We start from the raw sequence: 576,716 nt of genomic DNA on the forward strand, positions 1-576,716 counted from the left end.
GTACCCTGAGACACTCCTGACTCTGTGCTTCGGATTATGCTGTAGAGAGATGTAGATCCCTTTAGCTGGGCTCCTTGTCTCTCCGTTTTGAAGACTTTTGTCCCCCTTTTATTAGGTTGACGCAGTCTTTCTTCTTGTGGTTAAACCTGCACCTTCCTTTCATTTAGGAGGGATTGGGCAGATTCTCTTTAGATAACGCCTGTACCCTCCTTTTAGTTAGGAGGGATTAGGCCAGTCAGAACAAAACATAAAAAATATAAAATTAAAAAATTAATAATAATGCTATATGGAGCAGGAGCTCCCATCTGTGCTACTTTCCTCCTAGCACAATTTTTCAAACTGAGGGAGGAGGAATGTGAAGGGGGAGGAGCCGGCTGTGCAGACAATGCTAATTTTTAGATTGTGCCACACCTCCGGTTGCAAGCTTCACACCCTACTGTATAGGACTCCAGTGTCCCCTAGTGGATGAAAAAGAAAAATACTTACCGCAATTCGTTGGGATTCTGACAGACTGTTGGGATTTCGTACCCAACCCCAATGCCACAGTCTGTCTGATAATAGTATGAGGTGTCACATTCTGGAGCTTGGTAAATTTGACAGCCTAGCGTAACCTATAGGGTCTGCTTATGCTGGTGGAAATGTAGGGACCATCCATTGTCACCACCTTTTGTGACCCAAGTATAGGTTCTTTCCAAACATTAGCGTTTCTCCCTGGGTGACCCCCACCTTGTGCGATTCAACGTCCTGTTTGTGCCACTTTCTGTCCTCAACTCTGACACCAGTCACAGGAAACCAAAACACCTACTGCCTTGTGACAAGACCAAGGGACAGCAGGCCCAGAGGAGAGAGGGAGTAGTCCTGCCAATCTCTGTAAAAGTGTTCCCAATTCATCATGGTCACTCGACCCAGAAAAACGATCTTGTGATCTATGGCTTGCGCACCTCGGCACTGGCGACGTGTTATTTTTGCTAGGAATTTTTGTCATGTGCTTTATACCAAAAAGACATTTGTGAGACACTGAGAACAAATACAATATATCTATCCTCTTATTTAGAGGCAGTTTTAAAAGGAAAGGATTAAAATTACACTGAACCCAAAACAAAGAAAAAGAAAACTAACAAGCAAATTAGACCTTAATACCTCATTTATAAAGTTCATTGCTACAATTTGGGATACACTGACTCTGTTACATGACTTCTTTATCTCTGAAAAAGCAGATTAAGTTATATACTGTATCACTTGGATTTGTCTTTACGGTCACCCATCTATTAAATAAAGAAAAAGAAAACTCCTCCGTGGAGAGACGCGCTTGCAATTTATTAATGATCAGCAAAAAATGTAAACGCTAATAAACATCAAAAAAAATATAATATCATAAAAAAAAGAGCACGTTATGAACAATTATCCGTTACCAGCCAGTAAGAAAATCCTACCAGCCAGTAAGAAAATCCCAACTGTATTTTTATGGTTTTAGTGAGCAGAGAGATCATAGGCCAGCATAATCAGCGGTGACAACCAAGGGGACCCATGATTGCATCACATTCACACAGCGGACAACAACTGCTAAACAGTCCTCTGGATAAGGCTATGATTTTGGGAATACAGCAGTAGTGGCCGGGAGGTCTAAGCAATGGTATCCATTCAGATGGTCGACCATGTTATGGTCGACAGTCATTAGGTCGACCACTATTGGTCGACATTGACATGGTCGACATGGACACATGAAAGGTCGACACATGAAAAGGTCGACATGAGTTTTTTAAACTTTTTTTTCTTTTGGGGAACTTTTCCATACTTTACGATCCACGTGGACTACGATTGGAACGGTAATCTGTGCCGAGCGAAGCGGTAGCAGAGCAAAGGTACCATGCCTGAAGCATGGCGAGCGAACGCTGTGCACTAATTGGGGTTCCCAGTCACTTTATGCAAAAAACGACACCACAAAAAGTTAAAAAACTCATGTCGACCTTTTCATGTGTCGACCTTTCATGTGTCGACCTTGTGTCCATGCCAATGTCGACCAATAGTGGTCGACCTAATGACTGTTGACCATAACATGGTCAACCATTCATACCGGAACCCTAAGCAATATATCTGGACTTTGCTGACGGGTAAAACAATTACGCCATACATACGCGTTCTTTCGTGGCCTCACTAACTTTGGATTAACAAGCTTTTCCAACATCTAGCTCTGAACATTCAAAGCTGCTCTATATGTCTCAGTAACTGCTTACTAAAACCCTTAGAATACAATTGGGATTTTCTTACCAGTCAGTAATTGTTTTTTTTTTCTTAACATGCTCTTTTTTATCATTTTCTTTTTTTTTTAATGTTTTTTTTAATGTTTTTTTTTAATGTTTATTAGTGTATTCAATTTTTTTACTGATCAACAATAATTTGTCGAATACGATCGCTTCTCTTTACGGAGTGTTATTCTTTTTCTGTATTTATTTAACCAGTGGTCTGAGTATACCCACAAGAGAAGCAACAGGTACTTGGCAAACTAATCTGGGCCAGGTCAAAACTTGTTTTGTATAGCCATCTATTAAGCTGGAGGCTGCGCACAGACCACAAACGCGCCAAACGGCATCAGCATCGAGCGGCGTCCTGAATCCAAAATGGGACTAATATACTCTAGAAGTATGGACACACTTCTTTATTCTGTCACAGTCACTGCCGTTTACACATCATTCCGTGAGTACATCGTCCCCTCCGCAGGGAAAATGAACCCTAGTCTCTGATCTGAGCAGCTGAATGCACACAGGATAAGGACAGACCTCCACTGTCCCGTATTCTCATACATGCAGCAAACATGGTGCTGGAACCTATGTAATAAGAGGGTCAGTCTCTGCAGATTTAAGTATTTTAAGAATCTGCCTTTAATCATTTATGAGGTAAAACATCACTTAAGAACCTGCTATTTATGAATGAATCAGGAAAATAAGCTTAGTGCTAAAACCTGTTTTAAAGCATCTGGAGTTCCAGAACACTATTCAACCTATCAAGGAACTAAGAGATCACATTCGTATTATACTATATGAATATGGGACACAATATCTGTCTCCATTAGTGCTGGGAGCAAATTTAAATACTAAGATTTCCTTGACAATATACTGCCAGTATATACTCTCGGCCAAGTACTGTAGGACATAAACACTCACCTCTCCACTAGTAGCACACAGCTTCTTCTGACACACAGTGCAGTTGTCAATGCCCCTCCCCCCTCCCCCGACCATGAACATTCTAGCTGCATGTGTAAAACATACAAGCAGTAATATCCCTGCTAAGAAAAACACTGAACTGTGTGACGCTTAGGGGGAAACCCGCACATGCAAAGGAAGAATCATTCTGGAAGTGTATCCAATGTAAGTGAACGGTAATTAAATCAAAACATTACATTTTTGGAGGAGTTAAAACCACTTTCTATTCAGGACCTAGGTCACTGAGGCTGGATCAGTACATACTCTCTGGTAATAGGACACATTTTTTGCAGTTCGGCGTGAAATGTAACTGTCCGATTATATGCAGTAAACAAATAATAGCTGGTGTATAATAAACTTACTTTATCCTAATGGGATAATTATTGTGAATGTAATTCTGTAGGATGAGCTGGCATGGCTGTACTAGGATTAAGCACTGTCACTTTAATGTTCTCCTTGCGGGAAGGACCTTGTAACCCACCATACCAGGTGTCATGCAATCAAACGTTCCAGTGATTATTATAACAAGACAACAGTAATTATGCACAAAGGGAAGACGATCTGATCATATGGACAATCAATGGGAAAAACACAAGTTGAGGCCCTTGGTTGTCTTACATCCCCCAAACACAAAATATTAGATGTACTACACAACAAATGCAGAGTAGTGTAGTTAGTGATTGTCAATATTTATACCACACATTAACAGTAATATGTGGGGTCTAAGACAATGAGTATGAATATGTAATTCCCTATTTAACACAGCCGCAGCCAAAAATACCTCTTCATTACACAAACTGGCCTGATACGTCAAACCACCCATAGATATAGACTTTATTCCCGATCCTATAACGCCTCTGCCATTCTCAGCAATAAAAAAACATGTTGTAAGTGCATATTAAAAATAAAGTGGGGAAGGAAGAGCCAAGCAAGGTCAACGACTGAGAAGGGAATGGAGGAACTTAGACGTAGTTGGTGCAAGAAAAACATGCACTATTGCATTTAGTGACGCACGGGCTATGCTCATCATTGGTGGAAGAAGTTTTGGAGAATTGAAGACTGTGACATCTGACTCAGTGGGTCACCTACCTGGAGAGGCAGCCGGCCGCATGACATAAAAGTTACCCTTCCCACCCACATTCCCTGTATTAGAAAATACTAATTATCTTACTTACACGTCAGCAGGGTTAGTGAGTAGTGGCCTAGTCACTGCCTCACAAGGCTATTAACTAAAGCATCTCTGTACATTTACATCTACCACATGGACTTGCGCTGAAGTCACTGCCGTATTCTCTGGACTGAAGAGTTATTCTAAAGCCTAGCGTCGGCCCTTACTTTATAAAAGTGATTATCTGGGGGTAAAACCACCCTGCTTACAAGCCATAACTCTATTCCATCAAACCGAAGTTCATCGAAAGTCAACCAGCGCCTTAAAACGGTATCGTTTAAGCCTCAGAAAAAGGAGACCTCTCTTTCCACCGGTGTGTGCTAGCTATGGACGAGTCATCGTAAAGCGGTTGACAAGTTTCCACCAGATCTTCTGTCTGCGTTAGGACATCCAGGGGAAAGAAGCCTTCTTCAGGTTCTGCTGAATATGGGGCTTCTCTCCCACCTAGAGTGCATCTTCGATGCCAGAAACCTGATCTGTGTGACCACATCATCCCTGAGCAGATTGGGGAGCTAGATAGGTCTCAAGTCCACATTTTCAATGTCATCCACATCCCAGATTTCAGACAATAAAGGTGGCAGTTTCTTGTCCTGAAGGCGGAGGGCAAACACCTGCTCCGAGTGCACGCTGCTAAGTGTCCGTAGGCTGACCAGCTTCATTAACATGCGAGGGAACATCAGGTGATCCTGTGGGAGAGAAAACAAGGTGAGGAATAACCATTAGAGACAGGCATGGATATGCCGCGCTTGCCTTCCAGTTATACCAAGGTTATTGTGCCTACCAGGTAGCTCCCTGTAAGATGTATAGGAGTAGTTGCAAATGATCCTGTTGTACATTTCAAATGAGGAGTGAACTTGGATTTTCACGTCATGCCTGGACTCCTTGTTTTGCAGCCTGGAATGATGCTAGCAGGGTGGCTCGTTTAAACAATTTGTTTTATTTGAATAAGCCACTCTGGTATTTTTACTATAGACTACAGGCACAGGCATGTGACTATCCCCCTGGTATAATTCCATGTTCTTGTTGTTGCTGGTCTTCAAAATGTGTTTTTATTCAAAATGTTTAATGTCAGTGGCATGCTTAGTGCTAATGCTTAACTCCTTGTGTGTGGGTGTTGTGTGTTTCTCTGAAAAGAGCTTTTGCATTTTCCATTTTGAATTACTAGTCAGATTTATTTAATTATAAGTAGGACTAATGCTTAACATCAACTTATTCTTATTTTCAATTTAATCTCTCTCTGAGTGTACTTTGTATGTTTTAATACTGTATGTTTAGTCTATCTACATATATACAGATGTAATAGGAATAATAATCAGTAACAAAATTTGTTTTATTGAAAGACATTAACAAATAAATGTAAAATAAATCACATCAAAATAATTTTGGATTGTTAAGGTTATTTCCATTAATGTAAAAAAAAAAAAAAGAGAGAGCAGACTTAAACCAATATATATATGTATATTTTTTTAACCCAACAAGATCGTGTTAAAGGTGATTCTTACACTTATTATTAAAATTAATCCATTTCTATTCAAAATGTGTGGCATGTTGAGTTTTACATGCGATCTGCCAGTAATAGTAAAACTTGCTGCAAAATAATGTAACAGTTTAGTTACTGGGCGGGATGCAATGGCGTCCAAGTTTGGTGGAGGTGCGGGATGCCGGTCGAACCTGGACGTTTTTTGTTTTTTTAAAGTGACAGTTATGGCTTTGCCTTGTAAATTATACCCCTTTTCCACCTATGAGCAGGGGTCGCAGCCGGGAGCCTGACACGGGTGCTACCCGGCTGCGGCCCGTGCTCAGCCCCCTTTCCCACTGCGCTCACCAACCCTGACGCTGCTAGTGACGCGGCAGGGGCGCCCTTCCATACAGTGTGAATGGGAGCCGTGACGCATCGACATGGCTTCCGTTTACACTACACAGCTTACCAGGTTGAACACGTGTTCAACCCGGCAAGCTACCCAGGTAGGATTCCCGGATCACTTGATCCGGGAATTTGCAGGGGTTGGGGCGTTTCCACTAGAATAAAACACTGGTAAATGCGCGCCCCCGCGCATTTACCCGTGTTTTTAGAGTTAGTTAGTGGAAAAGGGGTATTACATCCGCTTTAAAAAAAAAAAAAAAGTCCAAGTTTGGCCGGCATCCCTTGCCTCCAGCAAACTTGTACGCCATTACATCCCTCTGCTGGTGTTCTTGTGTCAAGGATACATTTGCCAACAACCTCTCAGATAACAACGCTGCCACCTGTGGGCAATGAGGAAGTAATGTACTCACTTAGTAAAATGATCACTAATCATTCTCTCTAAAATGTAACTTGCATCACTACAAGAACTTCCTGAATTCTACATCTGTGTCAATGAAAGTCACTCCGCCTGGTGTACGCAAACTTCATCTACCATAAAGTGCCCTTAATTGCTGGACATTGAGCACTTGCTATACCTTGATCACTATGGAGTTTATAAAGTATCTGATAATCTACACTTTGGGATGATGACAATGTCTCCAGTACCTGAGGCCTCTTGATACGGGTGTAGGAGTGCAGAGCTTCCACATATGGCAGCTGGAGGTTCTCTACGAGCTGGTGGTTCTGCACGTTTGGTCGGTCAGCAGAGAAGATGTTGATTGCTATAAGGAGGGCATATTCTGCGTCGTCCAGCTGCATCTGCCTCATGCCACGTGAGAATTCAAAGATGGGGTTTATAAACTCCACTTGTAATCCTAGGGACAGAATACACCAGAGTCACTAAGCAGCCTGATAGTACAATAGTACTGCAATCGCTCACCATTAGTGGCCTCTGTTACTGGTACTGGGACATAAAGAAACCAAATAAGCCGCAACAGACACAGGATTCACCTGTCCAAACCAATACTGGGTGGAACTGCTGGAACGGGTCATAGACGCGGGTCGATGGGATCTCACAAATATCGGCACACTGAGCATGCACCAAAGACACTGGTAACTGCGCGTGCACCGTTTTAAACAAACACCTGGCTGATTTTGCAATCTGTGAAATGGTCGGTAACTGGGGCGACCGTGCAAACGGATTCGTGTCATGGTAGTGTCAGCCGACTTCAGGGCTCATTCGCAGTGTGCGGACAGAGATGGGGCGTCTGTTACTGGCTGATCTTTTGCACCCGTCATGGGTTGGGTATAAGTATCGATGTCAGCTGCGGAGTGAAAATAGTGGGCGGTCCAGGCCTCTACATGAAGACAGGCGGTTATTCACATTAGCTGGCAGCCTCTGGAAGCCTTCTTGATGAGAAATTAATCTAGTACTCTATGTAACTGGCTGGATGCCATCAGGTAAATCTATATTTACAACTCAGGTGTGATCCAGACAGTCGGGTGATAAGGGACAGGAGTCTTCCTTCCATGATTCAGATGCTCCCTTAACCCAGCAGTAAGAATCTTAACCATAAAATAAGGGGGGCAGTCTAATCTAATAAAGGCCAGCGCGCTATTCCCAGTATTATACACAATGTGGTGGGAACATACTACTGTACTAGAAGTTGTAGCATTGGTACTTGTTCCAAGGTTTGCCTTAGCTTACCGAGAACCCATCCCACGTGCAAACATCTGACCCTGGGAGAGAATGCCTGCATATTGTTTTATATGGGGAATCCTGCTACATACGGTCATCATAACAAAGAAAGCAGTCTGTTATATCTTCCCTGGCTCCAGATTATCAGTCCGTGGAACGCAATGCCTCCAGTCAGCTGTCCCCCACAAAATCCTTGGGATGGTTACATTTATTAGGTGTAGCGATTTCATAGTTTCACAGTTAAAATAAATATAAAATGATATAGGGGGTCATTCCGAGTTGATCGCTAGCTGCTTTCGTTCGCTGTGCAGCCATCATACAAAAAAACGGCACTTCTGCGCAGGCGGCGCAATGCGCACGCGCTTCAAGCATTTTAGTCGCACTACTGGCCGCAGAGTGATTGCCAGGAAGAGGGCGTTTCTGGGTGTCAACTGACGGTTTTCAGGGAGTGTTCGAAAAAACGCAGGCGTGCCAGGAAAAACGCAGGCGTGGCTGGGCGAACGCAGGGCGTGTTCGTGACGTCAAAACAGGAACTGAACAGTCTGAAGTGATCGCAAGCGCTGAGTAGGTCTGACGCTATTCTGAAACTGCACAAAACTATTTTGTAGCCGCTCTGCAATCCTTTCGTTCGCACTTCTGCTAAGCTAAGATACACTCCCAGTGGGCGGCGGCATAGCGTTTGCACGGCTGCTAAAAACTGCTAGCAAGCGAACAACTCGGAATGACCACCATAGTGGGCAAGATTTTGACGTACACAACCAATAGCTAAATTTGGACTGCAAAATTACGCAGGATGTGTTAAATCGCTGCTTTTTCAGTCCACCACCTGGATGGATCTGCCCAGTACTTTGTAGTAAACCTTGGAATGTTTCACTGTTTTCAATAAAAAAAAAAAAAAAAAAAAAAAAGTAAATCTTCCCATCATCAGATACAAATCACGCCCTGTAACATACACTATACACTGCCATACTAGCGTTCAGTCTTTCATATAAGCCGCTTATGAAATTAGGAAGTTAAATTCAGCCGCCCCTGTGATCTGCCTGCCTTAATAGGAATATTGGTGTACTGATCGCTATATTGCTAAAAGGACTACACCATTAGTAACCACTCTGTGGACTCCCGACACAGGACTTTCCCCCAATAAAACAAGCTTCTGCAGTCAGTGGTTACCATTGTGGAAACCGCTGATGCTATTTATCTTGTGGAGAACACAATAAAGGGAAACTTGGCTCCCAAAACCAGATCATTTTAAGCAACCAAGAAGGAGCTTATTTTACAGGGCCAAGCTGTCAAATGTGACCTTAAACTTAATGAAGCAGCTACTAGATTTATCTTTAAGCAAGGTTACGGATCAGCACAAGTATTTAGGATACAGTCCCCGAGATGTTGCTGTGTGTGTGTGGGGGTGGGGGGGGATGCGGATTCTGCTCGTGCTGCAGCAGACGGCGAGAGCACAGGATAAAGGAGCGGAAGCTGGACTCACCTGCCCGGTGGAAGTCATCCTTGCTGTACGTAAAGTCTTTCAGGAAGGTTATACATTCAGTCTCGTGATTGTAGCGCCTTGCGGTCTCCAGCAGCATTATCTGTCCGAGAGGGAAAATAGAACGCCATGTAGTGTCTGATGCATCACAATGATAAATACTGTTATACACGCTAACAAACGCTATTATTAATCTAAGTGTTAGAACTCTGGAAAAGCAATGCCTATCGGTTCACAGCATTCCTACCGTTTGTGCACATGTATAATTGTGTGCCAATTTAATATACAGCTGTGAAAAAAAGGTGTGTGGGCACCCAAAGCAACGTATGCAAATTACACTCACCCTACAGACACTTACCATTACTATTCCCACATTATATGGGAGAGTGCCCTCCCACAGACACAACAACCGTGACTAAGTGCCGGCTGGCTTATTGGTCTCCCCTGTCCTATTAGAGTCTACAGACAGTTCATACATGCGTCTATCAGGAGTTGTCAGTGTACTTTACAAACAAACCATTCAAACATTCGTACATATTGGGTTTCTGGGCGTGGGGTGGGCTGACAAAGAAGGGCGGGGATGTGCTGGTGGTTATTTTACTGATCACATAACTGCTAGTGGACAACAGACAAGTATGGGTGGACACTGAAGGGGCAGTGAAAGCATGATTGTGGGGTAAGAGGGCACAGTGTACACATGATCGATGACAAATGGAGCCAGCTGTGTGGGTACAAGAGCACCCCCATTACGTGTGCTGCCACTACCCACGTCTACACATACCATTGTTGCCACTGATGGTCAATGAGACAACGATCTTGCACAGATAAATGGGGAAAACACTTGTATAATATGTGGGAGCATTATTAGGTATAATGCGAGTAAGCTAATAGTGCCTTCCCAATTACCAACTACTGTGTAGACATCTCAAAGTCCGGTCTCTCGCCACTGAATTAGACTATATTTAATGCCCTGATATATGTGCCTAGTATAGACTGTATGCTTTTAGGTCACTTTCCTCCACACTGTGTGTTTCAGTCATGCTCACTACAGGTATATAAATCTTACCCATTATCCTTGTAATTAGCAGTAATGACCGACAAATATAATGAGTACTGCAATGAATACATCTCAACGCACCCTTTACAATACAGAAACCACAGCTCTATACAACTTGTACAGGTATCCGGGGTCACAAAGGGGTTACACCAGCATGTAGTAGACTGCAGGCAAATCGCTCTCACCAGTTATGGGCTATAACATTATATGTATAATTACCACTGGTCTCCATGTCACATGGTAAGACTTACATTTAACCAGCTTTCTATCTACGATCAAAGAAGACTAGACGATATACTGTGCATTGGTTTCCAGCTGGAAAATGTATTTATACTAATCAGAACAAGTCTATTGGGATCAATGTCTCCTGAAGAAAGATGGTATAACGCAGCTAATGTGACACACTGTTCTACTGAACGGCCGATGTATCGCTGGCTCTTTATTGCACTTTTATTTATATTGTAAAGCTGGTGCCCATAAAGGTATCTTTCTCTATTCCCATAAAGAACTAGAGGCTCCTGATGAACTACATGTAGTATAGTGGAATATAGAGACTGCTCTTCTCATTGTTGCTAATAACATAATACAATAGAAACTAAGGATTGCTTGATTAATACCTGTATATTACACATATATATTCCCCAGCACTAACGTCAGATATATTATTACTCTTATGCAGTATGTGTTTCCATTATAGTTAGTGTCCAAGCTAAAGGTACAGGCGCTGCTGGGATTTGTCCTTATGTTAGTAATGTCCTTCATACCATGGGTCACCTACAGTAGATGAAGTCTGCTTATGTCAGCCAGTACACTCCCGTCATCTATGGTGGAAATGGAGCTGTTAGGGGCTATTACTTAGCAGGGATTACACGTGGTAAGGTCATTGGTATAAACAGAGTTGTGTGTCCTAGTGTTTGTGTGCTTATTTCCATCCATATAGGAGCAGATAAAGGCTTGATCATTATGTGAGGAGATAAGGTAGCAGGGGGGCCCTGCCTATATAGTCCTGGGACCCACTATTTCTGATGGCAGCCCTGCATGGATGGGTGCGAGTTAGTAACTACCAGATGTTGTGTTCCAAAGTGCACCAGGAAAGGGGAGGAAGGGTAGGGGAGATACGAGGGTCAGGTTGGAGGGATTAGAAGCAAGAAGAAAGGTTTGGGGTAGAAAAAGGAGTGTGAGCAGATAGTGAGCACTGCATGGAGCCCAGGACTTCCAATGAAAGTGGCTCCTTGTTGGTTTACTGCCTCCAACCCCTCATTCTTAAAAATGGATTTTAAATGGATTTTAAATGCTTAACTTTAGTAAAATGTATAACTAAAATACTGTATACATATACTGATGTACTGGATTATTGGAGACTTCAAATGAAAAAATAAGAATTTACTCACCGGTAATTCTATTTCTCGTAGTCCGTAGTGGATGCTGGGAACTCCGTAAGGACCATGGGGAATAGACGGGCTCCGCAGGAGACTGGGCACTCTAAAAGAAAGATTAGGTACTATCTGGTGTGCACTGGCTCCTCCCTCTATGCCCCTCCTCCAGACCTCAGTTAAGGAAACTATGCCCGGAATAGCTGACACAACAAGGAAAGGATTTGGAATCCAGGGTAAGACTCATACCAGCCACACCAATCACACTGTACAACTTGTGATAACCATACCCAGTTAACAGTATGAACAACAACTGAGCCTCAGTAACAGATGGCTCATAACAATAACCCTTTTGTTAAGCAATAACTATATACATGTATCGCAGAGAGTCCGCACTTGGGACGGGCGCCCAGCATCCACTACGGACTAAGAGAAATAGAATTACCGGTGAGTAAATTCTTATTTTCTCTGACGTCCTAGTGGATGCTGGGAACTCCGTAAGGACCATGGGGATTATACCAAAGCTCCCAAACGGGCGGGAGAGTGCGGATGACTCTGCAGCACCGAATGAGCAAAGGCAAGGTCCTCCTCAGCCAGGGTATCAAACTTATAGAACTTAGCAAATGTGTTTGAACCCGACCAAGTAGCAGCTCGGCAAAGCTGTAAAGCCGAGACCCCTCGGGCAGCCGCCCAAGAAGAGCCCACCTTCCTTGTGGAATGGGCTTTTACCGATTTAGGATGCGGTAATCCTGCCGCAGAATGAGCTTGCTGAATCGTGTTACAGATCCAGCGCGCAATAGTTTGCTTTGAAGCCGGAGCACCCAGTTTGTTGGGTGCATGCAGGATAAACAGCGAGTCCGTTGGTTCAAATGGTTCAGTCGAGTAGGTTGGTTCAAATGAAACGCTGATACCACCTTTGGGAGAAATTGGGGACGAGTCCTCAATTCTGCCCTGTCCATATGGAAGATCAGATACGGGCTTTTACATGACAAAGCCGCCAATTCTGACACACGCCTAGCTGAAGCCAAGGCCAACAGCATGACCACCTTCCACGTGAGATACTTTAGCTCCACGGTCTTAAGTGGCTCAAACCAGTGTGATTTCAGGAAATCCAACACAACGTTAAGATCCCAAGGTGCCACTGGAGGCACAAAAGGGGGCTGAATACGCAGCACTCCCTTAACAAACGTCTGGACTTCAGGCAGTGAAGCCAGTTCTTTTTGAAAGAAAATAGATCGGGCCGAAATCTGGACCTTTATGGATCCTAATTTTAGGCCCATAGTCACTCCTGACTGTAGGAAGTGCAGGAATCGACCCAGCTGGAATTCCTCTGTAGGGGCCATCCTGGCCTCACACCAAGCAACATATTTTCGCCATATACGGTGATAATGTTTTGCTGTCACGTCTTTCCTAGCCTTTATCAGCGTAGGAATAACTTCATCCGGAATGCCCTTTTCCGCTAGGATCCGGCGTTCAACCGCCATGCCGTCAAACGCAGCCGCGGTAAGTCTTGGAACAGACAGGGCCCCTGCTGTAACAGGTCCTGTCTGAGAGGCAGAGGCCATGGGTCCTCTGAGATCATTTCTTGTAGTTCCGGGTACCAAGTTCTTCTTGGCCAATCCGGAACGATGAGTATAGTTCTTACTCCTCTCTTTCTTACTATCCTCAGTACCTTGGGTATGAGAGGAAGAGGAGGGAACACATAAACCGACTGGTACACCCACGGTGTCACTAGTGCGTCCACAGCTATCGCCTGAGGGTCCCGTGACCTGTCACAATATTTTTTTAGCTTTTTGTTGAGGCGGGACGCCATCATGTCCACCTGTGGCAGTTCCCAACGGTTTACAATCTGTGTGAAGACTTCTTGATGAAGTCCCCACTCTCCCGAGTGGAGGTCGTGCCTGCTGAGGAAGTCTGCTTCTCAGTTGTCCACTCCCGGAATGAACACTGCTGACAGTGCTAGCACGTGATTCTCCGCCCATCGAAGAATCCTTGTGGCTTCTGCCATTGCCATCCTGCTTCTTGTGCCGCCCTGGCAGTTTACATGGGCGACCGCCGTGATGTTGTCTGACTGAATCAGGACAGATTGGTTTTGAAGCAGGGGCTCTGCTTGACTCAGGGCGTTGTAGATGGCCCTTAGTTCCAATATATTTATGTGTAGAGAAGTCTCCAGACTTGACCACTGTCCTTGGAAGTTTCTTCCCTGAGTGACTGCCCCCCATCCTCGGAGGCTTGCATCCGTGGTCACCAGGATCCAGTCCTGTATGCCGAACCTGCGTCCCTCGAGAATATGAGCACTCTGCAGCCACCACAGCAGAGACACCCTGGCCCTTGGGGACAGGGTGATCAACCGATGCATCTGAAGATGCGATCCGGACCATTTGTCCAACAGATCCCACTGAAAGATCCTTGCATGGAACCTGCCGAAGGGAATTGCTTCGTAAGAAGCCACCATCTTTCCCAGGACTCGCGTGCAGTGATGCACCGACACCTGTTTTGGTTTCAGGAGGTCCCTGACCAGAGATGACAATTCCTGGGCCTTCTTCTCCGGGAGAAACACCTTCTTCTGTTCTGTGTCCAGAATCATTCCCAGGAAAAGCAGAGGCGTCGTAGGGATCAGCTGCGACTTTGGGATATTCAGAATCCAGCCGTGCTGTTGCAACACTTCCTGAGAGAGTGCTACGCTGACCAACAACTGCTCTTTGGACCTCGCCTTTATGAGGAGATCGTCCAAGTACGGGATAATTATAACTCCCTTTTTTCGAAGGAGTATCATCATTTCGGCCATTACCTTGGTAAATATTCTCGGAGCCGTGGAGAGACCAAACGGCAACGTCTGGAATTGGTAATGACAGTTCTGTACCACAAACCTGAGGTACTCCTGGTGAGGTGGGAACATGGGGACATGCAAGTAAGCATCCTTGATGTCCAGCGACACCATAAAATCCCCCTCTTCCAGGCTTGCAATAACCGCCCTGAGCGATTCCATTTTGAACTTGAACTTCTTTATATAAGTGTTCAAGGATTTTAAATTCAGGATGGGTCTCACCGAACCGTCCGGTTTCGGTACCACAAACATTGTGGAATAGTAACCCCTGCCCTGTTGAAGGAGGGGGACCTTGATTATCACCTGCTGGAGGTACAGCTTGTGAATTGCAGCCAGTACTACCTCCCTTTCCCTGGGAGCAGCTGGCAAGGCTGATTTGAGGTAACGGCGAGGGGGAGTCGCCTCGAACTCCAGCTTGTATCCCTGAGATACAATTTGTACAGCCCATAGATCCACTTGTGAGCGAACCCACTGGGTGCTAAAGTTTCGGAGACGCGCCCCCACCGCACCTGGCTCCGCCTGTGGAGCCCCAACGTCATGCGGTGGACTTAGTGGAAGCATGGGAGGATTTTTGTTCCTGGGAACTGGCTGCCTGGTGCAGCTTCTTTCCTCTACCCTTGCCTCTGGCCAGAAAGGATGCTCCTCTGACCCGCTTGCCTTTCTGAGGCCGAAAGGACTGCATTTGATAATACGGTGCTTTCTTAGGCTGTGAAGGAACCTGAGGCAAAAAAGTCGACTTCCCAGCAGTTGCTGTGGATACGAGGTCCGAGAGACCGTCCCCAAATAGTTCCTCACCCTTATAAGGCAAAACCTCCATGTGTTTTTTAGAATCAGCATCACCTGTCCACTGCCGAGTCCATAATACTCTCCTGGCAGAAATGGACATTGCATTAATTCTAGATGCCAGCAGGCAAATGTCCCTCTGTGCATCCCGCATATATAAGACGACGTCTTTTATATGTTCGATGGTTAGCAAAATAGTATCCCTGTCGAGGGAATCAATGTTGTCTGACAGGGTATCAGTCCATGCTGCTGCAGCACTACACATCCAGGCTGAAGCAATAGCAGGTCTCAGTAGAGTACCAGAGTGTGTATACACAGACTTCAGGATAGCTTCCTGCTTTCTATCTGCAGGATCCTTTAGGGCGGCCGTATCCTGAGACGGCAGTGCCACCCTTTTAGATAAGCGTGTGAGCGCCTTGTCCACCCTAGGGGATGTTTCCCAACGTAACCTATCCGTTGGCGGGAAAGGGTACGCCATCAGTAGCCTCTTAGAAATCACTAGTTTTTTATCAGGGGAACTCCACGCTTCTTCACACAAATCTTTTAATTCATCAGATGGGGGAAAAGTCACTGGCTGCCTTTTCTCCCCAAACATAATATCCCTTTTGGTGGTAACCGGGTTAATATCAGAAATGTGCAATACATCTTTCATTGCAGTAATCATGCATCGGATGGCTTTTGTAGACTGTACATTTGTCTCATCCTCATCTACACTGGAGTCAGACTCCGTGTCGACATCTGTGTCTACCATCAGAGCCAGCGGGCGTTTATGAGCCCCTGACGGCTTCTGAGTCGCCTGGGCAGGCGCGTGCTGAGACCCCGGCTGTCCCAAGGCTGCTGCGTCATCAAACCTTTTATGTAAGGAGTTGACACTGTCGGTTAAGACCTTCCACATATCCATCCAATCAGGTGTCGGCCCCGTCGGGGGCGACACCACATGTATCTGCCCCTGCTCCGCCTCCACGTAACCCTCCTCATCAAACATGTCGACACAGCCGTACCGACACACCGCACACACACAGGGAATGCTCAGACTGAGGACAGGACCCCACAAAGTCCTTTGGGGAGACAGAGAGAGAGTATGCCAGCACACACCACAGCGCTATATAACACAGGGATTTACACTGCTAATAAGTGATTTTCCCAATAGCTGCTTGTTTGTATCGATTTGCGCCTAAATTTATGTGCCCCCCCTCTCTTTTTAACCCGTCTTGTACCTGGATACTGCAGGGGAGAGCCTGGGGAGCGTGCTTCCAGCGGAGCTGTGAAGGGAAAATGGCGCTGGTGTGCGGAGGAAGAAGGCCCCGCCCCCTCAGCGGCGGGCTTCTGTCCCGCGTTTTGTGTGACTTAATGGCGGGGGTTTTCACACATATACAGTGCTAGACTGTATTATGTGTGTAGTTTGTGCCAAAAGGTACTATAATTGCTGCCCAGGGCGCCCGCCCCCCCCCCCCCCCCCCCCGCGCCCTGCACCCTACAGTGACCGGAGTGTGTGGTGTGCTGTGCCGCCGATTTCATCTGTTCTTCTGTCTTCTGGCTCTGCAAGGGGGACGGCGGCGCGGCTCCGGGAACGGACGATCGAGGTCAGGCCCTGTGTTCGAACCCTCTGGAGCTAATGGTGTCCAGTAGCCTAAGGAGCACAAGCTATCTGCAAGCAGGTAGGTTTGCTTCTCTCCCCTCAGTCCCACGTAGCAGTGAGTCTGTTGCCAGCAGATCTCACTGAAAATAAAAAACCTAACAAATACTTTCTTTCTAGCAAGCTCAGGAGAGCCCACTAGGAGCACCCAGCTCTGGCCGGGCACAGATTCTAACTGAGGTCTGGAGAAGGGGCATAGAGGGAGGAGCCAGTGCACACCAGATAGTACCTAATCTTTCTTTTAGAGTGCCCAGTCTCCTGCGGAGCCCGTCTATTGCCCATGGTCCTTACGGAGTTCCGAGCATCCACTAGAACGTCAGAGAAATAAACAAATAAATAAATAAATAAATAGAAACACAAAAAACAATAAGTTTGAGGCACGGGGACATCTCCACCCCTAGCAACCCCCCCCCCCCCCGTCCCTTCCCTCTGGTAGGTCCTGTATACTGTTGCTCTGTTTTTTTCTTCAAAATCAATGAAAAAATAAGAATTTACTTACCGATAATTCTATTTCTCGTAGTCCGTAGTGGATGCTGGGAACTCCGTAAGGACCATGGGGATAGCGGCTCCGCAGGAGACTGGGCACAAAAAGAAAGCTTTAGGACTACCTGGTGTGCACTGGCTCCTCCCCCTATGACCCTCCTCCAAGCCTCAGTTAGGACACTGTGCCTGGACGAGCGTACACAATAAGGAAGGATTTTGAATCCCGGGTAAGACTCATACCAGCCACACCAATCACACCGTACAACTTGTGATATGAAACCCAGTTAACAGCATGATAACAGAGGAGCCTCTGAATAGATGGCTCACAACAAGAACCCGATTAGTTAACAATAACTATGTACAAGTATTGCAGACAATCCGCACTTGGGATGGGCGCCCAGCATCCACTACGGACTACGAGAAATAGAATTATCGGTAAGTAAATTCTTATTTTCTCTGACGTCCTAGTGGATGCTGGGAACTCCGTAAGGACCATGGGGATAATACCAAAGCTCCCAAACGGGCGGGAGAGTGCGGATGACTCTGCAGCACCGAATGAGAGAACTCCAGGTCCTCCTCAGCCAGGGTATCAAATTCATCTTATTTTGCAAACGTGTTTGCCCCTGACCAAGTAGCTGCTCGGCAAAGTTGTAAAGCCGAGACCCTTCGGGCAGCCGCCCAAGATGAGCCCACCGTCCTTGTGGAATGGGCTTTTATTGATTTAGGCTGCGGTAATCCTACCGCAGAATGCGCCAGCTGAATAGTGCTACAAATCCAGCGCGCAATAGACTGCTTAGAAGCAGGAGCACCCAGCTTGTTGGGTGCCATCAGGATAAACAGCGAGTCAGTTTTCCTGACTCCAGCCGTCCTGGAAAAATAAAATTTTCAGGGCCCGGACTACGTCCAGCAACTTGGAATCCTCCAAGTCCCCAGTAGCCGCAGGCACCACAATAGGTTGGTTCAAGTGAAAACCTGAGACCACCTTCGGGAGAAACTGAGGACGAGTCCTCAACTCTGCCCTCTCCATATAGAAAATCAGATAAGGCCTTTTACATGACAAAGCCGCCAATTCTGACACACGCCTGGCCAAGGCCAAGGCCAACAGCATGACCACTTTCCATGCGAGATACTTTAGCTCCATGGTTTCAAGTGGCTCTACCCATGCGACTTTAGGAAATCCAACACCACGTTGAGATCCAAAAAGTGCCACAGGAGGCACAAAAAGGAGGCTGAATATGTAGTACTCCTTTAACCAAAGTCTGAACTTCAGGCAGTGAAGCCAGTTCTTTCTGGAAGAAATTCGACAGAGCCGAAATCTGGACCTTGATGGACCCCAATTTGAGGCCCAAACGTCACCCCTGCTTGCAGGAAGTGCAGGAATCGACATAGTTGAAATTCCTCCGTCGGGGCCTTCATGGCCTCCCACCAAGCAACAAATCTTCGCCAAACGCGGCGATAATGTCTTGCGGTGACATCCTTCCTGGCTATGATCAGGGTAGGGATGACTTCCTTCGGAATACCCTTTTCCTTTAGGATCCGGTGTTCTACCGCCATGCCGTCAAACGCAGCCGCGGTAAGTCTTGGAACAGACAGGGTCCCTGCTGCAGCAGGTCTTGTCTGAGCGGCAGAGGCCAAGGGTCCTCTGCCAGCATCTCTTGAAGTTCCGGGTACCAAGCTCTTCATGGCCAATCCGGAACCCCGAGTATGGTTTTCACTCCTCGCCTTCTTATTATTCTCAGTACCTTGGGTATGAGAGGTAGAGGAGGAGACACATAAACCGACTGGTACACCCATGGTGTCACTAGAGCGTCCCCAGCGATCGCCTGAGGGTCCCTTGACCTGGCGCCATATCTTTTCAACTTCTTGTTGAGGCGGGACGCCATCATGTCCACCCGTGGTCATTCCCAACGGTTTACCCGCATTTGGAAAACGTCTGGATGAAGTCCCCATTCTCCTGGGTGTAGGTCGCCCATCGGAGAATCCTTGTGGCTTCTGCCATCGCCATCCTGCTTCTTGTGCCGCCCTGTCTGTTTACATGGGCGACCGCCGTGATGTCGTCTGATTGGATCAGTACCGGCTGGTTCTGAAGCAGGGGCCTTGCTTGGCTTAGGGTATTGTAAATGGCCCTTAGCTGCAGAATATTTATGTGAAGCGAAATCTCCTTGGAAATTTCTTCCCTGTGTGACCGCACCCCAGCCCCGAAGGCTGGCATCCGTGGTCACCAGGACCCAGTCCTGTATTCCGAATCTGCGGCCCTCTAGTAGATGAGCCCTCTGCAGCCACCACAGCAGCGACACCCTGTTTCTTGCTGACAGGGTTATCCGCTGTTGTATCTGTAGATGGGACCCGGACCATTAGTCCCACAGGTCCCACTGGAACGTCCTTGCGTGGAGTCTTCCGAATGGAATTATGCTTCGTACGAAGCTACCATTTTTCCCAGGACTCGTGTGCATTGATGTACCGACACCTGTCCTGGTTTTAGGATGTCTCTGACTAGAGATGACAACTCCTCGGCTTTTCCCACTGGAAGAAACACTCTTTTCTGGTCTGCGTTCAGAAACATTCCCAGGAACAGAAGACGTGTCGTCGGGACCAGCTGTGACTTTGGAATATTGAGAATCCAGTCGTGCTGTTGTAGCACTTCTGCTACCCCCACTACCAACTGTTCTTTGGACCTCGCCTTTATCAGGAGATCGTCCAAGTACGGGATAATAAAAACTTCCTTCTTGCGAAGGAGTATCGTCACTTCGGCCATTACCTAGGTAAAGACCTTCGGTGCCGTGGACAACTCCAACGGCCGCGTCTGGAACCGATAGTGACAGTCCTGTACCACATATCTGAGGTACTCCTGGTGAGGGGGGTAAATGGGGACATGCAGGTACGCCGCCGATTTTCCGGACCTCTTCTTGCTTCTGGCTCTGTAAGGGGGCCGGCGGCGCGGCTCTGGGACCGGACTCCGAGGCTGGGCCTGTGTTCGGTCCCTCTGGAGCTAATGGTGTCCAGTAGCCTAAGAAGCCCAAGCTGGCTGCAAGCAGGCAGGTTCGCTTCTTCTCCCCTTAGTCCCTCGATGCAGTGAGCCTGTTGCCAGCAGGTCTCACTGAAAATAAAAAACCTAAAACTAACTTTTTCTAAGAAGCTCAGGAGAGCCCCCTAGATTGCACCCAGCTCGGTCGGGCACAAAAATCTAACTGAGGCTTGGAGGAGGGTCATAGGGGGAGGAGCCAGTGCACACCAGGTAGTCCTAAAGCTTTCTTTTAGTGCCCAGTCTCCTGTGGAGCCGCTATTCCCCATGGTCCTTACGGAGTTCCCAGCATCCACTAGGACGTCAGAGAAAAAACACTTACACAAATAACTGCAATACATGATACAACCCTGTTATTCCGACAGAGCCTCTTACAATGTAACACTATTATCAATGATATACCAAAATGCTATTGCTGTAACTCAGGTTACTGATCAACAATTGATTTGTTCATGTTGTCTACAGGTAATTAATAAGGCTAATGTATACGGTATATCTTTTCAGATGATTCTTCTGAGACCGTATTTGAGGAGAGGCTGCGGTCCGAGCGCCAAAGAACTCGACAGGAAACTCATGAGAATCCATCAAGAGGAGAAACATCTTCTCCTCTACAGAGACCTCAAAGGGAGAACAGAGACAGAAACCGTTCTCCTCACTCTGCCCCTGATACATCTACGTCACACAGACCAAGACCACATCATCCACCTGGTGTCAGTCATCTTAATCTAACCTTATATCATGAACCAGCAGAGAATGGGCAGAATGACCCGGCCACGGTGCTAGAGCTCAACAGGCACAATCTCCCGGCTATGGTGGTCGTGATCAGAGGGCGGAACAGCCCAGCCATGAGGATAGAGATTAACGGGCAGGATACCCCGGCCATGGATGTATTGATCAGTTCACAAGATATTCCAGCCACGGTGACAGAGATCAATGAGCAGAATATCCCAGTCAGGCAGATAAAGATCAACGGATTCCCATTTTACCTCACTGCAGAGAATGAAGTGACACAATCTTGTGTGATCTGTTTAATGGACTTTGGAAATGGAGAGCGGGTGACTGCTCTGCCCTGCAACCACAAATATCACACAATCTGCTTATACCAGTGGACTGACGAAAATCCCAGCTGTCCTGTGTGCCGCAGACAGTGTCTCCTGAGGCATGTCATATTTCAGATCTCCTGAGTACAGCAGGAAGATGAAGCTCTACATCACCGTACATTGTATTTCCTCCTGCACCTCTCCCCTCATATCACAATGCTGACTTAATCTCCCAGGCAGAGGGCCGCGACCTGCTCGTTCTGTGCAGCGAAACCCAAATCCCCTCGCGGGGGTCCCTGGAGAAGACCACCAGCGGGTTAGACTCCATGCCTCTGACCTGCGCATTCATCAATTCAAAGTCAGATAATCCTGTACCATCAATTCAATTTCATTAAACCTGTACCATCGACTCCATTCTAATAATCCTGTGACATCGGCTCCAGTCTGATTACTCGTACCAACATTCCTAGTGCTTATCTAGTACCCTCGGAATCTTAATCATCAGAGGTCCTAAAGCATCAGTACTCGGAAGCCCAGGCAGAGGGCCACGACCTGCACGTTCGGTGCAGCGAAACCCTAATCCCGTTGCGGGGGTGCCTGGAGAAAACCAGTGGCGGGTTAGACTCCGCGCCTCTGTCCTGGGATTTTGTCAATTCCCTAGAGACCTCCGAGTTTCCAAGTCTCAGTATCCACCTCTGGCTCACTGAGGTCACAGCCGGGAACACAAAACCTCACAGATCTGACACCTCAGCTAGGATGGGCTGAAAAAAAGAAAAGTGCTGTGATGAGGTGAGCCGGGACGGTTTCATTAGGTCTACTCTCCGGTCACATGCAGTAATACCAAAGTTTGATTCTAATGGTGCCCATACACTTGTGAGATGTCTGGTACAATCCTATGATTTCGACCGCAACTGTGCGATAAATCGCAGGATTGTATGCATATCTTATGTAACATGCGATGCGCAGGCACGCCGGTCGAATCTCGAGTCTCAAGATCTTATGTGCTGCACTTAATATTTATCCGATCGCATGCTGTTTTTACCACATTCGATTTATTGCACTGCGATGTGCAATCTGTGAGGTATTTAGCCCACTTCCTGGACGCTCCCCTCCACCCATTTCAACAGATCTCACAGATAAATCTGGTGTGCTTTGGGCAGCATGCGATCGCATTCGATCACCCGATTTCCGGTCATAAGGGGCATGCGATAAATTGCAAGATTGTATGCGCATCAAATGCACAAAAAAAGCACTTTCGATGCGATTTATCGCAATGTGAGCTTCAAGGGAAATCGGGCCCGATATCGCATCGCATGCAATCACACAAGTATATGGCAAGCATAAAAAAAGATTACAGGCTGCTAGAACAGTGAGCAGTGATCGGCTGAGCACGTTATAATGTGAAAGGGTGGGCGGCAGGTGGTACTCGAGCTGCAGCCACCTCCACGTGGTGAGTCCTGGGTTGTTGCAACAAGCTGAGAGCTGCAGGCAGAGGGCAACAGATACACTATCACTGTATTTGAGAGGATACGGCTGTGTTGAGCGCACTTACTGTATTCAGAGCCGGATTAAGGCCCCGGGAGGCCTGGGGTACTAAAGAGCAGGGGGGCCCACATGGACTAAAAAAAATAAAATAATAAATAATAATAATAATAACAATAATTATATATATATATATATATATATATATATATATATAAAGCTTTTCCAGACCGGCACTCCAATACCAACTTTGCTTACCCCGGTGCTCGTTTAAGATCCAGCCCTGACGAAAAAGGATAAACTTTGAAACGTTGGCTGAAACTGCTGTGGAAGTGGATTATTTTTAAACCCCTGTGTGCCGTTGTTGTGGAGTATATATATATATATATATATATATATATATATATATATATATATATATATATATATATATCGCTAAGAATCTCTCCTCCTTCAGTTCAGCGTGCGGCGCGCCAATGACTGAGCCGCAGGCTTGCTGAGCCGGACAGCAATTGAACAGCTGAGCCGTCGCTCAGCTGCCCTGACTACACCTGTTAGAGCACTTTTCTTAGAGCTGTAGTCAGCGCAGCTGAGCGACGGCTCAGTTGTCCAATTGCTGTCCGGCTCAGCAAGCATGCGGCTCCGTCATTGGTGCGCCGCACGCTGAACTGAAGGAGGAGGAGGGACAGGGCAGCGGGGAGCCGGGGCTCGTGAGCGCAGCACCGCAGATCGGATTGAAGAAAGATATCCCCGGGACCCCCCCCCCTTAATCCGGCTCTGACTGTATTACAGTATACGGTGAACAGGGCGTGTATTTCGAGTCAAAACTATTGTATTCTGCTACTTCGCAACAAACAGTACCAAAAAAAAAAAAAAGCACTGCCAGAGTGCTTTGCGGTGGTGTTCTGCGAGTATGCCTATAGGGCGTAAATACGAAATCTTCAGGCGCTGGGTGGCCGACTAAGATATTATTATTTTTTTTGACCCACTTTTCAACCCACCCTAACATCAGCTGTTTCCTTCTCTCTTTCCATATTTCTCTGTTTCTTTTCCTTCCCCTCTTCTCTCCACGACGCTGGTCATACTATGGCATCAGATAGTCAGTGATTGACAGTCTGATGCTGCTTGACGTTGGGGAGGGGGCGGAAACGGCCTCCATTTCCCAAAATGTATTTGTATAGCTGCAGTCGTTGGAAAAGGGATGGGACCAGGATCTCCATCTGAGGTCAGAGATTTCCTGGCCTCTTCGTAGTAAACGTGGTGGTCAGGTTGCTCAACTTCTAGGGTCAAACAGGCGGCCGTTAGCGTCGCAGAAGATCCAACACTGCGTCGTAGGATGCAGCTCAGATCAGTAATGCATGCAGGAGACGTGATCACCATAGCGCCTCCAACTACAGCTGAATCAGACCCACTGTGCTCCTACAGGCCAGTGCCCATCTTGTGTGTGGCACTGGGGGGCATCCGATATATATACACCCCAACCATCCTGCTTTGAGCAGGATAGTCCCGCTTTTCAGGAACTGTCCGACCGTGGCACTCTTTGGGTGCAATGTCCCGGGGGGTGGGGAAAACTTTAATCACTGCTCTGCAAAATATGGGATTCATGTGCATGAGTACGGGGTCTACACAGGGCCGCAGAAGGGGAGAGGATATATTTGCTACATTCAAACTTTTTATCCCTAACTGCTGTATGAGCTGCTGCACTGTGCGAATGTGTGTCCAGGGAAGGGGGTTGGCGGGCTAACATTGCAACAATAGGCACAGACACAATGTACAAGAAAAAAAAAAGGTAATATAAAATTATTTTATATATAGATAGATAGAGATAGATAGATAGAAACAGGAAAAAACTGCGGCACTCGGGAGACAATGCAAAAAAGCAGTGTATTAAATATAACACATGAACGCCAACGTTTCGGGGCTGGCACGCCCCTTCGTCAAGGATATACAGCAATGTATATCCTTGACGAAGGGGCGTGCCAGCCCCGAAACGTTGGAGTTCATGTGTTATATTTAATACACTGCTTTTTTGCATTAAGTCTCCGAGTGCCGCAGTTTTTTCCTGTTTCTCTACAAGCTACGTGATATTGGAGGCACCGGAGCAGCAAGTCCATCATTCAGTGGAGTGCCGGTCCATGCATTGGATATAGATATATATATATATATATATATATATATATATATTATATATCCCTGCAATGGATTTTAAAAGCATTTCCCATGGCACAAATGAAAATATTTACACATATACATTCATTTGAATATGGCTATTCCAGTCCTAAAGAGGGCTACCTCAATGGTGGACGCCTTCAGAAGTGCGATCTGATCCTCCCGTGACAACTCCATAAAACCAGGTACTTGTTTGGCAAAATCCACAATCTCCTGCACGGAGATGATGGCGAGCTCTGTGAAGTGAGCGAAGCGTTGTTGGCGAGCTTCTCTGCTGTTGGGGTCGCTAGTCAGGGGCCATGGCTGAAAAGGAAGCACGCAGGCTGTGACAGCAATCCTTAGTAAGCACAGAGTACAGGTAACAAGCGAGAAAGGTATGTACACTGCAACATCAGCAACACAGACAAACAAGGAAATGATATTTACAATTAATAATCTCATTAACTCATGTGATATATTTGAACATTATTAATGGAAGGGTTTGTATAGGAGGATGTATATTATCTATTATTATTATTATCATCATCCTTTATTTATATGGCGCCACAAGGGTTCCTCAGTGCCCAATTAACGAGTACATGTGCACATAATCAAAACAGGAAAACAGTGACTTACAGTTGAAGACAATATAGGACAAGTACAGGGTAACTAAGCATAACTACACCAGTAGACGACATAGATAAGTTTCAAGTTGGCCAAAAAACTGCAGGATTTGGGCAGTTGAGGATTATTAAAGTTAGAAAAGGATAAGCGCATGAGGGAAGAGGGCCCTGCTCATGAGAGCTTACATTCTAAAAGGGGAGGGGCAGACATACAGGGGTGACACATATGGGGTAGACCGAGAGTGGGACAGAGGGTTAGAATGAGATTTGGGTGGGTTTGGTGAAGAAGTGGGTCTTAAGAGCCCGTTTGAAGTTCCGTAGAGAGTCTGAGGGGGAGAGGTAGGGAATTCCAGAGGAAGGGAGCAGCACGTGAAAAATCTTGGAGATAGGAGTGGGAGGAAGTAATCAGAAGACAGGAGAGTCGGCGTGCATTAGCAGAGCGAAGAGGACGGGTGGGAGAGTAAAGGGAGATAAAGTCAGAGATGTAAATGGGAGAGGAGTGGGTGAGGGCTTTGTAAGTGAGTGTGAGAAGTTTGAATTGGCTTCTGAAGGGAAGGGGAGCCAGTGAAGGGCTTGTAGGAGAGGAGAGGTGGACGTAGTGCGTTTGGTGAGGAAGATGAGCTGGGCTGTAGCGTTGAGGATAGATTGGAGCGAAGAGAGGTGATTGTCAGGGAAGCCAGTTAGGAGGAGATTACAGTAATCCAGTCTGGAAATAATCAGAGTGGATAATGGTCTTGGTGGCATCCTGGGTGAGAAAAGGTCTGATTCGGGAAATATTTTTGAGATGAAAATGACAGTTTTGTGAGAGGTGCTGAATGTGTGGTTTGAAAGAGAGGGAGGAGTCAAGGATTACACCAAGACAGCGTACTTGGGGGCTAGAGATAGTAGTGCCATCAATAGATAATGAGATTGTAGGAGGTGAGGTTGTGCGGGAGGGAGGGAAGATGATCAGCTCAGTCTTATATATTGGCGATTTGCTACTGCCCTGCATCTTGTACAGGAGGGAGCAACTATTATACATTTTGTGCTTTATCAATGGACGCCAGTTGCACTATGCAGCGGCATGTCTGCGTACAGAGGGGTATGTTTGCTAGAATGCTACAGATTCAAGGAAAAGGATTTACCTGGTAAGTACCAAAATCCTATTTTCTTTTTCATCCACTAGGGGTCACTGGAGTACTCTTGGGACGTACCAAAGCTTCCCCCGTGGGCGGGAGAGCTGTTTGGCACCTGTAACACTAGGCGGCCAAAGCTAGATGCTGATGCCGCAAACGTATCAAACTTGTAAAAGCGCACAAACGTGTGCACTGATGACCACGTAGCCGCACGGCAAAGCTGCGTCGTAGAAGCCCCACGACCAGCTGCCCATGAAGTTCCCACAGAACGTGTGGAATGAGCTGTTACTGATGGAGGCGGCTGTAACCTAGCATGAAGGTAAGCCTGACGTATGGTCAGTTTAATCCATCTGGATATGGTCTGCTTAGAAGCTGGCCATCCCATCTTGGCAGCATCATAGAGAACAAACAACGGATCCGTCGTACGAGATGTAGACGTTCGGGATACATAAACGCGTAGTGCGCGTACCACATCCAAAGTTCCAGAATCTTCTGTTAACACAGGAACTACTATTGGATGATTGATGTGAAAAGATGACACTACCTTTGGTAAGAAAGCGGGATTCGTCCGAAGTTCCGCTCTGTCATCATGAAACACCAAATACGGTGGCTTGCATGACAAGGCACCCAAATCTGAAACACGCCTTGCCGAAGCTAAGGCTAGTAGAAAAATTGTTTTCCAAGTGAGAAACTTAAGATCAACTTGTTGTAAGGGATACAAAATATGAAGACTGTAAGAAATCTAAAACCAGATTCAAGTCCCATGGCGCTGTAGGTGGAATGAATGGAGGCTGTATGCTGAGGACACCTTGTAGAAAAGTGTGTACAGATGGCAATAGAGCCAATCGTCTTTGAAAGTAATTTGACAAAGCAGATACCTGCACCTTAAGTGTAGATAAACGCAGACCTCCATCTAACCCCGTCTGTAGAAATAACAAAAGACGGGATAACTTTAGAGATTAAGTCGGAAACTTCCGAGCTTCACACCAACCGATATAGGCACGCCAAATTCTGTAATAATGAGCTGCCGACACTGGCTTCCTAGCTCGTAACATGGTTGGTATAACCGATTCTGGAACGCCCTCTCTTCGTAAGAGGGCGGTCTCAACAGCCACCCCGTCAAACGCAGCCGCGCTAAATCGGGGTAAAGGAACGGACCCTGTTGTAACAGGTCCGGACGTAGTGGGAGCGGCCAAGGATAGTCTGCGAGTAGTCCTTGGAGATCCAAGAACCAAGCTCCCCGAAGCCAATGAGGCGCCACTAGTATGACTGTGGCGGACTCTCTTTTGATCCGTTTTAGCAACAGAGGGAGCAGCGGAAACGGTGGAAACAGATACACGAGGCCGTACGGCCACGCGATTGTGGGAGCATCCACCGCCACTGCCCTTTGGATCTCGCGTTCTGGACACATACTGGGGCGTTTGGTGATTGTGGCAAGATGCCATCAGGTCCACTTGAGGGTAACCCCACCTCTGGACCAATATGTGAAACACTTCTGGATTTAATGCCCATTCTCCTGGATGAAAATCCCGACGCCTGAGATAATCCGCCTCCCAGTTGTCCACTCCCGGAATGAACACTGCCGACAAAATCACTTGGTGATGCTCGGCCCAAGTGAGGATTCGAGCTACTTCCCGCATTGCCATGCGCCTTCTCGTTCCTCCTTGTTTGTTGATGTATGCGACCGCCGTCGCGTTGTCTGACTGCACCTGGACAGTCTGAGACCGAAGCATGTGCACTGCTCGTCGTAGCGCATTGTAAATTGCCCGGAGTTCCAGGACATTTATAGACAGCAATATTTCGTGATCCGCCCAGAGACCCTGGAGCTGACAAGTTTGAACTACAGCTCCCCAACCTCTGAGACTCGTGTCCGTCGTTAGAATTATCCAATTCCAGGCGCCGAACCGTTTCCCTGCGGTTAGATTGTGTACTTTGAGCCACCAGAGTAGAGATACCCCGGCCCGTGGCGACAACCTCACCCTGTGGTGAATCTGCAGATGCGAGCCCGACCACTGTGCGAGCACATCCAGTTGAAAAGGACGTGAGTGAAATCTTCCGAACCGAAGCGCTTTGAAAGCCGCCACCATTGTGCCTAAGAGGCGAATGCACAAATGTACCGAGACTGTGCATGGCTTGAGCACTAATTGTACCAGATGACGAATAATCTGTACTTTCTGTTCTGGCAGGTAAATTCTTTGATTTACCGTATCGAGAATCATACCTAGGAATTGAAGTCGTTGAGACGGAATTAGATGCGAGTTCTTGAAGTTGACAATCCAACCGTGCCGAACTAGTACATTGTACGTTAGCAACGCATGTTGGAGGAGCATCTGTTGAGACGGAGCTTTGATGAGCTGATCGTCCAAGTACGGAACTATCATCACTCCCAGGGATCTGAGATGAGCTATCATCACAGACATCACCTTGGTAAATACCCGAAGAGCTGACGAGAGGCCAAACGGTAGAGCCTGAAACTGGTAACTGTTCTGTCGTATCGCAAAACGCAAGAACCTCTGATGAGGTGGCCAAATCGGAATGTGTAAGTACGCATCCTTGAGATCTAGCGCAATCATGAATTCCTGTGGCTCTAAACCTGCAATTACTGACTGCAGAGATTCCATTTTTAATCTGTAGCGAGTGACGTACTGAGTGAGACCTTTTAAGTTCAATATTGGCCTGCCGGAGCCATCCAGCTTTGGTACCACAAACAGACTGGAATAATAACCCTGACCTTGTTGGTGTACAGGGACCGGAATCAAAACTGCTGAATCTAGCAGGGACGGAATGCAATTTGCCCGACAGAGGCAGTCCTGTCTTGAAAAACCGCAGTGGCGGGAGACAGTCGAACTCTATTTTGTAACCTTTTAACACTAAATTGCGGATCTACCCATCCGCGGATGTCTGGAACCACGCCAAATGGAACGTCTGAAGGCGTGCTCCCACAATTGGAGATCCGAGATGGGCTGGGAGCCCGCCATGCCACTGGCTTGTCGGTGACCTTAGCGTCCTGACGACTGGTGTTGGTTTGTTAGAAACCACGTCCTCGACCGCGTCTACCAGGCGTGGCTGTTCCTCTACCACGGCCTCGAAAGGGCTGAGGTCTAAAGGATTTGAACGCCGGGCCAGAGTATTTCCGTCTAGGTACCGTTGGAGGCAATAGTAGGAAAACAGACTTTCCTCCCGTGGCCTCAGAAATCCATTTGTCCCATTCAAGACCAAACAACTTCTCGCCACCGTAAGGCAACGCCTCTATATCTCTTTTGCCCTCTGCCTCCGCTTGCCAAGAACGCAGCCAGAGTGCTCGTCGTGCTGTAACTAGCGACGATGAAAGGCGAGAAGCGAGCTGACAGACGTCAGTAGAAGCTGTACATAGATAACCAGCAGCTTCCCAGATTTGATCAGCGAGAAGTATAAGGTGTTCGTCATGTAGGGCAGACTTGAGTTCTGTTATCCATACTATGAGCGCCTTAGTGACCCAAATGCCAACCAACCCAGGTCTAAGCAACACTCCTGCTGCTATATACATGGACTTTAGCATAGCTACTATTTTACGGTCTGAAGAGTCTTTAAGCGTAGTAGCAGTTGGTACTGGTATGGTTAATTTCTTTGTAAGTTTAGACACAGACGAATCCACCAATGGCGGATTCTCCCATGTAGCTGTCACAGACTCTGGAAACGGGTAACGAGACTTAAATCTGCGAGGTATAGAAAACAGTCTATCCGGATTCTTTCGTGTTTCCAGTAACATCTTATTAAGAGATTCTGAAACAGGAAAACACATTGGAGTTCTCGGTCGTTTAGGAAAGACGACTACATCATTTGTCAGAGGCTCCCCAGTTTCTGTAAAGGTCAGAGACTGACGCACCGCTCGGATGAGATTATCAACGCCTGAGCTGTCAAAAACCTCACTATCTGACTGCTGGTCTACTTCGCCCTCCTCACCCTCATCTTGCGCAATGAGGACCGGCATAGAACCATCAGAATGCAACATCGCAGAAACAGGTAAATCATATGAAAATTTATCCCTTCTACCCAAGGTGGACTTGGACCTTTGGCAAAGCTGAGACCCCACCGGTAGTTCTAGCGGTCTCACCCTAGACTCAGATCTTGCCGCTTCCCGCTCTTGTCGAGCGGCGGCCAATTCTGATTGCAATCCAGCCATGACAGCTGCTAATGGAGGGTCCGGGGTTGACACCGGCATTGAAAACGGAGCCGAAATTGTATTTGTAGTCTTACAGACATTGCAGTGAAACTGATTTTTAGTTTCTGCTGGTGACTTACTCATTATGCAGACAGACAACACAATATACAAAGACAGACAACTTGCACGACTCAGTAAAACAGTACTAAGGTGTTATATATATATATATATATATCTGGCCAAGAGCAGTGCACGTGACCAGTACTATATGAAATCTGATCCCAAATTCCCACTAACACCCCTGCGCCTCCGGTGGAGTAGAGATGTAGTACAGGAACGTCTGGAATCAGAACAGGAAGCATGGTTAAAATGGCCACCATGCCATGCTTACAGGTAAAACTGTGTACAGGGTATAACATTTTTCAAACAGATATAACCTGGGATCATCCTGCTAAACAAAGGCTTAATAGCCTATCTGTCTAATAACCCATGCAGCGTTTCATACTGCTGCTGCTATGGGCACAATCTCCCCCCTTGTGTGTGCTCCCCCCCCCCCCCCCCCCCGTGCTCTGTGTACCGCTGCCTATTCCAGAAGGGAGCGGGTACACGGAGCCGGGGACCGTACATGCGATGGCAGAGGGACATGGTAGAGGGAGCCGGGGAGCGGGCATCCGGGCAGCGGATAGCGGGAGCGCGCTGCATATAGCCGTGGAGCGGTGGCTATGTGTGCCAAGTGTGGCCGGCGCGGCTCTGGTAGCGGCGGGAGGCGGCCTACATAGCGGCGGCGGGCGCTCACATAGCGGCGGTGTCCTGGCAGCGGCGGCGCTTCCCAGTAGTGTCCCCACACAGCGGGGCGGCAGCGTGAGCTGACCGCCCCGTCCCCAACATACCTGGACGCCTGTGGTGAGGGGCTATGACGGGGCTTCTTCTTCTGTAAGCTCCGTCCAGCCTTTCCTGCAGGTAGTCCTGCACCTGGCAGTGAGGGAGCTCTTTTCAGAGAGGCCCGACACGCCACAGCTGCTCGTAGCAGCTTCCACGATCCCGGACCCATGCCTATTAGAAGGGGGGAAGGGATGTGGAAAATGTAGTTAAAAAAGAAAAAGCAAAAATAAAAATATTCAAAAGTAGTGTGGATAACCACACAAACCCTGTTGCTACTATGAGCACAGAAAAAACACTGAGGTACTCTGGGATATGGAGGGGAGGAGAGTTCTAAATTTAAATATTCAGTGCCCTGTTCTTGCTGAAGCTGTCCATATCCCAAGAGTACTCCAGTGACCCCTAGTGGATGAAAAAGAAACTTTATAAGTCACAGACACCGTATGGACAACAAAGACAATTAAAACAGAAGTAAGGTCACTGGTAGATTTCACACATCAATAGGGCAGAAAACAAGGACACAGCCAAATTACGTTGTACAGAATAGCAACTTATTCCCTAATTATACCTGTAACATGATATTATTCTATAGAAAGGACCTGGCTTCTCTTGTTGCATTAATACAAACTAAAGATAAAATACATATTACCTATTGTAGCTCCAGACTACACAGCATCTGAGGTGACCAAATGACTATGAAACAAAGAGCCCCTCCCTTCATAGCTTGCCCCTTTAATTCTGTAATAGGTAACTGGACCCTCCCCTATAAGCACACTTTCTATTGATTCTGACCTCTGCTTGTACAGCCGAGGAATGTATACTGGACTCTTCTGACCAGCGTGGCCAACAAATCATCAGCTAGTAATCTGTATTACACCCCGTGGGGTATTGTACTAGCCTGCGATCTGCAGATTCCGCCAATACCAGTTTGCCTTTTAAATGATTGCCATTTTAAAATATCAAGCAGACTCGTTGTAGCCTAGTACGTTTCCCCGCAGGTGTGTCGTAAAGTGGGGATCATTACATATATTGCTTGTGCTGCGGTCTCTGTGGACTAATTATGCACCGCAAGGCAGGGTGTGTGTCCCTCTTTGAACAAAGGCCACATCTGAATTAAGGAATATGCTGAGCACTAAATAAATACTGAAATATAACTATGTCCCTGAATTACTTGCTTTTACATCACTGCATTTACGCACAGCAACAGCAGTAACAGGCTGCCATTCGTAACCAAAGATGACAAATCAGTTGTACATTTATTTTTTACATGTGTCATACCGTTACTTTTGGCTGATCGCTGAAGGATCTCTTGTTGCACTGCTGCTGCGCTGAGACCAGCTGCTGGATCATCTCTTCCTGCTGAGCTGTGAGCTGGACAATATCCTGAGTCAGCATGCACGGGCTGGGGGGCACTAAGACCGCAGAGGACTGGACCACATCATCCTCCTGCTGCTGCTTCTTTATCTTCTTGCTCCGGATTTGTACTTCGGAAAGCACGCCTGAAACAAAGTACAGCAGGGTCACACATTCGTCAGCTTGTCCTTGTGGGTTTGTCTTAACACAAAAGGTGATCAAAGTAGCACTGGGAAGAAATCGCTAGGAAGAGAAACAGCTCGGGGAGGGGGCGTGGGTTTCAGTCTTTAATGCAAATAAGGACTACCGGCTAAACGGAATATGGGTATTGGGTGACGTTCTCCTATAGGGGGATATCAAAATAACCGGGGTTAAATTGTCCCGCAGGGGGCTATCTAATTAGCCCCGGTAAGCCGGCGCGTGCCGCGGCTTATTGGGGATTTTGTTTTACCTGCCTCCGGCAGGCGAAGCAGGATCCCCGGAAACAACCCCTTCGCTATTTTGCACGAAAACACACTGGTTTCACTGAACCTGTGTGTTTCTGGGAGAAAGGGTTTTGTTTTTTTTTTGTTTTTTTTACAGGCGATCAATCTGGATAGCCTGTAAAAAAAAATATATATATATATATATACGGTGAAACGTCGGAAAAAAAGTCAGAAAAACGTCCGTTTTCGGCCTTGATGTTTTACCAGGGATATCAGGATTTTGGTACTTACCGATAAATCCCTTTCTCCGATTCCACAGGGGCCACTGGAGCGTAGTTACAATGGGGAAATAGTAGGTAGTGATTGGGAGCTGGCACTTTAAAATTCTCACACTGTGGCTAGCTCCTCCCCTACTATCTTCCCTCCAAGCCAGTCTAAGTAAAACTGTGCCCGAGGAGAGCTGGAATAAACAAACCGTAAGGTAGAGGAGGTTAATGACGCCCTGTAAACCAGGATAACACAACCCAAACCTGGAACAGAACCTAACAAACAACAGGCTAGCCCCAACTCAACAAGCAGTCATATGGTGATCTGCAAACAGTTAAGCAAACAAAAAACAAGGAGGAACAGCGCTGGGCGGGCGTCCAGTGGCCCCTGTGGAATCGGAGAAAGGGATTTATCGGTAAGTACCAAAATCCTGATTTCTCCTTCATCCACTAGGGGTCACTGGAGCGTAGTTACAATGGGGACGTCCCAGAGCTCCCAAAACGGGTGGGAGAGCGCTGAGAGTCCTGTAAAACAGCTCGGCCAAACTGTGATGCCGAGACCGCAAAAGTGTCAAACTTGTAGAATTTGACAAAAACAAATGTCGGTCCGACCAAGTAGCCGCCCGACAAAGTATTCATGGAGACCCCACGGGCAGCTGCCCACTAAGGTCCCACAACGCGCGTAAAGTGCGCTGAAATGGAAACGGAGGCTTCCGAGCAACCGCCAAGAAGACTGTCTGATGGTCAGATGTATCCAACAGCCCAGCATATGCTGGGACCCCGGCTATTTAGTACGGGAGCATCGTACAGAAGAGGGAAGAAAAACTTCGTCAAATAGACTAAGATCTCTGTAGAGAGAGTCGGCGAGCCCTTACAACCTTCAAAGAGGGGCGAAAACACTGGGGTCAGATTTATAGGAAAAACGGACATCCCCTCTGGAAGAAACGACCGCTGAGTCTGAAGCTCAGCCGGGGGAGTTGCCAATAGAGTACTCCCTGAAAGAGAGCCTGAACTTACGGCCGGCAGGCTGATCTCTTTTGGAAGAAAACCGAAAGGGCAGAGACCTAGATTTCAGGTCAATGTATTTTGAAGCGCAGCCGAGCAAAACTTCCCAGAGAAACCAAAGATGACGGCTGAATGGTAACTGAAAGAAGGGGAAAACCCCTGTTATCCTCACTATGCCCTATAAAGTTTTCCAAAAGTGGCAAAAGCGAGAAGAGGTAACAGACTTCTGAAATCGGGGCCCAGTAGGCCTAACCGAACTAGGAAACTCCTCCCTTCTGAGGTCTGGTGAACAGTCACATGGTTAAACGAAACCAGTTTAAGATGAACAAAGAAAAGGACCCTGTTGAAGTAGACAGTCTAGTCGAGGTAGGAGCCAAGGCTCCTGTACTGACAACAGGTGTAGCTGTATCTTCAAGTCATGCGCGGCCCAACCGGAGCCACCGAGAGGACTAGCGCGCATATTCCCATCCTGTGTTACCGAAGTGAGGTAGGAATAAACAAAGGAGGCAGGATAGAAAAAAAAAAAAACGAAACTCCAAGGAGCCCTGAGGGTATCCTCGGCTACTACCGCTAGAGCTCACGTCCGAGAGGAGTAAAGGGATAAAGAGTCAGACCGAACGCCCTGAGGTCGATCCGAAATCTCCGCCAACAGCGGACCAGCTGAGAAAACTCCGGGAAATGAACCCTCACCCGGGAGTCTGACCTGGCGGCTTGACCTAGAAAGAAGATTGTTGTCCTTCGCTCAGAGGGGAGTGTAGGTGACCACTCATTGCGTCGCAACCTGACTTAAGAAATAGAGTACCTGGTGGCAAGGAAGGAAAAATCCTCTGACGGACCGTGTTGAGAAAAGTCTACGAGGAGCATAAAGTGGATCAGTGTCGAACGAGAAGCTCCTGGATCCTCTGGAAATTCAGAAGCCACCTAATGTACAGAGTTGGATTGTAGCAGTAGATTGTCCCATTAGGGAACAAACCTCCCTTCCTGCCCTTGAAAGATAGTTATTCTGTGATCTTCCTGAACCCTGTGGTAGCGGAAGAGAGACCGAAAGGAAAGGACCGACAGTGAAAATGAGAATCCTGTAATGCGAATCTGAGAAAAGCCCGATGAGGAAACCCAACGGAAATCAGTAAACAGGCATCCCTGAAGACAAGGGACACGTAAAACCCCCTTTTTGTCTGTTTAAAACTAGCAATCACAGACTGAAAGGATTCTAAGGACAGAATAGGCGTGGCCGAGCCATCTGGCTTCGGAACGTGAAAAAAAAAACCAAAGGCCTGAGAACTGTCCCGATTCAAATGATATGTGAAAAACAGGGATCAACACCCTTTTCGGTTAGAAGCATATGGAGCGGCGCCTGTATTATGACTCTCTTGTCCTTGTAAATCGGCCGACCCATGCCGAAGGACTCCTGAGACGCTGTACTCCAAAATCTAATCTGTAACCGCGCAAGCCTTCTCAGTTCTCCCCGTAGGACCACCGACCTGCGCCTACCCTGGGACCCTCCAGGTGGTAGGAAGGTCTAACCTGTAGTGGGTGTATAGGATGACCTAAAATCAGACTGGACCGAGGATGCTGAGCCTCTGCTTCAGCCTGTTACCCTGAGATCCCCTGGCGACGGAGATATCGCCCGTGTGGAGTGGAAGCCTGAAAGGGCACGGAAAGATCTCAAGGAAAGACCGGTAAAGGTCCGTCTTGGAGCTGAGGCAGTATTAGGAGAAAGAAAAGTGGACTTACCTCCAATGGTTCAAGAAATCCTGCAGAAAGTTTCTTCCCCTGAACCATCTGCCCCGTAGGATCTCATGTTCACCTGTCACTGTCGCAGCCCCAGCGGTCTTTGGGTTAAGACAGCCCAAGCGAAAATGCAGGTTCCGAGTCTGCAGACCTCAAAAGAACATACAATCAGAATCCTGATTCTGATCTGTCCCAAAGTATCAATTGATCCTGATAACTGATCCTGTAACCTAGAGGACAATTGTTCCACAACCTACCTGCTCCGGACAAGGTAGAACCCCGCTGCCGTATATGTGTCTTTGATGGATACCTGAGCAATGTTGCCTCAGGAAAATGGCAGCTTGTTGGATCGGTGATACATTGAGGGGTATACCTGGAGAAGTTCTGATGCCATTTCCTTCCGTCTGCGGGGAAAGGATAAGAAAACCAACATTGTTTGATATCTGAAACTTTTTATTCGGGTTCTGCAGGCCGCCTACCGGAGCCTGCCTAGCCCATCCGAAACTGGACCATTTCGTCATTGGCGTCGAACCCTGATGGACTTGACGTGTCCGCCTCCCTTACCTGCAGTATCAAGACGAACTGCTGTATAATGCACCTGGATATTCTGAGACACAGGTTCAGACTGCACCGAAACCAGACATCCTCCGTATCCTGGACATCTCTCGCCTCCTCCCAGAGAGGCCTTTCCACCGCTGAGTCGTGTAACATGGAAGGCTATCAAGGTTCATTTAGAAACCTGGAGAGGGGAAATGACGTACAAGGTCTCTGGTTAACAGTGACATTACCTGTATAATCTGGGCTGTTCAAACAGGGGTGTCCTGCAGGTGCGTGGAGGGCTAAGAGATGGCTCCACCGCATACTTCACACCTAAGAGGGAATTCTTTTTGACTATCTCAGGTGAGACAAACGAAAGGAGAAAAGGTGGGTTAAATAAACCGAGCCCTATGTAAGGTCTGCACTATAACGTGTAGTGACCGACACGATTTAAATACATTTTCTGGAGCAGCGGAGACCTGAACCAGTAGCGCTGCGCTGTGGGAGAAGAGTCCTAGCCACTAGGCTATAAGAGCTCCCTTTAAAGTTTTTTTTTTTTTTTTTTGTTGGGATTCAAACCCTGGTCCCCCTGTTCAGATACCCGCTACTAGCGTACTGAGCCGCAGCGCTATTTGTGCCTTAAAGTATCTGTTGTGGTACTTGAACCCAGGCCTCTGTGGTTGGGTGTTTAGGGGATTAGTGTGCTGAGCCACACGGTCTCATATATACACATTCCCCAAATTACCAATATCATTAGTACCCAGTGACACCAAGGAATAATAAAGGGAATGCAACCCCCAGATGTTTTCGGTATTTTATTCTTATAAAACATTGTGGAAGTGGTTTTACCCCCTATATATATGGTATTGTATGCATATACATACACATATATATATATATATATATATTCACACAGTGAACCCAACAGGGTAGATAAATACTGTCTATGTGAAATACTGTAGGGTAATTAAATATTGCAAACCAGATTTTAATCATTAATGAGCTGAGCCCCAGCTCCTGTTTGATCTACAGCCTCTATGAAATTCCTGGCTGAGGACTCCCCTGCAGGGAGGAATGTAGCCAAAGTGAGGTAAAATAAATATGTCCGCCTCTCCCTGCACAGAGAAAACTAACCTTCCCCTAAGATAGGTTCTGCTGCCTGACCCCGAGCGCTGGGAACCGCCGCCGGGGGCCCGCTGTAAGCTTCACCCCCACCATTACCTCCTTGCAGCGGCCCAGGGAGCCGAGGACCTGTAATCTGTGCTGTTGCGGCCTGGGGTCCGGAGAGCGGAAGTGCTCCGGAGAGCGGAGGCGCTGTAGCGGCCGTGTACACGCTGCTGCAGCGGCCGGGGAGCGGAAGTGCTGTAGCGGCCGGGGGGCGGAGAGCGCTGAGCCCGCCGTACAGAGCGGGAGTTAGCTCCGCCCCCCGCTTCGGCGCCAAATTTAAAATGAAAACCCGCTGTTGTGCAGAGTAAGCGGGAAGCGCCCTGTATCTCCCCGCCGCCTGTATGCTGCGGCCGGAGAGGGGAGAGCGCCAAGCCCGCCGTACGGAGCGAGAGTTAGCTCCGCCCCCTTTGATTAATATCAGCATTTAGTGTGTTGAGCCACAGCGGCTCTTTTGTCTACAAAATACATAAGAACAATGCTATTGTATATGGGACATGCACACATAGCCTTTTCCACAGATACTCTTTTACTGTGTAAAATACAAAGTGCGCCTTTGATACCCCCCCAGCCTGTCTATGACTGGGGAGTATAGGGGAGCCGTTCAACCACCACATAATACCACTAAAACTGACAGTATAAAATATAAATCAGTTTGGAGGAGGGGGGAGATTGTACTCACCGTCCTGTAGTTACGTCAGGCGTTGTCACTGCTCGACAGAACGGCCCCGACACGCGCCGCACGCAGCGGTGTCCGGCCCCTTTTTTAGATTTAGCGCTCTGGTGGAGCGGCTCCGACACGCGCCGCACGCAGCGGTGTCCTCTCTTATACTCACCGCTGCCATGCTGCCGGAATCTTCTGCTGGATGGAGTGGTCCCGACACGCGCCGCACGCAGCGGTGTCCGCCAACTCAGGAGAGCTCAGTGTCTCCCTCAGCCGGGGCCCATCCCGAGCCGCACGCAGCTGCGATGGGACCCAGCCGGCAGCTCCCGCGGTGCAGAATGGCAGTGGCAGAGCTGCCATTCTGTGTGTGTGTGAAAGAAAAATAAAATAATAAAGAAAAAAGGAAAAATTCTTCAGCTAAACCCAAGTGAACCAGCTCCCTTGGGCACTAAACTAAGACTGGCTTGGAGGGAAGATAGTAGGGGAGGAGCTAGCCACAGTGTGAGAATTTTAAAGTGCCAGCTCCCAATCACTACCTACTATTTCCCCATTGTAACTACGCTCCAGTGGCCCCTAGTGGATGAAGGAGAAAATTGGATATCCCCCTTAAAGCGGGGTGTAAAACAAATCACCCATGGCAACCAAGCATAAATGATAGGAGGAAATCTGGTTGGTTGCTATGGCCAACTTCTCCACCTGTCCTTTTTTGTGGATTTGCTACACCTCCCCCAAAATCTCTTACAGCTCCAAACAAGGACCCCCGTCCACTTACACTGTTCCCGCATGCCGGCCTCCCTGCACTTCCGAAGCCGGCACTCCTGGCACTTGCGACGCATGTACATGTCCATCTGGCACTTGCCACTGTTCTTGCAGGTATACTTGGGCTTCTTTATGACGCTGCGCCTGAAGAAGCCTTTGCAGCCCTCGCAGCTCAGCACGTTGTAATGGAAGCCCGAAGCCTTGTCTCCGCACACGCTGCACACTTCGTTACCCAGCATCTTTGGTGCAGGACCCTTCTTCCTCTTACGCTCCGGCTCCTCCGCTAATATTGGACACAAATTATTTGTTTCATTACACAGACTGCAAACAAGACACCTGCACTCCCCCCCTTTCCCGAACACGCTTATAAAAAGTTGCCTGGTTTATGGCTCCCTTTGGAGTTTGCAGAAGAGATGATTTTCAGCAAGATTTAGAGCAACAACTTTTAAAACATTTTAAACTAACCTAATACACATACCGTAGTATTGCTGCTTTAAATCCAGCTGCAAAATCATAGACAAAACTGGGGGCAACGTAATAGGGTAGAGAGTTTGCAGAAGAGACCATTTTCAGCAAGATTTAAAGCAACAATTAAAACATTTTTTTAAACCAACCTAATACACATTCTGTAGTATCGCCACTTTAAATCCAGCTGCAAAATCACAGACAAAACTCCCGCCCTATGACATTCCCTCTGAGCTAGTGTATCAGAGCACTGGCTTCTTTTTGGTTTCCAGCACAAGTGCAGCCACATGAAGGCTTGATTAGGGACTGGCAGGGTATTTAACATAACCTCCATTCAGGGGAGGCTTTTTAAGCTGCATCCCTAGAGTAGCATGAGGTATGTTTGCTTCTGCGTCAAGGAGCTATCAGAGACAATAAACATTTATGGGGCTTCAGTAATTCTTATTGGCTGTTCAGCATTGGAAGAGAATCAACCAATAACAGAGCTTGTTGATAAATAGACACAGCACAGTCTCTTGCTGCCCAAAGATGCTGCATAATAATGCAGCATCTTTGGGCAGCAATAGACTGTGCTGTGTCTATTTATCAACAAGCTCTGTTATTGGTTGAGGGTGTTTAGGTCCCAAATGATCAGGATACCCGATAATGACCCTACCAATATCATGAAGAGGGCATTCCATAATAACAAGGAGTAAGCTTTAAATTCAGGTTCTGTGATGACATTCATCCAGTAGTGATATGAAAACTGGAACACTGACCAGCGCTGTGGGAGGAGCCCTCTCCATCTGTCCCCAAGATTTCATTTTCATTGGGCAGTGACGAACTTCCCCGAGACTCCGACCTTTCCTCCTTTATGTGCACTTTAGCAGAGCTGGCAGAATCCAACAATAGCGTATCCACAGAGTGGAAAGACTCTTCGTCTGTGCAGGAGAAAAAAAATAAAAAAATCAGGAGGATAAAACTGGTAACTATACATTAACCACGTAGCTAAGTGGGTATATGACATGTCATTCATGAAAAAGGTGACCTCCACCGTCACACACTGGAGTTTCACCAACCAGTAACTTAACACCAATAACAAATAACGGCCCAGCCGGAGCATAGGATCATACGCCTGTTTCCCGCAGCAGAAATAGTAACCCGCGGAAATCACTTGCAAATAAGAGACGCTATAGCCACACAGTCACAAATCTTCATAGTAATTTGTGTGATATGGGTATTCAGGTGTTTTGCGCGGCACTGACAATACGGTTATGTTGTTCTGTCGGGCTAACTAATATAAATAGGTAGATAGATATAGATAGATAGACTGATGATCTGAGCCAAATGTCAGGAGTTCCGAGAATGACAATTAGTGTACAAGTGGGTGGCGCCATCTTGTGGCTGCCAATAGGAAAGATTATAAAAAGCTTCCAGTTTTTTCTGCAAAGCAGCACATACTGTCATGACCAAGATTAGTTTGGAATTACAGTATGTAGTCGATGCCTGCAACCAAGATGTGCAGTGAAGATGTTCGGTTTCATTTTAAGAACCAGCAATATGATGAGTGTTTCAAATGCATTTTAAAATATTTACTAGTAAATACTATTGCCAAAATAGTCTATATTTGCTCCAGGGAAACCTAGTGCCGACGCCTAATTCTGACATTTAAGGTTTAGGCAAAATTCCCGTAGTCCTAAACAGGTGCTCCTCTTCCTCAACTCTCTGCAATTTTAACCACTTGACTGGCATAGTCGCATCAGATGCGACCATGCCTGCAAGTGCTCTATCTGACCTGGTCGTACAGGATGCAACCAGTCAGATAGAGAGTGTTAGCAGCGTCAGGGAAGGGAAACTTCCATCCGCTGCTGCTGTCAGAGGGACTGGAAGGTCCCTTTGCCTCCCCGCACCCTCTCCCACTGATTGCCGTGCTGCCGATCACTGCCGATCGGTCAGCACGGCAGGATCCCCCCCCTCCAGTGGCTGCAGACAATAGCAGCCGCTGGTAAGGGTAAAACAACCCCCCCTAAGCCACCCCCAGACTCCCCCTGTGTACCTGGCAGCTGTCCAAGATCTAAAAACTAAAATCGTGATGGTCCTGATCGATGTTTCGATGTTTGCAAAAAAAAAAATAAACCAGTTAAAAAATAAAATTTAAACAATATACTTTTTTAAATATAAAAAAAATAATTTATTTTTTTCAACATTAAGTTTTTTTATTTATGGTATAGAATCAAAACAAGAACACAACAAAGACAAAAGAGAATAGAATAACAATGGGGCAAAAACAATATTATAGGGGGGGAGACAGGACATCCAAAAGCGGTACAGAGAGCACAAAGATATACATAAATCATGGATTTTCTTCAGATAGAGGATCGCCCAAATCACAGGGAGGGCTCTGTATGGTAGGGGACGATGGCAAGATCACCTTATTCTTGGAAATGTATGTATGCCATGGAAGCCACTTCGTGATGGGGGAAGAGGGGGATGTAGAGTATGCAGCATCCCTGGTTTACATCTCGAAAATGGAAGTGAGTCTTAGAAATAACTTTTGCAAAGGGAGGGGGGGGGGGGGGAGGGAGATTTCCAGTTTTGAGCAACGGTAGCTCTGGCTGCAATTAAAACGTGGCCAAGGACATAGCGAGTTGACTTGGGAACAGTGTCTGGGTACCAGTGCAGCAGCGCCAAGGAAGGGTCCTGAGTCAGGCTAAGGTCAGTGACCGAATGAATAAAGTCATATACTTTATCCTAAAAGGAGTGCAGGGCAGTCCCAGAAAACATGTAAGAGTGTACCTTCGTGGTGGCAGAGGCGCCAACAGAATTTAGAGGTGGTCGGCCAGATCGTGTGTAGTTTAGAAGGGGTGAAATACAGTCTGTGTAATAATTTAATGTGCATTTCGGTGTGGTTAGCACATTTAGAAAGGGAGAAAGAAGAAAGATGAACAGATTCCCAATGTTTAAGAGTGAAAGTACGATGGAGATCCGCTTCCCACTTAATTTGAGCGGCAGATTTAATTGTGGCGATCGGGGGCGACAACAAATTATACCAGTCAGAAATGGCTCCATGAGATGAAAGTTTGCTCAGTCTATTCAGGACATTGGTGGAGGGGAGTTGAAAGACATTAGGGTTAATGGCCATACCATCTAGCCAGGCTGAAGGGTCGAGGTTATATTTAGCTTGTAGATCTGGAAACGGCAAAAGGGAGGCCGGGGAGAAGATATCAGTGAGGGATTCCAAACCTAAACGTCTCCAGTAGGAGAAATGGAGAAAAGGCAACACTTTATCTAATGCAGACAGAGAAATGTTGCTAGTGGTTACTGTGATGTTAAAGGAAGGTGTGAGCCTAGAATCCAAAATTGTCAGGGTGTCGGTTATGGAGGAGGGTGACAGTGGGTAGAGGGGACGAAGTTGTCGGGGTAGCCACAAGAGGTCGGTAAGGGGGAAGTCCCGCTATAGGGCACGTTCGAGATCCACCCATGGTTTAGAGTGTGTGTGTGTGTGGGGGGGGGGGGCGGGGGGTGAGAGAGAAAGATCGGACAATTGGGAGAGCATAGACGCTACATGGTACCTGAGTAAATCGGGGAGTGTGAGGCCTCCCTGTGACTTAGAGCGAATCATACATGTGTAGGCTAATCGAGGAGGTTTACATTTCCAAACATATGACAACATCAACCTTTGCATCTGGGTTAACAGTTTACGAGGAAATGCATAGGGGATGGCACGGAATAAATACATAAGTTTTGGTAACATCATCTTAAAAGCTGCCAAGCGGCCCAGCCAGGAGACCTCGTAGCCCATCCAAGCAGAAGTCAGTGAGGTTAGGTGAGCCAGTAGAGGCACATAATTGAGAGTGGACATTCTGGAAATGAGAGGGAATGGAGATTCCCAGGTACGTTAGGGAGGAGTCCTTCTACGTATATGGAAAGCGCGCCTTGAGAGATTGTAAAACAGAGGTTGGAAGATTAATAGGAAGGGCATCAGATTTCGCAGCGTTCAACTTATAATATGAAGCAGCGCTAAAGAGCCCCAAAATATCATGTAGGACGGGCAGAGAGGTCTCCGGGTCAGAAACAAACATTAAAACATTGTCTGCGAAAAGGCAGAGCTTATGGGAAGTATCACATACAGTAAGACCGTGAAATTTTGGAGAGAGTCGAATCATTTGGGCAAGGGGTTCAATAGCTAACACGAATATCAGCGGGGAAAGGGGGCACCCCTGCCTGGTACCATTGGAGATATGAAATGGGGAGGAAAGGAAACCATTACTAAATATTCTAGTAGAAGGGCCATCGTAAAGAGCCAGGATAGAGCGGAGAATGTCCCCATGGAGACCAAACCTGGATAACACCTGGCGCATATAACCCCAATGGAGGCGATCAAACGCCTTTTCGGCATAGATAGTAAGAGAAATGACGAATTAGTGCGGGAAGACCATTCAACTAGATTGTGGACTCTCCAGGTGTTGTCAGGGGCCTGAAGGCCAAGGACAAAACCTACTTGGTCTGGGTGGATGAGACTTGGGAGTAAGGGATTCAAGCGGTTGGCTAACAGCTTAGCATAAATTTTTAAATCGGTGTTAAGGAGGGCAATAGGTCGGTAATTCTTACAATCAGAGGGGTCTTTACCCGGCTTCGGGATGGTTACGATTTGGGCTTCAACCATCTCGGCCGGGAAGGACCCCGCACTGGAGGCCTGGGAGTAGAGCTGCAGGAGGAGAGGGGAGAGTACCGCACTGAACGTGGAGTAAAAAGAATTAATAAAGCTATCAGGGCCAGGTGCTTTGTCTTTTGGCAATTGTCGAATTACGAGTTGTAGCTCTTCCAGAGACCATGGGGCATTCAGGGATGTCAGGGCGTCGTCATCTAAGGAGGGGAGGGAGAGATCATCCAAATAGGCAGAGATAGAAGCCGCAGAGGGCTGAGGTATAGCAGAATCCTCACGTAGGTTATATAATTTTGCATAAAATTTGGAGAAAAAAATTAGCAATACCAAGGGGATTAAGGCACGGTTTGCCTGAAGGGGAAATGAGACATTTGATACGATTACGGGCCTGGCGGCTACGAAATTCGCGCGCTAACAAGTGGGTGGCCTTGTTTCCTGCTGCATAAAATTTACTGCAGAAGCGAGCTAAGGCTGATTGCATACAAAGCATAAAAAGCTTCTGGAGTTGGGCTCGCACCTCCTGAAGCTGTTTACGTAAAGCCCGAGTAGGACGGGTTTGATTCTGAGACTCCAAAGACCGTAAAGACAACTCTAAGTCAGCCTGAGTTTTCTTAGCCTTCAGTTGAGCCCCTTTTTGGATAGACGTGCCACGGAGCACGGCTTTCAGAGCGCACCAATACGTGAAGATAGAAGTATCCTCAGGGGTATTGGTCTGCATACCTACATTGATAGAGAGTCAGTAAGGGCCTTCAGAGTCTCAGGATTCGTCAATTGATATCCCGGGAGTCGCCAAGGGCGGGGAGGGGGGTAGATGCAAACCTATGTCCCAGGACCACAATACAGGGGCATGATCCGACCAAGTAATGGGAAGGATTTTAGTTTTACGAGTGTGTTGGAGAGTCCTCTTGTCCAAAAGAATGAGGTCGGTCCTAGAATAGCTGTTATGAACAGCAGAAAAACGAGATTTATGGTAAGAACTTACCTTTGTTAAATCTCTTTCTGCGAGGTACACTGGGCTCCACAAAGGTTTGGACAATGGGGTGTAGAGTAGGATCTTGATCCGAGGCACCAACAGACTCAAAGCTTTGACTGTTCACAGAATGCATAGCGCCGCCTCTTCTATAACCCCGCCTCCCTGCACAGGAGCTCAGTTTTTAGTTAACCAGCCCAATGCAGTAGCAGGAAAAGAGACGACAACGGTTAGTAGCCACATACACCACACTCTCACGACAAGAGAAGTGTCAGCGGCTAATGCCATACCAACCCAAAGAAGCCAAGTGCGTCAGGGTGGGCGCCTTGTGGAGCCCAGTGTACCTCGCAGAAAGAGATTTAACAAAGGTAAGTTCTTACCATAAAACTCGTTTTCTGCTGCGGGGTACACTGGGCTCCACAAGGATTGGACAATGGGGATGTCCTAAAGCAGTTCATTATGGGAGGCACTGTAGCGGGCACAAGAACCCGGCGTCCAAAGGAAGCATCCTGGGAAGCGGCAGTATCGAAGGCATAGAACCTTATGAACGTGTTCCCGGAGGACCACGTAGCCGCCTTACACAATTGTTCAAGGGTCGCACCACGTTGGGCCGCCCAAGAAGGTCCAACAGACAGAGTAGAATGGGCCGTAATGTTAGCAGGAGCTGACAGACCAGCCTTCACATAAGCATGTGCAATCACCATTCTAATCCATCTGGTCAGGGTCTGATTGTGAGCAGGCCAGCCACGTTTGTGAAATCCAAACAAAACAAAGAGAGAATCAGATTTTCGAAAAGAAGCAGTTCTCTTCACGTAGATACGGAGAGCCCGTACCACATCCAAAGACCGCTCTTTGGGAGACAAATCAGGAGAGACAAAGGCCGGAACCACAATCTCCTGATTAAGGTGGAACGAAGAAACCACCTTAGGTAAATATCTGGGACGAGTCCTCAGAACCGCCCGGTCACGGTGAAAAATCATATATGGGGAACTACAAGACAAGGCACCCAGATCCGACACTCTTCTAGCAGAGGCAATAGCCAGCAAGAACACCACCTTAAGGGAAAACCACTTAAGGTCAGCTGAACCCAGGGGTTCAAACGGAGGCTCCTGCAACGCCTCCAAAACCACCGACAAGTGCCAAGGAGCCACAGGCGGGACATAGGGAGGTTGGATACGCAACACACCCTGAGTGAAAGTATGAACATCAGGTAAAGTCGCAATTTTTCTCTGAAACCACACCGACAAGGCCAAAATATGAACCTTGAGGGAGGCCAGACGCAGGCCTAAATCTAGGCCCTGCTGCAGAAAAGCCAAAAGTTTGGCTGTACTAAACTTGGAAGCGCCATAATTATTAGATGCGCACCAAACAAAGTAGGAATGCCAGACCCTATAGTAAATCCGAGCAGAAGCCGGTTTCCGGGCCCGCAACATAGTTTTAATGACCTCTTCAGTAAAACCCTTAGCCCTCAAGACGGAAGCTTCAAGAGCCACGCCGTCAAAGACAGCCGGGCTAGGTCCTGGTAGACATAGGGGCCCTGAATGAGGAGGTCTGGGCGTTGTGGAAGTAGAATTGGACGCTCTGACGATAGGCCCTGCAGGTCTGAGAACCAGTGCCGTCTGGGCCACGCTGGAGCTATGAGAAGCAGATTTCCTTTTTCTTGCTTGAACTTCCGAATTACCCTGGGAAGGAGTGACATCGGAGGGAACCCGTACGGCAGCCGAAACCTCCACTGCACCGCCAGCGCATCAACAAATGCTGCTTGAGGATCCCTTGTCCTTGCTCCGAAGACCGGAACCTTGTGATTGTGTCGAGACGCCATCAGATCTACATCTGGAAGACCCCACTTTTCCACTAGGAGTTGAAACACTTCTGAATGGAGGCTCCACTCGCCGGCATGCACGTCCTGACGACTGAGAAAGTCTGCTTCCCAATTCAGGACTCCCGGAATGAATATTGCAGATATGGCCGGTAGATGGCGTTCCGCCCAACGTAGAATCCATGAGACTTCCTTCATTGCCAAACGGCTTCGAGTGCCACCTTGATGATTTATGTAAACCACTGTGGTGGCGTTGTCCGACTGTATTTGAACAGGACGGTTCTGAATTAAATGCTGGGCCAGGTTCAACGCATTGAAGACCGCCCACAATTTCAGAATGTTGATCGAGAGGAGAGATTCCTCCTTGTTCCACCGACCCTGAAGGGAGTGTTGCTCCAGCACCGCGCCCCAACCTCTTAGACTGGCATCTGTCGTCAACAGGACCCAGTTGGATATCCAGAAGGGACGGCCCCTGCACATCTGTTGGTCCCGGAGCCACCAAAGTAGCGACAGATGGATCTCCGGAGTCAATGAGATCATGTGAGACCTGATCCGGTGAGGCAGGCCGTCCCACTTGGCTAGAATCAGCCTCTGGAGGGGGCGAGAATGGAATTAAGCATACCCCACCATGTCGAATGCTGAGACCATGAGGCCCAGCACCTGCATCGCCGAATGTAGCGACACTTGCGGACGAGAAAGGAAGCAGTGAATCCTGTCCTGAAGCTTCAGGACTTTCTCCTGAGACAAGAACAACCGCTGGTTGTGAGTGTCCAATAGCGCTCCCAGGTGCACCATGCTCTGAGCAGAGACCAGGGAGGATTTCTTCCAGTTGATGAGCCACCCGTGGGCTTGTAGAAACCGGACCGTCATATCCAGATGACACAGGAGAAGTTCTTGGGAATTTGCCAGGATTAACAAGTCGTCCAGGTATCCTGACCCCTTGACGGCGGAGTACCACCGTCATCACCGCCATTACTTTGGTGAAAACTTGTGGAGCCGTTGTTAAACCAAAAGGTAATGCCCAAAACTGGTAATGAAGGTTGCCAATAGCGAACCTCAGGTATTGCTGATGTGACGCTGCTATAGGAATATGCAGGTTAGCATCATGTATTTCCAGGGAGACCATGTAGTCCCCAGGTTCCAAGGCCAGAACTATAGAGCGAAGGGTTTCCATACGGAACTTGGAAACCTTCACAAACTTGTTCAATGCCTTGAGGTTGAGAATGGGCCAGGAGGACCCATTCGGTTACGGGACTAGAAACAGCGGAGAATAGTACCCCCGGCCCCTCTGAGCAAGAGGCACCTGTACTACAACTCCTGTATCCAGGAGGGTCTGTACCACCGAATGCAGGGTGTTTGCCTTTGTCTGGTCCGACGGGATGTCTGTCTGGCAAAATCGATCAGGGGGTCCGTTTTTGAAGGCTATGGCGTAACCTCGAGTGACGACTTCCCGTACCCAGGCATCTGAAGTGGTCTTCAACCATTCCTGGGTATACCCTAGAAGCCGACCCCCCACCCTGGGATCCCCCAGGGGGAGGCCCGCCCCGTCATGCGGCAGGCTTATCGGTCTTGGAAGCTGGCTGACGGGCAGCCCAGGCTCTTTTGGGCTTCGGCTTACCAGGTTTGGAAGTGCGGGCCTGCTTGTGGTACGCCTGACCTTTTGCTTTACCTGAAGGGCGAAAGGACGTACCTTTAGCCTTCGACACAGAAGGAGCGGTATTTGGTAGACAGGCAGTTTTGGCAGTAGCCAAGTCAGCCACTATATTATTTAAGTCCTCCCCAAACAGAACATCTCCCTTGAAAGGGAGTGCCTCCAGGGTTTTTCTAGAGTCCAGATCCACAGACCAGGATCTCAGCCACAATATCCGGCGAGCCAGGACTGACATAGTAGAGGCCTTGGCTGCTAGGATACCGGCATCCGAAGCCGCCTCTTTAATATAGCGAGAAGCTGTGACAATATATGACAAGCATTGTCTAGCATGGTCAGAGGAGATTTCAGTATCTAACTCCAAGGCCCACGCTTCAATAGCCTCGGCAGACCATTTAGCTGCAATAGTGGGCCTTTGCGCAGCACCCGTGAGGGTGTAAATCGCTTTCAGACAACCCTCCACACGCTTATCCGTAGGCTCTTTTAGAGATGTGACGGTAGTGACAGGCAGAGCTGAGGAAACCACCATCCTGGCCACATGCGAATCCCCTGGAGGCGTTTCCCAATTCTTAGACAGCTCTGGCGCGAGGGGATAGCGAGCCAGCATCTTCTTGTGAGGCACAAACTTCGTACCCGGGTTTTCCCAGGGTTCCTGACGTATATCCCCTAGGTGGTCAGAGTGAGGTAAAACTTGTTTAACCACCTTCTGACGCTTGAACCTATCTGGTTTCTTAGGAGGGACGGATGGCTCGGGATCATCCGTAATCTGTAGAATTAACTTAATAGCCTCCAAAAGATCAGGAGCATCCACATGTGAACTACCCTCCCCATCAGCCGTATCGGAGTCAGAACCTGTGGGGTCAGTATACGTGCCGTCTTCATCAGACGAGGTGTCAGTGACAGCAGTGGATTGTGAGGAGACAAGCGCTCGCTTAGAGGACCCCTTGGACTTAGGTGAGCGATGGTCAGACTTTTTAGCAGTCAGGGACTGGTTCAACTTCTTTAACTGAGCAGATAAATCGTCCGCCCACGGCGGGTTAGCTGCAGGGACCACATACGGTTGTACCGGCATTGGGGGTCCTATAGGGGGAGTTAGTTTATGAACTAGCGTATGCAGAAGCGTGGAAAAAGCGGCCCACGGTGGGTCAGTATGTGCCTTCGTTGCCACAGTCCCACTGGGCCCCCAGAACCAGAGCCCACAGCTGCTATATTCTCTTCATATGGGTCTGTGGCTTCAGCAACACCGGCAGTGTGTTCAGCCCCAGAACAGTTACCCTCAGAAGCAGACATGATATAACTTGCAGTATGAGGTAACACAGTACAATTATCAGCAGCACTATATCTCTAAACCCAAACCCCTGCGCAGTGTAGTCAGCACTAGCAGAGATAAAGGAGAGATATGGTGACTAAAATCACAGAGAAAAATACGTAATACAGTATATCTTTGTGAAAATCCTATATTAGATAAAACCTGACGCACCAAGCCCCCTCAGGTTATAGAAGATAGGGATAGCAGGTTGAGTGAAAGACACGAAATGGACACCACTCAGCTATCAAATGCACACACAGAAGGTCACAGTTTGTACAATGCAGAGGTTATTACTGACAATAATACTGCACTGGACTAGCTTACACAGCTATATAACAAATTATATAACAGTAAACAGTAAGAACTGGATGTATATCACAGGGTAATTGTACTAGAAAACCCTGACTAAATGCACTCTTTCTTACTAACACTGACTAAAAAAGGCAGGTAGAATACTTAAGTGTCATGTAAAGTCACAGCACTGACAACCAGGCGGCTTTACATAGGAGGATTTGCCCAAGCAGTCCTAGGAACAGTGAGCTGAGGGATAATGGCGCCGCAGACACTGACAGGGAGTGAGGAAAAGACAGATATGCAGCTCCAGGGCGGGAACACTTGCTAGAAATGGCACCCTGGGGCTGGGGGAGGGGCTTCAGGTCTAAGCCTTATCCCCTCTGTTGGCAAAACCACCGGGTACTGTGGGCGATATAAGAATTGGTTTAGAGAGAAAACCTGACCTGCGCCCATGCCCTGGTGATCTAGTGGGATCGCCTGTATCCACCGCCAGCGCGCGCGGCCGCCTCCCACTGACCACGCCGGATCGCGATAAAGACCGGGTCCCACTTACTACCTCCAGAAGCGCGGCCACGCGATCCTGGAGAGCCCCAGCCGTGTGTGTGTCTAACGTGAAGAAAACCGGAGCCTCCGCTGTAGGTACCCGGCAACCAGGGCTCGGGAGTGTACAGCGCCGCTGGGGAGAGCTGGAGCTACAGCAGTGAATGTCACAAGACATTTACCACCGCTGCTGCCCTTGAAGTCTTCACTTTTTACCTCATAAAAAGCTTTCTTAGGGCTGCCTGGAGCAAGCCCTCTGTTCAGTGCCTGCTTACTGCAGCACCAACTTACAAAACTGAGCTCCTGTGCAGGAAGGCGGGGTTATAGAGGAGGCGGCGCTGTGCATTCTGGGAACAGTCAAAGCTTTGAGCCTGTTGGTGCCTCGGATGAAGATCTTACTCTACACCCCATTGTCCAATCCTTGTGGAGCCCAGTGTACCCCGCAGCAGAAAGTATAATCTATCTCTGTAGGGGAGAAGACGCGCCAGGCATCATACAAGTCGAACTCCGCAAGTAGTTTCTTAAAAGCAAGGGACGGGCCCACATCTCGAGGAGAGGGGCCAGGGCCTTGCGAGGAAGACCTATCCACTTTAGGATCGAGGACCAAATTAAAATCTCCCAATAGTATAATGGCCCCTGTCTAATCTTATATACTTCCTCAAGGAGTTCCCGCAAAAACGAAGGGGAATTGAGGCCTTTGACATTGAAAGAAATAACCTTAACCATCAATGAACAGAAAAGCAAAACCGCGTATGGGTGCCATGGAAGTACCTGTCTGGGGAACATGAAAAAGGGAAAAAGTACAAAGTGGGGGGAAAAAAAAAAAAGGGGTGGGAAAAATCAGGAAAACCCGAAAAACCCAAAAGACCCAGTATATCGGGCCACAGTAGGTGCCGCAAAAAAAAAAAAAAAGGCAGCAACAGTTAACTTGTGGGGAGAGGCCATTGCAAGCCCCACCCATGGAACCTAATACATAACAACACATGGAAGAACCACAAAAGATTATGCATATAAACGAAGCATGGGAGCATAGAAAATACGTCACACATCATATACAGATACAAGAAATAAACAATACTTGCGAGTGCAACTAAATATAACATTTTTTAACTAAAATCATTTTGGATAGGGTTAATTCATGTTCTTCACCTAATTCACTCATAAAAAACAAAAAAAAAAACCTACAATTTCGGAGCAGTTTTTGGGGAAATATATCGTCAGTTAAGTGGTTAAGATAACTCCTGTGTTGTCGGACTAGTTGCCAAAGGCTATACTATATTAGGGTCACAGACTACTGCAGTCAACTTCCAAGCGCCAAACTAACTTGTTGGTGTAGTGGTTAGCATATTTGCCTTATAGCAGGGAGATGGTGGAGTTTGTATGTTCTCAAAATGTTTGCGCGGGTTCCCTCCGGGTACCCTGGTTTCCTCTCACAATACAAAAATATACTGACTGTATGACTGGCTTCTGCCCCAAAAAATGCACCCTAGTGTATATAAGTTAGTGTACATGTTGTAGGGAATATAGATTGTAAGCTCCACTGGGGGCAGGGCTAAAGTGAATGGCCACATATTCTCTGTAAAACGCTGCGGAATGTGTGCACTATATAAATCACTGATAATAAATGAATAATATGTATAAATCCTGATCTAACAGAACATAAATAGATTAAAAATTATTCTTTGACTGAAATTTGCTTTCAGGAGCTGGAGAACTTACCGAGTGAAACATCAGAGCCATCGACAGCCGTGGCTGACATATTGTGTCAGGCGTCTCCAGGCATTTTCCAGGCCAAACACTGTACAAAAACACATACTGAAACAAATTAAATATTACTCATACTTACTTATTCCAGCCCCCAATCTAAGCCTTACCCCCTTCTTCTCCATCCACCATCAAGCCTGACTGGCAGAAATGTGCTAATGTAATCTATTATAACCCTTGGGATATTCCCTATTACTGAGCTCTCTCTTTCTCAAAAGACAGCCCTAAAATAACGTGGGTTCTACCATCCAGGGTTACATATAAGTGACATTAGCTAGGCAGGAAAGTTCCCGGCTCTAGAATATTGGGCCTAATTCTGAGTTGATCGCAGCATCAAATTTTTTAGCAGTTGGGCAAAACCATGTGCAGTGCAGGGGGGGGCAGATATAACATGTGCAGAGAGAGTTAGATTTGGGTGTGGTGTGTTCAAACTGAAAATAAGAATTTACTTACCGATAATTCTATTTCTCGGAGTCCGTAGTGGATGCTGGGGTTCCTGAAAGGACCATGGGGAATAGCGGCTCCGCAGGAGACAGGGCACAAAAGTAAAGCTTTCCGATCAGGTGGTGTGCACTGGCTCCTCCCCCTATGACCCTCCTCCAAGCCAGTTAGGTACTGTGCCCGGACGAGCGTACACAATAAGGGAGGAATTTTGAATCCCGGGTAAGACTCATACCAGCCACACCAATCACACCATACAACTTGTGATCTAAACCCAGTTAACAGTATGATAACAGCGGAGCCTCTGAAAAGATGGCTCACAACAATAATAACCCGATTTTTGTAACTATGTACAAGTATTGCAGATAATCCGCACTTGGGATGGGCGCCCAGCATCCACTACGGACTCCGAGAAATAGAATTATCGGTAAGTAAATTCTTATTTTCTCTATCGTCCTAGTGGATGCTGGGGTTCCTGAAAGGACCATGGGGATTATACCAAAGCTCCCAAACGGGCGGGAGAGTGCGGATGACTCTGCAGCACCGAATGAGAGAACTCCAGGTCCTCCTTAGCCAGGGTATCAATTTTGTAGAATTTAGCAAACGTGTTTGCCCCTGACCAAGTAGCTGCTCGGCAAAGTTGTAAAGCCGAGACCCCTCGGGCAGCCGCCCAAGATGAGCCCACCTTCCTTGTGGAATGGGCATTTACATATTTTGGCTGTGGCAGGCCTGCCACAGAATGTGCAAGCTGAATTGTATTACACATCCAACTAGCAATAGTCTGCTTAGAAGCAAGAGCACCCAGTTTGTTGGGTGCATACAGGATAACAGCAAGTCAGTTTTCCTGACTCCAGCCGTCCTGGAACATATTTTCAGGGCCCTGACAACATCTAGCAACTTGGAGTCCTCCAAGTCCCTAGTAGGTGCAAGGCACCACAATAAGCTGGTTCAGGTGAAACACTGACACCACCTTAGGGAGAGAACTGGGGACGAGTCCGCAGCTCTGCCCTGTCCGAATGGACAAACAGATATGGGCTTTTTTGAGAAAAAACCACCAATTTGACACTCGCCTGGTCCAGGCCAGGGCCAAGAGCATGGTCACTTTTCATGTGAGATGCTTCAAATCCACAGATTTGACTGGTTTTAAACCAATGTGATTTGAGGAATCCCAGAACTACGTTGAGATCCCACAGTGCCACTGGAGGCACAAAAGGGGGTTGTATATGCAATACTCCCTTGACAAACTTCTGGACTTCAGGAACTGAAGCCAATTCTTTCTGGAAGAAAATCGACAGGGCCAAAATTTGAACCTTAATGGACCCCAATTTGAGGCCCATAGACACTCCTGTTTGCAGGAAATGCAGGAAACGACCGAGTTGAAATTTCTTTGTGGGGCCTTCCTGGCCTCACACCACGCAACATATTTTCGCCACATGTGGTGATAATGTTGTGCGGTCACCTCCTTTCTGGCTTTGACCAGGGTAGGAATGACCTCTTCCGGAATGCCTTTTTCCCTTAGGATCCGGCTTTCCACCGCCATGCCGACAAACGCAGCTGCGGTAAGTCTTGGAACAGACATGGTACTTGCTGAAGCAAGTCCCTTCTTAGCGGCAGAGGCCATAAGACCTCTGTAAGCATCTCTTGAAGTTCCGGGTACCAAGTCCTTCTTGGCCAATCCGGAGCCATGAGTATAGTTCTTACTCCTCTACGTCTTATAATTCTCAGCACCTTAGGTATGAGAAGCAGAGGAGGGAACACATACACCGACTGGTACACCCACGGTGTTACCAGAACGTCCACAGCTATTGCCTGAGGGTCTCTTGACCTGGCGCAATACCTGTCCCGTTTTTTGTTCAGACGGGACGCCATCATGTCCACCTTTGGTATTTCCCAACGGTTTACAATCATGTGGAAAAAACTTCCCGATGAAGTTTCCACTCTCCCGGGTGGAGGTCGTGCCTGCTGAGGAAGTCTGCTTCCCAGTTTCCATTCCCGGGATGAAACACTGCTGACAGTGCTATCACATGATTTTCCGCCCAGCGAAAAGTCCTTGCAGTTTTTGCCATTGCCCTCCTGCTTCTTGTGTCGCCCTGTCTGTTTACGTGGGCGACTGCCGTGATGTTTTTCCCACTGGATCAATACCGGCTGACCTTGAAGCAGAGGTCTTGCTAAGCTTAGAGCATTATAAATTTACCCTTAGCTCCAGTATATTTATGTGGAGAAAAGTCTCCAGACTTGATCACACTCCCTGGAAATTTTTTCCTTGTGTGACTGCTCCCCAGCCTCTCGGGCTGGGCTCCGTGGTCACCAGCATCCAATCCTGAATGCCGAATCTGCGGCCCTCTAGAAGATGAGCACTCTATAACCACCACAGGAGAGACACCCTTGTCCTTGGATATAGGGTTATCCGCTGATGCATCTGAAGATGCGATCCGGACCATTTGTCCAGCAGATCCCACTGAAACGTTCTTGCGTGAAATCTGCCGAATGGAATTGCTTCGTAGGAAGCCACCATTTTTACCAGGACCCTTGTGCAATGATGCACTGTTTTTAGGAGGTTCCTGACTAGCTCGGATAACTCCCTGGCTTTCTCTTCCGGGAGAAACACCTTTTTCTGGACTGTGTCCAGAATCATCCCTAGGCACAGCAGACGTGTCGTCGGGATCAGCTGCGATTTTGGAATATTTAGAATCCACCCGTGCTGTTGTAGCAGTATCCTAGATAGTGCTACTCCGACCTCCAACTGTTCCCTGGACTATGCCCTTATCAGGAGATCGTCCAAGTAAGGGATAATTTAGACGCCTTTTCTTCGAAGAAGAATCATCATTTCGGCCATTACCTTGGTAAAGACCCGGGGTGCCGTGGACAATCCAAACGGCAGCGTCTGAAACTGATAGTGACAGTTCTGCACCACGAACCTGAGGTACCCTTAGTGAGAAGGGCAAATTTGGGACATAGAGGTAAGTATCCCTGATGTCCCGGGACACTATATAGTCCCCTTCTTCCTGGTTCGTTATCACTGCTCTGAGTGACTCCATCTTGATTTGAACCTTTGTAAGTGTTCAAAAAAATTTTAGAATAAGTCTCACTCTGGCTTCAGTACCACAATATAGTGTGGAATAATACCCCTTTTCTTGTAGTAGGAGGGGTAATTTAATTATCACCTGCTGGGAATACAGCTTGTGAATTTTTTCCCATACTGCCTCCTTGTCGGAGGGAGACCTTGGTAAAGCAGACTTCAGGAGCCTGCGAAGGGGAAACGTCTCGACATTCCAATCTGTACCCCTGGGATACTACTTGTAGGATCCAGGGGTCCTGTACGGTCTCAGCGCCATGCTGAGAACTTGTCAGAAGCGGTGGAACGCTTCTGTTCCTGGGAATGGGCTGCCTGCTGCAGTCTTCTTCCCTTTCCTCTATCCCTGGGCAGATATGACTCTTATAGGGACGAAAGGACTGAGGCTGAAAAGACGGTGTCTTTTTCTGCAGAGATGTGACTTAGGGTAAAAACGGTGGATTTTCCAGCAGTTGCCGTGGCCACCAGGTCCGATGGACCGACCCCAAATAACTCCTCTTCCTTTATACGGCAATACACCTTTGTGCCGTTTGGAATCTGCATCACCTGACCACTGTCGTGTCCATAACATCTTCTGGCAGTTATGGACATAGCATTTACTCTTGATGCCAGAGTGCAAATATCCCTCTGTGCATCTCGCATATATAGAAATGCATCCTTTAAATGCTCTATAGTCAATAAAATACTGTCCCTGTCAAGGGTATCAATATTTTTAGTCAGGGAATCCGACCAAGCCACCCCAGCTCTGCACATCCAGGCTGAGGCGATCGCTGGTCGCAGTATAACACCAGTATGTGTGTATATACTTTTTATGATATTTTCCAGCCTCCTGTCAGCTGGTCCTTGAGGACGGCCCTATCTATAGACGGTACCGCCACTTGTTTTGATAAGCGTGTGAGCGCCTTATCCACCCTATGGGGTGTTTCCCAACGCGCCCTAACTTCTGGCGGGAAAGGGTATACCGCCCAAAATTTTCTATCGGGGGGAACCCACGCATCATCACACACTTTATTTAATTTATCTGATTCAGGAAAAACTATGGTAGTTTTTTCACATCCCACATAATACCCTCTTTTGTGGTACTTGTAGTATCAGAAATATGTAACACCTCCTTCATTGCCTTTAACGTGTGGCCCTAATAAGGAATACGTTTGTTTATTCACCGTCGACACTGGATTCAGTGTCCCTGTCTGTGTCGACCGACTAAAGTAAACGGGCGTTTTAAAAACCCCTGACGGTGTTTTTGAGACGTCTGGACCGGTACTAATTGTTTGTCGGCCGTCTCATGTCGTCAACCGACCTTGCAGCGTGTTGACATTATCACGTAATTCCCTAAATAAGCCATCCATTCCGGTGTCGACTCCCTAGAGAGTGACATCACCATTACAGGCAATTTGCTCCGCCTCCTCACCAACATCGTCCTCCTACATGTCGACACACACGTACCGACACACAGCACACACACAGGGAATGCTCTGATAGAGGACAGGACCCACTAGCCCTTTGGAGAGACAGAGGGAGAGTTTGCCAGCACACACCAAAAACGCTATAATTATATAGGGACAACCTTATATAAGTGTTTTCCCTTATAGCATCTTTTTTATATATTTCTAACGCCAAATTAGTGCCCCCCCTCTCTGTTTTAACCCTGTTTCTGTAGTGCAGTGCAGGGGAGAGCCTGGGAGCCTTCCCTCCAGCCTTTCTGTGAGGGAAAATGGCGCTGTGTGCTGAGGAGATAGGCCCCGCCCCTTTTTCGGCGGCCTCGTCTCCCGCTCTTAACGGATTCTGGCAGGGGTTAAATATCTCCATATAGCCTCCGGAGGCTATATGTGAGGTATTTTTAGCCAAAATAGGTATTCATTTGCCTCCCAGGGCGCCCCCCTCCCAGCGCCCTGCACCCTCAGTGACTGCCGTGTGAAGTGTGCTGAGAGGAAAATGGCGCACAGCTGCAGTGCTGTGCGTTACCTTTAGAAGACTGAGGAGTCTTCTGCCGCCGATTCTGGACCTCTTCTTACTTCAGCATCTGCAAGGGGGCCGGCGGCAAGGCTCCGGTGACCATCCAGGCTGTACCTGTGATCGTCCCTCTGGAGCTGATGTCCGGTAGCCAAGAAGCCAATCCATCCTGCACGCAGGTGAGTTCACTTCTTCTCCCCTAAGTCCCTCGTTGCAGTGATCCTGTTGCCAGCAGGACTCACTGTAAAATAAAAAACCTAAGCTAAACTTTTCTAAGCAGCTCTTTAGGAGAGCCACCTAGATTGCACCCTTCTCGGCCGGGCACAAAAATCTAACTGGCTTGGAGGAGGGTCATAGGGGGAGGAGCCAGTGCACACCACCTGATCGGAAAGCTTTACTTTTGTGCCCTGTCTCCTGCGGAGCCGCTATTCCCCATGGTCCTTTCAGGAACCCCAGCATCCACTAGGACGATAGAGAAATCTAAATTGCAGTGTAAAAATAAAGCAGCCAGTATTTACCCTGCACAGAAACACTATAACCCACCCAAATCTAACTCTCTCTGCAAATGTTATATCTGCCCCCCCTGCAGTGCACATGGTTTTGCCCAATTGCTAACAAACTTACTGCTGCGATCAACTCAGAATTACCCCCACTGTACGCTACAAATGCTCACAATGGCGTTTTAACTGGAGATCCCATTGTGGGTTTAAGGGCAAATCTGACGCAGATATATAGAATATAATCAGAATTACTTTATAAAATGCTAAAATTATTTTAAGGCCGTCAATAAATACTTATGTTTATTATTATACAACATGCTCATTGGACCTTTATTTAGAAGAATGACTCTGATAGTAAGGGTATCCGGATGATAGGTAAGACAGATAAAAGGCTGACACCAAATTGTCAACATGGTCAAAAGGACGATAGGTTAAAATGGTTGACATCGCCTACGGTTGATGTGAGTTTTTTGGAATTTTTTTAAGTTTTTTCATACTTGGACTATGATTGGGAATAATAACCTGGCTAGAAAACCCTATGTGAGGGGTTGCGGTACACTAATTGGGGTTCCACGTGCTGTAAGGTAAAATGTGACACCAAAAAAAAAAAAAAAATGTTGATCTTTTCATGTGTCGACCTTTTGACCATGTGACCATTTGGGGTCAACCTAGAACACTGTTGACCTATTATACCATAACCAATAGCAAGGCCTAGGACTCTGCGCTGGAAGCCAGTATACAATATTCCCCATATCCATGGCTGATGGCCACAGCACAACAGAATTCTCGTACGGCCCCTTTACATACCACAATGTTCAGCAGCTGAGATTTCAAATGGCAGCCCGACGTCCTAATCCATCGCAGGGATTAAATGCAGTCACTTCTCGACAGCAGTCTCCAATCTGCAAACGTGAGATTCAAACATGAATGTTCATGTACTAGCTGACTGGCTGAACGCTAGCCAATGACACTGTTACAAAGGGGATGTAAAAATAATAAAAAAAATAAATCAGCTCTGCATGTGACAGTTAAGGATGCAAGAAAACACGAGGGTCCTGTCTGGCAGAACGGTTTCTCAATCAAGTTCCTGTATCTATGCGCAGAGCAAAACACAGCAAGCACACCAAATTCTGCAAACGCTTTTATCTATAAAAAAAATAAAATAAAAAAAAATAAAAAATCTGGACAGTATGTTCTGGACTAGAGCGTCCTTGGCCAAAGGGGAAAAAAAAATTCCAAAGTTGTACTTCAAGTAACTCTGCACTATGCTCCGAACTCATTTTGAAAGTGAAAATTCTTCCTTTCTGAGAGATTGCCATTTCTTGTTGCAGTGAAACATCTGTACTATAAACCACTTGTTCCCCAGTCAACACACGAGTGAATAGAACAGCCCCACTGGCCCTTTATGCTGGCACTTACCGCTCGGTTACCATAAACCCTCCTTCACTTTCCCTGTAAGACTGGCATGTTCTACGTTATTCACAAAGCATCTAACACCTTTAGCACAGAAGACAATCACTGATAACCACCCGGAGCAATGACCGTGGGTAACCCATGAAGACTTCCTGAATTTAATCACTGCATGCGTTTGGCCTTCGGCTGACATAGCGGAGAGCCATCCTGTGATTCACAGTATCTGTAGTACAAAGACAACGGGCAAAGTCCAGCAGAAACCAGGGAGAAGGTATTCTCTCGTTCAGTGACATGTAGCAATGCCACCGGGAAGGGTGGGAGTTGCTTTGTTGCACAACACGCGCATGACCTATAGTGACAGCATGGTCTGCAAAAGGTGAAATGTGAGCGGAAGTCTGTGCCGTGTAATAACGCAGGGATACAATTAGCCACAAAAAAAAGTGAATGGTTAGTTCATTACAAAATGTTTGGCGCACTTACATCATCCAGCCTATAGCTGGGTATACACTATGAGATATATCTTCCGTACAGCCGATGAACGTCGCATAAGAGGTCTGTCCGTGTGTAGAGCCGATATACAGACATCAGGTCGGCCTTTCAGCATGGCCTATGCGGATACAGTAATTGTGACGTTATAGAGATACATCTGCCTGTATGCACGGGCGCAGAATCCATTGAATATGACATCACAAGTGGGCGTGCATATTCAAATGGTTCTGTGTTCCAGACATATCAGGCAGATGATTGGTGATACCCCTTTCAGACCGCGTATGGCGGGCAGCACCCGGGAGCGTGACAAGGGAGCTCCCAGGGTGCGACCCGCCTCAGGCACCCCGCTGCCCCTGCACTCAACCCCGCATATTGACAAATTGGTGATGTCGCCCTTAATGAGGCAGGGGCGAGATCACATGATCTCCAAGAGCCGCCCGTACACAGAGTGTGAACGGGAAATGGGTGGCATCGAACTAGTGTTCACGCCAGGTTGAACATGAGTTCAACCCTGCTCTCTACCCAGCATTTCAACCCTGGCACCTTTCAAATCGCACCAGAACACGGGTTATGCGCGCTCATGTGCCCATAACACATGTTCATAGGTGGTGGTCTGAAAGGGGTATGAGCGTGTATGCTTAAGATCGTTTGGCCATAAACCTTACTAATCGTTAGTACACTCGTCCGATCCATCAGCCAAGTGTGTATCCAGCTTATTAATTCATTAGTCGTCAGTGATGTAAAGAAGCCATGAAGGGACTGCAGTTCCTGACTAAGAGAAACTCAAATAGCTGCCTTCATTGCGTGCGGGCTGGGGGGGCACAATCGACTCTCTACCTCCTCAGATGCAGAGCTGAAACGTGCGAAGTGTGCCCAAATGGCACCGCAGCTGGGACATTAGCCGGGGTTTCGCCACTTTACACTTTTGGGCACGTCAGAAGTTTTGCGCCCGATTGGAGCCTCAATTGAATTTCTATGGCAGATGCCCAATGGTGAAAAAAACAATTGAATCGCCCCCATAAATATTTATCCCAGCCACATGATTGGAAGGGATTTATTGTAGTTTATTTTCATTTTCAAATTAATTTTCATTAATAGTCCCTGAGCAAATCCATAATCATGAAATTTACTTTCGCAAACTTTTTAGCATCTGATGCTCTGTTTGCCCAACTATGTACTTAACCTATATTGATTCAGAGCACTGTGGACAATCTATACACTGCAAATACACTCATGGAATTGTCACATTCTGCAACCTCGTTCCCAGGAACCCAGCATAGTCACACATCGTCCTGACCCCGGCAGTTTGGTCTGTCTGTACAGGTTGTAGCTCCCATAGTCGGCGCACTTCGCACCAGAAGGATTTGGGATTTTTCCGTATGTTGGAATATTTGCATATACATAATGGAGATATCTTGGGCATGGGACCCAAGTGTAAACAGGAAATGCATTTTGGGCATCATATATATTGTACCTTATACACCTAAAACGCACCAGCCAATCAGCTCCTAACTGTTAATTTACATATTGGAGCTGATTGGCTGGTGCGTTTATCACTGGTTTATCACTTCCTTATGCCTTCTCCAGGTTAATACATCTGCCCCAAGGTTTGCGTACAAAGAACTATCAGAGAGCAAAGGTGTCTATCTCAGTCGTGCGCCAATTTTATTTTATTTTTTTCGATATCGGCTCTTCGGATATGGGAGACTCCACCTGTATATACAGGAGTGATGAGGGTAACAATACTATGGAGCATTTAACTGACGATTTTTGCCTTCAAAACTGTTGATAAAATTGTTTATTTTTTATTTAATATAGTTTAAAAGGTTTTTTGTTTTTTTCATATTTAAATATTATATTATGTACATCTAGAGAATGGATCTCAAAAACTGGGGGACACAGTAGGGTGGCACGGTCTCATGTGATCTGACCATGCCAGTTACGTGGTTAAGGCACTCTGACTCAATGTTTAACACTATTTTTATATTCTATAGCCCCATTGTCCTGCCAGATGACACGATTCCTCTTTTGCATGACAGAAACCGCACGCTTAAAGCCACATTCTCAGTTCTGTTACAACAGGAGAGCGTTACTGTCCATTCTCCAACATGGCTCCTCTGGGGATGATGCTTCATTCCGTTACCAAGACAGCCACCGGTTGTTACTACTGCACGTGCGGCGCCATCTTGTTACTGTGTATGAGTGACATAGTGGGACACAGATAGACGTCTCCCCCTTAGGGCCAAGAGACATGCAACTAATTACCCTCGATACCGTTGTTCCAGCACCCTGCACCACAACCTTCATCCAGGAGACAGTCACCAGCATGTACGCCTTCAGAAACCCAGCATGCTTCATGCCATCAACTGGTGTAACAGTGAGTACGGCTATACCATCACTTATTAATAGGCCACACTACCTGGTTTAGCCACTGGACTTGTGATGGAGTCAACTACTCATTCCGCTGTTTGTGTACATTACTCTGCCAAACCACCACTGTGTACACACACACACACTTCCACCCATCTGAACCTTCCGCTTTGTGACTATTGCTTTTCCCTGAGCTCCTGCGTCCCTATAGTACAGCAATGAGAGAAGGTGACACTGCGTGTGCAGCCCGTAATGATGCAACCTTGCAGACCAATAACTGATGCAAGCATAGAGCTTGCAGCTTTCCTATGGTCCGACGGTGGACAAACACCTAGGGGGCAATTAATTTCCCTATAAATGCCACGAGGTGCGTTTCGGCACAACACATCGTAACCGCCAAAGTCACAGATTTAGACTCGCGCAAACATGTGCAGAGAAACTGTATATGTTGGGCTACGGTAATATACGTTCATGTGCGCATCCACACATAGCGACCTGGGCCTTCTATGGAACTGCGACCACACCCTACGCGTGGTGTAGCCACACCTCCGTCAGAGGCCCGCCAAACAGATTAGGGCCTGAACCAGTGTGACGTGACCATATGCCCGTCACAGTAAGGCTGACGTTCCTAATGGAAGCCCTGGCGCTTTCTAAAAAACACAACACACAATAATGATCCTGAAGTAATAAAATTGCAGATTATGTACAGATAAAACCAAAACGCGTCAGAAACCAGACCAACTACATACAGCTGCATGTCACAACCAACTTTTTTATTTATATGCAAAACAATCAAACTGCATGAGAACTGACAAATCCCCCTACGTATGTAGCACGCCGTCTACAAAACAGTCCAATGAATCAAGTTATTTTAAAAAAATGGGATCGTTTGCACCACGTCTTAGGCCATTTGAAATAATTCTATCGATGAGAAAGCAGTTGGAGATCAATGTCTGAAGTATATTATATTATAATATAATATAATAAGATTTTACTCACCGGTAAATCTATTTCTCGTAGTCCGTAGTGGATGCTGGGACTCCGTAAGGACCATGGGGAATAGCGGCTCCGCAGGAGACTGGGCACAACTAAAGAAAGCTTTAGGACTACCTGGTGTGCACTGGCTCCTCCCTCTATGACCCTCCTCCAGACCTCAGTTAGGATACTGTGCCCGGAAGAGCTGACACAATAAGGAAGGATTTTGAATCCCGGGTAAGACTCATACCAGCCACACCAATCACACCGTATAACTCGTGATACTATACCCAGTTAACAGTATGAAATATAACTGAGCCTCTCAACGGATGGCTCAACAATAACCCTTTACTTAACAATAACTATATACAAGTATTGCAGACAATCCGCACTTGGGATGGGCGCCCAGCATCCACTACGGACTACGAGAAATAGATTTACCGGTGAGTAAAATCTTATTTTCTCTGACGTCCTAAGTGGATGCTGGGACTCCGTAAGGACCATGGGGATTATACCAAAGCTCCCAAACGGGCGGGAGAGTGCGGATGACTCTGCAGCACCGAATGAGCAAACTCTAGGTCCTCCTCAGCCAGGGTATCAAACTTGTAAAATTTAGCAAATGTGTTTGACCCCGACCAAGTAGCTGCTCGGCAAAGTTGTAAAGCCGAGACCCCTCGGGCAGCCGCCCAAGAAGAGCCCACCTTCCTCGTGGAATGGGCTTTCACTGATCCAGGATGCGGCAGTCCAGCCGCAGAATGTGCAAGCTGAATCGTACTACAAATCCAGCGAGCAATAGTCTGCTTTGAAGCAGGAGCACCCAGCGTGTTGGGTGCATACAGGATAAATAGCGAGTCAGTTTTCCTGACACTAGCTGTCCTGGAAACATAAATTTTCAGGGCCCTGACTACGTCCAACAACTTGAAATCCTCCAAGTCCTTAGTAGCCGCAGGCACTACAATAGGTTGGTTCAAATGAAACGATGATACCACCTTAGGGAGAAACTGGGGACGAGTCCTCAATTCTGCCCTATCCATATGGAAAATCAGATAAGGGCTTTTATATGACAAAGCCGCCAATTCTGACACACGCCTGGCCGAAGCCAAGGCCAACAGCATGACCACTTTCCACGTGAGATAATTCAAATCCACGGTTTTTAGTGGCTCAAACCAATGCGACTTCAGGAAATCCAACATCACGTTGAGATCCCACGGTGCCACTAGAGGCACAAACGGGGCTGAATATGCAGCACTCCCTTAACAAAAGTCTGAACTTCAGGCAGTGAAGCCAGTTCTTTTTGGAAGAAAATGTACAGAGCCGAAATCTGGACCTTAATGGAACCCAATTTTAGGCCCGTAGTCACTCCTGACTGTAGGAAGTGCAGAAATCGACCCAGTTGAAATTCCTCCGTTGGGGCCTTCCTGGCCTCACACCAAGCCACATATTTTTGCCATATGCGGTGATAATATTGTGCGATCACATCTTTCCTAGCCTTAATCAGCGTAGGAATGACTTCCTCCGGAATGCCTTTTTCCTTTAGGATCCGGTGTTCAACCGCCATGCCGTCAAACACAGCCGTGGTAAGTCTTGGAACAGGCAGGGCCCCTGCTGCAGCAGGTCCTGTCTGAGCGGCAGAGGCCATGGGTCCTCTGAGATCATTTCTTGAAGTTCTGGGTACCAAGCTCTTCTTGGCCAATCCAGAACCACGAGTATAGTTCTTACTCCTCTCCTTCTTAGTATTCTCAGTACCTTGGGTATGAGAGGCAAAGGAAGGAACACATACACCGACTGGTACACCCACGGTGTTACCAGAGCGTCCACAGCTATCGCCTGAGGGTCCCTTGACCTGGCGCAATATCTTTTTAGCTTTTTGTTGAGGCGGGACGCCATCATGTCCACCTGTGGCCTTTCCCAATGGTGTACAATCAATTTGAAGACTTCTGAATGAAGTCCCCACTCTCCCGGGTGGAGGTCGTGCCTGCTGAGAAAGTTTGCTTCCCAGTTGTCCACTCCGGGAATGAACACTGCTGACAGTGCTAACACATGATTTTCCGCCCATCGGAAAATCCTTGTGGCTTCTGCCATCGCCATCCTGCTTCTTGTGCCGCCCTGCTGGTTTACATGGGCGACCGCCGTGATGTTGTCTGACTGGATCAGCACCGGCTGGTGTTGAAGCAGGGGTCTAGCCTGACTTAGGGCATTGTGAATGGCCCTTAGTCCCAGAATATTTATGTGTAGGGAAGTCTCCTGACTTGACCATAGTCCTTGGAAGTTTCTTCCTTGTGTGACTGCCCCCCAGCCTCGAAGGCTGGCATCCGTGGTCACCAGGACCCAGTCCTGTATGCCGAATCTGCGGCCCTCTAGAAGATGAGCACTCTGCAGCCACCACAACAGCGACACCCTGGCCCTTGGAGACAGGGTTATCAGCCGATGCATCTGAAGATGCGACCCGGACCACTTGTCCAACAGATCCCACTGGAAGATCCTTGCATGGAACCTGCCGAATGGAATTTCTTTGTAAGAAGCTACCATCTTTCCCAGGACTCGCGTGCCTTGATGCACCGACACCTGTATTTGTATTAGGAGGTCTCTGACTAGAGATGACAACTCCTTGGCCTTCTCCTCCGGGAGAAACCCTTTTTTCTGTTCTGTGTCCAGAACCATACTCAGGAACAGTAGACGCGTCGTAGGAACCAGCTGCGACTTTGGACTATTCAGAATCCAGCCGTGCTGTTGTAGCACTTCCCGAGATAGGGCTACTCCGACGAACAACTGCTCCCTGGACCTCACCTTTATAAGGAGATCGTCCAAGTACGGGATAATTATAACTCCCTTTTTTCGAAGGAGTATCATCATTTCGGCCATTACCTTGGTAAATACCCTCGGTGCCGGGGACAGACCAACGGCAACGTCTGGAAATGGTAATGACAGTCCTGTACCACAATTTTGAGGTACTCCTGGTGAGGAGGGTAAATGGGGACATGCAGGTAAGCATCCTTGATGTCCAGTGATACCATGTAATCCCCTTCGTCCAGGCTTGCAATAACCGCCCTGAGCGATTCCATTTTGAACTTGAACCTTCGTCTATAAGTGTTCAAGGATTTCAATTTTAGAATGGGTCTCACCGAACCGTCTGGTTTCGGTACCACAAACATTGTGGAATAGTAACCCCGTCCTTGTTGAAGGAGGGGTACCTTGATTATCACCTGCTGGAAGTACAGCTTGTGAATTGCCGCCAGTACTACCTCTCCTCGAGGGCAGCAGGCAAGGCTGATTTGAGGTAACGGCGAGGGGGCGTCGCCTCGAACTCCAGCTTGTATCCCTGTGATACTATTTGCAGAACCCAGGGATCCACCTGTGAGCGAGCCCACTGGTCGCTGAAGTTCCCGAGACGCGCCCCCACCGCACCTGGCAACACCTGTGGAGCCCCAGTGTCATGCAGTGGACTCAGAGGAAGCGGGGGAAGATTTTTGATCTTGGGAACTGGCTGTCTGGTGCAGCTTTTTCCCTCTTCCCTTGTCTCTGTGCAGAAAGGAAGCGCCTTTGACCCGCTTGCTTTTCTGAAGCCGAAAGGACTGTACCTTATAATACGGTGCTTTCTTAGGCTGTGAGTAAACTTGGTGTAAATATTTTCCTTCCCAGCTGTTGCTGTGGATACGCGGTCCCAGAGACCATTCCCAAACAATTCCTCACCCTTATAAGGCAGAATCTTCATGTGCCTTCTAAAGTCAGCATCGCCTGTCCACTGCCGGGTCCCTAATACCCTCCTGGCAGAATGGACATTGCATTAATTCTGGATGCCAGCCGGCAAATATCCCTCTGTGCATCCCTCATATATAAGACGACGTCTTTAATATGCTCTATGGTTAGCAAATAGTATCCCTGTCCTGACAGGGTAATAGACCACGCTGCAGCAGCACTATCCATGCTGAAGGCAATTGCAGGTCTCAGCATAGTACCCGAGTATGTATATACAGACTTCAGGATAGCCTCCTGCTTTTTATCAGCAGGCTCCTTCAAAGTGGCCGTATTCTAAGACGGCAGTGCCACCTTTCCACCTTTTTGACAAACGTGTGAGCGACTTATCCACCCTAGGGGATATCTCCCAACGTGACCTATCCTCTGGCGGGAAAGGGTACGCCATCAGTAACTTTTTAGAAATTACCAGTTTCTTATCGGGGGGAACCCACGCTTTCACACACTTCATTCACTCATCTGATGGGGGAACAAAACACTGTCTGTTTTTTCTCCCCAAACATAAAACCCCTTTTTTGTGGTACCTGGGTTAATGTCAGAAATGTGTAACATATTTTTCATTGCCGAGATCATGCAACGAATGTTCCTAGTGGATTGTGTATATGTCTCAACCTCGTCGACACTGGAGTCAGACTCCGTGTCGACATCTGTGTCTGCCATCTGAGGTAGCGGGCGTTTTTGAGCCCCTGATGGCCTTTGAGACGCCTGGGCAGGCGCGGCCGAGAAGCCGGCTGTCCCACAGCTGTTACGTCATCCAGCCTTTTATGTAAGGAGTTGACACTGTCGGTTAATACCTTCCACCTATCCATCCACTCTGGTGTCGGCCCCACAGGGGGCGACATCACATTTATCGGCATCTGCTCCGCCTCCACATAAGCCTCCTCATCAACCATGTCGACACAGCCGTACCGACACACCGCACACACAGGGAATGCTCTGACTGAGGACAGGACCCCACAAAGTCCTTTGGGGAGACAGAGAGAGAGTATGCCAGCACACACCAGAGCGCTATATAATGCAGGGATTCACACTACCCACAGTGATTTTTCCCTTATAGCTGCTATAATACACAGATTTGCGCCTAAATTTAGTGCCCCCCTCTCTTTTTTAACCCTTTGAGCCTAAAAACTACAGGGGAGAGCCTGGGGAGCTGTCTTCCAGCTGCACTGTGAAGAGAAAATGGCGCCAGTGTGCTGAGGGAGATAGCCCCGCCCCTTTTTCGGCGGACTTTCTCCCGCTTTTTTATGGATCCTGGCAGGGGCATTTTACACATATATAGCCTCTAGGACTATATATGGTGTTATTTTGCCAGACAAGGTGTTAATATTGCTGCTCAAGGCGCCCCCCCCCCCCCCCCCCCCAGCGCCCTGCACCCATCAGTGACCGGAGTGTGAGGTGTGCATGAGTAGCAATGGCGCACAGCTGCAGTGCTGTGCGCTACCTTGTTGAAGACCGAAGTCTTCTGCCGCCGATTTTCAGGACTATCTTCTGTCTTTGTAAGGGGGACGGCGGCGCGGCTCCGGGACCGGACGATCGAGGTCGGGCCCTGTGTTCGATCCCTCTGGAGCTAATGGTGTCCAGTAGCCTAAGAAGCCCAAGCTAGCTGCAAGCAGGTAGGTTCGCTTCTTCTCCCCTTAGTCCCTCGTAGCAGTGAGTCTGTTGCCAGCAGATCTCACTGAAAATAAAAAACCTAAAAGTAACTTTCTTTTCTAGGAGCTCAGGAGAGCCCCTAATGTGCATCCAGCTCAGCCGGGCACAAGATTCTAACTGAGGTCTGGAGTAGGGTCATAGTGGGAGGAGCCAGTGCACACCAGGTAGTCCTAAAGCTTTCTTTAGTTGTGCCCAGTCTCCTGCGGAGCCGCTATTCCCCATGGTCCTTACGGAGTCCCAGCATCCACTTAGGACGTCAGAGAAAGTAAGAGGCTATAAGCCTGCGGTATTGCGGTTAACTGAATCCAGCCATTACCTAAAATATCTTCTAGAATCAGATCTTTTGATTCATCTACAAAATAGTCGGGTGTGGGCAGTTATAAAGGACGGAGTGGAGTTCATTAAATCGAGCAATAATACTGAATACTATTTAACTGGGGGCAAGCGTTCCTTATAATAAGACGTCTTAATCAGAATACAAATAAGATGCAGGCTCACATCAGAGCCAAGTGAATGACATATGAGATGATACACAAGGATGGGCATTTAAGCTGCGGAAAATCTCAAGATACTGGAACAAAACTGACTCATTGCTGCATTCAGCAAATATTCATGAACAGATTCTATTCAGTTCAGTTTTTGTTCCCTCCACCATAAGCGAGACACAGGGGCCTCTGTCTTTATTGCTTAGATACACAATTTGGTTAATACATTAGATTTCAATGTGCAATCAGCATACTATACACAACAACGGCAATTGTACTCTAAATGGCAACCAGAAGCCATTTAAAGATATGTGGATAACATTAAAATCAAAGCCACTTTAAAGAAGCGCAGCTACAAGCGATGAACACGTTATCCGTGTTTTCTCTGACGTCCTAGTGGATGCTGGGTACTCCGTAAGGACCATGGGGTATAGACGGGCTCCGCAGGAGACTGGGCACTCTTAAAAGAAAGATTAGGTACTATATCTGGTGTGCACTGGCTCCTCCCTCTATGCCCCTCCTCCAGACCTCAGTTAGTATCTGTGCCCGGCCAGAGCTGGATGCACCTAGTGGGCTCTCCTGAGCTTCCTAGAAAAGAAAGTATTTGTTAGGTTTTTTATTTTCAGTGAGATCTGCTGGCAACAGACTCACTGCTACGTGGGACTGAGGGGAGAGAAGCGAACCTACCTGCTTGCAGCTAGCTTGGGCTTCTAAGGTTACTGGACACCATTAGCTCCAGAGGGATCGAACACAGGCCCAGTCCTCGGTCGTCCGGTCCCGGAGCCGCGACGCCGTCCCCCTTGCAGAGCCAGAAGAACGAAGAGAAGTTGAAAATCGGCGGCTGAAGACTCCGGTCTTCATTAAGGTAGCGCACAGCACTGCAGCTGTGCGCCATTGCTCCCTTAGCACACCACACACTCCGGTCACTGATGGGTGCAGGGCGCTGGGGGGGGGGGGGTCGCCCTTGGCAGCAATTAGATTACCTTACTTGGCGAAAAGCACATAATACAGTCTGATAAACTGTATATGTGCATTAACCCCCGCCATTAAAGTACATAAAAGGACAGAAGCCCGCCGCTGAGGGGGCCGGGCCTTATTCCTCAGCACACCGGCGCCATTTTCTCTTCACAGCTCAGCTGGAAGGAAGCTCCCCAGACTCTCCCCGGCAGTATCCTGGTACACAAAGGGTAAAAAAGAGAGGGGGGGCACATAAATTTAGTCGCAAAACTGTGTATATAAGCTGCTATAGGGGAAAAATCACTCAGTATAGTGTACATCCCTGTATTATATAGCGCTGTGGTGTGTGCTGGCATACTCTCTCTCCAAAGGGCCTGGTGGGGGAACTGTCTTCAAATAGAGCATCCCCTGTGTGTGTGATGTGTCGGTGCGCGTGTGTCGACATGTCTGAGGTAAAAGGCTCCTCTAAGGAGGTGATAAAGCGGATAAGTGTGTGGGAGGGTGTCTCCGTCAACAACGTCGACACCTGTTTGGATATGTGTAAGTGCTGAGGTAAAATTATTGCACAAAAGGTTAGGGAACAGAAAGGAAATCTACCCTGGTCTGTCCCTATGTCACAGAGTCCTTCAGAGTCTGTCTATGTTCACTATCCAAAATAACAAAGTATCGACACGGAGTTTAACTCCACTGTCGACTACGATAATGCAAAGTTACAGCCAAGAGGGCTAAAAGATACTCAATATATGATTATTGGAATAATAGATAATTTGCATATCACTGATGACTCATCTGTACCTGACACGAGAGTACACATGTTAAGGGGAAGAATGCTGAGGTAAATTTCCCTCCTCTCATGAGGAAAAAGAGCGGGAATCTCCAGACAAGAGACGGCAGCTTCCCACAAGAGAATTCTCAGGCTGTATCCTTTCCCCACTAGGGCCAGGATGTGTTGAGAATCTTCCCCTTGGGTGTCCTGTTTGCACTTGCTATTCTCAGTGATCCTGCAGATAGCGGGCACATTCTAGTATACTACCCAGACCAGCGATTGTGTCGGCATGGGTTTATAACGCTGTGGCAGCGTGGACAGGTACCTTATCAGCAGAGATTGAGACCCTAGTATGCATATAAATATTTTAAGATGCTGTCTTAAGTGATAGATATATAATTATAAAGCATGCCCAAAGGGACATGAGTATACTGGGTCCTAGAGACAAAAGCTATGTCGATTTCTGCTTGACGTGTCCTGTAGAATATACATTGGACAGATGATGCCGACTTAAGAGGCATATGGAAGGCTGAGGATTGTGTGGAGAAAGGTTCTCGGGCCTGGTCTCCACAGCTATAGCTGGTAATTCTGATATTTTGCCTTATATTCCTGCACAGCCTAGGAAAGCACGACATTATTAAATGCAGCTTTTCGAATAAAGAAACAAGAAAGTCTGAGGTGCGTCCTTTCTTGTCAGAGCCGGGGGCAGAGGAAAGAAGCTGTACAACACAGCTAGTCCCCAGGAACAGAAGTCCTCCCCGGCCTCTACAAAAATCCACCGCATGTCGCTGGGGCTCCACAGGCGGAGCTAGGCCCGGTGGGGACACGCCTTCGTAAGTTCAGCCACAAGTGGGTTCACTCCCTGTTAGATCCCTGGGCAATAGAAATTGTATCGCAGGGATACAGGCTGGACTGTGAGAAGATGCCCCCTCACCGAGGACCCAGCGGGCTTCCCCCAAAGAGAGGGAGCCAGTGTTAACTGCAATTCGTAAATTGTATCTTCAACAGGTGGTGGTCAAGGGTCCCCTCCTTCAACAAGAGGGTGTTATTATTCGACCATGTTATATCCCGAAACCAGACGGTTCGGTTAGACCCATATTGAATTAAAATCCCTGAACATATACCTGAAAAGGTTCAGGTTCAAGATGGAATCGCTAAGAGCGGTCATTGCATGCCTGAAATGAATCGGGACATAAGGGATGCATACCTTCGTGTCCCCATTTATCCACCTCATCAGGCGTACCTCAGAATTGCTGTACGGGATTGTCATTACCAATTTCACCAAGGTAATGGCGGATATGATGGTGCTCCTGCGGAAGCAAGGTGTCACTATTATCACATACTTGGATGATCTCCTCATAAAAGCGAGATCAAGAGAGCAGTTGCTGGACAGCGTATCACCTTCTCTGGAAGTGAAACGGCAACATGACTGGATTCTATGTATTCCAAAGTCGCAGTTGGTTCCTACAGCTCATCTGCCTCGCCTAGGCATGATCCTAGACACAGACCAGAAGAGGGTTTATCTCCCGATAGAGAGAGCTCAGGAGCTCACGACACTGGTCAGGAATCCATTGAAAACCAAAACAGGTGTCAGTGCATCACTGCACTCGAGTCCTGGGAAGGATGATGGCATCATACGAGGCCATCCCCTTCGGCTGGTTCCATGCAAGGACAATGGAACTTACTGGACAAGTGGTCCGGATCACATCTTCAGATGCATCGGTTAATCACCCTATCCCCCAGGGCCAGGGTGTCTCTCCTGTGGTGGCTGCGGAGTGCTCACCTTCTCGAGGGCCGCAGATTCGGCATTCAGGACTGGGTCCTGGTGACCACGGATGCAAGCCTCCGAGGGTGGGGGGCAGTTACACAAGGAAGAAAATTCCAAGGTTTGTGGTCAAGCCAACAGACTTGCCTTCACATCAATATCCTGGAACTAAGGGCCATATACAACGCCCTAAGTCAAGCGGAGTTCCTGCTTCGCGACCAACCGGTTCTGATCCAGTCAGACCGCAGGGACTCATGTAAACCGCCAGGGCGGCACAAGGAGCAGGGTGGCGAGGGTAGAAGCCACCAGAATTCTTCGCTGGGCGGAGAATCAAGTAAGCGCACTGTCAGCAGTGTTCATTCCGGGAGTGGACACGACCTCCACCCGGGAAAGTGGTGACTTCATCAGGAAGTCTTCACGCAGTTTTGCAAATTGATGGAAACTGCCTCAGGTGGACTACATGGCGTCCCACCTCAATAAAAAGATAAAAAAGGTTTTACGCTGGGTCAAGGGACTCTCAGGCGATAGCTGTGGTCGCACTAGTAACACCGTGGGTGTTCCAGTCGGTCTATATATTCCCTCCTCTTCCTCTCAGACCCAAGGGCTGAGAATTGTAATAAACGGAGGAGTGTGAACAATATTCTTTGCTCTGGATTGGCCAAGAAGGACTCGGTACCCGGAACTGCAAGAAATGCTCTCAGAGGACCCATGGCCTCTGCCTCTCAGTCAGGACATGTTGCAACAGGGACCCTGTCTGATCCAAGACTTACCGCGGCTGCGTTGGACGGCATGGCGGTTGAACGCCGGATCCTAGCAGAAAAGGGCATTCCGGATGCAGTTATTCCTACGCTGATAAAGGCTAGGAAAGACGTGACAGCAAGACTTTTTCACTGTATATGGCGAAAATAGGTTGCTTGGTGTGTGGCCGGGAAGGCCCTACAGAGGAATTCCAGGGGGGGTCGATTCCTGCACTTCCTACAGTCAGGAGTGACTATGGGCCTAAAATTAGGATCCATAAAGGCCAAGATTTCGGCCCTATCCCTTTTTCTCTCAAAAAGAACTGGCTTCACTGCCTGAAGTTCGGACGTTGTTACAGGAGTGCTGCATATGCAGCCCCTTTTGTGCCTCCAGTGGCACCTTGGGATCTTAACGTGTGTTGGATTCCTAAAATCCCACTGGTTTGAGCCACTTAAGACCGTGGAGCTAAAATATCTCACGTGGAAAGTGGTCATGCTTTTGGCCTTAGCTTGGACTAGGCGTGGGTCAGAATTGGCGGCTTTGTCATGTAAAAGCTCATATCTGATCTTCCATATGGAAAGGGCAGAATGGAGGACTCGTCCCCAATTTCTCCCTAAGGTGGTATCATCGTTTCATTTGAACCAACCTATTGTGGTGCCTGCGGCTACTAGGGACTTGGAGGATTCCAAGTTGCTGGACGTAGTCCGGGCCCTGAAACTTTATGTTTCCAGGATGGCTAGAGTCAGAAAAACTGACTCGCTATTTATCCTGCATGCACCCAACACGCTGGGTGCTCCTGCTTCAAAGCAGACTATTACTCGCTGGATCTGTAGTACGATTCAGCTTGCACATTCTGCGGCTGGACTGCCGCATCCTGGATCAGTGAAAGCCCATTCCACGAGGAAGGTGGGCTCTTCTTGGGCGGCTGCCCGAGAGGTCTCGGCTTTACAACTTTGCCGAGCTGCTACTTGGTCGGGTTCAAACACTTTTGCAAAATTCTACAAGTTTGATACCCTGGCTGAGGAGGACCTTGAGTTTGCTCATTCGGTGCTGCAGAGTCATCCGCACTCTCCCGCCCGTTTGGGAGCTTTGGTATAATCCCCATGGTCCTTACGGAGTACCCAGCATCCACTAGGACGTCAGAGAAAATAAGAATTTACTCACCGGTAATTCTATTTCTCGTAGTCCGTAGTGGATGCTGGGAGCCCGTCCCAAGTGCGGACTCTCTGCAATACATGTATATAGTTATTGCTTAACTAAAGGGTTATTGTATGAGCCATCTGTTGAGAGAGGCTCAGTTTTTGTTCATACTGTTAACTGGGTATAGTTATCACGAGTTGTACAGTGTGATTGGTGTGGCTGGTATGAGTCTTACCCTGGATTCCAAATCCTTTCCTAGTAATGTCAGCTTTTCCGGGCACAGTTTCCCTAACTGAGGTCTGGAGGAGGGGCATAGAGGGAGGAGCCAGTGCACACCAGATATAGTACCTAATCTTTCTTTTAAGAGTGCCCAGTCTCCTGCGGAGCCCGTCTATACCCCATGGTCCTTACGGAGTACCCAGCATCCACTACGGACTACGAGAAATAGAATTACCGGTGAGTAAATTCTTATTTTATATTTCATCTCATCACCTTTTACAACTAACGAAATTTTATTTCCACAGGACTGGACGATATGGATTCTTTCTCAAATATGTATAATGACTCAACAATGGTAAGTGTCACAGACAATGACAGCGGCCAGTTATTAGACAGGATGTGCTAAATATACCTCATTGCTTAGTATATTTTAAAGCATTATTGCACTTAAAGTGGTACGAGGCCCGTATTACTGGTTGGATACGGGAAAAATAACTAGTAATATTTACAAATCCATAGATGTTTCAGGAACTGGACAGAACTAAATATAAAAAGCACCCATGTTTCCCACTCATTGGATACTACTTTCAGGCCAAGTAACCAATAGATAACGAGAGATTATAATGTAAAGGCATTCCATCAAATTCACAGCCAGATAGGACAGCTGGATAATCCAATCAGCACCTGACTTCTCCAGTGATGCTCCGCCCTTTCCCTGGCTAGGTTTGGGGTATCTACAGCACAATGGGGAGTACATTTGCCATTCTCTCTCATATATACATGTAATCTCTATCTGCTTTTATTACACACAGAAAATGTAATTCATTGTGTATGTAATTCTCAAATTTGATGGTGTATATCAGGGGTGGGGAACCTTTTTTCTACCGAGGGCCATTTGGATATTTATAAAATCCTTCGGGGGCCATACAAAAATTCTCAACTTAAAAAATCACCCTGCCCCCCAGTAGGTCTGCCCCGTAGAGGCACTGTGTGTGCGTCGGTGGCGCGCGCGCCAAAAAAATGGGTGTGGCCAGTTAAAATGGGACGTGATACACATATGCCCCCAATAGTGCAGTGCCAGATCCACAATTGCCCCCACAGTGCCAGGTATACAAATGCCCCTCACAGTGCCAGGTATACAGATGCCCCCCACAGTGCCAGGTATACAGATGCCCCCCACAGTGCCAGGTATACAGATGCCCCTCACAGTGCCAGGTATACAAATGCCCCTCACAGTGCCAGGTATACAAATGCCCCTCAGTGCCAGGTATACAAATGCCCCTCAGTGCCAGGTATACAAATGCCCCTCACAGTGCCAGGTATACAGATGCCCCCCACAGTGCCAGGTATAAGATGCCCCCCACAGTGCCAGGTATACAGATGCCCCCCACAGTGCCAGGTATACAATTGCTCCTCACAGTGCCAGGTATACAAATCCCCCCCCCCCCCCCCCTCCCCGTGCTGCTTTCCGCTGCTTCTTTCAGCGGGATATGTTGGGCAGCGGCGTGTAGGACTTGAAACCAGCCGCCGGTTCGAGAGCCAATCAGAGTTCGGCATCCTGGGAAGGATGATGGCATCATACGAGGCCATCCCCTTCGGCTGGTTCCATGCAAGGACAATGGAACTTACTGGACAAGTGGTCCGGATCACATCTTCAGATGCATCGGCTGATCACCCTGTCCCCGAGGGCCAGGGTGTCTCTCCTGTGGTGGCTGCGGAGTGCTCACCTTCTCGAGGGCCGCAGATTCGGCATTCAGGACTGGGTCCTGGTGACCACGGATGCAAGCCTCCGAGGGTGGGGGGCAGTTACACAAGGAAGAAAATTCTCCGCGGCTCCTGATTGGCTCACGAACCGGCGGCTGGTTTCAAGTCCTACACGCCGCCGCCGCCACCCGACAATAGCCGCGCTCTCCTCCTGAGTCCCTGTCCTGACAGCTGAGACACGCTGCCGCCGGACTGAGCGGCGACGTGTCTCACTGAGAGAAGTGGGTGGGCCGGAGCAACCGGCTTCGCGGGCCTTATACGGCCCGCGGGCCGGAGGTTCCCCACCCCTGGTGTATATACAACTAGTAATGTGATATAAATGTATGGACCTATTACATAGAACAGGCCTTGGCAACCTGTGGCTTTCCAGCCGTTATGAAACTACAAGTCCCAGCAGATGATGAGTGGGAGGGTAGGCTGGGACTTGTGGTTTCATAACAGGAGAGACATAGGTTGGCCAGGTCAAAGCTACAACGTTGTGGACTAATGTATGTAATAGAATGTTAAAATACTCTATTCATCAATCTGCAATAGTATCAAAATACCGTTCAAATTGATGTTTCTGACTGATAAACAAGTATACATACATATACACCTCTCTATATCTATCTATACTCTTATCTATAAATATAAAATCCCACACTCCTTTTCAGGTAGAAATTCCTGTTAGAACAAAAAAATTGATCATTTAAAAAAAAAATAATAATAATAATAATAATAATAATAATAATAATAATACGTTTCTAAAAAGCCTCTGGTGAGAGCACACACTGACCGGAGATTCTGCTTTCACTTCCCCAGGAGCATGCACGATTATTAAACATCGCATATTTTTAGCCCTGTTTCCAATATAGAAAAGTCGACAGTCATTAGGTCGACCACTATTGGTTGGCATTGATATTGACAAATAGTCGACACATGAAAATGGTCGACACGGGACAGGTCGACATCGATTTTTTAACTGTTTTGGTGTAATTTTTTCTGTAACATGACGAGGATCCCCAATTAGTGTTCCGCATCCCCTTGCATGGCTAGCGAAAGGTGCCTCACTCCGCTACCGTTGCGCACGGCACAGGTTACTATTCCCAATTGTAGTCCACGTTGATGGTAAAGTATGAAAAAGTTAAAAATAAGATTTTACTTACCGATAAATCTATTTCTCGTAGTCCGAAGTGGATGCTGGGGACTCCGTCAGGACCATGGGGAATAGCGGCTCCGCAGGACAGGGCACAAAAGCAAGCTTTTAGGATCACATGGTGTGTACTGGCTCCTCCCCCTATGACCCTCCTCCAAGCCTCAGTTAGGTACTGTGCCCGGACGAGCGTACACAATAAGGAAGGATCTTGAATCCCGGGTAAGACCCAAACCAGCCACACCAATCACACCGTACAACCCGTGATCTGAACCCAGTTAACAGTATGATAACAATGAAGTAGCCTCTAAACAAGATGGCTCACAACAATAATAACCCGATTTTTGTAACAATAACTATGTACAAGTAATGCAGACAATCCGCACTTGGGATGGGCGCCCAGCATCCACTACGGACTACGAGAAATAGATTTATCGGTAAGTAAAATCTTATTTTCTCTAACGTCCTAGTGGATGCTGGGGACTCCGTCAGGACCATGGGGATTATACCAAAGCTCCCAAACGGGCGGGAGAGTGCGGGTGACTCTGCAGCACCGAATGAGAGAACTCCAGGTCCTCCTCAGCCAGGGCATCAAATTTGTAGAACTTTACAAACGTGTTCCCCCCTGACCACGTAGCTGCTCGGCAAAATTTTAAAGCCGAGACCCCCTCGGGCATCCGCCCAAGATGAGCCCACCTTCCTTGTGGAATGGGCATTGACAGATTTTGGCTGTGGCAGGCCTGCCACAGACTGTGCAAGCTGAATTGTACTACAAATCCAACGAGCAATAGTCTGCTTAGAAGCAGGAGCACCCATCTTTTGGGGTGCATACAATATAAACAGCAAGTCAGACTTTCTGACTCCAGCCGTCCTGGAAATATATATATATATATATATATATATATATATATATATATATATATATATATATATTTTTAGGGCCCCGGCAACGTCTAGCAACTTGGAGTCCTCCAAGTCCCTAGTAGCCGCAGGCACCACAATATGTTGTTTCAGGCGAAACGCTGACACCACCTTAGGAAGAAACTGGGGACGAGTCCGCAGTTCTGCCCTGTCCGAATGGAAAAACAAATATGAGCTTTTTTTAAGACAAAGCCCCCAATTCTGACAATCGCCTGGCCGAGGCCAGGGCCACAACATGGTCCCTTTCCATGTGAGATATTTCAAATCCACAGATTTGATCGGTTCAAACCAATATGATTTGAGGAATCCCAACACTACGTTGAGATCCCACGGTGCCACTGGAGGCACACAAGGGGCTGTATATGCAATACTCCCTCGACAAACGTCTGGACTTCAGGAATTGAAGCCAATTTTTTCTGGAAGAAAATCTACAGGGCCGAAACTTGAACCTTAATGGACCCCAATTTGAGGCTCATAGACACTCCTGTTTTCAGGAAGTGCAGAAATCGACCTAGTTGAAATTTTTTCGTGGGGCCTTCCTGGCCTCACCCACGCAACATATTTTCACCACATGTGGTGATAACGTTGTGCGGTCACCTCCTTCCTGGCTTTGACCAGGGTAGGTATGACCTCTTCCGGAATGCCTTTTCCCTTAGGATCCGGCGTTCAACCGCCATGCCGTCAAACGCAGTCGCGGTAAGTCTTGGAACAGACAAGGTCCCTGCTGGAGCAGGTCCTTTCTTAGAGGCAGATGCCACGGTTCCTCTTGGAACAGACATGGTTCTTGCTGAAAGCAAATCCCATCTTAGCTCCCGAGGCCATTAGTCCTCTGTGAGCATCTCTTGAAGTTCCGGGTACCAAGTCCCTCTTGGCCAATCCGGAGCCACGAGTATAGTTCTTACTCCTCTACGTCTTATAATTCTCAATACCTTGGTTATGAGAAGCAGAAGAGGGAACACATACACCGACTGTTACACCCACGGTGTTACCAGGACGTCCACAGCTATCGCCTGAAGGTCTCGTGACCTGGCGCAATACCTGTCCCGTTTTTTGTTCGTGCGGGACGCCATCATTTCCACCTTTGGTCTTTCCCAACGGTTCACAATCATGCGGAAAACTTCCCGATGAAGTTCCCACTCTCCCGGGTGGAGGTCGTGCCTGCTGAGGAAGTCTGCTTCCCAGTCGTCCACTCCCGGAATGAACACTGCTGACAGTGCTATCACATGATTTTCCGTCTAGCGAAAAATCCTTGCAGTTTTGACCACTGCCCTCCTGCGCCGCCCTATCTGTTTACGTGGGCGACTGCCGTGATGTTATCCCACTGGATCAATACCGGCTGACCTTGAAGCAGAGGCCTTGCTAAGCTTATAGCATTACAAATTTGCTCTTAGCTCCAGTATATTTATGTGGAGAGAATTCTCCAGACTTGATCACACTCCCTGGAAATTTTTTCCCTGTGTGACTGCTCCCCAGCCTCTCAGGCTGGCCTCCGTGGATACCAGCATCCAATCCTGAATGCCGAATCTGCGGCCCTCTAGAAGATGAGCACTCTGTAATCACCGCAGGAGAGACACCCTTGTCCTTGGATATAGGGTTATCCGCTGATGCATCTGAAGATGCGATCCGGACCATTTGTGCAGCAGATCCCACTGAAGAGTTCTTGCGTGAAATCTGCCGAATGGAAGCGCTTCGTAATAAGCCACCATTTTTTACCAGGACTCTTGTGCAATGATGCACTGACACTTTTCCTGGTTTTAGGAGGATCCCGATTAGCTCGGATAACTCCCTGGCTTTCTCCTCTGGGAGAAACACCCTTTTCCTGGACTGTGTCCAGAATCATCCCTAGGACCAGCAGACGTGTCGTCGGAACAACTGCGGTTTTGGAATATTTAGAATCCACCCGTGCTGTCGTAGAACTACTTGAGATAGTGCTACTCCGACCTCCAACTGTTCTCTGGACCTTGTTCTTATCAGGAGGTCGTCCATTTTCTTTGAAGACGAATCCTCATTTCGGTCATTACCTTGGTAAAGACCCGGGGTGCCTTGGACACTCCAACGGCATCGTCTGAAACTGATAGTGACAGTTCTGTACCACGAACCTGAGGTACCCTTGGTGAGAAAAGCAAATTTTGGGATATGGAGGTAAGCATCCCTGATGTCCCGGGACACCATATAGTCCCCTTGTTCCCAGTTCGCTATCACTGCTCTGAGTGACTCCATCTGGATTTGAACCCTTGTAAGTGTTCAAATTTTTCAGATTTAGAATCGGCCTCACCTAGCCTTCTGGCTTCAGTACCACCCTATAGTGTGGAACAATACCCCTTTCCTTGTTGTAGGAGGGGTAATTTTATTATCACCTGCTGGGAATACAGCTTGTGAATTGTTTTCAATACTGCCTCCCTGTCGGAGGGGGACATTGGTACAGCAGACTACAGGAACCTGCGAGGGGGGAAACGCCTCGACATTCCAATCTGTGCCCCTTTGATACTACTTGTAGGATCCAGGGGTCCTGTACGGTCCCAGCGTCATGCTGAGAACTTAGTAGAAGCGGTGGAGGGCTTCTGTTACTGGGAATGGGCTGCCTGCTGCAGTCTTCTTCCCTTTCCTCTATCCCTGGGCAGATATCTTATAGGGACGAAAAGACTGAGGCTGAAAAGACGGTGTCTTTTTCTGCAGAGATGTGACTTAGGGTAAAAAACGGTGGATCTTCCAGCAGTTGCCGTGGCCACCAGGTCCCATGGACCGACCCCAAATAACTCCTCCCCTTTTATACGGCAATACATCTTTGTGCCGTTTGGAATCTGCATCCCCTGACCACTGTCGTGTCCATAAACATCTTCTTGCAGATATGGACATCGCATTTACTCTTGATGCCAGAGTGCAAATATCCCTCTGCGCATCTCGTATATATAGAAATGCATCCTTTAAATGCTCTATAGTCAATAAAATACTGTCCCTGTCAAGGGTATCAATATTTTTAGTCAGGGAATCCGACCAAGCCACCTCAGCTCTGCACATCCAGGCTGAGGCGATCGCTGGTCACAGTATAACACCAGCATGTGTGTGTATACTTTTTAGGATATTTTTCTGATAAGCATGTGAGCGCCTTATCCACCCTGAGGAGTGTTTCCCAATGCGCCTTAACTTCTGGCGGGAAAGGGTATACCGCCAATAATTTTCTATCGGGGGAAACCCACGCATCATCACACACTTCATTTAATTTATCTGATTCAGGAAAAACTACAGGTAGTTTTTTCACCTCACACATAATACCCTTCTTTGTGGTACTTGGAGTATCAGAAATATGTAACACCTCCTTCATTGCCCTTAACGTGTGGCCCTAAAGGAAAATACGTTTGTTTCTTCACCGTCGACACTGAAATCAGTGTCCGTGTCTGGGTCTATGTCGACCGACTGAGGTAAATGGGCGTTTTTACAAGCCCCTGACGGTGTCTGAGACGCCTGGACCGGTACTAATTTGTTCGCCGGCCGTCTCATGTCGTCAACCCACTTGCAGCGTGTTGACATTACCACGTAATTCCATAAGTAAGCCATCCATTCCGGTGTCGACTCCCTAGAGAGTGACATCACCATTACAGGCAATTTGCTCCGCCTCCTCACCAACATTTTCCTCATACATGTCGACACACACGTACCGACATACAGCACACACATAGGGAATGCTCTGATAGAGGACAGGACCCACTAGCCCTTTGGGGAGACAGAGGGAAAGTTTGCCAGCACACACCAAAATGCTATAATTATACAGGGACAACCCTTATATAAGTGTTCCTCCCATATAGCATTTAATATATATATGTATATCGCCAAATCAGTGCCCCCCCTCTCTGTTTTAACCCTGTTTCTGTAGTGCAGTGCAGGGGAGAGCCTGGGAGCCTTCCCCTCAGCCTTTCTGTGAGGGAAAATGGCGCTGTGTGCTGAGGAGAATAGGCCCCGCCCCCTTTTCGGCGGGCTTCTTCTCCGGAGATTGTGAAGTCTGGCAGGGGTTAAATACATCCATATAGCCTCAAGGGCTATGTGTGATGTATTTTTCGCCATACAGGTATTCTACATTGCTGCCAGGGCGCGCCCCCCCGCGCCCTGCACCCTCCGTGATCGCTGTGGGAAGTGTGCTGACAGACAATGGCGCACAGCTGCAGTGCTGTGCGCTACCTGAGGAAGACTGAAAAGTCTTCTGCCGCCTGGTTCCGGACCTCTTCAATCTTCAGCATCTGCAAGGGGGTCGGCGGCGCGGCTCCGGGACGAACCCCAGGGCGAGACCTGTGTTCCGACTCCCTCTGAAGCTAATGGTGTCCAGTAGCCTAAGAATCCAATCCATCCTGCACGCAGGTGAGTTGAAATTCTCTCCCCTAAGTCCCTCGATGCAGTGAGCCTGTTGCCAGCAGGACTCACTGAAAATAAAGAACCTAAAAACTTTTTCTAAGCAACTCTTTAAGAGAGCCACCTAGATTGCACCCTTCTCGGACGGGCACAAAAACCTAACTGAGGCTTGGAGGAGGGTCATAGGGGGAGGAGCCAGTACACACCATGTGATCCTAAAAGCTTGCTTTTGTGCCCTGTCTCCTGCGGAGCCGCTATTCCCCATGGTCCTGACGGAGTCCCCAGCATCCACTAGGACGTTAGAGAAAAAGGAGATTTATGGTAGACTTACCATAGTTAAATCTCTTTCTGCGAGGTACATTGGATTCTACAGGGAATAACATCGGGGTGTAGAGTTGGATTTTGATCCGAGGCACCAACAGGCTAAAGCTTAGACTGTTCCCAGGATGCATTGCACCGCCTCCTCTATATCCCCGTCTCCAGGCACTGGAGCAAAGTTTTGTTAACCAGTCCAATGCTGTAGCAGGTAAAATATAGACGGTAGATGTTAGCCACATAGAACCACATTCTCACGACAGGAGACGGTACCAGCGGCTAATGCCATACAAACCCAAAGAAGCTAAGTGCGTCAGGGTGGGTGCCCTGTGGAATCCAGTGTACCTTGCAGAAAGAGATTTAACAATGGTAAGTCTACCATAACTCTCCTTTTTTTGCAGCAGGGTACACTGGTATTCCACAGGGAATAACATTGGGGATGTCCTAAAGCAGTTCCTCAAGGGAGGGGACGCACTGTAGTGGGGACAAGAACCCGGCGTCCAAAGGAAGCATCCTGGGAGGCGGAAGTATCAAAGGCATAAACCTGATGAACGTGGTCACAGATGACCACGTAGCCGTCTTGCACAATTGTTCTGCGGACGCGCCTCAGGGGGCCGCCCTAGAAGGTCCAACCGACTGAGTAGAATGGGCCTTAATAGCATCAGGAGCTGGGAGCCCAGCCTGTGCATAAGCTTGTGCAATCACCATTCTAATCCATCTGACCAAGGTCTGCTTACTCACAGGCCAGCCACGTTTGTGAAAACCAAAAAGTACAAAGAGGGAATCAGACCTCCTGACGGAGGAAGTCCTCCCCACATAAACACGGAGAGCCTGTACCACATCCAAAGATTTTTCTTTGGGAGGATAGACCAGAAGAGGTGAAGGCCAGAACAAGATTCTCCTGGTTAAGGAGAAAAGATGATACCACCTTATGCAAATAACCAGGCCGAGTTCGAAGAACAGACGGGCACTGTGAAAAATCAGAAAGGGTGGACGACAGGACAAAGCGCCCAAGTCCGACACCCTCCTAGCAGAGGCAATAGCCAACAGAAAGACGACCTTAAGCGTAAGGCATTTAAGGTCCACAGATTCAAGAGGTTCAAATGGAGACTCTTGTAAGGCATTCAAGACAACTGACAGATCCCATGGAGCCACAGGAGGGACATAGGGTGCTCTACGAATTCAGCCTCCCTGAGTGAAAGTGTAAACGTTAGGAAGGGACGCAATCTTTCTCTGAGACCACACCGACAAGGCAGATATATGAACCTTGAAGGAGGCCAGACGAAGGCCCAAGTCCAGGCCTTGCTGGAGAAAAGCCAAAAGTCTGGAAGTTTTGAAAGTATATGCATCATAATTCTTAGCAGCACACCAAGTGAAGTAAGCATTCCAGACTCTGTAATAAATCCGAGCCGAAGCTGGTTTATGGGCTTTCAACATAGTTTGAATGACCGCCTCAGAGAATCCTTTTGCTCTCAGCAGTGATGCTTCAAGAGCCACGCTATCAAAGCCAGTCTGGCCACGCCTGGGTAGACACAAGGGCCCTGAACGAGGAGGTCTGGGCGTTGAGGAAGTAGAAGAGGACGCTCTATCGAGACACCCTGCAGGTCTGAGAACCAATGCCGTCTGGGCCACGCTGGAGCGACTAGAAGTAGTATTCCTCCTTCTTGCTTGAACTTCCGTATTACCCTGGGCAGGAGTGACACTGGAAGGAACACGTATGGCAGCCGAAAGTTCCATGGAATTGCTAGTGCGTCCACGAACGCTGCTTGAGGATTCCTTGTCCTTGCTCCGAAGACCGGAACCTTATGATTGTGTCAAGATGCCATCAGGTCTATATCTGGTAGGTCCCACTTGTCCACTAGGAGTTGAAAGACTTCGGGATGAAGACTCCACTCTCTGGCGTGCACGTCCTGACGACTGAGAAAGTCTGCTTCCCAGTTGAGGACTCCCGGAATGAACATTGCCGATATGGCTGGCAGATGGCGTTCCGCCCATTGTAGAATTTTTGACACTTCTATTATTGCCATGCGGCTCCGAGTGCTGCCTTGATGATTTATGTATGCCACCATGGTGGCGTTGTCTGATTGTACTTGAACAGGCTGTTCTGTACCAGAGGCAGGGCCAGAGTCAACGCATTGAACACTACCCGTAATTCCAGAATGTTTATCGGGAGGAGAGATTCCTCCCTGGTCCACTGACCTTGAAGAGAGTGTTGCTCCAACACCGCGCCCCAACCCCGCAGACTGATGTCCATTGTTAGAAGGACCCAGTTGGAGATCCAGAAGGGACGGCTCCTGCTCAACTGTTGGTCCTGTAGCCACCAGCTCAGTGACATACGGACCTGCGTAGTCAAGGCGATCATGTGAGACCTGATCCGGTGAGGCAGGCCGTTTCAATTGGACAGGATTAATCGTTGCAGAGGGCGGGAATGAAATTGAGAGAACTCTACCATGTCGAATGCCGACACCATGAGGCCTAGTACTTGCATCGCCGAGTGTATGGACACTCTGGCGAGAGAGGAAGTATCTGATCCCGCCCTGAAGTTTCAGGACCTCCACTGGAGACAAGAACAATCTTTGGTTGCGTGTGTCCAGCAATGCCCCCAGGTGCACCATGCTCTGAGCAGGAACCAGCGAGGACTTCTTCCAGTTGATGAGCCACCCGTGGGCTTGTAGGAATTGGACCGTCAGTTCCAAATGACTGAAGAGAACCTCAGAGGAGTACGCCAGGATCAACAAGTCGTCTAGATACGGCATGATCCTGACACCCTGACGGCAGAGAAGAGCCGTCATGACCTTGGTGAAGATCCGAGGAGCCGTGGTCAGTCCGAAAGGCAAGGCTTGGAATTGATAATGTAAGTTGCCAAGAGCACACCGCTGATGCAACATGGCAATAGGTGTGTGCAGGTAAGCATCCTGTATGTCCAGGGATACCATCTAGTCCTTGGGCTCCATAGCTAGTACAAGAGCGCAGAGTTTCCACACAGAATTTGGATACAGTCACAAATTTGTTCAAAGATTTGAGGCCGAGTATAGGCCGGGAGGGACCCATTGGGTTTCGAGACTAGAAACAGGATCAAATAGTAACCCCTGCCTCTTTGAGACAGAGGCACCGGCACAATCACTCCAGTATCTAGGAGAGATTGTACAACCAGGCGTAAAGTTTGTGCTTTCAGCGGATCCGAAGGGATAACAGCCGAGCAGAACCGTTGAGGGGGGCGTCTCTTGAAAGAAATCACATACCCGTGAGAGACAACTTCCCGCACCCAAGAGTCTTAAGTGGTCCTTAACCAGACCTGGGCGAACTGCAGAAGTCGGCCTCCTACCCTGGGGTTCCCAAGGGGGAGGCCAGCCCAGTCATGCTGCAGGCTTGTCCTGTTTGGAAGCAGGCTGACAGGCGGCCCAAGATTGGTTAGACTTGGAAGCACGGGACTGTCTCGGATACGCCTGACCCTTCGCTTAACCTGGCGGTCGAAAGGACCGAAAAGTGGTACTCTTAGCCTTCACAGCAGAAGGATTAGTACTTGGGAGAAAAGCAGTCTTGGCTGTTGCTAAGTCAGTCACGATCTTGTTCAGATCCTCCCCAAACAGTATGTTCCCCTTAAAAGGTAGCACCTCAAAGGTCTTTTTGGAGTCCAGGTCCACTTTCCACAACCTTAACCACAAAATCCGGTGAGCCAGGATAGACGTAGACGCTTTGGCCGCCATTACACTTGCATCAGAGGCGCCTCCTGAATATAGTGAAAGGCTGTGGTAATAAACAACAGATATTGTATGGCAGTGTCAGAAAAATTTAGAGGTAGCTCATCCTCAATTGCCTGAACCCATGCTTCAATAGCTTTTGCAGCCCAAGAGGCTGCTGTAGTGGGTCTATGTACAGCACCAGTAAGTGTGTAGATAGACTTCAGGCATCCCTCCAAACGCTTATCCGTCGGTTCCTTCCGTGAAGTGACAGTGGTGACAGGCAGAGTAGAAGACAACATGAGACGGGCAACATGAGAGTCCACCGGCAGTGGAGTTTCCCACTTGTTACTCAACTCCGCAGGGATAGGATAACGAGCCAACATCCTTTAAGACAGGGAAAATATATTTCCTGGAGATGACCAGGATTCCTGGCTTATGTCAATTATGAGGTCAGAATGAGGTAAAACTACTTTAGCAACCTTCTGACGTTTAAACTTATCAGGTTTCTTAGACGTAGCAGGAGGTTCAGTCTCATCCTCAATCTGGAGGATCAGCTTGATAGCCTCCACTAGTTCAGGAACATCAACCAGAGTTGTAGATTCCTCATCAGAAATAACTATCAGAATCTGAAGAATCAGTATAATCCCCATCCTCATCGGAAGAATCATCCGAAATATTAGTGGATTGTGAGGAAGAAATGGCCAGCTTAGGGGCCCCTTTGGTCCTAGTAGGGCGAGGGTTAGGTTTGTGTTTAACCAAGGACTGATTTAATTGTGGAGGTGTGATGGAAGACCAGGATGCTTCAATAGCGGCCATCAGTTCTTCTGCATTGTTTGGTCTCATGTCTCATCTTTCTCTTGGCAATGCCCCATAGATTGTCTTTTTTCTTTAGCCCAGGTAAGACGCTACTGACGTTTTTTATTGTTCAGGAGCAGCTTGACAAGAGGAATACGACATTTGAAGGCCATGTCCAGGATCCATCTGTGTGTGGTGGCTCTTGATGCACTAACGCCCGCCTCAGTCCACTTCTTGTGAAGCTCCCCCACACTTTTGAATGGCCTTTTCCTGATAAGAAAAAAAGAACTGGTTTGTTGCTCAGTGGTCCAAAGTCCTCTTTTCTGATGAGAGCAAATTTTGCATCTCATTTGCAAACCAAGGTCCCAGAGTATGGTGGAAAAATGGAGAGGCACACAATCCAAGATGCTTGAAGTCCAGTGTGAAGTTTCCCCAGTCTGTGCTGATATGGGGAGCCATGTTTTCTGCTGGTGTTGGTCCACTGTGCTTTATTAAGTCCAGAGTCAACGCAGCCGCCTACCAGGTCATTTTAGAGCACTTCATGCTTCCTTCAGCAGACAAGCTTTATGGGGATGCTGACTTCATTTTCTAGCAGGACTTGGCACCTGCCCACACTGCCAAAAGTACCAAAACCTGGTTCAATGGCCGTGTGATTACTGTGCTGGATTGGCCAGCAAACTCGCCTGACCTGAACCCCATAGAGAATTTGAGGTATTGCCAAAAGAAAGATGAGAGACACGAGACCGAACAATGCAGAAGAGCTGAAGGCCGCTATTGAAGCATCCTGGTCTTCCATAACACCTCAGCAGTGCCACAGGCTGATAGAATCTGATAGAATCCATGCAGTAATTCATGCAAAAGGGGCCCAGATCAAATACTGATTACATATGCATGATTATACTTCTTAGAGGGACGACATTTCTGTATTTAAAAAACTTTTTTTAATTGATTTTATGTAATATTCTAATTTTCTGAGATTTTGGATTTGGGGTTATGTTAGGCTGTAAACCACAATCATCAAAATTATAACAAATAAAGTCTTGAAATATCTCACTTTGCAAGTAACGATTCTATATAATATATTGGTTTCACCTTTTAAGTTGAATTACTGAAATAAATTAACTTTTGCCCGATTTTCTAATTTTCTGAGTTTCACCTGTAGTGCTACACACCTGTCCTCCTCTGCTATCCATGCTGCTGTAGTGCTACACACCTGTCCTCCTCTGCTATCCATAGTGCTGTAGTGCTACACACCTGTCCTCCTCTGCTATCCATAGTGCTGTAGTGCCATACACCTGTCCTCCTCTGCTATCCATGCTGCTGTAGTGCCATACACCTGTCCTCCTCTGCTATCCATACTGCTGTAGTGCCATGCACCTGTCCTCCTCTGCTATCCATAGTGCTGTAGTGCCATACACCTGTCCTCCTCTGCTATCCATATTACTGTAGTGTCATGCACCTGTCCTCCTCTGCTATCCATACTGCTGTAGTGCTACACACCTGTCCTCCTCTGCTATCCATATTACTGTAGTGCCATGCACCTGTTCTCCTCTGCTATCCCATAGTGCTGTAGTACCACACACCTGTCCTCCTCTGCTATCCCATAGTGCTGTACTAGTACCACACACCTGTCCTCCTCTGCTATCCATAGTGCTGTAGTGCCATGCACCTGTCCTCCTCTGCTATCCATACTGCTGTAATGCCATACACCTGTTCTCCTCTGCTATCCATACTGCTGTAATGCCATGCACCTGTTCTCCTCTGCTATCCATAGTGCCACACACCTGTCCTCCTCTGCTATCCATACTGCTGTAATGCCATGCACCTGTCCTCCTCTGCTATCCATACTGCTGTAATGCCATGCACCTGTTCTCCTCTGCTATCCATACTGCTGTAGTGCCATGCACCTGTCCTCCTCTGCTATCCATACTGCTGTAGTGCCATGCACCTGTCCTCCTCTGCTATCCCATAGTGCTGTAGTGGCACTCACCTGACCTCCTCTGCTATCCATACTGCTGTAGTGCCACACACCTGTCCTCCTTTGCTATACATAGAGCTGTAGTGCCACGCACCTGTCCTCCTCTGCTATCCCATACTGCTGCAGTGCCACGCACCTGTCCTCCTCTGCTATCCCATAGTGCTGTAGTGCCATGCACCTGTCCTCCTCTGCTATCCATACTGCTGTAGTGCCATGCACCTGTCCTCCTCTGCTATCCATACTGCTGTAGTGCCATGCACCTGTCATCCTCTGCTATCCATACTGCTGTAGTGCCACGCACCTGTCCTCCTCTGCTATCCATAGTGCTGTAGTGCCACGCACCTGTCCTCCTCTGCTATCCATGCTGCTGTAGTGCCATACACCTGTCCTCCTCTGCTATCCATACTGCTGTAGTGCCATACACCGGTCCTCCTCTGCTATCCATAGTGCTGTAGTGTCATGCACCTGTTCTCCTCTGCTATCCCATAGTGCTGTAGTGCCATGCACCTGTTCTCCTCTGCTATCCATGCTGCTGTAGTGCCATACACCTGTCCTCCTCTGCTATCCATATTGCTGTAGTGTCATGCACCTGTTCTCCTCTGCTATCCCATAGTGCTGTAGTGCTACACACCTGTCCTCCTCTGCTATCCATACTGCTGTAATGCCATGCACCTGTCCTCCTCTGCTATCCATACTGCTGTAGTGCCACACACCTGTCCTCCTCTGCTATCCATAGTGCTGTAGTGCCACACACCTGTCCTCCACTGCTATCCATACTGCTGTAGTGCCACGCACTTGTCCTCCTCTGCTAGCCATGCTGCTGTAGTGCCATACACCTGTCCTCCTCTGCTATCCATATTGCTGTAGTGTCATGCACCTGTTCTCCTCTGCTATCCCATAGTGCTGTAGTGCTACACACCTGTCCTCCTCTGCTATCCATAGTGCTGTAGTGTCATGCACCTGTTCTCCTCTGCTATCCCATAGTGCTGTAGTGCTACACACCTGTCCTCCTCTGCTATCCATAGTGCTGTAGTGCCATGCACCTGTCCTCCTCTGCTATCCCATAGTGCTGTAGTGCTATACACCTGTCCTCCTCTGCTATCCATAGTGCTGTAGTGTCATGCACCTGTCCTCCTCTGCTATCCCATAGTGCTGTAGTGCTACACACCTGTCCTCCTCTGCTATCCATAGTGCTGTAGTGCCATGCACCTGTTCTCATCTGCTATCCCATAGTGCTGTAGTGCTACACACCTGTCCTCCTCTGCTATCCATACTGCTGTAGTACCATGCACCTGTCCTCCTCTGCTATCCATACTGCTGTAGTGCCACGCACCTGTCCTCCTCTGCTATCCATACTGCTGTAGTGCCATGCACCTGTCCTCCTCTGCTATCTGTAGTGCCACACACCTGTCCTCCTCTGCTATCCATACTGCTGTAGTGCCATGCACCTGTCCTCCTCTGCTATCCATAGTGCTGTAGTGCCACACACCTGTCCTCCTCTGCTATCCATACTGCTGTAGTACCATACACCTGTCCTCCTCTGCTATCCATAGTGCTGTAGTGCCACACACCTGTCCTCCTCTGCTATCCATACTGCTGTAGTGCCACGCACCTGTCCTCCTCTGCTATCCATACTGCTGTAATGCCATGCACTTGTCCTCCTCTGCTATCCATACTGCTGTAATGCCATGCACTTGTCCTCCTCTGCTATCCATACTGCTGTAGTGCCATGCACCTGTTCTCCTCTGCTATCCATACTGCTGTAATGCCATGCACCTGTCCTCCTCTGCTATCCCATAGTGCTGTAGTGCTACACACCTGTCCTCCTCTGCTATCCATACTGCTGTAATGCCATGCACCTGTCCTCCTCTGCTATCCATACTGCTGTAGTACCATGCACCTGTCCTCCTCTGCTATCCATAGGGCTGTAGTGCCACACACCTGTCCTCCTCTGCTATCTATACTGCTGTAGTACCATGCACCTGTCCTCCTCTGCTATCCATAGTGCTGTAGTGCCACGCACCTGTCCTCCTCTGCTATCCATAGGGCTGTAGTGCCACACACCTGTCCTCCTCTGCTATCCATACTGCTGTAGTACCATGCACCTGTCCTCCTCTGCTATCCATACTGCTGTAGTGCCACGCACCTGTCCTCCTCTGCTATCCATACTGCTGTAGTGCTACACACCTGTCCTCCTCTGCTATCCATACTGCTGTAGTGCTACACACCTGTCCTCCTCTGCTATCCATACTGCTGTAGTGCCATGCACCTGTTCTCCTCTGCTATCCATACTGCTGTAGTGCTACACACCTGTCCTCCTCTGCTATCCAAAGTGCTGTAGTGCCATGCACCTGTCCTCCTCTGCTATCCATAGCGCTGTAGAGCCATGCACCTGTCCTCCTCTGCTATCCATACTGCTGTAGTGCCATGCACCTGTCCTCCTCTGCTATCCATAGTGCTGTAGTGCTACACACCTGTCCTCCTCTGCTATCCATACTGCTGTAGTGCCATGCACCTGTTCTCCTCTGCTATCCATACTGCTGTAGTGCTACACACCTGTCCTCCTCTGCTATCCAAAGTGCTGTAGTGCCATACACCTGTCCTCCTCTGCTATCCAAAGTGCTGTAGTGCCATACACCTGTCCTCCTCTGCTATCCATAGCGCTGTAGTGCCATGCACCTGTCCTCCTCTGCTATCCATACTGCTGTAGTGCCATGCACCTGTCCTCCTCTGCTATCCATACTGCTGTAGTGCCACACACCTGTCCTCCTCTGCTATCCATACTGCTGTAATGCCATGCACCTGTCCTCCTCTGCTATCCATACTGCTGTAATGCCATGCACCTGTCCTCCTCTGCTATCCATACTGCTGTAGTACCATGCACCTGTCCTCCTTTGCTATCCATAGAGCTGTAGTGCCACGCACCTGTCCTCCTCTGCTATCCATAGTGCTGTAGTGCCACGCACCTGTCCTCCTCTGCTATCCATAGTGCTGTAGTGCCACGCACCTGTCCGCCTCTGCTATCCATAGTGCTGTAGTGCCACGCACCTGTCCTCCTCTACTATCCATAGTGCTGTAGTGCCACGCACCTGTCCTCCTCTGCTATCCATACTGCTGTAATGCCATGCACTTGTCCTCCTCTGCTATCCATACTGCTGTAATGCCATGCACTTGTCCTCCTCTGCTATCCATACTGCTGTAGTGCCATGCACCTGTTCTCCTCTGCTATCCATACTGCTGTAATGCCATGCACCTGTCCTCCTCTGCTATCCCATAGTGCTGTAGTGCTACACACCTGTCCTCCTCTGCTATCCATACTGCTGTAATGCCATGCACCTGTCCTCCTCTGCTATCCATACTGCTGTAGTACCATGCACCTGTCCTCCTCTGCTATCCATAGGGCTGTAGTGCCACACACCTGTCCTCCTCTGCTATCTATACTGCTGTAGTACCATGCACCTGTCCTCCTCTGCTATCCATAGTGCTGTAGTGCCACGCACCTGTCCTCCTCTGCTATCCATAGGGCTGTAGTGCCACACACCTGTCCTCCTCTGCTATCCATACTGCTGTAGTACCATGCACCTGTCCTCCTCTGCTATCCATACTGCTGTAGTGCCACGCACCTGTCCTCCTCTGCTATCCATACTGCTGTAGTGCTACACACCTGTCCTCCTCTGCTATCCATACTGCTGTAGTGCTACACACCTGTCCTCCTCTGCTATCCATACTGCTGTAGTGCCATGCACCTGTTCTCCTCTGCTATCCATACTGCTGTAGTGCTACACACCTGTCCTCCTCTGCTATCCAAAGTGCTGTAGTGCCATGCACCTGTCCTCCTCTGCTATCCATAGCGCTGTAGAGCCATGCACCTGTCCTCCTCTGCTATCCATACTGCTGTAGTGCCATGCACCTGTCCTCCTCTGCTATCCATAGTGCTGTAGTGCTACACACCTGTCCTCCTCTGCTATCCATACTGCTGTAGTGCCATGCACCTGTTCTCCTCTGCTATCCATACTGCTGTAGTGCTACACACCTGTCCTCCTCTGCTATCCAAAGTGCTGTAGTGCCATACACCTGTCCTCCTCTGCTATCCATAGCGCTGTAGTGCCATGCACCTGTCCTCCTCTGCTATCCATACTGCTGTAGTGCCATGCACCTGTCCTCCTCTGCTATCCATACTGCTGTAGTGCCACACACCTGTCCTCCTCTGCTATCCATACTGCTGTAATGCCATGCACCTGTCCTCCTCTGCTATCCATACTGCTGTAATGCCATGCACCTGTCCTCCTCTGCTATCCATACTGCTGTAGTACCATGCACCTGTCCTCCTTTGCTATCCATAGAGCTGTAGTGCCACGCACCTGTCCTCCTCTGCTATCCATAGTGCTGTAGTGCCACGCACCTGTCCTCCTCTGCTATCCATAGTGCTGTAGTGCCACGCACCTGTCCGCCTCTGCTATCCATAGTGCTGTAGTGCCACGCACCTGTCCTCCTCTACTATCCATAGTGCTGTAGTGCCACGCACCTGTTCTCCTCTGCTATCCATAGCGCTGTAGTGCCACGCACCTGTCCTTCTCTGCTATCCACAGTGCTGTGGTGCCACGCACCTGTCCTCCTCTGCTATCCATAGTGCTGTAGTGCCACGCACCTGTCCTCCTCTACTATCCATAGTGCTGTAGTGCCACGCACCTGTCCTCCTTTGCTATCCATAGTGCTGTGGTGCCACGCACCTGTCCTCCTCTGCTATCCATAGTGCTGTGGTGCCACGCACCTGTCCTCCTCTGCTATCCATAGCGCTGAAGTGCCATGCACCTATCCTCCTCTGCTATCCATAGCGCTGAAGTGCCACGCACCTGTCCTCCTTTGCTATCCATAGTGCTGTGGTGCCACGCACCTGTCCTCCTCTGCTATCCATAGTGTTGTGGTGCCACGCACCTGTCCTCCTCTGCTATCCATAGCGCTGAAGTGCCACGCACCTGTCCTCCTCTGCTATCCATAGCGCTGAAGTGCCACGCACCTATCCTCCTCTGCTATCCCATAGTGCTGTAGCACCACACACCTGTCCTCCTTTGCTATCCCATAGTGCTGTAGTACCATACAACTCCTCTTCTATCCCATAGTGCCACATACCTGTCCTCCTCTGCTACCCCATAGTGCTGTAGTGCTACACACCTGTCCTCCTCTGCTATCCCATAGTGCTGTAGTACCATACACCTGTCCTACTCTGCTATCCCTAGTGCTGTAGTACCATACACCTGTACTACTCTGCTATCCCATAGTGCTGTAGTACCATACACCTGTCCTACTCTGCTATCCCATAGTGCTGTAGCGCTACACACCTGTCCTCCTCTGCTATCCCATAGTGCTGTAGTACCATACACCTGTCCTACTCTGCTATCCCATAGTGCTGTAGTACCATACACCTGTCCTCCTCTGCTATCTCATAGTGCTGTAGTGCTACACACCTGTCCTCCTCTGCTATCTCATAGTGCTGTAGTGCTACACACCTGTCCTCCTCTGCTATCCCATAGTGCTGTAGTGCTACACACCTGTCCTCCTCTGCTATCCCATAGTGCTGTAGTGCTACACACCTGTCCTCCTCTGCTATCCCATAGTGCTGTAGTGCTACACACCATCCAGCTGTACTGCCCAGCAACCCCGCCCCCTGCCGTGTAGCCGCACACTGACATCACCTGTCTGACCCAATGCCCCCAGGTGCTACAAACAGCCAGCAGCAGGCTCCTCCCCCCTGCCCTCCGGTGTCACCTCCTACCTCGCATCACACAGCCCCTATCTGAGGCAGCGGAGAGCGCCGCGCCCCCTCACCAGCCATTACCTGTCCCCAGGCCCCGGCCCCGGCTGCCGCCGCCTCGTCCCATCACCCGCTGCCAAACTCTCTCCAGCAACTTCTTCTCCTCTTCCGCGAGCCGTCGCGCGACACTTCCGCCGCTGGCCCCGCCCCCCCGGGCACGGGACTAAGTCTCTCATACCCCGGCAGCCAATCAGCAAATAGCAGGACATTGACCTCGCTGCGAGTGACGGAGGCGGAACCGGTGGGCGGGGCGCCGGGGAGACCGACAGCTGGCTCGGCCACTCAGGCAGGGCGATGAGAGGCAGTGCCGCTTTCCCTGTGTACATATTACACTGCGTCATCCCCACGGGCACGCAAGTGTGCGGGCTCCTGTGTGAGGGTGACGGCGCCAGTGTCACTCACAGACAGGGAGAGCGGTCCTCAGTCACCTCACCTCCCCAAGCCTTCCTAACAGGCTGTTCGTTTGGCACTCCAGCAGCTGGGGAACTGCAAGTGCCATCGTGCCCCGCCACTCAGAGTCAGCTTTACATGCTGAAGCCATTTATCACATGACTTCACTGTCATGTGAGAGTGCCATGCAGATGGGCTGTGTGCAGCTGCTGCTGGAGTATTCACAGTCACTGCACATAATAATACGATGAATATATTTCTATAAAGCACATAACAATGGCTGGCTTATTTTTCTCTGGTTAACTATATACAGAAAAGAGGGATATATATCTGTACTGCCATAACCCTTATTTCTATAAGTATAAATTGTTGACACGACAAGAGTTCTATTAATACGATGAACCCTTGCCCTGTGGTATAAAATGTATGCTTACCAGATGGGAGGGGAAACAATATACCCCTGGCAACGGCGGTTGCAAAGCTATAGACCCCCAGCGCTCACAAGCTACCCAGCGCCTCAAAGCCTTTGCAGCGGCTATTGCTACGCCAATGTTTATATGGTCTTTCCTCTGTATGCAGTGCACTGATAGTAGTGATGTGCACCAGACATTTTTCGGGTTTTGTGTTTTGGTTTTGGATTCGGTTCCACGTCCGTGTTTTGGATTCGGACGCGTTTTGGCGAAACCTCCCTGAAAATTTTTTGTCGGATTCGGGTGTGTTTTGGATTCGGGTGTTTTTTTACAAAAAAACCTCAAAAACAGCTTAATCATAGAATTTGGGGGTCATTTTGATCCCATAGTATTATTAACCTCAATAACCATAATTTACACTCATTTCCACATTTTCCAGTCTATTCTGAATACCTCACAATATTATTTTTAGTCCTAAAATTTGCACCGAGGTCGCTGGATGACTAAGCTAAGCGACCCAAGTGGCCGACACAAACACCTGGCCCATCTAGGAGTGGCACTGCAGTGTCAGACAGGATGGCACTTCAAAAATAGTCCCCAAACAGCACATGATGCAAAGAAAAAAAGAGGTGCACCAAGGTCGCTGGATGGCTAAGCTAAGCGACCCAAGTGGCCGACTCAAACACCTGGCCCATTTAGGAGTGACACTGCAGTGTCAGACAGGATGGCAGATTAAAAAAATTGTCCCCAAACAGCACATGATGCAAAGAAAAAAAGAGGCGCAATGAGGTAGCTGTGTGACTAAGCTAAGCGACCCAAGTGGCCGACACAAACACCTGGCCCATCTAGGAGTGGCACTGCAGTGTCAGACAGGATGGCAGATTAAAATAATTGTCCCCAAACAGCACATGACGCAAAGAAAAAAAAGAGGTGCACCAAGGTCGCCGGATGGCTAAGCTAAGCGACCCAAGTGGCCGACACAAACACCTGGCCCATTTAGGAGTGGCACTGCAGTGTCAGACAGGATGGCACTTCAAAAAATAGTCCCCAAACAGCACATGATGCAAAGAAAAATGAAAGAAAAAAGAGGTGCAAGATGGAATTGTCCTTGGGCCCTCCCACCCACGCAAGATGGAATTGTCCTTGGGCCCTCCCACCCACCCTTATGTTGTATAAACAGGACATACACACTTTAACAAACCCATCATTTCAGCCACAGGGTCTGCCACACGACTGTGACTGAAATGACTGGTTGGTTTGGGCCCCCACCAAAAAAGAAGCAATCAATCTCTCCTTGCACAAACTGGCTCTACAGAGGCAAGATGTCCACCTCCTCCTCATCGTCCGATTCCTCACCCCTTTCACTGTGTACATCCCCATCCTCACAGAGTATTAATTCGTCCCCACTGGAATCCACCATCTCAGGTCCCTGTGTACTTTCTGGAAGCAATTGCTGGAGAATGTCTCCACGGAGGAATTGATTATAATTCATTTTGATGAACATCATCTTCTCCACATTTTCTGGAAGTAACCTCGTACGCCGATTGCTGACAAGGTGAGCGGCTGCACTAAACACTCTTTCGGAGTACACACTGGAGGGGGGGCAACTTAGGTAAAATAAAGCCAGTTCGTGCAAGGGCCTCCAAATTGCCTCTTTTTCCTGCCAGTATACGTACGGACTGTCTGACGTGCCTACTTGGATGCGGTCACTCATATAATCCTCCACCATTCTTTCAATGGTGACAGAATCATATGCAGTGACAGCAGACGACATGTCAGTAATCGTTGGCAGGTCCTTCAGTCCGGACCAGATGTCAGCACTCGCTCCAGACTTCCCTGCATCACCGCCAGCGGGTGGGCTCGGAATTCTTAGCCTTTTCCTCGCAGCCCCAGTTGCGGGAGAATGTGAAGGAGGAGCTGTTGACGGGTCACGTTCCGCTTGACTTGACAATTTTCTCACCAGCAGGTCTTTGAACCTCTGCAGACTTGTGTCTGCCGGAAAGAGAGATACAACATAGGTTTTAAATCTAGGATCGAGCACGGTGGCCAAAATAAAAAGGAATGTAACCAGGCGCTAATATATCATCACATAATTTGATGGTCAAATTACAAATATTAAAAAATTATATATAAATAATACTGCAAATACTGTATACTCAAGCTGCAGGAGAGAGCTTGACTTGGGGTAAATCAAGTCAAAAAGAACCGGCACTTTATAGTCTCCGGTAACACTAGAACACTGAACTAATCCCCTCTTGCGCTGTAAATAGTATGATATGGCTCAAAGTTCAATAAGGACAAATGGATAAATTCATATATTCTATATATTTTTTAATAATACATATAAATATATATATATATATATATATATATATACACTTTACAATGAACTATTAGACCGGTCAAATAAAATCACTAACAAATATATTACCTAGCTATAGGAGGTGGATCTCAGGTAAACTCTGTGCACAGAGTATTTTTAAAAATAAAAATCAGTCCATGTATTGGATTAAAAAATCAATTGACCAACTATAATTCGCACCCATGTAGTGGATAACATATTTAAACGTGGTTATGTATTGGAATTCCTCAATATGTTACCACTTAACCAGGAAGATAGTATTGTGCAGAATAACCGCTCCACACTGGAGCCTTACGTGTAGCTTGCACCAGTGGTTGTATCACGGGAGAGTCCAATGACAGGAGAGACGGTCTCGGGCTGCGGGAACGGCGCTTCACTGGCGCCTGCTGTGCTGATAGTTTACCCGACTTCCAAGCTGCGGGAACGGCGCTTCACTGGCGCCTGCTGTGCTGATTGTTTACCCGACTTCCAGGCTCTCTGAGTACACGTCTCCAAGTGCCGTATGCAGACACCTCAGTCACGGTTGTATTCCGCCAATCTCCGTTTGATCCACGAATAGTACCGCTGGATGTTGGTATAATGTAGGGGTGCAAATAAGCTGGTACAAGGGTCCAAAGGTCTACTTCTGACGCGTTTCGCTCCTCTTATGGGGGCTTCCTCAAAGAATGAGCTCCAAATACTCCAGAACCCTTTTTAAAGGAGAGATCTTAGCTCCTATTGGTGTTTCTATTAATGAGTATATAAAACACCTGTTTCAACGTTTACCTAATTCCACCTCCTGATCCAACCTCCTTATAGACATCATTCAGTTTATGACAAAAAATTCTCAATATCATTCTACTAAAAGAATGATACAAAATAATATGTATAAATATAAATATAGTCATGATTATACATACATACATGCCCGCTCGTCCATATAATATTTTTTATATATACTATATATTCAATTAATTTCTAAACAATTAAAAAATCAAATATAAAAACCAAATATATAAACAAGTGTACACACAAAACCTGCACTTATATTAACAGTCCAACGTATGAATTGAACCAAGTGCCCTATCTCTCGCAGTCCGATGCTCTACCACTTATCCATTCTTAGTCTCTATAGACATGTTTGGTCTCAATGATACAAGTGATTTAAGGCGTACAACATTAATCACAAGTGCATAATTATGCGCAACAGGTGAGGTTTCTCAATAAACAGGTTTTTCAAATAGACCTCATGTGTTATTCATAATCTCAACTCTAAAATGAAAAAATATAAAAAATATCTATTACCGCAATAATTATTAGTGTTGGACTACGGGTACCATTATAAGACTCTGATTTGCCAATCCATAAATCGAACCTGCAATTACACCTTCCCCAAACGGTTGGTCTGCCGTTCCCCTATCGGCAGTTCTTGTCTCCAGAATGTCCAATTTCTGTATTATTTTTATTTTCCCCATGTGTTTCTTTTTCAAATAAATTGTAATAAATGTGCTGATTAACTAATACTTGTTTTATATTTTAATTGATTATACATATTCATTCTTTATTAATATTTATTACTATTTTTATTATTATTACTAAATTCATATTTATTTGTGATTATTATTCGTTGTACAACTTCATATTATCTTCTTTAGTTGACACAATGAAGAATTTATAATCGGCAAAACGATGCCAGGAATAATAATATTCCTATCCACATATTAATCTCAAAAATGGAACAATGACTAAATGTGTCAAACTATACTAAATCCCCCCCATATTTGACTACTAAATTGGAGCCACTCCCACCCACCCCTCCCCTCCCACCCTCCACTGGAAGACCACGCAAAAGTATACGGCTGTATGACAACCTGACAGGTAACTGCATATTAAACCATACCCCACAGAAGGCTTCATGCAAACGATTCGAACTCAATACTCTCATTGAGTCCTTGGGGTGATAAGGTTCTCAACTGGAAAATCCATAATGATTCTTTCCTGCATAATTTTCGAAAACGGTCTCCCCCTCTAATAGTCCCCTTCACATGATGCACTCCTGTAACTACAAGACCTAATGGATTAGACTGATGTACCAAGCAGAAGTGGCGAGAAACGCTGTGTTTATTGAAACCCTTCATAATATTGAGACGATGCTCCCTAAACCTGGTTTTTAATGAACGGGTAGTCCTACCCACGTACTGCAAGCCACAAGGGCATTGCAGTACGTAAATGCAATATGTAGTGTCACAATTGATAAATTCTTGTATAGTGAATCTCTCTTTCGTAATGAATGATTCTATTTCACTAGACCTATTTAATATATAGCCACAAGTGAGACATTTGCCTTTTCCACATCTGAAGCAACCCACAATTGGTTTCCCCAACCATGGTAAAGAGGTAGAGTGAACTAACTCCCTAGAGGTCTTTTTTAACATGCTGGGTGCTAATAAACTTTTCAGATTACGGTTCTTTTTGAATATAATTTGAGGGTCTGGTAGGATGGCAGATTGTAACAAGTTATCCTGTAGTAAGATTTTGAAATTTTCCTTTACTACCCTTTTTATTTCTATAGACTGACTATTAAATTTAGTTATGAACCTCATCTTGACTGGAGTTTCTCTATTAGTTGCCTCATGTGATACAGCTTTCTTCTTTTTAGTTAGTAGTGTATTCTAACAGTGATGGTGAAATTATAAAAGGTTTTTTCAAATTAGAACAACTGTTGAAAGATGAAATGAGACACTGGTGGGACAGTGTCTCTTTAAGAAAATATTTAGCTGCTAAACAGATACCACGAGGCTTAAGAATATTTAAGTCTTTATCAATTCATGATGATCCCACGTTGATTTCTAAATGGGATTGCACTTTGGACGAATGTTCGTTTAAACTTATAGAACTACTCATCTCATATAGAGAAACTAAGGTGAAAGAGATAGGACAGAAAATAGAGGAGGTCAAAGAATCATTGATTAAATATAAAGACTTTCCTCTATTTTCTGAAAGGGATAGAAATACTAATTTACGTGTTGAGAATTTTGAGAAAGAATTGGTGGAAGTGAAAAATAAGAAATTATTAAGAGATGACAATGATTATAGGGATGGCCAAGTAAGAACATATCGTAAACAATTTACACGTAATCAACAAAGAACTGATGTCCGTACACAACAGGGCACACCCCAATATTCTAGGAGCCCCTATGAGAATAGGAGGCCCTTGCCTAACAAATACCTTCCCCGTAGGTCCCCATATAAAGAATGGAGTAAGCAGCCTAGGAACGAAAACAAGAACTACTATTCAAGTTATACCCCCACATATAGTCAAAAGAGACCCAGACGAAACAGTACTGATCAACAAAATAATACCCCCACTAGTGATTTTTTAGAGGCGGGCACAAAGATAGGGAAATTCAATACTCACAATCGGTTTGCCCCCTTGACCAGAGACATGTCCAAAAGGCCAAGAGAACAAGAGGAAGAAGAGGAGGAAGGAAATTACGTAACAAAGGCCAGATTACATTAGATCAAAAAGGCATTTTCAATTTAACAGACAGATCTTTTAACAACGAACAAATATCTCTTCTAAAGAAGGGACTGAATTTTGCTCCCACACGAGGTCCTAATATGTTCGATCTGTTTGTAGAATTGAATTATTTCACACGTGATTTGTGCCGTAAGAGATATTTTGCTTCCAAAAAATTGAGGAATGACGAAGTAACCCCAATAATATTAGACAATACTGATGTGGGAGCTCTATTGGAGCTAGAAAACCTATGGGAGGAGAATCATATTGATACCCAACAGAAAGAACCAGTACCACTTTATAATGTTAACAATTTAACAAAAAATGAAGAAGGAGTTAGTTCTTTTAAGAGGAAGTCACAGTTCAATCCCGTATATCATAAATCTAATACCATCTTATATTTTTATAAAAAAACGATGGATGATTTTCAGAAGATCTGTGATAAAAAATCCGGTTGGTCCAATCTTAATCCAAGAGAGCGTAGAGCATTGAAGACTTTAGAACAGGACCAGTCCCTGGTCATTAGGTGTGCGGATAAGGGGGGGGGGGGGTAGTATTAATGACCAGAGAGTTTTATCTAAAGGAAGCATACAATCAGTTATACGATACCATTTTCTATAAAAAGTTGGCCAAAGATCCCACAGTGTTTTTTCAGAATCAATTTAAGGAATTGTTGAGGGAAGCTCTTATAGGGGAGGTGATCTCTAAGGATGAATATTATTTTTTATTTATTGATCACCCTATTACACCTATTTTTTATCACATTCCTAAAATACACAAATCCCTCACATCACCTCCCGGTCGTCCTATTATTTCGGGTATTGGGTCCCTCACATCTAATTTGTCACAATTTATTGATTATTATTTACAGAAGTTTGTGGTCTCTCTGAAATCTTATATAAGGGACACTACCAGTTTGATTAATTCCTTAAAGAATATAAAATGGAATTCAAAATATGCATTCCTTTCATTAGATGTACAGGCTCTGTACACTCATATTCCTCATGACAAAGGAGTTAAATCTATTGAAAATTATTTTATAAATAGTCCAGACATTTCAGAGGGACTGGAACGTTTTTTGCTTTCTGCTATTAAATTTATTTTGGAACACAATTATTTTGTTTTTGAGGGTGATTTCTTTTTACAAGTACTAGGGACGGCCATGGGTACCAGGTTCGCGCCGAGTTTTGCGAATTTATATATGGGAATGTTTGAAGATCAATACATTTGGGATGGACCCTTCGGCGCGAGCCTGGTATTCTATGGCCGTTATATAGATGACTTGTTTTTCATTTGGGATGGGGATTTGGATTCGGCACTGGATTTTGTCACTTATTTGAACACTAATGATTATAATTTGAAATTTACACATACCTATAGCAAAACCACGATTAATTATTTGGATTTAGCTATCTCCTCAAGTGAAGGGAATATAACCACAAAAAATTATAAAAAGGAAGTTGATACCAACAATTTCCTTCACTACTCCAGTAATCATTATAAACCTTGGTTACGCAATGTACCTTTCAGTCAATTCGGTAGGCTACGTAGGAACTGTTCCAGCATTGAAGATTACAGGGAGCAGGCCAATGGAATGACACAGGATTTTGTCACTAGAGGTTATCCGAAAGGGATGGTAACAGCAGCTTGTGATAAAGTAATAAGAAGTGATAGGAATACACTACTAACTAAAAAGAAGAAAGCTGTATCACATGAGGCAACTAATAGAGAAACTCCAGTCAAGATGAGGTTCATAACTAAATTTAATAGTCAGTCTATAGAAATAAAAAGGGTAGTAAAGGAAAATTTCAAAATCTTACTACAGGATAACTTGTTACAATCTGCCATCCTACCAGACCCTCAAATTATATTCAAAAAGAACCGTAATCTGAAAAGTTTATTAGCACCCAGCATGTTAAAAAAGACCTCTAGGGAGTTAGTTCACTCTACCTCTTTACCATGGTTGGGGAAACCAATTGTGGGTTGCTTCAGATGTGGAAAAGGCAAATGTCTCACTTGTGGCTATATATTAAATAGGTCTAGTGAAATAGAATCATTCATTACGAAAGAGAGATTCACTATACAAGAATTTATCAATTGTGACACTACATATTGCATTTACGTACTGCAATGCCCTTGTGGCTTGCAGTACGTGGGTAGGACTACCCGTTCATTAAAAACCAGGTTTAGGGAGCATCGTCTCAATATTATGAAGGGTTTCAATAAACACAGCGTTTCTCGCCACTTCTGCTTGGTACATCAGTCTAATCCATTAGGTCTTGTAGTTACAGGAGTGCATCATGTGAAGGGGACTATTAGAGGGGGAGACCGTTTTCGAAAATTATGCAGGAAAGAATCATTATGGATTTTCCAGTTGAGAACCTTATCACCCCAAGGACTCAATGAGAGTATTGAGTTCGAATCGTTTGCATGAAGCCTTCTGTGGGGTATGGTTTAATATGCAGTTACCTGTCAGGTTGTCATACAGCCGTATACTTTTGCGTGGTCTTCCAGTGGAGGGTGGGAGGGGAGGGGTGGGTGGGAGTGGCTCCAATTTAGTAGTCAAATATGGGGGGGATTTAGTATAGTTTGACACATTTAGTCATTGTTCCATTTTTGAGATTAATATGTGGATAGGAATATTATTATTCCTGGCATCGTTTTGCCGATTATAAATTCTTCATTGTGTCAACTAAAGAAGATAATATGAAGTTGTACAACGAATAATAATCACAAATAAATATGAATTTAGTAATAATAATAAAAATAGTAATAAATATTAATAAAGAATGAATATGTATAATCAATTAAAATATAAAACAAGTATTAGTTAATCAGCACATTTATTACAATTTATTTGAAAAAGAAACACATGGGGAAAATAAAAATAATACAGAAATTGGACATTCTGGAGACAAGAACTGCCGATAGGGGAACGGCAGACCAACCGTTTGGGGAAGGTGTAATTGCAGGTTCGATTTATGGATTGGCAAATCAGAGTCTTATAATGGTACCCGTAGTCCAACACTAATAATTATTGCGGTAATAGATATTTTTTATATTTTTTCATTTTAGAGTTGAGATTATGAATAACACATGAGGTCTATTTGAAAAACCTGTTTATTGAGAAACCTCACCTGTTGCGCATAATTATGCACTTGTGATTAATGTTGTACGCCTTAAATCACTTGTATCATTGAGACCAAACATGTCTATAGAGACTAAGGATGGATAAGTGGTAGAGCATCGGACTGCGAGAGATAGGGCACTTGGTTCAATTCATACGTTGGACTGTTAATATAAGTGCAGGTTTTGTGTGTACACTTGTTTATATATTTGGTTTTTATATTTGATTTTTAATTGTTTAGAAATTAATTGAATATATAGTATATATAAAAAATATTATATGGACGAGCGGGCATGTATGTATGTATAATCATGACTATATTTATATTTATACATATTATTTTGTATCATTCTTTTAGTAGAATGATATTGAGAATTTTTTGTCATAAACTGAATGATGTCTATAAGGAGGTTGGATCAGGAGGTGGAATTAGGTAAACGTTGAAACAGGTGTTTTATATACTCATTAATAGAAACACCAATAGGAGCTAAGATCTCTCCTTTAAAAAGGGTTCTGGAGTATTTGGAGCTCATTCTTTGAGGAAGCCCCCATAAGAGGAGCGAAACGCGTCAGAAGTAGACCTTTGGACCCTTGTACCAGCTTATTTGCACCCCTACATTATACCAACATCCAGCGGTACTATTCGTGGATCAAACGGAGATTGGCGGAATACAACCGTGACTGAGGTGTCTGCATACGGCACTTGGAGACGTGTACTCAGAGAGCCTGGAAGTCGGGTAAACAATCAGCACAGCAGGCGCCAGTGAAGCGCCGTTCCTGCAGCTTGGAAGTCGGGTAAACTATCAGCACAGCAGGCGCCAGTGAAGCGCCGTTCCCGCAGCCCGAGACCGTCTCTCCTGTCATTGGACTCTCCCGTGATACAACCACTGGTGCAAGCTACACGTAAGGCTCCAGTGTGGAGCGGTTATTCTGCACAATACTATCTTCCTGGTTAAGTGGTAACATATTGAGGAATTCCAATACATAACCACGTTTAAATATGTTATCCACTACATGGGTGCGAATTATAGTTGGTCAATTGATTTTTTAATCCAATACATGGACTGATTTTTATTTTTAAAAATACTCTATGCACAGAGTTTACCTGAGATCCACCTCCTATAGCTAGGTAATATATTTGTTAGTGATTTTATTTGACCGGTCTAATAGTTCATTGTAAAGTGTATATATATATATATATATATTTATATGTATTATTAAAAAATATATAGAATATATGAATTTATCCATTTGTCCTTATTGAACTTTGAGCCATATCATACTATTTACAGCGCAAGAGGGGATTAGTTCAGTGTTACGGTGGCCAAAATGTAGTGCTCTGATTTCAACAGATTGACCACCCGTGAATCCTGGTTAAGCGAATTAAGGGCTCCATCCACAAGTCCCATATACCTAGCGGAATCGCTCTGTTTTAGCTCCTCCTTCAATCTCTCCAGCTTCTTCTGCAAAAGCCTGATGAGGGGAATGACCTGACTCAGGCTGGCAGTGTCTGAACTGACTTCACGTGTGGCAAGTTCAAAGGGTTGCAGAACCTTGCACAACGTTGAAATCATTCTCCACTGCGCGTGAGTCAGGTGCCTTGCCCGTCCTTTGCCTATATCGTAGGTAGCTGTATAGGCTTGAATGGCCTTTTGCTGCTCCTCCATCCTCTGAAGCATATAGAGGGTTGAATTCCACCTCGTTACCACCTCTTGCTTCAGATGATGGAAGGGCAGGTTCAGGAGTGTTTGCTGGTGTTCCAGTCTTCGGCACGCGGTGGCTGAATGCCGAAAGTGGCCCGCAATTCTTCGAGCCACCGACAGCATCTCTTGCACGCCCCTGTCGTTTTTTAAATAATTCTGCACCACCAAATTCAATGTATGTGCAAAACTTGGGACGTGCTGGAATTTGCCCACATGTAATGCACGCACAATATTGGTGGCGTTGTCCGATGTCACAAATCCCCAGGAGAGTCCAATTGGGGTAATCCATTCTGCAATGATGTTCCTCAGTTTCCGTAAGAGGTTGTCAGCTGTGTGCCTCTTATGGAAAGCGGTGATACAAGGTGTAGCCTGCCTAGGAAGGCAATACATCTACCCAGTGGGCTGTCACAGTCATATAGTCCTGAGTCTGCCCTACTCCACTTGTCCACATGTCCGTGGTTAAGTGGACATTGGGTACAACTGCATTTTTTAGGACACTGGTGACTCTTTTTCTGACGTCTGTGTACATTTTCGGTATCGCCTGCCTAGAGAAATGGAACCTAGATGGTATTTGGTACCGGGGATACAGTACCTCAATCAATTCTCTAGTTCCCTGTGAATTAACGGTGGATACCGGAAACACGTTTTTCACCACCCAGGCTGCCAAGGCCTGAGTTATCCGTTTTGCAGCAGGATGACTGCTGTGATATTTCATCTTCCTCGCAAAGGACTGTTGGACAGTCAATTGCTTACTGGAAGTAGTACAAGTGGTCTTCCGACTTCCCCTCTGGGATGACGATCGACTCCCAGCAGCAACAACAGCAGCACCAGTAGCAGTAGGCGTTACACTCAAGGATGCATCAGAGGAATCCCAGGCAGGAGAGGACTCGTCAGACTTGACAGTGACATGGCCTGCAGGACTATTGGCTTTCCTGTCTAAGGAGGAAGTTGACACTGAGGGAGTTGGTGGTGTGGTTTGCAGGAGCTTGGTTACAAGAGGAAGGGATTTAGTTGGCAGTGGACTGCTTCCGCTGTCACCCAAAGTTTTTGAACTTGTCAATGACTTCTGATGAATGCGCTCCAGGTGACGTATAAGAGAGGATGTTCCTAGGTGGTTAACGTCCTTACCCCTACTTATTACAGCTTGACAAAGGCAACACACGGCTTGACACCAGTTGTCCGCATTTCTGTTGAAATAATTCCACACCGAAGAGATGATTTTTTTTGTAATTTGACCAGGCATGTCAATGGCCATATTCGTCCCACGGACAACAGGTGTCTCCCCGGGTGCCTGACTTAAGCAGACCACCTCACCATCAGAATCCTCCTTGTCAATTTCCTCCCCAGCGCCAGCAACACCCATATCCTCATCCTGGTGTACTTCAACAGTGACATCTTCAATTTGACTATCAGGTTCTGGACTGCGGGTGCTCCTTCCAGCACTTTCAGGGGGCGTGCAAATGGTGGAAGGCGCCACCTCTTCCCGTCCAGTGTTGGGAAGGTCAGGCATCGCAACCGACACAATTGGACTCTCCTTGGGGATTTGTGATTTAGAAGAAATCACAGTTCTTTGCTGTGCTTTTGCCATCTTAACTCTTTTAAGTTTTCTAGAAGGAGGATTACTGCTTCCATCCTCATGTGAAGCTGAACCACTAGCCATGAACATAAGCCAGGGCCTCAGCCGTTCCTTGCCACTCTGTGTCGTAAATGGCATATTGGCAAGTTTACGCTTCTCCTCAGACGCTTTTAATTTTGATTTTTGGGTCATTTTACTGAACTTTTGTTTTTTGGATTTTACATGCTCTCTACTATGACATTGGGCATCGGCCTTGGCAGACGACGTTGATGGCATTTCATCATCTCAGCCATGACTAGTGGCAGCAGCTTCAGCACGAGGTGGAAGTGGATCTTGATCTTTCCCTATTTTACCCTCCACATTTTTGTTCTCCATTTTTTAATGTGTGGAATTATATGCCAGTAATATATCAATAGCAATGGCCTACTACTATATATACTGCGCACAAAAACTTAAATGCACCACAGGTATGGATGGATAGTATACTTGACGACACAGAGGTAGGTAGAGCAGTGGCCTACTGTACCGTACTGCTATATATTATATATTGGTGGTCAGCAAAATTATGCACTGTCCTACTACTATATATATCCCGAAAAGGGGTGTGGCCTAAGGAAAAGGGGGCGTGGTTTTGCGGGATGACCCGCAATAGCGAGCCACGCCCCCATTTTCGTCGCTGAGGGGGCATGTTCAGCGCTCTGTGAGCCGCTGGCATGCCCCCTCTCCCTCTGACTTCAGTGAATAGACGCTGTGCGCATGCGCACAGCGTCTATTCACCGCTGCTCTGCTAAGCAGGTGATAATGTCAAATATTACCTTTAAACATAAGCTATATACTATTACGGACTAAGTACGCAATTGGCGCACTGAGTACCGTAAGGGTACGCACTTAGCGTAGCAGACGCTAGGCCGTGGGCGCGACGCACAAGCGACACGTACGCTCACGGACTCACGCTTCGTATCGAGCACGCTATAGGCGGCCCGAGTACCGTAATGCTACGCTATTGGCGTAGCGGACGCTGCGCCGTGAGAGTGAGACACGAGCGGCGCAGACGCTCACAGAATGATACACAGTAAACCTTATTAACAACACACAGTAAGGGTATGCTTATACTTTAAACCTTAGTAATGAAATACTACAATGATGTAACGCTTATTGACCTTGATAATATGTAAGCTGTTTGAGCGATTGAGACGCTAAGAAAACCCTTTGTAGTAACTAGTGAATACACAAGACCTTGTTTGGATTTAAAAACCACTCCGGCTCTAACACCTTCGTGGATGCTTTAGAGTAAAAAGGGGAAAAACAGTACAGGTTATACACTACAAGCTAACATAGAAATCTAAACAGAATAACAAAGAATAATATGAACAATAGCGAAGCGATCGCAAACACGAGCAAACATAATGAGAACAAATGGCAAACACAAAGGATAACAAAATGGCAACAGAGAAATATACATACGTGGGGATGATTCGCAAGCGCGTCTTGGATCCAGCCCTCAGCATTCAATGAGAAAGCCTTTCAGAGAGAGTGAGTGACTGGCCCAGGCAATGGTGGTCCTTATATACACAGCATACATTCACAATACAATGGTCCCTATAATCTCATTGTTCATTGGACACAGGAATGTGTCTCTGCATTATAACAAAAGGTCATAGGTGGATTTGAACAGGTGGGCTGTGTCTTTCTCCAACTGCTCAGGTGGGAGGTATCCTCAGGATTCCCGCCGCATGTGTAATAAACAGCAAATACAGTAAATGTCCATAAACTACTTTTGTACATAACTATACGCAGGAGCGAGCGATCTTTTCCTAACCAACACTGAAATGTTACCATTGAAATACTCTACAGCTGGATACTAGACACCACCTTTCAACCTTTATCATGCAAAGAGGAATCCCTCTGTCCAGGAACCATTTAAACTAAACATACTTGCTGACATTGTTTAGGGGAATATTAACTATTAAATACACTATATGGGTTCAAAATGTTGCGATCGAGTCGCTCGCTAGACGCTCACAAACTCCGCCGTAAATACACATCTCCATGCGCACGAGACGTTGGAGCGTCCCTTATGCAACCTGCGGGGATGCGTACGCACGGGGGAGTGGGTGCACGAGCATTGGGGTTAGTACAAGGCATTGTGAATCATGATATTTTTCGACTTTGACACAGGGCAGCGAGAGACAGAGCCTCCCAACTGCCCCCCCCCCCCACCGCGGGACACTGCGGCCCGCGGGTGGGACAACGGGACAGTCCCCAAAAAACGGGACTGTCCCGCGAAAATCGGGACAGTTGGGAGGTATGCTACTATATATATATATATATATATATATATAGATAGAAAGTATTTGGCAGCACTCCCAGTCTCAGAACATCAATGTCCGGTGCCCTCACGAACCCGTATGGCGGCGGGTGAAATACAGAATCTTGTCGGCGGCACTCCGGTATACAAATAGGTACAAACACAGGTACGTGGAAACATATATACTGCGCACAAAAACTTAAATGCACCACAGGTATGGATGGATAGTATACTTGACGACACAGAGGTAGGTAGAGCAGTGGCCTACTGTACCGTACTGCTATATATTATATACAGGTGATCAGCAAAATTATGCACTGTCCTACTACTATATATACTGCGCACAAAAATTTAAATGCACCACAGGTATGGATGGATAGTATACTTGACAACACAGAGGTAGGTAGAGCAGTGGACTACTGTACCGTACTGATATAATTCTGGTGGTCACTGGTCAGCAAAATTCTGCACTGTCCTCCTACTATATACTACAATGCAGCACAGATATGGAGCGTTTTTCAGGCAGAGAACGTATAATACTGGTGGTCACTGGTCAGCAAAACTCTGCACTGTCCTCCTACTATAGAATACTGGTGGTCCCCAGTCCCCACAATAAAGCACACTGAGCACAGATATTTGCCGCACACTGAGCACAGATATGGAGCGTTTTTCAGGCAGAGAACGTAGATATTTGCAGCACACTGAGCACAGATATTTGCAGCACACTGAGCACAGATATTTGCAGCACACTGAACACAGAAACTGAGAGAACGCCAGCCACGTCCTCTCACTATCATCTCCAATGCACGAGTGAAAAATGTCGGCGACGCGCGGCTCCTTATATAGAATACAAATCTCGCGAGAATCCGACAGCGGGATGATGACGTTCGGGCGCGCTCGGGTTAACCGAGCAAGGCGGGAGGATCCGAGTCTGCTCGGAACCGTGCAAAAATGGGTGAAGTTCGGGGGGGTTCAGATCCCAAGGAACCAAACCCGCTCATCACTAACTGATAGCATGTTGGACCCGGGTCTGGGGGTCCCCCCTATACTTACCCTGCTTGATCCTTGGCTCTCACCCCTAACTTCAACTGTTCCTACATTTCCTCCCCGACTAGGGGGCCATTGGTGAAGAAGAGGCGCCATGCACACAGCTCCCTCTGCGCGTGTCGGAGACGGGACAGACCATCATATAGGGGCAGATTTAACAACAAGTGATCAGTGACGTATCTATAATGGGAGCACTGTGTGCTGCGCAAACGGGGAGGGTGGGGGTCTCACACCACACACCCTGCACCCATTTCTTAAATACTCATCTCTCAGAGTTCTCCGTCAGGCAGCAGCAACTCTCCGCAAGTCACCGGGAAAATTGTGCAGCGGCCATCTTTCCGGTGTTTTGCGCAGCAGGGAAACTGCTGGGAAAATGACAGCCATTTTCCTGTGTGCATGCGCAGTAGAGTCTGAGCTCCTAGGGGTCAGTCTCTGCTACTACGCTGCTTCCAGCTAGAGCGGAGGGGACCCGCTTGGACGAAGGCTGCCTCTTCCTCTCTTAATACTCCAGGTGCTTGGAAGCGGTGGGCAACGCCATATTCAGATGCCTTTGCTCTATAGAAGCCTATGGGCTTCTATCACACTTCCCTTCTAAGAGGGATCCAATCGGATCCCTCCGAGCACCCCCGCAGCACGTACGGCACTGGACTCATGCGCAGATAGGACTCTGGGTCCTAACCCCAGAGTCCTATCATCGCAAAGTACAGCTCTTACCACAAGAGCTGTCCTTTCTGAGTTTATTCATAAACGCCGATATGCATGTGGTGAGTGGCCGGATGCGGGCGATGGTCAAAGTGTATTGTAATTGATTCCTGTGATTACCACAGCGGTTAATTGAATTTGGACCAGTAGTTTTTCATACTGAAATCTGCAGTTGAATATTATAATGCTTTTCCTGGCTAATTTGCGCCATCTTGATGGAAACCCTTATTGTGTAGGAATAATATGGTATGCCAACAATACCAGTGATGTGCAGAGCCTCACCTGTCATACTCCCAGAGTTTTTACTGACATTTTTGGGGGGAATAATACAAAGATGAACTTATAAATATCATCTTTGTATTATTCATATCATCTTTGTTTTATTCTTATCTTGTTTATAGCCGAAACTCACCATAAAATCATATGTGTGTGTGTAAATCTGGCTCTGATACTAGCCAGTGTCTCCCCAGACACTGACCTCACTGCACCTCGCTGAACAATATGTACGTTTTTTAAAACTAGATAATCTTTCTGTTGTTTTCATTTGACACATGAAGATGGACATCTTGTCAAAACTCTTTCCAAAATGTTCGTCTTCATGTGTTTCCTCTCAGGGGCATATTGGAGGGGGCCCGTGTGCATCCTCTTCCATCCGGGCCCCTTCCTCTCTAGTCGGCAGTGCAGTAAAGTCTGTGCCGTTTTTCTGGGACTGTTCTGCTGTCTCTAAACAGTGTGTTTGGATGATGGGCACATGGGAGAGGATGTTAGCTCTACATCAGCTCCCAGAGTTCTGGTCAAGCCCCCAGTATGTTGAATTCGGTACGTGGAACTCTGACTCAGCATACCGGTTGAGGCTACAACCCCTTGCCGCTAAGCAATGCCCCCTAACTTCGACTACGGCAGATAAAAAGTTGGGAGGTATGCAGGGTCGGCGCGACTCATACGCGAGGTATACAGCTGCGTAGAGCACCAGTCTGATGAGGGAGCTGCATCCATGCAGCGGGACTCAGGGCTGCCTGACCGAGGGAACCAGACTCGGAGCAGACAGAGTTGGGGAGGAGGAAGGGAGGGTCGCATGGCCGGGAAGAACATGGAAGCTCTGCTGTGCGCTGTTTCTACTGCCTGCTCACGGTTTGAGGTGAGTGCCCACTGCCTGATGTGTACTTTCTGTGCCATGTGTGTATGTGCAGCCGCACTGAGAAGCACAGACCACGGGTACTGCACATCATACAGAGAGGGGAGTATCTAACTTCAAGAAGGGACTGGCATCCACTGTCACCCCTGCCTCAGTCACCCATTATCTCCCTGTCACCTCTGCCTCCCCAGTTATCCACTATCTCCCTGTCACCCCTGCCTCCCCAGTCACCTACTGTCCCCCTTCCCTCCCTAGTCACCCACTATCTCCCTATCACCCCTGCCTCCCCAGTCACCCACTATCTCCCTGTCACCCTTGCCTCAGTCACCCACTATCTCCCTTTTACCCCTGCCTCACCAGTCACCTATCTCCCTCTTACCCCTACCTCAGTCACCCACTATCTCCCTGTTATCCCTGCCTCACCAGTAACCTAACCTATCTGACTGCCACCCCTGCATCCCCTGTCACACACTATCCCCCTGTCACCCCTGTCTCTCCAGTCACCCACTATCTACCTGTCACCCCTGCCTCAGTCACCCACTATACTCTATTCCCAAATCTGAATCAGACCCATTGTTTCCTCTCCCCTTTTCCTTGTTGTACACCAATGTCTGAATATTGCTTTATAATGCATAGTAAAATGGGCAATCAATTTCAAGTAAAATAGGCAACAATAATTGTTATGCACAATAATATTCCTGTCACTGTCATTCATACACAATTCATGCCTATTAGGATCGGACTGGGCTGGGGCCCATTGGACATGTGTCCTCAGGGCTGCCACCCAATTTTATACTTTGGCTTGGCATCTGGCTGGCCTGTCAGTGAGGCATTTGGCACCTGGCCGCCTATGTATTAGATAAACCGTATGGCACCGAGGCGCCTTTGTGGGAAAAAGATTGTGTGGCACCAGGGCGCCTATGCGGGAGATAGATCATGTGGCACTGGCCCACCTATGCGGGATATAGATATCGTGGCATCGGGTCGCCTAAGTGGGAGATAGTAGATCACAAGCCACCAGGCCGCCTATGCGGAAGATAGATCATGTGGCAGCGAGCTCCTATGCAGGAGATAGTAAATCACGTTGCACCGGGCCGCCTATGTGGAATATAGATCAGACCAGCTAATGAGGACAAACAACCAATAGACATAGCAACTAATAGACTATTAGCAATAAAAAAATGTTTATACATTTTCTAAAATGATAAGTAGAAGTTGATTCGTTGCTATGGGCAACTTCTCCTCCTGTTCACTTTGGACGGTTTGATACCTCCCCCCCCCCCCCCGCCCCCATTTATTTTGTTATTGATTTTATAATGTATATATTATGGAACAAGACCCATGGTGCTGATTGAGTCCTGCAGATTTATATATATATATATATATATATATATATATATATATATATATACTAGCTGAATACCCGTGCTTCGCTATGGAATTTAAAGAATAATGCCAGTCTTTGTCAGGCCGCACCTCTGGGATTGATACTGTCAAAATGCTGGTGCTGAGGAGAATAATCCGCCTCCTTCTCTGTCACGTCCCGCCTCTGATGCTGCCCTGCTCAGTGCTGTACATGCTGGTGCTGAGGAGAATAATCCGCCTCCTTCTCTGTCACGTCCCGCCTCTGATGCTGCCCTGCTCAGTGCTGTAACTGCTGGTGCTGAGGAGAATAATCCGCCTCCTTCTCTGTCACGTCCCGCCTCTGATGCTGCCCTGCTCAGTGCTGTACATGCTGGTGCTGAGGAGAATAATCCGCCTCCTTCTCTGTCACGTCCCGCCTCTGATGCTGCCCTGCTCAGTGCTGTAACTGCTGGGACGACAGGCCAAGCTCCGCCCGCTGTATGTTACGTATGTTAGGTTTGCAGGCTGACTGTATGTCAAAGGGCCCTAGGTCTCCTTGCTTAGCTTCGAAACTAAAGTATGCCTCTGCTCCTACCCGTATGCTTATGCCCCTACCCTTGTGTGCCTCTGCCCCTATCCATGTGTGCCTCTATCCTTACCTGTGGGTGCCTCTGCCCCTACCCGTGGGTGCATCTGCCCCTACCCATGTGTGCCTCTGCCCCTACCCGTGGGTGCCTCTGCCCCTACCCATGTGTACCTCTGTGTAAGCATGCGCAGACGGACTCCTGGGTCATAAACCCGGAAGTCCAGTGACCGTAGCTGATCACAAAGAACAGCTCTTATCGGGAGAGCTGTCATTTGCAGTACTAATAACATATGTTAGTATATATGCAATTAGTAACAATGCAATGTGTGGCGGGATGTGCCGTGGATGCTAGTCAATCCCGCTGTCAGTGAGGTCAGGGCTGCATGTGATAAGGGCAGTGACATTATGTGAGGAGGGGAATGGAGGCAGCAGGAAGCCACAGGCAGAGAGTTATATAGTGGGAGGAGTAGGATTCCCCAGCAGCACAGAGTATATCAGGAGATGTGTGATGTGTTAGAGATGACAGGGCTGCATGTGACAGGGGCAGTAACATGATGTGAGGAAGGGAATGGTGGCTGCAGGAAGCTCCAGACAGAGTTATATAGAGGAAGGAGTAGGATTCCCAGCAGCACAGAGTATATCAGGAGATGTGTGATGTGTTAGAGATGACAAGGCTGCATGTGACAGGGGGCAGTGACATGATGTGAGGAGGGGAATGGAGGCAGCAGGAAACCACAGACAGAGAGTTATATAGAGGAAGGAGTAGGACTCCCCAGCAGCACAGAGTATATTAGGAGATGTGTGATGTGTTAGAGATGACAGGGCTGCATGTGACAGGGGCAGTAACATGATGTGAGGAAGGGAATGGTGGCAGCAGGAAGCTCCAGACAGAGTTATATAGTGGAAGGAGTAGGACTCCCCTCAGGAGATGTGTGATGTGTCAGTGAGGGCAGCATACCCTCCAACAATTTACACCTAAAAATCAGTACAAATTCGAAAAATGTTCTATACTTTACTATTTTTTCCTATACTTTCAGTGGAAGTTTGGAGAGCTAAAAAACAGTACAGACAGAGGCGGATTGGCCATAGGGTTTACAGGGAAGATCCCCGGTAGGCCGACGCACCCGTGGGGCCTGTTTAGTTTGAGGACATGTGGTCCTTTTTATAGACATAATGAATAAGATGCAAAATAATTTGCATATATGAAAATGACTTTGCCACTTAGCCTGTGATTGCAGATGATCTAGTGCAGAGGTTCTCAAACTCGGTCCTCGGGAGCCCACACAGTGCATGTTTTGCAGGTAACCCAGCAGGTGCACAGGTGTATTAATTACTCACTGACACATTTTAAAAGGTCCACAGGTGGAGCTAATTATTTCACTTGTGATTCTGTGAGGAGACCTGCAAAACATGCACCGTGTGGGCCCCCGAGGACCGAGTTTGAGAACCTCTGATCTAGTGTATGCTCTGTCTGCCTGCTTGGCTGACATATGATTGAGTAAATAGTGATTGGGATACGGTTGGTGTAATAAGCAAGAAAATATATCTTTCTAAAGAATTATATAGTTTCCTAAATTCTGAAGGTGTATCATATAATGTGCTCATAATATGTAATTTTATTTCCTTTTAACTTCCCCCTTGATGCTGGACATGCCCACTATCTGGAAAGTCTTGGGAGGAGGGTGCTGCTGCCATGGCCCATGGCTAGACCTTACACCTCTGGTGCTGCCCATGTGGGGCCACTAGTACAAATTTTTCCAGGGCCGCTTTTTGTTCCCAATCCGCCCCTGAGTACAGACCATAAAAAAAGGTACTGTACCTGCCAAAAAGGTACAGTTGGAGGGTATGGGGCAGCACTGCATGTGACAGGGCAGTGACATGATGTAAGGGGAGGAATGGAGGCAGCAGGAAATCACACATTGGGCGGTATTCAAGTGATACTGTATATCATGCCCAATCTCCTTTCTAAAGTGACCCCCGTTATACTGCACCGATGGTAATCCGGTTTAGATGCGTAAAGGGTTGGGCGCCCTCGCTACTCCACGGATAGCGAGCGTAAATGATTATACCACACCCGTCAGCAGAAACAGAACGGGTGTGGAAGAAGGTGAAAAGAATTGAATACCACCCATTGAGCATTATATAGTGGAAGGAACAGGGTGCCCAGAAGCACAGAGCTTATTAAAACATTGGACATAATAATTGTGAATTGACTACTTGTTTATCAAGATAACTAATAAATGAGTCCCTAAGTTAGTTGTTAATTGTTGAAAGTAGCATCTATATGGCGCATTTCTAGACAGAAACAAAGGCTCCATATTAGCACCGGTACAAACGATGGGGCTGATGCAGAGGTGAACATAGTCACAATTACCAATGTTTTCCCTTAGGCCGCGGCACCAGTCTCAGTATGGTGTTCGCTGCAGGCTGAAAGATAGGCGAGGTAGCAGGGCATATTTGTAAAAATGGAGGCATGTCTGTGCTGTTTTTGGGAGAATGACAAAGCCAGCAACTGCATCCTCAGACACGGATCCACAGGCCTCAGCAGCTTAGTTGTGGCGCACATTCTGCGCAGCCTTACAGTTGCTCTGACATCTGATGGTCAGCACCATGGTCAGGATGTTGATCCAATGCTGCATCTTCGGACGCAGGCAGCGGATCTGAGAAGCTGACAGTGGGCGTCTTGTTTATGCTGCATCTGCACATAGCACACAGAAACTGAGCAGATTTCTGGGTTTTTATTTAGTCACTTAGACCTGACTTAAGCACCCCCTCCCCCCCCCCCCCCTCCCTCAATCCTTCCTGGATTTCTTATTTGGCCAACATGCAAAATTGCACCTTCCAGCTGGATTTGTTCCTGACTGTCTGTAAATGAGGCCCCATGCGAGCAGGGCTTATGTAACCTCTCTCAAACTCAAGTATCCTCTTGTTATAGTAATTGTGGTTGTATGTCCTCCTGAAAGACAAACAAGCCAGGCCTTGATAAAATACAGCCATTCTCATCCAGCAAATGGTGACAGACCACGGTCAGGATGCAGCGCTGTAGAGCCAGGAAGAGATTGGCGTACACTTCCTCCTGTAACATAAACTACAATGAATAGCAGATTGCGCTTGTGAGCTCAGTTACATTCCATCATTTTCCTTACTCCAGTTCCTTACAGGATGGCAGCAACATTTGCTTTCTATGGTCTCTTCTTGCTGTTCTCCAAGCCTCTCTTCTCCATAACATCTTCCAGTCTGGATAAGCTGGCTTTTGTGGTTGTGGTGAGTAATTCTGTTGACATTTATATAAGAGAATAGGTGAGTGCAGAGTCCTCCCACAGAAGGCTCCAGAAAGCCTTGATAATAATATTGTGCCTAGATCGAATATATTTTCACACTCACATTATAACACCACGGTGTAAATGTAATAGCCTGCGATCCGCAGGCGTCGGAAATTTCCCGGCGAGTCTGCCCAATGGTCTGAAGTAGCAATCATTTTAAAGGTAAAACCAGGTTTGGGCAGACTCACCGGGAAGCCACCGCCAATACCGGCAGATGTATTTACAGACACAACTCTATGCTTTTATTATGTCTTACATAGCAGATTATGGATACAGACAGGCAAATCTGTATCAATTGGTTGCTATAGGCAACATCCCATCTTAAATAGAACTCACATTTAGTAAAATGTACCCCCAAGAGTTTGATAAATCAACAGCAATTGGTGAATTCATTTTCCAATCCATGAAATTGTTGAAACCGATTTGCCCGTCTGTATCTTAAACAGAACTCCCATATTAGTAAATTTACCCCTTGGTGAATATTTTACACCAATGTGTAGCGTTACTAAAGTTTCTAAAAAATGAAAGGTGGTTATGTTGCCCTTAGCAACAAATCAGATACTGTCTAATATATTCTAGGATGCAATAAAGAAATGATGGCTACAATCTGATTTGTTCCTTGGACAACACCTCTGCTTTTAATTTTTAGGAGGTTTAGTAAATCTACCCGCAATTGTTTAGAATGCAGCAGTGACTAGGCTCACGGGGGTACCATGGTAAGCTTGCTGCCTCACAGCACTGAGGTCTTGGGTTTAATTCCCACCAAAACCCTTTCTGTGTCATGTTTGTTTCCTCCCATGTTTGCATTTATATATAAAAAAAAGTGCTATAATGGACGGTCATGTGATCTAGTGTGTCCAATCATGTTGGTTAAATCTGTCTTAATCATAGCACACCATTTTCTAAATCTAGTTATACCCCTAGACCTGCTTATTGTATTGTATAAAATGAACTGGAGGTCATTATAATGTTACATAATATGAACTGGGGCACTGTAATGAGGCATAATATGAAGTGGAGACACTATAGTGTGGCATAATATGAACAGGGGGCACAGTAATGTGGCATAATATGAAGTGGGGACCAGAACCGAAACTAGGATTTTCATCACCCGGAGCAAGGCAGTAATTTGGCGCCCCCCAAAAAAACAAACAAACAAAACCTGTCAGACTAAAATAATCAGATTATCAAAAATTTCTGAAAAAACGGGGGGACAATATTCCCCTATGTGCCTCAAATGCCCTATGCGTAACATTAAGCGAGGGGGAGTGTTAGAATATGGTGCGCTCTGTGCCTGTCTCCTTCTACACAGCAGTCTATGGACGAATCCCCTAGTGTTAATCCCCTAGTGCCAAGAGTCACTCGGAGGCGGAGCTAGCTATGTGATTTAATCCCTGCTCCATTTTAGAGTGAGTGAGTGAGTGAGAGAGACTGAGTCCTGGTGTGTGCAAGCGTGCAGAGCTGAGACCGGGAGCGGATCTCAGCTACAGAAACTCACAGCATTTCCATTGCATGTATCGTGGCTCCGGAGCTGACGCTGAGCCGGGCGCCGCATCTTCTCTACAGCGGGAGTCAGTCCTCAGTCCCTCACCGCTGGAGAGAACTCCTGATAAGTACCGCTACCACTGCTGTTACCTTGTATGATATAAGGGCCCCTAATTGCCTGTATCAGTATTACAGGCAATTCCAATACACTCTGCCAATATGAACTACTCACTACACTACATGCCCATATACACTGCACTACATACCCTATATGCTACACTACATCCCCTTATAGATTGGCTTACTGAGTTTCAAAGCATTACATGACCAGGGCCGAAGGTACCTGAAAGGATTGCTCCTCTATCTTTTAACCCTCGATGTGATAGCCTCGTAGACGTCCGTGAGTGTAAACCTTTTTGCTACGAGTAACATGCAAAACACACGTAGTAAAGATTCACACTGTTTATTGTTCGTTTAACAAAAGTATATAAAAGAAAGGATTTAGGGCGTGTATATCCCAAGTCAATAACTAATTGGACAGAACGCAAAAGGGGCTAACATAACATGATTGGCTAGGAACTGCCGCAGTGGAAGGATATGCATATATGGGCAAGTTTGTACTTCAAATAGGAAAGTTATTCACACGGTATAAAAAAGATAACAGACAAGGACAGTAGCAAAAAATGTGCTGGAACATTAAGTTCTATAACACAAGCAATTCTATGACATTGAAGCAGAGACGAGCTTTAACCCTTTCAATCCCCTCTTAGAATCATTATTGTTATACTATATGATTCTTGCAAAGCTTACGTCTTTCTGCACGCCAATGGCGCAATTTTTAGCCTGAGCGGGAGTTGCAGTAATTGTTGGGCATTTTAAGAAGGGTTAATCGTTGTGTTAATGATGTTCCGTGTTTATCCTTTTCATCTAAGGCTTCAGCGGGCTTATAGCCCCATGGGGTACCTGTGTTCCAGGCAGCCGCGGACCATGAGCTGCAATCATTTCCCCAGTTATGGCCTGTAACGCAAATATAAGGTACCTCGGGGCTTAGGTTGTCTGTGGTGTCAGCGCGGATCTGGTAGTCAACAGACTTTTGGACAGCAGCTAGTTGGGGGAATTGGAAATAATCTAGTATGTAGGTTGCGGTGTATGTGGTGGAAGAGTTATACCATAGTGTCAGTTTCCCTTATTCTGAGTTATATCAACCTCAGTCATTGAGAGGGGAAAATGGGCCAGTAGGGCTATCAAGATAGTCCCCAGGGTAAAGATAGGGGGCATTTTCTTCATCCTCCTCTGGTCTTCTGTCTTCGCTAGGTGGGAGGTCAGGGCTGTCCGCCCCTGTTCGTACCTCACTGGAATCACCTGTTTCCTCCTCTAGGTCTGGTCTAGGAATTTTCTTTACTCGGGAAGCATGGATCCAGGTGGGACTCTCTTCTGTCAGGACTGCGGTTCGGGTTACAGCAACGACTTCCGCCTCTGGGCCATAGGTGAAGTCTCCTGGGCTCTTGCTGCGGGGGAGGATCTTCACCACTACTCTGTCTCCGACCTTAAAAGGGTGTGTTGGTTCCTGTGGATTCAGAGGGTTTTTTACAAGCGACATCATGTTCAATCTCATCAAGTTTGGTTATGAGGGCCCTGACATACTCTTCCCTTATAAGTTCTAGATCTCCTCCGTATCATCAACGGTTTCTTAGCCCAGGGTGTGGGGAAGGGTCTACCCATTAGTATTTCAAAGGGTGAGTATCCTAGAGTTTTCTGTGGGGTCATTCTGATTTCTGCTAGGATAATGGGAAGGACCTGCTTCCACTTGTGGAAGGTACCTCCTGTGGCCTTCCTTAGTTTGTCTTTGAGGGTCCTATTCATTCTTCCTACGACCCCTGAACTCTGCAGGTGGTACGGGATGTGAAACTTCCACTCCACCTGCAGAGCTTTTACTAAGGCCTGTGTGATTTTGGCTGTAAAGGCTGAGCCTTTATCACTATTTATTTGCAGGGGGCACCCCCATCTAGGGATGATTTTCTGTGTTAGGATTCTTGCTACTGTCTTGGCATCCTCTGACTTAGTTAGGAATACTTCTGGCCAGCGAGAGAACATATCTACAATGACCAGGGCATATTCTTGTTTACCTGTACCAGGGATATGGGTAAAATCAATTTGTAAGTGTGTAAAAGGGGTGGTGGGGTATTCAAGATGCTGGTGTTTAGCTTTATTAGGGTTGTTCCTGAGGCAAGTGATGCATCTGCTAACATACTGGTCCACAAGTGATTTGGCATTCGTAACATAAAAATCATTGGTTAGTAGGAGGAGTGTTGTGGCTTTACTATGGTGACCAACACCATGGTAATGGGCAATGAGCAAAGGGGCACTGGACTGGGGTATACAGGGTTTCCCCTCTTTGCAGATTAATCCTGATTTAGGATTTTTTTCTGCAGAATTGGGTAAGTCCAGTCGGAGAGATCAGTATTAGTTGCAGCAGCTTGAAGTTGAGTGAGCAGATGGACGTTGTCAAGGGAGGGACATGCTCTAGTGAGTGCAATGAGTTCTGCAGCTTGCGCGGACTGATAAGGTATTGGTAGGGTTTCCAACACAGTGTCAGGGAGGGTGACAATGGCATAGCCAGCCTGGTATGTATTGTCATTGGGCCTACTACAGGAGCCGTCAACAAAAACTATGTCTGCGCCTGGTATGGGAACGGGAGACATGTCAAGTCTGGGAGAAGTTTCAGCTTCAATGGAAGCAGCACAGTCATGTAGGTCGGGTGGTTCATCCTCGGGACCTTTCAAGCCTAAAAGGGCATTGAGAATGGGTGCAGGGCCAGAAGAACTAGCAGTGTACTTAATGGTAAGGGTAGGGTTACTCAAAAGGAGTACTTCATATCCACTAAGGCGTTGTGCTGACATGTGCTGTGTGTGTAAGCCTTTAAGTATTGCCAGGACATCATGTGTGATGTGGCCTAAAGTGAGGGTAGTGGCCATTTCTGCAACCATTGCACAGGCTGCCAAAGCCCTGAGGCAGGCAGGCATACCTTGCACAGACACTGGCATGACTTTGGAAAAAAAAAATGCCACGGGGCGCAACTTCCCTCCATGAAACTGTGTGAACACCCCCGCCATGGTTTTACAATTGTCCCTTGCATATAGATGGAAAGGTAGTACATAATTGGGGAGGCCAAGTGCCGGACTTTTCATCAACATACATTTTAAACTTTCATATGCAGTTAACATTTCTTGTGACCATTGTACAGTTTTAGGTTTGTCCTTCAGTGTGGCTTGTCTCAAAATGTTACCATAATAAGAGCAATCAGATATCCACTGTCTGCAGTAATTTACCATACCCAGGAAGGACAGTAGTTCCTTCTGGGTAGTTGGGGTGACCAGGCCCAATACAGACTGTATGCGTTGTGGACTGACTTTCCTCTCTCCCTGAGTGAGCACAAAACCTAAGTAATCAACATGCTTTTTACACCATTGCATTTTTGTTTTGGACACCTTGTGTCCACATTCACAAAGCCAGTTTAGTAATGAAACACCATCCTCTCGACAGGCCTCCTCAGTTTGACTACAGAGCAGCAGATCATCTGCATACTGTAGCAGGACTGAACCATGGTGAGGTTGCCAGGGCCCCAATGTGGCCTGGAGACAACAGGTGCGTCAATAATCTGCACCAGGTAAGTTGTTTACCCTCAAAAGAAAAGGCAAAAAGTAATTGTGTCTGTGAATCTACAGGTATGCTGAAAAAGGCATTCTTCAAATCAATTACAGAGAAGAACGCAGCATCTGCAGGGATTGCAGAAATGAGTGAGTTTACATCTGGAACAATTGGTGCAATTGGGACAATTAACTGATTGATCGCTCTGAGATCCTGTACAAATCTTATACTGCCATCAGCTTTGGCAACAGGGTTCACAGGAGTACAGTATGGTGATACAATATGTCTGAGAATACCCTGTTGTAAGAATTGCTGTATCATGGGGCGGAGACCTTCTATCTTTTCTGGTGAGAGGGGATACTGCTTTTGATAAACAGGTTGTGAGTCGGGTTTGAGATTGGCCTTATATGGTGTGCATGAGATTAGGCCAGTGTCATATGGACCTTCCGACCAAAGAGCGGGGTTTACTTGAGCTAAGTCAGGCATTGGTGGGTATCCCATTGATTCCCATTGAAGGAGCAGTCTTTTCCAATTCACCATCATATAGGTCAGAACACAAAACACTGGTTGTTGCACCGCTGTCCACAAAAAAGGGAACTTTACTTCCATTTATAATAAGTGGCAGCAGAGGTGAATCTTTCCCTGACTGCGGGGTTGGTTCTGTCTGTCAAAGCGTCTGGAGTTCTGATAGTTATGAGTGAGTGCAGGTTTCTTTACATCAAAACACCCTGCAGCCTCTTTCTCATACAGATGTTTTTTTTTAAATCTATCGTACTATCAGAAGTCCAGGAAGAGACGCTTTGCTTAACAGAAACTATGACAGAAGGTAGAAGGTTGTTAATGAAGGTGGAAATGAGTAAGCTTTCTGAGTTAAGCAAAGGTAAGCCAGCGTCATCTGTCCAGCAGTCCTTAAACCTTTTCCAAAACTCAGTAACAGACTCCGAAGGTTTCTGTTTACAAGCTACAGCGACAGGCAAAAAAGCACAGGCAAAGGAGCACGGGTTTTAAAGACTTCCTTCATATGTGTATAGCTGCGTCCTTTGCAAGCTTTGCGCAAATAAGATATACAGCCATCGGGGGTAATGGTGGGCTTGGGACAGTGTTTTACTATTATCTAAACTCTGGGTTACTGGTGCATTAGGGATAGAGCTAGTGGACGCATTTTCTAGCAGTGGAGTTGGAGGCGATCCCATCTGGTGTGAAAGGGTTACTGCTGCTAAGAGATCTGTGTCTTTAAGCGCAGGATATATTGGAATGTAAAGGGGGAGGCGAGAGGGTTTTCAAAGATTTACAGTTTCTCACTTCCTCCCTTCTGTGCTGTTGGGAACTGATATTTTTTAATCCTCCATATAGAAAGGGTAATTACTGCCTTCCCGTAGGAATGGGTCCTGTCCTGCTTTCTCTGTCTACCCTGCTAAATTATCCACCCAGGGATCAATCAAATAATAATCAGAGGTAGAACTACGGGCCACGTATTCTTTACATGTCTCGGAGGGGGGTATACAGTTTTCTTACGCTGACCAGAGCCCATAGTAAAAACACAATTTCCAACAACTTTCTATGCATGCATCAGCTAACCAGTTAATTAGTTATTGACAATATCACAATATCATATGCATAGTACTTTAACAAGCAATCGATAGTAATAATCTGTACGTTTACTCACCACTCGTACAGGGACTTGGAAATGCAGCGTATTGTGATAGGAAGCAAGAAAGTTATAAGGGTATTCAACAGACGTATACTTACCACCCGTCAAGCTGAATACATGAAACTTATACTCTAATATCTGTTATGGCCATAACATAATAGACAATCAAATCGAGGTAAAATCTACGTTATGTATAGACTCCCAGGTCTATTTTAAGTATCCCAGATACTAACGTCTCGTTATGTATAGACTCCCAGGTTTATTTTAAGTATCCCAGATACTAACGTCTTTGGAGAGTTGCGCTTGGACCCCCGGTCCCTTCTCAGACGTATCTTTAAGTCCCAGACATTAAAGATGTTTGGTCACGTGTTCCCAGAACACTGACACGGATTCAGCTTCAGTGTATGACCGCAATCCCGTATGGCAAAGACAGACAATAAATTCTCTATCTTACCATCCGGGGACGACCAACTGAATCGCGGACGGAGCCCCCACTTGAAAGGATTGCTCCTCTATCTTTTAACCCTCGATGTGATAGCCTCGTAGACGTCCGTGAGTGTAAACCTTTTTGCTACGAGTAACATGCAAAACACACGTAGTAAAGATTCACACTGTTTATTGTTCGTTTAACAAAAGTATATAAAAGAAAGGATTTAGGGCGTGTATATCCCAAGTCAATAACTAATTGGACAGAACGCAAAAGGGGCTAACATAACATGATTGGCTAGGAACTGCCGCAGTGGAAGGATATGCATATATGGGCAAGTTTGTACTTCAAATAGGAAAGTTATTCACACGGTATAAAAAAGATAACAGACAAGGACAGTAGCAAAAAATGTGCTGGAACATTAAGTTCTATAACACAAGCAATTCTATGACATTGAAGCAGAGACGAGCTTTAACCCTTTCAGTACCTGAAGCAGCTTCTGACCCCATACTGCCCCACTCGATTACTGCGATCTGTAGATGAAGGACTTTTAGTAGTACCTAGAATCTCCCGTAACTCATCTGGGGGTCGAGCTTTTAGTCATGCGGCTCCGACTCTATGGAACTCACTTCCCCGCACAGTGCGAGAGGTCCCAACTATAGAATCCTTCAAAAGTAGACTCAAGACTTTCCTGTTTACTCAAGCATTTCCATAATGTCCCTTTTAGTATCTTCATGCTTCTGTATTTTATGAAAATGTACTTCATTATTTTCTGTACTATATTATGCTATGTACTGTATCTGTTAAGCGCCTTGAGTCCTATTGGAGAAAGAGCACTATATAAATAAAATTATTATTATTATTATTATTATTATTATTATATGCTACACCACATCAGTGCACTACATGCCCCTATATACTGCAATACATTACTACACTACATACCCTATATGGTACACTACATCACTACACTACATCCCCCTTTAAGCTACACCACATCCCCCCATCTGGAAGGCAAAGCGAAGGTAGATACTGCTACCTGAGAGCACAGTGCCGATAATAAAGTCTGTCTTTAAACTCACAACAAAGCTGCTGTAGTAATAATTGGTGAGATTTGGAGGTTGTCCAGAACCTTAGGGGTAAATTTACTAATATGGGAATTCTATTTAAGATGGGATGTTGCCCATAGCAACCAATCAGATTCTAGTTCTCATTTTTCTAGCACCTTCTAGAAGATAATACCTGCAATCTCATTGGTTGCTATGGGCAACATCCATTCTTAAATAGAACTCCCATTTTAGTAAATGTACCCTTTAGTTTCCACTGTCAAGTGGATAGCTAGCAAAGTGAGCCTTTGATTTCTGTAACATCGTTGACTGCACCTGTTAACAAGCAAAAGCCTTGAGCAGCGTTTCCTCTCACTGGTGTGTAGCTGGCAGCTTGTTATCGGTTGGTTCTGGGCAGACAGCCGGGATCATAGCCTGCTGAAAAACACAGCACCAACAGCTCGCTTCTATAGCTTGCACAGTGCCCCGAACGCTAGCTGCAGCACTGCATGGCAAAGAGGAGAGTTTAAGACAGTAGCTGCCATAGGAGAGATCCCAGGTACTGGAGCTCACCAGCACAGCGTCAGAGTCAGCTGCGGGCAGACATGTGGGTCAGAGACACTGCCCTGGGAGCTGTCTGCAGTCTCACTGGGGTAGCACAGTACTACTGGGGGGGGGGGGGGGACTGCTCCTCTGTAACTCCTGGCCGCCCCCTCAAGTCCTGCACCCGGGGCGCATGCCCCCTTAGCACCCCCCCTAGTTGCGGCCCAGTGGGGACACAGGGGGTCATTCCGAGTTGATCGCTAGCTGCCGTTGTTTGCAGCGCAGCGATCAGGCTAAAAATCGGCACTCCTGCGCATGCGTATGGTGCGCACGCGCGACATACTTTCACAAAAGCCGATGTAGTTTTACACAAGGTCTAGCGATGCTTTTCAGTCGCACTGCTGATCGTTGAGTGATTGACAGGAAGTGGGTGTTTCTGGGTGGTAACTGACCGTTTTCGGGGAGTGTGCTGAAAAACGCAGGCGTGCCAGATAAAAACGCAGGAGTGGCTGGGGAAACGGGGGAGTGGCTGGGCGAACGCAGGGCATGTTTGTGACGTCAAAACAGGAACTAAACTGTCTGAAGTGATCGCAAGGTAGGAGTAGGTCTGCAGCTACTCTGAAACTGCACAATTTTTTTTTGTAGCAGCGCTGCGATCCTTTCGTTCGCACTTCTGCTAAGCTAAGATACACTCCCAGAGGGTGGCGGCTTAGCGTTTGCACTGCTGCTAAAAACTGCTAGCGAGCGAACAACTCGGAATGAGGGCCACTGTATGTCATAATGTGAATTGGGGCAACTGTGTTACATAACGTGTACAATGTGACATAACATGAACTAGGGCACTACTATGGTGCAGAAAATGAACTAGGGCACTATTATGGGGCATAAAGTTCTGGCTACGCCCCTGGTTCTGCAGAATATGTGTGCCCTATATAAATAACTGTTAAAGAATAAATAATAATCTGCTGCTCCTCTACCAGTATTTATTAGAGGAGCTGCTCCACAGCTAATTTGGAACCAGACCGTGCACCGATAGACCCCAGTGCCATTCTTGGAGTAACCAGAGCTGTTTATAGGAACTAGCAGTAAGCAGCTCCATCAAAGGGATCCGTTCAATTTGCCGGCGAGCGCAGCGAGGCCACAAAGGGATTCTTTGCGCTCGCCCTGCCGCCGGCATTCTAGCGGTCAGAATGCCGCTGTCAGGATACGGACAGCCAGCATCCCGTCCGCTGGTAAATCGCATGTATTCCCCATCAAATCCTCTTTGCCCCTTGAGAAAGGCTGAGGGTCTTCTAACATGACTTCTGCAAATTCTGCCTGTCACATTATTAGTGGTATGTGATCAGATATCAATATCACTTCTTTTCCTTTACAGGATTGGTCCAGTGTAATTAGTGACAGCGCTGGAGTCAGGGGGCTAATGTGTTCTAGCGGCAATACCGCGCAATTTGCTGCAATCCATTGTATGAAGAAGCAGGCGCTGTGACTGTGTATAATGCTGTACGGCATAGCGTTAGCTAATTATATGATGACACATTTTGCATTTTTTTTCTGTAGAGTAATTTAAACAAAATGTCCAGTCATTTTTATTCATAGCTCACGTAGATTTACTTACTAGGAGAAAAACTAAGGGGTCTATTCATGAAGCAGTGCAAAGTGTGGCGAAGTGAGCCAGTGGAGAAGTTGCACATGGCAACCAATCAGCATTGAAGTAACATTTATCAAGTGCATTCATTAAAATTATACGTAGCAGCTGATTGGTTGCCATGGACAACTTCTGCACTGGCTCACTTCTCCACACTTTTCACTGCTTCATGAATATCCCCCTTAGTTTTTCTGACCATGGATAATTTCCGTGCCCTGGGCTGATCAATTACCCCCATAAACCAGCGGGAGACGCTGTTTATCGGAGATCATGTTTCTCCTGCCTCAGGCAGGAGAAGCAAATCCCAGAAAACAGCCTTGTTTTTGGACAAAAACAGGGCTGTTTCTAGCGAAAACTCACAGGTTTCACTGAACCTTTGTATTTTCGGGAGAAAGGGGATTTATTTTTTCAGCCAGCCATATTGGATTGCCCTCCCCAAAAAACAGGATTTTTAAACCTACCGGTAAATCCTTTTCTCGTAGTCCGTAGAGGATGTTTGGGTGCATCAAAGAACCATGGGGTATAGACGGGTCCTGTGGAGCCTTGGGCACTATAAAATTTGAATAGTGTGGGTTGGCTCCTCCCTCTATGCCCCTCCTCCAGACCTCAGCTTAGGAACTGTGCCCGAGGAGACGGACAACCTCGTGAGAGGATACTACATTGTTGTGTGGCGAGATTCACACCAACTCACACTGAACTTATAACATGTAACCACATGCAACTCAACGAAAACATGTCAATATACATGAACCAAAAAGTGGCAGCAACAGCTGCCATTACTTAACAAGTAATAACTGTGCAGGGAACAGAAGCACTGGGTGGGTGCCCAACATCCTCTATGGACTACAAAAAAAGGATTTACCGGTAGGTTATTAAAATCCTGTTTTCTCTTACGTCCTAGAGGATGTTGGGGTGCATCAAAGAACCATGGGGATGATACCAAAGCTCCCACTAGGGGAGGGAAAGTGCCGATGTTCCCTGCAAAACTGAATGACCAAACTGGAGGTCATCAGAGGCCAAAGAATCAAACTTGTAGAATTTAGCAAATGTATTTGATCCTGACCATGTAGCTGCTCTGCAAAGTTGAAGTCCCGAGACACCCCGGGCAGCCGCCCAGGAAGAGCCCACTTTACGAGTAGAGTGAGCCTTTACCGATTTCGGTTTCGGCAATCCTGCCGAAGAGTAAGCATGCTGGATTGTACAACTGATCCAGCAGCCAATAGTCTGCTTTGAAGCAGGACACCCAATTTTATTGGGATCATAAAGCACGAACAATGCTTCTGACTTTCGATGAGGAGCAGTCCTCTTGACATATATCTTTAAAGCCCTTACTACGTCTAAGGACTTTGCTGTAATAGAAGTGTCAGTAGCCACTGACACTACAATAGGCTGGTTGATATGAAAAGATGATACAACCTTTGGAAGGAACTGCTGACGCGTTCTTAACTCAGCCCTATCCTCATGAAAAATCAGGTAAGGGCTCTTGTGAGACAAGGCCCCCAATTCTGACACCCGCCTTCCGGATGCCAAAGCCAACAAAGTGACTACTTTTCACGTAAGAAACTTTAAGTCTGCCTCCCTTAAAGGTTCAAACCACTCCGATTGCTGGAACTGCAACACCACATTAAGATCCCATGGCTCCGTAGGAGGCACAAAGGGAGGTTGGATGTGCAGAACCCCTTTCAAGAAAGTCTGAACTTCTGTAAGGGCAGCCAATTGTTTCTGGAAAAATATGGACAAGGCCGAAATCTGGACCTCGATAGAGCCCAATTTTAGGCCAGCATCCACCCCTGACTGTACAAAGAGGAGTAACCGACCCAACCGGATTCTTCCGTAGGGAATTTCTTGCATTCACACCAAGAGACATATTTCCTCCAGATTCTATGGTAATGTTTTGACGTTACTCGTTTTCTAGCCTGAATCAGGGTAGGAATGACCTCGTTCGGAATACCCTTCCGAGCCAAAATCTGTAGCTTGACCTCCATACCATCAAACCGAGAAGCATTAAAGACATGCAAGGTACTGTCTGTTGTAGGTTTAGATCCTCTGGAAGAAGAAAGAACTTTTTTCTGAGATCGAGAATCGGAACTCTTTTTAGGCCTTTTAGAGCCAAGAGGTTTGTCAGAATTGGATATACTTGAACTGGATGGTTTATCTCCAGTGACCCTTACGCTAGAACAAGCTCCAGGATCACTCCCACTATTCGTGGGAATAACCACTTGGAATAACGTATCCCAACCATCATCTTTCGGCAAAGGTGCCTTACGACTCTTTGAAGAAGCAATTAAAGGTCTTTTACATTTCTGTGAACCAATCGAAGTGGACACCTTCTTTTGAGATGTAGTCTCAGGCTGCACTTTCTCAGCCACCGTATGAGAAGAAACCATTTTTTCTTTTACAATCTTCCTTGGAAGCTTGTCTATATTTCTGATGTCCTTCAGCGGAAGAGGATCCAGGTCTGATTCTTGCACCTGCGTCCCTGTAGTAAAGGAGGTTTTCTGTTCGTAAGAAACGACCTCTTGTTGAACTGATATCAATTCAAGTCCAATTTCTTCAGAAGATTCTTCTGGAAGATTATTTTGTGTAACAGTCAGTTCCGTCTGCATAATCCTGCTAGTCCTACAGATTGCCTTTTGTATTCTCTGTAATTGTACGTGACAATTTTTCCAGGAGGGAGTTTTTAACTTCATACGGCAATCCAACTCAGTGGTTGATCTTATTTTCCCTCCTGACTGGACTCCCACGTGGGAGCCCCAGCATCATTGTGGGTTAACTGGTGGAACAGAAGTTGCCTTCTGATCCTGATCCCCTGCTGCTGCAGGTTTCCCACCTCGTCCCTGACCCCTTCCTCTACCAAAGAATAGGGTGAAACCTCTGGGTTTCCCTGCTTCACCACCTCGGAAAGGTTGTGTGGGTGGACCAAAATATGGTTTCTTTGCAGGAGGAGCTGCGGAAGGAAGAAAAGCTGACTTACCCGCTGTAGTTTTAGATATCCATGCATCTAGTGCATTCCCAAACAAAGCCTCTCCTTCGTAGGGTAGGGATTCTACATTTTTCTTAGATTCAGCCTCTGCTGTCCATTGGTTAAGCCAGAGGCCTCTGCGCGCAGATACTGACAAGGCAGATGACCGTGCAGCTAATAGCCCAACGTCTTTCATGGCCTCAACCATGAATTCTGCCGAATCCTTAATATGAGTTAATATGGATATAATTTCATCCTTGTCAATTGTATCAATGCTTTCTAGCAAATTTTCTGCATATTTTTCCATTGCATTTGAAACCCATGCACCTGCAATGGTAGGTCTAAGTATAGCCCCACTGGCTGTATATAAGGATTTGAGTGTGTTCTCAATTTACCGATCTGCCGGCTCCTTCAGTGATGCCGTGCCGGGGGCAGGTAAGGTAACCCTTTTGGATAACCTCGATAGGGAGGCGTCTACCATTAGCGGGGTTTCCCACTTCTTTCTATCACCTTCAGGAAAGGGATAAGCCAGTAATAGCCTCTTAGGTATTTGGAATTTCTTGTCTGGATTCTTCCAGGCCTCACTAAACAGAGCATTGAAATCTTCCGAAACAGGAAATTTAACTACAGGCTTTTTATTTAAATGAAAATAAGCTTTCTTCTCCTGTACAGGAGTCTCATCTGTGATTTCTAACACTTCTTTAAGCTTTGTAATCAAATTCTAAATACTTTTTGAGAGGGTAGCGTCCGCTCCCTTCATCTCCCCTTCAGCGTCCTCTGTGTCGTCATCAGTATCCGTGTTGACATTCATTAAACGTGCCAAGGAGCGTTTTGAGGGACCTGAAGTGGCTCTCTTAGCAGCCGCAGAGGGGCCTGTATATAATGCATCTTCTATAGACCTCCTCCAGTGCTGAAATTCGTTTTCAGATTGAATAAACCTGTTATTTAACTGAACAATCATTTGTTTAATGCTCCCTAAGCCTTCTGGTTCTTCCACAGAAGGTTCAGGGGATAACACACATTCCTGTTTATCAGAAAGGAAATCTCCCTCAGTTGAAATATACTCTGCATCTTCCAAATTCTCCATTGTTACACTAATAAATAATGTGATCACACACACACACACATACCCAGTCACACAGGGTATTATAGGTCCTGCACTGAGATCCCTTGAAGTGACACAGAAGTACTAGCCCAGCCCTCACAGCGCTATAAGAAGAGTGTTTTATTTACCCTTCCGCGCTTTATATATATAGACCTTATCGGTGTTTATAATCCACCAATGTGCCCCCCCCCCCTTTCTATAACACCCTGGTACCACCGAGGTCAGCGTCGTCTGCAGCGTGCGGGTCGATGCAGCTTGTCAAAATGGCGCTGGTGGGCTGGAGCTGAAAGAGAAGAAGTCCGCCCCTAAAATGGCGCAGAATCTCCCGCGTTACAGGTATTTATACTGGCCGGGGGATTTGTAAACAGGGAGGCTGGGTCCGCTGGTTTACCCATGACCAGTCTTTTAGGGACAATATTACCAGCTCAGAGCGCCCCCCCTTGCGCTCTGTACCCAGCGGAGTACCTCTGTGAGCCAGCGGAGCACAGCCCCTAACAGCCGCCACTGAACGCCTGTTATCCCTTATGGATACCTGGCGTTTTTCTACTCACCCCTCGACATCTTCTGGCTGATTTCAGAGGGTGGCGGCTGGCGCTGTGGGAGTGAGCGTTCGCCATCTGGGGCTATGCGTTCAACACCCTCAGGAGCTAATGGTGTCCTGTCAGCGGGAGCAGGAGCCATGAAGTCTTCAGGTACTTGGTTCCTGCCCCCCCCCCTGAGTCCCACGAAGCAGGGAAGCTGTTGCCAGCTGCTTCCCTGTAAGCAAAACTTAGAAATATTTATTCCTTTTTCACTCCTCTCAGGAGCTCACTGGAAGTGCTGCTGGCTCTCTCGGGCACAATTTCTAAACTGAGGTCTGGAGGAGGGGCATAGAGGGAGGAACCAACCCACACTATTCAAATTTTATAGTGCCCAAGGCTCCACAGGACCCGCCCGATGTTTCTTCACCTGTAATTGAATTCCTCCCTAAATGTTAAATCTTCAGTTTGCTTTCCCCTGTGAATGCCGGTATTTGTTATGAAAAGTGCTGCAATAAAGTGGAAGAAATTTATTGTTTGAGGAAGATTAAATTAAAGGCGAGGTTCTGTAGGAAGTTGGAACCTTTCGGACTAAGGGCCTAGGGGGTAATTCAGACCTGATCGCTGTTGTGCGTTTTTGCACAGTGTGCGATCAGATCTGAACTGCGCATGCGTATGCACCGCATTGCGCAGGCGTGACAGACCGCAACAACAGGGATCGCCGGTCAGTGACGGGATGGTGCAAAAAATCCGATTGCACGGGCATTGGCAAGGAGATTGACAGGAAGAGGCCATTTGTGGGTGGCAACTGACCGTTTCCAGGGAGTGTCCGGACAAACGCAGGCGTGTCAAAGCTTTTGAAGGGAGGGTGTCTGACGTCAGCTCGGGCTCTGATCAGCAAGAAGGAATCGCAGCGGCTGAGTAATAGTCCTGGTCTGAGCAGAGACTGCACAAACCAGAAAGGAGTTTTAACCTTGTGCTCTACACAGCTGCTTGTTGTTTCCTATGGTTTACACCTCCAACCAATGTTATATTTAAATAAAAAGAAAGGAATGAACCAGCGCTATGTTTCTCTAATATATTGGTCTCTTCTCCAATCTGGACAATCTCTGGCTCTCTCAAGAACATAACTTACATTGAAATTCTGCCTCGAGTGCACGTAGACTCTATATTAAATTTATTTCTCTTGTTCATATAAAGCAAGGATGGGGAACCTTCGGCCCTCCAGCTGTTGTTGAACTACACATCCCAGAATGCCTTGCAACAGTTTTAGCATGTCCAAATAGCAAAACTGTAGCAAGGCATGCTGAGGGCCAACGGTTCCCCACCCCTGATATAAAGGTACCTCTACGTCGTAGAGGTACCTTTTTATGAACACGAGAAAGAAATTAATGTAAGTTTCATTCTAATTTTAAATGAAGAAAAGCCTTGTTTGATGTGTGTAAAGAAACTGCTATGTGCACTCGAGGCAGAATTTCAATGTAAGTTCTGTTCCTGAGAGAGCCAGAGATTGTCCAGATTTGAGAAGAGACCAATATATTAGAGAAACATAGCGCTGGTTCATTCCTTTCTTTTTATTTAACTGCACAAAATCAGTTTGTGCAGCTCTACTATACATCCGAGCGCACACTTGCACAGCGAATTCACCCCCCACCCCTGTAGGCGGCGACTATCTTATCGCAGGGCAGCAAAAAACGCCTGAATTACCCCTTAATACAATGCAGGTTATCCGTCAGGATAAAAAGAGGTAGGTTTTTCTGCTACAGTTACCCACATTAACCTCACACCACGGAGGGTAGAGTCCTACACATAACACTTCTTACCTGTCCGCTACTGCTGTATAGCAGTGCAGCCACAGCACACATCATGCAGGACTAGAGAGGAGAGTGCTGCCGCTGAGCAGGACCCTCTGCAGCACCTATGAACCACCTCTCTGGGATGGTAGGCTGCAGCGGTAGTGGATAGGTAAGAAATGTCATTAGTAAATGCCCCACCAGCGCCCTTAAGTACAGCACATATTATTATAGCAAAACACCTATTACTTACTAACATGATTTTATGCCAAATGCTAATTGTATGCAAAATGACATGCGCAACAAACAAGAGAATAACTTCTGTAAATACAAAATTCATTTTTATAATTACTTTTTATTATCGATGTCTTGCAGTGGGGTGTAGTATAGTTTGCCCGGCGGTCGGGGTCCCGGCGACCAGCATACCAGCGCCGTAATCCCAACCGCTGGCATACCTTGCGGGTTCGCTGCAGGCACGGTGACACGCTGCGTGCCACGCAATCTGTTCTCCCTCGGGGGGGGGGGGGGGGGGTCGTGGACCCCCAAGAGGGAAAAAAGATGTCAGTATGCCGACGCCAGTTTGGTGGTCGCCGGGAGGCCGGCCGCCGGCAACCTGAAGACCTCCCCTTGCAGTGAACTGTTCTAGTTTGGAATATGTAGAATAATAATAGTGCAGTATGACAGCAGCGGGCGTTTTTCAGGGTGGCGATACAGCATTGTGGGGTGAACGGGGACAGGGCGAGACCATTTTAGGGGCGGTTGTGTGATGTCACACGCAGCCGCTCCGATAAAAAAAAAATGCCCGCTGACTGTTTGACTGTGCTGCAAGGGGTCAACCTTAGTTCCAAATGTCCGATGCATCCGCAATTAGATTGCGGTCGCATCGGGAGTCGGCCTCACACATGCTGGGCGGCCTTGCCCTGTGCTGGGCGGCCCCCAGCATGTGAGGAGGTGAACACAGATCTGGCCGCGTATGCAGCCATCTGCGTTCATCTCTTAATAACCCCCTGTATGTTTTGTTTGCAATACAGATCATTTGTTGTAGCTGTGTTCACCTTTGGATTATTCCCGCAGTGCTATCTGTTGCTTACAATATGGAGAGTCTGCAGAACAAAAATAATCCGGATCTCAAGGACGCTGTGGCTGGATGTGTCTGCTGCAAGTTGCTGAGTGTGGCAGAATCATCACACACTGAACTCTAGCCAACAATTACAGAGCTATCACTGGCTCCTGCAAAACTAGAAATAGACATGTGTAAGCATACATTTACTAACGGGCCAGTTTCTCATTCTGTTTTGGTCCAAAATCATGTGGAAACTGTCTCTGTACGCAGCGGAAAAATGTGCAAAAGCCGCAGAAGGGGATGTAGTTATGTGACCGGCAGTCGCAATGCCTTCCCCTACATCCCACCCCCTTAAAATGCCGACGAGTGGGAATAGGTGTCGCCACCGAGCCCGCAGCGTGATGAGCACAGCGAGCCTGCAAGGGGGCTTGTTAAGCTCACTCCCCCCCCCCCCCCGCGGGCATCACAGCTTTGGTTTGCTGCCTGCCGGTCTCCTGACTGCCGGTCACGCATACCACCCCCCCGCAGGAGACGTCCACTGCCGGTTTCTCTGACCTGCTGGCTGTGTCTGAAGACGCATGCAGCAACGGATCCGCAGCGTGAACATTAGCCAGACGATCAAACATCTGGGAGACTCAGGATGTCATGCATAACTACGCTGCCTCCACGGACAGAGCCACTGACTTCGGCGCACCCAGAAAACAAGGTTTAATTGACACCGCTTCGATTTCTGGAATGTGCCGCTGCTATTGCAGAGGAGTGTTCCGGTGGAACCCTCTCCTGTTGCCACACAATGTAGCCCATAGACTACTATTGAATAGCACAGGCTACTATTGGATAAGGTATAGAATAGGCTGCTATAGGATAGAATAGGCTGCTATAGGGATAGGATAAGCTGCTATAGGGTAATGCCCCCTGAGATGGCATTACCTATCAGGACCAAGCTCCGGAATGGGAATGCATCAGGGGCTGTGGCTGCTGTTGCAACTGGAGGGACCTTAGCAGGGACGGCTGTACCATTAGGCAGCTGCCTAGGGCAAAGGGATTTGTGGGGGCGCTGTGATACCCCACTCCAAGTGAGAACAGTTACGGTTTCTTTGTAAATACTGCCATTATATACATGCAGCCAGAGCATCATTGGTGACAGTGGACTAGAGCTACAGAGCTAGCGCATGGTGAATGGGAACTCTCAACCACACGCTGGCTACCAGGATGTCACATGCTGCTTCAGGGAGAGGCTGGCTCATGACACTACTGTGACTGTTGGAGGTCACATGAAACTCCAGAGATAGGCTGGCTCATGCTGGCTGGTGTGTGACAGTTGGTGGTCGTTGAGCATCCAGTTTGAGAGGAGTGGCTAGCAGTGAGCAGAAGTGCTGCACTATTTACCCGGTGCTGACGACTGTTCCCGGTGACCAGAGAGGGAGAGCTAGAGACGGAGGGCAGCTGTGAGTCTTTCCCCAGTGAGCAGCAAGTGGAGAGTCTGCAGCCGGAGAGGCGGCATGGAAGATGGCCCCAGCTTGTAGTGGCAGCCGAAGAGGGGTGAGCCAGCTGCAGCACTGATCAGGCTGTAAATCCCTAATTACTGCAATACTAACATCTCCAAGGGAATTAGAGCAGAGCTTCCCCAAAAGTTAGTTCATGACACCCCAGCAGCTTCATCAGACCTGTAAGTCACTTGATTACTACACATATAGTAATGGCAGCATATTGATTATAGGAGATTGGGACACGTTAGCTCCTTACAAAGTAACCAGTACACCCAGAGACAGGCAACCTCTTTTACTGATGGAGATTCACAATATATAGTGCACTGGTGCAAGAGGAAACAGGGCTATGTAATACAGTTTTACAAGGCTACTATCTAGGAAATAAGTGGAAGTCAGTGACAGTATCACTAAAGGGAAGCAGGCATGGAGCAACTCTTCCGTCAGTACTAGAGACACTACAGCTCCCTAGAAGTACTCTCTTCTAGTTACATCATTCAGAGGCATAAAGTACACGTACATTGTTAATGGATGGCTACTACTGACCTACTGGTGTAAAAGTAGGCGAGTTCAACAAAAGCAATCTGTTAGGAGCGTTGCATGAACATTAACACCAGTGTTTCTCTAAAGGAATAGAGCCTTAAAACTAACATTAGCAGCAGAATGAGCACACTGAGCATTGGGATTAAACAGTGATTACCTAGAAGGAAATAGACCTGCATTGACAGACTATTACGAGACAGTATTGTTGCTTGCAAAGAAGAGAATTTATAAACTCCAGATAGGACCTATTCAGCTCCATGTTTTAAACCTTCAGTTGCGGCATCCACCACATGCTTAATAGCTGCTTCCAGGAGAAAGTATTTCAGGTTTAGTGCACTTAACAAACCACTCAGCTAGCTAAGAAGGACAAAAGGTTCATTGGGGCCCCAATTGTTTTAATATTGTAATTGTAATTGTATACATATTTTGAAAGTGATTGTTTATGTTATGCAAGTTAGTGAGATAATCGTTTAAAATCCTTTACAGCGGAGAAAGATTCACTAAAGCATCCCAGGGAAATAAAACATCTTCCGCTGAATTGTGTCATTAATGTCTGTATGTACAGTATCTTAATCTCATTTGCATTGTATTGTAAGGAACAGTGAAGACTTAGTGTTACAGGCACCTGTTATACCGTGGTTCGGTGGGTGTCACACGTGGCATCACGAACAGGATTCGGACAAAAGCTAGGGTTATACCCAATTGGTTAGAGCAAGATGTCTCAAGGGGATGACCAGGCCCAGGCAGGTTCAAGGGAGATCTCCGACAGGGAGGGGCCTGCTATGTCCACGTCTGCACCTATTACTATGCCATACTATTTTGGCGCACCGTGGCTTCTTACCTTTTCGGGGGATGTTCTTTCCACGAGATCTAAGGAATTTAGGGACTTTAAAGACCAGATCGAAGCCATATTCCGCTTATACCCACTGAATGAGTCTCAAAAGATAGAGATAATAATTGGGCAGTTGAAAGGCTTTGCCGGGCGGGAAGTGAAGTCGTGGCCCGTCAGTCAGAGGAAAACCGCAAAGGAAATATTGGAGAAACTAGCCAGTATATACGACACCAAGACTTTGTCGGAACTGAAGACGCGTTTCTATGCTAGGAAACAGCAACCCCAAGAGTGTTTACGTGAGTTTGCTATCGAATTACAAGAGGCATTACAAGCTGTTAAGCTGTGCGAACCAACGGAGATTATGCAAGAGGACGATACCCTCATAAACCATTTTATAGATGGAATCTATAGTGATCACACAAAAGGCCAACATAAAATGTTAAGTCGACAAGAAATGGCTTGCAGCTTTCAGGAATTCAAGGAGTTAGCCATAAAAATTCTAGGGGATACGGATACTATTATGCAAGGGCAAACCGCAGTAGCCTCGGAAGCGGCGGTACAAAGGAGTCAGTCGACGGCTGCAGTAGATCCACAGGATGTGATGAAAGGGCAGATTGCCGATCTTACTCGAGGAATGACCGACCTGTGTCGAGAACTCAAAGCCTTGAGAGAGACATCTAATTTGCAGGAACAAGGTTGGCAGGTGGAAAGAAGGCCTCGTTACGGCAATAGAGGAGATGCGCTCCGGACTTCCCACCGTCGACCCACGGATCAATTTGATGAACAAGGCAGGCCAATATGCCGGGGCTGTTAGAAGAGTGGTCATATAGAGCGTAATTGCCGACAACCAGAGCCTTTAAACGCCGACATCCCGAGGTCAGGGACCACCCCTCGGGAGAGCTCTCATCAATAGGTCCCTCGCCTCGAGAATGGTGGCATCAATATGTGGGCCAATGCCCCTCTATTGAGATTGAGATCAACAGGGTCACCATGCCAGCTCTATTAGATACAGGATCTCAAGTTACAACAGTCCAATGGGCGGAGTTTGCACGACACTGGACAGAGGAAGAAATGAGTTCACCACCGCCAGCCTGGTTGAATTTGCTAGCAAGTGATGGTCAAGGCATAGATTGTCGAGGCTAGTGGAAAGCTGAGATAAAGATAGGCCAAGCCCGATTGTTTAAACAAGGTTGCCTCATCACCAATCTTGAAGACAGAGGTTTGCCACCTGTAATAGTTGGAATGAATGTCTTAAGAAGTTGTCCCGAGGAGTTAATCACAGTGTTAAAGCAGGAATTGCGCACCAGTACATACTCCGAGAGGCGAGCATTGCAACAGACCATCAGCCACCTTTGAAGTCAACAGCGCTTCACTGGCCACAGTGGGGAAGTAGGAACAGCTAGGATAGCGGAACGACGAACCATTACGTTACCCCCAAATTCTGAAAACGTAGTTTTGTGTAAAACTAGAATAGGACCCCATGGGCAAGACTATGAAGCCATTGTTGAAAGGAGTGACGAGGTCCAAACGGGTGTCTTCGCTGTAGCCAGGACTCTAGCCATGGTAAACCGAGGGAGAGTACCGGTTCGAATCCTGAATCCCCACAACAATCCAATTAGGCTATATAGATATCAACCAATTGCCAAGATCTTCCAGGTCAATTTTCAAGATATAGTGGGCACAGCAGAAGTGGCGGCCCAACAGGTATTAACGGCAGAAGACCTTCCCGTGGGAACTAGGGAAAACCCCTTGGTGGAGTGAGATAAACATTGGGGATGAAAGTACCCCAAAGGAGGAGGTAGAAGGGGCCCTCCAAGTAGTTCAAAGGAATGAGAAGACGTTCAGCAAGAATCCATCCGATTTTGGACATGCCCAAGGAATTCACCATCATATACCCACTGGGACTGCTAGCCCTATACGGGAACGTCATCGCCCTATCCCCCCAGCATTGTACCAGCCAGTAAAGAAGATGCTGGAAGAAATGAGAGCATCAGGGGTAGTGAGGGATAGCCACAGTCCGTGGACGGCTCCACTCGTTCTGGTTAGGAAAAAGGACGGGAGTTTACGCTTTTGCGTAGATTATCGAAAATTGAATGCAGTTACACACAGGGATGCCTATCCATTGCCCCGGATAGAAGAGTCATTGGCTGCTTTGAGATCTGCAGCATATTTCTCCACGTTGGACCTAACTAGCGGGTATTGGCAAATTCCCGTGGCCCCAACGGACAGAAAGAAAACCGCTTTTACCACCCCAATGGGGTTATTTGAGTTTGATAGGATGCCATTTGGATTGTGCAATGCACCCGCTACTTTCCAACGTGTGATGGAGCATTGCCTGGGTCACCGCAACTTTGATATGCTCCTCCTGTATTTAGATGACATCATCGTGTTTTCCAAGAACTATCAAGAACATCTGCAACATCTGGAGGAAGTTTTTGCTCGGCTTGCCGACTACGGATTCAAGCTAAAGCCATCCAAGTGTCACCTACTTAAGTTGAGTGTACAGTATCTGGGCCATATTGTTGGTTCCAAGGGGGTGGAGCCTGACCCCGAAAAGGTGAGAGCAGTAAGGGACTGGCCTACTCTGGTGACCGTCCGGGATGTAAGGCGTTTCCTTGGATTTGTAGGCTATTACAGACGATTTATAGTCAATTTTGCAAAGTTCGCAACCCCACTGCATGAACTGTTACGGGGTGGGCCAGAGCATGAACTACGGAGAAACGTCGCCGTCAACTGGACAAAACGTCAGGACGAGGCATTCAAGAAATTGAAAGAGCTGCTGATAGAAGCCCCATTGTTAGCTTATCCTAATTATGAGCTTCCCTTTAAGGTGTACACAGATGCAAGTAATCAGGGGTTAGGAGCTGTACTAGCCCAGGACCAAGAAGGAAAAGAACGGGTAATCGCCTACGCAAGTAGGGGCCTGCGAAAGACCGAAAGGAATGATGATAATTACAGCACCTTTAAGCTCGAGCTACTCGCAATGATTTGGGCTGTTACAGAGAAATTTAAGGATTATTTGGCTGCCACACCCTGTGTTATATATACAGACAACAATCCGCTAGCCCACTTACGGACCGCCCGTTTGGGGGTATTAGAGCAGAGATGGATGTCTCGGCTAGCAAACTTCCAGTATCGAATCAAGTTCAGAAGAGGACGAGCTAACGGTAATGCCGACGCTCTCTCTCGTCTGCCAGGGAAGATGGAAGATGAGCAGGAAGACCAGTGGGAAGAGGTGGAGATTCCTACATTTGTCCCACAGCCAAATAAGCAAGGGGCTGTGCTAATCAACAACACAGAAGTCGTCATCTCTGAAGGTGTTGATGGTATTCCGGCCGGGCGAGGCATAGACTGGAAACAGATCCAGCACAAGAGCCCAACACTCCGGAGACTCAACCATATTGTCTCTGCTGGAGAGTTTCTAAGTAAAGCCGAACGGCAAGAAGCTGACCCCGAACTGGTGCAGTTACTAAGGCACAGGGACCGGATTAGCTTCACGCAAGGAATCATGGTTCGCAGCAGCATAGACTCAAGTACCCACTACGCCATCAGTCAAATCATAGTGCCACGTCAGAGGAAAAACTTAATTCTCCAGGCCTATCACAATCGATTAGGGCACTTTGGAGTGAAAAAGACGGAAACGGCTATCAGGAAGAGATTCTTTTGGGTTGGTTTGCGAGCTGACGTTGAAGAATGGGTGGAAGAGTGTACCTTGTGTACGGTAAAGAGGAACATCCAACCGGGGCAGAAAGCACCATTGCACCCCATCCAGAGCCAGCGCCCACTGGACATTGTGGCTCTGGATTACGTCAAGTTAGGGAATAGTCATGCTGGATATCAATACGCATTGACGATCGTCGACCACTATTCCAAATTTGTAGTAGCCGTGCCAGTCCGAGATATAACCGCTAAAACTACAGCTGAGGTGTTCCTGAAAAATTTTGTTCAACATTATGGATATCCGGAGCAGGTACTAACCGATCAAGGCCCTGCTTTTGAGTCCCTGGTGTTTGCTGAATTGTCCCAAACATACGGGTGTAAAAAGTTTTGGACAACCCCGTATCACCCCCAGGGCAATGGTTTATGTGAACGGGCAAACCAAACTTTGATAGAAATGCTTCGTGCCATTCCGATGCCACAACGGTTGAATTGGCCTCGGTTATTACCAGAACTCACCTACCTTTACAAGAATATGGAGCATGGGTCCACCGGATATACTCCATATTTTCTCTTGTTCGGAAGGTTAGGTAAACTTCCTGCGGATTTGGAACTAAACTCGATTCCACATGATACAATAACTCCACAAACTGGCTGGGTCACGGAGCACCGACGCAGAATTGAGGAGGCTAGAAAAGTAGTGGAACAAAGAATGGAAGGAGTGCACCAGAGGCAAGAGAGTTTCTATAATAAAGATGCTTATGCGGAACCCTTGGAAATTGGGGATCGAGTCTGGAAAAAGAATAATCAGCGCAGTAACAAACTAGACCATAAATGGGAACTTGTGCCCTACATAGTAAACCACCTGCCAACTCCAGACACTGTCGTCTATGGAATAACCAAAGAAGGGGAGATGGGAGCTGCTCCGATAATGGTGCACCGGACCCAGCTCAATCTATGTGTATCCCAGATAGAACAGGAGACTGCTCCAAATGAAGTGACCCCCGTTGCCGAAGCATGGGAGGGTTTTACCAATTGCCCGTTACGTGATCCGGTGGAACTTCTGCTATTTATGGGGGGGACCGTTACACCCACCTCTGGGGTTGGAGGGGCTCCTCCAGCACACTGTAAACCCTTATCAGGGGATGAAGTAGGGCCTAAGGTAGTAGGTTCCCAGGTTGTTGAAACCAGTCCAGGGACAGGGATAAGAAGGCCTGTTAGAAGTACCAGGGGAATCAAACCCCTCCGATTTAGACAATTATAGAATGTTTGATAAAATGCACACAACTGTATGTGGTACGTGACTACATTTTAGGAGTTTAAGAAAGAGAAAAGAATGTAATTGCTGTGACGATGTTTATTTACATAAGATATATTCTGTTGTTAGCAAAGTTATATTTGACATTGCCTGAGGACATGCAATATTTCAGCGGGCTAGAATGTGACACCCCACTCCAAGTGAGAACAGTTACGGTTTCTTTGTAAATACTGCCATTATATACATGCAGCCAGAGCATCATTGGTGACAGTGGACTGCATGGTGAATGGGAACTCTCAACCACACGCTGGCTACCAGGATGTCACATGCTGCTTCAGGGAGAGGCTGGCTCATGACACTACTGTGACTGTTGGAGGTCACATGAAACTCCAGAGATAGGCTGGCTCATGCTGGCTGGTGTGTGACAGTTGGTGGTCGTTGAGCATCCATTTTGAGAGGAGTGGCTAGCAGTGAGCAGAAGTGCTGCACTATTTACCCGGTGCTGACGACTGTTCCCGGTGACCAGAGAGGGAGAGCTAGAGACGGAGGGCAGCTGTGAGTCTTTCCCCAGTGAGCAGCAAGTGGAGAGTCTGCAGCCGGAGAGGCGGCATGGAAGATGGCCCCAGCTTGTAGTGGCAGCCGAAGAGGGGTGAGCCAGCTGCAGCACTGATCAGGCTGTAAATCCCTAATTACTGCAATACTAACATCTCCAAGGGAATTAGAGCAGAGCTTCCCCAAAAGTTAGTTCATGACACCCCAGCAGCTTCATCAGACCTGTAAGTCACTTGATTACTACACATATAGTAATGGCAGCATATCGATTATAGGAGATTGGGACACGTTAGCTCCTTACAAAGTAACCAGTACACCCAGAGACAGGCAACCTCTTTTACTGATGGAGATTCACAATATATAGTGCACTGGTGCAAGAGGAAACAGGGCTATGTAATACAGTTTTACAAGGCTACTATCTAGGAAATAAGTGGAAGTCAGTGACAGTATCACTAAAGGGAAGCAGGCATGGAGCAACTCTTCCGTCAGTACTAGAGACACTACAGCTCCCTAGAAGTACTCTCTTCTAGTTACATCATTCAGAGGCATAAAGTACACGTACATTGTTAATGGATGGCTACTACTGACCTACTGGTGTAAAAGTAGGCGAGTTCAACAAAAGCAATCTGTTAGGAGCGTTGCATGAACATTAACACCAGTGTTTCTCTAAAGGAATAGAGCCTTAAAACTAACATTAGCAGCAGAATGAGCACACTGAGCATTGGGATTAAACAGTGATTACCTAGAAGGAAATAGACCTGCATTGACAGACTATTACGAGACAGTATTGTTGCTTGCAAAGAAGAGAATTTATAAACTCCAGATAGGACCTATTCAGCTCCATGCTTTAAACCTTCAGTTGCGGCATCCACCACATGCTTAATAGCTGCTTCCAGGAGAAAGTATTTCAGGTTTAGTGCACTTAACAAACCACTCAGCCAGCTAAGAAGGACAAAAGGTTCATTGGGGCCCCAATTGTTTTAATATTGTAATTGTAATTGTATACATATTTTGAAAGTGATTGTTTATGTTATGCAAGTTAGTGAGATAATCGTTTAAAATCCTTTACAGCGGAGAAAGATTCACTAAAGCATCCCAGGGAAATAAAACATCTTCCGCTGAATTGTGTCATTAATGTCTGTATGTACAGTATCTTAATCTCATTTGCATTGTATTGTAAGGAACAGTGAAGACTTAGTGTTACAGGCACCTGTTATACCGTGGTTCGGTGGGTGTCACACGTGGCATCACGAACAGGATTCGGACAAAAGCTAGGGTTATACCCCATTGGTTAGAGCAAGATGTCTCAAGGGGATGACCAGGCCCAGGCAGGTTCAAGGGAGATCTCCGACAGGGAGGGGCCTGCTATGTCCACGTCTGCACCTATTACTATGCCATACTATTTTGGCGCACCGTGGCTTCTTACCTTTTCGGGGGATGTTCTTTCCACGAGATCTAAGGAATTTAGGGACTTTAAAGACCAGATCGAAGCCATATTCCGCTTATACCCACTGAATGAGTCTCAAAAGATAGAGATAATAATTGGGCAGTTGAAAGGCTTTGCCGGGCGGGAAGTGAAGTCGTGGCCCGTCAGTCAGAGGAAAACCGCAAAGGAAATATTGGAGAAACTAGCCAGTATATACGACACCAAGACTTTGTCGGAACTGAAGACGCGTTTCTATGCTAGGAAACAGCAACCCCAAGAGGGTTTACGTGAGTTTGCTATCGAATTACAAGAGGCATTACAAGCTGTTAAGCTGTGCGAACCAACGGAGATTATGCAAGAGGACGATACCCTCATAAACCATTTTATAGATGGAATCTATAGTGATCACACAAAAGGCCAACATAAAATGTTAAGTCGACAAGAAATGGCTTGCAGCTTTCAGGAATTCAAGGAGTTAGCCATAAAAATTCTAGGGGATACGGATACTATTATGCAAGGGCAAACCGCAGTAGCCTCGGAAGCGGCGGTACAAAGGAGTCAGTCGACGGCTGCAGTAGATCCACAGGATGTGATGAAAGGGCAGATTGCCGATCTTACTCGAGGAATGACCGACCTGTGTCGAGAACTCAAAGCCTTGAGAGAGACATCTAATTTGCAGGAACAAGGTTGGCAGGTGGAAAGAAGGCCTCGTTACGGCAATAGAGGAGATGCGCTCCGGACTTCCCGCCGTCGAACCACGGATCAATTTGATGAACAAGGCAGGCCAATATGCCGGGGCTGTCAGAAGAGTGGTCATATAGAGCGTAATTGCCGACAACCAGAGCCTTTAAATGCCGACATCCCGAGGTCAGGGACCACCCCTCGGGAGAGCTATCATCAATAGGTCCCTCGCCTCGAGAATGGTGGCATCAATATGTGGGCCAATGCCCCTCTATTGAGATTGAGATCAACTGAGTCACCATGCCAGCTCTATTAGATACAGGATCTCAAGTTACAACAGTCCAATGGGCGGAGTTTGCACGACACTGGACAGAGGAAGAAATGAGTTCACCACCGCCAGCCTGGTTGAATTTGCTAGCAAGTGATGGTCAAGGCATAGATTGTCGAGGCTACTGGGAAGCTGAGATAAAGATAGGCCAAGCCCGATTGTTTAAACAAGGTTGCCTCATCACCAATCTTGAAGACAGAGGTTTGCCACCTGTAATAGTTGGAATGAATGTCTTAAGAAGTTGTCCCGAGGAGTTAATCACAGTGTTAAAGCAGGAATTGCGCACCAGTACATACTCCGAGAGGCGAGCATTGCAACAGACCATCAGCCACCTTTGAAGTCAACAGCGCTTCACTGGCCACAGTGGGGAAGTAGGAACAGCTAGGATAGCGGAACGACGAACCATTACGTTACCCCCAAATTCTGAAAACGTAGTTTTGTGTAAAACTAGAATAGGACCCCATGGGCAAGACTATGAAGCCATTGTTGAAAGGAGTGACGAGGTCCAAACGGGTGTCTTCGCTGTAGCCAGGACTCTAGCCATGGTAAACCGAGGGAGAGTACCGGTTCGAATCCTGAATCCCCACAACAATCCAATTAGGCTATATAGATATCAACCAATTGCCAAGATCTTCCAGGTCAATTTTCAAGATATAGTGGGCACAGCAGAAGTGGCGGCCCAACAGGTATTAACGGCAGAAGACCTTCCCGTGGGAACTAGGGAAAACCCCTTGGTGGAGTGAGATAAACATTGGGGATGAAAGTACCCCAAAGGAGGAGGTAGAAGGGGCCCTCCAAGTAGTTCAAAGGAATGAGAAGACGTTCAGCAAGAATCCATCCGATTTTGGACATGCCCAAGGAATTCACCATCATATACCCACTGGGACTGCTAGCCCTATACGGGAACGTCATCGCCCTATCCCCCCAGCATTGTACCAGCCATTAAAGAAGATGCTGGAAGAAATGAGAGCATCAGGGGTAGTGAGGGATAGCCACAGTCCGTGGACGGCTCCACTCGTTCTGGTTAGGAAAAAGGACGGGAGTTTACGCTTTTGCGTAGATTATCGAAAATTGAATGCAGTTACACACAGGGATGCCTATCCATTGCCCCGGATAGAAGAGTCATTGGCTGCTTTGAGATCTGCAGCATATTTCTCCACGTTGGACCTAACTAGCGGGTATTGGTAAATTCCCGTGGCCCCAACGGACAGAAAGAAAACCGCTTTTACCACCCCAATGGGGTTATTTGAGTTTGATAGGATGCCATTTGGATTGTGCAATGCACCCGCTACTTTCCAACGTGTGATGGAGCATTGCCTGGGTCACCGCAACTTTGATATGCTCCTCCTGTATTTAGATGACATCATCGTGTTTTCCAAGAACTATCAAGAACATCTGCAACATCTGGAGGAAGTTTTTGCTCGGCTTGCCGACTACGGATTCAAGCTAAAGCCATCCAAGTGTCACCTACTTAAGTTGAGTGTACAGTATCTGGGCCATATTGTTGGTTCCAAGGGGGTGGAGCCTGACCCCGAAAAGGTGAGAGCAGTAAGGGACTGGCCTACTCTGGTGACCGTCCGGGATGTAAGGCGTTTCCTTGGATTTGTAGGCTATTACAGACGATTTATAGTCAATTTTGCAAAGATCGCAACCCCACTGCATGAACTGTGACGGGGTGGGCCAGAGCATGAACTACGGAGAAACGTCGCCGTCAACTGGACAAAACGTCAGGACGAGGCATTCAAGAAATTGAAAGAGCTGCTGATAGAAGCCCCATTGTTAGCTTATCCTAATTATGAGCTTCCCTTTAAGGTGTACACAGATGCAAGTAATCAGGGGTTAGGAGCTGTACTAGCCCAGGACCAAGAAGGAAAAGAATGGGTAATCGCCTACGCAAGTAGGGGCCTGCGAAAGACCGAAAGGAATGATGATTACAGCACCTTTAAGCTCGAGCTACTCGCAATGATTTGGGCTGTTACAGAGAAATTTAAGGATTATTTGGCTGCCACACCCTGTGTTATATATACAGACAACAATCCGCTAGCCCACTTACGGACCGCCCGTTTGGGGGCATTAGAGCAGAGATGGATGTCTCGGCTAGCAAACTTCCAGTATCGAATCAAGTTCAGAAGAGGACGAGCTAACGGTAATGCCGACGCTCTCTCTCGTCTGCCAGGGAAGATGGAAGATGAGCAGGAAGACCAGTGGGAAGAGGTGGAGATTCCTACATTTGTCCCACAGCCAAATAAGCAAGGGGCTGTGCTAATCAACAACACAGAAGTCGTCATCTCTGAAGGTGTTGATGGTATTCCGGCCGGGCGAGGCATAGACTGGAAACAGATCCAGCACAAGAGCCCAACACTCCGGAGACTCAACCATATTGTCTCTGCTGGAGAGTTTCTAAGTAAAGCCGAACGGCAAGAAGCTGACCCCGAACTGGTGCAGTTACTAAGGCACAGGGACCGGATTAGCTTCACGCAAGGAATCATGGTTCGCAGCAGCATAGACTCAAGTACCCACTACGCCATCAGTCAAATCATAGTGCCACGTCAGAGGAAAAACTTAATTCTCCAGGCCTATCACAATCGATTAGGGCACTTTGGAGTGAAAAAGACGGAAACGGCTATCAGGAAGAGATTCTTTTGGGTTGGTTTGCGAGCTGACGTTGAAGAATGGGTGGAAGAGTGTACCTTGTGTACGGTAAAGAGGAACATCCAACCGGGGCAGAAAGCACCATTGCACCCCATCCAGAGCCAGCACCCACTGGACATTGTGGCTCTGAATCACGTCAAGTTACGGAATAGTCATGCTGGATATCAATACGCATTGACGATCGTCGACCACTATTCCAAATTTGTAGTAGCCGTGCCAGTCCGAGATATAACCGCTAAAACTACAGCTGAGGTGTTCCTGAAAAATTTTGTTCAACATTATGGATATCCGGAGCAGGTACTAACCGATCAAGGCCCTGCTTTTGAGTCCCTGATGTTTGCTGAATTGTGCCAAACATACGGGTGTAAAAAGTTTTGGACAACCCCGTATCACCCCCAGGGCAATGGTTTATGTGAACGGGCAAACCAAACTTTGATAGAAATGCTTCGTGCCATTCCGATGCCACAACGGTTGAATTGGCCTCGGTTATTACCAGAACTCACCTACCTTTACAAGAATATGGAGCATGGGTCCACCGGATATACTCCATATTTTCTCTTGTTCGGAAGGTTAGGTAAACTTCCTGCGGATTTGGAACTAAACTCGATTCCACATGATACAATAACTCCACAAACTGGCTGGGTCACGGAGCACCGACGCAGAATTGAGGAGGCTAGAAAAGTAGTGGAACAAAGAATGGAAGGAGTGCACCAGAGGCAAGAGAGTTTCTATAATAAAGATGCTTATGCGGAATCCTTGGAAATTGGGGATCGAGTCTGGAAAAAGAATAATCAGCGCAGTAACAAACTAGACCATAAATGGGAACTTGTGCCCTACATAGAAAACCACCTGCCAACTCCAGACACTGTCGTCTATGGAATAACCAAAGAAGGGGAGATGGGAGCTGCTCCGATAATGGTGCACCGGACCCAGCTCAAGCTATGTGTATCCCAGATAGAACAGGAGACTGCTCCAAATGAAGTGACCCCCGTTGCCGAAGCATGGGAGGGTTTTACCAATTGCCCGTTACGTGATCCGGTGGAACTTCTGCTATTTATGGGGGGGGACCGTTACACCCACCTCTGGGGTTGGAGGGGCTCCTCCAGCACACTGTAAACCCTTATCAGGGGATGAAGTAGGGCCTAAGTTAGTAGGTTCCCAGGTTGTTGAAACCAGTCCAGGGACAGGGATAAGAAGGCCTGTTAGAAGTACCAGGGGAATCAAACCCCTCCGATTTAGACAATTATAGAATGTTTGATAAAATGCACACAACTGTATGTGGTACGTGACTACATTTTAGGAGTTTAAGAAAGAGAAAAGAATGTAATTGCTGTGACGATGTTTATTTACATAAGATATATCCTGTTGTTAGCAAAGTTATATTTGACATTGCCTGAGGACATGCAATATTTCAGCGGGCTAGAATGTGACACCCCACTCCAAGTGAGAACAGTTACGGTTTCTTTGTAAATACTGCCATTATATACATGCAGCCAGAGCATCATTGGTGACAGTGGACTGCATGGTGAATGGGAACTCTCAACCACACGCTGGCTACCAGGATGTCACATGCTGCTTCAGGGAGAGGCTGGCTCATGACACTACTGTGACTGTTGGAGGTCACATGAAACTCCAGAGATAGGCTGGCTCATGCTGGCTGGTGTGTGACAGTTGGTGGTCGTTGAGCATCCATTTTGAGAGGAGTGGCTAGCAGTGAGCAGAAGTGCTGCACTATTTACTGACGACTGTTCCCGGTGACCAGAGAGGGAGAGCTAGAGACGGAGGGCAGCTGTGAGTCTTTCCCCAGTGAGCAGCAAGTGGAGAGTCTGCAGCCGGAGAGGCGGCATGGAAGATGGCCCCAGCTTGTAGTGGCAGCCGAAGAGGGGTGAGCCAGCTGCAGCACTGATCAGGCTGTAAATCCCTAATTACTGCAATACTAACATCTCCAAGGGAATTAGAGCAGAGCTTCCCCAAAAGTTAGTTCATGACACCCCAGCAGCTTCATCAGACCTGTAAGTCACATGATTACTACACGTATAGTAATGGCAGCATATCGATAATAGGAGATTGGGACACGTTAGCTCCTTACAAAGTAACCAGTACACCCAGAGACAGGCAACCTCTTTTACTGATGGAGATTCACAATATATAGTGCACTGGTGCAAGAGGAAACAGGGCTATGTAATACAGTTTTACAAGGCTACTATCTAGGAAATAAGTGGAAGTCAGTGACAGTATCACTAAAGGGAAGCAGGCATGGAGCAACTCTTCCGTCAGTACTAGAGACACTACAGCTCCCTAGAAGTACTCTCTTCTAGTTACATCATTCAGAGGCATAAAGTACACGTACATTGTTAATGGATGGCTACTACTGACCTACTGGTGTAAAAGTAGGCGAGTTCAACAAAAGCAATCTGTTAGGAGCGTTGCATGAACATTAACACCAGTGTTTCTCTAAAGGAATAGAGCCTTAAAACTAACATTAGCAGCAGAATGAGCACACTGAGCATTGGGATTAAACAGTGATTACCTAGAAGGAAATAGACCTGCATTGACAGACTATTACGAGACAGTATTGTTGCTTGCAAAGAAGAGAATTTATAAACTCCAGATAGGACCTATTCAGCTCCATGTTTTAAACCTTCAGTTGCGGCATCCACCACATGCTTAATAGCTGCTTCCAGGAGAAAGTATTTCAGGTTTAGTGCACTTAACAAACCACTCAGCTAGCTAAGAAGGACAAAAGGTTCATTGGGGCCCCAATTGTTTTAATATTGTAATTGTAATTGTATACATATTTTGAAAGTGATTGTTTATGTTATGCAAGTTAGTGAGATAATCGTTTAAAATCCTTTACAGCGGAGAAAGATTCACTAAAGCATCCCAGGGAAATAAAACATCTTCCGCTGAATTGTGTCATTAATGTCTGTATGTACAGTATCTTAATCTCATTTGCATTGTATTGTAAGGAACAGTGAAAACTTAGTGTTACAGGCACCTGTTATACCGTGGTTCGGTGGGTGTCACACGTGGCATCACGAACAGGATTCGGACAAAAGCTAGGGTTATACCCCATTGGTTAGAGCAAGATGTCTCAAGGGGATGACCAGGCCCAGGCAGGTTCAAGGGAGATCTCCGACAGGGAGGGGCCTGCTATGTCCACGTCTGCACCTATTACTATGCCATACTATTTTGGCGCACCGTGGCTTCTTACCTTTTCGGGGGATGTTCTTTCCACGAGATCTAAGGAATTTAGGGACTTTAAAGACCAGATCGAAGCCATATTCCGCTTATACCCACTGAATGAGTCTCAAAAGATAGAGATAATAATTGGGCAGTTGAAAGGCTTTGCCCGGCGGGAAGTGAAGTCGTGGCCCGTCAGTCAGAGGAAAACCGCAAAGGAAATATTGGAGAAACTAGCCAGTATATACGACACCAAGACTTTGTCGGAACTGAAGACGCGTTTCTATGCTAGGAAACAGCAACCCCAAGAGGGTTTACGTGAATTTGCTATCGAATTACAAGAGGCATTACAAGCTGTTAAACTGTGCGAACCAACGGAGATTATGCAAGAGGACGATACCCTCATAAACCATTTTATAGATGGAATCTATAGTGATCACACAAGAGGCCAACATAAAATGTTAAGTCGACAAGAAATGGCTTGCAGCTTTCAGGAATTTAAGGAGTTAGCCATAAAAATTCTAGGGGATACGGATACTATTATGCAAGGGCAAACCGCAGTAGCCTCGGAAGCGGCGGTACAAAGGAGTCAGTCGACGGCTGCAGTAGATCCACAGGATGTGATGAAAGGGCAGATTGCCGATCTTACTCGAGGAATGACCGACCTGTGTCGAGAACTCAAAGCCTTGAGAGAGACATCTAATTTGCAGGAACAAGGTTGGCAGGTGGAAAGAAGGCCTCGTTACGGCAATAGAGGAGATGCGCTCCGGACTTCCCGCCGTCGACCCACGGATCAATTTGATGAACAAGGCAGGCCAATATGCCGGGGCTGTCAGAAGAGTGGTCATATAGAGCGTAATTGCCGACAACCAGAGCCTTTAAACGCCGACATCCCGAGGTCAGGGACCACCCCTCGGGAGAGCTCTCATCAATAGGTCCCTCGCCTCGAGAATGGTGGCATCAATATGTGGGCCAATGCCCCTCTATTGAGATTGAGATCAACGGGGTCACCATGCCAGCTCTATTAGATACAGGATCTCAAGTTACGACAGTCCAATGGGCGGAGTTTGCACGACACTGGACAGAGGAAGAAATGAGTTCACCACCGCCAGCCTGGTTGAATTTGCTAGCAAGTGATGGTCAAGGCATAGATTGTCAAGGCTACTGGGAAGCTGAGATAAAGATAGGCCAAGCCCGATTGTTTAAACAAGGTTGCCTCATCACCAATCTTGAAGACAGAGGTTTGCCACCTGTAATAGTTGGAATGAATGTCTTAAGAAGTTGTCCCGAGGAGTTAATCACAGTGTTAAAGCAGGAATTGCGCACCAGCACATACTCCGAGAGGCGAGCATTGCAACAGACCATCAGCCACCTTTGAAGTCAACAGCGCTTCACTGGCCACAGTGGGGAAGTAGGAACAGCTAGGATAGCGGAACGACGAACCATTACGTTACCCCCAAATTCTGAAAACGTAGTTTTGTGTAAAACTAGACTAGGACCCCATGGGCAAGACTATGAAGCCATTGTTGAAAGGAGTGACGAGGTCCAAACGGGTGTCTTCGCTGTAGCCAGGACTCTAGCCATGGTAAACCGAGGGAGAGTACCGGTTCGAATCCTGAATCCCCACAACAATCCAATTAGGCTATATAGATATCAACCAATTGCCAAGATCTTCCAGGTCAATTTTCAAGATATAGTGGGCACAGCAGAAGTGGCGGCCCAACAGGTATTAACGGCAGAAGACCTTCCCGTGGGAACTAGGGAAAACCCCTTGGTGGAGTGAGATAAACATTGGGGATGAAAGTACCCCAAAGGAGGAGGTAGAAGGGGCCCTCCAAGTAGTTCAAAGGAATGAGAAGACGTTCAGCAAGAATCCATCCGATTTTGGACATGCCCAAGGAATTCACCATCATATACCCACTGGGACTGCTAGCCCTATACGGGAACGTCATCGCCCTATCCCCCCAGCATTGTACCAGCCAGTAAAGAAGATGCTGGAAGAAATGAGAGCATCAGGGGTAGTGAGGGATAGCCACAGTCCGTGGACGGCTCCACTCGTTCTGGTTAGGAAAAAGGACGGCAGTTTACGCTTTTGCGTAGATTATCGAAAATTGAATGCAGTTACACACAGGGATGCCTATCCATTGCCCCGGATAGAAGAGTCATTGGCTGCTTTGAGATCTGCAGCATATTTCTCCACGTTGGACCTAACTAGCGGGTATTGGCAAATTCCCGTGGCCCCAACGGACAGAGAAAACCGCTTTTACCACCCCAATGGGGTTATTTGAGTTTGATAGGATGCCATTTGGATTGTGCAATGCACCCGCTACTTTCCAACGTGTGATGGAGCATTGCCTGGGTCACCGCAACTTTGATATGCTCCTCCTGTATTTAGATGACATCATCGTGTTTTCCAAGAACTATCAAGAACATCTGCAACATCTGGAGGAAGTTTTTGCTCGGCTTGCCGACTACGGATTCAAGCTAAAGCCATCCAAGTGTCACCTACTTAAGTTGAGTGTACAGTATCTGGGCCATATTGTTGGTTCCAAGGGGGTGGAGCCTGACCCCGAAAAGGTGAGAGCAGTAAGGGACTGGCCTACTCTGGTGACCGTCCGGGATGTAAGGCGTTTCCTTGGATTTGTAGGCTATTACAGACGATTTATAGTCAATTTTGCAAAGTTCGCAACCCCACTGCATGAACTGTGACGGGGTGGGCCAGAGCATGAACTACGGAGAAACGTCGCCGTCAACTGGACAAAACGTCAGGACGAGGCATTCAAGAAATTGAAAGAGCTGCTGATAGAAGCCCCATTGTTAGCTTATCCTAATTATGAGCTTCCCTTTAAGGCAGTGGTTCCCAAACTGTGTGCCGTGACTCCCAGGGGTGCCTCGGGACACTTGCAGGGGTGCCTTGGATTGGTGGTCCAGGACCAATTCAAATTGTTTATGGTCAATATAATAGGCAAAACCAGTGCTAGTAGCTGTCAGTCATAAAATATGGGGACAAACAGAAGCAAATCTTGTCCCTCACCACACAATTGAGCCTAAGGATGACATATAAACACAATCTACTTAATTTAATATTTCTTTCTAAATTTCTCAATAAGACATTTTTGGCCTAGGGGTGCCGTGAAAAAAATTCTGATACTCTAGGGCGCCGTGATTCAAAAAAGTTTGGAAACCACTGCTTTAAGGTGTACACAGATGCAAGTAATCAGGGGTTAGGAGCTGTACTAGCCCAGGACCAAGAAGGAAAAGAACGGGTAATCGCCTACGCAAGTAGGGGCCTGCGAAAGACCGAAAGGAATGATGATAATTACACCACCTTTAAGCTCGAGCTACTCGCAATGATTTGGGCTGTTACAGAGAAATTTAAGGATTATTTGGCTGCCACACCCTGTGTTATATATACAGACAACAATCCGCTAGCCCACTTACGGACCGCCCGTTTGGGGGCATTAGAGCAGAGATGGATGTCTCGGCTAGCAAACTTCCAGTATCGAATCAAGTTCAGAAGAGGACGAGCTAACGGTAATGCCGACGCTCTCTCTCGTCTGCCAGGGAAGATGGAAGATGAGCAGGAAGACCAGTGGGAAGAGGTGGAGATTCCTACATTTGTCCCACAGCCAAATAAGCAAGGGGCTGTGCTAATCAACAACACAGAAGTCGTCATCTCTGAAGGTGTTGATGGTATTCCGGCCGGGCGAGGCATAGACTGGAAACAGATCCAGCACAAGAGCCCAACACTCCGGAGACTCAACCATATTGTCTCTGCTGGAGAGTTTCTAAGTAAAGCCGAACGGCAAGAAGCTGACCCCGAACTGGTGCAGTTACTAAGGCACAGGGACCGGATTAGCTTCACGCAAGGAATCATGGTTCGCAGCAGCATAGACTCAAGTACCCACTACGCCATCAGTCAAATCATAGTGCCACGTCAGAGGAAAAACTTAATTCTCCAGGCCTATCACAATCGATTAGGGCACTTTGGAGTGAAAAAGACGGAAACGGCTATCAGGAAGAGATTCTTTTGGGTTGGTTTGCGAGCTGACGTTGAAGAATGGGTGGAAGAGTGTACCTTGTGTACGGTAAAGAGGAACATCCAACCGGGGCAGAAAGCACCATTGCACCCCATCCAGAGCCAGCGCCCACTGGACATTGTGGCTCTGGATCACGTCAAGTTAGAGAATAGTCATGCTGGATATCAATACGCATTGACGATCGTCGACCACTATTCCAAATTTGTAGTAGCCGTGCCAGTCCGAGATATAACCGCTAAAACTACAGCTGAGGTGTTCCTGAAAAATTTTGTTCAACATTATGGATATCCGGAGCAGGTACTAACCGATCAAGGCCCTGCTTTTGAGTCCCTGTTGTTTGCTGAATTGTGCCAAACATACGGGTGTAAAAAGTTTTGGACAACCCCGTATCACCCCCAGGGCAATGGTTTATGTGAACGGGCAAACCAAACTTTGATAGAAATGCTAGAAAAGTAGTGGAACAAAGAATGGAAGGAGTGCACCAGAGGCAAGAGAGTTTCTATAATAAAGATGCTTATGCGGAACCCTTGGAAATTGGGGATCGAGTCTGGAAAAAGAATAATCAGCGCAGTAACAAACTAGACCATAAATGGGAACTTGTGCCCTACATAGTAAACCACCTGCCAACTCCAGACACTGTCGTCTATGGAATAACCAAAGAAGGGGAGATGGGAGCTGCTCCGATAAAGGTGCACCGGACCCAGCTCAAGCTATGTGTATCCCGGATAGAACAGGAGACTGCTCCAAATGAAGTGACCCCCGTTGCCGAAGCATGGGAGGGTTTTACCAATTGCCCGTTACGTGATCCGGTGGAACTTCTGCTATTTATGGGGGGGACCGTTACACCCACCTCTGGGGTTGGAGGGGCTCCTCCAGCACACTGTAAACCCTTATCAGGGGATGAAGTAGGGCCTAAGGTAGTAGGTTCCCAGGTTGTTGAAACCAGTCCAGGGACAGGGATAAGAAGGCCTGTTAGAAGTACCAGGGGAATCAAACCCCTCCGATTTAGACAATTATAGAATGTTTGATAAAATGCACACAACTGTATGTGGTACGTGACTACATTTTAGGAGTTTAAGAAAGAGAAAAGAATGTAATTGCTGTGACGATGTTTATTTACATAAGATATATTCTGTTGTTAGCAAAGTTATATTTGACATTGCCTGAGGACATGCAATATTTCAGCGGGCTAGAATGTGACACCCCACTCCAAGTGAGAACAGTTACGGTTTCTTTGTAAATACTGCCATTATATACATGCAGCCAGAGCATCATTGGTGACAGTGGACTGCATGGTGAATGGGAACTCTCAACCACACGCTGGCTACCAGGATGTCACATGCTGCTTCAGGGAGAGGCTGGCTCATGACACTACTGTGACTGTTGGAGGTCACATGAAACTCCAGAGATAGGCTGGCTCATGCTGGCTGGTGTGTGACAGTTGGTGGTCGTTGAGCATCCATTTTGAGAGGAGTGGCTAGCAGTGAGCAGAAGTGCTGCACTATTTACTGACGACTGTTCCCGGTGACCAGAGAGGGAGAGCTAGAGACGGAGGGCAGCTGTGAGTCTTTCCCCAGTGAGCAGCAAGTGGAGAGTCTGCAGCCGGAGAGGCGGCATGGAAGATGGCCCCAGCTTGTAGTGGCAGCCGAAGAGGGGTGAGCCAGCTGCAGCACTGATCAGGCTGTAAATCCCTAATTACTGCAATACTAACATCTCCAAGGGAATTAGAGCAGAGCTTCCCCAAAAGTTAGTTCATGACACCCCAGCAGCTTCATCAGACCTGTAAGTCACTTGATTACTACACGTATAGTAATGGCAGCATATCGATTATAGGAGATTGGGACACGTTAGCTCCTTACAAAGTAACCAGTACACCCAGAGACAGGCAACCTCTTTTACTGATGGAGATTCACAATATATAGTGCACTGGTGCAAGAGGAAACAGGGCTATGTAATACAGTTTTACAAGGCTACTATCTAGGAAATAAGTGGAAGTCAGTGACAGTATCACTAAAGGGAAGCAGGCATGGAGCAACTCTTCCGTCAGTACTAGAGACACTACAGCTCCCTAGAAGTACTCTCTTCTAGTTACATCATTCAGAGGCATAAAGTACACGTACATTGTTAATGGATGGCTACTACTGACCTACTGGTGTAAAAGTAGGCGAGTTCAACAAAAGCAATCTGTTAGGAGCGTTGCATGAACATTAACACCAGTGTTTCTCTAAAGGAATAGAGCCTTAAAACTACGAGACAGTACGAGACAGTATTGTTGCTTGCAAAGAAGAGAATTTATAAACTCCAGATAGGACCTATTCAGCTCCATGTTTTAAACCTTCAGTTGCGGCATCCACCACATGCTTAATAGCTGCTTCCAGGAGAAAGTATTTCAGGTTTAGTGCACTTAACAAACCACTCAGCTAGCTAAGAAGGACAAAAGGTTCATTGGGGCCCCAATTGTTGTAATATTGTAATTGTAATTGTATACATATTTTGAAAGTGATTGTTTATGTTATGCAAGTTAGTGAGATAATCGCTTAAAATCCTTTACAGCGGAGAAAGATTCACTAAAGCATCCCAGGGAAATAAAACATCTTCCGCTGAATTGTGTCATTAATGTCTGTATGTACAGTATCTTAATCTCATTTGCATTGTATTGTAAGGAACAGTGAAGACTTAGTGTTACAGGGACCTGTTATACCGTGGTTCGGTGGGTGTCACAGCGCCACAGAGTCTGCCTATCACAAAATGAAGGGTGTCTCTGAACACTTACTGGGGCCTGCACAGCAGAAGCCCTGCATCCGAGTTCCGCCACTGTCATGTTGGGAAAATCAGCAACTGGGACTGCTTAGAAGTTGAAAGATCCCAACTGGCAAATGTGTTTACAGTTATTACATGGGATAGATGGGCGTGGAGGTGGTACATGGGTGGGGACTGGTGGGGGTAGGAGAACCCTCTCATGCTCCTCCCTGTGTGATAAGATAATAAAAGGGTTCAGTTGGAAACCCTATCTCTCCTTATGCTGCAGATAGAGGCTTCCTTCATGGCACCACCTATATTGACATTCTTGTGTGATGTCATCACAACATAGGTACCTAGCCTCCTGGATCCTGCAGGAGAATCCCCATTTAAAGCTCTTATCTCCCGTTGCTCTGCATTATAAATCAAATCTCCTAATTCTGTGGATTCTTCACTACAGCCAGGAGACCACCAAGGAATTTTCGGCCAAGGACATTGATTTACTGTAGTTAGAAGTATAACTTCTGCCCAGGCTCATAAGTCTCCATTGTCGACTCTCAACAAATCCTTGTGGGACTCCCGGCAGTAGAGAACACAGCTTGCCTGACCCCTGGGATCTATATGAGCTGTAGAATGTTTTATTAGTAATATGTAGCTAACACACACAAAAAAAGGAAAACACAACAAAAAGTTTTAAAATCTATTATTATTATTTTTTACCAAGAGATGATCATTAAAGAAGAATTCACACGGGGGGCGTGGCCTGACTGGAGAGGAGACTGGCAGCAAAAATCCAGAGCTCCTGCTCATTTTATAAAATAAGCCAGCTATTTATACATAAATTACCCCCATACTGCCCTCATAACCCACCTTGTGGCTTGGGGTGTCTAGGTGCCGAGTCGCAGAGCCGGGAGATCGTTTTCACGGTCTCTGCAGGTTGTGGCCTGCACTAGACGCCGGAGCCGCGGACTAAATTTCTACAGCTGACCCGCCGAGAAGCTCCAAAGGGCGCGCGACGCCGAAGTTGACCGCGGACGCCGGACCACACAAGCTGACCCTGCAACCACCTGGGGAGTGCCTGGGACCCCCCCAAAGCAGACACCGGTGCCCTGTATAACGGGCTTGAGACCCGGCGCTCGTGGACGGAGGAAAGCCGCGGACCCGCACTTCCGGTGCTGCGGCAGCGCAACGCTCCCTCTGCCAGCAGTGGAAAACAACAGACACTGAGGTACCTTCCCTGCACCCCTCTCCCCCTGGAAATAGCTCCTACTGTAATAGGGAGAGTCAGGAGAGACAGGAGGGGGGCTGTGAGGGTGAGGAAGACTGCAGCTGAAATACTCATGCTGGGGAAGCTCTGTCTAATATTACAACTATAGGGGCACCACCTCCCCCTCCCCATACCCTTTACCGCTTATAATTTGACATCCGGTTAGCTGTTCCCTGGATCCCATCATAGTGAAGCTGACTACCCTCATTGCCACCATGGTTGATTACTGAAACGGTCACTATTTCTCCAGTCTGCTGCCACAAAGTGAATTACAACTCCTATTTACCCCCCCTCCCCGTCGCCACGTGTGTGGGAGGTGAGTGAGACTATCTTCATACCTACTAATCAGCTCTCAGTTGGCGTGTTTATACGGTGATGCCGCGGGCCGGATTGCCGTTGTAATTGAAATTACAGATATTATATCCACGCTCTCTAAGTCTCACTGTCTACTCTCCCATATAGTGGTGATAACAATTTTATACCTGGTAAACACAATTCCATCCCTCCGACGACTTGGAGAACTACACCCACTCTCAGCTTCCCATAACTGGATACATATCGCGGCGATATGTGAAACCGCATCACCCGTAACTGTGATGTAGACCTATCCCCACCTTTCTGACCAACGGCAAATTATGTCATCTGTCCGACCTTCATGAGCTCGTAATTTTTACTATGGACAAGTTCTTAAGTTCCTCTACACCAAAACCCCAACGATATAGAAGTGGTAGTAAACGCGGAGAACCAAGCACCACTGTTAGGCGCCGAGGGTCCGCTCGTCAGTGCGGCCGGCGCCTAGCAACGGGGACGCCACTGTCGGATCGTGTTCCCCGTTGCTGGGTCTAAGTTTATATCATCACTGGTTTCCTGGCTGTGTAGCATGCAGCTGCACGGCATGTTGTAATTATCACTCATCTGTTTCCCTGGCCATGCAGCTTGTCAGCTGCATGGCATTTAATCCAATCAGCCTCCAAACAGCTGATTGGAAGACTCTCTGTTAAAAGCACTCCCAGGACTCCTCACAGACGCCGGTGATAGCTTCCTGTTTGCCTGATTCTGCTGCAGAGAGAGTTCCCAGTACCGGTCTGTTCGTTTGTTCCTGTTCTCAGTGATCCAGTACTCGGAAGTTACCATCTGTTCCTGGAGTCTGACCGAGCACCTTTAACATCTGGTGGTGTTCGTGAGTCGCGGCGCAGCCGTGTGTTGCGGCTTGTCCGCTACTATTTATTATTGTGTTTATTTTGAGTTCTGGTGCTTTGCGGAGGATTCCGCTTCCACAAGATCCACTCTGGTGTCCAGCGGTGCCGGATAGGAGTGTCGGATCCGTGGATCCTTGGTTGTCCTTTTCCCTGGCGGCTAGTCCGCACATACCTTTTGATTTAGTTAAGTTAGCTTGTAACCCCTGGCTTGGTTGCTTAGTCAGAGGGCCCCTTGTTATCTCCCTGTCTCGGACTTCCCCTTGTCTCCCATTAAGACCTGCGGGGGCATCGGGGTTGGGCAGACATAATCCGCCCTTCGAACGCGGCTGCCATGGGCTCAAGCAACCATAGTCTCGCAGGGGATTTCTGATAACACGGGCGAGACAACGGAGTTAGGGCGCCAGGGGTTACTAGGCTCTCCAGCTCCCACAACCTGTATTTCATTCCTGTACTCAGATCTCTGCCATAAGATCTTCTCCAGTCTGGAGTACAGGAATCGTAACATTATCACCGGCCAGACAAAAGAAAAAATTTCAACAGGAGTTAATTTTTTCACTTATCCAGTAGGGAGAATTTTGTCGGCCTCATGAATCCCACCGGTGTTGGGCCAAATCCTGGCCAGTTTTTGGTTAGTCAGATTCAGGAACTTACCCAGATGGTTCAGGATCTGTCCCTCCGGGTGAGCTCACAGGAAGATCTGTTATGGACTTCCCCGAGGGTCATCCCTGAACCAAAAATGCATCTGCCTGACCGTTTTTCTGGGGATAGAAAACAGTTTTTTAATTTTAAAGAGTCTTGTAAACTGTATTTTCGTTTAAGACCAGTTTCCTCAGGTACGGAGGCTCAGCGGGTTGGAATTATAATTTCTCTGCTTCAGGGGGATCCTCAGACCTGGGCTTTTGGTTTAAAGACAGACGATCCGGCCTTATCGTCTGTAGACGCTTTTTTGAAATCTTTAGGGCTATTGTATGACGACCCTGATAGAGAGGCATCCGCAGAAAGTCAGTTGCGTGCTCTAAGACAGGGTAGGAATCCTGCAGAGAATTATTGGCCCTCATTCCGAGTTGTTCGCTCGGTATTTTTCATCGCATCGCAGTGAAAATCCGCTTAGTACGCATGCGCAATGTTCGCACTGCGACTGCGCCAAGTAACTTTACTATGATGAAAGTATTTTTACTCACGGCTTTTTCTTCGCTCCGGCGATCGTAATGTGATTGACAGGAAATGGGTGTTACTGGGCGGAAACACGGCGTTTCAGGGGCGTGTGGCTGAAAACGCTACCGTTTCCGGCAAAAACGCAGGAGTGGCCGGAGAAACGGTGGGAGTGCCTGGGCGAACGCTGGGTGTGTTTGTGACGTCAACCAGGAACGACAAGCACTGAAATGATCGCACAGGCAGAGTAAGTCTGGAGCTACTCAGAAACTGCTAACTCGTTTGTAATCGCAATATTGCGCGTACGTCGGTCGCAATTTTAAGAAGCTAAGATTCACTCCCAGTAGGCGGCGGCTTAGCGTGTGTAACTCTGCTACATTCGCCTTGCGAGCGATCAACTCGGAATGAGGGCCATTGTACGGAGTTTCGCCGTTGGTCGAACGACTGTGGCTGGAATGATCCTGCCCTGCGCAGTCAGTTTCGCCTCGGCTTATCTGAATCTATAAAAGACAGCCTCCTTCAGTATCCCGCTCCTGAGAACCTTGATAAACTCATGGAGCTCTCTATTAAAATAGATCGTCGGCTCAGAGAGCGGAGGACTGAGAAAGGGGCATCTGTAGTTTCTTTTCCCTGTGTTTCTTCCGTTCCGATAGACATGGAGGAGCCTATGCAGATTGGTCTCTCCAAATTGTCTCCGGAAGAAAGAACCAGGAGGCAAAATTCTGGTCTGTGTTTGTACTGCGGAGGTAAGGGACATTTTGCCCGTAGTTGCCCAAACAAGTCGGGAAACTTCCTGACCAAGTGAATAGTGAGGGGGTTCACTTTGGTCTACAGCTCATCTCCTCAAATAATTCACTATTGGTTCCTGCTAAAGTTTCTTATGACAGCCTCTGTTCCTCGGTCTCTGCTTTTGTGGACAGTGGAGCTGCAGGAAACTTTATGGACTTAACATGGGCCAAGGCCTTAGGTATTCCTCAGTTAACCTTAAGTAGGTGTATCACCATGCATGGTTTAGATGGGAGTCCCTTATCCAATGGGGTTATTTCTCTATGTACACCTCCTGTTTTGCTCTCGGTGGGAGCTCTACATTCTGAAAAGATTGAGTTTTTTCTTACCCATTGTCCAGCAGTTCCTGTGGTTCTGGGTCACCCTTGGCTGGCCTTTCATAAACCCATCATAGATTGGCAGTCTGGGGAGATTCTACAATGGAGTACCATCTGTGATAAAGAATGTATTACGCTTCCTATCCGAGTAGCTGCTGCCAGGCCCGCACATATTCCTGGAGAGTACCAAGATTTTTTGGATGTGTTTTCCAAGGGCAATGCGGATATTTTGCCTCCCCATAGGCCTTATGATTGTACCATAGAGTTAATTCCTGGTGCCACGTTGCCTAAAGGAAGGTTATATGCATTGTCTGGTCCTGAAACTGTGGCCATGAATGAGTATGTGAAAGAAAGTCTTGAGAAAGGGTTTATCAGGCCATCTAAATCCCCTTTAAGTGCAGGTTTTTTCTTCGTAGAGAAGAAGGATGGTTCCCTCAGACCCTGCATTGACTTTCGAGCCCTGAATAAAATCTCAGTAAAGAATATTTACCCTCTGCCTCTGATCTCTGTCCTCTTTGATCAGCTACGTTCGGCTGTTATTTTTTCCAAGATTGACCTGAGAGGAGCATATAATCTCATTAGAATCAGATCGGGGGATGAGTGGAAAACGGCATTCAGTACTCAATCAGGTCACTATGAGTATCTGGTCATGCCTTTCGGCCTATCTAACGCTCCGGCAGTCTTTCAGGATCTCATTAATGATGTGCTCCGTGAGTTTCTGGGAAGATTCGTTGTGGTCTATTTAGACGACATTTTGATTTATTCTGACTCTATAGAACAACATGTTACCCAGGTGCGTCAGGTACTTAAGAAATTACGTGAAAATCACTTGTATGCCAAACCGGAGAAGTGTGAATTTCACGTCACGGAGGTATCCTTTTTAGGGTACATTATTTCCCCTCGGGGATTCCGAATGGAACCTAAGAAGCTCCAAGCCATCCTGAGTTGGGCGCAACCCACCAACTTAAAAGCAATTCAGCGCTTTTTAGGGTTTGCGAACTACTACAGAAGGTTTATTCACTCTTTCTCTGACATAGTTGCTCCCATTGTGGCACTCACTAAGAAGGGAGCAGATCCTACCAATTGGTCATGTGAAGCTAAAGTATCTTTTCAGGCCTTGAAACAAGCCTTTGTCTCAGCCCCTGTCCTTAGACATCCCAACCCAGAATTGCCTTTCATCGTTGAGGTAGATGCCTCGGAGGTTGGTGTAGGGGCTATCCTTTCTCAGAAGGATCCAGATTCCCTTGAGTTACATCCTTGTGCCTTTATGTCCAGGAAATTCTCATCTGCTGAATCCAACTACGATGTTGGTAATCGGGAGTTGCTGGCTATTAAATGGGCTTTTGAGGAGTGGAGACATTGGCTTGAAGGAGCGACCCATACCATTTCTGTTTTGACAGATCACAAAAATCTTCAATACATTGAATCAGCTAAGCGACTGAATGCCCGACAGGCTCGTTGGGCTTTATTTTTCACTCGTTTCAAATTCATTATCACCTTCAGACCTGGTTCCAAGAACACCAAGGCAGATGCCCTCTCACGCAGTTTTCTTCCCGCTCAAGACAACAGTCCTGTTACTCTCATACTTCCGCCTTCAGTCATTCAGGCAGGTCTCACACAGGATGTTTTTTCTCAATTGAAGCTGCTTCAACATCAAGCTCCGGGAAATACTCCTGCTGGTCGTCTTTTTGTTCCTGAGTTTTTGAGAGCAACTGTTTTGGAGGAATTTCATGATAGCAAAGTTGCAGGGCATCTGGGAGTCGCTAAAACTTTTGAATTGGTATCCCGCGCAGTGTGGTGGCCTGGTCTTTCTAAAGACATTAAAGAGTTTGTTTTTTCGTGTCAGGTCTGTGCACAGCATAAAGTTCCCCGTTCTTTGCCTATTGGTCAACTTATGCCATTGAATGTTCCTCTTAGACCATGGTCGCATATCTCCATGGATTTTGTGGTGGATCTCCCTCTGTCAGCTGGATGCACAGTCATATGGGTGGTAGTGGACCGTTTTAGTAAGATGGCTCATTTTATTGGTCTTCCCCGATTGCCATCTGCCCAGGGATTGGCAGTCTTGTTCCTCCGTCATGTTTTCAGACTCCATGGGTTACCCACTGATATTGTTTCTGACAGGGGTCCACAATTCATTGCACAGTTTTGGAAGTCTTTTTGTGCTTCGTTAAAAATGAAATTATCATTAACCTCCGGTTATCATCCACAATCAAATGGACAGACTGAGCGAGTGAACCAATCCTTAAAACAATATTTGCGTTTGTACTCGGCCAAACTCCAAAATGACTGGTCTGAGTTTCTTCCATTGGCAGAGTTTGCTTATAATAATGCCTGTCATTCCTCTACCAATGTGTCTCCATTTTTTGCAGTTTTTGGTTTCCACCCCAGAGCTAATTCATTTTTCCAACATTCCTCTGTCTCCTCTCTGGCCCTGACCTCTCATCTTAAACTTATTTGGAAAAAAGTGCACATAGCTCTCAGAAAAGCAGCTTTCAAGGAAAAAGATTTTTCGGACAGGTTCCGGCGGCCGTGCACTTTTAGAGTAGGAGACAGGGTGTGGCTGTCGACTCGCAATATCAAACTTCGACAAACCTCAGCCAGATTGGGTCCTAGATTTATTGGACCATTTCTCATTATCAAAAAAGTCAATCCAGTTGCTTTCCGGTTACAGCTACCAAAAACGTTACGAATCGGATATACCTTCCATTGCTCTTTGCTCAAACCATATGTTTCATCTAGCAGATTTCCTCGTAAAAAACCTCAGGGGAGATCACCAGTTAATGTACAGGGTCAGCAGGAGTTCGTGGTTGAGAAGGTTCTCGATTCCAAGCTGTCCCGGGGTCGGCTTTATTTTTTGGTGCATTGGACAGGTTATGGTCCTGAGGAAAGGTCGTGGGTCCTAGATGAGGACCTTCATGCCCCAAGGCTCAAAAGGGCATTTTTTCAAGAATTTCCTCAGAAACCCGGATTTAGGGGTTCCTTGACCCCTCCTCAAGGGGGGGGGGTACTGTTAGGCGCCGAGGGTCCGCTCGTCAGTGCGGCCGGCGCCTAGCAACGGGGACGCCACTGTCGGATCGTGTTCCCCGTTGCTGGGTCTAAGTTTATATCATCACTGGTTTCCTGGCTGTGTAGCATGCAGCTGCACGGCATGTTGTAATTATCACTCATCTGTTTCCCTGGCCATGCAGCTTGTCAGCTGCATGGCATTTAATCCAATCAGCCTCCAAACAGCTGATTGGAAGACTCTCTGTTAAAAGCACTCCCAGGACTCCTCACAGACGCCGGTGATAGCTTCCTGTTTGCCTGATTCTGCTGCAGAGAGAGTTCCCAGTCCCGGTCTGTTCGTTTGTTCCTGTTCTCAGTGATCCAGTACTCGGAAGTTACCATCTGTTCCTGGAGTCTGACCGAGCACCTTTAACATCTGGTGGTGTTCGTGAGTCGCGGCGCAGCCGTGTGTTGCGGCTTGTCCGCTACTATTTATTATTGTGTTTATTTTGAGTTCTGGTGCTTTGCGGAGGATTCCGCTTCCACAAGATCCACTCTGGTGTCCAGCGGTGCCGGATAGGAGTGTCGGATCCGTGGATCCTTGGTTGTCCTTTTCCCTGGCGGCTAGTCCGCACATACCTTTTGATTTAGTTAAGTTAGCTTGTAACCCCTGGCTTGGTTGCTTAGTCAGAGGGCCCCTTGTTATCTCCCTGTCTCGGACTTCCCCTTGTCTCCCATTAAGACCTGCGGGGGCATCGGGGTTGGGCAGACATAATCCGCCCTTCGAACGCGGCTGCCATGGGCTCAAGCAACCATAGTCTCGCAGGGGATTTCTGATAACACGGGCGAGACAACGGAGTTAGGGCGCCAGGGGTTACTAGGCTCTCCAGCTCCCACAACCTGTATTTCATTCCTGTACTCAGATCTCTGCCATAAGATCTTCTCCAGTCTGGAGTACAGGAATCGTAACAACCACCTCTCCACCACTAACCTCCCACCCTGTCTGCCTAGACATCGCGGTTGAAACACCACCTACCATGGCCCCAAAAGCTCCCCCCGCTCCACCTTCCTATTCGGAAATAGTGAAAGCGATTAAAGAAACCGTAGAACCTTTACTACAAGCACAGGCTGATAAATTTATGACCGCAGTATCAGACTTGAAATCTGAACTTGGGTCGATGACCCGCAGAATCTCGGTGAACGAAAATAGAGTTGGAGCTAACTTTAAAGAAATAGAGGATCTTAAAGAACAAGTCGTATCTTTAACGACCTCGCGTCAACATATGATGATGAAGATGGATGATTTGGAAAATCGTTCGAGACGCAATAACCTGAGGATTGTGGGCCTTAAAGAATCACTGAAAGGCCCGGACCTGCTGAAGTTCCTCATCTCCGACTTACCAGACCTTCTAGGTATTCCTGAAGAACTTTCCTCGATGGAAATCGAACGAGCTCATAGATTGGGTCCCCCGCGTGACTCAAACCAATCTAGACCCCGACCGGTCATTTTTAAATGCTTAAATTTCAGACACAAAGAATTGATATGGTCTGCGGCCCGAAACAAAGGCCCACTTCAATGGGATGGTCAGCGACTGTTCCTCTTTCAGGACTACTCTGCGGAAGTCTCTAGGGCTAGAAGGGAAATGTCTCCAATCTGTTCTCAGCTGGTGAAAAATGGTGTTCGATTTGCTCTTCTCTACCCTGCGAGGCTACGCATCTTCACCCCACAAGGCCCGAAAGATTTCACCTCAGCAGACTCAGCCAAGGAATATGTAACGGAACTTGGAGAATCTGCGAGATTATCCTTGGCCTCACATCCATCCTCCCCAAACGGAGCTGCAGTTACCGACTGAAACCTGACACCGGGACTTTATCCATGTTCTTTTACTGGTTGTTATAGTTAATAACTCTCCTCTTATACGAGGTGGATTGAGTTTAGCTCCTACCACGACCATTTCGAAAACGTCTCCTTTTCCCTGTTTTAAGATCATTAGGGCGATCTCTTGAGTTGCTTATTATAATATTGCCTGTTGGTTATTTTGTTACTTCTATTGTTCTACATCGCAGCGGGTTCACGCTGAAACTCCATATTGATGCATGTTGATGTGGACGCACTCATGTGTTATATTTGTCTTAACATTTGTCTTTACCTTTCTCTCTTCTTTCCAACTTCTTCTATTCTCTTATCTGCTACTTTTTACCTACAGATGTTTGCCTGGCTGTGGTGGGGATTATTTATGTTTATGATATTCTGGATTAATGACGGGACGCTGTCTTTCTTCATGAGACCGACTGCTACCTTTCTCTACTCCCCCGTTGTTGGTATAAATGTCACAACTTAATATAATATCATGGAATGTTAGGGGTATTAATTCTCCTATTAAACGGAGACGTATCCTTACCTACTTAAATAAGATAAAAGCTGATGTCTCTATGCTCCAAGAGACACACCTGACCCCCCCTGAACATGCTAAACTTACCATGCTTAGACAAGAGGTTGTGGTGTTCTCTTCATTTTCTTCAAAGGCAAGGGGAGTTGCTATCCTTATCCGTAAGGGGGTGAAGTTTGACATACATCATCAGATTATCGACCCTCTAGGCAGATATGTTGTGTTAGATATCACCTTGGAGGGCACCAGATTAACCTTGTGCAATATTTATGCCCCGGCTGTCTATGAAAAAGCATTCTATCTAGAAATAACTAATATTCTCCGTCCATATTCGCATACCTCTCTCATTGTTGGCGGGGATATGAATATGGTGTCCTCTTTGGTTTTGGACAGGAAGGGTGCCTCGTCGCAGGGGGCCCGACTGCCCAAGATCAACCTGGAATACATGTCTGCACAATTGGGACTGGTCGACGTGTGGCGACTCCGTAACCCGGTAGAGTTGGAATATACTTATTATTCTTCATCCCATAATTCTTTCTCACGTATTGACTACTTTCTTGTTTCCACTGATCTGTCCCCCAGGATCACTGAGGCAGCTATTAACCCTATAACTATTTCAGACCATGCCCCTATATCACTTGTCCTTCAAGGTAGACTCACTTTGGGTACCAATTCCCATTGGAGATTCCCTGCCAAGATGGCGGCTTCTCCGGAATTTAAAACCATGTTGCTGACTTCCTGGGACTCTTATGCTCTTAACAATGCTGACCATATGTCTGACCCTGCCTTATTTTGGCAGACCGCTAAAGCTGTTCTGCGAGGAGATATAATCGCATTCATGGCGAAATATAGACGAGATCAAGACGCCGCATATAGAGCAGCACAAGCTGTACTCACTTCCTCATTTCAAAATTTTAAAACCACACCTACGTTAGCTAACAAACAGAAATATAGAGACGCCAAAACCCAATTTGATCATACTCTAACACAGATGGATAATAGATTCCTCATTGCAGGCAAATATAACTTCTTCCAATATGGGGATAAGCCGAGTCGAATGCTTTCCAATCTACTTAAATCTGATAAGGGACCCCATCATGTAACAGCTTTGAGGGATTCGACCTCAGCTGTACAATCCGAAGGGAAGGCAATAGCTGACATCTTCCACTCCTTTTTTACTGATCTCTACTCTCACAACACTGTTGACCAACATACCAAAACCTCCTTCTGGGAAACTATACAATTACCTCAGATTTCCCAAGATCAATCAGATTCCCTTACGACCCCTATTACTGCCACTGAAGTGACGGAGGCTATTAAAACCCTTAAACCACTGAAGACCCCAGGCCCTGATGGCTTATCAGGAGAATTCTTTAAACTACTCTCTCCTAAGATTGTAGATTCACTAGTGGCCTTCTTTAATACTATATTCTCCAACCTCACTATCCCACATCATTTTAACTCGGCCCTGATCCGGGTTATACCTAAAGCAGGCAAAGACCCGCTCCTCCCGTCTTCCTACCGCCCTATCTCCCTACTTAATGTAGACTACAAACTGTTTACTAAACTGTTAGCGAACCGACTAAAATGTATTCTGCCTGAAATAATCCACAGTGATCAAACCGGTTTTATCTCGGGCAGACACTCGGTGACCAATATCCGCAAAGTTCTAACGGTTCTCCAATCCCTGAGGGGGGTGGAGACGGGCGGTCCCACTTTTCTATTATCATTGGATGCTGAGAAAGCGTTTGATTTGGTGACGTGGGACCACCTGTTTGAGACACTCCGACGCTTCGGATTTTCTGACAGATTTGTGGCCATTTTACATACCATATACCATAATGCATCTACACAAGTTTTCACTAACCGATATATGTCTCAACCCTTAACGATTCATAGGGGGACCAGGCAGGGCTGCCCCTTATCCCCTTTACTTTTTGCGGCAGCTTTAGAACCCCTGGCTATAGCACTGAGACAATTACCGACCTTCTCGGGGATATCGGTGGGAAAGAGAGAGGTTAAACTCGGACTATTTGCGGATGATATGATCTTATTCGTCTCTAACCCCCATATCTCAATTCCTGCCATTTTTGACACTATACAATGTTTTAGTACCTTTGCAGGTTATCGCATAAACACCCATAAATCGGAACTACTCCCTCTGACCAACATGCAGAACCCTCTTCTCTATGCCGACTTCTCTTCCCAATTCACGCTGACTCCTACCAAACTAAAATACTTAGGTATTTATGTTCCCTCAGAACTTTCCCGATTATATCAATTCAACTATATACCCACTATCCAGCAAATCAAAACAAGATTAGAATCCTGGAAAGATCTTAAACTTTCTCTGTTGGGTAGGATAGTGGTGATAAAGGCTGTCATTTTCCCGAAACTGGCTTACTTGCTTCAAATGCTCCCCATCACGATCACTAAACAAGACTCCTTATTCTGCTCTCAAATGTTTTCAAAATTCATCTGGAAAAACTCAAAACCCCGCATGCCCAAGACCCGAACTTATGTTAGTAAACGAAAAGGCGGCTTGAGTATGCCCAATGTGACGATGTTTGCCAGATCGGCACTATTTAAATTTGCCTCAGATTGGCTACTTCGATCAGATATATTCACGAACTTGGAACTGGAAGAAGCACTGTTTTCCCCGTACTCCCCAGCAGCATTGCTCCACACACCGAGGTCTAAACTGCCCAAGGGGGTTAAGGCTAATATTTTATTTTGGGACACTTATAGGGCCTGGACCTCCATACATAAACTATTTCGTACTGACCCCTTTGAATCACCATACTTACCCTTATGGGGTAACCCCAATTTCCCCTCTTCTTTAGATAATAGTAATTTTTACACATGGAAATGTAAAGGGATATACACTATTAGAGATGTCTTTGATCCTGGTGGACAGATGTTCTCTTTTCTGCAACTACGTGACAAATTTTCTTTACCCCACTCCAACTTCTTCATGTTTCTCCAAGCACGCCATTATATTAACTCCCTTAAAGACCCCTTGGGCAAAGTGACCTCCACTCGAACGATTCTTGACACTCTCCTGTTCTGCAGACATAATCCATTCAAAATTCGTTATCTCTACAATGACCTGATTGAAGCGTTAACCCCCTCTTGGTCCCCTCTCACTGATTCTTGGAAGCGAGAACTTCCAGAGACACCTGAGATGGGCGGGGTTTCAAAGAACACTGATGCGGTCCTAAAAGCTCTAAAATCAGCTAAATTACAAGAAGTACATCTAAGGATTGTAAACAGGATGTATATATCCCCCTCCCAAAGACAACACTTCCGCCAGGGTGAGTCGGGCAAATGCCCTAAATGTGGAGTAAATGGAGCAACCCTTACACACAACCTTTGGTCATGTGGGAAGATTAGACGCTTCTGGTGTAAGATTCTCCAGTATTTATCCCGACTATTCAAGATAAATCTTCCTGGACTAGTGGCCCCGCTGTTGTTTGCTGACTTCTCACCCTGGCTGTCGCGATTTGACCTTGCCCCTGCGATCCCTCTGCTGACTGTGATGGTCACGGTGGCAAAACAGGTGATAATGAGGCATTGGATATATAAAACTGCCCCATCAGTAGGAGAATGGGAATCCGCTTTATTAGATGTGCTGTTTAGTGAGAGACGAATGGCCACTTTCCAAATTGAGAATGGAGTTGTACTCTTCCATAAAAAATGGGGACTGTATATTGAGAGTTTACCCCCTGCTAGACGCGAAGGTATTTGGAGGGTATTCCGAGACACAACGTGGTACTGGACTGGTCGGATAGCGGGAATTATTACGTGATTATCTGTATTTTAAAAAGCAAGGTTAATGGGTAAATCCCACTTATAATACCGACCCTCCAAAAGGATGGCCCTCCACATTGAAACGGTCACCCCAAAATCGAGATTTACTCCCCTCATCCAGAATGTATATTTGATCACCCCCCCCCCCCCCCCAGGCAATAAACATCACCCAACCATAGTATTTCTGTATTATTTTCCTTTCTTTACTTTCTATCCCTATCCTATTTCTTTTTTGTCCTTCCTTCTCTCTAGCAGAGGTGATATTTGGTTTATGCCCTGTGTATGTGGTGGGCGGTCGGGGAGAGTGGGACACCTAGGTGGATCGTCTCCTCTGCGCTTGCTGCTGGACAGCTGGACTTATATTACCCTGTGTAAACTGTTACTATCTTCTTCTCTTTTGCCTCTTTTTCCTTTCTTATTAAAAAATAGAAAAGATGTACAACCTTCAATTTTCTGCATGCTATTCACTATTGGATTAGAATATCTGTCATTGCTGAATAATCTTGTAAAATGTCTCCTGGAAACTTATGTTATGACTATATGGTTGTCTAATAAAGAAATTTATTTAAAAAAAAGAAGAATTCACACAAGGTCACACAAGGTCAAATTGCATTTGTAATTTATTGCATAGGTTTCACATGTATCAGGTATATTGTGTTGAGTGACAAAGAACAAAATATCACAGTGAATGGTTGCAAACAAGAAATCCAGTATTGCAATGTTAACACCAATAATTGCAAAATTTCCCAAAATATATTTCTACTAGTGTTATATGGAAATATCTCACAACAATGTGGGGCTAGACATGCCCTTTGGGTGGAGCATGACTAGTGTGCATGTGCAGGTCTCCAGGAAAGAGGTGCAGCGGCCATTTTCCCAATGACTTTCTTACTGCGCATGTGCGAGACACCGGGAATATGGTGTAGGGTGTGCAGTGTGGGCCCCTCTTGATCCCGGGGGCTTGTGAGCACCACACACACTGCACCCATTATAAATACACCAGTGTCTGCAGCTCTTCTTCCTGCTTCTGGATGCTATTCCAAGAGTCAGATGTCAGTAAGGTGCTTGTAACCTAATATTGAAAGTAATAAAATTGGGGAGGGGAGCAATAATGGCCTGACCCCTCAATCCGCTCCTAGTCAAAGACATTTGGCAATTATGATCCTGGTATGTTTTGTGAAGTCCACACCTAATAATATTAACAATGGTATATATGCACTGTGCAAATATAGTATGTAGGGTACAGAGGGATTTTTCCACTCTGTCTCCATATTGACCTCCTTTCTGTCACTCTGCCAAGTGGGTGCCTGCAGGAGGAGTAAGGTCAGAGCTACCATGTGGCTGTTTGTGCCATTGCCCGCCTTCCTCTGTGGTGATGGTTCGCTAAAATGGAGATAGATAACAACCAGTAGTGGATCTTGCTACGGGCAAGCAGGATTTTTGCCCGGAGGGCGCCACCGCCATGGCAAGATCCGCTACTGGTGCCGCCCGGTGCTGTGTAGATGCCCAGTGCTGTGCGCGATGAAGTCATCATCACCATACTGCATTGTGGGAGCGGCACATAGACGCTAGAAGTCGTATTTGACCTCTAGTGTCTATGTGGTGCTATGAGAGAGACGTTATGACGTCTCTCCCATAGATCCGAGGAGCGGCGCCGGCGACCGGGGACAGAGGGCAGCAGCGGTCGGGAAGCAGGAGCGGGAATTGTATTAATTTTTTTGGTTGTAAGCGGCGCAACTAGCGGGTACAACTCTACAGGGAGCACAGTACTGGGGGCAATACTACTGGGGCACAACTCTACAGGGGGCACAGTACTGGGGGAATTACTACTGTGGGCACAGCTACAGGGGGCACAATACTATGGGGGGTAATTCCAAGTTGATCGCAGCAGGATTTTTGATAGCAATTGGGCAAAACCATGTGCACTGCAGGGGAGGCAGATATAACATGTGTAGAGAGAGTAAGATTTGGGTTGGTTATTTTGTTTTTGTGCAGGGAAAATACTGGCTGCTTTATTTTTACACTGCAAATTAGATTGCAGATTGAACACACCCCACTCAAATCTAACTCTCTCTGCACATGTTATATCTGCCTCCCCTGCAGTGCACATGGTTTTGCCCAATTGCTAACAAAAATGCTGCTGCGATCAATGGAATTACCCCCTATGTGCACAACTACTGAGGGCACAGCTACAGGAGGCATAACTGACCACACCCCTTCTCCATGAAGCCACACCCCTATTTTCCGCACTGGGCGCCACAAGGTCTAGATCCGGCCCTGATAACCCATTGGGACCCATAGCTGTGGCCCCATCTGCTCATGAATGCCTATAGCTTCTTATTGGTCTGCATGGTCACACCTCCCTAGGCTGCATGTACAGAGTCAGTTTTTGCCAAAGCTACATACGTGCCAAGAGATAAGGGACCCCCTGTCACACTGGGGCCCCAGTTTCCTCTAGACAGCCATGCTTGTATATAGCAACAAAAACCCAAAACACATGTTAACCAAGTACCAGAGCTCCGAGCTCCACGTCCAAATTTACATTGGATTGGTGCAAAGTCCACCTGTTTGTTGGGATGGGTTCGGTATAAATTACAGATGGCCAGGATGCCATTCGTCAGTATACCATCAGCGGCATCCCGGCCACCAATATGCCGGCAGAGGGGTGAATGCTAGTAAGCCCCTTGCGGGCTCACTGCGCTTGCCATGCTGTGTGCATGGTGGCTCACTGCACTCGCCGCAGGTTATATTCTCCCTCTGTGGGTGTTGTGGACACCCATAGAGGGAGAATCACCTACTCTGATGGTATTCCGGCTCTGGCATTGTAACGCTGTGCAGGATTCTGGCGTCGGCATCGGGATCCCGTGTGGCGGTATGTTAACCACTTCCCCTGCGGGATCCCTGCAGATTAGTAGACAGACGCTGGAATTCCTACAGCCAGTGAAATACTGATGCCCGGAATCCCGACCACCTAAGATTATTCCCACTCGGTTGGTGGGTTCTCAAGGATGCCGGCTGTCGGTTTACTGACAGCCGGCATCCCTTCTGCCGGTAAAACATATGTATCCTATTTGTTATGTAAACAGAAAACAATGGGGCAGATGTATTAACCTGGAGAAGGCATAAGGAAGTGATAAACTAGTGATAAGTGCAAGGTGATAAACGCACCAGCCAATCGGCTCCAATATGCAAATTAACAGTTAGGAGCTGATTGGCTGGTGCGTTTATCACCTTGCACTTATCTCTGGTTTATCACTTCCTTATGCTGTCTCCAGGCTTAATACATCTGCCCCAATGTATGTTGCTCATTGACGCAGCACATCTACAAACCAGGATATGCTTTGTGTATAGATGAGTTGAACAGGGACTAATTAACAGTGTCTATGTCTGACCTTTATTGCTCCAGAGAAGTATGTTACACACCAGCAATTCCCTGTGTGTACTCTGGAATTTCCTGTTTGCTGTAGGGAAAATATCCTGTTTGGCCATGGATGCAGAATGCCTCATACGCTTCATGTACAGTACCTTGTCTATAACCTCTCACACTTCCCTTATATTGTCTTCACGTGTGTTTCACTTACTCACCGGCACTGGTGATGTCATATAGATTATTATTCTCATCTATTTCTAAGACGCCACAAGGGTTCTGTAACGCCGTGCAAGTAAAATAGAGAAATAAAACTTGATGTCAGAGAAGAACCACTTGGCTCATCTGGTCTGCCCCCTTAGGTTTAGGGTATTAGGGTTAGGGGTTTCAGTTAGTGTACAGGCTTAGGGTTAGGAATTATGGTTAGGGCGAGGGTTAGCGTTCTTAGGTGGTCATTCCGAGTTGTTCGCTCTGTAATTTTCTTCGCATCGCAGCGATTTTCCGCTTATTGCGCATGTGCAATGTTCGCACTGCGACTGCGCCAAGTAAATTTGCTATGAAGATTGGTATTTTACTCACAGCATTACGAGGGTTTTTCTTCGTTCTGGTGATCGTAATGTGATTGACAGGAAGTGGGTGTTTCTGGGCGGAAACTGGCCGTTTTATGGGAGTGTGTGAAAAAACGCTACCGTTTCTGGGAAAAACGCGGGAGTGGCTGGAGAAACGGAGGAGTGTCTGGGCGAACGCTGGGTGTGTTTGTGACGTCAAACCAGGAACGACAAGCACTGAACTGATCGCACTGGAAGAGTAAGTCTCGAACTACTCAGAAACTGCACAGAGAAGTCTTTTCGCAATATTGCGAAACTTTCGTTCGCAATTTTGATAAGCTAAGATACACTCCCAGTAGGTGGCGGCTTAGCGTGTGCAATGCTGCTAAAAGCAGCTTGCGAGCGAACAACTCGGAATCACCCCCTTAGCGTATTAGGGTTACAGTACTAGAGTGAGGGTTAGGGTAGGAATTCTCTACATACTGGATTTACCGAGATTGTACTGGATTCAGAGTATGTACCCCAGCGTGCTAGAATTAGTGGTGCATGGGGGGTGGTTGAGTTGTTTGGTGGTCATCGAGGTGTAGGGTGTAAGTGGTGGGGTGGAGTGAGTGTTTCAGTGGTCAGCAGAGTGCAGGGAACATGGCCCCGGCCAACAGCAGCAGTGGAAAAAGTGGTGGACAGATACTTATGGCCAGTCACTGAGGTGCAGCTGGGGTAGAGTGTCCAGGTTGGAGTGAAGGAGCCATAGTGGAAAGACTTAAATCAATCAGAAGTATACCAAGCAAGTGCTATCTCCTTGCAATGTGAAAGCAGGGTGCCCTGCAACTAGTGTCCAGGATATGGAGAAAGCAGGTGGCTGAATTTGAGGGAGACCAAAGCGCAGATTCTTCAAAATAGTTATACAGTAGTAGAGACTTCAGGTTGACTGTTATCCTCCTGTTTGACTCCTGAATTACTCTAATAAGGTTTTACGTGTAATAACACTTAGAATGTAAAAACACTTTGAATAAGAAAAAACATAGCAGCCTGTACACTAATTAAGAGTGATACAGACACGAGTGCTTGAATGATTGCATCGCACCCCCAATACCATCTTCCAGCTGGCAATAAATTCTACAGCCACCAAAAAGTACCTGAGTAGCATCCCATTTATCTAGTAATTAGCAACACAAGTACAGTGGGGTCTATTCATGAAGCATTGAAAAGAGTAGAGGAAAAGACCAGTGGAGAAGTTGCCTATGGCAACCAATCATCTTGAAGGAAGGATTTATCTAGTACATTCTATAAAATTGAAGGGAGAAGCTGATTGGTTGCCATGGGCAACTTCTCCACTGGTCTGTTTCTTCACTATTTTCACTGCTTCATGAATAGACCCCAGTATATCAATGCACATAGATATATATGGCCTGACTCAGAGTTGGACGCAAATGCCATCACTACTGTGATCCTGTCAGGGACGTGCAGTCAGGGGAGGCAGGGGAGGCAGTGCCTCCCCTGTCATTAATGAGTAAAACAATACAAAGAAGATACTTATATTCTGTGTCATAAGTATCTTCATTATATTATTGTATTCATTTTAAGACCTAAAAAGAGCTTAGGAGGCACAGATAACAGTGCCGCCTGTTGTGAATGGGAATGAGAATAAAGCGGGGGGCGGGGCCAAGCACTGGGCTGTACAAGCCCACTGAAAAAACTTGTCAAAGCGGCACTAGTATAAGTGCCGCTTTGACGGGCAGATGTGATTGGACAGCGGATCCAGGGCTGGATCCGCTGGTCCAATCACCCATAAGATGCGGCATAAGTGCTCACCTCCCTCTCCTCCACATCCTCCATTACCCCGGCGGGTTCCACCTGCATGTCCGCCTCCCCCTCCTGTGTCGCTCTGTCCCCCGGCGCGGTAACCTCGATCTTGAGGAGCAGGGACTCGGTTTTTAAAAAAGGGTGTGTCCCCGGGGACGCGCTCCGCTTTGATTGGCTTTAAGTTTAATGAATGATTTCTCCCTTGTCCGCTGCAGAGAGGACTATAAAAGTGAAGGAGGAGCCAATCGGGCAAGGGAGACATCATTCATTAAACCTGTGGCTATCAGCTGGCTGAGGAGGACGTGGTGACCCCTCCCTCCCCTACTTCTAGTGGCAGTGTAGATTGCGGAGCCGGGGGGTGTGGCCTACTGCCCTGCAATATGCCGGGACCTCAAATCTGCAGGGGACGCGGCGGCGTCTATACTGCTGCCGTGAGCTGGAGACCGGAGACTTCCTGCATCTGCCGCCTGCTGCCTCATGCATCTGCTGGGTGACCTGCCATTGCTATCATCACCCAGCGTGGAGAACTGTCGACGGGACTCCAACGTGGATGACGTGCTGCTGTGATGCCCAGGAGTGCAGACGTCCTGACTGCTCCTGCTGGTCTCCGGTGATGAGGTGGGCTGCATCCAGTTGTAACTCCCCTGCCTGTGCTGCATTCATGCTTACTAGGAGCTGCTACAGACACTACGGCCGAAGTGGTGGTGAGTCCCTGGGGTCAGACAGTGTGGACACGCAGTGCTCCTGGTAACCACACTCCGTTACACACTCCTCTGCCCCCCCCCCCCCCCCATTATCTCCAACTAAGCTAGCTACATACACTACGATCGGGTGGTCTTCAGTATGCCGACTGACGGGATCCCGGCGCACAGTATACCGGCGCCGGGATCCCGACAGCCGGCATACCGACACTTATTCTCCCTCGTGGGGGTCCACGCCCCCCCTGGAGGGCGCTCGCCACACTGTCGGTAAGCCGGCGGTCAGGCTCCTGGCGCCGGTGTGCTGGTCGCCGGGAGCCCGACCGCCGGCATATCGTAGTGAACCCCTACGATCTGTGTATTGCCCTATCTCTATCAGGTGGGTTTATTAATTTAAACCTATAGCCAGTCCTAGTGTTCCCGGGACCCACCCTTTTTTAAAAAGTACATATGCCGCCAGCAGGGAGCCACGCTCAGGGATTAAAGTGTTCCACCTCCATCCGCCCACCCACTAGTCCCCCGGCGTCACCCACTGCTGTCACCCTCTTCCTGGCGTCACCCTCTCCCTGGCATCACTCACTGCTGCCACCCTCTCCCTGGCTTCACCCACTGCTGTCATCCCCTCCCTGGCGTCACCCCCTCCCTGGCATCACCCACTGCTGTCACCCTCTCTCTGGCGTCACCCTCTCCCTTGCGTCACCCACTGCTGTCACCCCCTCCCTGGTGTCACCCTCTCCCTGGCATCACCCACTGCTGTCACCCTCTCTCTGGCGTCACCCTCCCTGTCACCCTCTCCCTGCTGTCACCCCCTCCCTGGCATCACCCTCCCCATCACCCTCTCCCTGGCATCACCCACTGCTGCCACCCTCTCCCTGGCATCACCCACTGCTGTCACCCACTCCCTGGCATCACCAACTGCTGTCACCCTCTCCCTGGCATCACCCTCCCCATCACCTTCTCCCTGGCATCACCCACTGCTGTCACCCTCTCCCTGGCGACCCTCTCCCTGGTGTCACGCTCTTCCTGGCGTGTCGCTTTTCCTGTCATCCTCTCCCTGGTGTCACCCACTCCCTGTCACCCACTGCTGTCACCCTCTTTCTGCCGTCACCCTCTCCCTGTCACCCACTGCTGGCTATGTTGTTGTCCAGGACTTTCATAAACTTAATAGCGCTGCATCCACGGTACTGTTAAGTTAGTGGTTGCCCTGGCCAACAAAATTGCATTCATGTCCTCCTCCCACTCCCTTCCCAGTCCCAAACACTAATTATTATTTTTTTTCTATGAAAATGTACAATATATCACAAGTATAATGACAGGCAGGCAGCGGGCATTGGCGGCAGTGGCGGTAGGGGTCATCGTCAGGATTCGGCAGACATTATGGCTGCAGTGCCTCACCAGCCACTGACCTCACAGCACGCCACTGGATCCTGTATGCTCATGCTGCAGCTGCAGGTATTTGTGCAAAGATACCCACCGTTGAGGTCTCCAATCCTTCGCTTACATATAAAAGAGACAAAGGGGGTAATTCTGAGTTGATCGCAGCAGCAAGTTTGTCAGCAATTGGGCAAAACCATGTGCACTGCAGGGGGGGCAGATATAACATTTGCAGAGAGAGTTAGATTTGGGTGGGTTATTTTATTTCTGTGCAGGGTAAATACTGGCTGCTTTATTTTTACACTGCAATTTAGATTTCAATTTGAACACACCCCACCCAAATCTAACTCTCTCTGCACATGTTATATCTGCCTCCCCTGCAGTGCACATGGTTTTGCCCAACTGCTAAAAACTTTCCTGCTGCGATCAACTTGGAATTACCCCCAATATCTGTTGGAACCAAGGGGGTAATTCAGACCTGATCATAGCAGCAAATTTGTTAGCAGCTGGGCAAAACCATGTGCACTGCAGGGGGGGGGGGTCAGATTGCAGTGTAAAAATAAAGCAGGCAGTATTTACCCTGCACAGAAACAATGTAACCCACCCAAATCTAACTCTCTCTGCACATGTTATATCTGCCACACCTGCAGTGCACATGGTTTTGCCCAACTGTGACTGGACGGTCCCGTACGAAAGCCCTCACAGCTGCGCAGTGGGCGGGTACTACGCTGCCACCACCAGACTCCTATACGCCGTGGTGTCTGGTGGTGGCAGCGTAGTACCCGCCCACTACGCAGTGGGTGGAGTCAGTAACAGGCGGTTACTGACGGTAAACGGGAATCCCCTATGTGGCCATGTCCCGTGTGACCTAAAACTCCATTCTGTGACTGGGGACGGGACGCGAAGCGGTGAGGGCTTTCGTACGGGACCGTCTCCGGTCACAGAAATTGGTGGCATAGTGGTGGGATAATCCCAGGTGGCTTTTCGGTCACCCGATTGGAGAAGCCGAGTTACTAAGGAGAGGAGTAACTACAGCGCAGGAGAACGCACAAGATGGCAGACTTCAGCCAAATGTCTAAGGATGATCCGGAAATCGTGTGTCGGCAGAAGGGTGTGTATATTCCTTTAAACGCGTCCTGAAGCATCATGAGGGCGGTCGGGCGGAGTCCCGCCGGGCGGAGTTAGAGAGCGCTGAGGGCATCAGCAGCGAAGAGGAGGGCCCACCAGTGGACCTTCATAAGGAACCGGTGAGACCCACAAGCCCCGCCCCCTCTAGCAACAGCCATGTTTCCCAGCAAACCCTAGCAGGGCCAAGATCCCAACGTCCCAGGGGGGGGGGGGGGGGGGGGGGCGCACGGATAGCCTAGCGGATTGGCTAGCGGAATTAGGGGAAAATGCAAAGGAGCAAGAGCGCTTGATCATCATCCAGATGTGGCATGATGAGCGGGCACCACAGGCCGTGGTACCCCGGGAGCCGTTGCCCACTGCTGCACACAGCTTGGGACGCATTCAGTTTGACAAGTTTGCAGACAGTCATGAGGACATTGATGGACATTTACAAGTTTTTGAAAGGTCTTGTAAACTAAATGATTTACCCAAGTCGGAGTGGGTGAGACTCCTTGTGCCCACTCTGCATGGAGAGGCCTTGGAGGCCTATCGAGGAGTGGCCACGGAGGACTGTGGGGATTACGATGAAGTCGCAAAGGCCCTCCTCCAGCGATTCTTCATCACTCCGAGTCGTACAGGAAGAAGTTCCGGGACTTGCCCAAGAACCCTAACAGCACCCATGAGCAGTTTGCCACCCAGCTGCAGCAGTACGTGGTGAAGTGGGTGAAGGATTCTGAACCCACTATATGGGACGCACTGATCGACCTGATCTGCAGGGAGCAGTTCTATCGCATGTGCACCCCAGAAGTGAAGGAGTGGGTGCTAGACCAGGAGCCAACCAGCTTAAAGATGGCTGACCAGTTAGCCGACAAGTATATGGCAATTCGGCCACAGGGGCAAAAGCGCCCAACCAGCAGCCAGCCCCAAAGGACTGTACCACCAGGGGGACACCCCTCTTCAGCTCATCTCACCCAAAAACAAGCGTCCTCCAACGCGGGTGCTCTTGGCCAGCAACCGCACCGCAGCGTCCCTATAAGTGATCAGAAACCATCGGTGCCACGACTGGAAAAAAAGTGCTATGGCTGCGGGAAAATCGGACATCTGAGGATGAACTGTTCTGCACCCAAAGCACCCCAGACTCACGTTCCAAATCCAAGTGCTGGAGCTCGACTCACTTGTTTGACAAGTGGAGATGGGCCTACAGAGACTGTTCCCCCTCCAGTCAGTCCGATGGAGTGTGGCGATAAAAAAACAGGTGCACTCTGCGGAGAGAGTCACCTGCATGGCCAAACGGCCCCTACACAATATGTGGAGGCACCTGCAGCTGGTCCACGTGGGACCCCTGCAGAGGCAAGGCCTAAGAGACTCTGGGGCCTCAATTACTGTAGTGAGCCCCCACTTTATCGATCCTGCTGCATATTGCAGGGTCGCACTGCCAAGTTCACCCTGGCAGATGGAACAGAGAAAGAGGTTTCCATGGAAAGAGTCTACCTGGACTGGGGAGCTGGACCAGAGTTGCGAGACGTTGCTGTCATGGATGGTTTCCCAACTGATGTGGTCCTAGGAAATGATCTGGGTGGTGGGATCGTCACCACTTTTGCTGGCGCCATCCTCTGGAGTTAAGTTCCACAATCACCGTTGACATCAGCTACTCCAGCACAGCCCAGCCCAGAGGAAAAGACTACAGCTGCTAGACAACTGCCAGCACAGCCAACCACAGCCTCAACCAGCCCAGAGGAAAAGATTACAGCGGCTAGATCAGCACATTGACCCTGCATGCCTTTTGCCTCTGGTATGCCTACATCCTCTAGCAACGCAGAGGGTGTTGGTTCCAGCTTGTTTGATCCTGTAGGGGTGCCCAATGATGCTCCTGACCCAAGTGGTTTGCCAACTCCGGTGGCGAGTATGATAAACCCCACTGACCTCTCCGTGACTGACCCCTACCAGACTGACCCTAGTAGTCCCAATCTAGATCCCCCTGTAGAGTGTCCCAATTTAGGAGAGATTGAGGGCCGCAGGCAGGAGTTTAGGGAGGCTCATCTCTCTGACCAATCCCCGAAAGGCATGAGGTGCCACGCTAGCAGCGGCCTTGACAGGGTTGGGGCAGAAAGTGCGACCTTACCTGGAAGGGTTAAGGTACAGGGTAGCCAGGAAAGTGGGAGGGGATAGACCAGATAGGGAACGTGTCCAACTGGTCCCCCAGGGAACTTTCCTGAGCAACCGGTGTCGGTTGCCAGAAACCTCTTTGGACAGTAACCCGGAGATAGACCGTACCCTGAAGTGCCTATCACAGAGCTTACCCTAGTCAGGAATGTCGGATGATGCCCAACTGTAAGGCTGGTGCCATGCGTTGGCAGCTGGGGCACTCCAGCGTTTGTGTTGTCTTCGGGCCTCTGGCCATAGGAGAACCCTGACAGCAAGTTGCTGTGGACATAGCAGTCCCCTGCCTGTGCGCAGTAGATCGGGGATGACACGCAGCCTCCCTGTAGTGGATTCCACACAGGATCCAGAGGCTGGTGGTCTGGCCGCCATCACTATGGTACAAGTAGCGGACAAGGAGGGAAGAGCAGACCTAGGTGACAGGGTAGGTTTACCGAGTCATAGGTCAACAGAGGAGAATTTGGAGGGCAGGTCTGACAGTTAGAGCAGACAGTTGCCAGATAGGAATGACAGAGGTGCAGTGCCTGGGGCACCGTGCGGGAGGAGACAGGGGTAGGCCCAAAGCAGAGGCTATCTCCGGCCCACATCACCCAGACAGGTACTGAACTTAGAACCTGTAAGGCCCTACGGACATGTTGTCACTGACTGTAGTTCTGTAGTGAACCCCCTTACAGAGACAACTAGGAAGGGCATTCCCAAGTCAGTGGACTTTGCACCCGCTTGTGAGTTGGCATTCCTGTCATTGGAGGAGGCTCTGGTACCCGCTCCAGTGCTGATGGCGCACATTCTTGACCAGGACATTGTGGTACGAACTACCACGCCACTGCACGGACTGAGAGCAGTACTGAGCCCGGAGGAGCCATATGGGCAGGAGCACCCTGTGGCCAGTTTGAGCAGAATTCTGCTATGGTGAGAGGTGGGATATGCCACAATTGGGACACCTTGGGTGGCACTTGTGTTTACGTTGGACCAGTTTTTACTTTATTTGTGTAACTGGGCCCCCAAAGTGGTGACTTACCACCCACCTGTTAGGTGGCTGCAATCTACCTTGGGGAAATCTGACAGACTTTTGTGGTGGAGCCTTGAACTTGGACTACATGTGGACTACGTGAACATTGTGTACCCACGAAGAAAGGCCCACTGCACTATGGATGAACTGTCTAGTGCGGAGCCTACACCCCCCGCCCCCCCACCCCCAGGTAGCCTCCCCTTCACACCAAGAGGCTGCAGGATCAGGAGCCAAATCATTGGGACATGGCTCCCTTGTTTTCCCACTTGAATTGGGGGGAGGAGGAGTGTGGCCGGAGACCTCGTCAGCCACATGGACAATGGCAGCCACGGCACTTAAGGGGTTAACCCCAGCGCCATATTGAGGGACAATGGGCGCTTGGCATCACCTTTTGAATGTGTACTGGGCTAGGCGCCATCTTTAAACTGTATAGGTGCTAGGCGCCGAGCATATTAATAATGTTTAATAATGTGTTATATGTTATTTCACTGCGCAGTGCGCAGATGGAAAATGATGGACTGCACAGTTATAGAACTGCATGGACAAAGTACTTATGATAAAAGTACAGTATGAGTTATTTTGTTTCTAACAGGCTTTGACAATTGTTCTTCAGCAACTGGTACATAGCAAGTCATATGTTAATTGTCCTAGCTCCAGCAGGGGATAGGTGTCGACTAGCAGGCCTTTTGGTGGGCAAACATTTTCATTCAGATACAAATGAAGGTTTGGAAAGAAGACTGTGCTTTCAGCATCTACTGTTGTGTGATAAGCCAAAACTGGTTTTACATGGAGATGTGAGACAAAAGTGGCTGCTAAATCAGATTGTGTTTCACGAATGCAAACTAGTGGGTTTTGTGTAAAAACAACAGTTAAAATTTCCTAGGCTGCATTATGTAGGATGCATATTTATGTTTAAAATGATAAGAACATTGTCTGTGTGAGAGGGTGAATGCAATTGAAATTCAAGTTATATTTACATTTGTGAAAGAGACAGGAACATGTTAATCAGATTGTGTTTGGGAAAGCCACTGGTTTGGTTCATGTATGAAAAAGAGCAGAACATTGCTTTATCTGATTCTTAACACTTTTGAAATGTAACTTGTATTTATTTATATTTTGTGCGATAACCTGATTGGTTGGAGAAGACAGGGAGGGCCTACCCCCTGTAGTACTGTGTGTAAAATTGAGATAAAAATAGGAGCCCTGTGAGCCTCCATGTGTATTATACCATTTTCACTCTGCTGCATACTTGCCTACTCTCCCGGAATAGCCGGGAGGCTCCCGAAAATCGGGTGACCCTCCCGGCCCCCCGGAAGAGCAGGCAAGTTTCCCGATTTGGGGGTCCCCCCTGCCCGTCCGCCCACTTAGTGTGTAAAGTGGGTGGTCCGGGCAGTCGATGACGCGATTCTTGCTGAATCGCATCATAATAGCCACGCCCCCTACAGTGTAATGCCGGTGATCGTGGCATTACAGAGCGGGGGCATGGCTTAAAGAAGGGGTAACCCCGCCCTCATCCTGTCCTCATTCTGCCTCCAGCCCACCCCCTCCTTACGTCACAGCACTCCCCTGCCCCCCTGCTGAGCCGACCTGGCTGCTCTCTCCCGCAGAGAGCAGCCAGAATGTCGGTAAGTATGCTCTGCTGTAACATCTTGCTGTATTGCTGAGTCTTTTTGAAGACTGTTTTGGGCAAATAAAACATCTTCTGCCTCAAGATGACCGCTTCGTCTTGTGACCTGCAGGGCTAGGCAAAACCTAGCTCCTTTTCCGGCTGTCCAGGGTACACCCAGCGTCTTCTAGCTCCGCCTTCCGCCTGCTACCATGCTGTGCTTAGGCAAGCACCGTTTGGGGATTCGTCAACACCACACAGGGGTGGTAAGGCAGCGTGTTGACACATACAGAGCAGAACCGTGGTTCCAGACACCACGGCTACAAGGAGTCTGGTGGTGGCAGTGTAGTACCCGCCCACTGCGCAGTGGGTGGAGTTAGTTACAGGCGGTTAATGACGGTAAGCGGGAATCCCCTATGTGGCCAGGTCCTGTGTGACCTAAAACGCCATTCTGTGACTGGGGGCGGACGCGAATCGGTAAGGGCTTTCGTACAGGACCTTCCGGTCACACCAACTGCTAACAAATTTGCTGATACGATCAGGTCTGAATTACCCCCTAAGACACCAGGGCCAGTTCAACAGCACTGGCTGGAAGACACACCCAGAAAACACTTGCAACACACCCACATTTCACAAGCCACCCTCTCAGGGCCGGTGCTAGGGTGTTCGGCGCCCCCCTGCAAACTATAAATTTGCGCCCTCCCATATTCCTTTGGCGCGCGCCGGGAAAAGGGGTGTGGTCTCACAAGTAAGGGGCATGGCCACAGAGTAGTACCCCCATTTAAAATTACGCCACAATGTAGCACAATCTTATTAATCTTATACGTAATGCCCCACCCGTAGTAGTAGCGTCCTTATACGTAATGCCCCACCCGTAGTAGTAGCGTCCTTATATGTAATGCACCCCAGTAGTAGTAGCATCCTTATACATAATGCCCCCCCAGTAGTAGTAGCATCCTTATACATAATGCCCCCCCTGTAGTAGTAGTGTCCTTATACATAATGCACCCCCGTAGTAGTAGTGTCCTTATACATAATGCCCCCCCAGTAGTAGTAGCATCCTTATACATAATGCACCCCCAGTAGTAGTAGCGTCCTTATACGTAGTGCACCCCCAGTAGTAGACGCGTCCTTATACGTAATACCCCCCAGTAGTAGTAGCGTCCTTATACGTAATGCACCCCCAGTAATATTAGCGTCCTTATACGTAGTGCACCTCCAGTAGTATTAGCGTCCTTATACGTAATGCCATCCCAGTAGTAGTAGCGTTCTTATACGTAATGCGCCCCCAGTAGTAGCACCGTCCTTATACATAATGCCCCCCGCAGTAGTAGCATCCTTATACGTAATGCCCTCCCCCCAGTAGTAGTAGCATTGTTATACGTAATGCCCTCCCGGTAATAGTAGCGTCATTATACATAATGCCCCCAAGTAGTAGTATCGTCCTTATACGTAATGCCCCCCCAGTAGTAGTAGCGTCCTTATACGTAGTGCACCCCCAGAAGTAGTATCGTCCTTATACGTAATGCCCTCCCGATAATAATAGCGTCCTTATACATAATGCCCCCAAATAGTAGTATCGTCCTTATACGTAATGCCCCCCCAGTAGTAGTAGCGTTCTTATACGTAGTGCACCCCAGTAGTAGTATCGTCCTTATACGTAATGCCCCCAGCCCCAGTAGTAGTAGCGTCCTTACACGTAATGGCCCCCCCAGTGGTAGCGTTGTTACACGTAATGCCCCCCTGTAGTAATAGCGTCCTTATACGTAATGCCCACCAGTAGTGGCGTCCATAGAGCGCGCGCACAGACATACCACACACACACACAATTCACACACATACACACACACACCATACACACACACACACACACTTCTCTCTCACCCTCCACTTACCTAATCCAGTCTCTCTCTGTACAGCAGCCAGGTCCGTGTAGCTCCGCCCCCTTATGGGCCGTTTAGCCACGCCCCCTACCGACCCGTGTAGCTCCGCCCCCTTCTGTCCCGTACTCGGCGCTCTCACACAGATGAGATGAGGTGAGGGGAGGGAGGAGGCGTTTCATGCTGCAGGTGCCCGCTGCCAGTGCCTGTCATACAGTGACCGTCACAGCAGTGGCAGCAGCAGCAGGGGGGACAGGACGGCGCAGCAGGGAAGGGATGCAGAGTAGGGGAAGCGCCTATCCGTCCCAGCGCCTCCCTGCACTGCATCCCTTCGCTGAGCGGGTAACGCCGGGCCTGCACCCTCTATTCCATCTCACAAATGCTCACTACCGTTGCAAATAAATCCTCACTATCGCTAATCAATCGCCACGTGTGCGCAGTGTGACTGTGACGCATGTCTAATCCAAAAGCAATCGCTCAGATCAGCAAACATCGACATTGCGTCGTTAAATCAGAACCATAACTACAGAGTGCTGCAGTTAGCATCATTATAGAGAGGAGACGAAGGTGAGAGGGCCCTGCTCATATCAGCTTACAATCTATACAGCAAATAACGTCTGCACAGAAAGCCGCAAGAAAAATAGGGAAGATGGTAAGGGGAAGGAATATGTTCCTTCCCAGCAAAGTACGAGTAGGTGCATTAGAGTGTTTCATTTAGCGGAACAGAAAAGGTATTTCAGTTTACAGAGCAATGTTATTGATATAAGATAAGGGGTGAAAGGAGAACCTCTTCTGGGGCAGTTCAGTTCTGGGCAGACAGCGCTACAAACGTAAGTGGATTCTGCAAAAGCTCAATACTGGCAGAGACTGGGTCCGGTTCTACACTAACGCACCCATTTTGGGCTCGCATGACGCATTTAGGATCCTATTCAGCACTGGTTGTTAAATTGAGGGGGGAAAAAGAAGATCGCTTTACGGCCGTCTGTGCACACGCTGCGCATGCAGCGCGCGTGTTTGGGTATTCACACAGCGATAGCATCCTAGAAAGATGCGATCACTATGTGATTGACAGCGGCTGCCAATGGGGGGCATCGATGTGGCATTTTGGGGGAGTTGTCTGGACAACAGAGGCGTGTCCGGGCTGTTTTCAGGGTGTCTGAGTGACATCACACGTGGCCGCTGCAACTAAAAAAATAGAGGCGGCCCGACTGCTGCGTATGCAGGGGGTCAACCCTAATTCCAGAATCAGCGATGCGATCGCAGTTGATTTTTGATCGCATCGCTGGTCGCCAATTAGCATGCGATAGGAAGCAGTAGCAGATTCTGCTATTGAACCTGAATAATGTCCTTAGCTAGCACAAGAATTGTACATGTTAACATTTAAAATGTTGCTTAAAGTACTTCTTAGGGCACACCTACTTAATTAATGAATACTTTTACTCAGGGGGCGTATCTAGAGAGGAGGAGGCCCATGTGCAGGTTCCGTCAGAGGGCCTAGAGAGGAGGAGGCCCATGTGCAGGTTCCGTCAGATGGCCTAGAGAGGAGGAGGCCCATGTGCAGGTTCCGTCAGAGGGCCTAGAGAGGAGGAGGCCCATGTGCAGGTTCCGTCAGATGGCCTAGAGAGGAGGAGGCCCATGTGCAGGTTCCGTCAGAGGGCCTAGAGAGGAGGAGGCCCATGTGCAGGTTCCGTCAGAGGGCCTAGAGAGGAGGAGGCCCATGTGCAGGTTCCGTCAGAGGGCCTAGAGAGGAGGAGGCCCATGTGCAGGCTCCATCAGAGGGCCTAGAGAGGAGGAGGCTCATGTTCAGGCTCCGTCAGAAGGCCTAGAGAGGAGGAGGCCCATGTACAGGCTCCATCAGAGGGCCTAGAGAGGAGGAGGCTCATGTTCAGGCTCCATCAGAGGGCCTAGAGAGGAAGAGGCTCATGTTCAGGCTCCGTCAGAGGGCCTAGAGAGGAGGAGGCTCATGTTCAGGCTCCATCAGAGGGCCTAGAGAGGAGGAGGCTCATGTTCAGGCTCCATCAGAGGGCCTAGAGAAGAGGAGGCTCATGTGCAAGCTCCGTCAGAGGGCCTAGAGAGGAGGAGGCCCATGTGCAGGCTCCGTCAGAGGGCCTAGAGAGGAGGAGGCCCATGTGCAGGCTCCGTCAGAGGGCCTAGAGAGGAGGAGGCTCATGTTCAGGCTCCGTCAGAGGGCCTAGAGACGAGGAGGCTCATGTTCAGGCTCCATCAGAGGCCCTAGAGAGGAGGAGGCTCATGTGCAGGCTCCGTCAGAGGGCCTAGAGAGGAGGAGGCCCATGTGCAGGCTCCGTCAGAGGGCCTAGAGAGGAGGAGGCTCATGTGCAGGCTCCATCAGAGGGCCTAGAGAGGAGGAGGCTCATGTGCAGGCTCCGTCAGAGGGCCTAGAGAGGAGGAGGCCCATGTGCAGGCTCCATCAGAGGGCCTAGAGAGGAGGAGGCCCATGTGCAGGCTCCATCAGAGGGCCTAGAGAGGAGGAGGCCCATGTGCAGGCTCCGTCAGAGGGCCTTCTCCTCTCTAGGCGGTGGCAGCGCTGTGACTCTGGGCACCAGGGTCCCTAGGGGATCCTAGCGCTGTCCCAGATCCTAGAGCACATGCGCAAATCACCGGGAAAATGGCATGGTGGCCATTTTTCCAGTGATTCTCCTACTGCGCTTGCGCAAATCACCGGGAAAATGGCGCCACGACATTTTCCCAGTGTTTTCTGCAGCGCTGCTGCTGCGCCGCGGGGTGCTGGGGGGGGAGGTAAGTATTTAAAGTAATGGGTGCAGGGTGTGCACCGCACACACTGCACCCATTATAAATTACGCCAGTGCTTTTATTTATTTCACCTTAATGATGTATTACCTCATTGTTGCCTTATACAAGTCACTACAGTCTGTGGCCATTTATACGTGTTCATTTTTGAGTGCCACATTCCCAGTGCCAGTGCAAGGTTTCTCGACACCCTAGGCAAAACTTCAGCCTGCTGCCCCCCCCCCCCCCTCCTCCCCCCCAAAACCACACACCAGTACCTACTATCCATCCCCTCAGGTGAAAGTGTGGAGATGGCATCTTACAAGTTCAACAGCCGCAGTCTGCACTAAGTTGAACAAGGATGCATTTTATGATAAGCAGACCCGCCAGATTCTGACGTCCCACATAGTACAGCCCACATGGGCATGTAATTACATACACTACGTGTGTGGTGTCACATGTGAGGACAAACCGTATATCGTAGCTCTTATCACAATGAGGATATTTAAAGGACTGCTTATTGTATGTAAAGTGTATGGTCCTGACGTTGGGTATAATGCCTTGAAAACATTTGGCTACTAAATTACACATGTTCGTTTTGCTACATTGGAGTTTCTGAGTGCTGTCCTGTTGTTGGTATTTTATATATATATATATATATATATATATATATACACACACACACACACACACACACACACACACACACATACACACACACGATAGTCCCGACACTCCACAACATGCGGTGTGCTACTTGCTGGAGTGCCCTCCTAGGACTTGTAGAGGTCCAATATATGTACAAATATCAGGTGGCACTCCTTATTGCTATGGCGTCTGTGTGTATATATGTATGTATATATATATATATATATATGTTACAGAGTAATTCCCTTATATCCATTTTAGAGACATATATTATATTTTACTAACATGTGCTTGCTTTAGCCAGGCCTAATTAACATCTCTACACTGTAGTCTTGGCTAGTTAGCATTTGAACAGACAATCCCAGCACATGGCCAGCTTAGTTCACTGATACAGCTAGCCCACATGCTGTGAAAGACACACCCACAAGTTGCAGGTATGATATACTGTACCTACTTGATATCAGAGCCCACTCATTCTCCAGACTCCCACACTGGCACACACAGCTACAAAGACTCTCTCAGAAACATGGCCCTTGATACGCCTGGGATGCTTGGAAGTTATTCGCCTGGATGGCTAAGTATCATAATCTCTATATCTCATAGATAAATGGCATGGGATAGGTAATATATGTTTGTGGTACAGTAGTTGTGAAACGTTTGGCATAGAATAGTAGATTTGGAAATACATATGGTTTAAGGTTAATGGTACTTGTGCAATTATGTGATTGTTATGTGTTTGTGATAATACTCTGTGAAATCTGTAATGGTAATTGGAACATTAGACAATCTGTAGCATAGCATTCCTGGTATACATTTGTGGGTGTTGATTTATAACAGATTGTAGTGGTTTTATATAGTGCATCTTGCTGAAATATAGAAGTCGACACATACTTCCTTTTGTTACTGTAGTCATGTGCTTGTAGCAATGGCATGCTGACATTTGTGGTTACTTGGTGATCTGGTATTGGAAGGCTGAAAAGTTAGTACAATGTAGGATGTGTTTATTCCAAAGGTACAGACCGGGATTGGCATATAATTACAGGCTACATTATATAGCATAGCCAGCATACAATATGCTCTGGTTATTGAGATACTGTGTTGGCTTGGAATTGTGAAACGTAATTAGATGGCTTGGAATTGTAAAATCAGCACATATGCATTATATTGAAGCTTATACATTCTGGAATATAGTGGAGTCTTTCAGAGATATGTAGTTTATATATATATATATATGGCTTCTGCTATGTGACTTTATGGTCTAGCAAAGAATGCCATGTGTTTGAAACTGCGAACCTAAAATGGCTGCTGGCATTCCCTTTTGAACCATGTGTTACAGACTTTGGAATCATGGGAGTTTTCCCAAAATGCAGTCTATCTTCTGTCCCATGCGGTCTGTGGACCATGCAGTCACATGCTGCCCCCCCCCCACACACACACACACACACACACACACACACACACACACACACACACACACACACACACAAACATAAACCAAAACCAATCCCCTAAGATATTTCTTAAAGATATATATTTTTCCAATATGTATCAATAAACCTAGGATTTCATTTTATGCAATCTGTGATTTAGCCGAGTGCTTTGAGTGATATCTCCCCAGTAATAAATAAATACACACACACACATACAGTACATACATTTTCACACTTCCTTCATCCTGTTTCTTTCTTATATAGTTTTAATCTGTGAAACTATTATATGGTGACTTGCACGATATTTGACCAATACTGTTTAATGATAAAAGTGAATTCTATGAGTAGCAATTGTTTGTTGAAATACATTCTTACGTTTTACATTCTATATGACTGGCGTGCATTCTTCCATGAACAGAATATTCCTAATGATTTAAAGATATATATGTCTACATACAACCTCTGCGGGTTTGTTAATAAAAGGTACACAATTAGTGATGAATTATTATAAATCACTAAAGGGTTAAAATTATACATTTGCTTCAAAGATATGAAATATAATAATATAATACAAACAATAGAATCAGACAGAGAAAAGGAGGGGAATAGAAGAGAAGGAAATATATACCCCTTATCAATATATATATATATATATATATATATATCTCATACCTCCCAACATGACCCAGGTGTGTGATATATATATATCTATAATTACATTAAGGTGCAGCACTCACAGCTGAAGCTCTCAGTTAAGTAATGGACATGACCCACAGGTCAGTGATCGTAAAAACGCGCTATAACGCGTATTTTACGCGTTATAGGCAGTGGGGGACTCAGTTTTGAAAAATGAGGGGGTCCTGCGGGACGCGCTGTGACTCCCCTACGAATCACTGCAGGCAGCTGCACGTCGCGTCTCTTCAACCAGTCATAGCCAGCAGAGTCCCCAACCAATCACTGCTGGCAGCGTTTCCTCTCATCCAATCACTGCGGCAGCCTCCGTCCTGACTTCTCTTCCCGCTCTGCAGCTTGAATCCTCCTCCTTGGGCTCCGGGTGACAGCAGTCGAATGCTGGGGCTGAGACGGGATTTAGCAGCGCTCTCTGTGCCGGCTGCAGGGCGGACTCCAGGTTTGAATTTAAAGGTGAGGACGCGCTGCGCTGCACTGCACGGCAATGCGCTGTCAGTGTGTGATCCGTCCTCCTCCCTGTCCTCACCCGTCTGTGCGCTGCCGCGGGATACGGGGCCGACGCTGCGAGTGGGAGGCAATGTCCACACAGCCTGGCAGACGGGACAGTGAGCGGGGCAGCGGCTACTCTGCTGCTCTGTCCGCTCCTCGCCTGGCTCATTACATAGGGAGGGAGGGAGGGTGATGCGGCGCTGGTAAGATGCGGCTGCTGGGGGCCATTGCTACAGGCTGGATAAGCTAATATCGATATGGTGTTGTGAGTCACAGGCAGGACACCCCCTCCAGTGACACCTGCAATGACTGAGCACCCCCTTCCTGCACAATCCCCCCCCCCCACCCTTTTCCGCACAATCGCTGTGGATACCACCTTCCCTCGCTGACACCCATGATCGCTGTGTCTGGGGGGGTCTGAGGTGGTGGCTGCAAAGTGTATAACGTGCTGTACCGGCGCAAAGTGTATAAAGTGCTGTACCCGGCACAAAGTGTATAATGTGCTGTACCCGGCGCAAAGTGTATAATGTGCTGTACCTGGCGCAAAGTGTATAACGTGCTGTACCCAGCGCAAAGTGTATAACGTGCTGTACCCGGCGCAAAGTGTATAACGTGCTGTACCCGGCGCAAAGTGTGTAACGTGCTGTACCCGATGCAAAGTGTATAATGTGCTGTACCGGCGCAAAGTGTATAAAGGGCTGTACCCGGCACAAAGTGTATAATGTGCTGTACCCGGCGCAAAGTGTATAATGTGCTGTACCCGGCGCAAAGTGTATAATGTGCTGTACCCGGCGCAAAGTGTATAACGTGCTGTACCCGGCACAAAGTGTATAATGTGCTGTACCCGGCGCAAAGTGTATAATGTGCTGTACCTGGCGCAAAGTGTATAACGTGCTGTACCCAGCGCAAAGTGTGTAACGTGCTGTACCCGGCGCAAAGTGTATAACGTGCTGTACCCGGCGCAAAGTGTGTAACGTGCTGTACCCGATGCAAAGTGTATAACGTGCTGTACCGGCGCAAAGTGTATAAAGGGCTGTACCCGGCACAAAGTGTATAATGTGCTGTACCCGGCGCAAAGTGTATAATGTGCTGTACCCGGCGCAAAGTGTATAATGTGCTGTACCCGGCGCAAAGTGTATAACGTGCTGTACCCGGCGCAAAGTGTATAATGTGCTGTACCGGCGCAAAGTGTATAAAGGGCTGTACCCGGCACAAAGTGTATAATGTGCTGTACCCGGCGCAAAGTGTGTAACGTGCTGTACCCGATGCAAAGTGTATAATGTGCTGTACCGGCGCAAAGTGTATAAAGGGCTGTACCCGGCACAAAGTGTATAATGTGCTGTACCCGGCGCAAAGTGTATAATGTGCTGTACCCGGCGCAAAGTGTATAACGTGCTGTACTCGGCGCAAAGTGTATAACGTGCTGTACCCGATGCAAAGTGTATAATGTGCTCTACCCGGTGCAAAGTGTATAAAGTGCTGTACCCGATGCAAAGTGTATAATGTGCTCTACCCGGTGCAAAGTGTATAAAGTGCTGTACCCGGCGCAAAGTGTATAACGTGCTGTACCCGGTGCAAAGTGTGTGACGTGCTGTACCCGATGCAAAGTGTGTGACGTGCTGTACCCGATGCAAAGTGTATAATGTGCTGTACCCGGTGCAAAGTGTATAATGTGCTGTACCCGGTGCAAAGTGTGTGACGTGCTGTACCCGATGCAAAGTGTGTGACGTGCTGTACCCGATGCAAAGTGTGTGACGTGCTGTACCCGATGCAAAGTGTATAATGTGCTCTACCCGGTGCAATGTGCATAAGCGGCACTACTGTGTGGTGTAATGTGAATTGGCACTATTATGTGGCCACGCCCCTAAATTTTTGCGGCGCGCCTTCGGCGCGCATTATCTGTTCTTTACAGTGTAGGACCGGGAGCACCAATTCACTTTCTGCCACAAGGGCGCCAAAATGTCTAGTTACAGCTCTGGTGCAGTGTCTGTATGCTACACAGCCCAGCAGCTTTGTCACTTCCCCCCTCCTGCTACACTTTTGTAGTGTCCAAATCAAGTCTGTATTTTCATGTTTGAATCGGTAATGAGATTAATATGAACCTTCACTTCAATGGGACCCAGAAAAGGACCGGTAGGACCCCAATTTTTAAAAGTGAGGGGTCCCTGGGACCCACTTTTTTTCCGGCTCAGCGCGATCACTGCAGGTAGATATCAGTATATATTTTTATGGCCTCTTTTCCCCCTCCAGCAACCCATATAAGATTATGCAATGGCAGGGTGTGTGTGTGTGTGTGTGTGTGTGTGTGTGTGTGTGTGTGTGTGTGTGTGTGTGTGTGTGTGTGTGTGTGTGTGTGGGACGGGGAGTAACCACGGAGGGAGGGAGGGGGGGGGCGGGGGGGGAGTAACCACGGAGGGAGGGGGGGGGGGGCGGCGGCGCCCGGTGTCATTCACGGGAATCGTGCAGCGGGATGCAATCACGGAGCAGCCAGAGGGTGATCATGGGGTGTGTAATATATATGTGGCATACAAAATTGCGGGTGGTAGATGGGGGCGGGTAACATGCAGGGTGACATCGTGGCACTCAGTTGTTGTGGCGCGGGAATATGTTGGGTGTTGCAGATAGGAGCAGACAATTACTACACTACACCTGTGACAAGAGACGGCTTACATGTGCATAGATTGTTAGAGACAATGGTTACACTTACACACTGTCAGTGCTGCTGGGCGGCTACGGTATCCCTGCTCTTCATCTCCTTAAGGAAGAGGAGGAGCTCAGCTAAGGCAAGCATTCATTGGCAGCGTGAGGTGCCGCCCTCAAGTGGCCACCGCCCATAGGCAGCTGCCTAAAGCCGGCCCTGCACATTCCTACATATTTTTTTTTTTCAAATTGCTTTGAAATGTGCTTACATGCCACAGAGGATACCTATTTAAAGTAGGGACTGTGGTCCAATTACAGTCACTGTAAAGGCACCAGCTAATATGGGAAGAACTAGAATAAACGTGCAACTTTTTGCAGCGCTGCGATCAGAAAGTCGCCGCCTATGGGGGAGTGTATTTTCGCTTTGCAAGTGTGCGAACGCCCTTGCAGCCGAGCGGTACAAAAACAGTTTGTGCAGTTTCTGAGTTGCTCTGGACTTACTCAGCCGCTGCGATCACTTTAGTCTTTTTGGACCCGGAATTGACGTCAGACACCCGCCTTGCAAACGCTTGGACACGCCTGCGTTTTCCCAAACACTCCCAGAAAACGGTCAGTTGACACCCATAAACGCCTATTTCCTGTCAATTTTCTTGCGATCGGCTGTGCGAATGGATTCTTTGTTAAATCCATCTCCCAGCACCGATCCTCTTTGTACCCGTACGACGCGCCTGTGCATTGCAGCGCATACGCATGCGCAGTTTTTCCAAGTTTTAACCTGATCGCAGTGCTGCAAAAAGTTGCTAGCGAGCGATCAACTCGGAATGACCCCCATTGTCGGGAAACAATCTTGTTTTCTCATTTATGCATAGGATCCGGCTCAGTCCTCTCCTGCTCTCTCCATTCAGTGACCCCTGTGCCAGCAATCGCTTGCCAACTCTGCCTGTTACAAAGAGCAAAACTCTGCTTACCTTTGGCATGATTCTGAGTCACATGGAAAAGGGAACGCAGCAGCGCGTTTCGGTTGTCTATGGGCTTATACAAGTGCTGATACAAACTCCTTACCATGTATATATCCGTGCGGCTGAATGAGCAAGAACTGGGACGCTCACTTTTAGCACCCGTGCACGCTGTAATACAGATTGGTGCATCTTTATACTCCACCATCAGTCGCACCATTGAAAATTGAACCAGTCCTACGGCAGGTGCAGTCTCTCCTCCTGACCCCGGCCTCCTATGCCTGCGGCTGTGTACTTGAGAACACAACTGCTTGCACTGACACGCCTCCGACTCTCATAATGGGGGTCATTCCGAGTTGATCGCTAGCTGCCGTTGTTCGCAGCGCAGCAATCAGGCTAAAAATCGGCAATTCTGCGCATGCGTATGCACTGCAATGCACATGTGGTACCCACGTGTGGGATACCCCTACTGTCCCCCTACTAGTTTTAATAACAGCCAGCGCTGCCTGCAGGGACCTGTCAGCTACATAGGCACTGACAGTTTAGAGATCCCCTGCCCCAGTTGCCTAGCAACAACATGCGGGAAGAGCCGTGATGGAGGGCACCAGGACCCAGGAGAACCGTACTGCTGGTCTGCCCAGGCGCGGAAACCTGGAGTGTCAGGATTGGAAGGGAAGCTGCGCGCCAAGAAGAGGAGGAGGGCAGAGAGTGATCAGGCGCGCGGGAGCATGGCCGCGGGAGAAGAGAGGAAGCCGCCTCAGGGAGAGAGAGCCGGACGGGACCCGCTGCCGCGGATATAGAGACCCGCCGCCAGACACTCTGCCCCTGACCACCGCTAGAGAGAGACGGAGAAGAGGGACCCGCTGTGTGTGAGCAGCGGCTGGCCGGAGCTGAGACCGCCGGCTACCGCTGCACCAAGTGCCCAGCCTGGGAGCCGCCCGGAAGGAGAAACCGCCGCACAGTAGAGAGGCAGGAGCAGGGACGAGGGGACAGCTGGAACTACCCCTACCCACATTGCAGACAGATACCAGGGCCGCAGGACCGGGAGGAGAACCGCAGCAGATCGGACTGACAGGACCCAGCAACACACAGGTACCCTTATCAGCGGTCCCCCTGAAGTTCTAGCCCCCAGAGTGACTCTCCCTTACTGTCCACAAGTCAGGCTGCTCCAACCCATACCCCACCAGACAGTGGGACTGACGCCACGAGTGCTTGCCAGGAAACAAGGGGGGGACGCCCCTGATCCAAAGCGCCTCCGTAAACACTTCCAAGTGGTGGCGTTATATAAACATAGATGAACTGTGGTCAGCCGCGACCTCCCCTGTGACTTACTTTTCCGTGGATACAAATACGGTTAGTACCGTTAACCATTGCTGCTGTGTTATAGTACTGACAGTTAGTTCTGCACACCTTTCTCTGAATACTTACCTTATGTCCACCGACGTCTTCTCAGGAGTTCCCTTTGTGAGAGCGCAGGAGTTCTGTTAAAGGAACACTGACCGCAGACGCCCACTGGGGCGCAGGAACTGAACATTAGTGCCCAGCGTGCAGCGCCATCCTATGGACAGCTCAAGAAGTGCAACAGAATTACTGTCACAACATCCCTTACTCTAAGATATCACTACGTAATGAATGATTGCTATTGCATGTAACAATATTTGATTGTTTGACCGAGTTATTGTCATGCCTTTGAGATACCTAAGCTGTAATTACTGTTGTAGACAGGGAAAGAGATAGGGTATTGAGATGCTGTTTAATATATGCAATTGCTCCTAGTGAGAATCGAGTTATAGCGGTGACTGATATTTTCGGTGCAATAAATGGTTGTCACCGCCCCCATGTGTAGTGGTCCTTGAGTATATTGTGTTTGGGTTGTCCTTCCAGGGTTCTCCTGGTTCTTCTGCCCCAGCCTTACAGGTGACGGAAAGAATAGTCGCTGGCCTCGACATCGTTGAAGAGTGGATACGGCCGAACACGAAGACGACCAAGCTTCAGGTACGAACCCACTTTAGAGCGATATTACACACATGCACGACGTACGGGTACAAAGCTCTTTGTCGTTGTGCACAGGTTCTAGCAAAGTTTTCAGTCGCACTGACGGCTGCAAGAAGATTGACAGGAAGGGGGCGTTTCTGGGTGTCAACTGACCGTTTTCAGGGAGTGTTTTCAAAAACGCAGTCGTGTCTGAAAAAACGCAGGCGTGGCTGGGCGTTCGCTGGGCGGGTGTATGACGTCAAATCCGGAAACAAATAGGCTGAAGTGATCGCAAGTGCTGAGTAGGTTCAGAGCTACTCAGAAACTGCACAAACTGTTTTTGCAGAGCTCGGCTGCACATGCGTTCGCACTTCTGCTAAGCTAAAATACACTCCCCAGTGGGCGGCGGCATAGCGTGTGCACGGCTGCTAAAACTAGCCAGCGAGCGATCAACTCGGAATGAGGGCCTATGGGGGTCATTCCGAGTTGATCGCTAGCTGCATTCGTTCGCTGTGCAGCGATGAGGCCAAAAAATGGCACTTCTGCGCATGCACATGCGGCGCAATGCGCACACGCGACATACTATTACAACGAACAATGTAGTTTCACACAAGGTCTAGCGAGGCTTTTCAGTCGCACTGCTGGCTGCAGAGTGATTGACAGGAAGTGGGTATTTCTGGGTGTGTACTGACTGTTTTCAGGGAGTGTTCAAAAAAACGCAGGCGTGCCAGGAAGAATGCAGGCGTGGCTGGGCGAACGCAGGGCGTGTTCGTGACGTCAAAACAGGAACTGAATAGTCTGAAGTGATCACAAGCGCTGAGTAGGTATTGAGCTACTCTAAAACTGCACAAAAAAACTTTGTCGCCGCTCTGCGATCCTTTCGTTCGCACTTCTGCTAAGGTAAAATACACTCCCAGTGGGCGGCGGCATAGCGTTTGTACGGCTGCTAAAAACAGCTAGTGATGGAACAACTCGGAATGAGGGCCTATATGTCTACTGAACGGCCCATTTTTGTGTGCACTACTAGCCACTGCCATTCCTTCTAACTTTATCCCGCTGCAAAGAGCCGCACCTGAAGTTAGAGGGAGTGGCCTTGTGAGTAGGGGGCGTGGTCTAACATGAAATGCTGCTGTCCTGAGCCACGCCCCCCTTTTTCAACACTGTGAGGGCATACCCAGCGCTCTGTGAGCTGCTGACCATGGGGGTAATTCAGACCTGATCGCTGCTGTGCATTTTCGTACAGCGGCTGATCAGGTCTAAACTGCACATGCGTATGCACCGCAATGTGCAGGCGAGTCGCACGGGTACAAAGCGGATCGCCACTCAGCGATGGGTTTGTGCGACGGATCCGTTCGCACGGGCGATCACAAGGAGATTGACAGGAAGAAGGTTTTTGTGGGTGTCTGGAAAAACACAGGCGTGTCCAAGCGTTTGCAGGGCGGGTGTCTGACATTAATTCCGGTCCCGGACAGGCTGATGTGATCGCAGCGGCTATGTAAGTCCTGGGCTGCGCAGAGACTGCACAAAACCTGTTTGTACCGCTCTGCTACACATGCGTTCGCACATTGCACAGCTAAAATGCACTCCCCCTGTAGGCGGCGACTATCTGATCGCAGCAGTGCAAAAATTGCTGCACAGCGATCAGGTCTGAATTAGGCTCCATGCAGCTGCGTTTCTAGAGAGGAGGGGAAAAATGGCCGCCGCACCATTTTTCCGGAGTCCTGCGCATGCGCTGTAGACTCTGGCACTGTACCAGAGTCTCTAGCGCTCAGTGCGCTAGCTGCGGCGGTGACGGCCACGGGAGAGGAGGGGGCCCACACACAGTCACCGATGGACGCCGGAAAGGTAAGTATAGAAGAAATGGGTGCAGTGTGTGCGGTGTGGGCCCCCTCTGGACCCAGGGGCTCGTGTGAGGTATGCACTGCCCAGGAATTCCCATCACTCTTCCACCACCTTTCAGCATACTTGCCGACATTCTGGCTGCTCTCTGCGGGAGAGAGCAGCCAGGTCGGCTCAGCAAGGGGGCAGGGGAGGGCTGTGACTTGGGGAGGAGGTTGACCGGAGGCGGGATGGGGGTGGAGCAGGGGCGGGATGGGGGCGGAGTTTCAGTGGCACATCTTTTAAGCCACGCCCCCCGCTCTGTAATGACGCGATCCCCGGCATTACACTGCAGGGGGCGTGGCTATGATGACGCGATTCAGCAAGAATCGCGTCATCAACTGCCCGGACCGCCCACTTTACACACTAAGTGGGCGGACGGACAGGGGGACCCCTGATTCCGGGAGACTTGCCTGCTCTTCCGGGGGGCCGGGAGGGTCACCCGATTTCGGGAGCCTCCCGGCCATTCCGGGACAGTAGGCAAGTATGCCTTTCAGATACTCTGTGTCCAGATCACAACACCCCAGATCACAGCTCTGTGTAACGCAATGCACCGTAGGGTTGAACTCTTTGCTCATGTGCAGTTACAGATCATTGCTCTACTCCAGCTGCGTTATTTACAATCACTCTATCCTTTTACAAAATTGTTGCAGTAGTGGAAAGTAAATAAAATGAGTATACATTTACTAAAAAACATTTTTTTTTTTTACAATACTACACAAAACCTAGCATACTGTACACGCAAATGTAACACAAATACAGTTTACAGAGAGGAGAGTGATGATGAGCTGCTAAATCCATAGACTGCTGATACTACAGATGATAAATACATGGCTTCCATCTAATCTGTGTGTTTATGTGACTCGTGTCCTGTTCGTCTCATAGTAAATAATAATGTCAAATAAAGACCGTCTGTCTATGACAGCTGACATCATCGTCCGAACTCTGGCGTCTGCTATTACGAAGGGCCTGTAAAAACATTCATCCAAGCCATCTTCATGGGTTCCCTTATGTGGTTCATTGCGGGTCTTTCATTTGTGGTAAACGCTCAGGGTTTATACAGGGTGTAATTACAGTCTTCGGGTTGTGTCCATTCAGCAACCTGTCCTGCTGCCTGTGTCTGGTCCCCCCATCCCTGATGCAGGCTGATATAACGCAGGAGGCGATAGGAAGACAGTTGGTGTCTTACCGTGATGTGGAACATGCCAGTCACATTGATGTAACATGGCTCTGTCATACATGTGGCCTGTTTGCATTGCATTTATCAGTGGATTCTCGCTCAACGTATCTGACAGGAGGCTGAAGTTTGTCACTTTGGTAAGTTCTGCTTTGGTGTAGCACAAGACTAGGCACCAATTGGTACGCCAGCTGCTGTGGAACTACATATACCAGCGTGACCTGCCATAGTTTTGCTATTTAGGTATGCTAAGACTGTAGCAGGGCATGCTGGGATTTCTAGGATCACATCCAGTGGCGTAAGTTTGTCCCAGTTGCCCGGAGGCAAGAAAAATATTGGTGCCCCCCATATACTGTATATATAGATATATACACATATTGGCTCCTGCATAGCAAACCTGCAGATTCTAACTATGGCCCTCATTCCGAGTTGTTCGCTCGCTAGCTGCTGTTAGCAGCATTGCACATGCTAAGCCGCCGCCCTCTGGGAGTGAATCTTAGCTTAGCAGAATTGCGAACGAAAGATTCGCAAAATTGCGAGTAGAAATTTCTTAGCAGTCTCTGAGTAGCTCGAGACTTACTCAGCCACTGCGATCAGCTCAGTCAGTTTCGTTCCTGGTTTGACGTCACAAACACACCCAGCGTTCGCCCAGACACTGCCCCGGGGGAGGGTGGCAACGCTTTGTTTCCTAGGCGGAGATGAAGCGTTGCAGGGGCGGAAGGCGGCCAAACGGGGGCGGCGTCTTGGAAACGAGGGGCGTTGCGTGGGCATGATTGCGGCGGCTGCGTGACGTCACACGCAGCTGCCGCGATCAGAAAGATGGCGACAGGCCTCCAGCTGGTGCAGCTAAGCTCCTCCGGCAGGAGGCAACCACAATTTCTGCTATCAAGCAGAAATTGCAATGCAATCACACATTCTGGATTGCACATTCTGCTAATTGGCAGAATGTGCAATCCTTATTGAAATAGGCCCCATGTACAGAGGAGTTTTCCATGCACTGCCTGGAGTCGGCTGAGCGAAACAATACATACTGTTTTCCTGCCATTTCCAGGCTGTGAACGACTATCATTCAGGTCTGTACACTGGACAATATATGTTCAGACCAGTTGCTTGGCCAGCTTTACTCACCTCATACCTCCCAACTTTGTTTAGTTGTGGAGCGGGACAATTGCGCGGCGAAGTCGCGCGCGTGCGCTTCCGAAAAGGGGGCGTGGTCTATGAAAAGGGGGCGTGGCTTCGCGGGAGGACCCGTGATCGCGAGCCACGCCCCCGTTTTCGTCACTGAGGGGGGCATGCCCAGCGCTCTGTGAGCCGCTGGCATGCTCCCTCTCCCTCTGACTCCACTGAATAGACGCTGTGCGCATGCGCACAGCGTCTATTCACAGTGATAAAGCCTAATATTTATCTTACTTAAAACCCTCTAAAAGGTGGAAGAACACAGTACGCTATTGGCGTATGGTATACCGTAAGGGTACGCACGTTGCGTAACAATCGCTTAGCCGTAGTCGAGACGCTTACGGCCAAGAGATCACAGGCAGGCACGCTATAGGCTGCCGACTAACGTAATGATACGCTATTAGCGTAGCGGACGCTCGGGACCACGAAGAGATCACCAGCGGCGCGGACGCTCACAATGTTAAACCTTTATAACTATACCATAAACAATGTACTTATACTGTAAACCCTTGTGCAGTGATAAGGTGAAAATGCAACACAGTGTAAGATGGTTTACACTAAAGCTGTTTGAGCGATAGAGACGCTCCTATTACCCACTGCAATATAATGAACACACACACAATACCGGTCTAAGGGTCTAACGCCTTTTAAGGAAATGAATGAACGTTCAAAAAGAATAATACAATACAAGTCATACACTACCAATATAACATAGACTACCTAACCAGATAACTACACATGAAATACAATAGCAGTACAATAACACTTAAGAGAAAGAGAGAGAAAGAGGAGAAGAGAGAGAGAGAGAGATATGGCTCACAATAACAAGAAAGACAATATGATTGCGGAGAAAACTTACGCTCAAGGGAAACAATCGCATGCGCCTCTGGATATCCAGCTCCCGATTATCAGCAATGAGAACCGTTGAAGAGAATAGAGAGCTGGATCAGGTCGGCTTGTCCTTTTATACCCTACACATAATACAGTACAATGGTCCTATATTCTTATTGTTCATTGGACACAGGAATTCCTCTTCGCATTATAACAAAAGGTCATAGGTTGATTCATACAGGTGGGCTGTGACTATTTCCAACTGCTCAGGTGGGTGGGAAACTAGGTTTCCCGCCGCATGGATAATAAAGTGCAAATAATAGTGAATGTCCATAAACTTCTTATGTCCATAACTATTCGCACGAGCGAGTAATCCGCTTCAAACCAACACCGGAATATTGCTAATTAAATACTCTTCCGATGGATACTAAACACCACTGTATAACCCTTGTCTGACCCTTCGTATCAAACAAAGAGGGATCTCTTTGTCTATGAACATGCTACATTAACTAAATTTCAGATTCTATCAAAGGGACCATAATCTACAAAATACATTATATGGTGAAAATATGTAACGATTGAGTCGCACGCTAGGCGCACATAAACTCTACCGTAAATGCGCATACCGTGCGCCTGCGGGTGCACATAACAGCGAGTATGTGCACGCACGGGAGAGCGTACGCATGCGCAGCGGGGACACATATGAGGTGCAAATATGGCAGTGTGCATCATGATATTTTTCTGACTTTGACAGTCCACCCTTTGGCAGTCAACAATAACTGCCACTTTCTAAAACATTTCAAAAAGAGAAAAATATATGTCATGTATAATACATTTCTATGATTGGGTAGGGGAGGAGAAGGTAGGAAAAGGGTATGACCTAGTGAGATAGCAGAAGCATGTGTGTATGAATCCATGTTTTGGGGGGTCATGTATCATCGTGCCGTACGTGTTTTAAATCAAGCTTCGAGGTATTGCGAAGTATACATTTGAATTCCTTCTTATCCCGTGGTACGGGTCTGTGGATGGGCTGTCAAACTTTACCGAGCTCTCTTCGGCTTTTGGTTGCGACAAAATGGGGGAGCACATTTTAGTTGATGATACATGAATGGGGGAATATGTGAATGCTGATATCTGTGCCGGTATTCCCTATCGACTATGTGTGTCTTTACCTGAAGGTTGTAGAGATGAAGATAAGAAACAATTATGGTAAATGCAGTGGTATTCTATGTGAGGTTAATATGCATTTGTTGATTGAAGTCTTGTCTGGTGTCTGTTGACTGCAGTCTTCTTTGGGCTTTTGTCAAAAGTGCGAGCAAAAAGCTTTGTCAATGTCCATAGACTTACAAAAGTGTTGGGCTAGCGTAAATTTAAAATTTCTAGGGAAACTGGGGGTCTATGGCATAGTTCATCAATTATCTGTGTACAAGGTTGTCAAAACTTCTTCTTTAGTCCATCTGTTGTCTGTATACCGGATCATCAAATTCCTCTTCCATGCGAGTCTTTTTACCTTGGAGAAAAACGAGAAACAGGTGAAAGAAACGGACCGTGGAATCACATTTTCATCACAACATTGTCTCTATCGTTGGGTCATAAATCACATCAGTCGTTGTTATTACAGTATCTTCACTCCTTAAACTCATCACTCGGGCGCTACGTTTACACTTTGTTAAAGCCTGAACGCATCTAAATATCAAGCCAATCGATATGACAACACCCAGGATACATAGAAGAAACTTCCCTACATCCATTATGACTCCTTGAGCCCATTCTCCTAAACCAGAGAACCAATTTCGCGGGTTCAACCATGACACCCAACTGGTCAGCTCATTACCCACAGCGGCAAGGGTGAGATTGTGTTTCCTTCGGAACTCCCATTTTAATTGGAGAATGTCGTCCATCTTTTGGTCTATGACCTCGACCGGGTCCTCGGTGCTGTTTGTGATATACGTGCAGCACTTTATTCCATACTGAGTTGCCAGGGTGACACAATATCCGCCCGTCACAGCTGTGAGATAATTGAGAATCATCCTATGCTGAACCAGTTCTGTTTTATAAGCTTGGAGCTCCCTTCCAGTATACCTGAATGTGTCATCATACATTTCAGTGATATTGTCTAATAAATTTGCAAGCGCAGATATATATTTATAATTTATCACTCCTCTGGCGGTACGAGTGATATCTAACGCGATTAGGAATTGAATCCCGGTGGATTCATTGATCAGGTCAGAGGCCGGATGCTCTGTTCTCTCTATCAGGTGCCGTTTAACAATGTGCTCGTAATGAGTGTGAGTATAAGGAGCTTGGGCACTGCGGTGAATATCTTTCATTTTAGTATGTGATACAGTCATTACCTCAGGCAGTACTTTTCCAATATAACACAACCCTTCTGAGTTTGGGGCAAGCCACTTATACGCCTTCCTCCCGCATATGAAATATGCATCATCGGGGAGAACATATGGGACGGAGTAGGACATAACCATATTACACATTTTCCATATGGAATTTCCTAACCCTAATTCTCCCATCTGTCTAGTACACGTATCTGTTTGTATGATATGTGCACAGTATCCTGGTGATACCTCTCCAACTCTCATGGTCCTACTTCCTAGGGTATACCTATATCGGAAATATTTTCCACTACCGGCTATGTGGCGTATAAGTTCTGTATCTGTTGGCATTCTATCGGCTCTGTATGAAAAGGTCATGGTTTGGTTATTCCATGACACTTCCCAATTTCCCGGCTTTCGGGGATTGGAAATGTTAAAACATACTAGGGATCTATCCACATGATATTGGTGGAGCTTCAAACTAGGAGGACTGGAGATATTAAACCTCCTGTCCACCGGTCTCCCACCGCTTAGCTCAAGTACCTCCCCTATAGTTAACGGGAAGGGCACTAATCCTGATTTGCTATGGCCTTGAGGTACTTGAGAGCATACCCAACAATCTGTCTGATTTAACACTTTACCCACTAAGGAGTGATAGTCACTCAATGGATGCCGGTCCATGTGGATATTAAAACTGGATTGGCATTTCTTGATACACCCATCCTCAACTACACTGTCACAGAGCCTACAGATACAGTTCTCTTCAGCTAACAATCCTTCACAATTTCTTCTATTGTCAATGCTACCAGATCGTTTTCTGATACTCGCCTTTACTCGGTGATTATGTTGTTCTTGGAAATCTACGCCTCCATCTCTGTCATCAGAACCCATTCCAGAACCTCTCTCGACCTCCATGGTACTCTCGCCGGAACAGACTGCTCTGGTCAACATCATGGTCAACAGGAAAATCCGGATCACAGTCTCTTGGGGCAAGTCCATCTTATAGGAGGAAATGGAGAAGAATGAGAAGGGGGAAAGAAATAATTGAGGGAGATGGGATGGGAAGTGGAGAAAAACAATAAAAGGGAACAGGGGATCGACAACTGCCTCCGATCTTATTATTTTCAATGCTCAGGTGCCGTCTCAGTCCTCCTGAAACAGACACTCCAGTGATACAACTTCCTCTACCGTCTGTTCTTTATCACGGGACCTCTCTGGATCAGCAACCTTCTTACAATGAGACGAATGAACCCAAGTCTCTCTCTCGGCAACCTTCAACGCTGTCGTGCTAATCAATAAGACTTGGTATGGTCCTTCCCATCTGTCAATAAGGCAACCTGAGCGTAGAAAATTCCGTATCATTACATAATCCCCAGGTTCAATGTCATGACAATTACTATCTGGCAAATCAGGAATCACCAACTTCAAATTATCATTTTGATTCCTTAGCTGTTTACTCATGTTAACCAGGTATTTTACAGTCACTTCATTGTTACACTTCAAATCATCCTGAGGGTTAATCATAACATGCGGTTGTCGACCAAACAAGATTTCAAAGGGGGACAGATTAAGAGGGGACCTGGGAGTGGTTCTGATGCTGTATAGTACAATGGGTAAAGCTTCTGGCCATGTCAATCCTGTGTCTGCCATAACTTTGCTCAATTTATTTTTAATAGTGCTGTTCACTCTTTCCACCTTCGCACTCGCCTGGGGGCGATATGGAGTGTGCAGCTTACTATCAATTCCCATCAACTTACACATTCCTTGAAAGACATCACCTGTAAAATGGGTACCCCTATCACTTTCAATTATTCTAGGGATACCATATCTACACACAAATTCCTGCACAATTTTCTTAGCAGTAAACATAGCGGTATTTGTGGCCGCAGGAAATGCTTCGACCCAATTTGAGAATACATCTATACAAACAAGTACATATTTCAAATTTCGACAAGGGGGTAATTGTATAAAGTCAATCTGTATTACCTGAAAAGGGCCGCCTGTAGGTGGAATATGAGATGGTTCTGTTGGTATTGCCTTTCCGATATTCTTCCTCAAACAGGTAAGGCATGACATTGCTCTCTTACCTGCATGAGATGAAAATCCTGGGGCGCACCAATATGCTCTTACCAACTTACACATTCCCTCCTTGCCCAGATGAGTCAGCCCGTGTGCTGCCTCAGCTAAACATGGAAGATATGCTCTGGGGGCCACTGGTTTACCCTGTCCATCTGTCCAGAGTCCTGAGGACTCCTGGCCATATCCTTTTGCCTTCCAGACTGCCTTTTCCTGTGTGGAACACAAATTTTGCATTTCACACAATTTCTGTGTGTTGATGGTATTAAATACCATCAGTTGTGTGGTGTCTGTCTGTCTGGGGGTACCAGCTGCTAACTTAGCAGCTTCGTCTGCTCGGCTGTTACCAAGTGATACTGGGTCCTGGCTATATGTGTGTGCTTTACACTTGATAACAGCCACTCTGTCGGTTTCCTGTATCGCTGTTAGAAGCCTTTTGATGTGAGCTGCATGCGCTATCGGTGTACCAGCTGCCGTCATGAAATTTCTGAGGCGCCATAGGGCTCCGAAATCATGGACTACCCCGAAGGCGTATCTAGAATCGGTGTAGATATTGGCTGACTTTCCCTTAGCCAATTCACATGCTCTGGTTAGGGCAACCAGTTCAGCAACCTGGGCTGAGTGAGGTGGGCCTAGTGGTTCTGCTTCTATGGTGCCTTGGTCATCTACGACTGCGTATCCAGTACACAAGTCTCCCGAGTCTGACTGTCTGTGACAACTACCGTCAGTGTAGAAAGTAAGATCTACATCTTCCAGTGGGTTGTCACTGATGTCAGGCCTTGCCGTGAAATTTTGGGTCAAATATTCCATACAATCATGTGTGTCATCCTTTGTATTAAATCCTCCTTCCCCACCACTCTCATCCTCCACCCTTTGTGCCTGTCCAGGCACACCTGGGAGATATGTTGCAGGATTTAATGCACTGCATCTCCTTATGGTGATGTTTACGGGGGCCATTAGTGCCAATTCCCATCTTGTAAACCGCGCTGATGAGACGTGCCTGGTTTGGGCAGAATTTAGCAAGGCTGACACTGCATGTGGTGTATGAATTGTGAGGTTGTGTCCTAGCACTACATCTTCGCTTTTTGTTACTAGCAATGCTATCGCAGCAACACTTCGCAAGCATGTGGGGAGGGATCGCGCTACCGTATCTAGCTGAGCGCTGTAGTATGCTACCGGCCTGCTGGCATCACCGTGCTTCTGGGTTAGGACGCCTGCCGCGCAACCAGCACTTTCTGTTCCGTACAGCTCAAAGGGTTTCCCATAGTCTGGCATACCTAATGCTGGCGCCTGCGTTAGGCACTGTTTAAGTCTCTCAAATGCCATCTCGGATTCGTCTGTATGCGCAATCCGATCAGGTTTGTTTGATGAGACCATCTCCTGCAAAGGTAATGCTAGAATGGAAAATCCTGGGATCCAGTTACGGCAATACCCACACATTCCTAAAAACGTTCTGATCTGTTGCTGGGTTTGTGGCAGAGTCATGTCTCTAATTGCTTGAATTCTATCAGCGGTCAGGTGTCTCAGTCCTTGTGTTAGACAGTGTCCTAAATATTTTACTTTCGTTTGGCATAATTGCAACTTGTCTTTGGAAACCTTGTGTCCTGTGTCTGATAGATGAAACAGGAGCTGTTTCGTATCTTTCAGGGACGCTTCCAATGAATCTGAACACAGTAGTAAATCGTCTACGTACTGTATCAATATTGATCCACTCTCTGGTTGGAAAGACTGTAAACAATCATGCAAAGCCTGGGAAAATATACTTGGACTGTCTATGAAACCTTGTGGTAATCGAGTCCATGTGTATTGGACTCCTCTGTATGTAAATGCAAACAAATATTGGCTGTCAGAATGCAGGGGTACCGAAAAGAAAGCGGAGCAGAGGTCAATAACAGTGAAAAATTTCGCAGTGGGAGGGATCTGCATAAGGATGACAGCTGGATTTGGCACTACGGGGAACTGACTCTCAACTATTTTGTTAATCCCCCTTAGATCCTGCACTAGCCTGTAACCCCTCCCCCCACTCTTTTTCACAGGGAAGATGGGACTATTGGCAGTGCTGGATGTTCTTACCAGAATGCCCTGTTGTAGCAAGCGCTCTATTACGGGATATACTCCTAACTCCACCTCTGGCTTCAGAGGGTATTGTGGGATTTTTGGAGCTATCCTACCATCTTTTACTTGCACAACTACTGGAGCTACGTTTGCCATTAATCCAGTGTCTTGTCCATCTTTAGTCCAAAGTGACTCTGGTATTTGGGATGTCATTTTTTCTACCTGGGATGGATTCCTATTTAACATAACAGTGTGGGACATTAATTTTGATGGGGAGTCTAACATGTCTCGCACTTCCTGAGCGTTATTCTCAGGTATGTCTAAGAATACACCTTCAGGAGTACAATAAATGACACACCCCATTTTACACAATAAATCTCTTCCCAGGAGATTAGTCGGTGCCGATGCAGCCAGCAAAAAGGAATGCTTGGTGTGCAAAGGCCCTACTGTAACCTCGGCTGGTTTGCTAACAGGGTAGTGCTGGACTACTCCCGTTACTCCCATGGCTGGAATTGTCTTACCAGTGGTTCTCATGCCCACTGTCGAATTTATCACTGATTTGGCCGCCCCCATATCTACAAGAAAGTTTAATGATTTACCAGCTACATCAATTGCAATTTCGGGTTCACTTCCAAGACTTGCAATCAATTTTACTGGCTGCAGATTACAGGTGTGGCCACACCCCTATTGGGTATGGTGACCTCCCTGAATCCCGCTGGCAGCAACTACTTGAGAGGGGGTTAACTGGGAACTACCAGAGGCTTGCCAGTCTCTGTTCGGGGGATATCTTTTTGTTTCCCCTGCATGTGGCTCATAACTCCGTTTCTGCGGACCCTGATCCCAATTTCGTGTGTCATGTCGTTGTCTAGGGGGTTGATATGATATTTGTGAATTTTTCGCTCTACAGTCTCGTGCCATGTGTCCCTGTCTATGACAAAAATAACAAGTTACCACATTTGACTTACCCACAGGGTTTGGTGATTTATACAAAGGTTGCCTTGTGGTCAGGGCCTGTATACTTACGGCCATTAACTTATCACCTTGTGACTCCCTGTGTCTGGTGATATTTCGATCGTGATCAATAGCAGCCTCTCTCAAAGTAGCCACTGACAGACCTCGCCAACATGGTTGCGTGGTCTGTACCCTTGTCTTTAATGCTTCTTTTAAACCCTCCATTAGCACAGATACTGCTACTTCTCTATGATTTATGTTTGTTTTAATGTCTTCTATGCCTGTGTATTTAGCCATTTCTAGTAATGCCCTGTGAAAATATTCTGAAGCTGTCTCTGACTCTTTTTGTTTAATGGAGAAAATTTTGTTCCATTTAACTACAGCTGGAAAATACTCTTTTAATTGTAAATTTATTCTTTTTACATTGTCTTGGTTGTACACATCCGTAAGGGGTACATCCTGATCCAATCCACAGTCAGCTAAAAATTGAGCTGAGTCGACATTGGAGGGTAAACATGCCCTCAGCAATATCTGCCAGTCTTTGTTATTGGGCTCTACAGTGTTCCCTAGGTCTCTGATGTATTTCTGACTAGCAACTAGATCTTTTCTAGGATCAGGGAATTCAGACACTATGGTTCTTAATTCCATTCGGGAAAACGGGCTGTACATGGCAATGTTCCTGACAGGAGTGATTCCTGTAGTGTCAGTTTTCCCATTTGGCACTGCTATTACCCTAACGGGATTAAGTCTACTAACATCCTTCTGAATAGATTCTACAGCTTGTGGTGAAATGGTTTCAGCATAGTGTATGGTGCCGTACTTACCCGTTGATACGACCTCACCTGTCCCTCCGCTAGGGGCCTTTGATACTAATCTTACGGGTTGGGCTGTGCCCACTGCTGTTTCTGATATGGTGGCTGCTAGAGAGAGCGCCGATATTGTTGTCGATTCGTCCTCTTGATCACAATCCTGGGGAAAGTTTAGAACAGGGTACAACTTGCACGGGTTAATATTTGCATTAGTTAACTTATTAACATTATCCTTAACATTTATACAGTTACTAAGTGCTTGTTTATTACACCCTAGTGCGTCATTCTCCGCAACCAACTTCTCTCCCGTTATGTAAGGTGGCGGTGGTGCCGTAGCTATCAGTTTCCTGATAGGGTTGGATCCCGCCGCCTGAGCCAATCCTCTCTGAATTTCACCCTCCTGTTGCCATAACTGTAAATAATCATAATGTTTGATCCGTCTCTTTGTTGATTTAATGAGACATATCCTTCTCCTTAGATTTAGTAACACATCTGGGCTAAAGCTGCCTACTCTTGGGAACTTCTCCCCGTCATGTACAGTCATTCTTTCCCATTCATCACATAAAACTTCTGTGTGTGAACCATATTTTTCACACATTACATACCTTGCCGACCCGATTGGTCGGTTTACTGAATCAACCCGAACCGAGGTTGATCGCCCCCTACCTGAACAACTGGCCCCCATAACTTGCAGGTGTTGCTTTCACTACCTCTGACCTTCAATCAGGGTCTTCAGCGAACCCTTACAAAAACCAAGATGTTCAAGATAGGCCGACGGTGAAGTTTACCGAGTACCCCACTCACTCGCCCACGCCGACCAATACGCCCACACACTGCTTTAGCGCTGGCGTACTCGACCTAGGGCTCCTATGAACCTTTGTTTACTGGAACATGCGAGTGTGATCCGCAGAGCATTAACCCTTTCCAGTAACTGTTGGTTGTTGGATAATTCCTGAGTGACCAGCGAACTTCCCTTAAAAAATAAAAAATTACACAAATCACGTTAGAATGTACAAATAGCGTTTATGACCCCTTTCGTACGCAAATGGTACTGGGTCAAATTACTAACTAATGCACACAATTACGTGCGGTACAATCGTTCAGCACATAAGCAACTAATCTTATGTGCGGAGCGACCAGTGGAATCGAAATTTAGCAGCTGCAAATTCCTTCAGCCTGAGCTTTATGGCCTATATGGGTTCCGCACCAACCCTTTCTGGTGTTGGGCTACTTGTCTCTATTTATAGCGGACTTCCTTGTCTGCTGTACCTGGACCTCCTGGTCTGTTCTGGACCTCCTGGTCTGTGCTACAGTATGACCTCCTGGTCTGCTATACTCTAATGCTCTTTGTATATTTAACAAGGGATGCCTCCCTAGCCACCGTGCATGTCACTTACACGTATGTAATTCACGAGAACTCGATGATTTCTGTGGTTCAATCCCAAAAAAATTGTAGAAACTTATATATGCAAACACTCACTCACCACATGTACACTTTACTTTTGTTTCTATTTCTATTTCTGCGCAGAAATTTCTTTCCTTTAGACCAGATGAGTCGTAAATTAGAGAAGGATCTATTAATTTAAATTTCAGACACTAAAATTGACTTGCTCTATTTATCGCGTTGCCACCTTTTCGCCTGTTAAAATAACACTATCGTGTGATTTGAGTTACGTGGGCGTACCCAGACGCTCCGTTGCGTAATATACGCTGCGTGCGTCGGCCTTTGGGTTGCGTACGCGAGTCTCAGCCTTTTGTTAGAGACACGTGTACGCAAGGCAGATATCCACCGTAACACAATTAATACGTTTATCAATGTAGGTGATCCTCGATCATCTACCGAGCACCACACAAGTCTCTCCTTGTATCTTAGGCAAAGCTGTGTGCGTGTTTTACAAATTACCCCTTAAATGTATTACCTTTACTCTTTAACTACTGATAGCAACAAATCTTTCTTAGCCCGTTAACAATTGTGAAATGGCAAACAGGAGAGTGATATGAAAATACACGAATTGAAAGAAATGCAGATATATGCGTGCGTGCGTACGCAAGACAGAAATAAACAATTTTAAAAGACACTAGCGTGTTGTTCTTACCTCCGGTTCCGGATTCCTTCAGCACCCTTTACTAAGCGAAGCAGACGCTTATCCAGACAGCACTACGAGGAATATGACCTCCCGCCCTTTGCTGATGGATAATGTCTGCTGAAATTACCTAGTGCAGATATGTGAAGGACGGGCGAGCCGCCAATTGATAAAGCTGAATATTTATCTTACTTAAAACCCTCTAAAAGGTGGAAGAACACAGTACGCTATTGGCGTATGGTATACCGTAAGGGTACGCACGTTGCGTAACAATCGCTTAGCCGTAGTCGAGACGCTCGAGCGTCACGTTCGCTTACGGCCAAGAGATCACAGGCAGGCACGCTATAGGCTGCCGACTAACGTAATGATACGCTATTAGCGTAGCGGACGCTCGGGACCACGAAGAGATCACCAGCGGTGCGGACGCTCACAATGTTAAACCTTTATAACTATACCATAAACAATGTACTTATACTGTAAACCCTTGTGCAGTGATAAGGTGAAAATGCAACACAGTGTAAGATGGTTTACACTAAAGCTGTTTGAGCGATAGAGACGCTCCTATTACCCACTGCAATATAATGAACACACACACAATACCGGTCTAAGGGTCTAACGCCTTTTAAGGAAATGAATGAACGTTCAAAAAGAATAATACAATACAAGTCATACACTACCAATATAACATAGACTACCTAACCAGATAACTACACATGAAATACAATAGCAGTACAATAACACTTAAGAGAAAGAGAGAGAAAGAGGAGAAGAGAGAGAGAGAGAGAGAGAGATATGGCTCACAATAACAAGAAAGACAATATGATTGCGGAGAAAACTTATGCTCAAGGGAAACAATCGCATGCGCCTCTGGATATCCAGCTCCCGATTATCAGCAATGAGAACCGTTGAAGAGAATAGAGAGCTGGATCAGGTCGGCTTGTCCTTTTATACCCTACACATAATACAGTACAATGGTCCTATATTCTTATTGTTCATTGGACACAGGAATTCCTCTTCGCATTATAACAAAAGGTCATAGGTTGATTCATACAGGTGGGCTGTGACTATTTCCAACTGCTCAGGTGGGTGGGAAACTAGGTTTCCCGCCGCATGGATAATAAAGTGCAAATAATAGTGAATGTCCATAAACTTCTTATGTCCATAACTATTCGCACGAGCGAGTAATCCGCTTCAAACCAACACCGGAATATTGCTAATTAAATACTCTTCCGATGGATACTAAACACCACTGTATAACCCTTGTCTGACCCTTCGTATCAAACAAAGAGGGATCTCTTTGTCTATGAACATGCTACATTAACTAAACTTTCAGATTCTATCAAAGGGACCATAATCTACAAAATACATTATATGGTGAAAATATGTAACGATTGAGTCGCACGCTAGGCGCACATAAACTCTACCGTATATGCGCATACCGTGCGCCTGCGGGTGCACATAACAGCGAGTATGCGCACGCACGGGAGAGCGTACGCATGCGCAGCGGGGACACATATGAGGTGCAAATATGGCAGTGTGCATCATGATATTTTTCTGACTTTGACAACAGAGCAGCGATTGACAGAGCCTCCCAACTGACCCCCCCCACCGCGGGACACTGTGGCCCGCGGGTGGGACAGCGGGACAGTCCCCAAAAAACGGGACTGTCCCGCGAAAATCGGGACAGTTGGGAGGTATGCTAACCTGGATAAACATATTGGAGATGTATCAAACCTTTGTGCATACTTGCCTACCTGACCCTCTCCATGAGGGAGAAAATGCTCTGTTCCTGGACTTTCCTGGTAATGTATGATTGCCATCACCTGTGGTGAGCTAGTTAATTAATAAGAAAGGTGTTTCACCACAGGTGATGGCAATCATACATTACCAGGAAAGTCCAGGAACAGAGCATTTTCTCCCTCATGGAGAGGGTCAGGTAGGCAAGTATGCCTTTCTGAGAGATATAAAGTGGAGTAGTTGCCTATAGCAACCGGACAGGTTCTGGTTATTTATCTAGCACATAAAATGGCAGAAGCTATGGATAACCTCCCCACTGTATCTATCTGTGCGTTAGTCTTTAAATCCATGTGTATACACTTACATTACTTTCAGTTATGTGCAGTATATGAGTTTTGTTACATACTGTCACACACACACACACACACACACATATATATATATATATATATATATATATATATATATATATATATACACACACATTTCATGTGCACCAGGCATTTGGTCTATACGTGCAGCTCCTGCCCTAAGAATGCTGGTTATGGGGGTCATTCCGAGTTGTTCGCTCGTTATTTTTTTCTCGCAACGGAGCGATTAGTAGCTAATGCGCATGCGCAATGTCCGCAGTGCGACTGCGCCAAGTAAATTTGCTATGCAGTTAGGTATTTTACTCACGGCATTACGAGGTTTTTTCATCGTTCTGGTGATCGGAGTGTGATTGACAGGAAGTGGGTGTTTCTGGGCGGAAACTGGCCGTTTTATGGGTGTGTGTGAAAAACCGCTACCGTTTCTGGGAAAAACGCGGGAGTGGCTGGAGAAACGGGGGAGTGTCTGGGCGAACGCTGGGTGTGTTTGTGACGTCAAACCAGGAACGACAAGCACTGAACTGATCGCAGATGCCGAGTAAGTGTGGAGCTACTCAGAAACTGCTAAGAAGTGTCTATTCGCAATTCTGCTAATCTTTCGTTCGCAATTTTGATAAGCTAAGATTCACTCCCAGTAGGCGGCGGCTTAGCGTGTGCAAAGCTGCTAAAAGCAGCTAGCGAGCGAACAACTCGTAATGACCCCCTATGTGTGTTAGTCACTGACCATGGATACGGTGACAGGTTCTTTCTGTGGTATTGTATAGAGCCTGTGATAGAGCTTTGCTCAATGTGTTATATTCCCTTCATTCACGGATTCCTCAGTAACCTCTTGTGTCCTATATTGAGTTGTAGTTCGTTAATGATTTACTGGTTACTTCATATTGAGCAGTCAGTAAACAGCTAACAGGTAAGGATGAGAGATAATCAATGTAGTTTATTTCGCATACTGTAGGCACTGAATTTTAATAGGACTCCGCTACAGTATTGCTAGATAGTCCTATATGGATTTAGAAAGAAAAAGAGAAAAGTGTTCCTCCAGCACACCAAGAAGTGGCAGCAATAAGACTTAAACACTATATGATAATTGAAAATTCAGAGATCTTAGTGGCATATATTTGCAAAGATATGGTTAAGCCACCAGGCCTCGTCACGGCTTCTCTGATACTGGTGGTCCCTAACGCTACATGATAATAACACCGACTCTGGATCATATTGACAATGCTAAATTCCTTTTGTCGTAATTATAACCCTTTATGAAGTCTAAGAACACTGTACGCTGTTTACTTAAGAAGTACCGTAATGGTACGCTATTTGCGTAACGATCGCTCAGCAGTAAGCGAGACGCTCAAGCGTCACGTTCGCTCACGGCCCAGTGATCACAGGACACGTTATTGGTTATGACTAGAGTAATGATTCGCTATGGCGTGGCTTACGCTCAAGACCACGAGGTCACCAGCGGCGCAGACGCTCACAATGCTATACCTTTATGTATAAACCTTATACCAATGAAATACACAGAATACCTTAATGTGAGTACAGGGTGTAAGTGCAACCTTGTGTAACCTGACTAACTACAAGGCTGCTTGAGCGTCACCGACGCTCAAGTGAACACTTAACACTATAGAAAATACACAGATACTGGTTTAGGTTCCAAAGCCTATTAACTGTATTATATCTAATATACTTGTAAAAAGGGGATAACAGTACAAATGATACACTACAATATAACAAAGACTTCCTAACCACAGAACTAAACAATAAATACAAAAAGACAATACTACACTGACCTAAATGCAATACAATACAATACTATAATACTATGAGAGATATAAGAGAAAAGAGGAGAGAGAGAGAGACGGAGAGAGATGAGAGAAATTGGCTCACAGAAAGACAATGATTACGGAGAGAAACTTACGCACAAAGGGTATGATCGCCTGCGCCTCGATATCCAGCTCCCGGCTATCAGCAGATAACCGTTGATGAGAGAGTGAGAGCTGGATGTGGTCGGCCTGCCTATTTATGCCCCACACACAATGCAATCTCCTGGTCCTACAATCCCATTGTCCATTGGCCGAAGGAATTCGGCCCTGCATCATAACAAAAGGTCATAGGGTGATTCATACAGGTGGGCTGTGACGATTTCCAACAGCTCAGGTGGGTGGGAAACTGGGTTTCCCGCCGCATACCTGAGTATGTGTAAATAATAGAAATGGACATAAACTTCTTATGTCCATAACTATTCGCACGAGCGATTAATACGCTCCAAACCAACACCGGAATATTACTAATTAAATACTCTTCCGATGGGTACCAAACACTGCTGTATGATTCCTGTCAGACCCTTCGTACAATACAAAGAGGGATTCCTTTAAACAGGGACCTTCTATTTTAACCAGACTTTCAGAATCTATCAAGGTGACCATGATCTACAAACTACATTAATTGTGAACATTTGTAACGAATGAGTCGCACGCTACGACTACATAAACTCTACCGTAAATACGCATACCGCGCCTGCGAGTGCACGCTATCGCGGGTATGCGCCTTCACGGGAGAGCGTACGCATGCGCAGCGCGGACCAGTGTGCGGTGCAAATATGGCAACGTGCATAGAGACATTTTTCTGACTTTGACAGTCCACCCTTTGGCAGTCAATAATAACTGCCACCTATTTAAGGAGAAAAATGTAAGTCAGGGGTTAATTAATTTCCATGGTTGGGTAGGGGAGAAGAGTGGAGTAGGTGTGAAGAGGGTATGACCTAGTGAGAAAGCAGAAGCATGTGTGTATGAGTCCATGTTTGGAGGGTCATGTATCATCGTGCCGTACGTGTGGTAAATCAAGCTTCGAGGTATTGCGAAGTATACATTTGAATTCCTTCTTATCCTGTGGTACAGGTCTGTGGATGGGCTGTCAAACTCTACCGAGCTCATTTCGGCTGTGGTTGTAACAAAATGGGGATGCACATTTTAGTTGATGATACATGAATGGGGGAGGTATGTGGTTGCTGATATCTGTGCCTGTATTCCCTATCGTCTATGTGTGTCGTGACCTGAGGGTTGTAGAGATGAAGATAAAGAACACTTACGAAAAATGCAATGATATTCTATGTCAGGGAAATGTACATCTGTTGTTGAAGTTGTGTTCGGTATCTGTTGAGAGTCGTCTTCTTTGCGCTGTTTTGCTCCTTAGGCATGAGCAACAAGCTTTGTCAGTGCCATCAGATTTACAAAAATGTTGGGCTAGCGTGAGTTTAAAAATACTAGGGAAACTGGGGATCCATGGCAAAGTTCATCAAGTGTCCATATTTAAAGTTGTCAAATCTTCTTCTTTGGTCAATCCGTTGTCTGTATACATCTCGTCTCGTCAGCTTCCTCGTCCAAGGGGGTCTTTGTATCTGGGAGAAAAGCAGAAAAACAGGTGAAAGAAACGGACCGTATAATCGCATTTTCATCACATTCTGGTTTCTATCATTGGGTCATAAATCAAATCCAGGTTAATTACGGTTTCCTCACTCCTCAAGCTCATCACTTTTGTACTTTGTTTGCACCTCATTAAAGCCTGCCCGCATCTAAATATCAATCCAATCGATATAACGACACCCAAGATACATAGTAGAAACTTTCCAACATCCATTATGACTCCTTGAGCCCAGTCTCCTAAACCGGAGAACCAATTTCGCGGGTTCAACCATGACACCCAACCAGTCAGCTCATTACCTACAGCAGCAAGGGTGAGATTGTGTTTTCGACGAAATTCCCACTTCAATTGGAGAATATCGTCCATCTTTTGGTCTATGACCTCTACCGGATCCTCGGTGCTATTTGTGATATACGTGCAACACTTTATGCCGTACTGTGTTGCCAATGTAACACAATATCCGCCTGTTACTGCTGTAAGATAATTAAGAACCATCCTATGCTGAACTAGTTCTGTTTTGTAAGCTTGAAGTTCTCTTCCAGTGTATCTAAACGTGTCATCATACATTTCAGTGATATTATCTAACAAATTGGCGAGTGCGGAAATGTATCTATAATTCATCACACCTCGAGCGGTGCGAGTGAAATCTAACGCTACCAGAACCTGAATCCCGGTGGATTCATGGATAAGATCAGAGGCCGGATGCTCTAACCTTTCTGACAGTTGTCTTTTAACTCGGTGCTCGTAATGAGTGTGAGTATAAGGAGCTTGGGCACCACGGTGTATGTCCTTCATTTTGTCATGTGTAACAGTCATCACTTCAGGCAATACTTTTCCAATATAACACAATCCTTCAGAGTTTGGGGCAAGCCACTTGTACGCCTTTCTCCCGCATATGAAATATGCGTCATCGGGGAGAACATAAGGGACGGAGAAGGACATGACCATGTTACAAACCTTCCAGGTGAAATCTCCTGACCCTAATTCTTCCAACTGCTTAATGCACGTATCAGTTTGTACGATATGTGCACAGTATCCTGGTGATACCTCTCCAACTCTAGTAATCCTATTTCCTAAGGTATATCGATACCGAAAAGATTTTCCTCTACTGGCTATATGGCGTACGAGCTCTGTATCTGTAGGCATTCTATCTGCTCTGTGTGAAAAGGTCATGGTAAGGTTGCTCCACGACACTTCCCAATTTCCCGGTTTTCTGGGATTGGAGATGTTGAAACATAAGAGGGACCTATCCACATGGTATTGGTGGAGCTTCAAACTAGGAGGGCTGGAGATGTTAAACCTCCGATCCACCGGTCTCCCACCACTTAGCTCAAGTACCTCCCCTAACGTTAAAGGAAATGGTACTAGCCCTGATTTGCTGTGACCCTGAGGTACTTGAGAGCATACCCAACAATCTGTTTGGTTTAACACGTTACCCACTAAGGAGTGATAGTCACTCAATGGATGCCGGTCCATATGGATATTAAAACTAGATTGGCATTTCTTTATGCATCCATCTTCAACCAGATTATCACAGAGCCTACAGATACAATTTTCTTCAGCTAACAATCCATCACAATTTCTTCTATCGGATCGCTTTCTGATACTCGCCTTTGCTTGTTGGTTTGGTTGATCTTGGAAAACTACGCCTCCATCATCATAATCGGAACCCATTCCAGAACCTCTCTCGACCTCTATGGTACTCTCGCCGGAACAGACTGCTCTGGTCAACATCATGGTTAACATCAAAATCCGGATCACAGTCTCTTGGGGCAAGTCCATCTTTGAGGAGGAAATAGAGAAGAATGAGAAGGGGGAAAAAGAAATTTTAAGGGAGAGGGGCTGGGAAGTGGAGAAAAACAATAAAAGGGAGAAGGGAGTCGACAACTGCTTTCGGTCTTCAAGGCTCAGGTGCCGCCTCAGTCCTCCTGGAACAGACACTCTAGTGATACAACCTCTACCGTCTGTTCCTTATCACGGGACTTCTCTGGATCAGCAACCTTTTTGCAGTGGGATGAATGGACCCAAGTCTCTCTCTCAGCAACCTTCAATGCTGTGGTGCTAGTCAATAAGACCTGGTATGGTCCTTCCCATCTATCAATAAGACAACCTGAGCGTAGAAAATTTCGTATCATTACATAATCCCCAGGTTCAATGTCATGACAATTACTACCTGGTAAATCAGGAATCACCAACTTCAGATTATCATTTTGACTCCTCAACTGTTTACTCATGTTAATTAAGTATTTTACAGTTACTTCATTGTTACATTTCAAATCATCCTGAGGGTTAATCATGACATGCGGTTGTCGACCAAACAAGATTTCAAAAGGAGACAGATTAAGAGGGGACCTGGGAGTGGTTCTGATGCTATACAAAACAATGGGTAAAGCTTCTGGCCACGTCAATCCTGTCTCTGTCATTACTTTACTCAATTTATTTTTAATAGTGCTGTTCACTCTTTCGACCTTCGCGCTCGCCTGTGGACGGTACGGAGTGTGCAGCTTGCTATCAATACCCATTAATTTACACATTCCTTGAAAGACATCACCTGTAAAATGGGTACCCCTATCACTTTCAATGATTCTAGGGATACCATATCTACATACAAATTCCTGCACAATTTTCTTAGCTGTAAACATGGCAGTATTTGTAGCTGCTGGAAATGCTTCGACCCAATTCGAGAAAACATCTATACAGACAAGTACATATTTCAAATTTCGACATGGGGGTAATTGAATGAAGTCAATTTGTATTACCTGGAAAGGGCCGCCGGCAGGTGGGATATGGGATGGTTCTGTAGGTATTGCTTTTCCAATATTCTTTCTCAGACAGGTAAGGCATGACATTGCTCTTTTACTCGCATGAGAGGAGAATCCTGGGGCGCACCAGTATGCTCTTACCAATTTGCACATCCCCTCCTTGCCTAGATGAGTCAGCCCGTGAGCTGCTTCAGCCAGACATGGAAGGTATGCCCTGGGGGCCACCGGTTTACCATGTCCATCCGTCCAGAGCCCTGAGGACTCCTGGCCATATCCCTTTGCCTTCCAGACTGCTCTTTCCTGTGTGGAACACAAATTCTGCATCTCACACAACTTCTGTGTGTTGATGGTATTAAATACCATCAGTTGTGTGGCGTCTGTCTGTATGGGGGTAGCAGCTGCAAGCTTTGCGGCTTCGTCTGCTCGGCTGTTACCAAGGGATACTGGGTCTTGGCTATATGTATGTGCTTTACATTTGATAACAGCCACTCTGTCGGGTTCCTGTATCGCTGTTAGAAGCCTTTTTATATGAGCTGCATGCGCTATCGGTGTGCCAGCTGCCGTCATGAAATTTCTGAGCCGCCATAGGGCTCCGAAATCATGGACTACCCCGAACGCGTATCTGGAATCGGTGTAGATATTGGCAGACTTACCCTTAGCCAATTCACATGCTCTGGTTAGGGCGACCAGTTCAGCAACCTGGGCTGAGTGAGGTGGGCCTAGCGGTTCCGCTTCTATGGTGTCTTGGTCATCTACGACTGCGTATCCAGTACACAAGTCTCCCGAGTCTGACTGTCTATGACAACTACCGTCCGTGTAGAACGTGAGTTCTGCATCTTCCAGTGGATTGTCACTGATGTCAGGCCTTGCGGTAAAATTTTGGGTCAAATATTCCATACAATCATGTGTATCTTCCTTTGCATTAAATCCTCCTTCCCCATCACTCTCACCTTCCACCCTTTGTGCCTGACCAGGCACACCTGGGAGAAATGTTGCAGGGTTTAATGCACTGCATCTCCTTATGGTGATGTTTACTGGGGCCATTAATGCCAATTCCCATCTTGTAAACCTTGCTGATGAGACGTGTCTGGTTTGGGCAGAATTCAATAAGGCAGATACCGCATGCGGTGTATGGATTGTGAGGTTGTGGCCTAGCACGACATCTTCGCTTTTTGTCACTAGCAATGCTATCGCCGCAACGCTACGCAAGCATGTGGGGAGGGATCGCGCTACCGTATCTAGCTGAGCGCTGTAATATGCAACTGGCCTGCTGGCATCACCGTGTTTTTGTGTTAGTACACCTGCTGCGCACCCAGCACTTTCTGTTCCGTATAGTTCAAAGGGTTTCCCATAGTCTGGCATACCTAGTGCTGGTGCCTGCGTTAGGCATTGCTTGAGTCTCTCAAATGCTGTTTCAGATTCGTCTGTATGCGAAATCCGATCAGGTTTGTTTGAAGAGACCATTTCCTGCAAAGGTAGCGCCAATATGGAAAACCCTGGGATCCAATTACGGCAATACCCACACATTCCTAGAAACGTCCTGATCTGTTGTTGGGTTTGTGGCAGTGTCATGTCTCTAATGGCTTGGATTCTATCAGCGGTCAGGTGTCTCAGTCCTTGTGTTAGACAGTGTCCCAAATATTTTACCTTAGCTTGGCATAATTGCAACTTGTCTTTGGAAACCTTGTGACCTGTGTCTGAAAGATGAAACAGGAGCTGTTTCGTATCCTTCAGGGATGCCTCCAATGAATCAGAACACAGTAGTAGATCATCCACGTACTGTATCAACACTGATCCACCCTCCGGTTGGAAAGACTGTAAACAATCATGCAAAGCCTGAGAAAATATACTTGGACTATCTATGAAACCTTGGGGTAACCGAGTCCACGTGTATTGGACTCCTCTGTATGTGAATGCAAACAAATATTGGCTGTCAGGGTGCAGAGGTACCGAAAAGAATGCGGAGCAGAGGTCAATAACAGTGAAAAATTTGGCAGTGGGAGGAATTTGCATTAGGATGACAGCTGGATTAGGCACTACGGGGAACTGACTCTCAACTATTTTGTTAATCCCCCTTAGATCCTGCACTAGCCTGTAACCCCTCCCCCCACTCTTTTTAACAGGGAAGATGGGACTATTTGCTGTGCTGGACGTTCTTACTAGAATGCCCTGTTGTAGCAAGCGCTCTATTACTGGGAAAACTCCTAACTCCACCTCTGGCTTCAGAGGATACTGTGGGATTTTTGGAGCTATCCTACCATCTTTTACTTGTACAACTACTGGAGCTACGTTTGCCATTAATCCAGTGTCCTGTCCATCTTTTGTCCAAAGTGACTCTGGTATCTGAGATGTCATCTCTTCTACTTGGGATGGATTCCTATTTGTCATAATGGAATGTGACATTAATTTTGATGGGGAGTCTAACATGTCTCGTACTTCCTGAGCGTGATTCTCAGGGATGTCCAAGAATACACCTTCAGGAGTACAATAAATGACGCAACCCATTTTACATAGTAAGTCTCTTCCCAGGAGATTAGTTGGTGCCGATGCAGCCAGCAAAAAGGAATGCTTGGTATGCAAAGGCCCTATTGTAATCTCGGCTGGTTTGCTAACAGGGTAGTGCTGGACTACTCCTGTTACTCCCATGGCTGGAATTGTCCTACCAGTGGTTCTCATGCCCACTGTCGAATTTATCACTGACTTGGCCGCCCCTGTGTCTACAAGAAAGTTTAAAGTTTTACCAGCTACATTGATTGCAATCTCTGGTTCGCTTCCAAGACTAGCAATCAACTTAACTGGGTGCAGATTACAGGTATGGCCACACCCCTATTGGGTATGCTGACCTCCCTGAATCCCGCTGGCAGCGACTACTTGTGCGGGGGTTAGCTGGGAACTACCAGAGGCATGCCAATCTCTGTTCGGGGGATATCTTTTTGTTTCCCCTGTATGTGGCTCAAAACTCCGCCTCTGTGGACCCTGCTCCCAATGTCGTGTGTCGTGTCGTTGTCTAGGGGGTTGAAAAGATCTTTGTACACTCTTTGTTCTACATTCTCGTGCATAGTGTCCCGGTCTGTTACAAGAAAAACATGTTATTACACTTGCCTTACCCACAGGATTCGGTGGTACATACGCAGGCTGCCTTGTGGTCAGCGCCTGTATACCTACGGACATCAACTTATCACTTTGCGATTCCCTGTGCCTAGTGATGTTTCTGTCGTGATCAATAGCAGCCTCTCTCAATGTGGACACTGACAGACCTCGCCAACATGGCTGCGTGGTCTGTACCCTAGCTTTTAATGTTTCTTTCAAACCATCCATCAGTACAGATACTGCTACTTCTCGATGGTTTGGGTTGGTCTTAATGTCTTCTATACCAGTGTACTTTGCCATTTCTAATAGTGCCCGGTGAAAATATTCTGTTGCCGTTTCGGACTCCTTTTGCTTAATGGAAAATATTTTATTCCATTTAACAACGGCAGGGAAATACTCCTTTAGCTGTAAATTTATCCTTTTTACATTATCCTTGTTGTACACGTCTGTAAGCGGTACATCTTTATCCAATGCACAGTCAGCTAAAAATTGAGTAGCGTCAACATTGGAAGGTAAACAAGCTCTTAGCAGTATCTGCCAATCCTTGTTGTTGGGTTCTACAGTGTTACCTAGATCCCTGATGTATTTTTGGCTAGCAACTAAATCCTTCCTGGGGTCAGGAAATTCGGACACTATTGTTCTTAATTCCATTCTGGAAAATGGAGTGTACATGGCAATGTTCCTTATGGGAGTGGCTCCAGACACATCTGTTTTTCCATTGGGAACTGCTATTACCCTTACAGGAGCAATTCTAACAGCCTCTTCCTGTGTAGATTCTACAGCTTGTTGTGGTACAATTGTTTCAGTGTAGTGCATGGTGCCGTACTTACCCGTTGACACGACCTCACCTATCCCTCCGCTAGGGGCTTTCACTAATCTCATGGGTGTCGCTGTGCCTACTGTGGTCTCTGCTATGGTGGCTGCAAGAGAGAGAGCTGAAATTGTTGCTGAATCGTCTTCTTGATCACACTCCTGAGGAAGGTTCAAAACAGGGTACATCTTGCACGGGTTAATACTTGCATGAGTTATTTGGTTAACATCATTAACATTTACAAGGTTACTAAGAGTTTTTGTTTTATAACCCAGTGCGTTTCTCTCCGTAATCAACTTCTCTCCTGCAATGTATGGTGGAGGAGGAGCTGTGGCTATCAGCTTCCTGACTGCCCCAGATCCTGCCGCCAGAGCCAAACCTCTCTGTATCTCACCTTCCTGGTGCCATAACTGTAAATAATCATGATGCTGAATTCGTCTCTTTGCTGATTTTACGAGACATATCCTCCTCCTTAAATTTTGTAACACTTCTGGACTAAAGCTACCTATTCTTGGGAATTTGTCCCTGTCTTGTACAGTCATTCTTTCCCATTCATCACATAAAGATTCGGTGTGACTTCCATATTTTTCACACATTACATATCGTGCCGACCCAACTGGTCGGTTCACAGAATCAACCTGAACCAGGGTTGATCGCCCCCTACCTGAGCAACTGGCCCCCATAGTCTGCAGGTGTTGCTTAGTCCTCCTTGGATCTCTGTATCAAGGTTTTCAGCAAGCCTTTTCAGACAACCAAATTACTCCACAGTAGGCCGGCGGTGGCGGTTTACCGAGTACCCCACTCACTCGCCCACCTCGACCAATACGACCTGATCACACCGATATGGTGCTGGCGTACTCGATACAGGGCCCCTATGGAACCTTCAGTTTACTGGAACATATGAGGGTTACCCGCAGGACACTTACTCTTTCCAGTAAAGTTGGGGTTGTTAGATAGTTCCTGAGTGACCAGCGAACTTCCCTTCCAAAAATAAAAAATTACACAAATCACGTCAGAATGTACAAATAGCGTTTGTGACCACTTTACTCTAATGGTATTAGGTCAGATTACTAACTACTGCACACAATTACGTGTGGTCCAATCGTTCAGTACACAAGCACTACTTGTTATGTACTGAAAGATCAATGGAATCGATGTTTCCGGCCGCGATTCCTTCAGCAAGAGCTTGTATGGCCTATATGGGTTCTGCACCAACACCCCAGGCGTTGTGCCACTGGACTTTTATAGCAGACCTTTTACCTTACGACCTCCTGGTCTTGTTACCTTATGACCTCCTGGTCTTGTTACCTTATGGTCCGCTATACTCTAATGCTCAAATATTATTTAACCAGGGATGCCTCCCTAGCCACCGTATATGTCACTTACACGTATGTCCCTTGACGAGTACCCGGCTTTCCTTTTGGTTCCACCTTAAAGTTGTATAAACTTATGTATACAAAACCACACTCACTCAACACATGTACACTTTGTTTCTATATCTATTTCTGCGCAGAAATTGTCTTCAGTCCAACAGTGTTACCAATTAGGAGCAGGATCTGTTAAACTAAATTTCAGATTTTTCCAAAAATAGATTTGCGTTATTTACCGCGTCGCGTTATCTACCGCTGTGCGTTACTTATCGCCTTTGCGCTAATTATCGCTTTTCGTGACTTGAGCTACGTGGGCGTAACCGGACGCTACGTTGCGTAGTGAACGCTGCGTGCGTCTGCCTTTTGGATTTCGTACGCTAGTCTTTGTTAGCGACACGTGTACGCAATGCAAAGATCCACCGTAACACAATATATACTTTTATCAATGTAAATGATCCCTGATCATCTACCGCAATCCACACTGACTGCCTTATCTCCCAGGCAGATCGTGTGTTGTTCTATACTTTAACTATTACCTCTACTATGAAATAACAGCAAATCTCTTTTAGCACTTTCTATCAACTATAAAAATTTGGCAAACAGGAATAGTGATATACGAAAATGAAACAGAAAATGCAGATATGTGTATGCGTGCGTGTATACGCAAGACAGAAGAGAAATAAAACAGTTTTAAAAGACACAAGCGTTTTGTTCTTACTTCCGGTTCCCGGATTCCTTCAGCACTCTTTATCTAAGCGAAGCAGACGCTTATCCCGTCAGCACTGGGAGACAACCTCCCACCCTTTGCTGGGGGATAATGTCTGCTGATCTACCTAGTGCAGATATGAGAAGGATAGGACGAGTCCCCAATTGACAATGCTAAATTCCTTTTGTCGTAATTATAACCCTTTATGAAGTCTAAGAACACTGTACGCTGTTTACTTAAGAAGTACCGTAATGGTACGCTATTTGCGTAACGATCGCTCAGCAGTAAGCGAGACGCTCAAGCGTCACGTTCGCTCACGGCCCAGTGATCACAGGACACGTTATTGGTTATGACTAGAGTAATGATTCGCTATGGCGTGGCTTACGCTCAAGACCACGAGGTCACCAGCGGCGCAGACGCTCACAATGCTATACCTTTATGTATAAACCTTATACCAATGAAATACACAGAATACCTTAATGTGAGTACAGGGTGTAAGTGCAACCTTGTGTAACCTGACTAACTACAAGGCTGCTTGAGCGTCACCGACGCTCAAGTGAACACTTAACACTATAGAAAATACACAGATACTGGTTTAGGTTCCAAAGCCTATTAACTGTATTATATCTAATATACTTGTAAAAAGGGGATAACAGTACAAATGATACACTACAATATAACAAAGACTTCCTAACCACAGAACTAAACAATAAATACAAAAAGACAATACTACACTGACCTAAATGCAATACAATACAATACTATAATACTATGAGAGATATAAGAGAAAAGAGGAGAGAGAGAGAGACGGAGAGAGATGAGAGAAATTGGCTCACAGAAAGACAATGATTACGGAGAGAAACTTACGCACAAAGGGTATGATCGCCTGCGCCTCGATATCCAGCTCCCGGCTATCAGCAGATAACCGTTGATGAGAGAGTGAGAGCTGGATGTGGTCGGCCTGCCTATTTATGCCCCACACACAATGCAATCTCCTGGTCCTACAATCCCATTGTCCATTGGCCGAAGGAATTCGGCCCTGCATCATAACAAAAGGTCATAGGGTGATTCATACAGGTGGGCTGTGACGATTTCCAACAGCTCAGGTGGGTGGGAAACTGGGTTTCCCGCCGCATACCTGAGTATGTGTAAATAATAGAAATGGACATAAACTTCTTATGTCCATAACTATTCGCACGAGCGATTAATACGCTCCAAACCAACACCGGAATATTACTAATTAAATACTCTTCCGATGGGTACCAAACACTGCTGTATGATTCCTGTCAGACCCTTCGTACAATACAAAGAGGGATTCCTTTAAACAGGGACCTTCTATTTTAACCAGACTTTCAGAATCTATCAAGGTGACCATGATCTACAAACTACATTAATTGTGAACATTTGTAACGAATGAGTCGCACGCTACGACTACATAAACTCTACCGTAAATACGCATACCGCGCCTGCGAGTGCACGCTATCGCGGGTATGCGCCTTCACGGGAGAGCGTACGCATGCGCAGCGCGGACCAGTGTGCGGTGCAAATATGGCAACGTGCATAGAGACATTTTTCTGACTTTGACAATATTGCTTATTGTTATGCTACATGATAATAACACATACAAAGATATATCCAAATTGTGAGCCAGCTCACATGGAGTCACCCCTAAATCCGCCAAATGGCACTACAAGAACCAGCATGCCCTCCTAATGCTGGTCCCAATCTATGCCTCTCAGAACAGCAATATAAAATGGTAGCCGCTTAATTAAGTTAGTAATCCTTGTTAGAAGCATTAAAGTGAGGGGTTATTCTAAACAATAAGCAATAAGGCTTGAACACTAGATCAGGCCTGGCCAACCTGTGGCTCTCCAGCTGTTGTAAAACTACAAGTCCCATCATGCTTTGCCACAGTTTTGCTATTAAACAATGCTAAAACCGTGGCAGGGCATGCTGGGATGTGTAGTTTCACAACATCTGGAGAGCCACAAGTTGGCCAGGCCTGCACTAGATGATAATAGAAATTTCAGAGATCTTAGTTGAATATATTTGCAAAGATTAAGAAAGATCAAATCAATTTGTGCTGGTATGTGAAACAACTTTGACACGTGCACTTTACCCCAATGCCAGAGGTGCATTCTACTAACCATACCGTAAAATAATTGAGGGGTCTATTTATCATTGGTGGCAACGGGACTCTGAAATCTATCATTTATTACTTATGCATATCCTGACATTGCTGGGACATTGGCTCCGGTTAAGAGGTTACTTGTCACTATCACTATGGTCTCTGACATTGCACATGTACGGCCATCTGGGCAGGGAGTAGTATGGAAGCTGTTGGATAGCGATCAGAAAATTCCTCCCTGGTGATGTTTCTCTGTAAGGGTAGAACAGCTAATGCCACATGAAGGTGGAGGTAGTTATCGGAGGCCAAGCTCCAAAAAGATAAGCATATATGGAAGTTGGTACTGTACTTTTGCTGCTGCGATCTGCAGCGTTACTTTGCCTACTGCATGAGATACTGCTCTTTCCGCATGATTATAGTGAGTGCTCTTAATAAAACACCCTTAGGAGCACATTTATAATTAAATATTTATGTCAAATTCCCCCAAAACAGATAGCTGCAAATATTTAGTACGATCCAAATGTATGACAGAAGGATAGCAGCAGATATCTATGATACAGTAACTTCTCTGGTCCCTTAATTTCCAACAGCAGCTACAACCCCCATAGGTTTCTATGGGGGATGCAGTGCTTTGTTTTACCAAGCTCCGGAATGCAAAGTTAAGTTTTTACCAAGCTCCAGTTTTACCAAGCTCCGGAATGCAAAGAATTCTGGAGTTTGTCTCCCGCAGCTAGCGCCATCTGAAGATGACGTTAGCCAATTGTAGCCTATTGGCTACACTGTGCATAATTAGCCACGTATGCGTGATCAGCAGGCAGCACATGCACAGGAGTTCCGGCACTGGAATGAACACATCGCAGGGATGGGCTCCTGGAGTCCCTGTCCCTCCGTGTGTTATTTCATACATCTGGGCGGTATAATTGAATTCTGCAATGTGATCGATTAACATGACATCGCACAGCATACGATGATCCCCGATTGAAACTTGGTTTATGTCCTCCCAGGAAGCCATTTAGTTGATGCAAATTATCTAATCAGTGTCCCTCTACCCATTTTATACCTTTACGAACATGTGTCTGCTGCAGGAACGCACCATTTGGAGGGGGGGGGGGGGAGGGGAGGTTCAATCACTCTTGTCTACATAGTGTATATGTAGCCCATAGGCTTCAATGGCTAACACCATTTTAAGATGGCGTTAACTAATGGGACCAAGCTCCAGAATACTTTGCATTCCGAAGCTTGGTATAGGTCATATTATAGCAGCCCCTATAGAAACCTACAGTATGATGGCTGCTATTACATTTTGCGAGTATCCCCCCAATACGTCCATTTTTTTTGGGGGGGGGGGGGGATTTCATACAAAATGTGTGTAATAAATACATACCTCCCAACTGTCCCGATTTTTGCGGGACAGTCCCGTTTTTTGGGGACTGTCCCGCTGTCTCACCCGCGGGCTGCAGTGTCCCGCGGTGGGGGGGGGGGAGGGGGGGCAGTTGGAGGGCTCTGTCTCTCGCTGCCCTGCTTAGCAGAGCAGTGGTGAATAGACGCTGTGCGCATGCGCACAGCGTCTATTCACTGGAGTCAGAGGGAGAGGGGTCATGCCAGCGGCTCACATAGCGCTGGGCATGCCGCCTCAGTGACAAAAATGAGGGTGTAACTCGCGATTGCGGGTCCTCCATGAAGCCACGCCCCTTTTATTAGGCCACATCCCTTTTTCGGGAGCGCGCGCGACAAAGCCGCGCGTGTGTCCCTCTTTGGAGAGACGAAAAGTTGGGAGGTATGATAAATATGCTCCGAAAACTGGTTGAAATAAAAATAGGTTCAACGTATTCTAAGAAAATTGTTTGTAACTCTCACAGTTGCTTGCAGTGAGGTAAGGTACAGGCTGTATGTGATAGTGATACCTGAATTTATTCCTGGTAAACAAACTTCACCTGACCTCTGTGCAACAGGAAATACTTGAACTCTCTGCGACCTAAACAGGACATATAACATGTTCCAAACAAAACCTCACCCTCAGCTGATTATACTCTGCACAGAAAATATATACAGAGGTAGAGAGAGAGTGTGTGAGAGAGAGAGAGAGAGAGAGAGAGAATAAAGGGGCAGATGTATTAACCTGGAGAAGGCATAAGGAAGTGATAAACCAGTGATATGTGCAAGGTGATAAAGGCACCAGCCAATCAGATCCTAACTGTTAATATACATATTGGAGCTGATTGGCTGGTGCCTTTATCACCTTGCACATATCACTGGTTTATCACTTCCTTATGTCTTCTCCAGGTTAATACATCTGCCCCAAATTCCCTAAGATTATGGAGTTGATATAGCAAGTAAAAAGGGTGGAGAAGTGGAAAACTGGAGAAATTGTTCGTAACAACCAATCAGCTTTGAGGTATCATTTATCAAGTACTTTCTGAAAAATGATATGTAGAATCTGATTGGTTACTGTGGGCAACTTCTCCACTCTTTGCACTGCTTAATACGTCACCCCCTAAGTTTTTGGTAAGGGCACGTACGCCCCATCTGTTGTAGATCTTCGTTATTCCAGGTCCTGTACTATTTTTCAGAATTCCATTTGGAATATGGGGAGCCTGCTCTAACCATTTTGGTTTCACAATGAGGCAACAAGTGTAATGGGGCACTGGTCTTCACCAGGGACAGCTGCCAAGAAGGTTTGGTTTCCAGATACTAGTTGCAACCCCCACGAGCGAGCCCTAGTCTTGACTTAAGGAGATTGGAAAAGAAACATGAGGTCCTAGGGAATGTAGGGAAAGACTGAGCAGGAACACAGCACGGGGATGCTGCAATACACAGAAGCACTGCAGATATGCTGGAGCAGACACACAGATGTTTGGTTTAGGACTCTGGATCCCAACACACACCAGTGAGATGAAAACAGCACACAGGTGAAATATGGAATACTGAAGCACTACATATATGATATTAGCAGACCTCCCAACATGACTCATTCCAGGAGGTACAAAATGTCCTGCTCCTAGATTTCCCTCTTAATTAATGAATTCATAATTACCATCACCTGTGTGTTAAACAAGTCAGTTGATGAGAAACGTGTTTCACCACAGGTGATATGAATCATAAATTAAGAGGGAAGTCCGGGAGCAGAGCATTTTGTCAGTCCTGGAAAGGGTCATGTTGGGAGGTGTGCATAAGTGTGTGAGAAGAACTCAGTCGTCAGTGTTGGATTAACAACAGGGCAGCCGATCTTGTCGCACAGTTCCCCCCACTTAAGCTAAATCACCAGCCTCAGACTGGCACATGGGGAGACACGGCAAAGGTTGCAACAAATAATTCCACGGCAGGTGACATTGTCAGCACAGGCAGGAGTTGTCAAGTGGGAGGGGCAAGGACGAAGAACAAGAAGTTCCCAGGTGGAACCAGTGGTATGGCAGCAGCATAACAAAAGCCACTTCAAATATACTGCAGCAGACTGCAGGTTCCATAGTGTCAACTGGGGACATGGCATAATGTGAACTGGCGGGTACTCTGACATTATCCAAATTGGGGGCCACTGTATGGCTTATCGTCAATTGTGGCGCACTGCAGTGCAGTATAATGTGGACTGTGAGCTCAGTGACATAATGTGAACCAGGGCACTGTGGCATGATGTGAACTTGGGGCACTTTGGCATGATGTGAACTTGGGGCACTTTGGTATGATGTGAACTTGGGGCACTTTGGCATGATGTGAACTTGGGGCACTGTGGCATGATGTAAACTTGGGGCACTTTGGCATGATGTGAACTTGGGGCACTTTGGTATGATGTGAACTTGGGGCACTGTGGCATTATGTGAACAGGGCACTGTGTGGCATGATGTGAACTCAGGACACTGTGGCATAATATGAAATGGGGGCATAACATGACCAGTATATCATGTTATTGATAGGGGCCTTGGCCTGGGACCTTCACAAGTCAGAACACTGGAGCACATCACACTGGAGTGTGTAGTATCCACCGAACCAGTAACAGTACAATATCATATACCCTGACAGAATAAACTTGCCCTATAATGGTTTTGACAAGAGCCAAATATGACAGAATTTATTTCAGACTATACTGCAAGCACATATGAATAAGATAAAATGGATAAACTCCAGCCATCTAGAAGTGGCCCAGCTATTTCCGGACCTCCAGTTCAGTTTTCCCTGGCAATGCCAGGGATGTTTGGTGGTGAGCATGGACAATATCGTCATTGTATAGCTTATTGCCATTTACTATTTATCATGATGCCACACACCCATCTCATAGATTCATTAAAGGCGTCAATACTCACCCTTCTGAGAGCAGATGACCTAAGTTGGGCAAGACCTCATCTAGAAAGAGGAGATTCTATTCTAAATTTGCTACCTTGTTGACTGCAAGCTTTTTGCACCAGCCTTTGACAATACCCACTGTACTTCTACAGAAAAGCGGTTATGTCAATGCTTTAGGTCCATGATGGAATATACGATGCAATTCTGGAGGTGGGTGAATGAGACTCTAAACTGCAACCAAAGTCATTGATTTTGTTTGAATCACAATAACAAGACTCAATGTTAGGATGTGGTATGCTCACAACCCATATGCCAGAATTTCCACCCCTCCCAAGGGCGTAGCTACCAGAGGTGCAGGCAGTGCAGCTGCTATGGGGCCCAGAGCTGAGAGGTGCCACCTTACCTGTCAAAGTTACATGTGTTGTATACATTTATCTCCATTGGGTGGTGCATAGGGGTCCTTTCAAACTTTTTTCTTGGGGCCTGCAATATATCTAGGTATGCCCCTGGACCTGCTCATTGTAGTGTGGTATAAAATGAACTGGAGGGCATTTTTAATATTATATAATATGAACCGGGGCACTGTAATGAGGCACAATATGAACGGGGAGCAATATATAGCATAATGTGAATTGGGGTCACTGTGCGGCATAATGTGTACTGGCAGCTCTGAAATGTGACATAGGGTGAACTTAATCACTACTGCGATTCATAAAAGGAACATAGGTCACTACTATGGGGCATAACATTAAATAAGGCTCTACTATGGTTCAGTAAATGAACTAGGGCACTATCATAGGGCATACAATTAACAACCGCTGCAGAGAAGTGTCTCTCTAGAAGCATTAGGATGGGGGGGCCTTTAAAATGTTGCTATGGGGACCACAAAGTTCTGGCTACGCCCCTGACCCCTCCCCTTCCATAACCAACATCCCAGGGCAGCGGGCTGCAGCTCTCTACCCAGGAGTCTGTCCTGGTTGCTGCCATGCGCTACACATCCCCAGCTCTGACTCTACAAATGCTGTATAGTACACGAATAGCATGGGGTCCCCTCTTGTTTCCAATAACCAGAACTAGGCTGGACCAGGAGGGGCAGCTGAAGCTATAGCAGGGGGACACATAAGGTGGGGCTCCCCTGCCATAATGGCAACCAGCACTCAACTTAATTAAGTATTGTTTATATAAATGTTGTGGTCACACTTTCTCTTGCACTCCATTTTTCCATATGTAAGCCAATTATTGTCAGCTAATTCCCCTCGTGCTCATTAATTGATATGCTTGGGGGAGGTTCTGTCCCTAAGCCAGAGGTTCTCAAACGCGGTCCCTAGGTCACCCCAATGGTTCAAGTTTTAGGTTTATCCATGCTTGGCCACAGGTGACTTAATCAGTACCTCAATTTGATTTAACCATCTGTGCTGAGCCATGGATATACCTAAAACCTGGACCGTCGGGAAGCCTTGAGGACCGCGTTTGAGAACCTCTGATCTAAGCCAATGTGCTAGCAGACCTAAACCCATGAAAAAAAGAATGCAGTAGTATTTGTAAAAAAAATCTGTATGATCCCTGGTGAGAAATTATGCAGTCAGTGTAGGGACTGGCCACAAGGGAAGACTTTGACAGAGTTGGAAAGCATAACAAGTTACAACATATTGTGTGTGTGTGTGTGTGTGTGTGTGTGTGTGTGTGTGTGTGTGTGTGTGTGCGCGCGCAGGGCAGTCGAGAGCCGGGATGGGCCCAGGTACTTTTCAAGGGGCGTGGCCTAATCACAGGAGGTGTGGTCAAGTACCCTTAGAAAAAAATACTGAAAAAAAATTAGTATTTTAAGCATCTCCATGGCCACACTGCAGCCCAGTGTGTAGTGTGTACTGGGCTGAGGAAAAGAGCTGCAGCTGCTGCTGCTAAGTAAGGGAGAAGAGGCCGGTGCCCCTACTGGACCCTCACTGGGCCCCTCCATAAGACCTGGGCCGGGTAATTTGTACCCTCTCCCCCCCTCTCTCGGCTCCACTGTGCGCGCATCACTGCAGAGATCAGCTGCTGCATGTGGGACTAATCTCCCAGAATCCCCGTTATCTAAAATGGAGTTGGGGGTGAGGTAATGCCATGGGGGGAAAGGGAAATACAGCTGTGAAAGGGTGGTGGCCTTGTGGCACTGGGGAAGGGTAGGTTGGCAGTGGAGTATTATATAATAATATAGTGGCACATGGGGGTAGTGCCATAGTGGATGGCTCTGGGGCACTGAGGATATATTACCCTCCCCTTTAGAATGTAAACTCTCTCGAGCAGGACCCTCTCCCCTCATGTGCCTTTTACTCTTACTTAAACCATCTGCTCTGTACTCCCTTCGACGGCACCAGATCCCTCAGTATTCTGCCACCCTGATACTTAGGTCAGTGTCATCTGCTGATATAGCAATCTTTATGTACTTGTCCTATATCGTCTTAAATTGTAAGCATAGGCGAAACTACGGGGTGGTCCGGGTGTGCACCGGACCACCCATTACATTCCGCTGCTGAGCCGCTATTACGGTTCGCTGTAGCGGGTGTAGTCTGTCTGCAGAGGCTCAGGTGTGGGCGGTGCAGCGCTGCCGGAGAGTCGGTAAAAGAGGGGCTGATGGAAGACCATAACAAACATGACTGAAGCACCTGGAGGAGGGCTGTTGCGCATGTCCAGCAACAGCAGCTCCTCCTCCCATGAGTCAGTCTGACCCCATTATCGCAGCGGTGCAGTCAGCCAGGAGGAGAGAGGAGAGACTCAGGACGGAGGCAGCAGCAGCAGCACACAGAACTGGATCTCTGCTCACACAGGCAGAAAGTGAGTTACTTTCACTTTCTGCCTGCCGTGTGGCTGACCACAGGCACACGGGTGTAGTATGTGATACCGGCGGTCGGGCTTCCGGTGACCAGCATACCGCGCCGGAATCCCGACCGCCGGCATACCGACAGCTGGGCGAGCGCAAATGAGCCCCTTGCGAGCTCGCTGCGCTCGCCACGCTGCGGGCACGGTGGCGCACAGCGCTATCTATTCTCCCTCCAGGGGGGTCGTGGACCCCCAAGAGGAGAAAAGCTGTCGGAATGCCGGCGGTCGGGATTCCGTCGCCGGTATGATGGTCGTCGGGAGCCCGGTCGCCGGCAACTTGAAGACCCCCCCAGACACACATACCTCCCAAGTTTACTGCATCAAGAAAAGGAACTCCCGCCGGGGAAAAGTGTCGGGGCTTTATAAAAGTGGGTGTGGTCTCTGAGAAAGGGCATGGCTTCACGATAATGCCGCGATCGCGAGCCACGGCCCTCGTTTCTCGTCACTATGGGGGCATGACCAGCGCTCAGTGAGCCGCTGGCATGCCCCCTGTCCCTCTGTCTCCGTGAATAGACGTGTGTGCGCATGCACACAGCGTCTATTCACCGCTGCTCTGCTAAGCAGGGCAGCGGTGACAGGAGCCTCCCAACTACACCCCCACCGCGGGACACTGCTGCCCGCTGGTGGGACAGCGAGACAGTCATCCAAAAAACGGGACTGTCCTGCGAAAATGGGGACTGTTGGGAGGTATTGACACAGAGAGCAGCTGCAGAGGAAGCCAGACACTGAGCCCGCGGAGCTCCAAGACCCTGCCCCAGCACTGCAGCAGCACAGACAAAGGTAAGATATGGATGGGGGCACTGCTAGGAGACCTATGGGGAGTGTGGGGAAGGGGGCTAATGACACTTATGGGGGGGAGGGGACCTATGTGGAGAAGGAGGAAGGGGAAGATCTATGGAAAGTGGGGGCACAAGGGAATATGACACTGTTTTTGGGGGGAGACATGGGGGTGTGGGAGCAGCTGATAACACTGCTATTGGGTGGGAGTGCAGGAGGCAGAGACACATGGGGAGTGGTTAGCTCAGGGGGCTAATAGCACTGCTATGGGAGGTGATGGTGTGCTGAGAGATGACGCAGGGGAAGATGATGGTGTGCTGAGAGACGATGCAGGGGGTAGGTGATGGTGTGGTTGAGAGACGTAGGAGGTAGGTGATGTTGTGGCAGAGAGACGCAGGGGGCAGGATGTGAGTCTGGTTGAACCGCTGTTGTATGATGATGACCTTGTTGTGATGTGATCGCCTACATGAATAGTGAATACCGTCTGAAGACGCCATCTGCCTTAGAGGATATAGTTCTTCACAGGTTCCACATTGTGAGAAACCGTCATACAAGTAGGGTGCATGTGGAATTGAAAAGAATGTTCCCAGTGTGATTAGAAACAGGTGGTGTGTCATGTTGTCACGCCCCATTTTCAGTGACCACGCCCCTTCTGGTGTGTAGCCACACCCATTTTTCCAGCACGCCCGCTGTGCGATGCTTTCACATGTGTGCAGGGGGGGCAGGACCCAGCATGCGGGGCGGACTTGACGTATGCTGGGTGTACCCACGCATATCAGTGTTATGGATTGTTGATGTGCGATTTTTCACACATCTACGATCCATGCTGAATGAGGCCCAGAGTTCTTAATGCAAACCAGAATGCTAGTATGATGCTGTGGTAACAGAAGTCCAGATAGACACTGAGGAACTGGTTTATGCAGACAAGGCCAAACCAAGCAGAAGGGAATAGAGAAACAAGCTGATATCATCCCTGAACCTGGTAACAGGGTAAATAACCCTCAGCCCTGCTAGTATGCGCCACTTTTCAATGATGCCATGTCTTTGGAGTTATCAGCCACGGAATTTAAAGGGTCAATGATATTAAATAAAAAACACCTGGTGGAATATTTACCCCATAGTCTCAGCACAAATTAATCAGGCTGACACAGGTGAGTTAATCAAGGAAACTGAAAGGTAGATTGAGAGGAATAGTGTATGACAGCAGCACCCCTGGCAGCATTGAGGTACTGCAGCCACATACACTTTCCAATGGGCTTAGGTGTTACACTCCCCTGATGAAATGGAAGAATTTATTGAGTGGTATATTACTTTAGTATGATGCATATCTAATAGAATGGTGATAAAAAGAGAGAAATGATCATTTATTTATTAACAGCAATTTATATAGTGCACACATATTATGCAAAGCATTAGATAGAATATTAGCCACTCACATCAGTTCCTACTCCAGTGGAGCTTACAATCTATATTCCCTACCAAATGTAAACACTAGGGATAATTTTTATTGTCATACCAATTAATTTACCAGTATATTTTCAGAGTGTGGGAGTACATGAAGGAAACCCATGGAGAATATACAAACTCCACACAGTTATGTCCTTGGTGGAAATTAAACCCAGGACCTCAGTACTTTGAGACAGTAAAGGTGTGTACACACGGTAAGATATTTTCTTCCGATTCTGACTATATTGCAGATCGCAAGGTGACAGTCACCTTGCGATCCCGATCCGATGCCAATGCGCGGCCCCTCGCGGTCGGCATTGGCCGAAAAAATAGGCTGTGCAGGCAAGTCAATCCTGACTATGGGTGTGTACACACGGTGAGATTCGGACTTATCCAATTCTCACTGTGCGACGGGGGGCCGGGTCGGCACTTAGCCAATATCGCAAGCACATAATGAGTGTGCTTGCGATCCTGGTTCTGTGCGATTTTGGCTAAGTGTCAATCCTGACTATCTCTTCTATAGAGATAGTCAAGATTGACTTGCCTGCACAGCCTATTTTTTCGGCCGATGCCGACCGCGCGGGGCCGCGCATCGGCATCGGATCGGGATCGCAAGGTGACTGTCACCTTGCGATCTGCACTATCTTTTCTTCCGATTCTGACTATATAGTCAGAATCGGAAGAAAAGATCTTACCGTGTGTACACACCCTATCTCTATAGAAGAGATAGTCAGGATTGACACTTAGCCAAAATCGCACAGAACCAGGATCGCAAGCACACTCATTATGTGCTTGCGATACTGGCTAAGTGCCGACCCGGCCCCCCGTCCCACAGTGAGAATTGGATAAGTCCGAATCTCACCGTGTGTACACACCCATAGTCAGGATTGACTTGCCTGCACAGCCTATTTTTTCGGCCAATGCCGACCGCGAGGGGCCGCGCATTGGCATCGGATCGGGATCGCAAGGTGACTGTCACCTTGCGATCTGCAATATAGTCAGAATCGGAAGAAAATATCTTACCGTGTGTACACACCCTATCTCTATAGAAGAGATAGTCAGGATTGACACTTAGCCAAAATCGCACAGAACCAGGATCGCAAGCACACTCATTATGTGCTTGCGATACTGGCTAAGTGCCGACCCGGCCCCCCGTCGCACAGTGAGAATCGGATAAGTCCGAATCTCACCGTGTGTACACACCCTTATGCTCACAATTGCTCCAATCAGCCACCTTCTGTTTTCATCATCCAAATCCTTGAGCCATTCCTGGAACCACAGTCACTGAGAAAGAACCCCTACAAACTGGTAGTGGCTCATTCACAGTGCGAGAATGACATCACTGTGCTACTACCCAGAGAAAGACAGTAGTTTCTAGTCACCCAATTGACAATGGAAATGGTTTAATATATGGTCTTCTATTTAATGGGTGATATTAAAATGCAGTCATTGCGCAAAGAACCTGTAACCATAATTCCGTACAGAAAAAGATAATCACCTTTAGTTTCCATAGCTCCACAGAACAGAGTTCCACCGTCTATTGGAGTTATTTATTAGAAATGAGGAATTGAAATCCTTTCTTCATGAATGTAGTGGTATAAGGGATTGGTCACTTTTCATCCAATTTTCATTGGTTGCCATAATAAATGATCGTTTGCATCATATGCACAGAAAACAAAAAAAGAAAGACCAGTAGTGAAGATCCTCTTGATAAGATTAGAAAACGTAATATAAAATGCACTCACATAATAAAAATATATGCAAACATGTAATACATCAGCCGTCTCTGACCGGCCTGCTTGAGGATTGACCTACCAAGGAAAAGTATCCGGAGCTCTGTGTGTAATCCTGGATGTGATCTGGTCTCCAGGGCCGGCAACAGAAATCTTGGGGCCAGGTACAACAATATCTCTGGGGACCCCTGCAATCCCCTTGACCCCCCCCTTTTAAAGCAGAGGGTGGCTTTAATAAATTGTATGTATATATATATATATATATATATATACAGTGGCAATGCTTTTGTACTGGAAGAGCAGCTCCTGCGTGCTGGCAGGGATCTACTCGCCACTGCTTGGGTCGCAGCGGCTGCGTGTGACGTCAATGGTATGGGCACACCTGCTTTGCCCGGACCGCGCCCCCTAAACGGCGGCTAAATGCCGCCGGCCCGCCCAGCGACCGCCTCTGCCTGTCAATCAGGCAGAGGCGATCACAGGGCTAAGACAGCCGTCAGATGTCTGCCGTGCGCCGGCGCACTGTGGCGCCGCGCATGCGCAGTTCAGACCTGATTACTGCTGTGCAAACACGCACAGCACCGATCAGGTCTGAATTAGCCTCAAATACTGAGAATGACATGTTTTACAAAGGATTACACAAGTGGTACTGTGCAGCTGTCAGTGACATATACTGAGAATGACATGCTTTACAAAGGATTACACAAGTGGTACTGTGCAGCTGTCAGTGACATATACTGAGAATGGCATGATTTACAAAGGATTACACAAGTGGTACTGTGCAGCTGTCAGTGACATATACTGAGAATGACATGCTTTACAAAGGATTACACAAGTGGTACTGTGCAGCTGTCAGTGACATATACTGAGAATGACATGCTTTACAAAGGATTACACAAGTGGTACTGTGCAGCTGTCAGTGACATATACTGTAAATGACATGCTTTACAAAGGATTACACAAGTGGTACTGTGCAGCTGTCAGTGACATATACTGAGAATGACATGCTTTACAAAGGATTGCACAAGTGGTACTGTGCAGCTGTCAGTGACATTATCATATACTGAGAATGACATGCTTTACAAAGGATTACACAAGTGGTACTGTGCAGCTGTCAGTGACATATACTGAGAATGACATGCTTTACAAAGGATTACACAAGTGGTACTGTGCAGCTGTCAGTGACATATACTGAGAATGACATGCTTTACAAAGGATTACACAAGTGGTACTGTGCAGCTGTCAGTGACATATACTGAGAATGACATGCTTTACAAAGGATTACACAAGTGGTACTGTGCTGCTGTCAGTGACATATACTGAGAATGACATGCTTTACATAGGATTACACAAGTGGTACTGTGCAGCTGTCAGTGACATATACTGAGAATGACATGCTTTACAAAGGATTACACAAGTGGTACTGTGCAGCTGTCAGTGACATATACTGAGAATGACATGTTATACAAAGGATTACACAAGTGGTACTGTGCAGCTGTCAGTGACATATACTGAGAATGACATGCTTTACAAAGGATTACACAAGTGGTACTGTGCAGCTGTCAGTGACATATACTGAGAATGACATGCTTTACAAAGGATTACACAAGTGGTACTGTGCAGCTGTCAGTGACATATACTGAGAATTACATGTTTTACAAAGGATTACACAAGTGGTACTGTGCTGCTGTCAGTGACATATACTGAGAATGACATGATTTACAAAGGATTACACAAGTGGTACTGTGCTGCTGTCAGTGACATATACTGAGAATGACATGCTTTACAAAGGATTACACAAGTGGTACTGTGCAGCTGTCAGTGACATATACTGAGAATGACATGCTTTACAAAGGATAACACAAGTGGTACTGTGCAGCTGTCAGTGACATATACTGAGAATGACATGCTTTACAAAGGATTACACAAGTGGTACTGTGCTGCTGTCAGTGACATATACTGAGAATGACATGATTTACAAAGGATTACACAAGTGGTACTGTGCAGCTGTCAGTGACATATACTGAGAATGACATGCTTTACATAGGATTACACAAGTGGTACTGTGCAGCTGTCAGTGACATATACTGAGAATGACATGCTTTACATAGGATTACACAAGTGGTACTGTGCTGCTGTCAGTGACACATACTGAGAATGACATGTTATGCAAAGGATTACACAAGTGGTACTGTGCAGCTGTCAGTGACATATACTGAGAATGACATGCTTTACAAAGGATAACACAAGTGGTACTGTGCAGCTGTCAGTGACATATACTGAGAATTACATGTTATACAAAGGATTACACAAGTGGTACTGTGCTGCTGTCAGTGACACATACTGAGATTTACACCCACTATGGCAGGGGTCAGGGAACTTTTTTACCTTTTACCCCAAAATATATTTAGATACGCCGACGTTACCCCCTTGATTTGAAAGGAAGGAAACATAGAATTTTAAGGCAGATAAGAGTTACATGGCCCATCCAGTCTGCCCCTTAGGGTTAAGGCATTAGGGTTAGTTTAGGGGTCTGGGTTAGGGTCAGGGCCGGCAACAGAAATCTTAAGGCCCAATATCTCTGGGCCCCCGCGTAACCCCCCTTGACTACCCCCCTTTAAAGCAGAGGGGGGCTTTAAAAAAAATTGTGGAGATAGATAGATAGATAGATAGATAGATAGATAGATAGATAGATAGCCAAGTGAATAATCAACATTTCAATCTTTAGTAAATTGTCATCAGGTGTGGGTCACGGACACACACACACACACACACACACACACACACACACACACACACACACACACACACACACGTGTATAGATAGATAGATAGATAGATAGATAGATAGATACACTGCTCAAAAAAATAAAGGGAACACTTAAACAACACAATGTAACTCTCCAAGTCAATCACACTTCTGTGAAATCAAACTGTCCACTTAGGTAGCAACACTGATTGACAATCAATTTCACATGCTGTTGTGCAAATGGAATAGACAACAGGTGGGAATTATAGGCAATTAGCAAGACGCCCCCAATAAAGGAGTTGTTCTGCAGGTGGTGACCACAGACCACTTCTCAGCTCCTATGCTTTCTGGCTGATGTTTTGGTCACTTTTGAAAGCTGGCGGTGCTTTCACTCTAGTGGTAGCATGAGACGGAGTCTACAACCCACACAAGTGGCTCAGGTAGTGCTGCTCATCCAGGATGGCACATCAATGCGAGCTGTGGCAAGAAGGTTTGCTGTGTCTGTCAGCGTAGTGTCCAGAGCATGGAGGCGCTACCAGGAGGCAGGCCAGTACATCAGGAGACGTGGAGGAGGCCGTAGGAGGGCAACAACCCAGCAGCAGGAACGCTACCTCCGCCTTTGTGCAAGGAGGAACAGGAGGAGCACTGCCAGAGCCCTGCAAAATGACCTCCAGCAAGCCACAAATGTGCATGTGTCTACTCAAACGATCAGAAACAGACTCCATGAGGGTGGTATGAGCGCCCGACGTCCACAGGTGGGGGTTGTGCTTACAGCCCAACACTGTGCAGGAAGTTTGGCATTTGCCAGAGAACACCAAGATTGGCAAATTTGCCACTGGCGCGCTGTGCTCTTCACAGATGAAAGCAGGTTCTCACTGAGCACATGTGACAGACGTGACAGAGTCTGGAGACGCCAAGGAGAACGTTCTGCTGCCTGCAACATCCTCCAGCATGACCGGTTTGGCAGTGGGTCAGTAATGGTGTGGGGTGGCATTTCTTTGGGGGGCCGCACAGCCCTCCATGTGCTCGCCAGAGGTAGCCTGACTGCCATTAGGTACCGAGATGAGATCCTCAGACCCCTTGTGAGACCATATGCTGGTGCGGTTGGCCCTGGGTTCCTCCTAATGCAAGACAATGCTAGATCTCATGTGGCTGGAGTGTGTCAGCAGTTCCTGCAAGACGAAGGCATTGATGCTGTGTACTGGCCCTCCCGTTCCCCAGACCTGAATCCAATTGAGCACATCTGGGACATCATGTCTCGCGCCATGCACCACAGACTGTCCAGGAGTTGGCGGATACTTTTGTCCAGGTCTGGGAGGAGATCCCTCAGGAGACCATCCGCCACCTCATCAGGAGCATGCCTAGGCATTGTAGGGAGGTCATACAGGCACGTGGAGGCCACACACACTACTGAGCCTCATTTTGACTTGTTTTAAGGACATTACATCAAAGTTGGATCAGCCTGTAGTGCGTTTTTCCACTTTAAGTTTGAGTGTGACTCCAAATCCAGACCTCCATGGGTTAATAAATTTGATTTTCATTGATAATTTTTGTGTGATTTTGTTGTCAGCACATTCAACTATGTAAAGAACAAAGTATTTAATAAGAATATTTAATTCATTCAGATCTAGGATCTGTTATTTTAGTGTTCCCTTTATTTTTTTGAGCAGTGTATATACATATATATTGAGAAGTCCAGATTATTTCTAATAAATATTTAAAATGCCAGTGTTAATATATGCTGCGGACGCAAGATGCATCTTATTACCATATACGATAAAAGTGCGCTGTACATCGCAAACACTACATCCCTTAAGAGAAAACAAGCACTCGCACACATTGGCTGAGGTCCAACGCTCATTGATGTATATATTTGATATTAAAAGGATATGCATAAAATATAACACATGTACAGTATATATATGGTTACAGATTTACAATTACACAGAAAGCAGTTGTTACAAAAGAATCCATACAGCCAGCATACATACATTACCCTTTCCCATAGAACATTTCCTCAGTTTCTCTCTCTCTCTCAGCAAACAACAGCAAAACTAAAAAGAACAGCAAACAGGACTCTTGTGTGACTGGAATCACCTATATACTGTGTATTTTGGGGGATTACTGTTAGGCGCCGGGGTCCGCTCGTCGGTGCGGCCCGGCGCCTAGCAACCAGGGACGCCGTGCGCGTACAGCCGCCGGCTCCCTGGCAACGCTAGACGCCGGGCGCACGGAGCCGCTCTGACCTTAGCAACGGGGACGCCACGTTCAGCCGCGTTCCCCGTTGCTGGGTCTGTCCTGATTACCTCATGGTGTGCTGGCCGTGCAGCATGCAAGCTGCACGGCATTTCAGTTGATTACCCTGTCTGGATTTTGATTGGAGGGTTCCTGAATAAAGGCACCCTCAGGACTCCTTACAGACGCCGGTGATAGCTTCCTGTTTGCCTGTGTCTGCTACAGAGAGTTTTCAGTCCTGCTCAATCCGGTTGTTCCTGTCCTCAGAGATCCTGTACTCGGAAGTTTGTCATCTGTTCCTGGAGTCTGACCGAACACCTTTAACATCTTGTGGTGTTCGTGAGTCGCGGCTCAGCCGTGTGTTGCGGCTTGTCCGCTTACTGTTTATTATTTAGTTTACTTGTGTTCTGGAGCTTTTGCGGAGGATTCCGCTCCCACAGATCCACTCTGGTATCCAGCGGTGCTGGATAGGAGTAACGGATCAGGGGATCTTTGGTTGTCCTTTTCCCTGGTGGCTAGTCCGCACATACCTTTGGTTTAAGTTAGTTAGCTTGTAACCCCTGGCCTGGTTGCTTAGTCAGAGGGCCCCTTGTTATCACCCTGTCTCGGACTTCCCCTTGTCTCCCTTTAAGACCTGCGGGGGCATCGGGGTTGGGCAGACATAATCCGCCCTTCGAACGCGGCTGCCATGGGCTCAAGCAACCATAGTCTCGCAGGGGATTTCTGATAACACGGGCGAGACAACGGAGTTAGGGTGCCAGGGGTTACTAGGCTCTCCTGCTCCCACAACCAGCTTATTTTCCCTGTACTCAGACCTCTGCCATAAGATCTCCTCCGGTCTGGAGTACAGGAATCATAACATTATCACCGGCCAGACAAAAGAAAAAATTTTAATTAACAGGAGTTAATTTTTTCACTTATTCAGTTGGGAGATTTTGTCGGCCTCATGAATCCCGCCGGTATTGGGCCAAATCCTGGCCAGCTTCTAGTTAGTCAGATTCAAGAACTTACTCAGATGGTTCAGGATCTGTCCCTCCGGGTGAGGTCACAGGAAGATCTGTTACGGACTTCCCCGAGGGTCATCCCTGAACCAAAAATGCATCTGCCTGACCGTTTTTCTGGGGATAGAAAACAGTTTTTTAATTTTAAAGAGTCTTGTAAACTTTATTTTCGTTTAAGACCAGTCTCCTCAGGTACGGAGGCTCAGCGGGTTGGAATTATTATTTCTCTGCTTCAGGGGGATCCTCAGACCTGGGCTTTTGGTTTAAAGACAGACGATCCGGCCTTATCGTCTGTAGACGCCTTTTTAAAATCTTTAGGGCTATTGTATGACGACCCTGATAGAGAGGCGTCCGCTGAGAGTCAGTTGCGTGCTCTTAGACAGGGTAGGAATCCCGCAGAGAATTATTGTACGGAGTTTCGCCGTTGGTCGAACGACTGTGGATGGAATGACCCAGCTCTGCGCAGTCAGTTTCGCCTCGGCTTATCTGAATCTATAAAAGACAGTCTCCTTCAGTATCCCGCTCCTGAGACTCTCGATAAACTCATGGAGCTCTCTATTAAGATAGATCGTCGGCTCAGAGAGCGGAGGGCTGAAAAAGGGGCATCTGTCGGGTCTACTCCTTGTGTGCTTTCCATTCCTGTAGACATGGAGGAGCCTATGCAGATAGGTCTCTCCAAACTGTCTCCTGAAGAAAGAACCAGGAGGCAAAATTCTGGTCTTTGTTTATACTGTGGAGGTAAGGGACATTTTGCCCGTAGTTGTCCGAACAAATCGGGAAACTTCCTGACCAAGTGAATTGTGAGGGGGTTCACTTTGGTCTGCAGCTCATCTCCTCAAATAACTCACTGTTAGTTCCTGCTAAAGTTTCCTTTGGCAGCCTCTGTTCCTCGGTCTCTGCTTTTGTGGACAGTGGAGCTGCAGGGAACTTTATGGATTTAACATGGGCCAAGGCCTTAGGTATTCCTCAGTTAACCTTGGGTAGGTGTGTCACCATGCATGGTTTAGATGGGAGTCCCTTGTCCAATGGGGTTATTTCTCTAGGTACACCTCCTGTTTTACTCTCGGTGGGAGCCCTGCATTCTGAAAAGATTGAGTTTTTCCTTACTCATTGTCCAGCAGTTCCTGTGGTTCTGGGTCACCCTTGGCTGGCCTTTCATAATCCCATCATTGATTGGCAGTCGGGGGAGATCTTACAATGGGGTACCATCTGTAATAAAGAATGTATTACGCTTCCTATCCGAGTAGCTGCCGCCGTTCCTGCACCCATTCCTGAGGAATATCAGGATTTTGTTGACGTGTTTTCCAAGGGCAATGCGGATATTCTGCCTCCCCATAGGCCTTACGATTGTGCCATTGAGCTAATTCCTGGTGCCACGTTGCCTAAAGGAAGGTTATATGCATTGTCTGGTCCTGAAACTGGGGCCATGAATGAGTATGTGAAAGAAAGCCTTGGGAAAGGTTTTATCAGGCCATCTAAATCCCCTTTAAGTGCAGGTTTCTTCTTCGTAGAGAAGAAGGATGGTTCACTCAGACCCTGCATTGACTTTAGAGCTTTGAATAAAATCTCAGTAAAGAATACTTACCCTCTGCCGCTGATCTCTGTCCTCTTTGATCAGCTACGTTCGGCTGTGATTTTTTCTAAGATTGACCTTAGAGGAGCATATAACCTCATCAGAATCAAGTCAGGGGATGAGTGGAAAACGGCATTCAGTACTCAATCAGGCCACTATGAGTATCTGGTTATGCCATTCGGCCTGTCAAACGCTCCGGCAGTTTTCCAGGATCTCATTAATGATGTGCTCCGTGAATTTCTTGGAAGATTCGTTGTAGTCTACTTAGACGATATTTTGATATATTCTGACTCTGTAGAACAACATGTTACCCAGGTGCGTCAGGTGCTAAAGAAATTACGTGAAAATCACCTATATGCCAAACTGGAGAAGTGTGAATTTCATGTCACGGAGGTATCCTTTTTAGGGTACATTATTTCCCCTCGGGGATTCCGTATGGAACCAAAGAAGCTCCAAGCCATCCTTAGTTGGGCGCAACCCACCAACTTAAAAGCAATTCAGCGCTTTTTAGGGTTTGCGAACTACTATAGAAGATTTATTCACTCTTTCTCTGACCTAGTTGCTCCCATTGTGGCACTTACTAAGAAGGGAGCAGATCCTACCAATTGGTCATGTGAAGCTGAGTTATCTTTTCAGGCCTTGAAACAAGCCTTTGTCTCAGCCCCTGTCCTTAGACATCCCAACCCAGAATTGCCTTTCATTGTTGAGGTTGATGCCTCGGAGGTTGGAGTTGGGGCTATCCTTTCTCAGAAGGATCCAGATTCCCTTGAATTACATCCTTGTGCCTTTATGTCCAGGAAATTCTCATCTGCAGAATCCAACTACGATGTTGGTAACCGGGAATTGCTGGCTATTAAATGGGCTTTCGAGGAGTGGAGGCATTGGCTTGAAGGAGCGACCCATACCATTTCAGTTTTGACTGATCACAAAAATCTTCAATACATTGAATCTGCTAAACGACTGAATGCCCGGCAGGCTCGTTGGGCTTTATTTTTTACTCGTTTCAAATTCATTATCACCTTCAGGCCAGGTTCCAAGAATACTAAGGCAGATGCCCTGTCACGCAGTTTTCTTCCAGTTCAAGACAATAGTCCTGTTACTCCCATACTTCCGTCTTCAGTCATTCGGGCAGGCCTCACACAGGATGTATTTACCCAGTTAAAGCTGCTTCAACATCAAGCTCCTGGAAATACTCCTGCTGGTCGTCTTTTTGTCCCTGAGTTTTTGAGAGCTACTGTTTTGGCGGAGTTTCATGATAGCAAGGTTGCCGGGCATCCGGGAATCGCTAAGACTTTGGAATTAGTCTCCCGCTCAGTATGGTGGCCTGGTCTTTCCAAAGACATTAAAGAGTTTGTTTTTTCTTGTCAGGTCTGTGCACAGCATAAAGTTCCCCGTTCTTTGCCTATAGGTCAACTTATGCCCTTGAATGTTCCCCTTAGGCCATGGTCGCATATCTCCATGGATTTTGTGGTGGACCTCCCTCTGTCAGCCGGATGCCGAGTCATATGGGTGGTAGTGGACCGTTTTAGCAAAATGGCCCATTTCATTGCTCTTCCCCGATTGCCATCTGCCCAGGGATTGGCAGCCTTGTTCCTCCGCCATGTTTTCAGACTCCATGGCTTACCCACTGATATTGTTTCTGATAGGGGTCCACAATTCATTGCACAATTTTGGAAGTCTTTTTGTGCTTCGTTAAAGATGAAATTATCTTTAACGTCCGGTTATCATCCCCAATCCAATGGGCAGACTGAGCGAGTTAACCAATCTCTAAAACAATATTTGCGTTTGTACTCGGCCAAACTCCAAAATGACTGGTCTGAGTTTCTTCCTTTGGCGGAGTTTGCTTATAATAATGCCTGTCATTCCTCCACCAATGTGACTCCATTTTTTGCAGTTTTTGGTTTTCACCCCAGAGCTAATTCATTTTTTCAACATTCCTCTGTCTCCTCTCTGGCCCTGACCTCTCATTTTAAACTTATTTGGAAAAAAGTGCACTTGGCTCTCAGAAAAGCAGCATTCCGGGAAAAAAGATTTTCTGACAGGCTCCGGCGGCCGTGCACTTTTAAAGTAGGAGACAGGGTGTGGTTGTCGACTCGCAACATTAAACTTCGACAAACCTCAGCCAGATTGGGTCCTAGATTTATTGGACCATTTCTCATTATCAAAAAAGTCAATCCAGTTGCTTTCCGGTTACGTTTACCAAAAACTTTACGGATCGGAAATACCTTCCATTGCTCATTACTGAAACCATATGTTTCGTCCAGTAGATTTCCTCGTAAAATATCTCAGGGGAGATCACCAATAAATGTACAGGGTCAGCAGGAGTTCTTGGTGGAGAAGGTTCTCGATTCCAAGTTGTCCCGGGGTCGGCTTTATTTTTTGGTACATTGGAGAGGTTATGGGCCAGAGGAAAGGTCTTGGGTCCTGGATGAGGATCTTCATGCCCCGAGGCTCAAAAGGGCATTTTTTCGAGAATTTCCTCAGAAACCCGGCTTTAGGGGTTCCTTGACCCCTCCTCAAGGGGGGGGTACTGTTAGGCGCCGGGGTCCGCTCGTCGGTGCGGCCCGGCGCCTAGCAACCAGGGACGCCATGCGCGTACAGCCGCCGGCTCCCTGGCAACGCTAGACGCCGGGCGCACGGAGCCGCTCTGACCTTAGCAATGGGGACGCCACGTTCAGCCGCGTTCCCCGTTGCTGGGTCTGTCCTGATTACCTCATGGTGTGCTGGCCGTGCAGCATGCAAGCTGCACGGCATTTCAGTTGATTACCCTGTCTGGATTTTGATTGGAGGGTTCCTGAATAAAGGCACCCTCAGGACTCCTTACAGACGCCGGTGATAGCTTCCTGTTTGCCTGTGTCTGCTACAGAGAGTTTCCAGTCCTGCTCAATCCGGTTGTTCCTGTCCTCAGAGATCCTGTACTCGGAAGTTTGTCATCTGTTCCTGGAGTCTGACCGAGCACCTTTAACATCTTGTGGTGTTCGTGAGTCGCGGCTCAGCCGTGTGTTGCGGCTTGTCCGCTTACTGTTTATTATTTAGTTTACTTGTGTTCTGGAGCTTTTGCGGAGGATTCCGCTCCCACAGATCCACTCTGGTATCCAGCGGTGCTGGATAGGAGTAACGGATCAGGGGATCTTTGGTTGTCCTTTTCCCTGGCGGCTAGTCCGCACATACCTTTGGTTTAAGTTAGTTAGCTTGTAACCCCTGGCCTGGTTGCTTAGTCAGAGGGCCCCTTGTTATCACCCTGTCTCGGACTTCCCCTTGTCTCCCTTTAAGACCTGCGGGGGCATCGGGGTTGGGCAGACATAATCCGCCCTTCGAACGCGGCTGCCATGGGCTCAAGCAACCATAGTCTCGCAGGGGATTTCTGATAACACGGGCGAGACAACGGAGTTAGGGTGCCAGGGGTTACTAGGCTCTCCTGCTCCCACAACCAGCTTATTTTCCCTGTACTCAGACCTCTGCCATAAGATCTCCTCCGGTCTGGAGTACAGGAATCATAACAATTACATGTCTGGGACTGAGTCTTCTGTTATCAGACTCAGAATCACTTTTTATTGCCAATTATATCAGTACTAAATACAGAATACACAAGGAATTTGTTTCCGATAACCACTGCTCTCAGACATCACAAAAGGACAATACTATAGGACGGCAATGACATAACGCAGCATAACACAACACGGAGAAGGGAAGCATGGCGGTGCTTGAGTAGCATCTTCCGTGTAAGGTTGTGGAATGGTCTAGGCAATAGTCAAGTTGTTATTGGTCCAGGGGAGGGAACTTTCTCATCCATGATGTGTCATTGGTCAGTTCATATGCAAGCAACGTCCAGCCTTGAATCAGACATCATAGGGGTTAGCCACTGGTTTCCTGCCCACATGCTTTCTTTGGAATATTCTTTGTTCTAATAAGAGTGACTTTAGATTTCATACATTTAATCATAACTAATTGTTGCAATGTGCTACAACCTAACCACAGCTATCAAACCAACACACTCATTCCCCTGATTATTTTGACACCATGCATGACATGTTTATCTTGTTCCATTCCAATAATACATATATAGCTGATGTTAAACTCAATTATATAATTTAATACATTATAATGTCTGGTGCTTGACATGTTTAATTTATGTGTTGTATGAAATATATGTTGAATATATCTTTGTGGCTTGTCTGTGTGAATGCGTATGCTACCATATATCGCTATGCACGCTGCGTGTATTCGCATGCACAGCGACTCATCAGTGTGGAGTTTGTATGTGTTGTGTATGTAATATTTTTGACTTCGACTATATATATATATATATATATATGCACACACACACACTATTAATTGTTTTATTACTTAAATCGAGCGGTTGGAGCAAACACTTTTTTTGTGTGTGTGTCCCTTATCCTTTGGGCCCCGTACAGGTGCACTCCCCCCCTGTTGCTGGGTCTGCTTGTCTGATGAGTATATGATGTCCTTCCACTTGAAATGCCAACGATCATTTCTGCCCACCAATGAAAATTGGATGAAGAGCAACCAATCCCTTATACCACGTCGTTCACGAAGAAAGGATTTTCTGTCCTCTTTGCGCAATGACTGTATTTTAATACGTGTTTATAGTACTGTTTACAGGAACTTTGGTAAGCTTTCCTTTTAATGCTGTTTTGCTGCATTGTTTTACCTGTTTTTGCGCATGGTTACAGTACTTTTATATTGTTAATGGGTGATATTATCATTCTAGGTCTATCGTCACGGAGATCGTTCCCCAATTGATACATACCCGACTGATCCATACAGAGAAACAGTTTGGGATAATGGGCTGCAGCAACTCACCCAGGTAGATGCAAGCACGCCACAAAAAGTCCACATTATGCAACACAGTGCCCCAGTATAGGTATTATGCACACAGTGCCCCAGTATAGCTATTGTGCCACACAGTGCCCCAGTATAGCTATTGTGCCACACAGTGCCCCAGTATAGCTATTGTGCCACACAGTGCCCCAGTATAGCTATTGTGCCACACAGTGCCCCAGTATAGCTATTGTGCCACACAGTGCCCCAGTATAGCTATTATGCACAGAGTGCTCCAGTATAGATATTATGCCACACAGTGCCACAGTATAGATATTATGCCACACAGTGCTCCAGTATAGCTATTGTGCCACACAGTACCCCAGTATAGCTATTGTGCCACACAGTGCCCCAGTATAGCTATTGTGCCACACAGTGCCCCAGTATAGCTATTGTGCCACACAGTGCCCCAGTATAGCTATTATGCACAGAGTGCTCCAGTATAGATTTTATGCCACACAGTGCCACAGTATAGATATTATGCCACACAGTGCTCCAGTATAGAAATTATGCCACACAGTGCCACAGCATAATCATTATGCCACACAGTGCTCCAGTATAGATATTATGCCAGTGCTCCAGTATAGATATTATGCCACATAATGCCCCAGTGCAGATATTATGCAACACAGTGCTCCAGTATAGATATTATGCCACATAATGCCCCAGTATAGATATTATGCCACATAATGCTCCAGTATAGAGATTATGCCACACAGTGCTCAACTTATAGATATTATGCCACACAGTGCTCCAGTATAAATATTATACCACACAGTGCCCCAGCATAATCATTATGCCACACAGTGCTCCAGTATATATATTATGCCAACAGTGCCCCAGTATAGATATTATGCCACACAGTGTCCCAGTATAGATATTATGCCACACAGTGCCCCAGTATACATATTATGCCACACAGTGCCCCAGTATAGATATTATGCCACACAGTGCCCCAGTATACATATTATGACACACAATGCTCCAGTATAGATATTATGCCACACAGTGCCCCAGTATATATATTATGCCACACAGTGCCCCAGTATAGATATTATGCCACACAGTGCCCCAATATAGATATGATGCCACATAGTGCTCCAGTATAGATATTATGCCACACAATGCCCCAGTATAGATATTATGCCACACAGTGCTCAACTATAGATATTATGCCACACAGTGCCTCAGTATATATATTATGCCACACAGTGCCCCAGTATAGATATTATGCCACACAGTGCCCCAATATAGATATGATGCCACATAGTGCTCCAGTATAGATATTATGCCACACAATGCCTCAGTATAGATATTATGCCACACACTGCTCCAGTATAAATATTATGCCACACAGTGCCCCAGCATAATCATTATGCCACACAATGCTCCAGTATAGATATTATGCCAATAGTGCCCCAGTATAGATATTATGCCACAGTACCCCAGTATAGATATTATGCCACACAGTGCCCCAGTATACATATTATGCCACACAGTGCCCCAGTATAGATATTATGCCACATAGTGCCCCAGTATAGATATTATGCCACACACTGCCCCAGTATAGATATTACGCCACAGAGTGCTCCAGTATAGATATTATGCCACACAGTGCCCCAGCATAATCATTATGCTACACAGTGCTCCAGTATAGATATTATGCCACATAATGCCCCAGTATAGATATTATGCACACAGTGCTCCAGTATAGATATTATGTCACACAGAGCCGGCCCTAACCAATATGATGCCCTAGGCAAGATTTTGGTTGGTGCCCCCTAGCACCACCGCTAGTTCACCCCCCACCCATAGCAGTCCTTTTTTTTTTTTTCTACCCCCTATAATTTAAATAAGAACAGTGTGCACATTCTGCGCACAGCCCAAAAATGTATGTGTTTTTTCTAGCAAGGGGCATGGCCACACAATAATACCCCCAATTCAAATTATGCCTCACAGTAGTGCAACTTTATTCACAATTTATCATATAATAGTGTCCCTTATTCACATTACATCACACAGTAGTACCACTTTACCTTATATACGTTACTCCTCACAGTAGTGCCCCTTAATCACATTACATCACACTGAATTGCTCCTTATTCACATTACACCACACCATATTTCTCTTTATTCTCCTTACACCACACCATATTGCTCCTTATTCACATTAAACCACACCATATTGCTCTTTATTCACATTAGACCACACAGTAGTGCCCTTTCTATACGTTACGCCACACAGTAGAGCACCTTATACACATAATGCCACACATTGGCAATGCATTTATACACATAATACCACACAGTAATGCCCCTTACATATATGACACACATTATTAATGTCCTTATAAACATAATGTGCCTTACACATCATGCCAACCCTTATTAATGCTCTTATAGACATAATTTCTCTTCCACATATGCCACACATTGTTAATGCCCTTTTACACACAATGACACACATAGTGCCCCTTACACATATGTTACACATTATTAATGCCCTTATACACATAATGACACGTATAGTTCCTGGCGTGAGTCAACTGGCAGCTCTGCTAATGCCGGGTGCCTATTTTTTAATGAAAATGCATCTTATTTGCATTGCTATGTGGCTAGGATGCACAAGCAGCTTATGCTGATTAAAAGGATATGCGGCATGCCTATATACTGTCTGCGACTGTGGCTGTATCTGCATACGAAATGCTACACACAGAATATAGACATGTTGCATATCATTTTAATCAGCAGAAGCTGCTTGTGCCCCTAGGCATACTAGATGCCCTAGGCAATTGCCTAGTTTGCCTATGCCTAGGGCCGGCTCTGATGCCACACAGTGCTCAACTTATAGATATTATGCCACACAGTGCTCCGGTATAATTATTATACCACACAGTGCCCCAGCATAATCATTATGCCACAGTGCTCCAGTATATATATTATGCCAACAGTGCCCCAGTATAGATATTATGCCACACAGTGCCCCAGTATACATATTATGCCACACAGTGCACCAGTATACATATTATGCCACACAGTGCCCCAGTATACATATTATGCCACACAGTGCTCCAGTATAGATATTATTCCACACAGTGCCCCAGTATATATATTATGCCACACAGTGCCCCAGTATAGATATTATGCCACACGGTGCCCCAATATTGATATGATGCCACATAGTGCTCCAGTATAGATATTATGCCACACAGTGCTCAACTATAGATATTATGCCACACACTGCTCCAGTATAAATATTATGCCACACAGTGCCCCAGCATAATCATTATGCCACACAATGCTCCAGTATAGATATTATGCCAACAGTGCCCCAGTATAGATATTATGCCACACAGTGCCCCAGTATAGATATTATGCCACACAGTGTCCCAGTATACATATTATGCCACACAGTGCCCCAGTATAGATATTATGCCACACAGTGCCCCAGTATAGATATTGTGCCACACAGTGCTCCAGTATAGATATTATGTCACACAGTGCCCCAGTATAGATATTATGCCACACAGTGCCCCAGTATAGATATTATGCCACACAATGCCCCAGTATAGATATTATGCCACACAGTGCTCCAGTATAGTTATTATGTCACACAGTGCCCCAGTATAGATATTATGCCACACAGTGCTCCAATATAGATATTATGTCACACAGTGCCCCAGTATAGATATTATGCCACACAATGCCCCAGTATAGATATTATGCCACACAGTGTCTCCAGTATAGCTATTATGCCACACAGTCCTCCTTTATACATATTATGCCACACAATACCCCAGTGTAGATATTATGCCACACAGTGCCCCAGTATGGATATTATGCCACACAGTGTCTCCAGTATAGATATTATGCCATACAGTGTCTCCAGTATAGATATTATGCCACACAATGCCCTAGTATAGATATTATGCCACACAGTCCTCCTTTATACATATTATGCCACACAATACCCCAGTATAGATATTATGCCACACAGTGCCCCAGTATAGATATTATGCCACACTGTCCTCCTTTATACATATTATGCCACACAATACCCCAGTAAAGATATTATGCCACACAGTGTCTCCAGTATAGATATTATGCCACACAGTGTCTCCAGTATAGATATTATGCCACACAGTGCCCCAGTATAGATATTATGCCACACAGTCCTCCTTTATACATATTATGCCACACAATACCCAGTATAGATATTATGCCAACAGTGCCCCAGTATAGATATTATGCCACACAGTGCCCCAGTATAGATATTATGCCACACAGTGCCCCAGTATACATATTATGCCACATAGTGCCCCAGCATAGATATTATGCCACACAGTGCCCCAGTATAGATATTATGCCAGTGCTCCAGTATAGATATTATGTCACACAGTGCCCTAGTATAGATATTATGCCACACAGTGCTCCAGTATAGATATTATGTCACACAGTGCCCCAGTATAGATATTATGCCACACAATGCCCCAGTATAGATATTATGCCACACAGTGTCTCCAGTATATTATGCCACACAGTGTCTCCAGTATAGATATTATGCCACACAATGCCCTAGTATAGATATTATGCCACACAGTCCTCCTTTATACATATTATGCCACACAATACCCCAGTACAGATATTATGCCACACAGTGCCCCAGTATAGATATTATGCCACACAGTCCTCCTTTATACATATTATGCCACTCAATACCCCAGTATAGATATTATGCCACACAGTGCTCAACTATAGATATTATGCCACACAGTACTCCAGTATAAATATGATGCCACACAATGCTCCAGTATAGATATTATGCCACACAGTGACCTAGCATAATCATTATGCCACACAGTGCTCCAGTATAGATATTATGCCACACACTGCCCCAGTATAGATATTATGCCACACAGTGCTCCAGTATAAATATTGTGCCACACAGTGCTCCAGTATAGATATTATGCCACACAGTGCCCTAGCATAATAATTATGCCACACAGTGCTCCAGTATAGATATTATGCCACACAGTGCCTCATCATAGATATTATGCCACACAGTGCCCCAGCATAGATATTATGCCACACAGTGCCCCAATATCGATATTATGCAACAAGTGGGCACCTGTTCTTGGAAAACAATGCACAGCATGATGGCCCCAGGGCATTTGTACACACCCTGTACACCCCAGTTTACTACCTTCACCTTCCTTGGGACTCAACACCTTTGTGCTGAATGCAGAGGCAGCAGGATTTGCACGGGTGCCCTAAATGACTTTTCCCCTGGGGTACCAACTTTACCCAAGCATTGCACCATAGGAAAAGTAAGAAGCTGCCAGCTGCGGCGCCTTTATATCATTGCCTGGCACTCACTGTGGAAGCGTTGCAGGGAAAATAAAACTGCCTGGGTTTGCCTAATGGCAGCACTTGCCTGGCTGTATGGGTCCCTGAAGAAATCAGGTTCCCACAAAAGAGGGTCAGAACTGGAATAGACCACAAACTGAACCGTATGTCATCACCTTGTTTCAGCTCCAACCATTGGCCCTCATTCCGAGTTGTTCGCTCGCAAGGCGATTTCAGCAGAGTTACACACGCTAAGCCGCCGCCTACTGGGAGTGAATCTAAACTTCTTAAATGTGCGACCGATGTATGCGCAATATTGCGATCAAAAACGAGTTAGCAGTTTTAGAGTAACTCCAGACTTACTCTGCCTGTGCGATCAGTTCAGTGCTTTTCGGTCCCGGCTGACGTCATAAACACACCCAGCGTTCGCCCAAGCACTCCCACCGTTTCTCCGGACACGCCTGCGTTTTTTCCGGAAACGGTAGCGTTTCCAGCCACACGCCCCTAAAACGCCGTACATCCGCCCAGTAACACCCATTTCCTGTCAATCACAATGCGATCGCCGGAGCGATGAAAAAGCCGTGAGTAAAAATACTTTCTTCTTAGTAAAGTTACTTGGCGCATGCGCAGTGCGAACATTACGCATGCGCACTAAGAGAATTCTCACTGCGATGCGATGAAAAATACCGAGCGAACAACTCGGAATGAGGGCCATTGTACAGTCTCAGGCCGCCATTGCAATCATCTGCACAATAATGACTGAACTTCGGCACCTCATACTCTTGTAGCATACTCCTACTTTGGCACTCACTTGTAGCATACCCTCCAACATTTTACACTGAAAAATCGGTACAAACCCGAAAAAGGGGCGTGGCCGCGGGTAAAGGGGGCGTGGCCACGCCCCTTTTCCTATACTTTCAATGGAAGTTTGAAGAGCCAAAAATCGGTACAGACCATGAAAAAAAGGTACTGTACCTATTAAAAAGGTACAGTTGGAGGGTATGTTGTAGGTGTCTGATTTCTTCTGGGAACCCTGCAACACAGAATGCCACAATGCCTCATGTTCCAATCAGCATACTTACATCATATTTACCCGGAAGTTGCGAAACGCTCAAGATTTTTAGACAGTCTCAAGCACTCTTGGAAGAGTGTCCGTTTCTCCCACATCCCATCCACTTCCTAGTGAAACGAGCAGGATGCGGAGATAATGCTAGGAATCGCGGCACCATGTGAAGGGTGTGGGGCTAAATAAGGTGAGTGCCCGGCCAGGCTCTTCCCCCACACCTAAAGTGTCCAGGAGGTTCTCCTGTCCGGGCTTAAACCAGAGAGGAGCAGCAGGTATGACTTACATTGTTTGGAGGAATGGGAAATGTGTAATTATCATTTACACTGTTTAATAACATGGGGCCTGATTCAGGTCCCGATGAAGTAGTGGTGCATGCCGCAAAGTACCGATGTTTGTTACTTTGCGCATGCGCCGGACCTGTACCGTGCATGTGCAGTACAGGTCTGTGACGTAGCACCCAGATCGGCAGCAGACTGTCAGTGATTGACAGTCTGCTGCTGTTTGGGGAGGGGGTGGCGACGGCCACCGTTTCCAAAAATGGAGGTGTGGGGGAGGGACGTAGCCAGGATCCCCATCAGAGGACGGAGATTTCTTGGTCTCTTTGTTGCATCTGAGGCAGCTGGCTTACAGGACTCCATGGGTCACGGAGCTGGACAGTAGTGTAGCAGATGGTCTGATGCTGAGTCCTAGGCCCAGCTGGGAGAATTAGTGCAAGCAGTAGGCGTGAGACCTCCTGTGCTATTGCTGCTGCTTCCATGTAAGAGATACTGCCGCAACTCCAACCACATCTGAATCAGAAATTGGTTTTCATCTTCAAGTCTGTCAGAATCTGATTGCTATATCACATTACATTTTTACACGGTGCACTATTTTATTATAGAACTTCCAGCAGTGATCAAAGTGGAGATTTTGAAGTGGGGGTATGGAAATATCAGGAGGGCTTTACTTAGCCTGAGCACCCCTGATATTTCTGTACCCCACTTCAAAATAAAGACAGTGCCTGGGCCTAATTCCCATGGACACGGGGTCTCTATCCACCTAACATGCACCACAGTTCTGAAGCCAGTCTGCGCCCACAGGCCTAGTGCCCAACAACCCTGGTGGTCTAGGGTGGGTTAACTAAGTTAAGGTGGCACCGGGAGAGGCTGAAGTGGAGAGCTTAATTGAGCTCTTTTCCTTTCCCCACAGGCCTAGTGCCCAACAACCCTGGTGGTCTAGGGTGGGTTCAGGGCCGGTTCCGGGGCTTCTGGCGCCCCGGGCGGCATTAGGGGCGTGGCTTCGTACAGGGGGCTTGGTCATTTACGCCCCCTGTACAGACTGAAATGATGTGCGGTGCGCGATGATGCGCACCGCACAGCAAAGGTCCTCTCCACGAAGGGAAACTAGACGCGTAGCGTCTAGTTCCCTTCGTGGAGAGGACCTTTGCTGTGCGGTGCGCGATGATGTCATCGCGCACCGCACAGTAGAGGACATCTCCACGAAGGGAAACTAGACGCGTACGCGTCTAGTTTCCCTTCCCAGCGGCAGCAGCCAGCGGCAGCAGGGGGGCAGCGGGCAGCGGGGGGCACACAGCAGCAGCGGATCTTGCCCTGGTGCGGTGCCCTCCTGATGGCGCCCCGGGCAAAAGTCCTGCTTGCCCGTGGCAAGATCCGCTACTGGGTGGGTTAACTAAGTTAAGGTGGCACCGGGAGAGGCTGAAGTGGAGAGCTTAATTGAGCTCTTTTCCTTTCCATCACTGCAGTACTCTCCGGGTCCCCAGCTTCTTGCTTTGGCTGCTGGCCCGTCCTGGCCAGTGGCGCCTTCTTTCCTTTCTTCTGTTGGAGCTTCTTCCGTCGCCGGCTCTTGCGTCTTCTTCAGGAGGTCTTCTTTTCTCCCTCTCAGTACCCCCTTGGAGATACATTGAATTTGGAACTGGCAACGAGCCAATCGCGGACCTGCAGCCAATCAGGGGCGGCCGCAAGGCTATTGGCAGCCGGTCCATGAGCCGTCAATGGTTCGCTGCCGGTGCCAAATTTAAAGTGATGCCTGTCTGTCCTGATAGGCAGCCGGTCCACGATCTGTGATTAATTCGCGACAGCACCAAATTTAAAAAGATGCCACAACCCCTTCTTGACCAGTGCTGGAAGCAGACACTTGCTTCATACTGGCACACTTGAGCTCTGATTACTAGTATATTATACAGCGTGCATCAATCCAGAAATAGAGGAAGTAGCCAGGAAAAGAGAACATCTGCATGACATATGATCATTCAGACAGGTCATGTCATGATAAACTTAACCCATTACACTAATATTCCACTTTGAGGTAATATGATGCAGATCAAATGTATTGCATAGAGAACTAAGTAATAAATGGTGTGCAAAGAAAATTATGTTCTATCAGAAAAAAAACTTTGGGGGAGATGTATCAAACCTTCGAGAGAGATAAAGTGGAGCAGATGCCCTTTTAGCTATCAGATATCTAGCACAGTCTAAGGCTGGCCCACACTATGCTGACGGATCCGCTGACAGATGGATCCATCAACATAGCTGCCTATTTAGTAAGCATACACACTTACCAATTGACCGCTCGGTATGTCTGTGCTGACATCACAACTGGTCGGGCATTAGAGGGCAGTAGAACCCCTTATACACGTTACACCACAGTAGAGCCCCTTATACACATTACACCACAGTAGAGCGCCTTATACACGTTACACCACAGTAGACCCCTAATACATGTTACACCACAGAAGAGCCCCTTATACACATTATGCCAAATAGAGCCCTCCTCATCATTCCTGTCTCCCCTTCCACCCACGTGTGTGTGTGTGTGTGTGTGTGTGTGTGTGTGTGTGTGTGTGTGTGTGTGTGTGTGTTTGTGTGTGTGTGTTTGTGTGTCCACCCGCCGGCACCCCAACTATTCAGGTAACGTACATGACTTCTGTGCTGAGCGCCGGCAGCCAGCTCCTATACCGGAAGTCACTCTGCTCACACTGCAGATTGACAGCAGGATGGGGGCCAAGCACATAGGGGAGAGACTTGTCCTGTGCTGCCTGTTGTACTGGCCAGAGCTGCAGCTGTCGGCACATATACCCAGGCAGCCAATCGGGGGGGATTTTGATTAGAGATGAGCGCCTGAAATTTTTCGGGTTTTGTGTTTTGGTTTTGGGTTCGGTTCCGCGGCCGTGTTTTGGGTTCGAACGCGTTTTGGCAAAACCTCACCGAATTTTTTTTGTCGGATTCGGGTGTGTTTTGGATTCGGGTGTTTTTTTCAAAAAACCCTAAAAAACAGCTTAAATCATAGAATTTGGGGGTCATTTTGATCCCAAAGTATTATTAACCTCAAAAACCATAATTTACACTCATTTTCAGTCTATTCTGAATACCTCACACCTCACAATATTATTTTTAGTCCTAAAATTTGCACCGAGGTCGCTGTGTGAGTAAGATAAGCGACCCTAGTGGCCGACACAAACACCGGGCCCATCTAGGAGTGGCACTGCAGTGTCACGCAGGATGTCCCTTCCAAAAAACCCTCCCCAAACAGCACATGACGCAAAGAAAAAAAGAGGCGCAATGAGGTAGCTGTGTGAGTAAGATTAGCGACCCTAGTGGCCGACACAAACACCGGGCCCATCTAGGAGTGGCACTGCAGTGTCACGCAGGATGTCCCTTCCAAAAAACCCTCTCCAAACAGCACATGACGCAAAGAAAAAAAGAGGCGCAATGAGGTAGCTGTGTGAGTAAGATTAGCGACCCTAGTGGCCGACACAAACACCGGGCCCATCTAGGAGTGGCACTGCAGTGTCACGCAGGATGTCCCTTCCAAAAAACCCTCCCCAAACAGCACATGACGCAAAGAAAAAAAGAGGCTTTTTACTGATATTTGGTGTTTTGGATTTGACATGCTCTGTACTATGACATTGGGCATCGGCCTTGGCAGACGACGTTGCTGGCATTTCATCGTCTCGGCCATGACTAGTGGCAGCAGCTTCAGCACGAGGTGGAAGTGGATCTTGATCTTTCCCTAATTTTGGAACCTCAACATTTTTGTTCTCCATATTTTAATAGGCACAACTAAAAGGCACCTCAGGTAAACAATGGAGATGGATGGATTGGATACTAGTATACAATTATGGACGGACTGCCGAGTGCCGACACAGAGGTAGCCACAGCCGTGAACTACCGCACTGTACTGTGTCTGCTGCTAATATATAGACTGGTTGATAAAGAGATAGTATACTCGTAACTAGTATGTATGTATAAAGAAAGAAAAAAAAACCACGGTTAGGTGGTATATACAATTATGGACGGGCTGCCGAGTGCCGACACAGAGGTAGCCACAGCCGTGAACTACCGCACTGTACTGTGTCTGCTGCTAATATATAGACTGGTTGATAAAGAGATAGTATACTCGTAACTAGTATGTATGTATAAAGAAAGAAAAAAAAACCACGGTTAGGTGGTATATACAATTATGGACGGGCTGCCGAGTGCCGACACAGAGGTAGCCACAGCCGTGAACTACCGCACTGTACTGTGTCTGCTGCTAATATATAGACTGGTTGATAAAGAGATAGTATACTCGTAACTAGTATGTATGTATAAAGAAAGAAAAAAAAACCACGGTTAGGTGGTATATACAATTATGGACGGGCTGCCGAGTGCCGACACAGAGGTAGCCACAGCCGTGAACTACCGCACTGTACTGTGTCTGCTGCTAATATATAGACTGGTTGATAAAGAGATAGTATACTCGTAACTAGTATGTATGTATAAAGAAAGAAAAAAAAAACACGGTTAGGTGGTATATACAATTATGGACGGGCTGCCGAGTGCCGACACAGAGGTAGCCACAGCCGTGAACTACCGCACTGTACTGTGTCTGCTGCTAATATATAGACTGGTTGATAAAGAGATAGTATACTCGTAACTAGTATGTATGTATAAAGAAAGAAAAAAAAACCACGGTTAGGTGGTATATACAATTATGGACGGGCTGCCGAGTGCCGACACAGAGGTAGCCACAGCCGTGAACTACCGCACTGTACTGTGTCTGCTGCTAATATATAGACTGGTTGATAAAGAGATAGTATACTCGTAACTAGTATGTATGTATAAAGAAAGAAAAAAAAACCACGGTTAGGTGGTATATACAATTATGGACGGGCTGCCGAGTGCCGACACAGAGGTAGCCACAGCCGTGAACTACCGCACTGTACTGTGTCTTCTGCTAATATATAGACTGGTTGATAAAGAGATAGTATACTCGTAACTAGTATGTATGTATAAAGAAAGAAAAAAAAACCACGGTTAGGTGGTATATACAATTATGGACGGGCTGCCGAGTGCCGACACAGAGGTAGCCACAGCCGTGAACTACCGCACTGTACTGTGTCTGCTGCTAATATATAGACTGGTTGATAAAGAGATAGTATACTCGTAACTAGTATGTATGTATAAAGAAAGAAAAAAAAACCACGGTTAGGTGGTATAAACAATTATGGACGGGCTGCCGAGTGCCGACACAGAGGTAGCCACAGCCGTGAACTACCGCACTGTACTGTGTCTGCTGCTAATATATAGACTGGTTGATAAAGAGATAGTATACTCGTAACTAGTATGTATGTATAAAGAAAGGAAAAAAAAACCACGGTTAGGTGGTATATACAATTATGGACGGGCTGCCGAGTGCCGACACAGAGGTAGCCACAGCCGTGAACTACCGCACTGTACTGTGTCTGCTGCTAATATAGACTGGTTGATAAAGAGATAGTATACTACTAATATTATATATACTGGTGGTCAGGTCACTGGTCACTAGTCACACTGGCAGTGGCACTCCTGCAGCAAAAGTGTGCACTGTTTAATTTTAATATAATATGTACTCCTGGCTCCTGCTATAACCTATAACTGGCACTGCAGTAGTGCTCCCCAGTCTCCCCCACAATTATAAGCTGTGTGAGCTGAGCAGTCAGACAGATATATAATATATATAGATGATGCAGCACACTGGCCTGAGCCTGAGCAGTGCACACAGATATGGTATGTGACTGACTGAGTCACTGTGTGTATCGCTTTTTTCAGGCAGAGAACGGATATATTAAATAAACTGCACTGTGTGTCTGGTGGTCACTCACTATATAATATATTATGTACTCCTGGCTCCTGCTATAACCTATAACTGGCACTGCAGTAGTGCTCCCCAGTCTCCCCCACAATTATAAGCTGTGTGAGCTGAGCAGTCAGACAGATATATATAATATTATATATAGATAATAGATGATGCAGCACACTGGCCTGAGCCTGAGCAGTGCACACAGATATGGTATGTGACTGAGTCACTGTGTGCTGTGTATCGCTTTTTTCAGGCAGAGAACGGATTATAAATAAAAGTGGTGGTCACTGGTCACTATCAGCAAAACTCTGCACTGTACACTACTGAGTACTCCTAATGCTCCCCAAAATTAGTAAATCAAGTGTCTCTCTAATCTATTCTAATTCTAAACGGAGAGGACGCCAGCCACGTCCTCTCCCTATCAATCTCAATGCACGTGTGAAAATGGCGGCGACGCGCGGCTCCTTATATAGAATCCGAGTCTCGCGATAGAATCCGAACCTCGCGAGAATCCGACAGCGTCATGATGACGTTCGGGCGCGCTCGGGTTAACCGAGCAAGGCGGGAAGATCCGAGTCGCTCGGACCCGTGAAAAAAAACATGAAGTTCTGGCGGGTTCGGATTCAGAGAAACCGAACCCGCTCATCTCTAATTTTGATGTATTAGTATAGTTGATTGGTTGCTATGGGCAACTTCTATACTTTATTTCTCTCAAATGTTTGATACATCTCCCCCTTTCATGACTCCATATTATGAAACAGCTGCACAGAATTATTCACCACATGAGGAATACATTGACACTGTATATCATGGCCAAATTGCCAGATAAGAAAACTTTATTCATAACACCAGGCTTTACAACCCACCCGCGGCTCCCAGCAGTCATGCAAGGGTCATCTCATGTTAGTTACTACAAATCCACCTACGCACGATACTAACCTGCCAAGTGGTCTGAGCAGCACGCCATGAGGCCAGATTACATCACATCCGGCCATTTGGCCCTCAAACTAAACAGCTGGATTTTTTGGCATCACTGAGACTGTCCAATTACTCTGCTATGGGTTAAAGAACCTTTTCCTGTACACTACGTTTAATAGCTTCCCAACATATTGTTGTAAAATAAACAATGTTTGAGTACAATGGGCCTAATTCAGACCTGGTCGCATGCAGGCTATTTTTTGCACTGCTGCGACCAGGTAATCGCCGCCTACAGGGGAGGGGGAAAATCGCTGTGCAGGGGTGCGATCGGCTGTGCAGAGAGCTGCACAAACAAAAGTGTGTGCAGTTTCTGCACAGCCCAGGACTTACTCAGCCGCTGCGACGATCCGGGATGTTGCTGACGTTAGGAACCCTCCCTGGAAACGGCTGGGCACGCCTGCATTTTTCTGGACACTCCCAGAAAACGGTGAGTTGCCGCCCATGAACGCCTTCCTCCTGTCAATCTTCTTACGATCGTCGGTGCGATCGCTTTCTTCGTTCGTTTCATCGCTGCCTAGCGACGGCTGTCGCCGATGGCCGACACGCCTACGCATTGCGGGTCACACGCATGCGCAGTACAGACCCGAGCGCACGGCTGCGAAAAAATGCAGCGTGCGATCGGGTCTGAATAACCCCCAATAGCTCTTTAATTCCTTGTACTCCTTGCATGCTTCAGAACAGAGCCGCAAATAGACATTTTGGTGCCCCGTGCCAGAAAGATAATTGGCGCACCCCTCCCGCTTTTTTCCAATAGGAACATAAGGCTTATGCCTCGCAAGGAAGGGGCATGACAAAACTGACCCCAAAGAAAGCCCATGCTATGATGCCACCCCCCCCCCCACATATATATATATATATATATATATAGTGTCTTTATATATATATATATATATATATATATATATATATCCTATATAATAGCCCAGATCTGTGACTTTGTGACTCATTTGCTAACGCTGGGCGGAGTCACAACACTGGGCGGAGTTAGTCAAATGAGTCACAGATCTGGGCAAATCTATAGGAGACTAGGTGCAGAAGCAGATAGTATGGGCATGGCACAGGCAGGGGTGCATACCTCTCCCAGCTTTCTTCGGGCAGACGGGTGCATACCTCCCAGCTTTCTTCGGGCAGACAGGGGTGCATACCTCCCAGCTTTCTTCAGGCAGAAGGAGGGACACGCGCGGCAAAAAGGGGGCGTGGCTCTGTGAGCTGCTGGCATGCCTCCAGGGGCGGATTATGAGTCCGGGGGGCCCAGGGCACTTGAGACAGGGGAGCCCTATCTCACTGCTGTGGAGCTGGGGGCGTGGCCTAATCGCACCCGTGTGGCCACGCCCCCTTATGCAAATTCCTGTTGTTGTTTTTTATATGGAATTTTGGCCCCTCAGCTAGGGCTAAATCCAGAGGAGGTGGTCGCTCCCCCCTACACACCCGCACAGGCAGAAGAAAGCAGGGAGACTGCTGCCTCCCTGCAACACCACAGACCTGCCAACACGCAGCAGCGTGTGCTGACTGTAGCACAATGCTGCCGCTGTTGCTGGCAGGACGGGGGAGCTTCTGAGCTGGGACAGAGCCACTCCAGCCGGGGGCCCCCTAAAACTGTGGGGCCCACGGTACGTACCCCCTGCCCCCCCCCCCTTAATCCGGCTCTGCTGCCGGAACCCCGGGACAGTTGGGAGGTATGGGGGTGTGTGAGGGGGTATGCCATACAGACAGACGGGCACCGGCTCACTGTGTGCTTGACCCCCCACATCAGCATACTCAGCAGGGTCTCTCTGGCGCGGAGGAGCGTCACTTTCTAGCACACTCCACGCTTCTTAGCTGCAGTTTTGTGGGGCACCTGCTGCTGTGCAGGTTCCGTACTGCCTCTGTTATCTCCAGCCCCAGCAACCCCACCGCTAGCTGCAGCGCTGCCGCCCGCAGTGAGGTGCGCCCAGCTCCTTCACACACTTTAGCCAGCGGGTAGCGCTGCAGAAGTCCGAGCTGCTTGCAGGCTCCGACCCCCTCCTCCCTCCAGCCGCAGCGTCTCCTGGAAGCTAACCAGTCACTCCCAGTCTTCCCTTACCACAGTGCCCAGCAGCCGCGAGGTCCGCGCCGTGTGCATGCTATGACCCCCTCTTCCCTCCAGTCGCAGCGTCTCCTGGGGGCTAACCAGTCACTCCCAGTCTCCCCTTACCACAGTGCCCGGCAGCCGCGCGAGGTCCGCGGTGTGTGACTGAGGAGTGGGAGGGGGGGGGGGGATGCAGACGGGCAGAGGAAGCAGGACTCCAGCCTGACAGAGTCAGCCATGCCAAGTCTCCACCAGCAGCAGATCCCAACAGGTTGGAGTGGAACAGCAGCAGCCAGCATCAGTGACTCCGGTAAGACACATCTGTCTGTCACCACTGTTTTGTCCCTAATACCAATCTCTCCCGTGCCCTATGTTCTGTCATGTCCCTGTCACCCCTGGCCTTGCCCTGTCACCCTTATCCTGGCCCTTTCACCCTTATGCTGGCCCTGTTACCCCTATCCTGGCCCTGTCACCTCTGTGCTTGCCCTGTCAACCCTATACTGGCCCTGTCACCCCTGTCCTGGTCCTGCCGCCCCTACCCTGGCCCTGTCACCCCTATCCTGTCCCTGTCATTTCTGTCCTAGCCCCGTCGCCCCTGTCCTGGCCCCGTCACCCCTGTCCTTGCCCCGTCACCCCTGTCCTGGCCCCGTCACCCCTGTCCTGGCCCCGTCACCCCTGTTCTGACCCTGTCACCCCTGTCCTGGCCCCGTCACCCCTGTTCTGACCCTGTCACTCCTGTCCTAGCCCTGTTACTGCATGCCCTCCAACTACCTTTTTGGCAGGTGCAGTACCCGCAGCGCCTCCAGACCCCTTCTCAATGCACCACACCTCCGCACCTTCCCCTCCACCACATGAGGCACTCCACCCCTACCCCACACGCTGTGCCTCCAGACCCCCTACACCACCCGTGGCTCCCACTCTTCCGCCCCTCCACCACCCACAGCACCTCCAGACCCCCTCCACCATCCACCCCCCATATATGTCTCCCCCTCCACCTGCCCCCCTCCACCCGCAGCATCTGCAGACACCCTCCTCCATCTGATGTCCCCCCCGCACCCGCTACATTCTGTACATCGTGCCCTGCAGATGCTGTTCACGCCGTCGCAAGGTGCTGCGCCTCCTTCACCATCGCACACCCTTTCATTGTGCAATATTTAACCACTAACAAAGGAATGCAGGTAATACTCCATATAATACAAATATTGAACCCCAGAAAGGCATGCAAGGGTTAAGGGGGCGTAGCCCCTTGCGACGGTATGAAGAGCGCCCGTAGGGCGCGATGAAGCACCTAGTATATATATATGTACACTACACTATATATATATAGAGAGAGAGAGAGAGAGAGAGAGAGAGAGAGAGAGAGAACACAGCAAGAAAATGGATTTGGACGCAAATCATCTATATACAACATTCCTGCACCCAACCCGACAGCCTGCTGCCATTCAGACACATTTCAATATACTGCCACACCCAGGACTCAAACCCACAACCTGCTGCATCCCAGCCAAACACTCCTCCCATCGAGCCACTTAATCCCATATAAAAATAAAGAGATCTCTAACTATATGAAGCTATCTGTACCCCGTAAAAAATAAAATAGCCAGCACCATAATTGAGCAGATCCATGCAGTGTGCAGCCACACATCCAATCCCTTGCAGCCTAACACTACTACTGCCCTGCTGCTACTACTGCCCAGCCGCAACACTCTTCACAAAGTACAAGGTAAGCTTCAAATAGTTAAAACTCTCCAGCTTGGAATTCTGTAGCTTTCTATGCAAGGGTAGATAGCTCAATAAATACAGTGTTCGACTGCAATGCTATAGGCAACGGCAGTGCCGTAACAAGGCATTTTAGCGCTGTGTGCAAGAAACGACATTGGCGCCCCCCCATGCAAGATAGGGGCAGTGCGCGCCGTAGGCGCGCAAAAAATGTATAGGGGCGTGGCTTCACGGGGAAGGGGCGTGGCAACAAAATAATAGCAATTCATACTACGGTGCACAGTAGTCTCCATTATTCAAATTACGCTGCACAGTAGCGCCACTACATCAGGTAGAGCCCCTTTCATACATTACAGCAGACAGCGTTCCCCTTTTTACACATTACAGCAGCCAGGCCCCCTTTTTACACATTGCGGCAGCCAGTCCCCCTTTTTACACATTGCGGCAGCCAGTCCCCCTTTTTACACATTGCGGCAGCCAGTCCCCCTTTTTACACATTGCAGCAGCCAGGCCCCCTTTTTACACATTGCGGCAGCCAGGACCCCTTTTTACACATTCCGGCAGCCAGTCCCCCTTTTTACACATTGCGGCAGCCAGGCCCCCTTTTTACACATTGCAGCAGCCAGGCCCCCTTTTTACACATTGCAGCAGCCAGGACCCCTTTTTACACATTATAGCAGACGGTGTCCCCCAGAGAGAGAGAGAGAGAGAGAGAGAGAGAGAGAGGGATATACTTACCTTCTCCCCGCTGACAGGCTCCTCGTGCTGGCATCTCCCTCTGTGCAGGCATCGGACAAGGAGGAGGAGGGAGGGGGACTGGAGCCGCAGCAGCGCTATGTCATTGGTAGTAAGCGCCGCTGCAGCATCCCCCTCTCCTTCCGTATAGGCTGCCTGGCGCTGCTGTGGATGCTGGGATGGAGGAACCGCATCCCAGCATCCACAGCAGTGCCGGGCAGCCTATACGGAAGGAGAGGGGGATGCTGCAGCGGCGCTTACTACCAATGAAATAGCGCTGCTGCGGCTCGAGTCCCCCTCCCTCCTCCTCCTTCTCAGCTGCCTCCGGCGCTTCTCTCTCCTCCAGCGCGGCTGCGGCGCACGGCGCAAACTTCAGAGGCGGCATGTAATGAGTCAATTTGACTCATTACATGCCGCTGGCCGTGCGCCCTCAGGGCAACTGCGCTGTGTGCCAAGCCCACTTGGCACACACGTAGTTACGGCCCTGGGCAACGGGTTCACACATCAATGGCACATCGGCATTCTGAGATGTAATAAAGGACCGAGCGACTTAACAACACGGCTATCAAGCAAAGTCCATGAATGCTGTATAGTTTTTAGCGACAAAAAGGGTGGGGGTAGGAGATAGGAGTGATCAGGAGATGCTGGGCTTCAAAAAGGGGTTAAGCTGTAAGTGAAAGTAATTAAATAATTGATAATTGACAAATGCTGTCAACAGCGCCCCCTACCCTGCAGTGCTATGTGCAGAGCACATGCTGCATACACCTAGTTACGGCCCTGCTTCAGAATTAGGGCCTGATTTGGATTTGTATGCAAACCAGATAGTTTACGTACAAATCCGATGTTTGCATACCCTCCAACATTTTATATTCAAAAATCGGTACACTCAACTCAAGGGGGTGGGGCCAAGGGTAAAGGGGGCGCAGTCATGTGTAAAAGCGGGAGTAAAGGGTTGTGAGACTGGCCTGCTGCTGCTACAAGGAAGACGGAGCCAACTGTCAGCTCACCTGCTCTGTGGGAGTCTGTCCCAGCAATGCTGCTGTAGCCACACAGGGGACAGAGCCACCTTTAACTTCACCAGCACTGCGGTGGTCTGTGCCTGCAGCGATGCTACTGGAATGTCCAGGATCCGGTACATATGTGTACAGCCTCGCTTGCCTGTACAGACTGTTAAAAAAAAATTGGTACTGTACCGGCCAAAGCGCACCCTTTACAGTTGGAGGGTATGTAGTTGTGGGTCTGCACAGGTGCAGAATGGGTTTTGCGATATTGCTCAGAGCCCCCTCCCCTCCCCCCCCCCCCCCCCCCCTTTAGCAGCAGCTTCAGTGACATGCTGCAGTGTTTGGGGTTGGGGATCGGGGGTGGTAACTGATACTATTCTTCAAAACGGGTCTGCGTTGGCCATGTTTTGTAGGCAGACCAGGCCCAGGTTCTGAATCATCAGATGCAGAATTCTTAGGCCCAGCTGCCCCAATCCTACGGCCTGTCTGAGTAAGCTTCAGCTTACGCAGACTGATTGTGGTCTGCAAACATCGTGAACGATAGTCGCGAGGGTGATCTGAAGTTGCGCCCTCAGATGCAGAGCTCGGATCTAGCAGATGCATGCAGGAGGTGTCTATCTCTTACCAACCTCTCTTGCTGCAGTTGCATTTTATTTGTGTGGAATTGCACATCCGCTTCCCTGTGGCTGCAATTACTTACAACTCAGAATCGGGCCCCAAATGTAGTAATGGGGCAATGTTTCATTTTCATAACATATTTACAGGTAAATGAACGATTGTGACAACAGCATCTCCATGATAATTCTCTTCTCTGGTCCACCTGTCGGTGCGGCACATTTTAAGACACAAGTGAAATCTAAATGCGCATAAAACATTACTTCTACCCTTTATACAAAACCAAGGATTTCAGGAGAGTACCTTGAGGGTGATTCAGACCTGATCGTAGATGTGCTAAATTTAGCACATCTACGATCAGCTTCCCTGACATGCGGGGGGACGCCCAGCACAGGGCTAGTCTGCCCCACATGTCAGGGCCGACCCCTCCGCACAAGAGGCGATCGCAGGGCTAATACAGCTGTCGACTGTCTGCCATGCACCGGCGCACTGCGGCGCTGGTGTATGCACAGTTCAGGCCTGATCACTGCTGTGCAAACACGCACAGCGCCGATCAGGTCTGAATTAGCCCCATTGTCCTAACACTTTGCAGCGTGGAAGGTCAGGGGATTTAGTAGAACTAGTTCTTTGGAGGATAGGGTGTACAAACACGCATTACCTTTGCCAATTTTCAGGTGCAGCATTCTGTCAGCACAACATTCTATCAGACTCAGATTGCATTGCCTCCTCCGCAGCGGTATCCGTTCACATGGTCGACCATTCATACCGGAACCCTCCGCAGCATACAGCCATTACTAAACATCACACTTTCTGATGTGGCATTCTAGATTACGAGTCACTACATACAGACTTGAGTCAGTGGTTATGTCACTTCCCTGAATTAACAATCACAGGCCCTGCTCGAGGCTCTAGAAAGGAAGGGGATATGGACTTATTGTATTGTCTGTGGAGCTCTCCTCTTGTGAGACATTTTTGGCTTAAGGTTCAGAGATACTGTGTGTGACAGTTTATCTGGAGAACTACCTCACTTTCACACCAACGGCCAATTTCTGGAGTTATTTGCCCTAGACAGCTAATTACAAGGGTTGTAGGAGACTCTTATTTTCAGTTAGTGCAACGGTCAAAAATACAATACTCCAGGTGTAGCTACAGCCGCCATTCCCCCCTTGTAAATTGTGTAAGGAAACATTATTCTAGATTTTCTGAATAATCCGAATGGATTGACTGGAGTCAGCAATATCTAAGAATAATTGAGTCAGGCATTTATTTGAGATGTAGGAGAATTTATAATGACTCTTCCTATAACAACAAAATCCCCAAAACGGTAGGTCCATATATATTTGGACACTGACACAATTTTCATAATTTTGGCTCTGTACGCCACACAACGGATTTGAAATGAAACAATGAAAATGCAATTGAAGTGCAGACTTTCAGCTTTAATTCAAGGGGTTGAGCAAAAATATTGTACGAAACATTTAGGAACGGCAACCATTTTTATACACAGGCCCCTGTTTGCAGGGATTCAAATGTAATTGGACAAATGAACATGATCACAAATAAAATGTTAATTTTTAACAATTTGACGAGAATCCTTTGCAGACAATGACTGCCTGATGTCTGGAACCCATCGGCATCGCCAAATACTGGGTGTCCTCCTTTGTTATGCTTTGCCAGGCCTTTACTGCAGATGCTTCAGTTATTGTTTGTCCATGGGTCTTCCTACTTTTAGTTTTGTCTTTTGCAAATGAGATGCACGCTTGGTCGGGCTGAGATCAGGTGATTGAATCACCCATTGAAAAAAATTCCACTTCTTTGCCTTAAAAAACGACCTGGGTTGCTTTCAAACAACGTTTTTTTGTCATTGTCCATCTGTATTGTGAAGCGCCGTCCAATCAACTTTGCTGCATTTGGCTATATCTGGGCAGACCTCAAATCTCTATACACTTCAGAATTCCTCCGGTTGCTTTTTGTTTCTGTCACGTCATCAATAAACACTAGTGACCCGGTGTCATTGGAAGCCTTGCAGGAACATATCGGTATGCTCTGGATCCTGAGCCATTCTGAGCCTTCTACTTACTCTCCCCCTATATCCCATAATTCTGGTAGTGTCATCTGTCCAAAGACTGCTGTTTCCAAAACGGTGCTGTCTTTTTTTTTTTTTTTTTCTTGGAAAGTGTAATCTGACCTTTCTATTTCTATTCTTGAGGCTTATGAATGGTTTGCACCTTGTGGTGAACCCTCTGTATTTGCTCTTGTGAAGACTTCTGTTTATGGTAGACTTGGATAATCATATCCTGGAGAGTGTTCTTTACTTGGCTCGATGTTTCAGACGAAACTGTGATCATCCACCACTGCTGTCTTCCATGGACATCCAGGCCAATTGTGTTGCCGAGCTCACCAGTGCATCTTTTTTTCTCAGAATGTACCAAACTGTTGATTTGGCCAATATTAAGGTTCTCGCTACCTCTCTGATGGATTTTTTTGTTTGTTTTTGCAGTCTAAAGATGGCCTGTCTTACTTGCGTTGAGAGCTTCTTTGACTCCATGTTGCAGGTTCACAGCAACAGCTTCCAAATCAAAACGCCACACTTGTAATCAACTCCAGACTTTTTGCTTAATTGATGAAGAAATAACAAAGGAACAGCCTAGACCTGTCCATAACACAGCTTTTGAATCAAATGTCCATTAACTTTTGGTTCCTTGAAAAAGAGGGGTGGGGGGGGGGGGGGGGGGGCTACATATTAATTCCTACACCCTTTCTCCAATTTAGATGTGAATAGCCTCAAATTAATGATGTGAGTCAGCACTTTAAAACCGTATCCATTATATAGCTGTAACTTGAATACGTTTTGGAAAACAGCTAAAAATAACAAAAATTGTGTCAGTGTCCAAATATATATGGATCTAACTGCAGATAATGACTCACCTATTGAATGTGTTCCATTTTCAGATACAGATGGGGTCACGATCATCTGTAAAGAAGACTATGGGGGTAATTCAGAGTTGATCGCAGCAGTTAGATTTGGGTGTGGTGTGTTCAAACTGAAATCTAAATTGCAGTGTAAAAATAAAGCACCCAGTATTTACCCTGCACAGAAACACTATAACCCACCCAAACCTAAAGGCCCCCATACACTAGAGCGATTATGCCCGATTTCAGCCCAATTCGGGCAATCGGGCCGATATATTGGGTGAAATCGGGCCTTTTGGCTGTGTATCCGATCCGATCCTATGCGCGGCCCCGTGAGCATCGGATCGGATCCTCCAGATTGAATGTGCTGCACATTCAGTCTGGTCTGACCCCGCAGGCGTGGCTGGGATCGGCCAGGATCGCCCAAGATACATTGCGGGTGATTCCGAGTTGTTCGCTCGTTGCCGATTTTCGCTATACTGCGATTATCCGCTAACTGCGCATGCGTAATGTTCGCAGAGCGCATGCGCTTAGTTATTTTACACAAAAGTTTGGTATTTTACTCACGGCATAACAAAGCTTTTTCATCGCTGTGCTGATCGTAGTGTGATTGGCAGGAAGTGGGTGTTTCTGGGCGGAAACTGGCCGTTTTATGGGAGTGTGCGGAAAAAACGCTGGCGTTTCTGGGGAAAACGCGGGAGTGTCTGAAGAAACGGGGGAGTGTCTGGGCGAACGCTGGGCGTGTTTGTGACGTCAAACCAGGAACGAAACTGACTGAACTAATCGCAGTGTAGGAGTAAGTCTCGAGCTACTCAGAAACTGCTAAGAATTTTCTATTCGCAATTCTGCTAATCTTTCATTCGCAAATCTACTATGCTAAGATTCACTCCCAGAGGGCGGCGGCCTAGCGTGTGCAATGCTGCTAAAAGCAGCTAGCGAGCGAACAACTCGGAATGAGGGCCATTGTACGCAAAAGGACAGCACACGATGTATCTTGGCCGATCCTGCCCTCCGGGAGGCTGCCGGGGTGATGTCAGACGGACATGTCGCAGTAGTGTATGGGGCCCTTAACTCTCTCTGCACATGTTATATCTGCCTCCCCTGCAGTGCACATGGTTTTGCCCAACTGCTAACAAATTTGCTGCTGCGATCAACTCTGAATTACCCCCTATGCCGCTGACGCTGAGGATAGGGGGCCATGATGTCTTTGTCAGGAACACTGCAGTGCATTCATGAGCAGAATGAATGTGAAACAGTCACCTATTGTGAATTATTGGTTATATTACAATATAATCTATCTGTCCTGTCAACAGGTGGGCATTAGACAACAGTATGAACTGGGACAATACCTGAGGAAGAGATATAAGAATTTCCTGAGCCCGTCATACAGGAAAGAGGAGGTAAATTGCGCTTATTGCATCTCACGTTATTGTATGTTTACATGTCATGTACTATCCATCACAATTTGGATGCGGTGCATCCAGCCAATTTTAAGGTACTTATTAATGCCAGTACAGTATGTACTTAGAATTGCAATTAGAATCACAAAGAACAACTCTCCTGATAAGAGCTGCCCTTTGCGATAGAAGGACTTCCGTGTCTATGACCTGAGAGTCCTTCTGTTCATGTGCCTGATGGCACACTCCACAGAGGACACAGGAAATTATCCAAATGGATTCCTCTTCACAGGCTTCTATTAGGCAGTGTCATCTGTGGATGGTCCAAGCTCAGAAAGAATCACTTTACGGAGCTTAGTATGTATGATAAATTCAGCCAAAACTCTGAAAACTTCAGTTTTATGAGTTTTGGCCCCATTTTCTCCTTAGTACATCCCACCAGAACCTAAGAATGTCTGTGGTTGTAGATTATAGTTTTTCGCTAGTCTCAATCATTACATACATTTTACCAATGCACAGAGAACTGTGTTTCTATATAAGTTACTTAGGCATAAACCAATTCAGGGGGCAGCAAATGGATTTGTGTTACTTGCATTTACTGTTTTTACAGGGCTGTCCCCAGTCTATACTTATTCCTCATGGGTATCACACTCCTCCTTAGTTCCCTACTCCTAGCACCAGCGGCGTCTCCTACCTTAAAGGTCCAAGGGAGAGGAGAGAGACGTTGCTGATGACGGCCGGGTCCGCACATGCACAGTCAAGCGGCGGCTTGACAGCGCATTCGCAAACACCCGGCTTCTAAGGACTGTATCGGCTGCAGTCCAAAAGAGCCGGGGTATGCACATGCGCAGTCAAGCCGCTGCTTGACTGCACATGCGCAATCGCTACCAGGCAATCGCAGCCCGGTCTGGCAGTCCCGGATAGAGGAGACACCTCCCAATGGGACTGCCTTTACTGGGGTTGACTGTCAGGTAGTACTTCTAATAGAAGTCTTCACTGACAGTCACTGTGTAGCTAGTGCAGTCACAGGGGTATATTCAATAAGAGTTGGAAACTGACGACTTGTTGGAAAGACGGCAGTTTCAATAGGGGGGCTTTTTTCCAACAAGTCGGCTGGCTACAGGCACCGGGCTGAGCTACAGTAACACCCCCCGGGCAAGATGCTAGCAGCAGCCATTAAATCTCACGTAACTTTGAATTATGCCCCGTCCCCCCGCACATTACACACCATTGTGTGCTCATGTCTCCCCCACACCCACAGCAGCCCCCGGCCACGCCGCTACCTATAGGCCGGTAACAGCGCAGGTCAGGTCCTTAAAGTGTAGTGGCTAGCTAACTCTACAGTAAATGACAGCAGCAGCACGGGGACGGCCAAATCCGACAGTCGGATTTGGCCACTCATTGAAAAGAACTTGTCGGATCGATTCAGACAAATGCACGTCGGAATGGATCCGACTTTTATTGACTATACCCCAGAGACTGTAACCAGCTCATTCCCTGTAGCTGCGGCTTTTACTGGGGAATCCGCCACTGCCTAGCACTATCCCTGACACCGGTGTGCTTTGTATCCCATTTCTTCCTCTGATTCTGCCTGTTCAACCATTGAATGAGTCCTACTCCCCACACCGCATGCCTGAACCATTATTGGTTGCTCCTACCAGCCATAGTTAGACCCCCTATCATCTAATCTTATATACCTCTGCCCCTTGAAAGTGGTTGCAGCCTTGTTTTATAGTGTTTCTATGACTACTGCTTGTCACTGGCGTTGCAGACACGTGTGATGCCCTGTAAATAAATCTGTCTCCGCCTATTCCTTCTCGGTCTCCTCTCATGACTGCACTCCCCCCATCCCACTTCCACCAACAATAGGTGTCCCCCTCAAGGTTCTGCTCTTGGACTTCTCCTATTCTCCCTCTATAGGTTCTCTTTAGGTGAACACATTAGCTCTTTTTACTCTGATGCCATCTCTATGCTGATGATACTCAGATCTACCTTTCCTCCCCTGACCTCTCTCCCCACTGTTATCTCCAACTGTCACTCTGCTCTCTTTTCCTGGGTGAGATGTACTAAAGGGAAAATGCGGTAAAACCCTAGTTTTCGGGGGTTTTACCGCATTTTCATATGTACTAACCCCCAGCCGCCGGGTATCGCCATCTTTTGATCCGCACACACTGCACCCATTATAAATACGCCAGTGCATAGTGCGTCTCAATACGCACAGAGACGGATTAGCGCCGCAGCCAGTAGGCGTCTCATTTGGAAGACCATTGGCCCGCCGCATTAACATAAACACGCAGAGGCAGATGTAACTGCGTTCAGTTGGAAATTAGATTCTGAATTACACTTCTTATATAGGCGTCTCTATAATGGATGTAGTGAACACAGTGCACTCATATATTATACTTACCCCTCTGTAGTCCCGCCATTTCCGAGTGATTTGCATGCGTACTGGAGATGTTCCCGGGAACAAGGTGCGGGTGCCATGTTCCCGGAGACCTGTGCATGGGCTTTATACCAGAGTCTACAAACTGCCGGAGAGGAGGGGGCCCACAATGGAGGCTGTACAAGGGTCACCTCCTCTTTTGAATCGCCCGTGACTTCTTAATAATGCATTTGCTGACAATGGTGGTGTCTGTTGGGGATCCGGTCTGAAGATCGACAGTGTCTAGGTCGACAATGTTTAGGTCGACCACTATAGGTCGACAGTCACTAGGTCGACATGGATGGAAGGTCGACAGGGTTTCTAGGTCGACATGTGCTAGGTCGACAGGTCTAAAGGTCGACATGAGTTTTTCACTTTTTTTTTTTATTTTTTCATACTTAACGATCCACGTGGACTACGATTGGAACGGTAAAGTGTGCCGAGCGAAGCGAAGGCACCATGCCCGAAGCATGGCGAGCGAAGCGGTGCACTAATTTGGGATCCCGGTCACTCTACGAAGAAAACGACACAAAAAAAAAAATCCTCATGTCGACCTTTAGACCTGTCGACCTAGCACATGTCGACCTAGAAACCCTGTCGACTTTCCATCCATGTCGAACTAGTGACTGTCGACCTATAGTGGTCGACCTAAACATTGTCGACCTAGACACTGTCGATAAAACGAACCACACCCGTCTGTTGTGGCTGCCAGGAAGTACAACATGATGTGTTGTTATGAATCATAATTCCCCTTTCAGCTATACTTTATATGAGACACAGGAAGTCATCAGCCCATAGACACTGCATCCTACTGACTCAGTAATGACATCAGAGGGTTCGCGGAGTTCGTCCTGTTCAACGTGCACTCCTTGGCCTGTGTTATACTCACACCCAGTTGTCTTAATTACCCTTTTCTTTATCATCAGTCTTCAAATGTAATGAGATTTCCCCCCTGCAGATAGTTTTAGAGTACAACAAACTGGTCCGACCACTTTCATATTGTGATGGAATATTGCAGGTTCACTGAATTAAACCACAAAAGGGAAAATAAATAAACCTTTAAACATTGATTTTCTGAAGGAGACGTGGACTATGGTTTTTCTTGTGCAAGTTTGAATTTAATGCAGTCAGTAGCAGATTCGGACTGGGGCATGACGGGCCCACCGGGAAAATGCTGTCGTGTGGCGGGACCATGTTTAGGGGTGTGGCCAGTCTCCAGAGGGGGTGTGGCCAGATAACACATTGATTCGTTTAACCATAAGAGAGTACATGTGCTAGGAGCAGGACCCTTTATACATATATATATATATATAGTAACTACAGCTAATGCAAGCACGATAATGTACCAGATTAATAACAGTAATGCCCTGTAGAAAATATACAAACATAGTCAGGGGCAAACGCAGGATTTAGTGAGGGGGGTTTCCATGTGGGGGTGTGTGTATGTGTGTGTGTATGTATGTACAGTATGTATGTATGTGTGTGTGTGTGTGTGTGTGTGTGTGTGTGTACACTGTATATATATCTCGTACGTACATGTGTGTATGTGTGTTGCTCAATACCGAGGTGCCCTCCTTATATGCAATAGGTGGCATGGCCCCCTCCTTGCAGGAGAAACTAGGTGGTACTCAGCGGTCTTTGTGAGTAAATCAATGTATTAAAGTACAAAAGGCATAGTGTACCAACGTTTCAACGCCACACAAAGCATTTTTTTTTTCTTCAAGCCTACAGTAGAGCACATTGAAACGTTGGTACACTATGCCTTTTGTACTTTAATACATTGATTTACTCACAAAGACTACTAAGTGCCGCCTGGTTTCCACTGCACGGAGGGGTGCATGCCGGTCTCCACACAGACACACACTATTGCACCATATACACACAGAGTGACACACAAACACATATACACAAACACACACCCAAACATACACACACACATACATAAATGACTACAAATACAAACATACACACAGTTACAGTATGTGCATACCCTTCCACCAGGCGCTAGCAGCAGACGGGCAGCAGTGTGAGGATAGAGGGAACTTGTGCAGCCAGCAGCTCCCCCTTCACCCCTCCGGACTGTCTGTAGTAGAGAGCTATGGTAGCTCTCTGTTGCTGCTGCAGTGCAGCGGCTCCGCGGTTGCGATCGCGGCTTTTTTCTGAGACGGAGACAGCTGTGTCTCCGTCTCAAGAACAGAAGATTCAGCTCATCAGGGGGGAGGGGCGGGGGTTTCCAGGTACTTGGAAACCCCCCCTGCTTGCGCCACTGATAGTCCTGTGCGGGAGAAAGTAACATGTATAATGTATTACTCAAGTGCACAGTCTGGAACCTGATCCTTAGAGAAGGAGGTGGGCCTACAGTCAGTGGGGTCTACTGGGGGTTTCCCCTGTACCGCTGTGGGCAAGTCTAACCCTGGTCAGTAGTATATATATATATATATATATATATATATATATATATATATATATATATATATATTCCATAGCATATTACGCTTGTGACTTCTTACGCTTAGAGAGGTAGAGTGGGGTGGGATATGGGCATTTGCTGCCTTTGCAGAGCTAGTTCTATTTTGAAAGGCATTGGGCATACAACTTTGCAAACTGCGCAAAATACATAAATATGGAGATTTATGGTAGACTTACCATAGTTAAATCTCTTTCTACGAGGTACACTGGGTTCCACAGGGAATACATCAGGGTGTAGAGTTGGATCTTGATCCAGAGGCACCAACAGGCTAAAGCTTTGACTGTTCCCAGGATGCATTGCACCGCCTCCTCTATAACCCTGCCTCCGGACACGAGCTCAGTTTCGTTAACCAGTCCAATGCAGAAGCAGGTAAGAGAGAAGGCAGATGTTAGTCACATAGAACCACATTCTAACGACAGGAGAAGGGATCAGCGGCTAATGCCATACAAACCCAAAGAAGCTAAGTGCGTCAGGGTGGGTGCCCTGTGGAACCCGGTGTACCTCGCAGAAAGAGATTTAACTATGGTAAGTCTACCATAAATCTCATTTTCTGCAGCGGGTACACTGTGTTCCACAGGGAATACATCGGGGATGTCCTAAAGCAGTTCCTCATGGTAGGGGACGCACCATAGCGGGCACAACAACCCGGCATCCAAAGGAAGCATCCTGGGAGGCGGAAGTATCAAAGGCATAGAATCTAATGAACGTGTTCACTGAGGACCACGTAGCCGTCTTACACAATTGTTCAGCGGACGCGCCTCGGCGGGCCACCCAAGAAGGTCCAACAGACCGAGTAGAATGGGGAATGGGCTTTGATAGCAGCAGGAGCTGGGAGTCCAGCCTGCGCATATGCTTGTGCAATCACCATTCTAATCCATCTGGCCAAGGTTTGCTTATTCGCAGGCCAGCCATGTTTGTGAAAACAGAAAACCAAAAAGTACAAAAAGGGTATCTGACCTCTTGAGGGAGACAGTCCTCTCCACGTAAATACGGAGAGCCCGTACCACATCCAAAGACCGTTCTTTGGAGGACAAACCAGAAGAGATAAAGGCCGGAACCACAATTTCTTGGTTAAGATGGAAAGATGACACCACCTTAGGTAGATAACAGCGCCTCGGCGGGCCACCCAAGAAGGTCCAACAGACCGAGTAGAATGGGCTTTGATAGCAGCAGGAGCGGGGAGTCCAGCCTGCGCATATGCTTGTGCAATCACCATTTTAATCCATCTAGCCAAGGTTCGCTTATTCGCAGGCCAGCCACGTTTGTGAATATCAAAAGGTACAAAAAGGGTATCTGACCTCTTGAAAGAGGCAGTCCTCTCCACGTAAATACGGAGAGCCCGTACCACATCCAAAGACCGTTCTTTGGAGGACAAACCAGAAGAGATAAAGGCCACAATTTCTTGGTTAAGATGGAAAGATGAAACCACCTTAGGTAGATAACCGGGGCGAGTTCTAAGAACTGCCAAGTCATGGTGAAAAATCAGAAAGGGTAGACGACAGGTCAAAGCGCCTAAGCCCGACACCCTCCGAGCAGACAGCAGAGGCAATAGCCAGCAGAAACACGACCTTAAGCGTAAGGCATTTAAGGTCCACAGACTCAAGAGATTCAAATGGAGACTCTTGTAGGGCATTCAAGACAACAGACAGATCCCATGGAGCCACAGGATGGACATAGGGAGGCTGAATCCATACAATACCCTGAGTGAAAGTATGAATGTCAGGAATAGACACAATTTTCCTCTGAAACCACTCCAACAAGGCAGATATATGTACCTTGAGGGAGGTCAGACGAAGGCCTATGTCCAGGCCTTGTTGCAGAAAAGCCAAAGGTCTGGCATCAGAATTCTTAGCAGCACACCAGGTGAAGTAAGAATTCCAGACCCTATAATAAATCCATGCCGAAGTCGGTTTGTGGGCCTTCAGCATAGTTTGGATAACCGCCTCGGAGAATCCTTTGGTCCTCAGGAGTGAAGCTTCAAGAGCCACGCCGTCAAAGCCAGCCTGGTCAGATCCGGGTAGACACAAGGGCCCTGAATGAGGTGGTCTGGGCATTGATGTAGTAGAAGAGGACGCTCTATCAATAGACCCTGCGGGTCTGAGAACCAATGCTGTCTGGGCAACGCCAGAGCGATAGAAGTAGTTTTCCTCTTTCTTGCTTGAACTTTCGTAGTACCCTGGGCAGGAGTGACACTGGAGGGAACACGTATGGCAGCTGAAAGTTCCATGGAATTGCCAGTGCGTCCACGAACGCTGCTTGAGGATCCCTTGTTCATGAACCGAAGACCGTAACTTTGTGATTGTGTCGAGACGCCATCAGTTCTACATCTGGGAGACCCGACTTGTCCACCAGGAGTTGAAAGACTTCCTGATGAAGACTCCACTCCAGCGTGTAAGTCCTGACGACTGAGGAAATCCATTTACCAGTTGAGGACTCCGGGAATGAACACTGCTGATATGGTTGGCAGATGGCGTTCCGCCCAACTAAGGATTTTTGACACTGCCATCATTGCCATGAGGCTTCAAGTGCCGCCTTGATGATTTATGTATGTCACCGTGGTGGCGTTGTCTGATTGTAATTGAACAGGCCTGTTCTGTATCAGAGGCAGGGCAAGCGTCAAGGCATTGAACACTGCCCACAATTCCAGAATGTTTATCAAGAGGAGAGAATCTTCCTTGGTCCACCGACCCTGGAAAGAGTGTTGCTCCAGCACCGCGCCCCCTACCCCGCAGACTGGCATCCGTAGGACCCAGTTGGGGATCCAGAAGGGATGGCCCCTGCTCAACTGTTGGTCCTGCAGCCACCAGCTCAGAGACAGATGAGCCTCCGGAGTCAAGGAAATCATTTGCGCCCTGATCCGATGAGGCAGGCCGTCCCACTTGGAAAGAATGAACTTCTGCAGAGGGCGGGAATGAAATTGAGCGTACTCTACCATGTCGAAAGCCGACACCATGAGGCCTAGTACTTGCATCGCCGAGTGTATCGACACTCTGGGATGAGAAAGGAAGCATCTGATCCTGTCCTGAAGTTTCAGGACTTTCTCCCGAGACAGAAACAGTCTTTGGCTGTGTGTGTCCAGCAGTGCCCCCAGGTGCACCATGCTCCGAGCAGGGACCAGCGAGGACTTCTTCCAGTTGATGAGCCACCCATGGGCTTGTAGGAATTGGACCGTCAGTTCCAGATGACGGAGGAGAACCTCTGGGGAGTTCGCCAGGATCAGCAAGTCGTCCAGATACGGCAGGATCCTGATTCCCTGACGGCGAAGAAGGGCCGTCATCACGGCCATGACCTTGATGAAAATCCTAGGGGCCGTGTCCAATCCAAATGGCAGAGACTGGAATTTATAATGTAGGTTGCCAATAGCAAAACCGCAGATATTGCTGATGCAAAATGGCAATAGGTATATGCAGGTAAGCATCCTGTATGTCCAGGGACACCATATAGTCCTCGGGTTCCATGGCCAGTACAATAGAGCGCAGGGTTTCCATACGGAATTTGGACACTCTCACAAATTTGTTCAATGTTTTGAGGTTGAGTATAGACCGGAAGGACCCATTTGGTTTCAGGACTAGATACAGGATCGAATAGTAACCCCTGCCTCTCTGGGACAGGGGTACCAGCACTACCACTCCTGTGTCCAGGAGGGATCGCACAACCAGGTGTAGGGCTTGTGCTTTCAATGGATCTGAAAGGATAACCGTCATGCAGAACTGGTGAGGGGGACGTCTCTTGAAAGAGACAGTGTACCCGTGAGAGACAACTACTCGCACCCAGGCATCTGAAGTGGTCTTTAGCCAGACCTGGGCGAATTGCAGAAGTCGGCCTCACCATGGGATCCCCCAGGAGCAGGCCCTCCCCGTCATGCAGCAGGCTTGTCTTGTTTGGGAGCAGGCTGACGGGCAGCCCGGGATTGTTTTTGGTTTGGGCTTAGTGGCTTTGGAAGCATGAGCCTGTCTCGGGTACACCTGACTCTTCGCTTTTCCTGGAGGTCGAAAGGAACGAAAAGTGGTACTTGTGGCCGGAGAGACCCCCAGCCCACGTGGACAATGGCGGCGCGGCACTGAAGGGGTTAACCCTCAGTGACCGGCGCCATATTCAAGGACAATGGGCGCTTGGCGCCACTTTTAAACTGTGCACTGGTGCTAAGCGCCATCTTTAAATGTAGTGTGGGTGCTAGGCACCGGGTATTTAAAAATATATTTAATACTGTGTTTTCACCAATGTTATATTTAATGCAATAGGTACAGTTGTAGGATTGCACATTTACATTGCATGCAAATGTCAGCACTTAGAAGGAATGTGTAAGCTGTGTTGGTTTTAAAATGCATTTACGTTTGTGGACAAATGGCTTAGAAGCTTCTCACCTAGGAATTGAGATGGTGATGACCCTGGCACCTGGAAAGGGGTGTATGGACAAGCCATTTCTTTGAGATTGAGATGTGTCTCTGTGTAACTTTATAGACACATGCAGGTGAAAGGATTTGTTTGCTGTCTTCTCTGAATATTGGCCCTCATTCCGAGTTGTTCGCTCGCAAGGCGATTTTAGCAGAGTTACACACGCTAAGCCGCCGCCTACTGGGAGTGAATCTTAGCATCTTAAAATTGCGAACGAAGTAATCGCAATATTGCGATTACACACCTCGTAGCAGTTTCAGAGTAGCTTCAGACTTACTCGGCATCTGCGATCAGTTCAGTGCTTGTCGTTCCTGGTTTGACGTCACAAACACACCCAGCGTTCGCCCAGACACTCCTCCGTTTCTCCAGCCACTCCCGCGTTTTTTCCGGAAACAGTAGCGTTTTTATCCACACGCCCATAAAACGCCGTGTTTCCGCCCAGTAACACCCATTTCCTGTCAATCACACTACGATCGCCGGAGCGAAGAAAAAGCCGTGAGTAAAAATACTATCTTCATAGCAAAATTACTTGGCGCAGTCGCAGTGCGAACATTGCGCATGCGTACTAAGCAGAAAAACGCTGCGATGCGAAGAAAATTACCGAGCGAACGACTCGGAATGAGGGCCATTGTGTGAACTGGGTTTGCATGGAGATGTTAGAGAAGACAGGAACATGTTAATCAGATTGTGTTTTACAAATGCAAACTAGTGGGTTTCATTCAACAACAGTTTGATGTAACATTTCTTAGGCTGCATTATGTGTGATGCAGATTATGTTTAATTTACAGTATAAGAACGTTGTCTATGTGTGAGAGGGTGAATGCAATTGAAATGCAAGTTACATTTGTGAAAGAGACAGGAACATGATAATCAGATTGTGTTTGGGAAAGCACACTGGTTTGGTTATATATGAAGAGGAGCAGGAATGTGCTTTATCTAATTCTTAACTTTTGAAATGTAACTTGTATTTATTTATATTTTCTGCGATACCTGATTGGTTGGAGAAGACAGGGAGGGCTTACCCCCCTGTGGTACTGTGTGTAGAACTGAGATAAAAAGAGGATGCCTGTGAGCCTCCAGGTTGTAGTTGTACCATCTTTATTCTGCTGGAACATCTTGCTGTATGCTGTTGCCCCTAGCAATAGGGAAGAGTTTTTTTTAAGCCTATTATTGAGCAAATAAACATCTCATCTGCCTCAAGAAGATTGCTTCATCTTGTGACCTACAGGGTTATGCCAAACATAGCCCCGTCCTCCGGCTGTCCAGGGAAGCACCTAACGTCTCCAAGTTCTGCCTTCCGCCAGCTACCGGTAGAGGCCTAGCAAGTGGCTTGTGGGGATTCGTCAACACCACACAGGTGTGGTAAGGCAGTGCGTTGGCACATACAGAGCAGAACCGTGGTTCCAAACGCCACGGCAGGTTAGGAGTTTGGTGGTGGCAGCATAAACCCGCCCACAGCGCAGTGGGTGGAGTCAGTAACAGGCGGTTACTGGCGGTAAGCGGGAATCCCCTATGTGGTCAGGCCTCGTGTGACCTGACCCTCCATTCTGTGCGCATGAGACGGGACGCGAAAGCGGCGAGTGCTTTCGTACGGGACCGTCCTGTCACAGAAATTGGTGGCAGCAGTGGGATAATCCCAGGCGGCTTTTCATCACCCGATTGGAGAAGCCGAGTTACTCAGGAGAGGAGTAACTGCAGCGCAGGAGAACGCACAAGATGGCGGACTTCAGTGGAACGTCTAAGGGCGATCTGGAGATCGGGTGCCAGGAGAAGGGTGTGGATATCCCTTCCAACGCGTCCAAGAGCGTCATGAGGGCGGCGCTCATGAGCTTGGAGGAGTCCCGCCGGGCGGAGGTGGAAAGCGCTGAGGGCGTCAGCATCGGAGAGGACAGCCTAACAGTGGACCTTCGTAAGGAACCGGTGAGACCCACAAGCCCCGCCCCCTCTCACAGCAGCAATGTTTCCCAGCAATCCCTAGCAGGGCCAGGATCCCAACGTCCCAGGGGGGGCGGCACGGATAGCCTAGCAGATCGGCTAGCGGAATTGGGGGAAAGGGCAACGGAGCAAGAGCGCTTGATCATCATCCAGATGTGGCGTGATGAGCGGGCACCACAGGCCGTGGTACACCGGGAGCCGTTGTCAGCTGTTGTACACAGATCAGGACGCATTCAGTTTGCCAAGTTTGCAGACAGTAATGGGGACATTGATGGACATTTACAAGTTTTTGAAAGGACTTGTAAACTACACGATTTACCCAAGTCGGAGTGGGTGAGACACCTTGTGCCCCTTCTGCATGGAGAGGCATTGGAGGCCTATCGAGGAGTGGCCACGGAGGACTGTGGGGATTACGACGAAGTTGCGAAGGCCCTCCTCCAGAGATTCTTCATCACTCCAGAGTCTTACAGGAAGAAGTTCAGAGACTTGCCCAAGAATCCTAACAGCACCCATGAGCAGTTCGCCACCCAGCTGCGGCAGTACGTGGTGAAGTGGGTAAAGGATTCGGAAGCCACTACATGGGACGCACTGATCGACCTGATCTGCAGGGAGCAGTTCTATCGTAGGTGCGCCCCAGAAGTGAAGGAGTGGGTGCTAGATCGGGAGCCACCCAGCTTAAAAATGGCTGCCCAGTTAGCAGACAAGTATGTGGCAATTCGGCCACAGGGCCAGATGCGCCCAGCCAGCAGCCAGCTCCAAAAGACTGTACCACCAAGGGAACCCCCCTCTTCAGCTCAACACCCCCAAAGACAAGCATCTTCCAACCCGGGTGCTCTTGGCCAGCAACCGCACCGCAGCATCCCTGCAACTGATCAGAGATCATCGGTGCCACGACTGGAGAAGAAGTGCTACGGCTGTGGGAAAATCGGACATCTGTGGATGAACTGTCCTGCATCCCAAGCACCCCAGACTCGTGCCCCAAATCCGAGTGCTGGAGCCCGGCTCGCTTGTTTGACGAGAGGAGATGAGCCTACAGAGACTGTTCCCCCTCCAGTCAGTCCAATGGAGTGTGGCGAGAGACAGGTGCACTCTGCGGAGAGTCACCTGCATGGCCAAACAGCCCCTACACAATATGTGGAGGCACCTGCAGCCGGTCCACGTGGGACCCCTGCAGGGAGAAGGCCTAAGAGACTCTGGGGCCTCAATCACTGTGGTGAGCCCCCACCTAATAGATCCTGCTGCAGTATTGCAGGGTCGCACTGCCAAGGTCACCCTGGCAGATGGAATGGAGAAAGCGGTTCCCATGGCAAGAGTCTACCTGGACTGGGGAGCTGGACCACAGTTGCGAGAAGTTGCCGTCATGGATGGTCTCCCAACTGATGTGGTCCTAGGAAATGATCTGGGTGGTGGGATCGTCACTACGTTTGTTGGCGCCATTCCCCGGAGTCAAGTTCCACAACCACCGTTGACATCAGCTGCTCCAGCACAGCCCAGCCCAGAGGAAAAGACTACAGCTGCTAGACAACTGCCAGCACAGCCAACCACAGCTTCAACCAGCCCAGAGGAAAAGATTACAGCGGCTAGATCAGCACATCGACCCCGCATGCCTTTTGCCTCTGGTATGCCTACGTCCACTAGCAACGCAGAGGATGTTGGGTCCAGCTCGTTTGATCCTGTGGGGGTGCCCAATGATGCTCCTGACCCAAGTGGTTTGCCAACTCCGGCGGTGAGTATGAGAAACCACACTGACTTTTCCATGACTGACCCCTACCAGACTGACCCTAGTAGTCCCCACCTAGATCCCCCTGTAGTGTGTCCCAATTTAGGAGAGATTGAGGGCCGCAGGCAGGAGTTTAGGGAGGCTCAACCCTCTAACCCATCCCTGAAAGGCATGAGGCGCCACTCTGGCCGCGGCCTTGACCGGGTTGGGGCAGGAAGTTTGACCTGGCGGGAAGGGTTAAGGTACAGGGTAGCCAGGAAAGTGGGAGGGGATAGACCAGATAGGGAATGTGTCCAACTGGTCCCCCCAGGGAACGTTCCTGCGCAACCGGTGTCGGTTGCCAGCGAAACCCCTTTGGACAGTAACCCGGAGACAGACCGTACCCTGAAGTGCCTGACACAGAGCTTACTCTGGTCTGGAATGTCGGATGACGCCCAGACCTACAGTAAGGCTGGTGCCATGCGTTGGCAGCTGGGGCACTCCAGCGGTTGTGTTGTCTCTGGGCCTCTGCCCATAGGAGAACCCTTGCAGCAAGTTGCTGTGGACATAGCAGGTCCCTTGCCTGTGCTCAGTAGATCGGGGAAGACACGCAGCCTCCCTGTAGTGGATGCCACACAGGATCCAGAGGCTGGTGGTCTGGCCGCCATCACTGTGGCAAAGGTAGCGGACGAGGAGGGAAGAGTAGGCCTAGGTGACAGGGTAGGTTTCCTGAGTCATAGGTCGACAGAAGAGGATTGGAGGGCAGGTCTGACAGTTCGGGCAGACAGTTGCCAGATAGGTATGACGGAGGTGCAGTGCCTGGGGCACCATGTGGGAGGAGACAGGGGTAGTTCCAAACCAGAGGGGGTGGAGGCAACCAGAGGCTGTCCCCGACCCACATCACCCAGACCGGTACTGACCTTAGAACCTGTAAGGCCCTACGGACACGTTGTCATTGACTTTAGTCCTGTAGTGAACCCCTTGACAGAGATGGCTAGGAAGGGCATTCCCAAGTCAATGGACTTTGCACCCGCTTGCGAGTTGGCATTCCAGTCATTGAAGGAGGCTCGGGTACCCGCTCCAGTGCTGATGGCGCACATTCTTGACCAGGACTGTGTGTTACGAACTACTGCGCCACTGCACGGACTGGGAGCAGTACCGAGCCAGAAAGAGCCATATGGGCAGGAGCACCCTGTGGCCTGTTTGAGCAGTATACTGCTATTGTAGGAGGTGGGGTATGCCACAATTGGGACACAGTGGGTGGCACTTGTGTGTAACTGGCCCCCCACCGTGGTGACTTACCACCCACCTGTTAGGTGGCTGCAACCTACCTTGGGGAAATTGGACAGACTTTTGTCGTGGAGCCTTGAACTTGGACTTCAGGTGGACTATTTGAACATTGTGCACCCACAAAGAGAGGCCCACTGCACTATGGATGAACTGTCTAGGCCGGAGCCTACGCCCCCCAGGTAGCGTCACCTTCAACCCCATTAAGGACTGCGGGACCAAATCGTTGGGACATGGGTCCCTGGTTGACCCGCTTGAATGGGGGGGTGGAGTGTGGCCGGAGAGACCCCCAGCCCACGTGGACAATGGCGGCGCGGCACTGAAGGGGTTAACCCCCAGTGACCGGCGCCATATTCAAGGACAATGGGCGCTTGGCGCCACTTTTAAACTGTGCACTGGTGCTAAGCGCCATCTTTAAATGTAGTGTGGGTGCTAGGCACCAGGTATTTAAAAATATATTTAATGCTGTGTTTTCACCAATGTTATATTTAATGCAATAGGCACAGTTGTAGGATTGCACATTTACATTGCATGCAAATGCCAGCACTTAGAAGGAATGTGTAAGCTGTGTTGGTTTTAAAATGCATTTACGTTTGTGGACAAATGGCTTAGAAGCTTCTCACCTAGGAATTGAGATGGTGATGACCCTGGCACCTGGAAAGGGGTGTATGGACAAGCCATTTCTTTGAGATTGAGATGTGTCTCTGTGTAACTTTATAGACACATGCAGGTGAAAGGATTTGTTTGCTGTCTTTTCTGAATATTGTGTGAACTGGGTTTGCATGGAGATGTTAGAGAAGACAGGAACATGTTAATCAGATTGTGTTTTACAAATGCAAACTAGTGGGTTTCATTCAACAACAGTTTGATGTAACATTTCTTAGGCTGCATTATGTGTGATGCAGATTATGTTTAATTTACAGTATAAGAACGTTGTCTATGTGTGAGAGGGTGAATGCAATTGAAATGCAAGTTACATTTACATTTGTGAAAGAGATAGGAACATGATAATCAGATTGTGTTTGGGAAAGCACACTGGTTTGGTTATATATGAAGAGGAGCAGGAATGTGCTTTATCTAATTCTTAACTTTTGAAATGTAACTTGTATTTATTTATATTTTCTGCGATAACCTGATTGGTTGGAGAAGACAGGGAGGGCTTACCCCCCTGTGGTACTGTGTGTAGAACTGAGATAAAAAGAGGATGCCTGTGAGCCTCCAGGTTGTAGTTGTACCATCTTTATTCTGCTGGAACATCTTGCTGTATGCTGTTGCCCCTAGCAATAGGGAAGAGTTTTTTTTAAGGCTATTATTGAGCAAATAAACATCTCAAGAAGATTGCTTCATCTTGTGACCAACAGGGTTATGCCAAACATAGCCCCGTCCTCCGGCTGTCCAGGGAAGCACCTAACGTCTCCAAGTTCCGCCTTCCGCCAGCTACCGGTAGAGGCCTAGCAAGTGGCTTGTGGGGATTCGTCAACACCACACAGGTGTGGTAAGGCAGTGCGTCGGCACATACAGAGCAGAACCGTGGTTCCAAACGCCACGGCAGGTTAGGAGTTTGGTGGTGGCAACATAAACCCGCCCACAGCGCAGTGGGTGGAGTCAGTAACAGGCGGTTACTGGCGGTAAGCGGGAATCCCCTATGTGGTCAGGCCTCGTGTGACCTGACCCTCCATTCTGTGCGCAGTAGACGGGACGCGAAAGCGGCGAGTGCTTTCGTACGGGACCGTCCTGTCACAGAAATTGGTGGCAGCGGTGGGATAATCCCAGGCGGCTTTTCATCACCCGATTGGAGAAGCCGAGTTACTCAGGAGAGGAGTAACTGCAGCGCAGGAGAACGCACAAGATGGTGGAGTTAAGTGGAACATCTAAGGGCGATCTGGAGATCGGGTGCCAGGAGAAGGGTGTGGATATCCCTTCCAACGCGTCCAAGAGCGTCATGAGGGCGGTGCTCATGAGCTTGGAGGAGTCCCACCGGGCGGAGGTGGAAAGCGCTGAGGGCGTCGGCATCGGAGAGGACAGCCTAAGAGTGGACCTTCGTAAGGAACCGGTGAGACCCACAAGCCCCGCCCCCTCTCACAGCAGCAATGTTTCCCAGCAATCCCTAGCAGGGCCAGGATCCCAACGTCCCAGGGGGGGCGGCACGGATAGCCTAGCAGATCGGCTAGCGGAATTGGGGGAAAGGGCAACGGAGCAAGAGCGCTTGATCATCATCCAGATGTGGCGTGATAAGCGGGCACCACAGGCCGTGGTACACCGGGAGCCGTTGTCAGCTGTTGTACACAGATCAGGACGCATTCAGTTTGCCAAGTTTGCAGACAGTAATGGGGACATTGATGGACATTTACAAGTTTTTGAAAGGACTTGTAAACTACACGATTTACCCAAGTCGGAGTGGGTGAGACACCTTGTGCCCACTTTGCATGGAGAGGCATTGGAGGCCTATCGAGGAGTGGCCACGGAGGACTGTGGGGATTACGACGAAGTTGCGAAGGCCCTCCTCCAGAGATTCTTCATCACTCCAGAGTCTTACAGGAAGAAGTTCAGAGACTTGCCCAAGAATCCTAGCAGCACCCATGAGCAGTTCGCCACCCAGCTGCGGCAGTACGTGGTGAAGTGGGTAAAGGATTCGGAAGCCACTACATGGGACGCACTGATCGACCTGATCTGCAGGGAGCAGTTCTATCGTAGGTGCGCCCCAGAAGTGAAGGAGTGGGTGCTAGATCGGGAGCCACCCAGCTTAAAAATGGCTGCCCAGTTAGCAGACAAGTATGTGGCAATTCGGCCACAGGGCCAGAAGCGCCAAGCCAGCAGCCAGCTCCAAAAGACTGTACCACCAAGGGAACCCCCCTCTTCAGCTCAACACCCCCAAAGACAAGCATCTTCCAACCCTGGTGCTCTTGGCTAGCAACCGCACCGCAGCATCCCTGCAACTGATCAGAGATCATCGGTGCCACGACTGGAGAAGAAGTGCTACGGCTGTGGGAAAATCGGACATCTGTGGATGAACTGTCCTGCATCCCAAGCACCCCAGACTCGTGCCCCAAATCCGAGAGCTGGAGCCCGGCTCGCTTGTTTGACGAGAGGAGATGAGCCTACAGAGACTGTTCCCCCTCCAGTCAGTCCGATGGAATGTGGCGAGAGACAGGTGCACTCTGCGGAGAGAGTCACCTGCATGGCCAAACAGCCCCTACACAATATGTGGAGGCACCTGCAGCCGGTCCACGTGGGACCCCATGCAGGGAGAAGGCCTAAGAGATTCTGGGACCTCAATCACTGTGGTAAGCCCCCACCTTATAGATCCTGCTGCAGTATTGCAGGGTCGCACTGCCAAGATCACCCTGGCAGATGGAATGGAGAAAGCGGTTCCCATGGCAAGAGTCTACCTGGACTGGGGAGCTGGACCACAGTTGCGAGAAGTTGCAGTCATGGATGGTCTCCCAACTGATGTGGTCCTAGGAAATGATCTGGGTGGTGGGATCGTCACTACGTTTGTTGGCGCCATTACCCGGAGTCAAGTTCCACAACCACCGTTGACATTAGCTGCTCCAGCACAGCCCAGCCCAGAGGAAAAGACTACAGCTGCTAGACAACTGCCAGCACAGCCAACCACAGCTTCAACCAGCCCAGAGGAAAAGATTACAGCGGCTAGATCAGCACATCGACCCCGCATGCCTTTTGCCTCTGGTATGCCTACGTCCACTAGCAACGCAGAGGATGTTGGGTCCATCTCGTTTGATCCTGTGGGGGTGCCCAATGATGCTCCTGACCCAAGTGGTTTGCCAACTCCGGCGGTGAGTATGAGAAACCACACTGACTTTTCCATGACTGACCCCTACCAGACTGACCCTAGTAGTCCCCACCTAGATCCCCCTGTAGTGTGTCCCAATTTAGGAGAGATTGAGGGCTGCAGGCAGGAGTTTAGGGAGGCTCAACCCTCTGACCCATCCCTGAAAGGCATGAGGCGCCACTCTGGCCGCGGCCTTGACCGGGTTGGGGCAGGAAGTTTGACCTGGCGGGAAGGGTTAAGGTACAGGGTAGCCAGGAAAGTGGGAGGGGATAGACCAGATAGGGAATGTGTCCAACTGGTCCCCCCAGGGAACGTTCCTGCGCAACCGGTGTCGGTTGCCAGCGAAACCCCTTTGGACAGTAACCCGGAGACAGACCGTACCCTGAAGTGCCTGACACAGAGCTTACCCTGGTCTGGAATGTCGGATGACGCCCAGACCAACTGTAAGGCTGGTGCCATGCGTTGGCAGCTGGGGCACTCCAGCGGTTGTGTTGTCTCTGGGCCTCTGCCCATAGGAGAACCCTTGCAGCAAGTTGCTGTGGACATAGCAGGTCCCTTGCCTGTGCTCAGTAGATCGGGGAAGACACGCAGCCTCCCTGTAGTGGATGCCACACAGGATCCAGAGGCTGGTGGTCTGTCCGCCATCACTGTGGCACAGGTAGCGGACGAGGAGGGAAGAGTAGGCCTAGGTGACAGGGTAGGTTTCCCGAGTCATAGGTCGACAGAAGAGGATTGGAGGGCAGGTCTGACAGTTCGGGCAGACAGTTGCCAGATAGGTATGACGGAGGTGCAGTGCCTGGGGCACCATGTGGGAGGAGACAGGGGTAGGCCCAAACCAGAGGGGGTGGAGGCAACCATAGGCTGTCCCCGACCCACATCACCCAGACTGGTACTGACCTTAGAACCTGTAAGGCCCTACGGACACGTTGTCATTGACTTTAGTCCTGTAGTGAACCCCTTGACAGAGATGGCTAGGAAGGGCATTCCCAAGTCAGTGGACTTTGCACCCGCTTGCGAGTTGGCATTCCAGTCATTGAAGGAGGCTCGGGTACCCGCTCCAGTGCTGATGGCGCACATTCTTGACCAGGACTGTGTGTTACGAACTACTGCGCCACTGCACAGACTGGGAGCAGTACCGAGCCAGAAAGAGCCATATGGGCAGGAGCACCCTGTGGCCTGTTTGAGCAGTATACTGCTATTGTGGGAGGTGGGGTATGCCACAATTGGGACACCGTGGGTGGCACTTGTGTGTAACTGGCCCCCCACCGTGGTGACTTACCACCCACCTGTTAGGTGGCTGCAACCTACCTTGGGGAAATTGGACAGACTTTTGTTGTGGAGCCTTGAACTTGGACTTCAGGTGGACTATTTGAACATTGTGCACCCACGAAGAGAGGCCCACTGCACTATGGATGAACTGTCTAGGCCGGAGCCTACGCCCCCCAGGTAGCATCACCTTCAACCCCATTAAGGACTGCGGGACCAGGGACCAGATCGTTGGGACATGGGTCCCTGGTTGACCCGCTTGAATGGGGGGGGGGGGGGGGGAGTGTGGCCAGAGAGATCCACAGCCCACGTGGACAATGGCGGCGCGGCACTGAAGGGGTTAACCCTCAGTGACCATCGCCATATTCAAGGACAATGGGCGCTTGACGCCACTTTTAAACTGTGCACTGGTGCTAAGCGCCATCTTTAAATGTAGTGTGGGTGCTAGGCACCGGGTATTTAAAAATATATTTAATACTGTGTTTTCACCAATGTTATATTTAATGCAATAGGCACAGTTGTAGGATTGCACATTTACATTGCATGCAAATGCCAGCACTTAGAAGGAATGTGTAAGCTGTGTTGATTTTAAAATGCATTTACGTTTGTGGACAAATGGCTTAGAAGCTTCTCACCTAGGAATTGAGATGGTGATGACCCTGGCACCTGGAAAGGGGTGTATGGACAAGCCATTTCTTTGAGATTGAGATGTGTCTCTGTGTAACTTTATAGACACATGCAGGTGAAAGGATTTGTTTGCTGTCTTCTCTGAATATTGTGTGAACTGGGTTTGCACTGAGATGTTAGAGAAGACAGGAACATGTTAATCAGATTGTGTTTTACAAATGCAAACTAGTGGGTTTCATTCAACAAGTTTGATGTAACATTTCTTAGGCTGCATTATGTGTGATGCAGATTATGCATACTAACCTACTCTCCCGGAAGCTGCGGGAGGCTCCCGTTTTTTGGGGTAGCCCCCCGCACCCCCGGAAGAGTGGGCAGGTCTCCCGCATCCTGCTCGCACCCTAGTGATGCGAGCAGGATGAGAGATAACCTCCCGCATTCGCGGGTCCGTCGGGTGGAGAAGGGGTAAAAATGACGAAAATCGCATCATTTTAGCCCCGCCCCCTTCCAGCGGACCTGCGAATCGCGGCATTTCCTGATGTGGGGGTGGGGCTTAGTGATGTCACATTCCGGCCCCGCCCCCCGAAGACACCTGCTGCGTCTCCTCTCCGGGCTTCTCCCGGAAAGGAGAATTAAAATGTAGGTAAGTATGAGATTATGTTTAATTTACAGTATAAGAACGTTGTCTATGTGTGAGAGGGTGAATGCAATTGAAATGCAAGTTACATTTACATTTGTGAAAGAGACAGGAACATGATAATCAGATTGTGTTTGGGAAAGCACACTGGTTTGGTTATATATGAAGAGGAGCAGGAATGTGCTTTATCTAATTCTTAACTTTTGAAATGTAACTTGTATTTATTTATATTTTCTGCGATAACCTGATTGGTTGGAGAAGACAGGGAGGGCTTACCCCCCTGTGGTACTGTGTGTAGAACTGAGATAAGAAGAGGATGCATGTGAGCCTCCAGGTTGTAGTTGTACCATCTTTATTCTGCTGGAACATCTTGCTGTATGCTGTTGCCCCTAGCAATAGGGAAGAGTTTTTTTAAGGCTATTATTGAGCAAATAAACATCTCATCTGCCTCAAGAAGATTGCTTCATCTTGTGACCTACAGGGTTATGCCAAACATAGCCCCGTCCTCCGGCTGTCCAGGGAAGCACCTAACGTCTCCAAGTTCCGCCTTCCGCCAGCTACCGGTAGAGGCCTAGCAAGTGGCTTGTGGGGATTCGTCAACACCACACAGGTGTGGTAAGGCAGTGCGTTGGCACATACAGAGCAGAACCATGGTTCCAAACGCCACGGCAGGTTAGGAGTTTGGTGGTGGCAGCATAAACCCGCCCACAGCGCAGTGGGTGGAGTCAGTAACAGGCGGTTACTGGCGGTAAGCGGGAATCCCCTATGTGGTTAGGCCTCGTGGGACCTGACCCTCCATTCTGTGCGCAGTAGACGGGACGCGAAAGCGGCGAGTGCTTTTGTACGGGACCGTCCTGTCACAGTACTCTTAGCCTTCGTTGTAGAAGGATTAGTACTTGGGAGAAACGCAGTCTTGGCAGTCGCCAAGTCAGTCACAATCTTGTTTAGATCCTCCCCAAAGAGGATGTCTCCCTTAAAAGGGAGCACCTCCAAGGTCTTTTTGGAGTCCAGGTCCACCTTCCAGGACCTCAACTACAGAATACGGCGAGCCAGTATAGATGTAGTAGACGCCTTGGCCGCCATAACACCTGCCTCAGAGGATGCCTCCTGAATATAGTTGGAGGCGGTGGTAATATGAGACAGATATTGTCTGGCAATGTCAGATATATCCTGCGGTAGCTCTTCCTCCAATGCCTGAACCCATGCTTCAATTCCTTTTGCGGCCCAAGAGGCTGCTCTAGTAGGTCTATGTACAGCACTGGTAAGAGAGTAAATAGACTTCAGGCATCCCTCCACATGCTTATCCGTCGGTTCCTTCAGTGAGGTGACAGTGGTGACAGGCAGAGTAGATGACACCACGAGACGCGCGACATGAGAGTTCACCGGCAGTGGATTTTTCCACTTGTTACTCAACTCTGCTGGGATAGGATAATGAGTTAACATCTTTTTAGACAGGGAGAATTTCTTTACTGGAGAAGACCAGGATTCCTGACGTATGTCAATTAAATGGTCAGAATGCGGTAAGACTACTTTAGCAACCTTCTGATGTTTGAACTTATCAGGCTTCTTAGACGCAGTAGTGTGATCTACCTCATCATCAATCTGTAGAATCAGCTTAATAGCCTCCACTAGTTCAGGGACATCAACCTGAGTTTTAGGTTCCTCGTCAGTAGCAACTGATTCAGTGTCTGACGGATCAGTATATTCCCCATCCTCATCAGAAGAATCATCTGAAATGTTGGTGGATTGTGAGGAGGAAGCAGCCTGCTTAGATGACCTCTTGACCCCAGAGGGACGTGAAGTAGACTTTTGAACCACCAAAGATTGATTTAATTGTTGTATCTGGGTAGACAGAATGTTCGCCCAGGGAGGATTAACCACAGTGACAATATGTGGTTGCAATGGCACAGGAGGTCCTAATGGGAGCGTGAGACGTGACACAAGCGTATTCAACATACTGGAGAATGCTTGCCAAGATGGCTCCTGAGTGGCTACTGGAGCTGCGGGCTGACTGGGAGATGTATGACACCCAGTACACAAACCATCAGTTATAACTTCCCCCTCAGGTAAATTCTTGGTGCACGCCCTACATGATGCAGAAGCGTCCGCGGATTTCCCGCCCTACGTGGCAGACATGATAGTGGATGTAGCCGCAGTGCGTAACAGTACAATATAACCAGACCAGAACAGTACCTGCAAATAACCCCCTGAGTTATGACACAAACAGAGGATTAAAGCAATATGATGTGATTGAAAGACACAGTAAAACACACTAAACAGTATATACTGTGTAGCACAATATATGAGACCCTGACGCACCTAGCCCCCCAGGGTACAGCATACAGTGATAGCAATAGGTGAGATACTCAAGTGAAATCACACAGCAGCTACAGGCACACTCAATCACAGTTACAATGCAGAAATTATTTAAGACAAATTATAAAACTGCACTGGACTAGTAAAATTTTATATATATATATATATATATATATATATATACACACACACACACACACACACACATACAGTGGGGCAAAAAAGTATTTGGACAGCCACCGATTGTGCAAGTTGACCCACTTAAAAAGATGAGAGGTCTGTAATTTCCATCATAGGTACACTTCAACTGTGAGAGGCAGAATCTGCAAAATAAAACAACAGGAAATCACATTGTATGATTTTTAAATAATTTACTTGTATATTCTTGTGGTAAAGAAATATTTGGACACCTACCAAGCAGCAAGATTTCTGGCTCTCACAGACCTGTTACTTCTTTAAGAAGCTCTTCTATCCTCCACTCATTACCTGTATTAATGGCACCTGTTTGAACTGGTTATCTGTATAAAAGACACCTGTCCACACCCTCAAACAGTCAGACTGCTACCTCTCCACCATGCCAAGACCAGAGAGCTGTCTAAGGACACCAGGGACAAAATTGTAGAGCTGCACAAGGCTGGGATGAGCTACTCGACAATAGGCAAGCAGCTTGGTGAGAAGAGATCAATTGTTGGCGCAATTATTTAAAAAAACGGAAGAAATTAATCAATCAATTACAATTTCCCTCGACCTGGTGCTCCATGCAAGATCTCACCTCGTGGGGTATCAATTATCTTGAGAACGGTGAGGAAACAGCCCAGAACTACACGGGGGGACCTGGTCAATGACTTTAAGAGAGCTGGGACCACAGTCACAAAGGTTACCATTAGTAACACACTACGTCGTCATGGATTGAAATCCTGCAGCGCCCGAAAGGTCCCCCTGCTTAAGCCAGCACATGTCCAGGCCCGTCTAAAGTTTGCCAGTGACCATCTGGATGATCCAGAGGAGGATTGAAAGAATGTATTGTGGTCAGATGAGAGCAAAATCGAACTTTTTGGTATAAACTTCACTCGCTGTGTTTGGAGGGAGAAGAATGATGAATGGCATCCCAAGAACACCATACCCACTGTGAAGCATGGGGGTGGAAACATCATGCTTTGGGGCTGCTTTTCTACAAAGGGGACAGGACGACTGATCCGTATTAAGGAGAGGATGAATGGGGCCATGTATCGTGAGATTTTGGGCAAAAACCTTCTTCCCTCAGTAAGAGCATTGAAGATGGAACGTGGCTGGATCTTCCAGCATGACAATGACCCCAAACACCGCTCGGGCAACTAAGGAGTGGCTCCGTAAGAAGCATTGCAAGGTCCTGGAGTGGCCTAGCCAGTCTCCAGACCTCAACCCAATAGAAAATCTGTGGAGGGAGTTGAAAGTCCGTGTTGCCCAGCACAGCCCCAAAACATGACAGATCTAGAGAAGATCTGCATGGAAGAGTGGGCCAAAATACCTGCTACAGTGTGTGCAAACCTGGTCAAGAACTACAGGAAACGTTTGACCTCTGTAATTGCCAACCGAGGTTATATTACAAAGTATTGAGTTAAACTTTTTGATTGTCCAAATATTTATTTTCCACAAGAATATACAAGTAAATTGTTTAAAAATCATACAATGTGATTTCCTAGGTTTTTTTTCCCAGATTCTGTCTCTCACAGTTGAAATGTACCTATGATGAAAATTACACACCTCTCTCATCTTTTTAAGTGGGTCAACTTGCACAATCAGTGGCTGTCCAAACACTTTTTTGCCCCACTGTATATAAACAGATATAACAATGCACAGTTAGATACTGGATGTATATCTCTTAACTAACACTGTCTAAAATGACATGTAGAATACTTAAGTGAATGTAAATGCACAGCGCTGAGTAAACAGGCGGATTTACAGAGGAGACACAGCACTGCAGTCCCGGAGATCAGCCGCAGCTACTTTGGAAAGATGGCACCCAAATCTCTGTCAGGGAGGGAGAAGCAGCTCCAGGGCGAGAACACCAACAGTAGATGGCGTCCGGCACTGGGGGAGGGGTGTGGATCATTAGATCGACAGTGTCTAGGTCGACAATGTTTAGTTCGACCACTGTAGGTCGACAGTCACTAGGTCGACAGGGTTTGAAGGTCGTCAGGGTTTCTAGGTCGACATGTTCTAGGTCAACAGGTTAAAAGGTCGACATGAGTTTTTCATTTTTTTGGGTGTCATTCTCTTTGTACAGTGACCGGGAACCCCAATTAGTGCACCGTGTTCGCTCGCCATGCTTCGGGCAAGGAGCCTCGCTCCACTACCGCTGTGCTCGGCACAGATTACCGTTCCCAATCGTAGTCCGTGTGGATCGTTAAGTATGAAAAAGTTCAAAATAAAAGCAATTTTTTTTAAAAACTTATGTCGACCTTTTGACCTGTCGTCCTAGAACATGTCGACCTAGAAACCCTGTCGACCTTGAAAACATGTCGACCTAGTGACTGTCGACCTATAGTGGTCAACCTAACATTGTCGACCTAGGCACTGTCGATCTTCAGACCGAATCCCCTGGGGGAGGGGCTACAGGTCAGCGCCTTATCCCCTATGCTGGTCCTCACCACTGGGTACTGTGGAGCCTATTTAAAATGGATTTTTACAGAATCCGACCTGTGCTCTCTGCCATGGTGGATATATTGGGGTGCCTGTGCAGTACAGTGTCCACGCCAGTGGCGTGGTCCGTCTCATGGGACCGCGACCGGAACGCGATTTACCGGTGGGTCCCGCCTGGGGGACCCTCTTACCTCCTCCCTGATGTGCAGCCACGTGTTCCTGGAGAGCGTCAGCGGTGGTGTGCCTGTGGACCGGTGCGCCTCCGCTGCAAGTACCCGGGAACCGGCCATGGGAGTATGCAGCGCTCTAGGGGAGGTGATGGAGCCGCAGCACAGGGATGCAGTCAATTTACCTCCAATCAAAATCCCAACGGTCGAAATCCCGACAGCAATTGACCGACGGTCAAAATCCCAACAAGGTCAAAATCCCGACATGGACAAAATACCGACATTTAAAATACCGACAAGGTCAAAATACCGACATGTAAAATGCCAACAGGTCAAAATGCCGACATGAGTTTTTCATTATTTTTTCATTGAAACCGACTTGTTCATACTTTACCATCTCAGTGGACCTGGAGGGAGAATATAATAGTGTACAGAGGGCAGCAAGGAACCGTGCCCGAAGCATGCGAGGGGACGCGGTACACTTATATGGTGTCCATGTCGACCTATGTTGACATACAAAAAAAAAAAAATGAAACCGCATGTCGGTATTTTGACCTGTCGGCATTTTACACATCTGTATTTTGACCTTGTCTGTATTTTAAATGTCGGTATTTTGTCCATGTCGGGATTTTGACCTTGTCGGGATTTTGACCGTCGGTCAATTGCTGTCGGGATTTCGACCGTCGGGATTTTGATTGGAGGTATTTCTACCGATCCCGCAGCACAGCATGTCATAATGACATAGAAAGTGTTGCGGCCCTTGAAGTCTTCTAAAAAGCTCTTTTCAGGGCTGCCTAGCGCAGCTCCCCTGTTAAGTGACCTGCTTTGCAGGCACCAACTTACAAACTGAGCTCCAGTGTCCGGAGGTGGGGTTATAGAGGAGGCGGTGCAATGCATCCTGGGAACAGTCAAAGCTTTAGCCTGTTGGTGCCTCTGGATCAAGATCCAACTCTACGCCCCAATGTAATCCCTGTGGAACACAGTGTACCCCGCTGCAGAAATGAGGTTTGCATTAACAGTTGTCGGTCATCAGCTTCCTTCTCACCATCATTGGACAACATATCTTGGTTTGAGGCACCACAGGCACTTTCTGTATAGTCCCAACTAACATGCCTGTGCATATGTCAAAGGTCAGATTAGATCATACAAAACCAGAACACGTTGTATGCTGAATAGGAATAAGCTACAAAAACACAACCTTAAGCAACTAACTTTCCCTATTACTTCTACATACAGATCTATGTACGCAGTACGGACTATGACCGGACTCTGATGAGTGCCCAAGCCAACCTGGCAGGATTTTACCCACCTAACGGAACGCAGCTCTGGAATCCAGATATTCCGTGGCAACCCATCCCAGTGCACACAGTGCCAGTATCCCAAGACAGGGTTGGATACAACATCTCTATACTATATTGTGTCAATATGTCTGCTTCTGTAGTGTTTTTTAGGCCCAGGATTAGGCCATGTTTATCTTTCACACTAGTCTGATACTACAAGTCCTCAAAGCTGGCATGACATATTGTGACTTGTAGTTCCACACCAACTACAGATCATACTTACTGCATACCTCCCAACTGTCCCGATTTTCGTGGGACAGACCTGTTTTTTGGGGACTGTCCTGCTGTCCCACCCACGGGCCTTAGTGTCCCGCGGTGGGGGTAGGGGGGGCAGTTGGGAGGCTCTGTCTCTCGCTGCCCTGCTTAGCAGAGCAGCGGTGAATAGACGCTGTGAGCATGCGCACAGCGTCTATTCATTGGAGTCAGAGGGAGAGGGGGCATGCCAGCGGCTCACAGAGCGCTGGGCATGCCCCCTTAGTGATGATAACGGGGCGTGGCTCACAATTGCAGGTCCTCGTCGAAGCCACGCCCCATTTCTTAGGCCACACCCCTTTTTCAGGAGCGCTCGCGGCTTCGCCACGCATGTGTTCCTCTTTAGAAAAATCAAAAGTTGGCTGCTCTCTCCGGGAGAGAGCAGCCAGGTCGGATCAGCTGGGGAAGGGTAGTGACGAGCAGAGGGGGCGGAGTAGAGGTGGGGTGGGGGTGTGGCTAAGGTGTCGCGTCATTTAAGCCCCGCCCGCTGTATAATGCCGCTATTACCGGCATTATACTGCAGGAGGCGTGGCTATGATTACGCGATTCAACTCACTAAGTGGGCGGCCGGGCAGGGGGAACCCCTGAAATCAGGAGACTTGCCTGCTTTTCCGGGGGGCCGGGAGGGTCACCCGATTTTCCGGGAGAGTAGGCAAGTATGCTACAGATGATGTTTAGGGCAAGATTCAGAGCTGATCGCAGATGTACTAAAATTAGCAATCCACAATCAGATTCTCTAACATGCGGGGGGGACCCAGCACCAGGCTAATCCGCCCCGCATGTCAGGCCCTGTGTTCCCCTCCCGCACAGGTGCAAAATCTTTGCATGGCGGTGATGCTTTCACACCCGCTGAATAGCTCCCTGCCTGCTCAGCCTGTTTTACCCCCCCCCATGTTTTCGGTCACAGCAACTGCGTGTGATGTCACCCAGCTGCCGCGGCCCGCCCCAACCGTTGCAGCGATCGCTTCTAAATTAGGCCCTTAACCCTGTTCATGCCTCTAATGTATTATTTGCCTGTTCAATGAATCACAAGCAGCACTGTATGTGGTTTTGATATGACATGACCATGGGGGAAATTTACTAGGGTCTGATTTAGCAAAATTGCCAGTTTGACATTAGTTTTGTTGCAGGATTTAAATTGCCTATTTTTTGTAAAAAAAAGAAAAATCACTTTGGTTTGCTTCTATAAAACGATCATTTTTTTCTGAGGTGAAATATTGGTACTTTTGTACATCTGGCGAAATATCTGCGCTTTTCAAAATCAGAACATATTACATTACATGTGCGCTCACAAGGGAGGCTAGCAGGCAAGATTCAGCATCAAAAACTAATGTGCTGAAATCGCTGTTAGGGGATTTTAGCACTAGTGCATGGTCTTAAACTGCATTCTCTTCAGAACGCAGTATAAGTCATGTCAGGAGGTGGTGACGGGCGTCGACGCTGCATTTTGTGGGTGTCTATGCACTGTTTGGGAGGCATGGTCCAGACAATGCAGGTGTGTATTTGCAGCCGCTGCGAACCAAAAAATGGCGGCCCTCCGTCTGCCTTTACAGCTAGATCCAATTTATAATTTAGCAAAACTGCAACTGGCTAGAATCACATGCTCAGAGCCGCCCAGAACAGGGCAAGGCTGCCCAGCATGCAAATGGCCGCCAGTGATGCAATCGCAGATAAATTGAAAATGGCTCCAACCCGCCCCCGTAACGCTACGTCGGAACCCTGCAAGCTTGGCTGCTGCGCTCGCATCATAACGGATCCTGCTTGTGCACACTGGGCTGAATATTGGCACAATGTGATTGCATTACTGATGCTATGCTAGCTGAATAGGGCCCAATGTTGGAATTGAAAGTTCTTAATCTCATGATGAGCCACATGTTGCCTACCTTACTTCCTTGTAGGCATTTATTATAGCCACTGCCAGGGCCGGTTCCGGGGCTTCTGGTGCCCCGGGCGCCATTAGGGGGCGTGGCTTCACACAGGGGACGTGGTCAGTTACGCTCCCTGTACTGTTGTAGGATGTGCGGTGCGCGATGACGTCATCGCACACCGCACAGCTAAGGTCCTCTCCACGAAGGTAAACTAGACGCTAAGCGTCTAGTTTCCTTCGTGGAGAGGACCTTTGCTGTGCGGTGTGCGATGACATCAACGCGCACCGCACATCATTACAGTGAAGGTCCTCTCCAGGAAGGGAAATTAGACGCGCCCAGAAAATCACACACGCCCAGAAAACGGACAGTTTCCGCCCAGAAACACCCACTTCCTGAAAAATCCTCGTTATGCCGTGAGTAAAATACCTAACTTTTGTGTAAAATAACTAACCGCATGCGCTCTGCGAACCTTGCGCATGCGCAGTAAGCGACTAATCGCAATATAGCGAAAATCGGCAACGAGCGAACAACTCGGAATGACCACCCTTGTGTTTAGAATTTTGAGGGGAAAAAATTAATTTATTCCAGTTTGGAATAAGGCTGTAACGTAACAAAATGTGGAAAAAGTGAAGCGCTGTGAATACTTTCCGGATGCACTTGTATATGCACTTGGGCAAATTTCCTGCTAAACTAAAGCTGATTTTGCCCTGTGCACCGTTATGTACTTCTATTCTTTCCATGTGTTTTATCCCCAAGCGTGGGATAGTAGAGGGACAGTGCCACACTACTCCACGATACTGGTAGTATAAACATTTGGCACTTTTGCTTGGTTACCATAAAAATCTTGTTTTGCATTATTAGTAATATCTATCTATTGTTTGCTGTCTAGCTTCTGAAATTCCCTTCCAAAGACTGCCCCCAGTATGACGAGCTAATCAGGAAGACCACCCAGATGCCAGATTATCAGAACCGGGTGAACAGCTGGAAGGTGACGCATCTGACGCAATATCACATTATGTTATAATCAGATACAGGGTTAATGACCTTTTTTTAACATCTCCAAATGTGTACATTGTTATGTCAGTTATACGTTCTTCCCATATCATTCCAAGCAGTGTCGGACTGGCAGGGCCGTCTCTAGGCATGTTCGAATAGAGTGGCCGCGCAGGGCGCCACCCTTAATGGGCGCCGCGCGCTGGCGCTGCCATATTCGAACCTGGTGCCGGCCCTGTGCAGCAGAACGCTTATGTGCCAGTACGCGCTGAGCCGCGACGGTGTCTAACATCAGACGCCGACGCCGTGCAGCGCGCATAGTGCACACAACCGCTATGGAGGCTGCCCGCCCGCCCGCACCCGGACCCGAACTCGCACCCGCAGACAGCAGCACTCCTCCCCCTCCCAGCGCCGCAGGTATTGGGGGGGGGGGGGGGGGGGGCATTTATCTGCACTGTGGGGGCATGGCACTGTAAGGTCATATCTGCACTGTGGGGGCATTTATCTGGCACTGTTGGGGGCATATCTGCACTGTGGGGGCATTTATCTGCACTGTGGGGGCATGGCACTGTGGGGTCATATCTGCACTGTGGGGGCATTTATCTGGCACTGTTGGGGGCATATCTGCACTGTGGGGCATGGCACTGTGGGGGCATTTATCTGCACTGTGGGGGCATGGCACTGTGGGGTCATATCTGCACTGTGGGGGCATTTATCTGGCACTGGGGGCATATCTGCACTGTGGGGGCATTTATCTGCACTGTGGGGGCATGGCACTGTGGGGTCATATCTGCACTGTGGGGGCATTTATCTGGCACTGTTGGGAGCATATCTGCACTGTGGGGGCATTTATCTGCACTGTGGGGTCATATCTGCACTGTGGGGGCATGGCACTGTGGGGGGAATTTATCTGGCACTATTGGGGGCATATCTGCACTGTGGGGGCATGGCACTGTGGGGTCATATCTGCACTGTGGGGTCATATCTGCACTGTGGGGGCATTTATCTGACACTGTTGGGGGCATATCTGCACTGTGGGGGCATTTATCTGGCACTGTTGGGGGCATATCTGCACTGTGGGGGCATGGCACTGTGTGGGGTCTTATCTGCACTGTGGGGGCATGGCACTGTGGGGTCATATCTGCACTGTGGGGGCATTTATCTGGCACTGTTGGGGGCATATCTGCACTGTGGGGTCATATCTGCACTGTGGGGGCATTTATCTGGCACTGTTGGGGGCATGGCACTGTGTGGGGTCATAACTGCACTGTGGGGTCATATCTGCACTCTGGGGGCATTTATCTGGCACTGTGGGGGCATTTGTCTGGCGCTGTGGGAGCATTTATGTATCTGGCACTGTGGGGGCATTTATGTATCTGGCACTGTGGGGGCATATATGCACTGTGTGGGCATTTATCTGGCACTGTGGGGGCATATCTGCACTGTGGGGGCATTTATGTATCTGGCACTGTGGGGGCATTTATGTATCTGGCACTGTGGGAGCATTTATGTATCTGGCACTGTGGGAGCCTTTCTGGAACTGTAGGGGCATATCTGGCACTGTGGGGGCATTTATCTGGCACTGTGGGGGCATTTATGTATGTGGCACTGTGGGGGCATTTATGTATGTGGCACTGTGGGGGGCATTTATGTATGTGGCACTGTGGGGGGCATTTATGTATGTGGCACTGTGGGGGGCATTTATGTATGTGGCACTGTGGGGGCATTTCTGTATCTGGAACTGTGGGGGCATTTATGTATCTGGCACTGTGGGGTCATATCTGCACTATGTGGGCATTTATCTGGCACTGTGGGGCATATCTGCACTGTGGGGGCATTTATGTATCTGGCACTGTGGGGGCATTTATGTATCTGGCACTGTGGGGGTATTTATGTATCTGGCACTGTGGGGGTATTTCTGTATCTGGCACTGTGGGGGCATTTCTGTATCTGGAACTGTGGGGGCATTTCTGTATCTGGAACTGTGGGGGCATTTCTGTATCTGGAACTGTGGGGGCATTTATGTATCTGGCATTGTGGGGGCATATCTGCACTGTGGGGGCATTTATGTATCTGGCACTGTAGGGACATTTATGTATCTGGCACTGTATGGGCATATCTGGCACTGTGGGGGCATTTATGTATCTGGCACTGTGGGGGCATTTATGGATGTGGCACTGTGGGGGCATTTATGGATGTGGCACTGTGGGGGCATTTATGGATGTGGCACTGTGGGGGCATTTATGGATGTGGCACTGTGGGGGCATTTCTGTATCTGGAACTGTGGGGGCATTTATGTATCTGGCACTGTGGGGGTATTTATGTATCTGGCACTGTGGGGTCATATCTGCACTGTGTGGGCATTTATCTGGCACTGTGGGGGCATATCTGCACTGTGGGGGCATTTATGTATCTGGCACTGTGGGGGCATTTATGTATCTGGCACTGTGGGGGCATATCTGGCACTGTGGGGGCATTTATGTATCTGGCACTGTGGGGGCATTTATGTATCTGGCACTGTGGGGGCATTTCTGTATCTGGAACTGTGGGGGCATTTATGTATCTGGCACTGTGGGGGCATTTATGTATCTGGCACTGTGGGGTCATATCTGCACTGTGTGGGCATTTATCTGGCACTGTGGGGGCATATCTGCACTGTGGGGGCATTTATGTATCTGGCACTGTGGGGGCATTTATGTATCTGGCACTGTGGGGGCATATCTGGCACTGTGGGGGCATTTATGTATCTGGCACTGTGGGGGCATTTATGTATCTGGCACTGTGGGGGCATTTATGTATCTGGAACTGTGGGGGCATTTATGTATCTGGAACTGTGGGGGCATTTATGTATCTGGAACTGTGGGGGCATTTATGTATCTGGCATTGTGGCGGCATTTCTGGCACTGTGGGGGCATTTCTGTATCTGGCACTGTGGGGGCATTTATGTATCTGGAACTGTGGGGGAATTTATGTATCTGGAACTGTGGGGGCATTTATGTATCTGGAACTGTGGGGGCATTTATGTATCTGGCATTGTGGCGGCATTTCTGGCACTGTGGGGGCATTTCTGTATCTGGCACTGTGGGGGCATTTCTGTATCTGGCACTGTGGGGACATATCTGGCACTGTGTGGCCATTTATGTATATGGCACTGCTGGGGGGCATGTCATGTGTTGATGGCACTGCTGGGGGGCATATCATGTATCATGTATATCTGGCACTGTTGGGGGCATGGCACTGTGTGGGGTCATATCTGCACTCTGGGGGCATTTATCTGGCACTGTGGGGGTATTTATCTGGCACTGTGGGGGCATTTATGTTTCTGGCACTGTGGGGGCATGTATCTGGCACTGTAGGGTCATATCTGCACTGTGTGGGCATTTATCTGGCACTGTGGGGGAATATCTGCACTGTGGGGGCATTTCTGTATCTGGCACTGTGGGGGCATTTCTGTATCTGGCACTGTGGGGGCATATCTGGCACTGTGTGGCCATTTATGTATATGGCACTGCTGGGGAGCATGTCACGTGTTGATGGCACTGCTGGGGGCATATCATATAGTATTCCCGCTAGGCGTCTGTGGCTAGGCAATGTGTCTAACGTGCTCTGCCTGGCGCAAAGTGTCTAACGTGCTCTGCCTGGCGCAAAGTGTCTAACGTGCTCTGCCTGGCGCAAAGTGTCTAACGTGCTCTGCCTGGCGCAAAGAGTCTAACGTGCTCTGCCTGGCGCAAAGTGTCTAACGTGCTCTGCCTGGCGCAAAGTGTATAGGAGGTTCTACCTGATGCAATGTGTATTAACTGCACTACTGTGTGGTGTAATGCGAATTGCCACTATTATGTGGCCACGCACCTTCCCCACGAAGCAACGCTCCTAAATTTTTGCTGCGCGCCTTCGCGCGCACTGTCCATTCTTTACCATGTAGGTAGATGAGCAGAAAGCATTACATTATGTACATCATTTTGACCTCCTAACTTAAAAATGTGCCCTCCCTGTGATCAGCACCCTGCCCTAAAAAGTGAACACTATCATGTGTAGCTGGCACTGCTGGGGGGGCATATTTTGTGTAGCTGGCACTGCTGGGGGGCATGTCATGTGTAGCTGGCACTGCTGGGAGGCATGTCATGTGTAGCTGGCACTGCTGGGGGGCATTTATCTGGCACTGTTGGGGGCATATCTGCACTGTGGGGTCATATCTGCACTGTGGGGGCATTTATCTGGCACTGTTGGGGGCATGGCACTGTGTGGGGTCATATCTGCACTGTGGGGTCATATCTGCACTCTGGGGGCATTTATCTGGCACTGTGGGGGCATTTATCTGGCACTGTAGGGGCATTTATGTATCTGGCACTGTGGGGGCATTTATGTATCTGGCACTGTGTGGGCATTTATCTGGCACTGTGTGGGCATTTATCTGGCACTGTGGGGGCATTATGTATCTGGCACTGTGGGGACATTTATGTATCTGGCACTGTGGGGGCATTTATGTATGTGGCACTGTGGGGGCATTTATGTATCTGGCACTGTGGGGTCATATCTGCACTGTGGGGGCATTTATCTGGCACTGTGGGGGCATATCTGCACTGTGGGGGCATTTATGTATCTGGCACTGTGGGGGCATATCTGGCACTGTAGGGGCATATCTGGCACTGTGGGGGCATTTATGTATCTGGCACTGTGGGGGCATTTATGTATGTGGCACTGTGGGGGCATTTATGGATGTGGCACTGTGGGGGCATTTATGGATGTGGCACTGTGGGGGCATTTATGGATGTGGCACTGTGGGGGCATTTATGGATGTGGCACTGTGGGGGCATTTATGTATGTGGCACTGTGGGGGCATTTATGTATCTGGCACTGTGGGGACATTTATGTATCTGGCACTGTGGGGGCATATCTGGCACTGTGGGGGCATTTATGTATCTGGTACTGTGGGGGCATTTATGTATCTGGCACTGTGGGGGCATTTATGTATGTGGCACTGTGGGGGCATTTATGTATGTGGCAATGTGGGGTCATATCTGCACTGTGGGGGCATTTATCTGGCACTGTGGGGGCATATCTGCACTGTGGGGGCATTTATGTATCTGGCACTGTGGGGGCATATTTGGCACTGTAGGGGCATATCTGGCACTGTGGGGGCATTTATCTGGCACTGTGGGGGCATTTATGGATGTGGCACTGTGGGGGCATTTATGGATGTGGCACTGTGGGGGCATTTATGTATGTGGCACTGTGGGGGCATTTATGTATGTGGCACTGTGGGGGCATTTATGTATCTGGCACTGTGGGGTCATATCTGCACTGTGGGGGCATTTATGTATCTGGCACTGTGGGGGCATATCTGGCACTGTAGGGGCATATCTGGCACTGTGGGGGCATTTATCTGGCACTGTGGGGGCATTTATGTATCTGGCACTGTGGGGGCATTTATGTATGTGGCACTGTGGGGGCATTTATGTATGTGGGACTGTGGGGGCATTTATGGATGTGGCACTGTGGGGGCATTTATGTATGTGGCACTGTGGGGGCATTTATGTATGTGGCACTGTGGGGGCATTTATGTATCTGGCACTGTGGGGGCATTTATGTATCTGGCACTGTGGGGACATTTATGTATCTGGCACTGTGGGGGCATATCTGGCACTGTGGGGGCATTTATGTATCTGGTACTGTGGGGGCATTTATGTATCTGGCACTGTGGGGGCATTTATGTATGTGGCACTGTGGGGGCATTTATGTATGTGGCAATGTGGGGTCATATCTGCACTGTGGGGGCATTTATCTGGCACTGTGGGGGCATATCTGCACTGTGGGGGCATTTATGTATCTGGCACTGTGGGGGCATATTTGGCACTGTAGGGGCATATCTGGCACTGTAGGGGCATTTATCTGGCACTGTGGGGGCATTTATGGATGTGGCACTGTGGGGGCATTTATGGATGTGGCACTGTGGGGGCATTTATGGATGTGGCACTGTGGGGGCATTTATGGATGTGGCACTGTGGGGGCATTTATGGATGTGGCACTGTGGGGGCATTTATGTATGTGGCACTGTGGGGGCATTTATGTATCTGGAACTGTGGGGGCATTTATGTATCTGGCACTGTGGGGGCATTTATGTATCTGGCACTGTGGGGTCATATCTGCACTGTGTGGGCATTTATCTGGCACTGTGGGGGCATATCTGCACTGTGGGGGCATTTATGTATCTGGCACTGTGGGGGCATTTATGTATCTGGCACTGTGGGGTCATTTATGTATCTGGCACTGTGGGGGCATTTATGTATCTGGCACTGTGGGGGCATTTATGTATCTGGAACTGTGGGGGCATTTATGTATCTGGCACTGTGGGGTCATATCTGCACTGTGGGGGGCATTTATCTGGCACTGTGGGGGCATATCTGCACTGTGGGGGCATTTATGTATCTGGCACTGTAGGGGCATATCTGGCACTGTAGGGGCATATCTGGCACTGTGGGGGCATTTATCTGGCACTGTGTGGGCATTTATCTGGCACTGTGGGGGCATTTATGTATGTGGCACTGTAGGGGCATTTATGTCTGTGGCACTGTAGGGGCATTTATGTCTGTGGGACTGTGGGGGCATTTATGGATGTGGCACTGTGGGGACATTTATGGATGTGGCACTGTGGGGGCATTTATGGATGTGGCACTGTGGGGGCATTTATGGATGTGGCACTGTGGGGGCATTTATGTATCTGGCACTGTCGGGACATTTATGTATCTGGCACTGTGGGGGCATTTATGTATCTGGCACTGTGGGGGCATTTATGGATGTGGCACTGTGGGGGCATTTATGGATGTGGCACTGTGGGGGCATTTATGGATGTGGCACTGTGGGGGCATTTATGGATGTGGCACTGTGGGGGCATTTCTGTATCTGGAACTGTGGGGGCATTTATGTATCTGGCACTGTGGGGGCATTTATGTATCTGGCACTGTGGGGTCATATCTGCACTGTGTGGGCATTTATCTGGCACTGTGGGGGCATATCTGCACTGTGGGAGCATTTATGTATCTGGCACTGTGGGGGCATTTATGTATCTGGCACTGTGGGGGCATATCTGGCACTGTGGGGGCATTTATGTATCTGGCACTGTGGGGGCATTTATGTATCTGGCACTGTGGGGGCATTTATGTATCTGGAACTGTGGGGGCATTTATGTATCTGGAACTGTGGGGGCATTTATGTATCTGGCACTGTGGGGTCATTTATCTGGCACTGTGGGGGCATATCTGCACTGTGGGGGCATTTCTGTATCTGGCACTGTGGGGGCATATCTGGCACTGTAGGGGCATATCTGGCACTGTGGGGGCATTTATCTGGCACTGTGGGGGCATTTATGGATGTGGCACTGTTGGGGCATTTATGGATGTGGCACTGTGGGGGCATTTATGGATGTGGCACTGTGGGGGCATTTATGGATGTGGCACTGTGGGGGCATTTATGTATCTGGCACTGTGGGGGCATTTATGTATCTGGCACTGTGGGGACATTTATGTATCTGGCACTGTGGGGGCATATCTGGCACTGTGGGGGCATTTATGTATCTGGCACTGTGGGGGCATTTATGTATGTGGCACTGTGGGCATTTATGTATGTGGCACTGTGGGGGCATTTATGTATCTGGCACTGTGGGGTCATATCTGCACTGTGGGGGCATTTATCTGGCACTGTGGGGGCATATCTGCACTGTGGGGGCATTTATGTATCTGGCACTGTGGGAGCATATCTGGCACTGTGGGGGCATTTATGTATCTGGCACTGTGGGGGCATTTATGGATGTGGCACTGTGGGGGCATTTATGGATGTGGCACTGTGGGGGCATTTATGGATGTGGCACTGTGGGGGCATTTATGGATGTGGCACTGTGGGGGCATTTATGTATGTGGCACTGTGGGGGCATTTATGTATCTGGAACTGTGGGGGCATTTATGTATCTGGCACTGTGGGGGCATTTATGTATCTGGCACTGTGGGGTCATATCTGCACTGTGTGGGCATTTATCTGGCACTGTGGGGGCATATCTGCACTGTGGGGGCATTTATGTATCTGGCACTGTGGGGGCATTTATGTATCTGGCACTGTGGGGGCATATCTGGCACTGTGGGGGCATTTATGTATCTGGCACTGTGGGGGCATTTATGTATCTGGCACTGTGGGGGCATTTATGTATCTGGCACTGTGGGGGCATTTATGTATCTGGAACTGTGGGGGCATTTATGTATCTGGCATTGTGGCGGCATTTCTGGCACTGTGGGGGCATTTCTTTATCTGGCACTGTGGGGGCATTTCTGTATCTGGCACTGTGGGGACATATCTGGCACTGTGTGGCTATTTATGTATATGGCACTGCTGGGGAGCATGTCATGTGTTGATGGCACTGCTGGGGGCATATCATGTAGTGTTCCCGCTAGGCGTCTGTGGCTAGGCAATGTGTCTAACGTGCTCTGCCTGGCGCAAAGTGTATAGGAGGTTCTACCTGGTGCAATGTGTATTAACTGCACTACTGTGTGGTGTAATGCGAAATTGCCACTATTATGTGGCCACGCACCTTCCCCACGAAGCAACGCTCCTAAATTTTTGCTTCGCGCGCAATGTCCATGCTTTACCATGTAGGTAGATGAGCACCAAGCATTACATTATGTACATAATTTTGACCTCCTAACTTAAAAATGTGCCCTCCCTGTGATCAGCACCCTGCCCTAAAAAGTGAACACTATCATGTGTAGCTGGCACTGCTGGGGGGCATATTTTGTGTAGCTGGCACTGCTGGGGGGCATGTCATGTGTAGCTGGCACTGCTGGGAGGCATGTCATGTGTAGCTGGCACTGCTGGGGGGCATGTCATGTGTAGCTGGCACTGCTGGGGGGCATGTCATGTGTAGCTGGCACTGCTGGGGGGCATGTCATGTGTAGCTGGCACTAATGGGGGGGCATGTCGTGTAGCTGGCACTGATGGTGGGCATGTCATGTGTAGCTGGCACTGATGGTGGGAATGTTATGTGTAGCTGGCACTGCTGGGGGGCATGTCATGTGTAGTTGGCACGGCTGGGGGGCATGTTATGTGTAGCTGGCACTGCAGCGGGGCATGTCATGTCTATCTGGCACTGCACTACTGTAGACATTATGTGTAGCTGGCACTATACTGAAGACATTTTGTGTATCTGACACTATACTGGAGACGGGGGTCATTCCGAGTTGGTCGCTCTGTATTTTTTTCTCGCAACGGAGCGATTAGTCGCTAATGCGCATGCGCAATGTCCGCAGTGCGACTGCGCCAAGTAAATTTGCTATGCCGTTAGGTATTTTACTCACGGCATTACAAGGTTTTTTCTTCGTTCTGGTGATCGTAATGTGATTGACAGGAAGTGGGTGTTTCTGGGCGGAAACAGGCCGTTTTATGGGTGTGTGCGAAAAAACGCTACAGTTTCTGGGAAAAACGCGGGAGTGCCTGGAGAAACGGAGGAGTGTCTGGTCGAACGCTGGGTGCGTTTGTGACGTCAAACCAGGAACGACAAGCACTGAACTGATCGCAGATGCCGAGTAAGTGTGGAGCTACTCAGAAACTGCTAAGAAGTGTCTATTCGCTATTTTGCTAATCTTTCGTTCGCAATTTTGATAAGCTAAGATTCACTCCCAGTAGGCGGCGGCTTAGCGTGTGCAATGCTGCTAAAAGCAGCTTGCGAGCGAACAACTCGGAATGACCCCCATTGTGTGTAAGGAACACTACTGTGGCTGTTATGTGTAGGCTGCTAATTGTGTGCGTAGAGGGGGTGTGAAAATAGATTTATTTATAGTCTAACAATATGAAGCTGAAGCCACGCCCACTTTCCCTGGGACGCACGCGCCGCTTGGCCAGCCACCACAGAGGTTTGGCTAACCATTAAAGAGTACATTTTCTGTGCCCAATGGTAAATATATAATAAACCATATTCTTGTGAAGTATAATGTAACATATGTATAATGCATAATTCAAGTGCACCTGGACAAAGTCTGGAACCTGATCCCTAGAGGAGGAGGAGGGCCCACAGGAAGTGGGGCCTACCGGTGGTTTCCCCTGTTCCCCTGTGGGCCAATTCGACCCTGATTCCAAGGCTTAAAGGGGAACTATGACCAGTATATAAAGGTCCAGAGATATCTTCTTGACCCTTCCCCAATTTTTGTTGATGCCAACCTCTATGGCCCCTTCCACCAGCATATATTATACGCAATTTGTCTAAAATCAACCGAGAAATTAGTTAAGAAATGAAAGTGAACAATTATATTTGCTGTGAGGCACATAGGGGGTCATTCCGAGTTGTTCGCTCGCAAGCTGCTTTTAGCAGCTTTGCACACGCTAAGCCGCCGCCTACTGGGAGTGAATCTTAGCTTATCAAAATTGCTAACGAAAGATTAGCAGAATTGCGAATAGACACTTCTTAGCAGTTTCTGAGTAGCTCCAGACTTACTCGGCATCTGTGATCAGTTCAGTCAGTTTCGTTCCTGGTTTGACGTCACAAACACTCCCAGCGTTCGGACAGACACTCCTCCGTTTCTCCAGCCACTCCCGCGTTTTTCCCAGAAACTGTAGCGTTTTTTCGCACACACCCATAAAACGGCCAGTTTCCGCCCAGAAACACCCACTTCCTGTCAATCACATTCCGATCACCAGAACGAAGAAAAAACCTTGTAATGCCGTGAGTAAAATACCTAACTGCATAGCAAATTTACTTGGCGCAGTCGCACTGCGGACATTGCGCATGCGCATTAGCGACTAATCGCTCCGTTGCATGAAAAAAATAACGAGCAAACAACTCGGAATGACCCCCATAGAGAGGTCATAGGAACAATGAGATAACATGAAGAAACATGGGTCAGATTGCAGCTCTGTCACATTTGTTGAAGGTCTATGGGGGAGATTTATCAAAGCTTGGAGAGAGATAACGTACCAACCAACCAACTCCTGTCATTTTCAAACACAAAATGACAGTGAGAAGCTGATTGGTTAGTACTTTCTCTCCAAGGTTTGACAATAAAATGTCGGTAATTGTGGCAACATATTACTTCAATTTATACTGAAACCAACTGAAAAATCACTCTAACAGGGTCAACCCGCAAGACAAATAATCTGTATGTGGTATAGGGTGAAACCCTGAACGGTCCGGACTCAGGAATTCTAGACCAGCTCCCTGCAGCGATCTCTGCCGCTCTGTCTCCCTGCTCCGTTTGCTGTGTGACAGCCGTCACAGACATAGGGATGCACACAGAGAGCTCCACAGCAACCGGTCACTGCAGGGAGCCGGTCCGGTTTGGTATTCCGGCCAGGCTGTACCCAGTCCCTCTGCCCTAGTGCAGCAGCTGTGCGTCAGAAGGAGGCTGTAATGTCTCCCTGCACCATCTGCTGTGTGACAGCTGTCATATACATGGGAACATGCACAGAGAGCTCCACAGCAACCGGTCACTGCAGGGAGCCGGTCCGGTTTGGTATTCCGGCCGTGCTGTACCCAGTCCCTCTGCCCTAGTGCAGCAGCTGTGCGTCAGAAGGAGGCTGTAATGTCTCCCTGCACCATCTGCTGTGTGACAGCTGTCATATACATGGGAACATGCACAGAGAGCTCCACAGCAACCGGTCACTGCAGGGAGCCGGTCCGGTTTGGTATTCCGGCCGTGCTGTACCCAGTCCCTCTGCCCTAGTGCAGCAGCTGTGCGTCAGAAGGAGGCTGTAATGTCTCCCTGCACCATCTGCTGTGTGACAGCTGTCATATACATGGGAACATGCACAGAGAGCTCCACAGCAACCGGTCACTGCAGGGAACCGGTCTGGTCTTGCGTTCCGGAGTCCGGCCAGTCCTGATTTCACCCAATCACCCTATGTACTGACCCCCACTCCCTCAACAAATCCCTCTCCTGCTCCACACTGGTGTCTCTGTCTGTCTCTCTATATATATTTACTATTCCCTAACTTGTTTGATACTCTCTTTATAACCTGCTTTGTATCAGGACTTTACTGAGCGCATAGCAAACTACACAGGCTACAGTGCAGAACGCATCATCCCTCACCAGGTGTGGAAAGTTTACGACACCCTTTTCTGTCAGGTGAGTAGGGTGAGGGGTGGATGAAAATGGGTTGCAGTAGTTGTGTGTTGTCCGAATGGCAAGAGTGACCTATTGTGCCAGACTTTGAGTAGACTCATTTTTAGAGGCGTTCTGTCATGAACCTGTATGACCATTAATGAAGGCTAAGCACACCTACAGTAAATAGGAGGACGCCTCTGTGTGCAGATAGTCAGCCTGGATACACGTGTACAGTGCTCTCCCTTCCACAGTCACATTTATTCCACAGTGCATCAATCACACACAAATCAAGGGTATTAAAACAAAATTATTTTAAGAATAGTTTTGTCCAAGAGCATTGGGGTAAAACACAGTGTGGGGGATGCTTCAAACCTTCTAAAGAGTGGAGATGTTGCCCATAGCAACCAACTGTGGTGGCTTTAGAGGTGGGTCTGCAGCACAGTTCAAAATTCAAATAGGGGAGCCGCACCAACTGCCACTCCAAACGCTGCCAAACATCACGGCCAGGACTCACTGGCAGTTGGTGTGGCTCCATTTGAATTTTGGACTGTGCTACAGCCACACCTCTTGAGCCACCACTGGTGACAACCAATCAGCTTCTAGGTAGCATTTATCAAGTTAATTCAATAAAATGATAGCTAAAAGCTGGTTGGATAATATGGGCAATTTCTCCATTCATGTTTCATCCGTCTCCCCATATATTTTGGCCTGATCCATAGTTGTATGTTAATGCATTCGCAGCTGTGGTCCAGTATACAGATACTGTGTGACAATATCCAAATGCCTCAGCCGCAGGAATTTGTATTGAGACTTCCAAAGGCGACTTCGCAAATCCAAGCAAGTGCCTACAAATACGCAGCATCAGTTGCAGATCTCAACTCTGTGTTCGCGCCAGTGCTCATCTATAACGGGTGCACGCAGCACCCATTTTCTCACCTATCCAGCGGTGCTACGGCAACCCTGCAAAATCACCGGAAATGGCATGGCTGCCATCTTCCCAGAGTTTTGCATTTGTGCAGTAGAGGGAAAAACGCAGAGAAAATGGCCACCGTTCCATTTTCCTGGAGTCTTGTACATGCACAGTAGTCTACTAGTGCCCGGGTGCCGGTGAGAAAGACGAGGGGGCCTTAGTTGGAGACTGCACACGGCATTCCCCTCTCTTAATATGCTCCAAAAATATGCATTTGTGCAGCCATTCCCCATTACGTCCCTCCTTGCCAATCAATTTGCTAATAAAGCTGGTCTCCAGCCACTGTCGCTAATGTATTGCTGCATATGCGCAGTGTGATTGTGTCATAATACGCATTCGACTGATAATCACTTAGCTACATTGTATTGCGTACATCTCTTATTCAGGCCCTCAAACACCAGCAAGTCACCCGCACTTTACAACAGGTACGTGCTTTGCAGGAAAATTGCCTGCTCTGTTGGGGGGTAAGGTCTTACCCTAATACTGGCATAAGCTATACAGTCTACAAGACTAGGCAACTACTGTATACAGAGGAGAGCCTGCCACTCTGCTATTCTACTGTAATAATCCACATATCCTGCTCTGTCTCCCTTACATGTAATAATTAGTGGGATGTAGTTATGCTGCCGGCAGCCGGAATCCCGACCACTGACAATGGCACCAGCCGGAATCCCGGCTAACAGAAGCTATTCCCCCTCGTGGGTGTCCACGACACCAATAGAGTGGGAATAGAGGCTGTGGCGAGCGCGGCGAGCCCACAAGGGGCTTTGTTGTGCTTGTCCGTTTGCCGCATTCTAGCGTCCGGGATTCCGGTGTCAGTATGCTGACCGCCGGGATTCCAGACGCCGACATCCCAACCCATATTAGTTACTATTAGGCCTTTTATGTTGTTCAGTTATAACGTTGTGTAAATCTGTCCTGGCTGCAGAGCTCGCACAACCTGAGCCTACCTGCCTGGGCTACACCAGACGTGCTGAGAACTTTGCAAGAGATGACCGCTTTCAGCATCGAAACTCATATGGGACGCTACAGGCCTAAAGAGAAGGCCCGGCTGACCGGAGGTGGGTGTCCTTATCTCAGCTATCCTCCAACATAACCACGCTTTATTTATACCTGATCTCTTAGTAGCCAATAAAGACACACAGATTCAGTAATGCACTGGTTCCCAACCTCTACCCTCAAGTTATTACAGCAGGTCATGTTTTGATAGTTCAAGTCCAGAAAAGGAGATTTATGGTAGACTTACCATAGTTAAATCTCTTTCTGCGAGGTACACTGGTTTCCGCAGGGAATAACATCGGGGTGTAGAGTTGGATCTTGATCCGAGGCACCAACAGGCTAAAGCTTTGACTGTTCCCAGGATGCATTGCACTAATTCTATAGCCCCACCTCCAGGCACTGGAGCTCAGTTTTGTTAACCAGTCCAATGCAGTAGCAGGTAAAAGAGACGGTAGATGTTAGTCACATAGACCTACATTCTCACGACAGGAGTAGGGACTAGCGGCTAATGCCATATAAACCCAAAGAAGCTAAGTGTGTCAGCGTGGGTGCCCTGTGGAATCCAGTGTACCTCGCAGAAAAAGATTTAACTATGGTAAGTCTACCATAAATCTCCTTTTCTGCAGCGGGGTACACTGGTATTCCACAGGGAATAACATTGGGGATGTCCTAAAGCAGTTCCTCATGGCAGGGGACGCACTGTAGTGGATACAAGAACCCGGCGTCCAAAGGAAGCATCCTGGGAGGTGGAAGTATCAAAGGCATAGAACCTAAGGAAAGTGTTCACTGAGGACCACGTAGCCGCCTTGCACAATTGTTCAGCGGATGCGCCACGGCGCAGCTGCCCAAGATGGTCCAACAGACCGAGTAGAATGGGCTTTGATAGCAGCAGCAGGAGCTGGGAGTCCAGCCTGCGCATAGGCTTGTGCAATCACCATTGTAATCCATCTGGCCTAGGTTTACTTATTTGCAGGCCAGCCACGTTTGTGAAAACCAAAAAGCACAAAAAGGGTATCTGACCTCCTGATAGAGGCAGTCCTCGCCACATAAATGTGGAGAGCCCGTACCACATCCAAAGACTGCTCTTTGGAAGACAAACCAGAGGAGATAAAATCCGGAAACCACAATCTCTTGGTTAGGATGGAAAGATGACACCACCTTAGGGAGATAACCGAGGTGAGTTCTAAGAACTGCCCGGTCACGGTGAAAAATCAGAGAGGGTGGACGACAGGACAAAGTGCCTAAGTCCGACACCCTCCTAGCAGAGGCAATAGCCAACAGAAAAACGACCTTAAGCGTAAGGCATTTAAGGTCCATAGACTCAAGAGGTTCAAATGGAGACTCTTGTAGGGCATTCAAAACAAACTACAAATCCCACGGAGCCACAGGATGGACATAGGGAGGTTGAAACCATAAAACACCCTGAGTAAAAGTATGAACATCAGGAAGAGACGCAATTTTCCTCTGAAACCACACCGACAAGGCAGAAATATGAACCTTGAGGGAGGCCAGACGAAGGCCTAAGTCCAGGCCTTGTTGCAGAGAAGCCAAAAGTCTGGAAGTTTTGAAAGTATATACATCATACTTCCTACCAGCACACCAGGTGAAGTAAGAATTCCAGACCCTATGATAAATCAATGCAGAAGGGCTTTCAACATAGTTTGAATAACCGCCTCTGAGATTCCCTTGGTTCTAAGGAGTGAAGCTTCAAGAGCCGCGCCGTCAAAGCCAGTCTGGCCAGATCCGGATAGACACAAGGGCCCTGAACGAGGAGGTCTGGGTGTTGAGGAAGTAGAAGAGGACGCTCTATCAAGAGACCCTGCAGTTCTGAGAACCAATGCTGTCTGGGAGATGCTGGAGCGATCAGAAGTAGTATTCCTCTTTCTTGCTTGAACTTCCGCAGTACCCTGGGCAGGAGTGACACTGGAGGGAACATGTATGGCAGCCAAAAATTCCATGGAATTGCCAATGTGTCCGCGAACACTGCTTGAGGATCCCTTGTCCTTGATCCGAAGACCGGAACCATGTGATTGTGTCGAGACGCCATCAGGTCTACATCTGGTAGGCCCCACTTGTCCACTAGGAGTTGAAAGACTTCCGGATGAAGACTCCACTCTCCGGCGTGAACGTCCTGACGACTGAGGAAGTCCGCTTCCCAGTTGAGGACTCAGGGAATGAACACTGCCGATATCGCTGGCAGATGGCGTTCCGCCCAACGGAGAATTTTTGACACTTCCATCATTGCCATGCAGCTCTGAGTGCCGCCTTGATGATTTATGTATGCCACCATGGTGGCGTTGTTTGATTGTACTTGAACAGGCCTGTTCTGTACTAGAGGCAGGGCCAGTGTCAACGCATTGAACACTGCCCACAATTCCAGAATGTTTATCGGGAGGAGAGATTCCTCCCTGGTCCACCGACCCTGTAGAGAGTGTTGCTCCAACACTGAGCCCCAACCCCACAGACTGGCATCTGTCGTTAGGAGGACTCAGTTAGAAATCCAGAAGGGACGGCCCCTGCTCAACTGTTGGACCTGTAGCCACCAGCTCAGTGACAGACAAACCTCCGGAGTCAAGGACATAATTTGAGACCTGATCCGATGAGGCAGGCCGTCCAACTTGGAAAGGATTAACCTCTGCAGAGGGTGAGAATGAATTTGAGCGTAATCTACCATGTCGAAAGCCGACACCATGAGGCCTAGTACTTACATCGCCGAGTGTATCGACACTCTTGGGTGAGAGAGGAAGTATCTGATCCTGTCCTGAAGCTTCAGGACTTTCTCTGGAGACAAAAACAATCTCTGGTTTTGTGTGTCCAACAGTGCACCCAGGTGCACCGTGCTCCGAGCAGGGACCAGTGAGGACTTCTTCCAGTTGATGAGCCACCCGTGGGCTTGTAGGAATTGGACCGTCAGTTCCAGATGATGGAGGAGAACCTCTTGGGAGTTCTCCAGGATCAGCAAGTCGTCCAGATACGGCAGGATCCTGATTCCCTGACGGCGAAGAAGGGCCGTCATTACAGCCATGACCTTGGTGAAGATCCGAGGGGCAGTGGTCAATCCAATATGCAAGGCCTGGAATTGATAATGTAGGTTGCCATTGCCAATAGCAAACCGCAGATATTGCTGATGTGAGATGGCAATAGGTATGTGTAGGTAAGCATCCTGTATTTCCAGGGATACCATATAGTCTTTGGGTTCAATGGCCAGCACAATAGAGCGCAGAGTTTTCATACAGAATTTGGATAATCTCACAAATTTGTTCAAAGATCTGAGGTTGAGTAGGACCCATTTGGTTTCGGAACTAGAAACAGGGTCGATTAGTAACCCCTGCCTCTCTGAGACAAAGTTACAGGCACTACCACTCCTGTGTCCAGGAGGGATCGTACAACCAAGTTTAGAGCTTGCACTTTTAACGGATCCGAAGGGATAACCGTCATGCAAAACTAGCAATGGGGACGTCTCTTGAAAGAGATTGCATACCCGTGAGAGACAACTTACTGCACCCAGGCATCCGAAGTGGTCCTTAACCAGGCCTGGGCGAACTGCAGAAGTCGGCCTCCCACCCTGGGGTCCCCCACGGGGAGGCCTGCCCCGTCATGCAGCAGGCTTGTCTTGTTTGGAAGCAGGCTGACGGGCGGCCCAAGATTGTTTAGATTTGGGATTAGTGGTCTTGGAAGCACGAGCCTGTCTCGGGTATGCCTGACCTTTTCCTTTCCCTGAAGGTCGAAAGGAACGGAAAGTAGTACTTTTAGCCTTCGGAGCAGAAGGATTGGTACTTGGGAAAAACGCAGTCTTGACAGTCACCAAGTCAGTCACAATCTTGTTCAGATTATCCCCGAATAATATGTCTCCCTTAAAAGGGAGCACCTCCAAGGTCTTTAAGGAGTCCAGGTCCACCTTCCAGGACCTCAGCCACAGAATCCAGCGAGCCAGGATAGACGTAGTAGACGCTTTGTACGCCATTACGCCTGCATCAGAGTTCTCTTCCTGAATATAGTAGTAGGCTGTGGTAATATAGGACAGATATTGTCTGGCAGTGTCAGAAAAATCCTAAGGCAGCTCATCCTCAATTGCCTGAACCCATGCTTCAATTCCTTTCGCAGCCCAGGAGGCTGCCATAGTGGGTCTATGTACCGCGCCAGTAAGAGAGTAAATAGACTTCAGGCATCCCTCCACACACTTATCCGTCGGTTCCTTCAGTGAGGTGACAGTGGTGACAGGCAGAGTAGAGGACACCACGAGACGGGCGACATGAGAGTCCACCGGCGGTGGAGTTTCCCACTTGTTACTCAACTCCGCAGGGATAGGATAACGAACTAGCATCTTTTTAGACAGGGAAAACTTCTTTCTTGGAGACGACCAGGATTCCTGACATATGTCAATTAAAAGGTCAGAATGTGGTAAAACTACTTTAGTAACCTTCTGACGTTTGAACTTGTCAGGCATCTTAGAAGTAGCAGTAGTGGGCTTGATCTCATCATCAATCTGGAGAATCAGCTTGATAGCCTCCGCTAGTTCAGGAACATCAACCTGTGTTGGAGAATCCTCATCAGAAGCAACTGTATCAGTGTCTGATGGATCAGTATATTCCCCATCCTCATCGGAAGAATTATCCAACATATTAGTGGATTGTGAGGAAGAAATGGCCCGTTTAGATGACACCTTGGCCCCAGATGGGCGTGGGGTAGACTTTTGTCTAACCAAGGATTGATTTCATTGTTGTAATTGGGTAGACAGCGTATCCGGCCAGGGCGGATTAACTACAAGGACAAAATGTGGCTGTAATGGCACAGGAAGTCCCACAGGGGGCATAAGATGTGTTACAAGTGTAGTCAGCATACTTGAAAACGCTGCCCAAGGTGGGTCCTGATTGGCCACAGGTGCTGCAGGTGTACTAGGAGATATATGGCACCCAGCGCCTGAACCAGCAGTTAACACTTCCCCCACCGGTAAATCCGTGGTGACGGCACTGCAGGATGCAGAAGCGTCTGCGGATTTCCCGCCCTGTGTGGCAGACATTATAGGGAATGTAGCCTTAGAGCGTAACAGTACATTATAGCCAGACAAACACAATACCTGCAAATAACCCACTGTGTTATGTGACAGTAAATACAAAGCAAAAACAGAGGATTTAAGCGGTATGAGGTGACTGAAATCCACAGTAAAAATACAAAAAACAGTATATACTGTATAGCACTATATATATATATATATATATATGAGATCCTGGCGCACCTAGCCCCCCAGGTTACAGAATATAGTGATAGCAATTGTGATACAGGAGATGAAATCCACACAGCAGCTACAGGCACACTCAGTCACAGGTACAATGCAGAAGTTATTACATATAAACAATAAAACTGCACTGGACTAGTAAAACTACATATAAATATGTATGTATATAGATATAACAATGCACAGTAGATACTGGATGTATATCACAGAATACTTGTACTAAATATTCAAGTAGTAGTGCACTTGTTCTTAACTAACACTGTCTAAAATGACATGTAGAATACGTAAGTGCCTGTAAAATTACAGCGCTGATGAGGCAGGCGGCTTTACAGAGGAGACAGAGCCCAGCAGTCCCGGAGATCAGCCCAGCTAGTAGTGAACATGGCGCCAAAATCTCAGTCAGGGAGTTAGGGAGAGAGAAATGCAGCTCCAGGGCGGGAACACCAGCAGTAGATGGCGCCCGGAGCTGGGGGAGGGGCTACAGGTCAGCGCCTTATCCCCTCTGCTGGACTTCACCACCAGGTACTGTGGAGCCTATTGCAAACGGATTTTAGTAAATCCGACCTGTGCTCCCTGCCCTGGTGGATATAGTGGGGTCCCTGTGCAGTACAGTGTCCACGCCAGTGGTGTGGTCCGTCTCCTGGGACCGCCACCGGACCGCGATTTACCAGCCAGTCCCACCTGGGGGACCCTCTTACCTCCTCCCTGAAGTGCAGCCATGCGATCCAGGAGAGTGTCATCGGTGTGCCTGAAGTCCGGTGCGCTTCCGCTGCAAGTACCCGGGAACCAGGCCACGGGAGTATGCAGCGCTGCTGAGGGAGGTGATGGAGCCGCAGCACAGCATGTCAGAATGACATAAACAGTGCTGCGGTCCTTGAGGTCTTCTTTAAAAGCTCTTTTCAGGGCTGCCTAGCGCAGCCCCACCTGCTAGTGACCTGCACTGCAGGCACCAACTTACAAACTGAGCTCCAGTGCCTGGAGACGGGGAGAGTGCATCCTGGGAACAGTCAAAGCTTTAGCCTGTTGGTGCCTCGTATCAAGATCCAACTCTACACCCCGATGTTATTCCCTGTGGAATACCAGTGTACCCCGCTGCAGAAACTGTGATTCTTGAGTACCAGAGTTGATAACTCATGCGATAATACAGTGTTCAGCTATTTATTGAAATGTCTTTGGTTTAATATGCCTTCAAGTGCAAGACGTTTTCAAAGTTTGCTTTGCCACATGCGGTTCCCAACATCTAGATAACGCCAATTTCAGGGAATAGAGAGTGATCTAAAGCTGACACTTCTCATTTTACTTGACCAGTTTGTTCAATGTGAGCAAACACTGGGGGTAATTCAGACTGAGCGATCGCAGTCTGAAGCCCTTTGCGCACCCCGGGAGGCCCAGTGAGATGCTAACAGCATCTCAGGGCTGTGATTGTCTCTGCCTGATTGACAGGCAGAGGCGGTCACGGAGCGGGAGGGGGCGTGCCAATGGCGTTAGAACGCCATTGGCGGGGTGCGGTCTGGACAACGCAGGCATGTTTGGACCGTTGCGGGGGCGACTGGGATGTGGCAGGTAGCTAACTGCCAGAGCAGCTAGGCCGCGCAGGCAGGGAGCTACTCAGCGGGTGCAAAAACTTGCCGCCGTGCAATGCTTATGCACCCTTGCAAGGGGGTAGGGCCTGACATGCGGGGCGGACTATCCCTGTGCTGGGTGTCCCCCCGCATTTCAGAGTAACTGATCGTAGATGTGCTAAATTCATCTATTTATTTGTCTGTGGACTCCATTACGATCACTACATGCCAGTGTTTTCCAAGTCCAGTATTTGGGAACCCATAACAGTGCATGTTTTCCAGATCTCCTGGTAAGTGCACAGGTGTGTTCATTACTCGCTGAGAGAAAAAATTCACAGGTGGCGCTAATTATTTGACTTGTGATATTGGTGATATTGTGATATTGGTCACAATTCTGTTGGATAGGAGGGAAAGGGAAGTCAAACAAAGGGGCAAATGTATTAAGCCTGGAGAAGTGATAAGTGGAAAGTGATAACGCACCAGCCAATCATTATGGGTTTGAAAAATGACAGTTAGGACCTAATTGGCTGGTTTGTTATCACCTTCCACTTATCACTGCTTTATCACTTCTCCAGGTACATCTGCCCCAATGAGTGTTAAGTTACCTTTAGTGCGTCCACGCCAGTGAAGATCACTGCAATTTGGCCTCAGAGCGATTATCTTTGTAGCCCAGTGTCTACTGGTCGATCATCTCATTCTTTAAACAGCTCATAAGAAGCGACCTCCTGATCGACCATTGTAGGAGCGTTTGAAGCGGCTCATTGGCCCGGTAATTGCATACAGTACTGGTGTGTACCCAGCTTTAATCTGTATGTCTGGGATGTATACAGAAGTGGCATTTCCCAAATAATGAATACATTTACCACCACTGCATTCTACTGGAAGCAATGCTTGCTGCAATTTACTCTGTCAGCTGTTTATATTTACTGCAGTCAAATCATACCTCCCAGCATGACCCTCCCCAGGAGGGACAGAATGCTCTGCTCCTGGACTTCCTTCTTACTCAATGATTGCCATCACCTGTGCTGAAACACCTTTGTTATACAGTAACCTGTTCAACACAGGTGCCAGCAATCATAAATTCAGAGAAAAGTCCAGGAGCAGAGCATTGTGTCCCTCCTGGAGAGGGTCATGTTGGGAGGTATGGTCAAATACATGGAGACAGTTACGGTCAGTCCACAAATCACTGTGGTCGGGCGTGGTCAGCTCATGTACTTTATCCATGACCCTTCTATGTCACAGCAAAATACAATAACAAATACCTGAGTGGAATTATATTTGACCAATAAGCCTCATATATGAACAGTGGCTTCTGTCAGAGATCACATATTTACTTATGGAACAACATGCGCATTTCATTCTCTGGTTTAAATGAAAAGTTTGGAATTTTTTTAGAGAGATCCTCTGTGCTGAGACTCCAGATTAATCTATACTCTCATTTTTTCCCTTAGGGATTCTTGTGGGAGCTGTCATTCAGAACTTCACAGATGCCATTCGCAAAACGTCACCACTAAAAATGGTGATGTACTCAGCTGTAAGTGCCGTCAGGGCTTGCAATAAGACTATGCAGTGGCGGATCCAGGGGGGGGGGCACTCGGGCCCGTGCCCCCCCTGTCATTTGTGGCCTCCCCCAGTCTCCGTCCCCCCCGCGGCGTCGGCGCCGCACAGGGAGATGACGGGCGCCCGCTGAGATTGTGTTACCAGCGGGCGCCCGTCTCCCTGCACAGCGGTAGCCGGAGGGTTGGTTCTATATCGGAGGGGCTGAAGGGACCTTGTGATGTATTGAGGGGAGGAGCTACGTCACCAGGGGGAGGAGCTACGGGCGAACAGGGTACCCGAAAAGTACGCTCGCCACGCTTCGGGCACGGTGGCTCGCTCCGCTCCGCTTCGCTTCGCTCACCACCTAATTACTAAAGGTAATAGTTGGTGGCGTGGATAGTAGAGGAACTATCCCGCTGGCCTAGCTCCTCCCCCTTGCGTCATAACTCCTCCCCCTTACGGAAAAGGTCCCTTAGCCCACTTGATTCTAGCATCTACCGTAGCCGGAGCTCAGTACTGAGCTCCGGCTTCCGGCGCTGTCACTGCGCCGTGCGCTATGGGAGAGACGTCAGTCATGACGTCTCTCTCATAGTACTGAGGAGAGGACGCCAGCCAGGAGGAGGACTGCAGCGGCGCGGGAACGGGGCTCGGTAAGTATTATGTTTTTTTCTTCCTTAATGCAGCGGGGGCATCTCCTGGGGGAAAACTACAGGGGGACATTACTACTGGGGGGGCATCAACAAGGGGCATTACTACTGGGGGGGGGATTACTACTGGGGGCATTATAACTGGGGGCATCACTACTGGGGGGGCAGCTACTGGGGGGCACTTACAGGGGGCATTACTACTGGGGGGTCATCTATTGGGGGCACCTAATGGGGGACATTTTTACTGGGGGCATTATTACTGAGGGGCATCTACTTGGGGCATTACTACTGGGGGGTCATCTATTGGGGGCAGCTACTGGGGGCATTATTACTGGGGGGGTATCTACTGGGGGCATTACTACTGGGGGGTCATCTATTGGGGGCAAAGTCCTAGGGGGCATTACTACTGGGGGCAAACTACTGGAGGACATTATTACTGGGGGACATCTACTGGGGGCAAACTACTGGGGGGCATCTACTGGGGGAAAGCTACTGGGGGACATTATTACTGGGGGACATCTACTGGGGGCAAACTACTGGGGGGCATCTACTGGGGGCAAGCTACTGGGGGACATTATTACTGGGGGCCAACTACAAAGGTGGTAACTACTGGGGGCATACTACAGGAGGGCATTACTACTGGCGGCTTAACTACAGGGGCATTACTACTTGGGGGCTAAACTACAGGGGCATTACTACTTGGGGGCTAAACTACAGGGGCATTACTACTTGGGGGCTAAACTACAGGGGGGCCAAACTACTGGGGGCATAACTATAGGGGCCAAACTACTGGGGGCATTACTACTGGAGGCTAAACTATAAGGGGGGCATAACTACAGGGGCTAAACTACAATGGGGCAAACTACAGGGGGGCATTACTACTGGTGGCTAAACTAGTGGGGGCATTACCACTGGGAGGCTAAACTAAAGGGGGGAGGTAAACTACTGGGGTCATAACTGCAGGGGCATTACCACTGGGGGCATAATGACTGGGGGCATTACTACAGGCAACATTACTACTGGGAGCAATACGGGCATTGCATAAAGGACACCACTACTATGGGGTCTATATAAGGGGCACTACCAGTACAGTGGACATTGCATAATGAGGGCTACAACTGTGGGCATTGTATAAGAAGCGCCACCTCACATGCACCGAAGCCGCACGCAAATGTACTTGCCCCTTCCATGGTGCCCCCCCTATCATTTTCTTCTGGATCCGCCCCTGAGACTATGGGTGCATTTATCAAAGTATATTTGCGGCTATATCCCTGAAAACACCCGTTTTGGGGGGTTAGCTGCAAATATTATGGATCTCCTGGATGTAAGATGGATGGACTGCAGCAGGTATCTCAGATCCCTCAATTGCCGCCGGCAGCTACATCCCCCATAGTTTTCTATGGGGGAGGCAATGCTGGCCAATTTACCAATATCCGGAAAACCATGCATTCCCAATATTGGTCCCTGTGGCTTCCACCATCTGAATATGGCGGTAGCCTATCGGCTACACATCGCATTCCTTGTCGGTAAGAGGGTCCCCACTTCCCCTGGAAGTGGCCGCAGGACAGTGTGGTCTGAACAGACCATGAATGCGCAGACCTCCCGGAAGCCCTCTCAGCACATGGCAGGAACGGGCTCCTTTTCTGGGCCCTTGTCCCTGCAGGTGCTGGATGATGCATCCAGCCAATAGGATTGCAAAGATCCTGCCCAGATTATTATTATTATCCTTTATTTATATGGCGCCACAAGGGTTCCGCAGCGCCCAATTACAGAGTACATATGCACATAATCAAAACAGGAAAACAGTGACTTACAGTTGAAGACAATATAGGACAAGTACAGGGTAACTAAGCATAACTACATCAGTAAATGACATAGAGATAAGTTCCAAGGTGGCCGAAAAACTGCGGGATTTGGGCAGTTGAGGATTATTAAAGTAAGAAAAGGATAAGCACATGAGGGAAGAGGGCCCTACTCGTGAGAGCTTACATTCTAAGGGGCATTCAATATGCGAGCAATGATAATTGCCCTCTTAAAGCTAGCCATAACCTTTTACTATTATCTGCCCAACCACCCAACTAGTTGACTGGCTGGAATGAAAATGTTGTCTTGTATGGGAATAAATGCCAATCAATCAGACAAAACCGGTGGTTCAAGTTGGTGAGATCGAAAGGATTTGAGAGAAAATGGTTGTTTGTCATTTGCTCCCATGCATTACCAGACTTTCATTCCAACCAGACAACTGGACAGATATGCGTAAGGTGTATGGCCAGCCGTAGAGATCTTACATAGATAACATAATTAGATGGCACTCCTACTGAAAGTGTTCTGAGCGGCCCAAAATGTTTTTATAATAAACAATCTGTTAAGGGGGGTACACACGGAGAGATCCGTTGCTTAGATCTAGATTGCTTAGATTTCTAGCAGGGATCTACCGTGCAGGGGCGGAACTGTGGGAGGCAGTGGAGTCGGCTGCCGCCGGGCTCCTGACCGCAAGGGGGCACATCTCCTCCACTGTCTCCCGCTGCCTGAGGACCGCGCTGCTATTGCAGACGGAGGAGCTGTGTCAGTGACACGGAAGCTGCCTCCTGTATTTACAGCTAGGGGGAGCTCCAGAGCACAGCTCCTCCCGGGCCCTTCTAGTTAAGCAAGCCAGCCGAAGCTCTCTGCTCCTCCGTGCTCCGTGAGCCTGATGATAGACAAAGGTAGGCACTGTGTGGGGGGTGGGGGAGAGGTGGATTTGGGGGGAAGCACTGTGTTTTGTGTGTGCTTGTTTTTAAGTGAGGTGTGTGTGTGTTTTTAAGGAAAGTTGTGCATTCAAGTAAAAAAGGCATGTGTGTGTGTGAGTGGCATGTGTGTGAGAGGCATGTATGTATGTGTGTGTGTGTGTGTGTGTGTGTGTGTGTGTGTGTGTGTAAGTGAGTGGCATGTGTGTGTAAGTGAGTGGCATGTGTGTGTAAGTGAGAGGCATGTGTGTGTAAGTGAGAGGCATGTGTGTGTGTGTAAGTGAGAGGCATGTGTGTGTGTGTAAGTGAGAGGCATGTGTGTGTAAGTGAGAGGCATGTGTGTGTGTAAGTGAGAGGCATGTGTGTGTAAGTGAGAGGCATGTGTGTGTATGTGAGTGGCATGTGTGTGAGAGGCATGTGTGTGTGTGTGTGTGTGTGTGTGTGTGTGTGTGTGTGTGAGAGGCATGTGTGTATGTGAGTGGCATGTGTGTGAGAGGCATGTATGTGTGTGTGTGTGTGTGTAAGTGAGAGGCATGTGTGTGTAAGTGAGAGGCATGTATGTGTGTGTAAGTGAGAGGCATGTGTGTGTAAGTGAGAGGCATGTGTGTGTAAGTGAGAGGCATGTGTATGTGTAAGTGAGAGGCATGTGTGTGTAAGTGAGAGGCATGTGTGTGTGTGTGTGTGTGTAAGTGAGAGGCATGTGTGTATGTAAGTGAGAGACGTGTGTGTGAGAGGCATGTGTATGTAAGTGAGAGGCACGTGTGTGAGAGGTGTGTGTGTGTAAGTGAAAGGCATGTGTGGGTGTTTAAGTGAAAGCGGAGTGTGTGTTTTTAAGTAAAGGAGGTGTGTGTGTGTGAAAGCGGTGTGTGTGTTTAAGTGAAAGAGACGTGTGTGTGTTTAAGTGAATGAGGCGTTTGTGTTTTTTATATATATATCTAGTGTTCACGCTAGGTGTCTTTCACAGGGCGCTGCGCCCTGCCCCTTAGACAGCCCTGCCCCTTAGACAGCTGACCGTTTTTGTGCGCCCTGCCGTTTGCTGCCTGCCGGACCCCGCCACGCCGCTGGACCCAGCCACGCGCCGCCGGACCCGGTAAGCACATGAGAGTCCCCCTGGGCTAAATTAACCTGTAAGTATTTTGCAGCTGTAAACTTCAATATCAGTGCTCTCTACCTGGTGCAGTGTGTCTCAGTGCTCTCTACCTGGTGCAGTGTGCCTCAGTGCTCTCTACCTGGTGTAGTGTGCCTCAGTGCTCTCTACCTGGTGCAGTGTGCCTCAGTGCTCTCTACCTGGTGCAGTGTGTATAATATAATGTGCTCTATCTGGCGCAATATGTATAACGTGCTCTACCTGGTGAAGTGTGTATTAGGTGCACTACCGTGTGGTGTAATGTGAATTGCCACTATTATGTGGCCACGCCCCTTCCCCACAAAACAACGCCCCTAGATTTTTTGCAGCGCGCCTTCGGCGCGCACTGTCCATGATTTGGCCTATAGGAATGGGAGCACCAAGCATTATAGTATGTACCTAAGTTTGCCCATCTAACTTAAAAATGTGCCCTCCCGAATGGAAAAATGTGCCCTCCCCGTGATCAGCACCATGCCCTAAAAAAATCCTAGAGTGAACACTAGTTATATCGGCACACAGCTGCGCCAAAGAGACCCGCTGGCGGGTGAGGGAGCACTGACGTCATCGCGCACCGCACAGCATTGTGGAACCGGCACATACACGCAAGGGGTTATAATTGACCTCTAGTGTCTATGCTGTGCTATGGGAGAGACATCATGACGTCTCTCCCATAGATCCAAGGAGCGGCGCAGCGCGGCGGAGGTCAGCAGCGGTCGGGAATCAGGAGCGGGGATAGTATTAATTATTATTTTATTTATTTTGTATTTTTTTTTAAGTGGCGCTACTCTACAGGAGGCACAAATAGGGGCACAACTCTACAGGGGGCACAAATGGGGGCACAACTCTACAGGGGGCGTAATTGACCACGCCCCTGTATGAAGCCACGCCCCCTTTTTGGCTACAACCGGCCCTGTACCAACCCTTAGCTTTATATATGAAATACTGTATATGCAAAAACGGCAAAACTGCTGCTCAAACACAGGCAAATCAATGTGTATTAATGGTATAAAATATGTTTTCGACATATTATTCAATGGGATCTTGTGAGAGGGTTACTGGATGTGTCTGTATAACAGATCAGCACTGTTATATTAGAAGACTGCAGACTGGGCAAGGGGTGTCTGTTCAGATGATACGGTTATAACCAAGACATTCTTCATTTTTCTTATGCTATGTATTCCCCCTTCATGTTGCTGCTTGGCAATGAATTGTACCGCAAAAAATTCCTAGTGTACGTGAGTACACCTAGCCAATAAAGCTGATTCTGATAATTGAATGCAACGCTCCATTGCAGCACGACAGCACCATCCTGGCCCTGCAAGGAGCACTGGGCATTTATAACAGAGTCCACCCACCGTATGCGGCATGTCATATGTTTGAGTTCTACAAGGAGAGTGATGGGTAAGTTACGCAGCTTTTTTTTTATTTTATTTTTTTATTTAATACTAAGCATCATAGCATAACAGCATTTGTTCATGTGCTACAGCCACTGACATACATTAGAGCTAGTTTAAAATGCATCATTTGGGGAGTGGATCATTAGATCGACAGTGTCTAGGTCGATAATGTTTAGGTCGACAGGGTTGGAAGGTCGATAGGGTTTCTAGGTCAAAAGGTCGACATGAGGTTGTTGTTTTTTTAGGTGTCGTTTTCTTCGTAGAATGACCGGGAACCCAAATTAGTGCACCGTGTCCCCTCACATGCTTTGGCCAAGGTTACCGTTCCAATCGTAGTCCACGTGGATCGTTAAGTCTGAATAAGTTCAAAAAAAGATTATTTAAAAAAAAAACTCATGTCGACCTTTTGACCTGTCGACCTAGCACATGTCGACCTAGAAACCCTGTCGACCTAGACAGTGTCGATCTTCAGACCGGATCCCATCATTAAGTACCTGTCAATCGCACATATAGATAAAGTAACTCGCCAAGGATGAAAGCAGGCCACGGTATGCTCAAGGTTCCAGACTGACCCAAAAATTGATTAGGAAAAGACTGAATAGGAATTATATGATGGATTGTAACTGTGTCCACATTGTAATCATTTCCCAGCACTTACAGTGTCGGTATGTACTATCGGAATGAGTCCAACAACGAGCCCTATGAGCTATTGCTGCCGGGCTGCCCATCTCCCTGTCCGTGGCCGGTGTTCACTAAGTTGCTGGCACCAATCATCCCAGAAGACTGGAGGAAGGAATGCCAGCTTCAGGAGCAACAACAACAGCCAGGTGACACCAAAATATGTCCACAATTTATTATCCCCTTACTCAGTCAAGCCCCCTGTACAACAAGCAGGGGGTTCCTTCCCTTGTACCCAAGCCACTGGCAGAAGACAGTCAGCCTATAGCTCTAGAACAGAACACTACAGAAGCTCCTTTCTAGACTCATGTAACGGTTTCTGATAGGCTGAAAGGCATGACGCAGTGATATACAAGCAGCAATGACACATAATGGGATACTGTACACCAGGAAAGGTTTTATTAAACAAGGACAGTCCCTTTTACACCCATCGTCCTAGGTCAAAGCAGCATTGTAGTTGCACTGGGTTTTCTCCACCTATGATAGAGCATGGGGCTTTGGCTGCCCACTGATTAATAGGATGTGCATTTAAGAATACTCCTAAAACTAGCGATTTATTCTCAGCCAAAGCAGAGACTACAGCAGTATCAAAAACCCATGTGGGTTCCATTGAATACTTGTTTTTGGGTACTTGATAAGCTTATGATGATCCATCTGTTTCTAGTGTTAATACCACTCAGTGATAATGCTGCAGAGTTTGTGTTCTAATACTGAGCATATGTTTTGAGTTTCATTTTACGGATACAACCCAACTAAAGTGCATGGCCAGACAACAGAATATTGTACTACTTAGGCACTTTTGAATCAGTAACCCACAAATAATAGGATTTTAATTACCTACTGGTAAATCCTTTTCTCGTAGTCCATAAGGGATATTGGGGAGACTTAGTACGATGGGGTATAGACGGGGTCCAAATTTCTTCACTTGGTGTGCTGGGTCCTCCCCTCTATGCCCCCTCCCACAGGCAGTTATAGGTAAAACTGTGCCTGAAGGAGAAAGGACATATACGAGAGAAGGAACATAACAACGAGTGGTGAGATTTACATACCAGCACACCACTAACATACAACAACCAGCAACAGCTGGTAACTAGACAGCAACAGCTGAACAGGTAACCATAGAAAAAACAACCTGCAGAAAAGTCAACGCACTGAGGCGTGCACCCAATATCCCTTCTGGGCTACGAGAAAAGGACTTACCGGTGGGTAATTAAAATCCTATTTTCTCTAGCATCCATAAGGTATAAGAGGATTTTGGTATTTACCAGGTAAATCCTTTTTTCTTTAATCCATAGGGGTCACTGGAGTACTCTTGGGACGTACCAAAGTTTCCCCCTTGGGCGGGAGAGCTGCTTGGCACCTGTAACAGTAGACGACCAAAGCTAGATGCTGATGCCGCCCATGTATCAAACTTGTAAAAGCGCACAAACGTGTGCACCGATGACCATGTAGATGCACGGCAAACTTGTGTCGTAGAAGCTCCACGACCTGCTGCCCATGATGTTTCCACAGAACATGTGGAATGTGCTGCAATAGATGCAGGCGGTTGTAGACTAGCATGAAAGTAAGCTTGACGAACGGCAGCTTAATCCATCTGGCCAAGGTCTGTTAGGCAGCCAACCTATATTGACTGCATCATAGAGAACAAACAATGTATCCGTTTTACGTACTGTTGATCTTCGGGCTACATAAACGTGGAGTACGCGTACCACATCTAAAGTAGCTGGAGTTCCTGAACCTTTAGATAAAAACAGGAACCATGATTGTTGATGTGAAAAACAGATACTACCTTTGGGATTCTTTTGAAGCACTGCTCTGTTATCATGAAATACCAGATATGGTGGTGTGCATGAAAAAACACCCAATTCTGAAACACGCCTTGCTGAAGCTAAAGGCCAGCACTCATGGCCCGATGCGGGAGAGATGTGTGCTGAGCAAACCGCTCAGCACACATCTCTCCCGGCACTCAGCACGGCGCGATCTGTGCTGAGCGTGCGGTGGGAGACGGGGGGGGGGCGCTCATTTCACCCAGCGGGTGAAGTGAGCGACCCGCTAGATTGGCCTGCATGCAGGCCAATCTAGCACCAGCGATAGCGATGCGAGGGGCTGCGCATCGCTATTGCTGTTAGAGCTACACACGGAGCGATCTTGCTGAAAATCTAAGCAATCTAGTCAGATTGCTTAGATTATCGCTCCGTGTGTACCCCCCTTAGGGCTAGGAGAAAAAAACAGTTTTCCAAGTTAGAACTTTACATCCCCTTGTTGTAAGGGTTCAAAATTTGAAGACTGCAGAAAAAAAATCTAAAACTAGATTCAAGTCCCATGGTGCTGTAGGTGGTATAAATGGAGGTTGAACTCTAAGGACACCTTGCAGGAAAGTGTGAACTGTTGGCAAAAGAGCCAAACGCCTTTGAAAGAAAATTGACAAGGCAGAGAGCTGCACCTTTAGTGTCGCTAAATGCAGTCCTCCATCTAACCCCGTCTTTAAAAATGGCAAAAGACGGGATAACTTGAATGAAGATTTTGGAAACTTCCGAGCTTCACACCAACTTATATAAATTCGCCAAATCCTGTGATAATGAGCTGCTGTAACTGGCTTCCTTGCATGTAACATGGTTGGTATAACTGACTTTGGAATGCCCTCTCGTCTTAAGAGAGCAGTCTCAACAACCACCCCTTCAAACGCAGCCGCGCTAAATCGGGGTAAAGGAACGGACACTGTTATAGTAGGTCTGGACATAGCAGAAGCGGCCACGGATCGTTTGCGAGTAGCCAGCGGAGATCCGAGAACCACGCTCTCCGAGGCCAATGAGAAGCCACTAGTATGACGGTCGTGAATTTTCTCTTTTTATTTGCTTTCGAGGAAGCAGCGGAAATGGTGGAAATAGATACACGAGGCTGTATGGCCACGCTATTGTGAGAGCATCCACTGCCACTGCCTTTGGATCTCTTGTTCTGGACACTTACTGGGGAGTTTGATAACTTTGGCGAGAAGCCATTAGATCCACCTGTGGCTAACCCCACCGTTGGACCAACATCTTAACACCTCTGGATGTAACGCCCATTCTCCTGGATGAAAATACTGATGGCTGAAATAATCTGCCTCCCAGTTGTCCACTCCTGGAATAAACACTGCCGACAATATCACCTGATGATGCTCGGCCCAATTCAGGATTCAAGACTTCGAGTCTCTCCTTGTTTGTTAATGTATGCGACTGCTGTTGCGTTGTTTAACCTGAACAGTCTGAGACTGGAGCAAGTGCACTGCCTGTCGCAGCGCATTGTAAATTGCCCTGACTTCCAGAACATTTATTGACAGTAATCTTTCTCGGTCTGACCATAGACCCTGAAGCTGACAATCTAGGACCACTGTTCCCCAACCTCTGAGACTTGCGTCCGTCGTCAGAATTATCCAATTCCAGACTCCGAACCCTTTCCTACAGGGAGAGTGTGTAAGTGGAGCCACCAGAGTAGTGATACTCTGGCCCTTGGAGACATCCGCACCCTTTGATGAATTTGGTGAGAGCCTAACCACTGCGCGAGAAGATCCAGCTGAAAAGAACGTGAGTGGAATCTTCCATACTGAAGTGGTTTAAAAGATGCCACCATCTTTCCTAACAGTGGAATGCACAAATGCACGGAGACTGTCCGTGGTTTGAGCACTAACTGTACCAGTTTTCTACGAATACTTTGTGCTTCCTGTTGTGGCAGGTAAATTTGTTGAAGCACCGTATCCAGAATCATTCCTAGGAATTTAATTGTTTGAGACGGAACAAGGTTTGATTTCTTGAAGTTGACAATCCAACAGTGCTGAACTAATAGATTTTATGTCAGTAAGGCATGTTGAAAGAGTATTTGTTGAGACGGAGCTTTGATGAGGTTGTCTAAGTGCGGAACTATTATCACTCCCAGGGATCTGAGATGAGCAATCATCACAAACATCACCCTTGTGAATACCCGAGGCGCTGATGAGAGGCCAAACGGTAGTGCCTGAAATTGATAATGGTTTTGTTGTACTGCAAACCTTAAGGACACCTGATGCAGTGGAAGTACGCATTCTTGAGATCCAGCAAAATTATGAATTCCTATGGTTGTAAACCTGCAATCACCGACCACAGGGATTCTATCTTGAACATGTAGCACGTGACATACTGATTGAGCCCCTATAGGTTGAATATCAGTCTGACAGAGCCGTCTGGCTGTGGTACTACAAAAAGATTGGAATAATAACCTTGAGCGTGTTGGTGTGAATCAAACAGCTGAATCTACGAGAGAAATCCATGTTTCCAATTTAGGACTAAATTACATATTGCCAGTGTAAGGCAATGCTTCTATTCCTCGTTTTGACTGTGCCTCTGCCTGTCAAGAATGTAGGCGAAGTGTCCGGCGGGCCGCAAATAGCGAAGCTTCCATAGAAGCCGTACCTAAATACTCAGCAGATTCACAGATGTGATCAGCAAGAAGTAGAAACTGGTCTAAGGGAAGATCCAGTAGGCCCACTTAAGCGGTGTTGCCCATGCAACTACAGACTTCCAAACACCAACGAAAGCAGGTCTAAGCAACACCACTACTGCTGTATACATTAACTTTAGCATAGCTTCTAGCTTACGCTTTTGACAGGTCTTTAAGCGTACTTGCAGCTGGGACTGGAATGGGTAACTTCTTGGAAAGTTTTGACCCAATTTAGTGGATTCTCCCATTTACTTGCCATAGACTCTGGGAACGGGTTGTTAGACAGAAACTGTCTAGGCCTAGAAAACCATTTATTAAGAGAATCTGAATAAAGAAAACACACACACACACACACACACACACACACACACAGGTGCTCGCTGTGTTTTAGCAAATAAAACTTCTTCATTTGAAAGAGGTTCCTTAGTCTTAGTAAATTTACAACTTGGCGTACTGCCTTATTGAGATTATCAATGGTCAGGTCATCAATAACTTCACTATCTGACTGCTGGCCTTGTTCCTTAGAATGCAACCCAGCTGAAGCTGGTAAACCATGTGCCCAACGATGACTACTGTTAGTAATTGATCTAGACCTGGACTTTTGTAGCCTTACAAAGTCCCTGCATTTCCTGAGCACACTGAGGCAGCTCAGATGGTATAACCTAGAATCAGATGTAGCCGCCTTACGATCTTTTCGCGCAGCGGACAACTTAAAATCAGTCATCACATCTGCCATCATCGCCCAAGAAGGATCAGGGTAGATGTCCGCATTTGGACTCGTATTTACAAGACACACTGTGCAAGTGGATCCATCGGGTAACACTTGCACAGCCATTGACGACAAGCTGCTCATTTTGCATTAGCATTACTAGTCTTTCACTGTGTACCTGTCGCTGTGCAGGATAAGTCCCCACGTTTAAGCAAAGTATGTATAAGCCAGAAGTGCACTGCCCCTGGCAGACACTAAAATCTGTGATATATGTGTTTCACAGAAATTCTACCAACACCCCTGCACCTCTAGTGGCCAAGTGTTGTAGGCGACATCAAATTCCTGGAAAAAGAACCAGGAAGTTGTGTTAAAATGGCGTCCAGCCATGTGCTACCCATTGTTTTATATGTACACTAACCTATGTATAATACAAGCACAGTTTTCATCTATGTACACATCCCTATGTATAATAGAGCACAGATGTAAAATATAAGTACCTTAGCATATATAAAATAAGATTTTACTTACCGGTAAATCTATTTCTCGTAGTCCGTAGAGGATGCTGGGACTCCGTAAGGACCATGGGGAATAGACGGGCTCCGCAGGAGATAGGGCACTTTAAGAAAGCTTTGGACTCTGGGTGTGCACTGGCTCCTCCCTCTATGCCCCTCCTCCAGACCTCAGTTAGGGAAACTGTGCCCAGAGGAGATGGACAGTACGAGGAAGGATTTTTGTAAATCTAAGGGCGAGATCCATACCAGCCACACCAATCACACCGTATAACTTGTGATAAACTTACCCAGTTAACAGTATGAACAACAACATAGCCTCGGTTCAACCGATTAACTATAACATAACCCTTATGTAAGCAATAACTATATACAAGTCTTGCAGAAGAAGTCCGCACTTGGGACGGGCGCCCAGCATCCTCTACGGACTACGAGAAATAGATTTACCGGTAAGTAAAATCTTATTTTCTCTAACGTCCTTGAGGATGCTGGGACTCCGTAAGGACCATGGGGATTATACCAAAGCTCCCAAACGGGCGGGAGAGTGCGGATGACTCTGCAGCACCGATTGAGCAAACAGGAGGTCCTCCTCAGCCAGGGTATCAAACTTATAGAACTTTGCAAAGGTGTTAGACCCCAACCAAGTAGCTGCTCGGCACAACTGTAATGCCAAGACCCCTCGGGCAGCCGCCCAAGAAGAGCCCACTTTCCTAGTGGAATGGGCCTTAACCGGTTTCGGTAACCGCAATCCTGCCGTAGAATGCGCCTGCTGAATCGTGTTACAGATCCAGCGAGCAATAGTCTGCTTCGAAGCAGGAGCGCCAACCTTGTTGGCCGCATACAGAACAAACAGAGCTTCAGTCTTCCTGATTCTAGCCGTTCTGGTCACATAAATCTTCAAAGCCCTGACCACATCCAGGGACTCGGAATCCTCCAAGTCCCGTGTAGCCACAGGCACGACAATAGGTTGGTTCATATGAAAAGATGAGACCACCTTTGGCAGAAATTGAGGACGAGTTCTCAACACTGCCCTATCCACGTGAAAAACCAAGTATGGGCTTTTATGTGATAAAGCCGCCAATTCTGAAACACGTCTAGCCGAAGCTAATACCAACAACATGACCACTTTCCACGTGAGGTATTTCAACTCCACAGTTTTGAGTGGTTCAAACCAAGGTGACTTGAGGAAACGTAACACCACGTTAAGATCCCAAGGCGCCACGGGAGGCACAAAGGGAGGCTGAATATGCAGCACCCCCTTCACAAAAGTCTGTACTTCAGGAAGAGACGCTAAATTCTCTTTGAAAGAAAATGGATAAGGCCGAAATTTAGACCTTTATGGACCCTAATTTTAGGCCCAAAGTCACTCCTGTTTGAAGGAAGTGAAGCAGACGGCCCAAATGGAACTCCTTCGTAGGAGCAGCTCTGGCCTCACACCAAGAAACATATTTCCGCCATATACGGTGATAATGTTTTAACGTCACGTCTTTCCTAGCCTTGATCAGGGTAGGAATGACTTCCTCCGGAATTCCTTTTTCCGCTAGGATCCGGCGTTCAACCGCCATGCCGTCAAACGCAGCCGCGGTAAGTCTTGGAACAGACAGGGCTCCTGCCGCAGCAGGTCCTGCCTTAGAGGAAGAGGCCACGGATCTTCTGTGAGCAACTCTTGCAGCTCCGAATACCAAGTCCTCCGTGGCCAATCTGGAACAATGAGGATTGTTCTGACCCTGCTCATTCTTATTATTCTCAACACTTTGGGTATGAGAGGAAGAGGAGGATACACATAGACCGATCTGAACACCCAAGGTGTCACCAGAGCGTCTACCGCTACCGCCTGAGGGTCCCTTGACCTGGCGCAATACCGCTTTAGCTTTTTGTGGAGACGGGATGCCATCATGTCGATTTGAAGCAGTCCCCATCGATCCGTGATCTGTGCGAAGACTTCTTGATGAAGACCCCACTCTCCCGGATGCAGGTCGTGCCTGCTGAGGAAGTCCGCCTCCCAGTTGTCCACCCCCGGGATGAACACTGCTGATAGTGCGCTTACATGGCCTTCCGCCCAGCGTAGAATCCTATTCGCTTCTGCCATTGCCACTCTGCTCCTTGTGCCGCCTTGGCGGTTTACATGAGCTACCCCGGTGACGTTGTCTGACTATCAGAACCGGTTGGTCGCGAAGTAAGGTCTCTGCTTGATGTAGGGCGTTGTATATGGCCCTCAGTTCCAAGATGTTGATGTGAAGACCAGTCTCTTGACTTGACCAAAGACCTTGGAAATTTCTTCCCTGTGTGACTGCTCCCCAACCTCGGAGGCTCGCGTCCGTGGTCACCAGGATCCAGTCCTGAATGCCAAACCTGCTGCCCTCTAGAAGGTGAGCACTCTGCAGCCACCACAGGAGAGATACCCTGGCCCTGGGGGATAGGGTGAGCAACCGATGAATCTGTAGATGTGATCCAGACCACTTGTCCAGTAGGTCCCATTGGAAAGTCCTCGCATGGAACCTGCCGAAGGGAATGGCTTCGTATGATGCCACCATCTTTCCCAGGACTCGAGTGCAGTGATGCACTGAGACCTGTCTTGGTTTCAATAGGTTCCTGACCAGAGTCATGAGTTCCTGGGCCTTTTCTATTGGGAGATGAACCCTTTTCTGGTCCGTGTCAAGAATCATGCCCAAGAAAGTCAGACGAGTCGTAGGAACCAACTGCGACTTCGGGATATTGAGAATCCAGCCGTGTTGCTGTAACACTTTCAGTGAAAGTGATACGTTGTTTAGCAACTGCTCGCTTGATCTCGCCTTTATGAGGAGATCGTCCAAGTACGGGATAATTGTGACACCTTGCTTCCGCAGGAGCACCATCATTTCCGCCATTACCTTGGTGAAAATTCTCGGGGCCGTGGAAAGACCAAACGGCAACGTCTGAAATTGGTAATGACAATCCTGTACCGAAAATCTGAGGTACGCCTGATGAGGTGGATAAATGGGAACATGAAGGTATGCATCCTTTATGTCCAGAGATACCATAAAATCCCCCCCCTTCCAGGCTGGCGATGACCGCTCTTAGCGATTCCATCTTGAACTTGAACCTTTTCAAGTATAGGTTCAGGGATTTTAGATTTAATATGGGTCTGACCGAACTGTCCGGTTTCGGGACTACAAACAGGGTAGAGTAATATCCCCTTCCTTGTTGGATCAGGGGTACTTTGACCACCACCTGTTGAAGACACAATTTATGAATTGCATTTAACACTGTCTCCCTTTCCTGGGGAGAAGATGGTAGAGCCGATTTGAAAAACCGGCGAGGAGGCACCTCTTCGAATTCCAGCTTGTAACCCTGAGAAACAATTTCTATTGCCAGGGATCCACCTGTGAGTGAACCCAGATGTGGCTGAAAACTCGAAGACGTGCCCCCACTGGGGCGGACTCCTCTAGTGGAGCCCCAGCGTCATGCGGTGGATTTTGTAGAGGCCGGGAAGGACTTCTGTTCCTGTGAACTAGCTGAGTTGTGCAGCTTCTTTCCTCTGCCCCTACCTCTGGCAAGAAAGGACGCACCTCGCACTTTCTTGTTTTTGTGAGATCGAAAGGACTGCATTTGATAATGCGGTGCTCTCTTAGGCTGTGAGGGAATATAAGGCAAAAAATTTGATATACCAGCTGTAGCTGTGGAGACCAGGTCCGAGAGACCGTCCCCAAACAATTCCTCACCCCTGTAAAGGTAAAACCTCCATATGCCTTTTTGAGTCGGCATCACCTGTCCATTGCCGGGTCCATAGGATTCTTCTAGCAGAAATCGACAGTGTTTATTCTAGAGCCCAGTAGACTAATGTCTCTTTGAGCATCTCTCATATATAGGACAGCATCTTTTATATGCCCCAGGGTCAATAAAACAGTATCCTTATCTAGGGTATCAATCTCCTCTGATAAGGTATCTGTCCATGCTACTACCGCTCTACAGAACCAGACCGACGCGATTGCCGGTCTGAGTAAGGTACCTGAATGTGTGTAAATGGACTTCAGGGTAACCTCCTGCTTGCGGTCAGCAGAATCCTTGAGGGTAGCCGTATCCTGGGATGGCAGTGCTACCTTCTTGGATAAGCGTGTTAATGCTTTGTCCACCCTAGGGGAGGATTCCCATCGTACCCCGTCCGTTGGCGGGAAAGGATACACCATGAGAATCCTTTTGGAAATCTGCAGTTTTTTGTCTGGAGATTCCCAAGCTTTTTCACATAACTCGTTCAGCTCGTGTGAGGGGGGAAAGGTTACCTCAGGTTTCTTTTCCTTATACATATGCACCCTCTTGTCAGGGACAGGGGTTCCTCTGTGATGTGCAAAACATCTTTTATTGCCATAATCATATCGAATAGATTTAGCCAATTTTGGCTGTAACTTTGCATCATCGTAGTCGACACTGGAGTCAGAATCTGTGTCAGTATCTGTGTCAACTATTTGGGATAGTGGGCGCTTTTGAGACCCCGACGGTCCCTGCGCCATAGGAGCAGACATGGGTTGACACCCTGACTGTCCCATAGCTTCAGCTTTGTCTAATCTTTTGTGCAATGAGTTTACACTAGCATTTAAAACATTCCACATATCCATCCAGTCAGGTGTCGGCGCTGTCCACGGCGACACATTAATTTGCTCCCGCTCCTCTCTAATATAGCCTTCTCCCTCAGACATGTCGACACACACGTACCGTCACACCACACACTCAGGGAATGCTCTTTCTGAAGACAGCTCCCCCACAAGGCCCTTTGGAGAGACAGAGAGTATGCCAGCACACACCCCAGCGCTATATGACCCAGGAAGAAACACAGTAATTTAATGTTTACCCAGTAGCGCTGTTGTATATTATCTGCGCCGAATTATGTGCCCCCCCCTCTCTTTTCAAACCCTCTTCTCTACCGTGGTATAAGCAGGGGAGAGTCCGGGGAGCTTCCTCTCAGCGGTGCTGTGGAGAAAAAAATGGCGCTGGTGAGTGCTGAGGGAGAAGACCCGCCCCCTCGGTGGCGGCCTTCTGTCCCGCTCAAATAGTGTAAAATTGGCGGGGGCTCTTACATATATACAGTGTTCAGCTGTATATATGTCCTTTTTTGCCAAATAAGAGGTTTACCTGCTGCCCAGGGCGCCCCCCCCTGCGCCCTGCACCCTTACAGTGACTGCCGTATGTGAGGTGTATGGGAGCAATGGCGCACAGATGCAGTGCTGTGCGTTACCTCAGTGAAGATCAAGGAGTCTTCTGCCGCCTCTGAAGTCTTTTCTTCTCATACTCACCCGGCTTCTATCTTCCGGCTCTGCAAGGGGGACGGCGGCGCGGCTCTGGGACGGACAGCGAGGGTGAGATCCTGCGTACCAATCCCTCTGGAGCTAATGGTGTCCAGTAGCCTAAGAAGCAGAGCCTTTCAACTCACAGAAGTAGGTCTGCTTCTCTCCCCTCAGTCCCTCGATGCAGGGAGTCTGTTGCCAGCAGGCTCCCTGAAAATAAAAAACCTAACAATTATACTTTCTGACAGGAAACTCAGGAGAGCTCCCTGAAAAGCACCCAGTCTCCTCTGGGCACAGTAGTAAACTGAGGTCTCGAGTAGGGGCATAGAGGGAGGAGCCAGTGCACACCCAGATCCAAAGTCTTTCTTAAAGTGCCCATGTCTCCTGCGGAGCCCGCCTATCCCCATGGTCCTTACGGAGTCCCAGCATCCTCTAGGACGTTAGAGAAAAAAAAAATCACACAAGTGCTAGTTTAAGTCACCGCTAGCCAGTGTACACAGGGGGGCTATAGCGGGTCCCCCCCAGGAGGGTCACATATGCCTCCCTTGCGTGGCAGTCACACTTTGAACCGGGGAACCCCCAGTTTGTACTCACCACGGTCATCACCTTCAGGCTATTGTTAGGGGTGTGCTGTGATTGCGACAGCGGAGGCGCAGTGCCCCGCTGTACAAACTCTCAGAACGTGGTCCTGCAGCGATGAAAGCGGCTCTGAAGATTGAAACAAAACTGAAGAAAACTCTGGAGCAGCAGAGATGTGCATCCTCTCCTGAGGGCAATTTTTTCTAAACTGCCTGTGGGAGGGGGCATAGAGGGGAGGAACCAGCACACCCAGTTAAGAAAATAGGATTTTGGTTACCTACCGGTAAATCCCTTTCTCGTAGTCTGTAGAGGATGCTGGGGTCCACATTAGTACCATGGAGTATAGACTGGTCCACCAGGAGCCACTGGCACTTTAAGAGTTTGAGTGTGTGGGCTGGCTCCTACCTCTATGCCCCTCCTACCAGACAGTCTAGAAACTGTGCCCGAGGAGACGGACAACTTCGAGAGAAGGATTTAACACAGATAGTGGCGAGATTCATACCAGCTCACACATACAAGGCACATCAAGCTAACTAGCTTGAAAAACTCAGCAACTGCTGAAACATTACTAACCAAGTAACAATGTAGTACATAATTTAAAGTTGCACTGAACCAGATAACGGTTGCAGGAAAACGAAGCGCTGGGCGGACACCTAGCATCCTCTACGTACTACGAGAAAAGGATTTACCGGTAGGTAACCAAAATACTATTTTCTCTTACGTCCTAGAGGATGCTGGGGTCCACATTAGTGCCATGGGGATGCACCAAAGCTCCCAGAACGGAGGGAGAGCGCAGAGGCTCCTGCAGAACTCATTGACTGAACTTCAGATCATCAGAGGCCAAAGTATCGAACGTGTAGAACTTAACAAACGTTTTCGACCCAGACCAAGTTGCCACTCGGCAAAGTTGTAACGCCGAGACACCCCGGGCAGCCACCCAGGAAGACCCCCACCTTACGAGTAGAGTGGGCCTTAACATATTTTGTACACAGCAATCCTGCCCTAGAATACGCATGCTGGATAGTGAATCTAATCCAGTGAGAAATAGTCTGCTTTGAAGCAGGACACCCAATTTTCTTAGGATCATACAGGACAAACGAGTCCGATTTGCTGCGACAAGCAGTCCTCTTCACATAGATTTTCAAAGCCTGCACAACATCCAAGGACTTTGATGAAATTGAGGAGTCAGTAGCCACTGGCACCACAATAGGTTGGTTGATATGAAATGCCGACACAACCTTCGAAAGAAACTGCTGACGTGTTCTGAGCTCAGCTCTATCTTCGTGGAAGATCAAGTAAGGGCTTTTACAGGACAAAGCCCCCAAATCTGACACACGTCTAGCAGAAGCTAAGGCCAACAACGTGACAGCCTTTCATGTAAGAAATTTGACCTCAACCTCCTGTAGAGGCTCAAACCAGTCCGACTGGAGAAACTGCAACACCACATTAAGGTCCCAAGGCACCGTAGGCGGTACAAAGGGAGGTTGGATGTGCAGAACTCCCTTCAAAAAGGTCTGAACCTCAGGGAGGGCAGCCAACTGTTTCTGGAAGAAAATGGACAGGGCCCAAATCTGGACCTTCACAGATCCCAACCGCAGGCCCATATCTACACCTTCTTGCAGGAAGAGGAGAAAACGTCCCAGTTAAAACTCCACCGCAGGAAATTTCTTGGATTCACACCAAGAGACATATTTCTTCAAAATATGATGGTAATGTTTAGACGTTACCCCTTTCCTAGCCTGTATCAGGGTAGGGATGACCTTCTTCGGAATGCCCTTCCGAATAAGTATCAGGTGCTCAACTTCCATGCCGTCAAACCTAGCCGCGGTAAGTCTTGATAGGCGAACGGCCCCTGCTTTAGCAGGTCCTCCCAAAGAGGAAGAGGCCTCGGCTGTTCCTGCAAGGGATTCAGAAGGTCTGCATACCAAGCCCACCTTGGCCAGTCTGGAGCAATGAGGATCGCTTGAACTCAAGCTTTAGTACTCTTGGAATGAGTGGAAGTGGTTGAAACACGTACACCTACTGGAACACCCATGGAGTCACTAGGGCGTCCGCCACTGCTTGCGGGTACCTCGACCTGGAACAATAGCATTGAAGCTTCTTGTTGAGCCAAGAGGCCATCATGTCTATTTGGGGTAACCCCCAAAGGTCTGTTATTTTCTTGAACGCCTCCAGATGGAGACCCCACTTCCCTGGATGGAGATCATGCCTGCTGAGAAAGTCTGCTTCCCAGTTGCCCACTCCCGGAATGAAGATTGCTGAGAGCGCCAACGTGCGTCTTTCTGCCCAGAGGATGATTCTAGTTAGCTCTGCCCTTCGTTCCGCCATGTCGGTTTATGTAAGCCACCGTCGTTACAATGTCCAACTGTACTTGAATGGCCCGATTTTTTAGAAGATGGGCCACCTGAAGACCGTTGTAGACGGCTCTTAGTTCCAGGAGGTTGATCTGCAGGCCGGCCTCCAGACTTGACCACTTTCCTTGGAAGGTTTCCCCCTGAGTGACTGCGCCCCAGAGGCTCGCATCCGTGGTTAGAAGGACCCAGTCCTTAATCCCGAACCTGCGGCCCACTAGAAGGTGAGGCAATTGGAGCCACCAGAGGAGTGAAATCCTGGCCTTTGGCGACAGACAAATTCTCTGGTGCATGTGGAGATGAGATCCTGACCACTTGTCCAGGAGATCCAGTTGGAAGGCCCGAGCATGGAACCTCCTGTACTGGAGAGCCTCGTAAGAGGCCACCATCTTTCCCAAAAGGCGAATGCTTTGATGAACCGACACCCGTGCTGGCTTCAGGACATCCCGGACCATTGTTTGTATCACCAACGCCTTTTCCTGCGGGAGAAAATAGGATTTTGGTACTTACCAGGTAAATCCTTTTCTTTGAATCCATAGGGGGCACTGGAGTACTCTTGGGATATGGACGGTGTTAGCAAGGACTGGGCACTGAATATTCAAATTTCAGTAACTCTCCTCCCCTCCATACTCCCAGAATACCTCAGTGTTTTTTCCTGAGGCGAACAGGATAGAGAGGATGAACAATGGAGAATTACCTATAACATTATAACATAACGGACAACAATAAAGTTGACACAGAACGTAACTGACAACTAACCAGTTTACACCATAACCGATAAATCGGTGAGAATGTGTTACCATAAGATCCACTGAACTTACCACAACCAGCTAAAACTGCTCTGGGTGGGCGTCCAGTGCCCCCTATGGATTCAAAGACAAGGATTTACCTGGTAAGTACCAAAATCCTATTTTCTTTTTCATCCACTAGGGGTCACTGGAGTACTCTTGGGACGTACCAAAGCTTCCCCTGTGGGCGGGAGAGCCGTTTGGCACCTGTAACACTAAGCGGCCAAAGCTATATGCTGATGCCGCAAACGTATCAAACTTGTAAAAGTGCACAAACGTGTGCACTGATGAGCATGTAGCCACACGGCAAATCTGCGTCGTAGAAGCTCCACGACCAGCTGCCCATGAAGTTCCCACAGAACGTGTGGAATGAGCTGTTACTGATGTAGGGGGCTGTAACCTAGCATGAAGGTAAGCCTGACGTATGGTCAGTTTTATCCATCTGGATAAGGTCTGCTTAGATGCTGGCCAACCCATCTTGGCAGCATGATAGAGAACAAACAACGTATCCGTCTTACGAACTGTAGACGTTCGGGATACCTAAACGCGTAATGCGCGTACTACATCCAAAGTTCCCGAATTACCTGTTCACACAGAAACTACCATTGGTTGATTGATGTGAAAAAGATGACACTACCCTTGGCAATAAAACGGAATTCGTCCGAAGTTCCGCTCTGTCATCATGAAACCCCAAAAACGGTGGCTTGCATGACAAGGCACCCAAATCTGAAACACGCCTTGCGAAGCTAAGGCTAGAAGAAAAATTGTTTTCCAAGTAAGAAATTTAATATCCACTTGCTGTAAGGGTTCAAAATATGACAACTGTAAGAAATCTAAAACCAGATTCAAGTCCCATGGCGCTGTAGGTGGAATGAATGGAGGCTGTACTCGGAGGACACCTTGCAGAAAGGTGTGTACAGACGGCAATAGAGCCAATCGTCTTTGAAAGTAACTTGACAAAGCAGAGACCTGCACCTTTAGTGTAGATAAACGCAGTCCTCCATCTAACCCCGTCTGTAGAAATAACAAAAGACGGGATAAATTGAAAGATGATGTCGGAAATTTCCGAGCTTCACACCAACCTATATAGGCACGCCAAATTCTGTAATAAAGAGCTTCCGTAACAGACTTCCTAGCTCGTAACATGGTTGGTATAACCGATTCTGGAATGCCCTCTCTTCTTAAGAGGGCGGTCTCAACAGCCACCCCGTCAAACGCACCCGCGCTAAATCGGGGTAAAGGAACGGACACAGTTGTAACAGGTCCAGACGTAGTAAGAGCGGCCAAGGATCGTCTGCGAGTAATCCGCGGAGATCCGAGAACCAAGCTCTCCGAGGCCAATGAGGCGCCACTAGTATGACTGTGGCGGACTCTCTTTTGATCCGTTTTAGCAACAGAGGGAGCAGCAGAAACGGTGGAAACAGATACACGAGGCTGTACGGCCACGCGATTGTGAGAGCATCCACTGCCACTGCCTTTGGATCTCTCGTTCTGAACACATACTGGGGCGTTTGGTGATTGTGGCGAGATGCCATTAGGTCCACTTGAGGATAACCCCACCTTTGGACCAACATGTGAAACCCTTCTGGATTTAATGCCCATGTTCCTGGATGAAAATCCCGACGACTGAGATAATCCGCCTCCCGGTTGTCCACTCCCGGAATGAACACTGCCGACAATATCACTTGGTGATGCTCGGGCCAAATGAGGATTCAAGCTACTTCCCGCATTGCCATGTGGCTTCTCGTTCCTCTTTGTTTGTTAATGTACGCGACCGCCGTCGCGTTGTCTGACTGCACCTGGACAGTCTGAGACCGGAGCATGTGCACTACTTGTCGTAACCCCTTGTAAATTACCTGGAGTTCCAGGACATTTAGAGACAGCAATCTTTCGTGATCTGCCCAGAGACCCTGGAGCTGACAATTTTGAACCACAGCTCCCCAACCTCTGAGACTCGCGTCCATCGTTAGAATGATCTAATTCCAGGCGTTGAACCGTTTCCCTGCGGTTAGATTGTGTATTTTGAGCCACCAGAGTAGAGATACTCTGGTCCGTGGCGACAACCTCACCCTGTGGTGAATCTGCAGATGCAAGCCAGACCACTGTGCGAGCACATCCAGTTGAAAAGGATGCGAGTGAAATCTTCCAAACTGAAGCGCTTCGAAAGCCACCACCATTGTGCCTAAGAGGCGAATGCACAAATGTACCGAGACTGTGCGTGGCTTGAGCACTAATTGTACCAGATGACGAATAATCTGTACTTTCTGTTCTGGTAGGTTAATTCTTTGATTTACCGTATCGAGAATCATACCTAGGAATTGAAGTCGTTGAGACGGAATTAGATGTGATTTCTTGAAGTTGACAATCCAACCGTGCTGAACTAGTACAGTGTACGTTAACAACGCATGTTGGAGGAGCATTGAGACGGAGCTTTGATGAGCAGATCGTCCAAGTACGGAACTATTATCACTCCCAAGGATCTGAGATGAGCTATCATCACAGACATCACTTTGGTGAATACCCGAGTCACTGACGAGAGGCCAAACGGTAGAGCCTGAAACTGGTAATGGTTCTGCCGTATCGCAAAACGCAAGAACCTCTGATGAGGTGGCCAAATCGGAATGTGTAAGTACGCATCCTTGAGATCCAGCGCAATCCTGAATTCCTGTGGCTCTAAACCTGCAATTACTGACCGCAGAGATTCCAACTTGAATCTGTAGTAAGTGACGTACTGAATGAGACCCTGTAAGTTCAATATTGGCCTGACCGAGCCATCCGGCTTTGGTGTCACAAACAGACTGGAATAATAACCCTGACCTTGTTGGTGTACAAGGACCGGAAACAAAACTGCAGAATCCAGCAGAGACTGAATGGCAATTTGCAGAACCGCCCTTTTGTCGTCCGACACAGGCAGTCCTGTCTTGAAAAACCACAGTGGCGGCAGACAGTCAAACTTTATTTTGTAAGCTTTTTACATTAAATTGCGGATCCACCCATCTGTGGATGTCTGAAACCACGTGCCGCATGATCAGTGAGAATTATAATGTGGTCTTTTTGTAGGCTGACCTGAGTTCCACGCAACTATAGCCTTATTCTCCCAAATTCCCCCTAAAGTAGGTCTAAGCAACACCCCGGCTGCTGTATACATTGACTTTAGTGTAACTTCTAGCTTACACTGTGACTGGTCTTTAAGCGTAGTAGCAGATGGAATGGGTAACTGTGAAAGTTTTGACACCAGCGAATCCTCAGCCGGTGGATTTTCCCATTCATAGACTCTGGTCTATTAAGAGAATCTGAATAAGGAAAACACACTGAAGATCTCTGTTTAGCAAATAACACTTCAATTGAAATAGGTTCTTCAGTCTGTACAATCTAGAACCTGACGTACTGCCCTGATGAGATCATCACTGGCGGGGCTAATAGTACCCTCACTATCTGACTACTGGCACACCTCACCCTCCTCATATTCTTCTTGCAATATGAGGTATGGCATTGAATCGTCATAACTATTTCTCTGACGTCCTAGTGGATGCTGGGAACTCCGTAAGGACCATGGGGAATAGACGGCTCCGCAGGAGACTGGGCACATCTAAAGAAAGATTTAGGACTATCTGGTGTGCACTGGCTCCTCCCCCTATGACCCTCCTCCAAGCCTCAGTTAGATTTCTGTGCCCGGCTGAGCTGGATGCACACTAGGGGCTCTCCTGAGCTCCTAGAAAGAAAGTATAATTTAGGTTTTTTATTTTACAGTGAGACCTGCTGGCAACAGGCTCACTGCACCGAGGGACTAAGGGGAGAAGAAGCGAACCTACCTAAGTGGTGGTAGCTTGGGCTTCTTAGGTTACTGGACACCATTAGCTCCAGAGGGATCGCACACAGGACCCGACCTCGTCGTCCGTTCCCGGAGCCGCGCCGCCGTCCCCCTTACAGAGCCAGAAGCAAGAAGGTCCGGAAAATCGGCGGCTGAAGACTTCTGTCTTCTCCAAGGTAGCGCACAGCACTGCAGCTGTGCGCCATTGCTCCTCATGCACACCACACACTTCGGTCACTGATGGGTGCAGGGCGCTGGGGGGGGGGCGCCCTGAGCAGCAATAAATAACACCTTGGCTGGCAAACTGACACCATATATAGCCCCAGAGGCTATATAGGTGTATATTAACCCCTGCCAGAAATATTAAAATAGCGGGAGAAAGCCCGCCGAAAAAGGGGCGGAGCCATCTCCCTCAGCACACTGGCGCCATTTTCCCTCACAGCTTCGCTGGAAGGATCGCTCCCTGGCTCTCCCCTGCAGTCCTGCACTACAGAAAGGGTAAAAAAGAGAGGGGGGGGCACAAATTTAGGCGCAGTATAATATATATATGCAGCTATATGGGGAAAACACTCTTTATAGGTGATATCCCTGTGGTATATAGCGCTCTGGTGTGTGCTGGCATACTCTCCCTCTGTCTCCCCAAAGGGCTTTGTGGGGTCCTGTCCTCTGTCAGAGCATTCCCTGTGTGTGTGCTGTGTGTCGGTACCGCTGTGTCGATATGTATGAGGAAAATTATGTGGAGGCAGAGCAAATGCCTGTAAATGTGTTGTCACCCCCTGAGGGGTCGACACCTGTGTGGATGGACTTATGGAAGGAATTACGTGACAGTGTCAGCTCCTTACATAAAAGGTTTGACGACATAGGACAGCCGGCTACTCAGCTTGTGACTGTTCCAGCGTATCAAATGTCATCAGGGGCTTTAAAACGCCCGCTACCTCAGATAACAGACACAAATGTCGACACTGATACCGACTCCAGTGTCGACGACGATGAGACTAGTGTACCCTCCAATAGGTCCACCCGTTACATGATTGAGGCAATGAAAAATGTATTACACATTTCTGATAGTACCCCAGGTACCACAAAAAAGGGTATTATGTTCGGTGAGAAAAAACTACCAGTAGTTTTTCCTGCATCTGAGGAATTAAATGAGGTGGGTGAGGAAGCCTGGACTTCCCCCGATAAGAAATTGATAATTTCTAAACGGTTATTGGCAGCGTACCCTTTCCCGCCAGAGGATAGGTCACGTTGGGAAACATCCCCTAGGGTAGATAAAGCGCTTACACGTTTATCAAAACAGGTGGCACTACCGTCTCCGGATACGGCCGCCCTAAAGGATCCTGCTGATAGAAGGCAGGAAGCTACCCTAAAAGCTATATATACACACACGGGCATTATATTGCGACCAGCGATTGCATCACCATGGATGTGCAGTGCTGCTGCTGCGTGGTCAGATTCCCTGTCGGATAATATTGATACCCTGGATAGGGACAATATTTTGCTGAGGGGTGGAACTGTTGGGGATGGTCTTTCAGACCTCGTTTCCACAGCTACGGGCTGGGAAATCAACATTTTGCCACAGGCTACCCCACAGCAAAAGAAAGCACTGTATTATCAAGTACAGTCCTTTCGGCCCCATAAACACAAGAGGGCTCGAGGCGCATCCTTTCTGCCGAGAGGCAAAGGTAGAGGGAAAAAGCTGCAGCATACAGCCAGTTCCCAAGAGCAAAAGTCCTCCCCCGCGTCCGGTAAGTCCACAGCATGACATTGGGGCTTCACAGGCGGACCCGGGTACGGTGGGGGCCCGTCTCAGAAATTTCAACACACAGTGGGCTCTCTCACAGGTGGATCCCTGGATCCTTCAAGTAGTATCTCAGGGGTACAGGCTGGAATTCGAGACGTCCCCCCCCCCCCCCCCCCCCCGCCGTTTTCTAAAATCTGCCTTACCAGCAACTCCCTCTGTCAGGGAGGCAGTGTTGGTGGCTATCCAGAAACTGTATTCACAGCAAGTGATTGTCAAGGTACCCCTCCTTCAGCAAGGAAAGGGTTACTATTCCACAATGTTTGTGGTACCGAAACGGACGGTTCGGTGAGGCCCATCTTAAATTTAAAATCCTTGAACACTTATATCAAAAGGTTCAAGTTCAAGATGGAATAGCTCAGGGCGGTTATTGCGAGCCTGGTCGAGGGGGATTACATGGTCGCCCTGGACATCAAGGATGCGTACCTACATGTCCCCATTTACCCCCCCCCCCCCTCACCAGGAGTACCTCAGATTTGTGGTACAGGACTGTCACTATCAGTTCCAGACGCTGCCGTTTGGGTTATCCACGGCACCGAATGTCTTTACCAAGGTAATGGCCGAAATGATGATACTCCTTCGCAAGAAGGGAGTTTTAATTATCCCGTACTTGGACGATCTCCTGATAAAGGCGAGGTCCAAGGAACAGTTGGTAGTGGGGGTAGCACTTTCTCGGGAAGTGCTACAACAGCACGGCTGGATTCTCAATATTCCAAAGTCACAGCTGGTCCCGACGACACGTCTTCTGTTCCTGGGAATGATTCTGGACACAGACCAGAAAAAAGTGTTTCTTCCAGTGGAAAAAGCCGAGGAGTTGTCATCTCTAGTCAGAGACCTCCTAAAACCGGGACAGGTGTCGGTACATCAATGCACGCGAGTCCTGGGAAAAATGGTAGCTTTGTACGAAGCAATTCCATTCGGAAGGTTCCACGCAAGGACTTTCCAGTGGGACCTGTTGGACAAATGGTCCGGGTCCCATCTCCAGATGCAACAGCGGATAACCCTGTCGGCAAGGACCAGGGTGTCGCTGCTGTGGTGGCTGCAGAGGGCTCATCTAGTAGAGGGCCGCAGATTCGGAATACAGGACTGGGTCCTGGCGACCACGGATGCCAGCCTTCGGGGCTGGGGGGCAGTCACACAGGGAAGAAATTTCCAAGGACTGTGGTCAAATCAGGAGATTTCGCTTCACATAAATATTCTGGAGCTAAGGGCCATTTACAATGCCCTAAGCCAAGCAAGGCCCCTGCTTCAGAACCAGCCGGTACTGATCCAATCAGACATCACGGCGGTCGCCCATGTAAACAGACAGGGCGGCACAAGAAGCAGGAGGGCAATGGCAGAAGCCACAAGGATTCTCCGATGGGCGGAAAATCATGTGTTAGCACTGACAGCAGTGTTCATTCCGGGAGTGGACAACTGGGAAGCAGACTTCCTCAGCAGGCACGACCTCCACCCGGGAGAATGGGGACTTCATCCAGAAGTCTTCCAAATACTGGTAAACCGGTGGGAAAGACCACAGGTGGAATTGCGCCAGGTCAAGGGACCCTCAGGCGATCGCTGTGGACGCTCTAGTAACACCGTGGGTGTACCAGTCGGTTTATGTGTTTCCTCCTCTGCCTCTCATTCCCAAGGTAATACGAAGGCGAGGAGTAAAAACTATACTCGTGGTTCCGGATTGGCCAAGAAGAGCTTGGTACCCGGAACTTCAAGAGATGCTTTCAGAGGACCCTTGGCCTCTGCCGCTCAGACAGGACCGGCTGCAGCAGGGGCCCTGTCTGTTCCAAGACTTACCGCGGCTGCGTTTGACGGCATGGCGGTTGAACACCGGATCCTGAAGGAAAAGGGCATTCCGGAGGAAGTCATCCCTACCCTGATCAAAGTCAGGAAGGATGTCACCGCAAAACATTATCACCGCATTGGCGAAAATATGTTGCTTGGTGTGAGGCCAGGAAGGCCCCAACGGAGGAATTTCAACTGGGGCGATTCCTGCATTTCCTACAAGCAGGGGTGACGTTGGGCCTAAAATTGGGGTCCATTAAGGTCCAGATTTCGGCCCTGTCGATTTTCTTCCAGAAAGAACTGGCTTCCCTGCCTGAAGTTCAGACTTTTGTCAAGGGAGTTCTGCATATTCAGCCTCCTTTTGTGCCCCCAGTGGCACCTTGGGATCTCAATGTGGTTTTGGAGTTCCTGAAATCACATTGGTTTGAACCACTTAAGACTGTGGATGTGAAATATCTCACGTGGAAAGTGGTCATGCTGTTGGCCCTGGCTTCGGCCAGGCGTGTGTCAGAATTGGCGGCTTTGTCTTATAAAAGCCCTTATCTGATTTTCCATATGGATAGGGCAGAATTGAGGACTCGTCCTCAGTTTCTCCCGAAGGTGGTATCAGCGTTTCACTTGAACCAGCCTATTGTGGTGCCTGCGGCTGCTGGGAACTTGAAGGATTCCAAGTTACTGGACGTAGTCAGGGCCCTGAAAATTTATGTTTCCAGGACGGCTGGAGTCAGGAAAACTGTCTCGCTGTTTATCCTGTATGCACCCAACAAACTGGGTGCTCCTGCTTCTAAGCAGACTATCGCGCGCTGGATTTGTAGCACTACTCAGCTGGCGCATTCTGCGGTGGGACTACCGCAGCCTAAATCTGTAAAAGCCCATTCCACAAGGAAGGTGGGCTCATCTTGGGCGGCTGCCCGAGGGGTCTCGGCTTTACAACTTTGCCGAGCTGCTACTTGGTCAGGGGCAAACACGTTTGCAAAATTCTACAAATTTGATACCCTGGCTGAGGAGGACCTGGAGTTCTCTCATTCGGTGTTGCAGAGTCGTCCGCACTCTCCCACCCGTTTGGGAGCTTTGGTATAATCCCCATGGTCCTTACGGAGTTCCCAGCATCCACTAGGACGTCAGAGAAAATAAGAATTTACTTACCGGTAATTCTATTTCTCGTAGTCCGTAGTGGATGCTGGGCGCCCATCCCAAGTGCGGATTGTCTGCAATACTTGTAAATAGTTATTGTTACACAAATCGGGTTATTATTGCGAGCCATCTATTCAGAGGCTCCTTTTGTTATCATACTGTTAACCGGGGTTCCTATCACGAGTTATACGTGTGATTGGTGTGGCTGGTATGAGTCTTACCCGGGATTAAAAATCCTTCCTTATTGTGTCAGCTCTTCCGGGCACAGTGTCCTAACTGAGGCTTGGAGGAGGGTCATAGGGGGAGGAACCAGTGCACACCAGATAGTCCTAAATCTTTCTTTAGATGCGCCCAGTCTCCTGCGGAGACGTCTATTCCCCATGGTCCTTACGGAGTTCCCAGCATCCACTACGGACTACGAGAAATAGAATTACCGGTGAGTAAATTATTTTTTCGGAATAGAGCTAGACTTTTGTGCAAAGTGCTGGACGACTCCTGAGCCCCTACTGGCATCTCAGGAGGCATTGTCCTAGCCTCAGATCTCGCCGTCTCACGTTCCTTACCTGCCATGGCCATTTTTGATTGTAAACCCGACATAACATCCTCCAGCCTTGGTATGGAGGCTGAGGGGAAGGGAACATATTTGTTGTATTTACAAACATATTGTGTCACACATGCACAGACGTTGCAGTTAAGCTGCCTTTGAGTTAGCATTAGCCTGACTTATTATGTACAGATACAGACAAGTAGACAAAGATAACAAGTCCCACGACTCAGTAAATGTTACTAAAGTGTATATAAGCCTGAAGTGCAGTGCACATGGGCTACACTACATGAAACCTGATCTGTGCAAAATTCCTAGTAACACCCATGCTCCATCCGATGGCCGAGTGTAGTAGGACAGCAACTTCCTGAAAAAAGAAGCAGGAAGTAGAGTTAAAATGGCGTCCTGCCATGTGCTTAATATATACAAAAATATATATACTGTAACACTGTAGGGGTGCAAGGTGCCTTTTCCTGGGGAATATGGCAGCACGCAGCAGCTGAGGAACAACACAAGTCCAGTTTCTGGTACAACTGACCCCGACCAGTTTTATTGAAACAGAAAATAAAACAAACCCCAAAATAAAAATACCTTGCCTGTCCGGCACTAACTAAACATAAGATGTTCCTAACTGTCACTAAACAAAACACAGAGTTCTTCAGTACATACTGTATAGCTTACTTGCATCAGAAAGCGTGTCTCTCACACACAGATCCTGCAGCCTTCCCAGGCAGTCTGCCCATACTAATCAGGTTAGAAGCACTATATCACTCTTACACAGCTGAAACCCTGATTAGCCCTCTGTGAGGCCAAAGACCCGAACTGGGCCCAATGTCTAGAACTCGCCTTATCTCTCTCTCAGAGCCTTTACCCAGCTTTTACAGCAAACTGAAAAGGTTCAGACAAAACAAAAAGCATTTTTCCTAGAAGTTAACATTTTCTAAAACATGTAAGACAAGAACCTGGGACAAATATACCTGCCCTCAAACACTATCCCAGTGTTCTTGTCACATATCCCCCTCCCCTGTTTCGACCTAGGGGCCGGAACACTTGTAGCCCCCAAACAGAAGATGCGAGACAATGCATCTGCGTTGGCCAATTGTGTTCCCGGTCTATGTTCGACAGTAAACTTAAAGTCCTGCAACGCTAGAAACCATCTAGTTACATGAGCATTCTTGCCTCTATTTACATACATCCATTTTAAAGGGGCATGGTCTGTCACTAGTCTGAATTGTCTACCCAAGAGGTAATATCTCAAGGTATCTAGTGCCCACTTAATGGCCAAAGCCTCCTTTTCCACAATGGCAGACCTTTTTTCATGCTCATTGAGTTTCCTACTCAAATAAATGATAGGGTGTTCGTCCCCATCTCTGGTTTGGGACAGCACAGCACCTATCCCTACCTCTGAGGCATCTGTCTGTACCACAAATTCTTTTGAAAAATCTGGTGTTATCAACACCGGTTGTGAACACAAAGCCACTTTTAACGCTTGGAACGCCTTTTCTGCATCAGGGTTCCATTTCACCACATTTGACTGCTTCCCTTTGGTAAGGTCTGACAACGGCACCGCTGTGGTCGCAAAATTAGGAATAAACCGTCTATAGTACCCAGTAATTCCCAAAAAAGCCCTTACCTGTTTTTTATTCACTGGACGAGGCCAGTTTTGAATAGCATCAACTTTATTCAATTGGGGCCTAATCAGACCTCTGCCTATGGTGAAGCCCAAGTATTTGACCTCCTCCATTGCGAGGCAGCACTTCTTTGGGTTAGCAGTTAACCCTGCCTCTCTGATTGAGTCCAGTACTGCTTGTACTTTAACCAAATGGGACCCCCAGTCTGTACTGTGAATTACCACATCATCCAAATAGGCAGCTGCATATTTTCTATGGGGCCTCAAAATTTTATCCATCGCCCGTTGAAAGGTTGCTGGAGCCCCATGCAACCCAAAGGGTAACATCTTATACTGGTACAGCCCCTCCGGAACCGAAAAGGCTGTTTTTTCTTTGGCGCTATCAGATAAAGGTATTTGCCAGTAACCTTTGGTCAGGTCCAATGTGGTGAGAAACCTGGCTGTTCCCAGCCTTTCTACAAGCTCATCCACACGGGGCATGGGGTATGCGTCAAACTTGGACACCTCATTTAACTTACGAAAGTCATTACAGAAGCGTATGCTACCGTCGGGCTTCGGGATGAGCACTATGGGACTGGACCACTCACTGTTAGACTCCTCTATGACTCCCAAGTTCTAACATGGTTTTAACTTCCTTAGAAATAGCTTCTCGCTGAGCTTCAGGAATCCTATATGGCTTTAAATGAACCCTGACCCCTGGTTCTGTGACAATGTCATGTTTTATTATGGTCGTTCGGCCAGGCAGCTCTGAAAATACCTCCCTATTTTGGATGAGAAATTCTTTAACCTGATTGTTCTGATCAGCTGATAATGTCTCTGACACCTTCACTGCGGGAAGCAACCGGGGTGAAGACACCGAAGGGCAAGGCTCCGCTGACAGAGACAACCTATCTTTCCAGGGTTTGATTAAGTTAACATGGTAGATCTGTTCGGGTTTTCTCTTTCCCGGCTGGTATACTTTGTAATTAACCTCATTCACTGTTTCCCTAATCTCAAATGGACCCTGCCATTTAGCTAGGAATTTGCTTTCCACAGTGGGTACCAAAACAAGAACTCTATCTCCAGGAGCAAATTCCCGTATCTTGGCACTCCGGTTATAGACCCTCTGTTGAGCACTTTGGGCCTGTTCCATGTGCTCTCTGACAACAGGTACCACGGCTGCAATCCTATCCTGCATTTGTGTTACATGCTCAATAACGCTTCTATAAGGAGTGGGCTGTCCTTCCCACGTCTCTTTGGCAACATCCAACAGCCCTCTGGGGTGTCTACCATACAACAAATCAAATGGAGAAAACCCCGTAGAGGACTGAGGAACTTCTCTGATGGCCATTAACAAGTAGGGCAACAAACAATCCCAGTTTTTCCCATCTCTCTCAACAACCTTTTTTAACATACTTTTTAATGTTTTATTAAACCTTTCCACCAACCCGTCAGTTTGGGGATGGTAGATGGACGTCCTGAGGTGAGTGACCTTAAATAACTTGCACAATTCTTTCATGATCCTTGACATAAATGGAGTACCTTGGTCAGTCAAAATTTCTTTTGGTATTCCCACTCTACTAAACACCTGCACCAGCTCCCTAGCTATCGCCTTGGTTGTGATAGTGCGTAAAGGGACAGCCTCAGGATATCGAGTGGCATAGTCCATAATTACCAGGATATACTGATGGCCCCGAGCAGACTTTAACAAGGGCCCCACGAGATCCATGGCTATTCTGTCAAACGGGACCTCTATAATAGGCATGGGAACTAGTGGGCTCCTGAAATGGGGTCTAGGGGCATGATACTGGCATTCAGGACAGGAAGAACAATATTCAGACACTTCTTTATAAACCCCTGGCCAAAAGAACCTTTGTAAAACTCTTTCAGTGGTTTTTTCTGCCCCTAAATGTCCTGCGGTAACGTGACTATGAGCTAAATCTAGTACCGTTCTCCGATAAGGCTGGGGAACTACCAGCTGTTCCACCACATCCTCACCCCTTTTGACAATGTGGTACAAGAGCTCATTACAGATGGCCATGTGGGGATACGTAACCCTGTCACCTGGTACCACAGGTTCCCCATTAACAATCTTAACATTCTCTCTAGCCTTTATTAAGGTAGGATCCTTTAACTGTTCAGACGCAAACAGATCCTTCTTTACCTCCAGGTCAGGCACGCTTTCAGTTCTAACTACTATGTCTCTGTTCCCGGCAAGAGGGTCCTCACTGGACTCCCCATCTGTCACTTCCCCAGCCAAACTAGCAAAAGGCAAAGGGCCAGAAAGTTCCGAAGACCCACGTACATCCATAAAATCACCGGTATTATCAACTGGCTTTTTACTTCTCACATCTGTTGATAACCGTGATTCCCACAGTTTCCAAAAATGAGGAAAATCCCTCCCTATTATGGCCTCATGCACCAAGGTAGGGACCAGTCCCACTTTAACCATTGCTGACCCACAAGTTTCTATATTCACCTCAGCAGTGGCATAATGTTGGGTATCCCCATGTATGCAAGTTACCCCAATAGGTATTTGCTGGACCTTTAAGGGGTTCACTAACCCAGCTTTCACGAGGGTAACTAAACTTCCTGAATCTAGCAAGGCCTCTACCCGGTTACCTTCTAAGAACACATCACACATTTGTTTTTCCAGCTCAGGTGAAGGTACCACAGTACAGGCTAACCTAGCAAAGAAAGACATTCTGCGACATTCAAAGGCAGCATCACATTGCATGGGTTCTTGCGTGACTGGGCAATTGGCAATAACATGACCTGGCATACCACACCTAAAACATTTAACCACACGATTATCAACCCATTTGGGCAGCATAGACCGTTCTAGCCCCATTGGCCTGTTTCCAGGGCCAGTGTTTACAGTCTCTCCAGCCTTGCGTTCTCTTAACCGCCCAGCAACGTTTTCCCACGGAACAGTCTTACCAGTCTTTACTGAAGGGCGCTGTCGAGGATCTATGGGTTGCTGGGTGGTCATCAGTAGTTCCTCTGCTGCCAAATACCTCTCTACCATGTCCACTAATTGGTCAGCAGTACCCGGGTTTCCATGGCTCACCCACTTGCGCAGGACCATGGGCAAAGATCTCAAGTAGCGGTCCATGACGACTCTTTCCACCATCTGGGGACCAGTTAATGTCTCTGGCTGTAGCCATTTTTTTGTTAGCTGAATAAGGTCGTGCATCTGGGAGCGCGGAGGCTTCTCCATGGCGTACAGCCAACGGTGCACCCGTTGTGCTCGTACTGACAGCGTGACTCCCAGGCGGGTCAGGATCTCAGTCTTTAGTTTATCATAGTCCCGAGCCTCAGCAGGGCTTAAATCAAAGTAAGCTTTTTGGGGCTCACCTGACAGGAAAGGTGCCAGCAGACTGGCCCACTGTGCTTTCGGCCAGTTCTCACGCTCGGCAGTCCTTTCAAACGTGGTGAGATAGGCCTCCACATCATCAGCCTCTGTCATTTTCTGCAGGAAGTGACTGGCTCGTATAGAACTAGAGCTAGTTGGAGCACTGACAGCCACATCTCCAACCCGAGCTGCAAGTCTCTGCACCACTTCTGCTAAGGCCTCTCTATCCTGACGCTGTTGCCTGTAAAGTTCATCAACAACTGCCTGCTGTTGTCTCTTATTTTCCTCCATTGCCACCTGCTGCTGTCTGTTGGCCTCCTGCTGTAGTCTCCAATTTTCCTCCATTGCCACCTGCTGCTGTCGGTTGGCCTCCTGCTGAGCCGCTGTAGCTTGCAGCAAGGCTTTAAGCAGATCCTCCATGTCAACAGATTTTTCAGGCGGCTTTGCAGCTGCTTTCACCCAGGACATATATCAAACCCTCAGGGGTGAGTCTCAGTAACTTCACACTGGGCTGTATCTGCATAAACCACCGTTTTCTGCAGGCCTCACAAAGCTGCTGCTTTCACTTATGCGCAGAACGGCCTGCTCGCATTCTCCAACAAGTTGTAACACTGTAGGGGTGCAAGGTGCCTTTTCCTGGGGAATATGGCAGCACGCAGCAGCTGAGGAACAACACAAGTCCAGTTTCTGGTACAACTGACCCCGGCCAGTTTTATTGAAACAGAAAATAAAACAAACCCCAAAATAAAAATACCTTGCCTGTCCGGCACTAACTAAACATAAGATGTTCCTAACTGTCACTAAACAAAACACAGAGTTCTTCAGTACATACTGTATAGCTTACTTGCATCAGAAAGCGTGTCTCTCACACACAGATCCTGCAGCCTTCCCAGGCAGTCTGCCCATACTAATCAGGTTAGAAGCACTATATCACTCTTACACAGCTGAAACCCTGATTAGCCCTCTGTGAGGCCAAAGACCCGAACTGGGCCCAATGTCTAGAACTCGCCTTATCTCTCTCTCAGAGCCTTTACCCAGCTTTTACAGCAAACTGAAAAGGTTCAGACAAAACAAAAAGCATTTTTCCTAGAAGTTAACATTTTCTAAAACATGTAAGACAAGAACCTGGGACAAATATACCTGCCCTCAAACACTATCCCAGTGTTCTTGTCACAATACCTACATCCAGTGTATGTGTATGTATATGTGTATATATATATATATATATATATATATATATACATACACATACATACATATATATACACATTGTGACAAGAACACTGGGATAGTGTTTGAGGGCAGGTATATTTGTCCCAGGTTCTTGTCTTACATGTTTTAGAAAATGTTAACTTCTAGGAAAAATGCTTTTTGTTTTGTCTGAACCTTTTCAGTTTGCTGTAAAAGCTGGGAAAAGGCTCTGAGAGAGAGATAAGGCGAGTTCTAGACATTGGGCCCAGTTCGGGTCTTTGGCCTCACAGAGGGCTAATCAGGGTTTCAGCTGTGTAAGAGTGATATAGTGCTTCTAACCTGATTAGTATGGGCGGACTGCCTGGGAAGGCTGCAGGATCTGTGTGTGAGAGACACGCTTTCTGATGCAAGTAAGCTATACAGTATGTACTGAAGAACTCTGTGTTTTGTTTAGTGACAGTTAGGAACATCTTATGTTTAGTTAGTGCCGGACAGGCAAGGTATTTTTATTTTGGGGTTTGTTTTATTTTCTGTTTCAATAAAACTGGCCGGGGTCAGTTGTACCAGAAACTGGACTTGTGTTGTTCCTCAGCTGCTGCGGGCTGCCATATTCCCCAGGAAAAGGCACCTTGCACCCCTACAGTGTTACAACTTGGTGGAGAATGCAAGCAGGCCGTTCTGCGCATAAGTGAAAGCAGCAGCTTTGTGAGGCCTGCAGAAAACGGTGGTTTATGCAGATACAGCCCAGTGTGAAGTTACTGAGACTCACCCCTGAGGGTTTGATATATGTCCTGGGTGAAAGCAGCTGCAAAGCCGCCTGAAAAATCTGTTGACATGGAGGATCTGCTTAAAGCCTTGCTGCAAGCTACAGCGGCTCAGCAGGAGGCCAACCGACAGCAGCAGGTGGCAATGGAGGAAAATAAGAGACAACAGCAGGCAGTTGTTGATGAACTTTACAGGCAACAGCGTCAGGATAGAGAGGCCTTAACAGAAGTGGTGCAGAGACTTGCAGCTCGGGTTGGAGATGTGGCCGTTAGTGCTCCAACCAGCTCTAGTTCTATACGAGCCAGTCACTTCCTGCAGAAAATGACAGAGGCTGATGATGTGGAGGCCTATCTGACCACGTTTGAAAGGACTGCCGAGCGTGAGAACTGGCCGAAAGCACAGTGGGCCAGTCTGCTGGCACCTTTCCTGTCAGGTGAGCCCCAAAAAGCTTACTTTGATTTAAGCCCTGCTGAGGCTCGGGACTATGATAAACTAAAGACTGAGATCCTGACCCGCCTGGGAGTCACGCTGTCAGTACGAGCACAACGGGTGCACCGTTGGCTGTACGCCATGGAGAAGCCTCCGCGCTCCCAGATGCACGACCTTATTCAGCTAACAAAAAAATGGCTGCAGCCAGAGACATTAACTGGTCCCCAGATGGTGGAAAGAGTCGTCATGGACCGCTACTTGAGATCTTTGCCCATGGTCCTGCGCAAGTGGGTGAGCCATGGAAACCCGGGTACTGCTGACCAATTAGTGGACATGGTAGAGAGGTATTTGGCAGCAGAGGAACTACTGATGACCACCCAGCAACCCATAGGTCCTCGACAGCGCCCTTCAGTAAAGACTGGTAAGACTGTTCCGTGGGAAAACGTTGCTGGGCGGTTAAGAGAACGCAAGGCTGGAGAGACTGTAAACACTGGCCCTGGAAACAGGCCAATGGGGCTAGAACGGTCTATGCTGCCCAAATGGGTTGATAATCGTGTGGTTAAATGTTTTAGGTGTGGTATGCCAGGTCATGTTATTGCCAATTGCCCAGTCACGCAAGAACCCATGCAATGTGATGCTGCCTTTGAATGTCGCAGAATGTCTTTCTTTGCTAGGTTAGCCTGTACTGTGGTACCTTCACCTGAGCTGGAAAAACAAATGTGTGATGTGTTCTTAGAAGGTAACCGGGTAGAGGCCTTGCTAGATTCAGGAAGTTTAGTTACCCTCGTGAAAGCTGGGTTAGTGAACCCCTTAAAGGTCCAGCAAATACCTATTGGGGTAACTTGCATACATGGGGATACCCAATATTATGCCACTGCTGAGGTGAATATAGAAACTTGTTGTGGGTCAGCAAGGGTTAAAGTGGGACTGGTCCCTACCTTGGTGCATGAGGCCATAATAGGGAGGGATTTTCCTCATTTTTGGAAACTGTGGGAATCACGGTTATCAACAGATGTGAGAAGTAAAAAACCAGTTGATAATACCGGTGATTTTATGGATGTACGTGGGTCTTCGGAACTTTCTGTCCCTTTGCCTTTTGCTAGTTTGGCTGGGGAAGTGACAGATGGGGAGTCCAGTGAGGACCCTCTTGCCGGGAACAGAGACATAGTAGTTAGAACTGAAAGCGTGCCTGACCTGGAGGTAAAGAAGGATCTGTTTGCGTCTGAACAGTTAAAGGATCCTACCTTAATAAAGGCTAGAGAGAATGTTAAGATTGTTAATGGGGAACCTGTGGTACCAGGTGACAGGGTTACGTATCCCCACATGGCCATCTGTAATGAGCTCTTGTACCACATTGTCAAAAGGGGTGAGGATGTGGTGGAACAGCTGGTAGTTCCCCAGCCTTATCGGAGAACGGTACTAGATTTAGCTCATAGTCACGTTACCGCAGGACATTTAGGGGCAGAAAAAACCACTGAAAGAGTTTTACAAAGGTTCTTTTGGCCAGGGGTTTATAAAGAAGTGTCTGAATATTGTTCTTCCTGTCCTGAATGCCAGTATCATGCCCCTAGACCCCATTTCAGGAGCCCACTAGTTCCCATGCCTATTATAGAGGTCCCGTTTGACAGAATAGCCATGGATCTCGTGGGGCCCTTGTTAAAGTCTGCTCGGGGCCATCAGTATATCCTGGTAATTATGGACTATGCCACTCGATATCCTGAGGCTGTCCCTTTACGCACTATCACAACCAAGGCGATAGCTAGGGAGCTGGTGCAGGTATTTAGTAGAGTGGGAATACCAAAAGAAATTTTGACTGACCAAGGTACTCCATTTATGTCAAGGATCATGAAAGAATTGTGCAAGTTATTTAAGGTCACTCACCTCAGGACGTCCATCTACCATCCCCAAACTGACGGGTTGGTGGAAAGGTTTAATAAAACATTAAAAAGTATGTTAAAAAAGGTTGTTGAGAGAGATGGGAAAAACTGGGATTGTTTGTTGCCCTACTTGTTAATGGCCATCAGAGAAGTCCCTCAGTCCTCTACGGGGTTTTCTCCATTTGATTTGTTGTATGGTAGACACCCCAGAGGGCTGTTGGATATTGCCAAAGAGACGTGGGAAGGACAGCCCACTCCTTATAGAAGCGTTATTGAGCATGTAACACAAATGCAGGATAGGATTGCAGCCGTGGTACCTGTTGTCAGAGAGCACATGGAACAGGCCCAAAGTGCTCAACAGAGGGTCTATAACCGGAGTGCCAAGATACGGGAATTTGCTCCTGGAGATAGAGTTCTTGTTTTGGTACCCACTGTGGAAAGCAAATTCCTAGCTAAATGGCAGGGTCCATTTGAGATTAGGGAAAAAGTGAATGAGGTTAATTACAAAGTATACCAGCCGGGAAAGAGAAAACCCGAACAGATCTACCATGTTAACTTAATCAAACCCTGGAAAGATAGGTTGTCTCTGTCAGCGGAGCCTTGCCCTTCGGTGTCTTCACCCCGGTTGCTTCCCGCAGTGAAGGTGTCCGAGACATTATCAGCTGATCAGAACAATCAGGTTAAAGAATTTCTCATCCAAAATAGGGAGGTATTTTCAGAGCTGCCTGGCCGAACGACCATAATAAAACATGACATTGTCACAGAACCAGGGGTCAGGGTTCATTTAAAGCCATATAGGATTCCTGAAGCTCAGCGAGAAGCTATTTCTAAGGAAGTTAAAACCATGTTAGAACTTGGAGTCATAGAGGAGTCTAACAGTGAGTGGTCCAGTCCCATAGTGCTCATCCCGAAGCCCGACGGTAGCATACGCTTCTGTAATGACTTTCGTAAGTTAAATGAGGTGTCCAAGTTTGACGCATACCCCATGCCCCGTGTGGATGAGCTTGTAGAAAGGCTGGGAACAGCCAGGTTTCTCACCACATTGGACCTGACCAAAGGTTACTGGCAAATACCTTTATCTGATAGCGCCAAAGAAAAAACAGCCTTTTCGGTTCCGGAGGGGCTGTACCAGTATAAGATGTTACCCTTTGGGTTGCATGGGGCTCCAGCAACCTTTCAACGGGCGATGGATAAAATTTTGAGGCCCCATAGAAAATATGCAGCTGCCTATTTGGATGATGTGGTAATTCACAGTACAGACTGGGGGTCCCATTTGGTTAAAGTACAAGCAGTACTGGACTCAATCAGAGAGGCAGGGTTAACTGCTAACCCAAAGAAGTGCTGCCTCGCAATGGAGGAGGTCAAATACTTGGGCTTCACCATAGGCAGAGGTCTGATTAGGCCCCAATTGAATAAAGTTGATGCTATTCAAAACTGGCCTCGTCCAGTGAATAAAAAACAGGTAAGGGTTTTTTTGGGAATTACTGGGTACTATAGACGGTTTATTCCTAATTTTGCGACCACAGCGGTGCCGTTGTCAGACCTTACCAAAGGGAAGCAGTCAAATGTGGTGAAATGGAACCCTGATGCAGAAAAGGCGTTCCAAGCATTAAAAGTGGCTTTGTGTTCACAACCGGTGTTGATAACACCAGATTTTTCAAAAGAATTTGTGGTACAGACAGATGCCTCAGAGGTAGGGATAGGTGCTGTGCTGTCCCAAACCAGAGATGGGGACGAACACCCTATCATTTATTTGAGTAGGAAACTCAATGAGCATGAAAAAAGGTATGCCATTGTGGAAAAGGAGGCTTTGGCCATTAAGTGGGCACTAGATACCTTGAGATATTACCTCTTGGGTAGACAATTCAGACTAGTGACAGACCATGCCCCTTTAAAATGGATGTATGTAAATAGAGGCAAGAATGCTCGTGTAACTAGATGGTTTCTAGCGTTGCAGGACTTTAAGTTTACTGTCGAACATAGACCGGGAACACAATTGGCCAACGCAGATGCATTGTCTCGCATCTTCTGTTTGGGGGCTACAAGTGTTCCGGCCCCTAGGTCGAAACAGGGGAGGGGGATATGTGACAAGAACACTGGGATAGTGTTTGAGGGCAGGTATATTTGTCCCAGGTTCTTGTCTTACATGTTTTAGAAAATGTTAACTTCTAGGAAAAATGCTTTTTGTTTTGTCTGAACCTTTTCAGTTTGCTGTAAAAGCTGGGAAAAGGCTCTGAGAGAGAGATAAGGCGAGTTCTAGACATTGGGCCCAGTTCGGGTCTTTGGCCTCACAGAGGGCTAATCAGGGTTTCAGCTGTGTAAGAGTGATATAGTGCTTCTAACCTGATTAGTATGGGCGGACTGCCTGGGAAGGCTGCAGGATCTGTGTGTGAGAGACACGCTTTCTGATGCAAGTAAGCTATACAGTATGTACTGAAGAACTCTGTGTTTTGTTTAGTGACAGTTAGGAACATCTTATGTTTAGTTAGTGCCGGACAGGCAAGGTATTTTTATTTTGGGGTATGTTTTATTTTCTGTTTCAATAAAACTGGCCGGGGTCAGTTGTACCAGAAACTGGACTTGTGTTGTTCCTCAGCTGCTGCGGGCTGCCATATTCCCCAGGAAAAGGCACCTTGCACCCCTACAGTGTTACAACTTACATACATATATATACACATACATACACATATATATATATATATATATATATATATATATATATATATACATACACATACATACATACATATACATACACACACACACACACACACACATACATATATATCCAAATACACAAGCATATCCCATTTAAAGCTATATGCAATATAGGCTGAAAAGCCTGAACGTGTGCTGTGCATGTGCTGCTGCATTAAAATGCAGCTTAGTTTATAGGGCCTCTTGCTTCAATGCGAGCACAATCCTCCCTCTTCCGCGCGACCTCCCCCCTCACAGACGGACCGCAGCAGCAAGCACTGTCCGCGGTCAGTCTCCCCTCTCTCCTCCCCAGGCAGACAGAGCCGCGCCAGCCGCCGTTCGCGGCCCGGAGCTCTGAAACGGGAGGGAGGGGAAGAGCAGCGGCGCAGGGAGCCGAGCGGTGGGGAGCGCCTAGCTGCGGCTGCTAGTACTATCAGTCCTAGGGTAGTCTGGCTCCCTCTGCGCCGGATCGGGAGCGGCGGGTAGTGCGGGCGTTATGGAGCCTGTGACAAGAGGCAGGCAGCAGATGGCGGTGCGCAGTACCACACACTGCGGGGCGGCAGCGGGAGCCGCGATCCAGTGCTCCTGGACTCTGACGGGGCTTCTCCAACAAGTTCCGTCCAGTCCTTTCTGCAGCCTCAGCTGTTGTTAGCTGAGCTGCTTGTGGCTGTGAGGGGGCTCCTTTGTGAGGCCCGACACGCCAAGAGCTGCACGCAGCAGCTTCTATAATCCCGTACCAGAGCTTTTGTGTAAACTGGGAAAGGATTGTAATGTATAAAAAATAAAAACAAAAATATTTAAAAGTAAAAAATGTATGTCCCCCTCTGGAAGTCCACACTTGTGCTTCCTGTCCATGTGAGCACCGAAAAAACACTGAGGTATTCTGGGAGTATGGAGGGGAGGAGAGTTACTGAAATTTGAATATTCAGTGCCCAGTCCTTGCTAACACCGTCCATATCCCAAGAGTACTCCAGTGACCCCTAGTGGATGAAAAAAGAAACACCCTCGGCACTTCTGTGTCAAGAATCATCCCCAGAAAGGATTGGGTTGGTTCCAAATGTGATTTTGGAAGGTTCAGAGTCCAACCGTGGAGTCTGAGTAGTTGGGTTGTGAGAACAATGGACTGCAACAGCCTCTCCTTGGATGATGCCTTTATTAGCAGATCGTCCAGATATGGAATGATGTTCACCTTTTGTTTCCTCCGGAGAACCATCATCTCTGCCATCACCTTGGTGAACACCCTTGGTGCTGTTGAGAGGCCGAATGGCAGGGCCTGGAACTGACAGTCCAGTAATGCGAAACTGAGATAACCCTGATGCGGCAGCCAAATCGGAATGTGGAGGTACGCATCCTTGATATCCAGGGACACCAGGAATTCCCCCTCTTCCAAACCGGATATCACCGCCTGGAGAGACTCTATATTTTGAACTTGAACTCCTTTAGAAAGGGGTTCAGTGATTTTAGGTTCAGAATGGGCCTGACCTAACCATCCGGTTTCGGTAACACAATAAGGTTCGAATAGTAACCTGTGGTTTGCAGATGAGGAGGAACTGGCACAAAGACCTGTGCCTCCACCAACTTCTGGACAGCCTCTTGTAGGACAGTTCTGTCTGCCAGTAGAACTGGCAAGCCTGATTTGAAAAATCGGTGAGGAGGGAGATTTTGAAATTCCAGCCTGTAACCCTGGGACACAATATATAATCACCCAGGGATCCAGGCCGGACGATACCCAGACGTGACTGACCTGTCTGAGTCTCTCTCCCACTGGCCCCACGGTCCACCGTCATGTGGAAGACTTTGGCGTACCTGAAACAGGCTTTTGTCCCTGGGAACCTGTGGCAGCAGGTTTCCTGGATTTAACTCGACCTCCCCTTTAGAAGGTATTGGACAGTTTGGCCTTTCTAGGCTTGTTAGGCCGAAAGGACTGTGATGCTGATGCTCACTTCCCCGCACAGTGCGAGAGGCCCCAACTATAGAATCCTTCAGAAGTAGACTCAAGACTTTTCTGTTTACTAAAGCATTTCCATAGTGTCCCTTTTAGTATCTTCATGCTTCTGTATTTTATGAAAATGTACTTCATTATTTTCTGTACTATATTATGCTATGTATCTGTTAAGCGCCTTGAGTCCTATTGGAGAAAGAGCGCTATATAAATAAAATTATTATTATTATTATTATAAAAGGATTTCTTCGGAGCACGTGCAGCTGAGGGAAGAAACAGAGACTGACCCACTGTAGCCGTGGATATCCAAGCATCCAAAGCTTCCCCAAAGAGAGCCTGACCTGTGTAGGGTGGGGACTCCACGCTTTTCCTGGATTCCGCGTCGGCCGACCACTGGCACAGCCACAGTCCCAGACAAGCTGAAACAGACATGGAAGAGATTCCCGCAGCCATGGAACCCAGGTCTTTCATGGATTCTACCATAAAACCTGCTGAATCGTGAATGTTACGCAAAAACAATTCCAACATCATCCTTATCCATCGTATTCAAATCCTCAAGTAAGGTGCCTGACCACTTTACTATAGCTTTTGCAATCCATGCACTAGCAATAGTGGGATGTGATATGGCCCCTGAAGCGGTGTACATTGATTTAAGTGTATTATCAATTTTGCGATCAGCTGGCTCCTTTATGGCGGTAGATCCCAGAACAGGCAAAACCACCTTTTCTCTATCGTCCTAGTGGATGCTGGGGTTCCTGAAAGGACCATGGGGAATAGCGGCTCCGCAGGAGACAGGGCACAAAAGTAAAGCTTTCCGATCAGGTGGTGTGCACTGGCTCCTCCCCCTATGACCCTCCTCCAAGCCAGTTAGATTTTTGTGCCCGGCCGAGAAGGGTGCAATCTAGGTGGCTCTCCTAAAGAGCTGCTTAGAGAAAGTTTAGCTTAGGTTTTTTATTTTACAGTGAGTCCTGCTGGCAACAGGATCACTGCAACGAGGGACTTAGGGGAGAAGAAGTGAACTCACCTGCGTGCAGGATGGATTGGCTTCTTGGCTACTGGACATCAGCTCCAGAGGGACGATCACAGGTACAGCCTGGATGGTCACCGGAGCCTCGCCGCCGGCCCCCTTGCAGATGCTGAAACATGAAGAGGTCCAGAATCGGCGGCAGAAGACTCCTCAGTCTTCTAAAGGTAGCGCACAGCACTGCAGCTGTGCGCCATTTTCCTCTCAGCACACTTCACACGGCAGTCACTGAGGGTGCAGGGCGCTGGGAGGGGAGCGCCCTGGGAGGCAAATGAAAACCTATTTGGCTAAAAAATACCTCACATATAGCCTCCGGGGCTATATGGAGATATTTAACCCCTGCCAGAATACACTAAAGAGCGGGAGACGAGCCCGCCGGAAAAGGGGCGGGGCCTATCTCCTCAGCACACAGCGCCATTTTCCTTACACAGCTCCGCTGGTCAGGACGGCTCCCAGGTCTCTCCCCTGCACTGCACTACAGAAACAGGGTAAAACAAGAGAGGGGGGGCAAAATAGTGGCAAAAATTATATTATAAAAGCAGCTATACAGGGAGCACTTATTATAAGGCTATCCCTGTCATATATAGCGCTTTTGGTGTGTGCTGGCAAACTCTCCCTCTGTCTCCCCAAAGGGTTAGTGGGGTCCTGTCTTCGTTAAGAGCATTCCCTGTGTGTCTGCTGTGTGTCGGTACGTGTGTGTCGACATGTATGAGGACGATATTGGTGTGGAGGCGGAGCAATTGCCAAATATGGGGATGTCACCTCCTAGGGGGTCGACACCAGAATGGATGCCTTTATTTATGGAATTACGGGATAGTGTCAACACGCTAAAGCAGTCGTTTGTCGACATGAGACGGCCGGACAATCAGTTAGTGCCTGTCCAGGCGCCTCAAACACCGTCAGGGGCTGTAAAACGCCCTTTGCCTCAGTCGGTCGACACAGACCCAGACACAGGCACTGATTCCAGTGGCGACGGTGACGAATCAACCGTATTTTCCAGTAGGGCCACACGTTATATGATTTTGGCAATGAAGGAGGCGTTACATTTAGCTGATACTACTGGTACCACTAAACAGGGTATTATGTGGGGTGTGAAAAAACTACCTATAGTTTTTCCTGAATCAGAAGAACTAAATGATGTATGTGATGAAGCGTGGGTTGCCCCCGATAAAAAGATGCTAATTTCAAAGAAGTTATTAGCTTTATACCCTTTCCCGTCAGAGGTTAGGGCGCGCTGGGAAACACCTCCTAGGGTGGATAAGGCGCTCACACGCTTATCTAAACAAGTGGCGTTACCCTCTCCTGAGACGGCCGCACTTAAAGATCCAACAGATAGGAGGATGGAAAATATCCAAAAAAGTATATACACACATACAGGTGTTATACTACGACCAGCTATAGCGTCAGCCTGGATGTGCAGTGCTGGAGTAGTTTGGTCAGAGTCCCTGATTGAAAATATTGATACCCTGGATAGGGACAATGTTTTACTGTCTTTAGAGCAAATAAAGGATGCATTTCTTTATATGCGTGATGCACAGAGGGATATCTGCACACTGGCATCACGGGTAAGTGCTATGTCCATTTCGGCCAGAAGAAGTTTATGGACGCGACAGTGGTCAGGCGATGCGGACTCAAAACGGCATATGGAAGTTTTGCCGTATAAAGGGGAGGAGTTATTTGGAGTCGGTCTGTCAGATTTGGTGGCCACGGCTACAGCCGGGAAATCCACCTTTTTACCTCAAGCTACTCCCCAACAGAAAAAGACACCGACTTTTCAACCGCAGTCCTTTCGTTCCTTTAAAAACAAGAGAGCAAAGGGATATTCATATCTGCCACGAGGCAGAGGAAGGGGGAAGAGACACCAACAGGCAGCTCCTTCCCAGGAACAGAAGCCCTCCCCCGCTTCTACAAAAGCCTCAGCATGACGCTGGGGCTTCTCAAGCGGACTCGGGGGCGGTGGGCGGTCGTCTCAAGCATTTCAGCGCGCAGTGGGCTCACTCGCAGGTAGATCCCTGGATCCTGCAGATAATATCTCAGGGGTACAGGTTGGAACTAGAGACAGATCCGCCTCGCCGTTTCCTGAAGTCTGCTTTACCAACGTCCCCCTCCGAAAGGGAGACGGTTTTGGAAGCCATTCACAAGCTGTACTCTCAGCAGGTGATAGTCAAGGTACCTCTTCTACAACAGGGAAAGGGGTATTATTCCACTCTATTTGTGGTACCGAAGCCGGACGGCTCGGTAAGACCTATTCTAAATCTGAAGTCCTTGAACCTGTACATAAAGAAGTTCAAGTTCAAAATGGAGTCACTCAGAGCAGTGATAGCGAACCTGGAAGAAGGGGACTTTATGGTGTCCTTGGACATCAAGGATGCGTACCTCCACGTTCCAATTTACCCCTCACACCAGGGGTACCTCAGGTTCGTTGTACAAAACTGTCACTATCAGTTTCAGACGCTGCCGTTCGGATTGTCCACGGCACCTCGGGTCTTTACAAAGGTAATGGCCGAGATGATGATTCTTCTTCGAAGAAAAGGCGTATTAATTATCCCATACTTGGACGATCTCCTAATAAGGGCAAGGTCCAGAGAACAGCTAGAGAGGGGATTAGCACTGTCTCAAGAAGTGCTAAAACAACACGGCTGGATTCTGAATATTCCAAAATCCCAGTTAATGCCGACAACTCGTCTGCTGTTCCTAGGGATGATTCTGGACACGGTTCAGAAAAAGGTTTTTCTCCCGGAGGAAAAAGCCAAGGAGTTGTCCGAGCTTGTCAGGAACCTCCTAAAACCAGGAAAGGTGTCTGTACATCAATGCACAAGAGTCCTGGGAAAAATGGTGGCTTCTTACGAAGCAATTCCATTCGGCAGATTCCATGCACGAATTTTCCAGAGGGATCTGTTAGACAAATGGTCAGGGTCGCATCTTCAGATGCACCAGCGGATAACCCTGTCTCCAAGGACAAGGGTATCTCTTCTGTGGTGGTTGCAGAGTGCTCATCTATTGGAGGGCCGCAGATTCGGCATACAGGATTGGATCCTGGTGACCACGGACGCCAGCCTGAGAGGCTGGGGAGCAGTCACACAAGGAAGAAACTTCCAGGGAGTGTGGACGAGCCTGGAAACGTCTCTTCACATAAACATTCTGGAACTAAGAGCAATCTACAATGCTCTAAGCCAGGCAGAACCTCTGCTTCAAGGAAAACCGGTGTTGATCCAGTCGGACAACATCACGGCAGTCGCCCATGTGAACAGACAGGGCGGCACAAGAAGCAGGAGTGCAATGGCAGAAGCTGCAAGGATTCTTCGCTGGGCAGAGAATCATGTGATAGCACTGTCAGCAGTGTTCATCCCGGGAGTGGACAACTGGGAAGCAGACTTCCTCAGCAGACACGACCTTCACCCGGGAGAGTGGGGACTTCATCCGGAAGTCTTCCACATGCTGGTAACCCGTTGGGAAAGACCAATGGTGGACATGATGGCGTCTCGCCTCAACAAAAAACTGGACAGGTATTGCGCCAGGTCAAGAGATCCGCAGGCAATAGCTGTGGACGCGCTGGTGGCACCTTGGGTGTACCAGTCGGTGTATGTGTTTCCTCCTCTGCCTCTCATACCAAAAGTATTGAGAATTATACGGCAAAGAGGCGTAAGAACGATACTAGTGGTTCCGGATTGGCCAAGAAGGACTTGGTACCCGGAACTTCAAGAGATGATCACGGAAGATCCGTGGCCTCTACCTCTAAGGAGGGACTTGCTTCAGCAGGGTCCCTGTCTGTTTCAAGACTTACCGCGGCTGCGTTTGACGGCATGGCGGTTGAACGCCGGATCCTAAAGGAAAAAGGCATGCCGGAAGAAGTCATTCCTACTTTGATTAAAGCAAGGAAGGAAGTAACCGTGCAACACTATCACCGCATTTGGCGAAGATATGTTGCGTGGTGCGAGGATCGGAGTGCTCCGACGGAGGAATTTCAACTGGGTCGATTCCTACATTTCCTGCAATCAGGATTGTCTATGGGTCTCAAATTGGGATCTATTAAGGTTCAAATTTCGGCCCTGTCGATTTTCTTTCAAAAAGAATTGGCTTCAGTTCCTGAAGTCCAGACTTTTGTTAAGGGAGTGCTGCATATACAGCCTCCTGTGGTGCCTCCAGTGGCACCGTGGGATCTCAATGTGGTTTTGGAATTTCTAAAATCTCATTGGTTTGAACCACTAAAAAAGGTGGATTTAAAATATCTCACATGGAAAGTGACCATGTTACTAGCCCTGGCTTCGGCCAGGAGAGTGTCAGAACTAGCAGCTTTATCTTACAAAAGCCCATATCTGATTTTCCATTCGGACAGGGCAGAACTGCGGACTCGTCCGCATTTTCTCCCTAAGGTGGTGTCAGCATTTCATCTGAACCAGCCTATTGTAGTGCCTGCGGCTACAAGTGACTTGGAGGACTCCAAGTTACTGGACGTTGTCAGAGCATTAAAAATATATATTGCAAGGACAGCTGGAGTCAGAAAATCTGACTCGTTGTTTATATTGTATGCACCCAACAAGATGGGTGCTCCTGCGTCTAAGCAGACGATTGCTCGTTGGATCTGTAGCACAATCCAACTTGCACATTCTGTGGCAGGCCTGCCACAGCCTAAATCTGTAAAGGCCCACTCCACAAGGAAGGTGGGCTCATCTTGGGCGGCTGCCCGAGGGGTCTCGGCATTACAACTTTGCCGAGCAGCTACGTGGTCAGGGGAGAACACGTTTGTAAAATTTTACAAATTTGATACTCTGGCTAAGGAGGACCTGGAGTTCTCTCATTCGGTGCTGCAGAGTCATCCGCACTCTCCCGCCCGTTTGGGAGCTTTGGTATAATCCCCATGGTCCTTTCAGGAACCCCAGCATCCACTAGGACGATAGAGAAAATAAGAATTTACTTACCGATAATTCTATTTCTCGGAGTCCGTAGTGGATGCTGGGCGCCCATCCCAAGTGCGGATTATCTGCAATAATTGTACATAGTTATTGTTAACTAATTCGGGTTATTGTTAAGAAGCCATCTTTCAGAGGCTCCTCTGTTATCATACTGTTAACTGGTTTTGATCACAAGTTGTACGGTGTGATTGGTGTGGCTGGTATGAGTCTTACCCGGGATTCAAAATTCCTCCCTTATTGTGTACGCTCGTCCGGGCACAGTACCTAACTGGCTTGGAGGAGGGTCATAGGGGGAGGAGCCAGTGCACACCACCTGATCGGAAAGCTTTACTTTTGTGCCCTGTCTCCTGCGGAGCCGCTATTCCCCATGGTCCTTTCAGGAACCCCAGCATCCACTACGGACTCCGAGAAATAGAATTATCGGTAAGTAAATTCTTATTTTTTGAGAGAGTGGACACAAAAATTGGCAGGTTTTCCCATGTTTTTTCTATCCTCCTCAGGGAAAGGAAACGCCACCTGGACCCTTTTGGGGATCTGGAATTTTTTCTCAGGCTTTTCCCATGCTCTCAAATATAGCATTTAATTCCTTTTTTCCGCAGGGAAGGTTAGTGAGGCTCTCTTATTTTCAGTGGAAAAAACCTCAACCTGCTCATGTGTGGCATCATTAATATTCAACACATCCCCTGATAGCCTCTATCATCAATTGCAACCCCTTTGCGAGAGGAAGACCCCCGCAACACATCCCCATCACCGTCTGTGGTGTCAGAATCGGTATCCGTGTCATGAACAAGCGCACGTTTGTGGGGGTATATAGCGGAGCGTCACGAGGTACCAGAATCGGGCCATACTGCCATAGAGTTCTGTAATACCTGGGTTGCAGATTCATTACTTGCAACCCTGTCTGAAATCTGAGAAATCCAAGATTTTATAGTGGAAAACCACTCAGGTTCCCTTGCTGGAATCTGTGCTAAACCAGTGCTATCCTGACTACATGGAACAGGATCATCCCGTGAGGACATATCCTCCGCAGCATATGACAGTGTCCTGGACATAAAGGAGAGCACCTAACACTCCACACACAGATAAGCGCAGACAGTTTCCCCCAAGAATGGCAAGACACACAGATTGGAGCCAACCCACACACAGCGCTTCTAACCAAAGGGAGACCCCTTGTCAGCGCTGACTGTGCACCTTAATATGATACAGTCGTATTGCAGCCCCCCCCCCCCCCCCCTTCTTCTACAACCCCCTGGTACAGTTTACAGATAGCGCTGATCAGGAGACACACGTCCCTCCACAGCAACTCCAGCTGTGTAGGCAGGAAAATGGCACTGAACACTGCTGGGTCCGCTCTGAGAAGCTCCACCCCCAAAATGGCACCATCTTCCCACTCTTCATGGGATTATACTGGCCTGAGGATTGAGAGCTCCCCAAGATCCCGACAGGCTTTTGGACCAGTGTAGGGTGTAGCACTGGATCAGGGCGCCCCACCATGTACCGCTAAGCCTTCCAGAGCGCTACCCTGCTGCCGCCATCTTCACACCAACCAACCCCCCCCTCCCTTGCTAGTGGGGTGGGTGCCTCACCACCGATTCTTCAGCTCTGTAATGGGGTGGCGGTATGCTGCTGAGGCAAGCGATCCCATGCGGCAGGGAATGATCTGACCCCTCAGGAGCTCAGTGTCCTGTCAGTGGAGTAAGTGGCTCAGACTCCGCAGGGCGGACACTGCTACCCCCTTAGTCCCACGTTGCAGGGAGGCTGTTGCCAGCAGCCACCCTGTAAAATAAAACTAAAATAAAATTTTACTAGAAAAGCTCTGTAGAAGCTCCTCTAGGCACATTTTCTAAACTGAGTCTGGTAGGAGGAGCCAGCTGACACTCTCAAAGTGCCAATGGCTCCTGGTGGACCCCAACATCCTCTAGGACGTAAGAGAATTTAAACTGCACCAGCTCCTTTGGATTCTGTCTCCCCAATAATCATTATGGATGCTAGAGAAATTAAAAAATTCCTCGTCAGAGTGATCCATGTTATATGCACCAGTTTTAATGTGTATGACTTAAAGTATGAAGCTCACCCATATATTTGTGTCCAGTTTAGACCCTTCTTCTGGTATTAAGGCATGGGTTTATTTTGTAGGGGCCCCACACACCGCTGCCAGTAACAGCAGCCGGCAGAAAGGATCAGACATTTGAATATTTAGTGGCCAAATCCAACAGGATCCAGCCATTCCAACTTTTTTTTTTTCTTTTAGAGTCAGATTGACATTGTCAGAAACCTGTTGGATTTAGCCAGGAATCTGACAAAACACGTGGATCTGTGGCTAATCTGCGTTTTCCGACAAGCCGGAATTGCAGACCTGTCACAAAAAAACCCTGGTAGGACTATTGAATAGATCGGACCACCATCAGACCTAAAAAAGCCAGAAACTGCAAACTCTGACAAGACGGCAGTTCCGACTTCAATACCCCGCCTAAAGCCATATCATATGACAAGTCTAGGACACTTGGGTCAAGTCATTACATGCAATTTTTTTGCATATTGGCATAACCTGCAGAAAAACCCAGACTACAAAAACCAAGCCTGCAAAACAGGTCCACTTCAGAATAATTTAATCTATGTTAGTTTAATATAATTCATTGTGCATTTAGTCAAGTATGACAAACTGATCATCCTCTCCTTTTATTCAGGTGGAGCGATCCTTGCACTGTCCCTTGTAGTGGGATGCCTGACACTTGCACTATGTGGCATTCTCCTCTGGATATGGTGGAGTAATCACAGGAGGCATTAACACCAAACCCAGTAAATGCTGTAACCAACAAGTTCTTTATTAAATAGAAAAATATATGTTCCCAATTGGGGAAATTATAACAGCCCTTTATGCATCAGTTTTACACAGATGGCAACAGTCCTTCATTACCCACAATTAGTACTGCATGGATGCTTATCATTTATAAACCAAAAGCTCAATGAGCAGAAGTATAAATATGAATATTTGCAGTAGCTCCCAGTCCATGTGTTCTACTCAGACTGGTAAGATTGCGGAGCTGCTAAAATATTAAAATTTCTTTTAAAGGATAATGATTGTGTCAAAGCAAGTTCCCCCCCATGACATTAGGCAGAGGCATTCTGCTAACATATGACCAGGTTGTAACAAGTGTTGCCAATATTTGGGTATTCTGATACTACAATGTACTATCGAGACTTCTGTCAAGGCTGCTTCCTCTACTGGACTCTAAACCAGGACTCCGCTATCTAGATTCAGAGGCTTCTCCAACAGGACTACGGTCACAAAGCTGTTCTTGTGCAATTTGTTTTATAAGTCTAAACGATTGACCAATTCTCAATGACATAGCACGTTTGATAAAAGTATAACCATTTATGAAACAGGACACCGCTTGTTGACTGAGCCATTTTCTTCAACGGACATGAACAATCTGCAATAGAAGACAAACATGAAAACATGGTTAGACTGGCACATCAATAGAAACTGCAGAGGCCCAGGCAGAAGTGCAACACATGAGGGTTTGAACAGTTAAGCCTTAAATAAGGTGGCCATTAATTCATGCTCAGATCAAGTCTCCTACGAACCATAAGATTAGCTGACCTCAGGTAATCCGGCTGCAGACACCGAGCTCAGTATATAAGCGAGGACATCAGCCGACCAATCCAATTGCCACCCCACAGATCATACACATACCACCAGTTGCAATAGCCTGTCCCTCAGTCCCACTGCATGTCAGGACAGCGGGGCACAGTTCTCACTCACAAGTCTCAGAGCCCAGTGCTGACATCATAGGGACAGGACACCCTCATTCATACTAATTCAGAAGACATGTCTGATACCTCGTCTGAAGACTACTTATACAAGTACCACCAACTGATTCATTGCATGAGGGACACTCCCAACAAGGAAGTGAGTAGCCCTTCTAGTGGAAAGTAAACACCTCCTAGTTTACATCAGGTACATTAAAGTCTCACAATTATGCTCTCTCCTTTTAATGCCATTAAAGTGCTGTCCTGCAATATGTACCTGTCCAGTTCCTCTCCCTGTCCTGGTGGTCTGTAGATACCACAGTGCAAATTCTATCCTTGCCCCAGTTTCTATAGTCTTCCAAAGGACCTGTTTCATCATTTTTTTTATTTCTGTAGTATTTATGCAGTTTTCTTTTACATACATTGCTACTCCTCCGACATCACCTGGAACAGAAGGAATGCAGTAATGTTAGAATTCTCACCATGTTATGTAAAAACAAAAACAAACAAAACCCTTTAGTTTCCAACTTAGGCCAGTATCCAATTGCATGCGTCAATTTACTGCATCGCAAAAACAGGCTATGCAATTATAACATGTTTTTACTGTTCAGTAAATGACCCATTTTTGGGAGATTACATATGGAATGCGAGCCAAGTTCCTGGACCCATATGTGATCATGCAAAAACAGGTCTCCAGCAGCTGTTTATCCCTGATACTACAAATCTACACTTCTTAATACATCAACCCCTTAGTCTACTGGGCCGACTATACTTCTCATACCTGTAACCCTAGACAGAAATACCATGCTGGTGAGGGCTTGGGAAACACTGGCCTACATAAAGGACCAGCAGTGCCATAGCCACATTGCAGTGGTCAGCAGGGCTGTAGTCATTACAGGTATAGGAACAGCACAATACATTTACACAACTAGCTAACCGCAATTATATTGCATTCATATCTTTTTAACCCGTTTGACATGTTTAAGAGGAGACAAAGCACCCCCAGTGCTCTGGAATACAAAGCTAGGCTGGCTATAGTACAGATAAATATGATCCATCGGTCTGACTGGTGACAGTGCCAACATCTGTGTTTCCACACTTTATGCGCAGTCCCTCAGGCCCTCTGCATGTCAGGACAGAGGGGCACAGGTATCGCTCACGTAGATTCAGAGCCCAGTGCTAACATCATTGGGACAGTGTTTCATATGAACACGTGATTGCACGTGTTCATATGAAAACGTGTAAACTGTAAAAATAGTGCCATGTCATACATGTCAGGTTACAACTAAGAGCAACAGATACTAACGCCATCATAGGGTTCTGCACGTACATTGAGCTGTGTCAGGTCTTCCATCCGATGCTTTGACTCCATTCAGAAAGTCACAGGCTGCATCAGTCATCCATTGTCCCAGCAGGGGAGGCGACATGCTCATCATACAGGGAAGAGCACGATGCTGTAACAGACAGGAGACCGGTTACACACATGGAAATAGAGATAAAGGTTTAGGTTGTATAAAGTAACAGCACATTGCCTGACCGCAGAGTCTCAAGAGAGATCAAATGCATTGTACATAACCAATTACTCCAAGCCTATATATCAGTGGGCAGGGACATTTCAAGAGCTTGTTCGCACTTGGAAAGAAGTGGCCTAGGAACAGCCCTGTCGGTAGGTAACCGCAAACTACATCCAAGGCATAAACTTCATTCGAGTTGTCAGATGCTTCTGATGAAATCTGTTGTATTGAAGGGAGAGGAGGCGGCTTATTCGCCGATGCGCCAGAAGAACACAGCCACCATCAGGGATGTTACAGCCTCACACCCATATTATAGCTGTGAGTAATTGTGTCCCTTATGTGGTTACAGTGCAGTCAAGATCAAAGATGCCACACTAACATGTACCAGTGGGAGGCACTTGAGCATAGTGCTGTAGACGGGATGTATGTTCAGATATTGTACTATACATGCAGAGGGCAGCTTGCACTACAGGCACTTCCTTTACATGGGTCTGCATCAGCCTCTATACATAGTGAAGGGGATTGGTGGTGACTAGGTAGGCTGTTGCAGGGGAGAGGGGAGGGGGTGATAGCAGGTCACTGGGCAGGCTACGGTTGAGGGGTAGCAGGGACAGTGGTCACTGGGCAGGCTACGGTTGAGGGGTAGCAGGGACAGTGGTCACTGGGCAGGCTATGGTTAATGAGTGGCAGGTCACTGGGCAGGCTATGGTTAATGGGTGGCAGGTCACTGGGCAGGCTATGGTTAATGGGTGGCAGGTCACTGGGCAGGCTATGGTTAATGGGTGGCAGGTCACTGGGCAGGCTATGGTTAATGGGTGGCAGGTCGCTGGGCAGGCTATGGTTAATGGGTGGCAGGTCGCTGGGCAGGCTATGGTTAATGGGTGGCAGGTCGCTGGGCAGGCTATGGTTAATGGGTGGCAGGTCGCTGGGCAGGCTATGGTTAATGGCTGGCAGGGATGGTAGGTCACTGGGCAGGCTATGGTTAATGGGTGGCAGGGATGGTAGGTCACTGGGCAGGCTATGGTTAATGGGTGGCAGGGATGGTAGGTCACTGGGCAGGCTATGGCAACGGGGGGATACTGGGTGACTGGACTCCCGTGCAGGAAGTTACAGCTGTGTGTGAACGCAGTCAGTGGTTTTTTATCGTGCAATATCAGAGCCAGTCAGTAAACAGGGAACAGTGTGCTGCTGTCAGCGCGGGTCCTCACACTGTGCCGCCTGTAGTCACTCACACTGATCATACTCCCAGGGACCCGAAGCGCACCGCAGGCCTGATTAGATCATTTTACACGAGACCTTCAGAAACGGCGTTCTGGGCCCAAAATATCCCTGCTCCCAGCACAAAACACAGCCCACCGGGTGACCGGGCACACCCGCCAGGGCTACTTACCCAACAGCCGCACACCGTAACACGCAGCACACGTTCAGCATCAGCCCGGCCGCGGTGCTATTGCAGCGTCACCAGCCATGTAGCCGGGCCGGTAGCGTGTCCTTCTTCCGGAGATAGGCCGGATCTCAGTCCAGCACGTGCCAGGCCGCACCCCGCAGCAACCGAAGAACCCCGTCATCTCTTCCCGCACACAGTCATAGAGAGAGACACGTGCAGGCGCCGGGAGCCCTTATGTAGAGCGATGTAAGGACCCCGGGCATGGCGCCCTGCACACTGCCTGTCTGGCACAGGGTACTGAGATATGTATCTGGGGCTATGGCAGTGTGATATGAAGAGTGTTACATTATTACCGAGAGTCTAACATTACACCAAACAAATTAATCTATATATAAGAAGGCGTTATCCAAGGGCGCCTATTTCAGTCAGCGAGGCCCCGGGCAGGAGGCGGAGCTACACTGGTGTCCTAGCGGTTGTCTATGTTCCCTAATGCTGCTTTCACATTGCAAAACCTGCTTTTGAAATGGTATTTGAAACGGTTCTTAAAACGGGTCTGAGCAGTTAAACCCCTTTCACATCTCATGTTGTAACCAGTAAATTACCATTTCATTACCGTTTTGGTACCTTTCACACTGAACCCGTTTCACCCATAGAAAACAGTGGTTGTCATTATAAATGGACTTTTCTGGCCCACACATTATTAATAATTATTAATTAATTTATTATTAATAATTTGGATAGTCGTACGATGGAACCCAGCAGCTTGAAGCATTTTTGCTATGTTTTTATATATGAGGGTATCCTTGACTGTCCCAGTAATTTGGCAGCAGATTTCCTCATCCCCTCTGATGCTAAAGCAGCTCCATCACCTCTTCATCACTCCAATTAGACATTTTATAATGGCTTTGCAGTCTAAACGTTTATAAAGCCACTCTCACATGTGTCTCCTGTGTTTTCCAAGCTGTTTCCTGGTTGTGGCTGCTGACATCACACATGGAGACAGCCTATGACCTGCTGGGGCTTGCAAATACCGTTTCAGACCCTTTCACACTGCACAGTGAAATGGGACTGAAACGGGTAGGACCCTTCTTTTTTACCGTTTCAAAATACAGGTATTTTGAAAACGGTAAATTGAAGGGGACCCTTTCACATCGCAGCTTGACCCGTTTAGGAAGCCAGTTAAAACGGCAAAATACCGGGTATAAGCTGCGGTGTGAAAGGGGTATAACTGATCAGGATCAGGAAGTGACAGCACGAGAGGGCAGGAGAGAACTTCCGCCCTCACAGCACCTAAATGTTTCTCCGTTCGTTTGAGGTTATTTTTATGTTTCTGACTGTGCACCACTGGACGCTCGCCACGCCACCATACCTCCCAACCATAGTTGCCAATTCAGCTTATAACAAGCAAAATTGGGCTTGTTTTTTTTTCAAGTTGCGTTATTTTTTTGATTGTTGCTTGTTTTTGGGCTTATAATTTTTTTTGCTGCTTGTTTTTGGGCTTTTTTTATTTTATTTTTTTAAAGGACTGGCACCGACCATCAGAGGTAGTCATTAATACAGTCATTCAACACAGAAACCCACAAAGACATACTGTAGGTGAGAAGCTGTGGATGAATAGATTAATTGGGGGGTCTTCAATTGTGTCAAATGGCTGTGAAGTGACAGTGAAAAAATGATAGTAAGCGAGTGCTTTTCTGCAAGCTAAAAAGATTATTCAGAGGACCACCAAAATCGCAAGCTGGGGTCGCCCAGAACAGGGCAAGGCCACCCAGCGTGTCTGGTGCTGCCTCGCAATGCGATCGCAATTCAAATAGTGATTGACCCCTGCCTATGCAGCATAGCTGCATAAGCAGGGGCACCGCCGCCATGTTTCCAATCGCAGAAACGCAGGAGACATCATTGGCCGGGCCGGAAAACAGCCATGACACGTCTGTGTTTACTGTGACACTCCCCTCCCCCCAAATGTCGCAACACTGCCCATAGACACCCGTCGCCTGTCAATTATGATGCAAATGCATCCTTCCGGTATGCGATCCCATCATGATAGCATGCGCAGGTGGCTGAAAATCAGTCTGTGTCACGGTTTGAATAAGGCCCATAATGTCTACCACTGACTGGAGGGGATGTAGTTAACCCGGCTGTTGGGATCCCAGCATTAATTAAGGATCCTGATGCCGAAATCCTGACAGACGGGAATGCCAACAGCACTCGCCGTGGGTTTTCCCACTCGTGTGTGTCCACAACACCCATAGAGTGACAATAAAACCTGTGGTGAATGCAGTGAGCCACCGTGCCATGGCAATCGCACTCTTTGCGCTTGCCCCACTGCCGGTATTCTGGCACCCGGGATGCCGCTGTTGGTATATTGACAGCTAGCATCCCATCCGCCGGGATATCATTACCATACTGACTGGAGAACCAGATACCAGAAGAAAAAGTTCAAGAAACTGAAAGCTGTCCACATGACTTCAAGTTCCACAACTTACTGTATCGTCATTCCATCCAGCAGCCAGACATACTGTAGCACTAATAATTATATGTATTTTAATTAGGAAACCAAAAACTTAAGTTGGGCTTTTTTGGCGGCTTTTTAGGAAGGATTTGGGCTTGTTTTGGGCTTATTTTTTAGTCATCAGTTGCTTGTTTTTCATTTAATAGTTGGCAACACTGCTCCCAACATGCCCCTCACATACCTCCCAACATGACCCTCTCCAGGAGGGACACAATGCTCTGCTCCTGGACTTTTCTCTTAATTTGTGATTGCTGGCACCTGTGCTGAACAGGTTAATGGATAGGAAAGGTGTTTCAGCACAGGTGATGGCAATCATACATTAAGAAGGAAGTCCAGGAGCAGAGCATTGTGTCCCTCCTGGAGAGGGTCATGTGGGGAGGTATGGCTAGGTGTATGTACGTCAGTAATGATAGGAGTTAGGTTTATGGGACATCAGACAGTGGGGACGAAAGCTAGGTGTATGAGACATAAGTTGGTGAGGGCAGGAGCTATATGTATGGGAAAACTGTCAGTGAGGACAGGAGGTAAGTGTATGGTTGTGTCGATGAAGGGCAGGAGCTAGGTGTGTGGGTTCATCTTTGAGGGCAGGGGCTAGGTGTATGGGTACGTCACTCAGGGAGGGGCAGAGGCTAGGTGCGTGGGTACTTCGGTCAGTGAAAGGCAGGAGCTAGGTTTATGTGTACATCAGTCAGTGAGGGCAGGGGCTAGATGTACGGGACCTCAGTCAATGAGAAGAGGGCATTGGCTAGATGTATGGGACATCAGTCAGCGCGGGCAGGAGCTAGGTGTATGAGAACATCAGTCAGTAATGACGGGCTAGGTGTATGGGTATGTCAGTCAATGAGGGCGTGAGATAAGCAATACTAGAAGCCCACTCTGTTTGTCAACAGGATTTCATAGTGTATACTAGTGTTTAGGACCTTCCTGCTGTTCACTGTAGACTTCCCCCAATGCTATTACAAGTGGAATAAAAAAAACCCCACAAGGACTTCTCAAAACCAAAATGCTTCAGCATAGTGAGTCAGTAGGTATGGCGACACTAGCAATTATGTTCTTTAGTTTCCTACTCATTTACATACATTTAAATACACAAGTAAAATCTATATTTAAAAAAACTCCCTGTAAATATGAGCCTTTGGAGCAATAATGCATTTGCATACACACGAGCATCTCACTTGAGTTTCCAGTACAAATTCACATGAAGCCAAGCTTACTGCGCACAGACTACACAAAGTGCCTGTCAATCAGGCTGAGGCGATCGCAGCACTGAGATGCTGTTAGCATCTCACTGGGCTCCTGGGGTGCGTGCGCACTCCGCAAAGGTCTTCAGACTGCTATCGCTGCCTAAGTATTGGATTCAGGAACATTAATATCTCTGTGTAAGACAGGAACCCCACTCTTGTCTGTTCTAGTTCCAGAGCTGTTTGATACTGGGTTTGTTAATGTATGGATCCGGCCTGGGCTTGGCCGCTCTTGCCTCCCGGGATTCCCGCTGAGCTCAGAGAAGATATAAGCTGAATATTTTAGAGGAAAGTTCTAACATCCCAACAGTGAGGACTTTTCTCCCATCTACTGGGTGTGTTGTGTGCCTCTCATTGGGGTTTATGGATGTCACTGGTGCACATGCAATGCCGAATCAAGAGCCACATGGCCCTGGGGCTGAAAATGATCAGGGGCCTATTGTAAGAAAAGGATACGCTGTCACCAGTGCTGTGTGGGTGTGGCTAGTGTCATGTGGGTGTGACCAGTATGGTGGGTGTGGCTAGTGTCATGTAAGCAGTGATATGTGGGTGTGATTAGTGCTGTGGGTGTGTTTGTACTACACGATCAGCCCCTAAATACATAAAAGTAGAAAAATTGTATAACTGAGGAAAATAACAATACAAATGTAATACTTATGATTTATGTCTGAGCCGCCTATCATGATGATCGGCCTATTTTTATGTGGAGGCCTGAGGATATAAGGCCTAATTCATATTTGTACACAAACTCAATGTTTAATGTACATCTCCGCTGTGAGATCTGCGCAGATGCCGCACTGCGCATGTGTAGATCCCGTTTTGTGAGCTTGTAATGCTCTGAATGCTGCAGCCTGATTGACGGCCGGTGGCGACAGGCAGCATTACCGAAAGCGGGGTTGTTGACACCATTTTCTGGGCGTGTGGGGCCAGTGGCTGCATCCTTGGACGTAGCGTCACTGGCTTCAGCAGTGAATTTCTCAGTCATTCTCAGTGACCTCAGGGTTACTCAGAGATCTGATGATCACGCAGATGATCCAAAGCGGAGTCCTCGGAATGCCGCAGCAGTTCAGAGAAGCCGTCAGGAGGCGTCAATTTACACAAGGCGTCTCCTGCATAATTTACACTCTGGATATAGAAAACATTTCAAAATGACACCAGGCCCGTGTACAGATCTGTGAAACGTATTTATAACGAGGCATCATTGGTAAGTTACAGAACAATACTTTTTTCGTCTCAGCCTGTTTAAAGTTGAATTAAACCTTCCAAAAATATTCTGAGCTGTTGCAGAGGAGGGTGCGCAGTTTTATCTTAAGGTGGGTGCACATCTATGCAATCCTCGGCTACCGCAAGAACGGCCATCCATTCTATATGTGTGTGCGCTGTGCTGATACAGGAGCGTTAGCTGATAAACGGCTTGTAACGCTCCTGCAGTGGTCGGGAGTGGGAGGTCGCAACTTAAGTGCTGCACATGCGACCTGCCAACCCCCATAGAGGAGCCATTACCCACCCACCTGCTGTTGTCCCTGCCTCACAGGAGGTCAAAGGGGGTCACGGCTTATTACACACACTGCCCCGCTGATCGGGAACGTTAACTCAATCAGCCGGGGATCGCATAGGTGTGTACACACCTTAATCCTTCCCAAAAGGCTAGAATGGCCCTGGCTTGCATGATTAATAAGGACACAGGGGGTCATTCCGACCCGATCGCACGCTGCACTTCCTCGCAGCCGTGCGATCGTGTCGGAACTGCGCATGCCACATTGCGCAGCGGCGGCCACATTGTGCAGGCGTGTCATTGCCCGGCGACGGCGACACTACAAACGAAGAAAGCCATCGCATCGGCGACCGCAAGAAGATTGACAGGAGGAAGGCGGATCCGGGCGGCAACTCACCGTTTCGGGGAGTGGTGAGTCCAACGCAGGCGTGTCCAGGCGTTTGGAGGGCGGATGTCTGACGTCAATTCCGGGACCTGCATCGCTGGAACGATCGCACAGGGTAAGTAACTCTTACCCTGGTCTTCTTTTACAGGAAACTTTTTAGACATAGCAGGGCAGCACAAGCATTCGCAGCCCTGCTATGCAGAAATACACTCCCCCATAGGCGGCGTCTAGTTGATCGCACGGGCAGCAAAAAGTTGCTACGTGCGATCAACTGGGAATGACCCCCGCACTCACTGCATACTGGTGAGCACTGACATGCAGGGGTTACATATGAAAGTTTCCCCTTTTGGCATTTTATATTTATTTTCTTACATCAACAAACCATATGAATTTTCTCTTATGTCCTAGAGCAGGCTTGTCCAACCCGCGGGCCGCGGGCCGCATGCGGCCCAAGTCGGCTAGTAATGCGGCCCAGGAGCAGCGCTGCAGCAGAGGGTTTTTTTTTTTTTCGAGTACGGACACCACATGTGAGGCTGAGCCGGCCCCAGCAGGCTGTCAGCACATCCTGATTGGATTGCTGCTGCTGGGACCAGCACCAGCTCACGCCCTCTCCGCTGTCAGTCACAGTGTAGCCCTCCTCCGCTGCAGAGCGGCACACGTGACTGAGCAGCGCGAGAGTAGAGGAGCCCAGTGGAGAAGTTGGTTGTACAAGAACACGTAAGTGAGCCAGGGGTGGGTGTCTGTCCGTGGCCGCGCCGCTGTACAGTGTCCCGGGGGGGGGGGGGGGGGAATCAAGATCTGAAGTCCTGCGCCGCTGTACAGTGTCCGGGGAAGGGGGGGGGGGAATCAAGATCTGAAGTCCTGCGCCGCTGTACAGTGTCCGGGGAAGGAGGGGGGGGGGGGAAATCAAGATCTGAAGTCCGTGGCCGCGGCCTGCGCCGCTGTACAGTGTCCTGTACAGACGTCCCTCCCGTAGCACAGCAGAGAGGAGCGGCGGACGGAGACGGAGGCAGCGCTGCAGGAGCGGTAAGTATGTGTCTGTGTGTGTGTGTGTGTTTTTTTTTTTACAGCTACAAGGGGCACAGTACAAGGGCGCAGCTACAAGGGGCACAGTACAAGGGGGCAGCTACAAGGGGCACAGTACAAGGGGGCAGCTACAAGGGGCACAGTACAAGGGGGCAGCTACAGGGCCACAACTACAAGGGGCACAGTACAAGGGCGCAGCTACAAGGGGCACAGTACAAGGAGGCAGCTACAGGGCCACAACTACAAGGGGCACAGTACAAGGGGGCAGCTACAAGGGGCACAGTACAAGGGGGCAGCTACAGGGCCACAACTACAAGGGGCACAGTACAAGGGGGCAGCTACAAGGGGCACAGTACAAGGGGGCAGCTACAGGGCCACAACTACAAGGGGCACAGTACAAGGGGGCAGCTACAAGGGGCACAGTACAAGGGGGCAGCTACAGGGCCACAACTACAAGGGGCACAGTACAAGGTGGCAGCTACAAGGGGCACAGTACAAGGGGGCAGCTACAGGGCCACAACTACAAGGGGCACAGTACAAGGGGGCAGCTACAAGGGGCACAGTACAAGGGGGCAGCTACAGGGCCACAACTACAAGGGGCACAGTACAAGGGGGCAGCTACAAGGGGCACAGTACAAGGGGGCAGCTACAGGGCCACAACTACAAGGGGCACAGTACAAGGGGGCAGCTACAAGGGGCACAGTACAAGGGGGCAGCTACAGGGCCACAACTACAAGGGGCACAGTACAAGGGGGCAGCTACAGGGCCACAACTACAAGGGGCACAGTACAAGGGGGCAGCTAGTGCTACAGGGCCACAACTACAAGGGGCACAGTACAAGGGGGCAGCTACAGGGGCACAACTACAAGGGGCACAGTACAAGGGGCGCAGCTACAGGGGCACAACTACAAGGGGCGCAGCTACAGGGGCACAACTACAAGGGGCACAGTACAAGGGGCGCAGCTACAGGGGCACAACTACAAGGGGCGCAGCTACAGGGGCACAGTACAAGGGGGCAGCTACAGGGGCACAACTACAAGGGGCGCAGCTACAGGGGCACAGCTACAAGGGGCGCAGCTACAGGGGCACAACTACAAGGGGCGCAGCTACAGGGGCACAGCTACAAGGGGCGCAGCTACAGGGGCACAACTACAAGGGGCGCAGCTACAGGGGCACAACTACAAGGGGCACAACTACAAGGGGCACAACTACAAGGGGCACAGTACAAGGGGCACAGCTACAGGGGCACAACTACAAGGGGCACAGTACAAGGGGCGCAGCTACAGGGGCACAACTACAAGGGGCGAACGTCTTCCCTCGTCAGTGAGGGCATAATATTCATTCATTCGTTTGTAAGTATAATTTTCATTTTTATAGGTACCGACCCTTTTGGATTCTACTGGACAAGTGGACGTGACCGGCGTGGGATGTAGGTAAGTAATCTGTCTCTCATTCAGGTATCGTTACTGTTATTTTATTTTATGTGCGGCCCAAACCAAATTTTCATCTTCTAATGTGGCCCAGGGAAGGTGAAAGGTTGGACACCCCTGTCCTAGAGGATGCTGGGGACTCCAAAAGGACCATGGGGTATAGACTGGATCCGCAGGAGCTTGGGCACACTAAAAAGACTTTGACTGGGTGTGAACTGGCTCCTCCCTCTATGCCCCTCCCCCAGACCTCAGTTAGACTCTGTGCCCAGGAGTGACTGGACACACACTAGGGGAGCTCTACTGAGTTTCTCTGGAAAAGACTTTTGTTAGGTTTTTTATTTTCAGGGAGACCTGCTGGCTACAGGCTCCCTGCAGCGTGGGAGTGAGGGGAGAGAAGTCAGACCTACTTCTTCTTAGTTAAGGGATCTGCTTCTTAGGCTACTGGACACCATTAGCTCCAGAGGGTTCGATCACTTGGTTCGCCTAGCTGCTTGTTCCCGGAGCCGCGCCGTCATCCCCCTCACAGAAGCCAGAAGAGAGAAGCCGGGTGAGTATTAGTAGAACCAAAGACTTCAGTGACGGCAGAAGACTTCAGTAACGAGGTACAGCGCAGCGGTAGCGCTGCGCTCCATGCTCCCACACGTATCACCAACGGCACTAGCAGGGTGCAGGGCGCTAGGGGGGAGCGCCCTGGGCAGCAGTTACTGGGGTCGATGGGCTGGCAAAAAGGATTATACGGTGTCCGGGCACCGTATAGAGTACCCCCGCCAGAATAAAAAAAATTGAATTAAGGCGGGCTACAGCGCGCCGGGAAGGGGCGGGGTTTAACCACACATTACTCACCAGCGCCATTTTCTCTCTCTCTACAGTGGCAGAGACACTGGCCCGGACCTCCAAGCTCCCGCAAGTGACAGGGAGGCAAAAACGGGGGGGGGGGGGGGCACATAAAATTTGGTGCTTTCTGAATGTTATAGACAGCGCTGATTACATTTTTTTTAGTATATGGGCACTGGGGTGTGAGCTGGCATACTCCCTCTGTGTTTCTCTCTACAGGCTTCCCTGTGGGTCTGTCCCCGTGTTTGTGGCCAGTGTGTGTGTGGGTGTGTCGGTACTCAGTGTCGACATGTCTGAGCCTGGGTGTTCCTCCCCGGAGGAAGTTATTGGAGGTGCAGAGAGGAATTTAGGTATGACTCTGTCGGCACAGCCGACTGCTGATTGGATGACTATGCTGAGTACACTGAATGCAAATGTGGATTTATTATCTAAGAGGCTGGATAAATCTGATTCACAGACACAAACATGGAGAAAATCCATGGAGGAGGCTTTGTCTCGGGTGGTCTTCTGTTTGCCGGCGGTCGGGCTCCCGGCGCTCAGTATACCGGCGCCGGGAGCCCGACAGCCGGCATACCGACAATTATTTTCCCTCGTGGGGGTCCACGACCCCCATAGAGGGAGAATAAAATAGTGTGGCGCGCGTAGCGCGCCACCGTGCCCGTAGCGTGGCGAGCGCAGCGAGCCCGCAAGGGGCTCATTTGCGCTCGCCAAGCTGTCGGTAAGCCGGCGGTCGGGCTCCCGGCGCCGGGATGCTGGTCGCCGGGAGCCCGACCGCCGGCCAGCCGTAGTGAACCCCTTTGTCTCAGGTACAGCCGATCTCAGGGTCACAAAAGCGTTCTTTTACCCAGATGGCAGATACAGGTACCGACACGGACTCTGATTCCGATGTCGATTTTAATGAGGCTTCGTTACATCCACGGATGGTCAAGAGTATTCAGTACATGATTATAGCCATCAAAGAGGTTTTACATATATCTGAGGAACCTGCCGTTCCTGACACAAGAGTTTGTTTATTTAAAGGGAAAGGCCTGAGGTAAAATTTCCCCCCTCTCATGAAATGAATGCGCTTTGTGAAAAGGCTTGGGAGTCGCCTGGCAAATGGTGGCAGATTCCCAAGAGAATTTTGATGGCATATCATTTCCCCTCTGACGACAGGGACAAATGGGAGTCGTCTCCCAATGTGGACAAGGCTCTATCCCGGTTGTCCAAGAAGGTGGCGCTTCCATCCCCTGACACGGCTGCTCTAAGGATCCGGCGGATTGCAAGCTGGAGACGTCTTTGAAGGCCATTTTCGCCAATACTGGTGCATTGCTCAGACAGCCTGTGGCGTCGGTATGGGTGAGTAATGCTATTGCTAAATGGGCTGATAATTTAGCTTCTGATATGGATACCCTTGATAAAGATAATATTCTTTTGACTCTTGGTTATATCAGATTACCTAAAGGATGCGGCGAGGGATGTTGGCCTCTTGGGATCAAGAGCCAATGCCATGACAGTCTCGGCCAGGAGGGCGCTGTGGATCCATCAATGGAATGCTGATGCCGACTCCAAGAAAGCTATGGAAGCTCTCCCCTTCAAAGGTAGTGTCTTGTTTGGTGACGGCCTGGCTGACCTGGTGTCTACCGCTACTGCGGGTAAGTAATCTTTTCTTCCTTATGTTCCCACACAACAGAAAAAGGCATCCCATCAACAGATACAGTCCTTTCGGCCTAACAAATACAAACGAGGTAAGGGCCCGTCCTTCCTCGCTTCAAAGGGTAGAGGACGGGGAAAGAAGTCGCCTGCAGGACCACCGCATGACGCTGGGGCTCCCCTACGGGTGTCCGTGCCGGTGGGGGACCGTCTCCGGGTCTTCAGTCAGGTCTGGTTTCAATCAGCCCTGGACCCTTGGGTCTTAGACATAGTGTCCCAAGGGTACAAGCTGGAGTTCAGGAGGTGCCCCCCCCCCCCGCCTTTTTTTCATATCGGCCTTGCCAGTTTCTCTTCCAGAGAGAGAAGTTGTAAATGCTGCGATACAAAAGTTGTGTCAACAGAGAGTCATTGTTCCCGTTCCCCCGTCCCAACGGGGGGAAGGGTTCTATTCGAGCCTCTTTGTCGTGCCGAAGCCGGACGGTTCGGTCAGACCGATTCTGAACCTAAAATCCCTCAATCCATACTTGAAAACTTTCAAGTTCAAGATGGAATCTCTTCGAGCTGTGATCTCCAGCCTAGAAGGGGGGGATTTTATGGCGTCAGTCACATAAAGGATGCCTACTTACACGTCCCGATTTATCCTCCGCATCAGGCCTTCCTGAGATTTGCGGTGCAGGATTGTCATTACCAGTTTCAGACGTTGCCGTTTGGGCTTTCCACGGCCCCGAGGGTTTTCACCAAGGTTATGGCAGAAATTATGGTACTCCTTCGCAAGCGAGGGGTCACAATTATCCTGTACTTGGACGATCTCCTGATAAAGGCGAGGTCAAAGGAACTATTGTTAAAGAATCTGGAACTATCCCTGACTGTTCTGCAACATCACGGTTGGATTTTAAATTTGCCAAAGTCTCAGTTAATTCAGACGACTCGGCTACACTTCCTGGGCATGATCCTAGACACGACCCTTCAGAGAGTGTTTCTTCCGGAGGACAAAGCTCTAGAAATACAGACCATGGTCAAGGAGCTGTTGAGACCAACAAGAGTGTCGATTCATCAATGCACTCGGGTGCTAGGGAAGATGGTGGCGGCTTACGAGGCTGTTCCGTTTGGCAGGTTTCATGCCAGGGTGTTTCAGTGGGACCTGCTGGACAAATGGTCCGGGTCTCACCTACACATGCACCGGAAAATAAGTCTATCTTCCAGGGCCAGCATCTCTCTCCTGTGGTGGCTGCAAGGTTCTCACCTCCTAGAAGGACGCCGTTTCGGATCCAGGACTGGGTCCTGCTGACCATAGATGCAAGTCTCCGAGGCTGGGGCGCAGTAGCGCAGGGAAGAAGTTTCCAGGGAAAATGGTCAAGCCAGGAATCTTCTCTCCAAATAAATGTTCTCGAGTTAAGAGCCATTTACAACGGCCTCCTGCAAGCACAGAACCTTTTTCAGGGTCTTCCTGTCCTGATCCAGTCAGACAACATCACAGCGGTGGCATACGTAAACCGCCAAGGCAGAACAAGGAGCAGGGCGGCAATGGCGGAAGCCACAAGGATTCTCCGCTTGGCGGAACAGCACGTGAGCGCTCTGTCAGCAGTCTTCCTCCCGGGCGTGGACAACTGGGAAGCAGATTTTCTCAGCAAACACGATCTCCATCCAGGAGAGTGGGCACTTCATCAGGAAGTATTTGTAGAAGTGACAAGGCGTTGGGGAACTCCTCTGATAGACATGATGGCGTCTCGCCTCAACAAGAAACTTCCGAAGTATTGTTCCAGGTCAAGGGACCCCCAAGCCTGTGCGGTGTACGCCCTGGTAACTCCATGGGTGTTTCAGTCGGTGTATTTTTTCCCTCCGCTTCCTCTCATTCCGAAGGTACTGCGAATCATAAGACGAACAAGGGTTCGGGCAATACTAGTTGCTCAAGATTGACCACGAAGGCCCTGGGATCCGGATCTTCAGGAATTACTGGTGGAAGATCCCTGGCCGCTTCCTCTAAGAGAAGACCTGTTACTGCAGGGGCCCTGCCTGTTTCCGGACTTACCGTGGCTGCGTTTGACGGCATGGAAGTTGGAACGCCAGATTTTAGCTCGGAAGGGTATTCCCGGGGAAGTCATCCCCACTCCCCCTAAGGCTAGGAAGGAGGTCACGGCGAAACATTATCACCGCATTTGGAGAAAGTATGTCTTGTGGTGTGAATCCAAAGCAGCACCTGCGGAGGAGTTTCACTTAGGTTGTTTCCTCCATTTTTTGCAGACTGGCGTGGATGCAGGCCTGAAATTGGGTTCCATCAAAGTGCAGATTTCGGCATTGTCTATTTTCTTTCAAAAGGAATTGGTCGTCCTTCCTGAGGTTCAGACTTTCATGAAGGGAGTGCTGCATATTCATCCTCCATTTGTGCCACTCGTGGCGCCGTGGGATCTGGAAGTGGTGTTGCAGTTTCTTATGTCTCCCTGGTTTGAGCCTTTGCGTAAGGTTGAGTTGAAGTTTCTCACTTGGAAAGTGGTCATGGTTTTGGCTCTGGCGTTTGCCAGGCGAGTGTCTGAGTTGGCGGCCTTGTCTCACAAGAGCCCATATTTGATTTTCTATCCGGATAGGGCGGAATTGAGGACTCGTCAACAATTTCTGCCGAAGGTGGTTTCTTCGTTCCACATTAACCAACCTATTGTTGCATATAGAATTGGAAACTACGGCGCTCAGGTGCGATTTTGTGAGATCTATACCATTAGTATATAAAACCCCTTTGGAAATATACAAATACATTTTTTTTTATATAAAAACTATAAAACACTTCTCAATAAATTTGTATGAGTGGCAGCTTATAATGCATAGAAATGTGCTAGGTATGCACATATAATCTGTTACAAGAATTGGTGAAAACAAGCGCCCAAGAGTGTGATAAATATATCCAGGGAAAAGAAGGTGTACAGAAGGGATGATAATAATTGGTTTAATAACACTTATCTGATAAACAGAAGCTCAGTTCAAGCAGCACTCTTTTGTGGCTTAAAACATGCGAATAAAACAGAAAAAAACGAACATAGTGTGTTCCGTTTTACATTTCGTATTGTGTTACTGCATAATTTCACAGGCCTAGTTAGGGAACTAGCTTATTCCCAATGAGATCAATATGGAGCCTGAGCAGTATATATATTAAAAATACAAGAATTTAATACAAATAATCACACATAAAAATACATAAAAGTACATAAAAGCGGCTGAAATAGCATGCGTACAGAATAGATAATTATTTAAGGCTTATCTGTCCATAAGAAAAATGGCTGGAGAGCATGCGTACAGAATTTCAATTTTTATAAAGCTTATCTGTCCATAGATGGAGATGTCAGCAAGTATTACCAACGCGTTTCGTCCGTCAGCAACTGGACTTCATCTTTCATTACACCTGTGAGGAAGAGCATAATGTGGCTCAAAGTGGGGTGCAAGGACAAAGTTTACAGCCAAGCACCTTGAACATTATAAAAGCAATGGACATTTGAAGGACCAAAAAGAGAAGGAGTCCTTATTACTGGATCCGATATATTGGGCAAGATTCTATTTATATTGAATCAATAATGTCTAATTGCACTCAAAATTCCTATTTCCTTCTACTTCTTCACTTTCTATTGATTAGTTGTCACTAACTCTATCCCCTGCATCCAAATATACGGTGTCTACATGTCGCTTTGTACGGCAATAGCAATCTTATACGCCGGCCGGAAATGACGCATGCGTTCCACATGCGTTCCACCGGTAATTTCGACAGCAGGAGCTGTTATCTAGTGGTTTCTAATATAGTTTTTTCTGGTTCTTATATAGTTTATTCCTACTTAATCTATTTGTCACCCTTTTGAGTGCCAATTAGAATCTTAAAAACCGTTTCCAACAATGTTTTTGCGAAATGAATGACAATCACAGGAAGTGATGTCATCACTAATCACCCTCTTTGGATATAAATAGAGTAATCTTGCTCTGTGTGGTCATCCCCTTGATGAAGTCCAGTTGCTGACGGACGAAACGCGTTGGGAATACTTGCTGACATCTCCATCTATAGACAGATAAGCTTTATAAAAATTGAAATTCTGTACGCATGCTCTCCAGCCATTTTTCTTATGGACAGATAAGCCTTAAATAATTATCTATTCTGTACGCATGCTATTTCAGCCGCTTTTATGTACTTTTATGTATTTTTATGTGTGATTATTTGTATTAAATTCTTGTATTTTTAATATATATACTGCTCAGGCTCCATATTGATCTCATTGGGAATAAGCTAGTTCCCTAACTAGGCCTGTGAAATTATGCAGTAACACAAAACGAAATGTAAAACGGTACACACTATGTTCGTTTTTTTCTGTTTTATTCGCATGTTTTAAGCCACAAAAGAGTGCTGCTTGAACTGAGCTTCTGTTTATCAGATAAGTGTTCTTAAACTAATTATTATCATCCCTTCTGTACACCTTTTCCCTGGATATATTTATCACACTCTTAGGCGCTTGTTTTCACCAATTCTTGCAACCTATTGTTGTGCCTGTGGCTAGGGATGCTGGGGCGGTCCCAAAATCTCTTGATGTTGTAAGAGCTTTGAAAATTTACGTCGCCAGGACGGCTCTTACTAGGAAGACAGAGACTCTGTTTGTCCTGTATGCTTCCAACAAGATTGGAAATCCTGCTTCTAAGCAAACTATTGCACGCTGGATTTGTAATACGATTCAGCAAGCTTATTCTTCGGCTGGGCTGCCGTTGCCGAAGTCAGTAAAGGCCCATTCTACCAGGAAAGTGGGCTCATCTTGGGTGGCTGCCCGAGGGGTCTCGGCACTTCAACTTTGCCGAGCAGCTACGTGGTCGGGTTCAAACACTTTTGCTAAGTTCTACAAGTTTGATACCCTGGCTGAGGAGGACCTCATGTTTGCTCAATCGGTGCTGCAGAGTCGTCCGCACTCTCCCGCCCGTTCTGGAGCTTTTGTATAGACCCCATGGTCCTTTTGGAGTCCCCAGCATCCTCTAGGACGTAAGAGAAAATAGGATTTTAATACCTACCGGTAAATCCTCGTCTCCTAGTCCGTAGAGGATGCTGGGCGCCCATCCCAGTGCGGACTGTTACTTGCAGTTGTATTGATGCTGGTTATCTTTGGTTACACGTGGGTTGTGTATCAGTTATGTTCAGCTTGTTGCTGTTGTTAGTTCATACTGTTATCTGGTTTCATACTACTCCAGTTGTACGGTATGTTTGTGGTGTGGGCTGGTATGTTTCTCGCCCTTAGTTAACAAAAATCCTTTCCTCGAAATGTCCGTCTCTCCTGGGCACAGTTCCTATAACTGAGGTCTGGGGGAGGGGCATAGAGGGAGGAGCCAGTTCACACCCAGTCAAAGTCTTTTTAGTGTGCCCAAGCTCCTGCGGATCCCGTCTATACCCCATGGTCCTTTTGGAGTCCCCAGCATCCTCTACGGACTAGGAGAAAAGGATTTACGGGTAGGTATTAAATTCCTATTATTTGGGGAATTATTCCCCTCACTGATCAACACAAAATACCTGCTCTAAAGCTCTTTCTTAATCATATAACAAGGAAATGAAGCACTGTCCATCCAGGATTAGATTTACACAAAAAAGTTTTTCACATTACAATTACTCACACATATAATATACTCGGCCAGTTAGAAAATGAAAACATATATAAAATTATTGTTATTACAGATCTAGTAGCCACTATAAAATGGATAGTATGCCTATGCAAATATATAACGAAGGTTATAGGCCCTACACACTGGCCGATATTCCTCAAAGATATGAACGATCTGGTTCATTATCGAACGAGATAACGTTCATATCTTAGAGTGTGGAGGCACCAGCAGTGAACGATGCGTGGTCCCGCGGCGTTTTTATTCATTATAGAAACGCCAGTGGTATGGGTCTTCCACCAGAGGAGCATCAAGACGGGGGGGGGGCCCTGTGTGCAAAATCTGTCCAGGCCCCCTCCTCTCTAGCTGGCAGAGCAGTAGACTCTGGGCACTAGGTTCACTAGGAGACCGTAGCGCTGTCCCGGAGTCTAGTACGCATTACGCGGTAGCCATTTTCCCAGTGAAATGCTGCTCGACTCTGGAGGGTAAGTATTGGAAAAATGGGTACCCATTATAGATACCCCAGTGTCTCTCACGCTGACAGTGGCGCTGTAACAATGTGGTAACTGATGACCCCATAGTTACTGACTCTCAATAAACACTAAGGGCCGAATTCAATTAGCCGCAAAATCGCTGTTGTTTACCGCGATTTCCATTTTTGGGTGTTTTTTTTTTAGCTCCTCTGGTTCGCCTATGTAGTTGCAACTTCGCAAAAATGGGATTACCACGAAAATTGTTGCTGGCAGTGAAAAAATTGATAAATCTGCCTGTACCCCCAAAAAAGCTAAACTAACATCAGACAACGGTATAAAAGTTTATTATTGGTTATAATACAAGTATTTCTGGTAGTTACATTGGGCCAAATGGCTGTTATATGCATTTTTTTTAAATCATGTAAAAAAATTATAGCAATGTTTTTTTCAGAAAAATAAGTGCTAAAATCAAATTTGGGGTAAATGTTTATTTATCAAATAATTTGATCTGTTCACGGTTATGCACATTGGGGGTCATTCTGAGTTGATCGCACGCCAGCTATTTTTTGCAGCGCTGCGGTCAGGTCAAAACTCGGCAAAACTGCGCATGCGTATGCACCGAAATGCGCTGGCACGTCGTATGGGTACAAAGCGGATCAGTGCTGGGTGATGGATTTAATGAAGAATCCATTCGCACAGCCGATCGCAATAAGATTACAGGAAGAAGGCGTTTATGGGTGTCAACTGACCGTTTTCAGGGATTGGTTGGAAAAACGCAGGCGTGTCCAAGCGTTTGCAGAGTGAGCGTCTGACGTCAATTCTGAGACCGGACAGGCTGAAGTGATTGCAGCGGCTGAGTAAGTTCGGACCTACTCAGAAACTGCACAAACTGTTTTTGTACTGCTCGGCTGTACAAGCGATCACACACTTGCAAAGCCAATATACACTCCGCCATAGGCGGCGACTATCTGATCGCAGCGCTTCAAAAAATAGCTAGCGTGCGATCAACTCGGAATGACCCCCATAGTTTGTTTCCACATTCTGTCCACACAAGGATATGGTATAAATAAAGTGTATATATTTCTTCCTGTTGTCAACCTTCTTAACCGTATGACTTTCTGACCATGACGACTTTCTTTTTGTCAACCATGTGGTGTTGACCTTTCATTGTCAATCTTATTACTGCCGATCGGTCATCTGGATACCCACAGACTGTTAGTTCCTTGTAGTGCCTCATAATGTACACTAGGTGGCAGTTTATGCCATGTATTTTTGAAAGTTCTAGTTCAACCAATCCAAAATTAGTCCGGGCTCAATAACTGACAAAACTAAAATGAACTCTCTGTAACTACCAATGACCCTCAGAATACTTGTATTTCTAAACATACGTATACACGGCAAATTAAGTGTAACCTTCTGTGTCCGATACACCTCATTTCTTCATACAATTAGTACCATGTGTAGTCGTTTTGCCAAGTAATGATTCAGTATAATCATGTGGCCAAGATTTAGAAATCACCACAGATTTGTTTCATGCTTGTGCTGGAAATGATATTGAGCCAATGTCTCCATTAATTTGTTCATACAGTTGTTCTAAGGTTCTTCCATTTTTCAGAAAGAATATAAATACTTCGCTATCGTCAGTATTTAACCTAAATAAAATCCTCAGAGTCTTAGAGGGGAATATAATTAGCCCCGATGTTGTTTTGGCTAATAAAAATGGCTGGTTAGCGTGATTAATGACTGGTGGTCATTATCACGGTATCCAATTAGAGGCCATTTTTACTGGCCGAAATTAAACCTGCGATTGTGCAATAACACAAGGCAAAGCAGTGTTATACCCGGGTTGAATACCGGGTCAGTGGCTGCGTAAACGGGCTCCCAGGTCGATGCGACCCGGGACCCGTTTACTAGATAGGAAGAGGCGGCGCGGAGAGGATCTCATCTCCCAACGCTGCCTCCGCCGCCGGCTCCGCACCCCGCTGCTATGGCAACCCGCCCGGCATATTGCTGGATCGGGGAAGCCTGCAGCAGCTGCCAATGCCGGATCCCACCCGGGAAGGACCCGTTTCCAATACCCAGGTGGGATCCGGCATTGGCAGTGTGAAAGGGGTATTAGTGGGGGGTAGCACAGCATGCTGTCCTGCATAAGAGCCCTGTTAGGCCCTTTGTATCTAGTGGGGGGAAGGGGGAGGGGATGTGTGAGGTTGGGGCTTTTTGGCAGTAGTGAGGCATTGGGGCCAGAGCTGACATGAAGGCAGTAGTGACATAGGGGTCATTCCGAGTGGATCGCTCGCTGACGTTTTTCACAGCGCAGAGAACAGGTTACTACTGCGCATGCGTATGCACCGCAATGTGCAGGCGCGTCGTACAGGTACAAAGCGGATCGTTGCCGGGCGATGGGTTTTACGAAGAATCCATTCGCACAGCCGATCGCAAGGAGATTGACAGGAAGAGGGCGTCTGTGGGTGTCAACTGACCGTTTTCTGGGAGTGTATGGAAAAAAACGCAGGCGTGTCCAGGCGATTGCAAGGCGGGTGTCTGACGTCAATTCCGGAACCAAAAAGACTGAAGTGATCGCAAGGGCTGAGTAAGTGCAGAACTACTCAGAAACTGCAAAAAACGTTTTCGTCCCCTCGGCTGCACACGCGTTCGCACACTTGCAAAGCGAAAATACACTCTTCCGTGGGCGGCGACTATGCGTTTGCACGGCTGCTAAAAGTAGCTAGCGAACGATCAACTCGGAATGACCCACATGGTGTGGGGACGACCAATTATGCAGTACATAAGGGCTGCCTGACCTCTAAATTCGCCTCAGTCAGTGGTTGATTTAGCACTAGGCATACAGGCTCATGCCTAGGGGTGACACTTGGTGGTGGGTGGCACAGCATGCACTCCTGCATGAGAACCATATGAGGCCAATGATTCTTCTTAGTTTTATTTTTGTCATTACGTCTTTTTATATATTTATTTGCATCTGGGGGGGCAGTGGTCAGTAAACTGTGGTGGTGGGGGTGGGTGAGGTTGGGGCTTTTTGGCAGTAGCGAGGCATCGGGACCGGAGCTGACATGAAGGCAGCAGTGACATGACGGGGTGCGACCAATTATGTAGTGCCTAGGGGCGGCCTGACCCCTAAATTTGCCCCAGGTTGCAAGTGTTTGGGGGCAGGGGGTGGTCGGAGCTGGCCAGCATTTCTGAAAATGGGGGCGTGCGTCCTCAAACTCAGGTTTCCTGGTCCTGAATAAGATGGGCGATGGCCACGCAAGTGATCTGATGCTGCATCTTCAGGCATAGCAGCTGATTACATCTGCATGCATGAGGCTGGTGCAAATTTCAGCGATGCGACCGATGGTGCATCTACAGACACTCCAAGACGGAAAAGCCTTGTCTCAAGACGCTGCAAGTGGGCGTCTCTGTTCGGATGAAATTAGCCATGGCATTAGCATAAGACGCAGATGCAGCAGAAGACGCTGCTGTGCCTGCATCTGACTCAGATTAAGGACCCGTTTTCTAAAGTGAACAGTTTGTATTTGACATTTGTCCTCCCCAGTCTTGCCTGCTTTAGAGGAACACAACAAGACACAGTGGTGCATCATGGGGTAAAGGACGTGACTGTTGTAACCGTATGTTTTCTGAACAAGCAGATTTGCTAAAGAGTCACGAGGCCGGCTCACACGAACTGTTTAGGAGACCAGACTCTCACCAGCTTCATACATAAATAAACTGCTACGGAGTTTCACAAGTCCCATCAAAGATGGGCTATGAGACAGGCCGAGCCCTGTGCCGGGTGGGGCACATTTTATTCTTAGCTCAACCAGCTGTCATGTGGAATGCAGTGAGTGTAGGAACAAGGCTTCGCAAATCTGAGACCCTGCCAGTACACCAGAGTCACACAAAGTGTCAGCCCGGGATTCGCTGATCTTTATTTTCTGCAGGTAAAATCTGTTGTTTTAATCATCTTGAACCATGCCGCCCAACATTTCCACTGGCCGCCAAACGTTTCAGTTTGGAACTGAAACGTGTAATTATTGTTTACATGTACATGTATTATTATTTACATTTACATGTAAATAATAATAATAATGATAATAATTTTTATTTATATAGCATTCTTTCTCCAATAGGATTTTAGGCGCTTTAATTTGTTATAAAGCACAGCTCGCTCTGGGGGTCATTCCGAGTTGTTCACTCGTTGCCGATTTTCGCAACGGAGCGATTAAGGCGAAAATGCACATGCGCATGGTACGCAGTGCGCATGCGCTAAGTATTTTAGCAGAAAACTTAGTAGATTTACTCACGTCCGAACGAAGAATTTCCATCGTTGAAGTGATCGGAGTGTGATTGACAGGAAGGAAGTGGGTGTTTCTGGGCGGAAACTGACCGTTTTCTGGGAGTGTGCGGAAAAACGCAGGCGTGCCAGGATAAAACGCGGGAGTGTCTGGAGAAACGGGGGAGTGGCTGGCCGAACGCAGGGCGTGTTTGTGACATCAAACCAGGAACGAAACGGGCTGAGCTGATCGCAGTGTTAGGAGTAAGTCTCGAGCTACTCAGAAACTGCTAAGAATTTTCTATTCGCAATTCTGCTAATCTTTCGTTCGCAATTCTGCTAAGCTAAGATACACTCCCAGAGGGCGGCGGCCTAGCGTGTGCAATGCTGCTAAAATCTGCTAGCGAGCGAACAACTCGGAATGACCCCTTCTATACAGTGACATGCTGCGAGCCACTAAAACAAAGAATATTATTCATGGCAAATGTTTTTATAAAAATACAAATGGATATAAATATAGATTAAAAAAATCTATATAGTGTTGGAAAGAGGTTTTTATGATCCACAAATCAGACTTAGGGCCTGATTTAGAGTTGTACGCTAATGCAATTGCAATTCTCTTGGCTACAGAGCTGCTAATGTTAACAAGTGAAGCAGCTGCCCAAAATGAAATGAGACGCCCACCGGAGCCATCGCAACTCATTCGCAATAGCGTACACATTCGCAGCCTGAACACAAAAATAAGGAACATTGACTGCTAAGGTAGGCCTATGGCTACGTAGACTTGATGCGGCAGTAGTGACATAGATGCCATGTTTCTCTGCGTACATGGTCGCAGCTGACAGCATATACACAACATGTATAGACAGGTGGCAGGATGTACAGAGCATCACATACGTGATGCAATACATCCTGTCAATTAACGGGTATATACTGGAGTTAATAACGCCACTGTTTACATAGAAATGCGATTAGTATTGCAAAGGACAACTCTCCCGATAAGAGATGCAAAGGACAACTCTCCCGATAAGAGCTGCAAAGGACAACTCTCCCGATAAGAACTGCAAAGGACAACTCTCCCGATAAGAGCTGCAAAGGACAACTCTCCCGATAAGAGCTGCAAAGGACAACTCTCCCGATAAGAGCTGCAAAGGACAACTCTCCCGATAAGAGCTGCAAAGGACAACTCTCCCGATAAGAGCTGACCTTTGCGATCATTGGACTTTCAGGTTTAGGACCTGGGTGTCCTTCTGTACATGTGCAGTGAGAGGTGCCGGTGTTGCATGGGTGGGGGGGTTTGTGCTAGTAGGGTTCCAATTGGCTCTCACTCTGGGGGGAATGCGAAGGGAAGCTTGTAGCCTTCTATTGGGTAGCACCATCCAAAGATGGCGTTACCCACTGGATCCAGGCTGTGGAATGCATTGCATTCTGTAGCTTGGTATATATGGTAATGCAGTCAACACTCTCGTAGAGCTCTGCTCGGCCGCCCAGCACCCAGACAGACAGGGACTGATTAAACAGCTCTGCCTCCCAGCGCTCTGCTCGGCCGCCCAGCACCCAGACAGACAGGGACTGGCCAAGCAGCTCCGCCACCCAGTGCTCTGCTCGGCCGCCCAGCACCCAGACAGACAGGGACTGGCCAAGCAGCTCCACCACACAGTGCTCTGCTCGGCTGCCTGGCACACAGAGCGACAGGGGCGTGAAACGCCCCCTTGAGACGTGGCCACATCCCTTTGTCACAAGCACATAGTACATTACCAGGGCTGATTTAGACCCTGTCCCTGAATAGTTGTATATATAGATCCAGATGACACTGCATCTGTCACTGCTGACAGTAAGAGAGGATATCCCACACAGCTCACATGACTTCTTTACACTCAGTGAAGCTCCTCATGGTGTCAGTCAGTCGTCTTTGCAACGTCACATTATTTTATTTTAACAATGGGGAAACAACCATCAACATCCCTTACACTTTGAAGGTGCAGCTGTCTGGTGACCATCAACCAACTGCAGTTATTCCTGGCCACTCATTAGTACCCAGGGACGTAAGTTCATCCCAGTTGCCCGGAGGTAAGTTGGAGTTTGGTGCCCCCCTCCCCTTATTAAAAAAAAGGAACAAACAAATACGATGTGTGTGTGTGTGTGTGTGTGTGTGTGTGTGTGTGTGTGTGTGTGTGTGTGTTTGTGTGTGTTTGTGAAACATAAACACATGACTTACAGAATTATATAGAGAGTGCTCTCAGCTGTTCTACAGGGACCGCAGTGGCTCACGAGTCAGGGCTCACGAGGTTCAGCCGTCTGCAGCATGCAGAATCAGTGTTCTCACGGTCTTCTAGCAGCGGCATGCCCTCCTGTCCCTGGGTACCAGACGGAAGCCCTCCTGTCCCTTACTGCAGGGGTTAGTAGGGTTCCAGGGATAGAGTAAATTAACTATGTAGCAGCGTGTGTGCTCTAGAGCTCAGTTGGAAGAGCAGCGGTCACACTTGGATCCCGCTGTAAACCACACAGGTGCTGCAGCAGATGTGGGTGCCCCTTCAGGTCTTGGAGCCCGGAGGCAGGCGCTTCCATTGCCTTTGGGAGTTATGCTCCTGCTGCTAGCTAAAGCTGTGTTATTTTCTTCAGCCTACTGCTGCCCTTTACATAGAGCAGACCTGGCCAACCTGCGGCTCTCCAGCTGTTGTAAAACTACAAGTCCCAGCATGCCCTGCAACAGTTTTGCTATTAGGGAATGCTAGAACTGTGGAAGGGGATGCTGGGCTTTGTAGTTTCACAACAGCTGGAGAGCCACAGTTTGTGTGTGAACACATGAGAAACACAAAGCTGCAGTCCCTATTTGTTAAACATCCAATGTATCTATTTAACAAGGAGTTGGCTCAGCATTACCTCTGCTGTCTTTACAGTGTAAGGCTACTACAGCAAGAAGCATTTGTGTTTCAGCACTCAAGCTCATTGCTGAGAAGGATTGAACCCTTGGTTGATATACCTGCTGGCAGAGGAAAGAAGGGAGAAGTAGGAGCACTAACCAAAAGATGCCAGAGGGGGGGTTTCTTCTAGCGGCAAGCAGATTCATGGGGACGTGATTAGGTAAATCACAAGCAACGCTTTGCAATGTTGCGTAGTCGGCGGGATAACGATAATGCATTTAACTGCAATTCAAGCACTCACCACTTAACTATGGAAGTGGTCCTGGAGGACATCAGGAAGTTTATGATTCCCCTGGGGAGTAGGCAAGTAGGATTTTCAATGGGGATTCCCTCACGCCAATGTCTTAGACCCAATTATAGTATTTGCTAATGGGGTTTTCAGTTTAATGAGTAGGACTCATAATGTATCAAAGGTTTATTATAAATGATCAAATGTCACATGGGTGTGCTTAGCCGTCATCCCCGGGGTCGGTTATGCGGTGTTGGACAAGGTTGTGCCCCTCTTCTGATTGGTAGCCACCAGAACTGCCTGCTGCTGTCCAATGAACAAAAGCAGTCAATAAGAATTTGGTTAAATAATGTAAACTTAGATTCAGTGCTGGAATTAATTGAACCAAGGCTGTCATTAACCGCATTGTCTGCAATATGTGAATTAATGCAGAAAAACTCACAGGTCCCAGCCGCATCCTAACCTGTGTCTCTGTTATGGGTAGTGCTAGTTAGTGAATATATAGGCAGCACAGGTATATGTAAGCATTTTATTGCCCACCATGTAACGGTTGGTCTTTACGTACGTGACATCACTGGGGTAGGTGGGCTGTGCATTGTATAAGGAGCATCTGCACGGAGCTGTGCAGGAGTGCAATCTCCAATGTCCCTGGGCCTTGTAGAGTCAGCCATGTATTATGGACATTAGGCTGAGCAACATATAAGTAATGTCAGAATGGGGTAGACATTATATAATGGACATCAGGACCGGATCCCGGTTGTGGTTGTGGCTGTGCCTTCTATAATAGATAATAGATATCATAGCGTTCTGCTATGAGCAAGGGAAATTAGCACGTAGTTCCCAAGTCTTAAGGGCCCCATACACTAGAACGATAATGCCCGATTTCAGCCAGTTTAGGGCATTCGGGACGATATATCGGGTGAAATCGGGCATTTTGGACCGTGAGGGTCGGATCGGCTCCCCTAGATCGTTAGTGCTGCACTCGTGATATGTCGGTTCCCGCAGGCATGGCTGGGATCGCATACGATATATCGCATGCAAAATGTACCAAATCGTATAGAACCACTCTTGGGAAGCTCCTGGGAGAGTTCAAGAGAAATCGCCTCCGACTTCAGCCTCTGACATATCGTTGTAGTGTATGGGGCCCTTTAGTAACACCCCAGGTCACTAACGTTCGCTAACAGTGCTTCTTTAATACTGTAATGTCATACTCTACTAGTATAAAAAAAAAAACCTGGGTAAAACATTTTTTTCAGTCCAGCGCTTTGTTCTGCCGCTTGTTCAGTGCTCAGGCAGTATTCCCACCTTCTCTCTGATTTCACATAGCGACTGCCCGCAGTGGTTAATCATCCGGCTCTATCTCATGCAGCTGGAGGAGAGCTGTCTGATAATATATCTGTAGCGGTTCTTCTCTCCTAAATGTTAGTGGAGTAACGATAGGAATGGACATCAGAAGCCCGTCATATCCAAACCATTCAATGATAGAACCTTGGCAATAGTTTGAGCATGCCAAATTTTTAACAGCTATTGTTTAGTTTCAGAAGACCATAGCTTATACATTGTTCAATGGAAACATAGGAAAGCCGCCATCGAATGGAAAAACCACAGCCACTGGAAAAAACATCACTGGTAGGCTACATCGCCCATCGATATCCATCCCTAAAGTCACGGTGTGGCCGGCGAGCACACACCCTCCGAACCTGCCAAGATCGTACTTATTATTTGCAGGAAAACAGACGGACAGGAATATTGGGGAGAGTTATTTTTTATTTTTTTTGCTTTCTCCTAAATTCAGACATTAGAAAATGCCCCTCTAGAAATCCCGCTTATGCTGATATCCTCTATCAGTAAAGCAGCTTCATCACAGCAGGGTACAAGCTGAAAGTGTTTGCAGGAGTGTTATGGCTTTTTACAGCTATTTTTAGTCCCTGGACTGTCTGTGTATTGCTTGTCTATCTTTTGGCCACAGTTTTATTTTTGACTGTTGTGTACAATGGAGGTTATTCCGAGTTGATCGCTCGCTGGCTAGTTTTAGCAGCCGTGCAAACGCTATGCCGCCACCCACTGGGGAGTGTATTGTAGCTTAGCAGAAGTGCGAACGCATGTGCAGCCGAGCTCTGCAAAAACAGTTTGTGCAGTTTCTGAGTAGCTCTGAACCTACTCAGCGCTTGTGATCACTTCAGCCTATTCGTGTCCAGATTTGATGTTATACACCCGCCCAGCGAACGCCCAGCCACACCTGCATTTTTTCAGACACGCCTGCGTTTTTGCAAACACTCCCTGAAAACGGTCAGTTGACACCCAGAAACGCCCCCTTCCTGTCAATCTTCTTGTGGCCGTCAGTGCGACAGAAAACTTTGCTAGAACCCTTGCAAAATAACAACTGGCTTTGTACCCGTACGACGCGCATGCATAGTTCGGTGCATACGCATGCGCAGAAATGCTGATTTTTAGCCTGATTGCTGCGCTGCGAACAACGGCAGCTAGAGATCAACTCGGAATTACCCCCAAAGTTAGGAGGAATGGCAGTGGCTAGTAGTGCACACAAAAATTGGCCGTTCAGTAGACATATAGGCCCTCATTCCGAGTTGATCGCTCACTGGCTAATTTTAATAATGGGTTTTCACAGGTGCGCCTGGTATGAATGGTGTCTGGAAAGAAGTATATAGTGGTCTGATTCCTAAAACAATATATACATTGATGTCCTTAACAAATGAAAAATATGGTAATGATAATGACAAGATGCAATAAACGGTATTGAAGTAAAAACTGTGTTTTTATTCTGTAAATGAATAGCAATAAAATAAAAAAAAGGGGGGGGGAGGGGAGAGGTTGATGGGGGTAGTGGGTAGTGGAGAGTTTCCTCTGCTGTCTACGGCAGTGATGGAGTTCCTCGTTATATACAGGTAGAATTATCTGTAATGCTGATCACTTCAGAAAGATGGCGTCCCACCTCTGAGTGAATAATCAAGTAAGTGCAAAAAGAATGTGTCCAGAGCTTTGTAGTGGAGTAACTTAATGTCTTTGAATCCGGTGGAAGAAGAAAAAAGAACAAAGGAAATAAGGGGTACCCCTGGATTGCCGCTGGCGTTGTGGGGTGAGGATAAGGCAAGTGCTAAGGTAGTGAGGACTCTGGACAGGCTGTACCCCTCTACGCCCTGGGTCACCCTGATGTCGCTCTATTGAGCGCAACACGGTGCCCCGGGCAGAAGGGGATCAGTCGTGAGTCTTGGAGAGGGAGGTAGGGGCTGCTTCTAGCACTGTTAGTGCTGTCCGCCGCGCCTTCTCCTCTCCTACAGAGTCCCTTACCTGTTAGCTTCTGCTCCGTCTCCTTGTCCCTCCGCCAGCGGTCTTCTCCGTGTCTGTCGTGCCCGGCGTCCTCCCGCACTTCCGGGTTGGTCCGTCCGCGTGACCAGTCTCGGGTGAAGCCGGGTCCCGTCTCTCTCTTGTCTCGTCCTCCGTCCTTCTGGTCTCTTGTTCAAAAGCTCTGTTCTGAACTGAAAATGAATGTAGAAAGGTGGTTCTGTTCGTGTGCTCCAACGCGTATCGGCCAGTGTTGGCCTTTGTCAGGGAGTCCTTTTCCGCCATCTTAGGTGTGGGCTATTTATGCCCACATCAAGCGGGAGTGGCTTGGAATGATTACTTCATATTCGGAATAAAAGGGGGGAGGGGGAGGATCGGGTTAATAAGGAGGTGTGTTTAGGAAAATAATAATAGATGGGAAAGAAATATATGAATAAATATATGAATAAACTGGAAATAAAGAAATGGGATAAATCAGTTCAAATCTGTTGTTCCTATATGTCCATGATTGATAAATGAGTATTAAACTAATAGTGTCACATATTGGATTACTATGCAGTATAATATTAACAGTTGCACACCATGGTGCAATTAATACTGATTAACAAAAAATATAGATATAAATAAATAAAAATAAAATAAATGTTTATTACATCAAACATGGATAGGATAACTTGTCTAATTTGCATGTTAAATCTATGTGGCTGAATACACGCAGCAACATCTCTGTGTCTTTTTAGCCACACCCCCGTGTTACTGCCTATGAACACTTCTCACATTCCTATTATTGTGCGCCCAGGTCTGGACATCGATTCTACGCACACGGAACCTAATTCAGACCTGATCGCTGTTGTGCGAAATCGCACAGCGGACAATTATCGAATGACTGCGCATGTGTATGCACCACAAAGCACACGCGCGTCGCCAAACAGCGAAAGGATGGTGCAAACATTTTGATCGCTAGGCGTTTGCAAGGTGATTGACAGGAAGCGGACATTTGTGGGTGGTAACTGGACGTTTTCTGGGAGTGTCAGGAAAAACGCAGGCGTTCCCAGGCGTTTTCTGGGAGGGGGTGTGACGTCAGCTCCGGCCCCGATCAGCCTGTTTGTATCGCACTGTAGGAGTAAGTCCTGGGCTACGCACAGACTGGAAAAATAATTAGATGGTGAGTGAGTTGTGAACGGATTTGCAGCTGTCCGCTGTCAGGGGAAGTTTTTGCACGGCATACACATGCATTCGCACACTTGCACGGGGCGAGTTTTCACTCTCTCAGAGCGGCGACTGTCTGATCACAGACCTCTGAAAAAACGCAGAGGAGCAATCAGGTCTGATTTAGGCTCATTATCATGATACATGCTTGGTGCGACTCAAACGCATGTGCAGACAAAAAACATCGCTCCAATGCGTCAAATATTGCTGCGACATCAGCCCCAATGTATTTTGTGGACAGTAAGGCCTGTGTCACCATACTGTAGCTAGCTGGCAGGGCCGTACAGAGGTATGCTGGGTCCAAGTACTTTATGGAGGGGTGTGTGGCGTAATCGGGGGCGTGGCCTTATTGTATCTAGCTGGTCAGTGCTACAGTTCCTACAGGAAGTAATTGATCAGTTGCTCTCCGAGGTCCTGATTCAGAAGTGGACGCCTTGCTGATGTTTGTGCAGTTGAGCATTTTTTGTTGTGCTGTACATAGGCCCTCATTCCGAGTTGTTCGCTCGGTATTTTTCATCGCATCGCAGTGAGAATTCTCTTAGTGCGCATGCGTAATGTTCGCACTGCGCATGCGTCAAGTAACTTTACTAAGAAGAAAGTAATTTTACTCACGGCTTTTTCGTCGCTCCGGAGAACGCATTGTGATTGACAGGAAATGGGTGTTACTGGGCGGATGTACGGCGTTTTAGGGGCGTGTGGCAGGAAACGCTACCGTTTCCGGAAAAAACGCAGGCGTGTCTGGAGAAACGGTGGGAGTGCTTGGGCGAACGCTGGGTGTGTTTATGACGTCAGCCGGGACCGAAAAGCACTGAATTGATCGCACAGGCAGAGTAAGTCTGGAGTTACTCAGAAACTGCTAACTCGGTTTTGATCGCAATATTGCGAATACATCGGTCGCACATTTAAGATGTTTAGATTCACTCCCAGTAGGCGGCGGCTTAGCGTGTGTAACTCTGCTATAATCGCCTTGCGAGCGAACAACTCGGAATGAGGGCCATAGTCTGAGTTGCATCGCACATCATCTGCCATTGTGTATTGGTAGTGGTCACAGGGGTAAATGTATGAAGCAGTGATAAGAGTGGAGAAATTAGCCAGTGGAGAAGTTACCCATGGCAGCCAATCAGCATTGACGTAACATTTATAATTTGCATACTATAAAATTATACAGAGCAGCTGATTGGTTGCCATGGGCAACTTCTCCACTGGCTCACTTCTCCACTCTTATTGTGACACTCTGGAAATGGGCCCTTAATATATGGGCATCTGGGAAAATATATATGCCTGCAGGGATTATTCCCTATTATTGGAGCCCCTTGGTTATTTTGCCTAACCCCTCAGTAGCTGACTAGTTTGTGACCCCAAGGAGGGCCGCCAGCCATCGGGAGGTGAGCTGAGAAGGAGCTGCAGAGAGAGTCACGCCGAGGAGCCGCTGAGGAGAGCGAAGCGCCGGGAGCTGTCAGCGACTGACAGGATGTGAGCCGGGAGCCGTTCACCACAGTCGGGACCCGACCACCGCCACCAGCCTGCTCGTTGCCGTGAGTCGCAGCCATAGAGAAGAGTTCACAGGGAGGTGAGACGCGCGGTTGGAGAGCGGGCTGAGGGGAGAAGAGCTGCAGAGAACCATGCGAACGCTGAGAGGAGCGGAGGGAACAGTGCGACAGAGGCTGTCAGGTAACGACAGATGACCCTTCCCCTCACCTACAGCTAATACCCCAGCGGGTCCCTGCCATTACAGCCATCCAGGCTCATCAGGGCCCTTGTTGCTCCGTACTCAGCATTTCTGTCACTGAAATTCCTGTCATCCGTTTCTCCTGTCCTCAGTTACCCTGCCTTGACAGCAACCTCTCCGTGTTATGTGTACTCAGCACCTGTTACTGCTTAAAGGTAGAACACACAGTTAAAGCAGCCGGGGTGTCAATTATAAAGCGAGAGAGGCGCACTCAGGTTTTCAGCGATAACCTACAGCTTAAGGAGAGAGACAGTGCTGACATTACTCTGTAGCCCTAGTTCTTCAGATTTGCCGGGACCCAATGCATCTTGTTCTGCCAGCTTAGGGGGACATTTACTAAGCAGTGATAAGAGTGGAGAAGTGAGCCAGTGTTGAAATTTCCCCATCAACCAATCAGCAGCTCTGTATCATTTTATACTATGCAAATTATAGATGTTACTTCAGTGCTGATTGGTTGATGGGGAAATTTCTCCACTGGCTCACTTCTCCACTCTTATCACTGCTTAGTAAATATACCTCTAAGTATCTGACTTTCTGTTACCAGCAATTTATTTTTTTATATCATTTCTTACCTGAACCCTGTGATCTGCATATTGGCTGCTAGTGAGCTTTTCCCATGAACTAACTGCACAGCCTGTTTTTTTGCCTTTATGTTTGCTCACCATTGCTCTGGCTTATGACAGTGGACCTGCTATGTTCTCTGTTTCCTACTGTCGCCTACCTGCAACTTCTTCCCAGCTTTAATGTGGTTTTGAACCGTACCGCTATCCTAATACCGCTTGCTAACTGCATGACTAACATTTTATACTTGCCATGCACTAAGTACTTGAACACCGAGAACTTACCTGCTTCATCTGCTATCTTTGAGACTTTTGCTTGCAGAGTGTTCACATCTTAAAGAGACTCATTTGCTACTTAAAGACAGAGTATAGTAGAGTACTGGTTGAGATCATTTGGCCACCACGTGCCCGAGGTAGGGTATTTCAAGGGATTCGCACATTCTCAGTATAAAGAGATAGCAGACGGTTACATTGTGATGATATAATTTGGTTGTGACCCATGATTGTATATTTTGTTGCACTGTATACCAAATTGTAAAATTGTATTGACCTTTCTTCTGACCATTGTTCCAGCTTAATAAATCTGTCACCGTCCTAACGTGTGGTGACCTGTGTTTGGGGTTCTTTGTTCCTCTGCCTAGGGTTCCAGCAGCCGATCCGGACTAAGAAGTGATCCCGGGTGAAGAATCCAGGTACGACCACCGACACCTGCACTCGCAATAACACCCCATAGTATCTACTTGGTACATTATCACTGCTTCATACATTTTCCCCTCAGTGAGAATTTGGGCGCAGAGTTGATGACAGTTAGTGAACGTTTATTGGAGGTAACGGGGGTCGGCTAGTCAAACGCAGGCGTGACGCTACTATTTTGTGGGCATGGCGCAGCCAGCGACTGCATCTTTGTACGCAGTTGTTATGGCTGCAGCTGCTTAGTTCCACCGGGCATTCTGAGTTGCCATAGGGCTCAGAAGTTTGATGTGTGACGGATGGGGCGTCTTTGTACGCAAATGGCGGATTAGAGACACAGACGGTGGGCGTCTCTGATCACATGACAGCGTCTGCAGCATTAGCATAGGTTTGCAGTACCGCTGAGTACTAAGAAGATGTTACGAATGTCCAACTTTGAATACTGCCTGGTTTCTGAAAGTTGCTGATGATGCTGAATAAAGTTCCCAGTAGCAACGTACATCTTCCTGAGAAAGCCCATTCCCAGATTGGCACACTGATCTGCACTAATATTTATATAGTCTTGACGTTCAATCATTGCTCTACATATATTAAAGGAGGCACTGTGTGCCATTAATACATACTTCCCATCACATGACCTAGCTGCAGCTGACACTCATCTGAATCATGTGGTTTTTGCTATATTATGCTCCTGCTCTCATTCCAACACAGAAACCAGCATTTATAAAGCCAGGTAATATTTTTCCTATCCTGTGTCTGTATTCTTTGTATTCTTTTGTCCACTGAAATCACCGGTGGGCCCCACTGCCTTAGGGCCCACTCCTTCCTCTAGGGATCAGGTTCCAGCCTGTGCACTTGTATTATACATGGTAGATATGTTGCATTACACTGCAAAAGACAATAGTGTATTTCAAGTCTCTGTGGAGGCTGGCCACTCCCCCTTTATAGGCTGGCCACTCCCATAAATATGGGCCCCTATCACTGCATTCCCCCGGTGGGCACTTTATGCCCCAGTCCAACTCTGACTGTCTATCTTTCCCATGTTGGGTCATCACCTACCATAGCTCACCAGTGACAAGGCCCAGTCATGGCCTGTAGCACCACATTTGCGCTGAAATGGTAGCTACTGACTATGGCCCATCTCCTCTTTGCTTCATTCCTGTGAGCGTACGATGGCCACATTAATGTTTTCTTACCAACCACATCACTGGCTCTTATCCGTCTGTAGTACATTACTGATGCAGGGCAGATGTCCTAAGCGTTGGAGAGAGATAAAGTGGAGAGAAGTAAAGTACCAACCAATCAGTACCGGAGTGACATTTTTCTAACGCAGCCTGTAGCATGGCAGTTAAGAGCTGGTTGGCTAGTACTTTAGCTCTCTCCACTTTATCCCTCTGCCAGTGAATCTCCTCCGTATCATATTTTTTGAAGTTTGGGAGAGCTACATAGCTACACTTCCTGCACAAACGAGCCTATTGCTTACTCAATGCTTTCCTTCCACCTCCAGGTACTTGACAAGACTAGTAGATAATGAGCCTCCTGTCCCTTAGAGGGATATCATTCTAGTTTGCACAGCAGACTTTTACATATTACTTTTTGGTTACTATTTCTTGATTTTTCTTGATTTTATCTTGTATTTTTATTTGTATTTACTGGGTTATTTATGTTTGGTATGACTTGTATCTCATTTATGATCACCATCTGTATATATATTTTTTTTGTACTCCTTTTACTGTTATTGTACAGCTTTTGTCTTTATTATTGTATCGTATACTTGGATATGCTTCAGAAACAATAAAAAGTATTAAGTGGAAAACCGAGCAGTAGTGCAATACTTGAGACACTCAGGAAGGACCTTTTGGTATCCCTTACTACGGCCTGTCTAAAGTCACCGTATTGTTTTGCTGATTTCAACCATTAATTATTCTCTTTTTTTCTGAACCTTATTATCCTTTTATATATTTTGTGCCAACATACAATTCATTTTTTTTTTATAGTATATTTAAAAAACAAACAACAACTTTATTTAGCTTACAATACAAACAGCAATACGCATTGGGTGCATACACAAAGGGGGTCATTCCGAGTTGTTCGCTCGGTAAAAATCTTCGCATCGCAGCGATTTTCCGCTTAATGCGCATGCGCAATGTCCGCACTGCGACTGCGCCAAGTAAATTTGCTATGCAGTTAGGATTTTTACTCACGGCTTTTTCATCGTTCTGGCGATCGTAATGTGATTGACAGGAAATGGGTGTTACTGGGCGGAAACAGGCCGTTTTATGGGCGTGTGGGAAAAAACGCTACCGTTTCCGGAAAAAACGCAGGAGTGGCCGGAGAAACGGGGGAGTGTCTGGGCGAATGCTGGGTGTGTTTGTGACGTCAAACCAGGAACGACAAGCACTGAACTGATCGCAGATGCCGAGTAAGTCTGAAGCTACTCAGAAACTGCTACGAGGTGTGTAATCGCAATATTGCGAATACATCGTTCGCAATTTTAAGATGCTAAGATTCACTCCCAGTAGGCGGCGGCTTAGCATGAGCAAATCTGCTAAAATCCGCTTGCGAGCGAACAACTCGGAATGACCCCCAAAGGTAACAGCTAAGCCAAGTATCATATAGTTGCCACAGTCATTATCACAAAAATAGATCACAGTGGAGAGGGTGAAAGGGTTGGAAAAAATGTCTGGGTACGGAATGGAGCAAGAAGTAGAGATGACAGTAGTAGTGGGGTCTGTATGTTGAGGTATTGCAGTGATACCTTTGATCTGGGTTAACTTAATTTGGGAGTTTTGTTCAGAAAAGCAATTTTTTTTCCAGTGACCACAGGCCCCATATTTTGTTCTGCACCCTCATTAAAGAGGGGGGGGGGGTGGTGGTGGTGGTGGTGGTGGTGGTGGTGGTGGTGGTAATAGTGGGTTGTCAGGGAGCCATTAGTCTTCTGTGTGCTATGGACTCTATTCAGGTTGGATTGCAAAAATTGATACAACGCAATCCGACCGATTATTGAATGAAGGCGCATGCGCAGCGTTGGCATTGTGCGTACGTACCTGTGATTAGCAAATATTTATGTGAACGCACTGTGCTTCAACTCAATCACATTTTGATTGACAGGAAGCCAGCATTTAGGGGAGGAAACATGAGTGTGTTTGTAAAAACGCAGGCGTGGCAAGGCGTTTTTCGGGTGGGTCTCTGACGTCAGCGATGATCACTTCCAGCCTCTAGTGTATGCCGAATTGTTGACAACCTTGCCTGGCACAGATGGAAAAACTCTTCAATGTTCCGGTATATGCGTATGGTTGGTTATGCAATCACATCGCGCATTGCAATTCTGCAATTTCTGTGAAGGAAAAAACAATGGTTCCCTAATGCACACTGAGTGAATAATATTCCTACATAATAGTCAGATAATACGGAGATCTTGGTTGCGTATATCTGCAGATATAGGGTTAAGCCCCCAGGCCGATCGACAAGGCCTCTCCGTCACTGGGGGTCCCTAATGTTAGGTATGGGTCCGGGGTGCAGGACCCCATAATGTCGGCACAGGTCGGCTACCCCAGGTCAGCACACAGGTGAGAGTTAATAGGGTTAATAAGAAGCACAGAAGTGCTATGTGAGTGGTGTGATTAAAATAATACAAAAATATATACAAAGTGATAGGGAAACTCATAAGTGTTAATAAAGTGTTAGGGTGTGCCGACCTGAAGCAGCCCAGCGATACCGACACAGGGGCCACCACACCCTGCACCCCGGACCCATACCTAACATTAGGGACCCCCAGTGACGGAGAGGCCTTGTCGATCGGCCTGGGGGCTTAACCCTATATCTGCAGATATACGCAACCAAGATCTCCGTATTATCTGACTATTATGTAGGAATATTATTCACTCAGTGTGCATTAGGGAACCATTGTTTTTTCCTTCACAGAATTACCCCTCCCTTTTAGCACCTGAGTGACATCACTATCTGATTGAGCAGTTCACCATTTTTTTGCATTGTATTGAGAGGCATGAACGGGTCAGCATTAGGAGGGATTGCTGACTCTAGACTGCCATAGGGGGAAGTCAGGGGTATCCCCAGGTAAGCTGGCTCTCAGATGCTGTAGGAGCCATTACCATGTGGCCTTACACTGGGAATTCAACCCAGACATATTTGGAATTATTTATGGGGTGGGTGTGGGGTGTGGTGGCCCCTGTGTCGGTATCGCTGGGCTGCTTCAGGTCGGCACACCCTAACACTTTATTAACACTTATGAGTTTCCCTATCACTTTGTATATATTTTTGTATTATTTTAATCACACCACTCACATAGCACTTCTGTGCTTCTTATTAACCCTATTAACTCTCACCTGTGTGCTGACCTGGGGTAGCCGACCTGTGCCGACATTATGGGGTCCTGCACCCCGGACCCATACCTAACATTAGGGACCCCCAGTGACGGAGAGGCCTTGTCGATCGGCCTGGGGGCTTAACCCTATATCTGCAGATATACGCAACCAAGATCTCCGTATTATCTGACTATTATGTAGGAATATTATTCACTCAGTGTGCATTAGGGAACCATTGTTTTTTCCTTCACAGAATTACCCCTCCCTTTTAGCACCTGAGTGACATCACTATCTGATTGAGCAGTTCACCATTTTTTTGCATTGTATTGAGAGGCATGAACGGGTCAGCATTAGGAGGGATTGCTGACTCTAGACTGCCATAGGGGGAAGTCAGGGGTATCCCCAGGTAAGCTGGCTCTCAGATGCTGTAGGAGCCATTACCATGTGGCCTTACACTGGGAATTCAACCCAGACATATTTGGAATTATTTATGGGGTGGGTGTGGGGTGTGGTGGCCCCTGTGTCGGTATCGCTGGGCTGCTTCAGGTCGGCACACCCTAACACTTTATTAACACTTATGAGTTTCCCTATCACTTTGTATATATTTTTGTATTATTTTAATCACACCACTCACATAGCACTTCTGTGCTTCTTATTAACCCTATTAACTCTCACCTGTGTGCTGACCTGGGGTAGCCGACCTGTGCCGACATTATGGGGTCCTGCACCCCGGACCCATACCTAACATTAGGGACCCCCAGTGACGGAGAGGCCTTGTCGATCGGCCTGGGGGCTTAACCCTATATCTGCAGATATACGCAACCAAGATCTCCGTATTATCTGACTATTATGTAGGAATATTATTCACTCAGTGTGCATTAGGGAACCATTGTTTTTTCCTTCACAGAATTACCCCTCCCTTTTAGCACCTGAGTGACATCACTATCTGATTGAGCAGTTCACCATTTTTTTGCATTGTATTGAGAGGCATGAACGGGTCAGCATTAGGAGGGATTGCTGACTCTAGACTGCCATAGGGGGAAGTCAGGGGTATCCCCAGGTAAGCTGGCTCTCAGATGCTGTAGGAGCCATTACCATGTGGCCTTACACTGGGAATTCAACCCAGACATATTTGGAATTATTTATGGGGTGGGTGTGGGGTGTGGTGGCCCCTGTGTCGGTATCGCTGGGCTGCTTCAGGTCGGCACACCCTAACACTTTATTAACACTTATGAGTTTCCCTATCACTTTGTATATATTTTTGTATTATTTTAATCACACCACTCACATAGCACTTCTGTGCTTCTTATTAACCCTATTAACTCTCACCTGTGTGCTGACCTGGGGTAGCCGACCTGTGCCGACATTATGGGGTCCTGCACCCCGGACCCATACCTAACATTAGGGACCCCCAGTGACGGAGAGGCCTTGTCGATCGGCCTGGGGGCTTAACCCTATATCTGCAGATATACGCAACCAAGATCTCCGTATTATCTGACTATTATGTAGGAATATTATTCACTCAGTGTGCATTAGGGAACCATTGTTTTTTCCTTCACAGAATTACCCCTCCCTTTTAGCACCTGAGTGACATCACTATCTGATTGAGCAGTTCACCATTTTTTTGCATTGTATTGAGAGGCATGAACGGGTCAGCATTAGGAGGGATTGCTGACTCTAGACTGCCATAGGGGGAAGTCAGGGGTATCCCCAGGTAAGCTGGCTCTCAGATGCTGTAGGAGCCATTACCATGTGGCCTTACACTGGGAATTCAACCCAGACATATTTGGAATTATTTATGGGGTGGGTGTGGGGTGTGGTGGCCCCTGTGTCGGTATCGCTGGGCTGCTTCAGGTCGGCACACCCTAACACTTTATTAACACTTATGAGTTTCCCTATCACTTTGTATATATTTTTGTATTATTTTAATCACACCACTCACATAGCACTTCTGTGCTTCTTATTAACCCTATTAACTCTCACCTGTGTGCTGACCTGGGGTAGCCGACCTGTGCCGACATTATGGGGTCCTGCACCCCGGACCCATACCTAACATTAGGGACCCCCAGTGACGGAGAGGCCTTGTCGATCGGCCTGGGGGCTTAACCCTATATCTGCAGATATACGCAACCAAGATCTCCGTATTATCTGACTATTATGTAGGAATATTATTCACTCAGTGTGCATTAGGGAACCATTGTTTTTTCCTTCACAGAATTACCCCTCCCTTTTAGCACCTGAGTGACATCACTATCTGATTGAGCAGTTCACCATTTTTTTGCATTGTATTGAGAGGCATGAACGGGTCAGCATTAGGAGGGATTGCTGACTCTAGACTGCCATAGGGGGAAGTCAGGGGTATCCCCAGGTAAGCTGGCTCTCAGATGCTGTAGGAGCCATTACCATGTGGCCTTACACTGGGAATTCAACCCAGACATATTTGGAATTATTTATGGGGTGGGTGTGGGGTGTGGTGGCCCCTGTGTCGGTATCGCTGGGCTGCTTCAGGTCGGCACACCCTAACACTTTATTAACACTTATGAGTTTCCCTATCACTTTGTATATATTTTTGTATTATTTTAATCACACCACTCACATAGCACTTCTGTGCTTCTTATTAACCCTATTAACTCTCACCTGTGTGCTGACCTGGGGTAGCCGACCTGTGCCGACATTATGGGGTCCTGCACCCCGGACCCATACCTAACATTAGGGACCCCCAGTGACGGAGAGGCCTTGTCGATCGGCCTGGGGGCTTAACCCTATATCTGCAGATATACGCAACCAAGATCTCCGTATTATCTGACTATTATGTAGGAATATTATTCACTCAGTGTGCATTAGGGAACCATTGTTTTTTCCTTCACAGAATTACCCCTCCCTTTTAGCACCTGAGTGACATCACTATCTGATTGAGCAGTTCACCATTTTTTTGCATTGTATTGAGAGGCATGAACGGGTCAGCATTAGGAGGGATTGCTGACTCTAGACTGCCATAGGGGGAAGTCAGGGGTATCCCCAGGTAAGCTGGCTCTCAGATGCTGTAGGAGCCATTACCATGTGGCCTTACACTGGGAATTCAACCCAGACATATTTGGAATTATTTATGGGGTGGGTGTGGGGTGTGGTGGCCCCTGTGTCGGTATCGCTGGGCTGCTTCAGGTCGGCACACCCTAACACTTTATTAACACTTATGAGTTTCCCTATCACTTTGTATATATTTTTGTATTATTTTAATCACACCACTCACATAGCACTTCTGTGCTTCTTATTAACCCTATTAACTCTCACCTGTGTGCTGACCTGGGGTAGCCGACCTGTGCCGACATTATGGGGTCCTGCACCCCGGACCCATACCTAACATTAGGGACCCCCAGTGACGGAGAGGCCTTGTCGATCGGCCTGGGGGCTTAACCCTATATCTGCAGATATACGCAACCAAGATCTCCGTATTATCTGACTATTATGTAGGAATATTATTCACTCAGTGTGCATTAGGGAACCATTGTTTTTTCCTTCACAGAATTACCCCTCCCTTTTAGCACCTGAGTGACATCACTATCTGATTGAGCAGTTCACCATTTTTTTGCATTGTATTGAGAGGCATGAACGGGTCAGCATTAGGAGGGATTGCTGACTCTAGACTGCCATAGGGGGAAGTCAGGGGTATCCCCAGGTAAGCTGGCTCTCAGATGCTGTAGGAGCCATTACCATGTGGCCTTACACTGGGAATTCAACCCAGACATATTTGGAATTATTTATGGGGTGGGTGTGGGGTGTGGTGGCCCCTGTGTCGGTATCGCTGGGCTGCTTCAGGTCGGCACACCCTAACACTTTATTAACACTTATGAGTTTCCCTATCACTTTGTATATATTTTTGTATTATTTTAATCACACCACTCACATAGCACTTCTGTGCTTCTTATTAACCCTATTAACTCTCACCTGTGTGCTGACCTGGGGTAGCCGACCTGTGCCGACATTATGGGGTCCTGCACCCCGGACCCATACCTAACATTAGGGACCCCCAGTGACGGAGAGGCCTTGTCGATCGGCCTGGGGGCTTAACCCTATATCTGCAGATATACGCAACCAAGATCTCCGTATTATCTGACTATTATGTAGGAATATTATTCACTCAGTGTGCATTAGGGAACCATTGTTTTTTCCTTCACAGAATTACCCCTCCCTTTTAGCACCTGAGTGACATCACTATCTGATTGAGCAGTTCACCATTTTTTTGCATTGTATTGAGAGGCATGAACGGGTCAGCATTAGGAGGGATTGCTGACTCTAGACTGCCATAGGGGGAAGTCAGGGGTATCCCCAGGTAAGCTGGCTCTCAGATGCTGTAGGAGCCATTACCATGTGGCCTTACACTGGGAATTCAACCCAGACATATTTGGAATTATTTATGGGGTGGGTGTGGGGTGTGGTGGCCCCTGTGTCGGTATCGCTGGGCTGCTTCAGGTCGGCACACCCTAACACTTTATTAACACTTATGAGTTTCCCTATCACTTTGTATATATTTTTGTATTATTTTAATCACACCACTCACATAGCACTTCTGTGCTTCTTATTAACCCTATTAACTCTCACCTGTGTGCTGACCTGGGGTAGCCGACCTGTGCCGACATTATGGGGTCCTGCACCCCGGACCCATACCTAACATTAGGGACCCCCAGTGACGGAGAGGCCTTGTCGATCGGCCTGGGGGCTTAACCCTATATCTGCAGATATACGCAACCAAGATCTCCGTATTATCTGACTATTATGTAGGAATATTATTCACTCAGTGTGCATTAGGGAACCATTGTTTTTTCCTTCACAGAATTACCCCTCCCTTTTAGCACCTGAGTGACATCACTATCTGATTGAGCAGTTCACCATTTTTTTGCAATTCTGCAATTTCTGCAATGGGCGTTTGTTCGTTTTCGCCTCTCTGGGCGGCAACTATTTGATCATAGCAACTGCTTTTCAGCAAGCTTAGCGATCCAACCTGAATAGAGTCCTAAGGACCTTATTCAGCTTCAGTTGCAGTTTTGCTAATTTAGCAAAACTGCAACCGGCTGCGGTCGCATGCTGGGGGCTGCCCTGCACAGGGTAAGGCCACCAAGCATGCAAGTAACCAGCAGCGATGCGGTCGCAATGCAATTGCGATCGCATCGCTGATTTGTGGAAGCCAGGCTACAAAGGCAAGCGCAGGGCAGCCATTTTTTGGCTCGCAGCCTGTGCCGATGCTATACACAATGGGGTAGATTCAGGTTGGATCACTGAAGTGCAAAAACCGCTATTCGGCGATTTCCACATGCCTGCGTGAGGATTTAGATTGTGATCGCACACAATCGCAATCTAAGTCTCGGCGGGGGGGCGGTAACGGGGCTGCATATCAGCATTGTATGGGCAGTGGCACGGCATGGGGGGGGGGGGGCGAGGTCCGGGCAATGAAGGCATGTTTGGACAGTTTGGAGGGCGTATGCTTACTTTTAGTGGGCAATCATTAATAATGAGACTTGGCGAAGCTTCGCTTGTTCCTGCCACCAGTAGTGAATCTTGCTACGGGCACGCAGGATTTTTGCTCGGGGCGCCGCCATCCGGAGGGCGCCGCCGCCGTAGCAAGATCCGCCACTGGTACACCCTGGTCCTTGGCGCACCGCACTGCATTGTGGGAGCGGTACATAGACACTAGGGGTCATGATTGACCGCTAGTGTCTATGCGGTGCTATGGGAGAGACGTCATGACGTCTCTCCCATAGATCAGAGGAGCGGCGGCCGGAGACGGAGGACATCAGCGGTCGGGAATCAGGAACGAGGATGGTGAGAATTAAGTTATTTTTTTTATTTTTTTTGTAAGCGGCACAACTCTACTCGGGGCACAACTCTACAGGGGGCATAACTGACCATGCCCCTTTATGAAACCACGCCCCTATTTTCGCCCGGGGCGCATCAAGGGCTAGAACCAGCAAAGTCTTGATGTGCCAGTATGAATCTAGTGCTATGAATAGTGTAAAGACAGAGGAGAGTAGCAGAGTTCCCTCTCACACCCTCCTCAGCGACAAATGGTCCATGGAATGTTCAGGGATCACCAGCCAACTTCTGCAACTTTCATCAATGGATTATGTCACCTACACAGCAATTGCTGAACTTAGCTGTTCCGTGAGATGGGTACACAGTCTAGTGCCATGCAGCTTCAATGCTAAGCCTTTACTATTGCTGTAGGCCAAACAGAGCTTAGGGGCACAGTATCATCATGCTCTGCAGCAGCAGTAGTCAATTTCGGGCTCTTCAGCTCCTTGGTACTGCAAGATGCAGCTCAGCTGGCAAGGCGGATGTCTGTACAGTACATGGAGAACTAGAGGTTGCCTAAAGTACCCAGAAGTTCCAGTCTTCTCTGCCAGCTTCTAGGGCAGGCTGTGTAACAGGGGTTGGGTATGCTATCCCAGCTGTCGAGGTGCCAGCGGTCACATGACCGACATCGGCATCCCAACATTGAGAATGCCAACAGGGGACAGAGTCATTATTTTACCCCTCCCCTGTCCCCTCCACTAACTCTGGGGTGGCGGCTAGGGCTAAGACACCGGGGGTAGCGCTATAGTGCCTTAACCCCCCCGCCCCCCTCTCCGGGCCCTAACAGTGACCCGATACTTACCTTTGTGATGTCGGCGGTCAGGATGCCGAGTGATGTCCTGCTTCGTTCACATGACCGCCGGCATTCCGACTGCCGCAATGTATCACAGCAGCCAGAGAGCCCCCAGTTGCCTCTATTTCTCTGATGGTACAGTAGACAAATGTAATTAAACATCCCCCCCTAGGGCCCCCCCCCCCCCCCACCTTCTCCCCCATCCTGTGCTCCTGCACCAGACACCTGTTCCTGACGGTATCAAAAAAGATAGGGGGTGGGCCTACAAAGCACTGATGTCAAAACATTTCATTGATCTATGGGGGTCATTCCGAGTTGTTCGCTCGCAAGCTGCTTTTAGCAGCTTTGCACACGCTAAGCCGCCGCCTACTGGGAGTGAATCTTAGCATAGTAAAATTGCGAACGAAAGATTCGCAATATTGCGAAAAGACTTCTCTGTGCAGTTTCTGAGTAGCTCGAGACTTACTCTGCCAGTGCGATCAGTTCAGTGCTTATCGTTCCTGGTTTGACGTCACAAACACACCCAGCGTTCGGCCAGACACTCCTCCGTTTCTCCAGCCACTCCCGCGTTTTTCCCAGAAACGGTAGCGTTTTTTCACACACTCCCATAAAACGGCCAGTTTCCGCCCAGAAACACCCACTTCCTGTCAATCACATTACGGTCACCAGAACGAAGAAAAAACCTCGTAATGCCGTGAGTAAAATACCTAACTGCATAGCAAATTTACTTGGCGCAGTCGCACTGCGGACATTGCGCATGCGCATTAGCGACTAATCGCTCCGTTGCGAGAAAAAAATAACGAGCGAACAACTCGGAATGACCCCCTATGTGCTGTCATTGTCACTTTTGTCTACATAGTGAATAAAATGTGATAATGACTTCAATCAGACATTTTCAAATAAGCTGAGCTGAATTACATCTTAAGTGAGAAGAATTTGTGTTCAGACGTTAGATAGAAGAGCCCTAATGCACTGGAGCTAATTGGTCATGGATTGATTTCTGGAAGAAATGTAATGCTGTATATTTCATTGGAGCCTCTGGCCATTATTATTTATAAAGGATGCGGTAATACTTTCCATCTTGTCTGCTAATATATTGATCTAAAGTATACAGTAGGAAATTCATATTTCTACACATACATCTTGTATTGGTGGTTTATAATATGTATAGTCATTATAAGTGACTGACGAGGACTGAGGTGGCCGGTGAGGAAATTGTAGCTTGATTTACATTTAAGTAATTATCAGAGAATTGCATTGTCCAGTATGCAGCAATGACAATTGTGACACATTTGACTAGTCTTGAGCAATGCAGGTCATGCCCCAATCTAATTTGTGCTCCTCTGCCTTAATTTGGACACTATGTAGACAATTATAGTATAAACAGGATGCAGTCAGGATCCTGTCGGTTGAAATCCCGACAGAATGTCGGCAGCAGCATCCCAATGGTCCTAGAATTCCAACAGTGAGTACTGGAGATTGGGTTACGGTTAGAGTTATTGTTAGGCACTAGGAGGAGGGTTAGGGTTAGGCTGCGGTAGGGGTGAGTTAGGGGTACAATTCACACCGGGATCCGTCGGGATTTTGATCGTCGGCATTTCAACTGCCGGGATATCAATTAGTGATGTGCGCCTGCCCTTTTCTCGGGTTTTGGTTTTGTGGGCCTAATAAAGACCTGATTGTAGATGTGCTAAATTTAGTACATCTACGATCAGTCAGACAGACATGCAGGGGGACGCCCAGCACAGGGCTAGTCCGCTTCGCATGTCAGGCCCGACCTCCCCGCACAAGTATAAAAGCATCGCACTGCGGCAATGCTTTTGTACTTTAGTAGTAGCCCCCTGTCAGCGCAGCTCCAGGAGCTACTAATCACTGTGAGGGTCGCAGCAGCTGCGTGTGACTTCACGCAGCCGCCATGGCCCGCCCCCCCCAACGGTCCGGGCACGCCTGCATTGCCCGGACTGTGCCCCCTAAATGGCGGCCAAACGCCGCCTGCCCGTCCTCTCCCGCCTAGCGACCGTCTCTGCCTGTCAATCAGGCAGAGGCGATCGCAGGGCTGAGACAGCCGTCGGCTGTCTGGCATGCGCCGGCGCACTGTGGCGCCGGCGCATGCGCATTTCAGACCTGATCGGCTGCTGTGCGAAAAACGCACAGCAGCGATCAGGTCTGAATTAGGCCCTTGGAGCTGTATCTGCTTCGTGTTTTGGATCTGGATTGGTTTTGCCAAATTTGTCCTTGCGGGTTTTGTTTTTGGATCTGTATTTAAAAAACAAACAAAGAAACCTAAAAATAGCTAAAATCACAGAATTTGGGTCTGTTTTCGTTCCTACAGTTACCCTCAATAACATTTATTTCACTCATTTGCAGTTAATTTTGACCACATCACAATATTGTTTTCATCCAGCGTTGAATCTTGCAGGTTTTGAATTCCATATAAGGGAGTCGCATCCGGGGCTCAACGCCATTGCACTCCCTTTACTACGATGTCTGCAATAAAGTGGAAATATGTTGAATTAATACAAAAATTAGTTGTGTATATTGGTAAAAAAACATTTACATGGTCCTACATACCTTGCGTAAAGCTGGATGAAGCAGAGACTTCTCCAGGTCGACCATAACTTTCAGGAACTGATCCTACAGGGATATTCACAATCTCGAGCAAAGCTTAGATAGAACGGTGGAGGAGTTGCAGGGGGGAAACACCGGTAGATGAGGACAACCAGGTAGCCAGGGGGTCACCATTAGAATGAAGAAAAAGGGGGGAGGCACAACATCTCTGAACTACCAAACCCCAATAAATTTGCCCGATTGGACGAAGACTCGGTGGATGGTAGTGAGGAAATGACGGTGGATGGTAGTGAGGAGACTGTTGCCTCTAGCAACCAGAGGAGCGGTGCCTCCGGCACAGATGGGACAAAAGAAAGTGAGGTACCTAGTCAGATTGTGGTGGTAGAGGATTCTATCATCAGGAAGACAGACAGGGCAATCTGCTACCGGGCCCGTGATCACCGTACAGTCTGTTGTCTCCCAAGTGCTCGGGTACGGCACATCACGGATCGGATAGAAAGATTGTTGGGAGGGGCTGGGAAAGATCCGGTGGTCTTGGTGCACGTTGGCACCAACGACAAAGTTAGTGCTAGGTGGGATGTCCTTAAGAAAGATTATAGGGACTTAGGCCAGAAACTGAAGGCAAGGACATCTAAGGTAATATTCTCCGAAATATTACCAGTGCCACACGCTAGCAAAGGGAGGCAGAGGGAGATCAGGGAGGTTAATGTGTGGCTTAGAGACTGGTGTAGTAAAGAGGGGTTTGTTTTCCTGGAACACTGGGTGGACTTCTCAGTCAGGCGCCATATTTTTTGTCACAATGGATTGCACCTGAATGAGGAGGGGGCAGCAGTGCTGGGGGGAAGGATGGTTAGAAGGTTGGAGGAGCTTTTAAACTAGTTGCCTGGGGGAGGGTTTAGCTAGAAACTATGGGTCATGCAGGGAGAATAGTAAGGATGGAGGTAGTGAACTAATTGGGGGTGGAGTAGGGGGGAGAGAAAGAGTAGTCGGCAAGGGTACTAACGAGGGTAATACAGAGGGTATTGCCAAAACACTAACTAAAGACTATTATGGGTCATCAATACTTCATATAGAAAATTATGTCCCTAGCACAAGGGGGAATACTTATCTTAATTGTATGTATGTAAATACTAGAAGCCATTACAGGAAAAAAGGGGGAACTAGAAGTCCTTGCAGCAAGCAAACAGTATGATATTATAGGCATTACTGGAACTTGGTGGGATGAATCTCATGATTGGACAGTCAATCTGGAGGGTTATATGCTATTCAGGAGAGATAGATTAAATAAACGGGGTGGAGGGGTATGTCTTTACGTAAAGCCATTTTTAAAACCTGATATACAGGAAGATATTCATGAGGGGACGGTAAATACTGTTGAGACGTTATGGGTAGAAATTGCAGGCGGGGTTAAGGGAACAAAAAATATAGTATTAGGGCTATGCTACAAGCCGCCTAGTATTAATATGTCTGATGAGGAATTGTTACTGAAGCAAATAGAAAAAGCGTCAGGATTAGGTGACGTATTAGTGATGGGAGATTTTAACTATCCGGAGATAAATTGGACAAATGATTCATGTGATACTGCTAGGGGTAATAGGTTTTTAAGTACACTAAATGATAACTACTTACTTCAACTAATCGAGGAACCAACTAGGTACAATGCAATCTTTGACCTGGTATTAACAAACAATGAGGAATTGATATCAAATATTATAGTAGGGGAGCCCATGGGAAACAGCGACCACAATATGATCACATTCAATATCAGTTTTCATAAACAGTCCTATATAGGCTCAACTAGCACTCTAAACTTTAACAAAGACAACTTTGATATGATGAAGGAAGCTTTAAGGGACATTGAATAGGAAATTTAGTTTCAAGGTAAAAATATTACAGAGAAATGGAAGGTATTAAAAACATTGCTCGATAATTATACTCTTAAATTTATTCCCATGGTCAGCAAAAAAAGGAGTAATAATTCCAAACCAATGTGGCTTAACAAAAGATTAGGAAAATAATGGGCAGAAAGAGGGGACATTCAGTATTCACAATAAAAGACCAGATGGCGGGATTAACACATAACCTCAGCAATGATAATCTTCCACTACTAAGTGCTTTTTTAAGTGAGGAAGTAGTCTGTGATCGATAAAAAAAAAATTAAGATGAACAAATCACCTGGTCCCGACGGAATTCATCCAAGGGTTCTCATGGAGCTACACTCCGAATTAGCTAGACCCCTATATTTGATTTTCATTAACTCCCATCAGGCATGGTTCCAAAAGATTGGTGTATAGCAGAAGTAGTGCTGATATTAAAAAATAGAAGTAAATCTGAATCGGGTAACTATAGACCAGTTAGTCTTACATCTATAGTGGGGAAAGTACTGGAAGGTATTTTAAGGGATAGTATACAGAAGTTTCTTGAAGACAATAAGGTTATTAATAGGAACCAACATGGATTTGTGAAGGATAGATCATGTCAATCAAACTTACCTAGGCTTTTATGAAACAGTTAGTGCGAACCTAGATCAGGGTAAGGAGGTGGATGTAATCTTTGTAGACTTTGCTAAAGCTTTCGACACAGCACTGCATATGAGACTTATCTAGAAGTTACAAGAACTGGGGCTAGGGAGCACAATATACACTTGGGTTAGAAATTGGTTAGATCAGAGGTTCCCAAACTGTGTACCGTGGCTCCCTGGGGTGGCTCGGGACACTTGCAGGGGTGCCCTGGGTTGGTGGTCCAGGACCAATTCAAATTATTAATGGTCAATATAATAGGCAAAACCAGTGCTGGTGGCTGCCAGTCATAAAATATGTGGCCAAACAAAAGCAAATATTGTCCCTCACCACACAACTGACCCTAAGTATGACATATAAACGCAATCTACTTAATGTAATATTTCTTTCTAAATTTCTCAATAAGACATTTTTGGCCTAGGGGTGCCGTGAAAAAAATTCTGATATTCTAGGGCACCGTGATTCAAAAAAGTTTAGAAACCACTGGGTTAGATAATAAGGAACAGCGAGTTGTGGTAAATGCAACTTTTTTTAAATTGGACTGAAGTACTTAGTGGTGTGCCACAAGGGTCTGTACTTGGACCACTACTGTTTAACATTTTCATAAATGATCTAGCAGTTGGTCTAGAGAGCATGATGTAAATTTTTGCAGACGACATCAAACTGTGTAAGGTTATAAATTCGGCGGGGGATGCCGAGTCTCTTCAGAACAATTTATTTAAACTGAAAGCATGGGCAGCCAAATGGAGAATGAGGTTCAATACAGACAAGTGTAAGGTAATGCACTTTGGTAGCAAAGAAAAAAAATACCACCTGCACACTAAATGGGGTAGAATTAGGGGATTCTGAACTGGAAAAAGATTTAGGTGTTCACATAGATAACAAACTTAGCAGCCAGGGCCGGCTCCAGGCATGTTCGAATAGAGCGGCCGCGCAGGGCGCCACCCTTAATGGGCGCCGCCATATTCGAAGCTGGAGCCGGCCCTGTGCAGCATTGGCCTGGCCGTGACCTCTTGTGTGCGCTATGCGCGCTGCGCGGCGCCGGTGTCTAACGTCAGACACCAGCGCAGCGCGCATAGCGCACACAAGCGCCCGCATAGCGCACACAAGCGCCCGCCCGCACCTGGACCCGCACTCGCCCGGCCGCCCGCCCGCACTCGGACAGCAGTACTCCTCCCCCTCTGAGCGCCGCAGGTATTTGGGGGGGGACACATTTATGGATGGCACTGTGGGGGCATTTATCTGGCACTGTGGGGTCACATCTGCACTGTGGGGGCATTTATCTGGCACTGTGGGGGCATTTATCTGGCACTGTGGGGGCATATCTGCACTGTGGGGGCATTTATCTGGCACTGTGGGGGCATATCTGGCACTGTGGGGGCATTTCTGTATCTGGTACTGTTGGGGCATTTCTGTATCTGGCACTGTAGGGGCATTTCTGTATCTGGCACTGTTGGGGCATTTCTGTATCTGGCACTGTTGGGGCATTTCTGTATCTGGCACTGTTGGGGCATTTCTGTATCTGGCACTGTTGGGGCATTTCTGTATCTGGCACTGTTGGGGCATTTCTGTATCTGCACTGTAGGGGCATTTATGTATCTGGCACTGTGGGCGCATATCTGGCACTGTGGGGGCATTTCTGGCACTGTGGGGGCATATCTGGCACTGTGGGGGCATATCTGGCACTGTGGGGGCATTTATCTGGCACTGTGGGGGCATTTATCTGCACTGTGGGGGCATTTATCTGGCACTGTGGGGGCATATCTGGCACTGTGGGGGCATTTCTGTATCTGGCACTGTAGGGGCATTTATGTATCTGGAACTGTGGGGACATATCTGGCACTGTGGGGGCATTTATGTATCTGGCACTGTGGGGGCATTTATGTATCTGGCACTGTGGGGGCATTTATAGCACTGTGGGGGCATTTCTGTATCTGGCACTGCTGGGGGGCATGTCATGTGTAGCTGGCACGGCTGGGGAGCATATCATGTAGTGTTCCTGCTAGGCGTCTGTGGCTAGGCAATGAGTCTCAGTGCTCTGCCTGACGCAAAGTGTCTAACGTGCTCTGCCTGGCGCAAAGTGTCTAGGAGGTTCTACCTGGTGCAGTGTGTATTAACTGCACTACTGTGTGGTGTAATGTGAATTGCCACTATTATGTGGCGACGCACCTTTGCCACGAAGCAATGCCCCTAAATTTCTGCTGCGTGCCTTTGGCGCGCACTGTCCATGCTCTACCATGTGGGTAGATGAGCACCAAGCATTACGGTATGTACATCATTTTGCCCTCCTATCTTAAAAATGTGTCCTCCCTGTGATCAGCACATTTTTTTTTTTATAATTATAATTTTAGGCTTTTTGTTATTAGCTTTTACTATTTTAATTTTACACTGGGGCGGAGCCCCTGGATGGACAGACAGATAACCCCTTTCAAATACAGCAGATAGAGCACCCCTGGATTGATACTGATAGGACACACCGGCCCCTGGATGTTACTGGGTAAATTTAATTAACACTGGGGCAGAGCCCCCTGGATGTATGGACAGATCACCCCTTTCAGATACAGCAGTCAGAGCACCCCTGGACTGATAACAGCAGAGCAGACAGAGCACCCCAACTGATAAGGCAGAGCAGACACAGAGCACTCCTTTCAGCTACACCCGCCCCACGTTGATATAACACAGTACTGACGGACACCTTCGTCCAGTACACTCTCCACAGCCGGAGTGAAGATGGCGCCAATCCATGAGAATCTGACAGCGGGAAGATGACGTTCGGCCTCGCTTTGGGATCTGAGTAAGGCAGGAAGTCCCGAGCCGGATTCGGATCCGGACTCGTATTGCAAAGTTCGGGTGGTTCCGGTTCTCTCATCTCCAATAGCAATACCATCGTATTTTCAACTGCTGAATTTATTTTATCTTATTTCCAGTAGTCAGGTTCTCTTCTCAATTTATAAAGATGATAAGTTAGGTTTGCACTCACCCAGTGTGTATAGCTGCGCAGTGGCGTAAGTTCGTCCCAGTTGCCCGGAGGCAAGATAAATATTGGTGCCACCTATTTCCTATATTAAGATAAATATATGTATGTGTGTGCGTGCGTGCGTGCGTGCGTGCGTGTATGGAGTGTTCTGAAAAAAAAAATTATATACTGTATTTATACATTTAATATGTCTTTTATTTTAAATCACACATTTCTTAGCAGTCATACCCAGGATTAGAACCCATGACCTGTTACACTAACAGCAGAAACTTTACTGATGGAGTTATTTGCTCCTGTAGAGAAAGCATGAGAATAAACCTCCTAATGATAGTGTGTGGACCCTTATTCAAAAGTAAAGCATTCAATACCTTTAATACCAAGAAATAATGACACGGAGACTTGAATTTGGCAGAAAATTGTTAGCTATTTATTGTACCCTAACCATTAGACCTGTAAAGTAAAATTTAAGTTAACATGCCGATTCAGCCGGCATATGGTGGCAGAAAAAAGAACGGCTATATTCAACTGGCGATAACCTCAACACGTAAAACCCAAACGATCCTAATTTACCATAAAACATACGTAGGTAATAGGTGCCCGACTCAGACCTCCACGCTGACTGCCCACCCGGATGGGTGATGACGCTGCCCCCTGATGGGTGATCTAGCGGCCTTAAAAGTAAATGGAGGTGAGTGCACCTAAACCACACCAATACTGCAAACAACTGCAACTAACCAGTCAAATTACAACCTGCCGTTCTTTTCCGCCAACAGCGAAAGACTCTTCCCCAGAGTCTTCGCACCGCCACCATACCCTCAACCTAACTCCTGCAACATCAGAAACAGATCCTCCAGGAAAAACAGCATCCCCTCCTTGGACAAATGCACACCATCAGGCCGAAAAAGGTGACTGTCACGAAACCGAATCCTAGGGTGGCGTACCACTTTCCCTCCGTGGGTCAACACCCACTTCGCCACCGCCGCATTCACCTTTTGCCTGGCCTCATCAATCGGGCGACTGTCCGCCACTCCTTGCCAACGCAACCTTGGCACCATCATAGAGAACACCAAGACACAATTGGGCCATGCTGCGGCCACACTGGCCAGATCCTCCATCATGGCCCACCGCAGCTCCAAAGATGTCCTCTTCCCCAGATCGTTGCCACCTAAATGGACAACCAGCACCCTAGGGACTCCATGCTCGCTGACCTGACTGACCAATCTATTCTTCAGATCTTTCCACATCATCCCCCGCCAACCAAGCCAACGAACGCCATGAGCCCTAGGAAACATCTGTGCCACCTCCGAGGCCAAAAACCTGGCTACCCAGTAAACATAAGAGTGGCCAACCACCCAGATTGCCAAATCGTCTTCTACCCAACCTGAAGAGAAGGAAAGGAGTAAAATTCGGTTAATAAGTATCCTAACAGGAGTATATTAAACGCATTAACCTGAAGGATCTGCCAAAAGAAAAAAGGGGTTTTCGTGTCTCGCAGAAGTCACGGCCTAGCCGATCTAAACAAGCTTCCAGCCAATCGAAGCACATAAACACACAACGGGAAAAATCGAAATAAAATAATGAAAGTAAAACCGGGGGGGGGGGGGGGGGGGGGTATAAAATGGGAAAAACATGTAAGAACTCAGCTGGAGGTGAAAGCGTAAAAACCTGCTGAGGGACTTTGATTTGAACTGATTAGCTGAATTGTAGATTAGAATTCAGTCCGTCAAGTCAGGCAAAAAATCGCAAAAGAACTCCAGACCCCCGCTGCCAGCAGCGGCGAGTAGCTAATCCCTGAGTAGGATAAACAGTGGAGACAAACAGACACCACTGCACAAAGGACGTACTTAACCTTACAACGTGAACTTATACAATGACTAATAAACTGAACTGTTAGTCAACGAAAGACTCATGGATCTGGGCGAATATATCGCCTGTAACTAGACGACTTCCATCGCCCCACCGCCTGGATCTCCACAACGGAAAATCACGCCGACGCAGCCGACGTCGCCGCACCGATACGGAAGGAATGCGTACCGAAAGCAGCGGGTGAAAGGCCCAAGCTCGCCAGACAGCGACTCAGCATCCAACGAAACTGATACTTCGTTAAAGGATAACAGTCATAATGCAGCAGCCACGACCCCTGCACACCGGGCAAATGCTCTCCTCCAGAGACGGAACCAAAGTGACCCATCGCCCTCTACCTACTTGGTCCGTCTTAGAGCGACGCAATCTGCACAGCAAGGACCTATCACCCACCACCACGTCATCCAGAAGCATGCGCGAGCCTGCCCGCTTAGATGGCGCTACCAGCTCCGAAACCCGAAAGGCTCCGTGGTAAGCCATGGAGAACGCCAACTGGAACAAAAGCGATTCAAAAATGGACAGCCGGTAGCAAGGCCGCATCGATGGGCCGTCGCCTATCAGGCGGCGTTGGCGCCACGCGCGCCCACCCTTTCATCACCTTAACCAGAAGCCCGCTCTTTGTCACGTCAGGGACACCCTTGATTTTACTAAAAAACGAAATCCCAGCTAAGTACCGGGACACCACCGCTCTGGACCTACCCGTGACAAAAAGCTGCCAAATAAAAGAAAGCATCATCCGATGCCCGCTCTTACCTTCATGACCACGTCCTCGGACAAACTGTTCCCACTCACTCCAAGCTTGCCCGTAAGCCTTGAGCGTGTTCGGAGCCACCGACCGCATCGCTAGACCCTCCAGTCCGGTCCGATCACCTGCCAGACATAACCGGGACATTGAAACCCACGCTCATCGGCCTCGGGCGCCAACAAACGAAATCTCTCCCACTGACCGCGGGACAACGCGTCGGCAATACCGTTCTCCAGCCCTGGCACATGGTGCGCGCGGAACCACACATTCTTATGCAAGCATGTCAGCAGCAATCGCCCGAGCACCCTCAGAACCACCAGCGACTTCGCCCTCTGGTTATTGATCGCATGCACCAGGCCCAGATTGTCACATCTAAACAAAATGCTGCGATGAGCCAGACGATCGCCCCAAACCTCCAGTGCCACCATAATGGGGAAAAGCTCCAGCAGCAAGAGGTCCTTAGTGAAACCTTCGCTATGCCATTCCTCAGGCCATGAGGCCACGCACCAAGATCCCTCTAGGTAGCAACCGAACCCAGAAGAACCCGCCGCATCGGTAAACAGCTGTAATCGATCATTGTCGACCGTTGGGGCCAGCCAGATACGCACCCCATTGAAGTCCTCCAGGAACGAGGCCCAGACGGCCAAATCCCTCTTAATCTCGGAGGACAAACAAATGAAATGATGCGGCCTGGCACACCCCGCCATCGCCCTCTCCAGCTTACGGCAGAAAACTCTGCCCATCGGGATCACCCGGCATGCAAAGTTCAAGAGGCCCAGCAATGACTGCGCCTGCCTCAGCGTGACTTTCCGCGACATTACGAACTGGCAAATAACCTCACGGAGCTTCGCAACCTTGGCCTGAGGAAGGCGACACGATCCCGCCACCGTGTCGATTTCAATCCCCAAGAACGACAAACAGGAAACAGGCCCCTCCGTTTTATCCTCGGCTACAGGAACGCCAAAGTGATAAAACAACGCTCGGATGCTGAACAGCAAGTCGCTGCAGCGCGGCGCATTTGCCGGTCCCACACACAGGAAATCATCGAGGTAATGCGCAACTCCATGACCGCCTGAAGAAGACTCCACGCACCAATGCAAAAATGTGCTAAACCTTTCGAAAAACGAGCAGGAAACGGAACATCCCATCGGCAAACATTTGTCAATTAAATATTCCGCTCCGATTCGAAGACCCATAAAACGGAATGAGTCCGGATGCAACGGGAGCAACCGAAAAGCGGATTCCACATCTATCTTAGCCATCAGAGCACCCGGGCCGTAACTACGAACCAACTCCAGCGCCTCGTCAAACGATTGGTACACGACCGAGCAGTGTGCCGGCGGTATCGCGTCGTTGACCGATGACCCCGACGGGTAAGAAAGATGCTGAATGAGCCGAAAGGCACCCGGAGTCTTCTTGGGGACTACCCCCACTGGGGAAATGACCAGGTCATCCACAGGGGGCGAGCTAAAAGGGTCCTCCATCCTACCGAGTCGCACCTCCTTCTCAACTTTCTCGCGCAAAACTGACGGCAAGGAGCGAGCGGACTGAAGATTCCATGGAGCCTTGACAGATACCTCGCCCGCAACAGGCAGGCGGAAACCGAATTTAAAACCATGAAACAAAAACTGAGCATCTTTTCTATTCGGATACCAATCCAACCATTTGGACATGGTGTCCAAATTAATTGGCGTTGGGGCCCTGAGGAGCGATCCCGCTCGCGCCGGGCCTAGTGTAGTTTTGCTTCCCCCTCGCGCCTTGCCGATTCCCTTTAAAACAGTTGGAGGCCGGGTGGAAGTCGCCGCATTGCAAGCACGAATGTCGAAACCGACACTGCTTGCCGAAGGAACAGGTCGCATTATTAAATGCGAAGCACTTCCCCTTCGCGGCGGCCTGCCCACCCCCGCGGACGGCCAACCTACTTTTCCTACTCGGTCCCCCTTCCGCGCTACTCCCTTGAGCGGACGACCTTGCGTGCTGCCCGTCCGCCCCCGGATTCTGGGGCTCCTTTGCGGGTTGAGAAGCCCGGGTGACTTGGAGCCAGACCTCTACGTCCTTGCACCCGAAGTCAATAACCCGTAAGCAGTCCTGCTTCTCTCGGAACTTCTCATCATACATCCGCCATTCGATACCCGACGAAGTGCGCTGCATATCGTGTATCAAGTGCAGGTATCGTATGACGTTCATATGTTCGTCAGGCCTATCTTCCAGGTAACACGCCGCAAAGACGCAAAAACCGGCCAGCCAGTTGTCGAACGTACGGAAAGCTTCAGCTCCGATGCCCTTTTTAGCTGCCGCTGACTTATATTCCTTCTTCGCGTCCTTAGTCAGCACGAACATATCCACGTAATCGCCCCTGCAGATCTTCCTACGGCAGCTATCGCGCAACCCCCTCGACTGCCGTATAATCACAGTGGACCACGGCAGGCAAATCGCGGCGCTTCTTGGCCCTGCGAGCGTCCTCGCTAACCCGCTTGCGCCTCTTCCACCTCTCCTGCTGCCCCGCTGCCCTCTTAGCGTACTTCGTCGCCCGCTTCCTCGCCCTAGTCGTGCTACTGACGTCTGACGCTTGCGACGACAGGGATGAAGAGGAGGAGGAACTGAGCGAACTGGAGCGCGTGGTGGACCCAGACGCCGACTGGTCAACCTCACCTGACGCTGACGACTGATCGGCCCGGGAATCCTTCGGTGTGGAAACTTAAAAATCCTCCTCCTCGATCACGTCCACATCAGCCTCTCCGCGATCACCTGAAAAATAAGACACAGCACGGGACCCGGAAGCCACTCCCGGGGCATGCCTAGCACTCCGGGGCAACGACGTCCCCACCTCGCGACCGCGCTCCGTCCGTACTGGACGGTGTCCCAACTGTGCCGTGGCCGTCCCCAGGTCACGGCAAGCGCGCGCAATGCGCTGAGCCGCTGACCCCCGCCGTGCACCGGACGCCCCCGCCTCAGCGCGCGCCTCGGAATGCCTTGCCGCCCCCGGGGATGCGGCCGCGGCCAATGGGCCCAATGCCGCCACCACCGTCGACAGAGCCGACGCCAGCTCACCGGAAGCCTCCTGACATTCCCAAAAATCGCGGCCGGCACTGGCGGGAGCCCCCGCAGATGCCGGCGCACTTATCCTGGCCCGTCGGCCGGCAGGTGCCTACATGGGACGCAACGGCCAAAGCCCCGCCTGGTCTGCCGGCAAGCCGCTGGCCCCCCCGACCACAATTGGTGCGGTCCCCCACCAATCCTCCGAGCTAGCCTGCGCCCGCTGGCCCTCCACAAAGCTGGAGTGTCTGCTACCTGCCCCCCCCGCGGCCGGAGCTCTCCCCGTCTGCAGGGTAAGCACTGCTGCGGGGCTCCATGCTTGTGCTCCCTATCATGGGACGCCTCCCCCGCCGAGCTCCGGCAGTAAGGGAGGCAGCAGGGGAGATGCTGAAACTGGTGGCGCCGCTGCGCGCACACGTGCGCGAACGGCACCACATGCTGAGAGCGCCATCGTCCTCCCAGCGTCTCCATCCCCACTAGCAGGAACCGCCGGACGAGGCCCCGCGACAGGCCTCGTCCGTCCCGCCGCCCGCCCCGGCCCCCTCGCCCGGCAACAGTCCTCGGCTGCGACAATGGGGACGGGTGGGAAGCTGTGATGGGAGCCCCTGCAGGCTGCCCGTTCAGGTGCGCACTCGCGCGCCCGCGGGTACCCGCTCCCGGCAACGGCACCTCACCCGCAAGAGGAGCAGGTGAAAGCCGGTGCCCGGCCACCTCCGAACGGCCCCCCCCGTGCCCCCAGCCACCCCTGCCACCCGCGGCCGGAGGTTAGCACTGGATCCGGAGCCAGGGGCAGGGAAGACCGGGTCCGCCCGGCCACCGCTGCACGGTGACCCGCGCCGGCGCTGGCGGACGGGGAACGGGCCGATGAGCCCGCAGGCCCATCTGCGGACCCAGCATCACCGCCCGCAGAGCGGTAGCGAGCTAGGGTCCCGGCAGAGCGGAGAGGGCGGGAGGCGGCCATTCCAAACAGTATATGGAGGGAATTGAGAGAGGAGGGTGACCTACGCTGTGTATACAGGGAACAATGAAAGTAATAGAATAATCTAAGCAGCTAGGTATACTCTAGTGCATGTGCAAATCAGCAACACTCACCAGAAGGAAAACCAGCAGCAAGAGAGACCAAGCTAGGCTATACATCCCTATATATACTGATCCCTCCCCTCTCTATCATTGGCTATACTTTTCAACACAGTTAGGTCCACCCCTCACAGGAGGTTTAACTCTCTCCATTCCTATGCTGTCATTTCGCTCTCCTTCTAACTAAATGATGTTACGTGTACTTGTCAGAGAAGTATCTTCATATAGTTAAAATTCTCATATTTCCTATACAGGAGCAACAGCTTCATCAGTAAGGTGTCTGCTTCCAGTGTAAAAGGATATGGTTTCTAATCCTGGGTGTGACACTTGTAAAATGTGTATATTCAGTATAATAAAGAGGGTGTGATTTGCAGCTATCAATTAACTTAATTAAATTCAATGGTGTCACAGAATGGGAGGAGAGGTGCCCCCCTTCAGAGCAGGAGCCCGGCGGCAGATGACTCCGTTGCCTCCCAGAGTTCTGCCTCTGTAGCTGCGCTTGCTGCAGAGATGAGAGAGGAATCTTGCACTCTGCTCAATGTGCCCCTTATACAATGTATGTTACCTTGTGGGTTAAATACTTGTGTAGCAATAGAACCAATTGCCCAATAGCCCCGTGAACTCCACTATAACCTCTTTATACTACTCATTATACCATGTGGGCTCGCGGCATCCGCCCTTGAGCCTTGAGATCTCAGCTGTCTCACCTATACACTGCACAGGCTCTAGGCACGCCCGTGACAACCTGGAAGTATACAAGTGGTTACAGACATGAGGGGGCAGAAATAAGGTGGATAAACTATAGCCAATGCTGACATCACTGGTCCTACCCTTGTGTATGAATCTACAATGTTTATGCAAAGCAAGTCTGTAAGACTGTTACTCACGCTCTGCATCTCATATGTAGAGGGCCCTCTCTCCTAACACGGCAGCGTTATTCCAGAGAGTAAAAGACAGCATGATGGACATATTTGGGTAAGAATAACTCTTTTAGTTATATAAATACATTATCATACACATTTGATATAAATGTTGGAGATGAATGCGTGTGTGTACTTGAATGAGGTCATACATCGGTCTCTGGGGTAGCGCCGTCTCCACCTTCATTTTGCTTGGTGTCCTTTGGGTAGTAGTATCTTCTGAATTCTGACAGGGGTTGACTCTGGCAATCTCCACCTGACCTGTACAGTGCTGAAAGTGGGGTGGTACAGGGTGATACGGAGTACCGTTAAGAAATATGGTGGTGGTACTCAGTACCACCAGACCACCACTGGGGCATAATTTATAAGGGGATTTTTTGTGTGTGGGACATAAAATGGTATCAGTGGTATAACTGTGTGTGGCATAATATGTAATAGGCTTTACGGTGTGTGGTATAAATTGTAAGGCATTACGGTGTGTGGCATAAGGTGTAATGGGCATTACGGTGTGTGGCATAAGGTGTAATGGGTGTATCAGTGCCTGGCATAATGTGTAATAAGCATTACGGTGTGTGTGGCATAATGTGTAATTGAAATTACGATGACTGGCATAATGTGTAATGGGCATTAGGGTGTGTGGCATAATGTGTAATGGTCATTATGGTGTTCGGCATGATGTGTAAGGGGCATTACGGTGTGTGGCATAATGTGGCCATGCCCCTATTGTTCCCTAGTTTTGTGTGACCACGCCCTCTCATGACACATGACCACACCCATTTTTACTATCAGTACCACTATGAAAGAATTTCTACTTGCACCACTGTGTACACCATAAGGCATGGGTCTTCAACCTGTGTCCCTCCAGCTGTTGTGAAACTACACATCCCAGCATGCCCTGACACAGTTTTGCTATTAAGGTATGCTAAAACTGAGGCAGGGCATGCTGGGATGTGTAGTTCCACAGCAGCTGGAGGGCCACAGGTTGAAGACCCATGCCATAAGGGATACTGACACCTCTAGGGTGGAAAAGAATTAATTGAAACATGGCATATCAAATGCATCAGCAATGGATTATGCTACTTACTTGAGAGATTATAACAGTAGCAACAAACTGTAGGAGGAAAGATATACCATCTTCAGCAAGAAAAAGGTTGGTGTCTAAAAATCACAGGCCCTGCAGATCCTAGCATATGGCTTGCTATACCCTCTGGGGCGGATCCTGAGCTGGGCAGATCTCTGTATGGAAGCAAATAGCGAATATTGGCATATAGCGCATATGCAAAAGCAAGTTTACGCTTCATTAGGTATCTCCAGCTGATTCTGAGTTGGCCGGATCGGTCTTTGCGTGAAATGGGCATCTCGCACGGAACTGTCCTGTCGTGTGGGATTGTTGTGGCGTGTAGCGATAGTTCCATACGATTCTGAGCCTTGCGTGCGGAGAAGGGAAGCCTGTGTCTCACAGATCTCTTACACCTAGCATAGGGCTGAGTGCTGGGACTAATTCTGATGGTTGCTTCTGTGGACGGAATAACAGTGGGTGGAGCAGCTTCCGCAAGGATCCTGGCTTTAGCCCTATGGAAACGGTCAGTTGACACCCATAAACGCCCTCTTCTTGTTAATCTCCTTGCGATCGGCTGTGCGAATGGATTCTTCGTTAAATCCATCGCCCAGCAACGATCCGCTTTGTACCCATACGACGTGCATGCGCATTGTGGTGCATACGCATGCGCAGTAGTGACCTGATCGCTGTGCTGCGCAAAACGGCAGCGTGCGATCAGGTCGGAATGACCCCCTCAGTCACTGTCCTGTAGGCGTTCTGGAGGTGTGCCGCACACACATCTATTTACTGCCAGGAGCAGAATGGGCCCCAATGGGGGCAGGAGTGCTGGGCTTGCCCCAGAGTGACGTGAAACTTCAGTTGTGCTGTATACTGGCGTTAATTATCGGTATTTGTTCTTATTGATGTGCTTGGACAAGTCCACAGTGCCACTCCTCCAGTTCTGTGGTGATCATTCCGAGTTGATCGCTAGCTGCATTTGTTCGCAACGCAGCGATCAGGCTAAAAAACGGCAGTTATGCGCGATATACGGGCACAACAAACGATGCAGTTTTGCACAGGGTCTAGCGATGCATTTCAGTCGCACTGGTGGCGCAGAGTGATTGACAGGAAGTGGGCGTTTCTGGATGGCAACTGACCGTTTTCAGGGAGTGTTCGGAAAAACGCAGGCGTGCCACGGAAAACGCAGGCGTGGCTGGGCGAACGCTGGGCGGGTATGTGACGTCAAATCCGGAACTGAATAGTCTGAAGTGATCGCAAGCGCTGAGTAGGTTTTGAGCTACTCTGAAACTACACAAAAATTTTTTGCAGGCGCTCTGCGATAAAAATGTTCGCACTTCTGCTATGCTAAAATACACTCCCAGTGGGCGGCGGCGTAGCGTTTGCACGGCTGCTGAAAACAGCTAGTGAGCGATCAACTCGGAATGACCCCCTGTGTGCTGTATGTAATGTTAACACATCCTAGTACTGGTACTTATGTCTTGTATACTGGATACATTTCTTCAGATTTTCCTTATTGGAAGAACCAGTTCTATTTGGCTAAAAAATTATTTGTTTTCACATATTTATTAGTAAGTGTATAAATAACAAAAAAAGTTTTTTTTTATTTTTTATTTCACACTTTTAAACATCTAGAAATTGATGAAAGGGGCTTGCTTACAAAGTACAAAAGTGAACTGTGAAAACATGTTTCATTAACCATAAACAATGTAACATTAAGCCTTGTGCCCACTCCCCACATGCCAGGCAGCCTGGAGAATCAGGAGTGCAGGCATTTCATTGCTGGCTTCCAGCAGCATTCTGAAACTGATTTCCCCATCTGACAGTGTCTAATGTTACCCCTCCTACTCCCACCCAAGCCTCCTCCTTTCCTGGCCATCTCCAGTCCCAGCTAGCTGGCAGGGAGCTGTAAGTCATCATCTGCAAGCAAGGCAAGGACGGGGAGAGGGAGCGGGACTGCAGGCAGAGACTGCTTTGGTAAGTGCTCTGCTGTCTGCTTATTCTTCTCTCTGTGTCTTTCATTGTCTGCATGTGATCTGCAGTTATATCCTGAGGTTGCATTTGGAGCACTCTGTCTGCACCCAGTTACCAGGTAACAGCTGAGGTTACCAGGCTGGAAAACTGAGGATGAACCACAGCATTTAAAACTGGGACAAAGTGAATAAAACTATTATACTGCACTAAGTATGCCATTGTAAACTGAGTTTTGTGCCTTTTCTACCTTCACCTTGACAGTCTCTTGTCTAAAGTGTTTGTGACGCTCGGCTACAACCAGAGACGGGACATTTAACAGCTTGGGCGTTGCTTTGCTGGCATATGAATGGTCATATTTGATTGCACGTTAGGAACTGTCTATCTGAACAAGTGCAATCATTTTTGCAGCTTGCTCCCTGGAGATATTGCTAGAACCCCAATCTATACAGGGCCAGTGAAGCTTATTGGACTTGCAGGCCAAACGCAGCTAAGTGGTAACTATTGCAATATTTAAAACCATATTTACTAAGTGATATATCTGGTTGTCTTCCTGTGACATACTGATATGAAGCCATGACCAGTGCCACACGTCTGTAGCCGTCTCATTTTGGCAGGTTCAACAAAATGACTGTCAATGCTGGAAATTCTATTATTAATGGTGATCACATGTTTTGTATGTGACGTTAAGAAAGAGTTTTTGTTAGAATAAAACTATTAGCACTAAAAAAAAAAACATTATAGAAATTGCCCTGTGTTTCTCCAGCTGTTTGGAGCTTTAAAAAGTAGAACCGTAAAAGCCTGTAGGCTGTTGGTGAATATTAAGTTGGGATTCAATGTACAGTAGCAGTCCGGTGAGTTAGCATTTTCTTCTATGTCCAACGGTCTAACAAAGGGATGTATTCTACCCACTGTGTTGGATGAGGGGGAAAAAAATGTGATATAGGGGACACACTGTATGGCTCTTTCATTTTACCTGTCTGCAAGCAATGTGCCGCCAGCGTTCCTGACAGAGCTCTCAGTGGGGCAGATGTATTATGGAGAAGGGATAAAGAAGTGATAAACCAGTGATATGTGCAAGGTGATAATGCACCAGCCAGTCATTACAGATTTGAAAAATGACAGTTAGGAGCTGATTGGCTGGTGCGTTATCACTTTGCACTTATCGCAGCTTTATCACTTCTCTAGGCTTAATACATCTGCCCTAGTGAACGTAGGCCCAGACATCCATGTTTGACATTATTGGGCTATCAGTGAAATGTGGACTATAGTCTGCAATCAGTCTGAGGGAGAGAACAACAGTCACAGACTCTAGGCAACATAGACATAGGCATTCGGCCCGTCAGCCAGTCTCCCAGCTGTCAGACCCCTATGAAGAGGCCTTTCATTATATTTGAAAAGCTTTGAGGAAGTGCCACAAGAATACAGTACCCATTGCAATAATGCTCTTCTGTTTGTTTTGGAGCCAGCAAAATAATGTGATCCCAGCCCAGCTATCACAAGATAAATCACCCTCCTGATATATTTAAATAATTTTTTTATTTTGTTGCCATGGCTTCCAGAGAATCTCTCGTATCCAACTTTATTGCTTATTTCAGGGGCCTCCTCCTGAAACATTCTAATATTTAAGGCGCCCTTTGACTAGACTCCTGGCTGCTAGCAGGGGAAAGTAAAAGTATTTTATTGGGAAAAGAGGTTCTGCTCACACCTCCCCAGCTGTTGGCTACAGTAATATCAGGAGAATGCTTCGGGAAGCTTCTCTGCTTCATCCACCTCTCTGCCCATCGTCTCCAAGACGGTGCCCCTGAGAGAGCGGGGAGAGATAGAGCCAAGGAACCTTTACAGTCGTAAAATGCAGTGCGCTTGTGGATTTCCAGACATTTCAGCACAGCTGTGCGAGCAGAGTGGCCCAGCCACTGGGATGATAGATGAGGTGATTTGGGGAGATAAATGGGGAAAAATGTATCTAGTCAAAGTCTAAAAATAGCAGAGATCGAAAGTATTCAACATGATTAGCAATAAAAGTATGAGGCATAAAAACTGTAGCGCTGGGGAGAGAGGAAAATAAAGGCATACACACCTACCGGTCTTATCCACCTATTATGTGGGATGTCGTCTAAGGTAGTCATCTATAACAGCTGTAAAATTGCTATGGATTTGACAGCTGCCCCCCACTACATCCTCCTGTGTGACCACTTAAGACATGGCCGTTTCACCAGGTACTTTGTGCGACCGGTTTGGTAGTGCAGAGGTGCTACAGTCATGTCATGTGAGGCCAGGCAACCGGTACTAACTTGTAATATAGATATGTTTACTCCACGCATTAGGTAATAAGGCTTTACTATACTCACTCATAGTACTGAGATACTGTTTTCTTCAGGGCCCCGTATAATCACATAGCATGGATGCAATTACACTGAAATTTGTATTTTATTGAGATATATATATTCATTTATTTTGTGGTGCTTGATGCCATTTAGCAATTTCATACAGGGAAATAAATGCATACCGTATTTGTCGGTATTCAGAGCGGTACACATCTGCTGGTTGCACCCCCCCATTCGTACACTAGGCATAACCATTGTCATCTATAGTAGCTACCATCGATGTTTGCCACCAGTGGTGGATGATTTTGCCATCGAAGGCTGACAGCAGCAATTTCAGTTTTTTTTTTCTTCCAACAGACAACACTAAGGGTGTGTACACACGGTGAGATATTTTCTTTCGATTTTGACTATATAGTCAAAATCGCAAGAAAAGTTAGTGCAGATCGCAAGGTGAAAGTCACCTTTCGATCCCGATGCGCGTTCCAGCCAGGTCGGCATCACAAGAAAAGATAGACTGTGCAGGCAAGTCAGTCCTTGCTAGATCGGTGTACTATCTAGTTCATCTCACATGTCAATGACATCTCTAAGCCCCGCTCCTAATGGAACGGGTATCGGTCGTTGGATAGACACAACTTAGGTTGACAGTCATTAGGTCGACAAGTACTAGGTCGACAGGTCAAAAGGTCGACATGAGTTTTTTTTACTGCTTTTGGCGTCGTTTTCTTCGTAAAGTGACGGGGAACCCCAATTAGTGCACCGTGTCCCCTCGGGCAAGGTGCTTCGCTCCGCTACCGCTTCACTCTGGCACAGGTTACCGTTCCAATCGTAGTCCACGTGGATCGTTAAGTATGAAAAAAATCCCCAAAAATAAAAAAGAAATGTGAAAAACTCATGTCGACCTAGTACATGTCGAACTAATGACCTTGTCGACACATTGACCATGTCGATGTAATGCATGTCGACCTTCTGTGGTCAACCTAATGACTGTCGACCTAAGCTGTGTTGACCTGATTGTAGTAGATGGTGTAAACCACCAATGGTTTCCCCGACTGATATAAACTCACCCATCGATGACCATACAGTGTGGTTTCATAACCATCATCGTTATCAGTTCACAATTGTAACAGACCAATCCTCGTGCAACAGTTTTATGCTTTCATCCAACTCTGCGTAGACCACAGTTCCATTAACATACCCTCAGTGAACACTGCATACTGGTATACGCCCAATAACAGACCAGTCATGGCCCTTCAGCCACAAGTGGGGATGAGACTGAAAAACTTCTGGCGTTGCATCACCCATACACTTGATTTCGGGGCAGTGCTATAACACGCAAGATACTGTACACTCCAGAAATGGGAGTTTGTTTAACTCTGCATTCACCTAATTTTAGGATCTTGTTAGGGAGCTGTGACGTTTGCATGTTATGTGCTCCAGTTACCGGTTCCCTGTATGTACTAATGCAGGGAAGTAAATCCGAATGATGGAGGCACAATGGGGGTCATTCCGAGTTGATCGCTCGCTAGCTACTTTTTGCAGCCGTGCAAACGCATAGTCGCCGCCCACAGGGGAGTGTATTTTAGCTTTGCAAGGGTGCGAACGCGTGTGCAGCCGAGCGGTACAAAAACAGTCTGTGCAGTTTCTGAGTAGGTCTGAACTTACTCAGCCGCTGTGATCACTTCAGCCTGTCCTGTTCCGGAATAGACGTCAGACACCCGCCCTGCAAACGCTTGGACACGCCTGCGTTTTTGCAACCACTCCCTGAAAATGGTCAGTTGACACCCATAAACGCCCTCTTCCTGTCAATCTTCTTGCGATCGGCTGTGCAAATGGATTCTTTGTTAAATCCATCGCCCAGCAACGATCCGCTTTGTGCAGCGAAAAACGGCAGCGTGCAATCAGGTCGGAATGACCCCCAATGTGCCACCACCATTATCGGCGCCGCTATACTTAGATAGGGTGACGATGAGGATTTCAAAGCTTTGAACAGTCTGTGGCACTGACTGCTCCTATGTATGCAATGTTCGATTCCGCACACTAGCAATGTTGGCTGTCGGAATATACATCCAGGGATTGTGCATAGAAAATATGAATAGCTATTTTTCAATGTTACTCTGTCAGACGCATGTGCCGTGGGGAACTTTAAAGCGTTACATGTGCAGATTCACTGCAAGCGCAGGCCACAGATTCTGAAAGAGGGAGAGTGCTCGTCGCCGGAGAGGTGAGTTAACATCATGTCGATAATTGGCCCTGCTTGACATCGGTAATTAGAGAAGCAAAGTCATGCATTTAAAGATCGTTAATCACAGGGATATTACATCTGCCCCTGTGGGATCCGGTCTGAAGATTGACACGCTCTAGGTCGACAATGTTTAGGTCGACCACTATAGGTCGACAGTCACTAGGTCGACAGAGTTGGAAGGTCGACAGGGTTTCTAGGTCGACGTGCTACGTTTTTCACATTTTTTTTTTTTTACTTTTTCATACTCAATGATCCACGTTGACTACGATTGGAACGGTAATCTATGCCGAGCGCAGCGGTAGAGGAGCGAGGCACCTTGCCCGAAGCATGGCGAGCGAAGCGGTGCACTAATTGGGATTCCTGGTCACTCTACGAAGAAAACGACAGAACCCCCCCCCAAAAAAAACTCATGTCGACCTTTTGACCTGCGACCTAGCACATGTCGACCTAGAAACCCTGTCGACCTTCAAACCCTGTCGGCCTAGTGACTGTCGACCTACAGTGGTCGACCTTCAAACCCTGTCGGCCTAGTGACTGTCGACCTACAGTGGTCGACCTTCAAACCCTGTCGGCCTAGTGACTGTCGACCTACAGTGGTCGACCTAGACACTGTCCATCTAATGATCCACACCCGCCCCTGTATGTGCTTATGACCTCACCATCATTGCAGTTGTTACCATTTTCATTGCATATGTAAGTTATCAAGTAGACCTACTTGAAGAATGTAACAGGGCCTGTTGCAATAATGTCATACTATTCTCAGTATTAGTCATAGGCAAATGCAGAGGGGGCTTGCGGTTGCCTGGAAACCCCTCTCCTCTTGTCCAGCGACTCAGATTATGACAACAATAGCAATAGAATATAATACGATTACTAGAGCTGACGGCACAACATGTAGTTTAAGGGACATGCCCAGTGGTAGCAGCTTCTTCTGTCAAGTTTGCTCTGTGTATGGATTGAACCCTCAATCAGTGCACTGGACTAGAGAGCAGCTGCAAGGAAGAAGAGACAGGCGTCTTACAATGAGGTGGAAGAATGTTTGCTTAGTTAGTGCAGTTCTATCTCCTACTGGTTCTCTAATGTTTGTGTATTTATTCATTATGGAATATTTCTATTTAATAATATTTAATATTAATGCTGTATTCAATACAGTATCCAGTGTATAAAAAGACCAATGTATACATTAATATCCAGGGTTGGTACTAGGTACTTCTACTGCTTTCCAAAACTCCTGCACTTGCTCCAATGTTCCGCAGAGCATGAAATTGTGGATTGTATTTGGAAACCCCCCTCTAGAAATCCTACGTTTGCCACTGTTAGTGTCAGATGGAATACATTTTTTTAAAGTTTGTATGTTGTTTAAGAAACTGTTGTGTGGGTCTGTCAAAAATGATCCGTGTATATACACACAGTTTCCATACAATTTAAGCCATATATGGAAAAGAACTCTCTGGTGCTGTCTCTGCCCGACACCAGATATGCTCAAAATTGTATGATAACTGCTTCATCCTTTGCAAGTGAATATTGTTAAATGCCGGCAATCTTTCATTTCCTATTGACATGCTATACAGCGATTTTTTTTTTTAATTATTAGGACCACATCCCAATAATTGCTAAATGTGCCCCTGAGGCTGATCCGGAGTTGCGTTGAAGTCAATTCTGTAGGCAGGTCTTGCCATTTGTAACCCTGGGGCAGATGTATTATATTAAGACTGGAGACAGCATAAGGAAGTGATAAACCAGTGATAAGTGCAAGATAATAAAGCACCAGCCAATCAACTCCTACCTGTTAATTTACTTATGGGAGCTGATTGGCTGGTGTGTTTATCACCTTGCACTTATCGATCGCAAGGTGTTCTCAAAGTGATTGACAGGAAGAGGACGTTTGGGGGTGGTACTGGCCGTTTTCTGGGAGTGTCAGGAAAAACGTAGGCGTTCCCAAGCGTTTTCTGGGCGGGTGTGTGGTGTCAGCTCCGGCACTGATCAGCCTGTTTTTTTCCGCACTGTAGGAGTAAGTCCTGGGCTACGCACAGATCGCACAGACTGGGAAAATCATTGATGGTGAGTGAGTTGTGAGCGGATTTGCAGCTGTCCGCTGTCTGGCGGAATTTTCGCACGGCGTACACATGCATTCACACACTTGCACGGGGCGGGTTTTCACTCTCCCTGGGCGGCAACTGATCGCAGACCTCTGCAAATTTGCAGCCCAGCGATCAGGTCAGAATTAGGCACTTAGGTGAACATGTACTGGCCAACCTGTGGCTCTCCAGATGTTGTAAAACTACAAGTCCCATCATGCTTTGCCACGGTTTTGCTATTAGGGAATGCTAGAACTGTGGCAGGGAATGCTGGGATTTGTAGTTTCACAACATCTGGAGAGCCACAGGTTGGCCAGGCCTGTACTAAGTAGCGATAAAAGTGGAGAAGTGAGCCAGTGGAGAAGTTGCTCATGGCAACCAATCAGCATTGACGTAACATTTCTAATTTGCATGCTATACAGTTGTATGGAGCTGCTGATTGGTTGCCATGGGAAATTCCTCCACTGGCTCACTTCTCCACTTTTATCACTGCTTAGTACATGCCCCCCATAGTTCTGTGTACGTAATGCCAGTGTAAGTGCGGCCCATAAGATTTTGGGGCACAATGTAGAAAAGACCAGAGGCCAGCAGCTGCTGAACAGACACCTGAGAAAGCAGAGCTAGTAAGCCAGTCTGTATTGGAAGCAGCCTCAGGCAGCTGAGCTCTGACTGACAGATTTGCTTCTGTAGCAGCTCTTATTAGTTTCGCCAGTGATGGATTCCTCTGTCCTGTCTACATTAGAGTCATACCAGAGTATTTATAAACGTTACTGGTGTGCTGCAAACTGTACACTTACACTCAGCGCATGCCAGGGTGGGTCTCTCCTTCTCCTGTCCTCATGTGCAGGCGGCTATACATAGCACACTACTGTGTGCTCCTCACTGCGCCTCACGCCCTCCACCACAGCCATGATTAGGGAGAGAGAAGCTCTGTTTTGTTTTTTCCCCCCACATTGTTTTATATTTCTGACTTCTCTGTGTCTCTTAGCAAAGTCTTTATATCACTCAGATAGAGCTGGCTATACAGTGACTGTGTATGCTTTGTTCACTCTTTCTATGTAGTGCTCTGTACAGTGCATATAATTGTATTCAGTGCTACACTAGACAGAACTGTTGGCGCAGTTTCCCTTCCCAGTCAAGCTCAGAATGTAGTTTTTGACACATGAAGACAAAGACTTTTCCAAGCTTACAAGAGGTAACACTGGCTTTCTGGAAAATATACTGGAGTCACTGCTATAGGGTCAGAACTATTAAGCATAGAGCACCACGCAGTTGGGTCTGTTGACTCAATTCTATACAATGAATTCTATACAGTGTGCAGAGATCAGGGCTTGACAAATGTTTGAATCAAAGAGCCAGCTTAAACATTTAGGAGCCTGGAAAATGTGAATATATCTTTAGATGGTATCTGTTGATAAAAAGCAGACCATGCGTCCCCATCTAATATACACGTAGCTCACCCATTACACACTTTATACCTCATTCAGTTCACATCATAACCCTTCCGTATGGGGTTCACTACCCTTCTGTATGCCCTTCCCTCTCTCCAACTCAGTCTTCTTCATCTCACGCCTATGTCCCTCTCTCATTCCTCACACTCACCATCACTACACCCACAGTACCCGTCTCCACTACTCTCTTCTTACTCTTATAATCACTATCGCCCAGTGTCAGGCTACACGTGGGAGCCACCTCAGAATTAACCACACATGGGGAACCCCTACACGGGATTGACCTGGCCTAAGGATAAACTGGTCAGATTTCATGTGGGTCCCAATATTTGCGTGTTTCGCCCAGCAGAATGTGCATACTGGGGGCACAATGCGTCAGGATGTGCATACTGGGGGGTGCTGCCTTGTTACTGGGGGCACTGTGTGTCAGAATGCGCATACTGGGTGCACTATGTGGCAAAATGGCAGAATGTGCATACTGGGGGCACAGTGTGGCCAAATGCGCATACTGGGGGCACTGTGTGGCAGAATGTGCATACTGGGGGCACAGTGTGGCAGAATGCGCATACTGGGAGCACTATGTGGCAGAATGTGCATACTTGGGGCACTGTGCGGCAGAATGTGCATACTGCGGGCACTGTGTGGCAGAATGTGCATACTTGGGGCACAGTGTGGCAGAATGCGCCCACTGGGGGCACTATGTGCATACTTGGGGCACTGTGCGGCAGAATGTGCATACTGGGGGCACTGTGTGGCAGAATGTGCATACTGGGGGCACAGTGTGGCAGAATGCGCATACTGGGGGCACTATGTGGCAGAATGTGCATACTGGGTGCAAGGTGTGGCAGAATGCACATACTTGGGGCACTGTGGCAGAATGTGCCTACTGGGGGCACTGTGCGGAAGAATGTGCCTACTGGGGGCACTGTGCGGAAGAATTCGCATACTGGGGGCACTATGTGGCAGAATGTGCATACTGGGTGTAAGGTGTGGCAGAATGCACATACTTGGGGCACTGTGGCAGAATGTGCCTACTGGGGGCACTGTGCGGCAGAATGTGCATACTGGGGGCACTGTGTGGCAGAATGTGCATACTGGGGGCACTGTGGCAGAATGCGCCTACTGGGGGCACTGTGTGGCAGAATGCACATACTTGGGGCACTGTGGCAGAATGTGCCTACTGGGGGCACTGTGCGGCAGAATGTGCATACTGGGGGCACTGTGTGGCAGAATGTGTATACTGGGGGCACTGTGGCAGAATGCGCCTACTGGGGGCACTGTGCGGCAGAATGTGCATACGGGGGGCACTGTGCGGCAGAATGTACATACTTGGGGTACTGTGCGGCAGAATGTACATACTTGGGGCACTGTGTGGCAGAATGTGCATACTGGGGGCACTTGGCGGCAGAATGTGCATACTGGGGGCACTGTGTGGCAGAATGTGCATACTGGGGGCACTGTGGCAGAATGCGCCTACTGGGGGCATTGTGCGGCAGAATGTACATACTGGGGGCACTGTGCGGCAGAATGTACATACTGGGGGCACTGTGCGGCAGAAAGTACATACTTGAGGCACTGTGCGGCAGAATGTGCATACTGGGGGCACTGTGCGGCAGAATGTGCATACTGGGGGCACTGTGCGGCAGAAAGTACATACTTGAGGCACTGTGCGGCAGAATGTGCATACTGGGGGCACTGTGCGGCAGAATGTGCATACTGGGGGCACTGTGTGGCAGAATGTGCATACTGGGGGCACTGTGGCAGAATGCGCCTACTGGGGTCACTGTGTGGCAGAATGCGCCTACTGGGGGCACTGTGTGGCAGAATGCGCCTACTGGGGGCACTGTGTGGCAGAATGCGCCTACTGGGGGCACTGTGTGGCAGAATGCGCATACTGGGGGCACTGTGGCAGAATGCGCATACTGGGGGCACTATGCGGCAGAATGTGCATACTAGGGGCACTGTGTGGCAGAATGTACATACTGGGGGCACTATGCGGCAGAATTACATACTGGGGGCACTGTGCGGCAGAATGTGCATACTGGGGGCACTGTGAGGCAGAATGTGCATACTGGGGGCACTATGCGGCAGAATTACATACTGGGGGCACTGTGCGGCAGAATGTGCATACTGGGGGCACTGTGAGGCAGAATGTACATACTGGGGGCACTATGCGGCAGAATTACATACTGGAGGCACTGTGCGGCAGAATGTGCATACTGGGGGGCACTGTGTGGCAGAATGCGCATACTGGGGGCACTGTGTGGCAGAATGTACATACTTGAGGCACTGTGCGGCAGAATGTGCATACTGGGGGCACGGTGCGGCAAAATGTGCATACTGGGGGCACGGTGCGGCAGAATGGGCATACTGGGGGCACAGTGAGGCAGAATGGGCATACTGGGGGCATGGTGTGGCAGAATGGGCATACTGGGGGCACGGTGCGGCAGAATGGGCATACTGGGGGCACAGTGAGGCAGAATGGGCATAATGGCGGCACGGTACGGCAGAATGGGCATACTGGGGGCACGGTGCGGCAGAATGGGCATACTGGGGGCATGGTGTGGCAGAATGGGCATACTGGGGGCACAATGTGGCAGAATATGCATAATGGCGGCACGGTACGGCAGAATGGGCATACTGGGGGCACTGTGCGGCAGAATGGGCATACTGGGGGCACTGTGCGGAAGAATGTGAGCTGGGAGCAATGTGCGACATAATGGCATAATGTAAACTGGGACATAATGGTGTGGCATACAGATGTGTCCTCATACAATTAGCCTCAATACCAGGGGTGGGCAATTATTTCAGCTGGGGGGCCGCTTAACACTTCCAGTGAATATTCGAGGGCCACACACAAAATACTCAAAAAGAGTCCCCTTTTTACACATTACGGCAGATAGCGTCCCCTTTTTACACATTACAGCAGACATCGTCCCCCTTTTTACACATTACAGCAGACAGCACCCCCGTTTTTACACATTACGGCAGACATTGTCCCCCTTTTTACACATTACGGCAGACTGCGTCCCCTTTTTACTCATTACGGCAGACATCGTCCCCCTTTTTACACATTACAGCAGACAGCGCCCCCGTTTTACACATTACGGCAGACATCGTCCCCTTTTTACACATTACAGCAGACAGCGCCCCCGTTTTTACACATTACAGCAGACATTGTCCCCCTTTTTACACATTACGGCAGACTGCGCCCCCTTTTTACACATTACGGCAGACATCGTCCCCCTTTTTACACATTACAGCAGACAGCGCCCCCGGGTACTAATGGTTCCCTGAAGGAGGTCTATTATTGGGATCCCGGTGCCCTCCGGAGGGGACTTTACTTCTAGTCAACGGTTGTGCTGCCCGTGTCCAGTATATATATATATATATATATATATATATATACACACACACATATATATATATATATATACAGTATATGTTTACAAATACTCACACACACACACACACACACACACACACACACACACACACACACACATATATATATATATAGTACACACAAACACACATTACGTATACACACCAAGCCAACACGATACAGAGCCAAATATTCCAATTTAATAAATAGCAGCATTATAAAAAAAAAACTAAGAAAAAAAAAATACAGCCAGCTTACTTTTGTCTCTGCTGCTGGCAGGCTACAAGTGACACTAGGGATTGCCATCCGTAAGTGACAGGAGAGCGAGAGTGAGAGCTCGTCCCTCCACTCATGCACCCTCCGCTGGCTCCACGTTCCACGCTTCTTTTTGCACTGCAGCCTGCATGCCCAGTAAATGACTGAGCCGTAGGCTGCACGTTTACTCTCCATTGGACAGCTGAGCCGTTGCAGCTGTCCTTCACTTCTATGCGGTGCCGCGGCTGTAATTAGGTTGTCAGGGCAACCCATGGGGAGCGCAGCGCCGCAGATCGGAGGTCTGATCTGTGTGCGGGCGCAGGGGGCCCTTTTAGGAAGGGGGGGGGCTGGGGTACTTACACCCCCCCCCCCGGGCTCCCCCCTTAATCCGGCTCTGCGCCCAGCGCGAATGGTAGCAGAGGAAATCCCGGTCAGCTGACCCTGTGACGTGACCGGGATTTCCTCAGCGGCGCCTCGTCTGAGAGCAGTGCAATGACAAGCGGCCTGTCGGGCCGCTTGTCATTGCACTCTAATGGGGCACAGCGGGCCAGGCACGATCGGTCCGCGGGCCGCATCCGGCCCGCGGGCCACCTGTTGCCCACCCCTACTCAATACGCTATGTGACACAAGATGCTAGGCGCAAGTGAGCCGCCAGGTTCTGTTCGACTCTGCTAGCGTTTGGTGTCTTTTTACCTGAGAATGCATCTTAAGTCGCAACTCAGTGCAACTAGGATGCACCAGGAGACTGTGCTGATTAATTTGATATGCAATACTGTGTGTGACTGAGCCTGCATACATAGCACAATAGAACGTGGCATGGAAATAAGCTGCATCGTAGCACTTCGTATACAGCGACTCAGTCGCACACAGATATAAAAGTGTTGCATATCAAATTTTTCTCTTACGTCCTAGAGGATGCTGGGGACTCCGTAAGGACCATGGGGTATAGACGGGCTCCGCAGGAGATAGGGCACCTAAAAAGAACTTTGACTATGGGTGTGCACTGGCTCCTCCCTCTATGCCCCTCCTCCAGACCTCAGTTAGATTCTGTGCCCAGAGGAGAATGGGTGCACTGCAGAGAGCTCTCCAGAGTTTTCTGTGGAAGAAGAATTTGTTAGGTTTTTTATTTTCAGGGAGTCCTGTTGGCAACAGGCTCCCTGCATCGTGGTAGAGCAAAGAAAAAGTAAAACTCTTCACCATGAGTGGTGAAGAGAAAACAGGCACTGTAACTGAGCTGGTTTCCTAAGCTGCTGTTGGAAACGGGATGATAGCTGTTCACCCCAAAAAAACATACATATGAATAAACAAGAAATGCCAACTGCGCTCAAAAATATATTTTTATATATAATTAAAATTGATATCACAGATACACATACACATATAAACACCTAAGTACTAAAATCAGGCACTACTAGTGTTGAAACATACAATATGAGAATTTGAGCCTTAATGAGCCACTCTCTGTAAGTGATTTTTCACTAGGGGCAATCTTTGTGTGAAAAAAAAAAAATATTATTAGCTGATAATCAGCTAATTGTTGGAGGATGTTGTAAAGTCCTGCAACGCATGCGTTGATGTGCAAAAAAAACCGGTATCCAGATGAAGGAGGATATTTACCAAGTCCTTGGTGGTAGTTCAGCCGGGTATCCCACCTGGCGGGGTTCTGGAGCAAACTCTCTATCCCTCGCAGCAAAGATGGTGGTTCTCCCTTTATTGATATCCACACCAAAAAGGACTGGAATCTCCAGATGGTAAACAGCGCAGGCCCGGCGACAGGGGGGGTCAAAGGGGACATCTGTCCCGGGCCCCAACATTGTGAGGGGCCCCAAAGTACACCTGCAGCAGTGCAGCAGCTGCAGCATGGATTTAAGGTTGCAATTGTAAGTATAAGTATTGATATTGCGGCGTCGCGCCGCCCGCCCGCTGTGTGAAGCTCCCAGACCCCCAGGTCAGCTGTCCGGAACTCCCGAAGTCCCCGTGTGCTGAGACGTCGCGCACAGCTATGCACGACACCGCTGCGTCTTCCACTTCTCTCCTCCCCGTCCGCCCTGTGTCTCTGCTGTGAGGAGCAGCCAAGCAGGAGCGGGACTGCAGTGCGGCTATAGAGACCGCAAGGCCGGTGCGGCTCGCAGACAGACTGAGGAATAAAACAGCCTCGGCAGGCTGTCAGCTTGTGGAGACTCGGAGCCTTGTCTGGATGGCGTGCGGCTATATATACTGGTAAGTGTGCGCTCTTGGCTCTCCAGGATATTGGGGCTTTGGAACTAGGCTTCTGAAAGGAGCTGATAAATGATTTCTTGACTCACTGGATAGAACAATATTAATAGAATTGTATGTTAAATATGCTTATCCAGGGTGTTTATGTTATGTGAGATTTATTTTATTGATTAATGCCATTGTTGTTTTTACAATGTTTTGTATATTAAACATATACTTCTTTTAATATTGTTCTATCCAGTCAATAAATAATTTATCGGCTCCACCACCTCTTTGTTTTTATATATTGTTTATTGTGGGTCTGACTACCCCCTTTTTTATGATGGCAGCTTACAGCAAACATACCATTTCAAGTGCCTGGATTGTATTTATTTACCATTTTAGCTTCTGAAAGGACTGTTGCCTGCGGAATGTAGTTGGGATCCAAGCAGTCAGAATGGTGACGCCGGCATCCCAACTGCCGGAATCCCGAACGTAAGTATGCCAAGGAGGTTTAGGGTAAGGCTGCGGGGGGAGGGTTAGGCCGTGGGGGGAGGATTAGGTTTGCAGGTAGGGATGTCTGGGTCTGAGATAAAGGGGGGGTTGGGGAGGGGGTGGGGGGCCCGCAGAGATCTCAGTGTACCGGGCCCCAAGATTTCTGTTGCCGGCCCTGAAACAGCGTCCTGTATATCACTTACAGGAGTCCTCAAAGATGCCCAGGTCAGAGATGTGGCCCCATCTCTGACCTGGGCATCTTTGAGGACTCCTGCAAGTGATATACAGGACGCTGTTTACCATCTGGAGATTCCAGTCCTTTTTGGTGTGGATATCAATAAAGGGAGAACCACCATCTTTGCTGCGAGGGATAGAGAGTTTGCTCCAGAACCCCGCCAGGTGGGATACCCGGCTGAACTACCACCAAGGACTTGGTAAATATCCTCCTTCATCTGGATACCGGTTTTTTTTGCACATCAACGCATGCGTTGCAGGACTTTACAACATCCTCCAACAATTAGCTGATTATCAGCTAATAATAATTTTTTTTTTCACACAAAGATTGCCCCTAGTGAAAAATCACTTACAGAGAGTGGCTCATTAAGGCTCAAATTCTCATATTGTATGTTTCAACACTAGTAGTGCCTGATTTTAGTACTTAGGTGTTTATATGTATATGTGTATCTGTGATATCAATTTTAATTATATATAAAAATATATTTTTGAGCGCAGTTGGCATTTCTTGTTTATCCCTGCATCGTGGGACTGAGGAGAGAGAAGCAGAGCTGGCTTGTCAAGTTGGGCACTGTTTCTAAGGCTACTGGACACCATTAGCTCCAGAGGGAGTCGGAACACAGGTCTCACCTGGGGTTCGTCCCGGAGCCGCGCCGCCGTCCTCCTCACAGATGCCGAAGATATAAGCCAGGTGAGTATGAGAAGGCAAAGAAGACATCAGGCAGCAGAAGACATCAGATCTTCATGAGGTAAGCGCGCAGCGGTATGCTGCGCGCCATTGATCCCAGTACACACACACAAGCAGGCACTGAAGGGTGCAGGGCGCAGGGGGGGCGCCCTGGGCAGCAAGTTTCCTCATTTTTTGGCAATATAAAGCAGGATTAGGCTATGGGACAGTAAATCCTAAAATCCCCCGCCATTTTTTATATAGAATTACTGGGACCGAAGCCCGCCGTCGGGTGGGCGGGGCTTGATCTTCAGCACTAACCAGCGCCATTTTCTTCACAGAAACTGCATGAGATACGCTGGCTCTCTGATCTCTCCTCTGCTGAACTTCACAGGCTGGAAAAAAGAGGAGGGGGGCACTTTGGCGACGCAGTTAGTGGGAATTGAGGTTATATATATAAAAAGCGCTATCTGGTCATATATATTCCAGTGTTTTTAGGTGCTGGGTGTGTGCTGGCATACTCTCTTTCTGTCTCTCCTAAGGGCCTGGTTGGGGTTTTGTCCCCTTATAGGTTAATCCCTGTGTGTGTGGGGTGTCGGTACGTGTGTGTCGACATGTCTGAGGCGGAAGGCTTCTCCAAGGAGGAGGTGGAGCAAATGAGTGGTGTGTCCCCGTCGGTTGTGCCGACTCAGGATTGGATGGACATGTGGCATATGTTGAATGCAAGTGTGGCATCATTACATAAAAGGCTTGATAAGGCTGAATTAGGGGGGACATCAGGGGGTCAATCCTCGGATTGGACCGACTCACAGGGCCTGTCGGGGTCTCAAAAGCGTCCCTTAACACAAGACACTACTACCGACACGGATTCTGATTCCAGTGTCGACTATGACGAAGTAAAATTGCACCCTAGGGTGACTAAAACCATTCAGTGTATGATTGTGGCAATAAGGGATGTGTTGCATATTGAGGATGAACCCTCGGCCCCCGACACAAGGGTACACATGTTTAAGGGAAAGAAACAGATTATTAATTTTCCCACATCTCATGAATTAAATTATTTCTTTGGAAATGCTTGGGAGACTCCGGAAAAGAGACCGCAGATCCCCAAAAGAATTTATATGGCATACCCCTTCCCTAAACAGAACAGGGAGATTTGGGAATCACCCCCCACTGTGGACAAGGCCCTGACGCGCTTGTCCAAGAAAGTGGCGCTACCGTCTCCTGATACAGCGGCCCTTAAGGACCCTGCAGATCGCAGGCAAGAAACTACCTTAAAGTGTATTTATTCTCATACGGGTGCTGTGCTAAGACCGACAATTGCGTCGGCATGGGTGTGTAGCGCAATTGCAGCTTGGACAGATGAGCTGACAGATCACTTTGATAATATGGATAAGGATACTATATTCTTAACTCTAGCCCATATAAAAGACGCAGTCTTATTTATAAGGGATGCTCAAAGGGACATTGGATTGCTAGCTTCTAGGGCCAATGCCATGTCTATCTCGGCGAGAAGATCCTTATGGACTCGCCAATGGACGGGTGATGCGGATTCCAAAAAACATATGGAAGTACTACCCTATAAGGGAGATGTATTGTTTGGGGATGGGCTGACGGACCTGGTTTCCACAGCTACAGCAGGTAAATCAAATTTTTTACCATATATTCCCCAACAGCAAAAGAAAGTACCACCCTATCAGATGCAGTCCTTTCGGTCGCACAAGTCCAAAAGAGGTCGGGGATCCTCTTTCCTCGCCAGAGGTAAGGGCAGAGGCAAGAGAGCACCTGCTTCGGCAGGTGCCCAGGAACAAAAGTCCTTCCCGGCTGCTCCAAAACCCACAACATGACGCTGGGGCTCCCCTGAGGGAGTCCGCACCGGTGGGGGCACGTCTTCGACTTTTCAGTCAGGCCTGGGTCAGATGAGACCTGAATCCCTGGGTGTTGGAAATAGTTTCCCAGGGTTACAAACTGGAATTCGAGGAGGTGCCCCCGCGCCGATTTTTCAAATCGGCCCTACCAGCTTCCACATCGGAAAGGGATGTAGTGTTAGCTGCAATTCAAACGCTGTGTATACAGCAAGTGATAATCAAGGTTCCCCTGCACCAGCAGGGAAGAGGTTACTATTCAACCCTATTTGTGGTCCCGAAACCGGATGGTTCGGTCAGACCTATTTTGAATCTGAAATCCCTAAACCTGCACATAAAAAGATTCAAATTCAAAATGGAATCACTCAGAGCGATAATAGCCAACATGGAGGAGGGGGAGTTTATGGTGTCTCTGGACATAATCATGCGTACCTTCATGTCCCCATATATGCCCCCCTTCAGGAATACCTGAGATTCGCTGTACAGGATTGTCATTACCAATTTCAGACGTTGCCGTTTGGACTTTCCACGGCCCCGAGGATTTTTACCAAGAAAATGGCGGAAATGATGGTGGTCCTGCGCAAGCATGGAGTCACAATTATCCCATACTTGGAGGATCTCCTGATAAAAGCGAGATCAAGAGAGAAATTGCTGAGCAGTGTGGCGCTCTCTCTGAGAGTGCTCAAGCAACACGGTTGGATTCTAAATCTACCGAAGTCACAGTTTATTCCAACAACTCGACTACCGGTCCTAGGTATGATACTGGATACGGAACAAATGAAGGTCTTCCTCCCAATAGAGAAAGCCCAGGACATCCAGAACATGGTCAGAGACCTGCTAAAACCGAAAAGGGTGTCAGTTCACCAATGCACTCGAGTTCTGGGAAAAATGGTGGCGGCCTACGAGGCCATTCCCTTCGGAAGGTTCCATGCAAGGACTTTTCAATGGGACCTTCTGGACAAGTGGTCCGGGTCCCATCTGCACTTACATCGGAAAATAACTCTGTCCCCAGGAGCCAGAGTGTCTCTCCTGTGGTGGTTGCAAAGTGCTCACCTGCTGGAGGGTCGCAGGTTCGGAATTCAGGATTGGATCCTGGTTACCACGGACGCGAGCCTCCGAGGATGGGGAGCGGTCACACAAGGAAAAATTTTTCAGGGTCTTTGGTCAGACCAGGAGTCCTGTCTACACATCAATGTGTTGGAACTCAGGGCCATTTACAACGGCCTTCGACAAGCGGAGAGTCTTCTTCGAAACCTACCGGTTCTGATTCAATCAGACAATGTCACAGCAGTGGCTCATGTGAACCGCCAAGGCGGGACAAGAAGCAGAGTCGCGATGGCGGAAGCCACCAGGATTCTTCGCTGGGCGGAAAATCATGTAAGCGCTCTGTCGGCTGTCTTCATTCCGGGAGTGGACAACTGGGAAGCAGACTTCCTCAGCAGACACGATCTCCATCCAAGAGAGTGGGGACTTCATCAAGAAGTCTTTGCAGACATAACACGTCTTTGGGGAACTCCTCAAATAGACATGATGGCGTCACGCCTCAAAAAAAACTTCGGAGGTACTGTGCCAGGTCTCGGGACCCTCAGGCAGTGGCTGTAGACACTCTAATAACACTGTGGGTGTTCAAATCGGTCTACGTGTTTCCTCATCTTCCTCTCATCACAAAAGTGTTGAGGATCATAAGGCAAAGAAGAGTACAGACGATACTCGTTGTCCCAGACTGGCCTCGAAGGGCCTGGTACTCAGATCTACAAGAGATGCTCACAGGAGATCCCTGGCCTCTTCCTCTGAGGGAAGACCTGTTGCAACAGGGGCCCTGTGTATTTCAAGACTTACCGCGGTTATGTTTGACGGCATGGCGGTTGAACGCCAAATCCTAGCGAAAAAGGGGATTCCGGAAGAGGTCATCCCTACTTTAATAAAGGCTAGGAAGGAGGTGACGGTTAAGCATTATCACCGTATCTGGCGAAAGTATGTGTCTTGGTGTGAAACCAAGAATGCACCTACGGAAGATTTTCATCTGGGTCGTTTTCTCCACTTCCTACAGACAGGAGTGGATATGGGCCTGAAATTAGGCTCTGTTAAGGTACAGATTTCGGCCCTCTCGATTTTCTTTCAGAAGGAGTTGGCTTCTCTTCCAGAAGTCCAGACGTTTGTAAAGGGAGTGCTGCACATCCAGCCTCCTTTTGTGACTCCAGTGGCACCGTGGGACCTCAACGTGGTGTTGCAGTTCCTAAAATCACACTGGTTTGAACCGCTTAACAAGGTTGAGTTGAAATTTCTTACTTGGAAGGTGGTCATGTTGTTGGCCTTGGCATCAGCAAGGCGAGTGTCAGAATTGGCGGCTTTGTCACACAAAAGCCCCTACTTGATTTTTCATGTGGATCGAGCTGAATTGAGGATACGTCCGCAATTTTTGCCTAAGGTGGTTTCTTCATTCCATGTGAATTAACCTATTGTGGTGCCTGTGGCTTCAAGTGACCTGGACGATTCCAGATCCCTGGACGTAGTCAGGGCCTTAAAGATTTATGTAGCCAGGACGGCTAGAATTAGGAAAACATAGGCTCTGTTTGTCCTGTATGCTGCCAATAAGATTGGCGCACCTGCTTCGATGCAGACTATTGCTCGCTGGATCTGTAATACGATTCAGCAGGCTCTTTCTACGGCTGGATTGCCGGTACCAAATTCGGTTAAGGCCCATTCCACTAGGAAGGTGGGCTCTTCTTGGGTGGCTGCCCGAGGCGTCTCGGCATTACAACTTTGCCGAGCGGCGACTTGGTCGGGGTCAAACACTTTTGCTAAATTCTGCAAGTTTGATACCCTGGCTGATGAGGACCTAGCGTTTGCTCAGTCGGTGCTGCAGAGTCATACGCACTCTCCCGCCCAATTGGATGCTTTGGTATAAACCCCATGGTCCTTACGGAGTCCCCAGCATCTTCTAGGACGTAAGAGAAAATAAGATTTTAAACCTACCGGTAAATCTATTTCTCCTAGTCCGTAGAGGATGCTGGGCGCCCGTCCCAGTGCGGAAACTCTGCAAGACTTGTATATAGTTGTTGCTTACATAAGGGTTCTGTTACAGTTGGAATCGGTCTTGGACCGTTACTGTTATTGTTCATACGGTTAACTGGTTATGTATGATCCAGGTTACACGGTATGCTTGGTGTGGGCTGGTATGAATCTTGCCCTTGGATTTCTAAATCCTGCCTTGTAGTGTCCATCTCCTCTGGGCACAGTTCTCTAACTGAGGTCTGGAGGATGGGCATAGAGGGAGGAGCCAGTGCACACCCATAGTCAAAGTTCTTTTTAGGTGCCCTATCTCCTGCGGAGCCCGTCTATACCCCATGGTCCTTACGGAGTCCCCAGCATCCTCTACGGACTAGGAGAAATAGATTTACCGGTAGGTTTAAAATCTTATTATCAATGCAATCTCCTGGTGCGTCCTTATTGCGGAATGCCAGGCCACATGATTATATGCTGGTGTTGGGAGTCAGAGCAGAGTTCTCACTATGGAGCCCCCTGTGACCGCATAAAGCCCCAGATGCGTTGTGAGGGGTGTGGTGTGTAAGGTCGACAGTAAGTAGGTCGACAGTGTTTGGGTCGACCACTATTGGTTGACAGTAAGTAGGTCGACAGGGTCTTTATGTCGACATGGTCTAGGTCGACAGGTCAAAAGGTAGACTTGAGTTTTTGATTTTTTTGGGTGTCATTTTCTCTGCACAGTGACCGGGAACCCCATTTAGTGTATCGCTTCGCTCGCCATGCTTCGGGCAAGGTGCCTCGTTCCAGTACCGCTGCGCTCGGCACAGGTTACCTTTCCCAATCGTATCCACGTGGATCGTTAAGTATGAAAAAGTAAAAAAAATAAAAAAAAAATGTTTAAACCTCATGTCGACCTTTTGACCTGTTGACCTAGAACATGCCGACCTAATGCCCATGTCGACATAGAAACCCTGTCGACCTACTTACTGCCGACCAATAGTGGTCGACTTAAACATTGTCGACCTAAAGACCGGATCCCGTTGTGAGACAGCACTTGTCAGAGATGGACAGATAACCTCATTCTCATCTGGAACGACTCTCCAGGAGTAAGATGCCATGACCCAATTTTTAGGGCCAGGACAACCTGGTTCCTCAGGCATAGTTTATATGGGTTGGGTTCGGGTGAACCGACCGCCGGTCACCTGACTACATCCCGTTTATATCCAATCCAAGAGCAACACAAAGACACAACTATATAAATGACTTGGTGAAAAACATAGAAAGGAACCACCACAAAGGTAAAACAATATATTTAATAAAAGTTTAAGGAACATATAGAAACCAGTCACTGTATGTTACCTGACAGCTGAAAGCCCATTTGGTAATGGCTATCTCCATTCAGACGTGTCCTGAAATGATGGTTCAGCATGTCTCCACTTTCTAGTGGTCCCTGCACGGTAATACGGACAGGGGAGAGATTACAGCCTGCTTCTGCTCTGTTTACTCAGTCTCTGCTTCAGTTTCAATAGCCAATATTGTGACTATTTGGCGTTCAGCTGTAGCACCTGGAAGAACAGGTATTTGCAGTATTTATGCCTAAATCCTGATTATATCTCTTTCCTCTTGGATGCTTGTCTGTGGTTCATGACGTGGGCCGAGAGAAAAGTTACTAATGTCCTTTATAACAGAATGGTGGAAGATTGCGTTAGTGTCTGCCCACTTTCCACAGTTACTAAACTCTCCCACCCAGGGGATATCACACAAACTGGAGAAGTGTCAGAGCTGGAATTAATCTCTCCAGCAGAACAGTTAAAACCACTTCTATCTAAACTTTTCCTAACTTTCCATGATAGACTGCCAGCGTGTCTGCTGCCTTTAATTTTCCCTATTCCCCCTTCTTCCCATTATGATATCTGCACGGTTGTGATATTTATATAAGAAGCAATGGTGTAAGTAATGGGACGGGCAAAAACTTGCCGTAGCTTCTGCAATAAATTATAATTATATAGTTTTGGAGCTCTAGCTAGCTTCAAAGTGTGATATTTTGCAGAACATTCTTATATCTATGGTGTCTATGTAGTTTCAAGTAGGAAATCTCCTGCCCAGGGAATAGAGAAAACAGGGGCTTAGCCCGAACTTTGTGGGCCTCGTAGCAACATTTTGAAGGGTCCCTTGTCCCAATTCTTCTAGAGACACCTCTCCACAGCAGTTGTTAATATTATGTCCCATAGTAGTGGCCTAGTTCATTTTCTGAACCATAGTAGTGCCCTAGTTATTGTTATGCCTCGTAGTAGTGCCCTAGTTATTGTTATGCCCCGTAGTAGTGCCCTAGTTATTGTTATGCCCCGTAGTAGTGCCCTAGTTAATGTTATGCCCCGTAGTAGTGGCCTAGTTCTTTTTCTGAACCATAGCAGTGCCTTAGTTAATGTTATGCCCCATAGTAGTGCCCTAGTTATTGTTATGCCTCGTAGTAGTGCCCTAGTTAATGTTATGCCCCGTAGTAGTGCCCTAGTTAATGTTATGCCCCGTTGTAGTGCCCTAGTTAATGTTATGCCCCATAGTAGTGCCCTAGTTAATGTTATGCCCCGCTGTAGTGCCCTAGTTATTGTTATGCCCCGTAGTAGTGCCCTAGTTAATGTTATGCCCCATAGTAGTGCCCTAGTTAATGTTATGCCCCGTAGTAGGGCCCTAGTTAATGTTATGCCCCGTAGTAGGGCCCTAGTTATTGTTATGCCCCGTAGTAGTGGCCTAGTTAATGTTATGCCCCGTAGTAGTGCACTAGTTAATGTTATGCCCATAGTAGTGGCCTAGTTAATGTTATGCCCCGTAGTAGTGCCCTAGTTAATGTTATGCCCCATAGTAGTGCCCTAGTTAATGTTATGCCCCATAGTAGTGCCCTAGTTAATGTTATGCCCCGTAGTAGTGCCCTAGTTAATGTTATGCCCCGTAGTAGTGCCCTAGTTAATGTTATGCCCCGTAGTAGGGCCCTAGTTAATGTTATGCCCCGTAGTAGTGCCCTAGTTAATGTTATGCCCCGTAGTAGTGCCCTAGTTAATGTTATGCCCCGTAGTAGGGCCCTAGTTAATGTTATGCCCCGTAGTAGTGCCCTAGTTAATGTTATGCCCCATAGTAGTGCCCTAGTTAATGTTATGCCCCGTAGTAGTGCCCTAGTTAATGTTATGCCCCGTAGTAGTGCCCTAGTTAATGTTATGCCCCGTAGTAGGGCCCTAGTTAATGTTATGCCCCGTAGTAGTGCCCTAGTTAATGTTATGCCCCGTAGTAGTGCCCTAGTTAATGTTATGCCCCGTAGTAGTGCCCTAGTTAATGTTATGCCCCGTAGTAGTGCCCTAGTTAATGTTATGCCCCGTAGTAGTGGCCTAGTTAATGTTATGCCCCGTAGTAGTGGCCTAGTTAATGTTATGCCCCATAGTTGTGCCCCAGTTCACATGATGTCACATTGAAGGGCTGCCAGTACACATCATGCAACACTATACTCCCAATTCACATTATGACATACGGAGATATTTAGTTAGACACAAAAAAAATTGGGGAGAAAAAACAGGCTTTATGTTAATTAGACGCAGTAAATTATTACAGCTAATTGAATATCCCCCAGTTTCCCCATTTCATATTGTGCTACATTACAGTGCCCCGTTTCATATTATGTAACATTATAATGCCCTCCAGTTCATTTTATGCCACATTACAATGAGCAGGTTCAGGGACATAACTAGATCTATGTTAGACCCTAAGGCAAAAGTTTGGAACAGCATTGAAAAATCAATGTAACACATGTAACTGTGATAGGGAAGGTGGGCCCTCTCAGCTGTGGACCCTACAGCAGCTGCACGTTCTGCACCTATGGTAACTACACCCCGTTTATATAACACATGTAACTGTGATAGGGAAGGTGGCCCCTCTCAGCTCTGGGCCCTACAGCAGCTGCACCTATGGTAACTACGCCATTGAGAGGAAATATTCATTTTAATATTTTTCTTAATTGAGAGTCACTCCTTAGTCTTAGAAATACCTCTAAGGAAGGGTCTCGCTCTTATTTATGTGTCATTGGGGCAGTTCAACTAACGGTAATGATGGTTATTCAGTATGGATCACATTAGCGATTCTTAGCGCAGTTTCTTAAAAATCGGGAAACTGCACATGCGATGTGATCGTAGGACCGTTTTGCACAAGTGCAGAACGGGTCCTGCGATCACATTGCAGTATTGCGAACGCGTCTGCCGGATTGACAGGCAGAGGCGTTCGTGATGAGGCCAGCCTGAGTTGTCCATCACTGCACATTTTCCTGTACACCTTAACGGGGCACAAAGAGAAATCAGCGATGTTGGTGTCCGCAAGGTGCCACGGAAACGCCAGCAGTGGGAGAATGATAGAAAAATTACACGTTGGAAGTCTACATTTCATTGCTTCTCTTTGTACTACCGACTCAACAGTGCATCTTATCACTGGAGGTAACCTGCTGCTGCTGTATAGGGCAAAGCTAGCGGAAACACATCATTTTACATCAATACAGTTTTTATCCTTTAATAAATCAGACTTTGATTCCTGAATTTCCCTGATATCTTGCACGTAGGCGGCAGATTTTGCTGCCCTAGGTATACCGCTGGAAAAAAATAGTGTTTTTCTTATTGAGCTATTTATTTTAGGATAAGTTAATTAATTGTGTTTTGTTGTACGTTACACGAGAACATACTTTTCTGCCCCTCATAGACAAAATAAAAATGAGATAAATAGATTTGCAAGACTCCAACGAAACTAAACTGTTGTGTTTCAAAGGAAAACCAGTATATTTATCTTGAAGTTATGTTCTAGGCTTTCCTGAGGCTGTACATACACCTTCATTAAATATTTGGCTTAGTACATACTGTAGGGGTACCATCGCTGCACAGTGTTGCCATAAGAACATTATACATATGCTGGATTTATTTATACTATACAGGACAATATTATTTTCTCTATCGTCCTAGTGGATGCTGGGGTTCCTGAAAGGACCATGGGGAATAGCGGCTCCGCAGGAGACAGGGCACAAAAGTAAAGCTTTCCGATCAGGTGGTGTGCACTGGCTCCTCCCCCTATGACCCTCCTCCAAGCCAGTTAGATTTTTGTGCCCGGCCGAGAAGGGTGCAATCTAGGTGGCTCTCCTAAAGAGCTGCTTAGAAAAGTTTAGCTTAGGTTTTTTATTTTACAGTGAGTCCTGCTGGCAACAGGATCACTGCAACGAGGGACTTAGGGGAGAAGAAGTGAACTCACCTGCGTGCAGGATGGATTGGCTTCTTGGCTACTGGACATCAGCTCCAGAGGGACGATCACAGGTACAGCCTGGATGGTCACCGGAGCCTTGCCGCCGGCCCCCTTGCAGATGCTGAAGTAAGAAGAGGTCCAGAATCGGCGGCAGAAGACTCCTCAGTCTTCTAAAGGTAGCGCACAGCACTGCAGCTGTGCGCCATTTTCCTCTCAGCACACTTCACACGGCAGTCACTGAGGGTGCAGGGCGCTGGGAGGGGGGCGCCCTGGGAGGCAAATGAATACCTATTTTGGCTAAAAATACCTCACATATAGCCTCCGGAGGCTATATGGAGATATTTAACCCCTGCCAGAATCCGTTAAGAGCGGGAGACGAGGCCGCCGAAAAAGGGGCGGGGCCTATCTCCTCAGCACACAGCGCCATTTTCCCTCACAGAAAGGCTGGAGGGAAGGCTCCCAGGCTCTCCCCTGCACTGCACTACAGAAACAGGGTTAAAACAGAGAGGGGGGGCACTAATTTGGCGTTAGAAATATATAAAAAAGATGCTATAAGGGAAAACACTTATATAAGGTTGTCCCTATATAATTATAGCGTTTTTGGTGTGTGCTGGTAAACTCTCCCTCTGTCTCTCCAAAGGGCTAGTGGGTCCTGTCCTCTATCAGAGCATTCCCTGTGTGTGTGCTGTGTGTCGGTACGTGTGTGTCGACATGTATGAGGACGATGTTGGTGAGGAGGCGGAGAAATTGCCTGTAATGGTGATGTCACTCTCTAGGGAGTCGACACCGGAATGGATGGCTTATTTAGGGAATTACGTGATAATGTCAACACGCTGCAAGGTCGGTTGACGACATGAGACGGCCGACAAACAATTAGTACCGGTCCAGACGTCTCAAAAACACCGTCAGGGGTTTTAAAACGCCCGTTTACTTTAGTCGGTCGACACAGACACAGACAGGGACACTGAATCCAGTGTCGACGGTGAATAAACAAACGTATTCCTTATTAGGGCCACACGTTAAAGGCAATGAAGGAGGTGTTACATATTTCTGATACTACAAGTACCACAAAAGAGGGTATTATGTGGGATGTGAAAAAACTACCGTAGTTTTTCCTGAATCAGATAAATTAAATAAAGTGTGTGATGATGCGTGGGTTCCCCCCGATAGAAAATTATGGGCGGTATACCCTTTCCCGCCAGAAGTTAGGGCGCGTTGGGAAACACCCCTTAGGGTGGATAAGGCGCTCACACGCTTATCAAAACAAGTGGCGGTACCGTCTATAGATAGGGCCGTCCTCAAGGACCAGCTGACAGGAGGCTGGAAAATATCATAAAAAGTATATACACACATGGGGCGTGGCCTAGCTGCAGACCTGGGCAGACGTGTTGCAGTGGAGCTCCTGCCTTACGCCGAATAAACTGCCATCCAGCTGCTCTTTAATGATTTTGGGGACCCCCCTTTATCAGCTGAAGCATACCTGTATCGGGCAGTGAGGTCCGCGGAGCCGGCGGGTGTCTCCTACACCCGTGCGGGTTGCGGCCTTCTGACCCATGTGAAGCCGGGACCTCCATTTCACTGCTGCCCCAGAGGAGGAGGCCTTGGGTGACCAGATTTCGCCGCAGAGGGTGCCCCCACCACATCAAGATCCTACCCCCTGCAGGACGTCTCACTCTGTCCCCCGGCGGGAGGTGAATGTTACCCGCTGCCCCCTTACCTCAGATGGAAGCCCGCGGGACACCGCCGTTACGCTGAGGGGAGCCGAGGGCGGGAGGACTGTGCCGCTCTCTCCAGCCGGAGCTGCTCCACCCGCTTGCCGCCGCCCGGACCGGGGGTTCCCGACCTGGGCACCGCACGGCCACTGCACCCGTCCCTGACTGCTCGTCTGGTGGCCTCCGGAGGCCCAGACGGCCGGGAGCTCCCACGGAGGTCGGGACCCGGGAGGCGCCATTTTGACTGCTGGCGCTGTGCCCTCACCTGGATCCCCTGCGGCGGATGTGCATCCGACGCTGCCCAGGGAGACTTCACCGGAGCCTCTGTCCCCCGGGCAATCTCTGGGGCTGCACCAGCTACTCCCCGCATAATAAAAATAAATTAAAATAATAATAATATTAAAAATAAAAAAAATAAAAATTATTATTTTAGCTTCCTTCTGCCTGCCTGGGGCTAGTGTCCGCGGAGCCGGGAGGGGCTCTAGGCCTCTCTGCGGGTTGCGGCCTACCCCACCCACTCAGACCGAGACACCCAGTTACCAGCCGGCCGCGTCGCGGAGCATCACGGACCCTCCGGATCCCTGCCGCGATCAGACAGAGACCGGCCCGACCCCTTCTGCTCTCACTGCTTTGGGTCCTCTCCGTGCAGCCCAGGCTCCCTGGGACGACCGCAGCTCCCCTTGAACCGGAAGCGCCTCCGCCATCTTGCGATCGACGACCCGATCGTTTAGGCGGCCCGGGACGCCGCATAACGCGGACCCAGCGGCCTCATCCTTACCCTGCTCTTCACCCTCCGAGCGTATTCCTGCTCACACTCCGAATCTCCCTAACCGGCTGACAGTCCCCGCCGACCTCCTGACGATCCGGGAGATCTGAAGTGCCACTGCCGGGGGAAATTACCACTGCCCGCGGAACCACTTCTCCCCCCACAATATATAAGGGGGCACCGTAACCCTCCACCACTGCCCGAGGCTTGCCTTTCTGCTACCCCCACACGTCCTCCTCTCACCAGCTCTCTTCTGCTACACTAACTGCTGACAACTGAAGGAGCATAGACGGACCACCGAGCTGCCCCCACACAACGGCCCTCTACCCCGGTGTCTGCCACCATACCAGGTGCTGCTGGGACGCATGCTGTGGGATTCCACTGCTCTATTGATTCTCCAGAAAGTTCTACGCCTTGTGACAATTTATGTCCACAATCTAGCATCGCCTACACCTGACCAAGTTCCTACTAATTCCGTAATTCACGGGCCAACCGGCCGAAACGGGACACTTGGGCCCTCCTGCCTGTTGTGCTACCCGCTTCTCAGATATATAGTCATTCCGACAAGGTCCTACCTAACTTCCACCGGAGTTACCATGCCCCACTAACTGAAGCTTGGTCGTGTCCACCAGTGGTTTGTGCCCTTTTTTTCGTTTCGTTTTTTTTTTTTTATATAGTTTCTGTACGTGCCTAGTCTTCTGATTGCCGACCATCATGAGTAGATCCACTGCTAATGCTAAGAAAAAAGCCGGAGGGGACATCTCACAACACTTTCCTAAAAACGATAAATCCTCCTCTTCTTCGGATCCTCCCTCGCCCCGTCTCTCTCAAATGGATAAAGATATGGTTGCCCCACCTACTCCGTCAACAAAGGAGGACATTCTCGCCTTACGCTCTCTTATAATGGACTTTAAGGAATCTATGGAATCCAAGCTAGATAAAGCGGTCACCTCAATCAGGTCCGACCTATCGTCACTGTCTTCTAGAACCTCGAAATTGGAATCACGACAGGACTCCCTCCAAAAAGTTCAAACCGAGCTTATCAGAGACGTCGATCATATTATTCAGGATATATCAGATCTACGGACCAAGAACGAAGACTTGGAGAACCGGGAAAGGAGATGTAATCTCCGGATACGCAACATACCAGAATCAGTCCCTTCAGCAGACCTTGAAACATACCTTCACAAACTCTTCTCCTATGTCGCCCCTGACATCGGTCTGAGGCAACTCAAACTAGAGAGAGCTCATAGAGCCCTAAGACCTAAGCCACGTGAAGGTGACCCACCAAGAGATGTCGTTATACGCTTTCTCAGCTTCAAAGACAAAGAATTGGTTCTTCACCCAACTAGAGGAAAACCGCACATATTATTCGAAAATGCTAAACTGCAGTTTTATCAGGACCTGGCCCCATCCACGATCATCAAAAGAAGAGAACTTAGAGACCTGACGAGCGCTCTCCGCACTCGCGGTATCCGTTATCGCTGGGGCTTTCCTTTCAAACTGCTCATCGATTTCAACAGCAAGACGGTAATCATCAGGGATCCCACCGAAGGAAAGGACTTCTTGGCCCATTTAGAGGACTCGGGCCCCCCCCCTGCGAGTCACTCCAACTTGTAACTGAACGAGCTACTCCCATGGCCCGAAATTGGGTTGGTCCTACTCCTGAGACTGTCGTTTTGATCTCGCAAGTATCCGTTAAACTCTTACACACTATGATGTCTGTAACTATGCGCTAAGTCGTGGTTGTTTTTTGACATGTCCCGCCTCCTCGGGTGTGCCCCGGGTGCGCGGATGGGGAGCCTTCTTTTTTTTTTCTCTCTCTCTCCTTCCGCGTACCTTTATGGGAGTGCCTGATGGGCCACGCGGTTTGCATCATTCCACACAGTCCATAGCGAGCGGTTATTGTTTACTTACTTATTATTACAGCATTGCTTGTTACAGGATACTTGCCCTGCCTGATACTTTTTGATTATTTTCGCCCACATGTGATAGACTATGGCAAATACATTGCTGTTCTATTGAGAAAAAAAATATTTTTATTTTTTTTATACTCATTGACGCCTTAGGTGGGATGTTTATGTTCTCTACCTTTATTAAACTGCTAGGCGCCTACTGTCCTCCTTACTGGGAGATGACTCGCCTTGATTCCCTCAAAGGCACCCCGAGAATGTTTACCAAACTGTATAAGTCTTTAGGTCTAGATCATTGTTTTTTCTTGACTACTTCACAGCGTTTAATTCTAGTTTTACATGATGTATTCAATACTTTATGAAACTGCTATGTAGGACTAAAGCTCTAATATATTTGTGTGTACGTATATATGTGCAATTTTTTCTTTATTTTTTTATTTTTATTTTTTTTCTTTCTCCCCCTCCTCTTCTTTTTCCTCCCCCTTTCCCTAAGAAACCACTGGTGGGGCATGGCCCTCACCACATCAACTTTCTTACCCCCACTTACTTGCCTCCCTCGCTTTACTGCTATAGGCGATTCACCTCTACACTTTCTCCCCACTTCCCCTTGAGGTGACCCGAGAGAAAATCGGTTTCACCTCAAATTGGACCGCTCTGGTCCTAAAATCTGTGTGCTTACTCCTCCGCTGGACGTGAGGATTCTCCACGCAGACCCTCTTTGTTCTCACCCCCATATCTCCCAGTGTATCTTCTACTCCATCTAGTCCCTGACAGGTCGGGTGTTCTAATCCCCCCCCCCCCTCTATTTTTGGTTATCCCTTTCTTTACTTTCTTCTCTTGCCTTTCTTTCTGAACCTTGGACACTATGTCTCTAACCCTAGCGTCCATGAACGTCAAGGGCTTAAATACTCCCCAAAAACGCTCCTCACTGTTCAGGTCCTTACAAACTCTTCGTTCAGGTATAGTCTTTATTCAAGAGACGCATTTCAAAGCCACCTCACACCCATCCTTGGAATCTAAAAGATATCCTACTGTTTTCTACTCCTCTAGCCAAACCAAACACAATGGAGTGGCGATTATGCTCCACAACAAAATCCCGTTTTCCCTTGATTCTGTTTACAAGGACTCTGATGGGCGTTATATTATTCTGACTGGTAAATTTGGTTATTTGGAATGTACAATAGCTAACCTATACGCACCGAATTCTGGCCAAGCCTCTTTTTTTAATTCTTTTTTCACAGAACTAACTAAGTTTAGAAAGGGCCACCTACTTCTAGGAGGTGACTTTAACGCAGTCCTCGACATTGCTTTGGATAGGTCCTCCCCCACATCCCCATCACAAACCAACTCTTCAAGCCGCTCCCTAAATAAACACATCACAGAGTCTGGTCTTTTCGATGTTTGGAGAGCCCTCAACCCCACCTCCCGGGACTATACATTTTTTTCAACGCCACATCACACTTACTCCCGAATAGACCTTTTTCTTTGTTGTGCCTCAATAGCTCCACATATTGTAGGCTCTACTATAGTCTCCAACCCGTGGTCAGACCACTCCATCGTGACTGCCTCCTTTGACCTTCTAGACATTCCTATATCCCGTCCTCCGTGGCGTTTAAATGAAACACTACTGAAAATCCCGCAATTTCAAGACAAGATCAACTCTGCCATAATAGAATATTTCTCTCTCAACAACGTTGATCCCCCCTGCTCTCCTCTGGTCTGGGAAGCACACAAAGCTGTTATCAGAGGCCACATCATTAGCTATGCCTCACATAGAAATAGAGAACACAAACTAAAAATTAAAACCCTCACGGACGAGGTTCACGTCCTAGAAACCCAACATAAAATGTGCCCTACCCGAGCCCTACTTAATCAACTTACTGTGGCTAGGGCTGCGCTGAACGCATTGTTAGCCGAGAAAACAGAGAAATCTCTACGCTGGCTCCAGCAGAAATTTTATGAAAAAAGTAACAAAGCTGATACCCTCTTAGCCAACAGACTTAAAGCTAGGAAAGCCCAGACGGCTATTAAAGCCTTGAAAGATGACACGGGAACCCTTCAGTACAACCCGTCAGCTATTAATACCCTTTTTAAAACATACTATGAAAAGTTATACAACATCTCGGATTCCCCAAACACCTTACCCCCGGGTACTCCCTCAATCTCAGATTTTCTCACTTCCTGTGACCTTCCTTGCGTGGACTCAGAGACTGTGCTGGGCCTAGATAGACCCATCACAGACGATGAAGTAAAATTAGCCCTCCAATCACAAAAACCATCTAAAGCCCCGGGACCAGATGGTTTTCCAATGTCCTATTATAAGACTTTTCAGTCGACTTTAGTCCCCCATCTCTCTCAAATGTTCAATCAGGTTCTAGAAGGGTCACCCTTTCACTACCAAACCACTAGGGCCACGATTACAGTTATTCCCAAGCCTGGCAAAGACCCTCAACTCGTCACTAACTACCGTCCCATCTCACTCCTCAACACCGATTTGAAAATCTTCGCTAAAATCCTGGCCACTCGTCTTAACCCAATTCTTCCTTCCCTGATCCACCCTGATCAAGTGGGTTTTGTCCCCTCCAGGCAGGCACTGGACAATACTAGACGAACCGTTGATGTAATTCAACACATTAACACCACCAAACTACCCTCTCTAGTGCTCGCCCTGGACGCGGAGAAAGCCTTCGACAGGGTCTCATGGCCGTTTATGCACCAAACCCTCAGACAGTTCGGTCTTCGAGGGAAATTCCTACAAGCTATACAGGCCCTATACCACACTCCATCTGCAGCGGTCCGTGCCGGTGGACTTTTGTCTGATTCTTTCCCAGTTACCAATGGAACTAGGCAGGGGTGCCCTCTGTCACCTCTCATATTTGCACTTATCATAGAACCCCTTGCATCTCGCATCCGTGCCAATCCCGACATATCAGGGGTATCAATCAATCGCTCTCAATACACCCTCTCCTTATTCGCGGATGACATTCTCTTAACACTAACCAACCCACTCATCTCCCTTCCAAACCTTTTCCACGAACTCAACACATATGGCAGTCTTTCGGGTTACAAGATAAACCACTCAAAATCCGAGGCACTACCTCTCCATATTCCAGGCGCGGATAAAAACCTCTTGCAATCTAATTTTTCATTCTCATGGCGAAATAAGTCATTGCAATATTTAGGTGTCCAAATAACAAAGTCATATGACTCACTTTATCGCGCCAATTACCCTTCACTTTTCAGGTCGATCCACAATGACCTTCAGCTCTGGCGGTCCTATTTCCTGTCCTGGATCGGTCGCATCAATGCAATAAAAATGAATGTGCTCCCAAAGCTGCTATATTTCTTTCAAACACTCCCTATACGGGTCCCGTCTCATACCCTGCAGACCCTTCAATCGTCACTCGGTAAATTTGTCTGGAACCACAAAAAAGCGCGAATTAGACGGGATATCCTGGCTAAACACACACGAATTGGGGGACTTGGTCTACCCATACTCCAACGTTACTATGATGCGGCCCGTCTTAGTCAGATGATTGCATGGCATTCCCCTCGACACACTAAACGATGGGTCGACCTGGAAAGTGACCTGGCTGCTGTTCCTTCGATTTCTTATTTACCATGGCTGCACAGCACACACTACGGCCAAGCTAGTGCTTCCTCTCCCACAGCAGGGCTCACCTTGCAACACTGGGCGTCACTTAATAAGAAGTTGAAGCTTGCCACTTCCCCGTCCCCTCTAACCCCTCTTTGGTTTAATCCTGCCTTCCTACCGGGACTTTCACCCGCGATGGCCCTTCCCTGGACCTCTTCGGGGATCACGCGAGTTCATCATATTGTGGGCAGACACGCTCTAAAGTCTTTCGCGGACTTGCAAGAACAATTCGGAATCCCTAATTCCCTACATTTTCAGTACTTACAACTACGTCACTTTATATCATCCCTCCACCTATCGTACCCATTGCAAATTCCAACCCCTCTAGAAAGATTTTGTATGTACCACCCTAATGATAAGGGGGCTATCTCATTTTTATATAAATCCATTTTGACCCTAGACCCCCCCTCTCTTGAACCTCATGAACAGAATTGGGAAACGGATCTAGGGATACATTTGGCAACAGAGGAATGGGAATCAATCCGTACAGCAATATCTAAATGTTCCATAAGCGTGGCCATACGTGAAAATGCATACAAGGTTTATACCAGATGGTACCTAGTGCCTGAGAAACTTCACCGCCTCTACCCGAATACCTCCAATCTATGCTGGAGACATTGTGGGGAAGTGGGCTCATTCTACCACATTTGGTGGTCATGCCCTGTGATTACCCGTTATTGGGGTATGGTTAGATCCCTTATTAACGCCCTCGCTGAACCCACGACACCCCTTTCTCCAGTGAACTTACTACTCTGTGCCCCGATAGACAATGTTCCCACTGAAACGAACAAACTGATTCTCCATATCTCGGGCGCGGCTAAATACCTAATAGCGCGTAATTGGAAAGCCGCTACAGCCCCCGTCAGACAGGAGCTACTGAATAGAATCTGGTTCATTTCAAGGATGGAATACATAACCAGCCTACAAAATAATACAGTACTAAAGTTTCACTCCATATGGCTCCCTTGGTATAGGTTTCATAACACCTCTCTTCCAGGTCTTGGTTAAGGCTTTGACCCCTTTCCACTCTCTCCACCCCTCCCCCCCCCCCCTTTTTTTTTTTTTTTTTATTTACCCCGACCTGCTAGGGACCTCTTCTCTTCTTCTCTCACTGCTACACTTTCTCTCCTACTCTCCCATACTTTCCCCTATTCCCCCAGCTTATAGTCTTTCTTCAAGATATGTTTATAGTTGTTATTCAACAGATTTTCCAAACACCTTTTATATACCTTTAGCTAAGAAAAAATATTAGCTGACAAGGTCCCTTTCTAGATTGATTATTTTTGTTTATATATTAAGGGCTTTTTCTTCTCTTTTTTTTTCTCTCTTTTCTGGTTTACTTTATATGTACCCTTTCTTTATTACATAGAGATGCTATATCTGATGTTACATGTGTGCTTGCTTATGCAATAACTTACTCGCAATTGACATTTGCTTGCCACCATTTGACCCCTAACTATCATCTCTGTAACCGTCTGTAACCGTTTGTATTTTCAATAAAAATTTACGATTGAAAAAAAAAAAAAAAGTATATACACACATACTGGTGTTATACTGCGACCAGCGATCGCCTCAGCCTGGATGTGCAGAGCTGGGGTGGCTTGGTCGGATTCCCTGACTAAAAATATTGATACCCTTGACAGGGACAGTATTTTATTGACTATAGAGCATTTAAAGGATGCATTTCTATATATGCGAGATGCACAGAGGGATATTTGCACTCTGGCATCAAGAGTAAATGCGATGTCCATATCTGCCAGAAGATGTTATGGACACGACAGTGGTCAGGTGATGCAGATTCCAAACGGCACAAAGGTGTATTGCCGTATAAAGGAAGAGGAGTTATTTGGGGTCGGTCCATCGGACCTGGTGGCCACGGCAACTGCTGGAAAATCCGCCGTTTTTACCCTAAGTCACATCTCTGCAGAAAAAGACACCGTCTTTTCAGCCTCAGTCCTTTCGTCCCTATAAGATCATATCTGCCCAGGGATAGAGGAAAGGGAAGAAGACTGCAGCAGGCAGACCATTCCCAGGAACAGAAGCGTTCCACCGCTTCTGACAAGTTCTCAGCATGGCGCTGAGACCGTACAGGACCCCTGGATCCTACAAGTAGTATCCCAGGGGTACAGATTGGAATGTCGAGACGTTTCCCCTTCGCAGGCTCCTGAAGTCTGTTTTACCAAGGTCTCCCTCCGACAAGGAGGCAGTATGGGAAAAAATTCACAAGCTGTATTCCCAGCAGGTGATAATTAAATTACCCCTCCTACTACAAGAAAAGGGGTATTATTCCACACTATATTGTGGTACTGAAGCCAGAAGGCTAGGTGAGACTTATTCTAAAAAGAAAAAAAAAAAAATTTTTGAACACTTATAAAGGTTCAAATCAAGATGGAGTCACTCAGAGCAGTGATAACGAACCAGGAAGAAGGGGACTATATAGTGTCCCGGGACATCAGGGATGCTTACCTCTATGTCCCAAATTTGCCCTTCTCACTAAGGGTACCTCAGGTTCGTGGTGCAGAACTGTCACTATCAGTTTCAGACGCTGCCGTTTGGATTGTCCACGGCACCCCGGGTCTTTACCAAGGTAATGGCCGAAATGATGATTCTTCTTCGAAGAAAAGGCGTCTTAATTATCCCTTACTTGGACGATCTCCTGATAAGGGCATAGTCCAGGGAACAGTTGGAGGTCGGAGTAGCACTATCTCGGATACTGCTAGAACAGCACGGGTGGATTCTAAATATTCCAAAATCGCAGCTGATCCCGACGACACGTCTGCTGTGCCTAGGGATGATTCTGGACACAGTCCAGAAAAAGGTGTTTCTCCCGGAAGAGAAAGCCAGGGAGTTATCCGAGCTAGTCAGGAACCTCCTAAAAACAGTGCATCATTGCACAAGGGTCCTGGTAAAAATGGTGGCTTCCTACGAAGCAATTCCATTCGGCAGATTTCACGCAAGAACTTTTCAGTGGGATCTGCTGGACAAATGGTCCGGATCGCATCTTCAGATGCATCAGCGGATAACCCTATATCCAAGGACAAGGGTGTCTCTCCTGTGGTGGTTATAGAGTGCTCATCTTCTAGAGGGCCGCAGATTCGGCATTCAGGATTGGATGCTGGTGACCACGGAGCCCAGCCCGAGAGGCTGGGGAACAGTCACACAAGGAAAAAATTTCCAGGGAGTGTGATCAAGTCTGGAGACTTTTCTCCACATAAATATACTGGAGCTAAGGGTAAATTTATAATGCTCTAAGCTTAGCAAGACCTCTGCTTCAAGGTCAGCCGGTATTGATCCAGTGGGAAAAACATCACGGCAGTCGCCCACGTAAACAGACAGGGCGACACAAGAAGCAGAAGGGCAATGGCAAAAACTGCAAGGACTTTTCGCTGGGCGGAAAATCATGTGATAGCACTGTCAGCAGTGTTTCATCCCGGGAATGGAAACTGGGAAGCAGACTTCCTCAGCAGGCACGACCTCCACCCGGGAGAGTGGAAACTTCATCGGGAAGTTTTTTCCACATGATTGTAAACCGTTGGGAAATACCAAAGGTGGACATGATGGCGTCCCGTCTGAACAAAAAACGGGACAGGTATTGCGCCAGGTCAAGAGGCCCTCAGGCAATAGCTGTGGACGTTCTGGTAACACCGTGGGTGTACCAGTCGGTGTATGTGTTCCCTCCTCTGCTTCTCATACCTAAGGTGCTGAGAATTATAAGACGTAGAGGAGTAAGAACTATACTCATGGCTCCGGATTGGCCAAGAAGGACTTGGTACCCGGAACTTCAAGAGATGCTTACAGAGGTCTTATGGCCTCTGCCGCTAAGAAGGGACTTGCTTCAGCAAGTACCATGTCTGTTCCAAGACTTACCGCAGCTGCGTTTGTCGGCATGGCGGTGGAAAGCCGGATCCTAAGGGAAAAAGGCATTCCGGAAGAGGTCATTCCTACCCTGGTCAAAGCCAGAAAGGAGGTGACCGCACAACATTATCACCACATGTGGCGAAAATATGTTGCGTGGTGTGAGGCCAGGAAGGCCCCACAAAGAAATTTCAACTCGGTCGTTTCCTGCATTTCCTGCAAACAGGAGTGTCTATGGGCCTCAAATTGGGGTCCATTAAGGTTCAAATTTCGGCCCTGTCGATTTTCTTCCAGAAAGAATTGGCTTCAGTTCCTGAAGTCCAGAAGTTTGTCAAGGGAGTATTGCATATACAACCCCCTTTTGTGCCTCCAGTGGCACTGTGGGATCTCAACGTAGTTCTGGGATTCCTCAAATCACATTGGTTTAAAACCAGTCAAATCTGTGGATTTAAAGCATCTCACATGAAAAGTGACCATGCTCTTGGCCCTGGCCTGGACCAGGCGAGTGTCAAATTGGTGGTTTTTTCTCAAAAAAGCCATATCTGTTTGTCCATTCGGACAGGGCAGAGCTGCGGACTCGTCCCCAGTTCTCTCCCTAAGGTGGTGTCAGTGTTTCACCTGAACCAGCTTATTGTGGTGCCTTGCACCTACTAGGGACTTGGAGGACTCCAAGTTGCTAGATGTTGTCAGGGCCCTGAAAATATTTTCCAGGACGGCTGGAGTCAGGAAAACTGACTTGCTGTTATCCTGTATGCACCCAACAGACTGGGTGCTCTTGCTTCTAAGCAGACTATTGCTAGTTGGATGTGTAATACAATTCAGCTTGCACATTCTGTGGCAGGCCTGCCACAGCCAAAATATGTAAATGCCCATTCCACAAGGAAGGTGGGCTCATCTTGGGCGGCTGCCCGAGGGGTCTCGGCTTTACAACCTTGCCGAGCAGCTACTTGGTCAGGGGCAAACACGTTTGCTAAATTCTACAAATTTAATACCCTGGCTAAGGAGGACCTGGAGTTCTCTCATTCGGTGCTGCAGAGTCATCCGCACTCTCCCGCCCGTTTGGGAGCTTTGGTATAATCCCCATGGTCCTTTCAGGAACCCCAGCATCCACTAGGACGATAGAGAAAATAAGAATTTACTTACCGATAATTCTATTTCTCGGAGTCCGTAGTGGATGCTGGGCGCCCATCCCAAGTGCGGATTATCTGCAATACTTGTACATAGTTACAAAAATCGGGTTATTATTGTTGTGAGCCATCTTTTCAGAGGCTCCGCTGTTATCATACTGTTAACTGGGTTTAGATCACAAGTTGTACGGTGTGATTGGTGTGGCTGGTATGAGTCTTACCCGGGATTCAAAATTCCTCCCTTATTGTGTACGCTCGTCCGGGCACAGTACCTAACTGGCTTGGAGGAGGGTCATAGGGGGAGGAGCCAGTGCACACCACCTGATCGGAAAGCTTTACTTTTGTGCCCTGTCTCCTGCGGAGCCGCTATTCCCCATGGTCCTTTCAGGAACCCTAGCATCCACTACGGACTCCGAGAAATAGAATTATCGGTAAGTAAATTCTTATTATTAATGTGGAGGGACATGGATAAAGTTTGCTGGGCAATACTGCTACTACACCCGCTATACCATGGCTGAGAGTCACTGCTGGGAAAATTTTGATGGGGATCACTGATAGTATGGGCCTGATACATAATTTGGATCAAATAAATGTAATGGAGTAATTTGCATCTGGGCAAAAGCATGTGACGCTGCAGGTGCGGCATATTTAAAATATGCAGAGAGATTTAGGGGTTAGTAACATTAGGAGCGAGTTGGATCCTCCGAATTGCGCTCATTTTGCTTTTTCAGAGGACGTTTACATTTTTTAGGGCGCATCCCCGTTGAGGGTGTGAAAACGTAGGGAAACTTTATTTTACGGTAAAATGTTGGAACTTGCTTCAGGACCCCTTTGTACCCCAACTCGCCCTTCCAGTGACTAATTAAGTATTTTGGAAGTTAGCTTAATTGGGCCAACAAATACATGTGCATTAACATTTTTTCTGAAATTACCACAAAATCAACTTTTTCATTTTTGTATATACCCAAAATGTATTGAAAGTATATAAATGAAAAATAATCTCTTTTTGTAATTTCTTTACTTTTTTTGTTATTTAATGGTCTCAAATTACCCCAATATCACTTTTTTTTTTGCATCTTTTGTTCAATTTGTTTTTAATTAAACAAAATTCTTTTGTTGTTTATTATTTCTTTGCTTTAAAATAATGCACATATCATACATTTGACACTTTTTAAAAGTGTTATTTTCCTGTCAAGGGCTAGTGTGCTTGTTATTTTCCCTGCGAAGACCAATGTGTTTCCTTTTTTTTTATTCTTTCAGAGTAAATTTATTTTGTTCATTAATGCGGGGGCCAATGTGGTTGTTTTTTTCCTGTTGGAGCCAATGTGTTTGTTTTTACCCCACCCTTCTCAACAAACCCCACCCCTCAACAGACCTCGCCTCTGTTAGGACAGCTTCCACAAATTTCCTGAGCTGATTTTCCATCCCAGTCTGCTCCTGGTCCTAGTGTAATTCTAATTATCAGTGTTAAAAGCTGACCAGTATTTATAGGCTACATGCAAAAATTGCCAGTATTTTCCCTACATGGAAAATAAAAATGATTTGCACACCTTGCATTGCGAGATGGGGTTTGCTCCAGCAGCAAAATTGCTCCTTTTTTACTGCTTTTTATGTGCACCTACCTGATCAAGCCCTATCTGAGGAGCACTGCTGGCATAATGTGTGTGAGGAGCACTGCTGGCATAATGTGTGTGAGGAGCACTGCTGGCATACTGTATGTGAGGAGCACTGCTGGCATACTGTATGTGAGGGGCACTGCTAGCATAATGTATGTAAGGAGCACTGCTGCCATACTGTATGTGAGGAGCATTGCTGGCATACTGTATGTGAGGGGCACTGCTGGCATAATGTATGTGAGGAGCACTTCTGGCATAATGTGTGTGAGGAGCACTGCTGGCATACTGTATGTGAGGGGCACTGCTGGCATAATGTATGTGAGGAGCACTTCTGGCATAATGTGTGTGAGGAGCACTGCTGGCATAATGTATGTGAGGGGCACTGCTGGCATAATATATGTGAGGAGCACTGCTGTAATGTATGTAAGGAGCACTGCTGGCATAATGTGTGTGAGGAGCACTGCTGGCATAATGTATGTGAGGAGCACTGCTGGCATACTGTATGTGAGGAGCACTGCTGGCATACTGTATGTGAGGGGCACTGCTAGCATAATGTATGTAAGGAGCACTGCTGGCATACTGTATGTGAGGAGCACTGCTGGCATACTGTATGTGAGGGGCACTGCTGGCATAATGTATGTGAGGAGCACTGCTGGCATAATGTGTGTGAGGAGCACTGCTGGCATAATGTATGTGAGGGGCACTGCTGGCATAATGTATGTGAGGAGCACTGCTGGCATAATGTGTGTGAGGAGCACTGCTGACATACTGTATGTGAGGAGCACTGCTGGCATAATGTATGTGAGGAGCACTGCTGGCATAATGTATGTGAGGAGCACTGCTGGCATAATGTGTGTGAGGAGCACTGCTGGCATAATGTATGTGAGGGGCACTGCTGGCATAATGTATGTGAGGAGCACTGCTGGCATAATGTGTGTGAGGAGCACTGCTGGCATAATGTATGTGAGGAGCACTGCTGGCATAATGTATGTGAGGAGCACTGCTGGCATAATGTGTGTATGGGGAGCAGTACTGGTGTACTGTGGGGTCTGTATGCTGCGGATGGATTCAGAGGGTCTGCGCATATGCGCAGGCCATAGTGTGCATGCGTGACCCTACACCTTGCAGCTGCAAGGAGATTGACAGGGGCGGTCATCGGGGTGAGGGGGGAGGCAACACATTGTGGGGGCATGGTGGGCAAAATGGGGCTTGTTGGGAGCCCCATGCAGCCGCTCCCAAGAAAATGGCTCCGTACTGCCTGCCAACGCAGCCAGGCTGCGCAGGCATAGGTCAACCTCAAATCGATGCGTCCGCATCTACTCACATGTCCCCAGCAGGACGCAGATCTTGCTGCAGAAAGCAAGATCTGCATCCATCTCTATATAACCCACTGTGTGCGGGTAGTAGTGCTGGATAATGTGTGTGAGGGGCAGTGTTGGTGTAATGTGTGCGGAGAGCACTGCTGGAGTAATGTGTGTGAGGAACAGTGCAGGTGTAATGTGTTCGGGGAGCAGTGCTGGTGTAATGTGTGTGGGGAGTACTGCTGGTGTAATGTGTGTGAGGTGCAGTGCTGATGTAATGTGTGTGAGGGGCAGTGCTGATGTAATGTGTATGGGGAGCAGTGCTGGTGTAATGTGTATGAGGGGCAGTGCTGGTGCAATGTGTGTGGGGAGCAGTGCTGGTGTAATGTGTGTGAGGGACTCTGCTGGTGTAATATGCATGAAGGGCAGTGCTGGTGTAATGTGTGTGAGGTGCAGTGCTGATGTAATGTGTGTGAGGGGCAGTGCCGGTGTAATGTGTGTGAGGTGCAGTGCTGATGTAATGTGTGTGGGGAGCAGTGCTGGTGTAATGTGTATGGGGAGCAGTGCTGGTGTAATGTATATGAGGGGCAGTGCTGGTGCAATGTGTGTGGGGAGCAGTGCTGGTGTAATGTGTGTGAGGGACTCTGCTGGTGTAATATGCATGAAGGGCAGTGCTGGTGTAATGTGTGTGGGGAGCTGTGCTGATGTAATGTGTATGAGGGACAGTGCTGATGTAATGTGTATGAGGGGCAGTGCTGGCGTAATGTGTGTGAGGTGCAATGCTGGTGTAATGTGTATGGGGAGCTGTGCTGATGTAATGTGTATGAAGGACAGTGCTGATGTAATGTGTATGAGGGGCAGTGCTGGCGTAATGTGTGTGAGGTGCAATGCTGGTGTAATGTGTATGGGGAGCAGTGCTGGTGTAATGTGTATGAGGGGCAGTGCTAGTGTAATGTGTGTGGGGAGCAGTGCTGGTGTAATGTGTATGAGAGCAGTGCTGGTGTAATGTGTGTGAGGGGCTGTGCTGGTGTAATATGCATGAAGGGCAGTGCTGGTGTAATGTGTGTGGTGAGCAGTACTGGTGTAATGTGTATGAGGGGCTATGCTGGTGTAATGTGCATGAAGGGCAGTGCTAGTGTAATATGTGGGGAGCAGTGCTGGTGTAATGTGTATGAGGGGCAGTGTTGGCGTAGTGTGTGTGAGGTGCAGTGCTGGTGTAATGTGTATGTAGAGCAGTGCTGGTGTAATGTATATGAGGGCAGTGCTGGTGTAATGTGTGTGAGGGGCTGTGCTGGTGTAATATGCATGAAAGGCAGTGCTGTTGTAATGTGTGTGGGGAGCAGTGCTGGTGTAATGTGTATGAGGAGCAGTGCTGGCGTAATGTGTGTGAGGTGCAGTGTTGGCGTAATGTGTGTGAGGTGCAGTGCTGGTGTAATGTGTGTGGAGAGCAGTGCTGGTGTAATGTGTTTGAGGGACTCTGCTGGTGTAATATGCATGAAGGGCAGTGCTGGTGTAATGTGTGTGAGGTGCAGTGCTGATGTAATGTGTGTGAGGGGCAGTGCTGGTGTAATGTGTGTAAGGGGCAGTGCTGGTGTAATGTGTGTGAGGGGCAGTGCTAATGTAATGTGTGTGGGGAGCAGTGCTGGTGTAATGTGTATGGGGAGTAGTGCTGGTGTAATGTATATGAGGGGCAGTGCTGGTGCAATGTGTGTGGGGAGCAGTGCTGGTGTAATGTGTGTGAGGGACTCTGCTGGTGTAATATGCATGAAGGGCAGTGCTGGTGTAATGTGTGTGGGGAGCTGTGCTGATGTAATGTGTATGAGGGACAGTGCTGATGTAATGTGTATGAGGGGCAGTGCTAGTGTAATGTGTGTGGGGAGCAGTGCTGGTGTAATGTGTATGAGAGCAGTGCTGGTGTAATGTGTGTGAGGGGCTGTGCTGGTGTAATATGCATGAAGGGCAGTGCTGGTGTAATGTGTGTGGTGAGCAGTGCTGGTGTAATGTGTATGAGGGGCTGTGCTGGTGTAATGTTCATGAAGGGCAGTGCTAGTGTAATATGTGTGGGGAGCAGTGCTGGTGTAATGTGTATGAGGGGCAGTGTTGGCGTAGTGTGTGTGAGGTGCAGTGCTGGTGTAATGTGCATGTAGAGCAGTGCTGGTGTAATGTATATGAGGGCAGTGCTGGTGTAATGTGTGTGAGGGACTGTGCTGGTGTAATATGCATGAAAGGCAGTGCTGTTGTAATGTGTGTGAGGAGCAGTACTGGTGTAATGTGTATGAGGAGCAGTGCTGGTGTAATGTGTGTGAGGTGCAGTGTTTGCGTAATGTGTGTGAGGTGCAGTGCTGGTGTAATGTGTGTGAGGTGCAGTGCTGGTGTAATGTGTGTGAGGAGCAGTGCTGGTGTAATGTGTATGAGGAGCAGTGCTGGTGTAATGTGTGTGAGGTGCAGTGTTTGCGTAATGTGTGTGAGGTGCAGTGCTGGTGTAATGTGTGTGAGGTGCAGTGCTGGTGTAATGTGTGTGAGGAGCAGTGCTGGTGTAATGTGTATGAGGAGCAGTGCTGGTGTAATGTGTATGAGGTGCAGTGCTGATGTAATGTGTGTGAGGGGCAGTGCTGGTGTAATGTGTGTGGGGAGCAGTGCTGGTGTAATGTGTATGAGGAGCAGTGCTGGTGTAATGTGTATGAGGTGCAGTGCTGATGTAATGTGTGTGAGGGGCAGTGCTGGTGTAATGTGTGTGAGGTGCAGTGCTGGTGTAATGTGTGTGAGGAGCAGTACTGGTGTAATGTGTATGAGGAGCAGTGCTGGTGTAATGTGTGTGAGGTGCAGTGTTTGCGTAATGTGTGTGAGGTGCAGTGCTGGTGTAATGTGTGTGAGGTGCAGTGCTGGTGTAATGTGTGTGAGGAGCAGTGCTGGTGTAATGTGTATGAGGAGCAGTGCTGGTGTAATGTGTGTGAGGTGCAGTGCTGGTGTAATGTGTGTGAGGAGCAGTGCTGGTGTAATGTGTATGAGGAGCAGTGCTGGTGTAATGTGTGTGAGGTGCAGTGCTGGTGTAATGTGTATGAGGAGCAGTGTTTGCGTAATGTGTGTGAGGTGCAGTGCTGGTGTAATGTGTGTGAGGTGCAGTGCTGGTGTAATGTGTGTGAGGAGCAGTGCTGGTGTAATGTGTATGAGGAGCAGTGCTGGTGTAATGTGTGTGAGGTGCAGTGCTGGTGTAATGTGTGTGAGGAGCAGTGCTGGTGTAATGTGTGTGAGGAGCAGTGCTGGTGTAATGTGTGTGAGGAGCAGTGCTGGTGTAATGTGTGTGAGGTGCAGTGCTGGTGTAATGTGTATGAGGAGCAGTGCTGGTGTAATGTGTATGAGGAGCAGTGCTGGTGTAATGTGTGTGAGGAGCAGTGCTGGTGTAATGTGTGTGAGGAGCAGTGCTGGTGTAATGTGTGTGAGGTGCAGTGCTGGTGTAATGTGTGTGAGGAGCAGTGCTGGTGTAATGTGTGTGAGGTGCAGTGTTGGTGTAATGTGTGTGAGGTGCAGTGCTGGTGTAATGTGTGTGGGGAGCAGTGCTGGTGTAATGTGTGTGAGGAGCAGTGCTGGTGTAATGTGTGTGAGGTGCAGTGCTGGTGTAATGTGTGTGAGGAGCAGTGCTGGTGTAATGTGTGTGAGGTGCAGTGCTGGTGTAATGTGTGTGAGGTGCAGTGCTGGTGTAATGTGTGTGAGGAGCAGTGCTGGTGTAATGTGTGTGAGGAGCAGTGCTGGTGTAATGTGTATGAGGAGCAGTGCTGGTGTAATGTGTATGAGGAGCAGTGCTGGTGTAATGTGTGTGAGGAGCAGTGCTGGTGTAATGTGTGTGAGGAGCAGTGCTGGTGTAATGTGTGTGAGGTGCAGTGCTGGTGTAATGTGTGTGGGGAGCAGTACTGGTGTAATGTGTATGAGGAGCAGTGCTGGTGTAATGTGTGTGAGGAGCAGTGCTGGTGTAATGTGTGTGAGGAGCAGTGCTGGTGTAATGTGTATGAGGAGCAGTGCTGGTGTAATGTGTGTGAGGAGCAGTGCTGGTGTAATGTGTGTGAGGAGCAGTGCTGGTGTAATGTGTGTGAGGTGCAGTGCTGGTGTAATGTGTGTGAGGTGCAGTGCTGGTGTAATGTGTGTGAGGAGCAGTGCTGGTGTAATGTGTGTGAGGAGCAGTGCTGGTGTAATGTGTGTGAGGTGCAGTGCTGGTGTAATGTGTGTGAGGAGCAGTGCTGGTGTAATGTGTGTGAGGTGCAGTGTTGGTGTAATGTGTGTGGGGAGCAGTGCTGGTGTAATGTGTGTGAGGTGCAGTGTTGGTGTAATGTGTGTGAGGTGCAGTGCTGGTGTAATGTGTGTGAGGTGCAGTGCTGGTGTAATGTGTGTGAGGTGCAGTGCTGGTGTAATGTGTATGAGGAGCAGTGTTTGCGTAATGTGTGTGAGGTGCAGTGCTGGTGTAATGTGTACCCACGTACGCATGCACTGATTGACAGGTGTTCGCGGGGTGGCAATGCTCCGTTTTAGAGGCGGAGCGTTGCGGGAGCATGGCGACGCAAACGGGGGTGATGACAGTCACACGAAGCCGCTCCGAACGGAAAAATGGCGTCGGATCTCTTGCCGTTGCAGCCAAGCTGCGCCGGCAGGCGGCTTCCATAATTTCTGCGATCACGCTGTGATTGCATAGCGATCGCAATTATAGCATGATCACAGTGGGTAGGTGGTGGCCTGCATGCCGGGAACACCGAAGAGTTTTTCCGTCTGCATGAGGTCGTCCACAATTCGGAGGCTGGAAGTGGTCATCGCTGATGTCAGAGACCCACCCTGAAAAACTCCTTGGCACGCCTGCGTTTTTGCAAACACACCCACAAAACTCCATGTTTCCTCCCCTAAACGCTGACTTTCTATCAGTCAAAATGCGATTGCGCACGAGCAGTGGTTCGATAATCAGCCGGATTGCATTGTTTTTATTTTGCGATCCAACTTAATTAGGGTTCATAATTACTCTTTTTTATACATATATATATATTTTTGTTTATAATATTAGATGCTAATCAGCATTCACTTCATTTATGTAAACTAGTCAAGCAGATAATGCAGATATTAGGTCATATAGGATCATAATAGCTAAACTTCAAATACATTTCCATATAAAATTATTTTTCAGCTTAGCCATTTTACTTTAATGAGGGAAGGAGAGGTGTAGGAGTGATAGAGGGAAGGAGGTAGTGAGAGGTACAAAGGGTGAGAGACGCAGGGAAGGAGAGGTGTAGGAGTGATAGAGGGAAGGAGGTAGTGAGAGGTACAAAGGGTGAGAGACGCAGGGAAGGAGAGGTGTAGGAGTGATAGAGGGAAGGAGGTAGTGAGAGGTACAAAGGGTGAGAGACGCAGGGAAGGAGAGGTGTAGGAGTGATAGAGGGAAGGAGGTAGTGAGAGGTACAAAGGGTGAGAGACGCAGGGAAGGAGAGGTGTAGGGCTGATAGAGGGAAGGAGGTAGTGAGAGGTACAAAGGGTGAGAGACGCAGGGAAGGAGAGGTATAGGAGTGATAGAGGGAAGGAGGTAGTGAGAGGTACAAAGGGTGAGAGACGCAGGGAAGGAGAGGTGTAGGAGTGATAGAAGGAAGGAGGTAGTGAGAGGTACAAAGGGTGAGAGACGCAGGGAAGGAGAGGTGTAGGAGTGATAGAGGGAAGGAGGTAGTGAGAGGTACAAAGGGTGAGAGACGCAGGGAAGGAGAGGTGTAGGAGTGATAGAGGGAAGGAGGTAGTGAGAGGTACAAAGGGTGAGAGACGCAGGGAAGGAGAGGTGTAGGAGTGATAGAAGGAAGGAGGTAGTGAGAGGTACAAAGGGTGAGAGACGCAGGGAAGGAGAGGTGTAGGAGTGATAGAAGGAAGGAGGTAGTGAGAGGTACAAAGGGTGAGAGACGCAGGGAAGGAGAGGTGTAGGAGTGATAGAAGGAAGGAGGTAGTGAGAGGTACAAAGGGTGAGAGACGCAGGGAAGGAGAGGTGTAGGAGTGATAGAGGGAAGGAGGTAGTGAGAGGTACAAAGGGTGAGAGACGCAGGGAAGGAGAGGTGTAGGAGTGATAGAGGGAAGGAGGTAGTGAGAGGTACAAAGGGTGAGAGACGCAGGGAAGGAGAGGTGTAGGAGTGATAGAGGGAAGGAGGTAGTGAGAGGTACAAAGGGTGAGAGACGCAGGGAAGGAGAGGTGTAGGGCTGATAGAGGGAAGGAGGTAGTGAGAGGTACAAAGGGTGAGAGACGCAGGGAAGGAGAGGTGTAGGAGTGATAGATTGAAGTAGGTAGTGAGAGGTACAAAGGGTGAGAGACGCAGGGAAGGAGAGGTGTAGGGCTGATAGAGGGAAGGAGGTAGTGAGAGGTACAAAGGGTGAGAGACGCAGGGAAGGAGAGGTGTAGGAGTGATAGAGGGAAGGAGGTAGTGAGAGGTACAAAGGGTGAGAGACGCAGGGAAGGAGAGGTGTAGGAGTGATAGATTGAAGTAGGTAGTGAGAGGTACAAAGGGTGAGAGACGCAGGGAAGGAGAGGTGTAGGAGTGATAGAAGGAAGGAGGTAGTGAGAGGTACAAAGGGTGAGAGACGCAGGGAAGGAGAGGTGTAGGGCTGATAGAAGGAAGGAGGTAGTGAGAGGTACAAAGGGTGAGAGATGGAGGGAAGGAGAGGTGTAGGGCTGATAGAGGGAAGGAGGTAGTGAGAGGTACAAAGGGTGAGAGACGCAGGGAAGGAGAGGTGTAGGGCTGATAGAGGGAAGGAGGTAGTGAGAGGTACAAAGGGTGAGAGACGCAGGGAAGGAGAGGTGTAGGAGTGATAGAGGGAAGGAGGTAGTGAGAGGTACAAAGGGTGAGAGACGCAGGGAAGGAGAGGTGTAGGAGTGAGAGATTGAAGTAGGTAGTGAGAGGTACAAAGGGTGAGAGATGGAGGGAAGGAGAGGTGTAGGAGTGATAGAGGGAAGGAGGTAGTGAGAGGTACAAAGGGTGAGAGACGCAGGGAAGGAGAGGTGTAGGAGTGAGAGATTGAAGTAAGTAGTGAGAGGTACAAAGGGTGAGAGACGCAGGGAAGGAGAGGTGTAGGAGTGAGAGATTGAAGTAGGTAGTGAGAGGTACAAAGGGTGAGAGACGCAGGGAAGGAGAGGTGTAGGAGTGAGAGATTGAAGTAGGTAGTGAGAGGTACAAAGGGTGAGAGACGCAGGGAAGGAGAGGTGTAGGAGTGATAGAAGGAAGGAGGTAGTGAGAGGTACAAAGGGTGAGAGACGCAGGGAAGGAGAGGTGTAGGAGTGAGAGAGGGAAGGAGGTAGTGAGAGGTACAAAGGGTGAGAGACGCAGGGAAGGAGAGGTGTAGGAGTGATAGAAGGAAGGAGGTAGTGAGAGGTACAAAGGGTGAGAGACGCAGGGAAGGAGAGGTGTAGGAGTGAGAGAGGGAAGGAGGTAGTGAGAGGTACAAAGGGTGAGAGACGCAGGGAAGGAGAGGTGTAGGGCTGATAGAAGGAAGGAGGTAGTGAGAGGTACAAAGGGTGAGAGACGCAGGGAAGGAGAGGTGTAGGAGTGATAGAAGGAAGGAGGTAGTGAGAGGTACAAAGGGTGAGAGACGCAGGGAAGGAGAGGTGTAGGAGTGAGAGAGGGAAGGAGGTAGTGAGAGGTACAAAGGGTGAGAGACGCAGGGAAGGAGAGGTGTAGGAGTGATAGAAGGAAGGAGGTAGTGAGAGGTACAAAGGGTGAGAGACGCAGGGAAGGAGAGGTGTAGGAGTGAGAGAGGGAAGGAGGTAGTGAGAGGTACAAAGGGTGAGAGACGCAGGGAAGGAGAGGTGTAGGAGTGAGAGAGGGAAGGAGGTAGTGAGAGGTACAAAGGGTGAGAGACGCAGGGAAGGAGAGGTGTAGGGCTGATAGAAGGAAGGAGGTAGTGAGAGGTACAAAGGGTGAGAGACGCAGGGAAGGAGAGGTGTAGGGCTGATAGAGGGAAGGAGGTAGTGAGAGGTACAAAGGGTGAGAGACGCAGGGAAGGAGAGGTGTAGGGCTGATAGAGGGAAGGAGGTAGTGAGAGGTACAAAGGGTGAGAGACGCAGGAAAGGAGAGGTGTAGGAGTGAGAGATTGAAGTAGGTAGTGAGAGGTACAAAGGGTGAGAGACGCAGGGAAGGAGAGGTGTAGGGCTGATAGAGGGAAGGAGGTAGTGAGAGGTACAAAGGGTGAGAGACGCAGGGAAGGAGAGGTGTAGGGCTGATAGAAGGAAGTAGGTAGTGAGAGGTACAAAGGGTGAGAGATGGAGGGAAGGAGAGGTGTAGGGCTGATAGAGGGAAGGAGGTAGTGAGAGGTACAAAGGGTGAGAGACGCAGGGAAGGAGAGGTGTAGGAGTGAGAGATTGAAGTAGGTAGTGAGAGGTACAAAGGGTGAGAGATGGAGGGAAGGAGAGGTGTAGGGCTGATAGAGGGAAGGAGGTAGTGAGAGGTACAAAGGGTGAGAGACGCAGGGAAGGAGAGGTGTAGGAGTGAGAGATTGAAGTAGGTAGTGAGAGGTACAAAGGGTGAGAGATGGAGGGAAGGAGAGGTGTAGGGCTGATAGAGGGAAGGAGGTAGTGAGAGGTACAAAGGGTGAGAGACGCAGGGAAGGAGAGGTGTAGGGCTGATAGAGGGAAGGAGGTAGTGAGAGGTACAAAGGGTGAGAGACGCAGGGAAGGAGAGGTGTAGGAGTGAGAGATTGAAGTAGGTAGTGAGAGGTACAAAGGGTGAGAGACGCAGGGAAGGAGAGGTGTAGGGCTGATAGAGGGAAGGAGGTAGTGAGAGGTACAAAGGGTGAGAGACGCAGGGAAGGAGAGGTGTAGGGCTGATAGAAGGAAGGAGGTAGTGAGAGGTACAAAGGGTGAGAGACGCAGGGAAGGAGAGGTGTAGGAGTGAGAGATTGAAGTAGGTAGTGAGAGGTACAAAGGGTGAGAGATGGAGGGAAGGAGAGGTGTAGGGCTGATAGAGGGAAGGAGGTAGTGAGAGGTACAAAGGGTGAGAGACGCAGGGAAGGAGAGGTGTAGGAGTGAGAGATTGAAGTAGGTAGTGAGAGGTACAAAGGGTGAGAGATGGAGGGAAGGAGAGGTGTAGGGCTGATAGAGGGAAGGAGGTAGTGAGAGGTACAAAGGGTGAGAGACGCAGGGAAGGAGAGGTGTAGGGCTGATAGAGGGAAGGAGGTAGTGAGAGGTACAAAGGGTGAGAGACGCAGGGAAGGAGAGGTGTAGGAGTGAGAGATTGAAGTAGGTAGTGAGAGGTACAAAGGGTGAGAGACGCAGGGAAGGAGAGGTGTAGGGCTGATAGAGGGAAGGAGGTAGTGAGAGGTACAAAGGGTGAGAGACGCAGGGAAGGAGAGGTGTAGGGCTGATAGAAGGAAGGAGGTAGTGAGAGGTACAAAGGGTGAGAGACGCAGGGAAGGAGAGGTGTAGGGCTGATAGAGGGAAGGAGGTAGTGAGAGGTACAAAGGGTGAGAGACGCAGGGAAGGAGAGGTGTAGGAGTGAGAGATTGAAGTAGGTAGTGAGAGGTACAAAGGGTGAGAGACGCAGGGAAGGAGAGGTGTAGGGCTGATAGAGGGAAGGAGGTAGTGAGAGGTACAAAGGGTGAGAGACGCAGGGAAGGAGAGGTGTAGGGCTGATAGAGGGAAGGAGGTAGTGAGAGGTACAAAGGGTGAGAGACGCAGGGAAGGAGAGGTGTAGGGCTGATAGAGGGAAGGAGGTAGTGAGAGGTACAAAGGGTGAGAGACGCAGGGAAGGAGAGGTGTAGGAGTGAGAGATTGAAGTAGGTAGTGAGAGGTACAAAGGGTGAGAGACGCAGGGAAGGAGAGGTGTAGGAGTGAGAGATTGAAGTAGGTAGTGAGAGGTACAAAGGGTGAGAGACGCAGGGAAGGAGAGGTGTAGGAGTGAGAGATTGAAGTAGGTAGTGAGAGGTACAAAGGGTGAGAGACGCAGGGAAGGAGAGGTGTAGGAGTGAGAGATTGAAGTAGGTAGTGAGAGGTACAAAGGGTGAGAGACGCAGGGAAGGAGAGGTGTAGGAGTGAGAGATTGAAGGAGGTAGTGAGAGGTACAAAGGGTGAGAGACGCAGGGAAGGAGAGGTGTAGGGCTGATAGAAGGGAGGAGGTAGTGAGAGGTACAAAGGGTGAGAGACGCAGGGAAGGAGAGGTGTAGGAGTGAGAGATTGAAGTAGGTAGTGAGAGGTACAAAGGGTGAGAGACGCAGGGAAGGAGAGGTGTAGGGCTGATAGAGGGAAGGAGGTAGTGAGAGGTACAAAGGGTGAGAGACGCAGGGAAGGAGAGGTGTAGGGCTGATAGAGGGAAGGAGGTAGTGAGAGGTACAAAGGGTGAGAGACGCAGGGAAGGAGAGGTGTAGGAGTGAGAGATTGAAGTAGGTAGTGAGAGGTACAAAGGGTGAGAGACGCAGGGAAGGAGAGGTGTAGGGCTGATAGAGGGAAGGAGGTAGTGAGAGGTACAAAGGGTGAGAGACGCAGGGAAGGAGAGGTGTAGGGCTGATAGAGGGAAGGAGGTAGTGAGAGGTACAAAGGGTGAGAGACGCAGGGAAGGAGAGGTGTAGGAGTGAGAGATTGAAGTAGGTAGTGAGAGGTACAAAGGGTGAGAGACGCAGGGAAGGAGAGGTGTAGGAGTGAGAGATTGAAGTAGGTAGTGAGAGGTACAAAGGGTGAGAGACGCAGGGAAGGAGAGGTGTAGGAGTGAGAGATTGAAGTAGGTAGTGAGAGGTACAAAGGGTGAGAGACGCAGGGAAGGAGAGGTGTAGGAGTGAGAGATTGAAGTAGGTAGTGAGAGGTACAAAGGGTGAGAGACGCAGGGAAGGAGAGGTGTAGGAGTGAGAGATTGAAGGAGGTAGTGAGAGGTACAAAGGGTGAGAGACGCAGGGAAGGAGAGGTGTAGGGCTGATAGAAGGGAGGAGGTAGTGAGAGGTACAAAGGGTGAGAGACGCAGGGAAGGAGAGGTGTAGGAGTGAGAGATTGAAGTAGGTAGTGAGAGGTACAAAGGGTGAGAGACGCAGGGAAGGAGAGGTGTAGGGCTGATAGAGGGAAGGAGGTAGTGAGAGGTACAAAGGGTGAGAGACGCAGGGAAGGAGAGGTGTAGGGCTGATAGAGGGAAGGAGGTAGTGAGAGGTACAAAGGGTGAGAGACGCAGGGAAGGAGAGGTGTAGGAGTGAGAGATTGAAGTAGGTAGTGAGAGGTACAAAGGGTGAGAGACGCAGGGAAGGAGAGGTGTAGGGCTGATAGAGGGAAGGAGGTAGTGAGAGGTACAAAGGGTGAGAGACGCAGGGAAGGAGAGGTGTAGGGCTGATAGAGGGAAGGAGGTAGTGAGAGGTACAAAGGGTGAGAGACGCAGGGAAGGAGAGGTGTAGGAGTGAGAGATTGAAGTAGGTAGTGAGAGGTACAAAGGGTGAGAGACGCAGGGAAGGAGAGGTGTAGGAGTGAGAGATTGAAGTAGGTAGTGAGAGGTACAAAGGGTGAGAGACGCAGGGAAGGAGAGGTGTAGGAGTGAGAGATTGAAGTAGGTAGTGAGAGGTACAAAGGGTGAGAGACGCAGGGAAGGAGAGGTGTAGGAGTGAGAGATTGAAGTAGGTAGTGAGAGGTACAAAGGGTGAGAGACGCAGGGAAGGAGAGGTGTAGGAGTGAGAGATTGAAGGAGGTAGTGAGAGGTACAAAGGGTGAGAGACGCAGGGAAGGAGAGGTGTAGGGCTGATAGAAGGAAGGAGGTAGTGAGAGGTACAAAGGGTGAGAGATGGAGGGAAGGAGAGGTGTAGGAGTGAGAGATTGAAGTAGGTAGTGAGAGGTACAAAGGGTGAGAGACGCAGGGAAGGAGAGGTGTAGGAGTGAGAGATTGAAGTAGGTAGTGAGAGGTACAAAGGGTGAGAGACGCAGGGAAGGAGAGGTGTAGGAGTGAGAGATTGAAGTAGGTAGTGAGAGGTACAAAGGGTGAGAGACGCAGGGAAGGAGAGGTGTAGGAGTGAGAGATTGAAGTAGGTAGTGAGAGGTACAAAGGGTGAGAGACGCAGGGAAGGAGAGGTGTAGGAGTGAGAGATTGAAGTAGGTAGTGAGAGGTACAAAGGGTGAGAGACGCAGGGAAGGAGAGGTGTAGGAGTGAGAGATTGAAGGAGGTAGTGAGAGGTACAAAGGGTGAGAGACGCAGGGAAGGAGAGGTGTAGGAGTGAGAGATTGAAGTAGGTAGTGAGAGGTACAAAGGGTGAGAGACGCAGGGAAGGAGAGGTGTAGGAGTGAGAGATTGAAGTAGGTAGTGAGAGGTACAAAGGGTGAGAGACGCAGGGAAGGAGAGGTGTAGGAGTGAGAGATTGAAGTAGGTAGTGAGAGGTACAAAGGGTGAGAGACGCAGGGAAGGAGAGGTGTAGGAGTGAGAGATTGAAGTAGGTAGTGAGAGGTACAAAGGGTGAGAGACGCAGGGAAGGAGAGGTGTAGGAGTGAGAGATTGAAGTAGGTAGTGAGAGGTACAAAGGGTGAGAGACGCAGGGAAGGAGAGGTGTAGGAGTGAGAGAGGGAAGGAGGTAGTGAGAGGTACAAAGGGTAAGAGACGCAGGGAAGGAGAGGTGTAGGAGTGAGAGATTGAAGTAGGTAGTGAGAGGTACAAAGGGTGAGAGACGCAGGGAAGGAGAGGTGTAGGGCTGATAGAGGGAAGAAGGTAGTGAGAGGTACAAAGGGTGAGAGACGCAGGGAAGGAGAGGTGTAGGGCTGATAGAAGGAAGGAGGTAGTGAGAGGTACAAAGGGTGAGAGACGCAGGGAAGAGAGGTGTAGGGCTGATAGAAGGAAGGAAGTAGTGAGAGGTACAAAGGGTGAGAGACGCAGGGAAGGAGAGGTGTAGGGCTGATAGAGGGAAGGAGGTAGTGAGAGGTACAAAGGGTGAGAGACGCAGGGAAGGAGAGGTGTAGGAGTGAGAGATTGAAGTAGGTAGTGAGAGGTACAAAGGGTGAGAGACGCAGGGAAGGAGAGGTGTAGGGCTGATAGAGGGAAGGAGGTAGTGAGAGGTACAAAGGGTGAGAGACGCAGGGAAGGAGAGGTGTAGGGCTGATAGAGGGAAGGAGGTAGTGAGAGGTACAAAGGGTGAGAGACGCAGGGAAGGAGAGGTGTAGGAGTGAGAGATTGAAGTAGGTAGTGAGAGGTACAAAGGGTGAGAGACGCAGGGAAGGAGAGGTGTAGGGCTGATAGAGGGAAGGAGGTAGTGAGAGGTACAAAGGGTGAGAGACGCAGGGAAGGAGAGGTGTAGGAGTGAGAGATTGAAGTAGGTAGTGAGAGGTACAAAGGGTGAGAGACGCAGGGAAGGAGAGGTGTAGGAGTGAGAGATTGAAGTAGGTAGTGAGAGGTACAAAGGGTGAGAGACGCAGGGAAGGAGAGGTGTAGGAGTGAGAGATTGAAGTAGGTAGTGAGAGGTACAAAGGGTGAGAGACGCAGGGAAGGAGAGGTGTAGGAGTGAGAGATTGAAGTAGGTAGTGAGAGGTACAAAGGGTGAGAGACGCAGGGAAGGAGAGGTGTAGGAGTGAGAGATTGAAGTAGGTAGTGAGAGGTACAAAGGGTGAGAGACGCAGGGAAGGAGAGGTGTAGGAGTGAGAGAGGGAAGGAGGTAGTGAGAGGTACAAAGGGTAAGAGACGCAGGGAAGGAGAGGTGTAGGAGTGAGAGATTGAAGTAGGTAGTGAGAGGTACAAAGGGTGAGAGACGCAGGGAAGGAGAGGTGTAGGGCTGATAGAGGGAAGAAGGTAGTGAGAGGTACAAAGGGTGAGAGACGCAGGGAAGGAGAGGTGTAGGGCTGATAGAAGGAAGGAGGTAGTGAGAGGTACAAAGGGTGAGAGACGCAGGGAAGAGAGGTGTAGGGCTGATAGAAGGAAGGAAGTAGTGAGAGGTACAAAGGGTGAGAGACGCAGGGAAGGAGAGGTGTAGGGCTGATAGAGGGAAGGAGGTAGTGAGAGGTACAAAGGGTGAGAGACGCAGGGAAGGAGAGGTGTAGGAGTGAGAGATTGAAGTAGGTAGTGAGAGGTACAAAGGGTGAGAGACGCAGGGAAGGAGAGGTGTAGGGCTGATAGAGGGAAGGAGGTAGTGAGAGGTACAAAGGGTGAGAGACGCAGGGAAGGAGAGGTGTAGGGCTGATAGAGGGAAGGAGGTAGTGAGAGGTACAAAGGGTGAGAGACGCAGGGAAGGAGAGGTGTAGGAGTGAGAGATTGAAGTAGGTAGTGAGAGGTACAAAGGGTGAGAGACGCAGGGAAGGAGAGGTGTAGGGCTGATAGAGGGAAGGAGGTAGTGAGAGGTACAAAGGGTGAGAGACGCAGGGAAGGAGAGGTGTAGGGCTGATAGAGGGAAGGAGGTAGTGAGAGGTACAAAGGGTGAGAGACGCAGGGAAGGAGAGGTGTAGGAGTGAGAGATTGAAGTAGGTAGTGAGAGGTACAAAGGGTGAGAGACGCAGGGAAGGAGAGGTGTAGGGCTGATAGAGGGAAGGAGGTAGTGAGAGGTACAAAGGGTGAGAGACGCAGGGAAGGAGAGGTGTAGGAGTGAGAGATTGAAGTAGGTAGTGAGAGGTACAAAGGGTGAGAGACGCAGGGAAGGAGAGGTGTAGGAGTGAGAGATTGAAGTAGGTAGTGAGAGGTACAAAGGGTGAGAGACGCAGGGAAGGAGAGGTGTAGGGCTGATAGAAGGAAGGAGGTAGTGAGAGGTACAAAGGGTGAGAGATGGAGGGAAGGAGAGGTGTAGGGCTGATAGAAGGAAGGAGGTAGTGAGAGGTACAAAGGGTGAGAGACGCAGGGAAGGAGAGGTGTAGGGCTGATAGAGGGAAGGAGGTAGTGAGAGGTACAAAGGGTGAGAGACGCAGGGAAGGAGAGGTGTAGGAGTGAGAGATTGAAGTAGGTAGTGAGAGGTACAAAGGGTGAGAGATGGAGGGAAGGAGAGGTGTAGGGCTGATAGAAGGAAGGAGGTAGTGAGAGGTACAAAGGGTGAGAGACGCAGGGAAGGAGAGGTGTAGGGCTGATAGAAGGAAGGAGGTAGTGAGAGGTACAAAGGGTGAGAGATGGAGGGAAGGAGAGGTGTAGGGCTGATAGAGGGAAGGAGGTAGTGAGAGGTACAAAGGGTGAGAGACGCAGGGAAGGAGAGGTGTAGGAGTGAGAGATTGAAGTAGGTAGTGAGAGGTACAAAGGGTGAGAGACGCAGGGAAGGAGAGGTGTAGGGCTGATAGAGGGAAGGAGGTAGTGAGAGGTACAAAGGGTGAGAGACGCAGGGAAGGAGAGGTGTAGGAGTGAGAGATTGAAGTAGGTAGTGAGAGGTACAAAGGGTGAGAGACGCAGGGAAGGAGAGGTGTAGGAGTGAGAGATTGAAGTAGGTAGTGAGAGGTACAAAGGGTGAGAGACGCAGGGAAGGAGAGGTGTAGGGCTGATAGAAGGAAGGAGGTAGTGAGAGGTACAAAGGGTGAGAGATGGAGGGAAGGAGAGGTGTAGGGCTGATAGAAGGAAGGAGGTAGTGAGAGGTACAAAGGGTGAGAGACGCAGGGAAGGAGAGGTGTAGGGCTGATAGAGGGAAGGAGGTAGTGAGAGGTACAAAGGGTGAGAGACGCAGGGAAGGAGAGGTGTAGGAGTGAGAGATTGAAGTAGGTAGTGAGAGGTACAAAGGGTGAGAGATGGAGGGAAGGAGAGGTGTAGGGCTGATAGAAGGAAGGAGGTAGTGAGAGGTACAAAGGGTGAGAGACGCAGGGAAGGAGAGGTGTAGGGCTGATAGAAGGAAGGAGGTAGTGAGAGGTACAAAGGGTGAGAGATGGAGGGAAGGAGAGGTGTAGGGCTGATAGAGGGAAGGAGGTAGTGAGAGGTACAAAGGGTGAGAGACGCAGGGAAGGAGAGGTGTAGGAGTGAGAGATTGAAGTAGGTAGTGAGAGGTACAAAGGGTGAGAGACGCAGGGAAGGAGAGGTGTAGGAGTGAGAGATTGAAGTAGGTAGTGAGAGGTACAAAGGGTGAGAGACGCAGGGAAGGAGAGGTGTAGGGCTGATAGAAGGAAGGAGGTAGTGAGAGGTACAAAGGGTGAGAGATGGAGGGAAGGAGAGGTGTAGGGCTGATAGAAGGAAGGAGGTAGTGAGAGGTACAAAGGGTGAGAGACGCAGGAAAGGAGAGGTGTAGGAGTGAGAGATTGAAGTAGGTAGTGAGAGGTGCAAAGGGTGAGAGACGCAGGGAAGGAGAGGTGTAGGGCTGATAGAAGGAAGGAGGTAGTGAAAGGTACAAAGGGTGAGAAACGCAGGGAAGGAGAGGTGTAGGAGTGAGAGATTGAAGTAGGTAGTGTGAGGTACAAAGGGTGAAAGACGCAGGGAAGGAGAGGTGTAGGAGTGAGAGATTGAAGTAGGTAGTGTGAGGTACAAAGGGTGAGAGATGGAGGGAAGGAGAGGTGTAGGGCTGATAGAAGGAAGGAGGTAGTGAGAGGTACAAAGGGTGAGAGACGCAGGGAAGGAGAGGTGTAGGGCTGATAGAGGGAAGGAGGTAGTGAGAGGTACAAAGGGTGAGAGACGCAGGGAAGGAGAGGTGTAGGAGTGAGAGATTGAAGTAGGTAGTGAGAGGTACAAAGGGTGAGAGATGGAGGGAAGGAGAGGTGTAGGAGTGAGAGATTGAAGTAGGTAGTGTGAGGTACAAAGGGTGAGAAACGCAGGGAAGGAGAGGTGTAGGAGTGAGAGATTGAAGTAGGTAGTGTGAGGTACAAAGGGTGAGAGACGCAGGGAAGGAGAGGTGTAGGGCTGATAGAGGGAAGGAGGTAGTGAGAGGTACAAAGGGTGAGAGACGCAGGGAAGGAGAGGTGTAGGAGTGAGAGATTGAAGTAGGTAGTGAGAGGTACAAAGGGTGAGAGATGGAGGGAAGGAGAGGTGTAGGGCTGATAGAAGGAAGGAGGTAGTGAGAGGTACAAAGGGTGAGAGACGCAGGGAAGGAGAGGTGTAGGGCTGATAGAGGGAAGGAGGTAGTGAGAGGTACAAAGGGTGAGAGACGCAGGGAAGGAGAGGTGTAGGAGTGAGAGATTGAAGTAGGTAGTGAGAGGTACAAAGGGTGAGAGATGGAGGGAAGGAGAGGTGTAGGGCTGATAGAAGGAAGGAGGTAGTGAGAGGTACAAAGGGTGAGAGACGCAGGGAAGGAGAGGTGTAGGGCTGATAGAAGGAAGGAGGTAGTGAGAGGTACAAAGGGTGAGAGATGGAGGGAAGGAGAGGTGTAGGGCTGATAGAGGGAAGGAGGTAGTGAGAGGTACAAAGGGTGAGAGACGCAGGGAAGGAGAGGTGTAGGAGTGAGAGATTGAAGTAGGTAGTGAGAGGTACAAAGGGTGAGAGACGCAGGGAAGGAGAGGTGTAGGAGTGAGAGATTGAAGTAGGTAGTGAGAGGTACAAAGGGTGAGAGACGCAGGGAAGGAGAGGTGTAGGGCTGATAGAAGGAAGGAGGTAGTGAGAGGTACAAAGGGTGAGAGATGGAGGGAAGGAGAGGTGTAGGGCTGATAGAAGGAAGGAGGTAGTGAGAGGTACAAAGGGTGAGAGACGCAGGAAAGGAGAGGTGTAGGAGTGAGAGATTGAAGTAGGTAGTGTGAGGTACAAAGGGTGAGAGACGCAGGGAAGGAGAGGTGTAGGGCTGATAGAGGGAAGGAGGTAGTGAGAGGTACAAAGGGTGAGAGACGCAGGGAAGGAGAGGTGTAGGAGTGAGAGATTGAAGTAGGTAGTGAGAGGTACAAAGGGTGAGAGACGCAGGGAAGGAGAGGTGTAGGAGTGAGAGATTGAAGTAGGTAGTGTGAGGTACAAAGGGTGAGAGACGCAGGGAAGGAGAGGTGTAGGGCTGATAGAGGGAAGGAGGTAGTGAGAGGTACAAAGGGTGAGAGACGCAGGGAAGGAGAGATGTAGGGCTGATAGAGGGAAGGAGGTAGTGAGAGGTACAAAGGGTGAGAGACGCAGGGAAGGAGAGGTGTAGGAGTGAGAGTTTGAAGTAGGTAGTGAGAGGTACAAAGGGTGAGAGATGGAGGGAAGGAGAGGTGTAGGGCTGATAGAAGGAAGGAGGTAGTGAGAGGTACAAAGGGTGAGAGACGCAGGGAAGGAGAGGTGTAGGGCTGATAGAGGGAAGGAGGTAGTGAGAGGTACAAAGGGTGAGAGACGCAGGGAAGGAGAGGTGTAGGAGTGAGAGATTGAAGTAGGTAGTGAGAGGTACAAAGGGTGAGAGATGGAGGGAAGGAGAGGTGTAGGGCTGATAGAAGGAAGGAGGTAGTGAGAGGTACAAAGGGTGAGAGACGCAGGGAAGGAGAGGTGTAGGGCTGATAGAAGGAAGGAGGTAGTGAGAGGTACAAAGGGTGAGAGATGGAGGGAAGGAGAGGTGTAGGGCTGATAGAGGGAAGGAGGTAGTGAGAGGTACAAAGGGTGAGAGACGCAGGGAAGGAGAGGTGTAGGAGTGAGAGATTGAAGTAGGTAGTGAGAGGTACAAAGGGTGAGAGATGGAGGGAAGGAGAGGTGTAGGGCTGATAGAAGGAAGGAGGTAGTGAGAGGTACAAAGGGTGAGAGACGCAGGGAAGGAGAGGTGTAGGGCTGATAGAGGGAAGGAGGTAGTGAGAGGTACAAAGGGTGAGAGACGCAGGGAAGGAGAGGTGTAGGAGTGAGAGATTGAAGTAGGTAGTGAGAGGTACAAAGGGTGAGAGATGGAGGGAAGGAGAGGTGTAGGGCTGATAGAAGGAAGGAGGTAGTGAGAGGTACAAAGGGTGAGAGACGCAGGGAAGGAGAGGTGTAGGGCTGATAGAGGGAAGGAGGTAGTGAGAGGTACAAAGGGTGAGAGACGCAGGGAAGGAGAGGTGTAGGAGTGAGAGATTGAAGTAGGTAGTGAGAGGTACAAAGGGTGAGAGATGGAGGGAAGGAGAGGTGTAGGGCTGATAGAAGGAAGGAGGTAGTGAGAGGTACAAAGGGTGAGAGACGCAGGGAAGGAGAGGTGTAGGGCTGATAGAAGGAAGGAGGTAGTGAGAGGTACAAAGGGTGAGAGATGGAGGGAAGGAGAGGTGTAGGGCTGATAGAGGGAAGGAGGTAGTGAGAGGTACAAAGGGTGAGAGACGCAGGGAAGGAGAGGTGTAGGAGTGAGAGATTGAAGTAGGTAGTGAGAGGTACAAAGGGTGAGAGATGGAGGGAAGGAGAGGTGTAGGGCTGATAGAAGGAAGGAGGTAGTGAGAGGTACAAAGGGTGAGAGACGCAGGGAAGGAGAGGTGTAGGGCTGATAGAGGGAAGGAGGTAGTGAGAGGTACAAAGGGTGAGAGACGCAGGGAAGGAGAGGTGTAGGAGTGAGAGATTGAAGTAGGTAGTGAGAGGTACAAAGGGTGAGAGATGGAGGGAAGGAGAGGTGTAGGGCTGATAGAAGGAAGGAGGTAGTGAGAGGTACAAAGGGTGAGAGACGCAGGGAAGGAGAGGTGTAGGGCTGATAGAAGGAAGGAGGTAGTGAGAGGTACAAAGGGTGAGAGATGGAGGGAAGGAGAGGTGTAGGGCTGATAGAGGGAAGGAGGTAGTGAGAGGTACAAAGGGTGAGAGACGCAGGGAAGGAGAGGTGTAGGAATGAGAGATTGAAGTAGGTAGTGAGAGGTACAAAGGGTGAGAGACGCAGGGAAGGAGAGGTGTAGGAGTGAGAGATTGAAGTAGGTAGTGAGAGGTACAAAGGGTGAGAGACGCAGGGAAGGAGAGGTGTAGGGCTGATAGAAGGAAGGAGGTAGTGAGAGGTACAAAGGGTGAGAGATGGAGGGAAGGAGAGGTGTAGGGCTGATAGAAGGAAGGAGGTAGTGAGAGGTACAAAGGGTGAGAGACGCAGGAAAGGAGAGGTGTAAGAGTGAGAGATTGAAGTAGGTAGTGAGAGGTACAAAGGGTGAGAGACGCAGGGAAGGAGAGGTGTAGGAGTGAGAGATTGAAGTAGGTAGTGAGAGGTACAAAGGGTGAGAGACGCAGGGAAGGAGAGGTGTAGGGCTGATAGAAGGGAGGAGGTAGTGAGAGGTACAAAGGGTGAGAGACGCAGGGAAGGAGAGGTGTAGGAGTGAGAGATTGAAGTAGGTAGTGAGAGGTACAAAGGGTGAGAGACGCAGGGAAGGAGAGGTGTGGGGCTGATAGAAGGAAGGAGGTAGTGAGAGGTACAAAGGGTGAGAGATGGAGGGAAGGAGAGGTGTAGGGCTGATAGAAGGAAGGAGGTAGTGAGAGGTACAAAGGGTGAGAGACGCAGGGAAGGAGAGGTGTAGGGCTGATAGAAGGAAGGAGGTAGTGAGAGGTACAAAGGGTGAGAGACGCAGGGAAGAGAGGTGTAGGGCTGATAGAAGGAAGGAAGTAGTGAGAGGTACAAAGGGTGAGAGACGCAGGGAAGGAGAGGTGTAGGGCTGATAGAGGGAAGGAGGTAGTGAGAGGTACAAAGGGTGAGAGACGCAGGGAAGGAGAGGTGTAGGAGTGAGAGATTGAAGTAGGTAGTGAGAGGTACAAAGGGTGAGAGACGCAGGGAAGGAGAGGTGTAGGGCTGATAGAGGGAAGGAGGTAGTGAGAGGTACAAAGGGTAAGAGACGCAGGGAAGGAGAGGTGTAGGAGTGAGAGATTGAAGTAGGTAGTGAGAGGTACAAAGGGTGAGAGACGCAGGGAAGGAGAGGTGTAGGGCTGATAGAAGGAAGGAGGTAGTGAGAGGTACAAAGGGTGAGAGACGCAGGGAAGGAGAGGTGTAGGAGTGAGAGATTGAAGTAGGTAGTGAGAGGTACAAAGGGTGAGAGACGCAGGGAAGGAGAGGTGTAGGGCTGATAGAAGGAAGGAGGTAGTGAGAGGTACAAAGGGTGAGAGACGCAGGGAAGGAGAGGTGTAGGAGTGAGAGATTGAAGTAGGTAGTGAGAGGTACAAAGGGTGAGAGACGCAGGGAAGGAGAGGTGTAGGGCTGATAGAGGGAAGGAGGTAGTGAGAGGTACAAAGGGTGAGAGACTGACGGAAAGAGAGGTGTAGGGCTGATAGAAGGAAGGAGGTAGTGAGAGGTACAAAGGGTGAGAGACTGACGGAAGGAGAGGTGTAGGGCTGATAGAAGGAAGGAGGTAGTGAGAGGTACAAAGGGTGAGAGACGCAGGGAAAGAGAGGTGTAGGGCTGATAGAAGGAAGGAGGTAGTGAGAGGTACAAAGGGTGAGAGATGGAGGGAAGGAGAGGTGTAGGGTTGATAGAAGGAAGGAGGTAGTGAGAGGTACAAAGGGTGAGAGACGCAGGGAAGGAGAGGTGTAGGGCTGATAGAAGGAAGGAGGTAGTGAGAGGTACAAAGGGTGAGAGACGCAGGGAAAGAGAGGTGTAGGGCTGATAGAAGGAAGGAGGTAGTGAGAGGTACAAAGGGTGAGAGACGCAGGGAAGGAGAGGTGTAGGGCTGATAGAGGGAAGGTGATAGTGAGAGGTGCAGGAGTGGGAGAGGGAGGGATGCAGAGCTGTAGGACTGATAGAGGGAAGGTGATAGTGAGAGGTGCAGGAGTGAGAGACGCAGGGAAGGAGAGGTGTAGGAGTGAGAGATTGAAGTAGGTAGTGAGAGGTACAAAGGGTGAGAGACGCAGGGAAGGAGAGGTGTAGGGCTGATAGAAGGAAGGAGGTAGTGAGAGGTACAAAGGGTGAGAGACGCAGGGAAGGAGAGGTGTAGGGCTGATAGAGGGAAGGTGATAGTGAGAGGTGCAGGAGTGGGAGAGGGAGGGATGGAGAGCTGTAGGACTGATAGAGGGAAGGAGGTAGTGAGAGGTACAAAGGGTGAGAGACGCAGGGAAGGAGAGGTGTAGGGCTGATAGAGGGAAGGTGATAGTGAGAGGTGCAGGAGTGGGAGAGGGAGGGATGCAGAGATGTAGGGCTGATAGAGGGAAGGAAGGAGTGAGCAGTGCAGGGGCAAGTGTGGCCCCTGTGCCATAGATGTGTTTATTTCTAATTATCCAGTGAGCTTCCTGCAAAGGAAAGGCTTTCTTTACTACTTGGATGTGAGTAGCCACCATCGATGGTCCTCTCGGAGAATTGTTGCCACTGGGTGACATGATCACAGTGGTGTAGAAGACTCTCTCATCAGATGGTATAATAACAAATCTGTGTTAATTAAGGGGTTTATTCATAGATGAACACAGATGGCTGCATACACAGTCAAATCTGCGTTCATCTCTGCACATGCTGGGGGCTGCCCAGCATGTGTGATTAGACACGGACGCATCGGATCTAAGGCTGACCCCTGGTTGCGCTGTCAGGCGGTCAACGGACATCTTTTTTTTTTTTTTGGAGAGTCTGCATGTGATGTCACGCAGTCGCCTGAAAAACGGTCCTGGCCCTCCCCCTTTCACCTCAAGCAGCCCAGCTGCCCCAACGCCGTGTCACCGCCCCAAGAACGCCTGCCGCTGTCAATCACATTGTGGCGGCATTTTTCGAGGATGGTCTGAATGACCCCCTAAATTTTAAAAGTGAATAACCTGCAACTCCATCTCTGAATCAAGCCAAGTAATCAGAATTGTGTGAACTCGTGTGTCAAAGCCTGAAAATCCTGCTTGATATTCAATAGGATTTTAATTATTCACCTTCATATAGATGAGACTTGTATATTTATGAAGAAAACAAACATTTGTAGATGAAGAGAACTTTTTTTTTTCCATCTAGATCTCCTGGAGTATGGACCATATACTGTAATAAAGCTTTCTCTTACGTCCTAGTGGATACTGGGGTTTTGTACTTTAGTACCATGGGGTATAGATTGGGTCCACTGGAGCCTGGCACTTTAAAAACCTTTAGTGTGTGTATGTGTGTACTGGCTCCTCCCCTCTATGCCCCTCCTACCAGACTTAGTTTAGAAAAATGTGCCTGAGGAGCCGGGTGCATTTCTCTGGAGCTCCAGAGATTTTTCTTCCTTTTTATTTTATTTTATTATTTTCAGGTAGCCCTTGTTGGCAACCAGTCTACCTGCTTCATGGGACTTAGAGGGGACTGAACCAACCTCCTGAGGGTTAATGCTTCGTAATGCCAGCTGACAGGACACTGAGTTCCTGAGGTACTGATCACACATTGTTAGTGTGTGTGCCCACTCCAGCAGCTAGCCACCACCCTCTAACAGATGCCGAAGATCGTCAGGTGCGGAGAGTCCCGGTACAGTTCTGGCGGAAAGTCGTGCGGCGGTCACAGGCCCAGAGCTGCGGTGCCCGCCGTGGACAAACTGGCAAAGGGCAGATGGCCCTCAGTGCTCACTGTCACAAAAAGGCTTTGCGTGTACTGTCTGCATATTTCTGCTGTATTTCTAACATAGCCAGTATAAACTGTTAATCAGGGCCCGCTTGCCATTACAGGGTTGCGGGGCTTCCCGGAGCGGGACCTGAGGCGAGAAGGTGCCATTTTCCTGCTGCTGCAGAGCAGGGCTGCATACACGCTGCTCCTCCAGAGACCCGCGCTGCTACAGTACTCTGTATTGGTACCCGGGGGTCATAGACAGGGGAGAGCACACCAGTGGTAGCGCTGCTGCACTATTATCAGGTCATGCACTAAGTTACACTTTGTGCTGTTGTGTTTCTGTGTGCTGGTGTCCGCTCCTCGGTGTCACTCCAGGGGCTCTCTAGGGTCTGTGTGGAGGTGTTTGGTCAGTGGGCAGAGCTGTTTTACATTTGTGAAGTATGTCTGTGGACATGGTAATGTGTACTGCCTGTGACTCAACCTCGTCTTCAGCGGGGTCACTTGTGTGTGAGCAATGTTCCTTATCTCCACAAGGTCACAGTTCAGTTCTATTGATTGTGTGGCCAAGGCAGCAGATACCAAGAAGGCTTCTCAGCCCCATCTAGTGGTTTCACATAAATGCTCACTGCCACAGGTGCTCCAGTCTGATTCTGATTCTGATCAGCCTGACGTAGATGCAGAATTTACCTCCCTTGGCTTTTTACCTATTTTGTTACATTACAACCTGTAATTAATTTTTTTTAAATCTGAATTTTATGTGATGGATCTGCAGTTCTGCACAAAATAGTCTAAAGGGCCCCATACACTAGGACGATAATGCTCGATTTCATCTGATTTCGGACATTCGGCCTGATATATCGGATGAAATCGGGCATTTTGGAGGTGTCTCTGATCCGATCTGATGCGCGTTCCCGTGAGCATCGGATCGGATCCTCCAGATTGAATGTGCTCCACATTCAATCATGTCCGACCCCGCAGGCATGGCTGGGATCGCCCAAGATACATCGTATGCAAAAGGATAGCCGGGGTGATCGCCTGCGACATGTCAGACGGACATGTCGCGTAAGTCTATGGGGCCCTAAAGTTGGTGAAGTGAAATGAGAAAAATGTATATAATTTTTTTTCTCTAAATAAAAATTTGAAAATTGGCATGTGCATATGTATTCACCCCCTTTGCTATGAAGCCCCTCAAAAGTTCTGTTGCAACCAATTACCTTCAGAAGTCACATAATTAGTTAAATGAAGTCCACATGTGTGCAATCTAAGTGTCACATGATTTGGCAGTATAAACACATCTTTTCTGAAAGGCCCCAGAGGCTGCAACACCACTAAGCAAGAGGCATCACACCATGAAGACCAAGGAGCTCTCCAAACAAGTCAGGGACAAAGTTGTTGAGAAGTACAAGTCAGGGTTTGGTTATAAAAAAATATCCAAATCTTTGATGATCCCCGGAGCACCATCAAATCCATCATCTTCAAATGGAAAGAACATGGTACCAAAACAAACCTGCCAAGAGAGGGCCGGCCAGGCCACTAAAACTCAGACCGGGCAAAGAGGGCATTAATTAGAGAGGCAGCACAGAGACCAAAGGTAACCCTGAGGGAGCTGCAGAGTTCCACAGCAGAGACTGGTGTATCTGCGCATGTGACCATAATAAGCCGTACACTCCATAGAGCTGGGCTTTATGGAAGAGTGGCCAGCATCATGCGGTGGGAATGTTTTTCAGCAGCAGGGACTGGTAAACTGTTTCGAGTCGAAGCAAAGGTGGTTGGTGCTAAATACAGGGATATTCTTGAGCAAAACCTGTTTAAGTCTGCCTGTGATTTGAGACGGGGACGGAGGTTCACCCTCCAGCAGGACAATTACCCGAAGTATGCTGCTAAAGCAACACTCGAGTGGTTTTTCCCAGATCTCAATCCAAAGCTAAGATCTCAATCTAATTGAGAATCTGTGGTCAGATTTGAAGATTGCTGTTCACAAGCGGAAACCATCCAACATGAAGAGCTGGAGCAGTTTTGCCTTGAAGAATGGGAAAAAATCTGAGTGACAAGATGTGGCAAGCTCATAGAGACTTATCCAAAGCGACTTGCTTCTGTAATTGCCGCAAAAGGTGGCTCTACAAAGTACTGACTTTAGGGGGGTGAATAGTTACGCAAGCTGAAGTTTTCTGTTATTTTGTCCTATTTGTTGTTTGCTTCACAATAAAATAAAAAAACACCTTCAACATTGTAGGCATGTTCTGTGAATGAAATGATGCAAACCTTCAAACAATCCATTTTAATTCCAGGTTGTGAGGCAACAAGACATGAAAAATGCAAAGGGGGGTGAATACTTTAGCAAGGCACTGTATTGATGATGATGACAGCTCTCTGTCCCCAGAGGTGGATGCCCTCATCTTTGCTGTGAGAGAGGCTCTTCACATACCGGATCAGGAGTCAGAGCCGGATGAGGAGTTGTATTTTAACGTTAAACCAAAGACCTCAGCAACTTTTCCTGTGTCTAAAGCGTTAAACTGCCTGGCCAGGCAGGCATGGTTAAACCCTGATAAAAAATTTTTGAAATTCCTCAGAGGTTTTTAGGTACTTTTCCCTTCCCTGATGAGGACAGGAAATCTTACCTGGAAACAACCTGATGTCTTCATTCCTGGGAATGATACTGGATACAGTGTCTCAAAAGGTGTTTCTCTCGATGGACAAGGCCTTGACTGTCCAGGCTATGATTCACTTGGTGCTCAGTCCTCGCAAGGTATCTATACATCTTTGCATCCGATTACTGGGCAGGATGGTGGCTGCTTACGAGGCAATTCAATCCGGCAGATTTCATGCCCGAACATTTCAGCTGGATCTGCTGAACAAATGGTCGGGGTCTCACCTTCACATGCATCAGGAAGGGACCTTATCTCCGAAAGGCCGGATTATTCTGTATTATGGTGGCCACAAATTCCTCACCTGGTAGAGGGCAGGAGTTTCAAAATCCACTAGTGGATTCTACTGACAACGGATGCCAGCCTCCGGGGTTGGGGAAATGTGACCTAAGGGGCCCAGTTTTAGGGGACAAGGGGTCGAGACAGGAATCGGTTCTGCCGATACACATCCAGGAGCTCAGAGCAATTTACAATGCCCTTCTGCAGGCTTCTTATCTACTGAAGGATCAGGCTCATAAATCCCTTTATAATTTCCCTAATAGAAAAGGGTGTTCTATACGTTCCATAGACTCTATGCTGGTGTGAATGTTCTTCATGGGGTAGATTTACTAAGGCTTCTGAAACAGACAAGTGGAGGAGGATGTCCAACCAATCAGATTCTACTTATCATTTATCTAGCACCTTTAGAACACGCCTGGCCAACCTGTGGCTCTCTAGCTGTTGTGAAGCTACAAGCCCCAGCATGCCCTGCGACAGTTTTAGCATTCCCTAATAGCAAAACTGCTGGAGAGGTTGGCCAGGACTGTTCTAGAAGATAATAGTTAGATTTTGATTGGTTGCCATGGGCAACATCTTCACTTCTAACAACCCGCATTTTACTAAATATCCCCACTAGATCAATAAATATACATGGAACTAAAAAACATGGAAATAAAACTGAGACACTGCATAATTCATGACACCTTCCACCGCACTGAAGCAACTCACTCTGTAATTACTGTGGTTTATATTTCATTTTAATTTTTACCCCGAACATCAGAAGTAACTCCCTAAATGGTGGTTGTGCAATCCAGTCACACACAACTGCTGCTGCCAGTCTCATATACACCCTGAGCAGCTTATACATTCCTTATGCCAGGAAAAGTGAGGGAATGAGAATTGTTTGATGGTGGCATGGTGGACTGTAATGGCTGTGGTGGAGATGTACTAAGCCTTGGAGAGAGATAAAGTGGAGAGAGCTAAACTGGCATCCAATCAATTCCTGACTGCCATGCTGGCAAGGAGTTACAAACAGAGGCGTAGCTAGGGTTTTTGGAGCCCAGGGCAAGATGGAAAATGGCGCCCCCCCCAAAAAACACCCCCCCCCAAACAACCAGCAAAAGAAGCATGTGCGCGCACCGGAAAAATGGGCGTGGCCACACACCAGAAGGGGTGTGGCCACTGAAAATGGTCCACAGTGCCAGTTACATTGCCCCACAGTGCCAGATACATGCCCCACAGTGCCAGATACATGCCCCACAGTGCCAGATACATGCCCCACAGTGCCAGTTACATGCCCCACAGTGCCAGTTACATGCCCCACAGTGCCAGTTACATTGCCCCACAGTGCCAGTTACATTGCCCCACAGTGCCAGATACATTGCCCCACAGTGCCAGATACATTGCCCCACAGTGCCAGATACATGCCCCACAGTGCCAGATACATGCCCCACAGTGCCAGATACATGCCCCACAGTGCCAGATACATGCCCCACAGTGCCAGTTACATTGCCCCACAGTGCCAGTTACATTGCCCCACAGTGCCAGATACATTGCCCCACAGTGCCAGATACATTGCCCCACAGTGCCAGATATATTGCCCCACAGTGCCAGATATATTGCCCCACAGTGCCAGATACATGCCCCACTGTGCCAGATACATTGCCCCACAGTGCCAGATACATGCCCCACAGTGCCAGATACATGCCCCACAGTGCCAGATACATTGCCCCACAGTGCCAGATACATGCCCCACAGTGCCAGATACATGCCCCACAGTGCCAGATACATGCCCCACAGTGCCAGATACATGCCCCACAGTGCCAGATACATGCCCCACTGTGCCAGATACATGCCCCACTGTGCCAGATTCATGCCCCACAGTGCCAGATACATGCCCCACAGTGCCAGATACATGCCCCACTGTGCCAGATACATGCCCCACTGTGCCCGATACATGCCCCACTGTGCCCGATACATGCCCCACTGTGCCAGATACATGCCCCACTGTGCCAGATACATGCCCCACTGTGCCCCACTGTGCCAGATACATACCCCACTGTGCCCGATACATGCCCCACTGTGCCCGATACATGCCCCACTGTGCCAGATACATGCCCCACTGTGCCAGATACATGCCCCACTGTGCCAGATACATGCCCCGCTGTGCCCCACTGTGCCAGATACATGCCCCACTGTGCGCCCCCCCCCCCCCCCCCCCCGGTCACTCACCGCCTGTTGTGTCTGTTTGGGGAGGAGAGCGCAGCGCCTCTCCTTCCCCTCACCGCTCCCGGTCTCCGGCGGCTGTGTGGCGCCGGTTCGCCAGCCAATCAGAGCTCGCGGACCGGCAGCCAATCAGGAGCCGGTCCGCAAGCTCTGATTGGCTAACGCCGGAGACCGGACACACCAGCAGCGCTGCTAGTGCTCTGGCGGCGGTGAGGGGAGGGAGAGACGCTGCGCTCTCCTCCCCTCACATTTCGGCGTGATGGGGGCGAGTGGGGCATGATGCCCTGGCCGCCGGCGGCGCCCCCCTCTCCTGGGCCTGCCAGGGCGCCCCACTCGCCCTACCCTTGTTACGCCTCTGGTTACAAATACCGGAATCATCTGGGGAAGGGTGCATCCCAAATATGAAATAGAACAAGGTATCTTCACAAATAAATAGTAGACTATAAAACTAGGATAGAATGGTCTTTCAGACTATACTGGCGTTGAAGTTACAGCACTACATGACCTCCTGGAAACCCCCTGCCTTTATGCCAGAAATATTATCTAGCAAGCTGCTTAAATAGTGAGAAGTCAGCTGACAGGTCTGTAATAACCTCTGTATATCTGTTATCTTAGCCTCTTTTTTCTTGGTAATGAGTTTTGTTTCATATATGTATGTTATTACTTATGTGTGCCATGTGCTATACATCAAATAGGGCGCGATGCATCAAATGCTGTTTTGCAGTTACACCTCAGAAAACACTGGTGTATCTACTCTAAAATGAGTGCAGAGTGTGTGGTGCACACTTTGCCATGGTTCTGGTATGAATGGTCGACCATGTTAAGGTCACTATTGCCACTATGGCCACTATTGGCCGACATAGACATGGTCGACGTGGACTAATAGTCAACACATGAAAATGGTCGACACGGGACACGTTGACATGGATTTTTTAACTGTTTTTTTTGGTGTAAATTTTTTCCGTAACATGACCAGGAACCCCAATTAGTGTACCGCGTCCCCTTGCATGGCTCGCTTCGCTACCGCTGCGCTCGGCAAAGGTTACCGTTCCAAATCGTAGTACACGTGGATGGTAAAGTATGAAAAAGTTAAAAATGTATATATTTTTTTCAAAAGCCATGTCGACTTTTTCAGGTGTCGACCTGTCATGTGGCGACCATTTTCATGTCGACCATATGTCCATGTCGACCATGTCAATGTTGACCAATAGTGGTCGACCTAATGGCTGTTATCTTAACATGGTCGACCATCCAAATGGATACCCTTTGCCATCGGAGTCCATGGGGGCACACACCCTGCACCTAGCCTCTGGAGTACTTCAGCAGCATAGCAGAAACCAATGAGAAAATGGTGTGGTGGCCATTTTTTCAACATTTCAAGCATGCTCAGTAGGAAGATCACTGGGAAAATGGCCACCGCACCATTTTCCTGCAAACCTGCGCATGCACACCAGACTCTGGGAGAGCACCAGGGTCTCTGTGACTGTTGCACCCAGAGTCTATTGCTCTGCCCACCAGAGAGGAGGGAGCCCGACGTAGATTGCACATAGGCCTCCTCTTCCTCCCCTGTCTGACATTGCCATTTTCTGAGGTTTTCCCGCTTTTCGCATATGCACCAGGCTCCAGATTGTAATACATTCCAGAGCTCGGACCCAAAGGGTAACGCCACCTCTAGTTGAAACCTATGGGCTTCTATTTGCATTGACCTCTGAGAAGATCCCTCCCAGTTACCCTGCTGCACTACGCGTCAGCTGACACATGCACAAACAGACTCCCGGGTCATAAACCCAGAAGTCCCCTCACCTCATTGGGAGATCTGTCCTTTGCTAAAATCTTCATGCATACAGCATTTATAAATGATATGCGTGCGATAAGTGGCAGAATGCATCGTATTTAAAATGCAATGCTTGCTGCATCACACGCCCAGTGTTTAATGTTGCCCATTGCTGGCATATCAGATGGTATAACCAAGCATCAGGAGGGCGTGGTCAGCAATCTTAGGGGTGACATAGCCATGGGGGCTTATGTAATAGTCTGTGCAGGAATTCCAGCGAGTATGCCCAGTATTTTAAAGCTCCAATCATTTACAAGGCAAATCCAGGTTGATTGCCGCTTTAAAAATACGAGCATACTTGGCGGAATTCCCGCACAGCCTGCATCTCGCAGGCTATTACATAAGCCCCCAGGGCTGTGACGCGCGGCACCTTTTCCCCTCATACATTGATTTCATCTTTTGCGTTTCTCTCCTAAAATAATGCCTCATTTAGCCTCATTGATTTCTTGAATTAATGATGAGTGTAAGGAGACACTTTTGTGTGTTTGTATTTATTACATTGGACCAAATGCACCCACTTGTGCTATCCCATGTGAAGTAGATCTAGAAGTTGCAAAACGCGTCCCATAGAGATCAAAGCCTGACGCGGACGACTTAGAGGTTATGTATCTGTATCCGTTGGGAAGTAGTACAATGAGGGGGCGCAATGTGCCACTGTACAAAGTTGTGTACTGATAAAATATCTTGCGCTTGCCTTCTATCGTTTGCGTTTTACCCCCGATAAGATACACTACAGCCTAGTTGTTGCAGTTTGCTGTGAGAGAATTGTTGCAGCGATTTCCTTCCTTTTAGTGCCATATGGAACAAGCTACTGTAACACTGAAATCATTGTTGTGTATGGGCCATACTGACCGACTTTTTACCCTGGATGCTTGGGAGATGTTGGAGGGGAAGGCCCAGGTGGGAGATGCGGGTAATAGAGGGGGGCAGTGCTATTGTGTGTAATATGGGGCTGTGAAAGCCAATCGCTGCCGTGCAGCCAGAACAGATACACCTTTGGTTGTGCCTGTGTACATCACTAATGCTCTACAGGTGTTACATAACAGCACAGAGGATTACAGCACACATATGTCATTGAAACAACATTGTACACAGCATTCCACACATTCCCACACACCAAAGATGAACTTTTAATAAAATAATAATTTTATTTATATAGCGCTCTTTCTCCTAATAAGACTCAAGGCGCTTAACAGATACATAGCATAATATAGTACAGAAAATAATTAAGTACATTTTCATAAAATACAGAAGCATGTAGATACTAAAGGGACATTATGGAAATGCTTGAGTAAACAGGAAAGTCTTGAGTCTACTTTTGAAGGATTCTATAGTTGGGACCTCTCGCACTGTGCGGGGAAGTGAGTTCTATAGAGTCGGAACCGCATGACTAAAAGCTCGACACCGAGATGAATTACGGGAGATTCTAGGTACTGCTAATAGTCCTTCATCTACAGATCGCAGTAATCGAGTGGGGCAGTATGGGGTCAGAAGCTGCTTCAGGTACCTTGGGCCCTGGTCATGTAATGCTTTGTAACTCAGTAAGCCAATCTTGAAGATGATTCGCTATCTTACAGGCAGCCAGTGAAGGGAGTAGAGTATGGGTGTTATGTGGCTAGAACGGGGCTGGTTGGTTAATAGCCTGGCAGCTGTGTTTTGCACCAGCTGTAAGCGTTGCAATTCTTTTGCTGGGAGACCAAGGTAGAGGGCATTACAGTAGTCTAATCGAGATGATACAAATGCATGTATGACTTTTGGCAGATCATCTGAGGGAATTAAGTGCTTGATTCTGGCTATGTTCCTCAGGTGAAATAGTGAGGATTTGATTGTGGCTGATATCTGATGTTTAAGTGTCAAGCCACCATCCTGAAGAGTGGGTACATACTTGCACAGTGTCGGCACAATTTGCCATATCTGCTTGACAAATTGTCTACATTGTGCAGTGTGTACGCACTATTTCACGCTTCTACGGGTTGCATGCGTCATCTTCCAGAAGATATCGCATGAGTACTGATGCGGTGTAATGAAGGACGGAACGAGATTCTTTCTGTCACTCATTACCTTGGGCTAGTGTGTACCTGCAATGGAGTAGGGCGAAGGGAAATTGCCCTGACCATTGGCCCAATTGCTGGTCGTCCTAAGGGTGGGTACACATTAGAACGATCTCAGACCGATATGTCGTTTCTGGACAAATGGGAACGACATGTCAGCTGGATTGTTCAGTATGTACCTGCAATTGCGCGCTCCCACGGATCGTATGCGATATCTTCCAGTCTGCCGTGCTGCAGGGACAATTAGAACATATCGTGTACAGTGCCATGTTACTGAATGTAGTAATGCATCCTACATTGTGCCACCATCATCCCCTGCATCAGGGTCCCGTCGCATCGGCTGGGTACACATCGTTCTTATTGATAAAACTAATTGATAAAAAAAAAATATTTGATAAAAAATAACCAAAACTTGGGACCAGCCACAGACTTTTTTTGGCCCAAGTGGGGACCTTAGACAACCAGGGAGGTAGGGAAACACCCTTGTCAGTGCACACATTAATCTGAGTCTGTTGTACTCAGGACGAAACAAGGGTTTGCAGTTTCGCCCCAAAGTGGGCGTTCCTAAGTGAATTGAGGGTGGGGCTCATTTTGTCCTGGTTTTGTCCTGATTTCACATACCTAAAGGTCGGGATGTATGGAGTTATATTTATAAAAATGACTTAAGGGTAAAAAATAACAACCAATCACATTCCTGATTTCATTGTCTTACCTGCACTAGAATAATTACAAGAGGTTGATATAGAATACAGCTCATAGCACAAACTTCCAAACTTCTGCCATTGGAAACTCAGAACAGGTCAACTAAGCGGTTACGGCAAGCTCAACGTGTGCCTGTGTGGCAATGGCCTGGTAGGGGGTTTTCACATAAAAACACACTTTTATGGTGTTTAATGGAAATATCTATAAGTCTGACGTTAATCAGGATTAACACCCTGATCGCTGGATGGTGTGCTCATATTGGGATGGTTGGGAGATATGCACAGAGCACCGTTTTATACAAAAAGCTCTGTTTGTTAAAAATCAAGGTTTGTCATTTTACATATTATTATTTTACATATTATCTCCTTACAAACTAATGACTCTTCACACTGGTTTGCTTAGTCAGATAACTTCTTTACTCAACACAAGTGTTATAACAGCACATACATTTGTATACATGAGATGGCTTCCTGACACTAGCTATGCCCAACCAGCCCTCGCTATTATCCGGCTGCTAGTCAGCGTCAGAAGCCCCGCCCACTGGAACCCACAATCCTTTTATCCCTCACAAACTAGTGCAGCTGTGTGTGAAACCTTTCCTGGAGGAGACAGCAGGATCTTTAACCCTGTCTGTACCTTGTCCTAGAGAGCGAGTTCTGTTCTGGACATAAGAATGTGCCAATGTACCCTCTTTGCCAAAATATATATAAAGCTTATTTTAGTTAATGTAATGCAGTAACTTGCTTCTATATCCTTATAGTGGAACCAGGACCAAACTCGACTCTCAGTAAGTGAAATGCAGTCAGAGTTTTAACATCTGCCAAGGCAATTTGCTGCTGTCCCCTCATTTTATAAGCTTTATATTTGCATGGAAAATAAGCAGGCAGCCAGTTATACCTCCTGCCAATGTAAAACAAATTGCTAAAGCGACACGGTTGGACCTGATGCATTGGGAATTGGGGAGGCTGAGCTGGAAATGCTACATCCAGCCAGGAGACTTTCTGTTCCAGGAATCTGACACTCGCTGGATACTCTCCCAGCTCTAGAATTCATAGTCTTCTGTGGCCAGAATTGCAGGGTGGATGTGCAGCTTCCCAAGGTGCATGGCCTCATATTGGCCCTCATTCCGAGTTGATCGCATGTAGCAACTTTTTGCTGCTCGTGCGATCAACTAGACGCCGCCTATGGGGGAGTGTATTTTAGCATAGCAGGGCGGCGGTCGCTTGTGCAGCCCTGCCATGCAAAAAAAGTTTCCTGCAAAACAAGACCAGGGTCAGACCTACCCTGTGCGACGGATCCAGCAACGAAGGTCCCGGGATTGACGTCAGACATCCGCCCTCCAAACGCCTGGATCCGCCCGCGTTCGCCTCACCACGCCTTAAAAAAACGGTCAGTTGACGCCCCGGAACGCCTCCCGCCTGTCAGTCTTTATGTGATCACTTTCTGCGCTGGCGGCGTCGCTGCCCGGATTGACCCCTATTCTCATCTGTAGCATCAGCTGCGCAATGGTTTAAAAAAACATCAAAATAATGGATTTTAAGATTGTGTACATTTGTACCTAAATATTCCTGTATACTGGGGCTCATGTAAAGGGGGGGTACATCTGATTTGTTTCCGTAAAATGTTCATTACGGTACTGTGCATATGCACCAAATATATATCCGCATATGTATGTGCATGCAGTCTGTGCTGCATCTTGGCACCTGTCTCCGGCTTGTGTGGTGGCTGCCTGGAGATGAGCACATCCTTAGGACACTCTGCTTCTTCTTGTGTAACGTCATGAAGTCACATGTGCTGTATGTATGGGGCAATGGGTGCCGGCCCAGGAATTCCATTTTACATCACTGTACATCTGGGACAGAATGGGACTAAAATTCAGTCCTTGTATTTAAAGCACCTGGGACCACCTGGGTGATGGCATCTGGCACCCTCCTCTTGGCTTCTTGAATGGCTCCTAGTCTCCACCAGTATGCGCAGCATGACTTCATGATGTCTTATGACGCCTTACATCCATCCGGCTGAGCAGAGCACCAGGAGTTGGATCTGCTTGGCTAGGCCTCAAAAAAGTCTCATCCACTGTCTGCCGACTGGGCCGTCCCTTCAGACCATCTGACCATCTTGCCTTCGCCAGCCTTGCTGCATATATACCTGTACTTGCAGGTGCTGGAGGCCTGGGGCATCAAGACAGAATGCTGATGGCAAGCTGCCGCACTTGTGAGATGCTTCTGATGGTCTGACTGCACCTAATCGAGCTAATTCATTAGTGTGGCCTCTATGTCACATGAATGTGCATTGCTTAATTGATATTTCCATTTGGATTGTGGTAAGAAAGGAGAAGGCCATTTCATTTTTAAAGGGGAAAACAACATGTTTGTATTTAATTGAACTGAATTGAATTAGGCTTTGTTTATATATCATATGGTAGATGCAACTTTCCGGAGGGGACGGTTAGGGTTAGGCACTAGGGTGGGGTTAGGCACCAAGGGGGACAGTTAGGGTTAGGCACTAGGGTGGGGTTAGGCACCAAGGGGGACAGTTAGGGTTAGGCACTAGGGTGGGGTTAGGCACCAAGGGGGACAGTTAGGGTTAGGCACTAGGGTGGGGTTTGGTCTAAAATAACAACAACAAAATGTGTTAACCATATGTGCGTCTACCATTTTTCATGTTGATCCTTTGAATGTGTCGACTTTTTGTATCCGTTGACCTTAAGTACTGTCGACCATCCATCTGTCGATTTTTTTTTGTCACTGTCGACCATGTGGTGTCGCCCTATTGATTGTCTACCTAGACATTGTTGATCTATTAATCCATATGCCTTATTCATGCATCCAGGCAGTATAATCACATCCTGCAATTCGAATTTGGTCACTAATCAGAGCACACACAGGGACGGGGTATCCCAAAGGAACGTGTCCCTGCGATGTTCTCGAGTGAAGAGACCGTATCAACAAACTCTTCATTCCTGTGTCGGTGGCCATTGCTGTCGGAACCTTCTCCCGGTGGCATTTGCGAAGTGTAGCCCGTAGGTTAAAACAGGCTAACACCATCTTCAGATGGCGCTGGACAATCTCCGGATGCTTGGTTAATCTGTCAGTATCTCACCCCCCTTAGAAACAGCTGCTGTCTCCGATATCTGCTGCAGTCCCTCCTTCATACATTGGGGTGATACTATCTATTTGCAGATTCCCCGGTGAATATGTCATAAATATTTATTGATAAATATGCCCCTGAGTCATTACTTTAGAGCACTAGTAGCTGGGGCCTGTCTTTCCCTTAAAGCAGATTACAAGGTAGCGACATGAAGGTTGACCAGAATTAGATAGACAGTCAGTAGGTTGACCACATATGGTCAACATGCATTAGGTCAACAAGTTCAAATGGTTGACACATATAGTTGACACACTTTTTTTTCTTTCTTTTTCCCCCCACCTTTTTTCATCCTTTACCATCCAGGTGGACTATGATTGGGAATAGTAGCCTGTGCCAAGCACACTGGTAGCGGAGTGATGCACCTTGCCCAAAGCCTGTTGAGCAAAGAGTTGTTTTCATGTGGTTTAATGTTGAAAAGACACCTGGAAAAAAAACACTTGTGTCAACTAGAGATGAGCGGGTTCGGTTTCTCTGAATCCGAACCCGCCCGAACTTCATGGTTTTTTTCACGGGTCCGAGCAGACTCGGATCCTCCCGCCTTGCTCGGTTAACCCGAGCGCGCCCGAACGTCATCATGACGCTGTCGGATTCTCGCGAGACTCGGATTCTATATAAGGAGCCGCGCGTCGCCGCCATTTTCACACGTGCATTGAGATTGATAGTGAGAGGACGTGGCTGGCGTCCTCTCCATTTAGATTATAAGAGAGAGAGATTTACTGGAGCTTAGGACTAGGAGGAGTACTGTAGAAGTGTAGAGAGTGCAGAGAGTTTACTAGTGAGTGACCACCAGACAGTGCAGTTTATTTAATATATCCGTTCTCTGCCTGAAAAAAGCGATACACACAGTGACTCAGTCACATACCATATCTGTGTGCACTGCTCAGGCTCAGCCCAGTGTGCTGCATCATCTATATATATTATATATCTGTCTGACTGCTCAGCTCACACAGCTTATAATTGTGGGGGAGACTGGGGAGCACTGCAGTGCCAGTTATAGGTTATAGCAGGAGCCAGGAGTACATAATATTATATTAAAATTAAACAGTGCACACTTTTGCTGCAGGAGTGCCACTGCCAGTGTGACTGACCAGTGACCTGACCACACTGACCACCAGTATAGTTAGTAGTATACTTATATTGTGATTGCCTGAAAAAGTTAAACACTCGTCGTGTGACTTCACTTGTGTGTTGTTGTTTTTTTTATTCTATAAAAATAAAACTCATTCTGCTGACAGACAGTGTCCAGCAGGTCCGTCATTATATAATATATAATATATACCTGTCCGGCTGCAGTAGTGATATATATATATTTTTTATATCATTTATCATCCAGTCGCAGCAGACACAGTACGGTAGTTCACGGCTGTGGCTACCTCTGTGTCTGCACTCGGCAGGCAGTCCGTCCATAATTGTATACCACCTAACCGTGGTTTTTTTTTCTTCTTTATACATACATACTACTACGACATCTCTTTATCAACCAGTCTATATTAGCAGCAGACACAGTACAGTACGGTAGTTCACGGCTGTGGCTACCTCTGTGTCTGCACTCGGCAGGCAGTCCGTCCATAATTGTATACCACCTAACCGTGGTTTTTTTTCCTTTCTTCTTTATACATACATAGTTACATAGACATCTCTTTATCAACCAGTCTATATTAGCAGCAGACACAGTACAGTACGGTAGTTCACGGCTGTGGCTACCTCTGTGTCTGCACTCGGCAGGCAGTCCGTCCATAATTGTATACCACCTAACCGTGGTTTTTTTTTCTTTCTTCTTTATACATACATAGTTACATAGACATCTCTTTATCAACCAGTCTATATTAGCAGCAGACACAGTACAGTACGGTAGTTCACGGCTGTGGCTACCTCTGTGTCTGCACTCGGCAGGCAGTCCGTCCATAATAGTATACCACCTAACCGTGGTTTTTTTTTCTTTCTTCTTTATACATACATAGTTACATAGACATCTCTTTATCAACCAGTCTATATTAGCAGCAGACACAGTACAGTACGGTAGTTCACGGCTGTGGCTACCTCTGTGTCTGCACTCGGCAGGCAGTCCGTCCATAATTGTATACCACCTAACCGTGTTTTTTTTTTCTTTCTTCTTTATACATACATAGTTACATAGACATCTCTTTATCAACCAGTCTATATTAGCAGCAGACACAGTACAGTACGGTAGTTCACGGCTGTGGCTACCTCTGTGTCTGCACTCGGCAGGCAGTCCGTCCATAATTGTATACCACCTAACCGTGGTTTTTTTTTTCTTTCTTCTTTATACATACATAGTTACATAGACATCTCTTTATCAACCAGTCTATATTAGCAGCAGACACAGTACAGTACGGTAGTTCACGGCTGTGGCTACCTCTGTGTCTGCACTCGGCAGGCAGTCCGTCCATAATTGTATACCACCTAACCGTGGTTTTTTTTTCTTTCTTCTTTATACATACATACTACTACGACATCTCTTTATCAACCAGTCTATATTATTAGCAGCAGACACAGTACAGTACGGTAGTTCACGGCTGTGGCTACCTCTGTGTCTGCACTCGGCAGGCAGTCCGTCCATAATTGTATACCACCTAACCGTGTTTTTTTTTTCTTTCTTCTTTATACATACATAGTTACATAGACATCTCTTTATCAACCAGTCTATATTAGCAGCAGACACAGTACAGTACGGTAGTTCACGGCTGTGGCTACCTCTGTGTCTGCACTCGGCAGGCAGTCCATAATTGTATACTAGTATCCATCTCCATTGTTTACCTGAGGTGCCTTTTAGTTGTGCCTATTAAAATATGGAGAACAAAAATGTTGAGGTTCCAAAATTAGGGAAAGATCAAGATCCACTTCCACCTCGTGCTGAAGCTGCTGCCACTAGTCATGGCCGAGACGATGAAATGCCAGCAACGTCGTCTGCCAAGGCCGATGCCCAATGTCATAGTACAGAGCATGTCAAATCCAAAACACCAAATATCAGAAAAAAAAGGACTCCAAAACCTAAAATAAAATTGTCGGAGGAGAAGCGTAAACTTGCCAATATGCCATTTACGACACGGAGTGGCAAGGAACGGCTGAGGCCCTGGCCTATGTTCATGGCTAGTGGTTCAGCTTCACATGAGGATGGAAGCACTCAGCCTCTCGCTAGAAAAATGAAAAGACCTTAAGCTGGCAAAAGCAGCACAGCAAAGAACTGAGCATTCTTCGAAATCCCAAATCCACAAGGAGAGTCCAATTGTGTCGGTTGCGATGCCTGACCTTCCCAACACTGGACGTGAAGAGCATGCGCCTTCCACCATTTGCACGCCCCCTGCAAGTGCTGGAAGGAGCACCCGCAGTCCAGTTCCTGATAGTCAGATTGAAGATGTCAGTGTTGAAGTACACCAGGATGAGGAGGATATGGGTGTTGCTGGCGCTGGGGAGGAAATTGACCAGGAGGATTCTGATGGTGAGGTGGTTTGTTTAAGTCAGGCACCCGGGGAGACACCTGTTGTCCGTGGGAGGAATATGGCCGTTGACATGCCAGGTGAAAATACCAAAAAAATCAGCTCTTCGGTGTGGAGGTATTTCACCAGAAATGCGGACAACAGGTGTCAAGCCGTGTGTTCCCTTTGTCAAGCTGTAATAAGTAGGGGTAAGGACGTTAACCACCTCGGAACATCCTCCCTTATACGTCACCTGCAGCGCATTCATAATAAGTCAGTGACAAGTTCAAAAACTTTGGGTGACAGCGGAAGCAGTCCACTGACCAGTAAATCCCTTCCTCTTGTAACCAAGCTCACGCAAACCACCCCACCAACTCCCTCAGTGTCAATTTCCTCCTTCCCCAGGAATGCCAATAGTCCTGCAGGCCATGTCACTGGCAATTCTGACGATTCCTCTCCTGCCTGGGATTCCTCCGATGCATCCTTGCGTGTAACGCCTACTGCTGCTGGCGCTGCTGTTGTTGCTGCTGGAAGTCGATGGTCATCCCAGAGGGGAAGTGGTAAGCCCACTTGTACTACTTCCAGTAAGCAATTGACTGTTCAACAGTCCTTTGCGAGGAAGATGAAATATCACAGCAGTCATCCTGCTGCAAAGCGGATAACTGAGGCCTTGACAACTATGTTGGTGTTAGACGTGCGTCCGGTATCCGCCGTTAGTTCACAGGGAACTAGACAATTTATTGAGGCAGTGTGCCCCCGTTACCAAATACCATCTAGGTTCCACTTCTCTAGGCAGGCGATACCGAGAATGTACACGGACGTCAGAAAAAGACTCACCAGTGTCCTAAAAAATGCAGTTGTACCCAATGTCCACTTAACCACGGACATGTGGACAAGTGGAGCAGGGCAGGGTCAGGACTATATGACTGTGACAGCCCACTGGGTAGATGTATGGACTCCCGCCGCAAGAACAGCAGCGGCGGCACCAGTAGCAGCATCTCGCAAACGCCAACTCTTTCCTAGGCAGGCTACGCTTTGTATCACCGCTTTCCAGAATACGCACACAGCTGAAAACCTCTTACGGCAACTGAGGAAGATCATCGCGGAATGGCTTACCCCAATTGGACTCTCCTGTGGATTTGTGGCATCGGACAACGCCAGCAATATTGTGTGTGCATTAAATATGGGCAAATTCCAGCACGTCCCATGTTTTGCACATACCTTGAATTTGGTGGTGCAGAATTTTTAAAAAAACGACAGGGGCGTGCAAGAGATGCTGTCGGTGGCCAGAAGAATTGCGGGACACTTTCGGCGTACAGGCACCACGTACAGAAGACTGGAGCACCACCAAAAACTACTGAACCTGCCCTGCCATCATCTGAAGCAAGAAGTGGTAACGAGGTGGAATTCAACCCTCTATATGCTTCAGAGGTTGGAGGAGCAGCAAAAGGCCATTCAAGCCTATACAATTGAGCACGATATAGTAGGTGGAATGCACCTGTCTCAAGCGCAGTGGAGAATGATTTCAACGTTGTGCAAGGTTCTGATGCCCTTTGAACTTGCCACACGTGAAGTCAGTTCAGACACTGCCAGCCTGAGTCAGGTCATTCCCCTCATCAGGCTTTTGCAGAAGAAGCTGGAGACATTGAAGGAGGAGCTAACACGGAGCGATTCCGCTAGGCATGTGGGACTTGTGGATGGAGCCCTTAATTCGCTTAACAAGGATTCACAGGTGGTCAATCTGTTGAAATCAGAGCACTACATTTTGGCCACCGTGCTCGATCCTAGATTTAAAGCCTACCTTGGATCTCTCTTTCCGGCAGACACAAGTCTGCTGGGGTTGAAAGACCTGCTGGTGACAAAATTGTCAAGTCAAGCGGAACGCGACCTGTCAACATCTCCTCCTTCACATTCTCCCGCAACTGGGGGTGCGAGGAAAAGGCTCAGAATTCCGAGCCCACCCGCTGGCGGTGATGCAGGGCAGTCTGGAGCGACTGCTGATGCTGACATCTGGTCCGGACTGAAGGACCTGACAACGATTACGGACATGTCGTCTACTGTCACTGCATATGATTCTCTCAACATTGATAGAATGGTGGAGGATTATATGAGTGACCGCATCCAAGTAGGCACGTCACACAGTCCGTACTTATACTGGCAGGAAAAAGAGGCAATTTGGAGGCCCTTGCACAAACTGGCTTTATTCTACCTAAGTTGCCCTCCCACAAGTGTGTACTCCGAAAGAGTGTTTAGTGCCGCCGCTCACCTTGTCAGCAATCGGCGTACGAGGTTACATCCAGAAAATGTGGAGAAGATGATGTTCATTAAAATGAATTATAATCAATTCCTCCGCGGAGACATTGACCAGCAGCAATTGCCTCCACAAAGTACACAGGGAGCTGAGATGGTGGATTCCAGTGGGGACGAATTGATGATCTGTGAGGAGGGGGATGTACACGGTGATATATCGGAGGGTGATGATGAGGTGGACATCTTGCCTCTGTAGAGCCAGTTTGTGCAAGGAGAGATTAATTGCTTCTTTTTTGGGGGGGGTCCAAACCAACCCGTCATATCAGTCACAGTCGTGTGGCAGACCCTGTCACTGAAATGATGGGTTGGTTAAAGTGTGCATGTCCTGTTTTGTTTATACAACATAAGGGTGGGTGGGAGGGCCCAAGGACAATTCCATCTTGCACCTCTTTTTTCTTTTCTTTTTCTTTGCATCATGTGCTGATTGGGGAGGGTTTTTTGGAAGGGACATCCTGCGTGACACTGCAGTGCCACTCCTAAATGGGCCCGGTGTTTGTGTCGGCCACTAGGGTCGCTAATCTTACTCACACAGTCAGCTACCTCATTGCGCCTCTTTTTTTCTTTGCGTCATGTGCTGTTTGGGGAGGGTTTTTTGGAAGGGACATCCTGCGTGACACTGCAGTGCCACTCCTAGATGGGCCCGGTGTTTGTGTCGGCCACTAGGGTCGCTAATCTTACTCACACAGCTACCTCATTGCGCCTCTTTTTTTCTTTGCGTCATGTGCTGTTTGGGGAGGGTTTTTTGGAAGGGCCATCCTGCGTGACACTGCAGTGCCACTCCTAGATGGGCCCGGTGTTTGTGTCGGCCACTAGGGTCGCTAATCTTACTCACACAGCTACCTCATTGCGCCTCTTTTTTTCTTTGCGTCATGTGCTGTTTGGGGAGGGTTTTTTGGAAGGGACATCCTGCGTGACACTGCAGTGCCACTCCTAGATGGGCCCGGTGTTTGTGTCGGCCACTAGGGTCGCTTATCTTACTCACACAGCGACCTCGGTGCAAATTTTAGGACTAAAAATAATATTGTGAGGTGTGAGGTATTCAGAATAGACTGAAAATGAGTGTAAATTATGGTTTTTGAGGTTAATAATACTTTGGGATCAAAATGACCCCCAAATTCTATGATTTAAGCTGTTTTTTAGTGTTTTTTGAAAAAAACACCCGAATCCAAAACACACCCGAATCCGACAAAAAAAATTCGGTGAGGTTTTGCCAAAACGCGTTCGAACCCAAAACACGGCCGCGGAACCGAACCCAAAACCAAAACACAAAACCCGAAAAATTTCAGGCGCTCATCTCTAGTGTCAACCTTTTTTGTGTTGACCATTTCTATGTCAATCTTTTGTTTCTGTCCACCTTTTCAAGTGTCTACCTTTCACATGTTGACCTATTGACCCTGCTGAACTTTTGACACTGTCGACCAGTTGCGTGTCGACCATATAGGGTTGACCTATTGACTGTCAAACCTAATACAGGTGGACCCAAGGATCCACCCCTGATTACAGTTACCCGGGCAGGGATCCAGTAATAGTCTGCGTGCAGATTACTGTTATGTGTGCTTGATTACTCATGAAAATACTATAATTGTTTAACATCTCATACGGAACACTCTCCAAGTTTTTTTTATAAATACATGGAGCAAACCTAGGGCTGCAAGTGTTCTGCAGGGGATGTGAGAAAATATCTCCCCAAGATCAGCAGAAAATAAAGCATCACTCTGCGTACATTTTATTTCCCATCAAGGTCATGTTTGCAGCAGTCATGAAGAATAGGGCAGGTCTGGATCCCCTTACATACCCTCCAGCTGTATCTTTTTAATAGGTACAGTACCTTTTTTTTATGGTCTGTACCAATTTTTTGCTCTCTAAACGTCCATTGAAAGTATAGGAAAAGGAGCGTGACCACGCCCCCTTTACCCGTGGCCATGCCCCTTCTCTAATTTGTACCTATTTTTGGGGTCATTCCGAGTTGATCGCTCGCTTGCAGTTTTTAGCAGTCGTGCAAACGCTATGCCGCCGCCCTCTGGGAGTGTATTTTAGCTTAGCAGGAGTGCGAACGATAGGATCGCAGAGCGGCTACAAAAAATAAGAATTTACTTACCGATAATTCTATTTCTCGTAGTCCGTAGTGGATGCTGGGGACTCCGTCAGGACCATGGGGAATAGCGGGCTCCGCAGGAGACAGGGCACATCTAAAAAAGCTTTTAGGTCACATGGTGTGTACTGGCTCCTCCCCCTATGACCCTCCTCCAAGCCTCAGTTAGGTACTGTGCCCGGACGAGCGTACACAATAAGGAAGGATCTTGAATCCCGGGTAAGACTCATACCAGCCACACCAATCACACCGTACCACTTGTGATCTGAACCCAGTTAACAGTATGATAACAAAACGAAGTAGCCTCTGAAAAGATGGCTCACAACAAGAATAACCCGATTTTTGTAACAATAACTATGTACAAGCATTGCAGACAATCCGCACTTGGGATGGGCGCCCAGCATCCACTACGGACTACGAGAAATAGAATTATCGGTAAGTAAATTCTTATTTTCTCTAACGTCCTAGTGGATGCTGGGGACTCCGTCAGGACCATGGGGATTATACCAAAGCTCCCAAACGGGCGGGAGAGTGCGGATGACTCTGCAGCACCGAATGAGAGAACTCCAGGTCCTCCTTAGCCAGAGTATCAAATTTGTAAAATTTTACAAACGTGTTCTCCCCTGACCACGTAGCTGCTCGGCAAAATTGTAATGCCGAGACCCCTCGGGCAGCCGCCCAAGATGCGCCCACTTTCCTAGTGGAGTGGGCCTTTACAGATTTAGGCTGTGGCACGCCTGCCACAGAATGTGCAAGTTGGATTGTGCTACAGATCCAACGTGCAATCGTCTGTTTAGACGCAGGAGCACCCATCTTGTTGGGTGCATACAATATAAACAGCAAGTCAGACTTTCTGACTCCAGCCGTCCTAAACTATATATATATATATATATATATATATATATATATATATATATTTTTAGGGTCCTGACAACGTCTATTAACCTGGAGTCCTCCAAGTCCCTAGAAGCCGCAGGCACCATAATAGGTTGTTTCAGGTGAAAAACCTGACACCCCCTTAGGAAGAAAACTGGAGACGAGTCCCAGTTCTGCCCTGTCCGAATGGAAATTTAAATATGGGCTTTTGTAAGACAAAGCCGCCCATTCTGACAATCGCCTGGCCGAGGCCAGGACCAACAGCATGGTCACTGTCCATGTGAGATATTGGTCAACAGCTTGTTCACTTTCCATGTGATATATTTCAAATCCACAGATTTGAGCGGTTCAAACCAATATGATTTTAAGGAATCCCAACACTATGTTGAGATCCCACGGTGCCACTAGAGGCACAAAAAGGGGTGTATATGCAATACTCCCTTGACAATCTGGACTTCAGGAACTGAAGTCAATTCTTTTCGGAAGAAATTCTACAGGGCCGAAACTTAAAACCTTAAAGAACCCCAATTTTAGGCTCAAAACACTCCTGTTTTCAGGAAGTGTAGAATTCGACCTAGTTGAATTTTCTTCGTGGGGCCTTCCTGGCCTCACCCACGCAACATATTTTCACCACATGTGGTGATGACGTTGTGCGGTCACCTCCTTCCTGGCTTTGACCAGGGTAGGTATGACCTCTTATGGAATGCCTTTTTCCTTCAGGATCCGGCATTCAACCGCCATGGCGTCAAACGCCGCCGCGGTAAGTCTTGGAATAGACATGGTACCTGCTGAAGCAAGTCCCTTCTTAGCTCCCCAGGCCCTTAGTCCTCTGTGAGCATCTCTTGAAGTTCCGGGTACCAAGTCCCTCTTGGCCAATCCGGAGTCACGAGTATAGTTCATACTCCTCTATGTCTTATAATTCTCAATACCTTGGTTATGAGAAGCAGAGGAGGGAACACATACACCGACTGTTACACCCACGGTGTTACTAGGACATCCACAGCTATCGCCTGAAGGTCTCATGACCTGGCGCAATACCTGTCCCGTTTTTTGTTCGGGCGGGACGCCATCATTTCCACCTTTGGTCTTTGCCAATGGCTCACAATCATGCGGAAAAACTTCCCTATGAAGTTCCCACTCTCCCAGGTGGAGGTCATGCCTGCTGAGGAAGTCTGCTTCCCAGTCGTCCACTCCCGGAGAGAACACTGCTGACAGTGCTATCACATGATTTTCCGCCTAGCGAAAAATCCTTGCAGTTTTTTCACTGCCCTCCAGCTTCTTGTGTCGCCCTTTCTGTTTACGTGGGCGACTGCCGTGATGTTATCCCACTGGATCAATACCGGCTGACCTTGAAGCAGAGGTCTTGCTAAGTTTAGAGCCTTATAATTTTGCTCTTAGCTCCATCTATGTGGAGAGAATTCTCCAGACTTGATCACACTTTCCTGGAAATTTTTTCCCTGTGTGACTGCTCCCCAGCCTCTCAGGCTGGCCTCCGTGGTCACCAGCATCCACTTCTGAATGCTGAATCTGTGGCCCTCTAGAAGATGAGCACTCTGTAATCACCACAGGAGAGACACCCTTGTCCTTGGATATAGGGTTATCCGCTGATGCATCTGAAGATGCGATCCGGACCATTTGTCCAGCAGATCCCACTGAAGAGTTCTTGCGTGAAATCTGCCGAATGGAATTGCTTCGTAATAAGCCACCATTTTTACCAGGACCCTTGTGCAATGATGCACTGACACTTTTCCTGGTTTTAGGAGGATCCCGATTAGCTCGGATAACTCCCTGGCTTTCTCCTCTGGGAGAAACACCTTTTTCTGGACTGTGTCCAGAATCATCCCTAGGAACAGTAGACGTGTCCTCGGAAAAGCTACGATTTTGGAATATTTAGAATCCACTCGTGCTGTCGTAGAACTATTAAAGATAGTGCTACTCCGACCTCCAACTGTTCTCTGGACCTTGCCCTTATCAGGAAAGCGTCCAAGTTTCTTTTAAGAAGAATCATCATTTCGGCCATTACCTTGGTAAAGACCCGGGGCGCCGTGGACAATCCAAACGGCAGCGTCTGAACTGATAGTGACAGTTCTGTACCACGAACCTGAAGTACCCTTGGTGAGAAGGGCAAATTTGGACATGTAGGTAAATGTCCCTGATATCCAGTGACACCATCTCGTCCCCTTCTTCCTGGTTCGCTATCACTGCTCTGAGTGACTCCATCTTGATTTGAACGCTTGTATGTAAGTGTTCAAATATTTCAGATCTCACCGAGCCGTTTGGCTTCAGTACCACAATATAGTGTGGAATAATACCCCCTCCCTTGTTGTAGGATGGGTACTTTGATTATCACCTGCTGGGAATACAGCCTGTGAATTGTTTCCAATACTGCCTCCCTGTCGGAGGTAGACGTTGGTAAAACAGACTTCCGGAACTTGTGAGGAGGAGACGTCTCGAATTTCCAATGTACACCTGGGATACTACATGTAGGATCCAGGAGTCCCCTTGCGAGTGAGCCCACTGCGTGCTGAAACTCTTGAGATGACCCCCTACCGCACCTGAGTCCGCTTGTACTGCCCCAGCGTCATGCTGCGGACTTGGCAGAAGCTGTGAAGGGCTTCTGTTCCTGGGAATGGGCTGCTTGCTGCAGTCTTCTTCCCGTTCCTCTACCCCTGGGCAGATATGACTGGCCTTTGCCCGCCTGCCCGTATGGGGACGAAAGGACTGAGACTGAAAAGACTGTGTCCTTTTCTGCTGAGATGTGACTCGGGGAACAAAAGGTGGATTTTTCAGCTGTTGCCATGGCCACCAGGTCCGATGGACCGCCCCTTTATACGGCAATACTTCCATGTGCCGTCTGGAATCTGCCTCACCTGACCACTGTCGTGTCTTCGTCTGGCAGATATGGACATCACATTTACTCTTGATGTCAGAATGCAAATATCCCTCTGCGCATCACGCATATATAGAAATGCATCCTTAAAATGCTCTATAGACAATAAAATCTTGTCCCTGTCAAGGGTATCAAAATTTTCAGTCAGGAAATCCGACCAAGCCCCCTCAGCGCTGCACATCCAGTCTGAGGCGATTGCTGGTCGTAGTATAACACCAGTATGTGTGTATATACTTCTTAGGCTATTTTTCAGCTTCCTATCAGCTGGCTCCTTGAGGGCGGCCGTATCTGGAGACGGTAACGCCACTTGTTTTATAAGCGTGTGAGCGCCTTATCCACCCTAAGGTGTGTTTCCCAACTCGCCCTTACTTCTGGCGGGAAAGGGTATACCGCCCATAACTTTCTATCGGAGGAACCCCACGTATCATCACACACTTCATTTAATTTATCTGATTCAGGCAAAACTACAAGTAGTTTATTCACACCCTACAAAATACCCTTATTTGTGGTACTTGTAGTATCAGAAATATGTAACACCTCCTTCATGCCCTTAACATGTAACGTGTGGCCCTAAAGGAAAATACGTTTGTTTCTTCACCGTCGACACTGGAGTCAGTGTCCGTGAGGTAAATGGGCGTTTTTACAAGCCCCTGACGGTGTCTGAGACGCCTGGACAGGTACTAATTTGTTTGCCGGTCGTCTCATGTCGTCAACCGGCTCGCAGCGTGTTGACATGATCACGTACTTCCACAAGTAAGCCATCCATTCCGGTGTCGACTCCCTAGAGAGTGACATCACCATTACAGGCAATTTGCTCCGCCTCCTCACCAACATTTTTCTCATACATGTCGACACACACGTACCGACATACAGCACCCACACAGGGAATGCTCTGATAGAGGACAGGACCCACTAGCCCTTTGGGGAGACAGAGGGAGAGTTTGCCAGCACACACCAAAATGCTATAATTATACAGGGACAACCTTTATAAAAGTGTTCCTCCCTTATAGCATTTAATATATATTTATATCGCCAAATCAGTGCCCCCCCTCTCTTTTTAACCCTGTTTCTGTAGTGCAGTGCAGGGGAGAGCATGGGAGCCTTCCCCTCAGCCTTTCTGTGAGGGAAAATGGCGCTGTGTGCTGAGGAGAATAAGCTCCGCCCCCTTTTCGGCGGGTTTTTTCTCCCGGTTTTTAAGAACTGGCCTGGGTTAAAATACATACATATAGCCTTAATGGCTATATGTGATGTATTTATTTTGCCAATAAGGTACTTATATTGCTGCCCAGGGCGCCCCCAGCAGCGCCCTGCACCCTCCGTGACTAGGTCAGTGAGCCGTGTGACAACAATGGCGCACAGCTGCAGTGCTGTGCGCTACCTTCATGAAGACTGTGAAGTCTTCTGCCGCCTGTTTCCGGACCTCCGTTCTGCCGTCTTCTTCAGCGTCTGTAAGGGGGATCGGCGGCGCGGCTCCGGGACGAACCCCAGGCTGACCTGTGTTCCGACTCCCTCTGGAGCTCAGTGTCCAGTAGCCTAAGATCCCAATCCATCCTGCACGCAGGTGAGTTGGAGATCTCTCCCCTAAGTCCCTCGTTGCAGTGATCCTGTTGCCAGCAGGAATCACTGAATGAAACCTAAAAAAAAACTTTTCTAAACAGCTCTTTAAGAGAGCCACCTAGATTGCACCCTTCTCGGACGGGCACAAAAACCTAACTGAGGCTTGGAGGAGGGTCATAGGGGGAGGAGCCAGTACACACCATGTGACCTAAAAGCTTTTTTAGATGTGCCCTGTCTCCTGCGGAGCCCGCTATTCCCCATGGTCCTGACGGAGTCCCCAGCATCCACTAGGACGTTAGAGAAAAAAATCGTGCAGTTTCAGAGTAGCTTCAGACCTACTCAGTGCTTGCGATCACTTCAGACTGTTCAGTTCCTGTTTTGACATCACAAACACGCCCTGCGTTCGCCCAGCCACGCCTGCGTTTTTCCTGGCACGCCTGCGTTTTTTCGAACACTCCCTGAAAACGGTCAGTTGACACCCAGAAATGCCCACTTCCTGTCAATCACTCTGCGGCCAGCAGTGCGAATGAAAAGCTTCGCTAGACCTTGTGTGAAACTACATCGTTTGTTGTAATAGTACGACGCACGTGCGCATTGCGCCGCATACGCATGCGCAGAAGTGCCGATTTTTTGCATCATCGCTGCACAGCAAACATTTTCAGCTAGCAATCAACTCAGAATGACCCCCTTTATGTGCAAAATGTTGGAGGGTATGCCTTTATAGTTTTATAAGTCTTTCATTTTTTGTTAAACGCTTTATAAAACAGATGCCGCCTGCTTTGTGGGGACCCCATGACGCTGAGCCCCCATACAGGAGAAAATAACCTGCAGAACATAGGGGCTGGTTATTAGTCACAGGCAGCTGCAAACACAATAGCGTCTTATGCTGTTGACGCGAACGCTAGTGTAAGCCCTTCCCTTGGGGTAACACCATGCACCTAACTGCACAAGGGCTGGGATGTCCACTGCAAGCATTTGCAGTTGCAACCATCGCATGCATCATTGGGACTTGCACAAGCCCCACCAAGAGACGCATGCATCGTGCTATTTTTTGGAGATTAACACAGTTGAAAAAATGGCAATTTACATGAACATTGGCATCGCGACAAACTCAGAATTAACCTCCCATTATGTGAACCCTTTCTATGCCCATCACTACCATGGCTCAGTCCCAGTAGGGTTACAGTCTCTCATTTCTAGGATATTGTGAATGCAACACCTACGCAAGTCGAGCTGATGAGGGCTCTAGCTGAGAGTTGTGACATAAAAGTGCCTTACGTCCAACTGTAAATGAGCCCCAAAGCAATTATATTTCTCTGACGTCCTAAGTGGATGCTGGGACTCCGTAAGGACCATGGGGAATAGCGGCTCCGCAGGAGACTGGGCACAACTAAAGAAAGCTTTAGGACTACCTGGTGTGCACTGGCTCCTCCCTCTATGACCCTCCTCCAGACCTCAGTTAGAATCTTGTGCCCGGCTGAGCTGGATGCACACTAGGGGCTCTCCTGAGCTCCTAGAAAAGAAAGTATATTTTAGTTTTTTTTATTTTCAGTGAGATCTGCTGGCAACAGACTCACTGCTACGAGGGACTAAGGGGAGAAGAAGCGAACCTACCTGCTTGCAGCTAGCTTGGGCTTCTTAGGCTACTGGACACCATTAGCTCCAGAGGGATCAAACACAGGACCCGACCTCGATCGTTCGGTCCCGGAGCCGCGCCGCCGTCCCCCTTACAGAGCCAGAAGCATGAAGATGGTCCTGAAAATCGTCGGCAGAAGACTTCGGTCTTCAACAAGGTAGCGCACAGCACTGCAGCTGTGCGCCATTGCTCCTCATGCACACCTCACACTCCGGTCACTGATGGGTGCAGGGCGCTGGGGGGGGGGGGGGGGGGGGCGCCCTGAGCAGCAATATGAACACCTTGGCTGGCAAAAAAATCACAATATATAGTCCCAGAGGCTAAATATGTGATAAATACCCCTGCCAGAATCCATAAAAAAAGCGGGAGAAAAGTCAGCCGAAAAAGGGGCGGGGCTATCTCCCTCAGCACACTGGCGCCATTTTTTCTTCACAGTGCAGCTGGAAGACAGCTCCCCAGGCTCTCCCCTGTAGTTTTCAGGCTCAAAGGGTTAAAAAGAGAGGGGGGGCACTAAATTTAGGCGCAATATTGTGTATACAAGCAGCTATTGGGGAAAAATCACTCAGTTATAGTGTTAATCCCTGCATTATATAGCGCTCTGGTGTGTGCTGGCATACTCTCTCTCTGTCTCCCCAAAGGACTTTGTGGGATCCTGTCCTCAGTCAGAGCATTCCCTGTGTGTGTGCGGTGTGTCGGTACGGCTGTGTCGACATGTTTGAGGAGGAAGGTTACGTGGAGGCGGAGCAGATGCCGATAAATGTGATGTCGCCCCCTGTGGGGCCGACACCAGAGTGGATGGATAAGTGGAAGGTATTAACCGACAGTGTCAACGCCTTATGTAAAGGGCTGGATGACGTAACAGCTATGGGACAGCCGGCTTCTCAGCCCGCGCCTGCCCAAGCGTCTCAAAGGCCATCACAGGGCTCAAAAATGCCCGCTACCTCAGATGGCAGATACAGATGTCGACACAGAGTCTGACTCCAGTGTCGACGAGGTTGAGACATATACACAATCCACTAGGAACATCCGTTGCACTCGGCAATGAAAAATGTGTTACACATTTCTGACATTAACCCAAGTACCACAAAAAAGGGGTTTTATGTTTGGGGAGAAAAAGCAGCCAGTGTTTTGTTCCCCCATCAGATGAGTGAATGAAGCGTGGGTTCCCCCGATAAGAAACTGGTAATTTCTAAAAAGTTACTGATGGCGTACCCTTTCCCGCCAGAGGATAGGTCACGTTGGGAGATATCCCCTAGGGTGGATATGGCGCTTACACGTTTGTCAAAAAAGGTGGCACTGCCGTCTTAGGATACGGCCACTTTGAAGGAGCCTGCTGTTAAAAAGCAGGAGGCTATCCTTAAGTCTGTATATACACACTCAGGTACTATACTGAGACCTGCAATTGCCTCAGCATGGATAGTGCTGCTGCAGCGTGGTCTGATACCCTGTCAGATAATATTGATACCCTCGACAGGGATACTATTTTGCTAACCATAGAGCATATTAAAGACGTCGTCTTATATATGAGGGATGCACAGAGGGATATTTGCCGGCTGGAATCCAAAAGTTAATGCAATGTCCATTCTGCCAGGAGGGTATTAGGGACCCGGCAGTGGACAGGTGATGCTGACTTTAAAAGGCACATGGAGATTCTGCCTTATGAGGGTGAGGAATTGTTTGGGGATGGTCTCTGGGACCTCGTATCCACAGCAACAGCTGGGAAGATTTTTTTTTACCTCAGGTTCCTCACAGCCTAAGAAAGCACCGTATTATCAGGTACAGTCCTTTCGGCTTCAGAAAAGAGAGCGGGTCAAAGGCGCTTCCTTTCTGCACAGAGACAAGGGAAGAGGGAAAAAGCTGCACCAGACAGCCAGTTCCCAGGATCAAATCTTCCCCTGCTTCATCTGAGTCCACCGCATGACGCTGGGGCTCCACAGGTGGAGCCAGGTGCGGTGGGGGCGCGTCTCGGGAACTTCAGCGACCAGTGGGCTCGCTCACAGGTGGATCCCTGGGTTCTGCAAGTAGTATCACAGGGATACAAGCTGGAGTTCGAGGCGACTCCCCCTCGCCGTTACCTCAAATCAGCCTTGCCTGCTGCCCTCGGAGAAAGGGGAGGTAGTACTGGCGGCAATTCACAAGCTGTACTTCCAGCAGGTGATAATCAAGGGACCCCTCCTTCAACAAGGCCGGGGTTACTATTCCACAATGTTTGTGGTACCGAAACCAGACGGTTCGGTGAGACCCATTCTAAAATTGAAATCCTTGAACACTTATATACGAAGGTTCAAGTTCAAAATTGAATCGCTCAGGGCGGTTATTGCAAGCCTGGACGAAGGGGATTACATGGTATCACTGGACATCAAGGATGCTTACCTGCATGTCCCCATTTACCCTCCTCACCAGGAGTACCTCAAAATTGTGGTACAGGACTGTCATTACCAATTCCAGACGTTGCCGTTGGTCTGTTCCCGGCACCGAGGGTATTTACCAAGGTAATGGCCGAAATGATGATACTCCTTCGAAAAAAGGGAGTTATAATTATCCCATACTTGGACGATCTCCTTATAAAGGCGAGGTCCAGGGAGCAGTTGTTGGTCGGAGTAGCACTATCTCGGGAAGTGCTACAACAGCACGGCTGGATTCTGAATAGTCCAAAGTCGCAGCTGGTTCCTACGACGCGTCTACTGTTCCTGGATATGGTTCTGGACACAGAACAGGAAAAAGTGTTTCTCCCGGAGGAGAAGGCCAAGGAGTTGTCATCTCTAGTTAGAGACCTCCTAAAACAAATACAGGTGTCGGTGCATCAATGCACGCGAGTCCTGGGAAAGATGGTAGCTTCTTACGAAGAAAATCCGTTCGGCAGGTTCCATGCAAGGATCTTCCAGTGGGAACTGTTGGACAAGTGGTCCGGGTCGCATCTTCAGATGCATCGGCTGATAACCCTGTCTCCAAGGGCCAGGCCGTCGCTGTTGTGGTGGCTGCAGAGTGCTCATCTTCTAGAGGGCCGCAGATTCGGCATACAGGACTGGGTCCTGGTGACCACGGATGCCAGCCTTCGAGGCTGGGGGGCAGTCACACAGGGAAGAAACGTCCAAGGACTATGGTCGAGTCAGGAGACTTCCCTACACATAAATATTCGGGAACTAAGGGCCATTTACAATGCCCTAAGTCAGGCTAGACCCTGCTTCAACACCAGCCGGTGCTGATCCAGTCGCCCATGTAAACCAACAGGGCGGCACAAGAAGCAGGATGGCGATGGCAGAAGTCACAAGGATTTTCCGATGGGCGGAAAATCATGTGTTAGCACTGTCAGCAGTGTTCATTCCCGGAGTGGACAACTGGGAAACAGACTTTCTCAGCAGGCACGACCTCCACCCGGGAGAGTGGGGACTTCATCCAGAAGTCTTCCAAATGATTGTACACCATTGGGAAAGGCCACAGGTGGACATGTCGGCGTCCCGCCTCAACAAAAAGCTAAAAATATATTGCGCCAGGTCAAGGGACCCTCAGGCGATAGCTGTGGACGCTCTGGTAACACCGTGGGTGTACCAGTCGGTGTATGTGTTCCCTCCTCTGCCTCTCATACCGAAGGTACTGAGAATAAAGAAGGAGAGGAGTACGAACTATACTCGTGGTTCCGGATTGGCCAAGAAGAGCTTGGTACCCAGAACTTCAAGAAATGATCTCAGAGGACCCATGGCCTCTGCCGCTCAGACAGGACCTGCTGTAGCAGGGGTCCTGTCTGTTCCAAGACTTACCGCGGCTGCGTTTGACGGCATGGCGGTTGAACACCGGATCCTAAAGGAAAAAGGCATTCCGGAGGAAGTCATTCCTACGCTGATTAAGGCTTGGAAAGATGTGATCGCAAAACATTATCACCGCATATGGCGAAAATATGTTGCTTGGTGTGAGGCCAGGAAGGCCCCAACGGAGGAATTTCAACTGAGTCGATTTCTGCACTTCCTACAGTCAGGAGTGACTATGGGCCTAAAATTGGGTTCCATTAAGGTCCAGATTTCGGCTCTGTACATTTTCTTCCAAAAAAGAACTGGCTTCACTGCCTGAAGTTCAGACTTTTGTTAAGGGAGTGCTGCATATTTAGCCCCCGTTTGTGCCTCCAGTGGCACCGTGGGATCTCAACGTGGTGGTGGATTTCCTGAAGTCGCATTGGGTTGAGCCACTTAAATCCGTGGAGCTAAAATACCTCACGTGGAAAGTGGTCATGCTGTTGGCCTTGGCGTCGGCCAGGCGTGTATCAGAATTGGCGGCTTTGTCATGCAAAAGCCCTTATCTGATTTTTTTATATGGATAGGGCGGAATTGAGGACTCGTTCCCAATTCCTTCCTAAGGTGGTATCAGCTTTTCATGTGAACCAACCTATTCTGGTGCCTGCAGCTACTTGGGGCTTGGAGGACTCCAAGTTACTGGACGTAGTCAGGGCCCTGAAAATATATGTTTCCAGGACGGCTGGAGTCAGGAAAACTGTCTCGCTATTTATCCTGTATGCACCCAACAAGCTGGGTGCTCCTGCTTCTAAGCAGACTATTGCTCGCTGGATCTGTAGCACGATTCAGCTTGCACATTCTGCGGCTGGACTGCCGCACCCTAAATCTGTAAAAGCCCATTCCACGAGGAAAGGGGCTCTTCTTGGGCGGCTGCCTGAGGGGTCTCGGCTTTACATCTTTGCCGAGCTGTTACTTGGTCGGGTTCAAACACTTTTGCAAGAGTCTACAAGTTTGATACCCTGGCTGAGGAGGACCTAGAGTTTGCTCATTCGGTGCTGCAGAGTCATCCGCACTCTCCCGCCCGTTTGGGAGCTTTGGTATAATCCCCATGGTCCTTACGGAGTCCCAGCATCCACTTAGGACGTCAGAGAAAATAAGAATTTACTCACCGGTAAATCTATTTCTCGTAGTCCGTAGTGGATGCTGGGCGCCCATCCCAAGTGCGGATTGTCTGCAATACTTGTATATAGTTATTGTTTAACTAAAGGGTTATTGTTGAGCCATCTGTTGAGAGGCTCAGTTATATTTCATACTGTTAACTGGGTATAGTATCACGAGTTATACGGTGTGATTGGTGTGGCTGGTATGAGTCTTACCCGGGATTCAAAATCCTTCCTTATTGTGTCAGCTCTTCCGGGCACAGTATCCTAACTGAGGTCTGGAGGGAGGGTCATAGAGGGAGGAGCCAGTGCACACCAGGTAGTCCTAAAGCTTTCTTTAGTTGTGCCCAGTCTCCTGCGGAGCCGCTATTCCCCATGGTCCTTACGGAGTCCCAGCATCCACTACGGACTACGAGAAATAGATTTACCGGTGAGTAAAATCTTATTTTTTTTTATATATATATATATATTTATATATATAACATCTTACAAGTTATTTATATATTAGCTAAATGATGGTGGTAGGGTGCAAATGTGGGTAGCAGTTGATTTACAGACAGACTCAGTACCGACGGTCTAAACCTGTCGGGTTTGGCCCGGCATTGAATAGGGTCCTTTTTGTCGGAAATACCGCCCATAGCCAGAATACCAACATTTGAAATGCTGACATGTCAAAATGCTGACATGAGTATTTAAGGAAGCAATGGACCTGGAGGGGGAATATCTGTGACGCGGCACACTATGTCCTATGGCCCTATGTCGACATTGAAAAAACAACAACAGAAAACCTCATGTCGGTATTTTGACACATCAGCATTCCAAATGTCGGTATTCTGAGTATGTCGACATTTTGACCATGTCGGCATAATGCATGTCAGTATTTTGACTGTGTCGGGATTATGACCGTCGTATTGTGTCCGTCGGGAAATCATTCTGAACCCGCAAATGTGAAAGGAGGCTGTGTTTTTAACCAGGCATAAGAGTTACAAACCATCCAAAGGAAAAAAAACCTACAAGGGCCACAGAAAGAGCCTGTGCAGATGACTAATAAGTCTGCTCTTCAGACAACTCATTCCAAGTACGATTAGGCACTACATGTGGGGGGACGGCCAGCACAGAGCTAGTCCGCCCCGCATGTCAGTGCTGACCCCCCCCCCCCCCCCCCCCCCCCGCAGAAATGTAAAAGCATCGTACAGTGGCGATGCTTTTGCATTTGAGGAGTAACTCCCGGCCAGCGCAGCTCCTGCAGCTGGCTGGGAGAACCTACTCGCTGACTGGGGCGCAGCGGCTGCATGTGACGTCACGCAGCCCCTGCGGCCCGCCCCCCAACGGTCCGGCCATACCTGCGTTAGCCGGACCACGCCCCCTAAACGGCGGCTTAACGCCGCTGTCCAGCCCCCTCCCGCCCTGCGACCACCTCTGCCTGTCAATCAGGCAGAAGCGATCGCTAGGCAACGACGGCCTTTGGCCGTCTGGCATGCGCCGGTGATAAACGATAAACTGCAGCGAGCGATCGGGTCGGAATGACCCCCATTGTACCCACTACTGCAAGGTGTTTTACCATAGGTGTGCATTACAAGTTGCTGCACTCTCCTATTTTGCAGTATGTTAAATGACCCCCTCTAACTCTCTCCCATCCACCAGGTTTCTTCAAGTTGGCATACATCTCCTGTGATTCATCATATCCTTGGGCACACTGCCACTCACGTAGCCGTCAGTGTGCTGGGGAGAGCAGGATCCGTTTTATTGTGGCTCACCTCCTCCTTCTTCGTCTACTCAGGAATCCTCCATTGTGGGCGGAGTGTGATGCCATCATCGCTGTATTGCCCATCCGGCCTGACCTCAGGGAGATTGCTAGACTCTCCAGGGAGTCAGGGAGATCATCACTATTTCAGGGAGTCTCCCAGTTAAAGTTGTGTGTAGAGGTTATAAGGAAAACTATGCCTTTTACAGAAACTGCTTTGATGATGACTTTTGGAGTTCTGAGACTTACTTTCCTTGATAAGTGACATAAGGGGACTTGAATTCACTCTGCAGATGTGGCTAAATTAAGCATCACTTATGTGTTCAGAGCAGATGTGTGCTTTAGCCTCTAATCCACATCTAGACTGTCTAATATATATATATATATTTGGCAATTTTATACAGTAAGGAAATTGGAAGTAGCCTCGGGTTGTGACGCTTGAGGTCATGTGCCAGACAAGTAGTGAGACTGGTATACAGGGTATGTCAGACAATCTCCTCTCTGTAGTAACAGCGCCTCTCCCATGCTGATCAGTCATCTGCACATCTGCTAAACCTAGAACAAGGGGTCACTAGCCGAATATTTACATCCACCCTTCCATGGCTGCTCACTTTTTGTAATGTTTTATATTTTCCGGGTTGACCTCTTGGCAGATTCTCCGTAGTAATGTTATACCACAAAGCAGTGATAAGTAGTAAGGGGGGATAGGTTCTGTTGGGGCATATTGCTCTACTTTAATGTACTTCACCCACACTGGGCCATGTGGCGATGGTAACAGTATGGATCCCGCATCCTTGCACGCAGTGAGGCAGCAGTCATCAGGTGACTGACAATCTGCAGCCGTGACAGGAACAGGGTCTCCGTTTCACAAAATGGATGTGTTTCGTTTCCATCTTGTGGGAGTGCTAAGGACAGGGTCTCCATCTAGCGACTGAGTTTTCCTGACCTCAGCGATGGAACTGCGGCGGCCGGTCTGCGTGACCCCAGATGGCTGATGGTGCAGCAGGTGATCTGATGCATGCGTGCAGAAGGCGTCTACTTATACCAGGTGCCTCCTGCTGCATTACCATATCTAAGCATTGCTGATACCAAGGAATCGCTGGGCAGCTGCCCAGTATGTCTATACGATAAGATGACCCTGAACTTTAGAGGTTCTTGACATGTCACCAGGTTACATGCACATGCTTCTTTCTACCTGTGTCCTGGTTCAAAAAACTGCAGTATTCACTGTCACTGGGCTCACATACATTTCTGCAATGATCAGAGTATACCGTATGGGCCTGATTCATAGTTGTACGCTATGCCGCTGTTTTCGCAATTGAGTGATTATCGGTAAATTGCACCATGCACACGTGTAGCGAGTGATTTGCAATTAGGGTTGCAGTGAGGATTCATTTGCTAGTGATTGACAGGAAGCTGGTGTTTTGTTGTAGGAAACGGAGAGTGGTGGCAAAAACGTGGGCGTGTTTTCAGGACATATATCAGCCGCCAACTACAATCTTGTGGGAAACACGTCTCCAGCGTCTCAGTTGTGGCAGCCATTCTGAGTGACCAAAGACTGACTAATACTGGGTACACATCAGAACAATCTAATGAAGAACGGAAAGATCACTGTTCCGTCCTTCATTAGCATACATCAGGTCGCATGCAATATCGTCCGGTTGGCAGTGCAGCACGGCCAACTGGGCGACCTCACATGTTTTCGTGGGCACCCGCATATCGGGCATACACACTGAACGATATGTCGTTCTGATACGGCTGGAAACGACATATAGGCCCTCATTCCGAGTTGATCACTCGCTAGCTGCTTTTAGCAGCATTGCACGCGCTAGGCCGCCGCCCTCTGGGAGTGTATCTTAGCTTAGCAGAATAGCGAACGAAAGATTAGCAGAACTGCTACTAAATAATTTCTTACAGTTTCTGAGTAGCTCCAGACCTACTCCTAGATTGCGATCAGCTCGGTCCGTTTAGTTCCTGGTTTGACGTCACAAACACGCCCTGCGTTCGGCCAGCCACTCCCCCGTTTCTCCAGCCACTACTGCGTTTTTACCTGGCACGCCTGCGTTTTTTTAGCACACTCCTTGAAAACGCCAAGTTGCCGCCCAGAAACACCCACTTCCTGTCAATCACACTACAATCACTCGAGCGTTGAAAAAACGTCGCTCGAGCTTGTGTAAATCTCCAAAGTTTTGTGTTAAATAACTAAGCGCATGCGCGCTGCGTACCATGTGCATGCGCATTTTCTACCTAATCGCTCCGTTGCGAGAAACGGCAACGAGCGAACAACTCGGAATAGAAAGGGTGATATAGGAGCGCTATTGTGTATTAATGTACCTGCAAAGTAAAAAACAAATAATTAAAAACAATTGTTTAGCATTAAAAAATGCTGCTGTTGTGTTGCAGAATGTTTACACTCTTTTTTGAATACTTTTGTTGGGATACCGGTCGGCCGGTATGGAGGTTGCTGGTATCAGAGTTTCCGTGTCTTTTGCGGGCGGGGAGGTGGATTCCCTGTCTACCTATCCCTATCCTACCTTCCTTCCCTGCGACGCTGGTTACTCGTCCTGGCAGTCGTCCTCCGTTCCTGGCGTGTTTCACAAAACCGGAAGTGATCGCTCCGTGACTTCCGGTCTGGCGTACGTCCGGTTTCCCAGCATCCAACGCGTTTCGTGACTGAGCACTTCGTCAAGGATGATTGTTGTTCCTGTTGGATTAGGCTTTATAAAGGGAAATCTTCATAAAAACTTTATTGACAAAAACGGAAGTCCTTACCGGAAGTGACTTCATAAAAAAGCGGGTAGCACATGTTCTATTACTTTGCAGTATTAAATTGGGTAAAAAATGAAATGTGTGTGAAAAAGATTAAAAAATGTATATGAAGGTCATATTCTTGTAGAATGTTGACCCATTCTTGTGAAGGAGAATGTTTTTTTTATCTCAAAAGATTATTTATAAAAACTTTCATTTATAAAAAGACTTTCAGTTCTATGTCTATGTTTAGACCTCGTGGTGTCATTGTTGCCAGTTCATATATCCACTTCGTCTCTGTTTTTTTTTCAGATCGGTGACTATATCTCCTCCTTTCCAATGAGGTTTTACCTGTTGTATAGCTGTGAATTTCAGATCAGTGGGATTCATTTGATGTTTTTCTTTAAAATGTTCCGGGACACTGTGTGTTTGTAACCCTTTTCTAATGTTGTACAGATGTTCTGCAACACGGATTCTTAATTTTCTCTTCGTCTGTCCCACATACTGCATGCCACACGGGCACTCTAGGAGATATATGACTCCTTCTGAGTCACACGTCAATTTTTGTTTTATAGAATATTCTTTATTTGTTGATTTGATTGGAAGGCTGTAACAGCTTGTGTAGATCTTGCTTTTGTTAATTTGCAACAATTGCAGTTGAGACATTTGAAAAAAACTTTCGTTTCATCTTTGTCTGTTGTATTATTTTCCACTGGAATGTAGCTTCTTGTTAATTCTTGTTTAAGATTTTTAGCTCTCCTGTAAATAATTTGTTTTTTTTTTGGAAGAAGTGTTTTCAGTTCAGTATCTAATTCGAGTATATGCCAGTGTTTGGATATGATCTTTTCAAAATCTTGATGGTTGGAATAATATTGTGTAACGAAAGCTGTGTCCATTTTTCTTTTGTTCTCTTCTTTATCGTTATATGTAACGGTTTCTTTTCTGTCTAGCTGTCTGATTTTCTCAAATTGTTGTAGCAGGATTTTTTCGTTATAACCTTTTTTTTAATATTTCTTCACTAGTGTTTCTCCTTGTTCTTGGAAGTGGTTATCCTCTGTACAATTCCTCCGAATTCTTCTAAATGGCCACTCTGTATTTTTCTTACCCAATTTCTATGATGGTTACTACTATACGGTAGTATGTTGTTGCCGTCAACTTCTTTCCTATAGGTCTGTGTTTGAAGTTTTCCATCTTTTATGTAGATCTTTAAGTCGAGGAAATTGACCTCTGACCTGCTAGTGGTAGTTGTGAATTCTAAACCTATTTAGTTGTTGTTCATATATCTGATGAAATCTTCTAGTTCTCTTTCGGAGCCTTCCCAAACGAAAAAGAGATCATCTATATAACGATGCCAGCTGATGATGTTATTTCTATAGGGGTTATTCATACAGATGTTGTCATCCTCCCATTTCGATACAAAGAGGTTTGCATAACTTGGGGCTGCTGGAGTCCCCATTGCTGTACCCTTCGTTTGTAAGAAGTAGTCACCATTATGCCAGAAAAAGTTGTGTGTTAATATGAACTCTAACTGTTCCATGATGAAGTTAACCTGAGCATTCGGTAGATCTGTCTGATTATTTAGGTAGTATGAGGTATGTTCACAGCCAATGGAGTGTCTTATACATGTGTATAATGATTTTACATCAGACGTGCATAAGATGTAAGATTCCTGCCATTGTAACTTTTCCAATATTTGTAGTATGTGAATTTTGTCTTTCAGGTAGCTTTTTTGTTTATGTACTATTGGTTGTAAGTATTGGTCAATGTATCTCGAGAGATTGGAAGTCATGGATCCAATGCCCGAAATTATGGGTCTCCCAGGTGGTTTTTGTTGGTCCTTGTGAACTTTTGGGAGAAAATAGAATGTAGGTACCTTCGGATTGTCTATCTTCAAATATTTTAATTCCTTTTCGTTGATAATCCCCATCATTCTTCCTTCTTCTAACTGGTCTGTTAATTCTTTTTGAAATTCCTTTGTAGGATCAGTTTTCAATTTTCTATATGTTTCGGTATCTGCTAGTAGGCGATTAGCTTCTTCTTCATATTGGACTTTATCTAGGATTACGATCCCTCCTCCCTTATCAGCTGGTTTTATTATCAATGATGTATCTTTCCTTAGATCTTGAATAGCTTTCTTTTCTTTAGCTGTTATGTTGTATTTGGAGGTTTGTTTGTCTGAAATTTTGGAGATATCTTCCTCTATTAATCTTTGAAATGTTTCCAGGTGAGGACCTTTAATGTGATGAGGGTAAAATGTGGAGGTTGGCTTTAAGTCTGTATGTTGGAAAGTTGATGTAGTCGTCATTTGACGTGTCAGAGGGTCTTTTAAGAAATATTTTTTAATGCACATCTTTCGCACAAATTTTTGGGCATCAATAAACATGTTGAATTTATTTGCTTTTGGAGTGCGGCGCAAATTTTAACCCTTTCTCCAGGATGCTCTTTTGTTCCTCGTTTAGCTGCTTGCTGTATCCAAATGGGAGGATGACAACATCTGGATGAATAACCCCTATAGAAATAACATCATCAGCTGGCATCGTTATATAGATGATCTCTTTTTCGTTTGGGAAGGCTCCGAAAGAGAACTAGAAGATTTCATCAGATATATGAACAACAACGAAATAGGTTTAGAATTCACAACTACCACTAGCAGGTCAGAGGTCAATTTCCTCGACTTAAAGATCTACATAAAAGATGGAAAACTTCAAACACAGATCTATAGGAAAGAAGTTGACGGCAACAACATACTACCGTATAGTAGTAACCATCATAGAAATTGGATAAGAAATATACCGAGTGGCCAATTTAGAAGAATTCGGAGGAATTGTACAGAGGATAACCACTTCCAAGAACAAGGAGAAACACTAGTGAAGAAATATTCAAAAAAAGGTTATAACGAAAAAATCCTGCTACAACAATTTGAGAAAATCAGACAGCTAGACAGAAAAGAAACCATTACATATAACGATAAAGAAGAGAATAAAAGAAAAATGGACACAGCTTTCGTTACACAATATTATTCCAACCATCAAGATTTTGAAAAGATCATATCCAAACACTGGCATATACTCGAATTAGATACTGAACTGAAAACACTTCTTCCAAAAAAAAACACAAATTATTTACAGGAGAGCTAAAAATCTTAAACAAGAATTAACAAGAAGCTACATTCCAGTGGAAAATAATATAACAGAAAAAGATGAAACGAAAGTTTTTTTCAAATGTCTCAACTGTAATTGTTGCAAATTAACAAAAGCAAGATCTACACAAGCTGTTACAGCCTTCCAATCAAATCAAACAAATAAAGAATATTCTATAAAACAAAAATTGACGTGTGACTCAGAAGGAGTCATATATCTCCTAGAGTGCCCGTGTGGCATGCAGTATGTGGGACAGACGAAGAGAAAATTAAGAATCCGTGTTGCAGAACATCTGTACAACATTAGAAAAGGGTTACAAACACATAGTGTCCCGGAACATTTTAAAGAAAAACATCAAATTAATCCCACTGATCTGAAATTCACAGCTATACAACAGATAAAACCTCATTGGAGAGGAGGAGATATAGTCACCGATCTGAAAAAAACAGAGACGAAGTGGATATATGAACTGGCAACAATGACACCACGAGGTCTAAACATAGACATAGAACTGAAAGTCTTTTTATAAATGAAAGTTTTTATAAATAATCTTTTGAGATAAAAAAAAACATTCTCCTTCACAAGAATGGGTCAACATTCTACAAGAATATGACCTTCATATACATTTTTTAATCTTTTTCACACACATTTCATTTTTTACCCAATTTAATACTGCAAAGTAATAGAACATGTGCTACCCGCTTTTTTATGAAGTCCCTTCCGGTAAGGACTTCCGTTTTTGTCAATAAAGTTTTTATGAGGATTTCCCTTTATAAAGCCTAATCCAACAGGAACAACAATCATCCTTGACGAAGTGCTCAGTCACGAAACGCGTTGGATGCTGGGAAACCGGACGTACGCCAGACCGGAAGTCACAGAGCGATCACTTCCGGTTTTGTGAAACACGCCAGGAACGGAGGAAGACTGCCAGGACGAGTAACCAGCGTCGCAGGGAAGGAAGTTAGGATAGGGATAGGTAGACAGGGAATCCACCTCCCCGCCCGCAAAAGACACGGAAACTCTGATACCAGCAACCTCCATACCGGCCGTCCGGTATCCCAACAAAAGTATTCAAAAAAGAGTGTAAACATTCTGCAACACAGCAGCAGCATTTTTTTAATGCTAAACAATTGTTTTTAATTATTTGTTTTTTACTTTGCAGGTACATTAATACACAATAGCGCTCCTATATCACCCTTTCTAACCACTTTTAAATTGGAGCAGTTTTTTTAGCGCGATATTAACCTAGTTTTTTCTGAACAACTCGGAATGACCACCATAGAGCCGATATCGTCTCAGTATGTACCCGGGTTATGGTAGTCGATGCTTTCTGGATCTGTGTCGATGCTTCGCAGTTCTGGGAAGCTGCAAAGTCTCTCTACAAATACCGGCAACTGTAACAGTACTATATTTTCCCACATCCTCTGAGTAAGATATCACATCTGTGGCAGCATTATATAACTATGAATCAGGCCCAATGTTACAATTGTTATTGTACTTTTTAAACATAGCTTTTATTTTACTCCGATGTGTTGTTTGCCTGTATGTACCAAGAACGCATATGATCTCATTTACGCTTGTGTTTTGCAGCTAGTGCAGATGGTGCACCCCGTGTTGCGAAAATGAATATAAATGTGTCCTCTCTACTCCTCTATCTTATTTCAGTAAGCTCGCACCACACAATTATACACTAATCCGCAAAACTAGGCTATGTAATTACTCCGTACCGCAGGGGTGGGCAATTATTTCAGCTGGAGGGCCACTTAACACTTTCCAGCGAATACTCGAGGGCCGCACAGAAAATATTGTGACCACGCATCGCGTCGCATGGTACCTAAAATGTGCATACAATCCTTCGATTTATCTCACAGATGAGGTCAAAATCGAAGGATTGTACCTGGTATCTCACAAGTGTATGGGCTACATAGCAGTTATCATCTTCCCTCCTGTCTATTCCCTCCCTGGACAAAATAATCAGCGCCCCCCTCTCTGGACAAAATTATCAGCCCCCCTTCTCCCACTCCCTGGACCAAATAAACAGCTCCCCACCTCCCCAGACAAAGTTACCAGCTTCCCCCCTCCCCTTTACTGGGCACCCCTGCCCCCTTGCCAGACAGGTCCCGCTGCCACCCGCCATCCAAGCATGTACCTTACTTAGGTGCACCTTCCCGAGCACAGAAGGCGCTGTGCCTGTTCTGCTGCATGTATTCAAACTGGCCGCCGCATGCCACTCACATCCACGCTGAGGCTCTACCTTTGGCTCCACCCCCAACAGCGCATGAGGTCACAGGTGATCCGGCCAGCGGTACCCGACGTGACCAAGCTTCCTCAGTGGCGCCGACGGCTGGGAGGCAATGCAGCGCAATGACAAGCAGCTCAGCCAGTCGGACCGCTTGTCATTGCACACTGATGGGAGGTAGCGGGCCGGGCAGGTTCAGTTCGTGGGCCGCATCCGGCCCGCGAGCCGTATTTTGCCCACCCCTGCCGTACAGGAACACCCTCAATCCACCCAACTCCATGCATCAGCCTGGACAACCCTGTACATCCTCTGCAAGGGAGACTTGTGAACATAGTGGTGCACAGTGCCAAGGAGTACTTGTACTAGTCCAAGGCATTTTTGCACGTTCTAAATAAGTTTAATTGTCGAAAGTCTTAGGGACGGATGGTCATAGCATTTTATGGTGGCCACATAAGGCGGAACACATACGATTTACCGGGCGGGCGGGATGCCGGCTGTCCAGATCCCGGCAGCGGCATCTCACATGCCAGAATGCCGGCAGTGGGGCGAGCACAAAGAGTCCCCTTGCGGGCTCGCTGTGTTCTCTACACTGCGGGTTTGGTGGCTTGCTGCGCTTGCCACAGGATCTATTCCCACTCTGTGGGTATCGTGGACACCCATGAGTGGGAATAGTCCTGTTTTGCCGGGATTCTGGCTAGCGGCATTGTCAGCTGTCGGATACCAGCGTCAGTATCCTGACCGCCGAAATGCCGACAGCCGGCTAATTAAACCGATCCCCATGAGGCCACCCAAATGTCAAGTGGTATCTTTTTTAAAGATCTTTTTACTTTATCTTCTGATTTTATTTTATTAAGATTGGAGTTTTCTTTGACATTACAGTAGGGAATAGAGCATAGTGGGGTAGTAAGTTGGGCAGGCGTCTCACCAAATAATGGGGCAGATGTATTAAGACTGGAGAAGGCATAAGGAAGTGATAAACCAGTGATAAGTCCAAGGTGATAAACGCACCAGCCAATCAGCTCCTAACTGTTAATTTACATATTGGAGTTTATTGGCTGGTGCGTTTATCACCTTGCATTTATCACTGGTTTATCACATCTGCCCCATTGAAAATTTATTCAATTCTGAAAAACAAAAAAATATGTTGCCACTATATAAATAAATAGTAATAATGTTAAGAATAATTTACTTCTATACCACCTTTTGTAGGGCCTCTGCAGCCAATGTGCATGGTCCAAACCTCCTCTTTGGTTGCCCCTCCTCCCTACCCACCAACTGCAGTGGAAACCTCTTCCTTCAACTATCGCTGCATTATGGGAGAGCACCACAGTGTGTAATTAAGGAAAATGTATATCAAGAATTACAGGGTTTGTTAGGATTATTTGATTGATTGGGGTGAGAGTGTTAATGCTTTTAATAGGGATTAATAGAATTGAAGGGACTCTTTTGATGAGACTGTGGGAGGTAATCAGGAAGTTATTGAATATCAATGGAGCCAATTGATGATGTGGGGATTAAATAATTATTGGAATGAGGGCGTTAATTATTGTAAAGAGGTTTATTATGTTGACTGGTGATATTACAATGATGCCGAAGAAGTGATTTCGTTTGGAGGAGTGTTAAGTTATGAGTGTTTGATATTGCATAGTGATCACCAAGAAATGTCTAAGGTGTCACTATAATGCTCTCTGTATTGTATGGTGGTCACTAAGGTGCTCTCAGTATTGTTTTGTAAGAATGTTCTCTGTATTGAATTGAGGTAATTAAGATGCTCTATCTATTTAATGGTGGTTTTTGGGATTCTCTCTTTATAGTTTTACAATGACTAGCATGAACCTCCGTATTGAAGGGGTAATTCAGACCTGATCGGTGCTGTGCTTTTTCACGCAGCGGGCGATCAGGTCTGAACTGCACATGCGTTGCACTGCATTGCGCAGGCGCGATGGACCGCAGCAACGGGGATCGCCGGTCAGTGAGGAGATGGTGTGAAAATTACAAAAGCACCGGAGATCGCAAAGTGATTGACAGGAAGAGGCTGTTTGTGGGTGGCAACTGACCATTTCCAGGGAGTGTACGGAAAAACTCATGTGGGACCTGGCGTTTTCAAGGAGGGTTTCTGACGTCAGCTCTGACTTCGATCATCGCAGCGGCTGAGTAAGTCCTGGGCTGTGCAGAGACCACACAAACTTATGTTTGTGCAGCTCTGCCAACGAATGTGATCGCACTACTTCAAAAAGGTAATACCCTTCCCCTGTAGGCGGCGACTACCTGATTGCAGGGATACATAAAACGCACCCTAGCGATCAGGTCTGAATTTTCCCTGAATGTCAGTCCAAAGGATACTCTCTATTGTATACCAGTCACTAGGATGCTCTCTGTATTGAGTGGCTATCTGCATTTTATGTAGTTCAATAAAATGCTCTCTAAAATGTACAGTGCTTACTGAATTGCTCTCTGCACTGTATAGTAAATGACCTCTGTATTGTGGTCACAAAACTGCTCTGTGCATTGTATATTGGTCACAATAATGCTCTGTGTATTGTCTATCACTAGGATACTCCCTGTGTTGTATTTCACTAAGATATTTTGAGTACAGCTATGCAGAGGTAATGTGCTTTATTTATTTCTCTGACGTCCTAGTGGATGCTGGGAACTCCGTAAGGACCATGGGGAATAGCGGCTCCGCAGGAGACTGGGCACATCTAAAGAAAGCTTTAGGACCAGCTGGTGTGCACTGGCTCCTCCCCCTATGACCCTCCTCCAAGCCTCAGTTAGATTTCTGTGCCCGACGAGAAGGGTGCACACTAGGGGCTCTCCTGAGCTCTTTGTGAAAGTTTTAGTTTAGGTTTATTATTTTCAGTGAGACCTGCTGGCAACAGGCTCACTGCATCGTGGGACTAAGGGGAGAAGAAACGGACTCACCTGCGTGCAGAGTGGATCGGGTTTCTTAGGCTACTGGACATTAGCTCCAGAGGGACGATCACAGGTTCAGCCTGGATGGGTCCCGGAGCCGCGCCGCCGGCCCCCTTACAGAGCCAGAAGAGCGAAGAGGTCCGGTGAAATCGGCGGCAGAAGACGATCCTGTCTTCAGATAAGGTAGCGCACAGCACCGCAGCTGTGCGCCATTGCTCTCAGCACACTTCACACTCCGGTCACTGAGGGTGCAGGGCGCTGGGGGGGCAGCGCCCTGAGACGCAATAAATCGATAAAACCTTATATGGCTAAAATAAATGCATCACATATAACTCCTGGGCTATATGGATGCATTTAACCCCTGCCAAAACATATAGAAAAACGGATGATAAGGACGCTGAGAAAGGGGCGGAGCCTATCTCCTCAGCACACTGGCGCCATTTTCCCTCACAGCTCAGTTGGAGGGAAGCTCCCTGGCTCTCCCCTGCAGTCACTACACTACAGAAAGGGGTTAAATAAAGAGAGGGGGGCACAAATTAGGCGCAGTATAAACAATACAGCAGCTATAAAGGGAAAAACACTTATATAAGGTTATCCCTGTATATATATAGCGCTCTGGTGTGTGCTGGCAAACTCTCCCTCTGTCTCCCCAAAGGGCTAGTGGGTCCTGTCCTCTATCAGAGCATTCCCTGTGTGTGTGCTGTGTGTCGGTACTTTTGTGTCGACATGTATGAGGAGAAAAATGATGTGGAGACGGAGTAGAGTGTCTGTAATAGTGTTGTCACCCCCTAGGGGGTCGACACCTGAGTGGATGTACTGTTGAAATTGCGTGACAGTGTCAGCTTTGTATAAAAGACAGTGGTTGACATGAGACAGCCGGCTACTCAGCTTGTGCATGTCCAGATGTCTCATACAGGGGCTCTAAAGCGCCCGTTACCTCAGATACAGACGCCGACACGGATACTGGCTCCTGTGTCGACGTGAAGAGACAACCGTGATTTCCAATAGGGCCACACATTGCATGATTGAGGCAATGGAAAATGTTTACACTTTTCTGATAATATGAATACCACCAAAAAAGGGGTATTATGTTTGGTGAGGAAAAACGTCCTATAGTTTTCCTGAATCTGAAAAATAAAATGAGGTGTGTGATGATGCGTGGGTTTTCCTCCGATAACAATTGATAATTCTAAAAAGTTATTGGCAGTATACCTTTTCCCGCCAGAGGTTAGGGTGCGTTGGGAAACACCCCCTACAGGGGATAAGGCGCTCACACGATTGTAAGAACAAGGGCTCTACCCTCTCTTGAGATGGCCGCCCTTAAGGATCCTGCTGATAAAAAGCAGGAGGGTATCCTAAAATGTATTTACACACATACTGGTGTTATACTGCGACCAGCAATCGCCTCAGCCTGGATGTGCAGTGCTGGGTTGGCGTGGTCGGATTCCCTGACTGGAAATATTGATATCCTAGATAAGGACAGTATATTATTGCCTATAGAGCAATTAAAAGATGCTTTTCTATATATGCATGATGCACAGCGGAATATTTGCCGACTGGCATCAAGTATAAGTGCTTTGTATTCTACCAGTAAAGTGGTCAGGGATTCCAAACGGCATTTGGAAGTATTGCCTTAAAAAAGGGGATGTACCCTAGGTCGCCTCTCAAAATAAGACGCCGTATTATCAGGCGCAGTCCTGGTTGGCAAGCGGACAAAAGGGTTCCTCTTTTCTGCTCGTGACAGAGGGAGAGGAAAATGGCTGCAGAGATCAGCCAGTTCCCAGGAACAGAAACCCTTTTCCGCCGCTGCCAAGCCCTCAGTATGACGCTAGGGCTTTACAAGTTCAGGCACGGTCGGGGCCCGTTCTCAGTGAATTTCAGTGCGCAGTGGGCTCACTCGCAAGTAGACCCCTGGATCCTTCAAATATTTCAGGGGTACAAATTGGAATTCGAGACGTATTCCCCTCGCCGTTTCCAAAAAGTCTGTTTTACCGACGTCTCCCGCTGTCAGGGAGGCAGTTTTGGAAGCCATTCACAAGCTGTATTCCCAGCAGGTGATAATTAAGGTACCCCTCCTGCAACAGGGAACGGGGTATTATTCCACACTATTGTGGTACCGAAGCCAGACGGCTCGGTGAGACCGATTTTAAAATCTAAAATCTTTGAACACTTACATACAGAGGTTCAAATTCAAAATTGAGTCACTGAGAGCAGTGATTGCAAACCTGGAAGAAGGGGACTACATGATGTCTCGGGACATCAAGGATGCTTACCTTCATGTCAAAATTTACCCTTCTCACCAAAGGTATCTCAGGTTATGGTACAGAACTGTCACTATCAGTTCAGACGCTGCCGTAGGGATGGTCCACGGCACCCCGGGTCTTTACTGAAGTAATGACCGAAATGATGATATTCCTTCGAAGGAAGGGAATTTTAGTTATCCTTTACTTGGACGATTCCCTGATAAGGGTAAGATCCAGAGAACAGTTGGAGGTCGGTGTAGCACTATCTCAGGTAGTGTTGCGGCAGCACGAGTGGATTCTCAATATTCCAAAATCGCAGCTGGTTCTGACGACTGGTCTTCTGTTCCTAGGGATGATCCTGGACACAGTCCAGAAAGAAGGTGTTTCTCCCGGAGGAGAAAGCCAGGGAGTTATCCGAGCTAGTCAGGAACCTCCTAAAACCGAACCAAGTCTCAGTGCATCAATGCACAAGGGTTCTGGGTAAAAATGGTGGCTTCCTACGAAGCAATCCCATTCGGCAGATTCCACACAAGAACTTTCCAGTGGAACCTACTGGACAAATGGTCCGGGTCGCATCTTCAGATGCATCAGCGGATAACCCTGTCACCAAGGACAAGGGTGTCCCTCCTGTGGTGGTTGCAGAGTGCTCATCTTCTAGAGGGCCGCAGATTCGGCATTCAGGACTGGGTCCTGGTGACCACGGATGCCAGCCTGCGAGGCTGGGGAGCAGTCACACAGGGAAGAAATATCCAGGGCTTATGGTCAAGCCTGGAGACAAAAATATCCTGGAACTAAGGGCCATTTACAATGCCCTAAGTCAAGCAAAGCCTCTGCTTCAGGGTCAACCGGTATTGATCCAGTCGGACAACATCACGGCTGTCGCCCACGTAAACAGACAGGGCGGCACAAGAAGCAGGAGGGCAATGGCAGAAGCTGCAAGGATTCTCTGCTGGGCGGAAAATCATGTGATAGCACTGTCAGCAGTGTTCATTCCGGGAGTGGACAACTGGGAAGCAGACTTCCTCAGCAGACACGACCTCCACCCGGGGGAGTGGGGACTTCACCCAGAAGTCTTCCAACTGATGGTAAACCGTTGGGAAAAACCAAAGGTGGACATGATGGCGTCCCGTCTTAACAAGAAACTGGACAGATATTGCGCAAGGTCAAGGGACCCTCAGGCAATAGCGGTGGACGCTCTGGTGACACCGTGGATGTACCAGTCAGTGTATGTGTTCCCTCCTCTGCCTCTCATACCAAAAGTACTGAGAATCATAAGAAGGAGAGGAGTAAGAACGATACTCGTGGTTCCGGATTGGCCAAGAAGGACTTGGTACCCGGAACTTCAAGAGATGCTCACGGAAGACCCGTGGCCTCTACCTCTAAGAAAGGACCTGCTCCAGCAGGGGCCTTGTCTGTTCCAAGACTTACCGCGGCTGCGTTTGACGGCATGGCGGTTGAACGCCGGATCCTGAAGGAAAAAGGCATTCCAGATGAAGTCATCCCTACCCTGGTCAAAGCCAGGAAGGATGTAAGCGCAAAACATTATCACCGCATTTGGCGAAAATATGTTGCGTGATGTGAGGCCAAGAAGGCCCCTACAGAGGAATTTCAACTAGGTCGTTTCCTCCATTTCCTGCAGACAGGACTGTCTATGGGCCTAAAATTAGGGTCCATTAAGGTTCAAATTTCGGCCCTGTCGATTTTCTTCCAGAAAGAACTGGCTTCAGTACCTGAAGTTCAGACATTTGTAAAAGGGGTACTGCGTATACAACCTCCTTTTGTGCCTCCAGTGGCACCTTGGGATCTCAATGTTGTTTTGAGGTTCCTTAAGTCACATTGGTTAAACCACTCACCACTGTGGACTTAAAATATCATCTCACATGGAAGGTGACGATGCTGTTAGCCCTGGCTTCAACCAGGCGTGTGTCAGAATTGGCGTCTTTTATCATATAAAAGCCCTTACCTAATTTTTCATACGGACAGGGCAGAATTGAGGACTCGTCCTCAATTTCTCCCTAAGGTGGTTTCTGCTTTTCACATGAACCAACCTATTGTGGTGCCTGCGGCTACTAGGGACTTGGAGGATTCCAAGTTGCTGGACGTAGTCAGGGCCCTGAAAATATATGTTTCCAGGACGGCTGGAGTCAGAAAATCTGATTCGCTGTTTATCCTGTATGCACCCAGCAAGCTGGGTGCTCCTGCTTCTAAGCAGACTATTGCTCGTTGGATTTGTAGTACAATTCAGCTTGCACATTCTGTGGCAGGCCTGCCACAGCCAAAATCTGTAAAAGCCCATTCCACACGGAAAGTGGGCTCATCTTGGGCGGCTGCCCGAGGGGTCTCGGCTTTACAACTTTGCCGAGCAGCTACTTGGTCAGGGGCAAACACGTTTGCTAAATTCTACAAATTTGATACCCTGGCTGAGGAGGACCTGGAGTTCTCTCATTCGGTGCTGCAGAGTCATCCGCACTCTCCCGCCCGTTTGGGAGCTTTGGTATAATCCCCATGGTCCTTTCGGAGTCCCCAGCATCCACTAGGACGTTAGAGAAAATAAGAATTTACTTACCGATAATTCTATTTCTCATAGTCCGTAGTGGATGCTGGGCGCCCATCCCAAGTGCGGATTGTCTGCATTACTTGTACATAGTTATTGTTACAAAAATCGGGTTATTGTTGTTGTGAGCCATCTTTTCAGAGGCTCCTTCTGTTATCATGCTGTTAACTGGGTTCAGATCACAAGTTGTACGGTGTGATTGGTGTGGCTGGTATGAGTCTTACCCGGGATTCATGAATCCTTCCTTATTGTGTACGCTCGTCCGGGCACAGTATCCTAACTGAGGCTTGGAGGAGGGTCATAGGGGGAGGAGCCAGTGCACACCAGCTAGTCCTAAAGCTTTTACTTTGTGCCCAGTCTCCTGCGGAGCCGCTATTCCCCATGGTCCTTTCGGAGTCCCCAGCATCCACTACGGACTATGAGAAATAGAATTATCGGTAAGTAAATTCTTATTTTCTTTACACTGCTAGGCAAAATGTCTATTAACCTAACCTACTTTTGTGTCGGCTCAGCCTACAGATGATTTGGTTCCACCTACATGAGGTTGCTTTCATATGATTTTATTGCCACACAAATTTAAGGTACCAGTGCACCCCCGATAGAGTGTAGTATCATTCTATTAGAGGTGAATGAGCATCAAGGTAACAGTGTTCACCCAACAGGCGAGATTGCTATGCCTCCTAACATTCCTATTAATGATTATATGAATTTAAGTCATCCCATTGCAAAAGCTCTGTCTTAGGGGGTAATTCAGACTGCATTGCTGCAGCGGCAGCAATCGTAGTCTGAATTACTATGCGCAGTGCGCATGTGCAGCAGTGGTGCAATCGCCTCTGCCTGATAGACAGGCAGAGGCGGTCGCGGGGCAGGAGGGGGCGTGCCAACGGCGTTAGAGTGCCGTTGACGGGTCGTGTCCAGACTGCTGGGGGGTGGGCCGCGGTGGCTGCGTGATGACCCGGGACGCGGCAGGGAGCTACTTGTCAGGTACAAAAGCATTGCCACCGTAGGGCCTGACATGCGAGAAGGACTAGCCCTGTGCTGGACGTCCTCTCGCATGTCTGTGAAAGTGAGCGCATCTACGATCAGGTCTGAATTACCCCCTTAGTGTCCAGGTAGCAGTGTTCACACAGTAAGAGGGAGTATGTGGATGAATTGTGTCACATACAATACACATATAGGGCTGCGTGTCAGTTTCAGACAAAAAGACAGGGAAAAGTTCTCAGTTTGGGAGGTTTGGTTCACAAAACAAAATTGGTTTTGCAAAAGGTACAATAGTTGAAATCCAGGCCTGTGTCTGGGTCACAGGTTCTCAAACTCTGTCCTCGGGACCCCACCCAGTTCATGTTTTCCAGGTCTCCTCACAGAATCACGTGACATAATTAGCTTAACCTTTTAAAATGGGCCAGTGAGTAATGACTACACCTGTGCACATGCTGGGCGACCTTGAAAACGTGATCTGTTTGGGGTCCCGAGGACCGAGTTTGAGAACCACTAGTCTGGTTGATTGACGATAACCCATCAGTCAGATGTTTTGCAGGGAGAAAGGAAAATGTACTATATGGTGCAAAGTAAGAACAAATGTACGTGAAGCTCGGCCAACATAATAATACAATGTACTTGTATAGTTATATAACTGATAAAACATTAGTTCTGTCATGGACGAGATACTTGCAAGTTAGATTGATGGAGTTTTCCTCCGGAGGAGTAAACGTTTCACTACAGACAGAAACAAAGAATAGCTGTAAATATTATAATGAACAGACAAAGTGCAGCTTGTGTGCAAAGTGGTGTGAGCGTCTTCAAAGAACAGAACTGAGACATGTAGCCGGGGAAATACAGAAATGATTATTGTGTGACTCTCGCCTTTCATCTTACACTCATGACTACAGGGTAATGCAGGGATGCCTGCACGTAGGAAGCATCCCTGGCCCCAGATAGCTTATATTACCTGAGACTGGCCTAAGTCTCCCAGGATGCTCTGCTCACAGCACAGGCACAATACACCCACTGATACAATGAAAGTGATATTTCCCAGAAGTTGCTTCTTGAACAGTAGTTGTGTATTTCCATAATGACCCTAGGGATTAGCCTAAAGTGCCTTTTTATTGTTTCACTTAAAGTGCCTGGTAGTGCCTTACAGAAGAGCTCTGTCCTCCAAAGGGGTTCACTACGGCTGGCCGGCGGTCGTGCTCCCGGCGACCAACATCCCGGTGCCGGGAGCCCGACCGCCGGCTTACCGACAGCTTGGCGAGCGCAAATGAGCCCCTTGCGGGCTCGCTGCGCTCGCCACGCTACGGGCACGGTGGCGCGCTACGCGCGCCACACTAATTTATTCTCCCTCTATGGGGGTCGTGGACCCCCACGAGGGAAAATAAGTGTCGGTATGCCGGCTGTCGGGCTCCCGGCGCCGGTATACTGAGCGCCGGGAGCCCGACCGCCGGCAAACAGAAGACCACCCCTCCAAAGTGGGGTTGTAGTTGGCACTATGTCCTGAGCAATGGGTAACACATTCCCTCAGAGCTATTATGTTAGTGATAGCTTCTGATTAAGGTCCGGCCACTATACCGGAAAATTTGCAGTGTATCGATGGTCGGTACACTGCGCAGGACCTGTACTGCGCATGTACACGATGGGTCCTGCGTCCTCAGACACTGAACGGCTGCAGATGTCATGTGATTGCCAGTCTGCAGCCGTTTGGGGGCGGCGACGGTCTCTTTCTTTGTCGCCTCTATTTTGTGGGAGTGCCACCAGAGACTCCATCTTCTGACAGTGCTGCTGGCCTCAGGGACGGATCTGCGGCGGCCAGTCTGTGTAACCGCGGGGTTACTCAGCCGGCCAGTAGTGCTGCAGGTGATCCAGTGCTCTATGCCTGGACTTGGCAGTGGATCACACATACATGCTTATACCAGACGCCTCCTGCTGCAATACAAATAAGTGGCATTATTAAGGGATTTAATGCTGATATTTAATCTCCGCTGTTCATTCAAAGCCAGATCTATCCTTGAGATTCCAAAAGTTTTGAAAGTAATTTGGCTTTGGATATGAATTACTGACTTTTCATGTTTGCTGAGGCTCCTCGTGAGATCTTTCAAGTCACAAAATCCAGTACTAGTCCAAACATTGTCAACGGTGGTTAAGAGAAGTCAGGTAAAGCAGTAAAGGCGATTCCTTATGGCTGTGCCAGACTTTTCGTTGGTATCACTCCACCTGTAATGTCCGTGTCATTTTTTATTTCGTAGCCATTAAGCTCAGACATTGATTTTCCACCAGTTATCAGTCCCTGTTTTGCCTGAAAGTCTATTGGACCCTACACATTGGCCAATCCGCCGCCGAGCTGCCCGGCGGCGGATACGGCCGACGGGCGACCCGGCTGGGGGGGAAGTGACGGGGGGAGTGAAGTTACTTCACTCCCCCCGTCACAAGGCTCCATAGAACTGCAGGCAAATATGGAAGAGATCGTCCATATTGGCCTGCATGTACAGCCGACGGGGCACCAGCGATGTTCATCGCTGGTGCCTCCACACTGCACGATATGAACGGTATCTCTTTCATTAATGAACAAGATCGTTCATATCGTGCAGTGATGTCGGCCAGCGTGTAGGGCCTATAACTTGGAAAACTGTTTTAGGTTTGCTATGATGTTGTTTTCCATTGGTATCCGGACTCCAGGTCGACAGCACAAAGGTCGACACACCTTAGGTCGACGCCTATTGGTCGACACACCTTAGGTCTACATGGACAAAAGGTCGACATGGACAATAGGTCGACAGGAACAAGGTCGACATGGAAAAAGGTCGACATGAGTTTTTCACGGTTTTTTTTTTTAACCTTTTCATACTTAACGATCCACGTGGACTACGATTTTTCCATGTCGACCTTGTTCCTGTCGTCCTTTTGTCCATGTCGACCTAAGGTGTGTCGACAATTGGCGTCGACCTAAGGTGTGTCGACATTTGTGCTGTCGACCCTCAGTCCCAGACCCTTTTCCATTTTTGCAACTTTAAACAAACTACTGTAGCTTGAAGTCAGCTATCAAATCTAATGACGAAAAGGAGAGAGCGCTGATGTAGGTCACATGCATTTACTAGAAAGTTATATAAAAATATACAATATATCCAAAACAATAACAAATATGAAAAAAATTACATGTACGCCACACATCTATGGGGTCAATTCAAGTACGTGCAAGTAGCCTCCTGCGAGCTGCCATTTTCTCCAAACGTTTGCAGTGCGGATTCATTTTGCAATCCAATTAGGAATTTCGCACTTAAGCAGAGTTAACGCGCAATTTTTTTTTTTGTTCATTACCCCGAGGTGTAAAAAGACGGAAAATCTTTATTTGATGGTACAAAATATCTGGACTTGCTTCAGAACCTCTTAGACATTTTTCATTAGCTGTATTGAGCCAATAAGTACATGACATTTTTGAGAATAAAAACAGGGCCTCAAATCACCCTTTTCGTTAAATAGTGCACCCACAATTTCATTAAAGCATTCAATTTAAAAAACATATTTTTTGAAATTTTTTTTAGTCACCTCAGACTACCCCAAAAGCATATTTTTTTCCTTTTTCTTTTGACATTTTCAATTTAATTTGTTTATATTTAAATTAAATTCATTTGCTTTATATATTTTTTTAATTTAAAGAAAAAAAAAGTGCAAAAATTAGACATTTGACACCTTTTAAAAGTGTCCAGTGCTTTCCTTATCCCCACTAACAGCCTTCTGTGTGATTTTGAGATCACTTTTTTGGAGTCTAGGAAAGTCTCCTCACTTCTCTCACATCGCATTTGGCATGATCGCTGGGCTGCTAACTTTGCTGCCCTGCGTTCAGATAGTCGCCACCCCTATGGGGAGTGTAAATTAGCCACGCAAGTGTGCGATCGTAAGTGTACGTCGACCTGCAAAAATCCACTGTGTGCAGCCCAGGACTTACTCCTCCAGTGCGATGAGTACAGGCTGATCGGGGCATCGGGCCTGGAGCTGACGACACCCACCCACCCTGAAACCGCTTGGGCACGCCTGCATTTTTCCAGACACTCCCAATAAATGGTCAATTACCACCCACAAGCGGCCTCCTCCTGTCAATCACCTGCAAACGCCCGTGCGACCGACAGGTCAAAAGGTCGACATGAGTTTTTTACAAATTTTTTTTTTTAACCTTTTCATACTTAACGGTCCACATGGACTACGATTGGAATGGTAACTTGTGCCGAGCGAAGCGATAGAGGAGCGAGGCACCTTGCCCGAAGCATGGCGAGCGAAATGAGCCATGCGAGGGGACACGGTGCACTAATTGGGGTTCCCGGTCACTCTACGAAGAACCCCCCCCCATAAAAAACTCATGTCGACCTTTTGACCTGTCGACCTAGACCATGTCGACCTAAAGACTGTCGACCTACAGACCCTGTCGACCTAGTTACTGTTGACCAATAGTGGTCGACCTAGACACTGTCGACCCAGTTACGATCTACCTTCCATACCACACCCAGTTTGCAAACCCCAGTTGTGGCTGAGCATATTTATGTGAAGGCTGCAAATTTCATGTAACAATTTTACATTCGCAGACTAGCACCTAATTGGATTGACCCCTACAGTATATTGTTTTAACAAAAACAATGAACAATTTTGAAAATTACCAAGTCAGCAAAGTGAAGCAGGGGAAGGGGGCAACTTGAGGTATTCTATATTTCCTAATAACCAGCACCTGGCTGAACCAGCTGGGCTGATAATGCCATGGAACGGGGAACTCACAGCATAGACCTCCCTTGCTATCACATTAACCAAACCCAAACTAGTTTCATGATATAAAAGTGTTAAGGAGGGCACATACCTTATTTATTTATTACCCGTTATTTTCTATAGCGCATACATATTCCGCAGCGCTTTACAGATAATGGTGGTCATTTTGAGTTGATCGCTAGCTGCATTCATTCGCTGTGCAGCGATGAGGCAAAAAAATCGGCACTTCTGCGCATGAGTATGTGGCACAATGCGCACGCGCGACGTACTATTACAACGAACGATGTAGTTTCCACAGGGTCTAGCGAAGCTTTTCAGTCGCACTACTGACCGCAGAGTGATTGACAGGAAGAGGGCGTTTCTGGGTGTTAACTGACCATTTACAGGGAGTGTTCAAAAAAATGCAGGCGTGCCAGGAAAAATGCAGGCGTGGCTGGGCGAACGCAGGGCGTGTTTGTGACGTCAAAACAGGAACTGAACAGTCTGAAGTGATCGCAAGCGCTGAGTAGGTTTTGAGCTACTCTGAAACTGCACAAAAAAACTTTGTAGCCGCTCTGCGATCCATTCATTCGCACTTCTGCTAAGCTAAAATACACTCCCAGTGGGAGGCGGCATAGTGTTTGCACGGCTGCTAAAAACAGCTAGCGAGCGAACAACTCGGAATGACCACCTATATTTGCCCATTCACATCAGTCCCTGCCCCAGAGGAGCTTACAATCTATTTTGGGTCATTCCGAGTTGATCGTTCCTAGCTACTTTTTGCAACGCTGCAATCAGATTGTCGCCGCCTATAGGGGAGTGTATTTTCGCTTTGCAAGTGTGCGGACTCTTGTGCAGCCGAGCGGTACAAAAAAGTTTTGTGCAGTTTCTGAGTTGCCCAGAACTTACTCAGCCGCTGCGATCACTTCAGCCTCTTCATGTCCGGAATTGACGTCAGGAACCCTCCCTGCAAATGCTTGCACACGCCTGCGTTTTTTCAACCACTCCCAGAAAACGGTCAGTTGCCACCCACAAACACCCTCTTTCTGTCAATCTCCTTGCGATCAGCTGTGCGAATGGATTCTTCGTTAAATCCATGGCTCAGCAACGATCCACTTTGTACCCGTACGACTAGCATGTGCATTGCGATGCATACGCTTGCGCAATTTAGACCTGATTGCACCGAAAAAACCTAGTGTGCGATCAGGTCTCAATGACCCCCTATAGTCCCTATCACATGTACACACAGACACATTCAGGCTAGGATTAATTTTGTTGGGAGCTAATTAACGTACTAGTATATTTTTTGATTGTGGGAGGAAACTGGAGTACCCAAAGGAAACCCACGCAAGTACGGGGAAGAATATACAAACGCTGCACAGTTAGGACCATGGTGGGAATTGAACCCATGACCTCAGTGCTGTGAGGCAGTAATGCTAACCATTACACCATCCACCATATCTGAATATCAGTCGATCTATCTGCAGATCTATCTGTTGTTAAGGACATTGTCCAATTAATCTTTCCTCCGTAAACACTGGCAGATCTTCATCATAAAGTGACAAATCTTGCAATTTACATACTGGTTTGGCCCTCAAAAGCACATAAAAGGGAATGGCCTTTTTTTCCCCTATGTTCTCTCCCAGTTTCTCTCTTGCGCCCTTCTCCAAAGCATAACCAGCCATGGGATGTTTGAGCTGGTCCAGAGTTACAAAAAAAAGTGAAACAATGATGAAAATTTACTAAGGTCCTGATTTGATTCGACTTTGCATTTTCATACGAAAATGCAACTCTAAAATTTACTAAACACAAATCATGGAGTGTTGGGGCAATTTGTATTGAGATACACTGCCGTCCACACAAATACAAATCAATACACCATTGGTCAAACACGGATGTTTGTTCACATACACCTCATACAACATGGGAATTTACTAAGAATTCATATTCTCAATCACTGCCGACAATGGGCCTAATTCTGAGTTGATCACAGCATCAAATTTGTTAGCAGTTGGGCAAAACCATGTGCACTGCAGGGGAGGCAGATATAACATGTGCAGAGAGAGTTAGATTCATACAGAAATGTAACTTTCAAATAGACCTGCTTTTGGCTGGTGTGTTTGGGGAATCATGCATGGATCAGTGAGATCTGTGCATACTTCTGTGTAAAAGTGTGTGAAATAGTAAAAAAAAAAAAAACTGCATGCGGTCCACCCTCCTAAGCATAACCAGCCCCGGGCTCTTTGAGCCAGTCATGGTTGTTAAATTAGCGGGAGGAAAAATTGTGTAGGATACCCTAATATTTTCATAACCAGCACCGGCCTCTTAGACCAGTCTTGGTTCCAAAAAAGGGGGAAAAAAGGACATTAGGGTCCCCCGGACTTTTGAAACCAGCACCGTGCTCCACTAGCCAAGTAGATAATGCCAAAGCTGGGGGACACATTTATACTGGTCCCCGTAGCCGTGGCATTAAGCCCCTAACTAGTCACCCCGGGCCGGGGTTCCCTGGTGGAGTGGGGACCTTATAACAAAGGGTTCCTCCCCCCTCCAGGCACCCAAGGGCCAGGGATGAAGCCCGGGGCTCTCCCCCACACCCCTGGGCGGTGGGAGTGGGGTTGATAACTTGTGCAGGTGTATATTATCTTTAATTGTGGGACTATAAGTCCCAGCAAACCTGCCCGCAAGCTGGTACTTGGAGAACCACAAGTACCAGCATGCAGGGCATTAAAGGCCTGCTGGTACCTATAGTCCCCCAACATTAGCTGTTTATTTCTCTGTAGTTTAGCCTTTAAGCTCTTTTTTGAGGCCGCCGACCCACCAGGTCTTCCTGGCATCTTCGCCCGGCGGCCAGTGGCACGCCAGGGCTTTCTGGCATCTTTGCCTGGCGAGCGGTGGCCAGGCAGCTCTTCTTTCACAGCCACCGGCCTGCCAGGTCTTCCCCCAGTGTCTGCGGCCAGCGGCACGCCAGGGCTTCCTGGCGTCATCGAACACCAAGACTTCCCGGCATCTTCGCCTGGCCAGCGGCGGCCAAGCATTCTTTTTCACGGCTGCCTACCCGCCAGGACTTCCCGGCATCTTCATACGGCAGCCAGTGGCATGCCAGGGTTTCCTGGTGTCTTCGCCCGGCAGCCACCAGCACACCAGGACTTTCTGGCGTCTTCGCCCAGTGAGCAGCAGCCAAGCAGCTTTTTCGTGGCCGCCAGCCCGCCAGGACATCCCGGTGTCTTCGCTTGGCGAGTGGCGGCCAAGCAGCTCTTTTTCACGGCCGCCAACCCACCAGGTCTTCCCGGCGTCTACGCCCAGCGGCCAGTGGCACACCAGGGCTTCCTGACATCCTCGCCTGGTGGCCAGCGGCACACCAGGGCTTCCCAGCGTCTTCGTCCAGCGGGCGGCGACCATATAGCTCTTCTTTGCAGCCACTGACCCGCCAGGGCTTCCTGGCGTTTTCGCCTGGCAGGCGGCGGCCGTATAACTCTTTTTCCCCAGGGCTTCCCGGCGTCTTCACCTGGTGGGCGACAACATGTAAGCTCTTTTACGTGGCCGCAGCCCACCAGGGCTACCAGCGTATTTTTTCTTCAAGAGCTCTTCCTTGCTCCCTTCCTGCCGGCGGACTGACAGCCGATGCCTCGTGCTGGCTTGTTTAAGCCAGCCCCGAGGGTCGGGGCGATGACGCGGCGAGCCTTGATTGGCTCACGGTGGCCATCTTGGATTTTAAAAAAATGGCTGCGCGTGGCCGAGTACCGACGCCGCTTCCCGGAAGTTCCCGCTACCGCCACTGACCACGATGACTACTACCACCGCTGACCGCGATGACTACTACCACCGCTGACCGCGATGACTACTATAGGCGCCCTCTACCGACCCTGTCCCGCTGCCACTATAGTTGCCGCCCGCAACCTCTGACGTGTCTGAGATCTCCTGATCTCTTGGAACAAAATTTCATTCAACTAAACATAGTAGTACTGTACAGTAGTTGTGCAAGATGTACATATACAGATAAATAGGTTTTTGAAAATGTGCCCCCCTACAAAGTGGAACTATCTGTGGCACACAGTCCAAAGATAAATTGCACCCACAATTCATGGATAGCAATTATGTTGTCACTGCATCTTCTAACGT

The 576,716-nt window shown here is 47.9% G+C and overlaps 3 protein-coding genes, 1 long non-coding RNA gene and 2 other non-coding genes across 10 annotated transcripts in view; 2 read left to right on the forward strand and 4 right to left on the reverse strand.

Moving 5' to 3' along the window:
• Positions 1–1,126: 1,126 nt before the first annotated feature.
• Positions 1,127–96,949, reverse strand: NR1H2 (nuclear receptor subfamily 1 group H member 2). Its single transcript, XM_063942418.1, has 10 exons — positions 96,810–96,949; positions 60,132–60,226; positions 53,313–53,391; positions 41,127–41,288; positions 39,917–40,186; positions 33,278–33,498; positions 25,386–25,565; positions 9,394–9,493; positions 6,878–7,086; positions 1,127–5,054 (listed from the first exon to the last, which is right to left on the reverse strand). The coding sequence occupies exons 3-10, from the start codon at positions 53,350–53,352 to the stop codon at positions 4,881–4,883; spliced, it is 1,356 nt and encodes a 451-aa protein (XP_063798488.1). The 5' UTR covers positions 53,353–53,391; positions 60,132–60,226; positions 96,810–96,949; the 3' UTR covers positions 1,127–4,880.
• A 22,934-nt stretch (positions 96,950–119,883) lies between these two features.
• LOC134965976 (testicular acid phosphatase homolog) lies at positions 119,884–387,702 on the forward strand. 3 transcript variants are annotated; one of them, XM_063942419.1, is made up of 11 exons: positions 119,885–120,238; positions 257,728–257,823; positions 281,670–281,756; positions 308,623–308,775; positions 311,736–311,834; positions 323,842–323,937; positions 325,815–325,947; positions 334,135–334,217; positions 340,016–340,122; positions 340,770–340,945; positions 387,001–387,702. In XM_063942419.1, the coding sequence occupies exons 1-11, from the start codon at positions 120,137–120,139 to the stop codon at positions 387,099–387,101; spliced, it is 1,233 nt and encodes a 410-aa protein (XP_063798489.1). In that variant the 5' UTR covers positions 119,885–120,136; the 3' UTR covers positions 387,102–387,702. The 3 variants fall into 3 exon arrangements, with proteins under 3 accessions (XP_063798491.1, XP_063798489.1, XP_063798490.1); XM_063942421.1 differs by lacking the exon at positions 308,623–308,775 and having other exon boundaries at positions 119,884–120,238; XM_063942420.1 differs by lacking the exon at positions 257,728–257,823.
• On the reverse strand, positions 387,118–391,184 carry LOC134965978 (uncharacterized). Its single transcript, XR_010188560.1, has 4 exons — positions 390,971–391,184; positions 389,397–389,520; positions 388,344–388,510; positions 387,118–387,747 (listed from the first exon to the last, which is right to left on the reverse strand). It is a non-coding gene; the product is annotated as an uncharacterized LOC134965978 (long non-coding RNA).
• On the reverse strand, positions 388,027–388,115 carry LOC134968005 (small nucleolar RNA SNORD88). Its single transcript, XR_010189307.1, has one exon. It is a non-coding gene; the product is annotated as a small nucleolar RNA SNORD88 (small nucleolar RNA).
• Positions 389,174–389,263, reverse strand: LOC134968004 (small nucleolar RNA SNORD88). Its single transcript, XR_010189306.1, has one exon. It is a non-coding gene; the product is annotated as a small nucleolar RNA SNORD88 (small nucleolar RNA).
• A 60,919-nt stretch (positions 391,185–452,103) lies between the features above and the next one.
• Positions 452,104–576,716, forward strand: part of LOC134965983 (protein kinase C and casein kinase substrate in neurons protein 2-like) — a 205,050-nt gene continuing 80,437 nt past the window's right edge. The window contains exons 1-2 of one of the 3 annotated variants that reach the window (XM_063942431.1): positions 452,118–452,211; positions 458,784–458,835. The gene's annotated coding sequence lies outside the window, so the exon portion shown is untranslated. Of the gene's footprint in view, positions 452,212–458,783; positions 458,836–576,716 lie in introns of all 3 variants that reach the window. The other 2 variants (XM_063942429.1, XM_063942430.1) reach the window with 2 other exon arrangements.

Source organism: Pseudophryne corroboree, chromosome 10 (genome assembly GCF_028390025.1).
Source record: "Pseudophryne corroboree isolate aPseCor3 chromosome 10, aPseCor3.hap2, whole genome shotgun sequence".
Classification (NCBI taxonomy): Eukaryota; Metazoa; Chordata; class Amphibia; order Anura; family Myobatrachidae; genus Pseudophryne; species Pseudophryne corroboree.

Excerpts from the sequence above, each read along its gene's own strand:
- NR1H2 (XM_063942418.1), bottom strand. The coding sequence starts at position 53,352 with ATGTCAGCCACGGCTGTCGATGGCTCTGATGTTTCACTCG. Across the intron at positions 9,494-25,385 it reads TGAAGGCGTCCACCATTGAG|ATAATGCTGCTGGAGACCGC; the intron begins GTAGCCCTCTTT and ends CCTCTCGGACAG. Across the intron at positions 7,087-9,393 it reads GGATGACTTCCACCGGGCAG|GATTACAAGTGGAGTTTATA; the intron begins GTGAGTCCAGCT and ends TTCTGTCCCTAG.
- LOC134965976 (XM_063942419.1), top strand. The coding sequence starts at position 120,137 with ATGGCAGCAACATTTGCTTTCTATGGTCTCTTCTTGCTGTTCTCCAAG. Across the intron at positions 311,835-323,841 it reads ACCGGGTGAACAGCTGGAAG|GACTTTACTGAGCGCATAGC; the intron begins GTGACGCATCTG and ends GCTTTGTATCAG. Across the intron at positions 340,946-387,000 it reads GGAGCAACAACAACAGCCAG|GTGGAGCGATCCTTGCACTG; the intron begins GTGACACCAAAA and ends CCTTTTATTCAG.